The 576,716-nt window shown below is 43.0% G+C and overlaps 1 protein-coding gene and 1 pseudogene across 1 annotated transcript; one reads left to right on the top strand and one right to left on the bottom strand.

The window, feature by feature from the left end:
* The first annotated feature begins 259,617 nt into the window (after nucleotides 1-259,617).
* On the top strand, nucleotides 259,618-572,812 carry LOC124555772 (facilitated trehalose transporter Tret1-2 homolog). The gene is made up of 9 exons (XM_047129820.1): nucleotides 259,618-259,688; nucleotides 402,477-402,621; nucleotides 471,361-471,496; nucleotides 476,557-476,742; nucleotides 478,209-478,307; nucleotides 507,824-508,011; nucleotides 519,178-519,381; nucleotides 535,007-535,193; nucleotides 571,675-572,812. Exons 1-9 carry the CDS (start codon nucleotides 259,675-259,677, stop codon nucleotides 572,064-572,066), a joined length of 1,551 nt encoding a protein of 516 aa, XP_046985776.1. The 5' UTR covers nucleotides 259,618-259,674; the 3' UTR covers nucleotides 572,067-572,812.
* Nucleotides 334,971-335,088, bottom strand: LOC124557565 (annotated as a pseudogene).
* Nucleotides 572,813-576,716: the final 3,904 nt, after the last annotated feature.

Raw genomic sequence — 576,716 nt, 5'->3', positions numbered from 1 at the left:
TTTTGTTACCTCAAGGTATGACATTTCTGTCTCTTTATATATTGTAATTGTTTTACTGTTTGTATATATATATTTATGCACTTATGTCGATGTATAATTGGTTTGTTTCGTAAATATTATTTGTATTTTTACGCTGGGTCTTGCCTAGGGAAAACTGCTATCGAACGATTACATCGATGGGTCGTGTGAAGAATCAAAGTGTGTAGGATCTTTGGTAGTGTTAACTCTGCCGCGTGGAGCGCGGGCAGAGGGGGTCTGGCTGGAGTAGCGAGTGGAACAGGTGTGTGGTGTGAAGCTCCCGCGAGTTGCCGCGCTTTCGGGGTTTGGCAGCATGTAATTGCGCTCGACTTGCGATGATAGTTTCTGACATGGTGTCGCGGACGGGAAGCATTAGCTGGTGCACATCAAGAGCCCGTTTCGTCTGGTGACCGTGTCGAGAAGAAGGCGCGCCAACAACCAGCTTCTGCAACAGCGACGGCCGACAATGAGTGACTGTCGCCACATCCTCGATCGACGGCTTCAAACCTTCAATCAACCAACAAGGAAGACTGGAAGCACGTAAAGTTTTAGAACTGTATGGCAGACCTCAGCTTTCCAAACTTTTAAAATTGGCCCGCATCTCTTGGTCGTGCGGTAGCGTTCTCGCTTCCCACGCCCGGGTTCCCGGGTTCGATTCCCGGCGGGGTCAGGGATTTTCTCTGCCTCGTGATGGCTGGGTGTTGTGTGCTGTCCTTAGGTTAGTTAGGTTTAAGTAGTTCTAAGTTCTAGGGGACTGGTGACCATAGCTGTTAAGTCCCATAGTGCTCAGAGCCATTTGAACCATTTTTTTAAAATTGTTGCATCACAAAATTACAGTTACTTAGCATGAACCTTTGTTGCTCATTGTCCCAAGTGCATTACCAAGCAGGGTCCCTTCCTTTTCCGAAATGAACCCGAGTGTCGTTGAAATTCAAACGCCAGCATAATTCCATTTCACTGCTTTAATTTCAAAGTTCAGTTTGAGTATTCATAGCTGGCTACAATATTTAGATTACACGAGCACAAACAAAGAGTGCGAGTTTTGTTAGCATATTTTAGCTTACCTGTGACTGCAGCTCAGCTTGGTACGTACTAAATTTTACTATTGTTAATTGTTCAGAATCATTTAATTCAAGTTCGAAGTTAAATCTCTTATTTCTAAATTGCGTAGATTCAAGTAGCTTTGAAATGGTTGTTGAGATAGCCCAAGACTAACCGTATTTTACTGAATTTCGATGTGCTTAAGAAAGAAAGCTTCTTATTAATTTCAGTCACTAAATTAACTTTCAGTTTTCCGGTTTTATTAATTCTTTTGCTAAATTAAGTCAGAGTGCAGCGAAAGTTATTACTTCTGACAAACTTTCAGTTTTCACACTACACGTGTCAACCTTCAGTTGCCACGCTTCTAGTGCTAATTATATGTGTAATTACCTTTCTTTTTCAGTTACTATAGTAATTGTCCTTAGGACTGGCGACCGTAATTTCCCCCAAATCTCAAATATCTAATTACCGCTAGTTAGCTGTTAACGTAACGGCCGCACATTTACTTTCTTCATTAACTTTACCCCTTTTCAAAATTAATTTCCACCAGTTTCATTTGCATTTTTCCTTTCATTTAGATGTAACCCTTTCCTCCCTCTTTACCGACAGATTAACTTCGGTGACAATTGCTTTTTCCCAAATTTCCATTAGGTACACGCGGTTTAATTTTTCACTGTCATTAAGGTCGATAAGTGAGGGGGAGGTTACAAAGGGAAAGAAAACCAATGTGCACTCCGTGTGCATACCGGTTGGAGACATTCCAGATGTGGAACGGGTCCTCCCGGATGCCATGAATAGCACAGGATGCAGCCAACTGCAGGTCGTTGCTCACGTCGGTACCAATGATGTGTGTCACTTTGGGTCAGAAGAGATTCTCTCTGGTTTCGAGTGGCTAACAGAAGTGGTAAAGGGTGCTAGTCTTGCTTACAAGATGAAAACAGAGCTGACCATTTGCAACATAATCGACAGGACCTATGTGGACCGCTGGTACAGAACCGAGTGGAGGTTTTGAATCAGAGACTCAATTGGTTCTGCGACCGTGTAGGCTGCAGATTCCTCGACTTGTGCCAAAGGATGGTTGGGTTTCGGGTTCCACTATACGCAGGAGGCGGCTACACGGGTATCAGGGGCTGTGTGACGTGGACTGGGCGGTTTTTTAGGTTAGAGAGTCTCGGGAAAGCACAAGAAGGACTTCAGCCACAAAGGGTGCAGGCCGAACACAGGAAGAACGGAGATATAGGAACCATCGGTATAACAGTAGCTGTGTTGGGAAACTACCAGAGCTCCAAGCGCTAATAGAAAGCACTGATGCTCATATCGTTATAGGCAATGAAAGCTGGCTAAAGCAGGAGATAGCCGGTTGTTGTGACCGAGCGGTTCTAGGCGCTTCAGTCCGGAACCGGTCTGCTGCTATGGTCGCAGGTTCGAATCCTGCTTCGGGCGTGGATGTGTGTGATGTCCTTAAATTAGTTAGGTTTAAGTAGTTCTAAGCCTAGGGGACTGATGACCTCAGATGTTAAGTCCCACAGTGCTTGGAGTTATTTGAACCATTTGATCTGAAAGCCGGAGATAACCTCAGCCGAAATTTTTGCGGAGAACCTAACCGTGTTCCGAAAGGATAGGCTAAACACGGTTGGCGGTCGCGTGTTTGTTGCTGTTAGAAGTAGTTTATCTTGTCGCGAAATTGAAGTAGATAGTTCCTGTAAGTTAGTATGGGCAGAGGTCATTGTTGGCAACCGGAATAAAATAGTAATTGGATCCCATTACCAACCTCCCAATTCAGATGATACGGTTGCTGAAAGGTTCAAAGAAAGCTGGAGTTTGATTTCAAACACGTACCCGTCTCATACGGTTATAGTTGGTGGTGACTAATTTACCCTCGATATGTTGGCGAAAATACATGTTTAATTCCGGAGGTACGTATAAAATATCATCCAAAATTGTGCTAAACGCATTCTCTGAAAATTATTTCGAACAGTTAGTTCATGAGCCCATGCGATTAGTAAACGGTTGTGAAAACACACTTGACTTCTTAGCAACAAATAATCCTGAGTTAATAACGAGCATCAAAACGGATACAGGGAGTAGTGAACACAGGGTTGTCGTAGCGAGATTGCATATTGTAACCCCCATATCCTCCAAAAATAAACGAGTGATATACCTATTCAAAAAAGCAGAAAATTCACTTGACGCCTTTCTGAGAGACTGACTCCACTCCTTCTAAATTAATGATGTAAGTGTAGACCAAATGTGGCTTGAATTCAGAGAAATAGTATCGGCAGCAATTGAGAGATTTATGCCAAATAAATTAACAAACGACGGAGCTGATCCTCCTCGGGACACAAAACGGGTCAGAACACTGTTGCAGGAACAACGAAACAAACATGCCAAATTTAAACAGACGCAAAATCCCCAAGATTGGCGATCTTTTACAGAAGCTCGAAATTTAGCGCGGACTTCAATGCGGGATGCTTATAACAGTTTCCACAACGAAACTTTGGCTCGAAACCTGGCAGAAAATCCCAAGAGATTCTGGTCGTATGTGAAGTATGTTAGCGGCAAGAAACTATCAATGCCTTCACTGCGCGATAGTAATAGAGATACTATCGAAGACAGTGATGCCAAAGCAGAGTTACTAAACACTTCCTTCCGAAATGCCTTCACAAAAGAAGACGAAGTAAATATTCCAGAATTCGAATCAAGAACAGCTGCCAACATGAGTAACGTAGAAGTGAATATCCTCGGAATAGTAAGCAACTTAAATCACTTAAATAAAAGCAAGTCTTCTGGTCCAGACTGTATATCAATTAAGTTCCTTACAGAGTATGCTGATGCATTAGCCCCATACTTAACAACCGTTCGCACAATGAAAAATCCGTATCCAAAGACCGGAACGTGGCACAGGTTACACCAATATTCAAGAAAGGTAGTAGGAGTAATCCACTAAATTACAGGCCCATATCGTTAACGTTGATATGCAGCAGGATTCTGGAACATACACTCCTGGAAATGGAAAAAAGAACACATTGACACCGGTGTGTCAGACCCACCATACTTGCTCCGGACACTGCGAGAGGGCTGTACAAGCAATGATCACACGCACGGCACAGCGGACACACCAGGAACCGCGGTGTTGGCCGTCGAATGGCGCTAGCTGCGCAGCGTTTGTGCACCGCCGCCGTCTCTGTCAGCCAGTTTGCCGTGGCATACGGAGCTCCATCGCAGTCTTTAACACTGGTAGCATGCCGCGACAGCGTGGACGTGAACCGTATGTGCAGTTGACGGACTTTGAGCGAGGGCGTATAGTGGGCATGCGGGAGGCCGGGTGGACGTACCGCCGAATTGCTCAACACGTGGGGCGTGAGGTCTCCACAGTACATCGATGTTGTCGCCAGTGGTCGGCGGAAGGTGCACGTGCCCGTCGACCTGGGACCGGACCGCAGCGACGCACGGATGCACGCCAAGACCGCAGGATCCTACGCAGTGCCGTAGGGGACCGCACCGCCACTTCCCAGCAAATTAGGGACACTGTTGCTCCTGGGGTATCGGCGAGGACCATTCGCAACCGTCTCCATGAAGCTGGGCTACGGTCCCGCACACCGTTAGGCCGTCTTCCGCTCACGCCCCAACATCGTGCAGCCCGCCTCCAGTGGTGTCGCGACAGGCGTGAATGGAGGGACGAATGGAGACGTGTCGTCTTCAGCGATGAGAGTCGCTTCTGCCTTGGTGCCAATGATGGTCGTATGCGTGTTTGGCGCCGTGCAGGTGAGCGCCACAATCAGGACTGCATACGACCGAGGCACACAGGGCCAACACCCGGCATCATGGTGTGGGGAGCGATCTCCTACACTGGCCGTACACCACTGGTGATCGTCGAGGGGACACTGAATAGTGTACGGTACATCCAAACCGTCATCGAACCCATCGTTCTACCATTCCTAGACCGGCAAGGGAACTTGCTGTTCCAACAGGACAATGCACGTCCGCATGTATCCCGTGCCACCCAACGTGCTCTAGAAGGTGTAAGTCAACTACCCTGGCCAGCAAGATCTCCGGATCTGTCCCCCATTGTGCATGTTTGGGACTGGATGAAGCGTCGTCTCACGCGGTCTGCACGTCCAGCACGAACGCTGGTCCAACTGAGGCGCCAGGTGGAAATGGCATGGCAAGCCGTTCCACAGGACTACATCCAGCATCTCTACGATCGTCTCCATGGGAGAACAGCAGCCTGCATTGCTGCGAAAGGTGGATATACACTGTACTAGTGCCGACATTGTGCATGCTCTGTTGCCTGTGTCTATGTGCCTGTGGTTCTGTCAGTGTGATCATGTGATGTATCTGACTCCAGGAATGTGTCAATAAAGTTTCCCCTTCCTGGGACAATGAATTCACGGTGTTCTTATTTCAATTTCCAGGAGTGTATATTGTGTTCGAACATTATGAATTACCTCGAAGAAAACGGTCTATTGACACACAGTCAACAGGGGTTTAGAAAACATCGTTCTTGTGAAACACAACTAGCTCTTGATTCGCACGAAGCGTTGAGTGCTATTGACAATGGATTTCAAATCGATTCCGTATTTCTGGAAATCCATAAGGTTTTTGATACGGTACCACACAAGCGACTTATAGTAATATTGTGTGCATATGGAATATCGTCTCGGTTATATGAGTGGATTAGTGACTTCCTGTCAGAGAGGTCACAGTTATTAGTAACTGACGGAAAGTCATCGAGTAAAACAGAAGAGATTTCTAGCGTTCTCAAACATAGTGTGATAAGCCCTTTGCTGTTCCTTATCGATATAAACGATTTGGGAGACAATCTGAGCAGCCATCTTAGGTTGTTTGCAGATGACGCTGGCGTTTATCGACTAATAAAATGATCAGAAGATAAAAAAAACCTGCAAAACGATTTAGAAAAGATATCTGAATGGTGTGAAAATTGGCTGTTGACACTAAATAACGAAAAGTGTGAGGTCATCCACATGAGTGCTACAATAATGCGTTTACTAAGACGTTCGTAGTAGCTTATCCGCGCACCTATTTTCTTGTTCATTATTATCTGATGCATTATTATTCCTGCGTTAGCCTTATTTGAATTTTTATTTACAAACCTGTATTCACTTGACCAGAACTCTTGTTCCTCCTTCCACAAACTTCACTAATTCTCACTATATTTAACTTTAACCTGTCCAGCCGGCCGCGGTGGTCTAGCGGTTCTAGGCGCACAGTCCGGAACCGCGCGACTGCTACGGTCGCAGGTTCGAATCCTGCCTCGGGCATGGATGTGTGTGATGTCCTTAGGTTAGTTAGGTTTAAGTAGTTCTAAGTTCTAGGGGACTGATGACCACAGTAGTTAAGTCCCATAGTGCTCAGAGCCATTTGAACCATTTAACCTGTCCATTTCTCTTTCAAAATTTTCTAACCTACCTGCCCGATTAAGGGATTTGACAATTCACACTTCGATCCGTAGAACGCCAGTTTTCTTTCTCCGGATAACGACGTCTTCCTGAGTACTCGCCGCCCGGAGATCCGAATTGGGGACCATTTTACCTTCGACATACTTTATCCAAGAGGACGCCATCATTTAACCATACGGTAAAGCTGCATTCCCTCGGGAAAAATTACTTCTGTAATTTCCCCTTGCTTTCAACTTTTAGGAATTCCAGCACAGCGGAAATCGTTACGGAATTCAATATTACGGGATCCACTGTGTCAAGAGTGTGTCGAGAATGCTAAATTATGGGTGTTAACTCTCGCCACGGAAACGCAGCTCTCGACAGTATTCACTTAACGACTGAAAGAAGCGGCGTTTGCGTAGAGTTGTCAGTAATAATAGACAAGCGACACTGCGTGAAATAATCGCAGAAATCAATGTGGGTCGTACGAAGAATATGTCCTTTAGGGCAGTGCTGCGAAACTCGTTAATAGGCTATTGCACCAGGCGACCAAAGCGCGTGCCTTTGCTAACAGCATAATATTGCTAGCAACGCCTCTCCTGGCCTCGTGACCATACCACTTGGACCCTACACAAGGTTCCCTGGCCCAAATGAACCGATCACTGACTGAAGATTGTTATTTTAGGATACTTGGAGACCATTTGTAGGCATGCAACGATGGAATTTTTATAGATGGCAGTGTGCCATGTGAATGAGTCACAGTTGTCCAAGATTGGTTTGATGAGCATTCTGGACAATTCGAGCGAATGATTCGGCCAACCAGATCGCCCGACGTGAATCCCATCGAACATTAATGGGGCGTAATTGAGAGGTCGGTCTCTGTACAGGATCCTGCATCGGCAATATTTTCACAATCGTGAACGGCTATGTAGGCAGATGGCTGAATAATTCTGCAGGGGACTGCAGACGACTTGACGAGTCCTTGCCACGTGGAGTAGCTGCACTATGCCCGGGAAAAAGGAGCTGCGACAAGATGTTAAGAGGTATCCCATGACTTGGCATCCTAGTGTACGTCCCACAAAAATTTGTACTTCATACCACTTTTTCATATGACAATGGGACTACTCCCGCCATCTTGAATTTCCACGCTATTTTTCCTGGATGTCACACACCAGAAGTTTCTGAGGAAAAGGGGAGAGCGCAACCACTTCATAACCATAATGACGTCATTGATGAGAGAAATTGCATGGAGATTTTCACCATCTTGTTGGGTTGTTATTCTGGTGTTACCATTAGGTGATGGCACGTCTTAACTGATGCCTGTTGACATTACAACACCTAGAGTTTGTACTGAGGAGTGATGTTGCATCAGTGATAGTTCGTTGTCTTTCCGTTAACGGAACTCCTTTTTTATCTGAATAATATTTGCGCTAAAGCTGAAGAAAAACTTCTGGACATGCATGATGTATGCCGTCCTTTTAGCAATATCTATAAACATCGTGTGAAGAGGTAGCTGCATGGTCTTTATGAACTTCCATACAATGACTCAGCTGTTCGGCTGTTATCACGTTGGCTACACACACTCGTTTAGACACATCTGAAAATTGATACGTCATTCCATTGGGGTTTCTGTTACGCAAAGTCTTAAAACGTTGACAGATTTTACTTTTCGGGTTGTGTACCTTCATATTAGGATGGTATGACAGTCGATCCCATCCATTGAGTCATTTATATTTTACCGTTGACGCAATATGTCGTCTTATTGAAGACGACAGCGGCTACCAAAACAATGGTTCAAATGGCTCTGAGCACTATGGGACTTAACTTCTGAGGTCATCAGTCCACTAAAACTTAGAACTACTTAAACCTAACTAACCTAAGGACATCACACACATCCATGCCCGAGGCAGGATTCGAACCTGCGACCGTAGCAGCAGCGCGGTTCGGGACTGAAACGCCTAGAACCGATCGGCCACAGCGGCCGGCTCCAATAAAGTAATTCGGACTAAGATGAAAGGGTGGCAGCAAAAAAGGTAAGTCTTAACATGGAATTTACTGTATACATTTGTCATTTTTATTGAAATGTCGTAACAAAACAAGTGATGTTTTCTATAGCGGGTGGAAGGGAGGTGTTGGGCACATGTTAATTTTAGTAGGGTTGTGTACATAGTGGGACGTGGAATTCTTGTTCTAGTCTAGGGAATGGGATGAACTTGACTATTGGTAAGATTTTAGTTTATCATGTACAATGTAATAATGCGTTTATAGCAAATTACGCCAGTGAAAGAGTGTTTCGTTCGCTTTCATGTCATGTGTTATACGTTAGGAAGGACATCCGCTCAACGAAGGGCATTTGCTTTTGCCTAAACAAATCCGTGTTGGTGAACAGCTATTGGACAATTGTGTAGCTTCCACTTTTGGTTCGATAGTTCCTTTTTTTTTCTTTTCTCCAGTGTGAAATTTTGTTTGTGGTTGTAAATAATAAGAAAAAATATTATGTTGTATGGAACAAATGAATACAGCCATTTCCAGCTAAGTATGTGAACAACGCTGTTTTTTTGTGTCATGCTTTCCACCATGTTACAGTTTTCTCAATAGTACGCATCGCTTTACTGTTACACACAACTTAAAAGTAAATTTCAGACAACATTATATACACATTTATCCGTATGGCCACCGATCCGCTTCCTTCCATTTAGATATGTTAGAGTGTGCAGTCTGGTTACTCTGATGACAGTAGAACTCTAAGCTGTAGGGAAAAATTATATATATAAAAAAAGGAATCAGTAAAGTTTTATTTGGGACAATCATGACTTCGCGATGGTATTTTGCGTCCACTGTTCGATTACTAAAATTGTAGTTCCTAAGGCTTAACGTACTATAAAGTTCTTTAAAACAATTGTAAATTTTGTTGATTGTACTTAATGACAAGAGAGACAATTAATTTTGAAAAATGAATTAATAGAAAGATTTCCCAATCCTTGTAATCAAGTTCGGCAGTAGTGTTGCATTTTGCTCTTCCTTGAACTCCATAAGTGGCGCTGGACGCTTACGTAATACAAGGACGTCGCCGAGTTGTCTAGACCGGACGATGATTGGCGTTTGCGACTGGTTGCGCCAGCACACGCAACTTGAGACAACAAGTAAGTTAAGTAACTTTCCGTAAACACTGAACGCAGAATCCTTCCTTTTAAGGCCACTTCATTTTTTCTTAGTGGACTATATCTGTTTCATCACGTTTTTTATGGTAGTGGTTATACTGGTGCAGCAACTTTAGATACACTGTATACGATTCTTTGTCGACGGTAAGTGGACGGATACTTATTTCACATTCAATGAATAATAAATGTCAGCCTTTAAGAAGTCCATATCCTGCATGTAGATGCTGCCAATGTGTTTCGCATTCTGATTGTCAAATGGCAATGGCATCTGCTGAAGCTCTACAACCACCACGTCACGTGTAATAGTGAACATATTAAAAAATAAGGATTAAGATTTAACGCCCCGTCGAGGATTAGGTCGTTAGAGACGGAGCTTCTCGCCGGCCGTGGTGGCCGTGCGGTTCTGGCGCTGCAGTCCGGAACCGCGGGACTGCTACGGTCGCCCGCATCTCGTGGTCGTGCGGTCGCGTTCTCGCTTCCCACGCCCGGGTTTCCGGGTTCGATTCCCGGCGGGGTCAGGGATTTTCTCTGCCTCGTGATGGCTGGGTGTTGTGTGATGTCGTTAGGTTTAAGTAGTTCTAAGTTCTAGGGGACTGATGACCATAGAAGTTAAGTCCCATAGTGCTCAGAGCCATTTGAACCTTTTTTTTTTTTTTTTTTTTGCTACGGTCGCAGGTTCAAATCCTGTTTCGGGCATGGGTGTGTGTGATGTCCTAAGGTTGGTTAGGTTTAAGTAGTTCTACGTTCTAGGGGACTTATGACTTAAGATGTTGAGTCCCATAGTGCTCAGAGCCATTTGAACCATTTGAACGGAGCTTCTCTGCATTTGGTACAGCAGGTCAGATGTTTGTAGCGCCTATTCTAACGCAGGCATAGTGGCTTTCTGCACTATCATCTTGACAGCACTTAACGAAGATCCATGTGGGCTATGTTGCTGAAGTCACCTTCGAAGATTCTTTCCAATGTCAGAGACAAATAATGTAGTTCTGGATCTAATAAATGAAAAACAGTCATTATTATAATTCAACAGAGACAAACGTTAAAAATAATTTGCATACGTCAGAAAATTCACTATATTATCCTCTGTAAGTTAGTGAAAAGTTCAACTCGATGTACTTAGCTACTTGTTCTGCATATATTTTGGGCAGCTTGTATTACTTGTCTCACCCACTAGATAAATACTGTGTCAAGAGGAAATCTGTTGTGTTTCTTGAGAAACGCACTCGTGAAAAAGATTTGGGCGCTCAGCTGTGACCGCAATGGATCTGAGTACAGTGTTTCGGTTTCGCAGAATCTCTTAAGTATGTAGGCAGTCTTTCTCCGGGAATCTGTATGAGCATATGAAGAGCACCTCCAGATGTGACAGCTAGCTAACAGATTAGAAACATCAAAGCATGCAGCTACAATGATGCCACTATAACATGAGAATGCACTAGCGTGCGACTACATACTGGTAAGTAAGATGAAAGTTTTCGTTAATTTGATCCTTTCTAAGTATCGTGCAAGTACCTCATTCTGCACTTATAATAATTCCGTATAGACAAAAGACAACTACTAATGATTTAGTAAAGGTAATGGCAATATTAAACAAAGTATTTTAGGCATTTCTGCAGTGCAAACAAATTTCCAACACATTCTCTAGCTATGAACCTGCTACCTAATTTAAATTCCCCACCCTAACTCCTCCCGCAATACCAGTAATGACGATGATGACATCTTTCTCAACATGGCGACACAAGTCCAAAGCGCAGTAATAAATGCCCCATCGACTTCCCCTCCTACAACAGCTCACGTGGGTATACAAATGCGCCAAGATACAATATTACATGTGTAAAACAAAAGTAAAGATGTTGAAATTATGGAATGTGTTCCACATCTCATTTAAACCTTTGAAATGGTGAGTTTTTTGTGAATTATTTCTTTGTCACTACGGATTTCAGGTTATGTCGGTAAATTGTGGTGTGCCTGCCTAACTCGGTGTAATGGGTATGCCGTCGAGCAAGGATACATTCATTGCGGTCTACGACTTTCTGTGTATCTTTGAAATGAGCGTCTCTTATGGAACTGCACGTCATTGACATGTTTATATTGTGTTCCAAGAAATTTCATTATCAGATCATACTATTCCCAGAATTGTATGAAATAAAGTCAGCAATATGCAGGTTAGGTATGTAATGCTAAATTTGGAATGTGTAATTTTAAACGCTGTTTTGATATATTGTGCTGCAGCTGACAATTTATATACAGGATGAGTCACCTAACGTTACCGCTGGATATATTTCGTGAACCACATCAAGTACTGACGAACCGATTCCACAGACCGAACGTGAGGAGAGGGGCTAGTGTAATTGTTTAATACAAACCATACAAAAATACACGGAAGTATGTTTTTTAACACAAACCTACGTTTTTTTTAATGGAACCACGTTAGTTTTGTTTGTACATCTGAACATATAAACAAATATGTAATCAGTGCCGCTTGTTGCATTGTAAAATGTTAATTACATCCGGAGATATTGTAACCTAAAGTTGACGCTTGAAACCTCCGACGCTCAGTTGCGTGTTGTAGCAAACACGGGCCACGTTCGGCGAACAGCATCTGCAGGGACATGTTTACGATGACGACCGTGTTTACGAGTGTGGCTGTAGTGCACTGTTGTGGTTTGGTCTAGCTGTCGCAGTGTCCGCATGTAGCGCTTGCTGCTATTGTTATTCTGCATTCGTCTCCGCACGCAGACCAACTGTAGTACACCGTGTTACCAGACGTCTGTGATAGTGTAGTGTTGTAGGAAATGTGACAATGGTGTATTCGAACTCTGAAAAGGCGGAGATGATACTCATCTATGGCGAGTGTCGACGAAATGCAAAATGGCTCTTAGCACTATAGGACTTAACATCTATGGTCATCAGTCCCCTAGAACTACTTAAACCTAACGACATCACACAACACCCAGTCATCACGAGGCAGAGAAAATCCCTGACCCCGCCGGGAATCGAGCCCCGGAACCCGGGCGCGGGAAGCGAGAACGCTACCGCACGACCACGAGCTGCGGACAGACAAAATGCAGCTGAAGCCTGCAGGGTGTATGCAGAACGGTACCCGGACAGAGAGCATCCAACGTGCCGCACATTGCTAACCATCTACCGCCAACTGTATGCAACAGGTATGGTCGTAGCACGCAAACGGGTCCGTAACAGGCCCGTCACAGGAGAAGCGGGTGCAGTTGGTGTGTTAGCTGCTGTTGCCATGAACCCACACATGAGTACACGGGACATTGCGAGAGCCGGTGGACTGAGTCAAAGTAGTGTCATGCGCATACTGCATCGTCACCGCTTTCACCCGTTTCATGTGTCGCTACATCAGCAATTACATGGTGATGACTTTAATCATCGAGTGCAGTTCTATCAATGGGCATTAACAGAGAATGTGTTGCAGTTCTACCTGTTTACCGATGAAGCGGGTTTCACAAACCACGGGGCAGTGAATCTACGGAAAATGCATTGCTGGTCCGTGGACAATCCTCGCTGGCTCAGATAGGTAGAGCGACAGCGACCGTGGACTGTAAATGTATGGTGCGGAATCATTGGCGACCACCTCATTGGTCCTCACTTCATTGCAGGGGCCCAAACAGCTGCAACATACATCGCGTTTCTACAGAATGATCTCCCAACGTTGCTCGAAAATGTCGCACTGGAAACGCGTCGACGTATGTGGTATCAGCATGATGGTGCACCTGCACATTACGCAATTAACACTAGGCTGACCCTTGACAGGATGTTCGACGGGCGTTTCATAGGACGTGGAGGACGCATAAATTGGCCAGCCCGTTCTCCTGATCTTACACCTCTGGACTTCTGTCTGTGGGGTACGTTAAAGGAGAATGTGTACCGTGATGTGCCTACAACCCCAGAGGATATGAAACAACGTATTGTGGCAGCCTGCGGCGACATTACACCAGATGTACTGCGGCGTGTACGACATTCATTACGCCAGAGATTGCAATTGTGTGCAGCAAATGATGGCCACCACATTGAACATCTATTGGCCTGACATGGCGGGACACACTCTATTCCACTCCGTAATTGAAAACGGAAACCACGTGTGTACGTGTACCTCACCCCTCATGGTAATGTACATGTACGTCAGTGAAAAAGACCAATAAAAAGGTGTTACCATGTGGACGTAATGTGCTGTTCCAGTCTCTTCTGTACCTAAGGTCCATCACCGTTCCCTTTGGATCCCTACGTAATTCGGTGCTCTCCGATACACACGATCGAACAGCGGAGGAGTGGTACTCAAGCGTCAACTTTAGGTTACAATATCTCCGGATGTAATTAACATTTTACAAAGCAACAAACGGCACTGATTACGTATTTGTTTATATGTTGAGATGTGCTAACAAAACTAACGGGGCTCCATTTAAAAAAAACGTAGGTTTGTGTTAAAAAACATACTTCTGTGCATTTTTGTATGGTTTGTATTAACAAATTACACTAGCCCCTCTCCTCACGTTCGGTCTGTGGAATCGATTCTTCAGTATTTGATGTGGTTTACGAAATATATCCAGCGGTAATGTTAGGTGACGCACCCCGTATACTCCCGTCGGTCATAATATAAATTGGAAGTTCCTGAAACTAAAAAAGCCCGGATCGGGTCAGTAATGGAAATGGTTTAGCAGTAATCCCTCCAATTTGTGTGTGCCTTGATTCAGACCGAAGTGGCCGTGCGGTTCTAGGCGCTGCAGTCTGGAACCGGGAGACCGCTACGGTCGCAGGTTCGAATCCTGTCTCGGGCATGGATGTGTGTGATGTCCTTAGGTTAGTTAGGTTTAACTAGTTCTAAGTTCTAGGGGACTAATGACCTCCGAAGTTAAGTCCCATAGTGCTCAGAGCCATTTGAACTATTTTTTTTATTCAGATAAGCTGTGACGAACCATGTAGTAACAGTTTATGTTTTTTGGCCTATAATTTAGTTTCGTTCATTAGCAAAATCCATGTCCCTAAACTGTTGAAGGAAAGAGATGGAAGTAGTTTAGGTCTTCTAATTCCTATTTTAAGGCACCTCTGTCAGAAATATTTGTGTAAAGTTGTGAGGCACGGCAGATCGAGCTCTATATCTCACGAGCAATCATATTTTTTAACGCTAATGAGCGCATAATATCGGACAAAATTGTATTAGCGAGCTGTTGTCATTCTATAGGCTTCTATGTGTTCAGTACACAAAATACATGAAGAATATTTACCACTACTGGAGTGAAAGGGTGTTTGTGCATTTGGACTATTAACTAATATGGAAAATCATTCATCCACAATTAAAGTTCCTGAAAGACAAGCTTTCGGAACATTGATGGACGTAATTTAACTCCAGTTTCCATACATTTGCACATCCTTCGCCTTGAATTAGTTCTTTTCTTCTTGATGTCCTCATTTTCTGTGAGACGACATCTGTGATGTGAGCATACAAACCTGAGGCTTTTCCTAGGTGTTTCCCACACACGCTGAGAGGCCTTACCAAACGTTTCGTCGAGCTCTTACAAAGGTAGAGTGCCGAGAAATCCAGTCACAGACCCAGACACAGTTGTAAATCATGAATCCAGTGATCGCATTTGTGGGTCGACCGCATAAATGAGCTAGAAAACGTAATATGCAAATTTCCCCTACGACATCAATTGTTGTCGGCTTTCTGAACCAAATGATAAGTTTTCGAGGCATAGTAGTATTGGATGATAAGGTCAGAACAATTGTGATACCAGTCAAGCATATTTTGAAAATGTCCCATGGTGGTGTGGGCCGTAAAAAGAAATAGAGCCGTTTGGTTTAAATTTAATTTGTCGCCATGCTGGTACAGAGGAAGACTTTTCTCTCGGTGTCCTCGAACGACGCCACTTTTGAATAGCCAAGCTAAGAAGTTGGAAGTCATCCCTGCCCCATTGCATAAAAATCAGTAGAAGAGGTCAGTGCAGTTTCACCTGTGAGGACTATGTTTTACTACTGGAGACACGCCACCTGGGCAATAAAAGTAACGGACGCACGCTCTCGTAGTTTCCCACTTCTGTTCATTTGGCTTTGAATCGTTCGTGAAGACTGCCACCATCTTAGCTAGCAGTATGTTCTGATCTCCATTACCTTTGAGTCAGATGTTCACAGTGTAATCACGACAGGAATTCGGTCGCGTCACGGGAAGATGCACACGGCTTCCGCGATGCCGAAATTATGCGCGCACGAAGTCAACTCTGCATGCCGATTGCACACCACACGCTGGTGCTACCTTGGTAAGGGCTGCTGCACGCGCCACCCTTTGGATTCGAATCCCATTCACTCTCATGGTCAACCACTGTTTCCCCTATTTCTCTCAGAGTAGTTTCCCGCACCTTTTACCAATTAAATTTCCGTATGGACTGTACGAAATTTTTATTCATCCTTTATATTCTTCTTTAACAAATTCATAATCCCGTGCAGGACAGGTGATTTCTATCGGCACGCTGGCATTTTGGATTGGTGTTTTCACACTGCGTAAAGTTTGCCGAGCATTTTATTTTGTTTATGGTTTAATATTTACAAAAAATTGACTTTCTACTTCTCAGTTACTCGTTTGTGGCCTTTCTGTCCCCAATTCTGCAAATACTTTGCGGCCGAAACACCTGCTGTGGGTTCCGTTCTCCGATGCTGCCACAGTAAAGGGGACAGGAAGACCTTACACGCAAGCTATTGTTTGTTGGGAGATAGCGTGAGGGAGTAACATTTAGGGCAGCAGGTCTGACAGTCAGCATCAATCGTATTCCGTCATTTCCTCTTTAACGTGATTCTATGGAGACAAACATACCTACCCTTCCTTTAATATTTGCCTTTTGAGCAGCCGACTCAGTGGTGAACCATTAATAAACTATCCCATAAGTTATCCCAAGCTATAAAAAACAGACGCCACTAGCGGTAATGTTGAGTTTTGGCAAAAGTGACCCTCTATATTCACATTCGGGAAGACAGCGATGCGCACCCCTTCCGGCCATTCAGATTTAAGATTTGTTGTCATCCTAAACTGGCTTAAGGCACACGCCAAGATGATTATTTTATAAGGACACGGGAGATTTCCTTTCTCATCCTTCCCTCAATCCGAACTTCTGCCACTCGTCGTCAACAGGACGTGAAACCCTGAACATCTTTTCTCTTCATTTATGAAACCGATTTTTACAATTCTCTGTACTACAGTGCCGGCCGCGGTGGCCGTGCGGTTCTAGGCGCTGCAGTCCGGAACCGCGGGACTGCTACGGTCGCAGGTTCGAATCCTGCCTCGGGCATGGATGTGTGTGATGTCCTCAGGTTAGTTAGGTTTAAGTAGTTCTAAGTTCTAGGGGACTGATGACCTAAGCTGTTGAGTCCCATAGTGCTCAGAGCCATTTGAACCTGTACTACAGTATTCAATAATTCTAATGATGGCTGGCTCTGAGCACTATGGGACTTAACATCTGTGGTCATCAGTCCCCTAGAACTTAGAACTACTTAAACCTAACTAACCTAAGGACATCACACACATCCAGGATTCGAACCTGCGACCGTAGCAGTCGCGCGGTTCCGGACTGAGCACCTTAACCGCAAGACCACCGCGGCCGGCCTCTAATGAAATAAGCCTATGATTAAAGACAGCTACGTTCGTCTGTATAACCGCAACGACAGAGAGTTACATTAAGCTTTTATTTTCACTTGAACACGTGCATTTCTCTCTATATATCTTCTTGGTAGTGACTATGAGCGTTATGTAATTGGAGCTACGTTTATTTTGCGTAACCTCAGTGCAACAGCAATTAAAGAAATGGATGGAGTTCGATAGTTCTGCACCAAGGTAGGACAAATCCATCTCTTCTTCAACAAAGCTTAAGGCGAATATTTTCTGGGATGGAGGAAGCATTGTTATTATTGATTACCTCGCACTGAGCAAAATAAAAATAGTTGTTAAATACTATTTTTGTCTTGTGGACCAAAATTTCGCAATGAGAAACTTGGATTGCAAAAAAGAAAAGAAAACTATCGTTGGCCAGGACAACCCACACGACCACAAAGGTTCTCTACCAATCGGAAAACCTATGTATTTGAAGTGAAGTACAGATTGTTGAAACATTCATCCTGTTCATCAGATTTGGCACCATTCGAATCCTAATATTTTCCTCCCAGATAGATGATATACACTCACTGAAAAACTTGGAACTAAATGAAATTTCCCGCAAACGGAAAGGCAGCAGTACTTCACTGTCTGATCAAAAGCATCCGGACACCCCTATCTAGTGCGGAATTAACCACTAGATGTCACAAGAGGCGGATCCGCCGTTGTAAACCAAGTTGTGTCGCCAGTAGAGAAGCAGTAACAATGGAATGGGTCGATAAGAAGAAGTTAGTATCTTCCAACGTGATTTAGTCATTGTCTATCACCTGAGTAACAGTCCGCCCCGATAGCTGAGTGGTCAGCGTGACGGATTGCCGTCCTACGGGCCCGGGTTCGATTCCCGGCTGGATCGGGGATTTTCTCCGTCCAGGGAATGGATGGTGTGTTGTCTTCATTTCATCTCCATCCGGCGCGCAGGTCGCCCAATGTGGCGTCGAATGTAATAAGACCTGCACCAAGGCGGCCGGACCTCCCGGCCAATGACGCCAAACGCTCATTTCCATTTACCTGAGTAACAAATCCAACAGGGATATTTAAACCCTCCCGAAGTTGCCCAAGTAAAAAATATTGTATTGTCAGAAGAGAAGTACAGTAATAACAACAGAATGTTTCGGTAAGGAGAGCTAACTTCGATGGTGAACTAGTCATTGCGTATCACCTCAGTAACAAATCCATCTAAAGTTGCAAAGTCTACTGTTGGTGATTTGATTGTGAAGTGGAAACACGAAGAAAAAAAATCTCATCCAAAACAAGTTATGTCAAACTTTATGTACCGAAGGACAGGGAACGTCCAGCATTGCGAAGGACGGTTGAAAAACATCGCACGAAATCAGCGGAAAGACTTACTCGTGAGTTCCAAAGTGCTGCCAGTAGTTAAGTTAACACAATGACTGTGTGTTGGGGGTTAAAAAAAAGAGGGTGAGGGTGCCATGGTCGAGTAGCTCCTCATAAGCCACACACATCCGAAGCGACGCTTGAGATGGGATAAAGACTGACGCCACTGGACAGTGAATGACTGGTTGGCTTTGAGCACTATGGAACTAACATCTGAAGTCATCAGTCCCCTAAAACTTAGAACTACTGAAATCTAACTAACCTAAGGACATTACACACATCCATGCCCGAGGCAGGATTCGAACCTGCAACCGTAGCGGCCGCGCGGTTCCAGACTGAAGCGCCTAGAACCGCTCGGGCACACCGGCCGGCACACACATTCATGCCCGAGGCAGGATTCGAACCTGCGACCGTAGCAGTCACGCGGTTCCGGACTGAAGCGCCTAGAACCGCTCGGCCACCGCGGCCGGATGACTGGCAGTGGGTGATTTGTAGCAATGAATCGCGCTGTACCCTGTGGCAATGCCTGGGGAACGTTGCCTGCCGTCATGTGAAGCCAACAGTGAAGTACACAAGAGGCGTATTTTAGGTTAAGGTGTGCTTCCCTTATTGCGCTCAAGTCAAGGCTAAGTGCGGAAGGATATGAACACTTTTTGCAACATTGTGTGCTGCATACAGAGAGAAAAAATCCGGAGCATTCTTTATCAGCATGACAAAGCACACTGCCATAAAGCTACATCTTTGAGGCGATGATCTGTCGACCATAACGTTCGTGAAATGGACTGACTTGCTCGGAGGCCCGGCGTGAACTCAATGGAACAATTTTGATATGAGTTAGAATGTCGACTTTGCTTCAGGTCCCAACGTCCAATACCGCTACCAAACGTTTTAAAACCAAACAACAACATTACGAATGGTGCGTGCGGACATACATTGAATATATGGGGGCAGCCCTATAAGCTGCTTACACAGAAAGTCAAGTCGCCGCGAGTACTATCAACAGTGTGGGAGGAAAATGAGACCATGACCCGAGGGTTCGGAGAGTCGGCTTGGTATCTGCTGACAACCCTTCCATCCGATCTACAACTATATCTACATACATACTCCGCAAGCCATCGTACGGTGAGTGGCGGAGAGTACACTATACCACCACTAGGCATTTCCTTTCCTGTTCTACTCGCAAGTAGAACGAGGGAAAAACGACTTCTATATGGCTTCGTATGAGCCCTAATGTCTCTTATCTTCGTGGTCCTAACGCAGAAAGTACACTACTCGCCATTAAAATTGCTACACCACGAAGATGACGTGCTACAGACGCGAAACTTAAGCGACAGGAAGAAGATGCTGTGATATGCAAATGATTAGCTTTTCAGAGCATTCACACATGGTTGGCGCCGCTGGCGACACCTACAACAAGCTGACATGAGGAAAGTTTCCAACCGATATCACATACACAAACAGCAGTTGACCGGCGTTTCCTGGTGAAACGTTGTTGTGATGCCTCGTGTAAGGAGGAGAAATGCGCACCATCACGTTTCCGACTTTGATAAAGGTCGGATTGTAGTCTATCGCGATTGCGGTTTATCGTATCGCGACATTGCTGCTCGCGTTGGTCGAGATCCAATGATTGTTAGTAGAATATGGAATCGGTGGGTTCAGGAGGGTAATACGGAACGCCGTGTTGGATCCCAACGGCCTGGTATTACTATCAGTCGAGATGACAGGCATCTTATCCGCACGGCTGTAACGGATCATGCAGACACGTCTCGATCCCTTAGTCAACAGATGGGGACGTTTGCAAGACAACAACCATCTGCACGAACAGTTCGATGACGTTTGCAACAGCATGGACTATCAGCTCGGAGACCATGGCTGCGTTTACACTTGACGCTGCATCACAGACAGGAGCGCCTGCGATGGTGTACTCAACGATGAACCTAGGTGCGCGAATGGCAATACGTCATGTTTTCGGATGAATCCAGGTTCTGTTTACATTATCATGATGATCGGATCCGTGTTTGGCGACATCGCGGTGAACGCACATTGGAAGTATGTATTCGTCATCAGCATACTGGCCTATCACCCGGCGTGATGGTATGGGGTGCCATTGGTTACACGTCTCGGTCACCTCTTGTTCGCATTGACGGAACTTTGAACAGTGGACGTTACATTTCAGATGTGTTAAGACCCGTGGCTCTACCCTTCATTCGACCCCTACGAAACCCTACATTTCAGCAGGATAATGCACGACCGCATGTTGCAGGTCATGTACGGGCCTTTCTGGATACAGAAAATGTTCGACTGCTGCCCTAGCCAGCACATTCTCCAGATCTCTCACCAACTGAAAACGTCTGGTCAATGGTGGCCGAGCAACTGGCTCGTCTCAATACGCGAGCCACTTCTCTTGATGAACTGTGGTATCGTGTTGAAGCTATTGGGCAGCTGTGCCTGTACACGCCATCCAAGCTCTGTTTGACTCAATGCCCAGGCGTATCAAGGCCGTTATTACGACCAGAGGTGGTTGTTCTGGGTACTGATTTCTCAGGGCCTTTGCACCCAAATTGCGTGAAAATTTAATCACATGTCAGTTCTAGTATAATATATTTGTCCAATGACAACCCGTTTATCTGCAATTCTTCTTGGTGTAGCAATTTTAATGGCCAGTAGTGTATGTTGCGGGCAGTAGAATTGTTCTTTTGTCAGCCACAAATGCCCCTTCTCCGAAATTTCTCAATAGTGTTCCTCGAAAAGTACGTCGCCTTGCATCTAGGGATTCCCATTTGAGTTCCTGATGCGTCTCCGTAACACTTGCGTGTTGCTGGAACCTACCATTAACAACTCCATAAGCCCGCCTTTGAATTGCTCCGATGTCATCCTTTAATCCGACGTGGTATGAATCTGACAATGCTGAACAAATACGTCTTAGGGACGTACTCCAGTAATGCCCTTCGCACAAGAAGAGATGATTAAGACAATGTAAAGTACTGAATTAACTTAAGAAGAACAAAGAACATGGTCCAGACTGGCTCCATTCGGCAGTATTTCACAATACGGTCATCCAGGGATGACCAACCTTTTCGGCAGGCGGGGCAGACTTTTGAGAGGGGTTTTCCTCGCGGCCCGCATTGCCAGTTTTTGTTTTGTGAACCAAACCAAGCAATAACTACTAATTTATTTTTAAAGAAAATAAAACAAGTCTGAGCTCAGAACATTTATACATAATTTAATGAAATACAATTTTAGTGAGATGTCCGGCTTTCTTTGGCTGAACTAAGTGTGTCAGTGTTTATGTCAACTGAAGATGTTGATACAGGCAAAGTTTTCCAGATGAACATCAGTAATTCGTATTTTCATTTTTAAGTGTTTCCAAATAATGAAATCATTTACAAAGCATGTTTCTAATGCGCTAGATGTTTCTTCTTGTCCAAATACGTTTTATAGAACTCTTCCAGACTAACCTGTTTAAACTTCTTTTTTAATTGTACATTACATTTCATTTCGCAGCATTACATTTGTGAATGTCCCACTAGTGAACTCATGTCTACGGAGAATGGCTTAGCAAATACAGAAGAAAGAAGACGATGTTTCTTAAAATCTTGAAATCGGTTTTCGAATTCGTATTGCAAGTTAGATATCAAAGAAACATATTGTGTGACGAGCGATTGCTTTGACAGTGTAGGAAAATGTGTGAAGATTTTTGTTCGTTATTGTTTTCCCAAAGCCCAAGTTTCATTTGGAATGTGGAAATAAGATCGTTCATGACAATCAGTTGAGCTTTTCCTTACAGTCGAGTATTAACATTATTTAGGTGGCACGTTATATCGACCAAGAACGCAAAGTCGGAGTGCCATTCTTTATCTTTGAATTCCGGGAGTCTCTTTGCCCTGCTTTCAAAGGAGGATTGTATTTCTTACTTGAAATCAAACACTCTTATCAACGTTTTCGCACGGGTTAGCCGTCTTATTTCTGTATAATACGAAATGGTATCATTCTCTCGATCCAAAGAGTTCAGAAATGCTTGAAACTGACGGTTATTCAATCCTATCGACGAAATAAAGTTCAGTGTTTTGACAATTACCTTCATGACATGGTCCATTTTGAGGGACTTGGGACATAAATTCTCTTGATGGATAATGCAGTGAAAGTTTAACATTGATGTATTTCCAACTTTTCGGGCCTTGTTTTCAATCAACTGAATTAAACCTTCGCGTTTCCCAGCCATTACTGGAGCCTCATCCGTTGTTAGGGCCGATAGGTAGTTAAATTTTAACGAAAAGCGGCTTAATGTCGGCATGACTGCTTCCAACAAAGCTCATATCTTTAAGTGGATACGATGCAGCCTCTAACATAAATCGTCACTTGGGCCGTATCCGCCATATCTGTGCATTCATCCAAAAAATATAAACTCAGATGCACCAATTTTTTCAAAATTATCTTTAATTTGTCCTCCAACGACGTCCACACGTCTAGTAATAGTTTGAAGAGACAGGCTTATTTTTGAGAAATCCTGTTTCTTTTGTGGACACACAATTTCAACGACGGTCTCTAAGCATTCCTTAACTATTTCGCCATCTGAATACGGCTTTGATTTTCTTTGCCAGTATCAGAGCTTTTGCATAACTCGCTTTCGCCTAGCACGTTCACTCTGAATTCACCGTTGTAAATATTTGCTGTTGACCAAGAACTTTCCTTTTTAAGTCGTTTATCTGGTCTTGTTGAAATTGCCCCTTGTGCTTATCAAACATAGTCCGCTTGCTCAGTTGAGTGGTAAGCCAGCACGGTAACTCAGCGTGTTCGGTCAGAGGGTTGGCTGCCCTCTGTAATAAAAAAACTGGGTTAATCGATCGACAACGAACCTAAAACGAATGTCTTACAACGTCCGCCCCGAGCAGATGCAACGAACAAAAACGAACAAAATGAGATTAAAAAGAAGTGGTTAAGTGCTTGCCTCCCATGCAACGGGTCCGGGTTCGATTCTCGGCCGGGTAGGAGATTTTCTCCGCTTTTGGACTGGGTGTTGTGTTATCATCATTTCATCCTCATCAAAGGTACGCTACTCGCCCACTGTTGCGTCGACTGTATTAAGATTCGCACTCGGCGGCCGAACTTCTCCGGATGGGCCTCCCGGCCGGCAATGCCATACGATCATTTCATTTCATCAAACATAACTGCATGGTTAGTTGCGTAATGCCGTTTGATGTTACATTCTTTTGAAACCTAGACAGATTCCTTGCATATCAGACGTATGGCTTTTGTGTTATACAACACAAAATAGTAGTTTGCAGTCCACTTGTTTTGAAAAGTTCTCAGCTCCTCTGCAACTTTTCTCTTCTTAGGTCCTTTTCGTTTACTAGCTGACGCCATACCAAGTTTACGTCGTGAACTGATAGACTTTTTTTACCATAAGTCGCAAACTGACAAAGAGACCACACGGTAATCTTAGTTTTGTAATTTTGTACATACATAGTACGGTAAGTTCCGAATAAAATATCAGTTAGCTAAAGTGGTTCGATGTAACTCTCAAGAATTCGCTAAAAAATCTACTTTAGAGTTCCCCGAAGTTGTTTAACACTGTAAAGCAAGTTGACTGTCTTGATGGGCTGTGTGGCTCTGTGGTAGAACACCCAATTGCCATATGAGTGGCCTACGATTGCCTGTTGCGGTAAATTTTTAAACAAAAGTTCATGTTCCATGTGCATTTCCGTGAAGTGTAGGTTACGTGAAGACGTAAAACAAAAATAATTTGAAATGTTTTTCTTTGTTTAAACCAGATAAAGGATAGGTGATTAGAGATTTATATCTGCAATGAAAACTGGATTTTAGGTTGTGATATCGAATTAGAAATAAGAAGACGAGCGTTTTTCATAAAAAAACAACTATTGCATATGTGCTAATTAGCATATATCTATATATGACGTAGGTATTCGAACTGAACGAAAAAAAAACTAAAAAGTAATGATCGAAAATAGACGTGAACCAGCAATCCAGCAATTACCGGTTTCGAGCCCTGTTTTTTTTCCAGTCTGTACGTGTTTCACGCTATACGAGAATGCTTATAGAGCACGCGACTAAATTTAAAAGTATTCATCAACTATGCTCCTATGTTTAAAAATACAACACATGTGGACATCAAAACCTGGCCCTCCAGATAGCATGCTGGCATCCTACCACAGAGCTAAACTACTCGACCGACTTCTGGCTATTTCATTTGTATATTATATGCACGATGTTCCACTTCGTCAATAGTTAATCGTCTGTCTGAGAGAATCATATCGCGTGAACGCTCAATGGTTTCTTCATTTGTGGCGGTAAACGGTCGTCCGGCTCCTTCATCGTGCATAACTCCAGTGCGACCATTTCGGAATTTTTCAATCCATACTCCGTTTTGGCAAAACACTGTTCCCGCACTGTACCGAAAGTCTTCGATGAATTTCGGCCCCTGATACCCCTTCCGATCACAAAAAACGGATCACTGAACGTTGCTCTTCTTTGGTGCAAATAGACAGCGGAGCAGCCATGATTAACAGCACGGCAGCGATAAGGGAAACTAATCTAGAAGCTTGAAAATTGCAAAGATATAACAGAAAATAAACAAAGCATGCGTCATCAACGTAAAACGACAGTACTACCAAAATAAACAAAAATATAACTAAACTGTGGATAATGATTTACTCACCCTCGTAAAATTTCGACCCCATTTCGATTTCTTTTGCTGTGATTGTTTCTTAAAATTATTTTACATTTCAAGTCGATAACATTATTAGTTGCTATAAATAACAGGAGGATAGATGGATGAAGTTACACTAGGATGCTCCCTTTCCTACCTTTGTAATGCGGAATCCGTAAACGTCATCAGTAAAAAAACACATTATTACGATTAAGTATTAATTTATTTTCTACTACCAAAATTAAAAGATAGCACTCAGACAGAAACCACTACTAATGTCGATTGGTGTACCTACTCACCATAACTGAAAACATAAAGCAAATGCAAACCTACTAAAAATGGTTCAAATGGCTCAGAGCACTATGGACTTAACAGCTGAGGTCATCAGTCCCCTAGAACTTAGAACTACTTAAACCTAACTAACCTAAGGACATCACACACATCCATGGCCGAGGCAGGATTCGAACCTGCGACCATATCGGTCGCACGGTTCCAGACTGAAGCGCCTAGAACCGCTCGGCCACTCTGGCCGGCAAGCCTACTAAAATTAAAGACAAACACCACAGATTAATTGTGGAAAGGTGGCTTTACTTAGCTGAAGTGATGTCAGCTCTATCGCGATCGAATGTGTGGCACATATACATGTGAAGGGCCGTAACCTTACGGCCGATAGTGTTACGAGTTTGCAGTAAAATTAAGTATGGAATATATTGTCTATGTCAGGCATTCGTCTCACTCCCGCAGCGCAACAAAAATATCCGGATGTGCAATCCATACTACTGCTGATTGTTGGTTGCGTATTGTCAAAGCGAACTATATTTTCTTTATGATTGCGCGCGGCTTTTTGAAAATAAATCCAACGAAGTGACTTTTCAAACTCAAATTGAATCAGTGAACTGAGATATTCCTATTGTAATTCGATATGATACGAAAGACGCTTGATAGAATGGTCTTTTGGGGGTTTTACTTCAAATGAAAGTAAGATTTTTCTTTCACATGAAACAGCTCAATGGGCCAAAAATTAGCGCCCCACGGACCGCAAGATGGTTGGCCATCTCTACGATAACCTACACTACTGGCCATTAAAATTGCTCCACCAAGAAGAAATGCAGATGATAAACGGGTATTCATTGGACAAATATATTATACTAGAACTGACATGTGATTGCATTTTCACGCAATTTGGATGCATAGATCCTGAGAAATCAGTACCCAGGACCAACACCTCTGGCCGTAATAACGGCCTTGATATGCCTGGACATTGAGTCAAACAGAGCTTGGATGGCGTGTACAGGAACAGCTGCCCATGCAGCTTCAACACCATACCACAATTCACCAAGTGTGGTGGCTGGCTTATTGTGACGAGCAAGTTGCTCGGCCACCATTGACCAGACGTTTTCAATTGGTGAGAGATCTGGAGAATGTGCTGGCCAGGGCAGCAGTCGAACATTTTCTGTTCAAATGGCTCTGAGCACTATGGGACTCAACTGCTGTGGTCATAAGTCCCCTAGAACTTAGAACTACTTAAACCTAACTAACCTAAGGACATCACACACATCCATGTCCGAGGCAGGATTCGAACCTGCGACCGTAGCGGTCGTGCGGTTCCAGACTGAACATTTTCTGTATCCAGAAAGGCCCGTACTTGACCTGCAACATGCGGTCGTGCATTATCCTGCTGAAATGTAGAGTTCCGCAGGGATCGAATGAAGGGTAAAGCGCGGGTCGTAACACATCTGAAATGTAACGTCCACTGTTCAAAGTTCCGTCAATGCGAACAAGAGGTGACCGAGACGTGTAACCAATGGCACCCCATACCATCACGCTGGGTGATACGCCAGTATGGCGATGACGAATACACGCTTCCAATGTGCGTTCACCGCGATGTCGATAACACGGATCCGACCATCATGATAATGTAAACAGAACCTGGATACATGCGAAAAAATGACGGTTTGCCATTCGTGCACCCACGTTCGTCGTTGAGTACACCATCGCAGGCGCTCCTTTGTGATGCAGCGTCAAGGGTGGCCGCAGCCATGGTCTCCGAGCTGATAGTCCATGCTGCTGCAAACGTTGTCTAACTGTTCGTGCAGATTGTTGTTGTCTTGCAAACGTCCCCATCTGTTGACTCAGGGATCGAGACGTGGCTGCACGATCCGTTACAGCCATGCGGATAAGATGCCTGTCATCTCGACTGTTAGTAATACGAGGCCGTTGGAATCCAGCACGGCATTCCGTATTACCCTCCTGAACCCACCGATTCCATATTCTGCTAACAGTCAGTGGATCTCGACCAACGCGAGCAGCAATGTCGCTATACGATAAACCACAACCGCGACAGGCTACAATCCGACCTTTATCAAAGTCGGAAAACTGGTTGTATGTATTTCTGCTCCTTACACGAGGCATCACAACAACGTTTCACCAGGCAACGCCGGTAAACTGCTGTTTGTGTATAAGAAATCGGTTGGAAACTTTCCGCATATCAGCACGTTGTAGGTGTCGCCTCCGGTGCCAACCTCGTGTGAATGCTCTGAAAAGCTAATCATTTGCATATCACACCATCTCCTTCCTGTCAAATTTCGCGTCTGTAGCACGTCATATTCGTGGTGTAGCAATTTTAATGGCCAGTAGTGTACTATGTCTCCTTGTGTTGCACAATGGTTGTTCATCTGACAACTGTATAGTTATGCATCTGCATGCCTATGCCATCTGCAACAAAGAAGCAGGGCGTAAATACTTCCTTTGCACCTGTTTCTCGGTGACATTCGGTCCATTGTACCAACAGTGGACGTCGGTGCCTCATGGCGTGTTTTCAATGGGGGAAAATCCAGTACGATGCTAAGAATATCAGATCACTTCACCAGAAAGTTACTCGAAACTTCTATTGGCTCAACGTTTTCACGTCTAGTATGTTGTTTTTACTAAGTCCGCAGCATGATGGTTGGAATTAATGCCCATATGACCGCCCAGTCTTTGAATCATGCAAACTTTGTATTTCTCCATCATGATATGTTTATTTATAACTACAGTGTATGTGTGCAAGCAATAGTAGATAATGAAATGTATCAGACTGAGGTGGAAACCTGGGTACGGTTCAGTACCTCCGGCGCACGGAGGTGTGTGTAGTGATAGACCGTGAGGACTTCCATTGAACGCGTGAGTGAGCGTGTTGCAATGTAATATCATTACGAGAACTGTCGTCGAGATCCATTAATGAAATCAGGAAAGTACCCCTGGGTCAGGCACTATGACAAGCGAGAATACAGGGGCGTTAACTTTCAAATGGCATAAATCATTGAGAGCTATCACAATTATGATTGCATGTTACTCTTATGTGCTGAGGGCGGATAAAAGTAGAATAAACATTACATTGGCTCGTACAGAACCAGTAATTCAAGTAATTTCTAAATTTCAGACAATCAGTTAACAAAGAAGGAAAAGGAAGATTAGTGTTTAACGTTCTGTTGACATCGATGCCATTACAGACGAAGTACTAGGTCAGCTTAGAGAACACTTTTCAAAGGAACCAACTAGGTATTTGCCTTAATCAGTTTCGGGAAATCAAGGAAAACCTAAATCTGGACGACCAGATGGAGATCTGAACCATCGTCCTCTGGAATGTGAGTGCAGTTTCTTACGAGTGCGCCACCCCGTTCGATATTAGTTAACAGTCAACATTTACTGAGTCATACTTCAGTGACTTTAATAACAATTAGACTCAGTAACTATAAGTATCCAGGATCAAGATTGTGTGTTACTACAGTTTTCTACCTTACGGTTCGGTCTTGCGTCTTTGTTTCATCACACAAACATTTGCTATATCTCATTGCCATTATTTCTTAGATGTTGCATAGTAACGCAGCAGACTGTTGCAGCATAACTCGAATGGGAAGTAGTGAAAAATGCACTGACAAGGTTGAAATGTCCGTTGTACAAATATCACAGGTACTACGCTGCCGAAGTGAATGCAACGAATACCCACAGATGCTGAGGCAGTGTGGGAGCCTCGAGCATTGCGCTTCGTGACGAAACCCGTGGGAGTCAGCGTGCGGCTGCTGACACTGGTACTCTACTGAGGGCTATCTCCGACCTCGGAAGCAGAGAGCCGTTGGGAACGATAAGGAGTGAGCGCTGACACGGGCCTCTGCTGACACTGACCTCGCGCACCGCACGGCCACTCCGAGTCCAAGGACAGCCACCGCGCTCACCGCCCACTGGCTTTCTCTCTTCCTCGCTCACTCTTGCTCTCCTGACACTGTGAATTTGCCGCACTTGTTACCAGACGCCACCTATCACTCAAAAAGTACATAAATTTGCTTGTTTTATGAATTAAACTAAAACGTTCTCCGTAATTCTCGTTAAAAACAAGTTGCGCAACATTACGTCATCTAGATAAATTTATGTCAGCAGCGCTGTGGATTTTAAATGTACAATGTTTTTCTTTTATTGTGGTCATGCAGCCCACTACGACTTCCTCTCCTATGTCAATCTCTTCCTGTCAGGTTAGCACTTTCACCCAATGTTCTCATTTATATGTTGGGTACATTCTCACTTACAGCTTTTGGCCTTTACGGCTCCCTCTAGTACCATGGAAATAATGCCTTGAGGTCTTGACACACGTCCTATCATCCTGACCCTTCACAAAGAGTTAGCGCCTGTTCTCGTTTTAATTATATATGTAATTTTGAAACACAATGTAGGTTTAAGATTGGTATTTTTTTTTCATTTATATGACCGCTTTTCTGGGAGTGAATCCCGTCGAAGTACATGTTAAAAATGATGTTTTGTACAACTTTGTTGTTAACTGCAGTTAAATCTATTAACTCTTCTAAATAAGTTATTTGGGGAGTAGTTTGTTACCATGGTGTTTATATACTTTGTGACTAAATAAGAAAACCAAGGCAGGAAGAGAATTAACAATTTGTCCAGTTGATTACGCACATTTTTACATGTGCTTGTCATTTCTTAGTGTACGTAGGTCCAAAACCAGTGAAGGATTAAAACGAAATAAATTTAAGGTTCCAGTGATGGTGGCCTTCTATACCACAGTATACCCTCCAAAATAATTAACACTGAAATGTACCAGAAACCACAGAGTTCGACAAATAAGTAGTAACAGGAAAGCTTTAAAATTATACATCAAGTATTCGAGAAGATTATTACCTACTACGCTCAAACGTAGAAATAATAGTGAAAGAAGTTGAGGAAATTGATCTTCTAAGATCTACGCATCACATGCGATGGCTCACAACGCCCACCAAAGCTCCAGATGACAGAGTTCTGGCGTAAAGTAAATGGTACTCGAACAAACGAGGGAAAACAATCAACATTAATAAAAAAATAGAAAATCAGCGGCTAAATCGTTTCAAAACAAAAACGTAACGTACTTTCACCAAGAAAGAATCGCCAATGTATCAGCTTCATGGTTGTACTTGGCGCTATCAGGGAATGGAAAAAGGAACTTAGCAGAACCCGGAATATCTACATCTACATCCATACTCCGCAAGCCACCTGACGGTGTGTGCCGGAGGGTACCTTGAGTACCTCTATCGGTTCTCCCTTCTATTCCAGTCTCGTATTGTTCGTGGAAAGAAAGATTGTCGGTATGCCTCTGTGTGGGCGCTAATCTCTCTGATTTTATCCTCATGGTCTCTTCGCGAGATATATGTAGGAGGGAGCAATATACTGCTTGACTCCTCGCTGAAGGTACGTTCTCGAAACTTCAACAAAAGCCCGTACCGAGCTACTGAGCGTCTCTCTTGCAGAGTCTTCCACTGGAGTTTATCTATCATCTCCGTAACGCTCTCGCGATTACTAAATGATCCTGTAACGAAGAGCACTACTCTCCGTTGGATCTTCTCTATCTCTTCTATCAACCCTATCTGGTACGGATCCCACACCGGTGAGCAGTATTCAAGCAGTGGGCGAGCAAGTTCAAATGGTTCAAATGGCTCTGAGCACTATACGACGTAACTTCTGAGGTCATCAGTCGCCTAGAACTTTGAACTAATTAAACCTAACTAACCTAAGGACATCACACATCCATGCCCGAGGCAGGATTTGAACCTGCGACAGTAGCGGTCGCTCGGCTCCAGACTGTAGCGCCTAGAACCGCAAGGCCACTCCGGCCGGCGCGAGCAAGTGTACTGTAACCTACTTCCTTTGTTTTCGGACTGCATTTCCTTAGGATTCTTCCAATGAATCTTACTCTGGCATCTGCTTTACCGACGATTAATTTTATATGGTCATTCCATTTCAAATCACTCCTAATGCCTACTCCCAGATAATTTATGGAATTAACTGCTTCCAGTGGCTGACCTGCTATATTGTAGCTGAATGATAAAGGAGCTTTCTTTCTATGTATTCGCAGCACATACATAACAAATCGACCAAGAACGAAGTCATACTGATTAATTACCTGGCTTTTGCAGATGAGCCAGATGTTTCAGATGTGGACATAGATTCAACCGTTGTATAAACAAATCTTTTGGAAAAACTACAAGAGAACAGCTTGCATCAACAAAATTTTGTTTCAGGCCTCTTTACTGAAAACCGATTCTAGGCAAATTACAAAATCCAAAATTCTTAATATATCAGAGAAGTAATTAAAATCAATGAGGTAAGTAAAACGCAAGTTATGCTGCAAGGTGGCACACCATTTCCACAAAAATGTATAATGAAAATCAGTATCAATAGAAACAAAAAGCAAAAACTAGAACGTAACTATGAAAACCTAGAAACCTCATGCATCTAGATGCATTTCGACGTTCTTGGTAGCAGAAATAGAACAAGCAGAGAAGGAAATGAAAATTACATATTAAGAATCCATAAAAAAACACATCCAAGATCCTTAATTTTAATTCGAAAAAGATGTGCTATTTTACTCTGAATCTAAAAGATATGGGAGGATACCGAGAAACCAAACAATTTTTCTAGAATATCAACAAAAGAAGGAGCAAAAATAAGTCGATCAAAGAAGGTCATAAATATTTATAGTAGAGGACTATACTGGATAAATGTATTCAAAACCGAGAAAATTTCAGAGCAAAAATGAAACACTTTCGCAGATGCACTAGGATGTACCCTTAAGAACAGAGAAGACAAGCGAGTGAACGAATTAATGAAACACTGGGAAGGAAGGAAAACAAATATCAACAGAAATAATAAATCTCAAATAATTGTTTTATGTGGCCAATAACTGCCCGGACTCGAATCATAAAGAAGGGAAGCTGATAACAGGTTTCAACTGTCCTGAATCCTAATAGACTTCGTATATTGACCTGTGGATACCGAAAATGAAGTAATAATATTACAAATTTATTACGGATATACACCACAGGGTCTGAATAACTGTGACACTTCATAGAGCGGTTGTTGCTCTTCTAACTTGTGTTGATGTTACTGCAATGTGATCCTGTGGTACTATAATTACAATCGTTCGTTTCGCGAGGCTTTTGAGCTTACTGTGTCCATTGAGGCAATTAGAAGCTGTCGGATTTTAGCTGTTGCTTGCTCCAGAATTCGTACTTTAGAATCTGTTTCGTTACTATGGACTTCTCATCAGTTTCCAAATACATGATCAGCGTGGAGCACCGAATGCCGAAGTTTTGACGTCAGTCAGAGTATCAAAAAGGATGGACAGCAACGACTTTGTGATGAGTAGCGTAACTGTACAGAGTATATTTCTAAACAACTATGATGCCGTCATACACTCATCCCATCATACACTCATCGCTTCGCGTCTGCAGCTCGTTGTCGTGCGGTAGCGTTCTCGCTTCCCGCGCTCGGGTTCCCGGGTTCGATTCGCGGCGGGGTCAGGGATTTTCTCTGCATCGTGGTGACTGGGTGTTGTGTGATGTCCTTAGGTTAGTTAGGTTTATGTAGTTCTAAGTTCTATGGGACTGATGACCATAGATGTTAAGTCCCATAGTGCTCAGAGCCATTTGAACCATTTTTTTCATCGCTTCGCTCCGCTGTCATTGTGTGCACCATTACCCGAATGGAAATTATGAGAAATCGAAGAATGTGACGTTACGAGAAGCCTGCCCACGATGCGAGAGGCAATGGTAAGAGATGTGTGTGTGATATCACAAAGTATTTAAGGACGAGCGGTAAGGTGTGCAGTAACTTTTGCTGGTCGGCAATCTTTTGTGTCTTTCGTATCAGGTTGGTATTGGTGAGTTTGTCCAGGAAGCTGTGTTGTTGAACAGTCACATGAAGTAAATAGTTTAACGTTTCAGTGGACTTGAAATAATTTTGTGATTGCGACCTATGGACTCTTTAACTTTTCACTGGACTTGGATTGTTTGACTGTGATTTTGGTGCCTGATTCTGTGTGACTATACGAACTTTGAAGTTGTTTACGGGATTTGAGGCAGTTGTGAACTGTGATTATTTCCTATTGTTGATACTTTTAATTCATGTCCACGTTTTTCGCAATGGTTATTAAGGATAATGAACTTTAGTTACGTCACTACTGAAAGTGGGAGCTGCACGTTAGGACTTTGAATGTTTGCTGTTGATTTTTGTGATTTACTGTGCTGTTAAATGAGTTTTGTTCGCATGTAGTCCTGTATTCGGCGCTCTGCTCACACTACATACCTACATTAAATATTATGTAACTGCTTTTCATTTGAATTCGCAGTTTATGTGAGGCCACCAGTCAAATATGTGCGTATAATATTTAATAAACATTTATTTGGTTTAAATTATTACTACCAGGTTTCGTCATCAACCTTCATCCTACAAGATTTCTCCAGTCTTTAATTATGTACATACTGTCGCTAACTTGTCTACTTACTGTAAAGGATTTAAAGCGACGGCGCACGACCGACATTTATGACATACCAACGAGTGAAACCAACACATTGATCACGCATTACTCACACCGATAGCGGCCCATAAAAACTGCAGATGGGCTCGTAAGGATGGCTGCAATTAACTATTTGGGTGACAGACGATCTAGATTACTCATACAGGGTGTTCCGCAATCCCAGTTACAGACTTCTAGGACTTGCAGAAGGAGTGAGTACATAATATTTTGAACAGGAACCCATGTCGTTCTACGACGATTCCAGTTAAGCTATTTAACTCATCAACTTTTGTTTGATAAACTGAATTAGCCGTGACGCAGTACAGTAATTAGGTAACAATTCCAAAGGGAACATAACAAAACATCCATTTATCTCTTAAGCGCATTTGTTTGTACTAACACTTAAACATTACAAGTTTACATTATTCCGCAACAAAAAAGAACCCAATATAGAGTACGTACAGAACATAACATTGATGTGTTAATACAAACAAATGTGCTTAAGTGATAAATGGATGTTTTGTTACGTTTCCTTTCTCATTGTTGCCTAATAATTGTACTGCGCCACACCTAATTCAATTCCCTAAGCAGAAGTGGATGAGTTAAACATCTGAAATGAAACAATTGTAGAACGGAAACGATGTATTTTCGCACATGGGTTCCTAATCAAAATATTATAGACTCACTCCTCTATACAAGTCCTAGTACACTGATACGCCAAAGAAACTGACATAGACATGAGTATTCAAATATAGTACAAATGGTTCAAATGGCTCTGAGCACTATGGGACTTAACAGCGGAGGTCATCAGTCCCCTAGAACTTGAACTACTTAAACCTAACTAACCTAAGGACATCACACACATCCATGCTCGAGGCAGGATTCGAACCAGCGACCGTAGCGGTCGCGCGGTTCCAGACTGCAGCGCCTAGAACCGCTCGGCCACTTCGGCCGGCCAAATATAGTGATATGTGAACAGGCAGCATACGGCCAAGTGGTCGGCAACGCTTATATAAGATAACAAGTGTCTAGCGCAGTTGTTAGATCGGTTACTGCTGCTACAATGGCAGGTTATCGAGATTTAAGTGAGAATGAACATGGTGTTATAGTCGGCGCGCGAGCGATGGGACACGGGATCTCCGAGGTAGCGATGAAGTGAGGGTTTTCCCGTACAACCATTTCATTAGTGTATCGTGAATATCAGGAACCCGGTAAAATATCAAATATCCGACATCGCTGCGGCCGGAAAAAGATCCTGCAAGAACCGGACCAGTGACGACAGAAAACAATCGTTCAACTTGACAGAAGTGCAACCCTTTCGAAAATTGCTGCAGGTTTCAGTGCTGGGCCATCAAGTGACAGCGTGCAAACCATTCAACGAAACATCATATGGGCTTCCGAGTCTGGAACCGCGAGACCGCTACGGTCGCAGGTTCGAATCCTTCCTCGGGCATGGATGTTTGTGATGTCCTTAGGTTAGCTAGGTTTAACTAGTTCTAAGTTCTAGGGGACTAATGACCTCAGCAGTTGAGTCCCATAGTGCTCAGAGCCATTTGAACCATTTTTTGGGCTTCCGAAGCCGAAGGCCCACTCGTGTACCCTTGATGACTGCACCACACAAAGCTTTACGCCTAGCCAGAACCCGTCAACACCAACAATGGATTGTTGATGACTGGAAACATGTTGCCTGGTCGGACGAGTCTCGTTTCAAATTATATCGAGAGCATGGACGTGCACAGGTATGGAAACAACCTCATGAATCCATTGACACTGCATGTCAGCATGGGTTTGTTCAAGCCTTTCGAGGCTCGGTGATGATGTGGGGAGTATGCAGTTGGGGTGATATGGGACCCCTGATACGTCTAGATACGACTCTGACAGGTGACATGCTCGTAAGCACCCTGTTGACCACGTGCATCCATTCAAGTCCATTGTGGATTCCGATGGACTTGAGCAATTTCAGCAGGACAATGCGACACCCCACACGTCCAGAATTGCTACAGAGTGGCTCCAGGAACACTCTTCTGAGTTTAAACATTTCCGCTGGCCACCAAACTCCGCAGACATGAACGTTATTGAGCATATCTGGGAAGCCTTGCAACGTGCTGTTCGGAAGAGATCTCCATCCCCTCGTACACTTACGGATTTATGAATAGCCCTGCAGGATTCATGGTGTCAATTCCCTCCAGCACTACTTCAGACATTAGTCAAGTTCATACCACTTCGTGTTTCGGCACTTCACTGCATGCCCGCGGGCGCCCTACACGATATTAGGCAGGTGTACCAGATTCTTTGGCTCTTCAGTGTAGTTTTTAATGGGAATTTCCGAACATCTTGTAAATGTAAGAGCGTTAAGGTTTGAATGTGGGCGCTGAAAGAGTGGAAAAAGTTAATACTCAATTTCTTCTTTTGTGGAGAGGACCGCTTCTCCGCAACTGTGCACATGCTGATTTACCGGTCCAGTTGCTAAAATATTATGTTTTAGTACTCCACGACCGACTTCGATCTGACGTGTGTATCGTATGAAATATTTCGCATAAAGTTTCTGAAATGTGAAACCATATACAGTGGCAAGGTTGCTGAAAAGATGTCATTTGACTGTTTTCGTTCAGTAATGGACACTGTAGCAAAGCGAAGGTCAGTGGCACATTTATTTATGTCTGTGAAGAAAAATCAGGTCCCTATTAAGAATAATGAAAACTGATTTATTTCCTTTGCTACAATATTCTTATCAATAACCATCCGGGGTTCAGATCCATTTAGTATTTTTCAACAAGGATAAGAAATAGCACAAGATGCGTAGCGTACTGATAATTTGCAAATACTGTAATCATGCTTTCACTGGAGTCAAATGAATCAGGTCTCTAGACACATCCTTCATATTCGTGACGACGCAGTTTATTAGTAATCACATTATATAACATACAACTTTACAGGTCGGGCAGCAAAGCTAAAGAACGTGTACATAATGTGACGGACAATCAAGCAATTTAAAATCAAAGATGGTAAAGTAGTCTATACTAAACTGAATGAAAGTCCAACTCCGCAATAACTGTTTTGTCTGTTCTTTTGGTTCACTGTTCTTATTTACACTGTTGTTACTTTACATTATTTATACCGTAATATCTTAGGATGACCACTTCATTCCACGCAGGTTCAATTCAGTACGTATTTTCGTAAAACTAGACGGCTTCAACAGAACTGTTATAAGCGTAATACATGGAAGTTTCATAGTAGCACCAGTTCGATCTGCAGTCAGTTTGTTTCTTGTCAGACCGCTGTTCAAGGCATCAAGCTCCGCTCATTCAAGGAAGCTAGCCTCGCTTGTATTCCAAGAAGGCCTCGAGAAGGAAATAAGTGTTACAGCGCTTAAACCTAATTTGCTTTCGTACCGCAAAATACAACATACTATAAAGTGTAAAATAAGAGTTACTGAGTTCGTATTGGTATGCGTACTGGTTTCTCGATAGCTTAGCGGTGAAGGTCACTCATTGTCTCTGCGTGTCGGCCGGGTTGGCCGAGCGGTCCTAGGCGCTACAGTCTGGAACCGCGCGACCTCTACGGTCACAGGTTCGAATCCTGCCTCGGGCATGGATGTGTGTGATGTCCTTAGGTTGGTTAGGTTTAAGTAGTTCTAAGTTCTAGGGGACTGATGACCTCAGAAGTTAAGTCCCATACTGCTCAGAGCCATTTGAACCTCTTTTTTTTTTTTTTTTGTCTCCGTGTGCTTAAAACGCACTGTGATAGTTGTGTCTGCACGCGGAGCAATCTTCATCTGCATGGAGCTCCAGTGCTTGAAAAATAAACCTTTTGTGAATGCAATGTTAATAAAAAGTGCTATGATGGAAACCATCACTTCTGTTGTCCTTTAAGAACAAAGATAAAACCGCCGTCTTACTAGAGTTTGGCATTTTATGCCTTTCTTAGCACATTTGGATAAGATGTAAAGAAACAAACATGACATAACGTGCCTACTTACCTGATTGACTCCACATTTATTGCCACACGTGGTAGCCGCGCGATCTTGGGTGCCTTGCCACGGTTCGCGCTGCTCCCCCCCCCCCCCCCCCCCCCCCCCGCCCCTATCCCCCGTCGGAGGTTCGAGTCCTCCCTCGGGCATGGATGTTTGGATGTTTGTGTTGTCCTTAGCGTAAATTAGTTTAAGTTATATTAAGTAGTGTGTAAGCCTAGGGACCGATGACCTCAGCAGTTTGGTGCCATAGGATCTTAACACAAATTTCCAAATTTTTGTTCCACATTTATTCTCTCTACTCCTGAAGGTTTCCCACCCTCGCGAGGAGGCACAGTGACAAAATACTGAGCTCATAAAAGGGAGGACGCCGTTTCAAATCCCCGTCTGGACATTCACGTCTATGTTTATCCGTGATTTCCTCAAACTGCTTAAGATGAATGCCATTATGGTTCCGTAGAAAGGGCACGGCTGGATTGCTTCTTCAGTCTGTCCCGTCTCTAATTGCTTCGTTCTTCCTTTTCTTGCAGATATTCTATTTCGTTTTTTTTGCCGTGTTTTAAAACTCATCCATTGATAATGCCTTATCCATCGATGATCATTAATTATATTCGATACGAATATTTAAGTTTCTGGGTGCTTTATCTGTCTCATTACGATGTGCGCTAGTGTTTGTCTTGCGCGTCTGTGGAAACCGCGTACAAGATTTTAGAAAAAGTCTTGAACAATAGAATAATAGTTCCACCCTTCTCCGGGAATATAAAAGTGAATTTAGAATAGAACTTGAATGTAGTTACAGTATTTTTACAGTAAAATTCCTTCTCGAAAAAGGAAAAAAATATAATCGTGAAACCCAGAGTAAAAGCATTGACTTTCGGAAAGCTTTTGATCGAGTTGATTGAAGTAAGTTACGCACAATGAGCGACAGTGGCTATCCATCAGACGTCATAAGGACAGCCATGAAGCAAATCTAGTCATACAGGGGAGAAAAGGGCAAGTAACACGAAAATCAATCAACCCACCCTTTTCAATATATGAAGACATGTCCGAAAGAACAGATGCTATTGGTGACCGTGCAGCTCTCTAGAATGAAATTACAATTAAATCAATACCATTAGCTGCTGACGGGCGTTGATATACATCAACAGGGACAGTTGAAAATGTGTGGCCCGACCGGGACTCGAACCCGGGATCTCCTGCTTACATGGCAGACGCTCTATCAGTTTCTCTTTTTTTGTGCATTTTGTTCGTTGTATTTGGTCGAAGCGCACGTCACATAACATCCAGTGAAGTTCGTTGTTGACCTTTCCACTCATTTTTTTTTATTTTATTTGAACACGCTGAGCTACCGTGCCGGCAACCATCTGAACCACCGAGGGCACAGAGGATAGCGTGACTGCAGGGACTTAATCGTCGGCACGCTCCCCATGAGACCCACATTCCCAGCTTATAGTCCACACACTACATAATGTGTATAATGGCAGGGGCATTACGAATGTAGTTTGTGGACAACAAGTTGAGAATGTGGGTCTCATGGGGAGCTTACCGCCGATAAGTCCCTGCAGTCGCAGTATCCTCTGTGCCCTCGGTGGTTGAGATGGGTAGAGCGTCTGCCATCTAAGCAGGAGATCTCGGGTTCGGGCCCTGATCGGGGCACACATTTTCAACTGTCCCCGTTTATGTACATCAGCGCCCCTCAGCAGCTAATGTTATTGGTTTTACTGTAATTTCCTTAGGAACTACAAAACCGAAAATTATTTCCGAATTCGATTTGATAATCATGCATAATTATGTAAGCGGGCTGCTGTTTGCAGACGATAAAGTAATAATACAAGAATGAGAAGGTGAGGTAGAGCTAGGGAATAATACAAGAAAGAGAAGATGAGGCAGAGCTAGCAGTGCGTCGGCCAAACTATATATATTCAGAAAATAATCTTAAAATCACCTTACGTACCAAAGTAGTAGTCTGTCTAGATAAATACCCAGTGCAGCTTAAGATAGTAATTAACAACTATATAATAGAGCATATATAAACTTTTAAATATCTGAGTTGCAACACGAGTTGATTATGAAATGCTGCATAAAATTTCAAGAAATATGTGGAACCATAAATGGAACATTTGAACACAAAACACGAGGAGATTTAAAAAAATTACAATACACGGCAATATAATTACTGCTGTAAGAAAGCAAGGATCGACTAAATAAAAAGAAAAACGACAGCAAAATACAAATATGGGAGTCGAAATGAGAGTGAGAGGCTGCACGAGAAGAGGCTTAAGTGTAAATGATAACATTCATGATGTTCTGGATGTATATTCTATTTATTATGAGATAATTTGAATACAGAGGTAGGTGGAAACGATATGCAAAGAGAATGAGAGGCGAAAGACAACCCAAGAAAATCGTGTACTGCAATCCGAAAGCAAGGCGAGACACAGGGCGATCAAAGAAACGGCGGACAAAAACTATATTAAAGAGGAACGGGCAGAGGCCTAACGCTTGTCTGTAAAACGAAAACGATGCCGATGAGGACTACAGTGAAAACGCAACGAACTACACTGTCCAGCCACATTAATGTGACCACCTGTCAAAAGCCTGAATAACCATCTTTTACAGCCCGGACCGCTGCGAGACATGCCGGAAGAGAGTCAGTGAGATTCTGGAAGGTACCGACAGGGATGTGGAGCCATGCCGACTTCAGCGCCATGGTCAGCTGCGCTTGGATTCTCTGTTGATGATCCGCGGCACGAACAGCCCGATCGAGGTGATCCCACAGATTCTCGATTGGGTTTAAATGCGGGGAGTCTGGTGGCCAGGGGAGTACGGTAAATTCATCCTCGTGCGATTCGAACCATGCACGATCACTGCGAGCTGTGTGACTTGTTGTATTGTCCTGCTGATAGATACTATCGTACCGAGGGAAAAACTACATTTAGGGAAGGACGTGGTCCTCACACTTGTGTTGATCCATTGTGCCTTCCAGAAAGACGGGGTCACCCAAGGACTGTCGCAAAAACATTCCCCAGACCATAACTCTGCCTCGTCCGGCCTGAACTCTTCCGACGATTGTTGCAGGGCCGTACAAGCCAACGGCCATCTGTCTGATGGAGCATTAAACATGGTTCATGTCAGTGTGCAAATTCCAGTGTTCGTTGCCGATGAGCGGCTGTCAGCGTGAGTGCACGAACCAGGCGTCTGCTGCAGAGCCCCGTGCGCAGCAACATTCACTGAGCAGTCGTTGAGGAGACACTCTTGGTAGCCCCTTATTTCATCTGGACGGTCAGTTTCTCAACAGTCTACACGTCTATTCTCCCGCACACACATCCTCAGTCGTCGTTTACCCCTGTCATCTATAGTCCGTGTTGCACCACAGTTGCCTCAGTGCCAATTTTGGACAGCGTCATTTTGCCATGCACGATATAGCTTAACCACGGCGACACACGAACAGTTTACAGACTTAGCCATTCCGGAAGTGCTTCCACCCCTGGCCCGAAAGCCAATGACCATGCCCTTTTGAACGTCAGATAGATCTCATTATGATAACGACTCCGCTGTTTTCCGTGTTCCCCCGACACGATTCATGTACCATCCACTGCTAGTGCTGCCACTTGCCATCTGTGTGTAGTTATTGCACGTTGACGTCGACCATTGACCACTAATGCGATTGGACCGTGTATTTGTGGTAGAAAGGAAAAATAATCTTAAAATAACGTGGATAATCATTTTCGTTTCCAACGAGAAGAATCAACTAGGAAAAATAAGTCTGCAACCTGTTAAATGGCCGGCCGGAGTGGCCGAGCGGTTATAGGCGCTACAGTCTGGAACCGCGCGACCGCTACGTCGCAGGTTCGAATCCTGCCTCGGGCATGGATGTGTGTGGTGTCCTTAGGTTAGTTAGGTTTAAGTAGTTCTAAGTTCTAGGGGACTGAAGACCTCAGCAGTTAAGTCCCATAGTGCTCAGGGCCATTTGAACCATTTTGAACCAGTTAAATGTCTCCTCCAGAAACGAAAACCTATTGCCTACATTAGTTTAAAGTGCTTCGTGAAAGTACAATGTAAACAATAGTTCGAGTAATCTTTTGTTGAAGAGAATAGCGAATAGACTAAGATGCGTGTTCATTCTTTGACAGCTGCTACGGAAATTTACTTCATTCATCACCACATTGACTAGTGGCTGTAGTTCGGATTGTTACGCCATTCCATTTTGTCACATGTTGTTTTTGTTGCACTGGTAACGCATAGCTTTTACTAAATATTCTACTATTTGCATTTGCAATCAGTTTGCATTCCAAAAAGTTTTCTGCTGAAGCTAATGAACGATGACTTTCTAAATTGGGAAAACGGAGCACCTGTAGACACAATCCGGGAGGAGGAGGAGATTAGTGTTTAACGTCCCGTCGACAACGAGGTCATTAAAGACGGAGCGCAAGCTCGGGTGAGGGAAGGATGGGGAAGTAAATCGGCCGTGCCCTTTCAAAGGAACCATCCCGGCATTTGCCTGAAGCGATTTAGGGAAATCACGGAAAACCTAAATCAGGATGGCCGGAGGCGGGATTGAACCGTCGTCCTCCCGACTGCGAGTCCAGTGTGCTAACCACTGCGCCACCTCGCTCGGTCGATACAATCCGGTCGTCAGACATATCTAGTGGTTGCTCGTGCATAATCATACAAAATTATATTGTTTCTACTCTTTTTAAACTTCAAACAAAATGTTACTCTCTCTTTAATACGTCCATGCAGCCTTGTACAGGACGTATCCATAAGAGATAACCTAGAAGTTACGTACGTACTTGATAAACTCTTCATTTATTCCATCTGATCCGGTAAATTTCCCAGTCGAGCGAGGTAGCGCTGTGGAAAAACACTGGACACACATTCGGGAGGACGACGTTTCAAATTCTCTACGGCCACCGAGATTTAGGTTTTCAGTGATTCCCTAACTCGCTTAATGCGAATGCCCCTGTGAAACCACGTAGTAGGTTTCCTTCCTCATCTTCCACCTATCCGATCATAAAATGTATTCGAAAACTGCGAATGCAGTACCAACACAGCCATACAATTCACTGGTAAAAATGAAAATTTGTGCTGGACTAAGACTCCAACCTGTACTTCCCGCTTTACGCGAACGGTCGTCTCAACTGCTTGGGCTATACAAGCACGCATCACGGACACACCCGAACTTCCATTTCTCCCAGTCTCTGCTAGCCATAGTGCTCGGACAATGGTGCGATTCCCGCACGGGGAGAAACTTATTTAGTTTTGACAGCCTTGGCTTTGGCACGATATACATTATCGCAGATGGTCAAAAAACAAGCACTGCACTAATGTATTTCACCCATCCGAGTTTGTGCTCCGTCCCTAATGGCGCGGCGTCGGTAGGGTGTTAAACCCATATCTTCCCTAATACTTTCAAAAAATGTTCAAATGTGTGTGAAATCTTATGGGACTTCACTGCTAAGGTCATCAGTCCTTAAGCTTACACACTACTTAACCTAAATTATCCTAAGGACACACACACACACACACACACACACACACACACACACCCGACGGAGGACTCGAACCTCCGCCGGGACCAGCCGCACAGTCTATGACTGCAGCGCCTGAGACCGCTCGGCTAATACCGCGCGGTCCCTAATACTTTCTTGCGGGATGCAAATGCTAGCTCTCTCTCTCCATCTCTCTCTCTCTCGTCAGTCATATCCCGTGGTTTTTAGTGTACATATCTAGTTGTAGAATGTATAGTCTTAGTCTGATCACTTGACCAATACTTTTTCATGAGAAACCATCAGTACGTTTATCTAACATCCATACCCACTGTTGAATGTGACACAATTGCCTCAGAGACCGACCGTATTACGCACTTCACATAACTGGCAGTACATCCCCATCGATGGGGAGGAGATTTTAATTTACCAGATGTAGACTGGGAGACTCAAACGTTTATAACGGGTGGAAGGGACAAAGAATCCAGTGAAATTTTTTTAAGTGCATTATCTGAAAACTACTTGAGCAGTTAAACAGAGAACCGACTCGTGACGATAACATATTAGAACTTCTGGTGACAAACAGACCCGAACTATTTGAAACAGTTAACGTAGAACAGGGAATCAGCGATCATAAAGCGGTTACAGCATCGGTGATTTCAGCCGTAAATAGAAATATTAAAAAAGGTAGGAAGATTTTTCTGTTTAGCAAAACTGACAAAGCATATTTGAGAGTACTTGACAGCTCAACACAAAAGTGTTATCTCAAGTACAGATAGTGTTGAGAATCAGTGGACAAAGTTCAAAACCATCGTACAATACGCATTAGATGAGTATGTGCCAAGCAAGATCGTAAGAGATGGAAAAGAGCCACCGTGGTACAACAACTGAGTTATAAAACTGCTACGGAAGCAAAGGGAACTTCACAGCAAAGATAAACATAGCCAAAGCCTTGCAGACAAACAAAAATTACACGAAGCGAAATGCAGTGTGAGGAGGGCTATGAGAGAGGCGTTCAACGAATTCGAAAGTAAAGTTCTATGTACTGACTTGGCAGAAAATCCTAAGAAATTTTGGTCATATGTCAAAGCAGTAGGTGGATCCAAACAAAATGTCCAGACACTCTGTGACCAAAGTGGTACTGAAACAGAGCATGACAGACTAAAGGCCGAAATACTAAATGTCTTTTTCCAAACCTGTTTCACAGAGGAAGACTGCACTGTAGTCCCTTCTCTAGATTGTCGCACAGATGACAAAATGGCAGATATCGACATAGATGACAGAGGGATAGAAAAACAATTAAAATCGCTCAAAAGAGGAAAGGGCGCTGGACCTCATGGAATACCAGTTCGATTTTACACAGAGTACACGAAGGAACTTGCCCTCCTTCTTGCAGCGGTGTACCGTAGGTCTCTAGAAGAGCGTAACGTTCCAAAAGATTGGAAAAAGGCACAGGTCATCCCCGTTTTCAAGAAGGGACATCGAACAGATGTGCAGAACTATAGACCTATATCTCTAACGTCGATCAGTTGTAGAATTTTGGAACATGTATTATGTTCGAGTATAATGACTTTTCTAGAGACTGGAAATCTACTCTGTAGGAATCAGTATGGGTTTCGAAAAAGAATCCTGTGAAACCGAGCTCGTGCTATTCGTCCACGAGACACAGAGGGCCATGGACACGGGTTCACAGGCAGATGCCGTGTTTCTTGACTTCCGCAACACGTTTGACACAGTTCCCCACAATCGTTTAATGAACAAAGTAAGAGAAAATGGACTATCAGGCCAATTGTGTGATTCGATTGAAGAGTTCCTAGATAACAGAACACAGCATGTCATTCTCAATGGAGAGAAGTCTTCCGAAGTAAGAGTGATTTCGGGTGTGCCGCAGTGGAGTGTCGTAAGACCGTTGCTGTTCACAATACATATAAATGACCTTGTGGATAACATCGAATGTTCACTGAGGCTTTTTGCGGATGATGCTGTATTATATCGAGAGGTTGTAACAATGGGAAATTGTACTGAAATGCAGGAGGATCTGCAACGAATTGACGCATGGTGCAGGGAATGGCAATTGAATCTCAATGTAGACAAGTGTAATGTGCTGCGAATACATAGAAAGAAAGATCCTTTATCATTTAGCTACAATGTAGCAGGTCAGCAACTCGAAGCAGTTAATTCCATAAATTATCTGGGAGTAGGCATTAGGAGTGATTTAAAATGGAATGACCATACAAAATTAATCGTTGGTAAAGCAGATGCCAAACAGATCCATTGGAAGAATCCTAAGGAAATACTGTCCGAACACAAAGGAAGTAGGTTACAGTACACTTGTTCGCCCGCTGGGTGAATACTGCTCACCGGTGTGGGATCCGTACCAGATAGGGTTGATAGAAGAGATAGAGCAGATCCAACGGAGAGCAGCGCGCTTCGTTAGAGGATTATTTAGTAATCGCGAGAGCGTTACGGAGATGATAAACTCCAGTGGAAGACTCGGCAAGAGAGACGCTCAGTAGCTCGGACGGGCTTTTGTTGAAGTTTCGAGAACATACCTTCACCGAGGAGTCAAGCAGTATATTGCTCCCTCCTACGTATATGTCGCGAAGAGACCATGAGGATAAAATCAGAGATTAGAGCCCATACAGAGGCATACCGACAATCTTTCTTTCCACGAACAATACGAGACTGGAATAGAAAGGAGAACCGATAGAGGTACTCAAGGTACCCTCCGCCACACACCGTCAGGTGGCTTGCGGAGTATGGATGTAGATGTAGACGAACGTTTTGGTGGACTAATGCCTCTCCTCCACGACCAGTTACGCGATACAACCAACCAGCGCTAGCATATGTCTTCATTTCCGTGTCTCTACGTTCGCCGCTGGCGTTGGAAGATGTCAGGTCATGCTTGGACTACTCTACACTTTAACATTTCTTTATGTAATTTTCTTAACTGTCTTGTTATTATACTGTAGTTTACAGCGTGCTAGTTCTCTGGATAGATTCTAATTTTGAAATGAAATTTGGTGGTGGTAAGTTCCTATGGGGCCAAACTGTTGAGGTCATCGGTCTCTAGGCTTACACACTACTTAATCTAACTGAAACTTACTTACGCTAAGGACAACACACACACACCCGTACCCGAGAGAGGACCCGAACATCCGACGGGGTAGCCACGCGAACCGTGGCAAGGCGCCATAGACCGCGCGACTACCCCGCGCGGCTTTTAATCGTTTCCAGCATTATCACAATCTTTATTTTTCTCTGTATGTGTTAAGCTGCCTTGGCGATTGTTTCTCCTGTATGAATTATGTCCATTACGCTGTACCGTTACAAAACGCCTAGTTTGCCTGCACTGAGAGGGGTGGTGCATAGGTAAGACACTGGACTTGCATGCGGCGTGACGCGGATTTAGAGATCCCCCCCCCAGCCATTTAGAGTCAGTTTTTTTGTGGCTTCCGTAATGTGCTTATCGCAAATGTAGAGATGGTTCCTTTGAAAAGGACTTGGACGATTCCCTTCTCCAATCAGCGTTTGTGCTGCGACCCTACTAACCTAGTCGCCGACGGGATGCTAAATTCAAATTATCTATCCATTTAGTTTGACTATGACGTTTATATATTTAAAAGAAGTATAGTTGTGAACAGTGTCTGTTAGTTTCTAGATAAAATGCTAGGAAATTGGATTTTGGATTATAGCAGCATTTTTAATGTTTCTCCTTTGAAGTTATTGGACGTAATATTTCATAATCGAACAGACTATTCTCAAACTCGTACATCATAACTACGAAACAAATTTAGTTCATAGAAAAACAGACTGAATAACAGCAGCTGGAGAACCGACAATAACTTTAACTACAAAACCATCTTGTCAAACAAGTTCTGTCCAACAAGAAACCTTGTTTCTGAATCCATTTTGAAACTCGTTGTCACACTTCCATCCAGAACGAATAGAACAACTACTGCACGCAAAAGACTCGGACACTGACCGTTACAGTGATAACTTGCTGAGATCTCCAAGTCTTTTGACTGCTACTGAAACTTCCTAAGCACAAGGGGACTTCATCTTTCGAACTGGGAGTACGCGTAGAGGTACTGGTTTAATTCCTATGACCGGTCGGGTTCTTTTAATATCTGAGAATTTTCGGTTCTCAAATAATAAGAGACAACCTGTGTACTGTTATTTATAACAGGTTGCTTGGTAGTTTAATGACATTATTTGGTGCTAGCGTTTCGTCTGCTCCAGCTCGGTCTTGTAACCTTGTTGGATAATGATGATGAGAATGCGCAAATCGACTCGACACTTTGAGTTTCAACGTGGGGAGCGCAACCGGCGCCTAACTCCAGATGCTGCAGACAGGACTTCCAGCGACAGATAGATTGGACAACAAAAAAAAAAAATAAAAAAAAATGGCTCTGAGCACTATGGGGCTTAACATCTATGGTCATCAGTCCCCTAGAACTTAGAACTACTTAAACCTAACTAACCTAAGGACAACACACGACACCCAGTCATCACGAGGCAGAGAAAATCCCTGACCCCGCCGGGAATCGAACCCGGGAACCCGGGCGTGGGTAGCGAGAACGCTACCGCACGACCACGAGTGGCGGACTTGGGCAACACCTGTAACGGTTGTGATAAATTGGTATAACATTTTTTCTCAAAATTATATAATTTGGGGCAATAAGGCAGAAAGGGTGAAAAGACGGACAGCTTCATGTCTCTTGTGCAGCAACCAAGTGCACAGAACAGGGACGGCCAACAATCCTGAACGCAAGTGGAGCTCTCGCATGTGTGTTGATCTCTGTCTCCCGACTGCACACTTCCCCTATTACCACGCTGTCCGGCCGAGAAGACGGGAACACACCACGTTAGATGGCAATGCAATTACCCAAGGAATTCTGAATGGCTTGCGTGTGTCTTGGTTCCATATTTCGTATTTCTCAACAACGTAGGTCACACACAAAACAAATTTTGAGTATTATTTATTGTTGGGTAGCTGAGGACAAAATAAAATTTTTATCTTGTAGAAACTAACAGCAATATCCATACGCAGACAGTTTCGCACATTTTCGTTACGTCGTCACCTAATCGTGACTTACACTGCTCAGCCAGAACATTATGACCACGTACCTAACTGACGGTATGTCCACTTCTGGCGCAGATAACAGTGGCGATGCGTCGTGGCAGGGAAGCAGTGAGGCCTTGGTAGGTCACTGGAGGGAGCTGGCACTACATCTACACACACAAGTCACCTAATTCCCGTAAATTCCGGGGGAGGGGGGTGGGGGGCACGATGAGCTCTGACACCACGTTCAGTCACATCCCAGATGCGTTCGATCGGTTTCAGATCTGGCGAGTTGGGAGACCAGTACGTCAGTTGGAACTCGCCATTGTGTTCCTCAAACCACTCCATCACACTGATGGTCTTGTGACATGGCGCATTATCTTGCTGAAAAATACCACTTCTATCGGGATACATGATCGCACTGAAGGGGTATACGTGGCCTGCAACTAGTGTACGATAGTCCTTGGCCATCAAGGTGCCTTGCACGAGCTCCACTGGACCCACGGATGCCCACGTGACTGTTCGCCATAGTATAATGGAGTCGCCGCTAGCTCGTCTCTGTCTGGCTGTACAAGTGTCAAGCAGTTGTTCACCTGGAAGACGACGGATTCGCTCCCTCCCACCGGTGTGACGAAGAAGGTATCGGGGTTCATCAGACCATGCAACGCTCTGCCACTGCGCCAACGTCCAGAGTCGATGGCCACGTGCTCATTTCAGTCGTAATTGTCGATGTCGTGGTGTTATCATTGGCACTTGCATGGATCGTCGTCTGCGGAGACCAATCGTTAGTAGTGGTCGGTGCATTGTGTGTTCAAACACACGTGTACTCTAACCAGAATTTAAGTCTGATGTTAGTTCCGCCACAGTTCGCCGCCTGTCCTGGTTTGCCAGTCTGCCATCCGTACAACGTGCGACATCTGTAACGAGAGGCGGCCGCCCAACACCACGACGTCTAGACTTGGTTGCACCTTGGCTTCTCCACGTGTTGAACACTCACCACAGCGTTCCTCGAACACCCGAAAAGTCGTGCAGTTTCCTAAATGCTTGTACCAAGCCTTCAGGCCATCGCAGTCTACCCTCGATCAAATTCAAATAGATCTCGCACTTTCCCATTTCTACACAAAAGCTCACGTTGACTGATACTACATGCACCGTGCGGTTGTCTGAATAACACTCATTCCTCGTCAGGTGACGGTTGCTGTGGCCTGGACAGGTTTACATCGATGGGAGGTCGGTGGTCATAATGTTCTGCCTGATCAGTGGATTTAGATTCGTAGTAGGAAAAGGCCTTACAAGCAGATATGTTGATTGAAACCTTGTGTCACGATTACAACTTCATTCTCAAGGGAAACGGTATAGAATTCCCAGACAATTTTAAAGTAAAAGAATTTGTACATGCCCAGGGGCGCTTTCAATTGAAATGACAAACGGTCATGGAAACAGCTCAAAAACTGATGCAAGATTGGCAGCGTCCTCGAAACTTTTAGAAATCTGTTCTTGTAATTCTTTTAACGCCAAAACGAATTCTTAAAAATTCGTGTTTTCTTCAACGCCAGTGAGCTTATGGAAATGGGTGGTGATTTTCAGAGGTTGTCCCTTCAACAATGCGATTTTCTTTTTAAATAAAATCATAAATGTTTCTCACCTTGCAACGTCATGCTGCGGGCAGTGTACAGACAAGTCCCCTTAAATTGCAAGGTCTGCAATCCATTCCGGATGTTCTAATTTTCTTTCCTGCTTTCCTTTTTCCTGCATAATTTCAACAACAGCATATCTTAAATCAGAAACCTATCCCGGGTGTGACATTTGACTTAACCAATATAATTTGCACTATTGTAAAACATTTCCATGCTCTTTGTTCAATTCCATAAAACGTTGCAACTAATCGTGCGATAATGCTTACTACTTCAGAAAATTTACTGTTCATACTACCAATTTCACCACGTACTTCATGTCTGCTAATTTAGCACACTGTGCTTCCTAACGCAGATAACACTGAATACCGTACAAATCATCTGTCGATCAGTGTAATTTTATGTTCTGTCATCAACTAAATATTTTAATTCTTTCTGCATGTTGTTGCAATGCCATTCCATAGCAATTTTGTGCACTTCTGTGGTTCCTATTCACGTTTAAAGGCTTGCAACAGTGGATCGGTAGACTTTTTTTGTTGTGAAAACAGACACTGAACCTGTGAGCTTTCTTTGCACTACGAACAAATTGCGAAGAATAAACAACTCGAACTCCATGATTCTCCCAAATTGAAGAAAGTCGTGCCAACTGAGAAATGAGACACCAGATGCTGGGAGAAACAATGTCGCATCGCAGTGCTAAATGAAACGTTCCGCTGCACCGAATAGTACACTACTGGCCATTAAAACTGCTACACCACGATGATGACGTGCTACAGACGCGAAATTTAACCGAAAGGAAGAAGATTCTGCCATATGCAAATGATTAGCTTTTCAGAGCATTCACACAAGGTTGGCGCCGGTGGCGATACCTACAACGTGCTGACATGAGGAAAGTTTCCAACCGATTTCTCATACACAAACAGCAGATGACCGGCGTTACCTGGTGAACCGTTGTTGTGATGCCTCGTGTAAGGAGGAGAAATGTGTACCATCATGTTTCCGACTTTGATAAAAGTCGGATTGTAGCCTATCGCGATTGCGGTTTATCGTATAGCGGCATTGCTGCTCGCGTTGGTCGAGATCCAATTACTGCAAGCAGAATATGGAATCGGTGGGTTCAGGAGGGTAATACGGCACGCCGTGCTGGATCCCAACGGCCTCGTATCACTAGCAGTCGAGATGACAGGCATCTTATCCGCATGGCTGTAACGAATCGTGCAGCCACATCTCGATCCCAGAGTCAACAGATGGGGACGTTTGCAAGACAACAAACATCTGCACGAACAGTTCGACGACGTTTGCAGCAGCATGGACTATCAGCTCGGAGACCACGGCTGCGATTACCCTTGACGCTGCATCACAGACAGGAGAGCCTGCGATGGTGTACTCTACGACGAACCTGGATGCACGAATGGCAAAACGTCATTTTTTCGGATGAATCCAGGTTCTGTTTACAGCAACATGATGGTCGCGTCCGAGTTTGGCGACATCGCGCTGATCACACAATGGAAGCGTGTATTCGTCATCGCCATACTGGCGTATGACCCGGCGTCATGGTGTGGGATGCCATTGGTTACACGTCTCTGTCACCTCTTGTTCGCATTGACGGCACTTTGAACAGTGGACGTTACATTTCAGATGTGTTGCGACCCGTGGCTCTACCCTTCATTCGATCCCTGCGAAACGCTACATTTCAGCAGGATAATTCACGAACGCATGTTGCAGGTGCTGTACGGACCTTTCTGGATACAGAAAATGTTCGAATGCTGCCCTGGTCAGCACATTCTCCAGATCTCTCACCAATTGAAAACGTCTGGTCAATGGTGGGCGAGCAACTGGCTCGTCACAATACGCCAGTCACTACTCTTGATGAACTGTGGCATCGTGTTGAAGTTGCATGGGCAGCTGTACCTGTACACGCCATCCAAGCTCTGTTTGACTCAATGCCCACGCGTGTCAAGGCCGTTATTACGGCCAGATATGGTTGTTCTGGGAACTGATTTCTCAGGATCTATGCACCCAAATCGCGTGAAAATGTAATCACATGTCAGTTCTAGTATAAAATATTTGTCCAGTGAATACCCGTTTATCATCTGCATTTCTTCTTGGTGTAGCAATTTTAATGGCCAGTAGTGTACCAAGGACGACCGAACACAGCCTAGACGTAACGAGTTGTGCTGAGACAAGCTGAATCGTGGACCGCACACATGCTGCACATTATGCACGTATGTAGTTTTTCACGCTGTGGTTGACCATAGGATAGAACTAGCGTCACTATGATCGAACAGGAAGCCTGCCATTGATGGACAACTTGAGAAGCATATACAAACAGCACCTCTTCATGTTCTTTTGTTAACTCGGGTGTGATTAAATTTATGACTTGATAAGAGTGAAATACTCTATTCTGAACACAGGAATTACAAGCAAAGTTTGTATAATATTCTGAACCAAGCAAAGCTATAAAAATGTTAAGTGGAGAAGTAGGTCTAAAACGGAACAAAGAACTTTTCTCGATACGAGCAAGAGTGATACAAGAGGCGGTACAGTGCATCCCCGCTGACACAGAAGCAAGCAGCAGGCTGTTTGAGACGTAAGCCGGACACTGTGTGTGGGCGACCTTGTGCGATCGACGATGCCGCCGTGCTGTGCCACGACACGGCTGGCCGGCAGACAAAGCGGCCGACTCCAACTCACGCTGCCATCACAGTCAAGCGTCCTGTGCCGTTTTGGTAACTCCAACTAAAATTAAGGTCTAGGTCAGCTCGTGACGTCTAGCTTTATGGGAACTAGACTCACACGTAAAGGTGACTACCACTTGCTACACAATATACAAGACGGGACCGCTCCCATCCTGCGAAACTATTTGTAAATTCAATGACCTGCTGAAAAACTATTTAATAACCGCCATTAGCACTGTAGCGATGGTTAAGGATTTATTTTCTATGTTGGGAATATAACATCTAAATAAAACTTTTAAACCATTTAATTGTCATCTCCCGAAATCTTGGAAACTAGTGAATTTGTGCGTTATAACCTTTATTCTGCAGGTTTAAGCGGGGAGCAATATCAAATCAGGTATGGAGTTGCCTGATAGCGTCCCACCGAAAGCAGCACTGGGAAGACCGCCAGTAAATGAAATTCATGACTACATAGAATTTTGGCCATAACGTTAAAGTACAGGATGAACTATAACTCCGTTAATAAACTTTCAGAGGTTGCTCAGCGACAGTTTCTGAGTATTTTGGTATACAGAACCCACAGTCTCCGGAGGCTGGTTACAGAGTAATAACGTAATTATGATTATTCAGTTTGTTACCCCAGTTACCTTCTTTTCTATGCAGATACCGTCACCACTATGAATAACTACTGTAACATGCACCACGAAAACGTACAGCACAGCCGGTTTCTCGTGGGAGCCTATGTGCAGATGCAAAAGGTCGTCACTGCAGAACAGCTGAGGATAGGCGTTGCCATGCTACTCTTCCACTGCATTCAGTGAACCCAAATACGAGCTGCGTATCGGTCAATTCTTCAGCAGTAAACCTTCACATACTGTTGTATATCACTGTTAATGCAAATAAACTATTCCAGAAAAACTGACACATAACAGAGTACTGAACGAAAGCTTGAGGACGGAGAGTAAAGTGGATCTAATTTTGGCAAAAACCAAAGGGAATGAAATAGGTTTGTAACGAGCAGCCAGAGGCCGTGGGGTCTTTATACGAAAATACTCAGAAGATTTTCCTGAGCAACCTCCGAAAGTTTCTCGGTGGAAAAATGATTCACTCTGTACAACAGATCTTCCCTTAATTACTTACGACGTTACCGAGCGAGGTGCCGCAGTGGTTTGCATACTGGACTCGCATTCGGGAGGACGACGGTTCAAACCAGCGTCCGGCCATCCTGATTTAGGTTTTCCGTGATTTCGCTAAATCGCATCAGGCAAATGCCGGGACAGTTCCTTTGTAAGGGCACGGCCGACTTTCTTCTCCATCCGTCCCTAATCCCATGGGACCGATGACCTCGCTGTTTGGTCCCCTGCCCCAACTCAACCAACCAACCAATTATTTACATCACTGTTGTGGCGTGGTGTTCCGGCCATAAAACAAATTCTATCAGTTGTAGCTCATAGCTAACATTAATAGCAACTTTTATTATTATCATTTTTAATTATTGTAGATGTGGTCTCGGCTTCTTCCAATGAGTTGAGAGTCGACTTTCGGCGCCGTTGTTCCGTAGACTGTGTCCAGGACTCAGGTTGATTTGGAATAGTAGTTTTAACGAAGGAAATTTTCACTTCGAGGCGAATCAGCGACGCCAGTGTGAGAGACCGAGAGAAAGCAAGTGAACAAGGTTGCGAGCGGCCGGTTGCTGGAGAGCAGATTTTTTGTGGCCAAAATAAGGGCTCACAGACGCAGCGGGATAAAAAGTGGTCAGCTGGCTCTTTGACGAGGCATTTTTCGTCGCCGACATCTTTTACTCCGAAAATTCAAACATTAGAATAACGGATCCGCGTAATTACGGGAAATCTAAAGAAGTCCGACAGATATATTGTTGCGACCTACTGAAAACAAGAAAGCAATTTTTTGACAACTAGCGCTTGAGATATTACATGTCGAACAGTAACCTATACCATGTGTCAGTAAGATATACACATCTCTCGCAGAAACTCTGAGATAAGTGGGTCAGCAGCGCCTAGCCATGCAAATGATATGTTTATCTTGACAGTGATTCATCGTCTAGTTGACGACGCACATCGGTTGTGGCTCATCGGACCTCAGTTTTCTATTGAATTGCCCTACGGGCTGGTTACGATAGTCTGTTTTCTTACCTTCGACTATGGCTACGAACTTTTATGTGATTTTGTGTATATGTATTCGCTCTCTCAGGTCTTGTGTCTGTTCGCTGTGATACAGTTTGTGTCAAACGCTAAACTTAGATTGAAGTGTTTCTTATGTCAAAGGCCTCATAGGAAATCGCCTCATACAAAACACAGTTGAGCCGGAAGTACGGGATGGAGTTTCCAAATTGCACGCTCCATCGCTCGAACAAGTCAGAAAAATTTTAAAAGTATTATACAAAATCTTTTAAAGTGTCTAAATCGCAAACAATAAACAACATTAAATTTGATAACTAACTTCGGTTGTTCACACAAGTATCTTCACATCTGAAAGAACAAACAGAAACAAAACTGCATTAGGTAAAACTGACTTAAGAAATCTTCTGGAATATCAAGATAAAGCAGCACACAAAAAGACATTACTTACCAGTTATGGTAAAGACAAAGAATATAGTAAGGTTGGACCGCATCGTCAGCATATCTTGGTACTGCATAAGATTCATTCCAACGAGGATAATGGAATGTAGTCGAATTAAATCGGATGATGATGAGGGAATTAGCAAATGAGGCACTTAAAGTAGTAGATGAGTTTTGCTATTTGGGGAGCAAAATAACTGATGATGGTCAAGGTAGAGAGGATATAAAATGTAGACTGGCAATGGCAAGGAAACTGAAGTGGTCATTTTACACCAGCGCCAAGAACAACACTGTGATATGGAGGCTTGTACGTATGTTACGCAATCTCCAACAGTGAGCCTTCACTGCTAGATTTTCAACAAACCATAACATCACAACTTTCTAACTTATGACAGCATGTAACCCTCATACCCAGCTGCACAATTTCTGACAAGACACTTTAATATTTACTTTTCAGTTACTTTAAAAACGATCTTCATATTGCACTAAGGAATGAGATACCAGAAGTCCCCTTTGTACCAAATTGGTGTCCTAATTATTTTCTTCGTTATATACAATAGAGTCTTCGTGGCTCAGTGTTAAGATGATGCCTGGTCAACTCTACTTTTTGTTCTACGTTAATGGGTCAGTCACAAAAAAAATTTATTGTTTTAGTTCAGGGGTAAGGCCCCATTTAAGGCCAAAGCTACAAAAGCAGCCGTTTAGAGTGCCAAGCTGAGAAAGGTACCCAAGTGCAAGATTTATATATAATGCCTATCACAATTAGTAGAGAACAATGACACAGCTGAAAGTTTACTAGGGAAAAGGAGGGGAGGGCAGAGTCAAATTAAAGTCGATTGTGTGGAAAACTGTTCTCGAACCGACCCTGTCATTGGTTCGTTTATGCTGACGAGGAGGAAAACAAAAAGGCTCATGGCACCTTCTAAATTCAGCAGCCTGAAAAATAATGGTTTATTCTTCCGTTTATTCGAAAGTGATTCATAGTTTTTTGAGGCGAATCTTTTATTTGCCACTTTAGGAGCAACTTTACATCATTCCGTTAACATTTTCCCAAGAGGAGTAGCTACAAGTGTTTGCTTTCTGTGAATAATTTCGAAGAAGAATTTTAATTTTATTAGATTTTGCAGCAGCTATACAAACGACGTTTACTTTGCAGGAATTCCGCGAGGAACACTTCGAATAAAAGCTATAGGCTTTGCGCCGTTGAAGGCGATATCGTCTCGAGCGTAAGGCGAGGCTGCTAGGGAGGAAGGGGAAAAAACAATCCATGTAAGTTAAAGCGGCCGCTTGCTGGGCAGCAAAGTGCCTTGGCCCCGTTTCAAATATGCCCGTCGGCGGAGTAACGACGAGGGCTGGTGTGCCAGCCAGCCTGACTGGATTTTAGGTGCTTTCCTGCATCTCACTAGCTGATTACCAAGATGGTATCCACGCCCGCCTCAGTTACATTAGTCACAGTCATTTAGAAAACTTTCTCACGCTGGCACATAGAATTTACCCTAGACACAGACAAATGGGGTACACTGATTCCGTCCTGCGGTTAACGATGGCCTCAGTAGTTTAGATTACTTAAACCTGTTATCAGCAGCAGTTGCAGTAAGAACTGAGCACTCTTTGTGTAGCATTTCAGTCCCTACTGAAAAAGGTCTTAGGTTTATTTTTTCGTGCCAATGCCGTCCTGTGTTTTTATATCAAGCATCTCATCCAATACTGTACACGCTTTGCTATTGCTTAGTCGGCTGTTGAAAACAGTCATTTGTAGATGCTTCAATACCAAAATTTAAACGCCTCCATCGTTTTTGATCTCTAATTAGATGGAATCTCAAGCGATTTTAATGTAGCTGTTATGAGCAATCTATAAAAAATACTTTCTTATTCTCACTTCTTTTCTTGCTTAGCAGGTAGTTATTCATTACTAGAAACTTATTTAGCGGACACATATTTCAGTTGCCATCTAGTGAAGATCATGGGAGTTCACAGTTATTGTGATAATGTTTGGCTTCTCGCACTAATATTGCAATTCTATGGTCGTGACTAGCAAACAGGTCGATCTCTAGAAACTGCTCTATAATACACGCCACTGTTAGAATTCTCAGTTTTTTCTTTTCGGCGCTACAGTCCATGAAAGGCGCGGGTCTTATCGACCACCTGTCTCCTCCAATCATCTCTAGACTTTACCAGCCTTCTCCAGTTCCGTACTCCTAACTTTCTCTGATCTGTCTCTGCATCATCCAGCCATCGCAATCTTGGTCTTCTCAATGAGTGGCCATCCTCTGGCTTTGCAGTTACCACCTTCTTTGGCATTCGCTGTTCTTCCATTCTCTGTACACGCTCCAACCACTGTAACCATCGTGTCATTACATCTACGGTGACTGGTTGATTTTTATGGAGTTCACACAGTTCTGCATTGGTCCTAATTCTCAAGCTCCGTTTTCGCATACTGCCCCATATACCGGTATGTTGCTCGTACTTTGCGTTCCCTACAACCAAAGAATTTCTGACTGATTATGTTATTGTCCACGGTTCGGGTCCATACATAACAACTGGTTTTATAATAGACTTGTAAACTGTAATCTTCAGTTGCCTTGAAACGCTGGAGGATCGCAAAATGTTAAGGAAGCTATAACAGCACCTGTTACCTACCGGCTTATGAAGGAAAGAGCAACAACAGATCAGACGTTCAGCTTTAGATTAATAATGGAAAAGTGTTACAAGTTCAGTATAACGGTCCATCAACGGTATATGGATTTTAAAGCAGCTTATGACAGTGTCAACAGAAACAATCTTTTTAAGGCATTTACACGAGCTTGGGTACCACCAAAGCTAATAAGAAACGTGAAAATGACCCTAAGCAACACCAAATGCAAAATAAAAGCTAATGGCAAATTTTCCAATAATTATCCCTTGTTTCAAGGACTAAAGCAAGGAGATTCTCTATCACCTAAGTTATTTAAGTTGGCTCTAGAGGCTGTCATGCGAAAACTGCCAACCACCACAGATGCTACTATTTTTAAGAGGAAGATTCAGAATATGGCATTTATAGACGACATAGCCGTGTTAGGAAGAAATAGAGAATATTTTAGGAAAGCTATGTAGTTTTGGAATGCAAAGCAGCCGCGCTTGACTTGGTCAAAAGTAATCAAGAAAACAACAAACAAAACAAGGTGGAGAGGTGTTGACCTGTTTGAAGGGTTTGAAAATGTAAATCAGTTGAAGTATATGGGAGGTATGGTTACAGAAGATAATGTGGCTCCAACAGAGATAAAGGCAAGATTAGCTACAGGTAACAGGTGCTATTATAGCTTAATTAACATGTTGCGATCCTCCAACTGACATAATTAGTTCACTAGATTCATAGTTATTGGGAGCGATTAGACTGATAATTTGTGCTACCTGTGCTGGATATTCTCAGTACACTGCAGCCACTTTTCCTTTGCAGCCTATAGAATCACCGGTTCTTCGAATCAGAAATCAAATACTTGGAGCATATGTTCTGAAAGAGTGAGATATAGCCAATGAATTTCTATCCAAGGACCGTCCATCAATCCCTGGCATCCCGTAACACCATCAAACAGTCAGTGCTTGGTGAAACTAATTATTATCTATGAATCATTGCAGACACTGCCGCAACTGCAGCACCAATGAAGGAACTATGACGAGCACACATTCAATTTGTCCTGACTGCATTGTAAACAGTCTTCAGATCTGGTTATCTGCTTATTCTTGAAACAGACATGTCAATGTATGGGCTTGGGGCAATGCTTTCACATCGTGAACCAGGTGGTGTTAAGTAACAGTTTTCCCAAAACTGCCTCATAAACAATATGAAACCACGGTTAAGGAGTTTTATTATATAGGGTAATTTATCCCCGCTGACTAATGAGCTGTATATCAGCATCAGTGATTGCAGATAGCTAATAGACGTAGTTTACATTTTATATGAAACTGCATTGTTCATCTAAGTAAGACACCGCTCTTGAAGCGTATTGTGTTGAGCAAGCGCGTAGGTACGATCAGGTGACGTAGGCAGACAGGAGAGCCCACTCCTCAGAAGGGATGAGTTGGCAGTTGCACAGGTCAACGCCTCTTGGCTGACCAACGGTCTTTTGAGGAGACACCGCAGGGCGCCAGCCACTGACGTCACAATAGCATTTCCCACGGGTTCACTAGCAGAGGCTGTCTTACAACTCCAATGCGGAAGGAGGAGAAATGCCGTTTTTATAAAGTCCAGAAAGAGAGAGGACGCTTTTGTAAGCAAAACATAGAAAACGGGGCTTTCTTCGAAATACACCACCAGCAGGAGCTAAGATCGAAGTGTAGAGTGATAACCTACAGTCATACCACCTTTGTGAGTGTGAAGCATCGCTATGGGTAAGGCACTACAAAAACCGGATGTTTAACACAATGCTAACGTGAACGTTAGCAGCTAGCAACAGAAACACAGCTGTGCTGTCGAGAACCCATCTTATTGGCCATGTAAAAAGACAGAGGGAGAGAGAGAGAGAGAGAGAGAGAGAGAGAGAGAGAGCAGGATGCTGTTCTTCAGCACTAAATATTAGGGAACGCTTTACTGGTTAACCCCTTGAATCCAAAGTGAGACAGGGGACCAGCTTCCTGTAAGTCACAGGGCCGCGGACCCTTTAGGTGTCCGCCAGCTCTTTCCAAAGGGTTCATGGCTACCTTTGACCAAAACTTGTAAAAGAATGGATAAATTACTAATTAAAAATCTAAAAGAAAAACAAATTCATCCATATCACCTTTTTTCGTTTGAAAAATACGTGTACGTTTACGTCAGGTCGCTTTGCCAAACAGCGGCTGCGGTTCGCGAGTGGAGACCCGTACGGAGTTTAGTGCCAGTGGATGCGGCCTCCACGCTCGACTGTTCCTGCAACACACTGTAGGTTACGTGAGCGCCAGCTCACAACGCTTGATGTGCAGAAACATTTTGCATATGATATTCCGAAATGGCGCGAGCTCAGTCGACCAGTCAGAGCGCTCGCTAGCACGTATGCGGTCCGAGACATCATTCAATGTTAAACTTCTTTCGTGGATGCACTACCTGATCAATATTTTGCTTTTGACTAGTTTATTACTTCCAAGTGGTTCGGTGGCTGAAGTCTGGATCATTGAAGAAGCGAGCAGCTTCTGCATCGCCTTCACAGCAGGGAAAGCTCCCGGTTTCATTAATGAGGAGGGAGGACGACCAAATAAAGGACAATCTCATGAAGGGCCACAGCCCGATTAATTAGGCGAAAACTCTGCAAGTGCTCCAGTAGTTGCAGTACCCTGTGAAAGTGGAGTAACGAGACAGAGGAGCGTAAAGCTCAGTGTGTAATTTGCGCGCGAGTCCTTCCGAACACTTCGATGGTTCTACTTAAATTGCTTCGTCTATTTGAGGGTACTAACCGGGACTTACAGACTGAAGAGACTGATTTTTTTCAACGGGAAGAGCACTGAATTAGCTGCTTCTCAACACTGCTTGAAAACTCATTCAAAAACAATTAATAAAAACTCATTAAAAGTCTCATTCTTGGTAAGTTATCAAGTAGCAAAGACACTCAATTCTTATACCATTGCGGAAAACCTCATAAAACCTTGTGTTAGTGATACTGTTTATTGCACGCTAGACGACAAGGTAGTAAAACTTGTGTCTTCGGTGCCACAATCAAACAATACTGTCAAGAGACTGATACTTGACATGTCAAATGATGTGAAAGAATGCAAAGTTTCTCGCATCCAACACAATTCATTTGCTCTCCAAATAGATGAATGTACTAACGTCGTGGATTAACGATTTTATTGGCTTTTATCTGTTACGAATACTCGAAAACTCTGAAATACAATAACTTTTAAAATACATGGTTTCCAACAAAAGTAACAGAAAACATTCAGAACAATTAATTGCATAATCTGAGTAAATAGCTTTCACGTGGGAAATTAATTTACGTTACTTTGTAATTTGACGTAATGTGTGCTCCAAAAACGTATTCTACCGTCAAAATATTTGTCCTTAGGTTAGTTAGGTTTAAGTAGTTCTAAGTTCTAGGGGACTGATGACCATAGATGTTAAGTCCCATAGTGCTCAGAGCCATTTAGCCACTTTACACCTGAGACCAAGCAACAATCACGCCAGTTCGCAACTTTCTGAACAACATGGTGGCGAGCTGGTATGACATGGACACACAGAAACTGTCACAGCGTCTACAAAAATGCTTCGACAGAAATGGTGATTATGTCGAAAAATAGCTAAATGCTCAAGCTGTAAACTGATGTAAACCATTGTAGAAATAAACAGGTCTATGTACTTATAAAAAAATGGGAGACCTTACTTTTGGGATTACCCTCGTATTTAATTGAATTCGCTGGTACTGATATTTTTGTTCCGAAAATTAAAATTATAACTAATGAATGTTGTATTTCTTTGCAGTATACTCCCCTCCATTCAGTTAGAAATATGGCCTGTCCAGTGTGTTGAATCACGGAATCACATCTGACCTGTTTGTTGTGAAAAGAGGGGTTCGTCAAGGCTGCGTATTAGCTCCCACCCTGGTCAATATTTTTTTCTCAGCACTCCTCAAAGTCGCTTTTGGTGAAACTAACTTGGGCATTCATTTGCATACCACAGCTGATGGGAAGCTCTACAACATTTCTCTACCCAGATCCAAGCGCTTCCGAGAAGACTTGCTTGTAAAATGCCTTTTATTTGCTGACGATGCTGCATTTGTAGCGGATACTGAAGACGATCTGCAAGAACTTGTGGATACATTCTCTACTGCATGCAAGATCCTCTCCAAATCTACAAACGTAAAGAAGACGGTTGTCATGGCACAAGAATACACAGAACAGCCTGTCACCAAACTGGACGGCACCTTATCGAAGGTAGTCGATAAATTCTTCTATCTTGGTTCAATAATGACAGAAGATCTCTCCCTGGATGACGAGATAATTGCAAGAATAGGAAAGACTGTCAGCACTCTCGGAAAGTTCCGCACACGAGCATGGGACAACAAACATCTTACATTGTCGACAAAAATACTTGTGTAAAAATCACTTGTGCAGAGTACTCTCCTGTATGGAGCTGAGACTTGGACATCGTATGCCAAACAGGAACGAAAGCTCAACGCATTTCACCTGTGGTGCTTACGGAGCATCTTGGGAATATCATGGAGGGATCATGTGACAAATGATATGGTTCTGAAAACTGCAAAACAACGGAGTATCACTGCCACGCTCAAGCAACGTCGCCTGTGGCGGCTAGAACATCTGCATCGTATCGACCACTCCTGTCTGCCCCGGCGCACATTACTCAGTGAAATGGCAGGAGCAAAGAGAATTCATGGAAGACCTTCACTACGATTTAGGGATTGCGTCAAGCGTGATATGTGCGCATTTAATATTGACAATGACAAGTGGGAGGAACTCGCTGACGATCGCAGCAAATGGAGGAAACTTGCAGTTGCAAGCAAGATGCATGACCAAGTATGGCTAAACAACTGAGCTGCAAAACGATCGCGCAAACCTGAGTTTATGACTAACCCTCCTGCTGGAGCGACTCATATTTGCCTCGCTTGTGGGCGCCAAATCGGCTTCCGACAGGAAGCACGAGGCCATTATATAGTATGTTGAATAATGGGAGTAAATCCAGCAGCACGTATCTCAATATACTAGGAATTCAGGCAAATGAGAAGGTCGTTAGTTTCAAGTTGTTTCTACTCATCTTTAAACCAGACTCTTGATTCGTCATGGGGTGAGTGGAAAAGTGGCACTTGTATTAAGAAGTTTTCAATTCCCACGGACTTCGCGCGCTGAATTCCAACAGTTACCATGCGCTTGACTGACAAGGGATCCACCGTGGATTTTCACCTCAAAAAGGGGTCAGTCGGCTAAAAAGGTTGGGAAGGCCTGCTTTAAGGCATCTGTTTGTTCGTCGGCGCTCGGGATATCCATAGCTCAGGCAATTGAAATGGCGTAAAGAATGAAAGCGCGAAACCTTGAGTTTTCCTTTTCGGAAGCAAATTGAACAAAATTACTTCTTGCGCAGACAACTTCTCGGCCAGGCTTCTTCTCCGCACCTCATCAGCCGTGATGATGAGCGCCTCTTCAACTAGATGAGCTGGGGACTTAGAAATATTTCAGACTGAGTCACACTTATGCACAGACACAGGTTGTTGGTGTGAAACCGATGACTGATTTTGCAGTCATATCAGCCCCCAGTTGCCGACTAACATGGTGAGATCTAGCTGTGACAGAGAGGCGAACCACAGGGACAGTCAGTTCATTTTCGCTAAGTTTCAGTAATTTTCTAGCTTCACTATGAGACTTGCTTGCAGATTTTTACGATCAATACGTTTTCGGCCTTGGCTACAGATGCAAAGGCATACCATTCTACAGTACTACCTATATTTTATCACTAACATATCCTTAGATACGGTGTCACTTCACGAACGTTATTGTTTGATACTGGGTATAATTATTAGAATCAGGCCTCCGACCCATTTTCCAGATGAGCCAAGGTAATAGTCTGATATTGTTAATGTTTGTCAGATGTGACTTTAATGTGATAAACTGAAGCCAGCTGTAGTGGCCGAGCGGCTCTAGGCGCTACAGTCTGGAACCACGCGACCGCCACGGTCGCAGGTTCGAATCCTGCCTCGGGCATGGATGTGTGTGATGACCTTAGGTTAGTTAGGTTTAAGTAGTTCTAAGTTCTAGGGGACTGATGACCACAGCAGTTAAGTCCCGTAGTGCTCAGAGCCATTTTGATAAACTGAAATAGCTGACGGATGCCGTAATCATTATTTTGGAGGTGTTATGATTTGTTTAGTCGTCTTACAGGGCCAACTTTTGTGATATACACACCGTGCACCAGCAGTGGATCACAACGCGCCACTCGATTAGCTTGGTAGCCCATGTTTAAAAAAAAAAGTGAGAAGCATTATAAATTACAGCAGGCATCAAAATTAATTTTTCTGTTACTTTGATGTAACCGACTATTTTTTATGTTTCAGCATGGACTCAATGCGAAAACTGATGTTAAAATGCAAGTTTAGCTATGCTCTTTTAATTATTTCAGTCTCTCAGAATTGTGCCAAGAGTGAGTTTTGCCTGCCGTTTTTAAATCATTAGCCATTTTCTAATGTGTGTCCAGCAGTATTTTTAGCTAATATCAGTACTCTGCGCTTTCCGAAATACCTTTCTCCCGTCTTGATAGATGATCTTATAGCACCACAGTTTTCAGGTAAAAAGTATGAGTCAGAAAGTAAAAAGACATAAATTTAAGTACGTGTTACATCCAGTCTGAAGAAGAATTACCCCTAGACTCTCACAGTTTCTTGCTTTTGTGCTTTCAAGGAAATCGATGGTTGCTGTATCTGTAAACAAATGAAATCATTGTACTTTAATTTGGCTGTAGTGAGACGTGCCAATCCTTTACGCAAATACAAAAATGCCTCCCTATACCTCTGTACGTCCTTTAGAAAAATATTCATATGTTCCCATTGTACTCGTACATGTTGTGTGACTTCTGTATAAACATTTCGTTTTATTTAATAACACGTCAAGTTTCTTAGGACCAAATTGAGGAGCAAATCTCCAAGGTCATGGAATGTGTCAGTACCGCAAATTACAACATAAAAGTAACAACAGATAAAAACCCGAAAAAAGTCAAGCCATAAGTCTGGCTGAACGCAATCATTAACACAACAAGAATTAGCTTAATTTTCCAAGGAACTCCTCGACAGAATAGGAATGACCCATGAGGAAACTCTTCAGTTTCGATTTGAAAGCGCGTGGATTACTGCTAAGATTTTTGAACTCTTGTGGTAGCTTATTGAAAATGGATGCAGCAGTATACTGCACACTTTTCTGCACAAGAGTTAAAGAAGTCCGATCTATATGCAGGTTTCATTTCTGCCGAGTATTAACTGAGTGAAAACTGCTTTTTCTTGCGAATAAGCTAATATTGTTAACAAGAAGTGACAGTAAGGAATATATATATATATATATATATATATATATATATATATATATATATATATATATATATATTTTTTTTTTTTTTTTTTTTTTTTGAGAGGCCAGTGTCAAAATATCCAGACTTGTGAGCAGGGGTCGACAAGAGGTTCGTGAACTTAAACCACTTATTTCCCGAACCGCCCGTTTCTGAGCCAAAAACATCTTTTAGAATGGGGAAAGTTACCTAAAATTATAATACCATACGACATAAGCGAATGAAAATAAGAAAAGTAGACTAATTTTCGGTCGAACGATCACTTACGTCAGATACCGTTCGAATAGTAAAAATGGCAGCATTAAGTCTTTGAACAAGATCCTGAACGTGGCCTTTCCACAACAGTTTACTATCTGAACACCTAGAAAATTGAACTGCTCAGTTTCACTAATCATATGCCCATTCTATGAAATTAAAACGTAAGGTTTTGTTGAATTTTGTATTAGAAACTGCAAAAACTGAGTCTTACCGTGATTTAGCGTTAGTTTATTTTCTACAAGCCGTGAACTTATGTCATGAGCTGCACTGTTTGAAACCGAGCCAGTGTTGCACACAACATCCTTTACTACAAAACTAGCGTCATCAGCAAACAGAAGGTAGGAGACGAGGTACTGGCAGAAGTAAAGCTGTGAGTACCGGCCGTGAGTCGTGCTTCCGTAGCTCAGTTGGTAGAGCACTTGCCCACGAAAGGCAAAGGTCCCGAGTTCGAGTCTCGGTCGGGCACACAGTTTTAATCTGCCAGGAAGTTTCAGAAACATTTTAGAGTTACCCATAATGCTAGAGGGCATATCATCTTGTATTGCATGTCGAATTATGGTAAAGGCAAAGTTGTGCGTTCTCGCCTGGACGCCTGGACGCCCGACCGACTGCAGTGTCATTCTCTGCCAATGCGTTGTTGGATGCGTTATGGAGTGGCATGTGGCCAGCACACCGCAATCCCAGTCGTTTCCGGGTTTCTTGACCTTGAAACCGCTACTAATCAGCCGAGTAGCTCCTCAGTTGGCCTCATTAGAGTGTGTGCACCCATACCAGTTCTCCCACCAGGAAATAATCCCCGGCTGCAGTGGGAATCTAACCCGGGTCCTCCACGTGGCATTCAGACGCATTCCAAGCTAAAGTGATTGCTGCATATGCAAACCATTGTTGTGCTGATTTTCCCATATCTGGACAGATCTGTTTCTCAGATAAGGAAGTGACAGACTTTCTTGACACACAGCCCAAACCGAGTAATTGGTATTGACGTTGAGATTATCATAAATCTGCTGCTTAAATTTTTCATAGTTTACTTTGCATAACAGTTGCTTCACGTTGTGTGTTACTTCCTGTAGGCTATGTAACCAACTGGCCCCGATGGGAATAACTTTGATTTATGCAACATAGCCTTCAGAGTTACATGAATCTATGGAGAACCTCCAGTTACCAACATGTAATTAATTTTCAGTGGTGTGATGAAACCTCCCATTCTGGAACAAAGCACCGCCATTTGCGCTAGTGACGAGTGTTAGGAGTGTAGAGGGGTAACTTCTTTAAGGCTCGTCCATGAAGAAACCCCTGTGCATTTGCCCTATATCAGCGCTCACAACTGAATGCGAGTCATCAGCTGCTTCAAAGATCAGTCATACTCCTAGTGGAGCTACAGTGAAGTGCCAAAGAAACTGGTATAGCTGCTACGGTCGCAGGTTCGAATCCTGCCTCGGGCATGGATGTGCGTGATGTCCTTAGGTTAGTTAGGTTTAAGTAGTTCTGAGTTCTAGGGGACTTATGACCACAGCAGTTGAGTCCCATAGTGCTCAGAGCCATTTGAACCATTTGAAACTGGTATAGGCACGCGTACTCAAATACAGAGATATGTAAACAGGCAGAATACGGCGCTGCGGTCGACAACGCCTACATAAAACAACACGTGTCTGGCGCAGTTGTTAGATCGGCTACTGCTGCGACAATGACGGGTTATCAACATTTAAGTGAGTTTGATCGTGGTGTCCTATCGGGGCACGAGCGATGGGACATGTCCGAGGTAGTGATGAAGTGGGAATTTTCCCGTACGAACATTTCACGAGTGTACCGTGAATATCAGGAATCCAGTAAAACATCAAATTTCCGACATCGCAGCGGCCGGGAAAAGATCTTGCAAGAACGGGACCAAGGACGACTGAAGAGAATCTTTCAACGCGACAGAAGTGCAACCATTCCGCAAATTGCTGCAGATTTTATTATGGGCCATCAATAAGTGTCAGCGTACGAACCATTCAACGAAACATCATCGATATGGACTTGTGTACCCTTGATGACTGCACGATACAAAGCTTTATACCTTGCCTGGGTCCATCAACACCGACAATGGACTGTTGATGACTGGAAACATGTTGCCTGGTCGGACGAGTCTCGTTTCAAATTGTATCAAGCGGATGGACGTTTACGGGTATGGAGAATGAATCCATGGACCCTGCACGTCAGCATGGGGCTGTTGAAGCTGGTGGAAGATCTGTAATGGTGTGGGCGTGTGGAGTTGGAGTGATATGGGACCCCTGATACGTCTAGATACGACTGTGACAGGTGACACGTATGTAAGCACCCTGTCTGATCACATGCATCCGTTCATGTCCATTATGCATTCCGACGGAATTGGGCAATTGCAGCAGCACAATGCGACACACCACACGTCCGGGGTTGCTACAGAGTGTCTCCAGGAACACTCTTCTGAGCTTAAACACTTCCGCTGGCTACCAAACTCCCCAGACATGAACATTATTGAGCATATCTGGGATGCCTTGCAACGTCATGGTTCAAATGGTTCAAATTACTCTGAGCACTATGGGACTTGACATCTGAAGTTATCAGCCCCCTAGACGTAGAACTACTTAAACCTAACTAATTTAAGAACATCAGACACATCCATGCCCGAAGCTGCATTCGATCCTGCGTCCGTAGCAGCAGCGCGGTTCCGGATTGAAGCGCCTAGAACCGCTCGTCCACAAAGGCCGGCGAAACGTCATGTTCAGAAGAGATCTCCACCTCCTCGTACTCTTACGGATCTGTGGACAGCCCTGCAGAATTCATGGTGTCAATTCCCTCCAGCACTACTTCAGACACGTCGTGTTGCGGCACTTCTGCGTGCTCGCGGGGGTCCTACACGATATTAGACAGGTGTACCAGTTTTTTGGCTCTTCAGTGTATAAAGGAGCAAGAAAACCTGTCACGAGGAATCACGCAATGCGCCATACACTGTTCGCCATATTTACGCTCACTGCTAGTATCGAAGCCAATACAGTCGTTCGAGGTTTATTTCTCACCTTTTCTGCTTCAATTTTTTCGGTATCTCAGTATTGTGAATACGCACATTGCCAGGCTATGCTTTTTATCCATGTTATTTTCCAGTGGCTTTGAGAGAGGATTTTAAGTAACAACTTTGTAACCAATTTGCATTGAGTTGCAGGAATTTTTACAACACACTGCCCCTTATTACTGAAAGTTAAGACACTGTCCACTGTCACTAACTTGTACCTCTGAAGCTGGAATAGATACAGGCGTGCTGCTGTGGAATTTTGCATCTTTTGACTACCTGGGCCGGTGCGTCGACTCTTCTTGCGGCTTGAGCTACATTATAGACCATTCCATTCTTAAATTTTGAAAATAACTGTGAAAAATCTACTTCTTTTTTCTTATCAAAAGCTGCTTCTTAGTCCCATTGTTAAGTAAGACAGGACGTCAGCTTTAGGATATCTACATGTGGGGTTGTAGTACATGTGGTACTGATAGTGCGACATCCCCAGCGGCTGTACCCTAATTATTCCTATTTTCAAATCGGACATCTTGTAATGCAAATCAAAATCAACCGATAGGCCAACGCTCTGTCCAATTCGATGGTGTAATTTACCAGAACCTGCTTTACGATCTAATAGGCAAGTGATATATCACGTGATTACTTTAGTACAATTCTTTCGCTCTCAGCGAGGGCTGGCGAAGCGCCTAGAGCCTGCCTGACACCGGGACGTAGGCAGTGTAGCAGCTACAGTCATCGGCGCCCGTGGCAAGATTTGAATTTTGCGCCCTGCAAGACTTATTTTCTAGGAAGAGACTCTCTCCGAGGGTAGCGCCGTTGGCAACCGTCCGCTTGGCCAGCTCCTAGCTACAATGTTCATTGTTCTGTTGTGAAAATTGCGCTACTGTTACCGTGGCACTGTTGTAACTTCTGCTGGCTGTCTCGTCTTCGTCTTTTAGTGTTTTTATTTTACATTAGGAACTTATGGTTGTCCTTTGAAATATTTTATTGCTCTACTGTGGACATCTACCCCCATGAACCATGGACCTTGCCGTTGGTGGGGAGGCTTGCGTGCCTCAGCGATACAGATGGCCGTACCGTAGGTGCAACCACAACGGAGGGGTATCTGTTGAGAGACCAGACAAACGTGTGGTTCCTGAAGAGGGGCAGCAGCCTTTTCAGTAGTTGCAGGGGCAACAGTCTGGATGATTGACTGATCTGACATTGCAACACTAACCAAAACGGCCTTGCTGTGCTGGTACTGCGAATGGCTGAAAGCAAGGGGAAACTACAGCCGTAATTTTTCCCGAGGGCATGCAGCTTTACTGTATGGTTAAAGATGATTGCGTCCTCTTGGGTAAAATATTCCGGAGGTAAAATAGTCCCCCATTCGGATGTCCGGGCGGGGACTACTCAAGAGGACGTCGTTATCAGGAGAAAGAATACTGGCGTTCCACGGATCGGAGCGTGGAATGTCAGATCCCTTAATCGGGCAGGTAGGTTAGAAAATTTAAAAAGGGAAATGGGTAAGTTGAAGTTAGATTTAGTGGGAATTAGTGAAGTTCGGTGGCAGGAGGAACAAGACTTTTGGTCAGGTGAATACAGGGTTATAAATACAAAATCAAATAGGGGTAATGTAGGAGTAGGTTTAATAATGAATAAAAAAATAGAAGAGCGTGTAAGCTACTGCCAACAGCATAGTGAACGCATTATTGTGGCCAAGATAGACACGAAGCCCATGCCTACTACAGTAGTACAAGTTTATATGCCAACTAGCTCTACAGATGATGAAGAAATTGATGAAATGTATGATGAGATAAAAGAAATTATTCAGGTAGTGAAGGGAGATGAAAATTTAATAGTCATGGGTGGCTGGAATTCGATAGTAGGAAAAGGGAGAGAAGGAAACATAGTGGATGAAGATGGATTGGGGGAGAGAAATGAAAGAGGAAGCCGTCTGGTAGAATTTTGCAAACAGCATAACTTAATCATAGCTAACACTTGGTTCAAGAATCATGAAAGAAGGTTGTATACATGGAAGACTCCTGGAGATACTAGAAGGTATCAGATAGATTATATAATGGTAAGACAGAGATTTAGGAACCAGGTTTTAAACTGTAAGACATTTCCATGGGCAGATGTGGACTCTGATCACAATCTATTGGTTATGAACTGTAGATTAAAACTGAAGAAACTGCAAAAAGGTGGGAATTTAAGGAGATGGGACCTGGATAAACTGACTAAACCAGAGGTTATACAGAGTTTCAGGGAGAGCATAAGGGAACAATTGACAGGAATGGGGGAAAGAAATACAGTAGAAGAAGAATGGGTACCTCTGAGGGATGAAGTAGTGAAGGCAGCAGAGGATCAGATAGGCAAAAAGACAAGGGCTAGTAGAAATCCTTGGGTAACAGAAGAAATATTGAATTTAATTGATGAAAGGAGAAAATATAAAAACGCAGTACATGAAGCAGGCAAAAGGAAATACAAACGTCTCAAAAATGAGATCGACAGGAAGTGCAAAATGGCTTATCGGCGATGGCTAGAGGACAAATGTAAGGATGTAGAGGCTTATCTCACTAGGGGTAAGATAGATACTGCCAACAGGAAAAATAAAGAGACCTTTGGAGAAAAGAGAGCCACTTGTATGAATATCAAGAGCTCAGATGGAAACCCTGTTCTAAGCAAAGAATGGAAAGCAGAAAGGTGGAAGGAGTATATAGAGGGTCTATACAAGGGCGATGTACATGAGGACAATATTATGGAAATGGAAGAGGATGTAGATGAAGATGAAATGGGAGATACGATACTGCGTGAAGAGTTTGACAGAGCACTGAAAGACCTGAGTGGAAACAAGGCCCCGGGAGTAGACAACATTCCATTAGAACTACTGACGGCCTTGGGAGAGATAGTCCTGACAAAACTCTACCACCTGGTGATCAAGATGTATGAGACAGGCGAAATACCCTTAGACTTCAAGAAGAATATAATAATTCCAATTCCAAAGAAAGCAGGTGTTTACAGATGTGAAAATTACCGAACTATCAGTTTAATAAGTCACAGCTGCAAAATATTAACGCGAATTCTTTACAGACGAATGGAAAAACTGGTAGAAGCCGACCTCGGGGAAGATCAGTTTGGATTCCGCTGAAATGTTGGAACACGTGAGGCAATACTGACCCTACGACTTATCTTACAAAATAGATTAAGGAAAGGCAAACCTACGTTTCTAGCATTTGTGGACTTAGAGAAAGCTTTTGACAATGTTGACTGGAATACTCTCTTTCAAATTCTAAAGGTGGCAGGGGTAAAATACAGGGAACGAAAGGCTATTTACGATTTGTACAGAAACCAGATGGCAGTTATAAGAGTCGAGGGGTATGAAAGGGAAGCAGTGGTTGGGAAAGGAGTGAGACAGGGTTGTAGCCTGTCCTCGATGTTATTCAGTCTGTATATTGAGCAAGCAGTAAAGGAAGCAGAAGAAAAATTCGGAGTAGGTATTAAAGTCCATGGAGAAGAAATAAAAACGTTGAGGTTCGCCGATGACATTGTAATTTTGTCAGAGACAGCAAAGGACTTGGAAGAGCAGTTGAACGGAATGGACAGTGTCTTGAAAGGAGCATATAAGATGAACATCAACAAAAGCAAAACGAGGATAATGGAATGTAGTCGAATTAAGTCGGGTGATGCTGAGGGAATTAGATTAGGAAATGAGACAGTTAAAGTATTAAAGGAGTTTTGCTATTTGGGGAGCAAAATAACTGATGATGGTCGAAGTAGAGAGGATATCAAATGTAGACGGGCAATGGCAAGGAAAGCGTTTCTGAAGAAGAAAAATTTGTTAACATCGAGTATAGATTTAAGTGTCAGGAAGTCGTTTCTACATCTACACCTACATTTATACTCCGCAAGCCACCCAACTGTGTGTGGCAGAGGGCACTTTACGTGCCACTGTCATTACCTCCCTTTCCTGTTCCAGTCGCGTATGGTTCGCGGGAAGAACGACTGTCTGAAAGCCTCCGTGCGCGCTCTAATCTCTCTAATTTTACATTCGTGATCTCCTCGGGAGGTATAAGTAGGGGGAAGCAATATATTCGATACCTCATCCAGAAACGCACCCTCTCGAAACCTGGCGAGCAAGCTACACCGCGATGCAGAGCGCCTCTCTTGCAGAGTCTGCCACTTGAGTTTATTAAACATCTCCGTAACGCTATCACGGTTACCAAATAACCCTGTGACGAAACGCGCCGCTCTTCTTTGGATCTTCTCTATCTCGTACGTCAGACATATCTGGTACGGATCCCACACTGATGAGCAATACTCAAGTATAGGTCGAACGAGTGTTTTGTAAGCCATCTCCTTTGTTGACGGACTACATTTTCTAAGCACTCTCCCAATGAATCTCAACCTGGTACCCGCCTTACCAACAATTAATTTTATATGATCATTCCACTTCAAATCGTTCCGCACGCATACTCCCAGATATTTGTCAGAAGTAACTGCTACCAGTGTTTGTTCCGCTATCATATAATCATACAATAAAGGATCCTTCTTTCTATGTATTCGCAATACATTACATTTGTCTATGTTAAGGGTCAGTTGCCACTCCCTGCACCAAGTGCCTATCCGCTGCAGATCTTCCTGCATTTCGCTACAATTTTCTAATGCTGCAACTTCTCTGTATACTACAGCATCATCCGCGAAAAGCCGCATGGAAGTATTTGTATGGAGTATAGCCATGTATGGAAGTGAAACGTGGACGATAAATAGTTTGGACAAGAAGAGAATAGAAGCTTTAGAAATGTGGTGGTACAGAAGAATACTGAAGATTAGATGGGTAGATCACGTAACTAATGAGGAGATATTGACTAGAATTGGGGAGAAGAGGAGTTTGTGGTACAACTTGACAAGAAGAAGGGACCGCTTGGTAGGACATGTTCTGAGGGATCAAGGGATCACAAATTTAGCATTGAGGGCAGCGTGGAGGGTAAAAATCGTAGAGGGAGACCAAGAGATGAATACACTAAGCAGATTCAGAAGGATGTAGGTAGCAGTAAGTACTGGGAGATGAAGAAGCGTGCACAGGATAGAGTAGCATGGAGAGCTGCATCAAACCAGTCTCAGGACTGAAGACAACAACAACAACAACAACAACAACAGTGGTCATTGCGATTATGTTAATATGGCCCTTTTGTAACTACTGTTGACTGTACGGTCTTTGCTGTCCAAAGCCAAAAATAAGTAAAAGGTACGATGCTAGACGTAGGCACCCTGCTAGATTTACAACCAGTCTATCTTTCGCTCTCAAACGCCTGATGTCAGACAGCACCCCAGCTGCCGCACACTTCCGACGTATTCTTCCTTTCGTTTGCTGGTTCCAGCACTTAATCTGTCTACAAGGGCTTTCCCTTTAAGCCTCTGATTATCGACAATAACTAACCTCACGTAACGCTATAGAACCACACTGCCACCGCAACTTCCCACCTACCTGCGCTCAGCCGATTCTAAGAAGCCGGATGACAGTTGCAAACTTGCATGGGTTGGGATGCCTATGCAGGCTACTAAACTGCAGTCTCAATTCTAAGCTAACTATAGGCTAAAGCGCCCCAGTATTCAGGAGATTACACAGGTCTGCAAAAAATATTTTTTTTTAAGTTGTTTGAAATTTGATAACTGACTTTTATGTACTTTTCAGCACTGATTTCAAAAATGCAATCCATTTTTTTTTTCCACCACGTCAGGTTTTCTCACAAGAAAGGGAGTATTTTTGGGTATTATAACAAAACTTAAGCAATTTATCACATTTTTTCCAACGTTATAAAATTTTATTTTATTTATAAATCATGTTCTAAACTACATTTACAGTACACTTCCATTTCTCTTTAAGCTCATAAGTCCTTATAATAACGCTTTCACTTTTTGTCGAAGCTTCTTTTATTGCTTTTCCGGCTGTGGACTCGTTGAGGATCATCTCTTTTTTCATCCAGCAGTAGTCCGCTATCATGTTGACGTTCCATCTTCCTTGATATCTTCTTTTCATTTCTTTGATGTCTTGGTGGAATGTTTCGCCCTGCTCTTCACTTACATCACCAAGGTTTGCAGGGAAGTAGTCGAGATGTGAGTGGAGAAAATGAACTTTAATGCTCATGTTACAGCCCAGCTTCTTAAAGTTGTCGAGCATGTCTGCGACGATTGTGTTGTAGTTTGGATCTCTTTTGTTTCCTAGGAAACTGGTAACAACTAATTTAAAACATCTCCATGCTGCCTTTTCTTTTGTTTCCATTTTGTCCACAGAGTTGGGATCTGCCATTGATTTTCTAATGCCTGGTCCGACAAAGATTCCTTCCTTTAGCTTTGCCTCGGATAAACCAGGAAACTGCCCACAAAGATATGTGAAACACTGCCCTTCTTTTGGCAATGCCTTAACAAATTGTTTCATCAGCCCCAACTTAATTTGAAGTGGTGGAAGTAACACCTTTTTGGAATCCACAAGGTTTTTCCTCTCAACTTTTTTAACCCCTACCTGTAAGGTTTGTCTCAAGGGCCAAGCTTTTTTTATGTAGTGTTGCTTTCTGTCTCTACAGTCCCATTCACAGAGAAAGCAAGGGAACTTTGTATAGCCACTTTGTTGACCAAGCAACATTGAAATCACTTTTAAATCACCACATAGTGTTCATTTGTGGTCTGAATAGCAGAGTCTGCTTAAAACCAGTTCAGTGTTTTCGTAACATTCTTTTAAGTGAACCGAGTGTCCAACTGGTATGGAAGCATACTTATTGCCATTGTGTAGAAGTACTGCTTTAAGGCTTCTTTTTGAAGAATCAATAAAAAGTCTCCATTCATCAGGAGCATATTCTATTTTGAAATGTGCCGTAAGTCCAGGAACATCACTGCAAAACACCAGGTCGCCTTCTTGAGGGAAGAAAGATACAAACTCCTTTTCCCTCGATCGATACCAAGAAAAGGATGTACCCGGAGCCAACATGTGTTTATCTTTCACTCTAGATCCTAAAACCTCTGCCGATTCTTTAGAAAGGCCTAGGTCTCTAAGTAAATCATTCAGTTCAGATTGTGAGAATGGAATGGGATAGGTTGTGCCAGGATTGTAGCAATCTCTGTCGTCCTCACTATCATCTTGCTGAACCAATGGCTCGTGATCATCTATATCATCCAAAGAATCTGGAGGAGAGAGTATTGGTACTTCAGGTCCATGAGGAACAGGGCGAATGGCTGATTGAATGTTAGGGTAAGAAATATCCTTTTTGTTTTTAAAATTGAAACCTCGTACGCTGCAAGAACAAAAATAGCAGTCATCACTATGATTTTTGGGCTCCCTCCAAACCATTGGTATTTCAAAAAGGTAAGGGCTGCTTTTCACGTTGAAACCATTGCCTCAGTTCTTCAACACACACTGAACAAACTTTGTGTGGGGCCTAAGGCTTATCTCGAATGCCTAACTTTATACCAAAATAGGCGAAATATACTTTTGCAACAAAATCGGAAATGTTTCATTGCTGCTTTTTAACGGTATAGTTACCACAAATGTAGCAGAAGTAATCTGGCGAGTTTATACATCCTATGCTAGCCATTGTCCATTGTACATGAACTTCGCAGCACAAGAAAACAGTCACTACTTTAAAGCACTAGTAACAACAACACGTGAACAGCAACAGAGTGAAGAGGTACTGTGAACTGCTTGGTGACGGCGGGGGAAGGGGCAGCGTGATAGACCGGCACTGACATGAAAATACTGCTGGTTTCTCCTAATTACTCTTTATTTTACGTACATATAGTATAAAAACGGCTAAATAACAGTTTATGGAGAGCCTAAAAACCAAAATTCAAACTCACTAGAATGCTGAAATATCGAAAAAAGCTAAAGCTAGACAAGCAGTTTGCGAAATAGCTGTACGTGATGGAAATTTTTCACTGTTTTTCCCGGAAGCAGCGCTGAAAACACTATAAAAATCACTTTAAAAATTTGAAACAATTTTTATGCCGCACACCTGTGTTATCAGAGTAGCAGTATGGAATGAATCTTGAACAAAAGGTAGACAATCAGGTTAACTTTTTGCGAGTCAGGGTATCTTTGTACCACTTACCACTTTTGTTTCAAATGGCTGCTACCCCGCCTATTTGCATTATTTTGTACTAAAAGTAAGTTTCATTACTTCTGTGATTTCTAGCTAGTTGCCTTTCCAACCTCCTACAAGCTCTTAGGCTTGTTACTAAATTTTTAAAATTGCGTTGGCTGTGGGTAGAGCTTCTGGCAACAGTGATTTAAGTTGAACAATGACAGGCCCATACTAATATCTTGATATTTCAAATTAAACCTGCAGTACTGAATTAACGGTATTTATTTTCACTTATAACACCTGATTACCTTCTGGCACGATCAAAATTTACCCAGAGCATTAGAGATAGGAAAAATGCTTTGTTTTTTAAGACTGGTCAAAAGTTATCCTGAATGGCAGTATAACTTTGCAACAGCATTAAAACTGAAATTAGTATACATTTTCACTTTTCCAAGCACTCAGTCTCTAAAGATGTAAAATGTTACATTGTCTGTTGCTGTGTGTAATTTATTTTGTGTCCAGTATTTTCAAAAAATGGTAAAAACTCGTACGAAGTTAGCCCGACTGACTGTACTGGAATACTAGTTTGTTGAATTTTCTACAGTTTTGAGCGTTACTTGGCGTTTGCTATTTAATCTTTAGTATGTCTGGAATCTTTAGTATGTCTGGAATCACTGGGCACAGGGTTGTCTTTTAGGTTTTCTCACAGCTCGAAGATCTAGTGGGCTGCGTCTTCTCGTTGTCGGCACACCAGCAGCAGCGTCACTCGGAACCCTTCTAATGTTAAGAAACCCGACAACAACCGGGAGAGCGATGTGCTGACCACCTGCTCTTTCATACTGTACTCAGTGACGCTATTGGCAGAGCATATTACGACGATCGGTCGGGCCCGATTGTCCAGTCTAGAACCAGAACGCGAAACTATTGATCTGTGTTTTAGTAAGTGACTTTTCACTGTCTCTTGGATAGCAAGAAGTACAGATTGTAGTGACTTGGCAAGACAGCCAAGCCACTCGGAGGTAGCCGAAAGGCACGCGTTTAAGCTCACGCAGACTGGCGTGAGGTCTGGAACAGGACAATGTCTTGAGAATTGCAAATATAGTACGAAGATCTTGGAATACTTAACTTTAATCCACAATTGGTGTACATCGCTCATGACCGTACATAACAATCTCAATATAAACTGGTAATGGCGCCTTGCTAGGTCGTAGCAAATGACGTAGCTGAAGGCTATGCTAACTATCGTCTCGGCAAATGAGAGCGTATTTGTCAGTGAACCTTTCCTAGCAAAGTCGGCTGTACAACTGGGGCGAGTGCTAGTAAGTCTCTCTAGACCTGCCGTGTGGCGGCGCTCGGTCTGCAATCACTGACAGTGGTGACACGCGGGTCCGACGTATACTAACGGACCGCGGCCGATTTAAAGGCTACCACCTAGCAAGTGTGGTGTCTGGAGGTGACACCATACAGATATTCTTACACGACACAGAATCATGTTTAAGTGCAGGTAAGGAATAGTTTCAAAGTCTTGAATCAATTATATTGCCGCGTTTGAGGACCTTTTCCTTTCTCGGACAAGTGCTCTGCCGATTAAACTAACCAAGCACGACACACGACTCGTCCTCATATTTTAACTTCTGCCACACACAGTTTTAATCTGCCAGGAAGTTTCAGTTTTAACACCGTTTGTGGCGCACCTTCACAACTGCACCTGTTTTTCATCGCTCATTATTAGACGGTAAATTTAAGCAAATTTATACTATTTCGCGCATTCGAGAAGGCGACACGTGTAACATTCACAGCTCGTGGCCTACGTCTGTCTGAACTCCGTTCACGCTCTCAGTTGTGGCGTTCGGCGCTTGGCTGTTCTTTTCATGGAACCTAGCCATTTTGGCACTGTTCATTCCCACAGATTTAGCCCAGTATCGTTGGGAATAATGTAGCCATCTTTTTCCAATTTGTTGTAAGGTGTGCTTCGGAGATCCTATTAAATTTTTTGTAATTTTTTCTTTTAAAATTTTAACTGTTCCCCACCGCTTCTACTAGTCAGCGGTCTTGCTCGAAACGCTCCCCCACCTGGACGTCCTAAGGATGCTACAACAAAGACAGGCTTCTGTTTCCTTGCATTATGCAATCCGTTGTCGTCGAAATACATTTCAGAAAAATTATCATGTCCTCCGAGACAATACACGATCTTTACAATGCGAGCTTGTTTGCATGGGTACACTGACAGAAGTATGATGTCATGCCGTGGAAGACACTGATGTATGTCTCAAAGACACAGGTGTACGAAAGACGTTCGTTGAAATACATCATCATGGTGAAAGACAAAGGTCGGTGTGTGCCTCAAGAAGCTAGATATTATGCCCACTCCTGTGCTCTGGGTTAATCTGGACAGATGTATGAGACAAGAGGCAGCATTTGAGGCAAGGCAGTTACTCTCACTACCCCACTATTGGCTTGTGTTCCATCTCTAACGACCTCATCGTGGGAGATGGCGAATTCGTTGGGAAAATGGACCCACATCGGGGAGCAGCAGCGTTCAAATCCCTGTCTAACCGTCCAGATTTGGAATTACTGAAGATTCTTAAATCCATGAATATTAATCTAGGTATAGTTCATTTGAAACAGGAATGGCCTAATTCCTTTCACGTACCAGTCCAGTCTGATTTGTGCTCTGGGGATAATGATCGCACCATCGACGGGGCGTTAAATCCTAAATGTTCAAATGTGTGTGAAATCTTATGGGACTTAACTGCTAAGGTCATCAATCCCTAAGCATACACACTACTTAACCTAAATTATCCTAAGGACAAACACACATACCCATGCCCGAGGGAGGACTCGAACCTCCGCCGGGACCGTTAAATCCTAATTTTCTTCCTTTGTTTTCTAGTGACCCCTTCGCCGACATTGTGTTGAACGCTAATATTCCTTTCTTTTTAAAACGATATAACAAGTGTGCCGAAGGATGCCGGAATCCGTAGTCATGGGTTAGCTTGACACTCAGGTGGTTGACACAGCAACGTGAATATGAACTGGCAGATGATCGAAGAATCACGCTGATAGCTCGCATAGTAAAATTTTATTAATTACTGTCCTAGCAGATTATATATAAATATTCACTATTTTTCTGCGCCAACTTTGTATAGAACCGGAATGATATTCACCACGTGGTGTAGTGAACAGTGCTCTCTGCAGCGCACTTTAGATGGACTACATATACACTACTGGCCATTAAAATTGCTACACCACGAAGATGACGTACTACAGACGCGAAATTTAACCGACAGGAAGAAGATCCTGTGATATGCAAATGATTAGCTTTTCAGAGCATTCACACAAGGTCGGCGCCTATGGCGACACCTACAACGTGCTGACATGAGGAAAGTTTCCAACCGATTTCTCATACACAAACAGCAGTTGACCAGCATTGCCTGGTGAAACATTGTTGTGATGCCTCATGTAAGGAGGAGAAATGCGTACCATCACGTTTCCTACTTTGATAAAGGTCGGATTGTAGTCTATCGCGACTGCGGTTTATCGCATCGCGACATTGCCGCTCGCGTTGGTCGAGATAAAATGACTGTTAGCAGAATATGGAATCGGTGTGTTCAGGAGTGTAATACGGAACGCCGTGCTGGATCCCAACGGCCTCGTATCACTAGCAGTCGAGATGACAGGCATCTTATCCACACGGGTGTAACGGATCGTGCAGCCACGTCTCTATCCCTGAGTCAACAGATGGGGACGTTTACAAGACAACAACCATCTGCACGAACAGTTCGACGGCGTTTGCAGCAGCACGGACTATCAGCTCGAAGACCATGGCTGCGGTTACCCTTGACGCTGCATCACAGACAGGAGCGCCTGCGATGGTGTGCTCAACGACGAGCCTGGGTGCACGAATGGCAAAACGTCATTTTTTCGGATGAATCCAGGTTCTGTTTACAGCATCATGATGTCCGCATCCGAGTTTGGCGACATCGCGCTGATCACACATTGGAAGCGTGTATTCGTCGTCGCCATACTGGCGTATCACCCGGCGTGATGGAATGGGGTGCCAATGGTTACACGTCTCGGTCACCTCTTGTTTGCATTAATGGCACTGGGCGTTACATTTCAAATGTGTTACGACCCGTGGCTCTACCCTTCATTCGATCCCTGCGAAACCTTACATTTCAGCAGGATAATGCACGACCGAATGTTGCAGGTCCTGTACGGGCCTTTCTGGATATAGAAAATGTGCGACTGCTGCCCTGCCAGCACATTCTCCAGATCTCTCACGAATTGAAAACGTCTGCTCAATGGTGGCCGAGCAACAATACGCCAGTCACTACTCTTGATGAACTGTGGCATCGTGTTGAAGCTGCATGGGCAGCTGTACATGTACACGCCATCCAAGCTCTGTTTGACTCAATGCCCAGGCGTATCAAGGCCGTTATTACGGCCAGAGGTGGTTGTTCTGGGTACTGATTTCTCAGGATCTATGCACCCAAATTGCGTGAAAATGTAATCACATGTCAATTCTAGTATAATATATTTGTCCAATGAATACCCGTTTATCATCTGCATTTCTTCTTGGTGTAGCAATTTTAATGGCCAGTAGTGTGTAATATGCTGAAAACAACTGGAAAAGTTGAAACTCATTCGATGTTTTCCGGAAGTACCTATGCTGGATGAAACAAGTGCTCTGCACAAGACAGAGAAAAATGAATATCTGACTACAGGAAACATAGCTCTACTAATAATAAAAGCGATTACAATGTGCTTTCAATGTTCACCTGCGTGTATTCACGTGTGCTGTTGGGATGCTGGTGCGGAATATATACTCTGCATATCGATTTGTCTTACATTTATGGTAATGGAATGGGCAAGGTCATCAGTGGCATTTACTTACTACGTCACGGTACTCCAGTGTCATCTCTGCGCCGCTGTTTTGCGGAGTACCAACAAACATACACGTATTGGCAATAACACTGGCTTCTGGCAACAAGTCAAGATTACGTAACACACAGCATGGCGATCAGGCACTTCCTTTGAATCTTTCCTCGTTCTTATGTCCTTTCCTCCCATTCCCAGAATATAGAGACTATATTTTTAGTCCGCTCAGTGAATTTATTGCATAAATCAATATTTTTCACACTCGTGCCGAGACAAACTACGATATAGTCCTCCCAGAAGAAACGTGAACACCGATTCCAGCAAATGCTTTCTGTGCGTTTAATGATGTTTGTAGTTGAAATCCATTCAAAAGCTGAAAGTTGTTCAGCGAACAGTAGAGAGATGCGTACAGGGAGTCAGTAAAAGAAATAAACAAATGGCTTAGGGGACAGGCTATAGTGGAAGACGCAGTTATGACAACAATGGAAATGAACTGAAGGTGGCCGACGGATGCAACCAGACGAATGGGTGGTAGGTGGACCAAGGCACTTGTCTGCTAAGATTCCAAGACGTAAGGAAAGACCAAGACACCGCGCGGGATTAGCCGAGCGGTCTTAGGCGCTGCAGTCATGGACTGTGCGGCTGGTTCTGGCGAAGGTTCGAGTCCTCCCTCGGGCATGGGTGTGTGTGTTTGTTCTTAGGATAATTTAGGTTAAGTAGTGTGTAAGCTTAGGGACTGATGACCTTAGCAGTTGAGTCCCATAAGATTTCACACACATTTGAACATTTGAAAGACCGAGACAACGACTAAATGGAAGATTGCCAGATGGTGTTCATCTCGTAGTGAAGGCCAAATACCTGAAAATGACGATTATGGCTATGCATGTCAAATGCACATTCATTTCGCTAAAAAAGACTATTTGAAAGTTTCTATCAATTTCCTCTAGCACCTCTGAATAAAAATAAATTTCGGGAGCAGCGTTGATAAACAGAAGTTTGGAGGAGGGTTTCATCTTGTAGCGAACGCCAAATATCTGAAAATAACGATTATGGATACTTATGTTAAATGCTCGTTCATTTCTGTAAAAATGACTGTTTGAAAAATTCTACCAAGTTTCTCCAGCTTCTCTGAATAAAAATAGATTAGTTTGAATTCTTTTCTGTTCATCGCATTATGAAAGTCTTCATACAAGCTGCTATTTGACGTTCCCTCTTCTTCTCTCTTCGGAAGCTCACTTACGTACATTTTTCAGCTATCTATTTTCGTCCACCCTTTCGATGTGTTCAATTGCCAATTGGCCCCACTCCTATGTATTCTGTTAAGGTGTCATTTCGCAAATGCATCATACGGATGTTCCAAGGGAGGGCCTCGTCGCTGGCAGTTAGGTTCAATTCTGGCATTACTTGCTGAAACAAATGTGCTGTGTGGACATTATATCCTGTTTGAGCACTCTGCTCTAATAGACGGATAATTTAGCTTTCCTGAGACGCTTTATCATGTGCTGGATTTTTCAGCCCTCCGTAAAGTCATTTCATTTTTGATAATGAAAAAACACAAAACTGCTAACGTCATATAGTTCGACTAAACTAAATGCATCCTCAGTGAGACAATGATGCATTCAGAAACAACGTGAAGCTCAGAGTGTCTTTTTCCCTTCTCCTTCAGTATTCCTTCTCCACCAAGGAAATAATGATGACAATATAGGCAGTATTTAGTGCTTTGTTGGTCAGGCTGCTCTGTATATATTTTTCTACCTTACCAGTTTTCCACTTGCAAGGCAATTATCAGACAACAATGTTGTTATTTGATGATGACGTTGCAAACCTAAAACCGCTTAACAACAAAAATAAATACAATAGAATTTTATAATAAAAAGATTAAGAATTCACTTAAACAGTAAACTTTAGCCTGTTTGCCCGTTAGAAGGTTAAAAAATGATAGTCACGTTGTTACAGAGTTATTTCAGTGAGAAAACTTAACGTTTCTGTATTGAATGTGAACGTGTTCTATAGCAAAAAGGTTAATGCCCTTCTGAATTGCTACATTTATAATGTTATGGTTTGTTTTAGTTCCATCGACCCAGTCCGGTATGACAACAGAAGACAACAAAATGAAAGTCGAATATTTAAATTCTTTGTTTAAAAAACCATTAACGCAGGAGGATCGTACAGACATACCGTTATTTGAACGTCGCACAGACTTCCGGATGGAGGATATTGAAACAGATGTCCCTAGTGTTGAGAAACAACTGAAACAGTTGAAAACAAATAAGTCGCCATGTCCAGATGGTCCTCCTATTCGGTTTTACAGGGAGTATTCCTCAGCACTGGCCCCTTACTTAACTTCCATTTATCGTGAAACTCCCGCCCACTGCAAAGTCCAAGCTAATGGAAAAAAGCGCAGGTGACTCCAGCTGATAACAACAGACCCGCAAAGCCACAGGCCAATATCCTTAACCTTAGTTTACTGCAGAATTCTTGAGCATATTCTAAATTCGAATGTAATAAATTTCCTCGAAGCGAAAAAGCTTGTGTAGGCAGGTCAGCACAGATTTGAAAAGCATCGCACATGCAAATCTTAGCTTGCCCTTGCCGCACACGATACCCTGGTAACGGTGGATGAAGGGGCAACAGGCAGATTCCATATTCCTATATTTTCAGAGAGCATTTGGCATCACATCCCACTGCAGACTGTTAACGGAAGTCAGAGAATACGGAATAGGTTCCCAGATATGCGAGTGGCTCCAAGACATCTTAAGTAGTAGAACCCAGTACGTTGTTCTGGTCGGCGAGTGGTCATCAGAGGCAATGGTATCAAGGGTACCTTCAGTAGTGCCCCACGGAAATGTGATGGGATTGCTCTTGTTCTTTATATACATAAATAATATGGTGGGTACGGTGAGCAACTATCAGCGGCTTTTCACTGATTACACTCTAGAGAACAAGTTTACTTAGAATTTCTATTTGGTGTGATGAATGGTATCTTGCAGAAAAATATAAGTTTATGCAATTGAATAAGGATAACAACACTGTATTTTTCGCATACAGTACTGGTGGTGTAGTGCTCCAGAAAGTCACGACGACTAAATATCTTAAAAGTAACGTTCCAAAGCGATATTTGATGGAACGAGAGTAATGTCGGTAGAAGGGAAAGCGAATGGTAAAATTTATTGGGAGAATACTAGGAGAGTTTGGTACATCTAGGAGGCTAGTGCGATCCATTTTTGAGTATTGCTCGAGTGTTTGGAATTCGTAATAGGTCGGATTAAAGGAAGACATTAAGCAATTGAGAGGCATGCTACTTGATTTGTCACCGGCAAGTTCGATCAAGACGTGAGTGTTACGGAAATGCTTCGTGAACTCAAATGGGAATCCCTAAAGGGAAGCCGGCCGGAGTGGCCGTGCGGTTCTAGGCGCTGCAGTCTGGAGCCGAGCGACCGCTACGGTCGCAGGTTCGAATCCTGCCTCGGGCATGGATGTGTGTGATGTCCTTAGGTTAGTTAGGTTTAATTAGTTCTAAGTTCTAGGCGACTGATGACCTCAGAAGTTAAGTCGCATAGTGCTCAGAGCCATTTAAACCTAAAGGGAAGACGATGTTGTTTTCACGAAACACTACTGAGAACATTTAGAGCACCGTCATCTGAGGATGACTGAAGAGCTGTTTTACTGTCGCCAATGTGCATTTCAGGTAAGGATCACGAAAACAAGATAAGATAAATTAGGGCTCATGCGGAGACATATAGACAGTCGTTTTCCCTCACGTCATTTGTGAGTAGGGGTTGGGTTGATCTGGTGGAAGAGACCAAACAGCGAGGTCATCGGTCTCGTTGGATTAGAGAAGGACGGGGAAGGACGTCGGCCGTGCCCTTTTAAAGGAACCATCCCGCCATTTGCCTGAAGCGATTTAGGAAAATCACGGAAAATCTAAATCAGGATGGCCAGGCGCGGGATTGAATCGTCGTCCTCCCCAATGCGAGTCCAGTGTGTTAACCACTGCGCCACCTCGCTCGGTTTTGTGAGTGGAACAGGAAAGGGAATGACTAGTAGCGGTACAAGGTACCCTCGGCCATGCACCGCATGGTGACTTGCGGAACACGTATATAAAAATAGATGTAGTTGTAGATCTTTAGAGATAGGAAACATGAAATAACTAATCATCATACAACATAAGGTACATATCGTTGATACCACACCATTGTTTGTTGTTGTTGTGGTCTTCAGTCCTGAGACTGGTTTGATGCAGCTCTCCATGCTACTCTATCCTGTGCAAGCTTCTTCATCTCCCAGTACCTACTGCAACCTACATCCTTCTGAATCTGCTTAGTGTATTCATCTCTTGGTCTCCCTCTACGATTTTTACCCTCCACGGTGCCCTCCAATGCTAAATTTGTGATCCCTCGATGCCTCAAAACATGTCCTACCAACCGATCCCTTCTTCTAGTCAAGTTGTGCCCCAAACTCCTCTTCTCCCCAATCCTACTCAATACCTCCTCATTAGTTACGTGATCTACCCATCGTATCTTCAGCATTCTTCTGTAGCACCACATTTCGAAAGCTTCTATTCTCTTCTTGTCCAAACTAGTTATCGTCCATGTTTCACTTCCATAAATGGCTACACTCCATACAAATAGTTTCAGAAACGACTTCCTGACACCTAAATCTATACTCGATGTTAACAAGTTTCTCTTCTTGAGAAACGCTTTCCTTGCCATTGCCAGTCTACATTTTATATCCTCTCTGCTTCGAACATCATCGGTTATTTTACTCCCTAAATAGCAAAACTCCTTTACTACTTTAAGTGTCTCATTTCCTAATCTAATTCCCTCAGCATCACCCGACTTAATTTGACTACATTCCATTATCCTCGTTTTGCTTTTGTTGATGTTCATCTTATATCCTCCTTTCAAGACACTGTCCATTCCGTTCAACTGCTCTTCCAAGTCCTTTGCTGTCTCTGACAGAATTACAATGTCATCGGCGAACCTCAAAGTTTTTACTTCTTCTCCATGAATTTTAATACCTTTCATGCCCTCGACTCTTATAACTGCCATCTGGTTTCTGTACAAGTTGTAAATAGCCTTTCGCTCCCTGTATTTTACCCCTGCCACCTTCAGAATTTGAAAGAGAGTATTCCAGTCAACATTGTCAAAAGCTTTCTCTAAGTCTACAAATGCTAGAAACGTAGGTTTGCCTTTTCTTAATCTTTCTTCTAAGATAAGTCGTAAGGTCAGTATTGCCTCACGTGTTCCAACATTTCTACGGAATCCAAACTGATCTTCCCCGAGGTCGGCTTGTACCAGTTTTTCCATTCGTCTGTAAAGAATTCGCGTTAGTATTTTGCAGCTGTGACTTATTAAACTGATAGTTCGGTAATTTTCACATCTGTCAACACCTGCTTTCTTTGGGATTGGAATTATTATATTCTTCTTGAAGTCTGAGGGTATTTCGCCTGTCTCATACATCGTGCTCACCAGATGGTAGAGTTTTGTCATGACTGGCTCTCCCAAGGCCATCAGTAGTTCTAATGGAATGTTGTCTACTCCCGGGGCCTTGTTTTGACTCAGGTCTTTCAGTGCTCTGTCAAACTCTTCACGCAGTATCTTATCTCCCATTTCGTCTTCATCTACATCCTCTTCCATTTCCATAATATTGTCCTCAAGTACATCACCCTTGTATAAACCCTCTATATACTCCTTCCACACCATATCTGAAACCAATTGTATCAGAACGCATCTGAGTATTCAGCTACAAGCGTGACCCGCGGATTTCTGTAAGAAATGTACGGAATGAACCAGAACTCCACTGATAAACATTCAGAGGCTCTTCAGGGATGTCTTCTGAGCATTTTGGCTTAAGGGACCCGGGATCTCCAGCGGCTCGTTGCAGAGTTATCGCTTTTCATTTGGTTCCTTGCGCGAATTAACTTTGTATCTGTACTGCACTGAAAATAGCACTCAGCAGTGCAAACGTCGATCATATGAATCGTGTGTCTTGTCTGGAAACAAAATTGTTACACTTACTCACGGCACTTGATCCCTGCCACAGAAAAGCCTTCTTCACTCTTGGTCCTTAAGCTTGCATCCAGTACTGCTCGGTCCTGTCTCAGGTTATCCCGATAGTGTTAACTGTACGTTAACAGTGTTACACAGCTGTACGGATATAGGTTTCCTGAAGAAGTATCGACCAACTTGCACTCTGTGCATGGGTTCACTGAATGCAGTGGAAGAGCGACACGACGACGCTAAGCTCAGCTGTTCCCGCAGCGACTGCAATTACATGACAGTGGTTTTGCATCTGTACACAGGCTCCCACGAACAACCGGATCATTTCGTGTTACTACGTTTTGGCGATTGCGTATTACGGGATTTTTTACTTTTGTAATAGTCTTTTCGCAGAAATAAACATAATTCTGATACAAATCCGAATAGACCATAATTACGTTATTACTGTGTAATGAGCCATCGTAGACGAGAGGTCCTATATACAAAAATACTTAGAAAATATCTCTGGACAACCTCAGAAATTTTGTCGGTAGAGTTCTGATTCACCCTGTATATAGTGCGTCGTAGAAAAATACAGTAGTGAGATAGCATTTGCGATGCTGATATAAGCCTGTAAGGCAGCTACCAGCAGGTTGCCTGAATGCTTGAAACAGAACTTGAGTGTTAAGGCACTTACGTCATCTACGGGCTTTCCCTTACGGGCTTATATCAACAACGCGAATGCAACCTCGCTACAGAATTGTTCGGCGTGGCATGTGCACTGTCCACTCGCATTAATGCGACCATTTGTCAAAAGCGTGAATAACCACCTTTTGCAGCACTTACCGCGGCGAGACGTGCAGAAAGAGTGTCAGTAAGGCTCTGGAATGTACCGCCACGGATGTGGAGCCATGCCGACTCCAGTGCTGTCGCCAGCTGTGCTAGATTTCTCGATTGAGGACCCACAGCACGAACAGCTCTATCGAGCTTGTCCCACAGGCTCTCCACTGGGTTTTAATTCGGGGAGTTTGGTGCCCAACGGAGTACGGTAAACTTGTCCTCGAGCGATTCGAACCACACACGAAGTCTGCGAGCTGTGTTCTGCTGGTTCGTGCCATCGTGCCGAGGTAAACCAACTGCATGTAGGGGTAGACGTAGTCCACAAAGATAGGCGCATACTTGTGTCGATCCATTGTGCCTTCCAGAATGACGAGGTCTCCCCGGAATGCCACGAAAACTTTCCCCGGATCATAACGCTCCCTCTCCCGGCCTGGACCCTTCCGACGATTCTTGCAGGGTATCGGTAATCAGTCCGATAGAACACAAAACGTGATTCATCTGGAAAAGCAGTCTGCAACTACTCTGTGGACGTCCAGCTGTGGTACCGGCGTACAAATTCCAGCGTTAGTCGCCGATGAACAGCTGTCAGCTTGGCTGCCTGATCGAGGTGATTGCTGCGGAGTCCCACTCGCAGCAACGTTCTCTGAACGATCGTTGACGAGACGCTGTTGGTAGCTCCTCGGTTCATCTGGGCGGTCTGGTGCTCTGCAGTTGCTCTTCTCTTTGCCCTTACACATCTCTGCAGACGTCGTTCACCCCAGTCATCTAAGGTCCATAGTGCGCCACGTACGAGGGGGGAGCCAAAAATAACCGGAATTTCTTTCTAGAAAGCATATACTTTATTGTTTTCAACAAAAAAAATGGCTCTGAGCACTATGGGACTTAACATCTATGGTCATCAGTCCCCTAGAACTTAGAACTACTTAAACCTAACTAACCTAAGGACAGCACACAACACCCAGCCATCACGAGGCAGAGAAAATCCCTGACCCCGCCGGGAATCGAACCCGGGCTTTATTGTTTTCAAATACAACCTTAATCTCCTTCGGAGTACTCTCCATTAGCATTAATACACTTGTCCAAACGTTCATTCCAGATTTCGAAGCACCTTTTAAATTCGTCCTCTTTGATACCTGCTAGCACTTTCATGATATTGCGTTTTACGTCTTCCGCATCCGCAAAATGCTTCCCTCTCAAGTCTCTTTTCATCCTCGGGAATAGGAAGAAGTCCGAGGATGCTAAATCCGGCGAATAGGGCGCGTAGGTCAAGGTAGTCGTCTTCGTTGAGGCCAAAAACTGGCGAACGCTGAGCGCCGTGTGCGCGGGAGCGTTGTCGTGATGCGGGCACCACACGCCAGAATCCCACAAAGCCGGACGTTCTCGCGACAAACTTCTGCGAAGCCGTTTCATAACCTACAAATAGAATTGTTGGTTTACTGTCTGGTTCTCAGGGACAAATTCAGAGTGTATGATCCCTTTGATGTCAAAAAAACAGATCAACATCGTTTTCACATTCGATTTCACGTGTCGAGCTTTTTTTGGTCCAGGTGAGCCAGGTGACTTGCATTGTGATGACTGTTGTTTACTTTCTGGACCGTACCCATAGCACCATGACTCATCACCTGTAATGATTTTGTTGAAAAAATGTGGATCAGCTTTGAACACGTTCTTCATTTCGAGGCAAGCTTGAACGCGACGATCCCTTTGATCTCAGGTAAGAAGCTTCGCCACGAATTTTGCTCCCACTCTTCGCATCCCCAAATCGATGGTCAAGATGCACTGAACTGAGCTCAAGGACAACCCGGACAAGTTCTTGGGTTGGTCGATTCTCCTGCATCGATCTTCACTGATGAGATCACGGATTTTGTCGATGATGTCTTCGCTTCAAGCAGTTGAAAGTAGACCGGAACGGGGCTGATTTTCAACCACCATTTCTCCCTTTTCAAACCGAGAAAACCATTCGTACACTTGCGTTTTATTAAGAGCTTGATCTTTGTAGGCTGGCTGAATCATCGCAACAGTTTCTGCTGCGTTCTTGCCGAGCAAGAAACAAAACTTCACTGCCACACGTTGTTCGTTAGAACTAGCCATTTCCTCGTGTCACGTCTGCACTGTATGCACACTCAAAGAACTGCCAAAGAAACCACATTTGTCACTGTTGGGTGATGCCGCGTGGCAGAATGACTCAGCAGAGCTCCTACTACGACCCTCTGGCGGCGCAACCTGCTACTACAAGTACACGATGTGCAGCATTACGATTCCGGTTACTTTTGGGTCCCACCTCGTATGCCTCGGCGCTGCATTTGAATGGTGCCATTTGGCAGCGCGCAATGTTTCCCGCCCTTGGCCCGAAAGCCAATGATCATGCCGTTTTGGACGACAGATAAATCGCTCCATTTCTGCATTACGACAACGACTGTACTACTTTTCCGCGTCCCAAGAACACACCTTGTATACCATTCACTGCTAGCGCTTCCACCTGCCGTCTGTGAGTGATTATTGCACGTTGGCGTCGAACATGGGCAGTTCTCACATATGGTAATAGCAATTTTATCTTCCTTATCCCTGTAGATTCGAAGATGTTTCGATGGAATTGAAACAGAATGTAACATCACAATTATATGCAGTCTAGAGGGACAATAAAAGCTACAATGAAATGAATATCCCTAACTGTTTACAGGCGTTGATATAAGTCAATGGGGACAGTTGAAAATGTGTTCCCCGACCGGGACTCGAACCCGGGATCTCCTGCTTACATTGCAGACTTTCTATCCATCTTTTTTTTTTCATTTTGTTCGATATAGTTTGTTGCGTCTTGTCTGGGCGGACGTCATAGCACATACGTTGAAGTTGATCCTTGATGCTTTGACTCAGTTTTCTTATTACAGAGAGTACGCAGTCCTCTGACCGAACATGCTGAGCTACCGTGCCGGCATCCATCTGAGCCACCGAGGACACAGAGGAATAGTCCGACTGCGGGGACTTATCTCTGGCGCGCCTCCCGTGAGACCCACATTCGCAACTTATGGTCCCGCACTATATTCATAGTGCCCCTGCCCATTATGCTCATTACTTGCGGCTTTACTGCCGATTCTCGTAAGAGTTCGGGCACTGTTTGTGCATCCGCACAGAAGAAGATGGTCAAATGGCCGGTGAGCCTTAACTAATATATATATATGAAGATGGTATCTGTTCTTTCGAACAGAAAGAACAGATACCATCTTCATATACAGGGTGGTCATTGATAGTGACTGGGCCAAATATCTCACGAAATAAGCGTCAAACGAAAAACCTACAAAGAATGAAATTCGTCTAGCTTGGAGGGGGAAACCAGATGGCGCTACTGTTGGCCCACTAGATGGCGCTGCCATAGGTCAAATGGATATCAACTGCGTTTTTTAAATAGAAACCCCCGTTTTTATTTCATATTCGTGTAGTACGTATAGAAATATGAATGTTTTAGTTGGACCACTTTCTTCGCTTTGTGCTAGATGGCGCTGTAATAGTCACAAACGTATAAGTACGTGGTATCACGTAACATTCCTCCAGTGCGGATGGTATTTGCATCGTGATACATTACCCGTGTTAAAATGGACCGTTTACCATTTGCGAAAATGATCGATATCGCGTTGATGTATGGCTATTGTGATCAAAATGCCCAACGGGCGTGTGCTATGTATGCTGCTTGGTATCCTGGACGACATCATCCAAGTGTCCGGACAGTTCACCGGATAGTTACGTTATTTAAGGAAATAGGAAGTGTTCAGCCACATGTGAAACGTCAACCACGACCTGAAACAAATAATGACGCCCATGATGTTTTAGCTGCTGTCGCAGCTAATCCACACATCAGTAGCAGACAAATAGTGCGAGAATCGGGAATCTCAGGAACGTCGGTGTTGAGACGGCTGCATCAACATCGATTGCACCCGTACCGTATTTCTATGCACCAGGAATTGCATGGCGACGACTTTGAACGTCGTTTACAGTTCTGCCACTGGGCGCAAGAGAAATTACGGGATGATGACAGATTTTTTGCAAGCGTTCTGTTTAGCGACGAAGCGCCATTCACCGACAGCGGTAACGTAAACCGGCGTAAGATGGACTACTGGGCAACGGAGAATCCACAATGGCTGCGACAAGTGGAACATCAGCGACCTTGGCGGGTTAATGTATGGTGCGACATTATGGGAGGAAGGATAATTGGCCCTCATTTTATCGATGGCAATCTAAATGGTGCAATGTATGCTGATTTCCTACGTAATGTTCACCGATGTTACTACACGATGTTTCACTGCATGACAGAATGGCGATGTACTTCCAACATGATGGATGTCCGGCACATAGCTCGCATGCGGTTGAAGCGGTATTGAATAGCATATTTCATGACAGGTGGATTGGTCGTCGAAGCACCGCACCATGGACCGCACGTTCACCTGGTGTGACGTCCCCGGATTTCTTTCTGTGGGGAAAGTTGAAGGATATTTGCTATCGTGATCCACCGACAACGCCTGACAATATGCGTCAGCGCTTTGTCAATGCATGTGCGAACATTACGGAAGGCGAACTACTCGCTGTTGAGAGGAATGTCGTTCCACGTATTGCCAAATGCATTGTGGTTGACGGACATCATTTTGAGCATTTATTCCATTAATGTGGTATTTACAGGTAATCACGCTGTAACAGCATGCGTTCTCAGAAATGATAAGTTCACAAAGGTACATGTATCACTTTGGAACAACCGAAATAAAATGTTCAAACGTACCTACGTTCTGTATTTTAATTTAAAAAACCCACCTCTTACCAACCGTTCGTCTAAAATTGTGAGCCATATGTTTGTGACTATTACAGCGCCATCTGTCACAAAGCGAAAAAAGTGGTCCAACTAAAACATTCATATTTCTTTACGTACTACACGAATAATGGGGGTTCCTATTTAAAAAAAAAAAGCAGTTGATAATCGTTTGACCTATTGCAGCGCCATCTAGCGGGCTAACCATAGCGCCATCTGGTTTCCCCCTTCAAGCTAGACAAGTTTCGTACTTTGTAGTTTTTTTTTCCTTTGACGCTTATTTCGTGAGATATTTGCCCCGGTCACGATCAATGTATCGCCCTGCATATACAATAAAAGCTGCTGTACAACCAGTGTTTGAGGTTTCTCTCCAAAAAAGATAATATTTCAATATTTGTATGCTCTGGCTCTTTGTTATTTTTATACAGTATATAAAAAATGAGACTGGAGACTAAAAAGCGAGCGCGACGGGTAACATAAATTTGTATTCAAAGCAACGACAGAACACGTTTTAAAGAGCTTAAAGTCCTCTCACTAATAAATCACAAGCAAAAATTACACATAACTGCAAGTTCTCCCTCTAGAAATTGTAGTGTAATACGGAGCGTAGCTTTTCGAGACGCGTTAGGGTGATTATTTTCTCAAAACGTCGTGAAGAGGCGTTTGTGTCTCTGCCGAGTGCTTCGCGTCGCTGGACTACACAGCTGCTTGTAGCTGGTCGCAGACGCCTCGCCGGCAGTCGCTGCGTTGGCCTTGACCTTTTGTTGACAGTGAGGCGGAGCCGTAAATCGGATGGCCGGGACAACAAGGAATACGCCGCGACCTCATTTAAGGAATAATCCTGTCATTTCCTTGGGCGACTTGAGAAAACATACTTCTGGATCAACCAGCGGTATACAGGGTGAGTCACCTAACGTTACCGCTGGAGATATTTCGTAAACCACATCAAATACTGACGAACCGATTCCACAGACCGAACGTGAGGAGAGGGGCTAGTGTAATTGTTTAATACAAACCATGCAAAAATGCACAGAAGCATGTTTTTTAACACAAACCTACGTTTTTTTAAATGGAACCACGATAGTTTTGTTAGCAAATCTGAAAATATAAACAAATACGTAATCAGTGCCGTTTGTTGCATTGTAAAATGTTAATTACATCCGGAGATATTGTAACCTAAAGTTGACGCTTGTAACCTCCGACGTTCAGTTGCGTGTTGTAACAAACACGGGCCACGGTCGGCGAGCAGCATCTGCAGGGACATGTTTACGATGACGACCGTGTTTACGAGTGTGGCTGTAGTGCACTGTTGTGCTTTGGTCTAACTGTCGCAGTGTCCGCATGTAGCGCTTGCTGCTATTGTTATTCTGCATTCGTCTCCGCACGCAGACCAACTGTAGTACACCGTGTTACCAGACGTCTGTGATAGTGTAGTGTTGTAGGAACTGTGACCATGGTGTATTCGAACTCTGAAAAGGCGGAGATGATACTCATCTATGGCGAGTGTCGACGAAATGCAGCTGAAGCCTGCAGGGTGTATGCAGAACGGTACCCGGACAGAGAGCATCCAACGTGCCGCACATTACAAAACATCTACCGCCAACTGTATGCAACAGGTATGGTCGTAGCACGCAAACGGGTCCGTAACAGGCCCGTCACAGGAGAAGCGGGTGCAGTTGGTGTGTTAGCTGCTGTTGCCATGAACCCACACATGAGTACACGGGACATTGCGAGAGCCGGTGGACTGAGTCAAAGTAGTGTCATGCGCATACTGCATCGTCACCGCTTTCACCCGCTTCATGTGTCGCTACATCAGCAATTACATGGTGATGACTTTAATCATCAAGTGCAGTTCTATCAATGGGCATTAACAGAGAATGTGTTGCAGTTCTACCTGTTTTCCGATGAAGCGGGTTTCACAAACCACGGGGCAGTGAATCTACGGAAAATGCATTACTGGTCCGTGGACAATCCTCGCTGGCTCAGACAGGTAGAGCGACAGCGACCGTGGACTGTAAATGTATGGTGCGGAATCATTGGCGACCACCTCATTGGTCCTCACTTCATTGCAGGGGCCCAAACAACTGCAACATACATCGCGTTTCTACAGAATGATCTCCCAACGTTGCTCGAAAATGTCCCACTGGAAACGCGTCGACGTATGTGGTATCAGCATGATGGTGCACCTGCACATTCCGCAATTAACACTAGGCTGACCCTTGACAGGATGTTCGACGGGCGTTTCATAGGACGTGGAGGATGCATAAATTGGCCAGCCCGTTCTCCTGATCTTACACCTCTGGACTTCTTTCTGTGGGGTACGTTAAAGGAGAATGTGTACCGTGATGTGCCTACAACCCCAGAGGATATGAAACAACGTATTGTGGCAGCCTGCGGCGACATTACACCAGATGTACTGCGGCGTGTACGACATTCATTACGCCAGAGATTGCAATTGTGTGCAGCAAATGATGGCCACCACATTGAACATCTATTGGCCTGACATGTCGGGACACACTCTATTCCACTCCGTAATTGAAAACGGAAACCACGTGTGTACGTGTACCTCACCCCTCATGGTAATGTACATGTGCGTCAGTGAAAAAGACCAATAAAAAGGTGTTAGCATGTGGACGTAATGTGCTGTTCCAGTCTCTTCTGTACCTAAGGTCCATCACCGTTCCCTTTGTATCCCTACGTAATTCGGTGCTCTCCGATACACACGATCGAACAGCGGAGGAGTGGTACTCAAGCGTCAACTTTAGGTTACAATATCTCCGGATGTAATTAACATTTTACAATGCAACAAACGGCACTGATTGCGTAATTGTTTATATGTTCAGATGTTCTAACAAAACTAACGGGGTACCATTTAAAAAAACGTGGGTTTGTGTTAAAAACATACTTCCGTGCATTTTTGTATGGTTTGTATTAAGCAATTACACTAGCCTCTCTCCTCACGTTCGGTCTGTGGAATCGATTCGTCAGTATTTGATGTGGTTTACGAAATATATCCAGCGGTAATGTTAGTGACTCACCCTGTATGTACTCGGCACAGATTTCAGGCTCACGATTGGGAATAGGATAAAACTACTTCTCCCTCAGCCGCTGAATAAATATCTTACTTTTCTTGCTGGTAGTTTAATGGTGTATGAAATTATGCCATTGAAATAACAGAACCAATTTATAGTTATTACGGTACCGTATATCCTTCCTACTCACTGTCAACATTAGCTCTACTCTCAAAGTCGTCTAGCTATAACTCCAGTTAGCTGCTTAATTTTTCAATAATTTGATACAATTTCTCCAATCCGCTTGAAAAACATTTGATTCGAAACCCACTCTAAGCAGAGTACTGTACGCATAAATTGCTGAGAATTAAATCAAAATTTCCGTAATACAACAATTACTATTGGGCGTCCTGCTAAATCTTGAGTCAAAAAGTATACTTTTTATTGCATTCATTACAGGATTTTTTAAACAAATTCATTGTTTATCCACTGACGTCCCAATCTTATACAATAACGTCGGTCTAGAACGAAAGTAGATTAGCTGAATCATACAAAATGTGTAACCTGTCACTGAAATCTTCGTGGCACATCAATAACTATCGCACAAATATGTGTCCAAAGATAGTTTGCTTGGTCTCACAATTAAAGCTCTATTATGATAAACTAGAATCAAATGACTAAAATTCTTCATAATATCAGAAGAATTTCTGGAAATGAAAAATATGAACTTTCACTAGTTCGTATTTTCTACCTGAATAAAATCTGTGAGCTTTCACTGATTCGTATCCACAACCTGAATAAAACACTATACCTATGCGCTGGTCAGATTAAATACCGTTGCAGGTGACATCACTTAATCTAGACGAAGCTGCTCTCGACTAATGTGTTGTGTGACAAGAATATTGGATAGCTACAATGCATATAAATAATAGGCAACCAGTTGCAAAATATAGGTTAATTAAACCTTGACCACCGAGTGGGGTGGCGCAGTTGTTAGCACACTGGACTCGCATTCGGGCGGGCGACGGTTCAGTCCCCCGTCCGGCCATCCAGATTTAGGTTTTCCGTGATTTCTCTAAATCGCTCCAGGGAAATGCCGGGATGATTCATTTGAAAGGTCACGGCCGACTTCCTTCCCCGTCCTTACCTAATCCGATGAGACCGATGACCTCGCTGTCTGGTCTCCTTCCCCAAACAATCCAATCCAAATCCTTGACCATAGTTTTGACGATTTTAAAACCATTTTCTTCAGAAACTGTTGGACCTATTAACAGGATTACTACGTTGTGTATGGAACGAAGACAGTAACATTATAATAAGCAAAATTACAGGAAATGTTACAAAAAGATTTTTTTAGAGAAGGATACTCACGTAGAATCACATTATCTATAGTCAAAGTGGGAGTCGTTAACTCTGTCTAGCACATGTTATGTACTTAATGGCGATGTAAATGCATTATATAAAAGTAGGAGTCGTCTAGTCTCTAGCTCGTGGTCTCGCGGTAGCTTTCTCGCTTCCGTAGCCCGTAACCCGAGACGGGTTCGATTCCCGGAGGGGTCAGGGATTTTCGCCTGCCTCGAGATGAGTGGGCGTTGTTGTGTCGTCTTTATCATCATCATTCATCCCCGTTATGGTCAGAGGAAGGCAACGGAAAACCACCTCCATTAGGACCTAGTCTAGTACGGCGCGGAGGGTCTCCAGCCTCGTTCCCCTACGCTTTGTCAACAAGCATAGGACTTCATTTCCATTTCCACTAGCCGTCTGCTGGAGAGCTTTGTCTTAAAACTTTTATAAAAATTTGTAAAATATCACATATTTGACGCAGGATACCACATTAAATAGCATATCACTTGAAAGAGTTGTGTAAAACTGATATTTAAAATATAAAACGTGCCATCAGATCCTATACAGCGTCAATATCTCACGTTCACAGCTGTGATATGCGTCCACTGGCGGAAGAGTGGAGGCATTAGCGTAAGTCACCACTGGTAGGTTGTAAGGTGTCAGGCAAAACCAACACCTTCCATGAAAACCCTGACATGATAAGCAAATCCAGTAGTATGTCACATAGCTCCGAATAAATCGTGACATTAAATTAACCAAAGTATTGCGAGTAACGAGTGAGCAAATGGAATACCACAGACTAACACAAGAATGCCTAAATGCATGGCATACCTTCCCACCGTGAAACTGACGCAGTTCCGAGGGGAGAAACGAGAACAGAAGCCGAGAGCAGAACCGTGTTAAGCGAGAAGGCCCTACGATAAGGGACGGACACCCACGTCGCCAGCTAACCGCTACGACCACACCACCCGCAAGTTTTTAGCGTGAGACTTTCTTGCGTCTCTGTTACGTTATGACCACCCCCCAGCCCATGTTAAAAGCTAGAGCCCTCCAGAAGAACAGTATAGATCTTACGATAACACAAAAAGGGCCACACCACCCGCAAGTTTTAGCGTGAGATTTTTTCGTGTCTCTGATACATCAGGACCACCCCCCAGCCCATGTTAAAAGATAGAGCCCTCCAGAAGAACAGTATAGATCTTACGATAACGCTAAAAGGACCACACCAGCTGCAAGTTTTAGCGTGAGACTTTTTCGCGTCTCTGTTACTTTGCAAACTTTAAAAACATTGCCCCACCACGAAAAGTATAACGTTTCTCATTGGACAGACAGAATTTTTGTAGGCGGAGCTGAAGGTTAACATTGAGACCCTGATTGGTCAGATGAAAACACAGCCAGATAGTTTTTATTTTAAACCAACTTCGGTAAATTGTAGTAAGGAGAAGTTAGGAGAGAGTTACTTCCGAGACAGCGAGGTGAGCGGAGCTGCGCTTTCCGCCGCCCCCTGACAAACACCGACAAGGTAATGAACGCACGCGATGCCGTTTAACAGCGCATAAAGCTTTACTCGGAACTGCAGAAGTCTCATCTGTTACACCCCCTTTTTGCGTAATGCTAGTGTCGATCGTCAATTAAAGCTCATGGTGTTCACATTTGCCACTTGAAGTGAAAATCTGAAACGCGATGATTTTTCTGTTATATAGTTATTGAGAAGCCACATCAGCCACTGTAATTTACGACAAGTTAGATAAGTAATTAAAGATAATTGAGGGTCACTGTAGACCATTTTACTAGTTTTCTCTTTTGTGAAACTTAATTTGAACCTAGATTATAGATGTGATATGGCATAGGTCATCCTTCGATCCACTATAGAACTTGGAAAACATTCAGGGAATATTCGTTCACATTTTTGTTGAACGCAGTTATTTTTACCATCCTGTATTAAAACATCTCCTTTTAACAATAGTGCAATTTATAAACAATATTTTGTGAGTAGAATAAAATTTCCAATGGTAAACTTAACTGCTTTTTCGACGTTATTTTACGAGCTAACTAAAAATAGGAAAGCCTTGAACCCCTTCCACTAAATTTAGTTAGTGTTAAGATTCTTTTACAGGGAGTGCAGTGGAGCTGACGCAGAAACCATTAAGTATTTGGTTATATCATCGCTAGTCTCACTGAACTCTTCAGAATTCTACATGTCATGTGTGGTCTGGCGTCTCCTTACCAGCAACAGGTCCCAGGTTCAAACTAGTCAATTCCCTAAAAAACACGCTCAGAGTGTCGTTGCGCGAAAGTGGTAGGGAGACACGATATAGAACAAACAGACACCACGCAGAATGTTTAGAAGGTGGCGTTCCTGTGCGTTCTGTATGCGCGTAGCTGCAATGAGCAGCGTGTGTGATTTCACTAGTATGTATTATTAACAGAATTAACATATTAACCGAACAGTTGAAAAGAGGAAGAGGAGAAGAGGTTAAAAAGAGTGTCATATGGCTTATAAAAGGCCCACAGGCTCAGGTAAACTCTTTACAAAATGTGCAAACCGCACGAAAAGCACTTGTGCGTGAATACGTAACCATAAAAGCATCATGCTAAAGGAAGTGGTCGTAGTGATAAAGCATACTATGTGAACAAATATACTTGGTGGGGGTGTTGTAAAATAACCAGAAAACTAGTAAACGAAGCTAAAAAAAATGGCTCAAATGGCTCTGAGCACTATGGGAGGGGTGAGGGGGGGGGGGGGTGATAGGTCTAAACTGGTACAGTTTTGAACTACGGTCAGTTGTGGGTGACAAAGTACGTTGTAAAATAAGGAGAGATGTATTCTTGCTGAATATAGAATTTTGAGCAAAACAAACGCTTCGTGGAGGCCAGCACCGAGCGTCAGCTTGGCTACTCGGCCAGAAATAGAGGCTTAAAGCCATTCACGAAATGTCTACTTGAAAGTTGAATCAGATCGCTTAAAATGTAGCCATCGTTTTTCCTAAGTGTTTCAAAATATCAAGCTCTTCTCATAAATCTAATCTAATCTAATATAATCACTTCTTTGTGATATCCTCTAAATCCTTCGGAGTATGACCAGCAATAATTAAATGTTTTGCGAAGGTGGAATTTTGTACATTACTACCTTTTTTTCTGAATAGTTGTTCTTTATATCTCAACTTGATTATTATACCAATTTGTCCAAGATATAAGGGCGCATATAGGACACGTGGGAGCGCTATCTGCCAGAGGTAACCTACGCTAGTGCCTCCACTCTTCAGCCAGCGGACACATGTCACTAGCTCTGAACGTGACGTATTGATGCTCTTTAGGACCTGATGCCACGTTTTGGATTGAAATATCAGTTTTATAAAAATATTACAAGTGGTACACTATATAATGTTGTATACTGCGTCATATATGTGATATTTTACAAATATTGAAAATTTTTTAAAGACAAAGCCCTACAGCAAACGGCTACTCCTTTTATATAATGTATTTACATGGTGATTAAATGGATGACATGTGCCAGACAGAATAATCGACTTCCACTATTACTGCAGATAATGTGATTTTACGTGAGTGTGCTTCTCTAAAAAAATTATAACATTTCCTGTAATTTTGCTTATTGTAATGTTACTATCTTTGTTCCATACACAATGCCGTAATCATGTTAGTAGGTTCTACAGTTTCTGAAGAAGACGGTTTCGAAACCGCCAGAACCATGGTCAAGGTTTAATAAACCTGTATTTTGCAACTGTTTGTCTGATATTTCTTATGCCTTGAATTACTAAAGCGTAGCCACATTCAAAATCTTGAATATTTGATAGGTATTAATTAAAAATATAATCCGCCGCTTGTGTAGTGAAAGGTTTAATGACACAAATGTAATTCTAAGCTATATAACTATTCCGAGGTTCACCTCTCTAATTCCAGGAGCTTCACAGTACAGTTAGAGTGAAGCTGTATCGTATATCGACCTACAATTTATGAGTGCTTTCTTTTATTTTCAGCTGCAGTGGTCTTCCTTTGCACATCTATTTTCGATCACTCTAATTCGTATCCAATGTGATGGCACAACACCAAGACTTAAGGACTGCACGAGAGTAGCGCTGTAAATGGGATATGGTGCCACTTATTCAGCATGGTGAACCATCCCATTTACCCCAACCCCCCGCACCCTGGTGTAAATGTGGCGACGTTGCTCTAGTGATATTAAATTGATCAATTAATTACCCCCTCCCGCTCTGGGAATTCGCCAGCCCATTTGGGGGGGGGGGGAATTGTGTACACCCCCTTTCCCACTAGGAAAACCACACACCTCAAACCCTACAGCAGAGGGAACGTTTGAGATAGGACCGAGATAGAGTTCAAAAAAATGGTTCAAATGGCTCTGAGCCCTATGGGACTTAACATCTGTGGTCATCAGTCCCCTAGAACTTAGAACTACTTAAACCTAACTAACCTAAGGACATCACACACATCCATGCCCGAGGCAGGATTCGAACCTGCGACCGTAGCGGTCCCGCAGTTACGGACTGAGCGTCTAGAACCGCTAGACCACCGTGGCCGGCAAATAGAGTTCAATGTGCATCCACCACACTTGGCTGGGATAGGGTTGGAAGGTGAATCCACCTACAAGCTCTATCCCGGTCCTATCTCGATCCTACCCTTCACTGTGGGGGTTCTTCACACAAAACCGATGCGCGCACATACAGAAATTACAACAGTATTACATTCACAAGCGAATTTAGAATACGTGGTCAGAAGTGACGTCATGATCACGCGAGCAGAAGTGTCAGCAACTTGGATTTTCGAATAGGCTATATATTAAGGGAGTTTTGAAAGCACGTACTGGATGTCTGAGGGCGTTGGGATAGTATATTCATAGGTCAAAATGTTTGTTTTGTACGATACTTGTAAGCTGTGCAGAATGGACATATTCTCATTTTCATCTCCTGAATCAGCATCGTTATGCAGTTCAACTTGTGATGTGCAGGATATTAACTTAGCTCACCCTGAATATAGAACATACGATGCAAGGCCAGCATGTTCCAAAGCTTGGTCTTTAGCTATTAAGCAACGTCCTGACAAACTAAGTGAAGCTAGATTCTTTTATAATGGCGGAGGAGATGAAACTGTGTGTTTCCATTGTGGTGGAGGGTTCAAATACTGGGAGGAAACGAATAACTCATGGGCTGAACATCTGTGTCGTTTCCCAAGTGCTTGTTAATGCTTCCTGCGAGGATTAGGGATTTAGTGGATAATTCCCGGCGGAAGAGAGATGCAAAAATTACTGCAAAGTTTGCAGCTAATATTAAATTTCCATCAAAGCTTCTGAAAGCAGCAACAGAACACCATGTGACCGTGAGAGCTTCTGGCAATGCTCACATGTGTAAAATCTGCTTCCAGGAAGAAGTGGTATTACTTTTCTTTCCCTGCAGACAGTTTTCTGATTGCGTTAAATGTGGACATACCGTCTCCTCGTGTGCAGTGTGTCAGAGACACATTTTAGCTACAGTAATAGGATCTTTGAAATGGCAACGATATTGTAAGAGATAGTATTATTTTGTTATGTGCTTTTTTATACGTTTTGTTTGCCTGCTTAATTGAGTGGTTACGTGCTTGTCTCCCATGCAGTGTCGATTCCTGGTCGGGTTGGAGATTTTCTCCGTTTGTGGACTGGGTGTTTTGTCGTCCTCTTCTTCATTTCATCATCACCGACGGGCAAGTCGGCCAGTGTGGCGTCACCTGAAATAAGAGTTGCAGCCCGGTGGCCGAACTTCCCCATATGGGACCTCCTGGCCAACAAAGCCATAAGATCATTCCTTTTTTTATATACTTTGTTAATAGACATTGCGCAGAATAAAGTATGACCGTTAAAACGCATCCTTTTCTTGTTTTTCCTACATCAGTCACACTTAGGTCTGCTCTTAATATGACAGTTATGATTACACTGTAATCTTCAACACCTCTTGACCTGTGTTGAAGAATCATGATTCTTTTTTAGTGTCGGGGCAAGGAACTGACAGACATTACCACCGTTCTGTCAACTTATGCAGTCTTCCATGGGGTTAAAGAAAACGGTCATTTCGTCCCTCAACAGAGTACTATTGTAAAGATCTGTGCTTTAGAGTTCCACATGATCTTGTAACACGAGCTTTGCAATATGTACACCCTCTAAGTTAGTATCGCCTAGATCCTGCATTGGGGTGTACTACAGGGAGAAAAGAAACTCTGAGTGCTGCCGACGGCCATGCGTCATATTACTTTAGTACAAAGCACTACACAGCAGATGTACTCAAAACTGGCACTTAAAGGTGCTTGGTTTTTAATGTATGCACCATGTCCCGGATGGAATGATGATATCATGCACTGATCAGCCAGGACATTATGACCACCTACCTAAAAGCCGGTATGTCCACCTTTGGCACAGGTGACAGTGGCGACCCATCATGCCACGGAAGCAACGAGATCTTGGTAGGTTGCTGGCGGGAGTTGGCACCACATCTGCATACAGTTCCCCTAATTCCCGTAAATTCCGGGGAGGGGGCGCAGAGCTCTGATGCCATGTTCAGTCACACCCAAGATGTGTTCAATTGGGATCAGATCTGGCGAGTTGAGGGGCCAGCACATCAATTGGAACTCGCCACTGTATGTCTCAAACCACTCCATCACATTTCTGGCCTTGTGAATGGCACATTATCTTGTTGAAAAATGGTGCTGCCGTCAGGAAACATGATCGTCATGAAGGGGTGTACGTGGTATGCAACCAGTGTACGATATTCCTTGGACGTCATGGTCCCTTGGGCAAGCTTCACTGGGCTCTTGGATGCCAACGTGACTGTTCGACAGAGCATAATGGAGCCGCCCCCAACTCGTTTCCATCCTGCAACACAGGTGTCAAGGAGCTGTCCCCCTGGAAAACGACGGATTTGCGCCCTCCCATCGGCATGATGAAGAAGGTATCGGCATTCGTCAGACCATGCAAAGTTCTGACACTACTCCAACGTCCAGTGGCAATGGTCACGTTTCCATTCCAATCATGGTTACCGAAGTCGTGGTGTTAACATTGACACATGCATGGGTCGTCAGCTGTGGAGGCCCATCGTTAGGAGTGTTCGATGCATGCTGTGTGTGTTCAGACACACTTGTCCTGTGCCCAACATTAAAGTCTAATGTTAGTTCGCTGCCTGTCCTGTTTTACCAGTACACCCAGCCTACGACGTCTGACATCTGTAATGAGGGATGGCCACGTAACCCCATGACATCTGGATGTGGTTTCACCGTTGTCTCGCCACGTGTTGAAGACACATACAGCAACACTCCTCGAACACCTGACAAGTCGTGCAGTTTCCGAAATGCTCGTGCGGAGCCTCTAGGTCATCACAATCCGTCCTCGGTCAAACTGATATTGCGCGCTTTCCCCATTCTACACACGGACAGCACGCTCACTGATACTATATGCGCTGTCCGTGTGTCTGATTAGCAGTTATTCCTCATCAAGTGACGCTGTTATCGCCTGGGCGGGTTTATAACGACAGTAGGTCGGTGGCCATAATGTTCTGGCTGATAAGTGTGTATCAGTACTGTAATACGAGGAAGTCTGTGCACTCTAGAGACATTGTACCATATTCCATGGTCAGGAGCATGGTATATGTTAGGAGAAATTAGTATGGCAGCAATACAAAAACTACCTCTAAAGCAAAACTGGTTAACTTTGAAATGGACCATCAACCTGTTATGGATTCGGATAGTCAGAATGGCTATGTGCGATTACATGACTTTTTGGACAGACGTTTATATCTTCCTCCAATGAAAAGAATTTGATTTTTAAGCCCTGATTTATAACTATGCAGATGGACTTTTTGTGTTTGATCCTGTCTAAATGCTAGCGACATGGAAGTACATATCAAAAATCAGTATGGGATGTATATGTCGTGGAAGACTGTAGTTTTAATGAAGCATTGTTAATTATGGAAGGGAGTATCACACATAGCATCACTGTATTAAATACCCCTGACAGTCGTTTGAGACTTATGTTACACGCGTCTCATTCCATTACAACGCTGGATTACTGGGTACTTTTTTCTTACTAAGCAAATTACATCTCGAAATCAGGAGGGGTTCTACAGGGTGTTACAAAAAGGTACGGCCAAACTTTCAGGAAACATTCCTCACACACAAATAAAGAAAAGATGTTATGTGGACATGTGTCCTGAAACGCTTAATTTCCATGTTAGAGCTCATTTTAGTTTGTTCTTCCACCTACGCTCAATGGAGCACGTTATCATGATTTCGTACAGGATACTCTACCTGTGCTGCTAGAACAGCGGACCAATTCCATGGCCTCCACGCTCTCCTGACCTCAACCCTCTTGACTTTCATTTATGGGGGCATTTGAAAGCTCTTGTCTACGCAACCCCGGTACCAAATGTAGAGACTCTTTGTGCTCGTATTGTGGACGGCTGTGATCCAATACCCCATTCTCCATGGCTGCATCAGCGCATCAGGGATTCCATGCGACGGAGGGTGGATGCATGTATCCTCGCTAACGGAGGGCATTTTGAACATTTCCTGTAAAAAAGTGTTTGAATCCACGCTGGTACGTTCTGTAGCTGTGTGTTTCCATTCCATGATTAATGTGATTTGAAGAGAAGTAATAAAATGAGCTCTAACATGGAAAGTAAGCGTTTCCGGACACATGTCCACATAACATATTTTCTTTCTTTGTGTGTGAGGAATGTTTCCTGAAAGTTTGGCCGTACCCTATTTGTAACACCCTGTATATGCATGTGTATGGCACGGGAGAGTGTAGTTTTAATGGAATATTTGTCAGTGGTGCGAGGAAGTATCACACACAGCATCGCTGTACTTAGCCAGCATTTACTTATGTTTGGAGACTGTTGTTGTTGTTGTTGTCTTCAGTCCAGAGACTGGTTTGATGCAGCTCTCCATGCTCCTCTATCCTGTGCTAGCTTCTTGAGAGTATTTCGTAGATAATCGTGTTTGTATACTTTAAATTCTACATGTATTGCATCCAAAACCTGTTGGGATAGATATACCACCTTGTATTGTACTGTCGTTGATCTTAGAATGATTGAGTGACCGAAATCACAAACAGCACATCTCCATCGCAATGCTCGCACTGCGTTAAGCAACACAATACTTGAGATCTACTCTCACTCCACTCCAGTAGATACAGTTTCCTACAGACCATGTATGTGCATGACACTTTGATGCTTTAGGAATACGCTTTGCGATGACTCTCGAGCTGTTAATTTTAACGTAGCAACACTAATCACAGTGAGTAATGATGCACTAACACTGCTGCTGTCAGAGACGGGAATGCCGAGACAGACTGTGTCGCTCTTAACCGTCAACTGTCCCTCAAGTGTATATGTCAGTTTGCCGAACAGCTTCTCCCACTATTTGAACGAGCCTCACATCTGTATCTCACCATGCATTCTCAACTTCCATTATAATTTTGAGGTCATTGTCTGCTGCTATTCAGATATTAACACATATGGATCTGTTTGTGGTTAAATGATACTACGTATTGACGAACAGTAACATCGATTGGACAGCTCACACTGCATAGACGCTGTCTGCTAATCATGTGAGTCCACATCAGTTCGTGTTACGCGGCTGATCCGCGAAGCAAAAGCATCATGTGGATTCTGTTAGGATTTTATATACGTTGACATACTCCATTCGAATATGTAACAAAAAAAATCTCTAGGAAAGATGACCTACTTCTTCCGGAAGCATAACGGTGAATTGGGGTAAGTATAGACGTGTATAGACAAGCATTTCTTTTACTCGATCAGCGCGTGAGATTGCAGCGTACTTGCTTTACGTGTAGGGTGTTCGCAGGTGATGGAGCTGTCTGCAAGCAGGCAGGAAGACCTATTGTGGGGCTAGTAGTTGACATGAACGTAACTAAATCTGTTGCACATGAATAGGACTACAAACCCCGTACACTGTCATCGGAAGCGTTAACCGTAGTAAAATGTCTGTCAGTAAGCATCTGGAGCGAGCTGAAGAGGAATGAATATGTCGGGCTCATATTCATTTGCTGGTATCTTAAAGGAAGCAACTCAGACACTGAAGACTGACAGGACGGTGAGTTAAAGCAGAATTGTCCAGCTCAAATTCATCTGAATGGATTTTTAAGGGATGTAATCCACCCACTAAGAAGGGACAGTGTAGGAGGCATGTCACCTGGAGACTGTTGTTGTTGTTGTGGTCTTCAGTCCTGAGACTGGTTTGATGCAGCTCTCCATGCTACTCTATCCTGTGCAAGCTTTTTCATCTCCCAGTACCTACTGCAACCTACATCCTTCTGAATCTGCTTAGTGTATTCATCTCTTGGTCTCCCTCTACGATTTTTACCCTCCACACTGCCCTCCAATACTAAATTGGTGATCCCTTGATGCCTCAGAACATGTCCTACCAACCGATCCCTTCTTCTGGTCAAGTTGTGCCACAAACTTCTCTTCTCCCCAATCCTATTCAATACTTCCTCATTAGTTATGTGATCTACCCATCTAATCTTCAGCATTCTTCTGTAGCACCACATTTCGAAAGCTTCTATTCTCTTCTTGTCCAAACTATTTATCGTCCATGTTTCACTTCCATACATGGCTACACTCCATACGAATACTTTCAGAAACGACTTCCTGACACTTAAATCTATACTCGATGTTAACAAATTTCTCTTCTTCAGAAACGCTTTCCTTGCCATTGCCAGCCTACATTTTATATCCTCTCTACTTCGACCATCATCAGTTATTTTGCTCCCCAAATAGCAAAACTCCTTTACTACTTTAAGTGCCTCATTTCCTAATCTAATTCCCTCAGCATCACCCGACTTGATTAGACTACATTCCATTATCCTTGTTTTGCTTTTGTTGATGTTCATCTTATATCCTCCTTTCAAGACACTGTCCATTCCGTTACGTAGGTTTGCCTTTCCTTAATCTTTCTTCTAAGATAAGTCGTAAGGTCAGTATTGCCTCACGTGTTCCAGTGTTTCTACGGAATCCAAACTGATCTTCCCCGAGGTTGGCTTCTACTAGTTTTTCCATTCGTCTGTAAAGAATTCGTGTTAGTATTTTGCAGCTGTGACTTATTAAGCTGATAGTTCGGTAATTTTCACATCTGTCAACACCTGCTTTCTTTGGGATTGGAATTATTATATTCTTCTTGAAGTCTGAGGGTATTTCGCCTGTTTCATACATCTTGCTCACCAGATGGTAGAGTTTTGTCAGGACTGGCTCTCCCACGGCCGTCAGTAGTTCCAATGGAATATTGTCTACTCCGGGGGCCTTGTTTCGACTCAGGTCTTTCACCTGGAGACTGTGGCACTATAATTCGGATCGAATTGTAAGAGGCACTAAGAGGATTGCTGTTGCTGGAGGAAACATCGACATTGATTTAGTCTGACTTGTACTTGCTGCCGCTACGGTCGCAGGTTCGAATCCTGCCTCGGGCATGGATGTGTGTGATGTCCTTAGGTTAGTTAGGTTTAAGTAGTTCTAAGTTCTAGGGGAGTGATGACCTCCTATGTTAAGTCCCCGGTCTAAGCGCTGCATTAATGGACTGTGCGGCTGGTCCCGGCGGAGGTTCGAGTCCTCCCTTGGGCATGGGTGTGTGTGTTTGTCCTTAGGATAATTTAGGTTAAGTAGTGTGTAAGCTTAGGGAGTGATGACCTCAGCAGTTAAGTACCATAAGATTTCACACACATTTGAACATTTGTTAAGTCCCATAGTGTTCAGAGCCATTTTCACCATTTTTTTTGTACTTGCTGGTTAACTGGCTCTCGATGTAAGATAGGCGGATAAGCGTCTAGGTACTGTGTTTGTTTACACTACTCACACATGTACTAGCACGTGGATGTACTCTGCTCTAGATGGAATACGGTATCATGGTCGGTCCACTCCTGAAGAGCGCTTGGGGGAAAAATGTACAATGTTATGATTAAACCGCGAATCTTTCAGTAACTCTGAATTGTGCGTGGAGGACTGTTGCACTAATGTAAATGGTTCAGTGGATAGTGCAAATGTGGGAAGTACTGTGATACTGTTAGAATTGTATTATGGAGGTATATCCCAATTGAAAAATTGGTGATTATTTTTCATTCTTTCTCATGAAATACTATGCTGTCAGTGAAGAGACCATTGTGCCGTCGCATATCTAGCGTAGCGATCACTGGAATACGATAAAGGATATTAGGACACGTACAGGGACACATTTATAGATAATCACTCGATAGCGATGAATTGCAAAGTATCAGATTTTCTTTGTGCAGTTCTCGTGTAGCAAGCATTAAGGCTTTCTTAGTCGTTGGCCGTTAAAAATCTGTGTCTGGGGTAGCGATTATAGAGGAGATTTAGGGTATGTACAGAGGCGTACAGACATTCATTTTTACTCGATCATTACGCTTGTGTCTGGAAAAGGAACGAAGAAATCGACACTACTGCTACCACATATTCCACATCGTGCAGTGGTTTTCGGAATACATATTTATATATAGGCTCCTGTCTATAGCAGGGTTGCGACTCTGGTAAGCTATAGCGATTTGTAGAGGATTGAGGATTAGAGGCTGCTGGAGCTGAATGCGGATAAATGTAACTATTGAATCTAAAATAGCCGAAGACACCTGTTACTGTTTTATTACGTCACTGACTACAAATCTCTAGAAACAGTACCAATCGAAATAAATGTCTGGACTCGAGCATCTGCATGGTGGTGAATTTCTCTCTGAACGTTAGTATGCTATTTTTTTTCTCGTCGTGGTAGCTCTCTATATAGTCAGTGATGGGTGGAGGGCTAGACAGCGTTCTAACTAATGGAACAATGCTGCTGCAACGTGATGGGATTTGGAGAGAACTAGAAGGGATTTTGGATATGGTTGGGGTTATACGAGAATAGCGCTTTATATCGAAGACTGGGAGACTCGTGCGAATATGAGGGTAAGCGATACTCTGACAGAATGGAGGCTGAGAGATGATCTCTTTACGCGCTTCTTCTAGTTGTTGCTAGTGAACGTATTTCTCCCTCCCAGACAAGTTTTGTGAAATGAAAATTAGCAGCTATACCTCCATTGATCAACGAACTGATCGAGGAAGTATAAAAATGTTCAAGCAAAGAGTTAATACGGCTATGTAAATATCTTAGGTACGAGATAAACAGGAAATGCAGTGCATCCACGGTGATAAGGCTGCAGGAAAAAATGTGATGTGCTATTTGTCTAGTTGTGACAGCTCTCTACCCAGTCATTGACGGGCGGCGGACTAATGGAACAGTGCTGTCGGAACGTGATAGGATTTCGAGAGAATTAGCACGGGTCTGTCACTTGGAGGGGGACATCTCCTACACGTCAAAATCAGGTGGGTGCAAATGCTATATATTAAAGACTGGAAAATTCGTCAGAATATGCCGGGTTGGTTGGTTGTTTTGGGGAAGGAGACCAGACAGCGAGGTCATCGGTCTCATCGGATTAGGGAAGGACGGGGAAGGAAGTCGGCCGTGCCCTTTGAAAGGAACCATCCCGGCATTTGCCTGGAGTGATTTAGGGAAATCACGGAAAACCTAAATCAGGATGGCCGGACGCGGGATTGGACCGTCGTCCTCCCGAATGCGAGTCCAGTGAATATGCCGGGTAATCGATACTCTGATAAAAGGAGAGTTAGGAGGTGGGCAAACAAACTCTCACATACGTCTCACGAAGTGACTCCAATGAGAAACTTAGAGACTAATACGAAAGTTTTACTGAGAAGCAACCAGTAGCAGAAGCTCCACCTTTGTTTTCTTGATAAGTAAGAGACAACATTCTTCAGTGAGTTTTGTGTGGCTATAAATGGGTGGATTAACATCTTAATAAGTACACTGAATTTACATCTAAATCTATATGCATACTTTGCAAGCGTGTCGGAGGGCACTCTCTGCCACTAGCAGTTATTAACTTTCCCACTCCAACCGCAAACAGAGTGAGGGAAAGTAAGACTATCTATATGTCTCCATATGAGGGTTAATTCCTCATACCTTGTCTTCGTGGTTCCCATGCATAATGTATGTTGTCGGCAGCAGAATCCTTCTGCAGTCAGCTTCAAATGTCGGTTCCCTAAATTTTCTCAGTAGTGTTCCTCGAAAAGAACATCTCCTTCCCTCCAGGGATTCCCATTTGAGTTACCTGGCGAGTGTAACTTGACTGCAGGAAAAAGTTACTCACGATACAAATGGACGCTCTTGATCAATTTAATTAAATCTGATATTAATCATGTACCACCGGGATGGCGGGAAGCACGGGCGAGAGTGCCACGAATATGATTTGCGAGTAGGAGCGGTAATCAGGCACTTTTTCGTTGTGGCGAGATCATTGAACGACATTTCAGTATCTCACCTACACAGGAAGAGATTTTCATCGTAGTAAAATCACCTATATTACTGGATTTATAAAGTGATACGTAGTATAAACCTGAAATTCATCACTTCTCTGTGCTGCTATTTGGCTACCTCAAGAGAATTCGTAGATGATGAGGCATTTCAGTACCTTAAGAGAGTTTGAAAGTGAGGAGGCATCACGTGACGAAGGTAGAGCATGCTCTTAGCACTCTGTCAAGAGCCAAAAATGAGTTTAACATTCTAATTCTGTGATGCAAGATGTAAAAGATATGAAGCTGATAAGAACAGTTTTGTTTACCTGTTAAGGGAATATTTAGGCGAAATATAGCTTATGCCATACTGTTGTTCAGGATTTTCACACTAAGACTCAACAAGTAACTACACATTGGTGACGTGAAAACGCGTGTATGCTCCGATTCCTTCCGTCTTCGAAATAACGCACATAAAAACGAGAAATCTACATTTCGCGTGAGAAATTCGAGGTGTATGGACAATAACATCCACGTTTCAGGGTGGGTAAAATGGACTTTTTAAACTGGGGATTCTATGTCGAGGGTGGAATTACAGCTAGAAGTCTACGTCCAAGCTACGCCTGCTTGTCTTGTAGTGTACAACGAGTTACCGATGCCCAGCCACGGCTGGCGGAAGGCTTGGTCACAAGGGCTTAGCTCACCTGAAGCTGTGGCTTGGCCTGTCATGACCGGTAGGTATAAAGAAAAGCTCTGACCTGCCGGCTCTTCAGGTACACAATACACTCGATAGATGGCGCTGGAGTAGACTAGAGGTAACTGGCCAGATTTTTAGCCTTGAGATGCCATGGTCAAGTAAGATACGACTACTACTTTCGTAAAAAATACCATAAGACATACTTCCAATGTTTCTGTTGACTCGGATGTAAATTGTTACTCATAAATAGGTACAAGTGTGATTCACTTCTCAGGGCTGTTACTGAAGGATCCCTGTATACAGGGAGCATGGATGTACAGCAGTGAAAATTCGAGGGTTGGATTCCCTCACTTCTTCATCGAGGACTCGCACTGCTTGGGCTACTCTCAGGGTGTATCTTCGACGTGGAAGAGCCCCCCCATTTCCTTGCCGTGTCGTCTGCTCACCGTCACTACTGCTCTCCGTCCGGTCCTCCTCGCCGCCGCCGCCGCCGCCGCCGCCGCCTGCCGGTGCTCGCCGCCGCCGCCGCCGCCGCCGCCGCCGCCGCCGTCGTTCGGTCGCTGCCTGCTGCCGCCGCCGCCGCCGTCGCCGCCGTCGTCGTCGCCGCCTGCCGCCGCGCCGCCGCCGCCGCCGCCGCCGCCTGCCGCCTGCCGCCGCGCCGCCGCCGCCGCCGCCGCCGCCGCCGCTCGGTCGCCGCCTGCCGCCGCCGTCTGCCGCCGCCGCCCTTCTCGCGCGCCGCCACCATGTCCCAATCCACAATCACTATCATTTTCACCTCTCCCTCTGCTGCTCCAACCACCATCACATGGAGCTCATCCTCCAGCCCCCTTCCCGTCCTTCCTTCTCTCCCTGTCCACCCCACCCCTGCGCCACTTTCGGCTGTAACCACCCCCAACTCCCCCTCCCCTCTCACTGTCGCCCCCTCGACAGCTACTGACTTTCCGCCGCTCCCTGCACCGCCTCTGACGGGCTCCAAGCCAGCGCGGATTTCGGCTCGACGTTCCACTATCTCTGTGACACCCACGCCCCCTCCCTCTGCGTCATCCGCTGCTCAGGGTGGTCCTGCCCCCCGCCATCTCCCTCTGAAAGCCGTCCCCCAGCCCCCTCTCCACCCAGTCGTGACCGTGAAACCTTCAAAGCGCCCTAATGTTGACCCTTCCCCCGAAATCTCCTCCAAAAAAAACCCCGATCCCCGTGACCCACCCACCCCCACGGACGCGACCCCGACCCCCGCCCCCCGCCCCCACCACGCCTGCCACCCACACCTTTGTCCTCTCCAATCCTGACCCTCAATTCCTTGATGCCCGCTCCCTCACCCTCGCCATCCAGAAATACTACCCCAATGCCCCCATCTCCCTTCTGATTCCTCACAAGGACTCGGTCCTCATTAAATCCCCCAATGCTTCCTTCCACACCGATCTCTTCTCCAGCATCCCCCGTATCCAATTTGGCCAACGTGCAACCCTCACCCCCTACCACACCCCGTCCTCTCCCCGTCAGCCTCGACCTCCCCGACGTCTGCCAACCATCACCGCTGTGATCATGAAGCTTAGCCCCATGATCACGGAGGCTGAGGTGTTGGCGGAACTCAACTCCTGGCCCGACATTGAAATCCACTCGGCCCGTCGCATCTTCAATGATGCCGGGCCGACTTTTCTCATGCGGATATTCACTGAATCCTCCTCCTCCATTGACCGCCTCCTCACCGAGGGAGCCCTCATCTACAATCGCCATCATAAGGTGGACCCCTCCCGTTCCCCAGTCCAATCCTACCGCTGCCAACGCTGTCTCACGTACAACGACCACCTTACCTCTGCCTGCAAGAACCCCCCTACTTGTCCCCACTGCAAAGCTTCACACTTCCTCAAGAATTGCCCCAACCTCACCTCTGCCCCCTCCTGCAACACTTGCAACGAACCACATCCTACCTACCCCTCGAAGTGCAAAGCGAAACCTCCTCCAGTCACCCCTGAGCTCACCGTCCCTGTCCGTCCTGTTGATGACCCCATCCACCCAAACAACTCGCTCCGCCCTCCACCTACTGCAGAGGACATCATCCGTTTCATCACCATTGTGCTCCAAAACATCCACCCCTTCCAGCGCTGCCACACCCTTTCCAAAATCGCCCTCGCTGCCCGTTCCATCTTCCATCTTACCACCTATGTCACATACTCCCACAACCAGGCCCACTTCACCTTCACCCCCTCACCACCCTCGTTTAACTCTCCCCTCCCATGGTACAACAACCCTACTGTATCCTGTACCACAACATTCGCTCCCCGCCCACCCACAAACTCCTCTTCCTCCACACCCTCCATCAGTACCGCGTGGATTCCTTCGTCCTAAATGAAACCTTCCTTGAACCCCGTATCTCCATCTCCACGGCTCCTTACACCCTTCACCGCACCAATAACCTGGCGCGTGGCGGAGTTGCTATAGGCCACCTTAAGCACCTCCCTGTCCGGCCCCAACCTCCCCTTAACAATCCTGCCGAGCATCTCACCCTCAGCCTCTTCTTCCCCACCATTACCATCACCTGTGCCACCATTTATGTCCACCCTCGCACCCCCATCCCATACGATTTCCTGGCCCACATTGACAGCACCTTCTCCACCTACGTGATTGCCGCCAACCTCAATGTCCACAGCCGTGATCCTGCCGACCTCCAGCGGTGGCATCAGTTTCTCACCACACTCCAGGGAGACCTGGTTCCCCTGCATCAGCACACCCAAACTGAATCCAACACCACTCCCGATGTGGTCCTTGCCTCGCCCAACCTCCTTGGGCGCATCACCGCAGATGTCCTTGACCTCATTGGCAGTGACCATGCTCCTGTTCTCCTCACTATCTCTAATGGTCGCCATCCCCGCAACGCTCCTCGCCCTGACATCATTCCTAAACTTGTCCATGATTACTCCCGTGCCAACTGGGATGCCTACCGGGACTCCATTCACACCCAGGTTGCCGGCCACGACCTTACCCTCCAATCTCCTGATGACATCTCTCGCACTGCTGCCTTCTCGCACCAGACCTTGTCTGACGCCGTCGCCACCCACATCCCCACCAAAGCCATCCACCCTCACCGCCCCACCCTGCCTCCACAGGCCGTCCTCCTCCTTCGAGAGTCCTGCCGCCTCTACCGCTCTTTTCTCCGCACTCGTGACCGGGATACACTTACCCGCCACCGGCAATTACAACGACACATCCGCAACCTGCTTACAGCGAAGAAACGCCGTGCCTGGCGCCAGACATGTACAAAACTCAACACCACACTCCCCATAAACTCTTCCAAGTATTGGTCTGCTTTCCACTGCCTTACTGGGAACTGCCCCACCCCCCAGTAGCCTCTCCTCCTTAATGACCGTCCCTTTCCTGACAACCTCAGTAAGACCAACCACTTTGCCTCTCACCTCCCCGATGTTTTTTCCATTCCAGATGATCCCCACTTTGATTATTCCCTCTTCCCTGACGTCATGGACCGTACAAATACCTCTGTTCCTCCCCTTGCTCCTAGCTTCCAGTACTTGGGCCACACACCACCATCTGAACTTAACACTCCCATCACTACACAGGACATCAGCCTCACACTCCACACTAAACGCAACACTGCTCCCGGCCACGACTGCATTACCTACCGCCACCTCAAACACTGCCCTCCCTCCTTCCTTTCAATCCTTGCCACCCTCTATAATGTCATCCTTGCCACTGGCTTCTATCCCGACCTGTGGAAAACCTCCCGTATTTTGATGTTCTCCAAACCCAACAAGCCTCCATCTGATGCCTCTTCCTATCGTCCTATCTGTCTCACATCGGTGTTCAGCAAGCTCTTGGAATCCATCCTTTCCCGCCGCATCCATCACCACCTCCGCCAAAACCACCTCACCTCAACATCCAATGTGGCTTTCGACCTTCCTTCTCTGCTGATGACCAACTCCTCCGCCTCACTCATCTCCTCTCCCTCCAGCTTAACTCCTGTCGCTCTGCCATTTTTGCCTCCCTTGACCGCGAAAAGGCCTACGACCATGTCTGGCATCCAGATCTCCTGTTTAAACTCGCCCTTCCTATCAACTACATCCGTCTGATCGCCTCCTTCCTCTCCCACCACCCCTCCTATGTTACCATCCATAATGCCAATTCCCACACCTTCTACCCCTCTGCAGGTGTGACCCAGGGCTCTGTCCTATCCCCTCTCCTCTACCTCCTGTACATGGCAGATATGCCCCAACCCCCCCCCCCCTCCAGTACACCTCTTGCAATATGCCGATGACACCGCATTCCTAGCCCTCGCTCCTACCCTCCAACGGTCCAAATGCCTTCTCCAGAATCACCTTGACCTTTTTGCTGCATGGTGTAACCAGTGGCTCCTGAAAATCAACCCTTCCAAGACCCAGGCAATCATCGTAGGTCATACCACTTGCTCCTTCCGGCTCCTGGATTTCTCCCTTACTGTCTGCGCGTGTCCTGTCCACCTCACCCCCACCCTCACCTACCTTGGCCTCACCATTGACTGTCAGCTCACCTGGATCCCTCATCTCCGGTCCATCCAATCCAAAGCCCACAACCGCCTCTGACTCCTCAAACTCCTCTCTGGCCGGACATGGGGGTTGCACCCCCTCTACCATCCTCCACACCCACAAATCCTTAATCTGTCCCATCCTCTGTTATGCCAGTCCTGCCTGGATATCTGCCCTCCCCCCAAATTCTATAAGTCCCTCCAGATCCTTGAGCGTCATGCACTCCGCCTCGCCTGCCGTATATGCCTCCCGTCCCCCATGCGGATCCTCTATGATCTCATTCCTTTCCCCCATCTGCTCCTATTCCTCGAACATATCCGCATCCTCTACACCTCCCGCCACCTTGAAACCCCTCACCCCCTGGTTGCTCCTCTCCTCTCCCATCCCCGCCCCCTGCCACGTCTTCACTGTTGTATCCCCCCTACTCTCCATCTCTACACACTACATCTCCTTTCCCAATGTGGCTTTCATCAACTCCCCCTCCCGGATGATGCCCTCTCTCGCTCCATTTATCCCTCCTATCAACTCTGATCCTCACCCCCCTCCTTTCTTCCATCCTTTCCCTGGGCTTCCTCTTCCTCCCCCCTTCCATCCTGTGTTTTCTCCCCACCTAACCTCTCCCTATCTCCTTTCTCCCTCCCCCTGAGTTCTTTTGTATTCCCCTCCTCTTCCTTCCCCACTCCCTGGCACGTCTGCTCAGTACCCCCCATCTCTCTTATGGATCCTCATCTTCCATTGGCTCCTTTGTCCCCTCCCCCCTTCACTTTTCCTTTCCTTCCCCCACCCCTTTTTTCCCGTCATCTGTCCAGTTTCCCCCCACCTGCTCTCGGCTGTGGTATGTCATATTTGTGCCAACTTTTTAGTGCAGTGTTTAAGTGAGTGTTCAGTGCTGTTTGTCTTTCCACAGCGTTGCGAACAGAAATCATGCTGTCACTGGGTGTGCATTTTATATCTCTTGCGAACAGAAACCAGACTGTTGCCGTGTTTTTCAATTGTCTGTCTATTATTTTTCTGCTTCCTGTGTATTTTATTAGCATCCTCAACCCTGTGTTCTATGTTTTAAGTTCCAGAATTTTCTGCCATTTTACCTTTAAGTCACCGATTTTACCGCCAACTGTTATTTTTTTATCTTCATCTTTTTAAAACAAATTCTGTAGCCTGAAGAGCGGCGTAATAAGCTGCTGCCAGCCCGCCTCCTTCAGGGGGAATCGAAACTCAATAAAGGAAAAAAAAACAGCAGTGAACTCTGAAATACCTTGGCCTCACCCTGGACCGTCACCTCACCTAGACTCCCCATCTCCTTACGATCCAACACAAAGACCACACTAGACTCTGCCTCCTGAAACTCCTGTCCAGCTGGACATGGGGACTGCATCCCTACACCGTCCTTCACACCTACAAATCCTTGATCCGCCCCATCCTTTGTTATGCCAGCGTCGCTTGGATTTCTGCTCCTCCCAGATTTTATAAAGCCCTCCAAATCCTAGAATGCCATGCCCTCTGCCTCGCCTTCCATATCCGCCTTCCCCCATGTGGATACTCTATGACCTCATCCTCTTCCCACATCTTCTTCTTTTCCTCGAACAGATATGCAACCTGTACATTGCCCTCAACTTCGATCCCCTCACCCCCTGGTGTGTTCTATCCTCTCTACCCCAGTCTGTTGCCGCGCATTTACCCGTGTGCCCCACCTCCTCTCCATCACCACACCCTCCACCTCCTCTCCCAACACAACTTCCAGCACCTACCCCTCCTGGAAGATGAGCTTCGCCCTGATCTTTACCACTTCTACCAAGTCTAAACCCACCTTCCCCCACCTTCCTCAGGGTTCCCTCTCCCCCCTCCTCTGAGCGGTTTCCCTCTCTCCTATACCCCCTTCCCTTTCCTGTGCCCCCTTTCTCTGTCTCTCCACTCCCTCCTGACTAGCCTTTCCTCTCCTGCACCGCCCATCTCCTGCCTCTTGGCGCAATCCTGAACCCCCTTTTTCTTTTCTTCCCTACCCCTCCAGCCCATCCCACACTGCACCTTCCTCTCCTCTCTTTCTCCCTCCTCTCTGGCTTCCTGTCCCTTAGCAGTTCCCTCCCAGCAGCTTTTATTCTTCGTGTGTGCTCCTTGGCATACAGTGGGTTTTTAAGTGTATCTCGTTCTGTGTATTTTTATACTGGGGCCAACTTTTAACTTGTGTGCGTGACTCCAGTGTATTTTAAGTGCCCCATAAATCGCCAACTGTGTCCTTTTAACTTTATGTCGACTCTTCTAACTGTCGCCCAATGAACGTCCCCATGTCAGTGTATATTTTAACTTCCGTTTTCCCCATTTACTATGTTTTTATATGGCCACTTTTTCGCCCTTGCTTTATGTATAGCTTCCTCTTTTTATTTTTTGTAATGCCACTCGGCTGAAGAGCTGCGGATTGTGCCACTGCCCCATATGGGCAGGGGAATGAAATCACAATAAATAAAAGAAAAATACAGCAGCGAGTCAGTCATGTTGGAGCCCTTACAGTGTTTACTTGCAAGTATGTACATGTCATTCATTATGGTCACGAGTGCTGCTCTGCATTGTTTAGTAGTAGTGCATAGGTCTACTCTGATTTTGCGTTTGCCATCTAAGGCACCATTGTTTTTCATACATGTCCAATTCTACTGGGGTTCTTAGGCGATGGGAGTAAGTGTACTTTGTCTGCCAGGGCCCTGGCTACATCAGTAGGGCCAACGCATATCATGTATAGGGCCAAGGATGGAAATCCGCAACTAGGCGACTCTCCCACTGCCCCTTCACACAGCAATATGACAGCAGCTGATCAACGTTCATCCCAGCCAGCTGCCGGAGGCATCGATACTGACATCAACAAACAGCTAAGGAACAGGCGCACCATGCTTCCCACTACAAGTCACCAGTAATCACTGACAGTGATACTGATTCATGAGAACCCTGTCCACAGCCTCGTGTGAGAGACCAATCTTTCTCTTTGTCTTCCAACGACTTCCTGATGATAGACATCTCACCCAAAGATGGTCATGCCATGTCAGCCCCCAACGTTGAAACAATCGACCACCACGTGAACACCCCATCATGTGCTGCTTCATCTACACCATCTCGCTGGTGTAACAGGCCTTCTGGGGACTTCAGCCTGGTTGCCCCCCCCCCCCTCCCCCATCTCCCCATGGTCGAAAATCTAAATGGTCTTCCACTAACACACATCGCAGCAAGGGATTCGGATTGAGATGCCGCCACACCTGGAGCTGCCGCTCCTGTAGGTCTCATGGAACAGAACATGGGTCCCCCCATCGACCGCACTTCTCAGAATCCACCGCCACCACCACCAAAGGAGAAGAAGATCCCTCTTATCATGGTTTAGCATCCCACGAACTACATTAAACTGAACCCTGAACTGCAAAGCATTATTACAGGCCAACTGTGGGCAGTTTACCGGAAAGACCATATGAAGTATCTACTTGACACAAAGGACGATTATTTCCAAGCCCTCAACTTTGTGAAGTCAAGGGCAATAGACTACTACACTCATCAGGCTTCTGGCAACAGACGAACCAAGATCGTCATCAAAAGCCTTCCATGCGAAATAACAGAAACAGACATCAGGGATGAATTGCTCTGTCTCAAGTTCCTGGACCCTTTGGTCCACCAATACAGCGAGATGGATCCTGAGACCTGCAAGTTAATCCCCATGCCCACCCATGTTGTCTCCCTTATTAGGCGGGAGAATGTCGAACTCATTTACCAAATCAGGTATCTCCTATGCACCAAGGTGCATACTGAAGCATATGAAGGCTGCAGTGGCCCCTCCATCTACTGTAGGTGTCAACATTTGCCACTGTCTTTTCGGTGTGTCAAGTGTGCTAGCTGATGTGCGTTAGAGGAATGCAAACACTCAGCCTCAGAGAAACCCACATGCACCTGCTGTTCGGGCGCCACTCACGACCCCTACCATCTGGCTCCCTGGAAGGGTTGCCCTATACACCATAAGGCGATGAAATCTTACTGTCCTCCAAGAAGGAAGCCAAGGACGAATTGGCCACACATGCCATCGTGGAACTGCACCCATTTCCCCATCTTAAGCGATAAACCCGATGACCATCAAACCACAAAAGCTCAGAAACCTGACGTATCTGTGACCCAGGAACCCCCTTTGACTCCATCTTCTACAACCACCTCCTCTGCTGCAGCTCAGTCTAATCCTGCTCATCCATCCCCTGTGACGAATACCAATGCCCACCAAACAGAAAGACTGTCTTAGCCTCCTCACGCCCACCCATTCAAGTGGCCCAGCCCTCTGTTGTGGCACCTTCTCCACCAGTCATTACACCCAGCCCTGCCAGCTGAAGGGCTAAGCTGCCCACCCAGGATATTTCCCCACTGGTGGAGACAGATGCTTCTTTCTAGGATGACATGAGAGAGATCCCCCAGATAATTTCTCTGTTCACGCAGCTCCACATCAGGGCTGCCATTCGTAAAACAGGTCAAAAGATCCGTCGATCAGAGAACGGGCTCAGAAGGTCATGGCCTTTGTAAATAGGTTCAGCTAGATATTGTTATAACAGCGAATCGTCCACCACACGACCATCAGCCCCTCAGGACCTAGTTGTTTGTATTCTGAACGCTAAAGGCATTAAACATATGAATACTGAACTGAACATCTTCCTCTATGACCATCCTATGGACATTTTACTTGTCTCCAAAATCCACCTCAAACCTGCAGACGATTTTCGTCTCCACAACATAGTTTTCTATCGCACTCACTGACTCCATTGCCAGGATTGGAGCATGGAACTATTCCTGCATAAGACTCTCGAGCACAATCACAAGGCTCTCCAACTGCTACAAAATATAGAGGTTATGGCAGTCACTGTTTCTAACCCCCTTGGTGCTATTACTTTTGCTGTGGCGTATTTGAGTCCTAACCTACCACTTCTTGAAGCGGACTTCCATACGTTGACATCATATTTTGACAAACCATTGCAGGAGAAGATTTGGCTTGGCATACACATCTTGCTAATCCCAAGAAAGACTCCTACTTGAATCGAAAGATCCTCGAAACTGTCGATTTATGGCCCTCACTCTCCCACCCATATACCAATTCACTCTGACTGCCAGCTAGATGTTCTGGATGTGACCATCTTCAAGAACATTGAGGTGCAGGTTTCGTTGGGAACACTTCATGAACTGGCCTCTGGCCTCTGACCATGTCCATGGTGCTGTCATTTGTCATCTAGTGAAGTCATCTGAAGATCAAAACCAATGGCAAAATGACTTAGATATGATACCTGTATGGCGCGATAAGTGGCAGTTGTCTCTAATAAGGAAACGTATAAACTTATCCACATAGATACTAAAAGAAATCCGTTAAATTTCGGTTATACAATAAATCACAGAAATCTAAACTGATGTCGCTCTGTCTTTAGACATCTGTTCTGCCTTTACGATCACAGATTGGGACAAATTTTGAAGGATCATCAACAACACCAAATGGCAAAATCTCAACCTGACGACGCCTGCCAATCAGGTTGCCACTGTTGATTATCTGACCACGATAATCCAGAAAGCAATGAAGACCTCTACTTCCATTGTCTCAAGGGCTTTAATCCCACTGGATGACCGGACTCCGCTATTGCGACAACTGAATATCCAGAAGAACCACTTCTGCAGGTGGTGGAAACTGTTTTGTGACCATTGCGATAAGCATTGCATGAGGCGTCTCCCATGTGAATTCTGCCACTGCCTTGCTGATTGGAAAACATAACAATGTCCGTCTGTTCCCTCCAACACAAATCAGAATGGGCTGTTGTCCAAGCCCTACGGCATTCCACACTTTGGGCCAACCATCCCATCCACACAGTGGGTGGCTCAACTTGTGTGGTAGAAACTGTGGCTGATGCATCTGGGCCCACAACCAACTGCTCGTCAAGGACCTTACACATGATGAACTCTAGGATGAACGTGAAATTCTGGTGGCCGTTACCACTTTCAGACAGAAACCAATCTTTCTGCCCCTCAGCTTATGTACTCAGCAGAAGTCCAGAGGATCGTCCAGTGGAAGTGTGAGTAGTCGGCTACAGGTCTGTATGACATCTTAAATGAACACCTACACCGGTTCCCACGCAAACCACTGATGTTATTTATCAACATCCTGACCTGCTGTTTCAAAACCGGACTTTTCCCCCCACAGTGGAAGCAGGCCAAACTAATTGCCATCCCCAAGCCCTCAAAGGATCCTACAGTCCCTACAAACAACAGTACCATTAGCCTTTTGATACCATGGCAAAGGTTCTAGAATCTTTGATCCTCCACTGCATTTCACAGTCTCTGCCGTTGGTTGGGAATATCCATCCGTAACATATCGGATTCACTTTCCACCTGTTGCCTGAACTCAAAGTTTTTAGGATCATGGAACATGTCAGCAAGTGCTTTAACTCCACCATTTCGACGCCAGCGGTTTTCTTGAACCTGGATTTTCGTGGTCAGGTAATCAACAGTGGCAACCAGATTGACAGGTGTCATCAGGTCGAGATTTTGCCATTTGATGTTGTTGTGGATCCTTCAAAATTTGGTAAAGGCAGAACGGATGTCTAAAGACAGAGCGACATCAGTAAGGTGCAGGAGCACCAGGACACAGTCATATATCTACACCGAGATTGTGGATGGTTCCCTCTACGATAGAACCTTCTTCGTTACTCATAAAGGAATATGCTCAAGCTTATGCCACATGTCGATGGTTAAACCTTAAGGTTCTGTGTTGTCCATTAACATTTATGTTAATGATATGCCACTCATCCCATGCTGCCATATCATGTGCATACTGATGGGTTGCAGTGTTAGTGATTTATTTGTTGCCGTCATTGGCGATGAGATGTCACTCAGGATGCCTCGATTAGTCCCATCTGTTTTGACTCTGCAGGAAATAACTGTGCTGAATTTAGAGGAGAACGGCATTTGTAACATTCACTACAGGATACAACCGCGCCCCACCGTCGGGTACGTACTTGCGTTGAATAGCTTCAGCCATTTGAAGAGGGTCGAATTGTGGGCCAGTGGGAAGCTGGATGGGTATATCGATGGACTGCTCCACATGTTGGGCACAGTGCATCGGCGATGTGTCACTGCTTTCAGCAGTGGTCATTGGAATATTCACATACCTGCAAACCATATTCGGGACGCCCATGTAATATATGATCAAAAGTATCCGGACACCTGACGGAAAATTACTTACAAGTTCGTGGCGCTCTCCATCAGCAATGCTGGAATTCAATATGGTGTTTGCCCACCTTTAGCCTTGATAACAGCTTTCACTCTCGCAGACATACGTTCAGTTAGGTGCTGGAAGGTTTCTTGGGGAATGGCAGCCCATTCATCACGGAACGCTGCACTGAGAAGAGGTATCGATGTCGATCGGTGAGACCTGGCACGAAGTCGGCGTTCCAAAACATCCCAAAGGCGTTCTATAGGGTTCAGGTCAGGCCTCTGTGCACGCCAGTCCATTACAGGGATGTTATTGTCGTGTAACCACTCCACCACAGGCCGTGCATTATGAACAGGTCCTCCATCGTATCGAAAGGTGCAATCGCCATCCTCGAATTGCTCTTCAACAGTGGAAAGCAAGAAGGTGCTTAAAACATCAATGTAATTCTGTGCTGTGATAGCGCCACGCAAAACAACAAGGGGTACACGCCCCCTCCACGAAAAACACGACCACACCATAACACCACCACCACCAAATTTTACTGTTGACACTACACATGCTGGCAGATGACGTTCACCGGGCATTCGCCATACCCACACCTTGCCATCGGATCGCCACAATGTGTACCGTGATTCGTCCCTCACACACAACGTTTTTCCGCTGTTAAATCGCCCATTGTTTATCCTCCTTACACCAAGCGAGGCGTCGTTTGGCATTTACCGGGGAGATGTGTGGCTTATGAGCAGCCGCTCGACCATGAAATCCAAGTTTTTTCACCTCCCTCCTAACTGTCATAGTACTTGCAGTTGATCCTGATGCCGTCTGGAATTCCTGTGTGATGGTCAGGATAGATGTCTGCTTATTACACATTACGACCCTCTTTAACTGTCGGCAGTCTCTGGCAGTCAACAGACGGGATCAGCCTGTACGGTTTTGTGCTGTACGTGTCCCTTCGCGTTTCCACTTCACTATCACATCGGAAACAGTGGACCTACGGATGTTTAGGAGTGTGGAAATCACGCGTACTGACGTATAACACAAGTGACACCCAATCACCTGACCAAAGTGGAAGTCCTCGAGTTCCGCGGAACGTCCCATTCTGCTCTCTCATGATGTCTAAAGATTACTGAGGTCGCTAATATGGAGTACCTGGCAGTAGGTGGCAGCACTATGCACCTAATATGAAAAACGTATGTTTTTGGGTGTATCCGGATACTTTTTATCACACAGTGTATATAAACGATGTAGAGACAAACTAAGCAGCCGTCTTAGACTGTCTGCAGATGGTGCTGTCATTTGTTATCTAGTGAAGTCATCTGAAGATCAATACCAATGGCAAAATGACATAGATATGGTACCTGTATGGTGCGGTAAGTGGCAGTTGTCTCTAATAAGGGCCGGCCGAAGTGGCCGTGCGGTTAAAGGCGCTGCAGTCTGGAACCGCAAGACCGCTACGGTCGCAGGTTCGAATCCTGCCTCGGGCATGGATGTTTGTGATGTCCTTAGGTTCGTTAGGTTTAACTAGTTCTAAGTTCTAGGGGACTAATGACCTCAGCAGTTGAGTCCCATAGTGCTCAGAGCCATTTGAACCATCTCTAATAAGGAAAAGTATAAAGTTATCCACATAGGTACTAAAAGAAATCCGTTAAATTTCGGTTACACGATAAATCACAGAAATCTAAAGGCTATCAGTTCAATTAAATACCTAGGAATTATAGGTACGAACAATTTAAACTGGAGCGATAAAATAATTAATGTTGCGGGGAAGGCAAACCAAAAACGGCGTTTTATTAACGAAGCTCTTAAAGGATACAACAAGCCTACTAAAGAGGCTGCCTACACTACGTTTGTCCATCGTCTGCTAGAGTACTGCTGTGCTGTAAGGGACCTTGCCAGATATGATCGACCGAGACATCGAAAAAGTCGAAAGAAAGGCAGCTCGTTTCGTATTATAGCAAAATAGGGTAGATACTGTCATGGATATGATAAGCGAACTGGGATGGCAATCATTAAAACAAAGGCCTTTTTAGTTGTGGCGAGATCTTCTCACAATGTTTCAATCAACAACTTTCTCCTCTGAATGCGAATATATTTTATCCTAATCCAACCTCCATTGGAAGAACTGAACATTGCAATAAAATAAGAAAAAATAGAGTTCATAAAGGAAGATTTAAGTGCTTATTTTTGCCAAGTGCTATTATAGAGTGGAGTGGTAGAGAAACCTTCTGAAAGTGATTTGAAGAACACTCTGCCAGTCACTTAAGAGTGAATTGCCTAGTAGTGATGTAGATGTATGCATACAACATCAAATAATTACGTACTATATTTCCACTTCTGCCACACCATCATCATCAGTAAACTTCATCTCTCTGTAATGGTTACTTTAATGAGGCAAAAACATTATGTTACAGAGCGAATTAAAGGAAAAGAAACACATCAAACAAAAAATATTTTAGATACAAAATTTATTACAAAATGTTTAATATTTTCGTAAAATAAATCAGAGTTAACGTTGACTAGCCCTTACACACAATGGAGACATATGAATCTAGTTTTAATCTTCAATAGATTTTAGAATATTATCTATTGCAAATAGTAGTTTCTTACAAAAGTCCACTGTTTGCGATGTGATAGGAGGGACACATACAGCACAAAAGCGTACAGGCCGATCTCATCTGTTGGCTACCAGAAACTGCCGACAGTTGAAGTGGATCGTAATGTGTAATAGGCAGACATCTATCCAGACCATCGCACAGGAATTCCAGACTGCATCAGGATCAACTGCAAGTACTATGACAGTTAGGAGGGAGGTGAAAAAACTTGGATTTCATGGTCGAGCGGCTGCTCATAAGCCACACATCTCGCTGGTAAGTGCCAAACGACGCCTCGCTTTGTGTAAGGAGCGTAAACATTGGACGATTGAACAGTGGAAAAACGTTGAGTGGAGGGACGAATCACGGTACACAATGTGGGTATGGCGAATGCCCAGTGAACATCATCTGCCTGTGTGTGTAGTGCCAACAGTAAAATTCGGAGGCGGTGGCATTATGGCGTGACCGTGTTTTTCATGGAGGGGGCATACATCCCTTGTTGTTTCATGTGGCATTATCACAACACAGGCCTACATTGATGTTTTAAGCACCTTCTTGCTTACCACTGTTCAAGAGCAATTCGTGGATGGCGATTGCATCTTTCAACACGATCGAGCACCTGATCATAATGCACAGTCTATAGTGGAGTGGTTACACAACAGTAACGTCCCTGTAATGCACTGGCCTGCACAGAGTCATGACCTGAATCCTATAGAACACCTTTGGGATGTTTTGGAACGCCGACTTCGTGTTAGGCCTCACTGGCCGACATTGATACATCTCCTCAGTGCAGCACTCCGTGCAGAATGGGCTGCCATTCCCCAAGAAACCTTCCAGTACCTAATTGAACGTATGCCTGGGAGAGTGGAAGCTGTCATCAAGGCTAAGGATGGGCCAATACCATATTGAATTCCAGCATTACCGATGGAGGGCGCCACGAACTTGTAAGTCATTTTCAGCCAGGTGTCCGGATACTTTTGATCACATAGTGTATGTAAGCTTCTAGATATGCATAATCGAGGAAACTCAATATCGAATATGTGTGTTTTATCTCAATTTCAAAGCAACAGGAATGTGAATATTCAGGGCTCTCAAATCCCTCCCTGCATCATTGTGCTGCATGCATTATACTGGGTGCGCACAGTTCTTTGGTTACAAAAGTAATGTAACTACTGCCCTTTTAAGATGTGCATGATAATCCAAGCCGGCACAACTAAAATGCCAAAACAGCCATCGGAGGTCGCTGGAAAGAGGGCGTGATAAGATGAAGATCCAGCTGAATGCTGCATACTGCAACTCTGTTAAGTGTTCAGGTGGGACATGCAATATTGACACTATAATGTGATCTATATTTTCTATTCTTTTAGGTCTTATATTTTATTTGCCACAATGACCATAAACTTTAAGCAATAACTGATGCTTTGCGAAGCTTCTCTTAAATAGATATTATTTCATTATCATGTGAATTATCACCCATTGCGTTGAAAACTATCAAGAAAACCAATCGCTCCACCAATTCATTCGGATTATTCCATTGCGAACGTCAAATGCGTTTTCATTCTCTCTGTCCCATGGTTACACATAAAAAGGCACATACGTCGCTATTGTTGTCATATTACAGCAAAACTACTACTAACGGCCCTCCATGTTACAGGAAAAATTTCAACACTGTAAAATTAATTTGAGGTGTGTCCACCCTTCACCTTTATGATGGTGTAAATTATGCTGGGAAGACTTTCAACGAGGCGTCTGAAAGTCTGTGAAGGAGTGACAACCCATTCATCCTCAAGAACTGAAGCCATGGAAGGTAGTGATGTTGAATGCTATGGTCTGGAGTGACGTCAGCGTTCTAACTCATCCCAAAGATGTTCCATTGCATTCAGGTCGGGACTCCGGGCAGGCTAGTCCATTTGAATGTTATTTTCCACAAATCATCGTCCCACAGAAGCTGCTTTACGAGAGGATGTATTGTCATGGTGATACAAACAATCATCGTCTCTGAACTCTTCCTCTAATGCATGCAATACTCAATGTCATAAAATGTGTTCATTTCCTTCCACATTTAGCATTTCCTTAATCACAATAACTGTGTCACGCTCTGACCAAAAAAAACATTTCCACATAGTATCATGACATCCTCCTCTTCCGTACTTCATTTACGGCAGGTAACGTTCACCACTCCATTTCACTCGTTCTCAGCCATCCACATCACCACTTCAAGTGTTGCTAGAATTGACTTAAGAAATGTGTAACATATGAACAGCTGCTTAACCATTGCATCCCAAACGTATTAAATGCCTACACGCAGTCACTGTGCTAAGTGGACTGCTGACAGTATTCTGCAACTCACAAATGATTCCTGCTGCTGAATTCTTTACATCCAGCCTCTGCAATACTCGACGCGTCTTGTCTGGAGATTCATGAGGTTTGTCTGGTGTTCGTTTAGCTGTGGTTGTTGTTTTATGTTGACGCTGACATACTCTTTCTACACTTACTCATGTTATAGTACAGGAAATTTTGTGTTTTCCCGATGCATTGCGTTTGTGTGTAATAAATTTTCCCCAGGAAATAAATGTCAGTGTTGGACATCACCTTCTGTTCCACCTTAAGTCTTCTAACTGGTTTGATCCGGTTTGTCACAATTTCCTCTGCATTAGTTTTGCCTTACATAAAATTTAAGGCATAGGGCGTCATGCCTCCTTTGACGGCTCGCTCACGTAGACTACAGCGAGAGGGTGGCGGTGTGCTGGTGAGCAGCAGCTGAGAGTGATAGGCGCTGTTAGCGGATCTTCAGAGATTTGCTCATGCGCTGTCGAGAATTAGACAACTGAGTTAATTTCACTGAGAAATTATAATTACTGCCAGCAAATGTAACATGCCAGCGCAGAGGTGAGATAGTCAGGTCTACATTTTGAGTTGCTTGAATCTGTATATTTAATTCTCGTTGCTTGAAATATAGAACTGAAAATGGTGATAGCAGCGATGGAACATTCCTTGGTTATGCATATCTTGAGGGCACGAATGCTTTCAAGATTACATTCCTTTGAAATGAAGAAAGGGAATACGACGTATATGTTGACAAGACAGGACTTAACAGCTTTTTTGCCTGTTAAAACGTGTCTGGAAACTGGGGGAACTTGCTGAATAGACATTTCAAACGAGATAAGAAATTACAGAAGTGCACAAGTGCAAACTCTTTCCCTCACCACTTGCTGACTCAGCAAGGAGGTGGGTTAGAAAAGTGCAGCTTTCTCTCGAGGAAAGGTATTGATGTTGTCATCAAACCACCAACACCATTTAATGATTATTCTTTGAAGGTCACGTGTACAACCAAAAAATGTAAGTTGATACATATGTATTACTATTAACACTTCTACTACAGAGCCGTGCCTCACAGGCATGACGTTCAAATTTATTATGTCTTTTCTACTCTCTCCATTTGCTTCAAATTTTGCACAAATATTCACTTATACTACTGAATCCAAATTTCTCGGACTATCTCCACTATTATTACTGAAGACTTATGATGTCGATTGGTATGTCACCTGATTATGTGCTGTAACTACTGTAATTTTTTTCTCAATGTTGCAGATTCTACAAACTGCTGGAGAGAGCAGTAACTGTTAGTCATTCGACATGCGTGGCTTGCTGAAATATTTCTGCTTATATAAGTCAATCTCAGCCTATCATTAGGTCGTTTGTTATACATGTATGAGAGTTGCATTCCTTGTCTATGAGCCGGCCGCGGTGACCGAGCGGTTCTAGGCGCTTCAGTCCGGAACCGCGCGACTGCTACGGTCGCAGGTTCGAATCCTGCCTCGGGCATGGATATGTGTGATGTCCTTAGGTTAGTTAGGTTTAAGTAGTTCTAAGTTCTAGGGGACTGATGTCCTCAGATGTTAAGTCCCACAGTGCTCAGAGCCAATTGAGCGATTTGAACCTTGTCTATGAAGGAAACCAAATGTACCCCCTTGCTGTAACTCAGATGCATTTTATACAGTACTGCAGAATCAGAAAGCAACTGCCGTTAAGTACCCGGACTATCTTCAAAAAATCTGCTGCGATAGGAGGACTGCAGCAGCTAATACCCAATCAAGGAAGAAGAAGGAGACGAATGAAGACCGTCAATGGAGGAGTCTTTTGATTGGCTGAACTTTGTTGTCATCGTCATCATAGTCAACCTTGAGACTAAATTAGTGTTATAAGTGTATTAGTCTAAAGTTAACAATAATAGGTGAAATGGCACTAAAACACTTTACAATGGATACAATTAGTGTTCTTGCATGGGTTGCTGTTAAGATAGTCTTTAGAAATGGAATAAGCACAGGTACAATAGATAATGGGGCTCAGTTTAAAGAGCCTATTTTCACAATTTTTAGAACAGAGTTAATGTAATTAGCAACCTCTTAGAATCAATATTTTGCTCGTTTGTAAGTTTCTCTTGCCCATATCAGGTGAAGAAAAACAAATGTATCTCAATACAAAGAATGCAAGTTCAATGGCATCCAGAATTAATGATGATTAGTATGCGAATAATGTCACTGATAACGTGTCAAAAAAACTTATGATTTTTCAAGAGAGATATTCCTGCTGGATGTTGAAGGAAATAATTAAAATGTGAGTCAAGCTAAATTAAAATAAAGAGTTTCATACAGGTATATACACGAAACAGTATAAATTAATAGCAGATAAACACACAGTGATCAGTGTTCAGTCATATGACAATGCCGGTTTTATGTGGTCAGTTTTATCCAGGCTGAACACAGTAAATTGGAAAGCACAACGTGTTACTAGAATTTTCCGTATGTAAATGAATTAAACTTTGCCAACATACCATTTTCTACATAACTGAAACATGCTTACATTTTCGAAAAACGGATTGAAGACCTTTCTGGTAAAATCTACAGCATCCAATATTTAGGTTACGAATGGGTGACAGTGGACGACAAGAGAAATGAGAAAGAAATACGAGTGGTACAACTACATATGAAAAAGCACCATCGTGAGAAACATGTAAATCTACTGATGCTGCAGGTCGCTGATGCAGATGTATGTCATCTCTATTGCATAAAAAACTTGTCTATACTACTCATTGTGAGTCCATCCTGATGTCTGCAGGTTGTCTGTACTACATTCATTCCAAAGAAAAGTTTATAACGACCTTACACACATCTGATTTATAAGATGCCAGTTGCAATGCGAACTAAAGGCCTCACTATGGAATCTAGCCGATCGTACTTATTCTGGAGCATTTAGTGAAAAATTGGAGAGTCTTTCTAACTTGGAACAAAGTTTAACACTTAACTTCTCTCCTTAATTTTAAATATCATTTTGATAATTAATGTTTCAAAGGGAAAAATGTGTGTCAGTGTATATCAATGAATCAAGAAGCAATGCCAACTCACCCTGAGAACTTTCCTTCTGAAACTAAATCACTCTGCCATCCAATACCAGTCGCCAGTCCTGATGGAACAAAGTCTGAAAATAATTCTGTTCACCAAACTTGGAACAGTTAAACAATTTATCTTTCAATATTTGTAATTTTAGGTTTTAGTACCGGAATAAAATACAAAATTTGTTTTCAATAACCAATTTATGAAACTTCCCGAATAAATATTAAGTTAGTTATTCTTTCCAGACTGATCTTCCTTTTGTCTTGAGAAACTAAGCAATGAATTTAACCAATAACTGCTACAATGCGACCGATCAAAGTCATATGTCTCCACTTCCTTACATAAATGGACCACACAAATATAGTATTATGTGACTCTTTCACTAAACGAATTATAATTTTAAAACAGAATTTAAGTAAACTAAATATAAGATACTTGAAATAGCAAGTTAACACTTTTGATCCAAAATCACAGTCAAGACAGTTTGTGGTAACAAATGTCTCTCTTCCCTGTTACATTAATAATTTCGAAATAAATTGTCAGTAGCTTGCCTCAGAAACAGTGCAGTTGAGAATATGGTGCAAAATTGCTTCCACGCTATCTTCATGTCTCATATTATTTAGACAGACCAAACACACGACATTTTGCAGCTTTTGGAGCCATTCTTGAAGTAAGTAATGATTCGGTCATTTGTGAAGAGTGCATTATTGCGTGATCTCACTCAAACACTGCTAGCTGGTTACTTCTCCCGTTTCAGTTTCTCTGCATTCTCCTCGTTCCATAGAAAAGGACTACCAAAAACGAAAACGACAACCCCAGATGCTAAGCCTATACCGATGGTGTACTCTGGGTCAGTCTACTGCACATTGCTCCCGAAGAAAATACGTTACAGAAACGGAAATGATCAAAGAAGAGGCTTGTCAGTTCACAGATCTAATGGCTTCCCAGTTTCGTTAGCTGAATATCTCTCTTTGAAATACAATAAATTCAGGAAGAGACCAGACTTCTCAAATATGACTGTTTTTAAATACGTAGGTGTATATCAATGAAATAAAGTGTTGAATTATTAATATCAAAATACTTTTACAATTCTTTCATAACAGAGCTCTCCCCATATCCACACTGAAACAATCACTAATAATTTATATCAGATGCTGAAAACACACTACAGAAATGTAAATGTAACGCTGTTCCGTTGCAAGTTAGATGCACATTTAGTTGACTGGACACAGTCTAAACAGTCAACTGTATATTTCCTAGTGGCAAGAAGAAGCTCATAAAATTTACCATGCTCAGAAACAAACTGAACTGCTATTTGTAATCTATGGTGATATGGAATGCATGCTAGAATCTGTTTCTACTTGCAGTTGTAGAAGTGATTCTTGTTCGTATTGCCATCAGGTACGTACACAGTTCATCATAGCCAATTACATACACTGTGGCTTTAAAAAGGGATATTACGAGCTTAAACTGTACAGTGGTACCGATAGCATGACATGGTTCACGGAACAGTGGTATGTAATCACTCAGAGTATGAAAGACTTTTTATTGCAAAATAACATCTGGAAAGCTCCGAAGAAACATTAGTGTTTCGCTTGGCAGAAGTCTGCCAAATTTGTCAAGGACCGTTCCAGGAAGGCGATATTAAGCACAGAGACCACTGTCATCTCACCAGTGCATATCGAGGCACAGCACATGCCAGTTACAATGGGAATACAGGTTTCACTGTATAGTCTCCGTCGTATTCCACAATCTGAGCAATTATGATCGGCATTTCGTTATCAGGAACATATGCAAACAAAAGACGATAGATGACGACAAAGACATTATATTAAATCCAGGTTACTTTTCTCGTCTACCATTTAATATGGAAAAATATAAATCATTCACAAAAAGTGTTGCAGTATTTCACCGAGAGATACACTGAAATATAAATTTCCGAATTATGAATTTGCTAAATTTCTTGACACACTTACTCAAAAAGTGTGCATCATACTCGAAATCGTATGAACTCTAGTTAGTGTGCACATATTTTCTTCATGATCAAGAATTTACTGTAAGTAATCACGAGGAAATTTTTATGAATGCGTATGTGAATCCCTTTTACTGGAAGATCACTTATACTCACGTGGAAAATTTAAGACTGTTAACTGGAAAACCATAACAGAGGGCGAGTACCAAAGATCGAGCAATGTATGAAATGTATTCAAGTGTAAAAAACTTGGAGACTGTTTTGATTTGTGTTTAGAAATTGAGATGGTACTCCTTATTGACGTGTTCAAAAGCTTCCTCTGTCTATGCCTCAAAACACATGAACTGAATCCTGTGCATTACATTCCGTCATATGGTTTAGCAGGGGAAGTTCTACTGAAAACTACTAAAGTGGACTTGAAGCTTATTACCGCACTGAACAATTCTAATTTGCTGAAAGAGGCACTAGAGGAGGAAGGGACTTGCCATTACCAACAACAGATTTATGAGCTGTTATGACGATAAAATTGACGAATCTTACATCACATATCTTGATGTGAATGCCCTTTAGAGTCGGGCTATGTTGCAGTATCTTCCAGCGACCAATTCTGTATGGCTTTCACCAGAGAGTGTTGAAACTTTTGAACTGGAAAATGTACCAGACGTTTCCGGCATAGGGTACGTCTTAGACATGGCTCTCGAATATCGCAAGCGTATTCGGGAGTTTCATGGAGATTTGCCCTTACGTCCGTAGAAAATGTCACCATCAGCTGATAGTATGGAGCCTAAGAAATTATTTTCTACTTTGTATAATGAGAAAAACTATGTTACTCACTATAGAAATCGAGAACAGTGTTTTTTTTTAATTCACTGTATAGTGTCCTTTAGGCTAGCACCTTGGATGGAGCCATACATTGATATTAATGAACAAAAAATGCATGAGTGCAAATAATGATTTTGAGGAAAGCTTTCTCAGACGGATGAATAATAGTGCATTTGGAGAAACCTTGCAAAAAGTGCGAAAGATATAGGAAATAAAACACCTGGAAAGGCAAATATGAAGCAGCTGCGTTAATTGCGAAACCAAATTTTCAGACTAGTAGTATTTTGAACAAAAAATTAATTGGTACTCAAGTGAACATGCTCAATGTAGCCTTTAATAAAGTCATTGCCGTAAGAATGGCCAGTTTGGGTATTTAAAAAACCGTTCATATCGACTTTCAGTATGGATACACGTTAAACAAGTTTCTGGACAAATAGTGTAAAACTTAGCTACACAGACACTGATAGCTTAATCTGTCATATTATTACAATTACAAATATATACAAGGATTTCAGGAATGATATCCACACAAGATGTGATACTTTAGGTTTCCCTTTGAATAACAGATTCATTATTCCACTGATGGAAACAGAAACTGAATTAATTGAAAACGAATGAACTGTGAACGTATTACAGAATTTGCGAGTGCATAAGCAAAAATATATGTACTCAAGATCAATACTGAATGCAAGTTGAACTCAGTAGTTGAAACAATTGTGCAATATACAATTCAATGGTAATACCATGCATTTTCTGCTATTAAACAACACAAACTAGGTTTATCAGTACAGGATGATAAATATTTTATACTTCCAGATGAGACGAACAGACTGACTTGGGGCCAGTACCACATGAAAAATTATGTTGATGACTGATTTTGTTGTAAATACTTGAAAAATGTAAGTAATGTGAAATGTGTATGTGTGTGTGTGCGCGCGCGCGCGCGTGTGTGTGTGTGTGAGAGAGAGAGAGAGAGAGAGGGAGAGAGAGAGAGAGAGAGAGAGAGAGATAGACAGAGAGAGTTTTTTCCTTCCCATTCCCTCTGTAGTATATAATATTGTTTGTACTTTATTCAAGAGAGATAGACGGAATATCACATAACATTACCAGAGTTTACTAGTGTCGTCTGTGTTAGAATTCCAGCTGGGCATGTTATCAGACACTTCCACCAGGGAGACGTACCATTCCACCAACGTTTTAGAGAGGCTAAGGGGTGTTACTCATCCTGTCATGGCGTCGGAAGCCATCAGGTATGACTTGAGGTCACGGCTGGTGGTGACTAAGGGAACTCTGACAGCACAACTGTACGTAACAGAAACCTGCGTCCTCATGTGTATCGTGGTGCAATTTTTGAACAGTATAATGGTCGTCCACAAATGGCACGAGTCTCTATGAACGGTCTGGTGGTGCTGACGTACTGCCGTGGCCAGCAAACTCCTATATCTGCCCCACAAAACATTTATGGGACCAGCTCGGATGTCAACTCTGTCCCAATGCCAGTATCCAGTATATCAAGGACCAAATATAACTGGTGTGGGCCAGCTTGACTCAGGAGAGGAGGATACTACTGTTTTATGACACCCCAACGGAAACAATGCATTCATCCAGGCAAAATGGGTGCGTGGTCATACCGATAAGTGATCTCATACTGTCAAGTTCTTCGTAAATTTGACTCGATTTTGTAATCACTGAAATAACATCGCATACCCTCTCAACCTGTATGTTTCATTTCGTTCCCTCCATTTGTGGACCGAGAGAGGTGGCGCAGTGGTTAGCACACTGAACTCGCGTTCGGGAGGACGACGGTTCATATACGTGTCCGGCCATCCTGATTTAGGTTTTCCGTTAGTTCCTTAAATCGCTTCAGGCAAATGCCGGAATAGTTCGTTTGAAAAGGCACGACCGACTTCCTTCCATAATCCGTTGGGACCGATGACCTCGCTGTTTGGTTCCCTCCCCCAAATCAACCAACCAACCGGTCAATCCTTTTATGGGTGCTTCTTCCCTTGCCCCAATCTGTTTCGGCTTCTAGTGGATTTTGACTCTGCATGGACAGGTTACGAACTAATTCAGTTGTTTTACCATGTTATTTTGGTACGTGAATAAATCTGGGTACTTGTCAAGCTCTGTGTGAAATACTTAAAAAATTACATTGTAATTCTTTATTTATTTGCATAAACAGACTCTTTATAACAGCAACTAGTTTCATCGGCACCATGACCCCAGCGACGAGATATACCTATGTAAAATGTAAAGTGCATTTAAATGTCTTCAATGGCGTTCAAAAGCCCGAAAGATAGCTAATGGAAGAATAAATGTTTTTGAAAATATTGTATAATCGGCGCGTCAGAGCATTAATACAAAGCATACGCTAAAGGATTGGACACACAGTTCCTTGGTAACAAGCAGCTGGGCATTAAATGCTGGAACATGGTATGTAGAAACACTGAAATACATGCAAGGGGACCAATATCTCGTGCTCTAAGACCTCCCTCAGGTGGATACTGCTGTGCAGTGTTTCCCTCAGTACATAGCAGCCAAATTCTGTTGTGGTATCCATAATTTACCCATACCATCATGGCTGACATTTGCTGGCTGTACTGCTAAACAGTGCAGATTATTAGAATTCAGTCACTTCAATAGCATCTTGTATGCTGCCACCACTGTTCGACAGGCTGAAGCTGAACAGTTTCTAGAATACTCTTCTTCAGTATTCAGTATGGCAGTGACTTAAGTCGTGTGCCTATGGTAGACGAGGGTATTTGTAGTACCTAGAGAATGGAAATCGATGCAATGGCGTGCTGGTCACAAGACCAGCCCGCAGAAGACGGCCAATAACGGCTGACACTGTCAATTCAAAATCCTTTGCAGACCTCCAGAGCAAGCTGTCACTATGGACAACGCTACACAGTCCATGGTAGCCGCAAGGACAATATGAAAGTCATCTCGTCTAGTGGTCACATCGTGTGCTATAGTACCCACTCATCGATGAATATGACCCTGTTTTATCCACTGTTTCCATACCTGTACCTCTGTCGTAGCTGCAGTTTTTGTACCGGCCTAGATGCATAACGGCAACCCCTTCCTCCCAGATGACAATTAATCTTCGTTCAAACTTACTTGCAGTCTGATTTTGATCCTTCTGACATCTACGAAACACACCGGTGATTGGATTCACGTTCCCATTTCATTTGAAAAGGGCGGGCATAATGGCCACTGCCTCGAAATCGTCTCACAAGGGGACCGTGCTAACTCGTCATCACTGATTTCGCCAAAATTTGTGCGACATGCAGGGCTTGACCAGAAACGAAAGTGATGGAAATTGGAGATCCAGACGACAAAAAAAAAAAAAAAAGAAGGTTCAAATGGCTCTGAGCACTATGGGACTTAACTTCTGAGGTCATCACTCCCTTAGAACTACTTAAACCTAACTAACCTAAGGACATCACACACATCCATGCCCGAGGCAGGATTCGAACCTGCGAACGTAGCGGTCACGCGGTTCCAGGCTGTAGCGCCTAGAGTCGCTCGGCCACGCCGGCCGGCCAGACGACAAGGCGTTTAGAAACAATGGCATAGCGGAAATAACACAAAACGGTAATCCGAGGGTCGAAGGGTCGAGTCCTTATGAGCTAACTTCTTTTTAAGTTGCAGTTTATACGATGCTTACACTGCAAGTAAACAGAAATAATGCTCAATATGCTGTGTTTATTAATATTTTCATTAAAGGCATGAAAAGGAAGGCAAAGGAAAATCTGTGATTGCAAGTAATTTTCCAAGAAAGGACTGTACTTACAGCGTCCACGAAGATTTTGCAAGAAGGGATTGTAATTAATGCTTACAGGACTACGTATTCCTTTAGTTTCAGTTTGACCCTCGAGCAGCCCTCGGCAGCTGCACGCGAACAATAGGTTCCTGGTGCATGTCAAATCGGCCCATCGGCCGTTGGGGACGCACGCTACGGCGACGGAGCTAAGTTACTTGCTGGCTCTCGACCGAATAACGCGAATTATTCGACGATATTGTGAGAGCACAGCGAGATTATTGTTTTTCTATAGAAACTTTAAAACTACCATGTAAGTACAAAAATGTGGCGTTTATACACTGACGGAAAAAAATTCGTAACACTAAGTAGGGGTCGTGCGACATAAACGAAAGTTGGTAGGCGTGTTTCTACATCTGAAAGATGATGTCTATTCAGATTTCATGCCAGTCGCATAAGAGTGGCGCTAGTAGCGCCACTATGAGGATGCAATTCAGGTTTGCTTCAAATACACGCTGTAACATCCGTGAGCGTTAGTTACCTTCGAGATTGGACGTGGTAGTTGATGTTAGTCAAGTTTGCCTTTGAGACGACAAAGATGGCATTATCACCACGTCACTGAGGTTCAACGACGTTTGTAATAAGTCTACGAGAAGCTGGATGTTCCTTCTGCGATATTGGCATGAATCTAGCCACCGTACATGATTGCTGGCAGCGGTGGTCACGTGAATGTAAGGTCGCAAGAAGAACCGGGCTCGGGACGCTCACATGGCATTACCGAGAAAGAAGACCACCGTGTTCGGCGTATGGCTCTTGCGCAACGTGCTGCATCTGCAGTATCAATCTGAGCAGCAGTTGGCACAACAGTGACGCAGTTAACTGTTACAAATCGGTTACGTCAAGGACAGCTCCGAGCCTGTCGCCCTGTAGCGCACAGTCCACTGACCCCAAACCTCGTTGTTATCCCACGCACCATGACTACAAAACTGTGTGTCAATCTGGTGATTCGACCTGTTGAGCTGCCATTCATGGACAGCATCCCAGGGGGTGTTTTCCAACAGGAGAAACCTCGCCGAAATACCACTGTTGTAACCCAACATGCTCTAGAGATGTTGCCTCGGAAAACTGCGCCTTCCACAAACAGCATTAACCGCCCCTGTACTGGCTGACCAAGTACCACAGGTATGAAACTCCATCCCATAAACTGACATCCGGCACCTGTGCAACACAATGCATGCACGTTTGCATTCTTGCATTTAACATTCTGTCACACTGGTTATCAATGTACCAGCATTTCACATTTTCAGTTGCTTATCTCGTGCTTACATTAACCTGCGATCCTGTGATGTTAATCACTTAAATATGTTACCTACAAAAATGTATTCCCGAAATTTCATTACTCTGCATTAATTATTTTGCGATTTCTTTTTTTTTTTTTTTTTTTTTTTTGGTCAGTGTTACTTTTGCAATATCGCGAGAAAATTGCTGCTGCCGCTGTTTTTACGATGAATGTACCCCAGCAGCTGTAAATCATCAACCGTAAAATAGTAAATGTATCTACTTTTGTATACCATGTTGTAACGTACGGCTTGCAATCCATTTCTGGAAATCTATTTGCAACCTCGAATTTTCCTTTGTCTTTCCTTTTGCATGCTTTCTATGCAAATATTAACGAAGACAATATACTGAGTATTATTTTGGTTTAGTTTCAGTGTAGTCAACGTAAAAATTGAAAGAAACTTTCCGCATAGGATTTGACCCAACGACCATCGGTTTTCCGTTCTGTACTCTTTCAGCTGCTCCAATAACTGCCTGGAAACTGCGCGACCCGCATAATAAATGTTTTTTTCTAAATGCGTGGGCGTCTGGAGTTCCCGCTTCAGTCACTTTTATTTCTGGTTAATCTCTGCATACACCATACATTTGGACAAATCGATGATGACGAGTTATCGCGCTCTCGTTGTCAGTTACGCACCATCATATTGAGAAGGCATTACCTCGCAGGCACGATTTGTACGACCTTCTGATGAAAGATAAGTTCTCACTTCATGTAATGTGTTACAAACTTACATTACAAGTTAGCTTTTTCTAACATAAGCATGTTAAAATAGTGATTACTAAAGACTAAATTCCCATGTCGACGTTTTCATCTTTGGAGACTGTCTGCAACTAACAGCTTTTGTGGAAAGATGTCTAATGGGCACAATGGCCAGCCAGTAACCAATACACCAGCCCAGAATAAAAAGTTTTTCTTCTGTTTTAATTGCTATTTACGTGCACAAATATACACGATAAACCATAACAAATAATGGTATCATTAATAATTAATCAAAATACAATTATTACCCAATAATATTATTAAAAATTATTATAAGTAGTAAAAATGTTTTGTTTTTTTTCATACAGCGACGGTGTGCACATTATAGGGCGTGCTGAAAAGTAATGCCTCCGATTTTTTTTGTTCTTTTCTCAGTATCGATGGACGTATTACATGTCACGCATATTATCCGGTTGACTTTCCCGCTTCACTGATGCAAACAGCATTCCTTTGTCGCTAGAGGGCTCCGAATTGTAACGTCTAACTCGGCGGTGTGTAACGCAACTATGTCAGTGCGTGAGAAACAGTGTTCTGAAATCGAGTTTCTAACCGCAGAAAACGTGCCTTCAGTTGAAATCCATTGAATATTGAAAGCTGTGTACGGTGATGAGTGTATCCTCATCAGTAATGTGCGACACCTACAACAATTCAATGTCTTGAATTTAATGTCATCGATCATCCTCCATACAATACCGACTTGGCCCCATTCGATTTTCATCTGTTTCCAAAACTTAAACAACACCTTCGAGGACTTCGCTTTAATAGTGATGAAGTGATGCAAACAGAGTTGAGGCTGTGGCTTCGTCAACAAAGTCAAACATTCTACAGTGACGGTATCAACAAATTGATATCTCGTTGGGAGAAATGTGTTCGTCGACTGAGTGACGGTGTTGAGAAATAAATATGTAGACATGAAGAATAAAGCTGTAGAATGTTAACAAAATTTGTTTCATTTGAAATACTTTAATAGCTTTCACAGAAAAAGTTCGGAGGCATTACTTTTCAGGAGCAGAGGAGACATTCAGTCATGGGATCCATATGACATGGAGAGAGCAATGCAGGCAGTGACGGAGGACATGGCTTTCAAAACTGCTGCAACCACCTATCGGATTCAAAAAAATACGTTGAACAGGAGAGTTTTGTAGAAAACTCTACGTGCTACTGACAACCAGAAGGTATTTGGAGGGCACCAGTCATATTTGAAAAGGAAATTTACCATCGTTTCCTGTTATTGGAGACAAGACATTTTGGTACGACAGTTAGAGCTCAGCGCGGCGCAGCATTTGAAGTTACCGAGACGAATAATCTTACCCATAAGAATACCTGAATGGTTGGAAATTTGTGGATTACTAATTTCCGGACGAGTTTTCCAATAATGAGATTGTGGTCAATTACTGTTTGTACCAACATTTTCTCTAAGCTTTTTTTAATCACTTTATTTTACTTTTCCTATGTAGTAATAATGATCTCTTTCTTGAAAAAGTATGTTATGTAAATATGTTTTTACTCTCAACAAATAATTTATACTGTAAATAAGTTCTTTTTTCTCTCAACACAGGTTTTCTAAGTTAAAACTGGTTTTTTACCACTTATTTCGTCTTTTGTAGCTCTGTGGGCATTATGTTCCACCCAGTCAGGCACAATGATCGCACGCGTATCTTTTAAATTATATATATTGTATTTATCATTATTAGACAACAATTCTCCCTATTCTAAACAGATAATAATCGGAAAGTATAACTATTGTTCCGAAAAAGGTTATGAAACAAAAGAGTCTGAATCTGGCAGTGCTACCGAGGATGGTAATGCAGTGGTTGGCACACTATAGTTGCATTCGGAAAGATGAAGGTTCAAATCCCCATCCAGACTGAATTTTTCCGTGATTTCCCTAAATCTCTTACGACTTCTTTCGATAAGAACACAGCCAATTTCTTCCCCCGTCCTTTCCTAATCCGAACATGTGCTCCATCTATAATAACCACTCTGTCGGCGGGACTTTGAATTCTAATAATCCTTTTCTCCCTTCCGGCAATGGTGGAAATCCTTAATCAAATTTTCTACATTAGAATGGCCGCGACAACAAACCCAAGAAAACTGATACTGTACTTCTCGTTACTAATCTATGGCATTGACATTAGATGCCTGTGGAAATAATGTTTCTTGAAGTTCAAGCGAATAACTTAATCTGTGAATAAATATGAAAGTAAGCTAGTGTGGAAAGCATGTAGGATGAAAGTTAGCTGCTGAACTTCAAATTATTTATTGTTGTTGTTGTGGACTTCAGCCAGAACGCTGGTTTGATGCAGCTCCTCACGATTGTCTACTCTGTGCAAGCCTGATCATATCTGCATAACTTCTGTAGACTACATCAATTTGAAGCCGCTTACTGTTGTTAGGCCTTGGTCTTCCTTCACAGGTTTTACACTCCCCAGTTACATTATTGTGACCACCTGTCAGCCGGCCGCGGTGGCCGAGAGGTTCTAGGCGCTTCAGTCCGGAACAGCGCGGCTGCTACCGTCGCAGGTTCGAATCCTGCCTCGGGCATGGATGTGTGTGATGTCCTTAGGTTAATTAGGTTTAAGTAGTTCTAAGTTCTAGGGGACTGATCACCTCAGATGTTAAGTCCCATAGTGCTCAGATCCATTTGACCACCTGTCAAAAGGCTGAACGACTTCTTTTTGCAGTGTGGTCCACTGCGAGCAGTTTAGGCGAGGGAATGAGGTTCTACAAAGTACCGACACGGATATGGAGACATGCTGACTCCAGTACCGTGGCCAGCTGCCCTATGTTTATCGGTTGAGGATCCGTGGGGCGAACACTCAGATTTAGGTGGACCACAGATTCTCGTTTGCGCTTAACACCGGGCAGTCTTGTGGCCAGTAGGGTGCGGTAAACTTATCGTGGCCCACTTCGAAAGACGCTCGTACACTGCAAGTTGTTCAAATGGCTCTGAGCACTATGGGACTTAACATCTGAGGTCATCAGTCCCCTAGACTTAGAACTACTTAAACCTAACTAACTTAAGAACATCACACACAACCATGCTCGAGGCAGGATTCGAACTTGCGACCGTAGCTGCAGCACGGTTCCGGACTGAAGCGCCTAGAACCGCTCGGCCACAGAGGACGGCACTGCAAGTTGTGTGACACGTTGCGTTGTACTGCTGGTAATGCCATCGCGACGAGGACAAATAACCTGTTTGTAGAGGTGGTCATGGAACCCAAGGACAGATGCATATTTGTATTGATCCATTGTACCTTCTAGAACGGCGAGAGCACCCAGGGAATGTCACGAAGATATTCCCCAGACCATTACACTTCCTTCTCCGGTAGGTATTTTTCCGACGATTGTTGCAGGCTGTTTGCTTTCTGTCCACGCAGCCTAAAACGTGATTCATTTGAGAAGGACACCTGTCGACAAGTCAGCGGGCGCCCAGTTATGGTATTGGCGTCCAAATTCCAGTCTTCGTCCCCGATGAACAGCAGTTATGAACCAGGCGCCTGCAGCGGAGACCCAAAAGCAGCAACGTTTGCTGAATGGTCACTATTGGTAGCCCCTTGGTTCATATGGACGGTCAGTTGCTCAACAGTTGCGCGTCTATTAGCCCATATACATCCCCGCAGCCGTTGTTCACCCCTGTCATCTGTGGCCCATGATGCACCACATTTGCCTTGGAGCCTGTTCTGGATAGCGCCATTTTGCTATGCACGGAATACTTTAAGTATGGCTGCATGCGAATCGTTTACAAATTTAGCCGTTTCAAGAATGCTTCCAACCTTGGCCCGAAAGCCAATGATCATGCTCATTTGAACGGCAGATAAATTGCTCGGTTTCCGCATTACGTCAACAACTACATTGTTTTCCGCATTTCTCCTACGCGCTTTATATATCTTTCCGTGTTAGTGCGCCATCTGCCGTCTGTGAGTGGTCACTGCGCGCTGACATCAACCATAAGCAGCGGTCACATTTATGTGACTGGACCATATACATCCCTCGTTTCCCTCCATTACCAAATTACTCTAAATCTAGGAATGCAATAAACGTAAGTTGCCCTTTCTGCAGTGTGTCTTCCAAGACGATAGTGTCAGTATTGGCTCGCATATTTCTCTAAGCAGCGATGAAAAAATTTATGTTCGAAGGTCACAATAACCCCTTGATACATGTCGGTGCTTATATACCCGCATCGAAGTCGCTCTGGGTTACACATACGCTGCAGCACCGGCCTCAAGCGAAAACTTTTCGATCGGCTCTTATACATTTCTCCAGAATTTCAAATGATTTTCCCGGAGGTCGACATCCACCAGACTTTCCATACTTCTGTAAATAATTCCTGTCACCATTCTGCAATTATGTCTGATTGACCTGATAATTCAGTAATTTACGAATGTGGCAGCGTCTGCCTTTATTGGAATTGGGATTAGTACATTCTCTTTTAACTCTAAGAGGATTTTGCCTGTTTCACATATCCTGCACATGAAGTTATTCAGTTCTGTGATGATTGTTTCTCCCGAGGATATTAACAATTCTGAGGGAATGTAGCCTACTCCAGGTGCCTTGTTTTGACGTAAGTCTTTCAGTGCCTGTCAAATTCTTCTCTCTGAACCATACCTCCTACCCTATCTTCATTCACTTCCTCTTTTCTTTCAATGATATTGCCTTTAATTGTTTTTTCTTTGTGGAGCACTTCTTATGTATTCCTTACACCTTTTCAGCGTTCCCTTCTTCGATTAGTACTGTCCTGCCAACTGACCATTTTAAAATTCTTATAGCTCCTTGTCTTTTCTCGATAGGTCTCTGTAACTTTCCTATAGACAGCATAGTCACGCATACTTCAACAGTCTTTAGCCATTCCTGCTTTGCCATTTTACACTTTCCGTTAGTCATATTATTTCCTCTGTGCTGCTTCACTTGCTACATATTTGAAAACTTTTCGTCACGTCAATCTAATTTAGTATCTACTGCCATACCCTAAGATTTCCGCTGGACTGTCTTCTTGCGCACTCGATCCCCTGCTTCCATCACTGTTTCATCGCACAAAGCTTCCCATTCGTCTTCTATCGCATTCCTTTCCCCTGTTTCAGTCAATCGTTGCCTAATAATCCCTTTGAAACTATGAACATAATCTGTTTTTTTTCGATTTTCCAGGTCCCTTCCCCTTTATTTAACACGTTTCTGCAATTTCTACAGTTTCAATTTGCAATTCGTAATCGATTTTTTATGGTCAGAGTCCACATCTGGTCATGGAAATAGTTTGTCGCTTAAAATTTGGATAAGAAATGTTCGTCTTGCCAGAATATTAGGTGGTCAGAGAAATAATTCGTAAGTAAAAAGTTCGATACTTTGCTCCGTTTCCGAGATAATTAGCGTTGGAGTTGCCGTTTTGCTCGCAAACTGTACCTGGCGGGCCACTTGTTCTCATAGCATTGTTGTTCTCATAGCATAAACGATAGCGTACAAGACTGTTTAGCCTCTGGCCCGAGTTCGATTCTTACTACAATCCCATGTCCCATATTTGTATCGCTCCTTTGTTAGGTTTTAGAAACCAAACGAAGTACACGTCTGGTTACACCGGCTCTGCGCGGAAAGGCCTGATTGTTTAACTACAATACTATTTAACTCGGAAACGGTACAACATATCGACTTTTTTCTTAACAATTATTCCTCAACACAGCCTACCCTGTAACACTTTTGAAAGCTTCTCAGACTGTTTCTGACCACCCTGTATATTCTATCTGAAACCTCCAAGTCTCTTCCACGTACACAACCGTCCTTTATGAGTCCCCAAGTGCTAGGCTTGATTAAAACGCATTTTGGAAAAATTCTACCAGGAGGCCTCCCCTTTCCTACCTTTCCCACAGTTCATGTTCTCATTCTATTTTTTTTCTTCTCTTCCTTTTCCTATTATTGAATTCCAGCCCCTAAACAGTTAAATTTTCGTTCCCTTAACTGTCTGAATAATTTATTTTATTTCAAGTATATTATTTTAGTCTCTTCATCATCATAGGAGCTATTAGGCATACATAATACTTCGTTATTAACACCTTCAGTGCCCCCCCCCCCCCCCCCCCCCAGTGTGTGTACAAATAAGATTCTCATTGTTTAGTAGATTCGAAACGGATGAAGCAAGTAACTCAAAAACTACAGTCCACTTGAGACATCCCTCAAACAGAAGCGATCGCTACATCAAATGATACCATTTTGCCCTGGCCACATTATCCAGTGGCAGCCCATCGATCTACGTCTGCCGGTGCAGCTTAACGAATTGAGCTCTTAACGAACCGCGACGCCTTCAATTGAGAAGCGCCGCTCTCCTTGACAAATGTTTGCTCTCGCAATGTCAACCAAGGACGCATTCCGCCTTTATAATTAGCGGTTATTGTCGTTATTGGGAAAGAAGATCCTATGATGAACACGATATTATAATTAATGAGTCTTATCGTGTTTCAGTATCAACTCACCAATTATGCTGTAAGCTGAAATTCTTATTATACTATGAAGATGGTATTACTACTCACGTGCATCAGAAGCATTTTCTCATTTCTTGAAGAATAATCCGCGGCAGTGGGTATGTAGCGCACAAAGGTATGACAATAAATACAGCGACAACTGTATCAGTGCTTGCAATAAAATCGACAATCATTTATAGTGACTGCTTGCAGAAAATATTGTAACGACTTAAAAATGTTACTACAAGCGCCAATAAATTGATAGTTGATGATAGGCTACTGTAATCTTAGATTATAATCCAAGAATAAGGGATGTGGCGAAGATAGTGCCGTGCATTAAGCTGAAAGGTTAAATAATCCATTCGTTAAAAGGAATGAATAAAAATGTTACTGAGACATATAGAAACTTCAGTGATAATTTCTTGTCTATTGTGGGTAAACTGAACTAACACCAAAACTTATTGTATACCAACAGTCATGTTGATATTACGCAGAACGTATCTTTCAGGAAATGGCAAGACATGGAGCAATACTAGAGTAACAGAAATTTCAATGACATTTTTTTATCTACTGTGGGTAATCTGAACCAATACCAAAACTTCTTGTATATCAGCACTCATGTTGATACTACGCAGGACATATCTTTCAGGAAATGGCAGGACATGGAGTAATATTAGTGTAATAACAAGGGTACTGAGGCAATTGTCAATCTTGTGGTATGTAAATATTGAAATGCATGGTATCAAAAGCGGAATAGAGAAGATGTTTGCGCCCTACATTTGCTGTGAAGTTACATTCATGAGCAACTGAATTAGAGACTTCTACCTATTAGCATATATCATTTCCTTTTGCTTTGACGATGGTGTTGTGACTTGGCAAGACAGCCAAGCCACTATGAGGTAGCCGAAAGGCACGCGTTTAAGCTCACGCAGGCTGGCGTGAGGTCTGGAACAGTTAAAGGAGTTGAGTCTAGTAAAAAAAAGTACGTAGCTTCTGGAATACTTAACTTTAATCCATAATTGGTAAACATCGGTCTGACGGTACATGCATCACAAGATAAATAGCAAATGATAATGGCGCCTTGCTACGTCGTAGCAAATGACGTAGCTGAAGGCTATGCTAACTATCGTCTCGGCAAATGAGAGCGTAATTTGTCAGTGAACCATCGCTAGCAAAGTCGGCTGTACAACTGGAGCGAGTGCTACGAAGTCTCTCTACACCTGCCGTGTGGCGGCGCTCGGTTTGCAATCACTGATAGTGGCGACACGCGGGTCCGACGTATACTAACGGACCGCGGCCGATTTAAAGGCTACCACCTAGCAAGTGTGGTGTCTGGCGGTGACACCACAAATGGATTCCACCAGCCACCGAAAACCCTCATAAACCATAACCCTTCAGCTTCAAACCACAACTCTTGACGATTGGGTATCGACGTATTCGTAACTCCAAACCTCAGTGTAACTATTCACAAATTGAAAAAGAGGCTTTGGCTATTGTGTATGATGTCACCTCATTTCACCACTATTTATATGGCAGAAATTCTACTTAGTTGTTGCATTTCACGATTTGTTATCAAATATACAGATCGGCTTTAGATGTCGTTTAACAACTGAAAATGCTATATTCTCTTTTCTCTGTGAGGTACTGGATGAGTTAATCAAAAGGTTTCTATCACTAGGCATGTTTTTTGATTCACACTACTGGCCATTAAAATTGCTACACCACGAAGATGACGTGCTACAGACGTGAAATTTAACCGACAGGAAGAAGATGCTGTGATATGCAAATGACTAGCTTTTCAGAGCATTCACACAAGGTTGGTGCCTGTGGTGACACCTACAACGTGCTGACATGAGGAAAGTTTCCAACCGATTTCTCAAACACAAACAGCAATTGACCGGCGTTGCCTGGTGAAACGTTGTTGTGATGCCTCGTGTAAGGAGGAGAAATGCGTACCATCACGTTTCCGACTTTGATAAAGGTCGGATTGTAGCTTATTGAGATTGCGGTTTATCGTATCGCAACATTGCTGCTCGCGTTGGTCGAGATTCAATGACTGTTAGAAGAATATGGAATCGGTGGGTTCATGAGGGTAATACAGACCGCCGTGCTGGATACCAAAGGCCTCGTATCACTAGCAGTGAAGATGACAGGCATCTTATCCGCATGGCTGTAACGGATCGTGCAGCCACGTCTCGATCCCAGAGTCAACAGATGGGGACGTTTGCAAGACAACGACCGTCTGCACGAACAGTTCGGCGACGTTTGCAGCAGCATGGACTATCAGCTCGGAGACCATGGCTGCGGTTACCCTCGACGCTGCATCACAGACAGGAGCGCCTGCGATGGTGTACTCAACGACTATCCTGGGTGCACGAATGGCAAAACGTCATTTTTTCGGATGAATCCAGGTTCTGTTTACAGCATCGCGATGGTCGCTCCCGTGTTTGGCGACATCGCGGTGAACGCACATTGGAAGCGTGTATTCGTCATCGCCATACTGGCGTATCACCTGGCGTCATGGTATGGGGTGCCATTGGTTACACGTCTCGGTCACCTCTTGTTCGCATTGACGGTACTTTGAACAGTGGACGTTACATTTCAGATGTGTTACGACCCGTGGCTCTACCCTTCATTCGGTCCCTGCGAAACCCTACATTTCAGCAAGATAATGCACGACCGCATGTTGCGGGTCCTGTACGGGCCTTTCTGGATACAGAAAATGTTCGACTGCTGCCCTAGCCATCACATTCTCCAGATCTCTCATCAATTGAAAACGTCTGGTCAATGGTGGCCGAGCAACTGGGTCGTCACAGTACGCCAGTCACTACTCGTGATGAACTGTGGTATCGTGTTCAAGCTCTGTTTAACTCAATGCCCAGGCGTATCAAGGCCGTTATTACGGCCAGAGGTGGTTTTTCTGGGTACTGATTTCTCAGGTTTTGTGCACCCAAATTGCGTGAAAATGTAATCACATGTCAGTTCTAGTATAATATACTTGTCCAATGAATACCCGTTTATCATCTGCATTTCTTCTTGGTGTAGCAATTTTAATGGCCAGTAGTGTAACTAAGGCGTTTGATTGTGTTGATCACAAAATATTGCTCCAGAAGTTGGATCATTACGGAATACGTGGGGTAACTCACAGTTGGTTCACCTCTTGCTTTAGCAACAGACAGCAAAAGGTCATTATTCACGATGTTGAGAATGTCTGTGATCTGGGATCTGAGTGGCGTACAGTCTAATTGGGGGGGGGGGGGGGGGGCCCAAGGGATCAGTGTTGTTGGGGCCACTCCTGTTCCTTATTTCTATAAATGATGTGACCTCTGGAATTACGGGTAACTCTAAAATATTTCTGTTTGCTGATGACACTAGCTTGGTAGTAAAGTAAAGGATGTTGTGTGCAACAGTGGCTCAGTTTCAAAGGCCTAAGATATCATGGCTTGTAGAAAATAAACTAACGCTAAATCACAGTAAGACTCGGTTTTTACAGTTTCTAACACACAATTCAACAAACATCTTCTGATTGGCACCGACATAGACTTTGACACTTTTGCTGCGTCTTGTGGTCACATCGATGTTGCTTCAGCCTTTTCCGCTGAACTACGAGGGTTGTCCAAGTAAGTTCCAATCGATTGCTAAATGGAAACCACAGTGAAAATCAGAAATATTTTATTTGTAAGAGGTACCTACACTTTCCAGATACTTCTCTACATAGTCACCACTCCGACTTAGACATTTGTCAGAGCGTTATACTAAATTTCCAACACCATCGTCATAGAAGGCAGCCGCCTCTGCTTTCCGATAATTCTCTACGCTGGTCTATAGCGCGTAGCCTGCGTCCAAGTGTTGTCTTCGTATCCAGCGTCTCATGTGAACAGAGACGATACTCAGGACGAGACAATTAGGGCTGTGTTGTGGGTGATCGAACACTTCCCATCGAAAAGGCTGCAGGAGCATCTTCACTGACCCTGCAGTGTGCGGCTGAGAATTGCCATGAAGAACGAAGTGTGTGGCAGTTGTGTTAGATGTTCATTAAGGCGAAGCCTCTCAGAGGGCCGTCCTGCTTGGCGGGAGGCATTGTTGTTCTAGGCACCTTTACTCGCTCACAGTGCGCTCACAACTGAAAGAGCGTCCTGATGCGACCGACGATCATACTAGAGACACTACCCAACACATCTGCGCACAGCTTCATCGGGTTTTTACTTTCCGGACAACCCTCGTATAAGAAAATTGCACAGGCCACTGAAATGGATCCAGATTTGAAAATTATGCTAACATAAGTTCGCACAGCTTGGCCTCGTTCCTTGCATAACATAAGGAACTCTGTAGTGCGCCGGTACTTTGCACGTTGGCACAGCCCTGCTGTACAGAAAGGTTATTCTTGTTGATAATGACAGTGGACAGTCACGTTTGTTCATCCCTACAGCTTTGCAAAAAGATGTGTTGCAGTTACTTCAGCAAGGACACTGGGGGATTGTTCGTACGAAACAGTTAGCGCGTCGACACTGTACTTGGCACGTTATGCACACCCAAGTAGAACAGATGACGTCACATTGTCACGCATGTCCTGAAAATCAGTCCACTTCGCGACAAAAATTCTCTGCTTGGCCACAGTCACAATCCTATGGCAACGTGTGCACATAGACTTTGAGGGACCTTTTTGGAACACCCATTGGTTGATTGTGGTTAACTAGTATAGCAAGTTTCCTTTTGCTGTGCAAATGACCTCGACAACGTCACGTAGCACAAATTCAATTGTTGTCATCGATTTTTTGCCTAGAAGGTTTACCTGAAGTAATAGTGTCAGACAACGGATCTCAGTTCACCTCAAATGAATTTGAAACATTCTGTGAACGCAATGTCATACAGCATTTCACTAGTGCACCGTTCCACCCACAGTCAAAAGGTGAAGCGGAACGTTTTGTCAGAACCTTCTAGCAGCACATGGCCAAACTTCGCTCCGCGCACACCAGGGATCAAGCATTGCAACTGTTTCTCGCCTCATATCGTTCGCATCCGCGAGATGGACCATCGCTGGCGGAACTACTACGCGGCCGCTGCCGTCGGACACTGCTCCACCTGCTTTACCCTCCTCAGCACCCGGCGCCAAAGGAAGGCCGCAGGTATCGCTTCGCTCCGCATGATATCTTTGACAGGGTTTTTAGCGGCAGCAAACGGTGGGCGCGAGGCGAGATCCCCTGTCGACTTATCACTTGCATGTATGTTCTTTCAGGTCCAGATGGTTTGTAGCGCGCCATCAAAATCAACTTCGCCTCTATCATGTACACAATGGTCTTCCAGTTCCGTTTCCCCAGATTCACGGATCCAGAGGACAGCGCGGCCACAGCAGCCGCCAGAGGGTGTCATCGCGACACCGCGGGACGACGCCATGGAGACGGAACCTTCATCACCTCCGCCGCCTCTCGTCCTACCGATGGAGCTGGACCCGCCTTCTTCACCTGGTCCATGGCAGCAGGAGGTGGATGCGTACCCTTCTAGTCTTTTTCCCGGAGACGTTTCCGCCAGAGCGCACGCCTGATGGTGTAGTACGGCCGGAAGCTTGACGTCCCCTGTAGCCACAGCTTCCGGCCCGGCTATGCGCCTACATTCCTGCCTCCCCCGCCGTGGGCGCACTTCCTACACGACGACGGTCCATCGCTCTGGGGGGGGGGGGGGGGGGAGAGGAATGTTGTGGCGTAACCATAAGTGCCAGAACGAAGAAGATGAACGCTAGACCAGACGACGTCAGCCAATAGCGCGCTGACCAGGACGTCACCATGATAAGAGTGGAATCTAACCGAAGTGAATATAAACGCCGCTTCTGCCAGCCTCGGCCAGACATTAGTGAACGGTATTCACAGAGTATTAGCATGGCCTAGGCTCTGAGCACTATGGGATTTAACTGCTGTGCTCATCAGTCAGCACAGCCTAGCAGAGAGTGCTATGATAGCTGTTATTAGTAATCCACAAAGTGTGTGTCAAACTTGCATGAACATTATACATAGAAAAGGACTCGGATTTATGTTGTATGTCACCCATTGCTTTGACACCATTGTTATTTCAAAGTTAAGTATTGTCAGTCTGCCTTATAGAAATAAAACTACTAATGTTATTTGTTTGAATTGTTGTATAGCATCCCAAGAATGCAGAATCCCTTAGGCACCCTACATGAGACGAGTGGGCAAGACCCCACAAGGAATATGAGGGATTTAAACAAGATCAACTTGTTATTAATGCTTTCGAAAAAGTTAAACAAAGAATTTAAGGTTTGGGATATAACATGTTAAAGTCTATTGAAAAATAGAGAAGTGATAAACCATTAATCCATTATTACAGTAAAACTCATGTTCATCAAAACTCCGAAAAATTTGAAGATATACCACCAATTGATTATACAATAAGCAAATCAGAAATACAAGATGTATTAAAAGAATATGAAGAAAAAAATAAAAACGAACTGAACAAAATGTGAAAAATAAGTATGACTTAAGGAATATGAGATATATTTACAATAGTGAAGATAAAGTTTTTGAATTAAAAACTGTTGATATATTTAAACATATTTGTAAGTTATCAGTAAAATGAGATTGTGATAAATTAATTATTTGTGAAAGACAACATGATTGTACCAGATGAATTAATGAATCTTTCAACTAAAGATATGTTACTATAGACGATAAAAATACAAAATTTGACTAACAATTTCCAAACTAAAAAAATATATTATTTGACTTGAGAGATCTATTTTCTGAAAAATCCGAATTAAATAATACCAGGTAGAGGTGTTAAATATAACAATTTGATAAAAGTAATTTTTGAAGTTTATCTTCAAAATTAGCACAGATACTAAAGAAAACGAGAATAAACGTGAGGTACTAATACAATATGTACATAAAAACCATTTGAAAATATTTGTGTGAGTGATGTTAGAGATTTGATTTCCAGATTGATGATAAATTGTGGTGAACAGTTATCTGAAAATAAGAATTATCATAATGAAAATGTTGTTATATCAAAAATGCTAACTAGCAAGTTTAATGATGCAAAAAGTATACTTTATTTGTTTACGTTTTTGAACAATTAGTTCATACATTTTGGGAAAATGAATAATATGGTAAAGGATTAGTTAACACATTAATTAGTAACTAGTATTTGAAATGCAGCTATCTGGCTATAATTACTGTGGTCCAGGAACAAAATTAGAAGAAAGATTAGCTAGAGGAGATCAAAGTACAAATAAGCTAGATGAAGTGTGTAACAAACATGATATTTCACATAAAAATCACAAAGATTTACAATCCAGATAGTAAGAAGCTAAACAGCTTTAAGATTACAAAAAGAATGTTTTTTGAAGATGCATAATTTGGAGAAAAATTAACTGCAACAGTTACAAAGTTTTATATTAATTTGTTAAGCTATGTGAATAAATAACTTCAGCATTGATTATATTTTTTTATCTAGTGGAAAAACTAAACCAAAAAAATTATAGTTAAAGTAAGTAATAAAGAGTGACATAGTATTGATACTTTTTAACTGATGCTCCATAAATAAAGAGGGATAAACAAAAAATTGGTGGAAATTTGCTCATAACATTAGGTACTCATATTATGAAAAAATCACATAAAATTTAATGAAAATGAAAGAACAAGCAAGTTTAACACAATGTGAGGGTGTTTTTTTACCAGTTTTACTATCATCATTAGGAGCTATTGATTCAATAGCTTAGAGAGCAGCAGCTGTCACTAACTCATGACAAAAAAGATGGAAAATTACCAGAACAAGAAAGTTGTAATCTAGTACAAAATGGTTCAAGTTTAATAAAAAAGTTGGAAAAAAAACTTAATATACATTCTAATGCACTAGGTAAATTTGATATAGAATAACTGTTGAGTGTTGTTATGACTGACGAATTACCTAATAAACAAAAAAAAAATTGAAGATGGTATAGTTAATTTAGACACTTCAAATCGTATTGTGTGCACTGGATATTTTACTATAAAAGAAATAATAAAAATTATTTTATTTATTGGTTACAACATATCAAAACAAGTAATTAAATTTTTAAATAAAAATTAATTATATAAAACACTGAAACAAGATTATGATGAGGTTATATGTGGCCATTTGTGTATATTTGTACTAAGGCTATTGTCAGATAATTATGAATTCAATGATACTTTGAATATCATGAATGAATATTTTTGGAAATAAAATAAACATGCAAAGTATTGCAAAAATAAAATTAAGAGAATTATAAAAACAAAAAAGGAATTAGAATCACAAATTGAAAATTTTCATTGCAAGATTAATCAAGAAGAATTTGAAGAAATCAAAAATTAGATTGAAAAAATATTGACTAAAAATAAAAAATAGTTAAATAACTTCATAGCAAATTGAGTAACATTTTTGAAATAAATAAAAGTTACATTGATTTTTAATGACAGAAGATTTGTAGATATAAACGATTCAACTGGTACAAAAGATGTAGTGAAAAAAAGATATTCAGAATATGAATCAAATAATCTAGCTACAAAACTAACACAATTTAAAAACCATATCACTAAAACACATCTCCATGAAAAGATTAATAATCTGAACAGAGACTTTGTTGATTTAGTAAAAATGTGGTATACAATAAACAAATGCCTGAAATTTCATTTATGACTCAAAATAAACAAATAATGTACGAATTTGACTGTGATTTTCACTGAAAAAATTATGACCAATGTTAAAAATATAAATAAAGATTTAAAAGTTAACCATTTAAATATTGCATTAGATGTATAAATACTATTAATACTGTAGATGAAAATGTGATAATAATTTAACATGGTGAAGTTTTTCTGTAAGTTTTAGACATGGCTGCGTAGACAGCGACTTTTTACAAATTATAGTTAAAGCAGTTACAGACCTCACCCACAAAATTTAAGTCTATTGACCAGGTTTCAACACTCATATGAGTGCCTTCATCAGAAATCAAATATTCATATTTGCCTATAACATAAGTACAAAATTGAGGGAATTTTTTTGTATAAAAGTGTACGTACTGACTAACAGTACTAGAAAGAAACAGTAATTAAATGTCATGTATAAGATAAATATCAAGCGTTAAAGGCCTTAGTCACAAAAATTTTGAAAAGAATACATGGAAGGTGAGCCACTATAGGCTGCTCATACATATAAAGCCACAAGTAGCAACAGACTGAGGCAACCTCATTAGCAAGTGTGGGCAGGTGTAAATTACAACAAGAGGGTCATCTAGTAGCTGTAAACATAAGTAGGCTACTTAACATTTAAAATATAGACAGATGAATGATAAGATGAACAGTATTTAGTGTATGAACTGACAGGCAAAGCTTTATTTGAAAGCAGCAGACATGTTAACTTTTTGTTTATGCAAAAGCTTAGACATACAGTTTGAAGACTGAAAACTGATTAACAGTACAAAAAAACAGTACTTACATGTCACATATAAAATAAATATTAAGGAAAAAACTGTAGTCGCAATTTTGCAAACAGAATGTGTGGAAAGCAAGACACTATGGGTCTTCACATTTGTCGAGCTACTGGTGGTATCAGACTGAGGCCCCCGGGTTAACAACTGTGGGCAGGTGAACATCACACCAAGAGTACCATCTAGTTGCCACAAGTACAACCTGGCTATGTAATATTCAAATGAGGACAGACGAATATTATGATGAAAATTATTCAGTACATGATGTAAAATGCAATATTTTGTTTGACAGCAGCAGGTAAGGTAACATTTTGTCTAAATCAGAACTTAAAAGTATAGTTTAAAGGATAGAAACACCATTATAGAAAATACAAACAGGGCTGAATGACACAGTCTGCAGAAAAACGATATAACATGAAATGCAGCCTATATAAACCGTTTAATAAACGAAAAAATATGAGTTGACTAAGACAGAAAACACATTTTAGTAACTGCATGAGGAAACCCAAAATCAAATATCAAGTAACAGCTTTATACCACTGAATAAGTTTTTATTATGTAATTGTAGCTGCTCATCGAGAATGAGGCTATCATGTCGACAACGATTTTAAAAATTTCTACTTCATTGAGAATATCGAACCTACACCCTTTCTTCTCGGTTTGGAAAATGTTGATATCGTGAATAGCTTTTGGAGCAAACAATGAATTTTGGGTGCTATTGCCATTTTTTTTTTAAAAGAAAATATCCAACAATAAAAAGCAAACCAATAGATATTTATTAATTTAATTTAAACCTGACTAAAAGTGTATCTATTATTGTGTTTATAGACATTTTAAAATAGTAGACAAAAAGAAAAAGAAAAGTGAAAGGAATTTTTGTAAAAAGTTAGTTTTGCAAACTGTTCAACAGAATTTCTTGAAACTGAAGATGTTAAATTTTCAGTACCAATTAAATAGACTGAAAGATGTTAATGAAAATTTATGAACAAGAACTACAAAGAACAAAGTTTCAGAATGTATATCCTGCAGAAAAAGCTGTAAAAAGGAAAGATGATAAAGCTAATGTCAAATGATTAGGATTTGATAATTCAGATACTAATGAGGTGAATGGAGATAAATTTTATCTAAAAATTTTTGTATATAAATGGATAGAATGTCTAGAAACAAATTTGCATAATCTTTTTCATCTCTCTGTTTATCCTGATGATGATGATGATTATAATTATGATTATGATCATATCAATATTCATAAATGAGTTGACTGATAACTGTGTCAATTACTTATTTAATATGAAAGCTGATGAAATATGTGTTTCAGAAAACTGAACGAAATTTTATTAGATAATTAATAAGATGGTGTGTAACAATTCGAAACATTGAAATAATTTGAAGGACAAACATTTTTTATATTTCCTTTCATTCTTTGGTACAAATTTCTAAGCAACTTGGATGACTATTTTTATTTCAGTTTCATTTCTTTGTGCTCTAATGACATAACAATTGGCTTCACAGTTACCATCAAATAGCTTCAAAAGAATAACCATTCATTTTAATTTCTGATTAATGTTTGGGATACAAAATAAGGCTCTATTCTATTTTTTTTTCAATTAAGTATTCTCCACACTCATTTTTAATTTCAGTACATCCTCTTTTAATTTGATGATGTCATTCTGTAGGGTATTTATTGTTTCTGTTTGATGTATACACTAAACTTTAGGGTGCATTTCTTTATCTGTTAATTCTACAGTTTGTTGCAGTTCTTACACACCATATTTCAAACTGAAGGTAAAACATGACTAGGTACCTGCCTTTTTAAATTTCTGTACTTATTCTGTTTTAGATAATAAAATAAAAGTATGTAATCCAGATTCGTTGATAAATATGGTATTCTGTAATATATGTTGCACCCATCTGGTAGAGGGGCTTAAATTTTCTAAAACATTTTTGGCATATGCAGCATTATTTTTTCTAATTGTAAGATTTTTACTTTCAGATTGTGAAATTTCAGCAACATCATTAGCTTGAAACCAAGGGTTGCTTTTTCATAAACTAAAAAAAAACTATTTATTTTTACAAACACATTTGTTGTCAATGACAATGTCTATAAATGACTACATATACTAGAAAATTTTTTATTAGAATAAATAGAATTTTTAAATATTACTAATTTTTAATATCATTTAATTTTTCAACTATATCTTACAATAGTTTTAAAGAATACGTTAGGGAAACTTGTAAATTGATTACTATATTGATATTTTTTGTCTTATAAATTTTTTCTATTAAATGGAAGTGATTATATGACTGTTAAAGCAAATTTCAGAGCATGTCAAAACTAAAAATTATTAAATATGCAAAATAGAGAAATCAACTGATAATATTAATTTACAAAAATATAAAAAATGGTTATAGAACATCATGTAGACAGTCTAATGGTATCATAAAAACTGTATCACAGTAATGGACCTGTATCTATGTGTAAAATATATTTATGAATGTTATGGGAGATTTAAACATTTTTCCAGTGTTGAACATCCAAGGATTTTATTGTGAACCCAAAATTTGAAAAGCTGAACATGATAAAAATAAAGAATGTATTAATTGTCAACAAATTAAATATTTTAGTTCGTTTTACTAAAATCCATCATCTAAAGACAAACATACAAACAAATATAAAAACTGTATTCAGAAATATACCAAAAAAAGATATATAGAATTAACAGAATTCAGTTCAAATTCAGCTTAGATAACAAAGAAATGAAATAATTATCAAGAAGTTAAAATTTTGATTGTTTTGAGTCAAATCCATCATAAAAGATATACATACAAGTAAATGTAAAAACTGAGTTCTAGATCATATCAAAAATAAGAAATTGGTGATAAGAAGCAGTTTGATGCCAGTTAAAAATAATTTAAAACATCATTTATACAATTAAAATCAAATATATTTTTATCTCATATCCAATACATTTTTATTAATTCTTCATAAATTCTTAATCACAATTTTTATTTTTCTGGTAACATTTATTCTCTTATAAGGAATAAAGAAATCAGGTAATAATCAAATCAGCTTGAACCCATTTCAAATTAATTTAGAACTGTAACTTTAAATTATCTTTATCTTGAACTCATATAATGATTAATTATTTCATCATTCATTTTGTTTTGTGATTTTTAACAACTTTGCTTGCTTGAATACATTTTGATTCCTAATTTTCAACACCACTATTTTTTAATTTCCTAATAATTTTTTCCCTTTCATAAGACAACTACATTGAGAAACTTTACAATCGCTCATCTGAATACAGAAATGAGAAATTAAGGAAAATGATTATGAAAAAGATTTTTCAAGCTCATGAATAATTCAGTATTCAGAGAAACGATACGAAATATTGGAAATAAAGTAGATACAGATGTAGTTTTAGATGCAAAAAAGATGAAAAATATATAGCAAAACCAAATTCCAAAGGAGAACAATATTCAATGAAAATCTTGCACCAATTCATATGAATAAGGCAAAAATTATATTGAACAAGCCGATTTACATTGGAATGAGCATATTCAATTTATCTGAAGAATTGATATATAATTGTCATTCTAGAATTAAGAAACCACAATATGGAGAAAAAATTTGATCTATGTTATCAATATACTGACAACTGCATTTATAATAAAGATAAAGAAGATTTTTTTGAAGATCCAAAGAAATGTATTGATCAATTTGATACAAGTGATTATCCAATTGACAATCTTTATAACATTACTCTTGTAAATATAAAAGTATTTGATAAAATGGAACATGAATGTAATGATAAAATAATGAAGGAATTTTGTATTCAAAGGTCAATAATGTATGCTTAGAAGAGCGGTGGCATTGAGGAGAAAACTCAGAAGAAGTTAAGAAATATGTTATAAAAATAATGGGAGCTTACAATATTATGACTACTGTTTGTTTAATAATACTGAACAACATAAACATCATATTTAATTTGAAATAATAAACATGTAATTTAGTCTGTTGAGGTTAATAAAAAGCCACGTCCTCATAATGACAAAAGATATGTGTTTGGGTAATAAAACAGATATATTAGCTGTAATATTGCCTAATTAAATAATTCATATATGATTTTTAGGTTTAATACATTTTTCATTTTCATAAAACTCACACTTGATACGTTTATATTCTCCACTAAATATAGATCAGTTAAATGTTCTTTACTACACAATCATCTTTAAATGTATAACATCAAGAAATCTGAAAAAATTATCTTACAATACTTTTCAACATAGAATGTGTGTGATAGCTAAAGTTTTGACATATTTATGAAATAACACTTATGATGTTTCATTAAAAATATTGTTAACATTTAAATTCTGTAGCTCTTCTAAAACTATAAAAACCCATTTATATTGGAAAAAATATTTTTAATGTAAAATTTGTAATGAAGTAACAGAGTGAAAGAAATGAAAAAACGTTTCTTGTTTTATTGAATTCTTCAATTTTCTTCTCCACATTCTTAAGGAAAAAAGAGGTGACAATGAGTAGATTATTTGAAAATTTTAAATCTTTATACATTTTTTTTCTTTTTGCTCAAAATTTTATAGTTTTTTCTTAAAATCCTTGGAATAAGTTCCGAAAATATTTGGACAAATGAGACAAACTTTTGGAATTAATAGTGGAAATTCTTGAATATTGATTAAAATACTCAAAGAAATTATTGAAATGTTTGATAAATCACTGATAATGCTTGAAAAAACCGTTACATTGATTGAAAAAAGTACTATTGTTTTTTGTTAATATCGATTACACTTCTTTGTTATTAATATCCGACGTTTTTGTAAAATAGTGTTCTTTGATACCTTTTGTTTGAAATTCCACACTATTTTGTATTTTTTTCCATGATTTTAAAAAAGTTACAGAACTGCAACAGTAACTGTAATATATATATATATATATATATATATATATATATATATATATGAATGTAATGGAAAAATAATGAAGGAATTTTGTATTTAAAGGTCAATAATGTATGCTTAGATGAGCAGTGGCATTGAGGAGAAAACTCAGAAGAAGTTAAGAAATATGTTGTAAAAATAATGGAAGCTTACAATATTATGAAGACTGTTATATATATATATATATATATATATATATATATATATATATATATATACTCTCAGCTTGCATATCTATAAAAGACTAGTACGTGTACTTAAAGGCGAACTTTTCCCCATGATCACCCACTGCCATCCACTTGCAGTTGTGATGATATATAGTCCTTGGTCTCTTGTTGTTAGTAAGAGAGTTTCGTCATGATAGTTGGAAGTGGGTCAGTGTAGGTGGTCAAATACGTTTTCTCACATACTGTATTTTTATGAAACTCATAAAATGTTTTGAGTGGCGTTTCAAGTGCCAGTGAGGGACAGAGATGTATTCGGATTCTTCTAGAAAGTATCTGTTGAACCGGATTTTTCCAGAAAGTTTCAAAAACTTTCAAGATGTGTGTCACCGAAATTTCGATTTTAATATCTTTTAGGATTTCGTAGCACATTCCAGAATTTACTCTCACAGAAAACTACACACCTCAAAAAACGCTTTGTATCACCTCGGTTCCGAGAGTTCCGGAACCTGTACAGAAAATTGGAATAGAGATCAACATAAATATTATTTCCGCCCTTTTTATTGCTCAAGAAAACCAGACATTGCATGTTGTACCACCATACAGTGGGACCTTGCAGTACACACTGGTATCTCTAATATCTAGTACCACATGCTCTTGCATTGATGCACGCCTGTATTCGTCGTGGCATACTATCCACAAGTTCATCAAGGCACATTTGGTCCAGATTGCCCCACTCCTCAACGGTAATTCTGCGCAGATTCTGCAGAGTAGTTGATGGGTCACTTCGTCCATAAACAGCCCTTTTCAATCCACCCCAGGCATATTCGATAGGGTTCATGTCTGGAGAACATGCTGGCCACTCCAGTCGAGCGATCTCGTTATCTTAAAGAAAGTCATTCACAAGGTGTGCACGATGGGGGCACGAATTGTTGTCCACGAAGACGAATGGCCCGCCAGTATGCTGCCGATATGGTTGCACTATCGGTCAGAAGATGGCATTCACATATCGTACAGGCGTTACGACGCCTTCCATGACCACCAGCGGCATACGTCGGCCCCACATAATGCCACCCCAAAACAGCAAGGAACCTCCACCTTGCTGCACTCGCTGGACAGTGTGTCTAAGGCGTTCAACCTGACCGGATTGTCTCCAAACACGTCTCTGACGCCGCGCGGGATTAGCCGAGCGATCTCAGGCGCCGCAGTCATGGACTGTGCCTCTGGTCCCGACGGAGGTTCGAGCCCTCCCTCGGGCATTGGTGTATGTGTTTGTCCTTAGGATAGTTTAGGCTAAGTGGTGTGTAAGCTTAGGGACTGATGACCTTAGCAGCTAAGTCTCATAAGATTTCACACACATTTGAACATTTTTGAACGTCTCTGACGATTGTCTGGTTGAAGGCACATGCGACACTCATGGGTGAAGAGAAGGTGATGTCAATCCTGAGCAGCCCAGTCGACATGTTGTTGGGCCCATCTGCGCTGTGCTGCATGGTCTCATGGTTACAAAGATGGACCTCGCCATGGACGTTGGGAGTGAAGTTGCGCATCATGCAGCCTATTGCGCACAGTTTGAGTCGTAACACGACTTCCTGTGGCTGCACGAAAAGCATTATTCAACATAGGGGCGTTTTTGTCGGCGTTTCTCTTAGCCATAATCCGTAGGTAGCGGTCATCCACTGCAGTGGTAGCCCTTGGGCGGCCTGAGCGAGGCAGGTCATCGACAGTTCCTCTCTCGCTGTATCTCCTCCATGTCTGAACAACATCGCTTTGTTTCACTCCGAGACGCCTGGATACTTCCCTTGTTGAGAGCCCTTCATGACACAAAGTAACAATACGGACGTGATCGAACCGCGGTATTGACCGTCTAGGCATGGTGACAGACAGCCCGAGGCGTGTACCTCCTTCCTGGTGGAATGACTGGAGCTGATCGGCTGTTGGACCCCATCCGTCTAATAGGCGCTGCTCATGCGTGGTTGTTTATATCTTTGGGCAGGTTTAGTGACATTTCTGAACAGTCAAAGGGACTGTGTCTGTGATGCAATATCCACAGTCAATGTTTATCTTCAGGAGTTCTGGGAACCGGGGTGATGCAAAACATTTTTAATATGTGTATATAACAATTAAAAAATATCACATTTCCATTCTGGGGGATGCTTAGAGCTAAATACTCGCGAAATTCCTTCAATGTTTAATCAGAGATCTATTATTAACATTGTCAGGCGATTTTCGTCAAATGCTGCCTGTCATTCCAAAATTAATGACAGCAGATTAAATAAATGCCTCCTTAAAAAAGTCGTTAATATGACAGCATGTAACAATAATGAATTTAACAACAAATATGAGAAGCAAATCTCAGTAGACCACAGAGTGATAGAATTTTTCAAATATCTTTACTATTAGGAGAAGGTACCTATCAAAAACACGAAAATTCTGGCCAAATCATACTGAGAAATAAATTGTGTAACATCGCTGAAACAACTGGGCAGCTCAACAGCAAAATATACCCTGACATTGTCGAAAATTATACCAATTCAGGAACGACAAAAAACTAAATTACCAATGACATCAGCAAGACCGTCCAAGAGATGATTCTAGGAGCAGTGAAAATTTACATGTTGATGGATACCATGACTGATGTAAACGCAACTGTATATTTTCTTACTGAATTGCCGGCCGGTGTGGCCATGCGGTTCTAGGCGCTTCAGTCTGGAACCGCGCGGCCGCTACTGTCGCAGGTTGGAATCCTGCCTCGGGCACGGATGTGTGTGATGTCCTTAGTTTAGTTAGGTTTAAGTAGTTCTAAGTTCTAGGGGACTGATGACCTCAGATGTTAAGTCCCATAGTGCTCAGAACCATTTTAACCAACTTACTGAATTCTTAATTCGTTGAATGTTTTGGGAATGCCATTAGACTGCTTCAAAGTGAATGCTACTTTGCCAGTCATTTTACTGTGCAATCTGAATTTACTGAAACTGTGTAATGGTATAAGACTCTGAACCAAGCACCTGCAGAATAACATCATCGAAGCCAGTATAGTGACTGGCAAACGAAAAGGGCACACAGTATCTATACCATGAATACCTTTATGTCAACTGGATTGCCCTTCAGTTTAAGGCGATTGCAATTTCCGGCAAAACTGGCTTACAGCGTAACCATCAATTAAGCACAGGGCCAAACATTATGATAGTGTGGTGTTTACTTAAAGGAATCATGCTTGTCACATGGCAAACTGTACGCTCCAGTTCACGAGTTGGAACACTTCAGAATTTGTTCATTTATAATCTGAACAATAAAACTACAAATATAGTGTATAAGCAAGTGTTATGAGAAGAATGAAGATATAAATATGTATATAAAAGTTTCGATTGTGAGCTATTTCATTTAAATAATAATTATTTTATCGCATCGTTGATTAGTTAATGGAATATGCGTCTGTATACATCTGAAAGGGAGAATGGTCCTCATACCATCTATTATGCTGACCGGGGCACTGCCGAGTATAGCAACTAATACTATAATAAAATGCTGTGTAGACATTTACTGTAAGTAATCCCATCACCCATTCCTATTTTCTATAATTTTCCCGATTTTCTTGGAATACCCATGCCTACTTTCTAAAATACATACAAAAAAGTGACTGTAGACGTTTAACCACTGCTGCAGTGCATTATTTTTAACATCATAAACAAGTAGCATAATACGATATTTTAAGAAATATGCCCATATATTGAGTAAAACAAGTCCACGATGCAGCAAAATGCGTAGCCTGCACTAACAATGTGTGACGACACGATAGGGCCATCCCTAGTAAACTCAAAAAATATCAAGTCACAACATACGGATAAATCTATGCTTTAAAACTATTTCCCCATTAGCATAGGTAAGGAATGCACTTTTATTTAAAAACGCGAGGAGGAGATGTAGCGCTCACTTGACAGAGGCGACAACCACGGCCTGACCACCCAAGACTTGGTGCCCAACACTCTGTCGAGACCTACCGCAATGAAGAAGCTACCGGCAGCCACGTGTGTTCGTTAATATCACCACCAACCATGTGAGGCTCAAGTTGTGACACTGGCCATGATGCAGAGATCATTTCCCTCCCCTCCCCACTCACACACGCTACAATTTCAGCCACACGTGAATGACACGAGGTGAGGTTACTGCACCACTATGATAGTCGTGGAATAGACGGTGATCTAGGTTGAGGTCACGCTCTCTTATCCTCTTATAGGCCAACAACAATCAGGCCACCCACCATCCCCCACTCCATTTTTTTACTAGAGCCTCGTCATTCTTGTTGCAGATTCGGCAGTAAGAGGAATGAGCAGAGTCATCCTACTTAGAAAAGACAGCAAATATTCAGTGATGATTTTCTACGTTATAATTGGAAGCATTAACTACCGTAAAATACTAGGAGTAACCATCTGGAGAAACCCAAAGCCTGTGCTGCGTTCGGATTTATTTGCCTGAATCCTAAGGGAACGTACTTCATCATCCACTAAAGGAGTATGTTTAAAAACACCTATTAAATCTTCCTTTGTGAGTTGAGTAGTTGCATGTCGGTCTGAGACCCTTTGTTTAATCGGCATACACGATGATTCAAGAGTAACTGTACACACTTAGTGTGTGTAATTTATGCATCAAAATCAGAGTAAAATGTTAAATACAGTTTTGTCTGAAATTGCGGGTTATGACTCAAAATTTCATTTCTCAACTGTATGGCGCCTGCTTCAGAGAAAGCAATTCCACCTATTTTAGCAGCAGACGGTACAAGAGCTGACACCTGTAGATTACCCTAGACGTCAGAATTCTGTCAGTGTTTACTAGAGCGCCATACTGCTGATTCACGGTTCAGTCGACAGGTACTGTTTATGTATTGTGAATGCGCATAATATATATGTGTGCGCATATTAAAATCCTCGCACAAGTACAGTACAAGGATATCAACATTGTTTTGCAGTGAACATTTGGTGTAGTATAGTGGACAGTCAGTTACTCGAACTGCATTTTGTTCCACAGCGCCTGCCTTGTAGAGTGTAGCAGCAGTGTTTGGAACGTGAATTGGGTGATCTGCTCAATGATGTCCCACTCGCTACATGAATAAATGTATGGTTTATGCACGACGGTGTCACTTCACATTTCAGTCAGGAGGCAAGAGAGTATGTCAAAGTTGCTTATCCCGATAAGTGGGTAGGTCGAGCAGGACCAGTTGCTTGGCCTGCCATATCTTTGGATTTGAGCTCACTGGACTTCTACTTCGGGGCCGTCTCAAGCAGCTCTTGTATGGTGTTTCAGTCGAGAATGTAGCACAACCACAGCGTCGAACTGGAAATGGCTGTGCCACTGTGCAAACTGAGGTGAACGGAGCCTGCAACAATCCCGGAGTAGTAAGACGTCGAGCACCTCACTGTCTTTGTCTACATCGACATCATTTTGAACACGTTCTAGAGTAAATGTACAGTATGTAGTTGTTTTGAATTTCTGACCCTTTCCTGTCACTACTTTCTGAGAAAAATTAATTTTGTGGTGTTTTCGTTGCACTTGTTATCCCTACTCCATTGCATAACTCTGAGATAAATCAGTTTGAGACAAAACTTTATTTGGTATTTTCTTCTTATTTTCATGCATACATTACACACACGAAGTGTGTACAGCTACTTTCGAATCACCCTTTATAGTGACAGGTATAAGAAAGAGCCAATTAAATGAGACAAATGGAAAAAATTGGCCAAATTCAACTATGACTCACACACTCAGGGTTCTGGACAAACATAACTATGTATGTACACTGACGGGAAAAAAAGTTGGTAGGTGTGTTTCTACATCTGAAAGATTATGTCTATTCAAATTTCGCTCCAGCTTTAAACAGATTCTGTAACGGTCGTGAGAATGGACGTGGTGAGTTTAAGTCAGTCAAAAATGCGTTCAAGGCGACAAAGACACCATTATCAACTCGTCACTGAGTTTGACGAGGTCATTTAATAGGGACACGAGAATCTGGGTGTTCCTTCTGCGATACTGCAGAAATAGTTGGTGGGAATGTAGTCACTGTACATGACTGCTGGCAGCGGTAGTCACTGGTGTGTATGGTCGGAAGAGGGTCCGTTTTCGGGCAGCCACGTGGCACTACCAAGAAGGAAGATCACCGTGTTTGGGGTATGGCTCTGTCACATCATACTGCATCTGCAGTAGCAATCTGAGCAGCAGTTGCCACCATAGTGATACAACGATCTGTTCCAAATCGGTTACTCCAAGGACACATCCGAGCCAAGAAGCACTGTAGTACACATTCCACTGATCCTAAATCACCGCCATCTGCGACGTCAGTGGTTTCAAGCGAGAATTCGTTGGAGAGCAGGGTGGAGGTCCGTTGCGTTTTCTGATGAAAGCTAGTTCTGCCTCGGTGCCAGTGATGTCCTGGCGTTGGTTAGAAGGAGGCCAGTTGACTGCCTGCACCCAATCTGTCTGTCTTCTAGGCACACTGGACCTACACCTAGAGTACGGGGTGCGATTTCGTATAACTGCGTGAGGAAAATCGTGGTTATCTCACGCTCTCTGACTGCAAATTTGGGTCTGGCGACTCCACATGCTGTGCTGCCATTCATGAATAGCACTCCAAGGGGTGTTTCCAACAGGATAACGCTCGCCCACATACCGCTATTGTAATCGAACATGCTCTACAGTGTGTCGACCTGTTTGCCTTGGCCTGCTCGATCGCCAGATCTGTCTCCAATCGAGTACATGTGGGACATCATCGGATGACAACGCCAGCGTCTTCCCAAATGGGCTTCCCAACCAGTAATACCATATGTACATTTCATTTAAGCACGTATGAAAGTTGAGTACCTGGTAAATGAGAAAGAAAGACAATCGTTCGTAATTCAGATGATCTCGGAAAAAAACTACAGTAAGAGAGACTGGGAGTTGTTATCTAGCCATGAGAGTGCTAAGGATTAGTTGCAAGTGGCGACGTACACCTTACTACTTACCAACGTGCCAATCGCAAATGTGAGCGGCAAGTCGTAGCACTGATCCTACTTGTGTGTGGTTTCCATTCTGGCGTCGGTCTATGCCACATCTCTCGATGCGACGTAATTTATTGTAAGCGTGGACTCTGCAAGTTTGACTCCAGCGTAATGGAAGCGAGTGCAAGCTGTTATCTAACATGGTGGCAGACTGCTGCGCCAATGTACACATTTCGATGAAACGAGTGACTGAATTCCGCGAGTGAGCCGAGTGTTGCTGGGTGCGGTGTCTCCAGCAGTTCTATATCCTGAGTATTGTGCCTCCGCGGCTAAAAGCATAGTCCCCATTGCCAACCTTAAAGGGTGGCTGCATTCCAATACCCTTGTTACGTCTTTATGGCGAGTACGAGGACTTTTTTAGCTCTAAGGTTGCCCTTTCCACGTGGCGCAAACACGCAGATATGGAGATTAGCGTCTCCTTTCGCGACCCAGTGGGCTATTTACAAAATGAGAACACAAACGACTTTTCCTAATTCCCACTGCCATTTCAGAATTTTCAATAAAGTGATTTATTGTAACCGCATAGTGCTTCTGACGCCACTGCCTGATAGTCCAATCCTTCCAAAATACATTGGTAGTTTCAGAACTTCAAGTATAACTGATTTTCTGGTAGAAATTTGCATATGAAATTAATATACTTGTTTACTCACCACGAAATCAACTCATGACTGCGGTCATTCGATCTGTAATTTCACCAGCTGTCAGAATCTGTGATCTGAATTTAGTTGTCTGGATTTATAAAGGCACTTTCTTTGTTTAGGCTAGATGAAATTGTTATTTCGACCTTTCCAACATGAGTGTGAATCGCCCTTGGAAAGTATGATGGACAACACGACGGTGCGGATGGGCGCCCAGCGCATGTTACTGATCTCCAGAGACGCACAGGAACGGCGCTAGGCAAAGGGACCTGACAGATTGAGGACGCAACAGAATATGGTGCCTTGCAGATCTGAAGGAAACTAAACAGCACTCAGTGCTACACAGCAATAAGTTTTGAGTGCAACATTCATGTCGGGCGCCTATCTTCTAGTGTGTGAAAAGAGTGCACCACACAAGTTCAAAGAAAATTGCTACCACATTGGAATAATTCAGTTGGTGGGATATAGAATCTTCACGTTTGGATGCAATACTCCATCGGTCTATGCAGTGTGTTAAGAATTTCTTTCAAACATTTCCTGGCCAACTAGTGAAACTTGAGAAGAAAGCACAGTGTGCTGCTCCAGTCCTTCAACTGTATCAACAGAACTTTTGAGGTGCCCCAAACAGAATAATTCAGAGGATTTATTTTGCTCTACCTCTCCTGTGTGGTGTATTTACTGTTGCTGAGTCGGCCATAGTGCCAATTTGATCTCCACTGCAGGGGCAGTTTTTGTACATATGCTATCGACTGTATTTGTCACACTTACTATACAAATGGTTTAAAAACGGACACAGTTGTCTGAAGCTACTTTCCACCAAGAAATAAAAAAAAGATACTTCTCAATGCAACTTATTATGGAGTAGAACCATTTGTTTCAATTATAAGACAAGTTGCAGACCTATTTCTCCCGTGCAGCATGCTGAGAGTTCATATACATTTACGAAATGATCCAGATGTTATGTTACGAAATTCAATGTCTTGGTCACATAATATTATACTGGAACCGATTACCGGTTTAGGCTTTTCAGCCATAATCAGATCAAGAAATGAGGAAATATAAATAAAAACATATCAGTAGATTTACCAACCAAAAAATGAATTATAAATGTGCGAATAAAATAGACAAGTTACCTAAAAATCTATCAGCAGCTGGTAGGTTCATAGTCAGTACACAAAAGAACAAGAGCACGGAATGTATACTTACAGATTAAATAAAGCCTACAATGATCGGTGCTAGTGATGTTAGTAAGATACCAGTTACAGACAAGTGAAAGTATACACATATAAAAATATAGCATATACACTGTTCTGCTGTCGGAGGCTCGAATCCTCCCTCGGGGATGGGTGTGTATGTTGTACTTATCGTAACTTAGTTTAACTTAGATTAAGTTGAGCGTAAGCCTAGGGACCCATGACCTAAGCAGTTTTTCCACTGTTCTGCAAAACATCAGGACGAGACACATAAAGTAACATAACATATTAACAACTCGGTGGAAATCAATAAAGGTACAGTAACATGTTGCCAGAGGTCTCCCTGTCGTGCACAGAAAGCTAGAAGTCACATGGGGTGAAGTCAGCGTGACTGTAGTGCCCTTTGGGGCTGGCCACACAACACGAAGCAGTTGAAGGAACGGGAAAAGACAGTATATGTCAATCACCGAGCAATAATGGTGCAACGTGGTGGCGTTTTCATTCCGACATGGCCCGGAAACGGCATTTGGATGGTTTCATATGGCGAAGATACATCGGTAAACTGAAGAAGGGTGAAGTGTGACGAGTGAAGCCCAGAAGTTTGGCATTGCTCACAGCATTGTTTCACATGTATGGGACGGGGGTGGGGGGCGTTTGGAACCCCAGGCACTGCTGCTCGAAAGAGAAGAGGTGGATGACCATGTCAAGTAAAGCAGCAGACGATCAGACGATCGCTTCATTGTGTAGGAGACAACAAGGTACCCATGTCAAATAGCAGGTGCAGCTGCAAGCACATTTAACAGTACTGCATACCCACGCTCCATGCTCCACAGTGCCACGATGACTGCATAGGTGGAGTCTCTTTGCTTGACGATCAGTACGTCGTATTCCTTTGACAATCGAACATCGGTGGGACCATTTGGTATGGTGTGAAGAGCATAGGGGCTTGACAAACGAGGAGGTCGGTGCACATGCTATCCCTGGATGAGAGCAGATTCAGCAGGAAGTGCTTCTGAATGTACACTCATATGGCGAGAGGTGGAATATGTGATGCATCAAAGAACATTGTCCAACATGAAAAGTTTGGTGTTTCAGGCCTTATAGTGTGGAGAGGCATGATATTGCATGTTCTTACTGACCTCCAGATCACTGAACACAGAATACTCAGCAGTTAATGTTGTTGTGACACTGTGCTCCATCCCCACATGCATCTTTTTGGGGGCGCATTCGGCCCTGACTTCAATTTTATGGGTTACAATGTGCGACTGCATCAGATTACACAGCTTCATACCCCACCCCCTTTAATATAGGACAATTGCTGTATGTATAAAATGACAGTAAACTCAAAAACTGGTGGGAAATTCAAAATAGCCAGGGTTTTCACCCCCACTCCCATGGCATCACTGTGGAAGTGGGGCTGTTGTCGAACTACAAGCTAAGAGACAAATAAAAAAATCCAGTACAGTGCATTATCATACTGGGAAATGTAGGTTACTTGTGCTATGTATAGAATTCAATGGGTTTTCCTCTGATGTCTCTATGGAAGTAGGACGCTTGTGCTAAGTATAGAATCCAAGATGGCTAACCTGGGATACTGGCACAGTCTTTATGATCTCAGAATCCAAGTTGCTAGGTCAAACGGAAGTAATCAGTCTGTTTACCTACTTAATATGTTTTTCTCAAGCTATTATTCATTCTGTATATCATGCAGATCAGTTATAGAATTTCTGGACGCTCCCCTCTGACATCACCATTTAAACAGTTGTCGCCCTAAGTTTAAGTTTGACAGGAAATTCAAAATGGCCTACACATATGTCATACAATATTGTATTATTTCAGTTGAAAAATCGGATGATCACTTTTCCTCCTAAGTTTGAGTGACTTCTCTTCTGATGTCACAGTTCAAACAAGTTGTTTTGGAGCTTACTTTAAAACTGTATGGTTGTCACTATCATGTTTTGCAGTAGGAAATATTGCATGTTTATTTAACACCAAGGGGAAAGGGCCCTCTATACTAACCCTTGTGCTACCATCGCCACCTACGCCATCGCTGCCTTCGCTGCCACCTGTCCACGAGCCTCCACACTGTCCATGAGCCTCTGCATCATGCATGACAGCAGGCTATGCCCATGGGTGCCGTGCTACTGGGCAGGGCCACAACAGGTCTCTGTGCCACTGGTTACACCCTGACTGAGGCAGTACTCATGCCCACCACAGTAAGTGCGATGTTGCACCGCTTATGCAGCCACCACCACTGCTACCCATTCTGGTTCCAAGTTGTCCACTCAACCCGTCTGCCTACCCATCAGTCTGTCCGTCTGCCAGCTCGTCCACCCACTACTGGTGCAGCACATGACGTTACACCAATGTCCATTAACCCTCACCCTGCTGCTGGCTAATAGCTGCTGCTCCAGCCACTGCCACTGGCAACTCATCTCTACAGCGGCTTAGAGGTGACTAAGCAGTACCCCAACTTGCTGCAGTGATGCAGCAGCTGTTGTGTGATCGCGTGACACAGCCTTCTGACTCAGCGATGGCTGACAGCCGAACTTAAATGTCAGATCATCCCACTATCTGCTGAAGGCATTGATGCCACACCGCCCCAGCCAGGGTACATGAGTAAGTGAAGAGGTATTCCCTCCCATGCATGACTGGAATCTCAGACGTGTCACAGCCAGCCTGTTATTTGTGATGCTAGGGTTGCCCCCTGTTTATAGCTAGCCTACTTTTTCACGATATGAAAATACTCTTAGAAAAGTTTCTGTTTATAGCCAAGACAAAGGATATTTTTGCAAACTGCTAGATATATCCAAGATATTTAAATATATTTTCATCCTACAGTCTGCTGTGTCTCTGCTGCTCCTACTGCTGTCGTTGTATGAATCCCCAGTGTTATTTCTGGCCATAAAAAACCATGCACGAGATTTTCATTTTCTCTCGCTCGCTATGCGCGAGCTGTTAGTTGTACAGAAAAAATGAACAAGACCTTTTTGGTAGGAAATACAATGTAATTAAATTTTGTGTTGGGATACATTTTCACTTGAGACCACGGTTTTCGAGTTATTCAAGAAAAACGTCTAAAATTGACCTTCAGATGCAGCTCCACCCCCACATTCATCCCTCACCAGTCAGGATTTCTCGCATGTTGTTTGTGGCACTCCCTCCTATCACCGACCAGAAGTCAGAAAGAATAACTTAATGTTTCAACAAACACTTGACAACATAATTGAAGAGTAGTTTAAGATACGTCCACCATAGATTAATTCTCTCCATATTGCAGAGTACAAGTCACACAGATTCACCACACTTGAACGCTTAAAGTTGCTTGACAGAGGTATATATTCGTTCTCCCATTGCTTCATATGCAAATGGAATAGCAAAAGACAGCGACTAGCAGTGATATTAGATATTCTCCACAATGCGCTGTATGCAGGCTTGCTACACAACAAGAGTATATCAGAGAAACGCAGTATTAGCGTGTTTAACAACACTTATCACACACACCAGAGTTCACACATTTCATGAATGTAATGGTGCTTGTACAGGAAAATATGCTAAATAGGTCCACATCAGCAGAAAACTGCTTCCCAGCGTCTAGATGCACAATATGGTCTTCTTATAACCCCACGCGGAGAATACTGTTACATAGTCAACATCACACAAAGCATACGGCAAAGTTTCTGGTTCTAGGGTGAAAAAATACTCAACAGGATTGCGCAGCTTTAAATGTAAGCTTAATAATGTATTCCTCTAGTAATGAAACTTTATAAATTCATCTATAAATCCCAACAACCTAGGTTGAAGACAGGTCACAACACAGCACAGAACTATATAGCAATCCTCTATGCCAGGAGGAATACGATGTAACTGTTGTGAGACCTATTTCCAGCAATACGTCTCTTACTAACGCTATTTGTCGTGCACAAATCTTCAATTTCCGTAACTGTCTGACGTACTTTCCCGTTTGGTATTCGATGGCAATGATTTTAAGTGGAGGGAAGTAAAATCGTGAGCATATTATAAGGAATTGCTGAAAACCAACGATAAAATGTATGAGAATGACTATTACACGACTCCATAGGAATATGTGAGAAACATGCTCCGGGAACTTAAACGGAATCCCATCGAAGAACGACAATGTAGTTCCCCCAAAACTATTTGAGATAAAGAGTTGTGAATATCAGAATGTAAGAAAGACAATACCAACAGGAGTGACTTAAACAATCCAAAATTAAATGCTCGTACACAATATAGTACCAACAGTAAATCTTACTATAAATTTAAGCACTCTTATTGTGCCTCGTCTGTAATTCCGATGGTATTGTAGAGCATTACGCAGAGAGCTCTCAAAACTATTATCAATATGTACATGCGTAGTCATGAAACTAGAGGTGTAGGAGACAGATTTTCTGGTACAGCTTCCCACAGTTTCGTCCAGCGGATCAACAGATGGTTACAGTCGACCTCTTCTTTGCAGCGTAATTTCCAGCTACATGTAAAGCACCATCATTGGAATTTAAAGTTAGCCTTCACCTAAATTATAGACGTTTTACGTTATACGTAAGATTGTAAACACCAGAGTGAACCGTGATGCGTGATGTCAGAAAAAGTCGTCTCATACTTGTCAAAGCTATTGATGGAGACGTCATCTGTTCCTGCAAGGACATTGCCGCATTATTCACGCGAAAACGGTTGCCATACAAACCAGAGAACTGAATCTTAAGCTGGTAAATCTTACATAAGTCTGAGAGAAATCTTTGGGTGTGATATGAAACACCCATATACTTCGTGTGCTGCGTGTGGAATGAGTTCGAGACCTTCTGAACCATCCTACTTGAGCCACTCCACATCTTTACTCCAGAAACATTCAACTAATGGATTACATTGTATTATAACAGCTGACTATAGTCGAGATATTCTATGGAGTGTCATTTCAGATCAACATTTAGGCAAACACTTGATCCTGTAAGTGTTAGTGCATCTGCTACCGTTAATAATCTGTTACCAGAACTAACATACCTGAAAGTGGGCAAAATAGGAGCTAAGTGTCACACTCTACTATAGACGTATAGAGGTACCGTATCTTGTGTTACGGTAACGTACACAGGTCCATGATACATTGGAGCAGAGCACACAGAATTGTCGCCAGATTTTATTTATTTATTTATTTATTTTTTTTAAAAAAGAAGCATGCTATTTCTAGGCTGCCCCTATATCATCACCCTACCCTACAAGTAGCACCCAGCATGGCCATGTCTAAACCAGAAGCACATTCCATCAGCTATTTGTAGCTGCCCTATTTTCAAATGGTTCTGAGCACTATGGGACTTAACGTCTTAGGTCATCAGTCCCCTAGAACTTAGAACTACTTAAACCTAACTAACCTAAGGACATCACACAACACTCAGCCATCACGAGGCAGAGAAAAATCCCTGACCCCGCCGGGAATCGAACCCGGGAACCCGGGCGTGGGAAGCGAGAACGCTACCGCACGACCACGAGCTGCGGGCCCCTATTTTCACCCCAATACTATTTCAAGTCTACAAACACGTTTCTCACCCGCCTGGAAAGTAACACAGTAAACCACGCGACAGGGTACTAACCATCACGAACCTGTCCCATCAAAGCGTCTTGTAGTATCCACTGTAATAACAGCGTAGTCCGCAGCTCGTGGTCTACTGGCTAGCGTTGCTGTCTCTGGATCATGGGGTCCGGGTTCGATTCCCGACTGGGTTGAGGATTTTCTCTTCCTGGGGATTGGGTGTTTCTGTTGTGTTGTCCTCCTCCACCACCTCCTGCTCCTCCTCCTCCTCATCATCATCAATCGTGACAGTGACGAAACTGGACTGTGTAAAGTTGGGAACATCATCATCAACAGCGTAAGTTAGTCAGCACCAAGCGCACTTTAACTTGTAAGTTTGATCAGTAGCCCTACCATGTGTGCCTTGTAATTTTATAGAACAAATCTTTGAGTATTTTGATATATAATACCAGAAACCGTCACGGCTGATTTATTGTTATGAAACGAACGGTCTAGTAGCTAAATTTTCTGGTACAGGTTTTGCAGTTTCCCCCGACATGTAACTATTACCAGGTGTCTTCGTATCACATTACTGCAGTGTTGGGAAGAGTCTGCGACACATTTGACTGTCAAGAGAGTAAATTTCCGACGAGAGAGCGAATAGGTACTTCAAATTCTAAGCAAAATAAGCATAGGTTACATGGAAAGTATTGCGATAAACAGGATGTAGAAGGAACTATTGGAATGTAGGTTCAAGAGCGAGTGAGATGGTTTGATTGCCAGGTTGTAAGACAAAGTTACAGCCGTACCTACAGTTTGTCATGTTCTGATGGAGCAAATATCTGGAATATCGCTGTAGCTTCCGGATCTTCGATGTACATGATAAACAGTAGTTGACTAGTGCTGTAACTTTGTCTTACCACATGTCAATCAAACCATCTGGCCCGCTCTTGAGCTTACATTCCAATAGTTCCTTCTTCATCCTGTTTATCACAATACTTTCCCTGTAACCCATGCTTATTTTGCTTAGCATCTGAAACATCTACTCGCTCTCTCGTCGGAAATGTAACCTTTTGACAGCCAAATGGGTCACAGACTCTTTCCTACACCACAGTAACGTGATAGGATGATACCTGGTAATGTTTATATGTTGGAAGAAACTGCAAGAAGGCGTACCAGAAAATTTAACACTTAGATCTTTCGTTTCACAACAATAAATCGACCTTGACGGTTATCTAAATACTTTCAGAGGTTCTATAAAAGAGAGAGCAAATATATGTTTGAAATTGTAAGCAAAATAAGCATGGGATGCAGGGAAAGTATTGTGATAAACAGGATGAAGAAGGAACTATTGTAAGGCACACATGTCAGTACTACCGACCTAACTTAAAAGTTACAGCGCGCTTGTCGGTGACTGGCTTATGCTGTTGTTACAGTGGCAATTACAAGACACTTCGATGGAATAGGTCCATGCTAGTTAGTACCCTGTCACGTGATTTACTGTGTTACTTCCCAGGCGTGTGAGAAATAATAAGGGGTGGAAATTAGGGCAGCTACAATAGCTGATGCAATGTGCTTTTGGCTTAGACATGGCCATGCTGGTTACTACCTGTAGGGTGACTATATAGGGGTGAACTAAAAATAGCATACTTTGTCAAAGCAAAGTCTGGAGACAAATATGTGTATCCTGCTCCAATGTATCATGGAGCCATGTGCAGAGTGACAGTTATTGAAACATATGAAATAAAACCGTCATAAATCGTGGAGCGGTTTGCGTTAGAACGTTCAAACTGTACGGTTGTCCACGAGTCATGATGAGAATTAGTAAGCGCTGTATGGTTTGGTTTAACGACGAAGCCCACTTTCATTTGAATGGGTTTCTCAATAAGCAAAATTCTCGCATTTGGCGGACTGAGAATCCGCATTTCGCGATAGAGAAGTCTCTTCGCCGTCAACGGGTGACTTTGTGGTGTACAGTGTCCAGTCACGGAATAATTGGTGCGTTATGCCTTGATGACACTGTAACTACCGAACTGTAAGTGAAGGTTTTGAAGGTGATTTCATCTCCATTATCCAAAGTGACGCTGATTTCGACAAGATATGATTCATGCAAGACGGAGCTCGACCCCATCGAAGCAGGAGACTGTTTGATGCCCTGGAGAAGCATTTTGGGGGCCGCATTCTAGCCTTGGGGTACGCAGAGGCCACTTGCATGGGCCTCGATAGGCCGCCATATTCTCCGGATCTGAACATATAAGACTTCTATTTGTGGGGCTATAGTAAAGACAAGATGTAGAGTAATAACCCCAAACCGTTGCTGAGCTGATAGCAGCCATTCAGGAGGTCATCAACGGCATCGATGTTACGGCACTTCAGCGGATCAGGCAGAATTTCGCTATTCGCCTGCGCCACATCACGCCAATGCTAGGAACCATATCGAACATGTCATAACCTAAATCCGAATATCTGTAGTGACGTTTACATGTTGAATAAAGTGTGTGCACGCCAAAGTTTGTAACTAATTTACGTTTATTTTCATATAGTTCAATAATTGTCACCCTGTATGTTGCCATAACACTATATACGGTAATCCTATACGCTTCTAGTAGAGTGTGACACTTAGCCCCTATTTTGCTATCGTTCAGGTATGTTAGTTCTGATAACAAAGATTATTAACGGCAGTAGACGCACTGACACCTATAGGACCAAGTGTGTGCCTGACTGGTGATGTGAAATTACACTCCAGAGAAGATCTCGACTATAGTCAGCTGTTATAACACACTGTATTCTATTAGTTAAATGTTAATGGAGTAAAGACGTAGAGTATTTCGTATACGGTGGTTCAGAGTACCACCAGCTCTTTCCATGCGCTGCGCACAGAGCACACTGACGGAAAAAATAGCAACATCATAAAATCATTAATATAGAGAATGAAATTTCGGGAATTCTGTCTAGATAACATATTTAAGTGATTACATTGCAAGTTCACAGGTTAATGTATGCGTGAGATAAGCCATTGCAAATGCGAAATACTAGTTCATTAATAATCGTTGTAACAAGCATGCAAATGCGCATTCATTGTGTTGTACAGGTACTGGAGTTTGTGAGATGGAGTTCCATGCCTGTTGCACATGCTCGGTCAATACAGGGACGGTTTATGCTGTCTGTGGATAAGGCTCGAGTTGTCGTCCTATGATGTCCCACATGTGCACGATTTGACATAGATCTGGCGATCAAGCAGGCCAAGGTAACAGGTCGACACACTGTAGAGCATACTGGGTTACAACAGCGGTATGTGGACGAGCGTTATCCTGTTGGAAAACTACCCCTGGAATGCTGTTCACGTATGGCAGCCCAACAGATCGAATCACCTGTCTGATATACAGTTTTGCAGTGAGGATGCGTAGGATAACCACGAGAGTGCTCCTGATGTCATACGAAATTGCATCACGAAACATAACTCCAGGTGTATATATCCAGTGTGTCTACCACGCAGGCAGGTTGGTTGTAGGTCCTCAACTAGCCTCCTTCTAATGAACTCAATGCCATCACTGGCACCGAGGCAGAACCAACTTTCAGCAGGAAACAATAGACCTCTACGCTGACCTCCAACGAGCTCCCTCTAGAAACCACTGAAGTTACAAATGATGGTGGTTTGCCGGCCACGGTGGCCGAGCGGGTCTAGGCGCTTCAGTCCGGAACCGCCCGACTGCCACAGTCGCAGGTTCAAATCCTGCCTCGGGCATGGATGTGTGTGATGTTCTTAGGTTGGTTAGGATTAAGTAGTTCTAAGTTCTAGGGGACTGCTGACCTCAGATGTTAAGTCCCATAGTGCTCAGAGCCATTTGAACCATTTGATGGTGAAACTTCCTGGTAGATTAAAACTGTGTGCCGGACCGAGACTCGAACTCGGGACCTTTGCCTTTCGCGGGCAAGTGCTCTACCACCTGAGCTACCCAAGCACGACTCACGCCCCGTCCTCACAGCTTTACTTCTGCCAGTACCTCGTCTCCTACTTTCTAAACTTTACAGAAGCTCTCCTGTGAACCTTGCAGAACTAGCACCCCTGAACGAAAGGATATAGTGGAGACATGGCTTAGCCACAGCCTGGGGAATGTTTACAGAAAGAGATTTTCACTCTGCAGCAGAGTGTGCGCTGATACGAAACTTCGTGGTAGATTAAAACTGTATCCGCTATATCCTTTCTTTCTGGAGTGCTAGTTCTGCAAGGATCGCAGGAGAGCTTCTGTAAAGTTTGCAGAGTAGGAGACGACATACTGGCAGAAGTAAAGCTGTGAGGACGGGGCGTGAGTCGTGCTTGGGTAGCTCAGGTGGCAGAGCACTTGCTCGCGAATGGCAAAGGTCCTGAGTTTGAGTCTCGGTCCGGCACACAGTTTTAATCTACCAGGAAGTTTCATATCAGTGCATACTCCGCTGCAGAGTGAAAATCTCATTCTGGAAACATTTGATGGTGGTTTGGGGTCAGTGGAATGCACGTTACAGGGCGTCTGTCTCGGAGCTGTCCTTGAAGTAGCCAATTTCTAACAGTTCGTTGAGTCACTGCGGCGCCAACTGCTGCTCAGATTGCTGCGGCAGATGCAGTATGATGCGCCAGAGAGCCATTCCTCGAAGACGATGGTCTTCCCTCGCGGTAGTGCCAGGTGGTCGTCCGGAACCCGAGCCTCTTGCAACCGTACCTGCCAAGTCTTTCTGCAGTATCGCAGGAGGAACAGTCAGCTTCTCCTAGCCCTATTACACCACTTCGTTCAAACTCAGTGAGGCGTTGATAATGGCGTCTTCGTCGCCTTAAAGGCAATCTTGACTAACATCAACTCACCACGTCCTATCTCCTTGGTAACGAACGGTCACGACCGTTAAATCGTGTATTTAAAGCAAACCTGATTTTCATCCTCATAGTGAAGCTACTAGCGCTACTCTTAAGCGACTGGCATGAAATTTGAATTGACACAACTTTTCAGATGTAGTAACACGCCTACCAACTGTCGTTTATGCCGCACAACTTCTTCTTGGTGTTGTGATTTTTTTCCGCCAGTGTATTTGCGTGTTTTAGATCTGCGGAGCTGCATTGTCGTCCGAGGTGATCACACACTCAATTAAGAGCTATGTTCGACCTTTTGTGATGTTCAAGGGACATTCATAAATCGCAGTGGCTTCATTGTAATTATTGTCTTTGAATAAAAGTGTCATTTCTGTTCCTTTCATTGTGTATTCCTTTCAGCTACCTTCTGTACTATATTGTAGCAGTTTTTTTTATGTTTGGTCAAAGTTTCATCGAGCTACGTTCTTGGCATTGACACGGTATGTGAAATTTATTTTCTTCCTTCAGCTTTGCACATCAGTGTATTAGAAGACGTAGAAAAGAATACTGTCTATACATTTCTAAAATGTTGCATAATCTATATCTTTAAAAACAGACTAATTTTAATAAATGTGAAAGCTATAGGTTAGATCATTTCACGTGTGATATTAGAACGTGATATATTACACAAGAGAAAAAGCACAAAAACAATTTAAATGTTCCTGTGGGTAATATCTATACAGTCAAATGGTAAAGGTATTACATGACGAGCGGTACATTGCATCACAGCTACAACACAACTCTATACATGATACCATATAGTTTAGGATACTGAATCGAAAGTAAAGATTTAAAAAAAACTTGAAAGCATTAGATGTGAATGTAAGATGATTTGAATAACAATTTAAGAAAATAAATAGTGGTTCAAAGATGGAATTAGAATACGACGACTCTGAATGTAAGAGTACGCCTATTCCTACTGCCGTGTCTTCAGCAGTCCGATGCGATCAGGCTGATTGACAATTGGTGGCTGTTTGAAAGAATTCATAACTCACTGCAGAGATGGGTTCAATATTGCATCCATATGCTGTGACTACACTAGGAATAACTTCTTTAACAAATGTATCTGTAATATGTAACGTGTTGAAGTAGTATTGTATTTTTTGTTAAGGTATACCGTGTGTGGGACTTGAACCTATTAGATGGAGCCTTATTCGAAAAGTATACATTTAAAATGCATTTGTTATAGCTAGGGGAATATTTCGTACTGAAGTCGGTGGCAACAAGTAACCAAATTTTCGTAATTATCTCGCAAACGACTCGTTTGTAGGCAAATGTCTACTGGGGAGTTTTTTCTTCTGTTATCATCTAGTGTACTTTCATCTGTGTCAGTTTTCGCTATTAATTACGATACACTATGTATATAAGTATTGTAGGTGTGTGTTTCATGCTGTTGTAGAAAACCTACTAGAATGTATTGAAAAGAAGGAAAAGCCATGTATGTAACGAGGTCATGCCATTTTAATTAGAAGTTGTTTTTTGTATCGTTTTCCCAAATCACTACAGGTGAAAGCTAGTTAGTTAGTTAGCTAGTTTCATGTTACATGGATAACTTTGCACAATAAATCGAAATGCTGTGAAACGAGTCACTTAAGATTCACGTCGCAAATACAAATATGGCTGCATGCTGACATTTATATATTTTTTTACTGTACAAATGTGAGTTAACAGTTACTACCCACACATTTTACACATTACAGTAATAGAGATTCTCCTACAGAATAGAAGATCAAATTTTACTTCGCTGTCTGCCAGATATTTTATATCATTGGGTAAGTAATAAAAAATTCCAGCATTGTGCATCCCTTTTTGTGCTAAAGATAACCTTAATTAATATGGAGTAATTAATGTCTTTTTTCCTTCTGTTATTGTAATTATGTACATCATCGTTCCTTTTGAACTATAGTGGATTATATACAACAGACTTCGAGACAGAATAAATATATTGTGAAGCAGTAGTCAGAATGCCTAATTCCTTAAACAGACGTCTACAAGATGATCATGGGTGAGCACCGCATATTATTCTTACAACACATTTTCCTGCAATTAAGGCTTTCTTTCTTAACGATAAGTTGCTGCAGAACATAATTCCATATGACATTATAGAATGAAAATATGCAAAATACGTCAGCTTACTAGTTTCTCTCTCTCCAAGATTTGCAATGATTCTTTGTGCAAATGTGGTCGAATGACTTGTTTTGGGAAATCCAAAATGTGCTTTCTCCACTTTAAATTCTCACCAATATACACATACGAATTTTGAAGTCTCCACCCTCTTTATTACTTCATGTGTTACACTTATCATTGGTGTAGTACCCCTAGAGGCGCAGAACTGAATATGTTGTGTTTTACTAAAATTAAGTGTGAGACCATTCGCAGAAAACCAGTCGTGATAGTTTAAGAACATTATTTACCATTCATTATGTTTCGTATATATGTTTGGATAGATTATAATACTAGTGTCATCAGCAAAAAGAACTAATTCTGCTTATTGTGTATTCAACGGAAGGCCGTTTACATGTATGAGAATCCCAGTCAGAATTACGTATACTAGCTGAATTACTAAGTAGTACTTCGTGCATTCTTTTGGTTAGATGTGACATTATCCGTTGGTTGGCTATACCAACAATCCCATAAAACTTCAATTTTTGTAGGAGAATAATGTGAATCACACAGTCAAATACCTTAGATAGGCCGCAGAAAATACGAACCACTGCTATTTTTTTATTTAATGCTTGTAAAATTTGATAAATGGATAAGATTGTAAACTGAGGCAAGCTCTTGTCCATATGTGTTTATTACTATTATTATTTTTTATTTTAATTAGTATTTTATTATGGAACATCATTAGTAAACATTTTATTATTCTGACTCCTATCTTGGTAATGGAACAAGTCATAAGAAAGAGTAATTTGGTGATTTAATGAAGAGGGTAGGTGCTGTATATCATTAATATTCACGTACTGGATGTCAGAGTCAAGGCAATTTACTGAAAAGCTGGAAACATATGAGGCGTCATGCCTGTTAACGCTTTTGAAAGGATAGACGAGGCGTAGCCCGGGTTGAAACTAGGAGTGTCAGACGTATAGATGGGAATGAAATTAGTGGATATGCAGTGACATACGAAATGGTAAGAGTCCATACCGTTGTGATGTGCTGAACATGTAGTATAATGAACAAGTCGTGGCAAATGAAAATTTGTCCCAGATGGGAACTCATATCAGAATTCCCTACTTTTCGTGAGCAGTCACGAAGACTCTTTCTTCTTATTTTCCTAATATTCTTCGTTTTTGAGAAAAATAAATTTTCTTCACCGTCTTGTCAACCAAAATTTGTTATTCCTTCAAAACTGAGAAGAATATTAACTCCTGCAGCCTTAAACTGAGGACTATTCTCTTATCACTGCAATTGTCCTTTTTTCGGGATACGCAGCGGTGCGAAAAGTAGTTCAGAAGAACGACACACGTGCTAATTCACTAATTAAAGCAAGGAAAAAAAATAGACTCCTGAGCTAAAACTAGCCACTAAACAGGGGTTTATCAGGCAGTTAAGGAGGTTGCTTGAAGACGGGTGAGGACAGTGAAGGATACTCGCGGGGCTATTTAGGCCAAGGTTAAGATGAGAAAGACGAAATTGTGGAACAGGCATCTATAATTCGACAGTGTTCTGTTCTGGGGAATGCCACGTAACTGATGAAGCGTGGAAGCATAGTACCTAAACCATAATGGACGAATTCACCAGTCAACACGCGCAGTACTAAACATACCGAAAACTCCAGTCCTATTGCACAAAGAATGACAAATCAAAAGTCGCTGGAGTCGACTTTTCCCTAGCCCAACTGCAAAGTGTAGGCTGGTCCCCGCAAGCGAAGGTATGCCCCACGCAACATACAGGGTGATACACAACTGGCCAATAAAATTGCTACACCAATAAGAAATGCAGATGATAAACGGGTATTCATTGGACAAATATATTATACTAGAACTGACATGTGATTACATTTTCACGCGATTCGGGTGCATAGATCCTGAGAAATCAGTACCCAGAACAACCACCTCTGGCCGTAATAACGGCCTTGATACGCCTGGGCACTGAGTCAAACAGAGCTTGGACGGCGTATACAGGTACAGCTGCCCATGCAGCTTCAACACGATACCACAGTTCATCAAGAGTAGTGACTGGCGTATTGTGACGAGCCAGTTGCTCGGTCACCATTGACCAGACGTTTTCAATTGGTGAGAGATCTGGATAATGTGCTGGCCAGGCAGCAGTCGAACATTTTCTGTATCTAGAAAGGCCCGTACAGGATCTGCAACATGCAGTCAAGCATTATCCTGCTGAAATGTAGGTTTTCGCAGGGGTCGTATGAAGGGTAGAGCCACGGGTCGTAACAAATCTGAAATGTAACGTCCACTGTTCAAAGTACCGCCAATGCGAACAAGAGGTGACCGAGACGTGTAACCAATGGCACCGCATACCATCAAGCCGGGTGATACGCCAGTATGGCGATGACGAATACACGCTTCCAATGTGCGTTCACCGCGATGTCGCCAAACACGGATGCGACCATCATGATGCTGTAAACAGAACCTGGATTCATCCGAAAAAATGACTTTTGCCATTCATGCACCCAGGTTCGTTGTTGAGTACACCATCGCAGGCGCTCCTGTCTGTGATGCAGCGTCAAGGGTAACCGCAGCCATGGTCTCCGAGCTGATAGTCCATGCTGTTGCAAACGACGTTGAACTGTTCGTGCAGATGGTTGTTGTCTTGCAAACGTCCCCATCTGTTTGCTCAGGGATCGAGACGAGGCTGCAAGATCCTTTACAGCCATGCGGATAAGATGCCTGTCATCTCGACTGCTAGTGATACGAGGCCGTTGGGATCCAGCACGGCGTTCCGTATTACCCTCCTGAACCCGCCGATTCCATATTCTGCTGACAGTCATTGGATCTCGACCAACGCGCGATACGATAAACCGCAATCCGATCTTTGTCAAAGTCGAAAACGTGATGGTACGCATTTCTCCTCCTTACACGAGGCATCACAACAACATTTCACCAGGCAACGCCGGTCAACTTCTGTTTTTGTATGAGAAATTGGTTGGAAACTTTCCTCGTGTCAGCACGTTGTAGGTCTCTCCACCGGCGGCAACCTTGTGTGAATGCTCTGAAAAACTAATCATTTGCGTATCACAGCATCTTCTTCATGTCGGTGAAATTTCTTGTCTGTAGCGCGTCATCTTCGTGGTGTAGCAATTTTCATGGCCAGTAGTGTAATTATTGAACTATATGAAAAGAAACATAAATTAGTTACAAAGTTTGGCGTGCGCACACTTTATTCAACATGTAAACGTCACTACAAATATACGAATTTAGGTTATGACATGTTCAACATGTCTACCATAATTGGCGATGATGTGGCGCAGAAGAATAGCGAAATTCTGCATGACCCGCTGAAGTGTCGGAACATCTATGCTGAATTGAGGTGATGTGGTTTTTGGGTTATTGCTGTACACCTTGTCTTTAATATAGCCCCACCAAAAGGATTCACAATTGTTCCAATCCGGAGAATAAGGCGACCTATCGATGCCCATGCCAGTGGCCTCTGGGTACCCCAGAGACAGAATGCTGTCCCCAAATTCTTCCTTCAGGACATCGAACACTCTCCTGCTTCGATGGGGTCTGGCTCCATCTTGCATGAACCATATCTTGTCTAAATCAGCGTCACTTTGGATAATGGAGATGAAATCATCTTCCAATACCTTCACGTACCATTCGGTAGTCACCATGCCATCACGGAATATCGCACCAGTTATTCTGTGACTGGACATTGTACACCACACAGGGTGAAAATACTTCTCGATCGCGAAATGCGGAATCTCAGTCCCTCAAATGCACCAGTTTTGCTTATTGACGAACCCATTCAAATGCAAGTCATTAAACTAAACCATCTGCATGCGCATACTAATTCCCATCATGCCCCGCGACCAACCATGCAGTTTGAACATCCTAACGCAAACCGTTTAGAAATTTTGACTATTTTATTTCATATAATTCAATAATTGTCACCCTGCACCGTCTAACACCGTTCACAATTCTTGATCAGTGCAAGACGGATACTACAGTGTACATTATTTCCCGCGCAGGGTAGCAGTATCAAATATCAGTGACTATGTTGTATCAAGATCACCGCACAGACCTGAATAGCTCCTGTGAAAAACATTGGCCTAAACTGAAGACCATTTCGAGTTGCGTAGAATTGCGTGTCAGTCACAACATCCCAGTACATGCATAGTGACTTTTCGATGCGTACCGAAATTCAACCTGAAAGGAGACAAAAATTACAACTCAGTTTCACTCAAACCAATATATACGAAGTTATTATTACTTATTTCTGTAAAGCACAGAAGATTAATTTGAGGATTAAAAATAAATAATTGGTACGTCAGATCACCATGTTCTGAAGATTTCACGGACCTACCTCTTCTGAAAAAAATATGCTGGCCACAGAATTACACGAATATTTCAGTATAGATCAGCACGCAGCTGTCTGTTCCGCCAAGAGCTGGTTCTGAACTTTCTGCATGGAAAGTGTCCCCGTATACAGACCTTGAGATTCCAGAGAGTGGCTCCAACAAAGTAACTTAGATCCAAAGAAAATACGGCAACGTATCACGTGTCCTATCATTGGTTGTGAGTGAAACACGTCGAAAATGTTGCAAAGAAGTGCTTTTTCAATCTATTAATTGGATTCATGAACATATTATGCATATACTTAACTAGTTTTGTCTTTAGCAGTTCCGAATGGATAGACCAAGTGAGTGACGCACGTAGGAACGGTCAAGTCTGCTGACCGAACCGGACGCCATGTGAGTGTATAAAATATCAGGATGCTTATGTTCCATTGTATGCATAAGGTGTAATTGTTGGACGAATGTCCGCAAGTGCTCATAAAAATCGAATTCTAGCGCTTGATCCCCGCCGAAAAGGAGCAGCGAGCAAAGTCTGCTGAATAAGTACATGATGCTTACTTGATAACATTTTGAGGTGTTATCCGAATGGAGAGTAACTTTTAACAAGTACAAAGTCGTTTATGTGGGAAGCAAGGAATGCGCTACAAAGTTGCGCGTTACGCGGTCCTTGCATTGCCGGCCCGTGTGACCGAGCGGTTCTAGGCCCTAAAGTCTGCAACCGCGCGACCGCTACGGTCGCAGGTTTGAATCCCGCCTCGGGCATGGATGTGTGTGATTTCCTTAGGTTAGTTAGGTTTAACTAGTTCTAAGTACTAGGGGACTGATGACCTCAGATGTTAAGTCCCATAGTGCTCAGAGCCATTTGAACCAGTCCTTGCATTAACAGTTCTTGGTTTACTTGCCGCGTCAGATTCGAATAAAATTCCGACCTTTCGATGATGGTGGAGGCAGTCACCAAAATCTCGGAAATGTATATGAATTTGACACGGCAATTAAACCGAGAACTTTTTATGCAGAAATGCGATGTTTGAAAATAACTGCCATTCCGGCTTCTGGTCCGATATTGACAGCTGCAGAGTATCTCGGAAGCGACAGCGCTTCTCGGAGAAAAGAAATATCGCTACTGTGTAACACAACGGGCAGTAAAGAGACGAGAGATGGTTTTGTTTTGATTGAGCACTGCAGGTTTAGTGCGCGCCATTAGGTGGCTGCCCGGCTTTGTGTCACAGGAGGCTGCGCCAGCACAGTGCCCCGAGATTCCGGAGCCTATAGTACCGTGTGCTTCTTTCAGTCGCGCTGAAGTCTGAACATGATGTCATATCCGTCACTGCAGCTAGCATAGTTGACAGTTGACGGCCTCAACTTTGTACCACATTTGCGCACGTGGTGTGTAAACCACTGAACTTAAAGCAGAGTATGATACACAAGAAGAATATAATAATTCCAGTCCCAAAGAAAGCAGGTGTTGACAGATGTGAAAATTACCGAACAATCTGTTTAATAAGCCACAGCTGCAAAATACTAACACGAATTCTTTACAGACGAATGGAAAAACTAGAAGAAGCCGACCTCGGGGAAGATCAGTTTGGATTCCGTAGAAATATTGGAACACCTCAGGCAATACTGATCCTACGACTTATCTTAGAAGCTAGATTAAGGAAAGGCAAACCTACATTTCTAGCATTTGTAGACTTAGAGAAAGCTTTTGACAATGTTGACTGGAATACTCTCTTTCAAATTCTGAAGGTGGCACGGGTACAATACAGGGAGCGAAAGGCTATTTACAATTTGTACAGAAACCAGATGGCAGTTATAAGAGTCGAGGGACATGAAAGGGAAGCAGTGGTTGGGAAGGGAGTGAGACAGGCTTGTAGCCTCTCCCCGATGTTATTCAATCTTTATATTGAGCAAGCAGTGAAGGAAACAAAAGAAAATTTCGGAGTAGGTATTAAAATCCATGGAGAAGTAATAAAAACTTTGAGGTTCGCCGATGACATTGTAATTCTGTCAGAGACAGCAAAGGACTTGAGAGCAGTTGAACGGAATGGAGAGTGTCTTGAAAGGAGGATATAAGATGAACATCAACAGAAGCAAAACGAGGGTAATGAAATGTAGTCGAATTAAGTCGGGTGATGCTGAGGGAATTAGATTAGGAAATGAGACACTTAAAGTAGTAAAGGAGTTTTGCTATTTGGGGAGCAAAATAATTGATCATGGTCGAAGTAGAGAGGATATAAAATGTAGACTGGCAATGGCAAGGAAAGCGTTTCTGAAGAAGAGAAATTTGTTAACATCGAATATAGATTTAAGTGTCAGGAAATCATTTCTGAAAGTATTTGTATGGAGTGTGGCCATGTATGGAAGTGAAACATGGACGATAAATAGTTTGGACAAGAAGAAAATAGAAGCTTTCGAAATGTGGTGCTACAGAACAATGGTGTAGATTAGATGGGTAGGTCACATAAATAATGAGGAGGTATTGAGTAGGATTGGGGAGAAGAGAAGTTTGTGGCACAACTTGACTAGAAGAAGGGATCGGTTGGTAGGACATGTTCTGAGACATCAAGGGATCACCAATTTAGGGCAGCGTGAAGGGTAAAAATCGTAGAGGGAGACCAAGAGATGAATACACTAAGCAGATTCAGAAGGATGTAGGTTGCAGTAGGTACTGGGAGATGAAGAAGCTTCCACAGGATAGAGTAGCATGGAGAGCTGCATCAAACCAGTCTCAGGACTGAAGACCACAACAACATGATACACAACACCGAAAACAGAGCGAGACGAGTCAGCTGATATACTGGGTGATTCACAGTGCGATTGACATGCGACAAGTGCAGTGTATCAATCAAAAGTACAGCCACAGATGAGGGTGGTAGCTGGGAGAAATTTTCCGATTCGGTGTTCGTTCTGCTTGTACATTATGTGGATAGTCACAGCCGGCCGGTGTGGCCGTGCGGTTCTAGGCGCTGCGGTTCTAGTGGAAGTGATGTAATTAACGTAACTGTCAAATCAAAGTTAAATATGAACACACACTTCGTAATTAAGTAGCTTAATGACAAAAGCATTTGTGAGAAAGTAATACTACTACGTCATGTACGCAAAAATCACTTACAGCTCTTAATAACTCATTAACTGTTGCAATACGTGGACGTTCCTGTTCCACAAGGAAAGCCAAAGTAGAAGTCATATTCCCTAATTTACGACTCCACGGTAGCGGCGTAAACGGTAAGCACAGATGGGAATGACGGTGATGTCATCTAAACGCCACAAGAGTAAATAAATGTAAAGCATTGTTGGAATAGCCGCGTAATCACAATAGGTAATCTTCCACTGTGCACAATGGCTCTTTTCTTAAAGACGAGTGAATTGTGTCTAATGCATATTTGTATAGCTGAAAGGTGCCATAACTTTGGCTTACCTCTTTTCATTTATTCACCTTTAATTATTCAATAGGAGGGGAGCTGAATTAGATTAACGGGAGTCATGACAGTACAACGTTTGTACAACATGATTTCACTTACTCTTCTTAACCTTTTGTAATCTAACGTGGTACTGGATGTATTAGTTCGCTTTGTGGGCGAGCTTTGGAAGTGAGAAGTGCTATGAATATGAGACAAGATACTTGAAGTGAGGCTCGGCGAAACCAGCCGCAGGGAACCGTGCACACGCCAGCCTTCGCAGAAACATAGGGAGGAGAAGTACAGGTTTAACGTCGTTGCCATATCTTGGGAAGGAGGTGGGGGGGGGGGGGGGGGGGGGGACCGGTGAAGGTCGCTTTGCCGAATGGTGAGCAGGCGGAGAGGCCATTGTCTGTTTTATAGCCCAGTCTGGGTGATGGCCGACATAAAAAGCCTTCATTCTAAAAGACGGAACTCTGTCAGCGTGTGGTAGGCGCTAGGAGCTTGCTAAAAGAAATATATGAATAGATAACCATCTACGGCTTCCGCAAAAACATAACGAAACAGCTCTGGCCTACTTAATCTAAGTTCCAGCAAAGGCAGCAACGAGCCTCATCGATAGTTTTTGAACATTTTGACAGGAGCTGTAAAGCAAGACTAGCTGGTGGCTGAATGAGTACCGACTGGTGTGTCATAAATGACTTTAGGAGAATGTGAAATTTAGTAGGAAGTTTGTTTTAGAAGAAGGAGGAAGAAATTCAATTCGTTGGTTTGTTGAAGTTTCGCCGTTTCTTGGGGCGATATTTTCTCAAAGAAACAGTTACGCCATTGGCGAGCTGTACCAACTTTTGAGAGAATTGGTGGATGCGTTTTGTTGATGGGAAGAAAGGAGCAAACTGCATTTTGGACACTTAGAAAATATCAGATGCTGACAAGCTGCGGACAGGCATAATTTTTTTGACGCTTTATAACAACAATTGTGTTTTATAACAAACCACTGAGTACACTTAAACCTTGAGTTTCTTGTCACATTCAGTCCTCTTCAATGGCCAATATTATGCCAATATTATGTCAATTCCCCCACCCTCAGATTCACTGCTAGGGCCGAAATTAATTATGGCTTCAGTAAATCAGCACTGAATCTTAAGGATGTGCTTGATTTATGATTAGTTCAGATCCAGTTACATTTCACTTTCTTACTAGTGGGGTTTTGCAGCATGTAGGTGAGTGTAATGGATGTGCAGTGTGGTGTAATTCCTGTGTTGAGCAGTGGTGATGATGATGAGAGAAGGGAGAGAGTAAAACCCAGTGCTGATATGTAGTATACTGCTCTTGAATAACACCAAGGGTGCCACTGAGTTTAATCCATGCCAGCTAAACGTCTAAGTGATATTGGCTTAATGTGACCATCAGACGGACAGATCACCGTCAACATTGTCACCTGTCTTCACTTAATGAGACATTGCAGAGACATTTTGAATGTAGTCAAGGCACTGGGGTAAAGATAGGTGATGAGAACCCCTATGTCACCATCCCTGCTCCGTTTTCCGGCTAATTACTGGCAGTGAAAATTTCGTCCACCATCAGGATACAAAACAGCTTATCTCCAAGTCGAGTGCCAGTGTACACACATGTGTTAGCAGCCTCAGCAACAGAGGTAGATACGCCACAGGAAACAATGGCTGTGTGAAGGCTATGTTGGTGGAGCACTGTGCTGTTAGAGTAGATGAGCGTGGCCCCAGGTGTGACTCAAACAGAGTAATTGACATTTAATCCTACTATTTCTGGACACTTCTACCAGAAATTTTCTCATGAGCTATGTGGGAATAGTACTACAATACGTCATAGCCTGGCAAGAGCAGTCATAGAACTCAAAAATACAATACTTGAGAAAATTCAACTTAAAGAATTAATTCTGTAAACGTTATATTGAAATAGTATAAGCTTTCTAAGTTATATTGCAGTAGTATAAGATTCCTTTAAGTTTGAAGTAAGTATTGTTGGCAATAAATTCCGTCATACACTCCTGGAAATGGAAAAAAGAACACATTGACACCGGTGTGTCAGACCCACCATACTTGCTTTGGACACTGCGAGAGGGCTGTACAAGCAATGATCACACGCACGGCACAGCGGACACACCAGGAACCGCGGTGTTGGCCGTCGAATAGCGCTAGCTGCGCAGCATTTGTGCACCGCCGCCGTCAGTGTCAGCCAGTTTGCCGTGGCATACGGAGCTCCATCGCACTCTTTAACACTGGTAGCATGCCGCGACAGCGTGGACGTGAACCGTATGTGCAGTTGACGGACTTTGAGCGAGGGCGTATAGTGGGCATGCGGGAGGCCGGGTGGACGTACCCCCGAATTGCTCAACACGTGGGGCGTGAGGTCTCCACAGTACATCGATGTTGTCGCCAGTGGTCGGCGGAAGCTGCACGTGCCCGTCGACCTGGGACCGGACCGCAGCGACGCACGGATGCACGCCAAGACCGTAGGATCCTACGCAGTGCCGTAGGGGACCGCACCGCCACTTCCCAGCAAATTAGGGACACTGTTGCTCCTGGGGTATCGGAGAGGACCATTCGCAACCGTCTCCATGAAGCTGGGCTACGGTCCCGCACACCGTTAGGCCGTCTTCCGCTCACGCCCCAACATCGTGCAGCCCGCCTCCAGTGGTGTCGCGACAGGCGTGAATGGAGGGACGAATGGAGACGTGTCGTCTTCAGCGATGAGAGTCGCTTCTGCCTTGGTGCCAATGATGGTCGTATGCGTGTTTGGCGCCGTGCAGGTGAGCGCCACAATCAGGACTGCATATGACCGAGGCACACAGGGCCAACACCCGGCATCATGGTGTGGGGAGCGATCTCCTACACTGGCCGTACACCACTGGTGATCGTCGAGGGGACACTGAATAGTGCACGGTACATCCAAACCGTCATCGAACCCATCGTTCTACCATTCCCAGACCGGCAAGGGAACTTGCTGTTCCAACAGGACAATGCACGTCCGCATGTATCCCGTGCCACCCAACGTGCTCTAGAAGGTGTAAGTCAACTACCCTGGCCAGCAAGATCTCCGGATCTGTCCCCCATTGAGCATGTTAGGGACTGGATGAAGCGTCGTCTCACGCGGTCTGCACGTCCAGCACGAACGCTGGTCCAACTGAGGCGCCAGGCGGAAATGGCATGGCAAGCCGTTCCACAGGACTACATCCAGCATCTCTACGATCGTCTCCATGGGAGAATAGCAGCCTGCATTGCTGCGAAAGGTGGATATACACTGTACTAGTGCCGACATTGTGCATGCTCTGTTGCCTGTGTCTATGTGCCTGTGGTTCTGTCAGTGTGATCATGTGATGTATCTGACCCCAGGAATGTGTCAATAAAGTTTCCCCTTCGTGGGACAATGAATTCACGGTGTTCTTATTTCAATTTCCAGGAGTGTATTTTCCATGTACACTAGGGTACTTCACTTGTAGTTTTCAGTGACACTTTTCATGCCGAGGTGCCATATGTTCAGCTTCGCATATCAAAATGAAAACCTTATGATGTTCTCTTTAATTAATAACATTAGAAAATTCGATGGATACATACTTACAGAAAAAAATTGTCGTTTAACTTACAAACTTATGGTATTAGGAAAATGAGATTAAGCAACCACATCCAAAGGTGACTGAAATGGTTTTCATATAATGTTGGCGATGGTGTAAGAATATCCTCAGAAATACCAAAGTAGGTATAAAAACCTTTATCTCGATGAACTGGAATCATACTAGCACAACTACTTTGTATGTTATATCATACAGTTGAATGATGTATGGCAGAATGACACTTTATAAGCAGGTTATCAAACCTGTTAGAAACTAAAGACAAGCAGTTGCGAAAAACTGTTACTCATTAGAATGAAAACAATATCACCATGGCCAAGAATGAAAGGAAATTGACATGTATTTGATAAGTAGACTATTTCCGAAATCGTAAAGAAAAGAAGACAGTAATAACTGGGAAAAACACTAACAAGCTGACAATAAAGTTACGTAGTTTGTTACCGTACTTGAAAACTTTCAGAAGACAACCCAATGAAACGACAGTTCTAACATTCTGCGTGGTGTCTGTTTGTTCTATATCGTGTCTCCCTACCACTTTCGCGCAACGACGCTCTGACCGTGTGTTTTAGGGAATTGACTAGTTTGAACCTGGGACCTGTTGCTGGTAAGGAGACGACAGACCACACATGACATGTAGAATTCAGAAGAGTTCAGTGAGACTAGCGATGATATAACCAAATACTTAATGTGTTCTGCGTCAGCTCCACTGCACTCCCTGTAAAAGAATCTTAATACTAACTAAATTTAGTGGAAGGGGTTCAAGGCTTTCCCATTTTTAGTTAGCTGGTAAAATAACGTCGAAAAAGCAGTTAAGTTTACCAATGGAACTTTTATTCTACTTACAAAACATTGTTTATAAATTGCACTATTGATAAAAGGAAATGATTTAATGCAGGATGGTAAAAACCAACTGCGTTCAACAAAAATGTGAACGAATATTCCCTGAGTGGGTTTCCAAGTTCTACAATGGATCGAAGGATGACCTATGCCATATCACATTTATAATCTAGGTTTAAATTAAGTTTCACAAGAGAGAAAACTATCAAAATGGTTTACAGTGACCCTCAATTATCTTTAATTACTTATCTAACTTGTCGTAAATTACAGTGGCAGATGTGGCTTCTCAATAACTATATAACAGAAAAATCATCGCGCTTCAGATTTTTACTTCAAGTGGCAAATGTGAACACCATGAGCTTTAATTGACGATCGACACTAGCATTACGCAAAAAGGGGGTGTAGCAGATGAGACTTCTGCAGTTCTGAGTAAAGCTTTATGCGCTGTTATGCGGCATCGCGTGTGTTCATTACCTTGTCGGTGTTTGTCAGGGGGTGGCGGAAAGCGCAGCTCCGCTCACCTCGCTGTGTCGGAAGTAACTCTCTCCTAACTACTCCTTGCTACAATTTATCGAAGTTGGTTTAAAAAAACTATCTGGCTGTGTTTTCATCTGACCAATCAGGGTCTCAATGTTAACCTTAAGCTCCGCCTACAAAAATTCTGTCTATCCAATGAGAAACGTTATACTTTTCGTGGTGGGGCAATGTTTTTAAAGTTTGCAACATAAAAGAGACGCGAAAAAGTCTCACGCTAAAACTTGCAGCTGGTGTGGTCCTTTTAGCGTTATCGTAAGATCTATACTGTTCTTCTGGAGGGCTCTATCTTTTAACATGGGCTGGGGGGTGGTCCTGACGTAACAGAGACGCGAAAAAGTCTCACGCTAAAACTTGCGGGTGGTGTGGCCCTTTTTGTGTTATTGTAAGATCTATACTGTTCTTCTGGAGGGCTCTAGCTTTTAACATGGGCTGGGGGGTGGTCCTGACGTAACAGAGACGCGAAAGAGTTTCACGCTAAAACTTGCGGGTGGTGTGGCCCTTTTTGTGTTATTGTAAGATCTATACTGTTCTTCTGGAGGGCTCTAGCTTTTAACATGGGGGATGGTCCTGACGTAACAGAGACGCGAAAAAGTCTCACACTAAAACTTTTGGTTGGGGTGTGGTCCTAGCGGTTACCTGGCGACGTAGGTGTCCGTCCCTTATCGTAGGGCCTTCCAGCTTAACATGGTTCTGTTCTCGGCTTCTGTTCTCGTTTCTCCCCTCGTAACTGCGTCTGTCTCACGGTGGGAAGGTATGACATGCATTTAGGCATTCTTGTGTTAGACTGTGGCAGTCCATCTGCTCACTCGTTACTCGTATTACTTTGGTTAATTTAATGTCACGATTTATTCGGAGCTATGTGACATACTACTGGATTTGCTTATCACGTCAGGGTTTTCATAGAAGGTGTTGGACTTGCCTGACACCTTACTTACCACCCATCGAACTTAATTTTTGCAATGAATTTAGGCAATGATTGAATCGTTGTCTAAGTCAGTCAAAAATTATTCCGTTATCTAAATTTTGTTGCCTACTGTTCAGCCACGTTATTCTGTTCTATGCTAGTTTGTATTACTAATTTCTATTTTTATATTCTTCCACATTATTATTAAAAATATGATTATATTGACAAAGGAAGAATATTTTATTCTATTATGATTATTACTTTTTAAAATTATTTTCTTTCTTTATTTAATTGTGAAGTTTGTTTTTTAAGAAGTTTGTTATCGAAAGTGAGGAGTCTTTCACATCGATTTTCTTAGAAATATTGTTTTTATAAATGTAGTAATTAAGTAAAATCTATTCCTAACACATTTTCTAAATATCATGTAGAAGTAAAATGTTTTTGTTTCTAGACACTCATTTCAACATTGTTACACTAACAAATAAGAATTATTTCCAAGATTTGCTTTGACAAAGAAATATACATACACAGGTATTGAGATATTATCCTAACAAATGGTACAAATCTTTAAAAGAAAAGGGAAAACATCCAACAAGATAATTTTTATTCTTTGTTTTTATAAGGAGACAATAAGTAATATATAGTTATGCTTTTATTTTTATGAGGAGGAAATAAGTGGCATATAGTTTTAGTGTTTATTATGCCTTACTTTTGTTCTTTATATATTGTCCATGTCAGAACTAATGACTTATTTTTATCGACAGTCTATTTTTTACTTAAGTCCATAGTGAATGACTGTTATTCTGTAGTTTATTAGCTGTCTGGTGTGCTTAACTTATTTAGTTTTTCACACGTTTCTTTTGCACAATTCCTACATCACATAATTTGATTTCACACATTCACACAATCCTATGAATGTTTAAGCATGAGGTTGGCAAATGTTTTTTGCATGAAGATGATGGACTTGAGCGAGATGGATGTGGGCAAGTATTTGATGTACAGCTTCATCCATCGTTCCTTGTTGGCTTTGCAAGTGTGTGTTGCTGTTGTGGTGGTCGCATAATGGAATGGAGCTGTGAGTGCAGAATCTCGTGGTTTACTGGCTTTGTATGCGTGAAAGTCATCGTTATGTGTCGCTGAAAGCGATCGTTTTTCGTTGTAATACTTCGCAGACGACTAGTTTACAATAATATAGGGATTTGGGAAGGTATGTCGTCTATTCTTCACCCATCTGCTTTCTTGGTCTCAATCTTGTGAATCTTCAACTTCTGTTCTTCCTGCCTTTTCTCTGCTTCTTACTTGCTTCTTGGTTCTTCTCTGGGTAGGATATGGAAATATTTATTGATAACTAGTCGCTTTGAAGTTCTCCTCTTAGTAACAGTTTTATAAATAGTTTGGGCATGTCATTTTTACTTTGTGGAAGTTTACTTCAGTTTCGTGCATCAGCATGCTGTTTAATACCAGTAGTGTGACTTTAACACTTTTTTTTTTTTTTTTGCCAGTGGTGGCTTGCCCAAGCGGTCTTCTGGTCAGGCCGTTTTTTGCTCTCTCTGCCGAGTCGGGGCGCACGGAGACCCTTCCGGCGTTCAGCGTCTCGTCGCGCCTCTGCAGGGCTCCGCCACTGTGCGGCTCCGTGTTCCGTCCCAGCAGGGTTCCGCCTAGCGGGCAGATTTATTGCCCACTTTTGATACAAGGGCCTTCTGTTGGTCTCGCTGTCCTTTCCTTTCTCTCGATGCTTCTGCCTTGTAGGAATCATGTCTTGCTAATTACGTCCTTTTCTTTCTTGATACTTCTCTCGTTGCAACTAGTGGGTCATTGCATCTCGTCCTTGCTGGAGTTTTTACAATGGTTCTTACAAAAAGTTTTACTTATAATCATCTAACATATGTTTAGTACCTACACTGTTTTACGCCTTCTTAAAAAGCTTTACAAATTTCGGCGCCCTTTACATGTTACAATTCTAAGATATTTTGAGTCTTAACTTATACAAGAAACCTCAAATTCGTTTTTTATTTTTGTGTAGTGTCGTGGTATATAGCATTTTAGTATTTCATGCTGTTAGACTATCTGCGCTTTATCCCTTCACCTTAATCTATGGTACTGTTGGTGTTATTTTTGTTTTTGTTTTTATTGAAACTACTTTCTTTTTCCCTCCTTCCTCTCTCTTCATTCTTCTTTCTCCTGACGATTTATCTGCAACATAATCTTGAAATATTGTGCTGATTATTTACCAGTAATAAAATTAATCTTCAAACTTTTTGATATGGCTCACATGGTGAAGTCCTAAGGTTTTGCCTGTTTTTGGGTTCATTAGTTCCACAGCATTATCATGAGCAATTCGGCTAATTATGACAGGTCCTTTGTATGCAGCGTAAAACTTATGTATTTAGTGTTTCTGTTGGTGTGTTTTTACAAATACTTTCTGGCCTACTGAGAATGTTCTTTTAATTGCTGTTCTATCTCCTCTTTCTTTTCTTTTAATGGCTGCCTTTCTGATGTTGAAGAGTGCTGTTGCTATGACTTGTTTGTGCTGTCTACGTGGTACAATAGGATATCTAACATTTTCTCTGGTTATGTTTGGGGGTTCAATATTTTTAAGTACAGTAACTGGAGGTAGTAGTGTAGTGCTATGTGGCATTTCATTTATTACTTCTTGAAAATCTTTAAGGTATATATCCCAGGTGTTGTGTCTTTTGCCTGCATATAATCGGCATAAAGTGCCTATGTCCTTCATAGATCGTTCTGCTGGATTTATACTAGGTTTGTACTTAGATATGTAGATGGGTTTTATTTTGTGTTGTTTTAACGTGTTCTGCCATTGACTGATTTATATTGTGGGCCATTATCCGAAATTATTCGTTCCACTTGACCTACTTGTCTGAGAAAATCTTGTCTAAATGCTTTACTTATAGTAAGACCTGTTGCCTGTTTTAATGGTGTCAAGGTAACATATTTAGAAGTAAGTTCCAAAACGACAAATATGAAAATATATCCATTTTTTGTGCATGGGAGGGGCCTCATCAAATCTGTTGCAGCTATTTGTTTTAATCTTTTAGGGATTATTGGAAACATAGGTGGTTTGGTTTAGAAAGTGACGTGTTTAGCCCTCATACATTTTTTGGATTTGACTAATACTGTTCTAATTCGTCTTTCCATATTAGGAAAATGGCTTGTTTGTTTTAGTTTTAAAAAGCATTTCTATGGTCCAAAGTGGCCATTACTTAAATGTGTATACCATATGTGCTTATTAATTAGTTCATCTGGGATATAAATTAACCATTCATTCGTTGCAACATTTCGTCTAAAAAATAAAACTTTGTTTTTTACGGGATAGTGCTGTCGAATGTCTGGAAAATCCTTACTTCTCCACTTGTATTTGATTCCTAGTATTTCGGGATCCTTGTCCTGTTCTTTGCTTATGTTTTTCAATGCTGTCGTAATGTAGTTTTCGATATGTACTTGTTTCATATAGTACATTGTAAACTGGTTATTGGATGCACCCTGTGGACATCGTGATAAAGCATCTGCTAATACATTCGCTGGTCCTGGTATGTGTGTAATAGTGAAGTCAAATTCTTGTAGTATTAACATCCATCTGGCTAACCTCCCATGAGTTAGTTTGGCGGATAACAGAAATTCTAATGCTTTGTGGTCAGTGTATACTTTTGTTTTTCTTCCGAATAGGAAGTATCGAAAACGTTGGAAGCCCCATACAATGGCCAATGCTTCCAGCTCCGTGACTGAATAGTTTTTCTCGCTTTTTGTGAGTACCCGACTGGCAAATGCAATTGTTCTATATGATCTTAGCCCTGCCTGTTCGTATTCTTGGAATAAAACAACTCCTAAACCTGTTTTCGCGCTATCAGTGGCCATACAAGAATTTTGTGTTAGATCAGGATGTGCTAAAATCGGTGCTGTTGTTAGTGCGTTTATCACTTTTAAAAATTCTTCATTGGGTTGTTGATCCCATACCCATGGCGTGTTTTATCCAATCAATGCACATAGGCGTGGTGTTGCGAGAGAGTCGATCCAAATAAATTTTTTATAGAATCCGGTGAGACCTAGAAATCCTCCGAGAGTTTTCTTATTATATGGAGTACAGAATTCTTTGATTGCCGTTAGTTTTTCTGGGTCGGGCATTACCCCTTTCTCGGAAATTATGTGTTCTAGAAATTTGACCTCTCGCTTTGTAAATTTGGATTTTGTTATATTTACTGTGACCCCATGCTCTTTCATGATCTGTAAAAACTGATTTAATGTGTCGTTGTGATGTTCCCAAGAGCGTTCTGCTATAATCACATCATCAACATAACAAGTAATTTTTTGTAAAATTTCAGGACTGAGTATAGTATTAAATCCCCTAATAAACGCTGCTGATGATATGTTTAAACCAAATGGCAATCGTTTAAACTGGTAACATCTATCGAATACGATAAATGTTGTAAATTTTCTACATTCTGGGGAAGTTTTGTATAAATTCCTCTAATTTTTCTGGGCGATCTGTCTCAGTGATTATGATTGTGTCGATCTGTCTGGAATCAAGCACTAACCTGATGCTCCCATCTCCTTTTTGTACAATATGGAGCGGGCTGTTATTTGTGGAGGTAGCTGGTTCAATAATATCGTCATCTAACATTTTAGACATCTCCTGGAATACTTTATTCCTGTAGCTTAATGGGATTGTATAGGGTGGTACTCTAAATGGTTTGTGCTGTTTTACTTCGAACTTGTACTGAAACTGCTTAATACTGCCAGTCTTAGGTAAAAATACCTCTGCTTTATCTCGTAAAATACCCTCTAATTCTCTTTTACTGTGTTCCGAAATACCTTGAACTTCTTGCAATTTTTCGCCGATTTCTTTATGGACTTCTAACATGAGTTGAGGCGATTCCCCCTTTTGTGCATACCATTCTAATTCTTCATCCTCTTTATCTCGCGTCATTCTTAATTGTTTGTTTATAACTGGTATTTCTTCTAATTTTAGCTTTTGCTCAAAGAGAAGTGTGACATTCCCGAATGTTACGCTACCTTTCCCCATATCTATTATCGCTCGTCTCTCATTTAAAAAATCTGCACCTATAATCAAATCTACAGTTAGTTTAGGTATAACCACGAAGTTGGTTTCGATCTTTTGACCTTGACACGAAAGAGTTAACCTTGTTTGTCTCGTAACTTCCGCAGCATTGTTTCTAATAGGACCTCTTACTTTAATCTTACGTGTTTTCAGAACTGGCAATTCCTCATTGGCATTACACTGCATGAATAAATTTTCTGAGATCGCAGTCAGTTCACTTCCGCTATCAATTACAATATTGACTGGGATATGCTTTGCCATGGCTTACACAATTGGTTGAATTTGAAAGGATTGGTTCTGTTCTTCTTCTTCTTGCATCAACGAATCCTCCACTGAATCATACATGAGTCCTTTTAGGAATTTCCCTTATGAATTCGAACTTTCTGTAGGATAAGCTTCGACTGCTACTTCTCTCTCTTTTATTTCCTCTTCTCTGTTGCTTCCTTCATTTATGCTTTCTTCAACATCCTCTACTTTTTCCTCATCCTCGTGTATCTTCTCCTTCTTCGTCGCTACTTCCACACAATCGCATCTAAATGCTCCAATTATCGCTTCATAACTTCCTTCATTATATACGTTGGGTTGTGTGCCCATTCGTAACTTATTTTCAACTTCTGTTGACTGCGCATTATCCTCATTGAATTCGTTTTCCCTGGTTTCCATCTCAAATAGCTCTGCAATACTCATTACGTCGTCCTTTCCTCCTACATTCGTTGTGCATGCCTCTGGTAATTCGTCTTCCTCGTCAGTATTCTCCCAATTAATTTCGTCCCAACACGATATTGTTATTTTCTTGTCTTCGTTTTCATCTGGTCCCTGCGGATTTGTTTCTTCCTTCTTCTCTTCTCGTGATAAGATTTTTACTTCTCTGTTCAAGGTACTGCAATTGTCCTGGGTCGGTGCGTCATTCTCTTTGGCATGGGCGCTTAGCTGTCAATTCGAGCGTTTATGAGGGTTTGGTGGTCTTACCTCCACCTCTTCTATCTGTATTCTCTTTTCTTGTTCAGCTTGTTGATAGTGGTTTCTTTGTTGATAATTTGTCGGTCTATTGGTTCTCCAGTACCCGTTCCGGTTGTCGTTATTCGCTCTGTAATAGTTGTTGCCGTTCCTGGGTGAATTATAGTTATTGCCATATTCTCTTCTAAATCCATAACCGGTTCTTTGTTGAAATCTATTGTCGTTTCTTGGTGCGAAGTTATCACGTGGTTCGTAATTATTGTTTCTTCGTACTGTCTCTCGTGGATTCCACTGCTTTTTGCTTTCGTTTTCACGTGCGCTTCGTCTTTTTCTTGTGTCATCTTCCGAAAATATGAACTCTAGTTCCCTTAGAATACCTTTAAATGCTTCGACGTCATTGCCTCCGCGACCTACTAATGATTACTGGTATTTCAATGGTAGCTTCATCGCGCATAATTTAATCAACTCTCCGGCACAGTATGGTACATCTAAGAATTGATTTTTCTTTGCCATTAATTCGAAAAATTTCACGGGACTCTTCTCTCTTGAATTTTCAAAATATGGGTTCTGTAATAATTCGTACTTCACTCTGTTCTGTGCTTCGCTGGACCAATATCGTGAGAGAAACTTTTCTCTGAAATCTTCGTACGATCGGCATGTCGCTGCAACATTCTGCATGGTTTCTGCGACTGTTCCTGACATGTGTGCACATACAAAGTCTAATTTGTGTGCTAGCGTCCAGTGTTCTGGTAATCCCACTCGGAATTGATCAATAAAAGTTCGAAGATGTAATGAGTTTCCTTCTTGAAAGTGTTGAAATTTTCTGACTGTGAGGAAATGATCGTTGTCGTACTTCGTCATAGCTCCATACGAAATTCGCGATTCTTCGCCACTTTTGTTTCTGATCATTTCTCCCGTCGTTCTTTCCGGTTGTGGTAGATCCATTGGATATTGTCCACTGTAACTTTCGCCTACCCTTGCGTAGTATCGTTGGAGCGGTACGCAATAATTTTCTTCCAACGGTTGTGAACGTGTAGCTGAATGCATTGCACTATACTCTTCGCGACCTGGCTTTCCATTGTCAGGTATTGGTTCGGTATCTTGTCTGGCTAACCTTGCTGCTTCATTGCACGATCCAAACTGACTTGAAACATATATTTGTGGTTCCGCATGTGTTTGTGATGACGTTTGTTCATCAAGAATTTCGAAACGTGTTTGTTGCTGTGCAGGCTGTCTGATTTCACGTATGTTACTTTCCGCCTGTAATTGGAATCGTAAATGCGTAATATCTTCGTTAATTGCTTGTTTTTCCGGTGCTGTTCCCGATACGGATGTGGTTGTAGACTCTGTGCTTGTTCGATCCTGTTCACTACGCTCTTCAATGGTTTGCAACAACTCTGTTGGCAATTTCTGAAATTGTCGCTTCGTTTGCGCTTCTATTTTGACTATGCGGTTATCATATCTTTTCAGCGCTGCTTTTGTGATACGTTTGTGTAACACGCTGTTTTCAACAATTTCACGCGCTGTACCTGCTGCTTGTCTAGTAATTTCGTTTATCTGTTTCTCTAGTTTCTTGACTTCTCCCTGGGTGTTGTTACGTAATGTTTTGATCTCGTCCTGAATGTCATTACGCAATGTTTGTACGTCCACTTGTACCTTGTCAATGTCTGTTCTCAATTGATTGTAACCTATTATTAAGTTTCCTATCACTTCTCGAGATTCTTTGGCCTCGTCTTCAATATGACTTAGGTGTAACTAAATTTTTTTGTTTTGTTCTTTAATCGCACGCATTTGTCTCGTGGTTTCTGCAATTTGTTTCGTCGTTTCTGCATTTTGTTTCGTCATTTCTGCATTCTGAATTTTAATTTGGTTCGCAATTTCTTTATTTTGTCTTGTCATGGTTTCCGTCATTAATATTAATAATTCTGCCAGAATGGTGGGTTCTATTGCGATTTCTTCCGACGTCCTACGCTCTGTGTTTTCGCCAAATTGTTGGTTTGCAACCGATTGCATTGAACTGTGCTGGGACACGTTTCTGCTCGCATTCCTTGTACTCTTTGGTGAGGGAGCTATGATTACTTGTACTATGGGTTCTACGTATTCAAGACGCAAGTTAGAATCCTCATCGACTGTCTCTCTCTACTTTCCTGCTCCTCTGTCGTATGCTGGCTTTTCTATGCCTTGGAGTACATTATCCTCGTTATGGTGCGTTATGTGTCCCATTTCTCGCGATACTGCATTGTCTGTTGTACTGTCCTCTACTCTCTGTCCATTTTCATGCTGGGTCTCTACCTCAATTCGGTCAAGGTCTCGATCTGCCATTGCCAATCTTTCCGAATCCCTTATTTTCTGTTTTAAAAGCAATTCACGCGCCCTACTTCGCGTCAACATGCGCTCATACGACCTCACGCCTATCATAAACTTTTTTGTTCACACGACTTGGCACTACCAAGACTGACAATCCATTCACTTACTTGTTCGGTCAGAACCAACTTGCCAACTATGTATCCGCTACCTGTGCACTTGCATTGGAGAGAAAACTTAATTCTAACAATATTAAAATTCATAACTTAATTATGCTATTGTCTCTGCCAGAATATCTCACTTTTGTTGAATGCTTTCTTACTATCTATCGCTGCAGCTACTGTTTTCGACTATTTATAACGTTCAAAAAAAATTTTTTTATTACGAAAATTTTTCAACAGGATATTTTTCTGACCTAGTTAGGCATGTGGTCGACCTCCAATCATGGTATTTTACCATCCTGGCAGGGTCGCCATTTTCTAAACATTCTGCATGGTGTCTGTTTGTTCTATATCGTGTCTCCCTATCACTTTCGCGCAATGACGCTCTGAGTGTGTTTTTTAGGGAATTGACTAGTTTGAACCTGGGACCTGTTGCTGGTAAGGAGACGCCAGACCACACATGACATGTAGAATTCAGAAGAGTTCAGTGAGACTAGCGATGATATAACCAAATACTTAATGATTTCAGCGTCAGCTCCACTGCACTCCCTGTAAAAGACACTTAATATTAACTAAATTTAGTGGAAGGGGTTCAAGGCTTTCCTATTTTTAGTTAGCTGGTAAAATAACGTCGAAAAAGCAGTTAAGTTTACCAATGGAACTTTTAATCTACTTACAAAACATTGTTTATAAATTGCACTATTGATAAAAGGAAATGATTCAATGCAGGATGGTAAAAACCAACTGCGTTCAACAAAAATGTGAACGAATATTCCCTGAGTGGGTTCCCAAGCTCTACAATGGATCGAAGGATGACCTATGCCATATCACATTTATAACCTAGGTTTAAATTAAGTTTAACAAGAGAGAAAACTATCAAAATGGTTTACAGTGACCCTCAATTATCTTTAATTACTTATCTAACTTGTCGTAAATTACAGTGGCTGATGTGACTATATAACAGAAAAATAATCGCGTTTCATATTTTTACCTCAAGTGGCAAATGTGAACACCATGAGCTTTAATTGACGATCGACACTAGTGCGGGGTGTAACAGATGAGACTTCTGCAGTCTGAGTGAAGCTTTATGCGGTGTTATGTGGCATTGCTTGCGTTCATTACCTTGTCGGTGTTCGTCAGGGGGCGGTGGGCAGCACAGCTCCGCTCACCTCGCCGTCTCGGAAGCAACTCTCTCCGAACTTCTCCTTACTACAATTTACCGAAGTTGGTTTAAAAAAAAACTATCTGGCTGTGTCTTCATCTGACTAGTCAGGGTCTCAATGTTAACCTTAAGCTCCGCCTACAAAAATTCTGTCTATCCAATGAGAAACGTTATACTTTTCGTGGTGGGGCAATGTTTTTAAAGTTTGCAACATAAAAGAGACACGAAAAAGTCTCACACTAAAACTTGCAGCTGGTGTGGTCCTTTTTGTGTTATCGTAAGATCTATACTGTTCTTCTGGAGGGCTCTAGCTTTTAACATGGGCTGGGGGGTGGTCCTGACGTAACAGAGACGCGAAAAAGTCTCACGCTAAAACTTGCGGTTGGGGTGTGGTCCTAGCGGTTACCTGGCGACGTGGGTGTCCGTCCCTTATCGTAGGGCCTTCCAGCTTAACATGGTTCTGCTCTCGGCTTCTGTTCTCGTTTCTCCCCTCGGAACTGCGTCTGTCTCACGGTGGGAAGGTATAACATGCATTTAGGCATTCTTGTGTTAGTCTGTGGTATTCCATTTGCTCACTCGTTACTCGTATTACTTTGGTTAATTTAATGTCACGATTTATAAGGAGCTATGTGACATACTACTGGATTTGCTTATCACGTCAGGGTTTTCATGGAAGGTGTTGGATTTGCCTGACACCTTACACAGTCTAAATGCGTTGTCTGATACATCTGCATGTTTAGCAGTAGGACTGCATTTGGGTCTGTAAAAATATGTGAAGGCAGTACTGATAAACTCCTGTACCAAATCCTTTAGAGGCGTCATTTGGCAGATGAACTGCCGTCTAAAACCCTTTGGATATCGGAGATAGCAAAATGGATAAAAAATCCTGAACATGTGGTTACATAACAGTCCATCCATTATTCATAATGTGCTGCAATAAGTTCTAAACATAGGCTCGGAATCCAAAACCAAGCCGGCCGGGGTGGCCGAGCGGTTCTAGGCGCTACAGTCTGGAACCGCACGACCGCTACGGTCGCAGGTTCGAATCCACGGTCGCAGGTTCGAATCCTGCCTCTTGCATGGATGTATGTGATGTCCTTAGGTTAGTTAGGTTTAAGTAGTTCTAAGTTCTACGGGACTGATGACCTCAGAAGTTAAGTCCCATAGTCCTCAGAGCCATTTGAACCATTTTTTTCCAAACCCTACAAATAAAGCAAAGAGCTCCGATGTACTCTCGTAATCAGGGTTATGAGCTGCAAGGAAAACGACCACATATTATATCTAAACTACTGTCTGCCTTTGCAGCAAACATCAGAAGGGTAATGAGATCGAGTGCAATGAGCAGAAAGTAGATAGTGTCGGAAGTTCCATGCGGCTTTTCGCGGACGATGCTGTAGTATACAGAGAAGGTGCAGCATTAGAAAATTGTAGCGAAATGTAGGAAGATCTGCAGCGGATAGGTACTTGGTGTAGGGAGTGGCAGCTGACCCTTAACATAGACAAATGTAATGTATTGCGAATACATAGAAAGAGGGATCCTTTATTGTATGATTATATTATAGCGGAACAAACACTGGTAACAGTTACTTCTGTAAAATATCTGGGAGTACGCGTTCGGAACGATTTGAAGTGGAACGATCATATAAAATTAGTTGTTGGTAAGGCGGGTACCAGGTTGAGATTCAGTGGGAGAGTCCTTAAAAAATGTAGGCCATCAACAAAGGATGTGGCTTACAAAACACTCGTTCGACCTATACTTGAGTATTGCTCATCAGTGTGGGATCCGTACCAGATCGTTTTGAAGGAGGAGATAGAGAAGATCCAAAGAAGAGCGGCGCGTTTCGTCACAGGGTTATTTGGTAACCGTGATAGCGTTACGGAGATGTTAAGCAAACTCAAGTGGCAGACTCTGCAAGAGAGGCGCTCTGCATCGCGGTGTAGCTTGCTCGCCAGGTTTCGAGAGGGTGCGTTTCTGGATGAGGAATCAAATATATTGCTTCCTCCTACTTATACCTCCCGAGGAGATCACGAATGTAAAATTAGAGAGATTTGAGCGCGCACGGAGGCTTTCAAACAGTCGTTCTTCCCGCGAACCATACGCGACTGGAACAGAAAATGGATGTAATGACAGTGGCACGTAAAGTGCCCTCCGCCACACACGGTTGGGTGGCTTGCGGAGTATAAATGTAGATGTAGATGTAGAAGTGATTTCCGCGCTATTTATTTTCCCCTTTGCATGGTAATCAATAAGAGATTCCCTTTTGCGCCAAAAAAGTCTGTAAATACCTCAAACAACCGTTTTTGCATTACGACACAAAGCTTTGTAAACTTTAATTATTCTCTCAAAATGCATTATATTCTTTTTCTGATATCTTTGATCAGCCATTTTCAAATTTCGAATTGCATAGTTTCTCAATAATTTCATCTGTGCCTGCAGTTTGGGACATACCTTTTCTAAATCATTTTCAAGAGAAGTGCCATTCTCCCCATTAAAATTGAAATGTCACAAAGATGGAAGTAAGATGGTTTTGGGCATACTGACACAGACTCCACTGTTGTCAGATTTCCCCCAACGATCAACCACATCCTTCTTCATCCCCCCTCCTCTCACCTACACCTGTAAGTCAATTGCCTTAAAAATAAATGCCAGGGAATTCAAAAACAGAAGTGGTTGGGGATTCTGGTGCACAGCCATTATGGTTACCGAATTCCTTCCCCCAAGGTCACGAAGGTAGCGAGCCAAGATGATGGCCATTATGACATCAAAGTACAAGATGATGATCCAAGATGGCGGTCACTCCAAGATGCAAGATGGCCAAATGGTTAACGAGATGACAGATACAGGAAGTGCAATATAGATTCACCAAGCCACGATGGCTGCTACAATAAAATCAAAATCCAAGATGGCAGAACTACCTCACGAGCTGTCAGGATCACCCAGCAGTGTGTTCTTGGCTCTCCTCACCTATACATTTTTATAGTGGAAGTATGGAGGTATCTGTGTGCATACAAGCCTCGTCAGTTGAATCATCTAGCTAATTCATTTCAGAATGTTACTCTTCACCACTACTTGTCATGTGTGCATCAGTGTGTATCTAGCATTGGACCTAGATTTTGAAGATATATTGGAAGGTGAAAATAATCTTCAAGGTATGAAGGTGATATTACCTGGCAAGAAATGTACCAGTAATTTAAAGCATATCGCGAATCAGCCTGACTACAGTGAATCACCTCAAAACATTGACGTCAGGACGTTCATTACATCCATCGTCAGAGGTAGTTCCACAATGAAGCCAAGATGACAAGAATTGGGCAGAGTGTATATTTAAAACGTGCTCTGTATGTTGCCATATGGACTGCTACGGATACACTGAGTATATGGTAGCCATCGGTCATAGTGCCATATGACGATGTCGGTGAGTATGTAATAGAACATAAAGTTTGTGCAGTTGAGTAGTTGGACGTATGCATAAGTTCATTAAGACTATTAAATTCAGATTTCCTAGTTTACTCCTATACGTAGAAATTCAACATAAGGTGAATTTACTGGCGGTATTCCTGCAGCTATCGTTGTTCCAGAAGGCCTCAATGCATTACAGGCCAAATTTATAGCTTACAACAACCAGTTATTGATAAAATATTGCTGTGAATAATAACTATGTTTTAACAACATACAAATAATAATCTTGCCAAAACATATATAATAAACAATATTTTTTTTACAAAATGGTTACAGGTTTTATTCCCCCCCCCAAAAAAAACCTGTCTTTTTACGTCTAAAATGAGCGAAAAGTTTATAAAGATTGACAGTCACTGTAGCTCAGTCTGTAAGGTAATTTATTCTTAAACAGAGGTTTATACAAAAATAGAGTACTGATTAAGCTATAATGACTGCGCATTCTGATAATCATTTTATTAAAAAAACTGATAATACACTGAAAAAATTTTTAGTTGTTCCTTTTTACAACTATGACAAAGTGTTTTAATAGAAGAGTCTTTCTCTGGACATTCTCAATTCAAACCGTAACAACAACTATACTTAGAAGTAAGTATATCGCTGTAAAACACTTAAGGTAATTTGTGAAAGCTGTGTGAAATACTACATAAAAAGGAATTCAGCCGCTTAGTAAGAAAATAGTGAATTATATTCATATTACAACACTTTCTGTAAGTTTTTTTATAAATTTCAGAAATGGGTTTACGTACAATTTTAGATCTAAGACACTGGAGTAAGTAGTAAGCATTAAAAGCATTAACAGTCTCTTTCTCATCGAATCCCTGGCTTGGGTGGTTGTCCTGTCGATGGTCATGACAGGGGTGAGCGTGATGATGTTGACTGCCCCAGTTGGAGTGATCATGATGGACTTTGAATTGATGCAAGACCGCTCCTGATGATTCCAAAAAAAATTCATTCGTTTGTTTTAATAAGTGTAAGTGCGCTGATGACATCGCTGTTGGGCACACATAAGATCCAAACACACACACACACACACACACACACACACGCGCGCGCGCGCGCGCGCGCGCGCACACACACACAGATTCCAAAATTGCTGGAAATAGACACAATACATAAGTGTTGACTCCTAAAAGTCATATACAAGTGCAAATCATTTTTACATTAACTGGTACTTATGCAACCAATCATCTCCATCTGTATCAGAACATATAAACTTTATCTCATCTTCTTCGAGTATTTACAACACCACCTCACCCCATTCCGACATATTTGTTGAAAGGGTCCTGTAGCCACCTTTCATTGCCAACTCTCGTAGTGGTCAAGTCGGCAAAGAGGTTTCCGCTACTTGTGAGAAATCCACCTGCGTTAGGTTGGTGGCGGAAATGGCATCCTGGGGTTTTCCGGTCCACGCGGAGCGTGGAAGAGGCTGGAGAAGCGGGAGGCAGTCTGCCGCCGGTACGGGAAGCGTACACAGCTGTGCTCCAGTTGAAGAAGGGTGAGTTGGACTGACCGCGTGGCGCGTTGTCACATAGAGAGGGGAGCTTTTAGCTTTTGGTCTCGAATTTCGTCTTATAAAGATTTACTTGCTGGGTTGCAGCAGGGAATGCAAGGCTTTTGTAGACTTTCAGTTTAATTCCCAATGCAGTCTGGACTTTGATCCGTGAGAGGAACACAGCACAAAGGAGTTGCATATGTTGAAGTGCCCTCGGTTCAGTGTGAATGTTTATGTGCCTACAACTGTGTGTGTATGCTTCTAATCTTTTCCGGATCTTGGTAATTTTTGTGTATTTGTGAATTTTCTTTGTCTCATGTGATTAAAATTTGGCCACGGTCCATAGAAATTGTCTCCGCGGACCGAGTGGGCACGCGAGTCTGTTATGAAACGTATAGTATTTCACAAGCAATTGTACATAGTTAGCATGCAACAGCAGTCTATAGATGCACTACATCAATGTTTTAAGTAATAAATAATTTTGCCTTCAATCTTATCTTGTGTACCGATGTTACGTCGCCGTTACCTTCGCCCTTTACCTTGTAGTTTTCCTTGTTGGCCCACCTATAGCGTTTCCATGTGCACAGGTGTAGTGATTAGTGTCCCTTTTTTTATCTGAAACAAATGCTCTGGAATAGATCGTGTTTTCACGAATCTTGCTGCAGGCTGCACTTACGCATGGTGTTCACGACCTATTTACTTTACTCAATATTTGATTCACGGGAAGAATGCCTGGATCATATTAATAACTACATCCCATTCTCTATCAATGACTTTACAATGAATGTTCTTTTGTGAGTTTTTCTTATTAATAAATTAAGTAATTTTCCGACTCAGTGCTACTTCTTCTTTGACGTGTGGCTAGAGTTGGTGGCGACCCTATCTTTTATACTGATTTCAGTGTCAAGTAGCATTTTCTTATTCTAAGTGCGCGTGGCTCTTTTAGCTATCAGGATGCATTCAAAGGGCGCTTCATGCTTCTTGCACATAGCGTCCTTTTATCCACGCTACTTACACATGGCTTACCCTGCTCACGGATTTCGGTAAACCAGAGATCTTCTGATGCGCAGTGAGGATTAGTTATTTTCGGTTGTATGTGCTAATTGGTATATTGTCTTTCTGTGATACAGAATTTACGTGAATTTATGATATAGGTGTGCATTTTCTTACATGTTTTATCTTGTATATGTATTACTGTATAGATATTGTGATTTAGTATTCAATTGTGTTACAAGTGTGGGTTGACTCTTGTCCTGTGGCGTGTATCGGTGTCATATAGTAAATCTTGGGTGCTTTGTGGGGACTGTGAGTCCATTAGGAGACTTTGGCATTATTCTTGTTGTATTTTGGAGCACGGAGTAACTATCCTTATGATGGAGACGCGTAGCTGTTCAGGGAGCCGCGATCGGAAAAACCTGCCAGACAATAACCCTGAACAAGGACGAGGTCAAAACGTCGAGTCCGACCAGGAACGAAACGCGGAAAACACAAGTACAAGTGTTGTCCATCCTGAGCCCGCCGTAGTGATTTCGAATCATTCGATAGATGCAAATTCATTACAAGCTATGCTACGACAATTACTAGACAGTAATAGGAGACATATCGAGGAAGTGAATAAAAAACAAGCAGAAGAAAATAGGAGACATATCGAGGAAGTGAATAAAAAACAAGCAGAAGAAAATAGGAGGCATGTCGAGGAAGCGAATAAAAGATTGACTAGTGAAATAGTACAGGGTGTTGGGGAGAAACTGGCGATCATTGACCAACGCATCTCCGCCTTAGAAGAGGGGCACCAAGTCATTAGCAAGCAAGTGATGGAGCAAGAAGAAAGGTTCGCTGGGAAAATAGGTATACTAGCAGAACAATGCCAGAGCGAACAAGCGGCTCTTGAGTCCCGAGTAGGACGACATTCCGCCAGGGATCTCCGCGCGTTAGCAGAACAATGCCAGAGTGACCACGCGGCTCTTGTGTCCGGAATAGAGGACACTGCGGCTAAGTACCCGGTCCACCTTAGCGCGCAGGTAGAAACCCTCAGCCAGGCGATAATAGCTCTCGAGCGAGAGCAAGGGCTTACGCAAACAAAACAAGACACGGCCCACCGAGAGATGCGAGAAGAAATAGCCAGGATCTCAGACGCAGTGGCGCGTAAGTCTGACAATAATAGGGAATCGATTACCTCGTCATCAGCGGATGCAGACGAAATACGGTCGATAACGAAATGTCCGCGTGGACAGTGTGAAATAAAAATACAACCAAGAGGGGTTACCGAGGGAATATGTGAGCGCATGGCCCGTTTAGAACTTCACCTAAAAGGGTTAAAGGCCCGTGAAGTTGAAAGAAATGAACGAAAGGGCCATTATTCCGACGATGATTCCGGGAACGATGGCGAATTTGATCATCGTCATGATCACGGATCTCGTACCAGGTGGGAACGGCGCGGATCCCCTCAGGAACGTTCGCCAAGGGAAACTCACGAGTTTGACTTTAAACATTTTCTGACCGTGAGGAAGTTTGAAGTCTTCCGTAACTCGGCTACGGGGATTCACCCGCGGTCCTGGTTACAGCAGTTCGAGTTCTCCCTCCCTCCTACGTGGCCCAGTGCGCACAAAATAGAGTATATGTGCGGCTACCTCGAAGGTGAGCCAGCGGCGCGGATGAGGTCAATTGCACGCAATTGCTACACTGTTGGGGAGTTTCGTCAACACTTCCTGTCGATATATTGGTCAGTGGCAGCGCAAAGTCGTGTAAAACACGGACTCATTATGCTACCAGAGTTAAACAGGTCAAAATTCTCCAGCCCTGTGCAGATGTTCGAGCACATGCTGCAGGCGAATGAACATCTTGACGATCCTTATGGACCTGCAGAAATTATTCGTATTTGCCTGGGAAAGTTTCCAATGCAGTTGCGGCACGTTATCCTTGCAGGACGATGTAAGGATGACGTAGAGGGGTTTCGCAATTTCCTTTTAGAGCTTGAGTGCGATGCGAATGGCACCACGCAGAATTACGGTCAGAGCGCCTACGAGCAGCGGCCGCGCGAGCGAAGCCGCAGCCGTAGAGACAGGTGGCACTCCAGACGTAACGGGTCGCCTCAGAGTTATAGGGCGCGTGAGCGTTGGCAGCGTCGCGATTCCTCACGGAACGCGGGCAGAACGAACGATGCCAATCGTCATCATTCGCCGAGAGTAAATCAAAGACACCCCCGGGAGTTTAGAAGATATGGTAATGAGCAGAGATATTGGAGTAATTATAGCGGACCTAGGAACGGTAGTCGTGACCGACCACAGAATAATTATCGAACAAGCAACAACAGGGGTGCTGTAAACAGTACGGGTGGTCCGCCATTGGGTGTTGAAATTCGTCCCGCAAACCCGCGTCACAATCCGCCACATGACCCTAATCAAAGGGATCAATGACTAGCGGTTGACTCGGTTGGCGACAACTTAATGAGGACCAGTGATATTGATGTGCATTTGATAGAGGAAGACGATATTAGGGAAGATTTGTTGAGGGAGGACCACAGTATTGGTGTGCCCGCGGTAAACCCAGTCGTGTCTGTTTACATTCGGCGAGTCAGTCTTAGATGTGTACTCGATACAGGCAGCCCCTTTTCGCTGATTAGTGAGGCGGCGTTTCGGAAGTCTGAGGAAACGGGTAGTTGGCCAACTTTCCAGATGAGAGGAACTACAGTCAGGGGCGCGATATATGGAAAAAGTGTTAAAATTAAAGTTCAGACTCGAGTAAACTTCGTCTGTCAAGGACATGAGTTTGAATTCAATTTTTTTGTGATGCCGCTGATGAGCGTGGCGATGATATTGGGGACTGACTTCATGAATGCCCACCGCGCCGTAATCGACGTGGCTGGCGGTGTTATGACTATCATTGCCGGGAGCAACCCTGTCAGTCTAATTTTCGAGGAATGTGTTTTGCGCAAGGAGTCTGAGGTGAGCTGTCTGAAATTCCACGTTAGGACTGAGTCGCGACCTGGGCAGGAGGTTTTGGTCAATCTGATTAGTGACCTAGATTCACAACCTAATGAGTATGGTAGGAACGATGTTTTCACGAGCGCGGTGAAAAGGTGTATTGCTGGTGCGGGAGCCTCGGAAGCGAATCGTATGGAACTGTGTCGCGTTCTGAGAAGCCATTCCCGAGTATTTTCGGATTCACCGGGGGCAATTGATGGATTTCTGTACCGCTTTACGGTGCGCGAGCATCTTCCTTTCTTTGTCAAGCCCTACCCCATCCCACTGGTGCACAAGAGCAGTGTGGAAGCCGAAATAAGTAGGATGCTGGAGCAGGGTATAATAGAGCGAGCTAGGAGTTCATACAACTCGCCATTACTCGTTGTGCCAAAGCGGGACAAGTCCGTGCGTTTGGTGTTGGACTCGCGGCAAATAAATACGGTAATCATGTCTGAGACAGATAAGCCAGAAGGATTGGAGGAACTGCTGCAAAGGTTTCATGGCGTGAAAGTTTTGTCATCCGTTGACCTCCGAAACAGCTATTGGCAAATTATGCTCGATTCGTCTTGCAGGCAATACACTGCCTTCCTCTGCTATGGGAGCTGCTACCAGTTTAAACGTCTCCCTTTCGGGTTGAATGTTTCTTCAGCCGCCTTCATAAGATGCCTGAATAGCATACTACCTGACGACCTAAGAGCGCGCGTAACTGTGTATGTGGACGACATTCTAATTGCAGAGAAGTCATGGGAGGAACACAACCGGGTTCTAAATCGATTGCTCGAAGTATTCGAGAAAGCGGGGGTGACCGTGAATCTGGACAAATCCCAGTTCGGGCGTGAAAGCATAAAGTTTCTGGGTCATATTGTGTCGGCGGATGGAATTCATCCGGATCCCGAAAAAATTTCAGCAATTGCGGAGTGCGCAACGCCCACGTCAAAGCGTCAGCTCAGGGGTTATTTGGGGCTTTGCAATTTCTACAAGAGATTTATAAATCTCAATGTGTTGTCCACCCCTCGTTTATGTGCACTGACGGGTAAGAACACCGTTTGGATGTGGGACGAACAAGCACAGAGCGAATTTGACGAATTAAAGAATGCACTTGTTAACGCTCCATTGCTCGCCCATCCGGATTTGAATCAGGAGTTTTGCCTGATGACAGATAGTTCGCTGACGGGGCTGGGAGCGGTGTTGTTCCAGTCGGATGGTGGAAAGGACCCGTCCACCTGGAAAACTATCTCGTTCGCCAGCCGTGTGCTCTCGCGGAGTCAACGGAACTACTCTGTCACGGAGCTTGAAGCCCTGGCGATTGTCTGGGCATTCAAGAAATTCCGTTACTATTTGTTCGGGCGCACGACCAGGGTGTACAGTGACCACCGAGCACTACAATTCCTAATGAGCGCCAAAATCAATCACGGTAGACTCGGACGGTGGACGGTGTTCCTCCAGGAATACCACTTCACGATAGAGTACATTCCGGGGCACAAGAACATCATTGCTGATGCTCTATCTCGGATGCCTATCGGGCTCACCCATGCTGAGGATAACGCTATTGATGAAAACAATTTCAGTGTGTTATACCTTCAAAATGTGGCATTCGAGAATTATGACACTACGTCACTAGGCAATATCGGGGCGAAACAAGACAAGGACGAAGTCTTGCGTGACATCAAAGAGAAATGGCATGATAAATCCCACGCGGCCATCAGGCAGTATTATATTATCCGGAATGGCATCCTATTTAAGAGGCGAGCTCTGGATGACTCCAGGTGGCTGTTAGCGATTCCGGAGGAACTGGTGAACAAGCTCGTGTGGTACGTGCATTTGAGCTACGGTCACTTTGGTGCGAGGAAATGCTTGGAGAAGCTGCGGGAAACCTGTTACTTTAATAATATGCTTCGGCGTATACGTAAAGTAATTAGGGTATGCAAGCCCTGTCAGCAAGCCAAGCCGCCCACTGTGTCGTTTGCCGCACCAATACACCCGATCGTTCCCAATAAACTCAGGGATCTCGCAGCAGTAGATCTATTCGGTCCGCTAGTGCGTTCTAGGAACGGATTTGCGTACATTTTTGTGGCAGTAGAGCTGACGTCAAAATTCGTCTGCCTCACCCCGCTGCGTAGGGCCACCGGGAAGGCAGTAGCTGCCGCGTTCGCAAATCGCTTCTTACGGGAGGTTGGCACTGTGAAGCGTGTGATTTCGGACAACGGGCCACAATTCAGGTCACGTCACTGGGAGTATATGCTTCGGAGAAAGAGAGTGAAACCGATCTTTATCTCCCTATTCTGCCCTTCAGCAAATCCTTGTGAAAGGTGGATGAAGGAGATTGGAAAATTGTGTAGGTTATACTGCCACCGTGACCACCGGACGTGGGACACGAAACTAGCCGGTTTCCAGAACATACTAAATGAGTTGCCAAATTCCTCGACGACGTTGCCACCGATTCTGGTCCTGAAAAACAAGGAGCCTCCGAGTAAAATAAAAGAGGTGGTTCCCTGGCCAGTAGAACCCAGGTTACGAAGATCTGCAATTGTGGAGCTTGCCCTGAAAAATATAAAGAGTGCCGCCGAGGCTCGGATAAGAACCTACAAAAAGAAGGTGCGGAATATAACTTTTCACGTGGGCCAGAAAGTACTTGTACGCTCGCACAAGCTCTCTAATAAACGGGCTGGGTTGTCAAAGAAGTTCTTCTTCTTATTCAACGGGCCGTACAGAATCAAGCGGATTCCACATCCGAATGCGCTTGAAGTAGAAACACTCCGCTCTCGAAAGTCGAAGGGCCTGCACCACATCTCCAACGTAAAACCTTACATTGAATAAGAAGCAGAAGATCTTGCCCCTCGGAGGTCGGAATGACGTATTGCCCATATGCTTTTTCGCACTCATTCTTTTGTGAGTAAAATTACAGTGCATATTTTCCAATGTTTTGATTCACACTGGTGTGATTAAAATTAAAGTGTATATTTTCTGTGTATTGTAAAGGGTCCCCCAATATGTGTGTAGTTATTTCTTCTTCTCAGCAGAAAGGAGTAGTGTTGTGCAGTTTCAAAACATCTGAATGTGAATGATTATGAGGCTCATATGAAGCGTTTCCTATTACAGTAAGATGGCTTTCCTTCTTTGATGACTAAAAAGGTATCGGATGTGTTGGCGTGGCGAGTCAATGGTCGTAAGGTAATTCTTGATGATAAATTACAGTTTTAGTGTTCTTATTCCCCTTAGGTGAGCATGATTCAGTGAGATTTTTCAAATGTACTGCGATGTTAATGAAGCAACTTGGTGACTTGTAGGTGAAGGACTTGTGTATGAAGGGAGATTAATAGTGTTTGATTTTCAGAGTTGCCATCTTATAAGATATTTGGAAAGTGTAACTTGCCGTCACATACTACTAGGTACGGTTGAGGACACCAGGGTGTGAAACCCCAGAAGATGTATATGGAAACAGCTTATAACCTCAAGCAGCTTGATATTTAATAGAGAATCAATGCGACTACCTCCAAGCTAAAATAACATGACGGTAGGTGAGGACCCCTGGGGACATGTGGTGAGTAAGTGTGTAATCATTATGAGTATCTTATGATAGCAGTAAGTTGGGTACTCATGGCCCTGGACGATGGATTTCTTTTGACAGTATTTTTTTATGTACTTATAGGACGAAGTGTTTATGTGTTTGCTAATAGGATAGGATGATTTTTATTTTCATTTTTATGCCCACTGACCTTTTGCATTAGTCTGATGAATAGATGTTGAAACATTTACCATTCCAGATGCGACTTGAATGAACCTTCTGTGTCTCATTAATCATAACTTTTATTATGCAATGTCCATAGGAAAGAAGTCTCGGAAATTTTTCACAGGTCAGCAAACATGTTCTGCAAACCTTGGAGGAGCAGTCAATGAACAACGATATGGGTCTTGGTGTTGAAAGGAATATTTTGTTTATATGTGGGAATTGTAGTCGGGCTATATGGTGATGGTGACTAGTACGAGCTGTGTAGATTGTGTGTGAGAGCGTAGTTAGGAGCAGGTAGAGTTTTGTGTCTGTAGCTAGCAGCGGCGCCAAATCCTATCCAAATCCTGACCAAACCTTGTACAAGATCTACCCTGAATGATTGACAGCAGATGTAATGCTGGATCTATATTTTATAAAAAGGATTTTTTTGTTTGTTTGAATACTGGTTATTTAATTTTCCTCATTGTTTTTTTTTTATTAGTAATGTTAAGAAGGCCCTTTTGTCAAGTTAATTTTGGGCACTATTCCATGTATTGATCAGGAGTGAGAAACTCCCAAGATTTTGTGGTAATCTGTACACATGATATTTTGTAACGATCCCTGTGAGGGCAGTTCTTAAGTGGGTGCAAGGCCGCCTAGGGAGCCTCCGCATCAGAAAGCACAGAGCTTGGTCCACCGGCAGGCGTTGCAGAACCATAGTATCAACGGCGAAGCAGTGATGCGGCGAGCGGTCACAGCTGTTTCCCCGTCAGAGGGGAGGGGATGCTGGTCTTCCCCCAGGCGCAGGCTCACACCGGAGCTCGCAGGCGTGTCACCACGGCAGCGCCAGCTGATGGCCGGCGTTCCACCCCATGCGCTAGTCATCTGACAAGCGAAAGGGAAAGTATGACGCACACCAGGCGAGGCCGCCGATCCCTGAGCGCCGCTAGTCCAGACGGCTGCTGCGGTGAGGTAACGCCCACTGCCCGGAGGGACGCGGGTCCCACCACTGACACATCAGCTGAGACGGTGCAAAGAGGTGATAAGCGGGTCTCAAGCCCGACACCCGCACGAGTTTACGTCGACCTCGATGCGACGCAGAAGAGCGCGTGTCTCCCCATTGACACGACAGGAGACGGGGGCGTGTGTCGGTAAAACACATTCCTCCACAACACACGGACGAGGACCGCCAAGCCGCCTTCTCGATGATGAGGCAGGGCCCACAAGTGGCGATGTCCTGCAAATCTGCAACGCCGAACCATCCCACAGTATGGACGCAGAGGGTGGAAACGGGCACGAGGCAACGTCGCGGGGTGCTGTCTAGGATGAACAACCTGGGTTACAACGGACGTTACAATCAACGCCGCTGCGAACTCCCCAGTTCAGTGTTGTGGTCCCCTAGTAGCTTATCCTCCAAGTCGCCTTTAGAAGAGACGCCCACCCCAGCACCTAAAGAGAATACCCAGTGAAACAACCATGTGGCGAAACTGAAAAATGACAGCGCATCAACGAGTTGATTTCTGGATGTGTTTTTGTACTCATGTCTTATTTTCCATAGGTGATTATTTACCAGCTGTCATACCATTGGGTTCATTAATGATTTTGTATCACTGTATTTGTTGTGAATATTGTATTTTGCACTTTCACTTGCATGTTTTTATATATGTCAGCACCAGATGATACTGCTTTGGTTCGTGATAATGATTTTGCATCATTGTATTTGTTTATATATTTATATATATTATGTACCTGTTCACCTATGTCTCTATGTTAACTTTTGATAGTTGGTTAAAGCAATTTTAAAATAATATCTCATGGTTGTGGTCGTAGTAGGTCAGATGACATGATGTTAGCGTAGTATATCACGCTTAATTTAATTTGTTCTGTTTGCTTTGCGGACCGCATGAGGTCACAATTATTGACTAAGGTCAGATAATGCTCACTTGGATATAAGAGATTAATCAACTCCTTTGTGCTGCTGTTTACTGTTGCAATTGTTACTCGTTAGGGTATGTTTGTTTCGAAGACTGTTGGCGAATCTCCTAGCATGGCGAGAAAATTCGCGGCACAGTCTTCTCCGGGACGTTTGGGGTGATGAAAGGGTCCTGTAGCCACCTTTCATTGCCAACTCTCGTAGTGGTCAAGTCGGCAAAGAGGTTTCCGCTACGTGTGAGAAATCCACCTGCGTTAGGTTGGTGGCAGAAATGGCATCCTGGGGTTTTCCGGTCCACGCAGAGCGTGGAAGAGGCTGGAGAAGCGGGAGGCAGTCTGCCGCCGGTACGGGAAGCGTACACAGCTGTGCTCCAGTTGAAGAAGGGTGAGTTGGACTGACCGCGTGGCGCGTTGTCACATAGAGAGGGGAGCTTTTAGCTTTTGGTCTCGAATTTCGTCTTATAAAGATTTACTTGCTGGGTTGCAGCAGGGAATGCAAGGCTTTTGTAGACTTTCAGTTTGATTCCCAATGCAGTCTTGACTTTGATCCGTGAGAGGAACGCAGCACAAAGGAGTTGCATATGTTGAAGTGCCCTCGGTTCAGTGTGAATGTTTATGTGCCTACAACTGTGTGTGTATGCTTCTAATCTTTTCCGGATCTTGGTAATTTTTGTGTATTTGTGAATTTTCTTTGTCTCATGTGATTAAAATTTGGCCACGGTCCATAGAAATTGTCTCCGCGGACCGAGTGGGCACGCGAGTCTGTTATGAAACGTATAGTATTTCACAAGCAATTGTACATAGTTAGCATGCAACAGCAGTCTATAGATGCAGTACATCAATGTTTTAAGTAATAAATAATTTTGCCTTCAATCTTATCTTGTGTACCGATGTTACGTCGCCGTTACCTTCGCCATTTACCTTGTAGTTTTCCTTGTTGGCCCACCTATAGCGTTTCCATGTGCACAGGTGTAGTGATTAGTGTCCCTTTTTTTATCTGAAACAAATGCTCTGGAATAGATCGTGTTTTCACGAATCTTGCTGCAGGCTGCACTTACGCATGGTGTTCACGACCTATTTACACTCCTGGAAATTGAAATAAGAACACCGTGAATTCATTGTCCCAGGAAGGGAAAACTTTATTGACACATTCCTGGGGTCAGATACATCACATGATCACACTGACAGAACCACAGGCACATAGACACAGGCAACAGAGCATGCACAATGTCGGCACTAGTACAGTGTATATCCACCTTTCGCAGCAATGCAGGCTGCTATTCTCCCATGGAGACGATCGTAGAGATGCTGGATGTAGTCCTGTGGAACGGCTTGCCATGCCATTTCCACCTGTCGCCTCAGTTGGACCAGCGTTCGTGCTGGACGTGCAGACCGCGTGAGACGACGCTTCATCCAGTCCCAAACATGCTCAATGGGGGACAGATCCGGAGATCTTGCTGGCCAGGGTAGTTGACTTACACCGTCTAGAGCACGTTGGGTGGCACGGGATACATGCGGACGTGCATTGTCCTGTTGGAACAGCAAGTTCCCTTGCCGGTCTAGGAATGGTAGAACGATGGGTTCGATGACGGTTTAGATGTACCGTGCACTATTCAGTGTCCCCTCGACGATCACCAGTGGTGTACGGCCAGTGTAGGAGATCGCTCCCCACACCATGATGCCGGGTGTTGGCCCTGTGTGCCTCGGTCGTATGCAGTCCTGATTGTGGCGCTCACCTGCACGGCGCCAAACACGCATACGACCATCATTGGCACCAAGGCAGAAGCCACTCTCATCGCTGAAGACGACACGTCTCCATTCGTCCCTCCATTCACGCCTGTCGCGACACCACTGGAGGCGGGCTGCACGATGTTGGGGCGTGAGCGGAAGACGGCCTAACGGTGTGCGGGACCGTAGCCCAGCTTCATGGAGACGGTTGCGAATGGTCCTCGCCGATACCCCAAGAGCAACAGTGTCCCTAATTTGCTGGGAAGTGGCGGTGCGGTCCCCTACGGCACTGCGTAGGATCCTACGGTCTTGGCGTGCATCCGTGCGTCGCTGCGGTCCGGTCCCAGGTCGACGGGCACGTGCACCTTCCGCCGACCACTGGCGACAACATCGATGTACTGTGGAGACCTCACGCCCCACGTGTTGAGCAATTCGGCGGTACGTCCACCCGGCCTCCCGCGTGCCCACTATACGCCCTCGCTCAAAGTCCGTCAACTGCACATACGGTTCACGTCCACGCTGTCGCGGCATGCTACCAGTGTTAAAGACTGCGATGGAGCTCCGTATGCCACGGCAAACTGGCTGACACTGACGGCGGCGGTGCACAAATGCTGCGCAGCTAGCGCCATTCGACGGCCAACACCGCGGTTCCTGGTGTGTCCGCTGTGCCGTGCGTGTGATCATTGCTTGTACAGCCCTCTCGCAGTGTCCGGAGCAAGTATGGTGGGTCTGACACACCGGTGTCAATGTGTTCTTTTTTCCATTTCCAGGAGTGTACTTTACTCAATATTTGATTCACGGGAAGAATGCCTGGATCATATTAATAACTACATCCCATTCTCTATCAATGACTTTACAATGAATGTTCTTTTGTGAGTTTTTCTTATTAATAAATTAAGTAATTTTCCGACTCAGTGCTACTTCTTCTTTGTCGTGTGGCTAGAGTTGGTGGCGACCCTATCTTTTATATTGATTTCAGTGTCAAGTAGCATTTTCTTATTCTAAGTGCGCGTGGCTCTTTTAGCTATCAGGATACATTCAAAGGGCGCTTCATGCTTCTTGCACATAGCGTCCTTTTATCCACGCTACTTACATTGTGTCTCAGGGCTTCCATAATCGTATTGCACCATCATCATTTTCGTCAGAAACCTGGCCATTGCTGATGTACCAGCCCATCACATACATTACATTACTGGCTTGAATTTTCTAAAAAAAGATGACAGCATCTAAGTAAGAACTGTACACCTACACACAAACACACGCACAAATACAATGTGTGTGTGTGTGTGTGTGTGTGTGTGTGTGTAGAGAGAGAGAGACAGAGAGAGACATATTACTTACATGGAGGGTCAGCTGTACAACCAATGCAGTGCCTTCACCCTGTGGGCTCGTCCCATCATTCAACAGACCTGGGAAAGATGTAGCGGTTTTGCCTGTGATCGGATCCCAGTCCAGAGAGCCCACAGTAGGTGAACCCAGCACACCAACATCATTCAGAAGTCCTGGGAAACAAAAAAAATGTCGGATAACCATTTTATGCAAGCATAAACTACACTGAGCTGACCAAAGTCATAGGACAGCGATATGCGCAAATACATACTGTGGTAGTATCACGTACACAAGGTACAAAATGATAGTGCATTGGTGGAGCTGCCATTTGTAGCCAGGTGTTTCATGTGAAATAGTTTCCGATGTTATTATGGCTGCACGACGGGAATTAACAGAAACTAGGGATTCGTTAGGGAATTCAGTATACCGAGATCCACAGTGTCAAGAGTGGGCCGAGAATACCAAATTTCAAACATTAACTCTCACCATGGACATTGTAGTCGTCATCGGCCTTCACTTAACGACCTAGAGCAGCGGCGTTTGCATAGAGTTGTCAACGCTGACAGACAAGCAGCGCTGCATGAAATAACCGCAGAAATCAATGTAGGTCCTACTACGAACGTAACCATTAGGAGAGTGCGGCGACATTTGGCGTTAATGAGCTATGGCAGCAGACGACGAACGCTAGTGTATTTGCTAATTGCACGACTACGCCTGCAGCGCCTCTCCTGGACTCGTGACCGTATTAGTTGGACCCTAGACGACTGGAAAACCGTGACCTGGTCGGATGAGTGACGATTTCACTTGGCAGGAGCTTATGGTTGGGTTCGAGTGTGGCGGAGACCCCACGAAGCCGTGTACTCAAGTTGTCAACAAAGTACTGTGCAAGCTGGTCGTGGTTCCATAATCGTCTAGGCTGGTACGCTGTGTTTACGTGGAATGGGCTGGGTGCTCTGGTCCAACTGAACCGATAGTTTATTAGAAATGGTTATTTTCAGTTACTTGGAGACCACTTGCAACCATTCATGGACTTCATGTTACCAAACAACAATAAAGTTTTTATAGATAACAAGGCGCCATGTCACCAGGCCACAATTGTTCACGACTGGTTTGAAGCACATTCTGGAGAATTCGAGCGAGCGATTTGGCCACCCATTGAACGTTTATGGTTCATAATCGAGAGGTCATTTCATGCACAAAATCCTGCACCATCAACACTTTCGCAGTTATGGGCGGCTATAGAGGCAGAATGGCTCAGTATTTCTACAGGGGACTTCGAACGACTTGTTGAGTCCATGCCACATAAGGTTTCTGAACTATGCTGGGCAGAAAGAGATCCGACATGATATTAGGAGGTAACCTATGATTTTTGTGAACTCAGTGTACTTTCAGCATCTATATACGAATTAGTACATATGTAGGCAATAATAATTGCTTAGCGGTATTGGGTCCACCACTGTACCCATTTCCTATCTCTGGACTCTGTATCATCTCCACTAACATGGCTAGGATATCATCACCCTTGAGTGGGGGTGGTATGATGTGTATATCACACGAGGACGTCTACATCCCTCATCACCCTGTCTAGAATGATCAAATAAACATTTCATGGTAAAAGTCAGATTAAAACTGATGTAAATTCCACTTGTGAAGCTGTGACTTATCCATGTAGTCGCCAACGGTAGAATGGATGGGAGGGTGTTCTGGCACAGTGCTCCAGTTGCCTTCGAGACAAGGTTCACATCCTGTGCCTAGATCTTTGGGTGGAAGTTAAAAAGACATATACGGCAGACATGAGGTCACAGCCAGCAGCACATGGGACATTGTTGCGGCAGATGGGCGTCAAGTCAGGCCCAGCAATGCACAGGCTGGCATCTGAGAGCAAGTTCAGGTCCATTGACTCGTAGGATATTCTTGTAGCTAAGGGAGACTGATGGCAGACATTTAGGTGTTAGATCAGGGCTGGCAGCGCTCAGGAGATCGTCGCAGCTAATAGGGCTGGCAGCAGATCGTGGTTGGTGCTCGTAATCATAAAATGCAGTTGTTTGCGGCGGACACATAGTCTGAAATTCCTTGTGGTGGGTATGGACGTACAAATTTTCGGAAAGAAACGGCATTCCTTCCTGTTTCCATGCAGTACAGTTCGATCATTTAAAAACATTTTAACAACGTAATTGTAAGAGCTCCTTAACGTCTTGCATCACCTGCTGTATGTCTTTAATGTGTCTATAATTAAATACTGTTACTCACATGTCGAAGAGCGACCCGAAACGTTCCCAAATGCTTAAATAAATAGATCATGTAATATGTAACTGTTTAAAATATCTCAAACAAGCTATCTCACCATTTTAAACTTTGGTTTTTTAACTGCCCGACATCTTACATCGGGATGTCATAGACGTATGGGATATGCTTTAGGTGACTCTGAAGGCTAGTTCAGCCATCTTGACTTTGCAGACCAATACGACACTTCTCACATCCATAATCTTGGTGACCCTTTGACCTTCTGCCATCTTGGTGTAGCCGCCATCTTCGAATATCATTCCGAATTGTGATATCATAGTGGCCGCTGTCATGGATCGCCATTTTGGTAACCTTGGGGTGGAGGAAACGTGGCAACTATGAGGTTGCACCAGTATCGCTAACTTGTAGGACAACAGCCCATCACTGACCTTGACGTTCCTGCCATTTATATGTAAGACAATTGGCCTAGACGAGTAGGGGTGTGGAGGGTTGAGGGGAAGGGAGTGAGATGGGTGACCTTAGGGGGAGACCTGGTAATAATACAGTATGTACTATTATCCCTCAAAGCCCCTCACTGGTGGCAAGCAACGAAGTCAAATTCACATGAAGTGTACTACATGATTGGATATGGAACTGGTGAGCATTTCAATAAAACCACACAAAGTTTGTTGAAGTAACGTAATCTAAAACGAAATATGGTGCAGCAGGCTTCTCATATAGAAATCACGTCTGATTGTTGTTTATGTTTTAGAAGACTGTGTTATGTCTTGTGTAATAAGGTGAAACGTCATCCAGAATATGACATAATTCGACAGCAGCAGGATTGTGGCCATTTAGGATGTGACTTTAGTATCCCTAGCTATTGCTGCTCCAGTTAGTTGTGATAACTGACATCGGAATAGTTACTTAATGGGTTCAGGAATCATACTTAAAGCTACGCAGGTTCTCAATGGCCCACATGGCTAGCACATGAGAGTACAGACATTGTTTCCTCAGCTGTGCAGTATCATACAACCACATCACGTACCAGGATGTGGGTTGGTCTGCAACAGGACAGGTGTCCAAATGGACAGTGCGCAAGAGATGGAGTGCTGTGACCTACCAGCATGGTGACCATCGTTGTAGCTGCTCTAGACTTGGTAGGAAAGAGAGGTGCTCCGACAGTAGTGCACACAGCGACAAAACAACACAGGAGTAGCAGATCAGTCCTGGTTCTGCATACCGTGTCACGATGGACACATTCGTATGTGAAGGTTCCGAGGAGAACAAATGCTGCCAGATTCCATTCGTAACTGTCATGAAAACAAACACCTACCAAGATGGTATTAGGTGCCATTGGGTACACAACACAATCACCTCTGGTTCGTATAGCTGGGAATTTGACAGCAGCCACTAGATTTCTAACCTGTTGAGGTCAGTGGCTGCGCCCTCGCTTCGAAATCTCCAAGACGATATCTTTCAACAAGACGGCACAAAATCACATCTTTCCCATGCTAACCCGATCTCCATCATTACGAGAAGTATCCAACTCTGGCCTTGGTCATAACGTTTTACAGATCTCACACCCATTGAAAACATTTGGTCATGGATAGGCTATAGACTGTTACACCATTGCCGACCACCCAATACAATTGATTAACTGTGGCATAGACATGGAATGATGTTCCCGTATCTGTCATCCAAGCTCAGCTTAACTCAGTGCCTAGCTGTTTTATAAAAATGGCAGCTACCAGAGGTGGCAGCTCTTCATACTAAAATTCACACACTGTATATCCCCATGGCACCTATAAAGATAGTTAGTTCGTCAATTAGTTACACATCTTGTGCATCACATGAATGATTCTTTTATCGAAATGATGTGGAACGGTATAGTTTACAGGATAGGTAGCCAAGATTAGTGTTAACATTGATAGGACCATATTAATTTTCAGTCCTACTCATGCAATTACTCTTAAAAACATTTTTATAGGGGTTACCAGTTTTTAAACAGAAACTCGTTTGTGAAATCGAAGGAGTTGTCCAGGAGAAATGATTTTAGGTTAGCTTTAAAATGTAGTTTGTCACCTGTCAGACATTTTAGGTTGTTGGGCAAATGATCGAGGATTTTTGTTGTTACTTTCCCATCTACTGAGAGCTTTAATAATGGACAGTAAAGGTCACTTTTCTCTCTGGTACTGTAGGTATGGAACTCACTGTCCTTAAATTATGATGGATTATTTATGACGAATTTCATTAGCGAATATGTGTATTGTGATGGTGCAGTTAAACCGCCTACCTCCTTGAAGAGGTGCCTACATGACCTCTGTGGGTGAACACCACGTACTATTCTTGCTACTCGCTTTTGTGCAATCATTCTTAGTGGTGAGTTATCCACATAATTATTCCATAATAGAGTATTGAATGGAAATAAGCTAAATATACCAGGAGATTAACTGATTTGTTTACACGATTAACAGTTTTGTGAATAGCAAAAGTGGTTGAACTTAATTGTTTGAGAAGCTCAATAATATGCTTCTTCTAGTTCAAGTTTTCATCCATATGTAAGCCCATAAATTTGAAGCATTCTGCCCTACTTACTGTCTCCTGCTCATGTACTACACTACTGGCAATTATGACAAATATATTATACTAGAACTGACAAGTGATTACATTTTCATGCAATTTGGGTTCATAGATCCTGAGAAATCAGTATAATCAAATGCCCTGAAAAGATCACTAATAGCCAACAGGCGATATTTTATTATTTAAGGCATGTACTTTTGACGAGTGAATGTATTGTCAGTCAAGTGTCCCTTCTGGAAACTGAACTGTGACATGTTAAGTAAATCATTTCTATGTCTGAGAGTACTCTTGAGTACATCACTTTTTTGCCTATTTTGGAACAAGATGTCAGCAAGTAAACCGAATGACAATTGTTTTAAGTATTTCCTGTCACATTTCTTATAAAGAAGTTTAAAAATTGCATATTTTAACCTGTCATGAAATATTCCCTATGCCAGTGATGCATTACATAGTATATCACTAAGGACATTATTTATTAAGTTGGAACAACTTTTCAGAACTCTGAAATTCCATCAACAACCACATGAGGGTTCATTTCTTTTAAGAATTTATTCATTAAATTAAGCAAAGGATGTAGGTGCTGCTTTTAGTTGCTTAAAGTTTTGTGGAGTGACATTTTTAATATATTTTCTTGCTTCTTCAACTGAACCATTTAATCTTATTTTTGCTGCTATATTCAGAAACTTGTTGTGCAAAATTACTTGCAGCTTGTGAATTAGTGGTCAGAAGAATGTCACTTAGTTGAACTGGTGTGGTATCCTGTACACTGACTGTATGTCCTGTCTCCGATTTAACAATATCCCATTTAGTATTAACTTTATTCTCCACATTATTTATATCTGTCAAGCTTACTTGTCCTTTAATGGATCTCCTGGATAACTTTTTAGAAAAGAAACTTTCAAATTCTAACATAAATTCACTGTCAAATAAATTGAATTTGACGTCACCATCTGTTTCTATAAAATACCTCATCCAATATCAACACTTTTAACTTACTCTTAAAACATTGTATCCTGTTCTCATTGATACGCCTCACTGCTTTGCATGAAGCTCTCTCAGGATCATATTCACCATATTGTTTATTTCCATTAATTGTGAATCATGATCAGGTAATCTATTAAAATTGTTTCAGCCTGAGCACTGTCTACAAAAATGTTATTGGCCAGGTCCTGCATCTTGCTATACACGAGATGACTATTGAAATTAGATTGAAAGATTCATATAATGAGTCTAGTTCATTTTTCCGGTCTTTATCTTTTAAGAAATCTTCATTGAAATCTCCACAAGCTACAAAATATTTCTTCTTGTCTGGAAGGTAGCTCAATAATGCATCTAGGTATGTCATAAACAGCTGAAAGTTTCCTAGAGGGGATCTGTAGACTGTCACAATTATCAGAGAGGTATTCTGCAATAACAACTCACAAGCACATGTTTCTAGGTTCTGATCAATGAAAAGCTATTTGTTTTAGTATCTGCGACTTTGTGTCCAACTCTTAAATATGTTGCAACCCATCCTTTTGTCATGCTACGTCCACGAGAAAACGATACGTGATATTTAAGATCTACATGACTGTTATTACAGGGGTTGTTGTTGTTATCTTCAGTCCAGAGACTGGTTTGATGCTGCTCTCCATGCTACTCTATCCTGTGCAAGCCTCTTCACCTCCGAATGATTACTGCAGCCTAAATTCTTCTGCATCTGCTTAGTGTATTCATCTCTTTGTCTCCCTCTACGATTTTTACCCTCCACGCTTCCCTCCAATGCTAAATTGGTGAGCCCTTGATGCCTCAGAACATGTCCTACCAACCGATCCCTTCTTCTAGTCAAGTTGTGTCACAAATTCCTCTTTTCCCTAATTCTATTCAGTACCTCCTCATTAGTTACGTGATCTACCCATCTAATCTTCAGCATTCTTCTGTAGCACCACATTTCAAAAGCTTCTATTCTCTTCTTGTCTAAACTAGTTATCGTCCATGTCTCACTTCCATACATGGCTACATTCCACACAAATACCTTCAGAAAAGACTTCCTGGCACTTAAATCTATACTCGATGTTAACAAATTTCTCTTCTTCAGAGACGAATTTCTTGCCATAGTCAATCTACATTAAATATCCTCGCTACTTTGAGAGTCATTTGCAATGTCAGGGTTCCAAAGAGGGCAGATTGTGGGAGTCCGATTAGCTGGAGCATTATTGACCAAGACAGCCAACTTAGTGAATGTTTCAAGAGCAACTATTTTAACAGTCATGACAATCTACATAAAACATGGAAAGACATAATCGTGTAAACGTTAGAGTAGGCGCAAATCAGAACTAAATGACAGATGTCGTCGTACGCTAACACGAATTGTGTCAAAATAACACAAAACTACGGCGGCTAAAGTGACTGCAGACCTCAATAGCCATCTTAGATACCCCGTATCTATCGACACTGTCCGCCGAAAACTCCATAAAGCGGAAAATCATGGACGAGCTGCTATACCGAAACCATTAATGACGACAACCAACGCAAAGAAACGTAAAACATGGTGTCAGGAGCATAAATCCTACCCAGCTGATCAGTGGAAACACGTCGTATGGTCCGACGAGTCAACGTTTTCGTTATTTCCAACATCGGGCCGGGTTTACGTCTGGAAAACGCCAAAAGAAGCCTACGATTCCGATTGCTTGATTCCAACGGTTTAATATGGAGGTGGAAGTGTGATAGTGTGGATAGCCATATCATAGTATTCTGCTAGTCCCATCATTACTCTCGAAGGCCGTGTTACAGCCAACAATTATGCGACAATTTTAGGTGATCAGGTGCGCCTCATGATTCAAATGTTGTTCCCCCAACAATGATGCCACATTTCAGGACGATAATGAACCCATTCACATAGCCAGGACAGTACAACCGTGGTATGAGGAGCATGAAACTGAACTGCAGCGTCTTCCCTGGCCAGCACAGTCCCCGAACTTGAAAATTATCGAACCCTTGTGGCCGGTATTGGGGCGCAGGCTCCGGAGCAGATTTCCTCCTCCCTCGTCACTACAGGAGTTAGAAGAGGTTCTGATCGAAGAGACTATACAATCATTACACGCCAGTATTCCAAGAAGAATCGCAGCTGTATTACTGGCGAATGGGGGCCCAAACCCTTATTAATAAACCATTCCCAATTAAGTACAACTGTTCACATTATTTTGCCTGTCCCCTATACATCGTGTTCAGAGAGGCACAAAATACCTGTCACTTCAGAAAACTAATTTTATTTTTCTGAAAACTGTGACACATATTATGGTCCCGTTCTGCTCCAGTTTCTTTCAATGCAGTCTGTGTGTAACATGATTCAAACCTAAAATTTGTGCCCGTTTGACTCCAATAGTCACAGGAGCGTTGTCCTATTTTCTTGTGGCTCCCTTTACACCTTCTGTAAGATGCTCAACTAACCTATATTTCCCCCTCCTATTCAGTTGCAGTCCACAGTTTGTGAATCCCAATCTCCCAACTGCAGCAGCAGGCATGGCACAGCTATGAGACATTGTTGCAGTCAAAAGCAACCCGCTAAGCTCTTTGTTGACATAGCTAACAGCCGTGTTAACTCAGGCCTGGTCATGGCACTTAAACTTCCTCAAACTCTACACAAGAGTGTGCTGTTACCGTTCCTATTTCCTCCAGGTTACCTTTTAACGCTATATTCTAAGTTGCTAGTCAGGTTTTTTTCTGCTCCACCTATACAAGGTGAGTCAGGAGGAAAGGTACTTTCTCTGAGGCGTGATAGTAATAGTGATTCTGAACAAAAAACGTCTTATAAACATACGTCCTGTTATTAACAGTTTCCGAAAAAAGCAATGGATACAGTGGAGAACAGGAAAAATACAGGTGATAGTAAATGGAACATCGTGTTTTAATGTTTTGTTTAATTGTGTACATTTCCTCAGAAAAGAAGTTTAAAAGATTCATCATCAACTGCGATGTATTTTGCAGCTCTTGAACACAGCTGTTATGTTGCTGATCTGAGTTCATTCCTACCGTCCTTTACTTGAGCACACGCTTTTAAATACGAACGAGAAGTTACTCCTTTGTGTCCACTCTGCGCTTGTAGACTTTGCTCTTAAGCCAAGATCGGTTTACCGCGGTGGCCCAGAAATAACTCCATGGCGACTAATCCGACGCCCATGATACGTATCAATGAGATACTGTGTCACTGGCCATATGGAATGTGCAGTAGCTACGTCGTGCTCAAAGTATGTACGACTCATGTTGCTAAAAGAATATCCCCCAGGTAGTCTCGTAACAGATTTTGATGGAAATCGAGATACGGTACTTCTTTAAGACGGTTATCTAAAACAAATGTATCGATGAATTGGTCATCAATAACATTGCACGGTAAGTGAAGTGCGCTTTGAAACGGCCAATAAAGACAACACTGCGTGGCCTAATGTTGCTTTAGTTGCATTCACATGTAAGCGCAGATGAAGAAGGACATGTGACTGACGCCCGCGATTTTCGAACAGCTGCATGTCTGATACGGTTAAGAAAAGGTCATATGCTCATTTGGAGTTTTTTGTTTAGGAGCACCAATACTACCACCCTTCAAAGCTCGTACCTTTCCTCCTAACTCACCCTGTATGGATACCTGATCCTTTGACCAAAATCTCTGCACAAGGCATCTATGTTCACTGTCACTGCTTGAGCTTGGAACTAGGTTTCACGATGCTTGTGACTTAGTATTCCAAATCTACATTTTCCTGTAGCAATTGGCTTTCACCTCTCTCGTGAGGGTTGCCTAGCAGAAGAATTCTTTTCCTTCTACGTGACATTTCTTCAGACCTAGCCTTACAGTAGTTCCTACGACTCAAACCCAAAGAAGCCCCAAGCCCGCACGGAATTCACCCAGAAACAATCAGGAATACAGCACCGCAGATCATGCCATTTCTGACTGAACTACTAAATGGCGCCCTACAACACAAGATACCCACAACATAGAAATCTGAAAATGCAGCAATCATCAAGAAGACTGAGGACAGAGACCCGACTGATCTGAAGACATACAGATCTACACTCCTGGAAATTGAAATAAGAACACCGTGAATTCATTGTCCCAGGAAGGGGAAACTTTATTGGCACACTCCTGGGGTCGGATACATCACATGATCACATTGACAGAACCACAGGCACATAGACACAGGCAACAGAGCATGCACAATGTCGGCACTAGTACAGTGTATATCCACCTTTCGCAGCAATGCAGACTGCTATTCTCCCATGGAGACGATCGTAGAGATGCTGGATGTAGTCCTGTGGAACGGCTTGCCATGCCATTTCCACCTGGCACCTCAGTTGGACCAGCGTTCGTGCTGGACGTGCAGACCGCGTGAGACGACGCTTCATCCAGTCCCAAACATGCTCAATGGGGGACAGATCCGGAGATCTTGCTGGCCAGGGTAGTTGACTTACACCTTCTAGAGCACGTTGGGTGGCACGGGATACATGCGGACGTGCATTGTCCTGTTGGAACAGCAAGTTCCCTTGCCGGTCTAGGAATGGTAGAACGATGGGTTCGATGACGGTTTGGATGTACCGTGCACTATTCAGTGTCCCCTCGACGATCACCAGGGGTGTACGGCCAGTGTAGGAGATCGCTCCCCACACCATGATGCCGGGTGTTGGCCCTGTGTGCCTTGGTCGTACGCAGTCCTGATTGTGGCGCTCACCTGCACGGCGCCAAACACGCATACGACCATCATTGGCACCAAGGCAGAAGCGACTCTCATCGCTGAAGACGACACGTCTCCATTCGTCCCTCCATTCACGCCTGTCGCGACACCACTGGAGGCGGGCTGCACGATGTTGGGGCGTGAACGGAAGACGGCCTAACGGTGTGCGGGACCGTAGCCCAGCTTCATGGAGACGGTTGCGAATGGTCCTCGCCGATACCCCAGGAGCAACAGTGTCCCTAATTTGCTGGGAAGTGGCGGTGCGGTCCCCTACGGCACTGCGTAGGATCCTACGGTCTTGGCGTGCATCCGTGCGTCGCTGCAGTCCGGTCCCAGGTCGACGGGCACGTGCACCTTCCGCCGACCACTGGCGACAACATCGATGTACTGTGGAGACCTCACGCCCCACGTGTTGAGCAATTCGGCGGTACGTCCACCCGGCCTCCCGCATGCCCACTATACGCCCTCGCTCAAAGTCCGTCAACTGCACATACGGTTCACGTCCACGCTGTCGCGGCATGCTACTAGTGTTAAAGACTGCGATGGAGCTCCGTATGCCACGGCAAACTGGCTGGCACTGACGGCGGCGGTGCACAAATGCTGCGCAGCTAGCGCCATTCGACGGCCGACACCGCGGTTCCTGGTGTGTCCGCTGTGCCGTGCGTGTGATCATTGCTTGTACAGCCCTCTCGCAGTGTCCGGAGCAAGTATGGTGGGTCTGACACACCGGTGTCAATGTGTTCTTTTTTCCATTTCCAGGAGTGTATTTGCTTGATAAACACGTTGGCCAAGGTTCATGAGAGACTGTTGTCGCACAGATAGCTCTTCAACCTCAGCCCCCACCAATTCAGTTTCAGACCACGGAAATCTATAGATGACCCCATTAACAATGTAATAATTTTATTTAAAAAAGCGGATAAAGTGTCACTAGAAGCCTTCCTAAGAGACAATCTCCATTCCTTCCGAACTGACTATGCAAATGTAGACGAGATGTGGCTCAAATTCAAAGATATAGTAGCAACAGCAATTGAGAGAGTCATACCTCATAAATTGGTAAGAGATGGAACTGATCCCCCATGGTACACAAAACAGGTCCGAACGTTGTTGCAGAGGCAACGGAAAAACCATGCGAAGTTCAGAAGAACGCGAAATCCCGAAGATTGGCTAAAATTTACAGGCGCGCGAAATTTGGCACGGACTTCAATGCGAGATGCCTTTAATAGGTTCCACAACGAAACATTGTCTCAAAATTTAGTAGAAAATCCGAAGAAATTCTGGTCGTATGTAAAGTACACAAGCGGCAAGACGCAGTTAATACCTTCGTTGCGCAGTGCCGATGGTACTGTTACCGACGACTGTGCCGCTAAAGCGGAGTTATTGAACGCAGTTTTCCGAAATTCCTTCACCAGGGAAGACAAATGGAATGTTCCAGAATTTGAAACACGAACAGCTCCTAGCATGAGTTTCTTAGAAGTAGATACCTTAGGGGTTGCGAAGCAAATCAAATCGCTTGATACGGGCAAGTCTTCAGGTCCAGATTGTATACCGATTAGGTTCTTTTCAGATTACGCTGATACAATAGCTCCCTACTTAGCAATCATATACAACGTCTCGCTCACCGATAGATCTGTACCTACAGAATGGAAAATTGCGCAGGTCGCACCAGTGTTTAAGAAGGGTAGTAGGAGTAATCCATCGAACTACAGACCTATATCATTGACGTCGGTTTGCAGTAGGGTTTTGGAGCATATACTGTATACAAACATTATGAATCACCTCGAAGGGAACGGTCTATTGATACGTAATCAGCATGGTTTCAGAAAACATCGTTCTTGTGCAACGCAGCTAGCTCTTTATTCGCACGAAGTAATGGCCGCTATCGACAGGGGGTCTCAAGTTGATTCCGTATTTCTAGATTTCCGGAAAGCTGTTGACACCGTTCTTCACAAGCGACTTCTAATCAAGCTGCGGGCCTATGGGGTATCGTCTCAGTTGTGCGAAAGGATTCGTGATTTCTTGTCAGGAAGGTCGCAGTTCGTAGTAATAGACGGCAAATCATCGAGTAAAATTGAAGTGATATCAGGTGTTCCCCAGGGAAGCGTCCTGGGACCTCTGCTGTTCCTGATCTATATAAATGACCTGCGTGACAATCTGAGCAGTTCTCTTAGGTTGTTCGCAGATGATGCTGTAATTTACCGTCTAGTGAGGTCATTCGAAAACCAGTATCAGTTGCAAAGCGATTTAGAAAAGATTGCTGTATGGTGTGGCAGGTGGCAGTTGACGCTAAATAACGAAAAGTGTGAGGTGATCCACATGATAATATTGTGGGGAAGGCGTGCCAAAGGTTGCGTTTCATTGGCAGGACGCTTAGAAGATGCAACAAGTCCACTAAAGAGACAGCTTACACTACACTCGTTCGTCCTCTGTTAGAATATTGCTGCGCGGTGTGGGATCCTTACCAGGTGGGATTGACGAAGGACATCCAAAGGGTGCAAAAAAGGGCAGCTCGTTTTGTATTATCATGTAATAGGCGAGAGAGTGTGACAGATATGATACGCGAGTTGGGATGGAAGTCATTAAAGCAAAGACGTTTTTCGTCGCGGTGAGATCTATTTACGAAATTTCAGTCACCAACTTTCTCTTCCGAATGCGAAAATATTTTGTTGAGCCCAACCTACATAGGTAGGAATGATCATCAAAATAAAATAAGAGAAATCAGAGCTCGAACAGAAAGGTTTAGATGTTCGTTTTTCCCGTGCGCTGTTCGGGAGTGGAATGGTAGAGAGATAGTATGATTGTGGTTCGATGAACCCTCTGCCAAGCACTTAAATGTGAATTGCAGAGTAATCATGTAGATGTAGATGTAGATGTACTGCAAACAATACAAACGACACAAGACAAATATGTAGTTGCGATCTTAATTGATATAGCCGACGCCTTTGATAACTCTGATGGCCTGCACTATTCGCAAGACTTAGGGAAATGCACATACCCACATCGTCATATTACAGTCTCCTAGCCTACTACAAAAACAGAGTTGTAGAATGTCGTGCAGGCCATCAGAGGGTTGTCAAAAGAATTACGAAAGGCTGCCAACAAGGGTCTATATGCGGTCCCATATTGTGAAACATCGCTGTAGAACCTTCTTTAAACACTCTTGATGACGACAACAGGGTGACAGGAGTAATTGTGTATGCAGACGACGTAATGATGATTATATCGGCCACCTCAATAGCAAATCTTGAACTACAGGCAACACAGATATTGGAAAAAGTAAATAACTGGTGTAACAACAACAATTTTCAAACAGCAGCCAACAAAACTGCGTACGTACTGCTAAAGGGAGCATTACAAAGAAACCGAAACAATCAGACTTGACAGTACCATCATAAAACGAAAACTTACGACAAGATACCTAGGAGTATATGTTGACATAAACTCTCATTCAAAGACCACGCAAAACTCGCAACTGAAAAAGCGGCGAAACTGATGCATAAACTAGCCAAACTCAACACTGCGTATTTTAGACTACCACTTCAGATGATACGAATCTACCATATCGCCCTGTTTGAGTCCATTCTGAGGTTTGCAGCCAGCACACGGGCCCATAGTCTCTGTCTCACATAGCACAAAACCATAGTATGAAGCGGACAGAGAAGCATCCTTTTAAAAATATCAGAAGTGTTTGGGACAACATCTATAGAGGCATTATGCGTCGTCCTGGTGTATGCCCAGTAGACAATCCTGTAAGTTTCAGAGCTGCAGTATACTGGATGAAAAATGGACGACAGGACGAAGTACAGCAAATTACTTGCCAACAAATAACTGACAAGAAACAACTTAATGAATTGCGAAATGACACCTAGCCGACCGAATGGGACACAATAGATAAAGGACGCAGAGTATACACATATTTCCCAAACATCTGAGAACGAATGAACATGAAATACATAGATCCGACACACGGCATGATCCACTTTCTTACAAGACATGGACCGTACCTACAACATCTCCATCGCGTTGGACTAAGTGACACAGACACATGCACATGTGGAGAAATCGGCACAGTGGAACACGACACACTATATTGCGACGTGTTTAAACACATACAACCACTCCATCACTTTTGTCCCTCACTTAATGTAATTAAATTAGTATCTCCTTTCTCCCCATCTCACGTAATATGTCTCTCACACTTCAATATTCCGTGTCTCGCTCCAGTATCCCTGTACTGAGTAAATAGCTTTGAAAACAATCTTCTGCTCATGTGACAAGTGTCACGACCTTTACAGCACACTCTTTTGATGCAGTCGTCCCTCTCTCTTGGGAAAAGTTATTCCAAGTCCCAAACTTGCACCGTCACTTCCCCACATAATTTGTTCTAGATACTAGCTTCTGAATTATTTAGTTATCCAAATCAGAATAGATCGTCTATCACATAGCACGTTGCACCGAACTATCAAACCCAATGGCATACTAGTAATCATCAACTCTACTAATTCTATTTTACTCTTTCCACAGGTCAATTTGACAAGTACTTCTTTAACCACCCGTTCTTACACCTAGAAACGATAGTAGAGACCCAATATCTCTCCTGTACCACCTATATAAGATTTTCGAAAAGATGCTCCTCAGCAGACTCTTCCTGGCTCTTGACGAACAGATCAGTTCACAACAGGCAGGCATTAGACCAGGCGAAAGTGCTGGCGCACACGTTCTCATTCTCACTCGATACAGTGAGGATGGATCTGAAATCTGACAAATCAGAGGAGTAGCTTTCACTGATCTCAGTGCTGCGTTTGATACATTGAACTACGGCATATTATTACAGAAGATGTTGTGCTCAAGAAGGACTCCAAACCTACCAGTTTTGTGTAAACTTTGCTACAGAATCGAAGGTTTGTCGTTGGCCTTCAAGGTCAGCAAAGTAAATATAGAATACAGAAAAATAAATTGCTCCAAGGAAGCATGCTGGCTCCATTATTATTCAGAATTTACACTAATGACCAACCACTGACCAACAACACAAAAAGTTTTGTCTATGCAGGCAACCTGGTAATAGTTTACCAGAGTGCAACCTTCGAAGAGGCAGAACTCATTCGTCATAGCGCCCAGGAGGAACTTGGCACATAAGGCTAACCACCTAAGATCAAACCCATCAAAATCCCAGTTTTGCGCTTTTCATTTCTAGTACAGTCAATGGAAAAAACTGGAGTAGTCACAAATTTTTGAAATCCTGAACAACGCTGTGCGAGCGTTGAGGTGAGGGGGTGTTTACATATCACGTATATACGTTTTTATTGAATAACTCGAAAACCGCATTTTCTAGAGAAAACGTTTCCCAGTATAAAATTAAACTACATTAAATTTCCTACAAAAATGGTTTCATTCATTTCTTTCTAGGACTAATAGTTTCCATGTTGCAAGGGAAGGAAAAGCGCAGATTATTTAAAACGTGGTTTCAACGATATATAATAAATGTTTATCTTTAAATGAAGTGGGTTAAAAACAAATATTAAATGTCTGTACCACATCTAAGTGTCTTAAAGCCGTATTAACTGATGCACTGTGTTCCGACGATGTAACAGTGTATAAGGTGGGGGGAGGGGAATCTGTGACGTCACTATGACACGATAAGTAATTACAGGGGCTTCTCAAAGTTATACCGACCTTGCACAGCCCACTCTATCAATCACGGAGATGCGGTGCGCAGACGTGCCCGGAGGGTGTTTATTTTCAGCGCGCTAACACTACAGCATTCGTAGTGGGGGACGTTGACTGTCCCGGAAGAATACTACAGCTGCCGTAAAGGGTGAGTACGAGCCAGTTTCTCTTCTAGCAGTGTAGAGCAGTGTGCAGAGATTTACAAAGATTCTGCTTATGCGCATTAGTATTATTAGTAAGTCATATCTGCATTCCGTTTAGTGTTAACGAATTTTGCGGAAAATAAACATCCACCGGGCATGTCTGTGGACTGCGTCACCACTCGATACTGATTCATAAAGCATGCTGTGGAGAGTCGGTATAGCTTTGTGAAACATCCTGTAATTGCTTCTCGTGACATAGTGAGGTGGACAGAGGGGGGGGGGGGAGGGGGTGAATCGCCTGATCGATCTTAAATTTGCGGAATTATGAAGGAGGGAAGGGCATGATCACAATCTGGTGACCTACCTTCCGTCGCGCTCCTTACCCCACACACCATCCCCCCACCCCTCACTCTGTTACACCCACAGAACACATTTAATGTTTGTTGTTGACCTACTTCACTTGAAGATAAACATTAATTTTATACCGTTGAAACAATATTTTTTATAATCTGCGATTTTTCCATCCCCTGCGATGCGGAAACTGTTAGTCCTAGAGAAAAAATTAATAGGAACTTTTTTTGGAAATGTAATTTAGTTTGCTTTTGTGCTGGAAAACATTTTCGCTAGAAGCCGCGGTTTTCGACTTATGCATGAGAAAAAAAGCAACCTTTAAATCCCAACCCCCCCCCCCCCCCCCCCCCATCCTCAACTGAATGCTCACATCCCATCGCTCAGGATTTTTAGTATGCTGTTCGTGGCACTTCCTCCCTACCACTGTACAAAATTTTTCGACTATAATAAATTCTTTCCGCAGTCGACATTTTTTAGTCTTCGTTGACAGGGCTACTCAGGAGCAGAGAGAAGTCGAGGAAATTACATTTCTCTCGGAATGGAGTCCTCTTGGAACACTCTTTCACCCCAAAGCACCAAGGAGTAACACTGGATCTCTCTCACACTTTTAAAACACACTGCTCCAACATGAAGCATAAAGTCAGTGCCAGAAATAGCATCCTGAGGATGTTACGAGCTACAAATTTTTGTGCAAAACAACAGGTTGTTAAAACCACAGAAGTGGCTCTGTGCTGCTCTGCTGGAGAATATGCATCCCCTGTGTGGTATAGGTCAGCCTATGCCCAGGCCGTAGACCCTTAAATGAAGTTTGCAGGTTAATCACTGTATGCCTGAAACCAATCCCTGTAAAAAATATATACTGTCTTGAAGGCATTGCACCTCCATGTATTCGTCGAGGAGTCCTTGCTGATCAAGAACGACTGAAGGCTGAGAACGTTGAAGCTCACCCTGGACATCAACAGTCTCAACAAAGGCTGAAATCAAGGAATTATTTCCTCCAGACATCAAAATCTTTGGAAGTACCTACCTCCAGATAAGACAAGACTTTCATTGTAGACATCTCCCTGCTGGCTGTAATGAGGACTGGTATGTTTGGGGGTCCCTTAACCGAGTAGCAACTGGTGTCGTCAGGGTTAAACCATCGTTTAAGTCATGAGACTTCACATCATAGGACAGCAATCGCGACTGTGGCCAAGTTCGGAAGTCAGCCACATGTTCCGCCGTTTCTGCCGATTTTCACGCTGAGAACAAGATCTATTGTTTACCAGTGACGAAGTCCTAGCTGTGGCTCAGTTTTGGAGAAACGTTATCTGAACATGGAGTTGGTCAATTCCTTTGCTTGTTAATTTACTTTTTATGATCTATGTAGATATAATTATGATTGTCATGTAATCAAGTGTATATTTATCTGTGGAACTGTATATATTTAGCGTGCTTCTGTCACGAGAAAATAAATAAAAATCTACCTCTTTACATTTTACGCCGTATACTCGCTCCAGTAACTCCCCATGAATGGCTGTGGCTTCCAAACTCTTTTTGCATTTAGAGATTTTCTCTAAAAACATCTCTTACTACCGATCTTGTGCCCAACATTAATAAAGCATACACAGTCGTGGCGACAATACGTATTAACTTGCCTTCATGGATAGGGTTGGTGATATAATCAATTACTGCGTACTTTGCTGCTTCAGAAGGAAAGAAGGAAAAAAGTTAGGCCTTAACGTCCAATCGACGATGAGGTCTTTAGAGACTAAGCATAAGCTTGTATATGGCAGGAGTGGATAAGGAAAACTTTGCGACCTTTCCAATGGAACCCTCCCGGGATTCGACTGAATCGGTTTAGAGAAACCGCGAAAAACTTAAATGTGGATGGCTGGAAGGGAATTTAAACCTCGCCCCTCCCTATGCGAGTCCACTGGCTTTACCGAATTTTTTTCGGGCGATTTCTGAAATCTACCGGACAACGTGTGTACTTAACATGAGTCAATCCTCGGCTAAGCGTCTGACTTGCGGCATATGGTTCTCTTGTATCAGCGAGCTCTCATTTTGTCTCAATAAAACTCTCAATTGTTCGTGCTCCAATTAGAGCTGTCTTGCACGTGGCTTGCGAGATTGCGCACAAAGTGCTGTTGCACAAAGTGCCCATAGTGTGAGCAAAAGAACTAACCTTTGTAGAATAAATTGCAGTAATAACACTTGTATTGTATCAATTAGGACCCACTAATTGTTTAAGGTGGTGGGTTGTTTATGTATCATATATTGAAGAATAAACATTTTTTTTTAAGTGCTGTTGTACTCCACACTCGGCATATTTATACCAACTGGCTGGCAAGTATAGCTAAATTTGGAGCACATTACCAATGCTGCGATACTTGAAATAAGATAAAGTCCCATGAAGATCTTTGATGTCATGGTGCTTTACACCACCACTTAATAGTATATAGATAGATATTTCATACAGAAACTTTTATACGTGGCCCCATCGACGCATGACACGGCGCAGAATGCTACTTTTTCCTGATTGAGAACATACTGACGAGCGAATTATGTCGAACAGTAATTCCTTTTATTCTAAAACTACGTTCTTAGCACTGTAGTGAAGCTTTGACGATTATGCATAAAGGTTGTAAAGGGTGTAAGCGCAGATATTTCTATTCAGCACTGAGGGCGGTGTACTGAACAACATTAGATCAGCATTTACGTTATTTGTAGACTAATAAGTATAGTCACTACAAGCCGTACGTTTTTAGGTTGGTTAGTGGGTCCCCGTACAGGTGACAAGAGCAAGCCGTTAATGCTTATTTTGCCCCGGGCAGCAGGTCAGATGGTGAAGTGTGGATGCGCGGACGCAAAACGGTTAGTCTATACTGACAGGTTGGGTTGATTTGAGGGGGGATACCAGACAGCGAGGTCTTCGGTCTCATCGGATTAGAGAAGGACGGGGAAGGAAGTCGGCCGTGCCCTTTCAAAGGAACCATCCCGGAATTTGCCTGGAGCGATTTAGGGATATCACGGAAAAACTAAATCAGCATGGGCGGACGTGGAACTGAACTGTTGTCCTCCCGAATGCGAGTCCAGTGCGCTAACCATTGCGCCACCTCGCGCGGTCTATTGATAGGTGTAGTCCACTTAGTGGTGCAGTACAACCAAGCAGAAAATATCAAGTCGTAAAATTTGTGACGCGTTTGTGGGAAGGCTGCTAGAAGCAGAGAAAAAACTATCAACACATCAATGTGTGCACATATTAAGGTACCATATACACAAATATATGCACTTATACACGTTACACATTGTATATTACGCCCATTCTTTGATACTGACAGTTATATCCGAAACCTACTCAGTACTATTTCCATATTCAATGATATACGTACTTTGCACCTCTTCTAAACGATGCTAAAAACTTATTACAAAACTGCGGCAAACATCTAACTCATTTCTCTGAAGCAAAGATGTACTCTAACTTCAGCGTCACCAGTGATCTTCCTCATCTGTTCCCGAGGATCGAAATGTTTCACGACCACCCTTCAATTGACAGCCTGCCGGCCCTAGAGGACTGCAACATCAGTCCCAATTGAGGGTTTCCTCAAGTTCCTCGTGCACTGTGTTTCCTAACTTCTCTCTCACTTGACCTCGGAACAGACATATGTAAGGCATAAATTTTAAACAGTAATGACAAACATACTTCTTTCACTTTTTATTAGTATTTAAATAAGGTTATACTCCTCCAAAAATCTGAAAAATAAAATCATTCAACATTTAAAAATATTATTGGATGTTTAAAACAGTTTTTGGAATTTTAAAATTGTACATCCTTTCAAGTTATGAATTTAGGATTGTTATACACAGCATTCCACATTATTACACATTTTAGTGCAAATTCAATCTAATAAAAATGACTGCCCCTTTTTGCGATACACATGTTACAGATCGGTATTTTCTGAGCAGTCTTCACATGTGCGGTACAGAATGAGGCAGACAGCCACTTTCCGTATCTTTTGCATTTTTTTTGTTTTGTTGTCTTTGAATTTATGAAATCGATAACTCTGTTTTCTGGAACCACGTTTTCCTCAGTAGTAATCCAGGGTAGCCGTGCTCCCAGGTGACGAATATTCCTTCTGAGATTCTTCTGGTTATCTCCCTGTGCCGTGTGTAGTCTTATCAAAGCCTAACCCAGCTGCTTGAGAAATAGCCGCTTTGAAAGTCTTTAGATATCCAGTCCTGTGTCTGCTTTGTGTACTACAAATGCATTTAAACCAGCAATGTTCAAGATGGCACGAAACACGTACGATGACTGGCCTGTTTTTTGCCTTCCAGCGTTATATTCTGAACACATGACATCAGCCACATCCCAGAAAATTTCGGGAATCGTTGGAGCAAGGACTGCTTACGGTTACTCAGGAGCTTCCACCAAGTTCAGAAAGTCGGCAGAACCCAGAAGATCACAATCGGTGACATGGTCCTTCTCCAAAAAGACATCTTGCCCTAATATCCTCGTATGTGGAAAAGTGCGAGGGTAAATGACTTACGAATTGGACGGGACAGACTCTTTTTTTTTTCTTCCTCACTACTCCGGAGCGAAGAGAGATTATCAGGCCGATCCAAGTGGTTATATCGCCGCAGTTTGTTCGGGGTGGGGAGCGTTTCCGGGCACGGTAGTATTATGTATTATAATGGTTTTGTATGACTCTTTTCCGCCTTAGTAAATAAAAAAATGTTCTTGTTGTTGTGAAAGCAAGAGGCACGTCTTATTTATTTAACTTGGAATTACAACGAATATCTTGTAAGAAACTTGCCGGTTGTTGTCCGACATACAGTTCCAAATTTTTTACAGAACATGTTTTTTCATCTTTCGAGATAAATAGAGATAAATATTTTCATGTCATACTTTCCAAGTTTTGAAGGATTGTACATTCTCAAAGAACAACGCTCGGTAATAGATTGTAACATTTCATCCACAGTAAGGTATTCACTTGTTGTGTAATGCATTCTGCAGTTTTTTGGGAATCCCTCCTTGACATCACTAAGGGGCCCACATGTCCTTTTTAACGTTCTTCTCTTGTGTGAATATTATCTAATGCAGCACATCGCAAAAGATAAAGAAATCTTCGCAATGAGGAATGGAGGGAAAGTATATGTTCCAAGTGTCTCAAAATTCTTCCATATTCATTTTTCCTCCATGAAGAACGCTAGAAATGTACAAAAGTCCCAAAAATGCCTTTAAGTCCTTTTTTTTCAAGTTTCTGGTGGTATTTTTGTCACTTTTATAAAGAAATCTTACGTGATCTATGTACGTGTTTGTGCTCTCTAAAATCCAAGCCGAGCAAAGCATCGTCAACGAACAGTTTCCAGGCCTTGACAATGATATTAGCATTTATGACTTCGCCAGTCACACAAGGAAAATGAATACCGTAACTATATTGTGAAATGTGATGCGGACATTTTGGTTGGGAACATTTTTCAGTCATTTAGTTTGTCCATCTCTCGACGCTTTACCGAGCGAGGTGGCGCAGTGGCTAGCACACTGGACTCGCATTCGGGAGGACGACGGTTCAATTTCACGTCCGACCATCCTAATTTAGGTTTTCCGTGATTTCCCTAAATCGCTCCAGGCAAATGCCGGGATGGTTCCTTCGAAAGGGCACGGCTGAGTTCATTCCCCGTCCTTCCCTAATCCGATGAGACCGATGACCTCGCTGTCTGGTCTCCTCCCCCAAACAATCCAATCCAATACAATCTCGACACTTAGTAAGATGATGATTCACTGGAAGAGGGATCGCAATCAAACACACTAGTTAATAGAGAATATCGATTAGTGTTAGCATCAGTATCTATATCTCAATAGTCAATATCGCATTTTAATAACTGTTTTTCAATGTCTTTCTGACTTAGTGGATGCTGCCAAGCCAATTTCGAACCGTTTTATTGCACGCAGTCCCGATAGCAAGAGAAGTGCAAAACTGGAAAAACCTGACTTAACGGACGAGCTGGGTGTCTCAGGCCCACAACACCTTCCTTCCCGAGTCAAAAATGAACTGGCAAAGAAAATGGACTGATAAGTAATTGCCTCTAGGTGCGTTAACTAACAGCTACGATGAATGACTTACTCATAAGCAGCGTACCTTTGTGGATATTTTTAAAACAAAATGCGCTTGAGTCTGAGAGACGCAGCCCGTGCATTCCAGGGTTAATATGGCGGCATGTTTCTGGCTATTGTTCTCATTTCCTCAGGCATGTCAGCCCATCTCCCTGCTGCTCAGCAAGTTCTGCCACACTAGCTGACTGTTGCTTGTTGACAGTGTCAATTTCTCTGTCAGTAGCGTTTGCGCTTGTCGCCCTCACGTGAAGTATAAGGTAACACTACAGTTGCTTGATCCTGCATACAATGTATATCTGCTGCAATGTTTATCGAGGATGAATCCGACCTCCGCAGTGAAAATGTTGGAGGTTGTTTAGGAATACTTTATGAGTATTTTGATGTAAGGTATCCATGGTTTCCAGCGACTTATTACAGAGATATTGCATTTTGTTTGATTTCTTACTCACTTTATCCTCGTGTCTGTATCGCATTAAAAATATCTGCACAAAAGTGCATATTTCAACAGGGTGTGCTATGGACCTTGTTCCGAAACAAACTTGTTCCGTTCACTCATTACACTTGGTGTTGACAGCAGTAAAGCTTACTCTTCGCCCAGGAGCTGGTATTCAGTACTGCTTGGTTCTGTCTCGGTTAGTTTTCCGATAGCGTTAGTTGCACTTTTAACAGTGATAAACAGCAGTATGGATAGGTTTACTGATAATGATTTGACCTGTATGCACCTCATTGTGGGTTTATTGAAGGCAATGGAAGAGTGGCACAACGACTCTATGCTGAGCTGTTTCCACGATGACAGCAACCATATTGATTTTCCATCTGAAGGTTGTTACACTACTCTTTGTTTTTTGCTTTACATTTCGGTGACTACCGAGTCTTTCACTATTGTGAAGGTATTATCATAGAAGTAAAGCTAATTGGGGCAACAATGAGTCACCATTAAATTATTATTCCGTAACGAGCCACCGGAGACAGTGCGTCCCTTACACTAAAATATTCGGAAAGTATTCTTGAACAGCCTTCACAATATTATTGCTGGAGTTCGAGTTCAACCTGTATATTGCCGTTATCAGACACAGTTTCCTACTACTCCATAATGACCAAATTTTCCAAAGCATTATTAACTTTTTCTGAGACCAAAAGCAGAGTATTTTCTTTTGTACAAGATATAACATTCTCTGGACACAAAAGCTTGATCAACACTACAATTTATCCAACAATATCACCATCATTAGGAACAGACATATCAATACACATCGAACTCAACAAAACTGACTCGCACCCACGCTCTCCGTCCAATTGCCCATACTAAAACTGACATATGATGGAATAAAAACGTTACAGTCGTAATACGAACTCTGCCTCTCCGTATTGCCTAGCTTTTATAAAGCAAATCTTGCTTCTGCGTAACCACACTTCACTTCAGTTTCTCTAAGTTGTACGATGTCCGTCAATTTGTAATACATCGAACTGTATTAATAACGAATTGTCCATCGATTGTCAATTTCTTCCATTTTCATTGAGTGCCAAACTACAAAGAAGTAAAATCTTTAGTGCATCGTGCTCAGATAAACTTGTAACTGACGAATTGTTATTATTATAGGCTTCACTGATAGTCATCAGGCGCTTACAGTCACATTTAAGAAATGGTGTAATAAACGGTGTGGTTACATTTAAGACGAGTATCATTCAAGACAAAGTAACAATACGACAGGCATCAACCAATCTTAAGATAGTTCATAGAAACGAGAAATGTTTATCAGCAATTAACAATCAGAGCGATTTGCTTAGGTTTAGAAGACAATGGTGAGTACAGGGCGATGCAATACATCCGCGCATACCGCGGTCTCATTAGCGGCGTCTTCTCTGCAGCTCCTTCACCAAAATCCGTATGTTGTTTGAGAATGATGCCACTGAGTGGTTGTACACACTTCACCTAACAGGTAACAGTTATTGGCCCTTAGGATGAGCACTTCGTTGAAGCTAAACAACAGCATTCAAAGTCGAATACCGGCATCTTAAGAGATTTCTCGTTTTATTTCGGAATCTGTCACTTCCACGAAAAAATTCATAGCACCCTGTGTGATCCAGAATGTTAGATACATAGCTGTACCAGAAAAATCGAAAAATGTTTAATACCTTCGAAGCGACATAAACATTTTCTTAAGTCTACAACTTGTCTATATTGCCCCGAGTACCTGGGTAATATCGACACCTTTAGTATGAAATACAGCCAGAATAAAATTCTTGTTCTAAGAAAATAACAGATTTTATTACTTTAACAAGTATCAAAATACGTATACAGGTGTTCAAGTTGGAGAGGTATAAATCGACTTCAGCGTTATTGAAGCCTATAGCTCTGTTGATACTTATCGCTGATGGTTTTCTTAAGCTTGTTTTAGGATTTCTCGGTAATATTATTGAAATAGTGCTTAAGGCTTAGTTTGCCGGAAAGGTCATAGGAAATTCTCAGCATCTCAACCAGAGAAATGAAATATAATAATTGTGCCAATGTAGTCAAATGACATTAATTTTTGTTCTCGTTTAGGAGTAAGAAAATAACTTCTTCCTGAGGAATTTTGCATGTCTGAATTTGATTTTATTCTATCATATACTATAATTTTATTGTGTTCAGCTTCTTTAATATGATCTTCAGTGATCTCCCTGATTTCACTAAACTTAACTCAATTTCAAGTGTTTCTTCAGTGTCATTAGCCCTCTCTGATTTTCTTGTTCTTGTCCTTGCCATCTGAAATTACGTGTAAGGCGTTACTTAACTGCAAACAACTTCTTTTCTGAAGTTCAGACATGGGAAAATATCGATGCCCGGTTGACATTGCCGCATGTTCGTCTGTTGATATTACCCCACTCAGACATCAAGGCAGTGACCAGACTTCAATGGCACTGCTATTGCTCGAAAATTTACGAAATCAGTGCTGAAAGACTCACTAGAAAACATAGTATCTACCTACATTATAATTATTACATTTAAAAAGTACTGAAATGCTTACCTCAGTTTAAGTGTAAGCCACAAACAACATCAATATTCAATAGAAACCAATTTTTAGCACCACAATAAGACTGTCGTTTACAAGAACTTGTCGCCTCTGCAGCCAACTTCTGTCATTGCCCGCTGTGTTCCAGTACTAACTCCCACTGATCATAGCGCTACTCAACTGAGGAACCGATGGTGTCGGTATTGCCTGGGGTGTCGATATTCGCCCTGTCTCCCCTGGAGGATAATTGACCTTCTTCAGTTTGTGTGAAATACAGCTCATGTGTTAATCAGAGGCCGGCCGCTGTGACGGAGCGGTTCTAGGCGCTTCAGTCCGGAACCGCGCTGGTGCTACGGTCGCAGGTTCGAATCCTGCCTCGGGCATGGATGTGTGTGATGTCCTTAGGTTAGTTAGGTTTAAGTATTTCTAAGTCTAGGGGACTGATGACCTCAGATGGTAAGTCCCATAGTACTTAGAGCCATTTGAACCATTTTGTTAATCAGAGTCGCTGCGTAGCTTCCTTTATCTGCCGCTGTGTAGCAAATACGAACAGGACCTTTAGGCACCTAGGCGTTTTCCTCAAGTGACTGACATTGCAATGCCACGAAGCTTATGACTCTTCAGAAAACACGGGCCGCACTTGGTCAATAGATCGTCTTCTGCAAACGTCCTCTGCGTGGACAATAGTAAGAGCCTCATCTCCAGATCAGCTAATTTGGATCCGTGTCACGTCGCAAAGTCTCTCTGGCCAGGGAATGTATTCGTTACACTGCGCTGTAGTCAGCGGCTACCACAGGTCGACCTTTGGGAAACATTACAGACTCGTATATGTCAACATAGTAAAGTCGTGATAACCGATTTGAAATACTGAAATGGATCTGAAAAGCGTATGTAAACAACGTTAGAGAGAGCGACCACAAAAATAAAAATAGGATTACGCAATGTCAGCTGACAGACAAATTTTATACTTTCCTCGTTTTAATCTCTCATGTTCTATAGCATAATTTGAGCCAAAGCAAGCGCATAAGCGCATTCACGGAACACGTCACAACATCTTGAAGTATTATAAACTCAAATCCTCCTTCACGGTTTCCTGTCTGTATGCGAACATTAATCTCGAAAACTGTTGTAGGAATTATGATACGGTTTCCATTAATAGGTAGACTGATCCAAGAATAAAATTTATGTATCTAGTTTATAAATATCTTAATGATGGCTGTATCATATGTTTATTGTTATCTGTTCCATATTTCACAGGCGTTTGGAGTGACACCTCGTGTTAATGATGGAAGCCGCGAGGTGGTAAGCTACAGAGGAGGTGGTAACTTGGCAGGACAAGCAGTGAAGTAAACAGCTCCCGCAACTCCAGAGAGCAGCGAAGCTTGACCAGAATCCATACATATTTTCTATATAAAGGGTGAGGCAGAAAGGATGGACGTTTTTAGAACAGCTAGTATTCAGGCTCAGCCGGTCGGAGTGGGGGGGAGTGATGTGGTAACGTGATCGGTAGCTCCTGCCATTTTGTTTAGTCAGGGTTATGCAGCCGTGGACCGTGCAGCATCTTGTGTTTAGCACAACTGTGAGTCTATCGTTGCAGTGCAGCGTGAGTTTCGTCGCCATTTCAATCTCGCTAGACATGATAGTGTTCCCACTCGTAACACCATTTTACATTGGGTAGAATCATTTCGAACACGAGGAACAGTTATGAACAAAAAACCACCAGGAGCTCTTCGCACAGTTCGGACGCAAGAAAATGTGGAGAGAGTTCGGCAAGCCATATTCCGTAGTCCTGGTCGATCTGCTAGAAGACACTTGACTGAGCCGCACCTCAGTAATCGCTCAGTAAGGTGTATTTTGCACACTAACCTAAAATTTCATCCCTACAAAATGGCCATTGTGCAAAAATTAAACCCAAGAGATTATGAAGAGTGGCTAAACTTTTCCCGAGAAATGGAGGCCATATTTGAGCAAAATGACAACATTATTTTGCTTATGAGTGATGAAGCTAATTTCCATTTGGATGGAATAGTAAATCAGTAAAACTGTCGTTATTGGGCACGTGAAAACTCAAAACTACTGCATGAGAAACCAAATACATAGTCCCAAGGTGACTGTTTGGTGTGTTGTGACAGGTACAGATGTTCTTGCTCCATACTTTTTCCAAGACGAGAGCAAGAACACTCTAACCGTAACCTCTGAACGACATAGAGAGATGATCACTGAATTCTTCCTACCTGAATTAAGAAGAAAACGTACTCTTATCCGGCGAGTGTGGTTTCAGCAGGATGAAGCTACAGCCCACACCGCAAGATTGACTATGGAAGCAATTAAGACTATTTTTCGTGGTAGAGTTATTTCCCAGTTCGGAGACATTCATTGGCCTCCTCGTTCCCCTGACCTATCCATATGTGACTACTTTTTGTGGGGTTACCTCAAATGACGTGTGTACGTGCATAAACCCCGTACACTTGAAGAACTGAAGGAAGCTGTTCGTGTTGAAATCGTCCAGATAGACAGAGGCATGTTGCAGAGCCAACTTCCGAGAGCACCTTGAGAAGTGCATCGCTGAAAACAGCCGTCACCTGGGAGATGTTGTTTTCAAGCATAAATTTTGTTAAATGGCAACATTATTTGAGTGTTATTCTGTAATAAAAAAAATTTTTGAAGCACTCCTAACGATGTATTGTTCATTTGAAACCGTTCATCCTTTATGCCTCACCCTGTATATTATAACTTAAAGTCCCTCGTCACGCGTTTCTGTCTGTGTATGAAGGTTAATCTCACGAACTACTGTAGGGATTTTGTTACTGTTTTCAGTAATAGATAGACTGATTTATGAGGAAGGTTTGTGTATATTATTTATTACAGCTATGCCAGACAAGTCACCTGGCCGTAGATGCTTACTGCCACCCGTGCCAAGCGGCGCGGGTTGCTTGTATCCAGGTTCCTTGGGGTTACTTTTAATACAAATCTTCTGTTTTATTCCGGCCTTGTTAATTTTGCAACTCAGATCTTCAAAAAAGGAGGAAGATCATCATCTGCATGAAATTTCTAAAAATCACCTCTAATTCACCTATCCCATCCCTTAAGCAAGATGGATTATACTTTTTAGTGAAACTGACATACTAGACTTTCAAAATAAGAGAAAATTTGATTTCTCTGTTTGATTTGTAAAAGAAAACTGCCCTGTTCCTACTTTTCCAATGGTGCCATTTTTTAATATTCTTTGTAACACCTAGAATGATGGTGCCTTGGTCAACACCCTGAATTAATATTCGGGACGAGAGTTGTTCAGATTAGGATTTTTCGTGGTTTCCCTCAGTCGCTTAAGGCAAATTTTGGAATGGTTGCTTTTAAAACGATACCACCTAATTCCTTCCCAATCCTTACGATCATTCTACAATCCGGGCAACTCTCCGCCTCTAGCGACCTCATCATCGACAGGACGTTAAATCGAAATAGTCTTTCCTGTTTCTCCAATGACATAAACGATGCCTGACTCTTCTTCGTGTTCTGTGTCCAATTATGTCCCTACACTGACACCGGCGACTTGGTCCACGTCCAATGGGTTATGCACGTATTAAGAGCTTCATTTCCTTTTGCAGTGCACCTTACTAATATTTTGGAAGTAGACTGGAGGTATGAAATGGCTTTGAAGCCAACTATTGATCTAATAATACGTTGATTTTATACCAGCAGCACGACATTGCTGTACTTTCTATAAATACTGAGTGAATTTTTGTTTCTAGTAGTATCTCACTTAGTAGTTTAACTAATTTTCATCCGAAAGTTGCATGTATGACTTAACAGGTATTCCGTCTGGTACTGCAGACCTCGAGTTTGGTGATTAGAACGTTACCTAACGTAACAGCTCTTCAGTTACATTTGCAATCAGTTTCTGAATTTATTCTTCAAGTTTGGAAATTCGCAATTCTTTCAGAGCTGTTATTATCTTGTGCGAATAGTTGCTTTCAGCTCGAAGCCTATTACGGCATTAACTTTCTGCTACGCTTCCTATTTCTCACAGCTGGTTTATTTACGTTCTGTCAGTGGCTTTTAGGCTTTTTTATATCTTTTGTGCAGCGCGCTATCTTTCGCAGATTATAATACACAGATGTCTCTTCTCTCGCGATCAGGTTGGTAACTCTCGAGCATATTTGTATTTTTGCAACTATTGCCATTTTATGGTCGCTTTGCTTTCATTTTTTAATGATAAATCATATTTAGTTACCGGCTGCTGGACTTTAACGGGATTTCCCAGCTTTCTAGAAATACAGCATAATACATTTCGGTGTTTGATTAAACCATGAGCTAATGAGTCAGTGATACAACTGGTACTGCTTATTTGTAACAACTATTTTTAAGGAATAACGAGGCAATGCTTAGTGCATCGTGATTGTTACCTAAAACTCCTTCTTACGAGCAGAAAAGAAAGCTAACTAACCACATTGAGGGCAGACACTTGTCGCAAACCACTTTTGCTGCACCACTCCTCCCCATATCGACTCTAGCTTCACCCACACCCTCGCATCCCCATTTAAAATCAACCAAATTATAGTGTGTGCACTATACTGAGGCCCACTGTTCGTAAATCACTTAATTGCTGGACTCCGTGCTTCTGAACTGATAGAAATTGGAAGACTTCAGGCTGCCAGCGCTTTGTGTCTGACCATTGTCACTGATAGTACTACTACTACTACTACTAATAATAATAATAATAATAATACAGTGCAGGCCCTACAGCAGTTTAGAAGTCATTCTGTATTTACTGTTGTTTTGTGGCGTCAGTTCATTTATCGCTGCAAAGTCAATGACGAAGTAAGTTCTAAAGTGTTTCATGAACTACTGTCAAGTGGAAGAAGGCATTTTCATCACATATTTAAGCATGTGTGATGATATGTCTCAATTTTGATGATATGAATGTATGGAACAAAGTACAAAACACGTTTGTAGTGGATGGTCTACGTGAGGAAGATATAAACATTCACTTCACAAACCGTGGTAAACTCCATCACATTGTGTCACACGCTAATACCGGTTCTAGTATTTGAAAAAAATGTAATTAGAGGTAAGTTACGTTATCAGTATTACAGTATTACGAAATAGTGATAATAGTAAGATATTTTAAAAGTTTCTGTCTCAGTAGGGCTGTAGCATGAACTACGTCGAAATACGACATTTCTTTAAGAAATCAGTTCCAATAGATGCAATGTAGTATTTATTTGCATGTGTTTATATATTTCTGCACGACAAGCTTGCCTGTTTCAGCTTACAATGCCATTTTCAGGTCCACATATGGGAGTTGTGAATAATGAATCTAATTTACATCTTACTTATGATCAAGAACGTATTATTATAGATTACGTTTCTACTTACGTTTAGGTGTAGTTGACAATCGTATGGCATCCAGGGACCAATTGTGAGCTTTTTGTTGTGGAATATTGTTATTATAATCACATAGCTGTTATAATCTTGTTATATATTGTTTGACACCTACTAGACTGTTGGGACTCTTAAATGCTACATATTTACAGATTTTTTTTCTATTTGGGATCATGCATGAGTTCCAAAGATAAAAAAATCCGTAGGTATATAGCATCTAAGGATCCGAGCTGGCAAATAGCTGTCAAACAATTAGTATTAAGAAAAATTTCATATTATAACAGCTGTTGTTGTTGTGGTCTTCAGTCCTGAGACTGGTTTGATGCAGCTCTCCATGCTACTCTATCCTGTGCAAGCTTCTTCATCTCCCAGTGCCTACTGCAGCCTACATCCTTCTGAATCTGCTTAGTATGTTCATCTCTTGGTCTCCCTCTACGATTTTTACCCTCCACGCTACCCTCCAGTACTAAATTGGTGATCCCTTGATGCCTCAGAACATGTCCTATCAACCGATCCCTTCTTCTAGTTAAGTTGTGCCACAAACTCCTCTTCTCCCCAATTCTGTTCAATACCTCATCATTAGTTATGTGATCTACCCATCTAATCTTCAGCATTCTTCTGTAGCACCACATTTCGAAAGCTTCTATTCTCTTCTTGTCCAAACTAGTTATCGTCCATGTTTCACTTCCATACATGGCTACACTCCATACAAATACTTTCAGAAACGACTTCCTGACACTTAAATCTATACTCGATGTTAACAAATTTCTCTTCTTCAGAAACGCTTTCCTTGCCATTGCCAGTCTACATTTTATATCCTCTCTACTTCGACCATGATCAGTTATTTTGCTCCCCAAATAGCAAAACTTCTTTACTACTTTAAGTGTCTCATTTCCTAATCTAATTCCCTCAGCAACACCCAACTTAATTAGACTACATTCCATTATCCTCGTTTTGCTTTTGTTGATGTTCATCTTATACCTTCCTTTCAAGACACTCTCCATTCCGTTCAAGTATTCTTCCAAGTCCTTTGCTGTCTCTGACAGAATTACAATGTCATCGGCGAACCTCAAAGTTTTTATTTCTTCTCCATGGATTTTAATACCTACTCCGAATTTTTCTTTTGTTTCCTTTACTGCTTGCTCAATATGCAGATTGAATAGCATCGGGGAGAGGCTACAACCCTGTCTCACTCCCTTCCCAACCACTGCTTCTCTTTCATGTCCCTCAACTCTTATAACTGCCATCTGGTTTCTGTACAAATTGTAAATAGCCTTTCGCTCCCTGTATTTTACCGCTGCCACCTGCAGAATTTGAAAGAGAGTATTCCAGTCAACACTGTCAAAACCTTTCACTAAGTCTACAAATGCTAGAAACGTAGGTTTGCCTTTCCTTAATCTTTCTTCTAAGATATGTCGTAAGGTCAGTATTGCCTCACGTGTTACAACATTTCTACGGAATCCAAACTGATCTTCTCCGAGGTCGGCTTCTACCAGTTTTTCCATTCGTCTGTAAAGAATTCGCATTAGTATTTTGCAACTGTGACTTATTAAACTGATAGTCCGGTAATTTTCACATCTCTCAACACCTGCTTTTTTGGGATTGGAATTGTTATATTCTTCTTGAAGTCTGAGGGAATTTCACCTGTCTCATACATCTTTCTCACCAGATGGTAGAGTTTTGTCAGGACAGCTACTTGATAATAATAACAATATTTCCCAACAGAAGATTCGCAGTTGGCCCCTGGATGCCATATGATCGTCAACTCCATCTAGACGTAAGTAGAAATGTACTGCATAAAAATGCATTCTTGATCATAAGTAAGTTGTAAATAAGATTCATTATTCACAATACCCACAGGCGCACTAGAAAATGGCATTGTAAGCCAAAACAGACAAGCTCGTTGTGCAGAAATATCTAGATACAAAAAAAAAATGAGTATGACATTGCAGCTACTGGAATTGATTTATTGAAAAGAGATATTTTACAAATAGTAAATTTTCGTGCACCCTTTTGATTTTAGCTCTGAGAAAATTAGATTTTAATTACCGCCAGGTTGGAAACCGTCGCTATAGATGGAACACAAGAGCGCATTATGCAGGGACGTGGAAGGAAAGACCATCCTGGCACTTGTGTTAGGAGATTTAGGGACAGCACGATGTCTGGTAGCGTGTAAGGCGCCAGGAGATGCTGTAGCGACCGGCGCTCGGCCGCCCGAGTAAGCGTTTTTCATGGCTCACCGCTGACAGGACGGACCGTTACTGAGCAAAAACGACAGTGAGCGCCCGTGCGGCTCGGGTGTCTCGGTGAGGAAGACGCGGCTGTTTTTAAAAATATATGTACTGTCGTTTCAAGCAACCTTCGCTTTGCAACTGTTACGTTCATTCGTTCGGACTGTGAGAAAAACCAGGCAGCGCTCATTTTGCTTGTCCCTACACTATCAAAAAGAAAATATACTACTGACCATTAAAATTGCTACACCACGAAGATGATGTGCTACAGACGCGAAATTTAACCGACATGAAGAAGATGCTGTGATATGCAAATGATTATATTTTCAGAGCATTCACACAAGGTTGGCGCCGGTGGCGACACCTACAACGTGTCGACATGAGGAAAGTTTCCAACCGATTTCTCATACACAAACAGCAGTTGACCGGCGTTGTCTGGTGATACGTTGTTGTGATGCCTCGTGTAAGGAGGAGAAATGCGTACCATCACGTTTCCGACTTTGATAAAGGTCGGATTGCAGCCGATCGCGATTGTGGTTTATCGTATCACGACATTGCTGCTCGCGTTGGTCGAGATCCAATGACTGTTAGCAGAATATGGAATCGGTGGGTTCAGGAGGGTAATACGGAACGCCGTGCTGGATCCCAATGGCCTCGTATTACTAGTAGTCGAGATGAAAGGCATCTTATCCTCATGGCTGTAACGCATCGTGCAGCCACGTCTCGGTCCCTGAGTGAACAGATGGGGATGTTTGCAAGACAAGAACCTTGTGGACGAACAGTTCGACGACGTTTGCAGCAGCACGGACTATCAGCTCGGAGACCGTGGCTGCGGTTACCCTTGACGCTGCATCACAGACAGGAGCGCCTGCGATGGTGTACTCAACGACGAACCTGGGTGCACGAATGGCAAAACGTCATTTTTTCGGATGAATCCAGGTTCTGTTTACAGCATGACGATGGTCGCACCCGCGTTTGGCGACATCACGGTGAACGCACATTGGAAGCGTGTATTCGTCATCGCCATACTGGCGTATCACCCTGCGTGATGGTACGGGGTGCCATTGGTTACATGTCTCGGTCACCTCTTGTTCGCATTGACGGCACTTTGAACAGTGGACGTTGTGTTACGACCCGTGGCTCTACCCCACATTCGATCCCTGCGAAACCCTGCATTTCAGCAGGATAATGCACGACCACATGTTGCAGATCCTGTACGGTCCTTTCTGGATACAGAAAATGGCCAGCACATTACCCGGGCGGCCAGCACATTCTCCAGATCTCTCAGCAATTGAAAACGTCTGGTCAGTGGTGGCCGGGCAACTGGCTCGTCACAATACGCCAGTCACTATTCTTGATGAACTGTGGTATCATGTTGAAGCTGCATGGGCAGCTGTACCTGTACACGCCAACCAAGCTGTGTTTGACTCAATGCCCAGGCGTATGAAGGCCGTTATTACGGCCAGAGGTGGTTGTTCTGGGTACTGATTTCTCAGGATCTATGCACCCAAATTGTGTGAAAATGTAATCACATGTTAGTTCTAGTATAATATATTTGTCCAATGAATACCCGTTTATCATCTGCGTTTGTTCTTGGTGCAACAATTTTAATGGCCAGTAGTGTATGTATTTCCGAAAGAGGATCTGAGCTGTTGTCTTCTCGTATGCGAGATGAGTGCCTTACCACTACGCCACCATACGAAATCGTCAGCCGCCACGATTTCGCTGTGGCAGATGGAACACACGAGTGCTTTGTGATGCGTGGTGTCGGCGACAGGCGCGGTGCGGCGCTAGTGGCGGCTGGCGTCTGGGGGCTGCCGGCGCCGCGGCGGCTGCGTTGCATGTGGGCGACGCGCAGTCAGCTGGCCGCAGCGCCGGGACATGGACGCCGACAGGTCAGTGCCACTTGTACCTTCACTACACGCCTTTCTCGTGCCCACGTCTTGCTGTTTCGCGCTGGCTATCGAGAAGAGACCATTAGCAATTCAAAATTAATGATGCCTTTTTTCCGCCGACTCTTCGCTTCCTTTTTCTCTTTTACGAACAGGAAAACCCCATTCTAGAACTCGTGCGACAGTGAAATCCTAGGCTCGCGTTTGAGAGCGCCGGCTTCAAATTCCGAGGTGGTGGTACGCGTTTGGCTTTCCGTTTAATGTTTCGCTCACATCACCCAATGAACGCGCTACACGAAGCTACTCTTTTCAACAACGTGGCGTTTCCTACACTTGCTAAACCCGAGCTCATGTTCGACTACCGGTTCGGTCCCAGTATTTAACCAGAAGTAAACTTATATCCTCCATTCCAGTCGTGGTTATAATAATTTAAATATATGGTTGGATTCTCGGTTTGGTTGCCACCACTTTTCAGCGTTGTTTGTGGAGCTTGTTGTTACTACTAGTCTGGTTCTGTGCATTGTAAGTGTGCTGTCTACTGACATCTTCCCCACTAGTACTTGAATAACGCACTAATTGTTCGGATATGTAGATATTTGATGTTTACAATGTTTACAAGTACGAAAAGTAGCCGTATTTAAACGGAGGAAGTGACTAAGTACTCCATCGTTATATATTTTTATTCCTTAGTCGTTCTAATTTTTGCAATTAATTCTTACATCGATGGATTAGGCCTAGAGATCAGGATTATTCGTCACATTTACATGCCTGGAAGTGGAGACCTAAGAAACAGTCGTTTGAAATACGTAAGTAATAATACAAAGATTTCACCCAGGTATCGACACAAACTTTAAGAAATAATTACTCATACTTGTCGTTTATCACATTAAAGAACATAACGTTCAAAGAAAGTTAACCACCCTCCACCAATCCCCCCCCCCCCCCCCCCCCTATTGACTTTCTCAGAGACAGTAACTAATTTATTCTACCAAGCACGTTAAAGAATAGTTATCCTTGTACTCTCTCCTTTTACCTTTTCAGGTTTTCGCTTGTTTTTTTTTTTTTAATATACTATCTAGTAGTGGGCGTAGTAGAAGTTGACTTGGTAATTGTTCAGTATGCTTTTCACTTCACCGGGAAGTTAGACATCCAAACAATATATTTGACTCTGAGCCTTACCATGAACTACAAATGTGCAGATGGTTCACCAACATTTAATGTTCTTATCAGTTAACTAAAATTTGCGCGTTAGTGATACTCGTATACTGATCTGTTCGAACAGCTTTACTTGAAACGCAATAGTTTGCTAAACAGAGAGATAAGTCAGAGAGCGAGCGAATCAGCCTGCCGAACTAACGACAGCTGGTCTGGTACACTGGCCACCCTAAAAGTCTTTCAGGGGGTTTTCGATGCTAGTTTAGACAGAGTCTGAAATGGTCCTTAGCCACCGCCTTGGAAAATATGATACACTTGCAGTTTATATACCGATAAGGTAACACGCAGAAGAACGTTAGATGATTGACAGACAGATCGAGCGCACGACTTCTCTCCCTGACGTTAAATGACGGCTGTGGTGACAAAAAGGACATCCAGCCCCAAAGGTAAATAAATCAATTAGCCTATGCTAAATTATGACTAACAGCGGACGTCGTACGACGGGTTAAACGCTAGGAAAGACAGGGAGAGAGCTGCTTGTATGACATCCAGCCCCAAAGGTAAATAAATCAATTAGCCTATGTTAAATTATGACTAACAGCGGACGTCGTGCGACGGGTTAAACGCTAGGAAAGACAGGGAGAGAGCTGCTTGTATGACACCGCGACAGAACTTGGGATTACCGACGGTAGCCCTTAGCAACAGCGCCCGCTTCGCTGCGATAATCGATGGTAGCATGAATTGCAGGAGTGCCAGCTCGACGTGGCTCGAGTCCAGAGTGGATGTTCTTTGATCGCAGTCTTCTTCTGCCAGCAGATTCTAAGACCAGTTTCTAACATCTTACAAATGTGTAATTACGTGCCACTTGCACTATGCGACTCGAGAGAGCTTTATGCACAAAGAGTTTTTTTTTTTTCATTGTCCTTATCCTGAATTGAAAAGATACTCTATTATATACGTAGTGGCATTAAAACCGTCTATGTTAGGTAAGGTACCCTATTAACGAATTTCCAACCCGCCCTGGTAGCCATGCGTGTGGAAGAACCATTTCGTGGACACTGAGGTACGCCGGCACCGGATGGAATCCGGCCGGCGGTTTAATGACAGGGGTCGCTGTGCCCGCCAGCCTCGCTGTGGTTTTTAGGCGGTTTCCCAGATTTCACTAGGTGAATACTGCGCTGGTATCCAAGCCTCGCGTCAGTTACAAGATTCGCAAACATTGCGAAAACTTGCGCTCACTTTCACATGAAAAATACAACATGCAGACAGTTGCCGTACACGTATTACATCCTGGAGAGTAACGGGGCGCTGCTGCTACGGTCGCAGATTCGAATCCTGCCTCGGGCATGGATGTGTGTGATGTCCTTAAGTTATTTAGGTTTAAGTAGTTCTAAGTCTAGGGAGCTGATGACCTCAAATGTTAAGTCCTATAGTGCTCAGAGCCATTCGAACCATTTTTGAGTAACGGGGTGGCGAGAGGAAGGATATCCGTTAATAAGAATGCCGAACCTGTCCCGATGTAGGGCAAAGGCACAAGGAAAAGAAGAAGATTAGAGACATTCCCCTGCATCTATTTCTTAGGGGTGAGTTTTAATTTTGTTCATTCACCAATCAGTCAACTATTGATAATACAGAAAGGTGCGCAACAGTAAACAGCAAATTTGCTACGTGCAGATACGTATGCTATACCTGCACGTCCAAGCGTCTACAACTTGAACACATTATCTGAGTTAACGAAACTTAAATATTGTAAATTGAGCTCAAAGTAGGAATACTTGTTGTTCTTCAACTCTACGTGTGCTGCTTTACGTGTACTGGAATAACATTGCTACAGAATATTTGCAATGCACAGGCAGTCATTCTTGTATCACCTCCAGCAATTCAGTTTATTTCTTATAAAATCAGATTAGATTAATATGACTGGTTGATTTCTCGTTACAGAAAATGATGATATCTATTGATTCGTATTTTCACACATCGTTGACGTTACGTAAACATTTGATTTTCAGTACTTCGCAGCGCAGTAAACTAGAACCACGGGTAGTCTACATAGTCGGACCCGAATGAGAAGCCCGAGCTGCCTGCCGATGCCGGCCGGAGTGGCCGAGCGGTTCTAGGCACTACAGTCTGGAACCGCGCGACCGCTACGGTCACAGGTTCGAATCCTGCCTCGGGTATGGATGTGTGTGATGTCCTTAGGTTAGTTGGGTTTAAGTAGTTCTAAGTTCTAGGGGACTGATGACCATAGTGCTCAGAGCCATTAGAACCATTTTTTTGCCTGCCGATTCTGCATTTTGTCACGCTATAAGTCTTTTCTGTTTGTAAAAAAAATTTAAAAATTACGTGACTTGTGCGAGTTCCGTGACCAAATCCGTTGTTAATGATTAATTTTTCCCCCTAACGGATCCAAGTCAACCAACAATGCTACAGCTTCTGTGATTTTTTTTTCCGGTTGGGGGGGGGGGGGGGGGGGGGGGAGGAAATTCATGTGACTGGAGGAATCATTCAGAATAAGAGGGTCGTTACGGAATTTGTCCACACTCTTTGCCTGTACGGAATACGACAGCTCATATGGACACATAAGTGGTTTCGAGAGTATAGTATCAACATCGTAAGGGTTTGAAAAACATTTTTCAAGACGCTCACTCCCGGTTGAGTCAGAGTTCCGCCTCCAAGGACCTAATTGCTCGCATCAGGTTTAACAGCAGCCATTTCTTGAGTTAGATGTTACATCAGATGTTTTAGCGGACCGTGTTAGTAACTCTGCAGCTGTATCTTAGAAAATACACTCTAGGATATCATTTTAGTCATCAATTGACTATCCTGGGCAACTGATAGGCCTATTTGTTCATGCGTCTATGTTTGCAAGCTATTAGGTACACAGCTTAGGGTATTTCCAACCTAAATCAATAGTTACTTTACGTACTACTTTATGGAATGGAAAGAACGAAAGTTTGAGTTCAACGTACCTTATAAATCGAGAATCATTAGGGACTGAATACAAAGTGTGCTGGACAATGACAGTGAAAGGAATCGACCTTGTCCGTCTTGAAAAAATAGGTTTGGCATTCCTCGAACGAGATCCATGTTAAAAGAAAAATTTTGATGAAGGTCCGTTTACGAATTGAGCTCAGTGTGAGCGTCTGGCAGTACGCCAGAGCGTGTGCTGCCGGTAACACCCTCTGTAGTCGCAGACGCTGAGCAGGACTTGCACGTGCTCAGCCGGTGTTAGTGCGGAGGTCAGCAGCTGACGCCTCGGGCTGCGCGGCCACTTCCTGGCCACTCGCCCCGGAGACCGGCATGCAATCTTTCCTATTTATCTGGACGAGTACCAACCAGTTATCCACTCTGCAATCGCACACAAACAAGTAAGGACGACTTTTGGGTTTGTATTAAACTAACCTGTCTGTAACAGATCGGACTTTTAGAAATAAAAACGATATTTTAGCTACAACAGGCACCGTAGGAGAGCATATTTGGACCTAACTCCTCCCCCGCCCCCCCCCCCCCCCCCCTAGTCCCTCCCTCCGATGTCTCCCACAAATTACGAGGAATATCTAGATCTAGTACACACCAGACTCATACCTAAAATCTAGGAGGACTGTTAAAACGTTTATAGAGTATCACGGCCTAACAGTAGCTTACCGTACATGTGACGAACCTTATGTTAGAATACATAGCCGGCCGGTGTGGCCGAGCGGTTCTAGGCACTTTAGTCTGGAACTACGCGACCGCTGCGGTCGCAGGTTCGAGTCTTGCCTCGGGCATGGATGTGTGTGATGTCCTTCGCTTAGTTAGGTTTAAGTAGTTCTAAGTTCTAGGGGGCTGATGACCTCAGATGTTAAGTCCCATAGTGCTCACAAACAAACCCAGTTGGTTCGTTTTAATAACACAGTATAACTGAACGGAATACGACAGCTCATATGGACACATAAGTGATTTCGAGAGTATAGTGTCAAGATCGTAGGAGTTTGAAAAACATTTTTCAAGAAGCTCACTTCCGGTTGAGACTGCTCTCTCTCTCTCTCTCTCTCTCTCTCTCAGCTCTCTCTCTCTCTCTCTGTGTGTGTGTGTGTGTGTGTGTGGTGTGTGTGTGTGTGTGTGTGTGTTGTGTGTGTGTGTGTGTGGTGTGAGAGAGAGAGAGAGAGATGAGAGAGAGAGAGAGAGAGAGAGAGAGAGTGAGTGAGTAGGTGAGAGAGACAGAGAGAGAGAGAGAGAGAGAGAGAAAGAGAGAGAGAGAGAGAGAGAGTAAATAAGAGCGTTATCACATCCCTGTTCAAAAGTGGTTCAGGCACGCAAATTCCGATTCAAATTGATTTTTGCTTTTTACAACACTCAGTTCAAATGCAGCTAAGGACTCTAGAGGGACGTAACAGTCAGAAAAATGTTGTGGTTTATAGCTGAATATCTGCTTCAAGTTCTTCAGTTCATTTCTTAAGAATTTTCCAGTGGTGTTTCGAGCCTGTTATCGACATTGTGGCTCATTCTTGGCTGTTTAACGATAGGCTGCTTTCTGTGTAAAACTTGTAACATATATTACACTTTTTAGGTTTCTATTTCATCCTGCTATCTTCAGGGAAAATTTCATCGTAGGATAATGAGCTCTTCGACTTGATTTACTCTTCTCTTCGTGGTTGTAAAGAAAGCTATTGCTCACAGTAGGAAGTGGCGGCGATCTGTGAGCCCGTCTGCCAGTATTGAAGCCACATAACTTTTGCACATTCTGACAAACAAGAGCGTCGTTTACGCTATCTGCCTATGCACAGCGCAATCCACGTTTTGATAGACTTTATTCTGATGTCTTTAACTTTGGGGGAGATAGACAACTAATGATATTTGACTATAGGGATGTACAAAATCATCTACAAACCATTTCTAATTTGGCAAATTTGCTTGTCCGTGGAGTTCATCTATCGCGTGAATTATGTGGGTCTGGAGTCTTCTGTCTCTCGTCTCGAATGGCTTCGATGACGACAGTACGTCAAACAATCATCTTCAGATATGCAAAATGTAACAAAAATGTACAGCAGAAATTGCAGGACGCATTCCTCACACGTAGACTAAGAAATTATGTTACCTGAACATGGATCTGGAAATGCTTTGTTTCCATGTTACAGCTCATTTTCTCCTACTCATTAATCATGGAAAACACACAAGAACAGAACGTTACAATAATGCGGAACACGCACTCTGGTGACATCTGGTTACGTTGTGCATCGCTAGTGCTTTTGTTATACATGCCCTGTTGCTATGCGACGTCATTACTTCTTTACAGATAACATCAATTGTTTCAGTGATCAGTGCGATCGTTGCAAGCACACAGGCTACTGCATAGAGATAATCTTAGACTTGGCTCCTGCAATGGCAATATACACAAATGCAGAGATGGCAGATGCCCATTTGCACGATGGAGCACCTCCTCATTTTAGTGTGAATGGCCGTCGGCTTCCAGATAAAAGATTCGGTGACATATGGATACGAAGAGATGGGCCAATCGCCTGGCCTCCACGCTCTCCGGACCTAAACACACTGGAATTTTATTTGTGGAGGCATTTGAAAGCGGGGAACCTCAGTACAAGATATTCAGATTCTCCTTGTCCGTATTATGGAAGGCTGCGAAACCGTACGCAATACTCCAGGGATACATCAGCGCATCCGAGGTTCACTACGACGACGGGTTGATGCATGTATCAATGTCCACGGAGGGCATATTGAACGTCTTCAGTGAGAAAGAGTTGCATGTGGTATGCTGGTGCATTCTGATCGTGTACGTTTCCCGTGATTAATGAGTTGAAGAAAATGAGTTGCAACATGGAAACAAAGTGTTTACAGACCCATGTTCGTATAACTTAATTTCTTCATCTACATTTGAGGAAAGTCTCCTGCAGTACATTTTCGTTACGCTCTATAGTGTTTTCCAAACGATATAATCAAGGCGAGACTGGTCAATGATCCCTTCGGTGTAGATGCACATCACCCTCGAACTCTTACGGGAATCGGCGAAACGCCGTGAGCGATGAGCATAATGGGAAGGGGCACTACGTCTGTAGTGTGTGAATAAGCTGAGAATTTCGGTCTGACGGGAGGCGTGCTATAGTAGTCCGCGTATTTGCGGTGACCGCTCTGTCCGGAAGGCTTAGTGGTTAGAGCATCTGCCTAGTAAGCAGGAGATCCGGGTTGCAACCACAATCCGGCACAAATTTTCAACTTTTCCCTTGATGTAAATCAATGTCCAGTACGCAGCTACATGTCGTTTATTCCTTTGTGTCTTGATTTTTGATGACTGCAGGATCAAAATGGTATCTGTTCTTTCGGGCATGTCCGGAAAGACACCATATATACACAGGGTGGTCCATTGATCGTGACCGAGCCAAATACCTCACGAAATAAGCGTCAAACGAAAAAACTACAAAGAACGAAACTTGCCTAGCATGAAGGGGGAAACCATATGGCGCTATGGTTGGCCCGCTAGATGGCGCTTCCATAGATCAAACTGATATCAACTGCGTTTTCTTTTTAAATAGGAACTCCCATTTTTTATTACATATTCGTGTATTACGTAAAGAAATATGAGTGTTTTAGTTGGACCACTTTTTTCGCTTTGTGACAGATGGCGTTGTAATACTCACAAACATGTGGCTCACAATTTTAGTCGAACAGTTGGTAACAGGTAAGTTTTTTAAATTAAAATACAGAACGTAGGTACGTTTGAACATTTTATTTCGGTTGCTCCAATGTGATACATGTACGTTTGTGAACCTATCATTTCTGAGAACACATGCTGTTACAGCATGATTACCTGTAAATACCACATTAATGCAATAAATGCTCAAAATGATGTCCGTCAGCCTCAATGCATTTGGCAATGCGTGTAACGACATTCCTCTCAACAGCGAGTAGTCCGCCTTCCGTAATGTTCGCACATGCATTGACAATGCGCTGACGCATGCTGTCAGGCGTTGTCGGTGGATCACGATAGCAAATATCCTTCAACCTTCCCCACAGAAAGAAATCCGGGGACGTCAGATCCGGTGGACGTGTGGGCCATGGTATGGTGCTTCGACGACCAATCCACCTGTCATGAAATACGCTATTCAATACCGCTTCAACCGCACGCGAGCTATGTGCCGGACATCCATCATGTTGGAAGTACATCGCCATTCTGTAATGCAGTGAAACATCTTGTAGTAACATCGGTAGAACATTACGTAGGAAATCAGCATACATTGCACCATTTAGATTGCCATCGATAAAATGGGGACCAATTATCCTTCCTCCCATAATGTCGCACCATACATTAACCCGCCAAGGTCGCTGATGTTCCACTTGTCGCAGCCATCGTGGATTTTCCGTTGCCCAATAGTGCATTTTATGCCGGTTTACGTTACCGCTGTTGGTGAATAACGCTAAATAGAACGCGAGCAAAAAATCTGTCATCGTTCCGTAATTTCTCTTGTGCCCAGTGGCAGAACTGTACACGACGTTCAAAGGCGTCGCCATGAAATTCTTGGTGCATAGAAATACAGTACGGGCGCAATCGATGTTGATGTAGCACTCTCAGCACCGACGTTTTTGAGATTCCAGATTCTCGCGCAATTTGTCTGCTACTGACCTGCGGATTTGCTGCGACAGCAGCTAAAACACCTACTTGGGCATCATCATTTGTTGCAGGTCGTGGTTGACGTTTCACATGTGGCTGAACACTTCCTGTTTCCTTAAATAACGTAACCATCCGGCGAACGGTCCGGATACTTGGATGATATAGTCCAGGATACCGAGCAGCATACATAGCACACGCCCGTTGGGCATTTTGATCACAATAGCCATACATCAACACGATATCGACCTTTTCCACAATTGGTAAACGGTCCATTTTAACACGGGTAATGTATCACGAAGCAAATACCGTCCGCACTGGGGGAATGTTACGTTGTACCACGTACTTATACGTTTGTGACTATTACAGCGCCATCTATCACAAAGCGAAAAAAGTGGTCCAACTAAAACATTTATATTTCTTTACGTACTACACGAATATGTAATAAAAATGGGGGTCCTGTTTAAAAAAGCGCAGTTGATATCCGTTTGACCTATGGCAACGGCATCTAGCTGGCCAACCCCCTTCAAGCTAGAAGAGTTTCGTTCTTTGTAGTTTTTTCGTTTGATGCTTATTTCGTAAGATACTTGGCCCGGTCACAATCAATGGACCACCCTTTATATACATATATATAAGGGGCGGGGGGGGGGGGGGGGGGGCGGCAGGAGACGTTGATTTACATCAAGGGGAAAGTTGAAAATTTGTGCCGGATTGTGGTTGCAACCCGGATCTCCTGCTTACTAGGCAGATGCTCTAACCACTAAGCCATCCGGATACACTGCTCATCGCAAATGCACGGACTACTCTACTACCTTAGCACGCCTCTCGTCAGACCCCCCCCCCCCCCCCAAAAAAAAAGGGTCAAATGGCTCTGAGCACTATGGGACTTAACATCTGAGATTATCAGTCCCCTAGAACTTAGAACTACTTAAACCTAACTAACCTAAGGACATCACACACGTCCATGCCCGAAGCAGGATTCAAACCTGCGACCGTAGCGGTCGCGCGGTTCCAGACTGAAGCGCCTAGAGCCGTTCGGCCACACCGGCCGGCGTCAGACCCAAATTCTCAGCTTATCCGCACATTACTGACGTAGTGTCCCTGTCCACTATTGCGACAGAAGCAGGGACGTTTCATCATCAACGAGATAAATGGCTCTGAGCATCATGGGACTTAACTTCTGAGGTCATCAGTCCCCTAGAACTTAGAACTACTTAAACCTAACTAACCCAAGGACATCGCACACATCCATGCCCAAGGCAGGATTCGAACCTGCGACCGTAGCGGTCGCGCGGTTCCAGACTGTAGCGCCTAGAACCGCTCGGCCACTCCGGCCGGCTCAACGAGATAACTGGAGACGGGAAGCAGCTTCGGCTTTTGCAAGGATGGGGAAGAAAAACAGCTCTGTCAGTTTCAGATGAACTATCCTAGCCTTCACCTTAGAAATTGAGGGAAATGGTAATCTGTATGACCGTATTGGAGGTTGGATCTCGCTCCTCCCACGTGTGAGTCCGGAGTCATCATTGTGCCACACCATTCTGCACTTTGTAGCTGAACACGGACGATACAGTCTGCATTCGCAGTAAGTTTGTTATTTATATGAGCTCGTATCTTCAAAAATGCTTTCTCTTCTACTACGGGCGTACCGTGTATTTCAGTCTACACAACTACTGCTGCTATTACTAATCATATGTGAAAATCAAATAGGCCGAAATTCAGCATACAGGCAGCTGACATACAGCTTCGAGACGTGTACAGAGCTGTCATCCGTCACAAAAGCATCCGAGTTCGAAAATAACTTTGACTGCACTGTTTCGACTGTGAAAGCAGTGGCAGTACTTTCGAGACTATCTTAACGAAATTCTAATTGGCAGTCGTGCCAAGACTTCGTTTGAGAGATGATCGCTCATCAGTGAACATTAGCATTAACTTGGTGTGTGAAATGCGCTTGGGAATAGGCTGAGGGGCGCTGGTCGAACATTACAATATACGAGAGTGGAAAACTATCGGCAAACGAAATTCAGACAAGTTGTCGAATGAGGTGACGCAGTAATTAACACAGTGCTCTTGTATTCGAGAAGGGCATGATTCAAATTCATGTACAGCCATCCAGACTGAAGTTTAAAAAATAAAAAAGAAGCACTCAAGGCAAATGCTTGGACCGTACCTCTGAAAAGGACACGTCCGCTTTCCTTCCCACAGCTGTCCACACCCGGGTCATCGACGGTATATTTATTCCTACTCTGCTTATCTTCAGAAGAGCTGGCGTACTGCAGCATCTTCTGTTTTCAGACAACTATTGTCCGAGTCGTTCCCAGAAACTGCAGACTGGCAAGCAACGGTCGCTCTCTTCCCTGACACTGCTGCCACACCATCAGACGATGTGGGCTCTGCGAAGTCACAAAAGCTCCAAGTCAAGGACCGATGAAATTCTTTATATGACAGTTAAGACTGCAGGACGACCACTTAGGCTCCTATAACATTAAATACTTATTTCCAATGCTTTTTAAAGTTTTTGCAAAACAAGACCGGTAAGCCGTAATAGGTGATGCGTATTTCGGTGCGCTTCTGGCGGCAGTGCCAAATAACAGATTTAGGAATTGCGACACGGCGGTTACCCGACCTTCAACGTGATTCTCGTCTGTGAGGGCAGTGAGCCGCTCTAGTTGAACTAGCGTGTTTCCTTCTGACTTCTGGTATAAAAACAGAAAGGCTCGCAAGCATTTCTGATCTTTCGTTAATCCTTGCTTTTTCGTCTGTTCCTCATACACTGTATCCAGCTTTAATTCTAATTTCATGATTTCCTGAAGTTGCTAAACACATATTAACCGCCTTCCCCCATATTTTTTACATATGCAGTATACGCTAAATAAAAGCTCCTCCAATTAAACGGGGAGATTTTATGTAGCTATGGGACACACTAGGGATGCGGTCGGAATGAAGGTTACTGGGCCCCACCATCTGCACGGCGTACCGTTTAGGTGCAATGAATCGTCGGTCGGATGATCGACGTGGTTACGCACTGAAAGATAGTATCAGAATGATGAGAGTTTGGTGAAGCCACGACGCAACTTTCGGAGCCATTTTTAAATTATGCGTAAGCAGCTTGTTCCATCAGACAATTCGACTGGAATGTTGATAAGCAACCTCTAGCGAGTCGAACCGACGTTCAAAGAGAAAGGCGGTAGTGTAAAAACTCTTCAGACCTTTGAAAACATCGCAGCAGTTCAACCAGCAGCGGTTTAAAAAATCCATGTCGATCAACCACGTACGATGCCTTACACCTTGGAATAAGTGACTCGTAAGGGGAAGGGTTCTCCAAGAAGTCTTCAGAGTGTGTAATCTCTTAATTGGAGCGACTATCAGTAATGAACCGTATTCTCCGATCATATTGTCAAGATTCTTGATGAAAATCGCATCAAAGTGAACAACACGTGGATTACTAACGAGACGCACTTTCACCTCTCCGGTTTAGTGAATAACCAAAACGTAAGGTACAGAATGTTGCTGAACTCTCGTTAACCTCAAAGAAGAATGTTCATTCTGAAAAGACAAGCATGGTGCGCGGAGGACAGTTGCTGGACGTAGTGTTCAGACAAAAACTTCTTTGTGTTGTACCCGTAACGACTGTTATTGTACAATCAATTTCTAAGAGACAGTCAAATGAAAACGAGACAGATGAAAAAAGTAAGTAAACTGTTTATTATTTCAAATGTAATCGCCGTAACCATTAATACGTTTATCCCGTTGTGAGACAAGACGGTCAATGGCTTCATGGAAAAATGTTTGCAGTTGTCTATGGAACTATGATTGCACCCAGGCAAGCACCTCTTCGTCCAGATCAAATCGACGGCCACTAATGTCTTCCTTCACGGTTCCAAAAATATGGAAATCGCATGGGATGATATCAAGATTGTATGAAGGGTATGGAAGGACTTACTCGTGAAACTTCTGCAGAGTACTCGAAATACCCTTGGCAACATGTGGCGGGCATTGTCCTGCAACAGAATGACGCCGTCCGTCAACATTCCTGAGCGCCTGAACTTGATGGCGCGCTCAATTTTTGCAAATTGTCCGCGTGCCGCTGTGCGTTAATTGCGGCGTCGTGTCCAGAAAATCAATGAGCAGCCGGCCCTTGCAGTCAAAGGAAAAGGTCATCATGACTTTCCCGCAGTTGGCGTGGCTGTTGCATCGACTATGCTGCAAAAGTTTCAGTGGGAAACCCTTACACGTCCCCCATACAGTCCAGATCTCTCCCCATGCAATTTCCATATTTGTTAGAGACCTGAAGGAAGACATTCGTGGCCGTCGATTTGCTTAGGACGAAGAGGTGGACGCCAGGGTACAATCATAGTTCCGTAGGCAACCACAAACAAAAATGGCTCTGAGCACTATGGGACTTAACATCTGAGGTCATCAGTGCCCTAGAACTTCGAACTACTTAAACCTAACTAACCTAAGGACATCACACACATCCATGCCCGAGGCAGGATTCGAACCTGCGACCGTAGCGGTCGTGCGGTTCCAGACTGTAGCGCCTAGAACCGCTCGGCCACAACGGCCGGCCAACCACAAACATTTTTCCACAAAGGCACTGACCGTCTTATCTTACAGTGGGATACGCGTATTAACAGTAACGGAGATTACATTTGAAATAATAAACATTTTACTTACTTTTTTCCATCTCTTTTCACTTGACTGCCACTTAAATATGTAATAAAATAGTAAAAATTGTTTCTTCAGTAACCAACGGAAACCTTCCCATTTCATTCTCAGACCCCGTATTCTCAGTGTAAAACTGGATGTATTGCACATTCTCAACTTCAGAGAGGTACCATTTGCAGAAACCATTAAATAGTTTTTACAAGAACATGATGCAAAATATTTTTTCCTAAGGCCCATTATGGATGCAGCAACAATATCCGTGTGTAAAGACGAAAAACCAAATTTATGTTTCTGGCATCCTCTATCTGTGTGGAAACTAGTTACCGCTGTGTCTTCAATAACATTGCTGCAAAAATCAAGGAAATGCTGTCAGCAAACATAATAGGCCTTACGAGGTACTGAAGATCAGTAGCAAGAGGTTTCCTGTGTTATGAGACTATAAACCTACACAAAAGATCAGAACGTGGTTGCTCAACTGCTAAGGCAGTTAAATTTCATTCGAGAGGAGTGGGGTTCAAATCCCGCCCTTCCATTTCAAAATTATATTTGCCGTGCTTACCCTACATTACTCAAGACAACTGCACGGATGGCTCCTTTGAAAAGACAGCCACTGATTTCTTGACCTATACTTGTCCAGTCTGTGTTTGTACTCCGTTTCCGATGACTTCGTCGTTCATGGAACTTTAAAGCTTGGTGTACCTTCCATCCATGCACAAGGACAAACTTACGTTCCAAACTGTTATCACTGTCCAGAGAAAACATGAATTTCGTCTGTACGAGGACTGTGGTACCCCATCGGACTATGCTTCACACCGTTGACGTTTCCCTCTACTAATTAAAGAAATCAGAATTTCCTGTGCTCATTGGAGGTGTAGCTAAATACATGAGGCGTTCAACGAGTTTGAAAGCAAAATGCTAAGAAGTTTTGGTCTTATGTTAAATCAGAAAACGTTTCGAAGTCACCTGTCCGACACTCTGTGACCATAATGACATCCCCAGACAGAGGATGACACAGAGAAGGCCAAAATACTAAAAGCCTTTTTCAAATGGTTCAAATGGCTCTGAGCACTATGGGACTCAACTGCCGAGGTCATTAGTCCCCTAGAACTTAGAACTAGTTAAACCTAACTAACCTAAGGACATCACAAACATCCATGCCCGAGGCAGGATTCGAACCTGCGACCGTAGCGGTCTTGCGGTTCCAGACTGCAGTGCCTTTAACCGCACGGCCACTTCGGCCGGCTAAAAGCCTTTTTCCAAAACTGTTTCAATGAGGAAGAGGGTAATGTGGTTCCTCCTTTAAATCGTCACACGAATGTCAAAATTACAGATATCGAAATCAATAATTACGGGACAGAAACACAACTGAAATTTTTCGAGAGAGGAAAGGACACTGGACCTGATGAGATAACAATACCATGCTACATAGAGTATGCGACAGAAGTTGCTCCTCTTCTAACAAAGGTGTACCGAAGGTCATTGGAAAAAAGCGGAAGTCATTCCCGTTTTCAAGCAATAGGCCTATCTCTGTGACATCGGCCTGTTGTAAAATTTTCGAACATGGTACATGCTCGCGTATTACGACGTTTCTGGAAACAGAAAATCTCCTCTGTAAGAATCAGCATGGGTTCTGAAAACAATAGAACTCAGTATGTGATTCTCAACGGTGAGAGATCTTCAGACGTAAAATTAACTTCCGACGCGCCCCACGGGAGTGTTATACGGGGTTCCTTTTTCCGCCGTGTAAAAAGTCTAGGAACTAATCGATGAGAAGATACGGAACAAAAAAGGTCTAATGAACTTAAGTCAGGAAATGCATAGTTTCCGTACTAGAGGCCATTTATTCAGTCATACTTTGTTAAAGAGACTGCGGTCCAATACCATGCAGCCACAGTTACACTACGCATGGGTTCCTCCTAGAGGGTGGTACGTAATGCCCTAGTGCCCTCTTCTGCCTTAGTAACTGGTAATGTGTCCGATTCACTCCTGTTGCTGACTCACCTTGTAGTGGATGCGATACAGCGTTGTATGCAATGGTTCCGTATTCGAATCGAGAGCTTGCCGACATGGTGATTACTTACGGAGAGGCAAATGGCAACGGGCGGCGGGCAGCAAGGTTGTATTAGGAGACTTGTCCCCTCCGACAACAACCACAGAATTCAATGTTTGCAACTGTGTTTCGCCGTTTGTCTGAGACAGGATCGTTTCAGGAAGCAGGAAATCGTGAAGGACGTACCCGAAATGTTCAGGCACCCGACTTGGAGGAAAATCTGCCTAACACTGTGGAAGGCGACCGCAGTATCAGTACAGGGTAACCGAGACAAACGTGTGGAACATTCTCCAGGACAATTGTTACTACCGTATTTTGGGACCAATCTTCCTTCCGCGTCACCTAACAGGCTGGAACTGTCTGCGTTCCATGCGGGTGACTTTGCCTCCCCTGCTGGAAGAAGTGCCACTGGTGATTCGAAGGGTTATGTGGCTGCTACATGATGGTGCTCCAGCCCACTTCGCCATTAACGTCCGGATGCATCTCAGTCGTGTCTTCCCTGGTCAATGGATCGGAAGAGAGGGTCAAGTTGCACTGCCTGCTCGTTCACCTTGTCTCAACCCGTGCGATTTTTGGTTATGGGGCCACCTCAAAAATATTGTGTATGCAGAGCCCATTACAGATGTGGAGACACTAGAGCAGCGTATTCATGCTGCCTTTGACACTGTTCGGGTGCATCCTGTCCGATGTGACCGTGTGAGACAGAACATGTTACGGCGCGTATACGCTTGCGTTGAGGCACGTGGAAACCATTTATAGCACGTACTGTAACTGTGGCTGAATGGTACTGCACGTATTAGACCACAGTATCTGTAGCGATGTGTGACTGAATAAATAGTCTCTAGACATTTTTTGTTCCGTATCCTCAAAAATGATTCAAATGGCTCTGAGCACTATGGGACTTAACATCTCAGGTCATCAGTCCCCTAGAACTAACCTAAGGACATCATACACATCCATGCCCGAGGCAGGATTCGAACCTGCGACCGTAGCGGTCGCGCGGTTCCAGACTGAAGCGCCTAGAACCGCTCGGCCACCCGGCCGGCAGACCCCGTGTATCTAGAAGTATGAGTACGGAGCGAATTAAAAACGCCACATAAAACGAATAGTTGGTAAGGCAGATGCCAGACTGAGATTCATTGTAATAATTCTCAGGAAGTGTAGTCCACCCCAAAAAAGAGATATCTCACAAAACCCTGGTTCGACCAATACTTGAATATTGCTCGTCAGTCTGGGATCCGTGACAGACAGAATCGATAGACGGACTAGAAAAGACTCAGCGAAGAGCAGTACGTTTCGTTACAGGTTCAGTTAGTAACCGCAAAAGCGTCACGAAGATACTCAGTCAACTACAGTGATAGACGCTGCGAGAGAGGCGTTCTGCATCACGCTGTGGTTTGCTGTTAAAATTTCTAGAGCGTACGTTCCCAATAGCGTCTACAGACTCGAATTCACGCAGAATCTTGCCAACATTCGTTCTTCTCGCAAATTCACGACTGGAACAGGAAAAGGGGGAAGTGATAGTGACACACAAAATAGCCTCCACTACAAAACGAAGGTACACTATGTGATCAAAAGTTTCCAGACACCTAGCTGAAAAAGACTTAAAAGTTCGTGGTGCCCTCCAACGGTAATGCTGGAATTCAATATGGTGTTGGCCCACCCTTAGCATTGATGACAGCTTCCACTCTCGCAGGCATACGTTCAATCAGGTGCTGGAAGGTTTTTTGGGGAATGGCAGCCCATTCTTCACGGAGTGCTGCACTGAAGAGAGGTATCGATGTCGGTAGGTGTTCTGTAAGATTCAGGTCAGGACTCTGTGCAGGCCAGTCCATTACAGCGGTGCACAGCCGTCGTATTGAAAGATGCAATCACCATCCCTGAATTGCTTTTCAACAGTGAGAAGCAGGAAGGTGCTTAAAACATCAACGGAGACCTGTGCTGTGATAGTACCACACAAAACAAGAGGGAATGCAAGCCCTCTCCACGAAAAACACGACCACGCCATAACACCACCGCCTCCGAATTTTACTGTTGGCATTACACACGCTGTCAGATGACGTTTACCGGTCATTTGCCATACCCACACCCTGCCATCGGATTCCGTCGCTCCACACGTTTTTCCACTGTTCAATAGTCCAATGTTTACGTTCCTTACACCAACCGAGGCGTCGTTTGGCATTTTCGGCGTGCTGTATGGCTTATGAGCAGCCGCTCGACCATGAAATCCAAGTTTTCTCTACTCCCGCCTAACTGTCATAGTACTTGCAGTGGATCCTGATGCAGATGGAATTCCTGGTTGATGGTCTGGATAGATGTCTGTCTATTACACATTACAACCCTCTTCAACTGTCGGCGGTCTCTGTCAATCAACAGACGAGGTCGGCCTGTACGCTTTTGTGCTGTACGTGTCCCTTCAAGTTCCCACTTCACTATCACATTGGAAACAGTGGACCTAGGGATGTTTAGGAGTATGGAAATCTCGCGTACAGACGTACGACACAAGTGACACCCAATCACCTGACCACGTTCGTTGTCCGTGAGTTCCGCGGAGCACCCCATTCTGCTCTCTCACGATGTCTAATGACTACTGAGGTCGCTGGTATGGAGTACCTGACAGTAGGTTGTAGCACAATGCACCTAGTATCAAAAACGTATGTTTCTGGAGTTGTCCGGGCACTTTCGATCATAGAGTGTACCTTGTGGAGTGAAGTGAACTGGATAGTAGGAGAGTACTGTTACACAGCCTGAAGCATTCTCTGTGTTCAGTGTCGGAATTTTGTACTTTTACGGAGTTTCTTTTCCACAAGAACACCGGTAGCGTACTCAGTTATGCTGTTCTATGACTTCTTACCATTACTAACTGTACACGTAAATCATATACTGATCATCAGTATTTACACCTAGACACCTGTTCACTTAAGCACAGACATATACTCGTGGACATTTCACATTTAATTATGTAATATCCTGTACAATAGGCACGCGTATGATTGTCTCATTGTTCTGGCGGCAGGCGATGTTGCTTACTCGGAAGTTTAGAGTTCAGTAACCAGTACATGCTCCATGACTATTACGAGACGGGCAGTCTGGAACTGAGTGCACTTATGAACGAGGTGGATCATTTGAAGGAATGCTTGCATATGTACAGGCAGCGTCGCTGGTACCATACTCACCGAACCAGGGTCACACCTAAAAACTTAAGCTAGGCTTGTTCCCAGTCTGCTGCTTGCGCGGCAAAATAATATACTCTTTTTCTTATTTTTCTCCCTTTGTCTCTCCCACCCTTTTCCCTTTACCTTTTTCCTATATCAAAGTAATGGTCGCACTGCAGCGATTAGAATAACATTTCTCACACATATTGTGATGAAAAACACGTTCGCGTCATTAGCTACAGTCAGTACCAGGAGTATTCCTTTGTTGTTACTTAGAAAAGTCTTCGAAACTCTGACAGGACAGTAGACAGGAGGGAGAGAAAGCAACTTTGGGAGTCGTCCCATAGCTAACGGCAGGGCTCTTATGCAACAGGCTGCCATTGCAGACCAGTGTCCCTCACGCATTCCTCAATGTTGCGCGCTAGACTACAATCGCAGCAGTCATTATCTGCTCCTCAGTACTTTCCAGGTGAAGCCATGCGGGCTGGCCTTCGCGAGGCCCGTTCTGCACGCCAGTCTCTGCGCTTTGTTCGTGGCGGTATGAACGCACCGATAACTTGTGAAAACCTTTACATGTTTGGTTGATCTTTTAAGATATGCGTACAAGCGCTCTATTTGCCTTCCTGGTAGTAAGGCTGTGCTTTTGTTGTGAAACTGAACACATTTACTGCTTCAGTAACGTTCATCCTGTCGAGAATACAATAGCTCGGCGAATTTCAACATTAAACTCGTTGAGAGGTGTATTGTATTCTCTCCATAACCATGGCCCGCCTTCCTTCCTCCGGACACATACTTCACTCGACCGCCGTGTCCTACCAGGGCTCACTGCACCCACTCTGACGTCCCTAACCCTCCTGATCTAACAGTTCGTCACACCTCACGCCTCCACAAAACTAATCAACTCTGAGGTTGACTGGTTCTCTAAGAGTATAGTGCGAAGGGTACCAATGGATTTACTGGATTGGCGTGCGGTATTGTTGTAATGTGCAAGGGTTGGTGGTGGGAGAACATGGGAGTCTGAGTTTGTGTAAGAAAGGACGAGGTTGTCCCATAGTGACGTAGTTGCGAGAAAAGGGGAACAGCGCTTCAGAGCTCCCATATAGAAAAGGATAGATAGAGGGATAGGTTAGATCTGATAAAATGGATTGATGCTGTGTTCGATTTCATTTACTAGAGCTGAGAGCCTCTCACAGAAAATTGGAAGAAGTTTGGAGAGTACGTAGGTGTATGATCACAATGATGTTTTGGTGTAGATACTGCAATGTACCAGGACTGGGAATTAGTAAAGAAACGATGGAATTGTGTAGGTTTAGTTTATGGAATTCATAGGTGTTCAGTGCTAATAAGGATAGACGGGAATTTTATGAACCGATAATGGATTCGTTCAGGGAGGGACAATTGGATGGTGACTGCTAGATGCAGTGATTAGTATTCAAGAGTTTTCAGGGAGCGACAGCGTTTTATTGAAATCGAAATAGGGCGGATAGAGGATTTGTGGATATGTAGTCTGGTGGAGAGAAACAATCCCCATGCTCGGCCTGTTATTAGTTTTAGTCTGTTTCGGGCTTGCTGTAGAAGAGTTAATATAGATTCCATGTTAGTTTATAGTCAGGGTTTAGTCCCCAGTATTTTGTTGTGTTTCTTAAGCAGGTTGGTTTTAATTGTTTTAGTAGAGTTCATGGGTGTGAAATCTATGAGTCATCCTTATCCCAATCGTAAAGAAGAGTGTGTGCACAAATAGGGATTTGTTTTTCAGGGAAGGAACGAATATTGTGGAACAGAACGATAAAATAATACCGTGCCATCGGAGGTTTGCTCCACCACTGAATTGATGTATATATTAGTGTTTTATCGTTATATACACTTAATCGCTTCTTTCTGTAATTGCATGTCGTTTTCACAGATAGTAGCCAATTCAGGCGAATTTTTAATAATTCATTCTGCATGGAGCACTGTCGTGGTCTGTTCCTTCCCTCGCCGCTAACAAACTAACATAACATTCCGTCTCTGATAAAAACCGTTCGACTGGTCAGTAGACTACGAAAAAAAATATATATATTTTTCGATTCTATACGTTAAAAGACATTTTATCCGTGGAATAATGATTTATTTTGCATACTGTGTGGACATGTATAACAATTTCATTGCACATTGGCACACGTATGCTATTCTTTAAATATCTGCTATAAAAATAAAGTGTTTCACATTTCACTGCGAGAATACGCGTTTTCATATGAACAACTGTGAAAAAATAACACGAAAGGCATCGTCTAAATTTATTCATTGTCAAATATATCAAGAGCGGAGCTTTAATAACTCATCATAAGCGAAAAATGTCATAGACTTCATTAACTGATTCATATTACAGGCCTATCGTGGAGATTTCGACTGTTTTTTTATGTAACGTACAAGGGCTGAACATAAATGAAAATAACGCGACAAATGCATGCTCGAACATAAACGCAGATGCTAGCGAAACTTGCACGTTGAGTTGTTGTGTTTGACCACGAATGACACCTGTACAATGTCCTCAATATAGTGCAAGCGTCAATCGTGTTCAGAACAGTGTTCTGGGTAGGTGTGAGTGCATTAAGACGAAGCTAAGTGAAATTGAACGTGGACACATTCTTAGTACTCGTATTTCTTCTGTAACCAAGGTAGCCGTAGTGTTTTATGTTTCAAGAGGCATCACATTGGAGAATTATACCGTATACAGGGAAAACGAAAAACATTATCTGTTAAGTGACAACACGGACGAAATTAGTTGAGTGATTATAACAAACGGTCATTGAAGAGGACTGTGACGAAAAATAAATGGACGGCAGCTGCAGAAGTCACTGCAGAACTGAATATAGCACTAGCGGACTCCGTAAGCATCTATAAACCACGAAGGGAGCTCCATAAGCTGGGAAATGCAGGACGACTGGAATTCCAAAACCTCTCATCGATTATGTAAATGCCCACAAGATAATAACGTAGCGCCGTAGCCACAAAACCGGGACTATGAAGCAACGAAAGAATTTCATATGGTCAGATGAGTGTAGTCTCACACTATTACCAACTTCTGGCCGACTTTACGTCCCAAGAGTGAAACAAGGGGGCGGTTTCGGTTATGATTTGGGCAGCCACATCGTGGTACTCCATGGGCCTTGTGGGTACTATGCAAGGTCACATTATTGCCAAGGGTTATGTGACCATTTTGATTGATCAGATCCACCCCACGATACAAAGTTTGTTCCTCAATGGCGATGCTGTCTTCCTAGACGTCAGAAGTCCGGTTCACACATCCGGTCCAGAACTGATATTGTGGGCACGAGGATGAATTGTCGCCACTACAGTTACCAACATCTCAATATTACTGAGCCTTTGTTGTCTGCTTTGGACAGAAGGGTGGGTGACAACTATCCACCTCCATCATCGTTACCTAACGTGAAACTATTTTGCAGAAAGAAAGGTATAAGATTCTCTTGAAGACCATACAGGACCTATATTTATCCGTTCTGAGACTACTGGAAGCTGTTTTGATTCCAATGGTTTTGCTACACGGTATTAGGCATGCTATTATGTTGTGTTTATGGTGTTGCCAAATTTTTGTCCATACCCTGTAGGATTATAGATAATATTTCTTGAATTACGCCTGAAAGTAAAAGATAGTTTCTAAACAACTCACACTTCCATATATTTTCAACTTCACAAGGGATGATTTTAAATTTTTTTGTAAAATTAAGGGTCAGAGGGGGGAAAGTCAAAGCATTTGCTCTTTTCTAATACTGATAATGACCGAGCTTCCACGTATTACCTTTAAACTTTTCACGTATTCCTGACCAATGCGGAACATATTTCATAGCAGTATGTAGAAGAACAATGTCCGTTACTAGACTACCTCTATGCTACACGAACCAGTTGCTTTGAATAACTTATTTGCAAGCTGCTGATAGGAATTGTTGAACGACAGAGATCCAGTTCTGCAGTTATTTCTGTGAAACAGAAATCATTTAAGGGAATTATATCATCTAGATGTAATAACTGAAACACCTTAAGACGTCATATAAGTTGAAATTTTTGCAGAGGCGATTTAACTGGAGTTTCAGTATTTCCTTCCGTTAGATATTTTTTAATGTGTATATTCCGTTATTAGGGCGGAACACACTGGTGTGGTTTTGAACTGGACGAGAGAGAACTCTATCCATAACAGATGTCGTAGATTTTGAGTATAACGAAGAGCCCAAATCAGACAATGGTTAATGTTTCGTTACCTTATTCAGTAAGAAATTAAGAGACGACGGCATTTTAAACACAAAAAATAGTTACAAAATTGACAGTGTATGCCAGAAGGAGTATCGTAAGCATAAAACCATATTATCACTAGTCTTACGTTTACTTGTAAAAGTGGAAAAAGTGTTAATTGTCTTAGCAATAAAATTCTCGTCTGAAAGGCTAAATTTCTAGCAAAACAATGAAAGCGAGTCCTCCTCATATAGCTGTTTCTATGTCACACATGTACTGTATTACTATCACTAGATATTTTAGCACACATCAAAAAATTATATTGTTAAATTCCTCTGTTTATCAGCACAAAAGAAAATAGAGGTAATGCAGGTGTACTCCGTCTTCAGGCCACGAGTGGCCTACCGGGACCATCCGACCGCCGTGTCATCTTCAGTGGAGGATGCGGATAGGAGGGGCGTGGGGTCAGCACACCGCTCTCCGTTATGATGGTATTCTTGACCAAAGCCGCTACTATTCGGTCGAGTAGCTCCTCAATTGGCATCACGAGGCTGTGTGCAGTCCGAAAAATGGCAACAGCGCATGGCGGCTGTATGGTCACCCATCCAAGTGCGAACCGCGCCCGATAGCGCTTAACTTCGGTGATCTCACGGGAATCGGTGTATCCACTGCGGCAAGGCCGTTGCCAATTACTGAATAAGAAAGTAGGAATGCGCGTGCGTTACTGAACTGCATAGTGAACGCATTATCGTAACCAAGATGGAATCAATGCCAACACCCACTAGAGTACGAGCTGCAGCCTGAAAGTAAGTTCCGCTGACCGATAAAGAAAACGAAAAGAACCCTAAGTAAGAAATATTTATTGGAATGTTGATATAGATTCACTGGTTACTTCTCAACATAGTCACCACCTTTGCTGAGGCATTTGTCAGAACGACCGAGCGCGGTGGCGCAGTGGTTAATACAATGGACTCGCATTCGGGAGGAGGACGGTTCGAACCCACGTTCGGCCATCCAGAATTAGGTTTTCCGTGACTTACCTGCATCGCTCCAGCCAAATGCCGGGATGGTTCCTCTGAAAAGACACGGCCGATTTACTTCCATATCCTTGCTACATTCCGAGCTTGTGCTTCATCTCTAATGGCCTCAATGTCGACGGGACGTTAAACCCAATCTTTATTCCTTCCATCCTTGTCATAACGGTGCACCAGCAGTTGTATGCCCATGTCGTAGTAGTCTACCGCCAACGTCTGGAGTCACTTCAGTCTGCACCTCAGCGTCGTTATTGAAGCGCTTCCTCCAGAAAACGCTTTATGAGACGGAACGGATGAAAGTCTGTTGGGGCATAGGGTGGATGGTCGAAGATCTCCCTTCCTAGCTGATTCAACAAATTTTGTGGGGTGTTGGCTGTAGGAGGTGTTGTATTGTCATGCACAAGCTTAATGCATCTTGTCAAAATCCAATGTCCCTAGTTCTGGATAGCCCTCCCCAGATTTTTCAATGTCTGACTTACCGATCAGCAGTGACGGTGTCTCCTCGCTGTAAAAACTGACACAGGAGGACACCGTGTCGATACCAGAAGACAGAGCACATGATATTTTTTTTTTTTTTTTTTTGACAAAGGCTGTCTGCCAGAACCTGGTCTTCACAGGTGAGCCACTATGCCGCCTCTGCTTCGACCGTTGTTTTGCTTCTGGTGTGGTATGCGACAACCACATCTCATTCCCAGTGACAACATGGCCGAGAAACTAGTCACCTTTCGCCGAGTACTACTGCATGAATGTCAATGCTGCGGCCGGACGTTTGGTTTTGTCTTCATCTGTCAGTTGCCTTGGCACTCCTCTTGCACTCACTTTATGAAAATCAAGTCGTTTCCCGGCGGGGTCAGGGATTTTCTCTGCCTCGTGATGGCTGGGTGTTGTGTGCTGTCCTTAGGTTAGTTAGGTTTAAGTAGTTCTAAGTTCTAGGGGACTTATGACCACAGCAGTTGAGTCCCATAGTGCTCAGAGCCAAAATCAAGTCACCGGGAGACAATGTTGCGCACCAGCGAGCGAGACATCTGGGGGAATTGACGAGAGAGTGAGAGTTCTGCAGATGTGAAGCGCCGGTTCTGTAAAACTGCTTGCCGCATAATTTCCATCAGTTGTGGTGTCACCGCGGACGGTCAGCCACTACGGTCTTCGTCGTGAATATTGGTCCGTTATTCATTGAATTGCTTGCACCATCGTCTGACCGTACTGTCGCTTTCCCCTTAGGGAAATGGCAGCAAGAGAGGGGAAGAAAACCAATGTGCACTCCGTGTGCATACCGGGGGGAGTCATTCCAGATGTGGAAAGGGTCCTTCCGGATGCCATGAAGGGTACAGGGTGCAACCAACTGCAGGTGGTCGCTCATGTCGGCACCAATGATGTGTGTCGCTATGGATCGGAGGAAATCCTCTCTGGCTTCCGGCGGCTATCTGATTTGGTGCAGACTGCCAGTCTCGCTAGCGGGATGAAAGCAGAGCTCACCATCTGCAGCATCGTCGACAGGACTGACTGCGGACCTTTGGTACTGAGCCGAGTGGAGGGTCTGAATCAGAGGCTGAGACGATTCTGCGACCGTGTGGGCTGCAGATTCCTCGACTTGCGCCATAGGGTGGTGGGGTTTCGGGTTCCGCTGGATAGGTCAGGAGTCCACTACACGCAACAAGCGGCTACACGGGTAGCAGGGGTTGTGTGGCGTGGGCTTGGCGGTTTTTTAGGTTAGATGGCCTTGGGCAAGTACAGAAAGGGCAACAGCCTCAACGGGTGCGGGGCAAAGTCAGGACATGTGGGGACCAAGCAGCAATCGGTATTGTAATTGTCAACTGTCGAAGCTGCGTTGGTAAAGTACCATAACTTCATGCGCTGATAGAAAGCACCGAAGCTTAAATCGTTATAGGTACAGAAAGCTGGCTTAAGCCAGAGATAAATTCTGCCGAAATTTTTACAAAGGTACAGACGGTGTTTAGAAAGGATAAATTGCATGCAACCGGTGGTGGAGTGTTCGTCGCTGTTAGTAGTAGTTTATCCTGTAGTGAAGTAGAAGTGGATAGTTCCTGTGAATTATTGTGGGTGGAGGTTACACTCAACAACCGAGCTAGGTTAATAATTGGCTCCTTTTACCGACCTCCCGACTCAGCAGCATTAGTGGCAGAACAACTGAGAGAAAATTTGGAATACATTTCACATAAATTTTCTCAGCATGTTACAGTCTTAGGTGGAGATTTCAATTTACCAGATATAGACTGGGACACTCAGATGTTTAGGACGGGTGGTAGGGACAGAGCATCGAGTGACATTATACTGAGTGCACTATCCGAAAATTACCTCGAGCAATTAAACAGAGAACCGACTCGTGGAGATAACATCTTGGACCTACTGATAACAAACAGACCCGAACTTTTCGACTCTTTAAGTGCAGAACAGGGAATCAGTGATCATAAGGCCGTTGCAGCATCCCTGAATATGGAAGTTAATAGGAATATAAAAAAAGGGAGGAAGGTTTATCTGTTTAGCAAGAGTAATAGAAGGCAGATTTCAGACTACCTAACAGATCAAAACGAACATTTCTGTTCCGACACTGACAATGTTGAGTGTTTATGGAAAAAGTTCAAGGCAATCGTAAAATGCGTTTTAGACAGGTACGTGCCGAGTAAAACTGTGAGGGACGGGAAAAACCCACCGTGGTACAACAACAAAGTTAGGAAACTACTGCGAAAGCAAAGAGAGCTTCACTCCAAGTTTAAACGCAGCCAAAACCTCTCAGACAAACAGAAGCTAGACGATGTCAAAGTTAGCGTAAGGAGGGCTATGCGTGAAGCATTCAGTGAATTCGAAAGTAAAATTCTATGTACCGACTTGACAGAAAATCCTAGGAAGTTCTGGTCTTACGTTAAATCAGTAAGTGGCTCGAAACAGCATATCCAGACATTCCGGGATGATGATGGCATTGAAACAGAGGATGACACGCGTAAAGCTGAAATACTAAACACCTTTTTCCAAAGCTGTTTCACAGAGGAAGACCGCACTGCAGTTCCTTCTCTAAATCCTCACACAAACGAAAAAATGGCAAGGAATAGAAAAGCAACTGGAATCACTCAATAGAGGAAAGTCCACTGGACCTGACGGGATACCAATTCGATTCTACGCAGAGTACGCGAAAGAACTTGCCCCTCTTCTAACAGCCGTGTACCGCAAGTCTCTAGAGGAACGGAGGGTTCCAAATGATTGGAATAGAGCACAGGTAGTCCCAGTCTTCAAGAAGGGTCGTCGAGCAGATGCGCAAAACTATAGACCTATATCTCTGACGTCGATCTGTTGTAGAATTTTAGAACATGTTTTTTGCTCGAGTATCATGTCGTTTTTGGAAACCCAGAATCTACTATGTAGGAATCAACATGGATTCCGGAAACAGCGATCGTGTGAGACCCAACTCGCTTTATTTGTTCATGAGACCCAGAAAATATTTGATACAGGCTCCCAGGTAGATGCTATTTTTCTTGACTTCCGGAAGGCGTTCGATACAGTTCCGCACTGTCGCCTGATAAACAAAGTAAGAGCCTGCGGAATATCAGACCAGCTGTGTGGCTGGATTGAAGAGTTCTTAGCAAACAGAACACAGCATGTTGTTATCAATGGAGAGACGTCTACAGACGTTAAAGTAACCTCTGGCGTGCCACAGGGGAGTGTTATGGGACCATTGCTTTTCACAATATATATAAATGACCTAGTAGATAGTGTCGGAAATTCGATGCGGCTTTTCGCGGATGATGCTGTAGTATACAGAGAAGTTGCAGCATTAGAAAATTGTAGCGAAATGCAGGAAGATCTGCAGCGGATAGGCACTCGGTGCAGGGAGTGGCAACTGTCCCTTAACATAGACAAATGTAATGTATTGCGAATACATAGAAAGAAGGATTTTTTATTGTATGATTATGTGATAGCGGAACAAACACTGGTAGCAGTTACTTCTGTAAAATATCTGGGAGTATGCGTGCGGAACGATTTGAAGTGGAATGATCATATAAAATTAATTGTTGGTAAGGCGGGTACCAGGTTGAGATTCATTGGGAGAGTGCTTAGAAAATGTAGTCCATCAACAAAGAGGTGGCTTACAAAACACTCGTTCGACCTATACTTGAGTATTGCTCATCAGTGTGGGATCCGTACGAGATCGGTTTGACGGAGGAGATAGAGAAGATCCAAAGAAGAGCGGCGCGTTTCGTCACAGGGTTATTTGGTAACCGTGATAGCGTTACGGAGATGTTTAATAAACTCAAGTGGCAGACTCTGTAAGAGAGGCGCTCTGCATCGCGGTGTAGCTTGCTAGCCAGTTTTCGAGAGGGTGCGTTTCTGGATGAGGTATCGAATACATTGCTTCCCCCTACTTATACCTCCCGAGGAGATCACGAATGTAAAATTAGAGAGACTCGAGCACGCACGGAGGCTTTCAGACAGTCGTTCTTCCCGCGAACCATACGCGACTGGAACAGGAAAGGGAGGTAATGACAGTGGCACGTAAAGTGCCCTCCGCTACACACCGTTGGGTGGCTTGCGGAGTATAAATGTAGATGTAGATGTAGATGTGTACGCACACGCGGCACAGTTGGCGATGGATCTCTCATAGAGTGAATAACTGCATGAACCTCGCAGTTGGCGGGAGACAAGACCAGAGCGGCTACTGTGTGGTAACCGCTGTCTTCACAAGACCGAAACTGCACTGCATTATTCTCACGTACCTCCTCTCTACTCCTGCGCATGCATATTCCTATCGGACTACTCATACCATCTCTGGATGCGATCGGAACTTACTTTCTGGGTGCACTTCGTAGTACAAGCATTTATGCCTACTAGCTCTGCCGATGACGAAGAGGTTTATAGAATGTAGATGAAATTTAATAAAAAAAATAATCATAGTATTATGGAAGACAAATATTTAATTGTGACGGGGGACTAGAATGATAGTAGGAAAAGGAAAAGAAGGAAAATGGTAGGACAACATGGAGTGTAAACAAAGTTTGTGTGTGTTTAAATTGTACTCTGTAAGAGGATTCTGCTGGTTCGATATGAACAGTATAAGTTTAAATATTTATGACGTGCTTTTTTATAGATTACTCTTCTGTAAAAAATGGCAATAGATTGGTCTCTATGTCTTTATACATAGCCTTCAGTCACTGATGTCCTACGATGTACACGGCGAATCAATTAAAATTTGCACTGCAAATATTGCGGAAATAGAAAGTGCTATTGATGTGCGGTTTTCACAGAATGGATTGGTAGTCGGGGCTCGTATCGTTAGCCAATCAACAGATTGTAATAATACTTAGAAAGTGTATTTTTTGTGCAGACATACACTTTTTAAAATGGAACAATGTCTATTGACATTAACAAACCAAAATTAGGTTAAATTATAGTGTCGGTGTTCTTTGTTGCAGAATGACAAATCAGTAACTGTCAGAGAAGAGATGCAAAGCTGTAGAAGCATACATGAGTATGGGAAAGACAGATATCGTCTATAAGAATAGAATACAGATCTTTGAAAAAAGGAGAAGCAACTGTATCAATAATTAGAGCTCAGATGATAGGCCAGTACTAAGCAATGAAGAAAAGGCTGAAAGGCGCAAGGAATATACAGAAGAGCTATACAAAGGAAACTAAATTGAATACAAAACAGGGAAGAGGAAGTAGATAGACATGAAACGAGAGCTGTGTCGATACATGGCACCTGGCGTAGATAATACTCCCTCAAAATTATTGTGATTCTTGGAAGAACTAATCTTCAAAAAAATCCACCTGATTTGCAAGATATACGAGACAGATGAAATATTCTCAGACTGAAAGGAAAATGTTACAATTCCATTTCAGAAGAAAGCAGGTGCAGACAGGCGTGAATATTAGAGAACTGTTAGTTTAGTTAGTCATATTTCCAAAATACTGACACGAATCATTTGCAGAATAATGGAGAGGACACTAAAGGGCAACGTCGGGTAAGGTCAGCGCGATTTTTCGCGGAAGTATAGGAACACAAGAGGCAATACTGACCTTACGACTTATCTTAGAAGATAAACCGAAGGAAAGCAAAATATGTGAATGCCTTTCTTATATTTAGAGAAAGGTTTTGACAATGTTGACTGTAATACAATCTTTGAAATTCTGAAGGTAGCAACGATAAAATACAGCGACCTAAAGGTTATCTACAACTTTTACAGAAACAAGATTACAGTTAAAATAGTCGAAGGACATGAAAGAGAAATTGTAACTGAGAAGGAAGTGAGGCAGGTTTGTAGCCTCTACTTCATGTTATTTAGTTTCTCTGCGGAGCAAGCAGAAAAGGAACCAAGAAGAAACTTCAAAAGGAAATTAAAGTCTGGAAAAGAAGCAAAAACTTTGAAGTTTCACTATGACGCAGTACTATCAAAGAAGGTACAGTTGAACGTAACGGATAGTGTTTTGAAAAGATGTTATTAGATGAATATCAGTAAAAATAAAACAAGGGTAATGGAATGGAATAGAATTAAATCAGGCGATGCTGTGGGAATTAGATCAGGAAATGAGACACTAAAAGTAGTAGATGAGTTTTTCTACTTGGGTAGCACTGCCGAAGTAGAGGGCATATAAAATACAGACTACCAACAGCAAAAGAAATGCGTTTCTAAAAAAAAAGAAATTTGTTAAGATCGAATATAAATTTAGGTGTCAGAATGTCTTTTCTTTGTGTATTTTTCTAGAGTGTAGCTGGTACGGAAGTGATAGATGTACGATGAAACATTCAGACAAGAAGAAAAGAGAAGGATTTGGAATGATGTGTTACAGAAGAATGCTGGATATTGGAGGGGTAGATCAGATAACTAATGAAGTTGTACTGGTTCGAATTGGAGAAAAAAGAAATTTATAGCTCATCCTAACTAAAAGGAGGAAGCGACTGATAGCACACACCCTGTTACTTCGAGGAATTGTAAATTTGCTAATGGAAGGAAGTGTAGGTGGTGAAAATTGTAGACCGGGGCCACGGTTTTACTATAGTAAACAGGTACAGATGGATATAGATTGCAATGATTATATAGAGATGGATAGCTCTGCACGTAATAGAATAGCGTGGAGAAGTTGCATGAAGCCTTTCTTCAGACTGGACTACAACAACATCATGTATAATATACAGTGACTGATAAAAAAAGGTGACGCACCCAGAAAGAGAGAAGGTATCAAAATGAAACTTCACGTGTTAAGAGGGTGTATGACGTTATTTCAGTGATTACAGTACCATACCAACTTTGCAATGAACTTGGCAGTATGATCCCATTTATCACTATGACGTTGCACCCCCTCTTGCCTTGTTGCATGACTGGTTCGTTTGGGAAGGATATTATAAAGCCGTTATATCTTCTCCTGAGGCAAACTGGTCCACAGTTGTCGTCACTGGTCCTTGATAGCCTGGATACTGGGACTGGGACGGAGTTAACGTTCGGGGTGGTTCACACATGTCCTATGATGCAGAGATCTGGGTGCTCTTACTGGCCATGAGAGTATCTCATGGTCACACAGACAGTTCATGGATACAAACGGCATGTTTAGACGAGCATTATCCTGTTGAATGGTACCACGATTTTGTCATATGAGAGGTAACACCTGAGGACGCAGGATGTACGTGACGTAACATTGCCGTCAGAGTTCCGTCAATCACTACTAGCCGTCACATGAAGCCATGCCAGGTGGCACTCCACACCATCGTGCCAGGAGTACGTCGTCGTGCCTCTCCAGAACAGAGGAAGAATTGGACCGCATTCGCCGGCGATGGTCATCGCGGGAGGGGGGGGGGGGGGGTGTAGTGCAGAACTGCGATACGAGAGTTGCCCAGAAAGTCTTGCGCCGCATTTTTTTCTTCAACAATTCTTTATTGAACATAATGAGAATTACACTCACGAAAGAATGGTGTTTTATCTACACAGCCTATTTTTCCATGTGATCTCAATCCCGTTCTATGGCCTTCCTCCAGCGCGAAACAAGGACGTGTATGCCCTGTCGGTACCAACACCTGTCCTGGTGGCGGAGCCAGTGCTCCACTGTGTGAATCAACTCTTCATCGTCCTCAAAATGTCTTCCACAAATGACATCTTTTAATGGCACAAACAAGTGGAAGTACGAGTGGGATAGTTCAGGGCTGTCAGGTGTGACACCAGTGGATGGTCTCCCCCGACCACTACAAATCGTGGAGCTCCGCCGAACCGCCTTCTGATGTCCTCATCCTCCGTGCCCAGCGACTAACTGTACTTCTGTCGACAGCAAAGGCTCTATAGACTTTGCACAGGCATTTGTGAATATTCTCCACAGCTTCTTTCTCTGCAGTGAGAATTTCAATGAGGGCACGTTGCTTGTAACGTACATCACCAACAAACGCCATTTTTAAACTGTCTTGCAGCTACGCTATCTGTCGGAAGTGACGGAAACTTGGCGCTCTCCCTCAGGAGACTTCAGATAATACATGCACTATGTATTCAAAGTATCCGGACACCCTCAAAAAAAAACGTTCTTCATACTACACTACTGGTCATTAAAATTGCTACACCAAGAAGAAATGCAGATGATAAACGGGTATTCATTGGACAAATATATTATACTAGAACTGACATGTGATTACATTTTCACGCAATTTGGGTGCATAGATCCTGAGAAATCAGTACCCACAACAACCACCTCTGGCCGTAATAACGGCCTTGATACGCCTGGGCATTGAGTCAAACAGAGGTTGGACGGCGTGTACAAGTACAGATGACCATGTAGCTTCAACACGACACCACAGTTCATCAAGAGTAGTGACTGGCGTATTGTGACGAGCCAGTTGCTCGGCCACCATTGACCAGACGTTTTCAATTGGTGAGAGATCTGGAGAATGAGCTGGCCAGGGCAGCAGTCGAACATTTCCTGTATCCAGAAAGGCCCGTGCAGGACCTGCAACATGCGGTCGTGCATTATCCTGCTGAAATGTAGGGTTTCGCAGGGGTCGAATGAAGGGTAGAGCCACGGGTCGTAACACATCTGAAATGTAACGTCCACTGTTCAAAGTGCCGTCAATGCGAACAAGAGGTGACCGAGTCGTGTAACCAATGGCACCCCATACCATCACGCCGGATGATACGCCAGTATGGCGATGACGAATACACGCTTCCGATGTGCGTTTACCGCGATGTCGCCAAACACGGATGTGACTATCATAATCTTGTAAACAGAACCTGGATTCATCCGAAAAAAATACGTTTTGCCATTCGTGCACCCAGGCTCGTCGTTGAGTACACCATCGCAGGCGCTCCTGTCTGTGATGCAGCGTCAAGGGTAATCGCAGCCTTGGTCTCCGAACTGATAGTCCGTGCTGCTGCAAATGTCACCGAACTGTTCGTGCAGATGGTTGTTGTCTTGCAAACGTCCCCATCTGTTGACTCAGGGATCGAAACGTGGCTGCGCGATCCCTTACAGCCATGCATATAAGATGCCTGTCATCTCGACTGCTAGTGATACGAGGCCGTTGGGATCCAGCATGGCGTTCCGTATTACCCTCTTGAACCCACCGATTCCATATTCTGCTAACAGTCATTGGATCTCGACCAACGCGAGCAGCAATGTCGCGATACGATAAACCGCAGTCGCGATAGGCTACAATCCGACCTTTATGAAAGTCGGAAACGTGATGGTACGCATTTTCCCTCCTTACATGAGGCATCACAACAACGTTTCACCAGGCAACGCCGGTCAACTGCTGTTTGTGTATGAGAAATCGGTTGGAAACTTTCCTCATGTCAGCACGTTGTAGGTGTCACCACCGGCGCCAACCTTGTGTGAATGCTCTGAAAAGCTAATCATTTGCATATCACAGCATCTTCTTCCTGTCGGTTAAATTTCGCGTCTGTAGCACGTCATCTTCGTGGTGTAGCAACTTTAATGGCCAGTAGTGTAGGTACACTGTGCTGCCACTTACTGCCAGGTACTCCATATCAGCGACCTCAGTAGTCATTAGACATCGTGAGAGAGCAGAATGGGGCGGTCCGCGGAACTCACGGACTTCGAACATGGTCAGGTGATTGGGTGTCACTTGTGTCATGCGACTGTAAGCTAGATTTCCACACTACAAAACATCCCTAGGTCCATTGTTTCCGATGTGATAGTGAAGTGGAAACGTAAAGGGACACGTACAGCACAAAAGCGTAGAGCCCCACTTTGTCTGTTGACTGACAGAGGCCGCTGATAGTTGAAGAGGATCGTAATGCGTAATAGGCAGACATATATCCAGACCATCACGCAGGAATTCCAAACTACATCTTGACCCACTGCAAGTACTACGACAGTTTGGCGGGGGTGAGAAAACTTAGATATCATAGTCGAGCAGCTGCTCATGAGCCACACATCACGCCGGTAAATGCCAAACGACGCCTCGCTTGGTGTAAGGAGCGTAAACATTGGACGATTGAACAGTGGAAAAACGTTGTGTGGAGGGACGAATCATGGTACACATTGTGGCGATCCGATGGCAGAGTGTGGGTATGGCGAATGCCCGGTGAACGTCATCTGCTAGCGTGTGCAGTGCCAACAGTAAAATTCGGAGGCGGTGGTTTTATGGTGTGGTCGTGTTTTTCGTGGAGAGGGCTTGCACCCCTTGTTGTTTTGCGTGGCACTATCACAGCACAGGCCTACATTGATGTTTTAAGCACCTTCTTGCTTCCCACTGTTGAAGAGCAATTCGGGGATGGCGACTGGATCTTTCAACACGATCGAGCAGATGGCTCACATGGCTCTGAGCACTATGGGACTTAACTTCTGAGGTCATCAGTCCCCTAGAACTTAGAACTACTTAAACCTAACTAACCTAAGGACATCACACACATCCATGCCCGGGGCAGGATTCGAACCCGCGACCGTAGCGGTCGCGCGGTTCCAGACTGTAGCGCCTAGAACCGCTCGGCCACTACGGCCGGCCACGATCGAGCACCTGTTCATAATGCACGGCCTGTGGCGGAGTGGTTACACAACAATAACATCACTGTAATGGACTGGCCTGCAAGAGGCGTGACCTGAATGCTATAGATTACCTTTGGGATGTTTTGGAACGCCGACTTCGTGCCAGGACTCACGGACATACATCGAGACCTCTCCTCAGTGCAACATTCCATGAAGAATGGGGCTGCCATTCCCCAAAAAATCTCCCATCACCTGATTGAACGTATGCCTGCGAGAGTTGAAGCTGTTATCAAGGCTAAGGTTGGCCAACACCATATTGAATTCCAGCATTACCGATAGAAGGCGCCACGAACTTGTAAGTCATTTTCAGCCAGGTGTCCGGATACTTTTGATCACATAGTGTACGTAATGATTCGCATTCGTAGCATTGTTTCCGGCTGAGAAAAAAAATGCAGCGCTTTTGTTTTTGGGCAACCATCGTACATTGGCGGGCGCAGATGTGAAGGAGTTACGTCGTGCTTGGTGCACAGTACGGCGATCTTCTTTTTGGGTAGTCAGACGTGTTCGGCCGGAACCTTGACCTTCCCATGTGGTTCAACTTCGAGCCACTGTCACATATGAATGTCCCAGAAGTCTGAATATTGCATGATTCGATTAGCGGTAGGAAGGAAGATTAGTATTTAACAGCCTGTTAATATCTAGGTCGTCAGAGACGGTGCACAAGCTCGGGTTTTTTCAAGGATGAGGCAGGAAATCGGTAGGGCCCTTTCAAAGGAACCATCCTGGCAAGTGCATGGAACGATTTAGGGAAACCACGGAAAACTTAAATTAGGATGACTTGACGCGGGTTTGAACCGTCGTCCTCTAGTTTGCGAGTGCTGTGTGGTAACCAATGCGCTACCTCGCTCGGTCCGGCTAAACAGAGACCCACTATGGGGCGCCTTTAAAACTCCAAGTGCTGATAACGATGTTTCACACGACTATGCGGCATCTCTGTGTCCTTCATAGAGTTAACTCAAAGTTTGACGCTGTTCTCGACACTTGTATACACTACCATGCCCGGCAAGAACACTAAATACAAACGACACTAACGCACTGTGGTGGCCGTTCTACTTGCACACAGGAAACTTCAATTGCAATCATTTACATATCCGCCGATAGTGCGTACGCGTAAAGTTACATGTCATCTTAACCATGTCTTCTGTGTGCTTCACTATTTTTTCGAGCTATGTAGTTCGAAGAAGTTTGCCCTTACCCTTTCATGAGACGAATGAAGTTAAATGTCAAATTTTATCCCATTTGCAAATTCTGTTTAAGAGAGCCCTTCGGGCTAAATCATAATCAAAATTAACATCAACCGAAGTTCCATTCAAAGATTATGTGATGTGATGACGTCGCTTAGCAATTTCGTTACGAATCTTTACTACATTTATTTCAGAATGAAGCGTAGTTCGTTTGGATTTTAGAAATGGAGCAGTAGTTTAGTTAAACTAGGATAAACGAGGAAATCGGCCGTGCCCCATTCGAAGGAAGTGAGGAAGACACATACACTCGGATTGGGGAAGGATAGAGTAGGAAATCGAACACGTCCTTTTCAGAGAAACCATTCTGGCATTTACCTTAAGTGCGTTTGATAAACCAGGAGAAATCTAATTTCAACAACCGGACGGGAAGTTCAACGGCTGTCCTCCCGAACACGAGTCGAGTGTTGATGACTTCTCCAATCATTGTAGAGTCTGGACATGTTCTCAGTCTGCGGGAGGTCGTATCTTAAACACAACTGGAATGGAATGAGGAAGGAAGGAAATATCTTGCACAACCAAGGACGACACCAGAAAGTGACAACGACAGGTCGGCCTTAGCAAGAGTGAGAGCAACAGCAACACGTCAGCAGATATCTACAGTGGGGAGGAGTGGAGACGCATAAATCTTAATGTACGTTATCTGAGAGCGGTAGGGCTCGGTTGCCTTCTGACTGTTCGGTTTTAAAGCCGCTTCATTATTAAAGTAAAGGTTAACAGACCTTAAACATCAGTTAGTTTTATTCGTGTATTCTGGAGACAGTAACTATAGAGCCTTTAATTTGTGACAGGACTATAAAGTATTTAAATTAAAGTCAAGAAAAAGATTTTACTTTTTTCCATGATGAAATTGCACTTCCCAAATCAGTAACGATTTCTATCAAAGGCTTCTTTTAGCGAAAGCTGTATTTTCTGGCACCAATCAAATTTTGAAGTCTGTTATGGAAACTGAGTGACGTTTCGAAGTATAATTCTCCCTGTTTAAGACTACAATCTCACAACGTTACATGAAAACAGTTTTTAGTTGTTTATTTTTTACAAATGGCTGTAATTATTATTTCATTTTAATTTCATTGCAGATAACCTGTTACCGCTGGTATGTGTGAATTCCAGCAGGTTTTAGTACATTGTATGAAAATATCAGTTCCCTTTTCTAAGTCACGCGTCTATAAAATTCAGCCCTCGTAGGTGAGTGGTCTGTGCGGCTGACTGCCTGCTTAAGACCCGGATTCGATTCCCGGTATTACCCGGGATTTTTCCTTGGTTGGAGGACTGTTACGGAGTGGATTCAGCCTCGTGAGGTCAACTGAGGAGCTACTCGGCCGATTAATAGCGGTTTCACGATCATTAAACACGACGACCGGCAGAGCTGTGTGCTAACCACATGCCCCTCAGTACTGCATCCATTGACGTCATTGGAAGAGGCTGACAAAGCGATCGGTCTGGCCCAATTGACCCGTCTATGGTCAGACAGGGCAAACTTTCCTCACTTTACACCTGTAAAAATTTCAATAAACTTTTATTTGGCTTCTAGTCGATCTCTTGCTGAAATGAAAACGTAGTATCAGATGAATACCTTCACTTCCTAATATGTATGTAAGATTGCAAGGCTGCTGCATTTCACGATCGAAATCATTTCTGAAAGCGCTGCCATTCTGGCCACGTCAAGAAAAAGAAAGGAACTAGGAATAGGAAAATCCACATTTCACCAGAAAACTATTTGCTTATATGCATCTGCGAGTGCAATAAGTGACGCAAAACTGGGTACCATTCCGGTATTATTGTCGATAGGCACAGAAGATATGCAGAAAGCACACTGTCATAAACTCACTTCTCTCTACCATTGCTGCGTTGCTTTCGGCCCGAAGTCTGGTTTAAACCAAAATGTGCGTGGAGTATAGGCTTTCTCTGCGATTTTGGCTGATGAAATATTGTCAGGTTATCAGCCAAGTCGTGACGTCGAGTTGTCGCGTTGTAGCAACCTTTCGACGAGTTTCTTACTCGTTATGTTCAGGTGAAGTGTCGGGTCCATGTCAAGCAGGTTTCTTTTTAGCAGCTGGACCGCAGACTCCTCTGCTGGAGGCCCACGGGTTGAGGAAACGTTAGCGACAGCCCCGAACATTTGCACAAGCCCCGCCCATTTACCCCCTCCACACCTACCCCCGCAACACCAACCAAGAGCCCATCAATATGATCTTTGGTTGTCCTCGTCGCTGTCGTGTTTTTGTTCGTCGTTTTTTGTTTTACCGCAGTTTTTCATACTAGCAGTGTTGTGCTGTTAGTACTTCCTGGCATTTTGTGTAATACTGTCAAAATGAAACATAGATATGCACTCTCAATAAAGTTATCTTGCACAAGGTACCTAATCTTGACTGTTGTGGCCAACTGCTGTCAAATCTGATATCTAACAGACTGATATCTAACAGACATTAAAGTACAATAAGATGTGTTGGAATGGCACTGACGAAATTATGTACATATGTTTAACAATAGGCAGCTCTAAAGCTCTCAAACACTGAAGAAGAACTCAAAGTAATCTCGTGTCTGCTATAAGCAAGCAGTCATAAGAGTTCACAAGTAAAAATTCACCCATTACACAGGCAAATATTAATGAAGAATGTCACTGTACAAATATCTGACTGCTTGCATTACGCATTTCTACATTATCCCACTCTTATATTCTTTAGTCTTCAGGAGGTAATCAGAAACAAACCAAGACATCCACTTTGCCTTGTTTATGCACAACATTGACTTTAGACAATCGAGATAATGGACAGCATCCTTGGCGATACTACCAATTAACATTTCCCAACAGAATTTCTTACACTACACGAGGTGACGGAAATTTGCGCTCACTGCAGTTAACAAATATCAGACTTTTTTATATAGTGCAGATGAAAGCTCATGAAATAAAAAAGACAGTGTGGATACCATTTTTATTTTTCATTCTTATTGATGATTTTCCAACTCCCATATTCAATGAACATATTTCTAATTCTTTTCACAATGGTACCGGAAAAACTGTATTTCGTACTAACTACTGATTTTCTCCCTTGTTATGACTGGCATATCTGTGATACGAACAACTTTGATGTTGGAACTTGCGGCAGACCATGCGCGGAGCTTAGGATATGGATTGGTGTGGAGGGGGGTGATTGGGCGGGACTTGTGCACCGTCCGGGGCTGTCGCTAACGTTACGTCACGGGATGGGCCAGGCGCGTGCCTCCGGAAAACATGTCCTGGCCGGTGTTGGGGAGCGGGGGCTGCAGGGGTGTTCATTCATCGAACCCTGGCGCTATCGGTCTATTTCGTCCATTTCCTCTACCGCTTTAACATCAGAGCGTTCCTGACGTATTTTTGCTAAAACCACATCCCATGCCGAGCTCAGTTAACTGCTGTCCCAGATGATAAGATCGTCAAGTAACATTTATTTCCACTGCTTCTTAAACGATCTATTCCCACAAACGCATTGGCGCGGCTACCACCTTTGTGTGTTCAAAAAGAAACATGTGTCCTTCGTTGATGTTGTTCTCTGCTATTGCAGAGTTGCTGGTCTATCAGAGGTGAAAGCTCCTCACATGTTCTGAACACCGCTGCGTCTGGCAGATGTACTGCCTGCCATACTCGTGATTGATGCTGTAGACGCCAGGTGCCTGTAGCCCTAATTGGTCTTGGGCTGACACAAGCATATTCTTGATTTCAACCATTGAGCAGAAAATTATTTTAATGTTGCGCTTCTACATCATTATGGCAGTTTTGGCTGTGGGCGGCCCTGCGTATGAAACGAGTGCCAAGTGTTCGATTTATTCTTCTGGGTTATTTTCTTTCTTATTCTAGCTCAGTTGGAAATGCATATTACTTGTACCTTCGTGTAGCCTTTCATACAAAAGTTTTCACACAGATGCTGTAACTTACAAGGCAGACTTGCCTCGTCGCATATGCCTTGCTGTCTATGTAGGGTGGTGACCACAGATTTGCGTTTCACTGGATGGTGGCAGCTATTGGCTGTTAGCTACAGGTCCGTGTGTGTCTTCTTTCTGCAGACAGAATATCCCAGCGTAACATCGTGGGTCTTCTTTATCAGAACGTCTATGAACGGTAGGCATCCGTTTTCTTCCACCTCTATGGTGAACCTGACGTCCTGTATTCTGTTATGTTGACAAAGGAATTCTTGTAGGTTTTATTTATTTTTTATTTATTTATTTATTTATTGTTCCGTGGGACCAAATTAAGGAGAAGTCTCCATGGTCATGGAACGAGTCAATACATGAAATTATAACACGATATTGGAAACAGATAAAATGAAATATAAAAGAACATATTCAGGTGACAAGTCGTAAATTTAAATAAAGAAAATCAACAATGTAACACTGGAATTTCCTTAATTTTTTAGCTCTTCCAGGAGCTCCTCGACAGAATAGAAGGAGTGAGCGATGAGGAAACTCTTCAGTTTAGACTTAAAAGAGTTTGGGCTACTGCTAAGATTTTTGAGTTCTTGTGGTAGCTTCTTGAAAATGGATGCAGCAGAATACTGCACTCCTTTCTGCACAAGAGTCAAGGAAGTGCATTCCACATGAAGATTGGATTTCTGCCTAGTATTAACTGAGTAAAAGCTGCTAACTCTTGGGAATAGGCTAATATTGCTAACAACAAACGACATTAAAGAAAATATATACTGTGAGGGCAATGTCAGAATTCCCAGACTATTGAATAGGGGTCGACAAGAGGTTCTCGAACTTACACCACATATAGCTCGAACAGCCCGTTTTTGAGCCAAAAATACCCTTTTTGAATCAGAAGAATTACCCCAAAAAATAATACCGTACGACATAAGCGTATGAAAATATGCGAAGTAGACTACTTTTCGTGTTGAAGTGTCACTTATTTCAGATACTGTTCTAATGGTAAATAAAGCAGCATTTAGTTTCTGAACAAGATCCTGAACATGGGCTTTCCACAACAGCTTACTATCTATCCGAACGCCTAGGAACTTGAACTGTTCCGTCTCGCTTATAATATGCCCATTCTGTCTGATCAAAATATCGGTTCTTGTTGAATTGTGAGTTAGAAACTGTAAAAACTGAGTCTTACTGTGATTTAGCATCAAATTATTTTCCACAAGCCACGAACTTATTTCATGAACTACGTTATTTGATACTGTTTCAATATTACACACAAGATCCTTCACTATCAAGCTGGTGTCATCAGCAAACAGAAATATTTTTGAATCACCTGTAATACTAGAAGGCATATCATTTATACGAGGGCCGTTCAGAAAGTAACCTCCAGTTGATTTTAAAAAATACACCAAGTTAAATAAAAATATTTTAATATATACATCTTACAACTACATCTTTGCACTATTTTTCTACATAGTTTCCATAGCGATTGAGGCACTTATCGTATCTCTTCACAAGCTTTGAAATTCCTTCTGCATAAAAATCACCCGCTTGTGCCTGGAGCCAGCCTGTGCCCGCATCTTTGAGCTCTTCGTCGTCATCAAACCGCTGTGACCCGAGCCATTTCTTCAAATGCATGAAGAGGTGATAATCACTTGGCGCCAGGTCTGGGCTGTAAGGTGGATGGTTGATAACGTTCCACTTGAAGGACTCAAGAAGGGCCGTTGTTGTGCAAGCAGAGTGAGGACGGGCATTATCGTGCAAAAAAACGATACCGGAAGTCAGCATACCATGGCGTTTGTTCTGTATAGCCCGTCGTAACTTTTTTATTGGTTCACAGTACACGTCTTGATTAATGGTCGTACCACGTTCCATGAATTCAACCAACAACACCCCTTTGGCATCCCAAAACACCGTTGCCATCAGTTTTCTGGCAGAAAAATCTTGTGAGGCTTTTCTTGGTTTGGTAGGCGAATTTGAATGTGCCCACATCTTTGATTGTTCTTTTGTCTCAGGGTTCACGTACTTAATCCAGGTTTCGTCACCGGTCATGATTCTGTTTGACAATGGTTCTCTTTCGTCCTCATAACGTGACAGAAAGTCTAATGCAGAGGCCATTCTTTGAGTTTTGTGGTGGTCGGTAAGAATTTTGGGCACCCATCGTGCACAGAACTTACGGTAACCCAATCTTACTGTCACTATCTCGTACAAGAGAGTCTTAGAAATCTGTGGAAAACCAGTAGACAACTCCAACATTGAGAAACGTCGATTTTCACGAACTTTTGCATCAACTGTCTGAACGAGTTCGTCAGTCACCAATTATGGTCTACCACTCCTCTCTTCATCATGAACGTTTTCTCGTCCACTTTTAAATAAACGTACCCATTCACTGACAACTCCTTCACTCATAACACTTGGTCCGTACACGGCACAAAGCTCACGATGAATAGCTGCTGCAGAATATCCTTTGGCTGTAAAAAACCTTATGACAGCACGCACTTCACATTTGGCGGGGTTTTCTATTGCAGCACACATTTCAAACTGCCACAAAAACTAAACTAGCGCAGGTACGACGTTCACTCGACCACGGCTTGATGCCGACTGACCTGTTGAGTGCGTGAACGCACAGATGGTGTCGCTACTCCCCCCACAACCCGCACTGTGACCAATCGGAGGTTACTTTCTGAACCGCCCTCGTATAAATAAGATGTAGCAGTGGCCCCAGCACCGGCCCCTGGGGAACGCCCCACTCAACAGTGCCCCATTGGGACTGAACATCACTACCACTCTCAATATTGCGGAGAATTACCTTCTGCTTTCTGTTCTTAAAGTAAGAGGCGAACCAATTGTAAGCTACTCCCCTTACTCCATAATGGTCCAACTTCTGCAGTAATAATTTGTGGTCAACACAGTCAAAAGCCTTAGTTAAATCAAAGAAAACACCTAGCGTTCGCAACCTTTTATTTAATCCGTCCAAAACCTCACAGAGAAAAGAGAATATAGCATTTTCAGTTGTTAAACCATTTCTAAAACCAAACTAAACATTTGACAGCAAATTATGTGAATTTAAATGTTCCAGTAACCTTGTATATACAACCTTCTCGATAACTTTAGCAAACACCGATGGCATAGAAATAGGTCTATAATTGTCAACATTATCCCTGTCTTCCTTTTTATAAAGTGGCTTCACTACCGAGTACTTTAATCGGTCAGGAAACCGACCACTCCTAAAGGAAAAGTTACAGATATGGCTAAGTACTGGACTAACATACATAGAACAATACTTCAGTATTCTTCTAGATACCCCGTCATATCCATGAGAGTTCTCAGTCTTTAGCGATTTAATTATTAACTCAATCTCCCTCTTGTCAGTATCAAGGAGGAGCATTTCAGGTAACAGCCTCGGAACAATTTTTTCTAAGAGCGCTATATAATTCCCTGTTCGGACTAGGTTTCTATTTAGTTCGCCTGCTATATTCAGAAAGTGATTATTAAATACTGTACATATATGCGACTTAGCAGTAACACGGACATTCCCACTACGCACTGATTCCATATCCTCGACCTGTCTCTGCAGACCAGCCACTTCCTTTACGACTGACCATATGGTTTTAATTTTATCCTGAGACTTAGCTATTCTATCTGCATACCACATACTTTTTGCCTTCCTAATAACATTTTTAAGCACCTTACAATACTGTTTATAATGGGCTGCTCCATTTAGATTTTGACTGTTTCTACCGTTTTGATACAATTGCCACTTTGTTCTACAAGATATTCTTATCCCTCTAGTCAGCCACCCAGGCTGCCTGTTTGTGCCAGTACCCTGTTTTGAACGTTCTAACGGAAAGCAACTTTCAAAGAGCACGAGAAAAGTCGCGAGAAAAGAATTATATTTATCGTCTACTGTACCAGCGCTATAAACATCTTGCCACTCTTGTTCCTTGATAAGGTTTACAAAGGTCTCTACAGCAACTGGATCAGCTTTCCTAAACAGCTGATGACTATATTTAACACGTGTTGCAGCACAAAAATCTTTTAGAGTTAAAATTTGTGCATCATCATCTGAAAGGCCATTCACCTTTTTACTAACAGAATGCCCTTCTAGTAATGAGGAATGAACAAAAATGTTGTCTATGGTTGTTCTACTGTTCCCTTGCACTCTCGTTGGAAAGAATACGGTTTGCATAAGATTATATGAATTAATGAGGTCTACCAGCATCCTCTTCCTTGCACAATCACTTATACAATTAATATTGAAGTCACCACATATAACTAACTTTTTGTATTTCCTATAAAGTGAACCAAGAACCTCCTCTGGCTTTAGCAAAAATGTTGTGAAATCGGAGTCTGGGGATCTATAAATAACAACAGTTAGAAGTTTAGCTCCGTTAAATTTAACCACACCTGCACAACATTCAAACACCTTTTCAGTGCAGTACTTTGAAACATCAATTGACTCATATGGGATGCCGTTTTTCCCATACATGGCTACTCCCCCACACCAAAGAGCTCCTCGAAAAGCTGCCAGCCAACCTGTATCCTGGTAAAGGTTCAAATGGTTCAAATGGCTCTGAGCACTATGGGACTTAACTTCTGAGGTCATCAGTCCCCTAGAACTTAGAACTACTTAAACCGAACTAACCTAAGGACATCACACACATCCATGCCCGAGGCAGGATTCGAACCTGCGACCGTAGCGGTCACGCGGCACCAGACTGAAGCGCCTAGAACCGCACTGCCACACCGGCCGGCTCCTGGTAAAGGAAGCCTCTGAATGATCTCCTTATTTAAGAAGTGTTCAGATATACCAATAATTTCAGAGTCAACATCTATAAGCAGTTCACTAACTTTATCTCTAATACCTTGTATATTTTGATGAAATATACTAATGCCCTCATTACTCGGATACCTAAGCTTTGTCAAAAGTGGTTCCTTTGTTAGAGAGACTTCCCTTAAGCAGGAATACCTATCAGCTGACTTCAACCTAAAAAAGGTGCAACTCTAACACCCACTACTGTAGGAATTTTCCCATGAGTGATCCCACCAACCCCACCTATGCTGTCACCTATAAGCTTTGCCAACCTCCCCTTCCCATACCTGTTGAGGTGCAGGCCATGTCTAGTGAAACCCGTCCTGCTGATAGACTCCACCGACACCACTGAAATGTGACCCATGCTTTCTGTCGTCAGCGCACCCCCAAGTCTCATGTTATTACGCCTGACGGCTGTATTAAGATGAGGCCGATCGTGACGCTGAAACAGTTCCACACTATGCGGCCATAAAATGAAAGTGTCGTCCACATGTCTGTACAACGCCTCTGGCTTCAGGCGTGCTGTTTCTAGAGCATTTTCCTCGAAGTGTTCCATGTACAGGTTAGCATTGCCTGACGCTACAGGGGATGTCATGGCGACTCCATTTATCTGTTCATAGAATTTTCCATCAAACTGGAAGTAGGTAGCAGTGAGGAGGTGTTGAAATAGTTTAATTGTATCGCTGTCAAAGCGACTCTCTGGCACTTCCAATCAGCCGGCCGGTGTGGCCGAGCGGTTCTAGGCGCTTCAGTCTTGAACCGCTCAACCGCTACGGTGGCAGGTTCGAATCCTGCCTCGTGCATGGATGTGTGTGGTCTCCTTAGGTTAGTTATGTTTAAATAGTTCTAAGTTCTAGGAGACTGATGACCTCAGATGTTAAGTCCCATAGTGCTCAGAGCCATTAGAACCATTTGAGCACTTCCAATCAAATCTTCTAGCGGCACCCAAGTGGTGGGACGGAGGAGGGGTCCGGCCGTTGAGTCGTGGCGGTGCCTACTGTTCCTTCCGCTGCCTCCGCCGTTTTAACATCAAAGCGTTCCTGGTCTAAAAAAATGGTTCAAATGGCTCTGAGCACTATGGGACTTAACATTTGAGGTCATCAGTCCCCTAGAACTTAGAACTACTTAAACCTAACTAACCTAAGGACATCACACACATCCATGCCCGAGGCAGGATTCGAACCTGCGACCGTAGCGGTCACGCGGTTCCAGACTGAAGCGCCTACAACCGCACGGCCACACCGGCCGGCGTTCCTGGTCTATTTTTGCTAAAGCCACACTCCATGCTGAGCTCAGTTGCCCCTTTTGACAACATCGTCATGTAATCTTATTTCCACTGCCTCTTTGATGACCGAATGTCAGAACCCGTTGGTGCGGCACAGCACCTTGATTGTCCAAAACAAACATGTATCCTTCGTTGATGCTGTGCTCTGCCACTGCAGACTTGATGGTGTTACAGAGGCGAACGCTCCTTACCTGATCTGAACAGCACGGCGAGATGCATCTTTGTCTCTCGCCAGTGTACTGCATGCCAAACTTGCCGTCATCGAGCAGGCGATCCGTGGACTCCCCTCTAATACTGCCAAAGAGATAAAAAGGGAGACCATTTGGGTCCTTGATAAAGCCAAAATACTGAACAATAACGTCTCACTGGCCAAATGCAGAACAACAATTGTCCTATTTGAGCACAATGACACAGTCGTCCTAGCAGCTGACAAACGCAATTCGACGGTGCTGTTACGGTCAGATGACTATTGGCAGAAGATTGAGATGCTACTACAGGAGCCGGCCGCGGTGGTCTAGCGGTTCTAGGCGCTCAGTCCGGAACTGCGCGACTGCTACGGTTGCAGGTTCGAATCCTGCCTCGGGCATGGATGTGTGTGATGTCCTTAGGTTAGTTAGGTTTAAGTAGTTCTAAGTTCTAGGGGACTGATGACCACAGATGTTAAGTCCCATAGTGCTCAGAGCCATTTCTATTACAGGATCTGGCGCACAAACAAGTATACAAAAATCCTACACCACATTTGACGAGGCAGACCGTCTCAAGAACTCAGGACTGGACAAGGATATGATAAGACAGCTGTACCCCAGAGCACTGGTACCATAACAGTTTTACAGCTTTGCAAAAATACACAAAGAAGAGCTCCACTGCGCCCGATAATGAACACAATAATTTCTCCAACGCGTGGTATAGCCAAGCACCTGACACGGCTATTAAAACTTGTCGTGGACAGTTGTCCACGCCATCTCAAGAACTAGACAGAATTTGTGGAAGTGCTTCAAGAGACAAGTTTGGACAGACCTGATCTCCTAGTCAGCTTCGAAGACACGTTTCTCATCACATGGGTACCGGTAGAAGATCTGATGGTATTACTAGAAAATCACTTCTACAGTGACATGGTATAATTGTTTCGACACGCACTCACCACCATCTGCTTCCACTGTGGTGGGAGGTTCTACGAAGAGGTAGACGGAGTCCCCCTTGCAATCCCCTCTATCCTCAGGCAGCGCTAATTTGTGCATGCAACACTTCGAGAAAAAACAGCCCTCGCGACCGCGTACCTGTTCTGCAGCTATGTAGACGGCACATTCATAGTTTTGCCGCAAAACCTAGACGAGTTTCCGTGCAACCTTAACAGCATAAGATAACGTCAGGTTCAACATGGAGACATAAGAACATCGATGCCGATCATTCCGAGACATGGTGATAGACGAGAATTCTGACGACACGAAGGAACAACTCGTCTAAAGAAAGAAGTCACACACAGACCTGTACTTAAACGCCAACAGCTGCCACCATCCAGTGCAACGTAAATCTGTGCTCACCATCCTGGCACACACAGCACGAGCTATATGCAGCAAGCAAAGTCTGCCTACCGAGTTGCAGCTTCTGAGCGAAATCTTTCGCAAGAACGGGTACTCGCAGTGAAAAATAAGACATGCTCTCCAGCCGAGCAAGAAGAAGAAAGAAAAGAATTCAGAAGAAGAAACCAAGCGCCTGGCTTTCCTTCCATTCGCAGGACCGTCCACAGCCAAGACTGCCAGCGCATCTGGCGCCTGCAGCATCAGCTGCAAGCGTGACATGCACAAGCCTGCAGTGGCAGAGCACAGCATCAACCAAGGAACACATAAAGTGCTGTGCCGCCTCAACGGGTTCTGATTCCGTAGACAAAGAGGCAGTGCAAATAACCCGTCGACAGAAGAGTCTGCGGCTAGCTACTATAAAGGAACGAACTGGATGTGAACCCGACTCTTCGCCTGTAGCTGACGAGTAAGAAACACGTCGAAATATTGAGACAATACGACGCCACGACTCGGTTGAAAACCCGGGAAAATTTCATCAACTCTGAACGTTTTGAGCCCGTGTATCGCTTGCGAATACTATAGCGGCGTTTTGGTTTTTAACGTACGTATCAAGACTACAATATCGAATATCGAAACAACAGTGCTATTTCCTTTATATGACATTGTGTGAAAGCAGCAGGTTGACACAAATCGTCGTATCTTTCCTCGCATCGACATTAATAAACTATTATGATGAAGTTAATAAAATTAGTACACTGTACGAACATAATGCAACGCACTTCATAAACTCTGTGAAATATGTACCTGAATATTATGCACAGACGATTAACTGCGTGTCATTTAACATTCACTGTGCGACGTACAACATTCCGTGTGAACCCGACCTCTGTCGCAAAAAATTCAGAGATTTTACAATAATTTCTGAGTATTTTGGTAGAAGGTTTTATAAACCCTCGTCGCGAGGTTTGTAAAGGCCTCGTCGCTACTACTGTGGAGGCCGAGTTGCCACTGCTGTTACGGTAGGTTGAGTTTGTGAGTTCGTGAAACGGCTTCTGGTGCAGTACACCGCTAAGACAGTTTCTAATCAAAAAGCCGCCTCAGTTGCGAAATGTTACTGGTCTTTACCCAGGTTTCAGCTGGAGTAATCTATCCTTCTTCAGGAGCATAAAATAAACTAATACATGCCAGAATAAGGCACGGTCAAACATAAAAAGCTAAAGTACCGTGGGGTACCATGGCAAGCTACGTTACTTAGCGGCCCCAAAGTAGCGTCCGCGGCTAACCGACCGCTTTCCATGAAGTGGGGGCCTGAGCTGTTCCTCAGCAAAGAAACGTAGTTTGACATGGTACCACGGTACTTTAGCTTTTTATGTTTGACCGTGCCTTATTCTGGCATGCATTAGTTTATTTTATGCTGCGGAAGAAGGATAGATTACTCTAGCTGAAACCTGCGTAAAGACCAGTAACATTTTGCAACTGAGGCGGATTTTTGACATATCAATTTATCACAGTTGCTGACAGGGCTGTAACATGTTAAAAATTCAAAGACAATTGCTCCCTGCCACTATTAACAGCTATGCCCCAGGGTCACGTAACAGGATGGGAGAACGAAGGTTCTACAACACACTAACAAATTAGTAACGAAGTCACACAACTGAGTTGAAAAAGGCTTACTTATCTTTGTGACTCGTCGAATAATGAAGTCTCCAACACTGCATTTAATATAACACAAAGAGGCCCTCAATGGCTAAGTGCAAATAATCGTAGGTAAACTTCACTGTAGATAGCAAATGTAATTTACAATGACTGTTCACTTCTAAGAGTTCACAAAACGACGTTCCCTATCTAAGTCAGCCATGGACGATGATCTATAACCAAGTGGGCGAGAGCTGCTCTTCCATCTTCCGAGTAGGCTTCTGTCTGTTGTCGTCCCGTAATTGGCGGATTTTACTCGACCGGCAATTGGCCGAGGCGAAGTCGATATCTTCATCCTCAGCGCCGCCCGTGGCGCTGGTGGAACTCGCGCTAGTGGCGAGTCTCTATGGTACTGGCATCATCTCGCATCTTTGCGCCTGTGATGCTTTTGCCCTGGCTGTGTCTTGTTCGGACGACACACAAGAAGGAACCTATAGTTTCCGAAGGTTCGTTACAGAATAATAATGTAATTATGATTTATTCGATTTGATGCCTATGGTACTTTTGTTTATGTGAAAAGAGCCACAATAGCTTGTAATATGCATGCATCATGGCATGCAAGTATCCACTTTCTCGTAGGAGTCAATGTGCAGATGCAAAACTCCTGTGGTGAGATTGCCGTCGCTGCAGTAACAGCTCAGCAAAACGTTGTTCTGCCGCTCTTCCATTGCTTTCAGTGATCCTATATATGAGGTGCACATTGGTAAGCCTATCCATACTGCTGTGTATCGCTGTCAATGTAGTTAACTGCTGAACCGAGGTCTTTCCACCGATTTCTGCCAGATCATCGAATTTTAAGCTGTGTCGGGCGTGGCCTGTGCTTGGATGGTTAGACGTCCGGGTATGCAACGAGCTGCTGACCATTTTCATGGTGCCTTTGCGGCAGAGAGGACAGGAAGGGTGGTGGCGTAAAGTTCCTGATCAAAAGGTTTGCGCTAATGTCCTGGATTAAATTCAAAACCTTTCCGCAGTGTCTCATGAAGAGAGGAAATGTGACAGTGTCGATGGTGATCATCTGTCAGATGGGGACATTAAGCTCGGTGGCCCCCTTGGTGCTCTCGGATGGGGACGTTAGCCTCGGCGGTCCCCTTGGTGCTCTCGGATGGGGACATTAACCTCGGCGGCCCCCTCGGTGCTCTCGGATGGGGACATTAACCTTGGCGGCCCCCTTAGTTCTCTCAGATGGACACATTAACCTCGGCAGCCCCCTCGGTGCTCTTAGATGGGGATGTTAACCTCGGCAGCCTCCTTGATGCTCTCGGATGGGGACATTAACCTCGGCGGCCCCCTCAGTGCTCTCGGATGGGGACGTTAAGCTCAGCAGCCCCCTTGGTGCTCTCGGATGGGGATGTTAAGCTCGATGGCCCCCTTGGTGCTCTTCTCTCAACATCTTCAACACAAACATTACATTACACTACACACATACTCGTTACAGTTACAGACCGACTTGCACACACAGCTTTCATACTTCGCGAAGGATAGGGAAGACTTTTCTAATTAGGTTGCTGAACCTGCCCTTTGGGGTCTCCTAGCCTTTCGTGCCATACGATTTTACTTTTCTTACTGTTCACGTGAAAAGGATACTGCCAAATAAACAAACCAGAGAGAACCAAGCCGTGCTGAATACAAGCACGACGGCGAAGGGTAAAGTGGGAATTACTGTCTTCACTAACAAGTACTGTGAGTGAATGGCGCAAGTTCGTTTCCAAACAAGGCTCACACTGCACATACTGGCGGCATTTGCGTTGTTGTCTAGGTCTTTTCAGTGCAATGTATATGCAAAGTTTAATAATGGTAAAAACTAAAACAAAGTCCAAATAAGTAACAATGCACCGCAGACCACAAATCTTCATACCAGAAGGTACAGAAAATATTCTTGAACAACCTCCGAAATTTTGTCTGTGGAGATCGTTACATCTTGTATATATCGCAGTTAGGCAAAATTATGGATGAAATAACAGACGACTAAAGTTGTCTAACAGCCGCAAAATTTGATAATTTGTTGCATTTAGTGATAGAAACACCTCGGCAGTGGCTGGAAACGGTGTTTTAATACAGATGGTGTTTCCAGTTTGTGTCTGGCGGTCTCGGCTTAGATTTTCCACCACACGAGCCCACTTCATGTAAATTCTCGGATTGCTGTTTAAATAAGGCTATGACTGACCCATTCTACTATCCTTTCATATCTGAGTTTGTGTCCTACTTCTAGCGGCTTTCACCTCCCTCAAAAACCAATACTACTGACTTACAAAATCAATGTGACATTCGTGATTGAAATGCAAAAATGTGATAATTTCATGCTATGCTTTCAGTTCGTGCGTAATGCACTAGCAATCGGTTTTCAGTAACTGCAATATCTGATTCTGTCGATCCTACAGAAATAATTCTCTTTTCTTTTCTATTTGAATTTATTTTATTTCCTTTGAACAAAATAAGATAACACTAACGAATAAATTTGCACGCTGATTGTCCTGCTAAAGATAGGTCGACATAAAGAAAATTTGTCTTATTTTGCCATCAATGCATCGCCTTTCGACGTTTTCACCGGAACATTTGTTACTTAATCAAATTTGCCTTCACTGTACCCGCTAACAGACACTTTCGCCCTATTCGTAGAGTGTGCACGTCGTCTCCCATAGTAGTCACGAAAGATATTTCTTCATGAATGTCTGGAAATATCAAGCCACAGCTGTGGGGGAGCACCTGGTGGCCATTTTGTGAGATAGGTGATCAAAGACAACTGGACTCTTCGTTGAAGGTAGAAAGCGGTTAAGACAGTCAAAGTATATTTGAGTGAAGCAAATTTGAATTCCTTTCAGCTGTCGTAACGTACATATGGGTATGATTCTTTTTTAGCGAAGACCGTTCCAGGTGGCGCAGCGGTAAACTCCTTGTCCGTAAACAAAGTTCTCTTTCAGCACGAAATAAATTGAAACGAGGTGCCCCTAAATTGTTTGGCTCTTGGTTGTCCAGGTGAGCGACTACATACGGTCACTCAATCTTCCACTCAAGTTAAAAATTTATGCTTCCTAAAACTGTAATTATTAAAACATAATAAGTGGGTAATCAATACCTTTAGGTGACACACGAGAATTGGGTTCACATTCCGTTCAATCAACAGAATTCGCAATGAATATCGGCAATCTGTTACACAGAGTGGGCACGTGAGTATCGTAAGTCCATCATGAGATTGCGTGAGAGTGAGGGTACCTTTCAGATTTAATTGCAGTCTTTTTTTCAGCTTTCATCCCTGTAAACTAAGCTGAAGACTGTGGCCAAAACTCCAATAAAGTTCAAGTTTCCGATTGTTCACTCTAAATTATTAAATTTAGGTGCTACCACATGAAAACTGTGCTAAGTCGAACGCGATATGCCACACGAATAATTATGTGCCAATGCACGCTGATTTTTATTAAGTCTGAAACTTGCTGTTCTGCTCCGAACTGTCTAAAGTTAAATGCTGCAGCATTCTGGCCGCCCAGAATCTATCTCTATTTGCACTAAATTTACCGACTCAAAATACAGATGAATCCGACTCAGAAAATCATTGGCTCATACACTACTTCTCACTCTGCCCTACTCTGCCTCCAAATCCCATACCTTTATTGGCCAAATACAGGAAGATTATGATAAAAACTACATATTATAACCTACATTAATACTAATGGCACCACACTGTGCCACTTTCAAAGCCGCATCCATCGACACCAGACACGGTGGTGTTTGCGTTTATTGCTTGACTGCAGCAGTCATTTATTAAATTTCAGTTATCGTAGTTACTACACTTTGATTAATTTAAAATGAATCATTAAAACTAAGAATCCATAGGATTTTTTCTGATCTAACTCCTTGTGATGACAACATGACCTAACTTTACCATTTCTTGCTGAATATGAAAATTAGTGATATATAAGATTTAAAAGCTAATTAATTTTAGCAAATAGGCTTTGCCCAGTTTCTTGATTGAGACACAATGTTTAATATTATTATTTTCTATGGTATGTTATAGTTTACTGTTGTGATAAGTTTTTATTTTACTCTGAAATCAATTACTTAACTATTATTACAATTATATGAAATAAACCTTTGAATTTTGAATATTAATCATACTTTTCCTATAGCATTTGCCACCTCGTGAAGCAGATCGTCGAATACCACTTTCATTACAGCTGTGACTGTTCCTATTGGAGTTATCAATTTTCAAAGTAAATGTTGAAACAGGCTCTTTAATTTTTTCATGACTAGGTCATTTATCGTCGAATGAAAGGCGCTACTTTTTTAAACAGTCTGTATATTTTTTCTGAGTGGAAATGTTTTTAGACTAACAAATACTGTCTGTATTGGTGGAGGTATCGCAACTTTATACTGATAGATTATTGAAATGGCGGCAGTCTCTGGGAGCACCGAACTACAGCTATTAGGTACCGTCTTGGATGTGAAATTTCTGGGAATTGCTCTTGACGAGCTGGCCCGGCGCACACTGTTGTCAGTGTTGGCTCGCCCACTCAGGGTCCCTGGCCAGGGACATTGACGTTTGCTGTCACCTCGCTGTGTTAGTCGGCCACGCCCACCTTCGTTCAGGGTTCGCCTATCCTAAGTCAGGACACACGCCATCATGCCAAGTCTCAACCTCACTTGCCTTTGGGAGTGCAGCGGATTAGATATCCGTCTGGCCATACAGATTTAGGTCTTCTGTGGTTTCCCTAAATCTATTAACGCAGATACCGAGATCGTTCCTTTGAAAAACACATGGCCGATGTCCGTCTTTGTCTTTTCTGTCCCTAATTACACTGTCGTCGACGTGCTTTTTTTTACAATATACCACTACAGTTGCAGCAAAGCAGTCTGTTATGTTGCACTGTCAAGAAATAAATGTGGTATTTCTTGCGAGTACAGATCCGGATGTCTTAGATGAAACAATGCTTTCCACGGAGAATGATTTATCTGGAAGTTTCTGATGGTATCTACCAAATGCTTCTGATTGCGCTGACGTGGAGTATGACTTAAATTGTATCGAAACAGAAACAAAAAGATCGGAACACGCAACGAGTAAATACATCATTTTCAGTAGCAATATATTTACTATGAATACGCTTCTAAAGGAAATTAAGTAGGGAGAATGTTATACTTTGGAACACTTTTCAAACTTTCGCCTCTACTCGGCCCTGTAATAGAAATTTAATATATTTTTATTCCATTTTTAAATGATAACATTCGCGTTATGTATGGTGCAGCATTTTTCTGAAATTACAAAAGTTACTCCGAAAAATTAAGGTTTTTTTTCAAACCTGAAAACATGTTCCGTGGCTCGGAGTCTAATACTACAGTTATCTCGACGTTCTGTGATCAATCTCATGGAGAAAGCTTTTGACGACGCAGCCTTATCCGTGCTAGGGAAAGGTTTAAATTTTGCACCGACTCCCAAGCTTTAGCTGGTGGTTGATTTTATTAGTTCTGTTGAACATGCTGTATTTAAGCTACCTCCTAATGTTGTACAGGAGGCTAAGAGGGAGGCATGTTGCGTGTTTACTGGGGCACGTTCGCCCGAGAGTAAATAACTGCAACTGAGAGGGATGCCTTACGTTCACTTATAGTTGATCGGATATTGTTATTTTACCTGTGGACAAGAGCAATGCTACAGTCGTTTTCGACAAGCCGGATTACATTGAAAAGATGCAATGTTTACTATCTGACTGGGCGTATCGCAGGATCCGTGCTGACCCCACAAAAAGTGTTGAAAGAAAGACTGACAACCTTCTGAAGAAAAGTTCCTTGTCGCGGAAGACTATCGAGAGTCTTAATACTTATTGTGCCGTTCCTCATAGGTTATATGGCCCACCGAAGGTCCACAAGGATGGGGTTCCACTTCGGTTGATTTTGTGTACCACTGGTGTTCCAGCGTATCGTGTAGCAAAACAGCTTGCTACTCTGTTGAACAGAGCTCACTAGTTTGTCGGTGTGAACATCACATTAAGAACTAGGCTGCTTTATTACGTCGATGACAGGGAATGCGTTTGAATGACGCCCATATTCTAGTAAGTTTTGATGCCGCCTCTCTCTTCACTCGCGTTCCTCTGTCTGATACGTTACAGTTAATTGAAGCTGAACTTGGTGTTGTATTACCGAACATATTTCGACATGTGTTGACTTCCATTTATTTGTTATTCGATGACCAGTACTATGAGCAGACAGATGAAGCTGCAATGGAAACCCGGTATCACCTATTGTTGGCAATTTGTTTACATAAGTCTTCGAGGCTCGTGCCTTGGAGGCGGTGGCTTTGAAACCTGTGTGATTTTTCAAATATGTAGATGAGACTTTTGTTGTTTGACCTCATGGCAATGAGAATTTGGACGAATTAATAGAACATCGGAATTCAATCCAGCCGAATATTTTTTCACGATCGATGTGGGAATGGATGGCTGCCTTCCCTTCCATGATGTGTTGGTCAGGAGGAAGATTGATGGTACGTTGTGACGTGCCGTTTATTGGAAGCGGTACTCACAATGACTTGTATCAACGGGGTGATAGTTGTCAGCATCCAGCTCAGCGTGATAGAGCACTTCGTACCTTGGTTCACTGGGCCCACATCTCGGACCGAGTATTTGTCAGTTGAGTTAGCCATCTCGAGGATACCTTTCGGCAGAAAAGTTATAGATGTGCGTGGCGTTATCGATCAACCGTGCACCGGGTGAATGATGATAATACAGTGGTGGCACCAAAAAAAAAAAAAAAAGAAATGGTTCAAATGGCTCTGAGCACTATGGGACTTAAGATTTATGGTCATCAGTCCCCTAGAACTTAGTTCTACTTAAACCTAACTAACCTAAGGACATCACACAACACCCAGTCATCACGAGGCAGAGAAAATCCCTGACCCCGCCGGGAATAGAACCCGGGAACCCGGGCGTGGGAAGCGAGAACGCTACCGCACGACCACGAGCTGCAGACGGTGGCACCAACGTCTACGCCCTTTTTGCCTTACACAGGGAGCTTTTCCAACAGAATTGGTCATATTTTTAGTAAATATTATGTGAAATATGTTTTTCGACCATCATCTAAGAGTAGGGTCCTTTTAGGTTCCGTAAGATGATCTCGGTTTGCATAAGGGGTGTGTCTACCGGATTCCATGCAATTCTGACATGTGATATATTGGTCAGACTATCAGGACTGTGGAGGATTAATGTGCTGTGCATAAGCGTCACACTCGTTTCCAACAGCCGAGCAGATCTGCTATGTATAACAACACGGAGACTCCGGTATGCAGTTCCAGCTATTGAGATAGTATTGTTAAGGAAGCAGTTGAAATTAAATTAGCAAGTAACCTTACAGATGAAGATGGAAGTTTTTGTGTACACTGTGCGTGGAATCCAGCTCTCCCCCTTGTGAAAAATAGACGGGTAGATTTAATGCTCCTTCACCCGTTGATTATTAATTTTCACCCTTGATAACATCTGACGTCGGTCACCTTTGGTCGTGTGATAGCGCTAGTGTGTACAGTGTGTGTGTGTGTGTGTGTGTGTGTGTGTGTGTGTGTGTGTGTGCAGAGTGCGCAGTTTTTCCTTGAAAATGACAGGGTGTGCACCTGTCGAAAAATCAGCGGTTGTCGACGACGTCACCTGGTTGCATTTTCGTATATTTTTTTTTTTTTTTCGTAACAATGTTTCACGAAAAGTACGCCGTCTTTCCTCCAGGAGTTCCGTTTTAAATTACGGAGTATTTCCGTAATACTTGTGTGTTGATCGAATCTACCAGTAACAAATCTAGCAGCACGCCTCTGAATTGCTTCGATGTCCTCCTCTAATCCGATCTGATGGGGCTTCCAAACACTCGAGCGGTACTTGAGAATGGGTTGCACAAGCTTTCTATACGCGTTCTCCTTTATAGGTGAGGTGCACAATCCCGTAATTCTCCCAAAAAACTGAAATTTAGCATTCGCCTTCACTGCTACCGACTTTTATGTGCTCATTCCGCTTTATATCGCTTTGAAACGTTACGCCTAGATATTTAACCGACATGACCGTGACAGACAGACACCACTAATGCTGTGGTTGAACATTACAGGATTGTTTTTCGCACTCATCTGTATTACCTAACATTTTTTCTACATTCAGAGCAAATATAAATTCTAATCCATCCTGTATCCTCCTACAGTCACCCATCGACAACACTTTCCCGTACACTACAGCGTCATCAGCAAACATTCGTAGATTGCTGCTCATCCTATCTGTCAGATTGTTTATGTGCATAGGGAACAAGAACGGTGGCATCACACTTCCGTCGGGTATTCCTACGATAAATTTACAGTCGGCTCTTGAAGACAACATTCGTAATGACTTCATTACGAGGAGAAACAGTACGGTGGATAACAATGAAATATAATGATAAATAATTTCTCTGATTACAGATTGCGCGTCCACTCAACATCGTTTTTTGTGGCATTCAATTTCTCTTCAACAATCCTAGATTCGTCATGGTACTCATTGTTACCTGTGTCGCTACTAATGTGTCAGAGGCCTTTAAGATACCTCTCCTCTGTTGACTCACTAGACATGAATGTCATCAAATTCAGCCCACCCTAAAATCTGTATCCTAACTAAAGACATAATCTTTCAGACAGCCGTGACCACTCGTAATTCTAAAGAAGAAAGACGCGTCTGGGTTACTTGATAATGTTTTATTGCGACAACCGTTTTCGACCTGCGATCCAGGTCATCTCCGATCCACAATTCTAATTACTTAAAAGTGCAGCTTCTGAGCGAGGTGAAGATCCAGAGGCCTGTGTCGCTGCCCAAAACCGGTTATCCTAATAAGCCATACTATGTGACCCAGATTGTGTCCTCCTTTATGACCATAATTCATATCCAGTCATTACTCAATAATGAGCAGAGTATTGAGATATTACCCGTAAGGATATCAGCTACGATGCTGTTTAAGCGTTCTTGGAAAGGTTACTGGTTCAAGATGGTGCTTATGTAATTGTTATGTTAAGTACTATCTTTTCAGAATTTACTTCCCCGCCCCCGGTAGCTGAGTGGTCACCGCGCCAGAAAGTCAATCCTAAGGGCCCCGGTTCGATTCCCAGCTGGATTTTATCCGCTCAGGGACTGGGTGTTGTGTTGCCCTCATCATCATCATCTCACCCCCATCGACGCGCAAGTCGCCGAAGTGGCTTCAAATCGAAAGACCTGCACCCGGCGAACGGGTTACCCGACGGGAGGCTCTAGTCACACAGTATTTATTTATTTAGAATTTAGTTGCAAGTTAATTAGTGTTTGATTTCGGCTTAGTTCGCCAACGACAGTCTTACTGTGTATTCGTAGTTGTATTGTCTCTAATGACCTCTATGACGACCCTAATCTTCTTTCCTTCTTCTTCTAAACTGTGGAATTTGAAGAAAGTAGTATTGTAATTCATAACATGCATATTTAAGAAGAGTTGAGCGAACATTTGGTTGGTAGAACCAACGGAAGAACAAAGTATTGGTGAGACCAAGATCAACAAGTGTCCAGCGATAAGCGTAACTACAGTTTGAAGTTTTTTTGGCGGCGTTGGCTACTGAGGGAGATGTCAAACCCCATCAAACAGAACATATCTTTTCAGCTGATTTCACGTTATGTTAACTGTGAAAGGTACTCTTGAAGTACTTTAGAACCATTAAACAATCAGTTAACAGACTTCGCACAGGACATTGTGGCGTTAAAATCAACTACAATAATAAACCATATTATTTTTGCAGTTTTAATAACTCAGTATTTTTCTTTGTAAAATACCGCAGAAGTTTTAAATTACTACAGAGGAAAATGAAAACAGGAATTATTAAAAATCAGTCAAGTGTATGGATACTGGACATCCTGAGGCGGTCAGGGGGCTCTGATTTGCCGATGTTGAAAAACTGTTACTGTAGTCGTGGTTTACCCAACGATCCATATTTAACGTATAAGTGGAAACATACATATGTGGCTTAGCGTCCACAGATACCTCGGACTGGTGTCGTTTCGCCACGTTTACGCCATTTCGCATGCCGGATGTACCTGGCAGTGTAGCGTCGGAAACGGAAGGGAGGTAACGTACCAAAGTGACTCACTGACCGACTGCAGTTTGAAACGATTCAATAATCAAGTATTTGAGCTCCACAAATCTACCAGGTTCAACTCTGTTATTCATTCCGGGAAGAGGTCAGGTGACATTGCCTCAATAGCGTTATTTGTCAGAACGTGATGTGCATTGAGACAATGCAGCGACAGAAGCTGTTCATTCTCTGATGCGTTTTTCCGATGTCATTTCAATGTCGCAGAGTTTAATTTAACGTGGTGGATTAGTTTCCAAATGCAGTAAAGCGTTAAAAAGATTATGACGAGGCAAATCACCGCAAAATGAAGGTGTAAGTTTCACAAGCTGTGAACAGTAATGCGGAAGGGAATCGACCTTACTGAACGAACAGTTCCACTTTTCAACAGAAATGATATCCGGAAATCACGGAAAACCCGCATCAGAAGGCGGGACGGGGCGGGGATTTTAACCCTTCTCTTCCCGAATACGAGCATAGCCGGTTTAACCAACACGCAACGTCCCTCTACGCCTTCCACAAACAATGACTTACTAACATTGCACCAGATTCGGAGGAAGAGTACAACCAGACTTACATGCAGAAACGGAATGCCCTACATATAATTACACTGATTATAGTCATATTCCTGGAGGTGGTATTTACCGAGATACGTCCATAGCACACAATTAACAGCATGAGGTAGTAGTTGCCATTAATATCGGAGAGATATATGTCGAGTCGTGTTTCTTTCTGCAGTGAGTCACTAAAATCTGACGACGGACTCATTTATATCTCGTGAGGAAATGACATTATGACGTGCTACAAAGGGATGGTGAATATAAGGACAAACACAGGCTGATATACGGAGATCAACGTCATTTGAAACGACTATGAAAATTTTGAGTTGCAGAGGAACTTCTATCGCTTATTCTGTTCTATGCTTGTGCAATCGGCACTTCCCTGAATTTCTTGGACGATAATACTCGTCTCCGTAAAACTTATTAATGAACGGCACACTGCAGTGTGAGAATATCATTCGAATGCCGTGGGCAGATATTCGTGGGAAATAAAATTCAATGAATACACTTCAGAAGTATATGATGGATGTGTCGCAATTAGGTGATAAATCTGCGGAGCCTGAAGGAACTAAAGGTTTTTTCTACTCGTAACACAGTAGCCCACTACAGCTCGTCAGCGTATGCCGCACTGAGATCACACAGTTTGATAACTCCCTGACTATCCAGGTTTAGGTGTTTCGTGGTTTCCCTAAATTACTGAAGGAAAATGGCGAAATGGTTCCTTTGGCGACAACACAGTCGAATTCTTTCCCTATTATTGCTCAGTCGGTCTATAATGGTCTCGTCGTAGACGGGGTATTAAACCCGCCGTCTTTTTACTTGCGCATAACTCTGCAGTTAACTCTTCTACTAAACACATATTTACCTCAAGTAGGTTACGGCAAGTGGTCAGGAATTACAGAGTTCCTCCATTCCTTTTCGCACGAATATTGTACTTATCTGAAACTTTATCCTTGTTTGTTTGATAGATGGTTCCAAAGCTGCCAAATTATTCGGCACGACCGCTAATGTCTTAAATAGTGTACTTAATCCTGCGTATGACAGACTGCTGAACTATGAGATTTTAATCCCAGTCTAAACATTTCTTGTGATACTCTCCAAGAGTACAGCTACAAGTATATGTTAGTATTGGACAGAAAAGAAATTTGCGGCTCACCTTGACTAAAAGAATGAATCAGTTGATAGGACACATGATAAGGCATAAATGAATCGTCTGTTTGGCAATGGAGCTACGTCTGAGGGGTAAAAATTGTTGAGGGAGGTCGAGTGTAAAACCCCTTACTATATTACCATAATAATCAAGTTAATGTTACAGTATTTATAACCATGATTGTGTAAATAATGAATTTTAAGCAATTGGACTGTTTATTTTGTATCAAAAACACAAAATTGTTTTATACAGGGGAATACAGATTAGAAGGAAGCAAGGAAGATTACAGTTTAACTTCCCGTCGACACCGAGTTCATTAGAGACGGAAAACAGGCTAGGATTGTTTCAAGTACGGGGAAGGAAACATGGCAGCATTTGAGTGGAACGATTTACGAAAATCACGGAAAACCTAAACCTGGACGGCCGGATGCGGATTTCAACCGTCGTTCTGCCGAATGCGAGTCCAATGTGCTAACCACTGCACTATCTCGCTCGGTATATAGATTCGAAAGCAGTATTGGAACAGGGAGTCGTTTGGCAGTTATAATTATTTGTACCCACGTAGAAATACATCCGCCAGTCCAAATAAGAGATATAATTTGGAAATAAGTGTTAATAATTCTATACTTCAGAGATTCATTAGATAAAATGGAACCTGCTGGTATAAATCTCAAGCGTGGAGAGATTCGCAAAATCAGTCACTGTCAGCTGTTGCTATATAGCTCTCTACAATGAGAAATTAACAGACAAGGAAACCTCGCCCTCACAATAACGTTTGCTAACTGAACTTCTAGCTTTTTCTTATGATACCCATTCAAGTAATGAGCAAACCTACTTCTAGAATATGGGGGCCATCTCAGTACAATAACACATGCCAAAAATTGTCTACTCGATTATGAGTGGCATGTCACTGGTAAGGCTAGGTGTCCTGAACAGGAGAGACAGGAACAAGGGACAATTTGTCGTGTTACACCCATTCCCGTAAGCAACAATCTACATCTACATCTACATCTACATGGTTACTCTGCAATTCACACTTAAGTGCCTGGCAGAAGGTTCATCGAACCGTTTTCATACTATTTCGCTATCATTCCACTCTCGAACGGCGCGTGGGAAAAAGGAACACGTAAATCTTTCCGCTCGAGCTCTGATTTCTCTTATTTTTTTATGATGATCATTTCTCTTTTCTTAGGTGGGTGTCAACAAAATATTTTCGCATTCGGAAGAGAAAGCTGGTGATTGAAATTTCGTAAATAGATCTCGCCGCAAAGAAAACCGCCTTTGTTTCAGTGACTGCCACCCCAACTCGCGTATCATATCAGTGACATTCTCACCCCTATTGCACGATAACACGAATCGAGCTGCCCTTCTTTGTACCTTTTCGATGTCCTCCGTCAAGCTTACCTGGTAAGGATACCGCACCGTTCAGCAGTATTCCAGCAGAGGACGGCCCAGTGTAATGTAGGCTGTCTCTTTAGTGGGTTTGTCGCATCCTCTAAGTGTTCTGCCAACAAAACGCAGTCTTTGTTTCGCCTTCCCCACAACATTATCTACTGACTTCCATTGACACTGGAAATGAGAGAGTGAGACTCGTTTCAGCTGTCGTGAAACCTGCAGTGTCCCGTGCGAAAAGCAGGCCAGAGCAAAAGGAAGAATCTATTAATCATCGGCAGCCCAAACGTACGGTGAATAATGGTGCCACTTAGGAAAATAGCAGCAAGGGGTGGGAAGGAATAGCAGGAGTACTCAGTGTGTATGCCTGCGTGACTTCATTCAACATGTTGAATAGACTATTCCGGCAACCACTGAGAGAACAGGGTGCTACCAAGTGCAGATTGTGTTGTACGATATAACAAACGATGCCTTTCGTCTGATCTCCGAGGTCATACTTGGATCACTCCAGTGATGGGCAGAGAAGGTTGAAACGACCACTATTGCTCACGGAGTTTCAACAACGCTCACACTTTGCACCATTGTACCCAGACTGATCATGGCCTCTAGGTTCTGAGACGAGAGAAGGAACTGAACCGGAGAAAAGCTAGGCTATGACTTCCTGGACTTTTGCCATATTGTTGAGAAATGTACGGCCGCCCTAAATGTGTCAGGCTTGCACTACACATCAGAGGTAACTGACTGTGTGCGAGAGTGCACACAAGTGTTTGTTAGATTAGGCGATTCTTCATGTAGTCCAGATGACGATAGATGTAGCGGACCCAGAAGAATCAGTATAAAAGAAAAGAAATGCCTCCTACAGTAGAGGGTATTAAAATTCTTCTAATTTACTGCCAAAGCGTCTCCACAAAGTGCCGTAGTTTGAAGCACTATTAAAAAGCAGTGTAGCTCACATAATACCATGTACAGAAAGTTGATTAAAACACGGAGTTGATAGAACTCATATTTTAGGGGAAAATTTAAACGTATATTGAAAGGATAGGAAAATGATAAATAGAGTTGATGTATTTGTCGCGGAAGACAAGAAACTCAACTCCGCCGAGATAAGAACTGAAACTGGGTGTGAGATTGTCTCGGCAAGACTCAATATCAACGGTGAGCATAAAGTTATAATCGGATCGTTCTATCGACCACCAGACTCATCTCCTCAGGTAACCTAAAATTTTAGAGAAAACTAAAGTTAACTAGCGCGTAAGTTCCCCAATCATACTGTCATCGTTGCAGGAGCCTTAAGTCATCCAACGAACAACTGGGAAAATTACAATTTTGCAAGTGGCGGGCGTGACAAAACGTCCTGAAAAACTTTACTAAATACATTCTCTAATAACTGCGTCGAACATATTGATCGGAAGCCCAATAATGACGGAAATATATTGTAAATAATAGCAAGAAGCAGACCTGTCCTCTTTCAGGATTTCCACATGGAAACTGGTATCAGTGACCATGAAGCAATCGTAGTAACAATGATTACAAAGAACACAGGGGCAAGTAAAACAAGTAGAAGGATTCATATTTTAGCAAACTATATAAATTGGTGTTAGTGTCGTATCTGAATAAGGAACTCGAAATACTAAGCTCTGGAAAGGAACATGTAGAAGAACTGTGGCTGAGGTTTACAAGAACAGTTGATCATATACTTGATAGATACGTACATAGTAGAACAGTTCATAATGGGAGGGACCCTCCATGGTATGCAGTCACTGCAAAGAAACTTTTAAGGAAACAGAGTCCAACTACATAAGAAGTGTAAAACAAAGCATAGAGCTATACATAGGGTGATGCTGAATGAAACGCGTTTTGCTGTCAGGAGTGCAATGCTAGAAGCCTTCAGCGACCACCGTAGCAGAGTATTATGGAAAGATCGGTCACGAAACTCAAATTTTGGACGTATGTAGAGGCTGTTAGTGGCACTGAAGTTAATGTCCAGACACTCATGGACGAGACAGAGGCCGAATTGCAAAAGCAGAAACGCTGAACTCCTTTTTCAAATGTTCATTCACAAACGAAAATCCGGGGATATTGCCCCAATTTAATACTTGTAACATTATAAAGGTGGGTATATAGATATTAGTATCACTGGCGCTGAGAAACAGCTCAAATTGAACAGAGCTCTAGAGCCCGATGGAATCCCTGTCACATTCAATACCGAATTTGCGGCCGAGTCAGTCCCTCTTTTAATCATAATCCACCGTAGATCCGTCGAACGAAAAACCATGCCCAATATTTGGAAGAAAGTAAAGTCACACACGTCTACGAGAAGGGCAGCAGAAGTGAGACACAAAACTACCGTACAGATTCCTTAGCATCCATTTGTTGTAGAATCTTACAACATATTTTGAGCTCAAACGTAAAGAGATACTTTGAACATAGTGCCCCTTATGCCAATCAGCATTGATTAATCATGTGAATCCCAAATCACACTTTTCTCACATGAAATCCTAAGCGCCTGTCAGCTAGGTGCAGTATTTGTCGATTTCCGAAAAGCATTTGACTCTGTACCACACATACGCTTATTATCAAAAGTACGATCGTATGGGATATCAAGTGAAATTTGTGACTGGATTGAGAATTCCTTCGTAGGGAGAAAGCGGCGTGTTACCTTGCATGGAGAATCAATGACATACTTAGAAGTAGCTTCTGATGGGCACCGTGGATATGTCTTGAAATATTTGTTGTTCGTGTTTTATACTAATGACCGTTGACGATATAAATATTAACCTCAGATTTCTCGTAATTGATACAGTTATCTATAATGGAATCAGCACAGATTTTCAGTCGTATCTAGCTGAAATTTCAAAGTGACTTGCTTTAAATATACAGAAATCTAAAATTGTCCACTAAAAGAAAACGAAAAAAACATGGCATGCTACGACTACAGTATCAGCGAGTCGTGATTGGTTTCGGTCAACTCATGGGTGTAATACATTGTGGGGATATGAAACGAACGGATCACAGGTTCACAAGGGAATGGTCAGTCCGACATGTCGAAACCTGCCCTGAAATTTTTTATACAGAAAGAATACACCGAAAGAAAAACACTGTCAAAATTGTAGATACTAAGGCACATTTCAAGTATTTTTTATAAATGCTGAAAATTGCCGAATTGTACCTCGACAGGTGGCTGGAGAACCGTAAACTCTTACCGCAGCTGTAGCAGACAGCACATGCTCAACGCGGTAGGCGGATATCCTTGGTTGTCGGGGCGATTCTAATTTATAAAGCGAATTTCAGTTATCGTCGATTGTTTCTCTGTCACAATTGTTCACAGTTCCTATTCGCTAGAATTTTCAACTCATTTAATATTCATAATAATTAACAATTCCCTTTGCGATTTCGCTAAGTGTTAACATTGGAGATGAAACTGAATTAACTTTCTTTGTGTTTTCTTCGTATATGCTTGCTAATAGTATCTGTCCTTGTGCAGGTTCCAGAGGTTCACAGTAATGTGGAATCGAATAATATTTTAAACCTTGCAAAGACGGAATATAAGGAACGTGGTGTGCAATTGAAATCACGTACTTCTCCTGACACTCTAAATATGTATTATTTATTAGTTAATTTCTCGGAAATTCATTCGAATGATGTCAACATTTCCTTAGAAATTGTGTAAACATTAGAATAAACAGGAAATAACTCTAACGATTACGTAAATTGCGAATGAAAGATGATTATTGTGCTATTTAAAGTCCGGAACAAAAATACAGTACCTTTCTACCCCACAGAAAACACGTACAGTAATAGCTTTCAGTGACGAAGAAAAAGCTGTAAATTATTTGGTTAAATAATGGAGGGAGAAAGCGCTTACTCTTAAGCAGTGTACAAAGCCTGTTTCGTTTCGTAAAATCTGAACGTTAATTTTACAAATGGAGGAAAGGTTTACATGAAGAGCCAAATATGCGCCAAAATGAAATTTCCAAAAGTGTGAAAGAAAAACTATTCGCAAGATTTAGAACACATGGACAGTCAGTGCACCGTTACCAAGGGATATCTACGAGACTGGGCCCTCTGGTTACACAAATTCAGGAAATTATACGGGAAAGGAAGTCGCGTACTGGAAGTAAACGTGTAGATATTTCATGAATGAGTAATACGGTATGAAGATAAAGTTTCTTGTTATCACTTAAAATGCTGTGTTTAAAGCCAATCAGTCAGGTTTCGTAAAAAAACTGCATCCAAACCGCACTTTATCATTTCGAGCGAAAAAAAAGTCCCGCTTGTGCAGTCAATACACACATATACATACATACATACATTAATCCTAGTTCCATAGATCATGAATACAACATTTCGTAATGATGTGGAACGTGTCACTTTAACGTAAGTTTTCTTTAAACAAAATAATTAATTAATTAAACCTTTTACAGTTACTACTTCATATCTAAGAATTCATCTATTGAGTAGAAGGAGTTGTCATTCAGAAATTCTTTTAATTTGCTTTTAAATGTTGGTTGGCTATCTGTCAGACTTTTAATACGATTTGGCAAATGACCAAAGATTTTTGTGGCAGCATAATTCACCCCTTTCTGTGCCAAAGTGAGATTTAATCCAGAATAGCAATGACTGCTATGACATATTCGTGTACAAGAATGCCAGTGATAAGTATTAGGTGATTAACGTTTCCGCAGCTATAGCCATCTTGACGGACCTCACTTCAAATTAGGACAAAAATTTTAAAAAAATCTGTTTATTTGTAAAAATCTTGTCATCTACGTAGCAAAATCTAGAAAAATGGGAGAGAATAATGTTTAATTCTCACCAGTTGCAGATATTAATTCATTGCTTTTGTTGGACTCTTCACTTGGATATAACGACACTTGTGTCTTTAGGATGATGACGAAAAGACTGTTAATGTAATTCACATTCCACTCGGAACTAATAATGTGATTCAGCCTCCCAATAAAGAAATGTTTCCACAGTGCAGTTTTTACAAAATTGTCAGACAGTATAATTTTCGAAAGTTTTGTTACACGTCAGTCATCTGTTCATTGTCAATTTACATCACCACGTCTTACGAACTTAATCAAGTATGCTCGGTACACATCAATATATGCAAAACAATGGCCACCACCATTTCTTACTCCATTCTAGTTCTCTCTCAATAAAAACTAATAATTATTTGAATTGCCTGAATGTCATAAGTTTTCTTTTATCATGTGTTCCTGATGTAAGGAAGAGTTTGTTTTTATCATCCAATACACACTTCGCACTGCAAGAAACAAACAAGGAATTGCTTCATTGTTAGTAAAAGATACATTATTTAAAAATTATTATAAGATCTATACTGCTATGTCAAAAATTTAAAGTCCCGATTGATGGAAGTCGTCTGTAATGCAACGTCATACACTGCCTAGATTTTCTTACCTCTGTCAGTCACTTGTGTAACAATTACGTCTGCAACAGCTTAGCTATCGATATAAACTGCAAGCTGTTCAAAAAGTTAATGATTTGAGACATTTTTTGTGGTTTAACTCCTAAAATTTTTCGTGTTTGCACTTTGGACATCACGCTACGCTGCGCCACGTTCTCTTGTCTCGGCTGCGTCTGCTTATTCGCTAAATCGCGCGCCAGTCAGGAATGGCTGTACAAACTGCTTTTACAAGCTGTTCTTCATGCGGAAAAACCGAGTAACTTCAAGGTTTTTTTGAACATTCGCAGTGCGCCTTAGCAGCTAAAGTTTTGGCAGTGTGTTTCTTTAGGTTATTATTCCCGCGGGAAAAATTTGAATGCAAGTTTCGACATGGGTTGGACCATTCTCCTGTCAATTAAGGTAAAGCAGGTAGCAGTTTTCAATTGATTGGTACAATGCCATCGAAATACAGTCAGTCTACAAACAACAGTTATTAAAAATTACTCGTGCAACCCTTCCTAGAGTACTGTACAAGTGTGTGGGGCACGCACCAAATAGAACTAACAGGACATATTGAACGTACTCAGAGAAGGGCAGAATGAATGTTCACAGTTTTGTTTGATACGTGAGAGGTTGTCATGGAGGTGCGCAAGAAACTGATTTGGCAGATACTTGAAGATAGAAACAAATTATCCCGAGGAAGCATACTTACAAAGTTTCGAGAACCAGCTTAAAATAATGAATCTAGGTGCATTGATCAGCCAAAACATTAGGACCATCGCCCATCGCGACGATGGATGCCACCTGGTGGCGTTGTGGGCACGTGACACGGTAACAGAAGTATGTAAGCAGAGCAGACGGGGACGGGGGATAATCCTAGAGGAGATGTGGGCTGCAAATGGGGAAATCCATTGAGACAAGCGACTTTCACAAAGGGCGTATTATTATTACGCAGAGCCTATCAACGAGTACCTCGAAAATGGCGAAGCTGGTCGAATTTTCACGTGCTACTGTCGTAAGCATTTACAGAAGGGGCTAGAAGGACAGTGAAACTACCGCTAGGTGCTGAATGGTTTGACGACTCTTCACAGAAAGTGGGGTTTGGTGGCTTGTCTGCTCTGTAAAATAGAATAGATGGTGATCTGCGGCATCTCTGCCGATAGAGCACAATGCTGGTGCACGCACAAGTATTCCGGAGCACATGGTTCATCGTACATTGCTGAACATGGAGCTCCGCAGCAGACCACCCCCAGGTATCCACAAATTCACTCGACGACATCAGCAATTACGATTGTAGTGAGCACGGGATCATCGGAATTCGACCGTCCACCAGTGAAAGCATGTCGGCTCTTCGGGTGAATCACATTTTTGATGGTGGTCTCCACAAACGCCGTCATCGAAACGTGCACAGCGCCACGACGCAGACTGTTGGGAGCATTATTACGCTATGGAAGGCATTATCCTGCACTTGCGTGGGACCTGTGGTAGAAATCGAAGACACGATGATAGCTGCGAACCACCTGTATCCCTTCAGGCTTGATGCCTTCCCGGATGGCAGTGTCATCCTTCAGCAATATAATTGTCCGGGTCTCGGAGCAAGGAGCGAGCTACAGTGGTTTGTGAAGCATTAAAGTAAACCCATGTCGATGTCTCGGCGACCATACCCTCTTGATGTAAATCCTATGGAACACACCTAGATCGCTATCGCGCATCGTCACCGCGTACGCATATCGGGGATCCGATATTTATGCGAATTGCATGACCTGTAGGTAGAAATCTAATGCCCCATACCTCCACAAACCTACCAACAAACTGTCAGATCCATGATAGAGACAGTGATGTATTTCGTTCCAAGGACGGACAAACAAGCTATTAAGCAGGTGATCACAATGTTTTGGCTCCTTAGTGTATATACTACTAATCTTCACGTATCGCTCCAATAGGGAACGTGAGGGCAAGATTAGATTAATTACAGCGCTCACAGAGATCTTTAAACAGTTGTTCTTCTGTGTTCCACACGTGAATGTAGCGGGAAGAAGCCGTGATAGATGGTAAAATGGGAAGAATCGTCTGCCATGCACTTCACTGTGATTTTCAGAGCCTGTGTGCAGCTGCAGAAAGCTTAACTGCATTATACAGTATTCACCCATTGAATCGCTTATTTATTTAAGACGCGCGACTGCTACGGTCGCAGGTTCGAATCCTGCCTCGGGCATGGATGTGTGTGATGTCCTTAGGTTAGTTAGGTTTAAGTAGTTCTAAGTTCTATGGGACTGATGACCTTAGAAGTTAAGTCCCATGGTGCTCAGAGCCATTTATTTAAGAATGGCTTCAAAACAGAGTGGAATCGGATGCTAGTTCTTTTCTGCTACAAGCAAATGTTTTCTTTTGATTATGTAATATAAGAAGTGTAGTCATTCTTTAACGAAACTAGTTATTTTACTCATTTTTAGTTCTCCAGTTGTTGTTATTCACAAAATTAGTCTTTTATAATTAAATTCAACGTTTTTGACACTCAGATAACTTTTGGGATTAGGGATAGTACGTAACATAGGTTGCGGGACGAAGGTCTCGGAACACATGAAGATTAAATTCCGCTAATGTATTATATGATAGCAAAGGAGATACGGATTCATGTATTTTTACAAATCCAGTGGGAAAGTACATTGCCTAGAGCGACGATGTGTTGAGCTACGGCGGCGATAGCGTTGACTAGTATTGCGTAAGCGTAGTTCAGCACACAAATTGCTCTACTATAATTCTTACTTCCATATCCAAACACCATAGACACATTCCACACCGGAGTAAGTTGGTCAAGCGTCTGTTGGAGGCTTATTTCCTGTAAAATTGCAGATAATTTAGCCTCGCTTACAGCGCAAGACATTGACGGTCTAAGGGCTAGCGACTGACTGATCACCGTTCCTCTCTTGGAGCGCTCACAAGCGTTCTTACGCCTTTCACTGAGGCGCACTAACCACCTCCTATACACAGAGATGCTTCCTGCCAGCATTTCCTTTCCTGAAAAAACAATTCTACCTATCAATCCCTATGCATGGATCAGTAAGACTACCAACATTTTTTCATCCATAAGTCAAACATAAAAATATTTCTCATTACGACATATTGTGGAAAAGTGTATATACTAACCAGCCAGAACATTATGACTACCTACCTAATAGCCAGTATGTCCACCTTTAGCACGAATAACAGCTGTGACCCGTCGTGGCATGGAAGTAATAAGGTCTTGGTAGGTCGCTGGAGGGAGTTGGCACCACATCTGCACACACAAGTCACCCAATTTCCGTAAACTCCGGGGAGGTGGGCTATGAGCTCTGACGCCTCGTTCAATCACATCCCAGGTGTGATCGATCGGGTTCAGATCTGGCGAGTTGCAGGGCCAGCACATCAATTGTAACCCGCCACTGTGTTCCTCGAGCCACTCCATCACACTCCTGGCCTTATAACAAGGCACATAATCTTGTTGAAAAATGCCACTGCCGTTGGGAAACATGGTCGTCTTTAAGGGGTGTACGAGGTGTACAACCAGTGTATGATACTCCTTGGCCGTCATCGTGTCTTGCACGAGCCCCACTGGACGCATGGGTGCCCACGTGAATGTTATCCAGAGCATAATGGAGCCACGACCAGTTTATCTCCGCCCTGCAGTACACGTGTCAAGGAGCTATTCCCCTGGAAGAGGACGGATTCGCACCCTCCCATCGGCATTATGAAGATGGGTTGGGATTCATCAGATGATGCAGCACTCTGCCACTGCGCCAATGTCCAGTGCCGATGGTCAAATGCCCATTTCAGTCATTATTGCAGATGTTGTGGTGTTAACAGTGGTACGTGCATAGGTTGTCGGCTGCGGAGGTCCATTGTTAGGTGTCTTCGGTGCACTGTGTGCTCAGGCACACTTGTACTCTGACCACCGTTAAAGTCTAAGGTTAGTTCCGCCACAGTTCGAATGGCTCTGAGCACCATGGGACTTAACAGCTGAGGTCATCAGTCCCCTAGAACTGAGAACTACTTAAACCTAATTAACCTAAGGACATCACACACATACATGCCCGAGGCAGGATTCGAACGTGCGACCGTAGCAGCAGCGCGGTTCTAGACTGAAGCGCCTAGAACCGCTCGGCCACCGCGGCCGGCCCACAGTAGTTGGCCGCCTCTCCTGTTTTACCAGTCGGCCCAGCCTACGTCGTCCGACGTATGTAATGAGGGGTGGTCGCCCAACCCCAAGTTGTCTGGGTGTTGTTTCACCTTGGTTTCGCCACGGGTTGAAGACACTCACCACAGCACTCCTCGAGCACCCGACATGTCGTACGGTTTCCAAAATGCTCGTGCCGAGCCTCCCCGTCATCACATTCTGCCCTCGATCAAACTCATATAGATAGCGTGCCTTTCCCACTTTACAAACGGACAGCACACTCACTGACGTTACATGCACCGTGCGTGTGTGTGACTAGCAGTCATTCCTCGCCAGGTGACTCTGCGGGACGGGTTTATATCGATAGTACGTCGATGGTCAAATGTTCTGGCTGATCAGCGTACATTTATGAACAGACAATAAAAAGACAATAATAGGCACAAAGTGCTGGTGTTACAAGAGGGCCGGCCGGGGTGGCCGAGCTGTTCTAGGCGCTACAGTCTGGAACCGCGCGACCGCTACGGTCGCAGGTTCGAATCCTGCCTCGGGCATGGATGTGTGTGATGTCCTTAGGTTAGTTAGGTTTAAGTACTTCTAAGTTCTAGGGGACTGATGACCTCAGAAGTTAAGTCCCATAGTGCCCAGAGCCATTTGCTCCATTTGTTACAAGAGGGCGTTATATTATTCTTTGGACTGAAGACCAGAACAACAACATAGTGCTTACAGCGGCATTGTATACCGGTGTCTCATTTAAGTTTTGAGTTCTTGACTAGTAGTTTGTTCGAAGTCTATAGCCACGACCTATTTGGATATGTGTTCGTGCGACATACTTAGTGTTATGCGTCAAGGTTGTACTTGTTCGTTACTGTGGATGTGATGAGTGCTTGTGAGTGTAGCATAACGTTTCTGTTCTTATGACAGATTGTGGAAGTGAAAAATGAGGGTGCTGACTTATTACGAAGGAAATCAATCATGGTCTTCTTGACGGATACTTCCCAGCAGTCACCTGAAGGGATTTAGGGAAATCGCGGGGAACCTAAATTAGGATTGCGTTTGAAGATTGAACATTTTTCTCAACGAAATTTTTAATTCACCTGACTCCTCATAAAAAAAATTATAAAGCACTACTTGCGTTTCGTGGAGTAAAAAGTTTTCTCTTCTCCTGTACATAGTTGTAAATTAGTGTCACGTGGTCAAAACTGCGCGTTTGCTCCGAATTACTTGCCCTTTTTCAATGGGCAGAGGGAGCTGAACTGGCAACGCTGTTTACTGCGGTTGATATTATCTACGTAGCCTCCCAGAAGGTGCGCCTCACATCCACTCTGTCATTTATCTTTTCTAGGCTTAAATTTATTCTGCTTCTTGTCCTTCACAAAGTTTTCCTGGTGCGAAACGCGGTGTTTCCTTTCCGTCACTGTTTTCTGGTTGGTTCATGGCTATTTCTGACCACGACAACAGAACAATAAGAGAGCTGATTGGTGTAGCTGCGATTCGTTGACCCTGTCTATTGGCGGGAGAGCAGAGACCAGAGTGAGTGGCGTGTCTGGGCGCTGCAGCTTGCCCAATGACGCTCACAAAGCCTCCAGCACAATAGCAGAGGCCGCGGACACTGACGCTTGAGGTTGATTCTCGGAACGACATGTGTCGCGCAACCCAATTCGTTCTGCGTGATATAAACGAGCCTGTTGCTCCATAAAGCGGACATCTGTGTGAATCTCCCTCTGAATTAGGTGTCTCGGGTGCGTGTGTGGAATGTAGCGCTCTTCAGCCTGAATATGTTATTTCACAGTTCTTTGTGTTGCTCCGATAGCTTGGTACAGCTTCCTGTATTACCTCACATAGTCTGATCACAAACTATTAGCAGTTATGCATCTCATAACTGAACAGTGAACAATAAACGATAGTAAACAGTCTGTGAGACTATGATGGAAACTGCACTGCAACAAGCTTTACGTAGAAACACCCCCGTTCTCCATACCAATGTTTCATAAAGAACTGATGATACCGTGTTTCGATAACCGTTACTACTTACCACCGCATAAAATTACCGTAACTGTTAACGTTTCTGTATACAAGAAAAATGTTTGGAATATTCTAATTGAAGGGACATGGAAATGAACCCAATCTAACAATACTTTTAACACGGTTCTCAAAAATATACGACAAATACAATAAGCATCCGACAATTACATCGAAAACACAAAAACTATGTCTTAGGTACAAGCTTCTCCCTACCTCGAATGAGTGCAGCAACTCCACTAAATCAGCAAAAACAAATTTGTCGTTTTCAAAAATGGTTCAAATGACTCTGAGCACTATGGGACTTAGCTTCTGAGGTCATCAGTCCCCTAGAACTTAGAACTACTTAAACCTAGCTAACCTAAGACCATCACAGACATCCATGCCCGAGGCAGGATTCGAACCGAAGACCGCAGCGGTCGCGCGGTTCCAGACTGTAGCGCCTAGAATCGCTTGGCCACCCCGACCACTTTGTCGTTTTGAAACATTGTATTTCAGTATACGCCCACAAATGCTTTATCTTTTTAGATGGTAGGAATGGTCCCATAACTGCAAAAAATGTAATATTTTGGCGAACTATATGGTTACTTTATTGCTTGAAAGTCTCCACAACTATATCGAACTGATATGGGGCATAATACCTCCAATAAGCAAGTTCAATGCCTTGAGATTAAGTGAACAAAATGAAGAGCTGAAAATTAACTGCGAAGTTTCTTATGAAACCAGCATCAGCTAAATTGTATAAATACACTGCTCTGCAAAACTTAAGAACGAGATAGATAACGTATCGTAACATAATTAACTAGTCAGCGGAAAGAAATCAAAATGTGGGAGCATGTTGTAAAAGGTCTCTCAGTCGAGCGCAGAAAGTCGGACGTTAGGTGGCGTGAGGTCAGCGTGACTATAGCGGCAAACGAGACAGGCCCCGCAACACAGGGCAGCTGAGGGAACGCGAAAACCCAGTATGTTTCAATCAGCGAGCAGTCACGTTGCACTGTGGTACACTCACTCCGTCTTCAGGCCACGAGTGGCCTACCGGGATCATTCGACCGCCGTGTCATCCTCGGAGGAGGATTCGGATAGGAGGGGCGTGGGGTCAACACACCGCTCTACCGGTCGTTATAATGGTATTCTTGACCGAAGCCGCTACTATTCGGTCGAGTAGCTCCTCAATTGGCATCACGAGACTGAGTGCATCCCGAAAAATGGCAACAGCGCATGGCGGCACGGATGGTCACCCATCCAAGTGCCAACTACGCCCGACAGCGCTTAACTTTGGTGATCTGACGGGAACAGGTGTTTCCACTGCGGCAAGGCCGTTGCCACGTTGCACTGTTGCGGTGTTCTTAATGACAACATAGCCCGGAGGCAACATTTGGATGACTTCACACGGGTAAGAAACATCGGGAAACTGGAAGAAGGACGAAGTGTGACGACTGTAGCCCAGGAGTCTCTACTGCCGCTGACAATGAGAAGCGAAATCTTGTTTACTTTGCTTACTTTCGCTCTGCTGTTTCCCGTAATATGACGCTGTAAAATCGCTAAGGACATACTCAGCCGAGGAAAGGGCGGTAAGAACATTCTATGGAGTCTGGATGCGAGCTTCGTGTCGGTTGTTGTTCATGAGGCTCCGAATTTTAGCTTTGCCATTGCTTTTTGTATAGTCCGTTATGATGTTCGTTGTTAATAATATCGACTCACTGCATCTTAGCCGGCCGCGGTGGCCGTGCGGTTCTGGCGCTGCAGTCCGGAACCGCGGGACTGCTACGGTCGCAGGTTCGAATCCTGCCTCGGGCATGGGTGTGTGTGATGTCCTTAGGTTGGTTGGGTTTAAGTAGTTCTATGTTCTAGAGGACTTATGACCTAAGATGTTGAGTCCCATAGTGCTCAGAGCCATTTGAACCAACTGCATCTTACACGCGTCATAAAAAGATTTTTGCCTGAATAACACTTCCTCGTCCATAATAATGAAAGGCGTGTACTTTTCTACAGTTCTCTTTTTAGTGGGCTCTCTGCAGAATGTGATGTCCATAGGTTAGTTAGTTAGGTTTAAGTAGTTCTAAGTCTAGGGGACTGATGACCTCAGATGTTAAGTCCCATAGTGCTCAGAGCCATATGAACCATTTTTTTGTTATATCTCACTAAGCGAGGTGATAGTGTCCATGTAAAACGCTCGGGATGAGCGTGAAGTACCATGGCACTTGGCGCCCGCGAGAGACAGTGGATGTCAGCCTAACCGGCGAGCAGTGAGTCTGAACTCACAGCCAGAGACCAATACGGGAAGTATACGAGTGCGGCAGCGCGAAGAATTCAACACCTATGAAAAAGCGAGCAAAGGACGAGTAAACAAGATCCGGGCTCGCGCTAGCATGCGACTGACTTCGGAGTCCACGTGTTCGAACCAGAAAACTACGACTCCAGAAGCACGGTCCAATGTGTGCGACACTCACGCCGCTTACGGGGAAGTCGCGAATCACTCCGATTGGACCGCGAAAAACTTCTCGACTGACATACATGACTCTGGTGGGGAATTATCCCAGCACTGGCCTTCTTCAGTCACGAAAACAGTGTTAAACATAAATTATGATGGAAGTACGCCGACGTGAAAGTCGTTCGTCTCGAATGCGAATCCAATGGGCAAACTACTTATCCACCACGCAAGTTAGACTCAATAACATATATTCTCTCTTATGCTGCCATTTTCACATCCGTTACGGATGCGTCATTAGATGAAATCTCGGGTCTATTTACGATGATAAAAGTTCGTCCCACGTCTTTTTACGTATTCATACAGATGATATGAGTGACCTACCATTTCTTCTTGAATGGTACCATTACTATTTTGAAAAAAAAAACAATATTGTTTATTGCACTGAGCCCACAAGGAAATTGAAAAACTAAAAATTTGGGGTGTTTTTACTTACAAGCACCAGAGATCAGACTGTTGCCACGTGAACGTGACCTAAAGCTGCAACCTCAGTGTAGCACCTTGCCGACGGAACCATACCCGTATTCGTCCATTTCCACCTACGAATGGGACAGATCGCGATTAGTCTGGTTAACAGATCCATTTGTCAGACATGTCAGTTGGTAAGTTCGGTTTAGTGGGCAAGTCGGGTTAGCTAATGATTCAGCTTGAGAGTGGACTGCTATATTTTCTAGATGATCACTGTCGTAATGCACTCTTCATCAAAGCTGATGCCATCCTCGACTTGCTATCTTACGCCACCGTACACAGTCTTCCTGAGACATCAAAGTTTTCCCGTGTCACAACTTCAAGTAGCTCCAAATATGCAGCAATATCCGAGATCGAGGTAAAAGTCTCCCTTTTCCTATAATTGGTCCTTAACGAAACGACATACATCTTGTAGCCCCACTACAATTGAACTCTCACTACCTATTTGCTGTCCAGTCACATGTATATATATACCACAAGATTTCGTAACGACTGGCCAAGAACTTCACATGACCACAAAATAGGTTACTGTCTGACAAATTGGCCTTTATGCAGTGTTCACCTAATACAGTGCTGCGCTCTAAACGTGTTTCGTTTCCGTTTCTTGTCTCACTCCCTATGAATATTTGATGTCACTTATGCCTTTTGTCGAAGAATTCTGTAATTTTTTATCGGGTAATTTTTTTCAGTTCTTCTATAGTAAAATAATGAACTTGGATTGTACACTACAGAGCTTTACTAGACATGACCAGAGTTTTATTTGGTATTTCATCACGATTACACAGGCAGGGGCATATACAGTTTAGCGCGGACTCCAACGCACAATGTATGTTGACATTGTTCACACACGCAAAGCACTGCCGGAGACGTAAGTAATGATAACAGCCAGAAACGACTAACCTTGAATCAAATTTCGAACATCTGCATGTGTAGTCTGACACTTGTTAGCCAAGCCAGTTTATACTGCCTCTAACACAACTGCGATACCTAGTGTAATAGTGCAGTGACCTGTAAAAAAAAAAAAAAAAGAATAGCTGAACAGCTATAGATATGGATAATGTCGCTTGAGAGATATTTACACTGTGAGGCTAGGGAAGCTCATAGATAAAACATAATACAAAAAGACATTATTCAGCAAAAAGTTGTTTTAGGTGTGGGAATAGGTGGAAGTCAAACGGTGACAAATCTGAGGTGATTCTTCCATTCATACTTAAAAATCTCTCAGTATTTCCATTGCATACTCCTGAGGAAAGTTAAATTTTATTTCTTTTAAAATATGGACCTCTTTTCACGTGTTGTTTCATCCACTTCATCGAAAAGGCTAGCCTATTATTCGCCAGTTATTGTTTTGCCCTTGCAAGGTAATCAATAAGAAAATTCCCGTACACAGCACAGGAAACACTGGCCACGTTCTTTATGGCGTGAGAAATCGTCCTCGAATTTTATGATTATGGGTCACCGGCCTTCAGCCACATCTTTGACTGCCGTCTTTTTGCAACAGTCCAAACACTGTTCATATATATGTTTTCGCATTTGCTTTTAGTCAATACTCAACAAATGCGGCAAAAATCTTACAAAACGCTTTCTCATGGTTAGTTATACATATAAAACGTATTACACTCTTTTTATACATTCCTACGACGCCAGATATTACAGACATCATTAATCACCATTCATCAAGTTTGGGTGAAAACAAACATTTATATGAAAATACAGCACATTTTTTCACGCGGACAAAAAATACACAAACGAATATTTCCAAAAGCCTTATAGAAGGAACAATTAATCAAGACAAGCTGACACTTGATTTCCACGTCATGCACGAAAATAACGAAGACAAAATCGTCTGTGGAAGACTGAGGAATTTCCTCCTTTTCCTCGTATAATATTCGAAGAGACTGGTGTGCGAACTGCTTTTCGGAATAAAGGACGTTGTTGGACTAGTCAGCCTTGCAGTGGGTTCAGTGAAAAAGATTACAGCATAAGAACAGGCAAAGATAAAGATTAGAATATGTAGCCTATATGTCAAGGTGAAGAGACTGGTATAGCTCGAGGAGAAATGCAGGAAAGCGACAGCCTGGCTAGATAATGCCCAAGTTTTCAGGATTTGGGTAAGGTCTCGTACATCATGTGACAGTGGAAAGCACTCATACTCTACATAAGTTCAGTCTCTAAGTGCTTTGAAGCAAGTACTGACAACAAAAACAATGCATAATTTCGTTTGCAGAAAAGCATGTCAAGAAAGCTCAACACACACGTTCGACCAGTGCCAACAGTATTTAATAAACTCGACACCGGAAGACGAAAATGCGACAAAACAGCTGCAATGAACTTCTTATCAGCTATATGGTGTCTGTCAATGGGAACGAAAGCTTAGCAACGATCTTAAGTGCTGCTGGCGGTGTAAAGCGATACGATTGTTCTCTGTGTCCATTACTTTTGTATAGTACTTAATCTTTATGGAAGTGACGGGAGCGTAACAAGGAGAACACACGCGTATTCTGAAGCGTATAGGTGCAGGCTATTTGTCAGACATTCCTTTCACCCATCATCGTTCTTATTCATGTTGGCATCGTTACTATCGAAGTAAAAACGGTTCTGTGCTGTGGTCATACTTTATAGGCTTGTAGGACGACCTACATTCCTGTTTCTTGTACGATGCGTGTGAAATACAAGCTGGCCGGTGTGGCCGAGCGGTTCTAGGCGCTACAGTCTGGAACCGCGCGACCGCTACGGTCGCAGGTTCAAATCCTGCCTCGGGCATGGATGTGTGTGTGATGTCCTTAGGTTAGTTAGGTTTAAGTAGTTCTAAGTTCTAGGGGACTGATGACCTCAGATGTTCAGTCCCATAGTGCTCAGAGCCATTTGAACCATTTTTTTTTTAAATACAATATTTGCCCAAATATCACTAGACATTAATTGGTGTTTATTCCAAAGACGCCAGCAAAGAACACATTAGCACGTAAGATCTTCATTGCCTACCATAGAAGAGTCTAAAGTTCGAGGATAACTTTCCACTATGTTCTGGTACACTAAAGCTAGAATTTGCATCTGTAATTCGAGAGATATAGTGAATATTTTTTGTGGTAAGTTCCTATAGGACCAAACTGCTGAGGTCATCGGTCCCTAGGCTTACGCACTACTTAATCTAACTTAAAGTAACTTACGCTAAGGACAACACACACACACCCGAGGGAGGACTCGAACCTCCGACGTGGGGAGCCGCGCGAACTGTGGCAAGGCGCCTGAAACCGCGCGGCTACTCCGCCTGTAGTGAATAGTGTCGGCTGTACAGGAGAATAATATGGCCCGTATGCGATTATTTTATCCAGCCACCGTGCAAAGTGACGCAGTGGTTGCAGTTACCTCTGTTTTTCCTACACCTGTTAAAACAAATGACGATACGATGGTATCTTAAAAAAAGGCACGGTCATTTTCTTTCTCCATCCTTGCCCAATTCTAACTAACACTCCACATCTATTAACTTTGTCGTCGACATGAGTTAAACCTGAATCTTTCTTTTTTATAGTTCATCACACTATTCTATGGGCTCAAACCAGGCTATGAGCAGGCCAGTCAAACACACACTATTAAATCTTTTTTTGTTAGGGGACCCTTATCATTTTGTACTGGAATATGTTTGAATCCCAACTGTAGCGTATGTTATAGCGACTTGAGAGCCAAGCCATTAGTTCTGGCCGATGTTAGGATTTTATTAGTTCATCTGAGACCCACATAACGTACAGTAACCCACCATTCCATGTACTTTCCACTGGTTCATGGATCAATGCCGAGTTCGTTTTCAGCACTCTAAACTACATTACGTAATTGTTCTTCTATTTAGCGGATTCTAGAAAGCAGCACGACCATGGAAATGGAGTTCTGTCATCAAACTCCTGTAGTCCGTAATCGATGGTCGAAGGTTCTACGTGACATAAGTATTCGCTGATACCGGAGAAGACGCTATCTATAAAAGTATCGACATCTCTATAGTACCGCTGAATACCCTGAATACGGTAATGCATCAGTCATGGAAACAGATTTGTGTCATCGTGGTGCTGTCCAGTTGAATACTATTGTCTATAGCGTGCCGTAACTCCCGCTGGCCTCGCTATCTTGTAAACGGCAGTATTGCTGGCGTCAATGACGTCCTCTAGGGGAGAGCGCTAATAGCGCCGGCAAGCAGATACCTGAATCAACACAAGTTGATAGCCAGAAACCAACATCACAAACACCTGTGTCAAATTATCCAAATTCGGGGTCTTTGGTAACAAGACGAGAGGAATCCGTCAACAAACAAGATATGAGAAAAGTCTTACAATGACACTCGTGACTGGCGGAGGGACCCATACTACCATCCAGTCGTTAAGAAACGCAAGCTGTGTTTCCAGAGGAAGGGCAGAGTGAAGGGAAAATGCAGAATGACAAACATTTGGACTTGGAGCGGGACTCAAGGAATCATTTAGAAACAGCTGGACCTGGAACAGATTTGCAGCAGATTTGTGAATCAGTCACCACAGTCAATCATAAATGTTTGAAAACCACAAAAGACAGTCATCTGTACTGACTGATGTGCGGGTGACAGCACCAAGTGGGAACTACCCTCTAATTCAGGCCAACTATGTAGTGGACTGACATGGCAACTTTTTTCCTGCATGTCAGCACTGCCAAAATCTGATGAGACACGATAACACATAGCTAATACGCCTGTATATTTGACGCTGTACCATATAATAGTGATAGCTGCCGGACTTTTGAATGTGTCATGATAATCACTGTACTTGGAGGTGCACGGCTGTTTATCACAGCAGCGCTACCCACCAGATTCTGTTCATTTCTTATATCAAATAGGGTGCTAAGATGTCGTTACACTTGCTGCTAATGCCGTAACGCTGAATTAAACTTCACGGAACTTGTGTCCTCGGCTACGACCAATTGAGAGGGTCAGAAACAAAGAGGTACAGTGAAGTTTCCCAGAAAAATAAGTGTGTCTAAAGTCTATTCACCGAGAGCTAGGACGAAACATAAACAGTGTCACATGAGCGACTACGCTTGTTTCCAGAGAAAGCATTCGGTGTTCGCGTGATGCGTAGGGGTGTGGAAAATCCTTGGCGCACGCTTTGCAGCTAGCGGCGTTCGGCTGGCTGCCGAGCTATCACAGCGAACCGTGAGAAACCTGGGCAACAATGTACGAAATAAATTTAACAATAATGTTAAAATAACGTTAAACTGAGTTGATTCTGTCGAAGCAGATTTATTTTCATTCAGGTTGCTAACAAAACGCTCCATTCAGACACAATTAATTGTTAATTTTAATAACAATACCAGTAATAATAATGATAAAGGACGAAACAAGGTTCACTCTGTCGAACTTGAACTGTTTTCATTGAGGTTTATAACAAACCGCTCCTCTCTCTCCTCTATAATGCAGTCTAATTTCCACATTTGAGTTTCCACTTTTTCTACGACATGGAGGACGCACTTGTTCCAATACTTTGCAGTCACTGTTCTTACTGCTTCTTCTAGCAGTACTTTAACTTCCAACATTTTGTATGTTTTGTTTTTCGCTGCAACATAGCATTTGATTCTGGCCCACACTAACTCGATGGCGTTTAATTCACAGTGGTACGGAGGAATCCTGAGAACAGTTTTCCCTGCATTCTTCGCCATTTCATCTATTGCGTATTCGTTGTGCGCTGTTCTGTGATTTTTAACTATATCTAAAAGTTCTTTCTTCAACATACTGTCTTCGAAATCGATGTTTTTAGATTTTAGCCACTCTGATATTTCGTGCTTATTGGAATCCGCATTGGGAACTTTTTCTTTTCTCCGAGAATGGTACGGTGCGTTATTAAGAACAATAACTGCATTTTCCTGAAGCCGAGGAAGAACATCTTGAAACCACTTCTCGAAGATTTCGGCGCACATCTCCTCATGATAATCTCCACTTTTCTTGGATTCGAAAGTCCGCAAACATCCTTCAACGACCTCTGCTTTGCTGCCAATGTGTGCGATAATCAGACGTTTCCCTTTACCTGATGGGTCCTTGCTTCCGGTGGATAATCCGGACAGAAACGCTTGTTTTGAGGAATTTATAGTGTCATCTACCCAGACGTAACTTCGGGTATGTCCTGCGTTCACCCAGTCTCGTCCAAATAGTAAATAGGTCTGCCTTCATCTCTCAACCGTTTAATGGTTCGAAGATAACGCCGCCTCCGTAAAATGTCATCCCTGTCTATTAGCATGTTATCGCGCCCATGCCGGACGTATTTGAAATTCATTTCTCTCAATAACTTATAAAATGTAGTTCTCCGAAAATTGCCCAGATCTGCATCTTCGTTCACGACTGTAAGCACTTTGTCAATTGTTGGCAATTCGTTACGAAAAAGAAAATTCGTGTACTTTCCTTCGTATCGCATTTCTATCGAAGTCATCAACACTTTCAGAAAGTTTCTGTCGTAATTTTCCTTTCTTGGGAGACTGCAAAGAGTGTGTGGCCTTGTACTCACTTATCACATGATACACTGAAGAACGTCCAAAACCTGTAGCTGCAGCTGTTTTCGAAACAATGTCACTCATTGACTGCTCTGGATGTAACAGTTTCGTTTTATACACATTAAGCACCAGAAGAACTTATTGATTTCTTCTTTGCTCGCTTCTTTGGTGGACTCAGTACTGACACTTCGACCTCGCTCGCTGAATCCGTGGATGACATAATGAGGACACCCGTATGTGATGCTAATGAAATAAGTGAATATATAAAATAAGAAAGCATGCGATGCTATTGGATGCGCTCATAAACAGTGAATGCTCAGCGTGACTACAAACACATATACTTACTCTAATAATCAACAACTAGTCTTTCAGGCGTCTTCACAGATGAACTTCAGATATCCTGAAATCGCCGCTATACAACACCCACTAACGAGCTCACACCTGCAACTGAGACGGCCACACTGACTGAGCGCCGCGCCTGCGAACCGCACAGTGCATCGCTCATAAAGGACAAACGGTTGCACCCATCGCATTCGAACAAACTACAAAATTAAATTCAAACCTTTCTGAAATTTTTCTCGCTTACCTCTCCACAAAAAAATTTAAAGAGGAAAAGTCTCTCGCTTACTATATTTCGGATGATGATTTGGTGAAAGTTCTTCATCAGACGTGAGATTTTAATTTATTACTTCACTATTACTGACTCTATTGGGCAGAAAATTTGCAGACGTCATCAACGTATAGTACTGAAGACAATTATAAAATTATTTTGCTGTGCGACACACAGCTTAGGAGATATGGCGTGATAAATATAGAGTAACACGAAAAAACAGCATTTCCTGAAAGCTTAAATATTTCTCTTTTTCAGTGACAATAAGTTTTAATGTAATGTAAAAAAAGGTGTCAGAAGGTAGTTCTCGGATCACTTTATCATGTTCAGGTGCCAAATTATAAAAAACACGACTTTCATTTTTTTAATTTCTGACGCCCCTGCCTTGTACACCCCTCGAGGGCAGCGCTGTGGTCACGCGCCTTGCCGTCTGTGGTTTCGGTGAATGGAGTTATTGAGCATGGTAAAGCGTGTAAAATTGTTGTGGCAAAGGGATAAAAGTGAAAGCCCATTCTATGCTGTTCCATAGTGAACGAAAAGAAAACTAGCTGCAAGATGTCACGAAACAGTTGGCACTAACGAGGTACATTTGTACTTGTGTCTAGAAAAACCTTACAGAAAAGGCAAAACTCCTACGAATGTCGTCTTGTCACCTCTGTAAAACCAATATCCAGAGATTGAACTTCCTAAATATGAGGGGCGTTTGAAAAGTCCGTGCAAAAATAAAATCTACTCACGTGTTTGGGGTAAACCTTTCTTATTTTGCGACATAGTCTCCTTTTAGACTTATACACTTCGTCCAACACTGTTCTAATTTGTTGATTCCTTCCGAATAATAGGAATTGGCCAAGTCTGCAAAAAGCTATTAGTTGCCGCAATCACCACCTCGTTTGTATAAAATCTTTGTCTCACCAGCCATTTCTTCAAATTGGGGAACGAAAGGTAGTCCGAGGGAGCCAAGTCTGGAGAATAGGGGGATGTGAAACGAGTTGGAATCCTATTTCCATTAATTTTGCGACCACAACTGCTGAGTTGTGTGCTGGTGCATTGTCGTGATGGAAAAGGACTTTTTTGCGGTGTAATTGCCGGCGTTTTTCTTGCAGCTCGGTTTTCAAACGGGTCGATAACGATGAATAATATGAACCTGTAATAGTTTTACCCTTTTCCAGATAGTAGATGAGGATTATCCCTTACGAATCCCAAAAGACAGTCGCCATAACCTTTCCTGCCGAAGGAATGGTCTTCGCCTTTTCTGACGCAGATTCTCCCTTGGTAACCCATTGTTTAGATTGATGTTTGGTCTCAGGAGTATAGTAATGTATCCATGTTTCATCCACAGTGACGAAACGACGCTTAAAGTCCTGCTGATTCTTCCTTAACAGCTGCAAACCATCCATGCAACACTTCACACGATTCCGTTTTTGGTCAAGCGTGATCAATCGCGGAACCCATCTTGCGGATAGATTTCTCATGTACAAATGTTTATGCAAAATATTATGTACCCATTCATTCGAGATGCGCACAGCACTAGCAATTTCACGCACCTTAACTCTTCTGTCATCCATCACCATATCATGGATTTTATCAATTATTTCTGGAGTCGTGACCTCCACAGGCCGTCCAGAACGTTCAGCATCACTTGTGCCCATATGGCCACTTCGAAAATTTTGAAATCACTTATAAACTGTTCTAATCGAAGGTGCAGAGTCACCGTAATGTTAACAAGCTTCTCTTTAGTCTACTGAGGTGTTCTGCCTTTCGTAACGTAATGTTTAATCACCACACGAAATTCTTTTTCGTCCATTTTTTGACAATCACTCGACTTCCTTCATTCACACGAATGCGAAATTTAAAGAAATAGACCAATATGGCTGAAACTTGGTGTGCGTTCTTTCCAACGATGCTACTAACTAAACATGACCTCGATACGCGCCGGTGGTGCCATCTCTCGGACTTTGCACGGACTATTGAAACGCCCCTCGTACAAAAGTCTTCTGGGCTTGCTTCCATTTATCCTCCCTATCCATCATGAATTCTTCTGCTCACTCCCGCATGAAGAAGGACAATAAAAAGAGCAACTACAGACGACCCACTTGAAGAACATAAACCAGATGGTGAGAAGGACTTTCTGGAATCAGATTATGAGTAGGTTTTGTTGCCAAACTGTGGGGAATAATATGGTTACTGGAATCCTGAAAAAAAGAAACATGCTTTCAGAAAGGAAAGTTTTGTATTATTTACCGATCGTGCCTTATAATTACGGAAGAAAGAAAAAGTGGTGCATTACTGTCTGCGCGACCCTCGTATGTTTTCGTCTGAAAGAACCTTGGCATTCGGCGTACAAATAGCGTCCTTTCAAATGTATTATGAAATATCAGTAATATTTTGGTTGTAGGATTGCAAGCTATTAAAGAAGTGTAGGTAAAGCTGTCCTCTATCTGAAATTTGGTATGAACACACAGCGCTTTACTACACATGGTCTTGCTGGAAGTGATATGCTCTTGCCTTCTCCAACCTTTGAACTGTCTTACTTTTTCATTCGCTACACCAATGGAGCTGGATGGGCCATTGAGAGCGACAACTGAACTGCGCCTAGATGCTAACTACACTACTGGCCATTAAAATCGCTACACCAAGAAGAAATGCAGATGATAAACGGGTATTCACTGGACAAATATATTATACTAGAACTGACATCTGATTACATTTTCACGCAAGGTGGGTGCATAGATCCTGAGAAATCAGTACCCAGAACAACCACATCTGGCCGTAATAACGGCCTTGATACGCCTGGGCATTGGGTCAATCAGAGATTGGATGGCGTATACAGGTACAGCTGCCCATGCAGCTTCAACACGATACCACAGTTCATCAAGAGTAGTGACTGGCGTATTGTGACGAGCCAGTTGCTCGCCCACCGTTGACCAGACGTTTTCAATTGGTGAGAGATCTGGAGAATGTGCTGGCCAGGGCAGCAGTCGAACATTTTCTGTATCCAGAAAGGCCTGTACAGGACCTGCAACATGCGGTCGTGCATTATCCTGCTGAAATGTAGGGTGCAGGGATCGAATGAAGGGTAGAGCTGCGGGTCGTAACACATCTGAAATGTAACGTCCACTGTTCAAAGTGCCGTCAATGCGAACAAGAGGTGACCGAGACGTGTAACAAATGGCACCCCATACCATCACGCCGGGTGATACGCCAGTATGGCGATGACGAATACACGCTTCCAATGTGCGTTCACCTCGATGTCGCCAAACACGGATGCGACCATCATTATGCTGTAAACAGAACCTGGATTCATCCGAAAAAATGACGTTTTGCCATTCGCACACCCAGGTTCGTCGTTGAGTAGGCGCTCTTGTCTGTGATGCAGCGTCAAGGATAACCGCAGCCATGGTCTCCGAGCTGATAGTCCACGCTGCTGCAAACGTCGTCGAACTGTTCGTCCAGATGGTTGTTGTCTTGGCAAACGTCCCCATCTGTTGACTCAGGGATCGAGACGTGGCTGCACGATCCGTTACAGCCATGCGGATAAGATGCCTGTCATCTCGACTGCTAGTGATACGAGGCCGTTGGGATCCAGCACGGCGTTCCGTATTACCCTCCTGAACCCGCCGATTCCGTATTCTGCTAACAGTCATTGGGTCTCGACCAACGCGAGCAGCAATGTCGCGATACGATAAACCGCAATCGCGATAGGCTACATTCCGACCTTTATCAAAGTCGGAAACGTGATGGTACGCATTTCTCCTCCTTACACGAGGCATCACAACAACGTTTCACCAGGCAACGCCGGTCAACTGCTGTTTATGTATGAGAAATCGGTTGGAAACTTTCCTCATGTCAGCACGTTGTAGGTGTCGCCACCGGCGTCAACCTTGTGTGAATGCTCTGAAAAGCTAATCGTTTGCATATCACAGTATCTTCTTCCTGTCAGTTAACTTGCGCGTCTGTAGCACCTCTTCTTCGTGGTGTAGCAATTTTAATGGCCAGTAGTGTACTTAATGTTGGCTCTGTCTATTTCTTGACAAGTGGAAGTGCTTCATTTTATTTCTCCTAATTAGCAATTTATTTGGAAGGGCTTGTGGGGACAGCTCCGCCATTTACCTCACGACCAAGGGAAACCTCCAAAAACCGCGATCGGGGCTGCTGGTGTCTCCACCGTAGGTCGCTACTTTACTGCGCGCAGCGCAGTCTGCCTAGCGTTACACATTGCCGCCGTAAACTGTTCCATCAGGCGCGCCACGATAGGAGGACCAGTGATGCGACATGACTTTGCAGTTTGCAATCGCGCGCCCAGTCATCTTCGGCGTTAGACGAAGAGATGTCTCTTCAGCGCGCCGGGGCGAATGTCGCTTCAGCTCGCTCGCGGCTTCTCCCACCACTCTGACTGGCAGGTGCGTGCGGCAGGTCGCTCGGTTGGGCGCGTCCGTACCGGCGGAGCGTCGCTTACCCAACAAGTTATAGGGAGACCTACAGTTTGACATGGACTCCAAACCACGTTGCAGCTTGGTAACAATAAGTGGTATAAAAATTAACATATCATTGCCAGAGGTGAAAAAACTGTTAAGTGACTAGGACTAACTGGGGATTGGATCCCGGAACTTTGGAACACACTGAGCCACCGAGCCACACTCCACGCTGATGAAAGATTCAGTTCAACGTCCCGTCGGAGCGCAATCTCGGTTAGGGCACGGATATGAAAGGGAAGCGGCTGTTTGCTTTCAAAAGAGCCATCCTTGCATTCATCTCAGTTGCTTCGAGGAACCCACAGAAAGCCTCATTCTGAGTGGTTGGATAGTGATTTCAAGCCCATTTCTCTCGTATGCGAGTCCAGTACCTTAAGCATTGCGCTACTGCTTTCAGTTCATGCAGCTGGTATCTTCTCTGGGAACAGGCTCGGAACCAGAATAATTAGTTGTTTGCACAGGTGATTCGCAACAGCCATGGTGCTAGCCGTGGCTAAACCAATTCGCTACAATCTATTAAGCTGTCCATTTCGCTGAGTTTATGGTACGCTGTACTTACATTGCTGTTGTAGTGAGATGTTGCTCATGGTTGTCATTGCGGACTGTTCGTGCTATCTCACGGCTTCCCAATTAATTCCACGCTTCTTTGAAGTGCATACTTTGTTTTGCTCACGCTTTCTGTCAAAATTCGAAATTAGATCGTTGTCGTTTTCACACTTGCTTCAAAATACGAAGTTGGAGCTTTGAGAAGGTAAGAGATTGTAATGTCAGTGCCAGCTTCACTCCACTTATATGTGTCGTATGATCGAACTGTGCTCGTAGAGATACGAAACCGCCCCTTTATATAGGAGACCACACACTTGGGTATTATGTTGCTCAAGTCCAAATTGCAGCTCCCTGCAGCTGCTTCAAGAGCCTGCTACTATAGAATTGTAGTTGCGTAGCTAAATGACGGTCGGTGACACACGATAATTTTTAATTTAATGTTTATTCACTGTAAATCACGTTTAACTTACAATTCTTAGCTATTGGCGCGCTTTGTGGACATGGTGCCGTATCTAAGTATTCCGTAGGAGCGAGTGAAGAAAAAAAGCACTCAGTCGGTACCAAACTCCCGGCTTACGCGTGTAAAATAGCAACCACAGTCTATTCACTAGGACGGAAATCGACGTTCCGAACCAGAGCAAAATCGTGAAGTTCACTGAAATTTTGTTAAAGTCCTCCAGATACAAATAACTTTAGAAATTAGCTTTAGCTCCTATGAAAACTAAGAATTTTTCTAGCATTCCGTTGCTTATAATGTTAAAATTCTTAGTTCACAAGATTCCGCACTGTGAATTTACTCCATCTACTGCTAAACAAACGTGCGACGCCTAACTGAATAGCAATAACTCATCACTGATGGAGAGCCGGATGGCACACACCTACATTTGTCCTTCTTCTTACAAGCAGAGCCATGTAATCTGCAAAATAATCTACTTGCTTCGTTGGATCTATTCTACAAACAATAGTGCACAACGTGTAAGCCAAGGATAAGCTGCGTGAACAGCTTGATGTAATAATGTAATTTATTCATTAATTGAATAACTGCAAACAATTTTGCCCATTTAAACGTTATTGATTACATAAAGCTGCAAGTTCTCAAGTAGTAGTTTGGTTGGATTATATCGTATTCCGATTACACAGACTATAAAATTCCTAGTGAGCGTAGGTTTTGTCACACTGTAAAATGTTTCTGATGTAGTCATGGGACAGAGCTTAAGGTATAGTATCGTACAAGCTCACTCTCACCAATTTTAATGTAGCTCAGTCTACTAAGCACCTAAGAAGCACGTTAACATTAACAATAAAGTCGCAAGACACTGGAACTCAGTTTTTGTTTCCTGTCCTCGAATATGACCAAGTACAAGTCACTCCCACAGATTACAAAATACCACATATCGTTGCAGACTGTTGCACATTCTAGTGAACGTTTGAGAGTCTAGCAATCACACGCCTAAGTCCAACGGTGACACTCGGGAAGATTTCTAAGCTAGACTACGCGGCTCTTGCCTTAAGCGGTTTATTGAAATTACGGCAAACCTGAATCTCGATGCCCAGACGTGAAACTGAACCATCATCTTCTAGAAAGGGGTCCAGAGTCTTAGCACTGCGCTACCAGCACAGGTCGTAGGAAGCGACGTCTTAGTAGAGAGACGGGCTACCACTGACTGGGCCGTGAAAACATTAAAGAACATGTTTGTGAACTTAACTGTGACGGCTTACAAGGATAAAAGTCTGGCTGTCGGTGCAACAAACTTAATGTAACCGGACTCTGAGGGAACTATCGCGGAATTTTCCGTTGTGTCACGGGAGCAAGAGTTGGGGTTGAGTGCTGAAATGCTCTGTACAGAAGTTTGTGGTGGCTGTAAGACTTGTAATGGCAGAATTAAAGGATGCCCTGGCGCAAAAGGTGCACGTGACAGATTTTGTGAAAGGGGCGTATTTTTTTATTGGTTTTCACTGAAGAGGACTGGTCGCTCACATATTAAAGATGCCAGTGAAGTACAAATATAGTAAAGGCTCTCACGAATCTCATAGCTACTAACCCAACTGATGAAATTATCCAAAACCAAGCACGTATTGATCAACAGCGTGAAACTGACTTCGAGCGCACTGAAAAGATAAACTCATAGACACAGTTAACGAACAGCCCGATAATTTTAACTTATGTTGTGGATATGATGATAACAGCTCTGAAAAGTTAAGTGAATTGAAATGCAAAAGATTGCATGTTTTGCACCAATAAAGAGATAATCCTTTCAGACCATCGAGGTTTTACAATTCATCTTGTCGTTACCCAACAGGTAGCCATACAATCAACTGATAAGAAAAGTAGAAGAGAAGATTCTCACTACACGAATTGGCCTCTACCACCCGAAATGGAAAGTGAAAGATATTAGGTAAGAAGCAATTTCATGCCATGGCAGAAATGAATTTTTTGGAGTGAACATATGTAGCAGTAGTTATGCAGTTTAGAACTAGAAATGAGTGTAGCGTAGTGAAAGTTTTCTGTGATTTGTAGTCTGGTGTCCTAGTAGAACTGCTTAGTTTCGTGTTTATTTTGAACCTCAGGAAGGGTGAAACAACAAGAGATGGATGGAGCTGTCCGCCTAAACATTTATCGCTTACGTTATTCTGTGTTGTACCCATTGCAGTTTGTTTTGTTGTAGTAAGACATGTAGTTTGATTAAGACGCATATGTCAATATTTTGTGTTATACTGCTGAAGGAATGAGTAAAGCGACACTCATGACGTCTCGCTATGGCAGATTAATTGTGGCGAATGCACCACAATGCTTCCGGTAGTTTTGTGAGAAAAAGTAACGTTATAGATAAATTTTGTGTTAAATCTTGTACATTTATCCATGTAACTTTGGCAAAGGACTCACAGTTGCGCAGAATGAAGGAGCTATTATAGGCAACCCCAAATACATTCAGAACGGATGAATATATCGAGATGCGAGCTTTGGTAAATTATAATGGACAGTTCACTAATTTTATGATGTTCACAACTAATTTTTAAAATTTATAGCTGACCAATTGTGGTACCAATGCTGTCTTTTAATGAAATTATATAGACTTTCTGTGATATTGGAAAGAGCCTTCAACGACCGCCCGTCGTTACGAGAACAGGTCATACAGAGAACTGCCCTAATGAACCACGTTACTCACAAGGTAACAGTCGAATCTGACATGTCGAAATTTGCCCTGAAATTTTTTATACAGGAAAAGTACACCGACACAGACACAATGACAGAATTTAAGCTGCTAATTTTTAAAAATGTTGAAAGTTGTCAAATTCTTAGCTCACCATGTGGCTGGAAAAATGTACACCCTTACCGTAACTGCAGCAGGCAGCACATATGCAACACAGCACGCACATATCCTTCACTGACGGCACATCGGTAAAGAGATAACATGGCACAATGCGATCGTAATTGGTAAAGCGAATTTCAGTTTCCATTGATAGTTTCTCTAATACAGTTGTTCAGTTACTACTCGCTGGAATTTACAACTCATTTAATATACATAATAATCAGAAGTTGCCTTTGCAGTATCGCTAAGTGTTAATAATGGAGATAAACATGAATTTGCATAATTTCAACATGCTGGGTAATGCGGGACAACAACTCGTTTTAGATTGTGATGCAAAAAGAGGCAGCCAGAATTGTAGCTTGTTAACGAATATTAGTTGGGACGATACACATACGTATCTACGTTATTTACTGCCATTTTGGATGGACATTTTGCTTGACAAACATTGGTTGGTTTGAGAATGAGCATAGCCCGAAACCGGCCACCGACAAAGTAAACACCCATTTAGTTGCAACAATGGCTGCATCATTTGCACCATAAAACTGAATTAATTTTCTTTGTGTCTTCTCCGTATATGTTTACCAATAGCTTCTGTCTTTGTGTAGGTTCCAGAGTTTCGCAGTAATCATTATCATCATCATCATTTAAGACTGATTATGCGTTTCAGCGTTCAGTCTGGAGCATAGCCCCCTTAAAAAATCCCTCCATGATCCCCTATTCAGTGCTAACATTGGTGCCTCTTCTGATGTTAAACCTATTACTTCAAAATCATTCTTAACCGAATCCAGGTACCTTCTCCTTGGTCTGCCCCGACTCCTCCTACCCTCTACTGCTGAACCCATGAGTCTCTTCGGTAACCTTGCTTCTCCCATGCGTGTAACATGACCCCACCATCTAAGCCTGTTCGCCCTGACTGCTACATCTATAGAGTTCATTCCCAGTTTTTCTTTGATTTCCTCATTGTGGACGCCCTCCTGCCATTGTTCCCATCTACTAGTACCTGCAATCATCCTAGCTACTTTCATATCCGTAACCTCAACCTTGTTGATAAGGTAACCTGAATCCACCCAGCTTTCGCTCCCATACAATAAAGTTGGTCGAAAGATTGAACGGTGCACAGATAACTTAGTCTTGGTACTGACTTCCTTCTTGCAGAAGAGAGTAGATCGTAGCTGAGCGCTCATTGCATTAGCTTTGCTACACCTCGCTTCCAGTTCTTTCACTATGTTGCCATCCTGTGAGAATATGCATCCTAAGTACTTAAAACTGTCCACCTGTTCTAACTTTGTTCCTCCTATTTGGCGCTCAATCCGTTTATATTACTTTCCCACTGACATTACTTTCGTTTTGGAGATGCTAATCTTCATACCATACTCCTTACATTTCTGATCTAGCCCTGAAATATTACTCTGCAAACTTTTAATCGAATCTGCCATCACAACTAAGTCATCCGCATATGCAAGACTGCTTATTTTGTGTTCACATATCTTAATCTCACCCAGCCAGTCTATTGTTTTCAACATATGATCCATAAATAATATGAACAAAAGTGGAGACAGGTTGCAGCCTTGTCTTACCCCTGAAACTACTTTGAACCATGAACTCAATTTACCGTCAACTCTAACTGCTGCCTGACTATCCATGTAAAGGCCTTTAATTGCTTGCAAAAGTTTGCCTCCTATTCCATAATCTCGTAGAACAGACAATAACTTCCTCCTAGGAACCCGGTCATATGCCTTTTCTAGATCTATAAAGCATAGATACAATTCCCTGTTCCACTCATAACACTTCTCCATTATTTGCCGTAAGCTAAAGATCTGGTCCTGACAACCTCTAAGAGGCCTAAACCCACACTGATTTTCATCCAATTGGTCCTCAACTAATACTCGCACTTTCCTTTCAACAATACCTGAGAAGATTTTACCCACAACGCTGATTAAAGAGATACCTCTGTAGTTGTTACAATCTTTTCTGTTTCCATGTTTAAAGATTGGTATGATTACTGCTTTTGTCCAGTCTGATGGAACCTGTCCCGACTCCCAGGCCATTTCAATTATCCTGTGTAGCCATTTAGAACCTGACATTCCACTGTATTTTATGAGTTCCGACTTAATTTCATCCACCTCAGCTGCTTTATTGCACTGCAATCTATTGACCATTTTCTCCACTTCCTTAAATGTGATCCTATTTCCATCATCATTCCTATCCCATTCTACCTCGAAATCTGAAACATTACTGATCGTATGTTCACCTACATTGAGCAACTCTTCAAAATATTCCCTCCATCTGCCCAAGGCATCCACAGGATTCACCAGTAGTTTTCCTGAACTGTCCAAAATACTTGTCATTTCCTTCTAACCTCCCTTTCGAAGACTGCTAATTACACTCCAGAATGGTTTTCCAGCAGCTTGACCCATAGTCTCCAACCTGTTTCCAAAGTCTTCCCAAGATTTCTTCTTGGATGCTGCAATTATCTGTTTGGCTTTGTTTCTTTCTTCAACATAACTTTCTCTGTCTACCTGAGTTCTAGTATGTAGCCATTTTTGATACGCCTTCTTTTTCCTTTTACAGGCTGCCTTTACTGTGTCATTCCACCAAGCTGTTTGCTTCATCCTACTTTTACACACTGTTGTTCCAAGACATTCTTTAGCCACTTCTAGTACTGTGTCCCTGTACCTTGTCCATTCCTTTTCCAATGACTGTAATTGACTACATTCAACTAACTGGTACCTTTCTGAAATCGCTGTTATGTACTTGTGCCTGATTTCCTTATCCTGAAGTTTCTCCACTCTTATCCTCATACATATGGACCTGACCTCCTGCACTTTCGGCCTCACAATCCCAATTTCACTGCAGATTAAATAATGATCAGTGTCATCAAAGAATCCCCTGTGTCCCTCACAGCCTTCCTGAATTCCTGATCTGTTATTATATAGTCAATGACAGATCTGGTTCCATTGCCTTCCCAAGTATACCGGTGAATGTTCTTATGTTTAAAAAAAGAGTTTGTGGTTACTAAGCCCATACTGGCACAGAAATCCAAGAGTTGGCTTGGCTCTGAGCACTATGGGACTTAACTTCTGTGGTCATCAGTCCCCTAGAACTTAGAACTACTTAAACCTAACTAACCTAAGGACATCACACACATCCATGCACGAGGCAGGATTCGAACCTGCGACCGTAGCAGTCGCGCGGTTCCGGACTGAGCGCCTTAACCGCGAGACCACCGCGGCCGGCCAAGAGTTGTTTCCCGTTCCTGTTGGCCTCCATATCCTCTCCAAATTTACCCATAACCTTTTCATACCCTTCTGTTCGATTTCCAATCCTGGCATTAAAATCACCCATGAGTAGAACACTGTCCTTGTCCTTTACTCTAACAACTACATCACTGAGTGCCTCATAAAAACTATCCATCTTATCTTGATCTGTCCCTTCACAATGCGAATATACTGACACAATCCTAATTTTCTTGTTAGACACTGTCAAATCTAGCCACATCAGTCGTTCGTTTACATACCTTATTGCAACTACGCTGGGTTCCATTTCTTTCCTGATGTAAAGCCCTACACCCCATTGTGCTATTCCTGCTTTGACTCCTGACAGGTAGACCTTGTATTCTCCCACTTCCTCTTCTTTCTCACCCCTTACCCGAATGTCACTAACAGCTAAAACGTCCAGCCCCATCTTACTTGCAGCCTCTGCCAGCTCTACCTTCTTCCCAGAGTAGCCCCCATTGATATTAATAGCTCCCCATCTCATTATCATTTGTTTGGCAAGTCGTATCTTAGGAGTCCCTGGTTTGTCAGTTAGAGGTGGGACTCCGTCACCTCCAAAGGTCCGAGGCATTTTGCTCTGATTGTTGCCAGCATCATATTGAAAGTACCAGGGAAGCAGGTTGCTAGCCTTACTTGCCCCGAGTCCCATTGGGTTTTACCCCTAACGGTTGAGGGACTAACCGGTGGATTTGGTAGTCTTTGCCGTATGAGCACAAAGGTGACCACGACTCAGAATATGTCCGAGATACCCAGCCTTCTTCCAAAGTAACTGGTATCCCGACTGTCGGGACCACTTACTTGGCCACTCATACGTTGCCCGTGGTTCATGAACTAGGACATGTCTACAGGAACCCACACCATGAACCACTTCGCAGTAATGTGGTATCCAATTAATGTTTCCAACCTCGCAAAGATAAAATAAGAAGAACGTGGTATGTAGTCGAAATCACTTACTTCTCCTGACGACCTGCATATATGTTACTTATTATTTAATTTCTTGGTCATACATTCCATTTCGTTAGAAATTGTGTAAACAGTAGAAGAATCCAGAAAGAACTCGAACGATTCCGTGAATTCCGGTTCGAACGATGATTGCTGTACTAATTGAAGACCACAACAAAAATAAGGTACCTTCCTGGCTCAAGAAAAACGTGTATAATAACAGTTTTCAGAAAGAAAAGCCTGTAAAATTTTTGGTTAAACAAAGGAGGGAGAAAAAGCTTAAACTTGAGCTGTCTGCAAAGGCGGTTTCGTTTCGTAAAACCTGAAAATGAATTTTATAAATGGAAGGAAGATTTATACGCAGTAAGAAATACGCACCAAAATGAAACTCACAAAAATCTGAAAGGAAAACTAATTGAAAAATCTGGAACTGCTCGAGGGAGTCAGTGTACCGTTACCGAGGTATATCTGCCAGACTAGGCCCTCTGATTTGCAAATGAGCTGAACATCACTGATTTCAAGGCTCTTCGGCCTGGTTAAACACAGGCAGAAAATTATACGGAAAAGGAAGTCGCAATTTTACGAAATTTACTTCAAGTAAATGTGTAGAGGAGATGTCATTAATACGTAGTGCTATAGGCAAATTCGTAGCTTCCTGTTACCCCTAACATTTTTGTGTATAAAGCCAGCTAGTCGGGTTTCCTTTAAGAACTGCATGCAAATCACACATTATCATTTTGAGAAAAAAAAGACAGAGTCGCTTGTCCAGTCGATGAATGCTAAGACACATTCGTAAACAACAAATCCAGAGATAAGTATTAGTGAATTACTGTTTCAGCAGCTTTATATCTGTCTTTAAGAACCTCAAGGCAAATTATGGCCGAAAAAGACTGATTAGTGGCAAAAATCATGTAATCGCTGTCGCAAAATCTGGGAGAATGAGAGAGAATAACTTTCCCTACTACATCCAAAATGCCTTCTTACTAGTTGCAGAAAATAATTCATTGCTTTTGTTGGACTCTGCGCTTGGACATATCGACCCCTTTGTCTTTAGGAGAAGTACGAAAAGATTGTTAGTATAATTCAGATTCCACGCAGAACTAGCAATCCATTTCATTATGATTGACCCCTGACTTTGAGCTCATATCCTGGTTACATCGTCTGACAAACATCGATGTGTTGTACCTTGCCGGGAATTTTGGAAATGTCTACTTTTATTTCATGTACGAATATTACACTTTAGTTGAAAGGGGGGCGAAATACGATGTAATATTTGAGAGAAAGAGTGCTTTTTTGAGCATTTTTTGGTGAGTCTCAGCTTTGAGGAGTCATAGAAATCAGACCGTAATTAGGAGAAACATTTCCTTTGCACAGTTTAAAGATACAAACTTGTTACATTTGCATGAGAATTTTCTTTATTTTCTGGTTATAATGTCAGACGCAAGACGCTGAGACTGAGCTCACCGTTGTAGCTATTGCGGCAGAGAAAGCACGGGCGCAGAACTTGAACTTTTGTTGATTACAGTGTATATCGTTACTAGTGAATACTCCCCGTGTTTGTCAGTTATGAGTTTGTAAAGCAGTTGCGTTATTAGCTGCAATATATGTGAGGATGTGTTGGAGCATAATTGTTACACCAGCGCGCTGCCATTGTTGTAATGTGCGATGAGCGCCTATTTACTAGCAAAGAATTGCAAACTTTGTACTAGTATTCCAATACAGCATTGCCGCGTTCAGTTGTAGATGCGAGTAGAGTGAAATAACATCGGTAGAGCACTTGATCGCGAAAGGCAAAGGTCCCGGGTTCGAGTCTCGGTCCGTCACAAAGTTTTAATCTGCCAGGAAGTTTCACATCTGCAGCAGTTTATCTATCGCTATGAACTGCAAGTTACACAAAAATAATGATTTGACACATTTTCTGGTATGGTGTACATTGTGTACATTGGTCTTCGCGCTATGCGGCGCTACGTCCTCTTGTCACGGCTACATCTGCTTATTCGCCAATTCCCGCGCTAAGCGCTGTTATAAGTGGTTCCTCGTGCGGTAAAACTCAGTAGTTTAACGTTTTTTAAATACTTGCAGTGCTTCATAGCAGCTAATATTTTGAGAGTGCATTTCTTTCGGTGTATTCTTCGTGTGTGAAAAATTTCACAATAGGTTTCGACATGTCCGATCGGACCATTCCCTTGTCAGGAACGATTCGTATGTTTATTATTATGAGTGCATATCAGATGCTCAAAATGTTGACATTTACAATTGATTAATGCTCGAAATGTCGACCTTGAGCGATTCCGGGAGGACAATACTGCACGTTAAATTCCGTCTGGACTTATTGCAACGGGAGTACACAATGTTTCCTTTTACACCTCTTGTTTTCAGTTTTCCCACATATAAAAGCCCAGAAGTATTAGGTATAGTGAGCCGGCCGGTGTGTCCGAGCGGTTCTAGACGTCTCAGTCAGGAACCGCGCGACCGCTTCGGTCGCAGGTTCGAATCCTGCCTCGGGCATGGATGTGTGTGATGTTCTTAGGTTAGTTAGGTTTAAGTAGTTCTAAGTTTTAGGTGATTGATGACCTCAGATGTTAAGTCCCATAGTGCTCAGAGCCATTTGAACCATTAGGTATAGTGAGTGTGCAGGACATTTTGTGTTCCCAAACAATCGATCCAACCGTCTCCAAATGCTCTGCTAAGAATATCTGTGTAGAATAGCGGGGTCGTTGGTCATATTGGTACCGCATGGATTGCTTTATGCCTCATAGGATGTCTATCAATAACTACGGCAGCATATCTGTTAGGAGACGTAAAGACTTACAACTATTTAGAGTCCCATCAATTAAACAAGGACCAGTTGGTTGCATATCTCTTGCTTTATTTTTTCATTGAGCTATTTTATTCCTCACTCTACCAGCTTTTTGAGTTTTTATAATGCTCGCCAAGAGAGATCGTGAGTACTTGGCACGATCATGATTCCTTTCAAAATACAGTTTCACCAGTTCTCTAACAGTAAACATATTTAAACATTGTGAAAGCCTAAATAGCTTCATGAACAAGTTTTATCTTCACTACAACAGCAGAGGCATAATTTTGTGACTCAAGCTCATTGTTAAAAACACTAACCTTACCTGAGTTACATTTGGAACAATAAGACAGACGTTCGTGATACCCCTCCTCCTTATGGTGAGACTGTGGTCTACAAAATGGTTCAAATGGGTCTGAGCGCTATGGGACTTAACATCTGAGGTCATCAGTCCCCTAGAACTTAGAGCTACTTATACCTAACTAACCTAAGGACATCACACACATCCATGCCCAAGGCAGGATTCGAAATTGCGACCGTAGCGGTCGCACGGTTCCAGACTGAAGCGCCTAGAACCTGTCGGCCACATCGGACGGCGACTGTGGTCTGAGCCGCTGTTAGCTTCGAAAACTCTTTCCAACGCCACATAAAAAATATACTTCCTTTATCAAGAAATGATCGGTGTCACAAATTGGCAGCTGTAAACGTTCAAAATTACTTTCGTTACTCAGAAAATTAGTGAATTGTCCGCTTAACTTAGCAAAAATAGCACCATGTTGTGCTATCTTATCGAAAGTATCCGGACACTTGTTGGACATTAATATGGGTTCTGCGCACCCTTCCCTTTATGACGGCTAGAGTTCAACTAGGGACACTTTTAATGAGTTGTCTGAATGTGGAGGAATGTCAGTCCATTCTTCTTCAAGAGCCGAAACCAGAAAGGTAACAGTATTGAACGTTGGGATCTGGAGCGAAGTCGACGTTCTAATTCCACAGCTCTTCCACTGCGTTCAGGTCGGGACTCTGGGCAGGCCAGTCCATTTCAAGAATGCTGTTGTCTACAAACCACTGCTTCACAGATACCACTTTATGACAAGGTGTATTGTCATGCTGACACAAGCAATCATCATCTCCGAACTGTTCCTCTGCTATACACAGTACACAAAGCTGTAAGACGTTTTCATATCCTTCCGAATTTAGCGTTTTCTTAATTGCAATAAGGATACTATATCCTAACCAGGAAAAATACCCCAAACCGTAACAGCACCTTCTCCGTACTTCACTGTTGGCACTACGCACGATGGCAGGTAACGATCTCCAGGCATTCGCCGAACACAAACCCTTCCATCGGTTTCGCACAGTGTATAGACTGATTTACCATTCCCGGTCACTTGTTTCCAGTCCTCTGATGCCTAGCCGCATCGCTGCTTACGTCGCTTAGCGTTGACGACAGAAATGTGTGGTTTATCAGGAGCTGCTCGACCAGTGTACCTGATTCTTTTTAACTCCCTTCGCACCGCCATTGTTCTACGCGGCCTGCCGGTAGTGCTTTGAAACTCACGCGTGACTACTTCAGCTGATTTCATTCGATACTTTACAGCCACCTTCCACAATTCTCGACGGTGTCTGTACGGTCAGTACTTGAAGTCTGCTGGTCTTCGTTTAGTTGGGGTTGTTCTTTCACGTTTCCACTTCACAGTCACGTCACCAACAGTCGATGTCGCCAGCTATAGTTGGGTTGAAATATTCCAGACGGATCTGTTAGACTCGTGACATCCAGTGGCTAGTCCACTTTCGAAGTTACTGAGCTCTCGTGACCGACCCATACTCCTGATACTGCTTTTCTACTGGCAACACAATACATCTATCTTCCTTTTATACTGACGAGTCCGCTTCTAATGACATCTAGTAGCCAACTACGCATTACGCGTGGGTCCTGAATACTTTTAGTCAGGTAATGCACACTACTGGCCATTAAAATTGCTACACCAAGCAGAACTGCAGATGATAAAAGGGTATTCATTGGATAAATATATTATACTAGAACTGACATGTGATTACATTTTCACGCAATTTGGGTGCACAGATCCTGAGAAATCAGTACCCACAACAACCACCTCTGGCCATAATAACGGCCTTGATACGCCTTGGCATTGAGTCAAACAGAGCTTGGATGGCGTGTACAGGTACAGCTGCCCATGCAGCCTCAACACGATACCACAGTTCATCAAGAGTAGTGACTGGCGTATTGTGACGAGCCAGTTGCTCGGCCACCACTGACCAGACGTTTTCAATTGGTGAGAGATCTGGATAATGTGCTGGCCAGGCCAGCAGTCGAATATTTTCTGTATCCAGAAGGGCCCGTACATGACCTGCAACATGCAGTCGTGCATTGTCCTGCTGAAATGTAGGGTTTCGCACGGATCGATGAAGGGTAGATCCACGGGTCGTAACACATCTGAAATGTAACGTCCACTGTTCACAGTGCCGTCAATGCGGACAAGAGGTGACCGAGACGTGTAACAAATGGCACCCCATACCATCACGACGCCGGGTGATACGCCAGTATGGCGATGACGAATACACGCTTCCAATGTGCGTTCACCACGATGTCGCCAAACACGGATGCGACCATCGTGATACTATAGACAGAAACTGGATTCATCCGAAAAAATGAGGTTTTGCCATTCGTGCACCCAGGTTCGTCGTCGAGTACACCATCGCAGGCGCTTCGGTCTGGGATGCAGCGTCAAGGGTAACCGCAGCCATGGTCTCCGAGCTAATAGTCCATGCTGCTGCAAACGTCGTCGAACTGTTGGTGCAGATGGTTGTTGTCTTGCAAACGTCCCCATCTGTAGACTCAGGGATCGAGACGTGGCTGCACGATCCGTTACAGCCATGCGGATAAGATGACTGTCACCTCGACTGCTTCTGATACGAGGCCGTTGGGATCCAGCACGGCGTTCCGTATTACCCTCCTGAACCCGCCGATTCCGTATTCTGCTAACAGTCATTGGGTCTCGACCAACGCGAACAGCAATGTCGCGATACGATAAACCGCAATCGCGATAGGCTACAATCCGACTTTTATCAAAGTCGGAAACGTGATGGTACGCATTTCTCCTCCTTACACGAGGCATCACAGCAACGTTTCACCAGGCAACGCCGGTCAACTGCTGTTTGTGTATGAGAAATCGGTTGGAAACTTTCCTCATGTCAGCACGTTGTAGGTGTCGCCACCGGCACCAACATTGTGTGAATGCCCAAAAAGGCTAATCATTTGCATATCACAGCATCTTCTTCCTGTCGGTTAAATTTCGCGTCTGTAGCACGTCATCTTCGTGGTGTAGTAATTTTAATGTCCAGTAGCGCATATTTAGTCATTACTCTCCCGTATAGCCGTGGGTATTAAAGCACCGCTTCAAGGGAAGTGCGCCCGCTACGGGTCGAATCCACGCGGCGGATGAACGACGAGAAACGGTGTGTCAGCCAGTCTGGATTTGGTTCTTAGGCCGTTTCCACATCCCACTAGGTGAAAATCCTGCTGGTACCCAAGTTACGTCTCAGTTACACGATTCGCAAACATTTAGAAAACCTCAGCTCACTTTCCCATGACTGATACTACTCGCAGAGCGTTGTGGCACACAAATTCCGCTCAGGAGCCATGTCGACCCTGCACTGATACAAGACAAAGGTACAAAAAAAGGAGATTTTGTATTTAGTCGTTCTGGATTTATTTGGAGTGGCCTCCCTCAGCTGTCTCACCCTTTATATACAGGATGTATCAAACCGATTTATACTAAATTCTAAGGATTTTAAATGGTATCTTCGTAAAGAAATTATGTATAGGAACCGTTGTCCAGAAACGTCATCCAACGATAATATAGAGCCTCGAAGATACAGGGGCGAAGACCAGCTTATTGGTTATCCTTTTTGCACCAAATGTTTGTACTGTGTCGCACAGCTTAGCAATCTCTGCAGTGTTGTAACAGGCAGAGTGGTGTTCGTCCCGAACCACTGCGAGAACTTCCGCTCAAACTTATATTTACTGCGAAGTCGCCTTGCAATAGGCGTCGACCACTATAGCTCCCACACTTTGCAGTGTCGTTCGATTACGCTTCTGGACATGGGTTCGCGTCCTCATTTTGTTTCTGAAGACAGCCTGTACTACACCTTCAAGGTGTTTTTTTTTTTTTTTTTTTTTTTTTACGCACATGCGCTGAATACTTAGGTTTCTGAGCGCACGTGGGTGTTTTCCAACATTAAATACGTTCATGTAAGGTAATTTGCATAACTCCTCATTAAGATTTGGTATATTTCTCGAAGGTTCCTCCTCGCAGTGTTTCTTTGGTTGTCATTGTCTGATGACCACACAGGAATACCTCCGCCGGCACAGGAATACGTGAGAAGAATCACAGGTATTTGATTATCGAAATTTCCTAGCTGATTAAAACTGTGCCGGACCGGGACACGAACCTGCGGCCTTTGTCTTCAGCGGGAAAGCACTCTGTCAATTTGTAGATTTTATTTTTTATCGACTGAGCTTGACTCGCGACTCACCCTTACAGCTGTACCTCCGCCAGTATCTCATCTTCCACTTTCAAGGCAGTTTGAAATCAGCACACATTTCAGAGCAGAGAGAAAATTAATTGTTATTCTTTATCATTTGTCTAAAGTATATTACTTCCTTTGTGAAGGAAGTATTGTTGTTGTCATTGGTTCAATAATTTTTGTTGTCAATGAAGTGAGTAGCTGCAGACGGAACGCTAGTAAATGACTAATTCTATAACTAAAACAATGGCCATGTTTTCTGCTCCTGACTGTATATCACAGGAATGTTTATTGTTTCGCATGATGTCTGTAGTAAACCAACTATTCCTTTAGATGTGTCACATGGTATACCATTTGTTTTTATATTTCTGGTGTGAGAACATATAGATGACAATGATTCTCGTAAATGTATTCTTGTTGCGAATGTTCATAATTACTTTCGGATTGTTGTTCGTTTCCTTGTATGTGTAGGATTTTACCTCTGGATTAGTTGATACCTGCATGTTTCTGTTCTACAGTAAAATGTGGGTGAATCTTGATGATCATGCACGAGTAGCTTATAAAGCACCAGTCTTTAGAATGATGTTTCATCTTCTCCCCACGTCTTCTATTTATCGAATATTCCATTTTATCGTTCTGTGTTTATGACGATGACAGTTTTTCATTCGTTTCTGGCATGTCTGTGATATTATTGTACACAATGTGTGAAATTTTCAGAGCATGCAACTACTGATATAAGTTAGTCGGTAACGAGCCACTGGAGACCACGGGTCCCTCATACCAGACTTAAAAATTTTGGAGGTTATGCAGGGATATTTTCTGAATATTTTGCTAAAACGAACCCCTGGTTTCCGGTAACTCGTTGAAAAAATGTTCAAATGTGTGTGAAATCTTATGGGACTTAACTGCTAAGGTTATCAGTACCTAAGCTTACACACTTCTTAACCTAAATTATCCTAAGGACAAACACACACAACCATGCCCCAGGGAGGACTCGAACCTCCGCCGGGACCAGCCGCACAGTCCCTGACTGCAGCGCCTAAGACCGCTCGGCTAATCCCGCGCGGCTGGTAGCTCGTTGAAGAGTAATTATGATTTACTCGGGTTGTTACCCCAGTCTGTGACAGTACCATCACAACACTAAAAAGCCTTTGATATGCAACTCACGAAAACGTACAACACTGAATACAGAGTAATGCAACAACATTCAGACAGATACTACAGTACTGTGTTGTGGTTTCCGTGGCCGCGAGAACAGCTCGCCCATTGCACGCAGTGAACCCAAATACGACGTGCATATCGGCTAAACCCTCATTAGTAAACCTATCGATAGTGCTGCGTGTCACTGTTAACGTACAACTAATTGTGCTGGAGAAACAAACCTGAGACCGAATGCAAGTTTGAGGGGTGAAGAGTGAAGTGGATATTAATGTCGTCATCAGCAAGCACCGTGAGTGAATGGAACAAATTTGGTCCCAAGTAAGGCACAAATGGATACCGTCGTTCAAAAATGGTTCAAATGGCTCTGAGCACTATGGGACTTAACTTCTGAGGTCATCAGTCCCCTAGAACTTAGAACTACTTAAACCTAACTAACCTAAGGACATCACACACATCCATGCCCGAAGCAGGATTCGAACCTGCGACCGTAGCGGTCTCGCGGTTCCAGACTGTAGCTCCTAGAACCGCTCGGCCACCCTGGCCGGCGATACCGTCGTCATATGCACTCTTGTGCAGATGATTTTGGAGCGATAAAAATTCAGAATTAAACCGGCGTAAGAAATCAAACGAATTGTAATTAGTCTGTAACGAGCCATCGGAGACCACAAGTATCTTATGCTGAAATACTCTGACATTAAACTACATACAAAATTTTGTCGGTGGAATTTGATTTTCCGCCGTATACCGGACGTCAAACCCCAATTTCCACTTCCTTACGCATGTGTTTTCATTTTTAAATTTCCATATTACATAATACTACTCCTTACAATCTCATGTCGATAAGATATAAAAGCACAAAATTAGTATCACATCTCCTGCTTTTTACTATAAAGACTCACAGTTACATTACAAAAAAGTACTTTCTCTTCAACATATAATGTCCATCCTTTATCATTTGCCAAGCCAATCCGGTTTATCTTGCAGATAAGAATAACTACTGATCGCCTTTTCTAACTGAATTTTTATTGTTGTTTCACTTAAATGCTTTGAGCATCTTCAGTGGTCTACAAAGAAATATTTGATTGCTTAGTTATAAATATTTTACTTTCAGATACATAACATTTCATAACAGCACGTCAAGTTACCTTAATGTTCAAATTATTTACAAATAAGGAATATAGACTGCGCATTTACTTTTGCGTCTCCTGTGTCTTATAAACGGCAATTGGTACTCTCGTACTGCTCACTGCACTTTACCTTCCTGCTAGGTTAACTGAGGAATCATGGGAACTATTGAGGATAGTGATGGAGTGGGATGTTGTAGTGGGGAAGGAGCGTACCTGGTGTGGTAGTACAACCACTCAGGTGACGATCATGCGTGTGTGTGTGTGTGTGTGTGTGTGTGTGTGTGTGTGTGTGTGTGTGTGTTCATTTCTTTCTGAATACATACAGGGTGTTTGTAAATTTCTGTTACAAACTTCTAGGTCTTGTAGAGCGGAGTGAGTACATGAGTACATAATATTTTGAAGAGGAACCCACGACGGTCTCAGTTCAGATGTGTAACTCAGCCAGAATTACGCGTGACGTAGTACAATTATTAGGTAACAATCCGAAAGGAAGTGTAACGAAACATCCATTTGTCACTTAAGCACATTTATTTGTATTAACACTTAAAAATCAAGTGTTTACATCATTTGAAAACTGAAAAGAGCCCAGAATACTGTACATACATAATGTAATGTTTAAGTGGTAATACAAACAAATGTGCTAAGTGATAAATGGATGGGTTTGGTCATGTTTCCTTTAGAATTGTTATGCCTGGTGAACGTCATCTGCCAGCGTGTGCAGTGCAAACAGTAAAATTCAGAGGCGGTGGTGTTATGGTGTGGTAGTGTTTTTCACGGAGGGGTTTGCACCACTTGTTGTTTTGCCTGGCACTATCACAGCACAGCCCGATCTCTTTCCCTGTGATTTTTACCTGTGAGGCAAATCAAAGTGTCCTCACACACTGGAAGCACTGCAGCAGAACAGTGAAAACGCTACTGCTGCTACCGTTCAGGCAGAGCCACTATGTGTCTCACACAGTTTCATAAATCGAGCACAGCGCTGCAGCGACGTCAACGGTGGGCATTTCCAGCATCTCCTGCGATGTATATTAACGAAGGTCAATCGCGAGCACTGTATTATTGTAAATATTTTTCGGCCACTTTTATATTCATTATATAAGTTATTTTATTTTGCCAACAGTGTAGACGCCTCGCTTGATGTAAGGAGCGTAAACATTGGACGACTGAACAGTGGGAAAACGTTGTGCGGAGTGACGAATCACGGTACTCAATGTGGCGATCCGATGGCAGGTTATGGGTATGGCGAATGCCTGGTGAATGTCATCTGCCAGCGTGTGTAGTGCCAACAGTAAAATTCAGAGGCGGTGGTGTTATGGTGTGGTAGTGTTTTTCATGGAGGGGTTTGCACCCCTTGTTGTTTTGCCTGGCACTATCACAGAACAGGCCTCCATTGATGTTTTAAGCACCTTCCTGCCTCCCACGGTTGAAGAGCAATTCGGGGATGGCGATTGCGTCTTTCAACACGATCGAGCACCTGTTCATAATGCACAGTCTGTGGCGGAGTGGTTACACGACAATAATATCCCTCTAATGGACTGGCCTGCACAGAGTTCTGACCTGAATCCTATAAAACACCTTTGGGATGTTTTCGAATGCTGACTTCGTGCTAGGCCTCACTGACCGACATCGATACGTCTCCTCAGTGCAGCACTCCGTGAAGAATGAGCTGCCATTCCCCAATAAACCTTCCAGCACCTGGTTGAACGTATGCCTGCGAGAGTGGCACGTGTCATCAAAGGTAGGGCTGGGCCAACACCATACTGAATTCCAGGATTACCGACGGAGGACGCCACGAACTTATAAGTAGTTTTCAGCCAGGTGTCCTGATATTTTTGATCACATAGTGTATCTTTACCCATCTATGTATACTTCTTCAATTTTTGAAGGATTTCATTGAAATTATTTCGCGCTGAAGTGGACACGAAACAGCGCAGAAACTATCTCGGTTGTTACGTGACGGGTGAGATTATTGACCAAACGTCAACGTGATTTGATAATAAAATGGAACATATGCTGCTCCAAATACATCGCTTTCATTTGAATTTCGCTTATATTCCGTCACGCGGCGCCGCATGAAGGGAATGGCAAGTGTCGGAACAACCGGAAATCGTACGCCGTGATAGAATTGGGCGCTTAAATGTAAGAAACGAGGCAAAACAAACGCAGAGAGCTCGAAGCCATGAATTGCTCCCGCAGACGTCTTTACTGCGGCCGTTGCCGTCGACGGGACGTTAAAAGAGGAGAGAAGAAAGGCCGCAGTCTGGAAGCGTTGTTGCCGTTCTTGCTCAACTATCGACCGAGGCTGCGAGTATGCTGCGGTAAGAAACGTTTATCTTCCTTGTTTTATTTAGGTGGTCCGCTTCACAGTTTCATTTCTGGCTAGCCGTCCTTCCAATTTGCAACTTCCGTCGATATTCTTATCACATAGACAGAAAGACGACTGCCATAAATAGCATACATAAAAACGAATTATCTATTCAAATGATGTAACACTTATATGTACATCAGTTGAGCAGTCCATGAGTATATCCCTTAGTGAACTTTAGGTCCCGAACTCATTCCCAAGTACTGCAGGGTCAGCAGATGCTCCTATGTGTTATCGATCTACACAACTACGATGGTGGATTAGTTCATAAAGGCTATAACGATGACACATAGATAAGAGTGGTCGTGATCAATTTACAACTTTAAAGAATTACTGCGTTAGCTAATGTTCTCGCAGAAAAGATTACAGTTCATTAAATTCTTGGGTTCGCAGTGCTAGCAAAGAGAAAGTTAGTGAAAGCAGGAGAAAATGGTGGCTGGCAAAATTTGTCTGATGACCTGTAGTGGCGGACATTTAGAAAATGACAAGCAGAGAAAGACTTCAGTCAGCTATAGGGTGGGAGAGTCACGCTACTGAAAATGCTGCCAGACACGGATTAACGTGAGATTGTTCTAAATATTTATTCCTGAAAGGCATTTACTTAGGGAACAGGGTCGTGCAGGCAACTTCTTCGGTCTCTTGGCAATTAGCAGACCCGAACTTTCCGAAACAGTTAACGTAGCTGAGGGAATTACTGACCTTCAGGTTGTTATAGCATCAACGATTACATATGTGAAAAGGAACATTAAGACACATAGGAAAATATTTTTGCTTAGAAAGAGTAACAGGCAGCAAACTGTAGAGTATCAAAGTAATCAACATTATTCAGCTCTGAGGACGAAGATGTGGAGCTCAGACGTATAAAATACATAAACATTGTAAAATACCGTGGGCGAGGTTGTGAGGGATGGAAAAGACCCATGTCAAAAAGTTGCTACGAAAGCAAACATAGCTTCTCCATAGCTTTAAGCGTTGTTGACGGACATCTGAAAGAGCCAGAATGAGCGTAACGAGAACAGTGCGAAGGACGTTCACTGAATTCGACGGTAAAAGTTTGTCAACCGATCTAACGAACAAATGCCAAGAGGCTTTGGTCTTACGTAAAGTCGATAAACGGATTAAAGTAGTCTATTCAGTCGCTGTATCCATACTCGTACCGAGGCTGAAAATGGCAGAGCGAAATACCGAATTCGATCTTCGGACACTTTTTCACAGCGGAAGGTCATAACATGGTTTCTTCTATCCATGGTCGCACGAGTGCCAAACTGGAAGACGTTAAGAAAAGTGATCGTGAATCAGAAAATCAGTTAAAATCACTCAATGGTGAGAATGCGTTTGTACCTGATAAGATACCTGTAAGATTCTATAAAAAATGTACGAAAGAACTATCTCTCCGAGATACAACAGCAGATCATCGTAGGTCGCTGAAGCAAGAAATGGCGTCAAATGATTGAAAAAAAAAAAAAACGGAGATCATTTTCCGTTTTCCAAAGGGCCGACGGACAAATGTACATAATTATAGGTCATCATCATTGACATCAGTCTGTTGTAGAATTATGGAACGTGTTTTATGCTCAAAAATTTAAGCACTTTTAAATAACGAATATCTCCTTTTTAGAAGGTTTGTGCAAACAGAACTCTTAATGGACTCAGCTCGCTCTGTTCATCTATGAGATCCAGAACACCATAAAGAAGGACATCCATGTTGATGCCGTCTTCTTTGACTTCCATAAGGAAAACACATTTCCGCACTCCAGTTAGTGAAAAGAATATGAGCTTTCCAACTATCAAAACAGGTTTGTAACTGGGTTCAGGACTCAGTAGCAGACAGAGCTCGACTGGTAGTCCTTAAAAGGACGAAATCGCAGGCTGTAAAAATAATTTCGGGTGTACTCCAAGAGAATGTTGCGAGGGTGTCAGTCTTTATACGTACAACGTGATTCAGCTGCCCATATCGCTGTCATTTTATGCAACCCGCAATGTTATATTCGATATTCAAAAACCATGTGCGTGATTGCCATATTTTCTCGCTCACTACATGCCAACTATTACATCTACATAAAAATGGAGCACGATCTTTTTTTGTAGGAAATTTAAGGAGTTAAATTTTTTAGTGGCCGTAGTTTTCGAGTTATTCAAGGAAAACGTACAAAAGTGACCTTCAAACGCACCCCCCCCCCCCCCCACCTCCTCCCTCCTACAGTCCTACAGTCAGCCCCCACCGGTCAGGATTTCGTATGTTGTTCGTGGTACTCCCGTTTACTACTGTACAAAAATCTGCGACTGCACGAATTATTTCCCACATTCGACCTTTCTTTAGTCTTCATTGACTGGGCTTATTACGAAATCGGCTAAGTCGAGCACTTACAAATTATGAAATTGACATTGGTGTAAATTTTACCTAACAGTTTTGTGAATTTTTAAAGAATTACACTGTTGTATCTGTTAGGCCTTCTGACTACGAAATTACTGTGCTTGTAAGGGTTAAGTTTGGATTTTTTGTCAACGTAATTAGTTTTAGCACAGGTTAGAGGATGTGCCGCGAAAAAGATACTACAAATTCTCACTGTTGGAAGATGAATGTGAGCGTGGGAGTGCATTTGAATGCCACTTTTGTACATTTTTCTCGAATAACTCGAAAACCGCCGCCTCCAGCGAAAACGTTTCCCAGTACAAAATTTAACTACACACATCAAAAAATGTTTTACATCAGCCCAGTTCCCAGAACTCTTGAAGATAGGCGTTGACTGTGTACGTTTTATCACAGACTCAGTGCCTTTGACTGTTCAGAGATGTAACTAAACACGGCCAAGGATGTAAAAAACCATGCATGAGCAGCGCCTATAAGACGGAGGGGGTCCGACAGTCAGTCAGTTCCAGTCATTCCACCAGGAAGGAGGTACATGGCTCATGTTGTCTGTAGTTCAACCCTGCCTAGAAGGTCAATACCGCGGTTCGACCGCGTCCGCATTGTACTTTGTGCCAGGAAGGGCTCTCACCAAGGGAAGTGTCCAGCCGTCTCGGAGTGACCCAATGCAATGTTGCTCGGACATGGAGGAGATACAGAGAGACAAGAACTGTCGATGACATGCTTCGCTCAGGCCACCCACTACTGTAGTGGATGACAGCTACCTACGGATTATGGCCCAGAGGAACCCTGACAGCAACGCCACCGTGTTGAATAATGCTTTTCGTGCAGCCACAGGGCGTCGTGTTAACGACTCAAACTGTGAGCAATAGGCTGCGTAATGCGCAGCTTCACTCCCAACGTCCATGGCAAGGTCCATCTGTGTAACCACGACAGCATGCAGCACGGCACAGATGGGCCCAACAACATGCCGAATGGACCGCTCAGAATTGGCATCACGTTCTCTTCACCGATGAGTGTCGCATATGCCTTCAACCAGACAATCATCGGACCCGGTCAGGCTGAATGCGTTAGACACACTGTCCAGGGAGTGCGGCAAGAAAAAAATGGCTCTGAGCACTATGGGACTTAACATCTGTGGTCATCAGTCCCTTAGAACTTAGAACTACTTAAACCTAATTAACCTAAGGACATCACACACATCCATGCCCGAGGCAGGATTCGAACCTGCGACCGTAGCGGTCACGCGGCTACAGACTGAAGCGCCTAGAACCGCACGGCCACACCGGCCGGTAGTGCAGCAAGATGGACGTTCCCTGCTGTTTTGAGGTGGCATTATGTGGGGCCGAAGTACGCCGCTGGTGGTCATGGAAGGTGCCGTAACGGCTGTACGATACGTGAATGCCAGCCTCCGACCGATAGTGCAACCATATCGGCAGCATATTGGCGAGGCATTCGTCTTCATGGACGACAATTCGCCCCCATCGTGCACATCTTGTGAATGACTTCCTTCAGGATGACGACATCGCTCGACTAGAGTGGCCAGCATGTTCTCCAGACATGAACCCTACAGAACATGCCTGGGATAGACTGAAAAGGGCTGTTTAAGGACGACGTAACCCACCAACCACTCTGAGGGATCTACACCGAATCGCCGTTGAGGAGTGGGACAGTCTGGACCAACAGTGCCTTGATGAACTTGTGGATAGTACGCCACGAAGAATACATTCATGCATCCATGCAAGAGGACGTGCTACTGGGTATTAGAGGTACCGGACCACCACCTCTGAAGGTCTCGCTGTACGGTGGTACAACATGCCAAGTGTGGTTTTCATGAGCAATAAACAGGGTGAAAATGTTGTTTATGTTATTCCAATTTTCTGTACAGGTTCCGGAACTCTCGGAACCGATGTGATGCAAAACTTTTTTTGATGTGTGTACATTAAATTTCCTACAGAAAAGGCCCTACTCGTTTTCTCTATAGGGATAATAGTTTGCGCATAGCGAGCGAGAGAATACGAACATCTCGCGAGTGGTTTTTGAAGGCCAGTTATAACATTGCGGGTTGTGTAAGAGGACAGCGGCAGGGGCAGCTGAATCACTGTGTATATATATGCATCTAGCGGTTATCACCGGAAGCTCGGTGAGAGTGTTAGCGAAATATGCTGTTGCCTGTAGGAATATTGTAACGCCAGAGGATTGTGATGAAATACGGAAAGACTTGCAGATAATCGACGACTGGTGCAAGGGACGGCAGTCGATCACGAAATTTAGCCAACTGTTTATAAATAGCGTGAAAGTTCTACTACTGTTTGATTAAGCTGTTGAAGACAAATTACTTTAAACATTAAGAGCCGTAAAGTACCTAGTAGCAACTGGCTTGAGTGACCAAAAATGGAACCACCGTGTAAAGCGAGTTACAGGGAGAACAGATGCCAGGCTGAGACTCACTGTAAGAATCCTAAGGAAACGTGATTCATCCACAAAGGCTATGGCTAATGAAGTACTCATTCGAGCGATGCGCGAGAGTGTTACGGAACAGCACATCAAACTGCAGTAGCAGACGTTTCAAGAGAGGCGTTCTGCATCACTGGGGACGTTTTCTGTCAAAATTCCAAGAACATACGTTCCAAGGATATTCAGGCAACATATTACTTCCTCCCATGTACATCTCGCGAAATGACCGCGATGAGAAAATAAGAGGGATTCGATTTCATGCTGATACTAATCAATAGTCGTTCCCAGGAACGACTGGCGATTGAAACGGCAAAATGGAGAAATGTTAGAGCTACCGGAAGCCCCTTCCACCACACACCTCACTCATAGTGTCATGCATTCTGGAGTACATAAATGCAAGCGCAATGTGTCAGCAGCACAGATGCGTTATCTATCAGAATGAGTTCAGGAGGAAACTCGAGCGATTTGGACCAAGCCATGATTGCAGGAAAGTGTAAGTTAGAGATCTCAAAGGTATTACATATGCTCCCCTTCACTTTTAGCGATGTTAATCTGATAGGAAAGAGCCATAAACAGGAAATGTGCTAACTGCCCAAAAACCTACCAACTAAAGAACAGGCATCCACATCTGCTTGAGATATTGAATTAGGCGTGAGGTGGCCAGGAGATTTCATTGTCTCTGCCGATTGTCCTGTCCTCACCGAACACATCATGACAAGGTTTCAAGGCTGAAATATCAATACAGTCGTTAGACTTTTGCGAGTTGATGCACGTTTGAATAAAACAGTTTGCGGACAAACAGGTTAACATTAAGAGATTGGTGAAAGAATCGTGTTTAGACACCAGAGACTGCGCACCATACACCAGTCCTCAGTTTATGCAGTGGCTCTTCAAAGTACTGATGGGGATTTTTCGGCGGATAGTGGCGCATGTTCTGTGAGTTCACATACCCTGATTAGCTGAACCAAGCCACATCTGTAGAAATGAAAAACTGACAAACCAAAAATCCTGACTCCACTTCACTCAGAAGCTAACGGCCGAAGTCAGCACGCTAAAAATGTTCAAATGTGTATGAAATCTTATGGGACTTAACTGCTAAGGTCATCAGTCCCTAAGCTTACACACTACTTAACCCAACAAACACACACATCCATGCCCGAGGGAGGACTCGAACCTCCGCCGGGACCAGCCACACAGTCCATGACTGCAGCGCCTTAGAGTCAGCACGCAAAAGTTCGTCTGGACGCTTTAACTCATATACAACAGTAAATTTGCAAGTATACAGATGCAGGTCCTTTTTGATACTCGTCCCCACGATTATCTCCAAATTTCCACTTGCACATATAAATAATGTTGATGATTTGGTGGATTTTTTTTCCGCGCTTTCCTTCATTCGTACTCCAACTCTTTTCAGATAGTTACGGTTTTTATTCGCTGCAGAACCCGTTTAGTGCTATTTCACCGCAAAGTTTTCCACTGCAGACTTTGATGGAGGTTTTGACGAATTATGCTCCGCATGAACTCGGGTTGATTTATCGTGAGCGTTCAGCTCGTCATTAAACACGTACTAAAAAGGTCTTCTGGTAACCCATAAGAAGGCCACTGTATCCGTGGCAGACACGTTGATTTCTCCAACACAGTTTTTTTACATTATGACGTGATACCATACTTAGAAAACTTTTATGTCAACTGACTGGCCATGGAAGCCTACGCAATTACAGTATACATTTTCTCCTTTTAAGGCCAGAGCTTATTATCTGCCCCATTCTTGTCAAAACAGATCTGTAAGTGTGTAAAATATCTATAATTCAGTGGGGTGACAAAAATCGTGGGGCACCTCTTAATATCGCGACGGACCTCGTTTTGCCCAACATAGTGTAGCAACTCGACATGGTATCATTGGAAGACACCTGCAGAAATATTGAGCTATGCTGCCTCTGCAACTGTCCATAATTGCGAAAATGTCGCCGGTGCAGGATTTTGTGCACGAACTGACCCCTCGATTGGGTCCCATAAATGTTTGATGAGACTGATGTCGGTCGACCTGGTTGGCCAAACCATTCGCTCAACTGGTCCAGAATGTTGTTCAAACCAATTGTGAACAATTGTGTCCCTGTGACATGGTGCACTGTCATTAGTAAAACGTGAAGTACATGAATGACTGCAAATCTTCTCCAAGTAGCTGAACATAAACATTTCCAGTCAACTATTGGTTCAGTTGGATTAGGGGACAGGGTCCATTCCGCGTAAACACAGCCCACACCATTGTGGAGCCACCAGCACCTTGCATAGTGCCTTGTTGGGTCCGTAGTTCGTGGGATCTGTATCATATTTCAACCCTACCATTGGTTCTTACCAACTGAAACCGGGTCTCATCTGACCTGGCCACGATTTTACAGTCGTCTAGGATCCAACTGATATGGTCACGAACCCAGGAGAGGTGCTGCAGTCGATGTCGTGCCATTAGCAAAGTCACTTGCGTCAGTCGTCTGCTGCCATAGCCCATTAACGTCAAATTTCGGGACACTGTCATAACGGACACGTTGGTCGTACGTCCCACATTCATGTCTGTGGTTATTTCACTCGTTGTTGCTTGTCTGTTAGCACCGACAACTCTACACAACAGGCGCTAGTAGTGGAACAAGCTTTGTTGTGGTGCATTTTGTTAGTGCAGGTTGCCTACATCTGGGGCAGGTATGCACTCAGGGGCAAATCTATTGTTCTCCTTTGATTGACAGGTACTTAACCTATTCTTCTCCTTTGATTAACAGGTCCTTAACCTGCTAAAAGGATCCTTCCTTTTGATTGACAGGCACTTAACCTGTTGTTCCCCTATCCCCTCCCACTTCCCTCCCCCCCTCAGGAAACCTTCCCCCTTGCTGCTACAAGTACACTTTTAGGTCTGAGTTACTGGAATAGCCTCTCTCACTCTTATCAATTTGATTGACTACTTACTTAAATTAATCAATTAATTAACCTCTCCCCCTCTGGTAAACCCCCTTCCTTCCCACCCTCCCTCCTGTAAATTGGTGCGAAAAAGTGATCGGTCATTTGGAGGGAATTCGATTGTAGTGTATGGAATATTGTTTAAACAATTTAGACAATGTATAGAATATTTTTTAGTTATTTATGGCAGTGTATGGAATATAGTTTATTTAGTTAGTTAAGGAATTTGTCTGGAAACCGATTGCTGTGTATGAAATATTGCTTAAACAATTCAATCAATGTGTGAAATATTGTTTATTTAAACAATTTAAGGGATTTAAAGCAGTGTATGGTACATAGTTTAAATATAAACAAGTTTTCAGGAAATTGATCACCACCCTCGCCACCCCATCCCCACACCCCCTTGCCACCTGCCCTCTCCCCCTCCCCTTCTCCACCTGGAAATTGGTGGCTCTGCGGTGGAGAGGAAGGATCTCACAAAGGGGAGATTCAAGAGTATATGTATATTCTTTTATAAAAGAATCAGTTTGCGGGACTGGAATTTCTCTTGCTCATCATTCTATGCTGTTTGGAAAGATGCAGGTCCTGTAAGAAGTAATTAGATCGATCGCCCTTCTTTTTCTTCCGATCGCGCAAGGAATACCGTCATGCAATACACATCACAAGTAATTACACAGTTAAAAATCGATCGTGAAGCATGCAGCGCCCGCCGCCCCTGTCCACTAGACCGCACACGCTGCCAGGAGTCACGGTGCACTGGTTGCCCCCGTGGAGTGATGATGTGGGCATCAGCAGCTGAGCCATGCACAGGTGTCCGTTAACGTCCCGCAAACATGAGGTGGAAGCATGCCTCTCATACATGACACCTGAGGAATTCCTGTCTAAATACGTGTTCCACTAGACTGGCAATGCCAAAGAAAGCGTTTCTGAAGAAGAGAAATTTGCTAACATCGAGTATAGATTTAAGTGTCAGGAAGTCTTTTCTGCAAGTATTTGTATGGAGTGTAGTCATGTACGGAAGTGAAACATGGACGAAAAATAGTTTAGACAAGAAGTGAATAGTGGTGCTACAGAAGAATGCTGACGATTGGATGGGTCGATCACGAAGGTACTGAATAGAATTGGGAAGAAGAGGAATTTGTGGCACGACTTGACTAGAAGAAGGGATCGGTTGGTAGGACATGTTCTGAGGCATCAAGGGATCATCAATTTAGTATTGGGGGGGGGGGGGGGAAGCGCGGAGGGTAAAAATCGTAGAGGGAGACCAAGGTATGAATACAGTAAACAAATACAGAAGGATATAGGTTGCAGTAGTTACTCGGAGATGAAGAAGCTTGCACAGGATAGAGTAAAACGGAGGTCTGCATCAAACCAGTCTCTGGACTGAAGTCCACAACAACAACAACGTTCGTTGGTAGAGGTCTTCCAGCAGGAAGTGTGGCTCCATTGCCATTAGTGGACAAGCTCAAGTGTTTGTGGATCACCTTCACGCGTGATGTACAGCGCACGATCTCATTTAACTATACACGCCGGCTTCAAGCTAACCGCCCGAACGTTCGTGGCAACCTCGTGAGAGCATTGGACACGTTACAACGGGCGGATTTTGTTAACACTCATCTGGCCTCGCGACTACGCTATTTAACACAGATTTTACCGAAGCCAAAGGCAATGGCACACAGAGTTCAGGCGGCGTTCGGCTACTTTGTAAGTGCGGGTCTTATCTTCAAAGTCCGCTACGACGCTCTGACACTACCATCTCGAGACAGTGGCCTCGGCGTTGTCAACGTCCAAGCGAGAGCAGCTGCCCTTTATGTAAGTTCGATGGTTAAATTGTGGACCCACCGCCGAACCGGATTATCGGGAAGCCTGGTTGATGAACTGGTCCCTCCCACCCGAGTGGTACCCATTGCAGTAGCACATATATCTTCCTCTCTCTCACTTATTAGGATCTTTTTCATCGAATACAATTCCGTCCCTGCCGACTTGCCAAGTACCAGGAACCCTACGGCACGTGATATTTACCGCCTAATGATGAGAAATCATACTCGGAATGTTGTGGAAAGGCGATACCCTACGATCGCATGGCCCGTGGTTTGGCGTTCTGTGCACCATATCCTCCTCGACACGAACGCTCGTGCGACGTGATATCTGGTTCTTAATGGAAAATTCATGACAAAACTTCGTCTACATGCCATTAACATGACAGGTTCGCCGCTATGCCCTCGTTGTCAAACGCTTGATACGGACGAACATCGACCGATGTGTGGATCTTCAGCAGAGGTGTGGCACCTGATTCAGAAAGTGCTTGCCTTTCTTCTACTTACAGCTTCCCATGCCATTACACCGAAGACATTTCTGTTTCCAGATGAGACTTATTTCCAACATACGAAGACCAACGAAGTGAACAGCATAAAAGCCCTATCGATCTCTTATTTGTTGCAAGAAGGCGATAAGAGTGTTCTTGATTTTTGGAAATTCCTGAAAGATCGCCTTACTTTTCTCATGCACCATCCGCGATACCGACTGTACTATGACAACTTTTTGGGTAGTGCTTTTTTCGATCCCCCCTGCAGCTGGGGTGTCCCGGATATGAGGAGAAGATTTCAGTATGATTGCGTAATACCAGGACTCGGTCCATTGTATCGGCAAAATGGAATATTCATCGCGAAGACGTGCCCAGAACATGCCTGACTGCCTTGGATTCTGAGTGCGTCTACCCAGCAGTTGGCGGGGCGCAGATGCCATTTTGTTGTTCTGCCAGGAGGGTGTTTTTTAATTCCATTTATGATTTGCTTGTTACTGGAGTTATTATTTTTCGCATGGAGGGCGTTCTGTGTGATCTAAACGAATAAAAAAATGAAAAAAGGGGTATGATACATGCTTTAAAAAAGTTATGTTGAAAAAGTATATATATTTAGATTTCAAGAAATATTTTTTTTTTAATTTTACAGAGAACAGCGTCTTCTATTTTCAAACAACAGAGATTTTTTTATAAAATAAATAAATAACACAAAAAAGAATGTAGGGTCATATCTCAAAAAAATGAGCAGCATCAATTTTAAAAAGCGAGTAGCGTCTAAAAAAAATGCCGTGTAGAAGGTCGAAGGTTCGTATCTCGCCGAATACATCAAATTTATTAATTTTTTTAAATTAATAAAAAGACTCTGATTATTATTTTTATTCAGTTAGTCGGTTAAATGGTTTTTATTTCTGATAGTTTGCCGTGTCACTTTCAATATCTTATTGAATTTTTTATTAGCTCTTTATTTTCTTTCTCCTAATCTTTTTTTCGTTTGGAATCTGCTAATGTCGCCAACCACGACTTCTCATCGATTGGTAAGACAGCATCCCATGTAGCCAGTGCTAGGATAGTTTCAGGTAACCAGTGATAGTGAAAAATTACAGTCTGCTTTTGCCGCTAAAACTGAAATATTGCTGCAGAAGATGGCCATGCAAAGAAACATATTATGAATTTTTCTATCTTGAGTTTGCTCGTAGAGGTTAGCCCTATACGTAGTGAACACAGCAATCGAGATTTTAGTTCTGCCGCAGATCCATGATCGCCGCTTTCTCAGCTACATCGTACATCACGAGGTTGCGGCCAGGTTAAGATATGGGTTTAAGTTGAGTGCTACAAAACCCGTCGTCTACCGCAGTACAATCATTGATCATTCAAAATCAGCTGTCGACAGACCATCTCCCATTTCCGTCATACTTGTCGATGGCCGCTTCCTACATTACTCTGCGTTACACATTAACAGCATTTGTGAAGTGGTCCGCGGTGTTTTGTGTCGCCTATAAAGGAGCAGTGGCCGGCAGCGGATGTGGCAACACTGTAGCGGCAAGTGACAAACGACAACTATCAAGTAATTTTAATCGTTCGAGAACAGTCCTTTCAGTAGAATACATCGTAGAGAATTTAGAGGAATATCTATGTCAAAACGAGAGTCACAATTATTTTGATGAGTACAATGATTCATTTGTGGACAATTTGAGTGAAATCAGGATGGAAACAGTCCTCCCTGAAGAGTTTAAAAAAATATCAACAATGATAAGTTTTGTTTTGCGATGCTTACGTAACTACATTTAAATGAAAGCGCACTTTTGTTTTATTATATACTCTAATTGTTGGTCAGTGGCCTCATTTTTTTCCGCAAAGAGACTCACGTAATTCACTGTGGCGCGCTCGATTTAATTAAGAGCGCACGGAGACGCGTTGTCTCTGCATTACACCGAGCGAGGTGGCGCAGTGGTTAGCACACTGGACTCGCATTCGGGAGGACGACGGTTCAATCCCGTCTCCGGCCATCCTGATTTAGGTTTTCCGTGATTTCCCTAAATCACTTCAGGCAAATGCCAGGATGGTTCCTTTGAAAGGGCACGGCCGATTTCCTTCCCCATCCTTCCCTCACCCGAGCTTGCGCTCCGTCTCTAATGACCTCGTTGTCGACGGGACGTTAAACACTAATCTCCTCCTCCTCCTCCTCTCTGCATTACGGAGTGCAAAGGGTTAACGTCCCCTTCGCCAGTTCCGGCGCGGCAAGTCGACTTCCGATCAGGATTCGATCACTCGTTCTTTCGCTTTCCAGGCACGCGCTTTACGGCTAGATCACCAGGCCCGACTGCTTGATGCGTAGCTAAACGTTCCAGCATTGCCAAGGTATCTTACATAACACGTTGACTAAACATTGCGCGGTTGACTGCCGAGTCCGTAACTCGTCTGGCTGTCCTCTACTCGATGCTTCCACAAACGTGTAACTGCAGTAGCACTCCATTGCGCTCAATTTTCCGACCTGACAAACGCCATTCACGACGGCCAGCTATTTACTTCAAATGTCGTGAAGAAGTCTCTCATTCTACGAACGATCCTTTGTCCGTGCAGCCACTATCGTTGTGGTACTATAATTATTTACATCTCACATGTTACTTACACTGTCTCTGAATTCCAAGTCAGTTTCACGCTTCCGCAATTTTTGCGCACTCTAGGGTAAATATCCCTTCTTAACGTTTATCTGACTACCCGACTTTTATCCAGAGCCACTTTTGCCCCATAGCTTGTCATCTGATGTCAACAAACTGAACTATGTTGTAAAATGATGATGCTTGATACACTGAGCGCCTGCATTTTACCTGTATTTTTGTACTTTTGATATGAACGAACCATCCTGCCATGGTATATTGATAGTATTTGACAAACGTGATAATTTAAAATCGAAATTATACGAAAATAATAAAAATTAGTATTAGTAGTATAACAGCTTTTAACGGTTTTAAGGCATATCTGCTGACTCTTTATTGGAACGGGCGGATTCAACTATGGACCATAGGACACACTAAGCAAAACAAGTGTTAACTGTAGTGGAATATGAAAATGTAGAGCAACTGAAGGATGAAACTTTTTGGATGTCTGCCACTTAAGTATACTTCGTCTTCAGTAGCCTACTAACGTAGCGTGTTTAACTTAAAGTAGTATTGTTAGTTCTGTCTGAATGAATTTAATACTCACAAGAGGTAATTATAAAAGAAGTGTTGATCATTTCACATCTTATACCAACTCCCGTCTATTGATAACTTTCAAAGTGACACTTGCAATGTCACATAAAATTTCTAATGACTGATACGTATTTTATGATATATCATCGAATTTACGTATCTTTGATTCAGGAGACAGTCAGATATTGCACGTAGCAGAGGCAATATAAGGAACAGTAAGTTTCACATTAATTTGACGTTTGTAGCATGTCACTTTCATGGTGTTGCAATCTTAGTGGCCAGCAGTGCATATAATGAATTTACACCAATTTAATTAAAAACAGTTTCACTTTTAAACATAGGTGTCAACAGCAGTCTCGTGAAATTGATACCGTGCTTCATTGAAGACTATGAACAAGGACTCCACTCGCAGATTCAGAACTAACGCCTAGTTAATGGAGGGAAGGGCTAAGGAAATAAGGTTAAAGTCCCGTCAACGTCGATATCATCAGAGAAGGAGCACTAGCCATGGCTTAACTACGTCATGGCCTCGCTTAATGGCAATCGCGGAAAACCGAACCATGCGGCCGAGTGAGGATTTCGATTCCGCTCTAGTCTTTTACCCACTACGCCACCCCGCCAATGGTTGACGGCATGACTTGGCAGATTTCTATCTAAATAAAAGTAAGGATGTCTTATGCTTATGAATGTCACACTGCATTGCGCTTTAGAAACAGCGTATAGAGTTGATTAGTTCAGAAGGCGATGGTCAATCGATAGTATATTGTGCGATTCTCCTGCGTGAACGATTTCTTAAATGCGAAATTTAAAACTTCGGCTTTATTTATCTTCTACTGCCACACCATAGCGGTCAACGAGTGACTGGATAGAAGCGTTAGACGCACTTAGCTATTTTACATAGGACAACCACTACCTGCCAAGACCGGAAGTCATACACGATGGCTCCCATCACCTTGAAGCCGGGAGTAACCCCGCTTTGCCTCCCCAAAACATTTGAAGAATTTGACCTCTCCTCAGGTCGCCGCCATTCGCACCGACGTTGATCATCTTGGGTAGTACAGAACTACCATTCATCACTTAACACAGTGCGACGCCATTCATCACCATTCAATATTTCCCGGTCACTCAGTACTCCAAACGCAGCCGTATGTATTGTGGTCTTAATAGCAGCCTACACATGGCACCGTAATTCCCTAGTCTACTGAGTAAAGAAATGTAAATCGTAGATACATCTACATCTACATTTATACTCCGCAAGCCACCCAACGGTGTGTGGCGGAGGGCACTTTACGTGCCACTGTCATTACCTCCCTTTCCTATTCCAGTCGCGTATGGTTCGCGGGAAGAACGACTGCCGGAAAAAATGGTTCAAATGGCTCTGAGCACTATGGGACTTAACATCTGAGGTCATCAGTCCCCTAGAACTTAGAACTACTTAAACCTAACTAACCTAAGGACATGACACACATCCATGCCCGAGGCAGGATTCGAACCTGCGACCGAAGCGGTCGCGCGGTCCCAGACTGAAGCGCCGAGTACCGCTCGGCCACACCGGCCGGCTCGACTGCCGGAAAGCCTCCGTGCGCGCTCGAATCTCTCTAATTTTACATTCGTGATCTCCTCGGGAGGTATAAGTAGGGGGAAGCAATATATTCGATACCTCATCCAGAAACGCACCTTCTCGAAACCTGGACAGCAAGCTACACCGCGATGTAGAGCGCCTCTCTTGCAGAGTCTGCCACTTGAGTTTGCTAAACATCTCCGTAACGCTATCACGCTTACCAAATAAGGCTGTGACGAAACGCGCCGCTCTTCTTTGGGTCTTCTCTATCTCCTCTGTGAACCCGACCTGGTACGGATCCCACATTGATGAGCAATACTCAAGTATAGGTCGAACGAGTGTTTTGTAAGCCACCTCCTTTGTTGATGGACTACATTTTCTAAGGACTCTCCCAATGAATCTCAACCTGGCACCCGCCTTACCAACAATGAATTTTATATGATCATTCCACTTCAAATAGTTCCGCACGCATACTCCCAGATATTTTACAGAAGTAACCGCTACCAGTGTTTGTTCCGCTATCAATCATACAATAAAGGATCCTTCTTTCTATGTATTCGCAGTACATTACATTTGTCTATGTTAAGGGTCAGTTGCCACTCCCTGCACCAAGTACCTATCCGCTGCAGATCTTCCTATATTTCGCTGCAATTTTCTAATGCTGCAACTTCTCTGTATACTTCAGCATCATCCGCGAAAAGCCGCATGGAACTTCCGACACTATCTACTAGGTCATTTATATATATTGTGAAAGGCAATGGTCCCATAACACTCCCCTGTGGCACGCCAGAGGTTACTTTAACGTCTGTAGACATCTCTCCATTGAGAACAACATGCTGTGTTCTATTTGTTAAAAACTCTTCAATCCAGCCACACAGCTGGTCTGATATTCCGCAGGCTCTTTGATTATCAGGCGACAGTGCGGAACTGTATCGAACGCCTTCCGGAAGTCAAGATACTTGTAAGAAGACGACACTTCAGTTCTTGAATGTGTATATGTGTTATGCACAAACTTTGTACAGGTTTATTTTTGAGTATGTGCATGTATTACGGTTTCTTTTCCCTCATTCTCTCCAGAAGTGTCACTCTGTCGGCAGATACTGCAACCGGCCCAAAACGGTATAAACGACATTGGTAAGATGCTGGGGAACTGTACAACATCTAAGAGAGCGAGAAGTGTCTGACAGTAGCATCGTTGCATGAAAACGCGTTTTAAGAATTACATTTGCTCATGAGTGAAATAGCTAACTGCGTGCATTTGTTAGTAGCAACGAAACTAGTCACAGGTCTCAAGTAAAAATAATAATTTTATTGTGAGATATGTGATTAATGCAAGTACGTGGACTTAAATTCTGTGGTTTCAATAGACTAAGAAAAATAACAAGTGTGATGATAACTTAAAGAGTGATGCGTCAAAATAGTAATGAAATTCAGCAAAAATGTAGAGAATATACCACCCCATAAATGGAACATGAATAGATAGGTCTATATAAATAATTCATGTCCCAACTTTATAAATATGCTTTCCATTCTCTATCCAGAGCCTGCAGTTCGAGTTGTGAATTTGAGTCTTTTCAGGCCAGTTGGTAGTTCAGCAGGGGGAATCTCTGTTGAGAATATTAAGGAGGGGACTTGAAATTCTGGCGTTTGCCTTACAACTAAATTGCGTAGCCATGAGCTCCACAGGTGGTTAATACCATTGTTTTTGTAAAGCTACTCTCAGCACTGTAATGGTCTATTAAGGAGGAGTAGAAGTAATAACAAGCCGCCTAAGAGCGTCGAGAACAACGAACTGCCCACTGCAGTTACACATCTGTTTTCTGTTGAAACCGTTTCCATGCTGCAATAAGAAATATATAACTTATCACGTACTTAACCTACCATTAACACGACGACGATGTTCAATGCTAATCGATGTTTTAATAATGGAACAAGATGCGTAATATCACTGGAAAAAGAGGCATGTGGAATACTGATCGTTTTTGTGTACCTGGGAAGTAGTCGTTATTTATCTATTTATTTATTTAGCGTGTGGCGCATCTACAGAATCATACGATACAATTAAAATTAATATTATGTACAAAAATCAGCAAATTTTGTTACTGGCAGATATTAACACAGTTCATTCCAAATCTGTAAACTACACATAGATGTAAAATCATAGAATACTGAAAAGATCAGACAGAGCAGGTCGGATATTTACAAACGTCAGAGTAACTTAATCTTACTATCACAGTTGTGTGTCTAGGGAGCTTCTGACTGTCATGGACAAAGCATCGATGAAATCCTTCATGGTTACTCCAAAATTTCTCGTTGGGAATTCGTATATGATGTGCGTTAGTGACTGTTATTTGATTCCACATTGGCACTGGGAGTCATAAGCCATTTCCAACCAATGTAGAGTTTCTTTGGTTCGAGCGTGTGCATTTCTGATGCGATTAAGGGCACTCCTTATGTTTCTTGCGAGGTTCATTCCTGGAAGGAGCGGGGTGGGATTCATTTGTGCTCTTCACTCATGCGCGTGATAGCTGTCCCATTGTTTTTTTTTCATTCATCTTGTTGGTTGATGACTGCCGGCTGTACTCCTGTTGTGCCGCCCACACTGGCTTCTGAGACTTTCATCGAGTTTTTTTATAAGTTATTAAGTATTTCGTCGACATGTAAGTTTTCTGGGAAAGTTGAACTGTTTAATTTCTCCATTTCATGAAATGTAGTCGAGATGGAAGTGCTGTTGTAAGGTGGCTTAATTATTCGTGTCCATTCGCCATTCTACATATTAACGCATATTTTTATGCTCTAATAGTGCTCCCTAGGTTTATTAACACAATGAATGGGTAACTGAGATTCACTCCCTTTTCTTCTTAAAACTTATAATCTAGCTTATATTCCGATGAAGTGCATGTCGTACGTCTCTGATGTGACCAGCAGTACTTTCTCATCATATTAATATTCCAGCGGTCCTCATACCGTCTTCCCATCGCTTTGATGTTTTCATGAAAGTGTTCTCTGTTTCTCACGGACATCAGTCAAATTTTCAGGTTCAAAAACAAGATGATTAATCAAAAAGTGAATGTTAAGGTTCCTCAAACAGTCCAACTTCTTGAAATTTTCCTGTGTTTTAGCTGCAAGATAAATATAATATCGGTCTTTTTTGATGCCTAAAACCTCTGCATGAACAATACTCGAGTCTTTCTCTCAGTCAAGTCATTTTTGATTCAGAATTCAAACTGAGCATCATTTTTCAAATGTCAGGCCCAATAACGACTTCGGTTTATTGGGAGAATTTTAGGAAAGGGTGGCTGATCTGTAAAGAAGACTAGGACACTAGAGCGACGCATTGTTGAGTACTGTTCGAATGTTTGGGATCGGCACCAGGTGGGACTAAAGGAAGACATCGAAGTAATTCAGAGGTGGGCTGCAGTTTGTTACCGGTAGGTTCAAACAACACCCAAATACTACGGAGATGCTTCGGGAACTGCAGTGGGAATCATTGGAGGTAAGGATATGTTCCTTTCGAGGAGCATAGAAAATTTAGAGAACCGGCAGAGCGATTCTACTGCCACCAACGTAGATTTCGCGTATGGATCATGAAGATAAGACCAGAGAGAGTAGGGCTCGTATGTAGGCATATAGACACTTGTTGCTCTGTTTTCGAGTGGACCAGGAAAGGAAATGACTAGCAGTGGTACTGTGTACCCTCTACCACGCACCATGCAGTGGCTTGCGGATATGTGTGTAGAGGTAGCTGTAGATGTAGATTGAGGGAACTCACACGGCAAAATGGTAAATCACGGACGTCCTACGTCCTCATATGTTACCTCTCACGTGAAAGTATCGTGGTTTCAATTTTCGTCAGGACAGTACTCGTTCACACGTGGCACGTGTCTCTACGAACTGTCTGCGAGACGTTGAGGTACTCCCTTGGCCAGCAAGATACCCAGATCGGCCTCCCATAGCACATGTGTGGGACGAGCTCGGACGTTAACTCCATCGTAGGGCCAGTGTCCAGGATATCAAGCACCAGTTACAGCAGTTGTGGGCCATCTTGCCACAGGAGAAGATGTAACAGCTTTGTGACAGCTTCCCAACAGAATTAGTGCATGTATCTGGGCCGGAGGAGTAGCAACGTCATAGTGATATGTGGGTTCATACTGTAAAGTTTCTTATAAATCTGACTCAGTCACTTAGGTAACATCACATACTTCCTCATGCAGTAAACTTCTTCTACTTCTGGCTGCTTCACTTTCTTTATCGGGCAGTGTATATTATTTTTCTTGCAAGAGCACTTCTTTCTCCGTTTTCTGCGTATATTCCATAGAATTGCAACAAGAGATGGATCGAGATAGAGACAGAGAGAGAGAGAAAGAGAGGATTGGAAGGGGATGTCAGTATGGTTCCTTCGGAGTGAACACGGCAGACATCTTTCCCCGATGCCAGTTTGTGTCACGCCTCCAGTGACGTCGGACGTTAAACCTGTATCTTCCTTTCTCTTTTGGACAGGAGTATGCGAGAATAAAATTTAACCAAAGCTCATCATAGGAGTCATCTACGTAGCTTTCTACGTTTTCAGAACCCTTATACAACGTTGTAGCTCATATGCATGCTCCTCCCTGTGGTGAATTAAAGCCACGAGACAACCACAACACGCAACGGCAAGCCATTTCACAAACAGCGAGACATTCAAAATTAAGTGTCTCTTTGGTGCATGACTAATAATAACCAGCGCATCGGGAAAACATTAAATTATACATGACGCACGTGAAAACAAACACACATTGGGAACAATCGTCCACTTGCAGATTTATGGGCTCACTTGCTGGTGCGCGATCCCCATTTAAAAGGCAAGTCTCTCAACTCCAACAGGAATCCGGTGTTCCAATTGTATTATTTTAGAAGCCTTACGTACCACTATGACCAGGATGGTTAAGGCATTTGGTTGTGTTCCTCTTAGTGCGCCCACTATCGGACTTTAAAAATGTATGTGAGGTTCCTCAGCAATATGGATGAAACGATATGCAGAATTACAGTAGGGACATTCGGCGAAAGCATTACCTGGTTAGTTCTCAGATTCACATTCTTGAGCTGCAAAATCAAATGAAGGGCTTATTTCAATAGTGGTACAAGTCCATTTTTGTTCATTCTGAGATACAGAGTCGTAAAGTTAAATGAGCGCTGAAAAATCTGCAGTTGAGATACCAGAAATAATTAAGTATATATACTTGAATATTTCTGGTATCTCAACTGCAGATTTTTCAGAGCTCATTTACCTTTAGGACTCTATATCACAGAATGAACAAAAATGGACTTGTACCACTATTGAAATAAGCCCTTCAATTGCCACTTTAATCACATTCTTGAACTGAGCAACATGAGCAGGAGTATTCTACCCAGCCGCTCACCAGCAATGTTTAAACATAAGCTGATACACTGGAGCAGACAGCTGGTTATGAATAATTGAATGCATTTTAATTATGAAAATTCTGTTTCCTAAGTTAGTGCGAAGTCACTGGAGAGAGTCCTTATAGAGTCAGTTATACTTCTTGCATATAGTTGATATTGACGGAAGACGTATCCATCCAAAACCTGTACCTATTTTGTTGTGTATGGCGGAATGATCATGCATTCAGTACCTTTACCCGCAAATGAATCATTTACTATTGTTGTGTCCTTGTGAGTACTCCAGGAGTCACAAAGTTGTACAAACCTTTCGTTATTTGCGACGTTGCCATTAACAGCTCTCACGAAAAAGGATTTTAAATGGTCTTTTGACATTTTCTCGCTTGTGCTAGTCTCCAAATGTATATTTGGTGGAAGATTGTCTTTTGACTTTCGGGCGGAAACTTTTTTTCCTGAACACAAATACACAGTTTTTCACTAGCTGTCCACTCATTGGAAGTCCAACATCTATTGTACGAGTATAACTATGAGTTGTAATGTGTGCAGAGTGAACCAAGGCAACTGCTGATTTTTTCCCTTTTTTATATAGTGTCTCACCAGAAGTTAGTTCAGTTCATAATTAAATCCACGTTGATCAGTGTTCCAAGTACAGTGTGGCCGTATCTGGAACCTTGCAGTTTTCTGGCTTACTCCTTCAACAAAACGAGTCCGAAACTGGCGAATATCTTGGTCATCTCTAGCTGTCATGAAAGTAGTGATATGTCTAAGGCACATTCTGTATTCTTCATTGAGAAGTGCTATGACAGCTGCAGAACATTTAAGCTTTATGTTCCCACTGTCACTAGCATTGCTCAAAATTTCAGATACCAGTAATGGCATCATTTTCCTTCATTCCTTGCCATGTCAGATTGGGATACAATGTGTTGTTTTAATTTCCGTTCTTTGTTTGCTTTGTTTTCTTGAAATAGATGTTCGTTACATTTTTTTTCCACGTAGTCATATATTACTTTGCTGTTCGATCTGCTTTTTATGGATGGATGTGTCTTCAATAACGAACTGTAGGTCGCAACTTTACGTGGAGGTGTATGATAATCACCATAAATACGTTCAAGACGTTCTTCCTAAAATCTGATTAAGATACTAACAGTACTGGATTTCTTTTCTAGTGAAGGTTCATTGTCACGAGAACTGACAGCTTCTCTTTGAGGAGTACTCTTTCCGCCACTGTCACTAGCACACAATCTTGATCACTATTAATCGCGTTGTCGTCCATAAACACGTTTTCTTCATCGACTAGCCTATCCAATGTATCTTCAGTTGAGCAGTCAAATGAATATTCATGTTACTGAATAATCAGATCCACAAAATACATTGCGGAAGTGTGATCATACTGTCCTACAACGTCTCCTGTTGGCTGACGCCTTCTTACGAGTAACTTGGATGCAACATATTTAATACGTTTCCAACATTAACGGTTTTGTTCATCTTTGCTGCATATGTATGACAATACTAACACACATATTCTAAACGCGTCAACTACTTGCTGAGGTAACCGACTGGCAGGCGTGTTGGCCCCCCAATCTCCAACATCTCCCGCCTCTTCAAGACTGCAAGCGGTGTAGTGTACAAACAAAGAGCAACACAATCACGATCTGTCGCAGGCGTGGTTAGATATGTGAGATGTCTCTGGATACAAATGTTTGAAAACAAATTCCTGTTCTAGCCGAGAGCCGGCCGCGGTGGTCTAGCGGTTCTAGGCGCTCAGTCAGGAACCGCGCGACTGCTACTGTCGCAGGTTCGAATCCTGCCTCGGGCATGAATGTGTGTGATGTCCTTAGGTTAGGTAGGTTTAAGTAGTTCTAAGTTCTAGGGGACTGATGACCACAGATGTTAAGTCCCATAGTGCTCATAGCCATTTTTTCTAGCCGAGAGGCGTCCTTTGCTAGGAGAGAGTGTGTGACATTTACAACAACACGCCTAGAGATTTGTAAATCTTTCGCGATCATTTAGTTGAATCCTTGCACGACAGTTAATTTGCTGGCAAACGTGTTTGTCACGCATTACTTTTTGTGAACGTTTCATTACACTCGATATTCTTCAGTTATGTGAAATTATGTTCAGCCATGTTTCTCCACTTATATCGACGAAACGTTATAACGAAGGACAGTCATAAAAACGAAACCTACCTGACACGACTAACTTTGCAGACTGAGTTTCTATGTGAACTACAGCCACGAATAGTTCTTTGTGTTCTCCGAAGAGAACCAATTTTCTTGTTCTTCTGCCACTCAAGGGTTAGGTCTAGGGCCAGTTCCGGTCTTACCATCTCATCCTCTGTCTTCCCAGTTCTCTTGCCTCATGGTTTATAATCAATTGCTAGTTTAGGAATTCCGTGTGGTGACATACGGATTACACGTGCCCTCCATTTTCCTTTATACTGGATTGCCTTTTGAAGCCTTTCACAGTTTCTTAGAAATTCCATTTCTGATGTTTCTAGTTGCCGTAAATCTTTATTTCTCGGTGTCCAACTTTCTGCCCCAAAGAAAGTAGGAGTTGCCATGACATTTCAGTTGTGTCTCTTTTTTTGTTTTAGCCTTAATTGTTCTTCTTATTGTCCCACATATATGCTAGTAAGTGTTAATTTTTTTCTGTACATCCGTATCTTGATCACACGATACAACACTTCGTAAATACTTGAAATGGGCTACTTGTTCTAGCGGTTTATTATTGAGGACTATTTTGGTCATACTGAGTGAATATCTAAAAGGCCGCTGTTTTCGTTTTATTTATGGATATAGTCAGATTGTAGCTTACACTTATCTCGTTTAGCTTATGTAATGCTATTTGTGATTTATCTTCGCTATCTTGTACGAAAACATGATCATCCGCGAGTAACTAGTTTATGTAACTCTCCAAGCATTTATGCCTAATGGTGTTCTATTTTTTATTCATTCACTGATCGTGTCATCTGTATAGATATTGAATAATGTTGATGACAAGCTGAACCATTATTTTACACCTTGATTTGTTTGTATCTCAGGTGTTATATCTTTAACCGGGTCATTTGTAATTCTAGTGTTCATTTATAGGCCTTTTGTGACTTGGATCATATGTTTAGGGATTTCTCTTTTTTCGATTATTGCCAATAGTTTGTCTCTGTGAATTCTGTCAAATCATTTTTCATAATCCACAAATGCTAGGTGAGTATCCAGATTAAATTCTCGTCTTTTTTGAATCATCTGTTTCAGTACAAAACCGTCGTCTATGTATGATCTTCACTTTCGGAAACATGCTTGCTCCTCCGTTAAAATTATATCCGAGATATTTCCTAGTCTTCCGTTTATTATTTTGCTATAGATGTTGTAAGAGGTATTGAGGATACTTACATGACTTTTTACAACTATAATTTATTTTGTCACACTTATTATATCTCTGAAACAATCATGTTATCCAGATTTAAGGCTTCAATGGCATTATTTACGTTAAGTACACCGGAAGAAAGAAAGCCACACAAAGGCGACATCGCCGGCCGGGGTGGCCGAGCGGTTCTAGGCGCTACAGTCTGGAACCGCACGACCGCTACGGTCGCAGGTTCGAATCCTGCCTCGGGCATGGATGTGTGTGATGTCCTTAGGTTAGTTAGGTTTAAGTAGTTCTAAGTTCTAGGCGACTGATGACCTCAGAAGTTAAGTCCCGTAGTGCTCAGAGCCATTTTTTGAAAGGCGACATCATGCTAATACCGCGTGTACACAACGTCTAGCGTCAACTCCGCAAGGGAGAGGCTGCAAGTTTGTTCAGTATGCCATATCCAGTTCAAGCCATCTTTTTATTAGATGCCAAATTTTAGGAATGTTGTTTGCTGCGTTTCATCGTCTGAGCATTGACGTACGCAAGCGGACTGTACACATGGATATTGTCAGTTTACTTCTTGGAAGATGGGTATGCCAACACCATGCTCGTCATAATATTGTACAAGATACTTGGTCACCAAGACTGTTGAAACAAACATCCTGGTTCATGTTCATTGTAACATGATGGTCTCGGTGCTAATCGTGGTGAGAAAACCAGCGCCAAAACATAACAGAACCACGTCTGGTCTGATCTACACTCTCCACACACTACGGGCTGAACACCTCATTGGACGTCCGCCCCCGGTAGCTGCGTGGTCAGCGCGACAGAATGTCAATCCTAAGGGCCCGGGTTCGATTCCCGGCTGGGTCGTAGATTTTCTCCGCTGAGGGACTGGGTGTTGTGTTGTCCTGACCATCATCATTTCATTCCCATAGACGCGCAAGTCGCCGACGTGGCGTCAAATCGAAAGACTTGCACCCGGCGAACGGTTTACCCGGCGGGAGGCCCTAGTCACACGACATTATTACCTCATTGGACTGTCAGTGCAGTCGACCCCTTGCAACATCTGAAAAACAGCAAAATCCCGACCCGTCAACTACACTACACGGCTCCAGTCAGCTACTGTCCAGTTTCCATACTGACTGTCTCACTGAAGATGTGCATATTTGTGCGTCGCTGTGAGTAATGGCCTTTCGTGAGATACTGACTCCAAATATGTATCGAATGTAGTTCCCTTCACAACGAACGCTCGGAAGCCGATTAAGATGGACCTAGATTCACTGACAACAGTAATTCCAGTCGCGTTTGAAACTGTCACTGAAAAGACCCGACACTCATATCCAGTATTTGTCGGTTAGGGTCTTTTACGAGCACTGCTCCTACGCCGTGTTACATGGCTGCCAGTGGTAGACCACTCGTTCTAGAAACGTTGTACAGTCCGCACTGATACACCAACAAATCAGGCAACTTCATTCACAGTGTTCTCATGGGCACGTCTGAATGATAGTTCCTTTCTGCGATTCTGTCAAGTCTCTATGTCGACCCATCTTAATGCGCTGTTTCTCTATAACTGACTGGCACTTACACACTTACGTCCGTTGTGAAGGCTAACATAAGCGCCTGGTATAAGTTCTACACTACCGACGACCAAAGTGAAGAATGAATTCTTTTAAGGGGGCGGCGAGTATTCTGTCCAGTGAACATTTGTTTCCAGTATCTACGTCTGTGGTCGATTATGTTTTGAATATTAGGAGTGTTTGTAACACTTCCGCCCAACTCGGACGTAGGTTAGCTCTATAAAGCCTGTACTGCAATAAGTTCACGGGCTTCACCTTATAAGTAAGGATTTTAGTACATTAGTTGACCGCGTGTACCTAATAGAAGCAAGATCGGACTTATACTCAGTCAATAACTACAGTGATGCATCAAGCAAATGTACAGTATAATTATTCTTTCGCATGGACAAAAAGTACACACAGTAGATGCTACCTATAACTAACAATTCGGTCGCCAGCCTACTTAGGCAATTAGTGAGTCTTTCCTTGTACAAGTGGGTGCATGTACAAGCATAGTAACTCGTAGTAATGAAGCGTTATATGGCAAAGTTTGAAACCGGAAAAATCCACTGAACTAAAGTTTTCTCTTTTTTGGTACTAATTTGGACGAGCTACTTTTACACAACACCACACAGTAATGATTACTACGAACTGCATTTTATATGTTGAGCAGACTGAAATCGGGCATAGATTGCCCTAGCGTCGACAATCTTAAAAGTACACACACAATATCACTACGAATAATGGAAAAACACTAATACATTTAGGATTAATATAGAATTTAGCCTTACTGGCCAAATTTGATCAGTACACATCAAGGTTTGAACGAATGAACAAGAGCAAAGGGGGGGGCCCTGAAACTGTTATAGTCGTTATACTGAAACTATCTAGTACTGAAGGCAAATTAACACACAAATTTATCAATCTCTGGATAACTACTCTTTTGTCTTACTTCTGAATAATTTAACTGTCATTATTTCTGTCTCAAATTAATGAAATAACATCGCTAACTCAATCCAACAAAAACTCTTTTGTTCTTTACCAATATTTGCTACAGCACACAGAACTATAGATTCCTTTATGGCATAGATTAATCTGCTGATAATTTTCATTAACACAAACATTAAACTTTCAGTTTAGGATATTCGGATTGCACAATACGAGGTAAGGATCCTGTCTAGGTCAGTGATCAGGATAAGTCATGGCTAAAGCAATTCTGGTAAAAGTCACGTTATTATTGAACCATTAGAAACAGTTTCGACACTGGTCCACACAGATACACTTCTAAAGATGAAATAAATGTTTGACCTGTGCAAGTCGGTGCGGCGGATGGCGGGCAGCGAGATACCGGGCAGCACGGCACACATGCAAGCACGGCTAAGGCTCACACAATATCGGCACTTTCCATCTTCTTAACGTCGTAATTTTTCCAATTTTGTGCCTCAGAATATAGCCATGCCAAGTAGTCGTCGGAATCGGTTCATCCGAGGCTCAATGGAATCCACTTTTCCTGGGTAGCCTCCTCGGTACAGTACGTGTACTTCCGACTGTTGCTCGCCTCCGACTGTCTTACTGAGCCCGTTGTGCCGAACCGCGCCAGTGTGCGTTTTCCCGCCTCGCCTGCCTCCACCTTTTCCCGCTCCCCTACAGGTAGGGTATTCACCACAGGTTTTCTACTACACATATCCTAATGCATTACCTACGCATGGACCAAGTGTATAAATTACAATTTCCACATCTTACAATAGTTTTAACATTAAATACACTTTCCTTTGATTACCACATTATTTGAAATCTAACATAAATAATATTCGTTTCAAAAGTTACTCACAGTTTCTTTAACATGACACGAAAAGAATCGAAAAAGAAATTCAACACATTGCTATTATTAATTTATCTAAATTCATAAAGAAAAAAATTATTATACGTATAATTCTCGTTACATGTTCCACCTCGGAACACTTTGCAGACTTCTCCTGCTAGGAAAGCCTGTAATAGAAGTTTAATATACACTGATGGAAAAAAAATCGCAACACCAAGGAGGAGTTCTGCGACATCAGCGAAAGTTGATAGCCGTGTTTCTACATCCGACAGGTGATGTCTATTGAATTTTTGCGCCAGTCGCATGACAGTGACTCCAGTAGCGCAAATACGGGGATGCAAATCAGGTTTGCTTAAAAGACACGCTGTAACTGTCCTGAATGTAAGCTGACAAAGACGCCATTATCAACACCTGACTGAGTTTGAAAGAGGTCGTGCAACAGGGCTACGAGAAGATGAATGTTCCTTCTGCGGTATTGCAGAAAGACTTGGCAGGAATTTAGGCACTGTGCATGACCGCTGGCAACAGTTCAAAAATGTTCAAATGTGTGTGAAATCTTATGAGACTTAACTGCTAAGGTCATCAGTCCCTAAGCTTACGCACCACTTAACCTAAATTATGCTAAGGACAAACACACACACCCATGCCCGAGTGAGGACTCGAACCTCCGCCGGGACCAGCCACACAGTCCATGACTGCAGCGCCTAAGACCGCTCGGCTAATCCCGCGCTGGCAACAGTGGTCACGGGACTGTATGTTCGCAAGAAGACCCTGCTCCAGACGGACACGTGTCACTACCGAGAGGAAAGACAATGGTATTCGGCGTATGGTTCTGGTGCATCGTACTGCCAGCAACAGCAATTTGAGCAGCAGTGGCCACCACAGTGGCACAACGAACTTTACGTCAGACGTCCTGTAGCGTGCATTCCACTGACCTCAAAGTACCACCATTTGCAGTTTCAGTGGTGTCAAGCGAGAGCTCATTGGATGGCAGGGCGAACGTCTGTTGTGTTTCCTGATGGAAGCTGGTTCTGCTTCGGTGCCAGTGACGACCGTGTGTTGGTTGGAAGAAAGCCGGCTGAGGGACTGCAACCAACCTGTCTGCGTGCTAGACACGCTGGACATACACCTCGAGTTATGGTCTGCGGTGAGATTTCGTACGGCAGAAAGAGCACTCTCGTGGTTATCTCATACACCCCGACTGCAAATGTGTACGTCGGTCTGGTAATTCGACCTGCTGTGCTGCCATTCATGAGCAGCATTCCATGGGGTGTTTTCCAACCGGACAACGCTCACCCACGTGCGACCACTGTAACCCAACATGCTCTATAGGGTGTCGATATGTTGCATTGGTCTGTTCGATCATCAGATCTGTCTCCAATCGACCAGTTATGGAACATCATCGAATGACAACTCTAGCGTCATCCATAACTAACATTATCCGTCCTTGCATTGACCATCGAAGTGCAATAGGCATGGAACTCCATCCCACAAACTGACTTCCGGCACCTGCACTACACAATGAATGCAGGTTTGAATGTTTGCATGCAACAGTCTGGCGTCTACACCGGTTATTAACGTAACAGCATTTCACATTTGCAATGGCCTGTCTCAAGCTTACATTAAACTATGATCCTGCAGTGTTAATCACTGAAATATGTTACACAGATAAATTTATTCCCGAAATTTCATTACTCTACAGTAATTATTTTTTGCTGTAGCGATTTTCTTTTCTTCAGCATGTTTTCTTATTCCATTTTCAATAATAGCATTCATTTTATGTATACAGCAGTCTTTCTCTAAAATTGCAAAAATCCTTCAAAAAGGAAGCTGGAAAACTGTTACAGGTACAACATGGTTATGTACCTAGGAATATAAATTCTATTCAAATTTTAATAAGTTACTATAGGAAAATCTTGTCAATACTGTATTTAAGAATCTATACGTTACATTATTACTCTACTATACGCTAATAATCAGTAAATGAAATCTAATTAAGAATGAATATAATGAAAAACCATTTACAATTAAAAAACATTTTGAAATAGGAACTACTGGCAACTAAGAAAAATTTCCATTTTTATGAGGGGGAAAATTTTTTAAGACTTTAATGAAACTCAGTTCATTTGCAAATATCACGTTTTCCGTGGTAGAAGACATTCCTTTTCAAGGTAAAAGGTGGTACATGACTGATGAATATGGCTTAATCGTCCATACGCTATGCCGGGTGTTTTAAAAAATATTCAAGATTTTACTCACTATAAAACTCTGTAACTGAAGAATTAATAATATCCTCAAATAACTTCAGAATATTATACAGCACTTAAATATGTAGAACTCGTAGTATTTACAAACGCTGCACTAAACACAACCTCATTTCTCAGAACAGGGACAGTAGAAAATGCTGGTAACTGTTTATGGCGGTTTCTGGTGCGCATTACGTTGTGTGATTCTAAAATCAGTAACTAGGTAGAAACACCGATCTGGAAACATCACGTGTTCGTAGGTACACTATCCTTCAGGTACAACACTCTCACCTACAATATTTCCAACACAAAAGTTTTATCTCAAGTACAGATAGTGTTGAGGATCAGTGGACAAAGTTCAACACCATCGTACAATATGCATTAGATGAGTATGTGCCAAGCAAGATCGTAAGAGATGGGAAGAGCCACCGTGGTACAACAACCGAGTTAGAAAATTTCTACGGAAGCAAAGGTAACTTCACAGCAAACATAAACATAGCTAAAGCCTTGCAACCAAACAAAAATCACACGAAGCGAAATGTAGTGTGAGGAGGGCTATGCGTTCAACTAATTCGAAAGTAAAGTTCCATGTACTGACTTGGCAGAAAATCCTAAGAAATTTTGGTCTTATGTCAAGAGATGGGAAGAGCCACCGTGGTACAACAACCGAGTTAGAAAATTTCTACGGAAGCAAAGGTAACTTCACAGCAAACATAAACATAGCTAAAGCCTTGCAACCAAACAAAAATCACACGAAGCGAAATGTAGTGTGAGGAGGGCTATGCGTTCAACTAATTCGAAAGTAAAGTTCCATGTACTGACTTGGCAGAAAATCCTAAGAAATTTTGGTCTTATGTCAAGAGATGGGAAGAGCCACCGTGGTACAACAACCGAGTTAGAAAATTTCTACGGAAGCAAAGGTAACTTCACAGCAAACATAAACATAGCTAAAGCCTTGCAACCAAACAAAAATCACACGAAGCGAAATGTAGTGTGAGGAGGGCTATGCGTTCAACTAATTCGAAAGTAAAGTTCCATGTACTGACTTGGCAGAAAATCCTAAGAAATTTTGGTCTTATGTCAAGAGATGGGAAGAGCCACCGTGGTACAACAACCGAGTTAGAAAATTTCTACGGAAGCAAAGGTAACTTCACAGCAAACATAAACATAGCTAAAGCCTTGCAACCAAACAAAAATCACACGAAGCGAAATGTAGTGTGAGGAGGGCTATGCGTTCAACTAATTCGAAAGTAAAGTTCCATGTACTGACTTGGCAGACAATCCTAAGAAATTTTGGTCTTATGTCAAAACGTCCAGACACTCTGTGACCAAAATGGTACTGAAACCGAAGATGACAGACTAAAGGCCGAAATACTAAATGTCTTTTTCCAAAGCTGTTTCACAGAGTAAGATTGCACTGTAGCTCCTTCTCTAGTTTCTCGCACAGATGACACAATGGTAGATATCGAACTAGATGACAGAGGGATAGAAAAAGAATTAAAATCGCTCAAAAGAGGAAAGGCTGCTGGACCTGATGGGATACCAGTTCGATTTTACACAGAGTGCGCGAAGGAACTCGCCCCCCTTCTTGCAGCGGTATACCGTAGGTCTCTAGAAGAGCGTAGCGTTCCAAAAGATTGGAAAAGGGCACAGGTCATCCCCATTTTCAAGAAGGGATGTTCATCAGTTGTAGAATTTTGGAACATGTATTACGTTCGAGTATAATGCCTTTTCTGGAGACTAGAAACCTACTCTGTCGGATTCAGCATTGGTTTCGAAAAAGACGATCGTGTCACACCCATCTTGCGCTATTCGCCCACGAGACTCGGAGAGCCATAGACACGGGTTCCCAGGTAGATGCCGTGTTTCTTGACTTCCGCAAGGCGTTCGATACAGTTCCCCACAGTCGTTTATTGAACAAAGTAAGAGCGTATGGACTATCAGACAAACTGTGTGATTGGATTGAAGAGTTCCTAGATAACAGAACGCAGCATGTCATTCTCAATGGAGAGAAGTATTCCGAAGTAAGAGTGGTTTCAGGTGTACCGCAGGGGAGTGTCGTAGGACCGTTGCTATTCACAATATATATAAATGACCTTGTGGATAACATCAGAAGTTCACTGAGGCTTTTTGCGGTTGATGCTGTAGTATATCGAGAGGTTGTAACAATGGAAAATTGTGCTGAAATGCAGGAGGATCTGCAACGAATTGACGCATGGTGCAGGGAATGGCAACTGAATCTCAATGTGGACAGGTGCAATGTGCTGCGAATACATAGAAAGAAAGATCCTTTATCATTTAGCTACAATATAGCAGGTCAGCAACTGGAAGCAGTTAATTCCATAAATTATCTGGGAGTAGGCATTAGGAGTGATCTAAAATGGAATGACCATATAAATTAACCGTCGGTAAAGCAGATGCCAGACTGAGATTCATTGGAAGAATCCTAAGGGAATGCAGTCCGAAAACAAAGGAAGTAGGTTATAGCACACGTGTTCGCCCACTGCTTGAATACTGCTCACCGGGGTGGGATCCGTACCAGATAGGGTTGATAGAGGAGATAGAGAAGATCCAACGGAGAGCAGCGCGGTTCGTTACAGGATCATTTAGTAATCGCGAGAGCGTTACGGAGATGATAGATAAAATCCAGTGGAAGAATCTGCAATAGACACGCTCAGTAGCTCGGTACAGGCTTTTGTTGAAGTTTCGAGAACATACCTTCACCGAGGAGTCAAGCAGTATATTGCTCCCTCCTGCATATATCTCGCGAAGAGACCATGAGGATAAAATCAGAGAGATTAGAGCCCACACAGAGGCATACCGACAATCTTTCTTTCCACGAACAATACGAGACTCGAACAGAAGGGATAGAGGCACTCAGAGTACCCTCCGCCACACACCGTCAGGTGGCTTGCGGAGTATAGATGTAGATGTAGATTGACATACGTGTTTTCTCCGTCTTACGTCTACTCGCTGCTGTGGACTCCAACCTTTATTCTGCGAAACTGAAAAGGGAAGGGTGATTAGGGTTCAACGACCCGATGAAATTATTTGGTCCTTAGCAACAGAATTTTCGTTTTTTTTTAAATATATCTCTAGCATTGGAAGTGTTGTTTTTTCGACCTCCCCATTGTAGGGAGTGTTCGAAATGACAATAATATAGATCGTAGTGGGATCGTTAATGCAAAGTATTTTTTTTTTTCGTTTAAGATACATGGCATGCAAACCTTGTGAGAGGCGGAGGCCAACAGCGTGGCCGTAGCCAGTCACGACAGTTCCCACAGCCGTTTGTCACGCAAGGTCGCCTGCGCAATAGCGCCTTTCATTTGGCGTTGAATCAAGTTCAACAGCGTATTCGGCATGACAAGTCAACTACATTGTAACTAAATGAAAACGGGATCCCGAACATTCATAGCTCATAAGCAGTAATTACACACAGAGCGAGAGACGGAGTAAATACTCCAGATTTAGAACCAAGAACAGCTGACAAGACTAGTACGTTAGAAGCAGATACCCTAGGTATAACGAAGTAGCTTAAATCACTTAACAAAGGAAAGTCTTCCGTTCCATACAATATACAAGGGATGTTCGGAAAGTAAGTTCCGATCGGGCACAAAATGGAAACCACTGTGAAAAGCAAAAATATTTTATTTGCAACAGTTAGCTACACCTTCTACAAATTAATCTGCATAGTTGACGCTCCGATTTCGACATTCGTAATAGCGTTGTAGCAACTTTCCAATATTCTCGTCATAGAAGGCAGCCGCCAGTGCTTGCCGCCAATTCTCTACAGTGGTCTACAGCTCTCTGTCCGTGCCAGAATGTTGTCTTCACAGCCACTGATTCATGTGAGGAAAGATAAAACTCAGAAGGAGCCAATTACGGGCTGTATTGTGGGCGATCAAACATTTCCCAGCGAAAACGCTGCAGGAGCATCTTCATTGCCCCTGCATAATGCGGCTGAGAATTGTTTTGAAAGGAGATACGCATGACAGTTATGTGATGTGGGCTGCATAGCTTCGGGGTAAATTTACCACCGGGGCCTCGTGCTTGGCGGGAGACACTATTTTGTAGGCATATTTACGCGCTCACAGTGCGCTAACGCCTTAAAAGAGCGACGTGACGCGATCGACGGGCGTATTAGAGACATTGCCCAACACGTCCATGCAAAGCTTCATCCGGTTTTCACAGTGGTTTCCATTTCGCGACCGATCGGAACTTACTTTCCGGATAGCCCTAGTAGTAATTAGGTTCCTTTAAGAGTATACTGATACAATAGACTTATTCTTAGCAGTCATACACAACCGCTCGCTCGACGAAAGACCCGTACCTAAAGACTGGAAAGCTGCACAGTACACCAGTGCTTGAGAAAGGAAGGAGAAGTACGCTCAGACACACTGTACCGTGGCATTTTCACGTGGAAATAGCCAACGAGAATAAAGCGCGTGCGCTTGAGCATACTAATTCCCATCATGCCCCGCGGCCAACCGTGCAGTTTGAACCTCCTAACACAAACCATTCAGAAGTTATGACGATTTTATTTCATATAGTTCAAGAATTGTCACCCTGTACCTACCCATACAATGTACAGTGGTTTCTGGAGCAAACATATGAATGTATAACAGCAGCTTATACTTTCTTCGTTTCAAGAAACACGCAGTGTATTACAAAGAAGGGCCACATAGCAATGTAATATTCGTGAGAGTGATTACATTCCGAAATGCTGCCCAACAGTTTCATTAAAATTTTGCCTTCACGCACACAGTGTGAAAATATATCTTTCTAGTGTACTTTTGGGAACATGTAGCCTTCGTTGAACATGCACTTTATTTTTGTTATAAAGGCTATTTTACACGCTGTGTATTATCTATCAAATTCACAAGCATTTTCTCTTTATCTGGTTGCAGACATGATGAGCGTAGCTGCTGCATTTCCGACCCACAGAAAGTGGAAGTGCAGGCGGTTGTTGTCAACTGCCAAGAGTTGAAAAGTCTCAACAATGTATATGAACCAACTACAGTACAAGTGGAAACGGCGCCTGCGTTACCTCAGGTATTTGTCCATACCACAGCATATAAAGTCAAACAATTCATTACTTTTAGTAATGTATGAACAGTTTGTTCAGTTTATTTATTAATTATGTATTACTTTACTAATGTTTCTGAAAGCAGTCTAGTTACTTAATACATGTTTTAATGTTTGAAATCTGCAAAATATTTCCATGGTTATGAAGTAATATAGAACGAGGTAAGGCGTTTCTCTGTACTGGTACCGGTAGTTTAGTGTATTTTTTGAGTCAGAGTTCAGTTTTATGTATGCATTCAGTTGATGTTCGAAAGCTATAGCTTGAGGAACAATGACAACAGTAATAACAAGAATATCTACAATGGCGACACGGTACTAAATCCTCCTTAGATAGACCGGTAACAAAAATAGGAGAGTAACAAAATTTTCTTGGAATAGATACTTTCAGTAATCGCAACAGTGAATAATGAGCACACTGACAGCCACACACGCGCTATTCTGACAACGACTCCCCTTGCCGCTGTCGGCTCCTATCTGTCTGCTCTATTTCGGCCACGCCATCGCCTCGCTCAACGCCAGACGCTGGCAGCTCGAGAGCTATATTTGTAAGTTATGTTTCAGTCTATCGTAGGGCTGTTCATAAGAGACAAGGACAAGGTCTAGCAATTAAGTTTACTGAAATACAGGTTGTATCAAAACTTTGTGGTCAAACACTTATGACACACTGCTGACAGAAAGTCCGCCTCTGTGGCTGAGTGGTCAGTCTACCTGCAGCGGTGGTGGCGAGTGATTATCCCGTCGTGCTTCGCGCAGTGGCTGACTTTGTTCACATCCACACCGTCAAGCCGTCGGCACACGGACCTTGCATTCGAACGTTGAGCGTTGAGCGTGCCGAGTTTATGACGTCATAGCGTGGAGTCTTTCCGAACGTGCAGAGCAATATCTGGCATGTCAGATACTCTGAGCGTGCGTCTGAGCGTTGACCAATGAGATGGCACAACGCCACCTACGACACACATAGGCCGTCCCCCTTCAGTACAGACTTGTGAGGCGCCATGTTGGTATTTCATTTCATGCCTATATGTATATATGCTGTTTCTGAGCACCAGCAAATTGAGAATCACTGGAAAACCCGTTGTTACCTGCCTGATTCGTTCCAATAAAATAATGAGAAACATCATATTCGTGGCAAAAGAATTATTGTAACTTTCGTATTATAAGAGTAGGCTATTTGAAGGCAGCGACGCAGTGAAAATTCACCCAAAACGTATTGTTCTTGGTACAATTTGTTGTAATTAAATTTCAATTAGTAACATATGTACGATTAAGGTTTTCAGCAATGGGTAACATACTATGATTAGAAACACTCGGCGTGTTGTTGGTATAGTGAAATGACTAACGTGCCGGCACGGTAGCTCAGCGTGTTCGGTCAGAAGGTTAGCTGCCCTCTGTAATAAAAAAACTGAGATCATGGATGAACAATGAACTCAAACAAGATTCATGGAACGTCCGCCCCGAACAAATATAACGAGCACTAACGAACAAAAAAAAGTTAGCTGCCCTCTGTAATAAAAAGATTGAGTTAATGGATCAACTACGAACTGAAACGGGTGTCTTGCGACGTCCGCCCCGAGCAGATACAACGAACGAAAGCGAACAAAATGAGATTTAAAAAAAAAGCGTCAGTATCTGCTACTGAATTGTGTGTTGGGGTGATAGTTGCCACATCCTATTTTTTTTTCTTCCTAACATTCGCGTTTTTATTAGGTTCTGATACTTTATTATTAGTTCAATATAAGTATATACTATAATATTTGATATTATGTAAATATAAGTTCAACTTTTCTTGAGGGATGACTTTGTTCGATTGGCTTAATCTACAGCACAGCTTGCGCTACTTGTATAAAGATATTTTGCTCCTTTTTCTTTTACACTTCGTAATTCATATGTTGCAAAGATTCTGCTACTGGGTAGGAACAGTGATCAAGTAAGACTGACGGGGTTTTACTAAAATGTGGGAATGATAAAATAATGTTTATCTTATGCGGAGAAGTATTCCAAATTTGTACCGCAATGTTTGTAATGGAACTTTTATAAGCCTGTGTCCTTATTGATTGGACATGGTACTTTCCTTTTCGTGGATAATGGAGGAAATGTGCGTTTTAATAGAGCTAACGTGGGAATTTTACGCGCGCCCGTTCAGTAAACAATGTGATTTACGAACTAGAAACATCCCTCAGCTGCCGCTGGAGTGCGTTGCAATCGCATATACCACGTTGGTGCCCACATGCCGTATGCACAAGTCGCATCGTTCCTGAGCGTTCAGCAGCACGTTGAACTTGGCACGCTCAACGTTAACGTTCGACAGCACGGTCCGTGTGCCGACGGCTTTACGCCAGCGTTTCGCCGTAGTCTGAGTCTTCTGTAAAGAACAATCAGTGTTGGCTAAACTTAATAGAAAAGACACAATGTAATTTACTTCCGATCAGTGTTTTGCCCGACCCAAGTCTTTTAAAGTCAAGCATGGCTAGAAGTCAAAGTTCGATCTGAAGATGCAATCAGACATCATTTCTCACTTGTCATGTATCTTCGAATCATACGAGGAAGTTGTGGAATCCACTGTTCGTTCGCTTCAGTTCAATCACAATGATGGTGAGGTTACTGCTAACCATACAGGAATAGCTATTAGAACTATTAGGATATATGAATTACCTTTTGCAGTTCCTGCGGAGCAAATAATATAGTGATAGCCCCCTGTGGGAAAGTTCCATCTAAATTCGCCGAGAAATGGTCATATGCCCATAAATTTCCAGTTTTGAACTTTGTTAGGCAGCTGAAGATGGACCTTCAACGACATATACCGTCATACATTAACGTTTGTGGATATAGAGGTTTCGTTATTATGGCGGTCAACCAAGGACGTGAGCGATCTGCAATTCGCCAAATCATTTTCGTGTGCATCAACAGACGAGTTGCACAGCTGTAAACAGGAGAAACAGTGGAGCCTCCGGAGATGACAATTTTGTTCACTACTTACGCAGCGGCGGCACTTCGTCAAATGACCGAACAACCGACTAGAGAAAATAATGTAGAACCCCGTCCCGAAAATAGCATTCAGCAGCACCCTGAGACCCATATGGCTATTCCTGAGAGAAAAGAAGAGCCGTCAACTGATACTGAAGTAATTGAAGTCATATAAAAATCTCAGACTTCGTCAACAGAACAAACTTCCTCCAACAAAGCAAAGAGCAATAACCGACGAACGCATGCAACACAAACCCAACAAGAAATTCCGGATACCAAAGAGAGTCAAAAAACTGCTAAACCCCCAAGGATCGAAGATTGGCGAACTAGGATACTGAGAAGACAGCTACAAGAACAGCAATAACGTCACAGTATTACGTAAAAGGCTGTTACCACCAGTGACTGGGCAGCAGAGGTAGAAGATGGAAACATGGACGCTGATATGAGGGAGACTCCAGTGAATTCTAGAATTACTGAATATCCTTCGAAGACAACTGAAGCGGCAGTCGAAGATACGAGTCTGGGTACATAGGAACATGATAAAGAAGAGGACTCTGACGTAAACTAAAATGTAGAATATTCATCGTCACTGCAGTACAACCACAAGCGAGTGATCTGAAAGTATATAAAATTACTACATTAAATATAAATAAGATCTGAAGTTCCCTCAAGCTTAACAACATCTAAGACCTATTATACGCTGCTGACACTGGTGTCCTGTTGCTTGAGGAGGTATCAGAAACCAATTTAGAACAAATACCTGGCTACAACGTGATAGCCAACCCGTGACGTGGCTCTGATACGCAGAGCGGAATTCTTTAAAGAAGAGATGCTTCCGCTATTTGCGGTCCAACTAATCCTGGCGGGAGACTTTAGCTTTGTAATTAAGGCCAAAGCTCAGACGCCACATTTTAACAAATCGCTGGAACTAGGACACATAGTTAAGGACTTTGTTTCAATCGATATGTGGGAGAACAAGTTTGGAGCGTCGCCTGGTTTAACTCACGTGGCAAATCACTCTACAGGTAGATTAGACCGAATACGATAATCTCAAACACCAAATTTTACAAACTGAGATTTAGCCATCCAGCTTCTGAGACCATGCAGCTTATATTTGTACACTGAATTTGAAGAAACAGGAAACGTACCGACGTAAAGGACAATGGAAATTCAATGTTGCACATATAGAAGATCCATAATGTAGACAGCGGTTCACTCAGGCGTGTAATGAAAGTGAAGCTAATTTCAGTACGTATGATTCGACAATAAAATGGCGGACATAATGCACTAAACTAAAAATTCAGCAATCCATGATGAAATATTCACGGGATATGCTATAGTTATTGAAAACTACTCCAGAATTAAAACAATGCTAACCAAAATGTTAATTTCAAAACGGAAACAGATACAAGGCTTCAAAATCAGAGCTAGAATGGATAATACGGCAAAAGATGAAAAGACGTCCATGTGCCACCTGATACGCGAGAATAAAAGAGCAAGAACAAAGATATTACCTGAACTAAAATCCCACGAAGGCACTATTTGAACAAGGTGAAACTGTATTAGAAATGCCATCCAGAACCATTAGACAGAACTGATGTCCAATAAAACGATCGACTCAAATGCACCTGACGGTTTTGAAGCAACTTGACGACCAGACTTAGCTTTGCGGATATAGACGACCTCGTTACAGATGTGACAGAAAATGAGCTGGAAGGTGTTATGTTTCAGGGTCTAAAAACCAAATTCCCGGATATGACAGTATCCCAATGGAACATTATAAAGTCTCCTGGCCACAACTGAAGACGAAACTGAATGCGATATGCAACGAATTAATGAAGCCTGATACGAACATTCCTCAAAAATTTAGAAAAGGACTTTTGTATTAGTACGACAGAGAGCAAGTAATAACACCATAACGAATTTAAGGCAGATTACATTGTTAAATAGCGATTACAAAAATTTTACCCGTATTCTGTCAGTAAAGATGAAAACTGTGATGAACACCGTCATTGGATCACACCAGACGAGTGTCGGAAAAGGCAGATCCATATATCAAACACTAGCGAACTACATGGATAAAATGTCTGTCGAAGATGCCTCCAAGATGAAATGTGCTACATAAGCTTAGATTTTGAAATAGCTTTTGACAGGGTGAACCACTTCTATCTATTCAAAATCATGCAGACACTGTGGTTTACCCTGCAATTCATCAGCATAACACAGAATTTTTTTACGGAGTAGTACATCAAGGGTCATAACACACGGTCCGACAGGTGGTCTATTCCAATAAACAGTTCAGTAAGGAAGGGATGCCCTATGTCGACGGCATTTTTTGTCATCGCCATAGAACCACTGTTGGTCACCTTGACGGAACGTTTAAAAAGACTGCAGATAAAGGGACAAATGTTCAAAATGTGTGTGAAATCTTATGGGACTTAACTGCTAAGGTCATCAGTCCCTAAGCTTACACACTACTTAACCTAAATTATCGTAAGGACAAACACACACACCCATGCCCGAGGGAGGACTCGAACCTCCGCCGGGACCAGCCGCACAGTCCATGACTGCAACGCCCGAGACCGCTCGGCTAATCCTGCGCTGCACATAAAGGGACAGAAGAGTGTGTAGAGCTTAAGCTGGCGATATTGCCTACCTTGTCATGAATGTCAATGAGATAGAGATGGCTCTCCAGATAATAATGGAATATGAAAAAGCATCAGGTGCACAACTGAATGGGACGAAATCAGGAATCATGTACACTGGGCAAGGAATAGGGGTGATACATCACAGTCAATTAAAAGAAACTGTTAAGGTAAAATGTCTAGTAGTCGCTTTTAGGAGCATAATACGCCACACCATAGCCGCCAGTTATAAGCAGTTGCTCACCAAGGCTTGCGCTTGTACACAGATACAGTGTCAGAAAATTAGATGAGCTTCAAAACGTTCGATTGATGAATTTATACATCACTGAAAAAATAAGTAGTGGCCCAAGTTCTACCTATACGTCACGATTTAACGAAAAGTGTGCTGTAAACTGTTGGACATTTTATATTTCGTGGCCACATTTCTAAAGTACAATATGACACGTTGACTCTCCCGACACTAAAATGAGGACCACATTTCATCGACGTGCACAAGAAGACACAAGCCCTTTACGTGTGCAAAACCTACAAGATGTGGAGAATGTCAACGAACAGTCTAATCGCTCATCTCCTGGACGAAATTACGCCGGCTTATCTCCGGCCACCTATTGACGTACACCACATACCTGTTGCTCTCCATCACTTCAGGTATTTTCTCATAAAGTACAGTTATATAGACACGAAAGTTCCTGAAATGAAAATGACTAAAGTTAACGAAATCTACGAGAATATAATTGAAAATAAATCAAGATATGTAATAGACCACATTTCCGACCAACAATTGGCGCTCGAGGCGGGAAAACATCCATAACTGCCTCTTTCCTACACGGGTAAAAGCTCTGTGGTACACTGCCGTAAACATAGAAATCGCGACGAAGTCTAGTCTCCATGCAATCCATTTAACAGACTCGCCAATGTGCATAACATGTAACCTAACTGACAGCGAGGAACACAGACTCATCTGCAATATCACAAAAGATATAAGGGGCTACATAAGGCAGAAACTGGCAAAGCATCAGGAGGACTTCGCCGAATGCAATAACGCCAGCCGATTTACTCAATCCTGATGCAAACCCATTTCCAAAGGTTAAATATAATGCTGTGAACTGTTTACTAGGACTCAGGATGTACTACACTACCAACAAAAAAGATAAGAACAAAGAGGATTTTGTGATAAACCTAACCATACAGCACCACATGATACAACGGAGTAAAAACTATAAGAAAAGTGTTTTGCTAGTTTCTTGTGTAAGACTAATATATAAAATACAATTGGACATCTGAAACAGCGGGATTCGTCAAAGATGGAAAAGCCGCATATGTGCGGACGTATGAAGAACTATTGAGCTCCATTCAGTTATTTCTATAATTATTTTACCATTTTCAGAAAAAAAAACATTCAGAACAGTCATCGCAAGGAAGATGAGGGCAACAACGAAGAAAGCGCTTAGGCCCTACGTGCAGATTTTCAAATTTTAAATTTGTATTCTTTTGTTTGCAACTGATGGGAAAGCAATTTTAATATTCTTTCAAGTGTGTGAATGCTTAAGCCGGAGGGACGTTTATGTTACATGCCGTATGTGACAGGTTGCCAGTATATAGTTTTCTTATATTCCTCAGTTTCATTTTAATAGTATAATCAGTACCGAGAACAACCTCCTCTGGCCGTAATAACGGCTTTGATACGCCTGGGCATTGAGTCAAATGGAGCTTGGATGGCGTGTACAGGTACAGCTGCCCATGAACCTTCAACACGATACCACAGTTCATCACGAGTAGTGACTGGTGCATTGTGACGACCCAGTTGCTCGGAGACCATTGACCAGACGTTTTCAATTGGTGAGAGATCTGGAGAATCTGCTGGTCAGGGCAGCAGTCGAACATTTTCTGTATCCAGAAAGGCCCGTACAGGACCTGCAACATGCGGTCGTGCACTATCCTGCTGAAATGTAGGGTTTCGCAGAGATCGAATGAAGGGTAGAGCCACGGGTCGTAACACATCTGAAATGTAACGTCCACTGTTCAAAGTGCCGTCAATGCGAACAAGAGGTGACCGAGACGTGTAACCAATGGCACCCCATACCATCACGCCGGGTGATACGCCAGTATGGCGACGACGAATACACGCTTCCAAAGTGCGTTCACCGCGATGTCGCCAAACACGGATGCGACCATCATGATGCTGTAAACAGAACCTGGATCCATCCGAAAAATGACGTTTTGCCATTCGCGCACCCTGGTTCGTCGTTGAGTACACCATCACAGGCGTTCCTGTCTGTGATGCAGCGTCAAGGGTAACCGCAGCCATGGTCTCCGAGCTGATAGTCCATGCTGCTGCAAACGTCGTCGAACTGTTCGTGCAGATGGTTGTTGTCTTGGCAAACGTCCCCATCTGTTGACTCAGGGATCGAGACGTGGCTGCACGATCCGTATAGGAATAACTAACATTTTTGGTTGTAAACCCATTAGTAGTCATTAATATTTTTGAAACAGATACTTTCATAGCATTTGGTTTTAGAGCAGATGAGAGAATCAATCTATTATCCATTATCATTCAATTTTAACACCTGAATAAGTTGTATAAACAGTATGAGAAACTTTTCAAACCATCATACGGCTGTACTACAAATTTACAATCATATATATTGTTAAAACAAAAGGAAAGAAGGAAGATTAGCATTTAACGTTCCGTTGGCAACAATGTTATTAGAGGCGGAGCACAAGCTCGGATTAGGGAAGGTTGGGGAAGAAGACTGGCCGCGCTCTTTCAGGGGAACCATCTCTGCATTTTTCTATTGAGCTCGACCACTTCCATTTGCTTTGGAGGTGCTGTTAAAGCACAACTAGATAGACTCAATACGTTTGGCGTCATTACGCCAGTATCATTAAGTTAACGGGCAACACCTCTGGTTGTAGTTAAAAATATACAATGCGGTTTCTAAATCTTGTTAACATACGATGTCAAAGCGACCTGTCCAAAGCAGCACCCAAGAGAATCACAGGAAGAAACTGACAGTTGGCCAGTGTTTTTCTGAGATTTATCTCGCAGACGCATATTTACAGTTGCCACTAGAACAGCAGAGACTGCAAATCTTTATTCTCAATACATCTCAGTTCACCTCATTTACATTTCAGCTGTTCTGCCAACGAAATGTCATCGAAAATCTGATCAAAACTCATTTTCACCCATCGTCTAATCCATGAGCAGATGAGGAAGGCAATGATTACATTATCTGCCGAGGTCCTGACAAGTTTCCTCACAACTTATGGAGCCGCTCCCATCAGTGTTAGCAAGCCGGCCGACCCGCAGACCTCGCACAAAAAACACTGCTCGACCAATTGCAGCCATCTCTGCAACTTCACAGTCTGTTTTAGAACTCCTATTACAGTGCGGGCTCCTACATCTAGACTCACTTTTGGAACGACCCTGTTGTCACAGGAGGTACCAGCTTCTGGACATCGCAGCTGAGCACAGACAGGAGGTCCGTCATGAGAACCAACTTTGACATTGGCAACAGGTACAGCCCATGCCCTTCTCAAACCTACGAGGACCTCAGGAACCACAATCATAGATCTACCCAAAGGTCTAAATCTGGGAGCGCTACGACCCTATCAACAGGAGAACATCAATCGCGTCCATACTTCTGTCGCACCATATGTAAACCTTAAGCTCCACTGTATCCCACTGGAGCCTGTGGGAGTGTAAGCACAGCAGTAACTACAATTGGAAATTGAACGTTTACTCCCTCACACGCCACTTCTGCGACATGCTGCTCCACTAGTAGGATGTCTATCATATAGCTCATCACTCCCCGCTGTCCACGCTACTGCCTAGTCCATTACCGACCCTGTGTGGCGATTAAAGGGAAAAGGTATTTAATATCACAGCATATCTTTCTCAACAGTGTGTAAGAGACAAACGTGCTATCCAGCAGATGTAAGAATGGCCATCATTCTGGCTGACCAGTTGCTGCAAACCTATAATATAACGGAGTTCACATTGTGAAACCCATTGGTCACGAACCAAGAGCTACATGTCACTGCAGCTGGGCTGTATTAGCTGCATTAACAGACTTCAGTTCTTCAATATCAGAGTAAGATACCGAAGATGTAATCCCCAGGTCTGTTAATAATTTTATTAGGAACAGCCAAATGAAAAAACAGAAAGACGTAAAAAAGTAAGTAAACTGTTTATTACACTACTGGCCATTAAAAGTGCTACACCACGAAGATGACGTGCTACAGACGCGAAATTTAACCGCCAGGAAGAAGACGCTGTGATATGCAAATGATTAGCTTTTCAGAGCATTCACACAGGTCGGCGCCGGTGGCGACGCCTACAACGTGCTGACATGAGGAAAGTTTCCAACCGATTTCTCATACACAAACAGCACTTGACCGGCGTTGCCTGGTGAAACGTTGTTGCGATGCCTCGTGTAAGGTGGAGAAATGCGTACCATCACGTTTCCGACTTTGATAAAGGTCGCATTGTAACCTATAGCGGTTGCGGTTTATAGTATAGCGACAATGCCGCTCGCGTTGGTCGAGATAAAATGACTGTTAGCAGAATATGGAATCGGTGGGTTCAGGAGGGTAATACGGAACGCCGTCCTGTATCCTAACGGCCTCGTATCACTAGCAGTCGAGATGACAGGCATCTTATACGCATGGCTGTAACGGATCGTGCAGCCACGTCTGGATTCCTGAGTCAACAGATGGGGACGTTTGCAAGATAACAACCATCTGCACCAACAGTTCGACGACGTTTGCAGCAGCATGGACTATCAGCTCGGAGACCATGACTGCGGTTACCCTTGACGCTGCATCACAGACAGGAGCGCTTGCGATGGTGTACTCAACGACGAACCTGGGTGCACGAATGGCGAAACACCATTTTTTCAGATGAATCCAGGTTCTGTTTACAGCATCATGATGGTCGCATCCGTGTTTGGCGACATCGCGGTGAACGCACATTGGAAGCGCGTATTCGTCGTCGCCATACTGGCGTATCACCCGGCGTGATGGTATGGGGTGCTATTGTTACGCGTCTCGGTCACCTCTTGTTCGCATTGACGGCACTTTGAACAGTGGACGTTACATTTCAAATGTGTTACGACCCATGGCTCTACCCTTCATTCGATCCGTGCGAAAACCTACATTTCAGCAGGATAATGCACGACCGCATGTTGCAGGTCCTGTACGAGTCTTTCTGGATGCTGAAAATGTTGGACTGCTGCCCTGGCCAGCCCATTCTCCAGATCTCTCACCAATTGAAAACGTCTGGTCAATGGTGGCCGAGCAACTGGCTCGTCACAATACGCCATTCACTACTCTTGATGAACTGTGGTATCGTGTTGAAACTGCATGGGCAGTTGTACCTGTACACGCCATCCAAGCTCTGTTTGACTCAATGCCCACGCGTATCAAGGCCGTTATTACGGCCAAAGGTGGTTGTTCTGGGTACTGATTCCTCAGGATCTATGCACCCAAATTGCGTGAAAATGCAATCACATGTCAGTTCTAGTATAATATATTTGTTCAATGAATACCCGTTTATCATCTGCACTTCTTCTTGGTGTAGCAGTTTTAATGGTCAGTAGTGTATTTCAAAATTTTTAATTATAACTGTGAACATATTTTTCCCACTGTGAGACAGGACGGTCAGTGCCTTTATGGAAAAAATGTCTGCAGTTGTCTACGGAATCGTGATTGTACTCAGGCGAGCAACTGTGCGACGGAAGCTAATCGACGATCACAAATGTCTTCCTTCAACGATCCAAAAATACGGAAATGGCAGGGGGAGATATCAGGACTCTATGGAGGAAGTGTACGGCCTTCTCAGCAAACTTCTGCAACGTTATCGAAACAAACTTGACAACATGTGAGCCCTGGAAAGACATTCGTGGCCGTCGATTTGCTTTCGACGAGGAAGTGCACTCCTGGGTACAGTCGCGGTTCGTATGCAATCGCAAATATTTTTGCGTGAAGGCATTGACCGTCTTGTCTCACAATGGGAAACGTAGTCATAGTTATGGCGATACTTATGAAATAACAAACAGTTTACTTACTTTTTTTACATCTGCATAGTTTTCATTTGCCTGCCCCTTACAGTGTATCGTGGACCTTTTGTTGGATAGTCAATAGATGGTACCATGGTAGCTTGCTGTAGAGTGTTAGTCAAAGATATTTCTGGTATGGATGGCAAGGTGGCTGTCAGGAGACTAAATTCCATTGCACATTTATTACATAGTTTTTTACAAGACTGTTCTTGTGGTACTAAATGTACAGGAGGAGAAGCTATTGAGGCTGGTTAGAAGGAACCATTGAACAGTTTGGAGAGCTGGGTTTAGGGTAACGAAGTCTGCGTCATCAGCATGGTGAAGCCGAAGGATGGGAGCTTGTAGCTGTGGAATATCAGCCGTGTTGAAAGGAGGCTTACGACAGATTGTTGGGCCTTCCTGTAGATGGGCAGAAGATACTGAATTAAGTATAGTTGATGGTGACAAAGGGGGGTGATGTGTTACAAACGAAGCTACAAGACAGATAGGTGTAACTGATTGGAAGTGCTTGTGATTGTTGCCGGTAAAGGAGACTGGAATGCCATACTCAGTTAAGGGCCTGTTCGATGTCGAGGGAGACAAAGATAGCTATGTATGTTACATACAACATCGGGGTTAGGGTTGTAAAACTACCGTAGGCTACCTTGAGTAAGCGTAGACTACTGTAGTTTTCCCAATAGACTTGCCGGCTGGGTGGCCGAGCGGTTCTAGGCGCTACAGTCTGGAACCGCGTGACCGCTACGTTCGCAGGTTCGAATCCTGCCTCGGGCATGGATGTGTGTGATGTCCTTAGGTTAGTTAGGTTTAAGTAGTTCTAAGTTCTAGGGGACTGATGACCTCAGAAGTTAAGTGCTCAGAGCCATTTGAACCATTTTGAACCAATAGACTTGGTCAGTTAAGACCCTACCCACGTTACATGTACATGAAGTGTATTGCGCGCGTATGGGGCGTTTACCTCATTTCGATCACTTTGTTGGCATATGTGATCGGTGTCCTACTAGAGTCTCCTCGAAACTGGAAGCGTTTAACCGTCTAGAAACTGAATGTGGATATACAGGATGATTTTTTGATAATATATTACAGACTTTCAAGGATGATGGAGAAGGATAAATGTGTCAATTTGAGACAAGTGAATTTGGCCGGAAACTATCTAATTGAAAGTTTTAAGCGAAAATCGTTACTATGCCTTCGACTGTGGACCTCTTCTACTGCAGCCGCTTTCCTTTCCATATTCTGGCAGACGGTAGTATGGACCAAAACAGCAAGGAATTGTCTAGTAAACATGGGCTCTAAAATGTGTACCTGCTGAGCACTTGCTCAGCAGAAGACATGTGTTTCACAATAGCAAGGATGAATAAGTGCTCGTAGCTCTTGAGGTATGCACTTTAGATCCCATATTTACTGGACATTTTTTACTTTTTTTGTTCCCTACTACCGCTTCTCAAAATATGGAAAGCAAAGAGCTTGCTGCAGAAGAGTTCCACAGTCAGAGGCATCAAAACGATTTTCGCTTATAACTTTCGACTCGGTCGTTTCCGAACCAGGGCCCTTGCCTCAAATTGATACATTTATCTTCCTCCATCATTCCTGAAACTCTGTAACACCATCACGTAATAATCCCGTATATAGGGCCATGTAGCTTACAGAACATTAGTAAGCGACCAACGTTCTTCAGCATGTCTCATCGTTTAGAAGTGTGGGAATTAAACAATACAGAGACTATCGGAAACAAGACACAAGTCAAATATGAGTACTATGTAACAATACGTATATCATAATGCAGTGGCTACACGTCCACGAAATAACCACCAGAAAGATAAACTCTGACTACAATCTATCAAACATATGGAACATTTACACAGACTATGAAAAATGTCGAAGACCACTTCTGAAACAACTAATAAAACGTTGATGTCTACTATGTCTGCGACCTCACCTGATGAGCAATCTAGTCTCTCGAAAGCCAGATGTGCTCATCAGTTTCAACGAGCTTTCCTCCAACAATTTCTGGCAGACGTAGACGAAGTCGTCGTTAGAGTTGTGTATGCTTCACGAGCCTCGTTATCGATGTTAGACATCCAAACTGGAGGAAAACTTTTCATTTAATTTTTCCTGGCTACGAGCCACTTAACCGCAATGCCATGGACGCCACGTTGCTCAACGGTGAATATCAACGTGTTCACGCTGTTACCACAGATAAGATTAAGCGTCCAAATGCCCTCCCCTCGCTGATGGATGGCCATATGTTTCCGAATACCAAGTGATTAATTTCATTGTCACGACAATAGAACAAATTTTCTTCAACACTATTCGCCCTGGTGAGTGCAGGAAAACAGCACAATTAATGATATAAAATATACAATGGACTAACACTGAACGATGTGCTGTTATAATTATGTGCAAAACAATTAAACAATAAAAAAAGACAAAGAGAAGTCGTCGGCTCGCAGTTTCTCTCTTACACATTCAGTTTCTTTCCCTACCAATGCTACCAATAGTGCCGGTAATCCAACCATTTACTAAGTCATTATGTGCTATACCACAACTACCCAACTGTAGTTTCGGTACATCGCAATTACAGTCAGGGGTGACTTTCCGATGGGCATAGGAACAATCACAATAACGACGTAACTGCACGACATATCGGGTGATGTAAAACTTTTGTTGATGTATGTAGTTAAATATACAGATACAAGATGCACAACCTTGCTTCCGCCGTTTGCCGATAGGTGGCGACAACGATAAGTAGCTGTCGAAAGAAACAGATCGCAGACGTCAGGAAGTTAGCTTCTACCTCGGTCAACATAACCTCATTCAAACATTAGTCGGTTTCTATCTGCATCATAAAATTGTTCTTGATTGAAAATATCAGCTTACGAGCCTAATTCTCGTCATTTGCGGGAGGTATTACTGTTTTGTTTCAATATGAAGAAAAAAGCGGCTGAGTCTCATCGAATGCTCTCAAGTACGTAAGGCAAGGACGCCATTGGTGAAAGAACGTGTCGTGAGTGGTTTCAACGCTTCAGGAACGGTGATTTTAACGTCGTAGACCGGCATAGTGGTGGAAGAGAGAATGTTTTCGAAGATGGAAAATTGGAGACATTGCTGAGTGAAGACTCGCGTCAAACTCAAGAAGAATTGGCACGGTTCGTGGGAGTGACACAGCAAGCCATTTCAAAACGTCTAAAGGCTATGGGCATGATTCAGAAAGAAGGAACTTGGGTCCCGTGTGAGCTGAAACCAAGAGACGTTGAAAGGCGTTTGTGTGTCTGTGAACAGTTGCTTCAGAGGCAAAAACGGAAGGGATTTCTGCGTCGCATTGTGACCGGGAACGAAAAATGGGTTCATTACGATAATCCTAAACGCAAAAAATCATGGGGATATTCCGGCCATGCTTCCACGTCGACGGCCAAACCGAATATTCACGGCTCCAAGCTCTGCATTTGGTGGGACCAGCTCGGCGTCGAGTACTATGAGGTGTTAAAACCAAGTGAAACAATCACAGGTGCTCGTTATCGAATGCAATTAATGCGTTTGAGCACAGCGTTAAAAGACAAACGGCAACAATACAGCGACAGGCACGATAAACGATAAAGTGATTTTGCAGCACGACAACGCTCGACCCCACGTTGCAAAAGAGGTCAAAACGTACTTGGAAACGTTAAAATGGGAAGTCCTACCCCACCCGCCGTATTCTCCAGACATTGCTCCCTCTGACTATCACCTATTTAAATCAATGGCGCATGGCCTGGCAGACCAACACTGCCGATCTCATGAAGAAGTCACAAATTGGATCGATTCGTGGATCGCTGCAAAAGATGAACAAATTTTTCGACGCGGGATTCGTACACTGCTCGAAAGATGGGAGAAAGTAGTGGCCAGCGATGGGAAATACTTTGAAAGGTACATGTGTAACCAATTTGTGTCATTAAAGCCTCAAATGTTGGGGAAGAAACGGCGGAAGCAAAGTTGTACACCTTGTACTATTTACTTCTTCACAGTACCACATGAGAGCAAAGGGTAAGCTAAATTCTGTGTAGAAATAGAAATTGCTCCCACTGCTAGCGCTTGCGTTCGCCTCTAGATAACGTCTTTTCATCTGGCGATACTGAAGTTACGCTAACTGTGAAAAAAGCAAGTACTCTCTCAATCGAATTGCCACTTGCGATAGAAGGCGTACCGTGTCTTACGCATTCAGGGAAATTTTAACATTCTCCACCATACATTGCAGGTCGATAAATTTGCAGCCAAACTCATCACTGACTCGAGGCCTCGGATTTAGACCCTCCACCAGTGAAAGCCGATCAGCTCTCGAAACAGTGTTGCAACTCAAGAGCTGTGTTGAGTCAGTGCGAGTGAAGTTACGCTATCGTCACATTTCCGCCAGTTTCCGGAAAGAACCAAACATAATTCAGGTCACTGGCGACAGACATGGTGGAAATCCTCGTGAATATCAATCAATATGTAGCAGTGTTTTCGATTTTTCTCGAAATAGTCTCTTCCATCTGACGGATTATTCTTGCCAGGATACACATCCAGACTACACTGTATTATCCCTTGCCCTTTTTCCAATGACGCCATTACCCTAAAATTGTGGAACGCACGTTTAACTTCAGAATCGCCTACTAGTAGCAACCTCGTCTTTCCCCTCCGGCTTCCCCGACATCGAGGAAGGAAAGGCCGCTTCTCAGCTGGGTGAGGTAAGAACAGCTGGATCTGTCTCGTTATCAGGGGAGGAAATCCCTAAAACCTATTCGTTTGCAAGTATTGCGCTAACATTTCTCCCAGAGACTGGCGAACTCTGTAAATGAATGTAACAGAAGACAGCCATACCATTATATCACCAACGCACTCTGTAGTAGCCTTGTAAATCTGATCGATAGTTTTCAACGCAGCTTTCAGCTTCCAGTCAACTCGTCCACCAAATCCCTGCAACGTCCACTGTTCCTACCCATGTTTTAAGAGTGAAATGATTTATATCTGCGTACTTTCGCTACATGTACGAGGTTCGAAGAAAGCAGATAACTTTATATACAGATGTTAATGAATGTACGGCACAAGGTACAAACATAACCGACCTCCTCGTATAGTGTAAAGGGCAGCGCGCGGGTGCCCCACAGAGGAAGATTAACAACCTTGGGCTGGTACACTGTCCGTATTCGGTGTGGTTTTTATGCGGTTTCTATGACGAAATCGGCTCTTAAAAGATTTAAAATATCTAATTTTTACAGCGAATGTGCCTACATATTTAATAATGTAATAATATTTATTGATTTTAGAGGTGGAGGAACCGAAGTTACTCGTTTGCACTTAGCAAACAAAACCTCGAAAGAAAGTACATTACAGAAATCCTAAGAACACATTTGTTTGAATAAGTCAAACAAGTAGGAATATTGTCCAAATATATTTGCAAAAGTAAGCAAGCTCATTCGATACGTCGAGAATGCTGCAATATGACGAGTTCCAGAATCAAATGTGTATTACTATCACCGCACAGCTGTCAGATTTAAAATTCCCATGGTTATTACACCTTGCACTAATGAAAAATAAGCTCCTGAAATTCAGTTCAATTCGTGGACTGCGAAGTTACACTTCATCTGTTTTTGCCACTCATGTCGCATCCGCGAACACACAGTGTGGCGAATAACTTCCACATGTATAAAACAGCTTTAATGTTTTAAATCCACTTTCATTGTTTTATAGCGAGTGAACTCGCATTAGGATACAAATGAAATATTTTAGAATACATCAGTATTTGCAACCCATGACACAGCAGTGAAGTCAGTCCAGCCAACGTACGCACTGTCAACACAGGTTGACAGGCTCACACTATTTAAAACGGTTTGATCCTTCGTCACACAACGTTGATGGTAATGTTAAGCTTACACCGTACTCAGAATGTAAGTGTTCGACACTACTTGGTATACATTTTATTCCGACACAAGACCGACCCATCAACTCTCTCCATTCCACGCCAGCTCCCACTCATACGCTTCTTGTTCGACTCTCTGAATATCGATGTATCACTCGCTCTCTCCCTTTCATAAAGCCCCACTTAATACAGTTATTACAAAAAAAGTGTTACATAGGACTGAAATATTGCTTCTCAAAATTTTAATATTAAATAAGTAACATAACCGTGATGAACGCTAAAGAGTTGATGCTAATGGAGCAATGAAGTTAGTCGCATGTCGACACAAGTAATGAAGTTCGTCTCATGTCGACACAAACAATGAAACAGGACAACGTAAGAGATTAAGTGAGTCATATATCAGAATTGCCTTCGTTCAATGGGAACAACAAACACCGAATAACAAGTTACTATACATTCTGACTAAAGGTAACCAAGGACGTATTTCATGTTTCTCACGAGTAATGTGAAGAGGAGTAGGAAATGAGCTCTCTAACAAGGAAATAAAGCGTTCTCCGGCCCACGTCCATATAACACATTTTACTCCTCTATGTACGAGGAATGTTTCCTGAAAGTTATAACATATCACTTTGTTACGCCCTGTATATAGAATACACACTAGCTGATCAAAAGTATCCACTCACTCCCATATAATGCGGAACTGACCAAGAGGCGGAGCCGCCAGTACAAAGCTAGGCGGGGAGTACTGTGTTGTCACTAAAGAAGCAGTAACAGCAGAATGGTTCGATCAGGAGAACTCAGTGACTTCCAACATGGATTAATCATTGGATGACAGCTGAGTAACGTATCCATTACGGTCATATCAAACTTTCTAATGTTGTTGGTGATGTGACTGTGAATTGTAAACGCAAAGGAATAACCACAGCTAACCAAGTCCAGCAGACCGCATGTACTGACGGACAGGGATTATTGAGCATGGCGGAGGGTACTGGTTAAAAATCGTATAAAATCGCCAGAAGGAATCACTCTTGAGTTTCCAAGTGCTACCGGCAGTCCAGCTAGCACAATGACTGTGCGAAGGGAATTAAAAAGAATGGGGTAAAATGGTAGAGCGGCTGCTCAAAAGCGACACATTTCTGTAATAAATGCCAAGTGACGCTTGAGGTGATGTGAAGAGCAACGCCCCTGGATAGAGGATCGCTAGAAACGAGTGATGAACACGCTATACCCTTTGGAAGTCTGATGCAAAGGTTTGGGTTTGGAGAATGCCTGGAGAACGTTACCTGCCATCATGTGTAGTGCCAACAGCGAAGTACAGACGATGTGGTGCTCTAGTGTAGGTATGTTTTTCGTGGTTAGAGTGTGGTGCCCTTACTGCGCGTAAGAAAACATTAAAAGCGGAAGGATGTGAACACATTTCACCGTAATGTATATTGCGTACGGTAGATGAACAGATCTGAGATGATGACTGATTCTAATAGCGTGACAATGCACCCTGTCATAAAATAGTATCTGTGAGTCAATGGTTTGTGCTCAATAACTTTCCTAAAATGGACTGTCCTGCCCAGAGTCCCGACCCGAACTCAATGGAACATCTTTGGGATGTGTTATAACGTCGATTTCACTCGAGACCCCAGCGTCCAACATCACTACCGCCTCTTGTTGCGGAATTTTAGGAAGAAAGAGCTGTCATTCCTTCACAGACATTCAGACAACCCACTGAAAGGGCCCCAGCAGAGTTCTAGTGGCCATAAAGGCGAAGGTGGATCCATGCCATGTCAATGTTCACTACTAAGAAGTCCGGATATTTTTGATCAGATATTGTATATACACTGCCCGCAAAACTGCAAGGATAGTTTTCAATGGTACCGTGGTATAATAAGTGCATATTGAGGGGTGTAGTGTTAGTGATTCATTTGTCACACAGACAGGCGATCATACGGCTCTCAGAAGGCACGTCTGTGCACCATCTGTTTTGACTCTGCAGGCAGTAACTATGCTGAGTGTAGAGGTATTTGCAGCATTCATACAGCTTCAATCATTTGAACGGGGTAGCACTGTGGGACTGCTGGAAGCTGGATGGACGTATCGACGGATTGCTGCACATGTTGGGCACAGTCTATCGGTGTGTTGCTGCTTTCAGTGGCGGCCTGTGGAACATTCGGACATCTGTAGACCAGGCTATGGATGTCCGCGCAGTAGCAACGCACGCTAAGATCGACGTATTTTGCGAGCAATGATGACCAACCGAACATCATCCAGAGTCGAAATCTGGGGACATGTTGCAGCTGCTGCGTCATCAGAGACCATTCGGAAGCGTCTGGTTGCAACAGGATTAAGATCACACGTGCCTCCGACCAGGCTAACACTGACACCACGGTACTTTGGTGCCGTGAAAGAATTAACTGCAGAGTGGAATGGTGCACTGATGACTTCAGTGATGAGAGGAGATTTGCGAATGATAGGCCCGGCGAGCTACCTATTCGAGAGTGCATTCGCAAACGACACTTAGGTCCCATCCTAGGCTTCACAGTGTGGGCGGCCATCATTCACAACTAGCTGTCAGATTTGGTGTTTCGGCAGGGTAAAGCGACCAGTGGCCGCTACACTGCACAGGCTGTTATCCCCTTGCGACTACCATTTCTTGGATAGGAAGCTGATGTGCTTATTCAACAGGACAATGCACGTCCACATGAGGCTGCTGCGACGCAACGTGCTCTTCGTTGTGTACAATATCTGCCCTGGCCACCAAGATCACCAGATCAATCGCCAGTTCAACACGTATGGGACATGATGAATAACGAATTTACTCGATCTCTTATTAGAACCGTTGCCGAAATGTAACAAAGGCGCAAGGCGCTTGGGACAATCTATCGCATGATGCCATTCGGCAGCTTTACGATCGTTTGCATGCGAAAATATACGCCCGCTCTGCCGCCAGAGAGAGATACACGGTGCTGTAATGCTACTGTTTAAGCACCTTTCACTGCGACATTTGTGTTTCATTTGGTCTGAGTTTGTTGTCATGCTACTATACTGATGAACTACCTATCACCTCACTTGTCAATAACAGCAGCTTGTGTCCCTGACGGTTTTTTTTTTTTTTTCATTAGTCTTCTGTCTGGTTTGATGCGGCCCGCCACGAATTCCTCTCCTGTTCTACCCTCTTCGTCTCAGAGTAGCACTTGAAACCTTCCTAGTACCATGGAATTCATCCCCTCATGTCTTAACAGATGTCCTATCATCCTGTCCCTTCTCCTTATCAGTGTTTTCCACATATTCCTTTCCTCTCCGATTCTACGCAGAACTTCTTCATTCCTTGCCTTGTCAGTCCTTCTAATTTTCAACATTCGTCTGTAGCACAACGTCTCAAATGCTTCGATTCTCTTCTGTTCCGGTTTTCCCACAGTCCATGTTTCACTACCATACCATGCTGTACTCCAGACGTACATTCTCAGAAATTTCTTCATCAAATTAAGGCCGATATTTGATATTAGTAGACTCCTCTTGGTCAGGAATGCCCTTTTTTTCATAGCTAATATGCTTTTGATGTCCTCCTTGCTCCGTCCGTCATTGGTTATTTTACTGCCTAAGTAGCAGATTTCCTTAACTTCATCTACTTCGTGACCATCAATCCTGATGTTAAGTTTCCAGCTGTTCTCATTTCTACTACTTCTCATTACCTTCGTCTTTCTTCGATTTACTCTCAGTCCATACTCTGTACTCATTAGACTGTTCATTCCGTTTAGCAGATCGTGTAATTCTTCTTCACTTTCACTCAGGATAGCAATGTCATCAAGCGAATCGTATCATTGATATCCTTTCACCTTGAATTTTAATTCCACTACTGAACCTTTCTTTTATTTCCATCATTACTTCCTCGATGTACAGATTGAACAGTAGGGGCAAAAGGCTACATCCTTGTCTTCCACCCTTTTTAAAACGAGCACTTCGTCCTTGGTCGCCCACTCTTATTATTCCCTTTTGGGAATAAATAAACACCGACAGGTAGAGTAAATTCTTATCCAAAAATTTCGTAAATTAGCACTATAAACTGAATTAGGATGCCCTTCATACGTCTAAAGAGTGGAATCAAACAGTCATCTCGCTTAGCTGCAGCCATACTGACGCTGCTTTCAGCAGAGCTGCAATTGTAACGGTCGCTAATTACTACAGAATAACTCTGCCAGATGCCTAAATTGCAGTACTCTAGGCGCAGAGTGCTATACAATACAGTGGGTTTCAAAAACTTTATCTGGTTTGATATATCTATATCGTCTACTGAATAAAGATAGAGATTAGGGGTCATTTTTAAGTGACACATGGGGCTTCAAAGTTTTTATTTCTAAAGGAACCATCCGGTATTATTATTGTATATCTTTTACATGCCTGCGCATACAGCCTTAGTCTATTTTTTTTCCAAAGTCGTTTAGGATAAAAGTTTTCATTTATTTTTCACTACCGTTCAAGGTGAACTCCACTGGTCGCACGACAGACGTCAAGACGATAGTCAAAATCGTTCCATACATTGAGGAGCATATCTGGTGTTACTGCATTCATTGCTGTTGCTATACGGCTTCGACATCACCCAGAGTTGTTGGAAAGAAATTCACAAACTCGCACACACACACACACACACACACACACACACACACAAACACACACACAATACATAGAGCGAGATAAGACAACCTTGGAGAACTTTACTGCAATACGAGATCCGTACTCCTCTTACGGTCGATCCATCGTTGGGGCAACTCATTGTTAAGAAATGTTCTTACATGCAGGTGTCAGTGCGTCCTCCTGAAATATGACACTTTTGGGATGTTCTGGCAACTGTGAAAAACCCAAATCTGTGACATATCGAATTACGTGATTCTTGCAAACGTCTTTTCCGTATAAAAGAATGAGACCTAAAGCTTATCACTGGGAATTGCGTAAAACACATAAATCTTTGAAGAGTTTCGTGCTCGACTACGGTATGTATCTGCTATATTCCGCATATTCTTATGTTGTGGCCGATAACTTTCCCACTTACATGAAACATAGCTTCAGCAATGAACACTAAACGTCAAAGGAAATAATCCTTCAACTACACGCCCCGAGTTGATTCACGAAGCTCTACATGTCATTTTTTGTCACCATCATGAAGAGCTTGTAGCGACTAAATCCTTTATGGCTTGAAACAAAAACGTCGCCGCAAAACACTCCAGAGAGACACTTTAGGAATGGCTATATCTCGAATACACTGTTGAATGCGATCTACATCTTGACTGAGCGCACGGGACCTGTGCCGTGGCCAAATGCTTTGAACTGTAGGAGGTGCGATATCGTACTACTATCGACAAAAAATCATTTCGTTCAGCTGTAAATGAACTGCCCCAGTGGAAACGAAGAACAATGCAAATAGCCTTTTGTTACTGTTTTACAGACATTTCGGCTCCACTCACATTGCTTAGTCAGCTCCTTAGCGAGCGAGATAACTGCAGCACGGAAACCGCTGCCCTCAACTACATAGACCGCTAACTCACAAATGACGCCAAGGTGAATATACAGTTTCTATGCGTCAGTTAAAAGTCTAATTTCATTCGAGTAGAAGACAGTCTTTTCTGAAACATCTTTTACTGTGCTTGTATGGAAAGTCAGAATCGAAAGTATAGTTAAAGCAAGTTGATGTTAAATGTTGTTGTTGTTGTTGTGGTCTTCAGTCCTGAGACTGATTTGATGCAGCTCTCCATGCTACTCTACCCTGTGCAAGCTTCTTCATCTCCCAGTACCTACTGCAACCTACATCCTTCTGTATCTGTTTAGTGTATTCATCTCTTGGTCTCCCTCTACGATTTTTACACTCCACGCTGCCCTCCAATACTAAATTGGTGATCCCTTGATGCCTCAGAACATGTCCTACCAACCGATCCCTTCTTCTAGTCAAGTTGTGCCACAAACTTCTCTTCTCTCCAATCCTATTCAATACCTCCTCATTAGTTCTACCCATCTAATCTTCAGCATTCTTCTGTAGCACCACATTTCTAAAGCTTCTATTCTCTTATTCTCTTCTTGTCCAAACTAGTTATTGTCCATGTTTCACTTCCATACATGGCTATACTCCATACAAATACTCTCAGAAACGACTTCCTGACACTTAAATCTATACTCGATGTTAACAAATTTCTCTTCTTCAGAAACGCTTTCCCTGCCATTGGCAGTCTACATTTTATATCCTCTCTACGTCGACCATCATCAGCTATTTTGCTCTCCAAGTAGCAAAACTCCATTACTACTTTAAGTGTCTCATTTCCTAATCTAATTCCCTCAGCATCACCCGACTTAATTCGACTACATTCCATTATCCTCGTTTTGTTTTTGTTGATGTTCATGTTATATCCACTTTTCAAGACACTGTCCATTCCGTTCAACTGCTCTTCCAAGCCCTTTGCTGTCTCTGACAGAATTATAATGTCATCGGCGAACCTCAAAGTTTTATTTCTTCTCCATGGATTTTAATACCTACTCCGAATTTTTCTTTTGTTTCCTTTACTGCTTGCTCAATATACAGATTGAATAACATCGGGGAGAGGAAACAACCCTGTCTCACTCCCTTCCCAACCGCTGTTCCCCTTTCATGCCCCTCGACTCTAACAGCCATCTGGTTTCTATACAAATTGTATATAGCCTTTCGCTCCCTGTATTTTACCCCTTCCACCTTTAGAATTTGAAAGAGAAATATGATGCACATTTCATGGGGTCGCATGTGGGCTGTAGAAGTCTCACAGAGTTCTTGTGCGGCAGCGCAACGGTCTGTGTTTCACGGTTGCCGATTACGCAACGGCGCGAGTGACGGCTCCAGAAGGTGAAGCGAAGCCGTGATTGGCGCAGTGCACGGGCTGTCTGGTGCCTGCTGCGTCACGCGAGCGACTGCGGCCGGCGGTCGGCTGACGCCCGGGGCGCTGCGTGGCTGTGCGGCCGGCGACGGAGGCGAGCGTGCAACTCCACGGTCACGAGACTCTGTCCCGCACATGTTATTTCGCAACTCGGCGTGGACGAAACACCGAGCAGTTAATGGGAGGCCACGCGAAATCGCTTGCAGACAGGGTCCAGTCCGCGAACAGGGCATAATCATACTCCCAACGGGTCACCGATTTCGCTCGTCTTCCGCACGATTGTAACACGATTCGCTTCTCAAGATTTTCGGGCAAAAGAGGTTCAAAGTTTTACGTGCCCGTTGAATGCCGAACGAGAACCATAGTCTTTCTTTAGTTTTTTGTAAGACATTGTTCCATTTTTATGTGGGATTATTTTCCTCCACTTACAGCGAGTCTTTGAGCAGCGGAGTTAGGGCAAACAACAGAGGTACTACACTACACTCTGCGCATACTGCGTTCGAATCTCACCCAGCGAATTGGCGCAGTTTTTAGTTCAATGGACTAGCAATCAGGAGGACGACGATTCAAATCCACGTCCCGCCATCCAGATTTAGGTTTTCCGTAATTTCCCTAAATGGCTTCAGGCAAATGCCGGGATGGTTCCTATCGTAGTGCACAGCCGATTTCCTTATCCGTCCATGAATCACTCCGGACTTGTACTCTGTCCCCAATGACCTCGATGTCGACGGAACGTTAAACCGTAGTCCTCCCTCCTTCCTTTTTTGCGTGCGAGTCTGATCATTTCTTTTTCGTTTTTTCTAACCTTCAAATGGTTCAAATGGCTCTGAGCACTACGGGGCTTAACTGAGGTCATCAGTCCTCGAGACTTAGAACTACTTAAACCTAACTAACCTAAAGACATCACACACATCCATGCCCGAGGCAGGATTCGAAGCTGCGCCGTTGCAGCAGTATGGTTCCAGACTGAAGCGCCTAGAACCGGTTTCTAATCATCCACCAAACATTTTTATCGCTAAATGAATCATTTTTCTTCGGAAAGTTCCTGTCAAGATATAATCGAGATATCATAAGGAATAGTAATGAAGTGACCATTTACCTATCGATACATTCAAGTGCGTGTCGCAAACACGGTGTACGTTGTTCAAAACAGGTATAACCAGTCATGACATCACTGTGAATGTGCGTGCATGTATCGATAAACAAATGGTCATTTCAGCACGATTCCTTGCAATATCTTTCTTAGCTAGCGACCCGTCACGACTTCGCACGAATCTATGGTGGGAGGACTTATCTGGCATAGCGGTAACAAATCATCTACGTAAACCTTTCTCATAAATCAACGTATGTGTTAGTGAAAACTCTATCTTAACTCCTACTGTAGTTCCTGAGATTAGCCTTCCCCAACAGACAGAAAAACATGGTAGGGAACTTTAATGTACAACACGTATAGAACAACAGATTATATCCCGCCGCGAATGTACCACACTGATTATTATTATTTCTTTACTTTCTCAGACGTTAAGTCTGGTTAAAAATGTAAAGTGACGCGGACCTTGATCAAGCGTCACTTCCTTTTAACTGTACGGTATATGTTATATTGCATTTAGGAACTTTCGGGTAATTGAACATGTATCAATAATTACGGATTTCTGTAGTTGTATATACAAGTTAGGATGTAGCTGTATTGCATTGATGTACTGGTGGATATTGTGTGGTATGACTCCTGTAGTTGATAGTATAATTGGTATAATGTCAACTTCATCCTGATGCCACATGTCCTTGACTTCCTCAGCCAGTTGGATGTATTTTTCAATTTTTTCTCCTGTTTTCTTTTGTATATTTGTTGTATTGGGTATGGATATTTCGATTAGTTGTGTTAATTTCTTCTTTTTATTGGTGAGTATGATGCCAGGTTTGTTATGTGGTGTTGTTTTATCTGTTATAATGGTTCTGTTCCAGTATAATTTGTATTCATCATTCTCCAGTACATTCTGCGGTGCATACTTGTATGTGGGAACGTGTTGTTTTATAAGTTTATGTTGTAAGGGAAGCTGTTGATGTATTATTTTTGCTACATTGTCATGTCTTCTGGGGTATTCTGTATTTGCTAGTACTGTACATCCGCTTGTGATGTGATCCACTGTTTCTATTTGTTGTTTGCAAAGTCTGCATTTATCTGTTGTGGTATTGGGATCTTTAAGAATATGCTTGCTGTAATATCTGGTGTTTATTGTTTGATCCTGTATTGCAATCACGAATCCTTCTGTCTCACTGTATATATTGCCTTTTCTTAGTCATGTGTTGGATGCGTCTTGATGGATGTGTAGCTGTGTTAGATGATACGGGTGCTTGCCATGTAGTGTTTTCTTTTTCCAATTTACTTTCTTCGTATCTGTTGATGTTATGTGATCTAAAGGGTTGTAGAAGTGGTTATGAAATTGCAGTGGTGTAGCCGATGTATTTATATGAGTGATTGCTTTGTGTATTTTGCTAGTTTCTGCTCGTTCTAGAAAGAATTTTCTTAAATTGTCTACCTGTCCATAACGTAGGTTTTTTATGTCGATAAATCCCCTTCTTCCTTCCTTTCTGCTTAATGTGAATCTTTCAGTTGCTGAATGTATGTGATGTATTCTATATTTGTGGCATTGTGATCGTGTAAGTGTATTGAGTGCTTCTAGGTCTGTGTTACTCCATTTCACTACTCCAAACGAGTAGGTCAATATTGGTATAGCATAAGTATTTATAGCTTTTGTCTTGTTTCTTGCTGTCAATTCTGTTTTCAGTATTTTTGTTAGTCTTTGTCTATATTACTCTTTTAGTTCTTCTTTAATATTTGTATTATCTATTCCTATTTTTTGTCTGTATCCTAGATATTTATAAGCATCTGTTTTTTCCATCGCTTCTATGCAGTCACTGCGGTTATCCAATATGTAATCTTCTTGTTTAGTGTGTTTTCGCTTGACTATGCTATTTTTCTTACATTTGTCTGCTCCAAAAGCCATATTTATATCATTGCCGAATACTTCTGTTATCTTTAGTAATTGGTTGAGTTGTTGCTTTGTTGCTGCCAGTAGTTTTAGATCATCCATGTATAGCAAATGTTTGATTTTGTGTGGGTATGCTCCAGTAATATTGTATCTATAATTTGTATTATTTAGCATGCTGGATAGTGGGTTCAGAGCAAGGCAGAACCAGAAAGGACTTAATGAGTCTCCTTGGTATATTCCACGCTTAATCTGTATTGGCTGTGATATGATATTATTTGAATTTGTTTGGGTATTAAGTGTGGTTTTCCAATTTTTCATTACTATGTTTAGGAACTCTATCAATTTAGGATCCACTTTGTATATTTCCAATATTTGTAGTAACCATGAGGGGGGTACACTATCAAAAGCTTTTTGGTAATCAGTGTATGCGTAGTGTAGCGACCTTTGTTTAGTTTTAGCTTGATATGTCACCTCTGCATCTATTATCAGTTGCTCTTTACATCCTCGTGCTCCTTTGCAACAGCCTTTTTGTTCTTCATTTATAATTTTGTTCTGTGTTGTATGTGTCATTAATTTCTGTGTAATGACTGAAGTTAATATTTTGTATATTGTTGGTAGGCATGTTATGGGGCGATATTTTGCTGGGTTTGCTGTGTCTGCTTGATCTTTAGGTTTCAGATAAGTTATTCCATGTGTAAGTGTATCAGGGAATGTGTATGGGTCTGCAATGTAACTGTTAAATAATTTAGTTAGATGTGAATGTGTTGAGGTAAACTTCTTTAGCCAGAAATTTGCTATTTTATCTTTTCCAGGGGCTTTCCAATTGTGAGTAGAATGAATTGCTTGGGTGACTTCATGTTGCAAAATTATCACTTCAGGCATTTGTGGTATCATCTTGTATGTGTCTCTTTCTGCTTGTATCCTCCGTGCATGCCTGTTATGTTGTACTGGGTTTGACCATATGTTGCTCCAGAAGTGTTCCATGTCTGTTATGTTTGGTGGATTGCCTATTTTAATGTGTATGTTATCTATTGTCTGGTAAAATTTCTTTCGGTTTGTGTTGAATGTTTGGTTTTGTTTCCTTCTATTTTCACTTTTTTTGTATCTTCTAAGTCGTTTGGCCAATGCTTGTAATTTCTGCTTCTTTTCATCTAATTGCTCTATCGCTTCTTGTTGTGAGATTTTACCTAACCGTTTTCGTTTTTTTTTCTGACATTTCATTTCTTATAAATTGTGTTAGCTGTCCGATGTCTTTTCTCAGTTTTTCCATTCTGATCTGTAGCCTGTGTTGCCATGCTGGTTTTGTGGGTTTCTTCTGTGTGTTGGTTGGTTCTGATCTCTGCCTAGTGTGTATATTTAGTGTAGTGAGTGCTCCTATATAAACCAGTAGTTGTAACTCTTCCATAGTTGTGTTTTCATTTATTTTGTTGCGTATGATTGTGTTGATAGTTTTTATTGTTGTTTCGACTTGTGGGTTATTTGGCAGTCTATGCAAGAATGGTCTAATGTTTGTATTTGTGTCTTTGTATTCTATATATGTCAGCTGAAATTTTTCTTCTATATCTAACATGTGTGTCACTTCGTGTTCTATTTGTGCTTGTTCTGGTGGCTGTCTTAAGATTTCGTTTTCCTCTGATTGTTTAATTGATGCGTGTTGTTCTTTGTTTGTTTGCTCTGGGATGTTTGAGTCCATTACAGTATTTTCTTCTTCTTCTGATTGCACATTATTTTGTTCCAGTATTTGTTGTACTTGTTGTTTGATGTTTTCTAATTCTGACCGGGGTAACCTGTTATTTTTGATTATTACACGGATCTGATCAGCCAGTCGTTGTTCTGTTAAAAATTTTAATTCCGGGTATCGGGTAATAAATGTTGTGTATACTTCTGATCTGTATCCAGTTGTGTTGGTTCCTAGATCTGTTGCTTGGTAATAACAGAACATGAGGTGTCGATTAACTTCATCTGACCATCTCATCCTCTGTCTTTGTTTTCCTTCTAGGGTGGTTGCAGGAAGCATATCCTGCAAAACACCTCTATTTGGATTTAAATCATTTTCCAGTTGGCTAGCAGTGTCGTTACCATTGTGGGCGGGCATAGGGTTCAAGCGTCGTCCCCGACCATGACGGCGCTTGTCCGAGGCTTCTTTAGTTCTGTCCTGAACCAACTAATCACACTAAAAGGGGGGTTGGCCCTATTAGTGGTTTGTTCTTTTCGTCGGCTTTTACGACGGGCAGAACATACCGGAGGCCTATTCTTTTCCCAGGCCTCCACGGGGTTTATTATTATTATTACTATTATTGTTACTATTACTATTGTAACTGTTTTTGTTCTTCTTTCCGGAGAAACACGATTTGTCGCAGCGACGCAAGTGTTTGACTAAAAAATAGCAAAAAAAGAAAAGAAAATTGCGAAAATCGAACGTTGTACAGACGGACTTCTAGCATTGCCACATAAGCTGGTGACGCTAACGCTGCTATAAGAGGGATGGCACTCTCCTGCGGCATTCAAAAGGCTTCCAAAACTTTGAATTTCTTTTCTAGAAAACGCTTGAGAAGCGCATCGTACTGGAACAGCATTTGTTGCATCTAAAAATGTACTACAACTGTGCGACGGATGAGCAAAATCGGTGACAAGTTCGGTGAATGCTTCCTTTGTAAACCAGTGTATCAGATCCTAAGGAGGGATTACGCCAAAGGCGAAAGCTAAGGCAAGTCAGCTCACCAGTTATTAGAAGCAGGATAGAACAGCTTGTAGCAGAAAATGCGAAATTAAAAAGTGTCTCAGAAAGATCAGTCATTTCCTATACTGGCATGGCTGAGGCAGATCCCGGTGGTGCAATAGCAAAAATGCAAACGGCTGCAATGATGAAGCAAACCTCTGTTACGCAACATAACATCGTTTTCATTAGAGCTATACGAAGAACTGACACTAAAGTTGTTCGTGAGAACATAACTCGGGAAATCACCGCCATTCAAGACCGACCATGAGGACCACCGCAAATGTCGTAATAAGAGAGGCTGAATAGCAGCAACATCAACAGAAACCGGTGGCATACACAAACAAAGTTAACAATATTTAATGTGATCTCATGAAAAAGAGAAAACTAATTGGACTGAATCACGTACAACACAAGATCTTCGATGGGAAATACGCTGATGTGCAAAACATGAGGACGGAATTAACTTTTGCAGCCGGCCAGTGTGACCATGCGGTTCTAGGCGCTTCAGTCTGGAACCGCGTGACCGCTACGGTCGCAGGTTCGAATCCTGCCTCGGACATGGATGTGTGTGATGTCCTTAGGTTAGTTAGGTTTAAGTAGTTCTAAGTTCTAGGGGACTGATGACCACAGATGTTAAGTCCCATAGTGCTCAGAGCCATTTGAACCAATCTGAACTTTTGCACGATACGTCACATCCAAGGAACATAGCTCGATGGAACTTGGACCATATACAGAAAGAACTGCTACAGTTTAGTACAGAAGGTAATTGGGAGACATACACAATGAGACAAACAGAGATACACTTTTGGTCAAAGACAATATTTATACTGAAGTCATAGCGATTTATGATCGTCCCCTGGACGTTAAATAAGGCGGAACATGGTTCTTGCTAGCGTGTGTGATCGCCATTGTCTGGAACGTTCTCCTAAGCTGGTCACAAGCTTGGTTTGGACTTCTTGTGGAAGGTGTTCCATTCCGCCACAAATGCTGGACGTAGCATCATATGGTGAGAGATGGGAATACGTAATGCACCCAGCAACATTGTCGAAAACTATCGTTTTGGTGGTCCAGGTATTAAGACGTAGAGAGGCACTGTGTTGCATGTCCTACTGACTTCCAGATCTTTTAACACGGCACGCTCACCGATCAACGTTATTGAAACACTGACTCCTTTCCTATGGCGTCTTTTTAGGTGTGCATTCGGCTCTAACTTCATTTTTATACATGGCAAGACGCGACCGCACCGAAAAGTGCAAGGTGGAGGAGCTCCTGGAAAGAGAAGATATTCTGCGAATGGAACGGCCCGCCCTTTCCCCCGACATATATCCCATAGAGCGTGCGTGGGTTGCGTTGAGAAACGTATTGCCGCACTTCCACAAGCACGAACGACCATCCAGCAGTTGTGTACCTCGCTGGAGGAGTAATGGAGCGCCCTACCACAACAACACCTTACCAACCCTGTGACCAGCGTGGGAACGCATTGCAGAGAATGCATTGCCGTCTGAGGTGATCACACCCTATTAAGAATGACATCATAAATCGCGGTGACATCAGTGTAATAACTGTCATTGAGTAATAGTGTGATTTGTATTCGTCTCATTCCATATTTCTTTCAGTTACCTTCCGTACTATACTGTAGTAGTTTTTTCCCTGTATGGTCCAAATTTCACCGAGCTATACTGCTTGGTGGTGACACATCATGAAAAAGTCACTTGCGTCCTTAAGTTTCGCACACTAGTGTATATGGAGGGAATGAACCCAAATTAAATTCTGTTGTATAAGGAATTTAAAGAGGAAGTGAACTCTTGGCTTAAGAGTGGTTTTTGTGGTAAAATTTCCGCCATTCACGTTTTGGAGGTAAGCCCGAGAGTACGCAGCCCCGTCGCTTTAGAACATCAGATGTATGCAGGGTTAGAGACCATGTGGCAGTGTCACGGTGCTACAAGTGCTGCAATCTCAGTTGCACCACTACTTCTGTAAAACGGACGAGGTTATACGTACGCCGTGTAATGATGAAAGTTATGAGCTCTAAACTATGGAAATAAAGACAAAAAGGGTGTAAGCATTTCTTGCACGTTATGTACAAGGTAACAAAATAGGAAATACAGATCTCACATTGTATCGCACTCATCTGCAGCGGATGATAGCTTGACTGATAATAGATATCCATAAAATTAAATTCGACCTGCCTCCACCTACTGAAACTCCTGTCTGGCCGGACATGGGGACTGCATCCTTCCACCATCCTCCACACCTACAAATCCCTCATCTGTCCTATCCTCTGTTATGCCAGCGTTGCCTGGATCTCCGCCTCCCCCCCCCCCCCAACCCCGCTTTTATAAGGCCCTCCAAATCCTGGAACGCCATGCGCTCCACCTTGCCTTCCGTATTTGCCTTCCTTCCCCCACACAACTCCTGTATGACCTCATCCCCTTCCACCACCTCCTACTTTTCCACCAACATATCCACATCGTTTACACTATCTGCAGGCTTGATACTCCCCACCCCCTGGTTTCCTCCTTCCTCTCTACCCCTACTCACCCTCAATCTCCTTCATCAAGGCAATTTCCAGCACCCCCCCCCTCCTGGATGATGAACTTCGTCATGATATCTACCCCTCCTACCAACTGTAGCCTGGCCTTGTTCCCCCTCTCCCCAGGGCCCCCATTTTCCTCTCCCCTCCTTCACCCAGAGCAGTTTTCCTCCTACCCCCCCCCCCCCTGAGTCTCTGCACCCCCTCCTAGGCTGTTTCCCTCTCCTGTCCTTCCCTCTCCAGCCCCCTTTGGCACGCACCCCACCCATCTTCCCCCCTCCCACCCCCCCCCCAATCCCTCTAGCACCACCCTTCCTCTCTTTCTTCCCTTCTCCCTTGTCACCATTCCCCTGTCAGATCCTCATCGTTTGTTCATCATCAACAGTGAGTTACGTCAGTGTTGTGTTTGGTGCTGTTCTCCTGTGACATCAAGAGCTGTGATTTTAATCATGTGCTGGACTTGTACATAGTGTTGCTGTCAGTGATTGTTATGTGCTACACCGCCCATCGCCACTTTTATGCTCCGGCCTTACTTCACCTTATGTTTCTTTTAATCGTCACAGTGTATCGCTTTTTGTGTACAGTTTTTAGCTTTCTATCACAATTTTTACAGATACCCCTTTGTTTACGCTATCTTCCATTATGTTTCCCCTTTTATCAGTCTGTTTCGCCGTATTTCCATCTTTCTGTTGTGTTTTTAAATGTCTCCATGTTCTGTACTTACTGTCTGTCTCTCGGCTGAAGAGCAGCGCCTATGCTGCTGCCATTCCACCCCATATGGGGCACTGAAATACGGTGTCATAATAGGAGGAGAGATGTACTCCTACATGGTGCATCCCAGGTGGCAGATAGGGGGGTCCTCACCAGCTTGCTGGTGGACTTGAGCAACATAAAATAGCTCTCGCGGACCAAACACTCATCCCATCAATCTCATTTTTTACCATCCCTAATTCAGCCATCACCTTTCCAGATAACATCTGGAATTGTAAACCCTGAGCTTGGTCAGACACTTGATCAGCGATCAGACAATCAAACAAGTATGAGGAGTCTTCTATTGAAAGAATCCACCAGTTTGGACAGTCACTATGAGATTATCCAGAGGAAGACGCCATTCGGATACAGTGGGGTGTCACATAGAGGACAAAGGTGAGTCGGAGTGCCTAGTGATGCACTGAATGACCAAACAAACATGCAACACGTTCCACATAAGAAGGTGCTAAAATTTAACAAACCAGGAAGATTTTCGTGTTTTGCTACAGTAAATATCAATTCTTTAAGGAAAGTTGGTAAACTGAAATATTTAACAGATGACTTAGATCAACAGAACATAATTATCACAGCCCTTCAGGAGTTGCGCAATACTGACCAGGACCCTATCGAATCAGGAGGATATCGACTTTATAACGAACCACTAGGAGAAAGGGTAATAGAAAATGTTCCCCAATTCGGTGTGGTTTTCTTGGTACATAATAGAATATTGGATGCCATTGAGGATTTTTCGTCCAATTCCTCAAGGATGGCATTGTTAACAATTAAGGTGCAAAACAAAATACACGCACTGATAAATATTCATGCTCCAACTAATGTTAAAAATAGAATTGAAAAGGATGGAACGGAAAAATTCGGAGATGAACTTGATCAACTAGTAAGGACCATACCGTATATTAACATTAAAATTCTGCTTCGAGACTGTAATGCGAAGACAGGACGACTGAAGAAATTTCGAGGTGTGATGAGGCGATGGCCAGCGCATAAACTTACAAATAAGAACGGGGAACGGTTAATTGAATTTTTACTACAAAAGGATTGGTTTTGAAGTCCGTAAGGAGAGTTCAAGATGTGGCCATGTATCAGAAATCCCAGAAGGAAATCTATAATGATGAAGTGCTGCGTGGCGTCGATGTTGATTCAGACCACTACATTTCAAAAATTAAAATCAGTCTGACGCCTAAAAGAAAAAGCAAACCTCACAAGTTAGATACAAAGAGAACATTTGACTCTAGGTCTATTATTAATAATCAGGTATATTACGAGAGATGAAGAACACATTTAAGTGACAATCTAGACGTCACTGTCAATCGATTAAAAGCCTTGGCTGAAGAAGTAGCTCCTGTACTAAAACGCAAGAAACACGCTTGCTGGAATGAGGAATGCGATGTAGCGATTCAACGTAGACATAAGGCCCGGTTAAATTACCAACAAAAGAGAACCGAAAGCTCCAGGGAGGAATTAATAAATGCTAGACGATCAACCGCCAAAGAAATTAGAAGGGTCAAAAGGATTCGCTAAATGCTTTCAATCGCCACGAGACAAGAGATTACTATCAGACATTCAAACAGTGCCAGTCGAAATACACTCCACCTACTCTTATGATGAAGGATGCAAACGGAAAGGTAGCACATAACAATTATGACAATTCAATGATACTGGCTAAATGTTTCAAACATTTACTAAATAGCGCGGAACTTGAACATCATTTGGAATTTGACCGCTATCCAAGAAATAAAACGCATTTAGAGTTATACCACCACATCCAGATGAAGTACAAGCAGGGATTAACTCACTTCGAAATTATAAAGCAGCAGGTGAGAACCAACTAGTGGCAGAACTTTGGAAATACGCAAATGTACAAACTATTCTGAACTTACACAAAAATCTTACTGACATTTGGGACACTGAGAAGTTTACAGAGGAATGGAATGTTGCAACAAACCATCCACTACACAAAAAAGGAGATAGAACGGATCCAAATAATTATAGGGGTATATCCCTGCTTGATACTACTCATAAAAAATTTTCATAGGTTCTGTATTTCAGAATTCATGAACAGCTTGATGGTGAACTAGGCGAATATCAAGGAGGCTTTCGTCCAGGACGAAGCTGTCCTGATGAAATTACTAGTCTCAAATGGATAATGGAACATCAAAGGGTCAGGTACAGGAAGCTAGTGATCACCTTTGTCGATTTTTAAAAAGCCTGCGATAGTATCCATCGCGAGTCTCTACTGTCAGTTCTTAAAGAATTTGGTTTACATCAGAAACTTGTCAACCTCGTTGCAGTCACCCTTCGAAATACCAAGGCTAGAGTAAGGTTCAGAAATGATTTCTCTGAATCTTTTGAGATTCACACTGGTCTTCGACAAGGCGATGAATTGTCTTCATTATTGTTCAGTTGTGTGCTAGAGAAAATCATGTGTAAATGGAACAAGATATACCCCCCATCTGTTAAGATTGGGAGAAAGATTCGACTTAACTGCCTTGCATTTGCAGATGATTTGGTGCTGTTAGCAAACAATACTAATGAAGCAAAGGTTCAGATAGAACAAGTAGTACGAATAGTGGCAAAGGTTCGACTGCAAATTTCGTTTCGAAAACAGAAATGATGCCCTGCTTCCCAGTTGACACATCCCATATCATACTCCATAATAGTCAAAAAATTAAAGTATTAAAAAATTTAATTATCTTGGTGAGATTATTATCTGGAATGCTAATGAAAGAGCATCAATAGATAGTAGAACATTAAAACTACAGGGAGCGCTGGGAACCATATGGCCAGTCTACAAGAAACGATCTCTCTCATTAAATGCTAAATTTCGACCTTACTCCTCCGTCGTTAAACCGGAAGCAACATACGCAAGTGAAACACTATTCAAACTAAATATTCAAGCAACAACCGACAAATTTCAGAAAGTTGATAGAAGAATACTCTGAACAATTATCAGTAAAAGACATCAAGTAAATGGGTAGTGGAGACTTTTGCCCAATTCAGTAGTGTATAAAGAAAGTGAATCCATTATTGATACAAAGAGGAAAAGAAGGATTGCATCTTTCAGCCACATATCTCGTCTTCCAAATATTAGAATCCTGAAGCAACTTTTTGACTACTTCTGGAACAGTAAAACCAAAAACATCTAGTTTAAAGAAGTACAAAGTGATCTGGATGAATTGAACATCACCACACCTCAAATTCAACACAGAGAAGAGAAACTGCTTCTGAAGAACAAATAAACACGGCTGACATTCAAACCATTACAACGGAAGAAGTCTGTCATATTTGCAGAAGAACGAGCAGCCAGATCACAGCGAATGAAGAAATTTTGGGAAACGAAGAGATTGCTGACTGCTAAGACCTAAACTTCATCATTGTAGACTCTATTGCATTATGTTTCATTTTACTGCTCCAATGTGGTCGTAAACTATGTAAATAAATAAAGAAAAAAAGTAAATACAACTCGTCGTTATATTGAGATACACAGTCGCCACTCGACTACCCCAGAGCATACTAACACGTTGCCGCCGCATACTAGGTAAAAATCGCCATCACGTTGTCTTTCTCAGCCAGTTGAACTAATATGACGCTCTCACGTTGACATCTGAGTGAGTTCGTCGTAATGGCGAAGATGGAAATGGTATTCATTGAAACGTCACACCATTTCGACAAACTCACTCGACACGATACAGGAGAGCTTTATATTAAATTTATGTCAGTTAAAAGAAGAAACCGGTAAAGATCAGCTGCTATGAGAAACAAGAAGTAATGCTTTCACTTAGCGAAGAACAATCAGAACCGTTGCCATCACTTACAGTTGTCGGTAATGATGCTGACAGATTCTTGGATCCAAAAAACTTTATGAAATAATGTTGTATCAAGTCCTCACTAACCATCGCTCGCCAGAAACACAACACACCGGTTCTGTCACTGGCTAACACTGCAAACATAGTTCCTAACGCATATGGGTTAGTTGAAGAGTGTATTTAGAGGTAAGAAGTGGACGAAATGGCTCAAATGGCTCTGAGCACTATGGGACTCAACTGCTGATGTCATTAGTCCCCTAGAACTTAGAACTAGTTAAACCTAACTAACCTAAGGACATCACAAACATCCATGCCCGAGGCAGGATTCGAACCTGCGACCGTAGCGGTCTTGCGGTTCCAGACTGCAGCGCCTTTAACCGCACGGCCACTTCGGCCGGCAGAAGTGGACGAAGTACAAAAAAAAAAAAAAAAAAAAAAAAAAAAAAAAGCATATAACCATATGTTGGGCACCCTTCAACCACACTCACACACACACACACACACACACATTAATTATCGATTCGTTAAGCACTTTGTCATCGTCGTCGTCGTCGTCCCCCTCCCCCCCCCCCAACCCCCCCCCAACAGACGACCAACCGATTCAGTGTCAAAACATGACAAAAGCGAATAGAAAATAATGTTGCACCACAAAGAACAGCTCTTTGTGAAATCTATGAAATTTTTATCAGCTGGAACGACACATGTTGGTAGGGGAGAGGCATCGAAACTCAGTAAATATCTCAATTTAGATCAGGACTTCAGCAAGATATGGAGCTGTAATCCCGACACTTAGTCCTTTTATGACACCTAGTGTGAAAATCGTAACGTAAGCACAACATTATGTGATGCATGAGGAGTGTAGATGAGTAGCCTAGGTGCAATCTCAAAAACAAGAAATAAACTGTCACTGTATTTCCTCTGAAAGAAACTGGAGAAGCTTCACGATATGAACGTGAAGGAACTTCACGACACGAATGCGAATAAGCTTCAAGACATGAATGTGGAGAAGCTTCAAGACCTGACGAAACTGCGATAATTTACGCTACTTTGTGTAAGAACATAAAATTAAATAAACGGGAGAAAGGCTCTATTTTCATGCAGCAGAACAACTTGTGACAAGTTTTGAGTTCCAAATGGTGAAAATATCATTCACCTCTCAACACAATGGCCTGATGACATGACCTTAATCTCGGGTTATCTATCTACTGACTTGATTGAATTTTGTGATAATTGAGGCAGACATGCTTCAGGGAGAATGAAACGTCCAACCTTAAAAAAATCTACAAAGACTTGCGGATTAGGTTCTTATAGAGGAACGAAGCGCGATGCACCTTGATGGAGGCAGAACTGTTGACAATCCAAGAGGAACTGCGTGTAAATCTTGTATACCTACCGAAACCGAACATTAGGTCAGCCTGCTGTCTCCATCTCCTTCCAGGAATCAAAGCAGTAGTTGGGAATTTCTAACCCATGGCTGCAATAATTACATTTAATGACAATCTCCTAGTCCCAATACTCACTCAGCTCTCCTTCCAACATACCTCTATAATAGATATCATTGGTGCCAATGGAATGTGGACCATAGCTTCAATTTACGCCAAGTACTCGTGTAGCACAGAGTATTATGTGGATGCCGTAAGAGACATTGGTGTCTAAGAACACGGAATTAAACTACTAGAAATGGTCGCCATAAACGTTAAGATCCGTCTTTTACCATAGGCCACTGACACCAGAGGCTCTAAAATAAAGGCGTTCAGGCGTAAGAGAACTTATTTTTAATTAAGTGACCATTTAACCATCCATTAAATCCAGAAGAGCGGGCCGAAGTGGCCGAGCGGTTCTAGGCGCTCCAGTCTGGAACCGCGCGACCGCTGCGGTCGCAGGTTCGAATCCTGCCCCGGGCATGGATGTGTGTGTTGTCCTTAGGTTAGTTAGGTTTAAGTAGTTCTAAGTTCTAGGGGACTGATGACCTCAGCTGTTAAGTCCCATAATGCTTAGAGCCGAATCCAGAAGAGCAGGCAATGGCAGCAACACAGAAACAACAAATTCCCACTGGATAACACTCTCCAGATTTAGAAACTGGACAGTACTTTTTGGGTTGATAAGCAGTGATCAAAATTCTCTGTATAAAGAGACAGTAGGAGACACGATGCCTAGTGTGAAAACAAATCCCAAAGCACAAAGGTTTAATTTTCGCAGGATAGACGACATTTCCCATTGATTAGATAGAGGGAAACATGGACTACAAGGCACACTTCTTGAGACTCAATACAGGGGGCACAGAGAACAATGATTCCACGTCCACACCTCTCCAATCACAAACTTACCCCATTACCACGTCACTTAATCAGACTAAGGTAGGAAGGTTTGGAGTCTGCGAAGACAATACCATAGAGTATCAAGGGTACAATGGTGATCCGGCTACAACAGTACAAAGACACGAAAGGAGCCAGTAATTTTGGTTTAACAAGAATGGGGCTAAGTAACTGCAACTTACTGACAGATTAAAACTATGTGCCGGACTGGGACACGAAAGCGGAACCTTGCTTTTCACCGGCAAAGGTGTGTCGACTGAGTAAGGGTCTGCCATCATGTCTCAGTTCGACACACAGCTTTAATCTGCCAAAACGGTTCGAAACAGCGCACACTATGCTAAAGTGAAAATTCATTCTGTGGGCTGGGAACATCATTTAAAAGCTCCAATAGAGCGTGATATATGGAAAAGCTTATCAGGTTCCTGAGAGAACAGATCAAAATAGTTAATACGATATTGCAGGGCCTGTGTTATTCTGAATTACGATGCAAAGGAACATACATCACCGGTACGGGAATATACATAATGGATGTACGAGTACAGGTTGCAGACGCATGGTTTACAACATATGGAAGTTTGCGCCTTGCGGTGAGTCGTGCACGGATAGCCAAATGGTAAAGCGACCACTCGCGATAAGCGAGAAATCTGGGTCCGAGTCCCGGTCCGACACAAATTTTCATTGTCGTCATTCCATTCTACAGCTCATGGTCGTCCAAATCCGCAATTAGCATACTTACAAGTTTTGTAGTGCTAATTGTACGCAGATCTATGTCCAACTGAGCTTACCAACTGATAATTTCTCTTCCATAAACTTTATCGAAATTTATGAACACGTGGTAGGACTAAGTTAGGTGCAAAACGTAAAATTCGTGAGGGACACCGTCGGTGTCAGCTTCACTAGTTATCGCGAATTTTATTTTCTGTATACTGAATTTACGCATTTTGAGAAGACACAATGAGCGATCTGCTTAGCTTACTAAAAACATTTTAAAGCCAAGATAGCATAAATACATCTTCATTTAAAACAACTGGTTTCGTCAGGTTTTTCTGTCATCTTCAGATCTTAAAAAAAAAAAAAAATTATGACGTGTTCATTGTAAATTGGACCTCACGCCACGTTGTCGTGTGGATAAAAAACACCACATTATATTTCTGCATATTACCCAGGAAATTTATAATTCCTACAACCAAATCTGTTTATATCAGTCTTATTAAGTGTTGAGGTTAATGGCGAGTCTTCCCAACTAATGATTTGTAAAATAATTACATGTATGCCTTTTAATATCCGCTTTAGCGTCCAGCCATGTACCTCGTTCGTCTGTTAAATGGGACTGTAATGCATGCATAATCTTTCTCAGATACCACCTTCGTTTCAGCCATTAATCACAGACTTCAGAAAACATTCGAGCTAACCACTTCATATTGGCTCTCTCTGTAACTCGTAAATTCCATATTAGAGTTCCCAACCTCACTTTACATTCAAGACTAGGGCTGTCAACATACTAGGCTTTGTTATGTCTTCTTACTATTTTAGTCACTAACATTGGCGTTTCATGAAATGTCGCTGGACTGGTGAACTGCAGCGAGATTATCATATGGACAATGTTGGCCACCATGAAGTACATAGAATGAACGAATAGAAATCTAACTACAAAATTAAATTTATACCATTTCAGTTGAATGGATTCCACATACAGTCGGAAAACTACAGTTAATTAAGTTTTACTTGGGATTAAATGACTGCGCCTGTTGCAGTCTTTTATTACTACTACCAGTTTCGACTATGCGACTTTACCTGCGGTTACCTGAACCTTAGGTAACTGGGCTATGCATGACTCTGTTTAAAAAGAATGGCTCGATGAAGTTCTAGGGTTGAGCCAAACCCATCTGTTTTCATGCCCAGCATCCAGCTTGATGCAAATAATAGCCTGTAGCAGTGGTCCTGTAGTCAAATAGTCTATGCATTGGCCAGAGTTGAGTATTAATAAAATAATCATAACTATTAACTAAAAGGTAAACGAATAATTAATAAAGGGGTTCTATTCTAACATCAGAAATTGATTTGGGCGACACCAGAGAATTCTCTTGGATAATGTTTGTTCAAGGAAGTAATCTAAATAAATTGAAAGTGATCCTACGACTATCAGTTATAATACAGACAGAAAGATAACTTTAGTGAAATGCAATGAAGTTTTGTTAAGTGCTTTACAAGAATGGTAGCAGAATCCCCAAGCTAAATAATCATCGAAGACTCATGAAAAACTAAGTTCATTTCGTGATCACAATACACGAAATATTCGCCAGCTCAAAATAATTGAGAGTTCAGAATGTATAGTCTCAAATCCGTAATCAAGCAGAAAAGTTAACGTTCTGTTCTCGACCATATTCAGACCTCACGAAAGTTACAGGCCCTTCAAAAGTTAAAATTTTCTAGCGGCCGTTCACCGGCCCAGTATCTATCACCTACGTGACCGAATATCACACAGTACATCAGGCAGTTCTGCCTTCTTCCAGAACACGACACAAAGTGTCCAGAATCGCTCCCTGGAGCTCTCCACTCAGAAAAGTGTGTCTCCATTTTATTTCAGTAGAAGGTGCCACTGCCTACTTCTCCATTGGCTGAAGACCGTTCCCATCAAAAATACATCTTTCTTACGTTCTACACACATGATTTAACTAAACTCGACCACTTTCGGTACTAAAATAAAATATTACGACAATATTTAAATAAAGAAATGCTGTAAACATTCTGTTACCCTCAGACCATTTACAGTAAATATAAATAGTAGTTTGTTCATAAATAAATGAGCCAGCATACTTGTGAATGTGCGCTCATGTTAAATGGCAACAAAATATTGTTAAAACAATTATTTATGTCTGCTTGTCAGAATCGTCTTTTGATACTCTTTTCAATAGTGGTGTCAGATAACACTTGCGACTGACCAGTTTTAGATTACCGTTGTTTTTAATATCGATTGTAATATATTTAAATAAGGTTATTGGCAAAAATAATAACATCCCTTAAATAACAACACAAGTATGACGAGATATGTGATATTCATGCTGCTTTGAGTTGCTGTGTTATTGTGGAAATTAAAATGTTCTGACAAATATTTTCTTAATGAAAAATATATAAAAACTCTTCTTTCTTCTGTTATGAAGTGAAATAGAGGTGTTCTTCAGTTTCCGTAAGTCATTTGTTTACCTTGCACTTACTTTATTACTTAGCTTATTTCGTCTTAATACAGCTAGTTTTCCTGTAGTCCTTTTAATATTTTTTATATACTATGTAAAATTAAAAGCTCTTTCGTGTAGGCCCCTTAAACAGCAGAAATAATATTTAATTTTTTTTTATGTCTGGAAACCATTTCTTTAGCAAACTGTATTATACAGGGTGATTCAAAAAGAATACCACAACTTTAGGAATTTAAAACTCTGCAACGACAAAAGGCAGAGCTAAGCACTATCTGTCGGCGAATTAAGGGAGCTATAAAGTTTCATTTAGTTGTACATTTGTTCGCTTGAGGCGCTGTTGACTAGGCGTCAGCGTCAGTTGATGCTAGGATGGTGACCGCACAACAGAAAGCTTTTTGTGTTATTGAGTACGGCAGAAGTGAATCGACGACAGTTGTTCAGCGTGCATTTCGAACGAAGTATGGTGTTAAACCTCCTGATAGGTGGTGTATTAAACGTTGGTATAAACAGTTTACAGAGAATGGGTGTTTGTGCAAAGGGAAAAGTTCTGGACGGCCGAGAACGAGTGATGAAAATGTAGCACGCATCCAGCAAGCATTTGTTCGCAGCCCAGGAAAATCGACTCGCAGAGCTAGCAGAGAGCTGCAAATTCCACAATGAACTGTATGGAGAGTCCTACGAAAAAGGTTAGTTATGAAACCTTATCGTCTGAAATTGGTTCAAGCACTGTCTGCAGCTGATAAGATTAAAAGAATCGATTTCTGTGATTTTATCCTTGCTCAAATGGAAACAGATGAATCTTTCGTTTCAAAGATTGTGTTTAGTGATGAAGCAACATTCCACACTAACGGGAAAGTCAACCGTCACAATGTCTGTATATGGGGCACTGAGAATCCGCGGGAAACAATTCAGTATGAACGTGACTCGCCTAAGGTGAACGTTTTCTGTGCCATTTCAGCCAATAAAGTTTTTGGTCCCTTTTTCTTCGAAGGTGCTACTGTAACTGGACTACAGTATCTGGAGATGTTAGAGAATTGGCTGTTCCCTCAGCTCAAACAAGAAGCACAACAATTCATATTTCAGCAGGATGGAGCGCCACCACATTGGCACTTATCTGTCCGTAACTACCTGAACGTCAACTACCCGAGGCGATGGATGGGCCGCCAGGCAGCCCGTGACAGAGCACTTCATCACTGGCCTCCAAGAAGCCCTGATCTTACCCCCTGCGATTTTTTCTTATGGGGGTATGTTAAGGATATGGTGTTTCGGCCACCTCTCCCAGCCACCATTGATGATTTGAAACGAGAAATAACAGCAGCTATCCAAACTGTTACGCCTGATATGCTACAGAGAGTGTGGAACGAGTTGGAGTATCGGGTTGATATTGCTCGTGTGTCTGGAGGGGGCCATATTGAACATCTCTGAACTTGTTTTTGAGTGAAAAAAAACCTTTTTAAATACTCTTTGTAATGATGTATAACAGAAGGTTATATTATGTTTCTTTCATTAAATACACATTTTTAAAGTTGTGGTATTCTTTTTGAATCACCCTGTAGTTTATTGGTTTTCTCAGTAAGCAACACATCCACCCATCTTAAATTGCCTGCTTTCGCTCCATCTTACGAAATGGTGAACTGCAGCCATCTTCCTCGATACATATCCTGTGACGAGAGATTGACCCAAAAATGGTAATCACATGATGGCCGAAAACACAAGAGCTATATTTCGGCCTCAGTAATGTATGGTAAAAAAGTCGTGGTTACGTAGAATCCGTCTGGTCGCTGTTATTGAGTTTCCGTAAGTGTATACATATGTACTGACGTGTGGCTTTGCCATTCCTAAAAACAAGACAAATAGACCTGGATAAATGCATAATGAATTTTCAGCTGCGACAGATTTGTAGGTAATCCCAAATTTGCGACAACTTCCTCTGTCGCCATCGTCAGGAGTTATCCATAGGCCGTGTAGCACTTTTTTTAGTTGCCGAATTACGTCATGGAGACTTCACGAAGTCAATGGACTTCCATAACATAATTCCGCCAACCAAAATAAAGTACCACGCGGCCTACAGACAACACATGACAATGAAGACAGAGGAAGTAATCGAAAACTTGAGAATGCATACAAATCGGACATGGCAAGTAATCCGTGAAGCATTTATCCAAGAATACCGTCGTGGAAAACTACACTACCATAAATTTACATACCCGGTAATTTTCACTAAGGCGACAAAAGTCATTGGATATCGTTATGCACATACTGGGTGAAAAGTATTTAAACTGACAAACTCTGGGAGGTTGTAGGTGATATCAAAACAAATATTTTTCCCTAATGTCATTTTTTCCTATGAGGATTATTTAAACCGGTGGAGGCCATATTACGCTCTTCAGTTGTTAGAAGCCGTATTACGATCTTCAGTTGTTAGAGGGCGTATTACGCTCTTCAGTTGTAGGTAACTGCTGTCCACCAGTGTAGTAGTGCATTGTCAGTGTTTACTAATGGAGCGATACACCTGGAGTGAGTACACTGATATGGTTGGTGCATACTACGTAGCGCACCACAACGGACGAGCTGCACAGCGGGTTTATCAACAACAATATCCTAATCGCCGTATCCCGCATCATACGACCTTTGCTGCTGTGTACCAACATCTGCGTGAGACCGGGCCATTTTGAAGATTACCTGGACAGGGACGCCGATGCACGGTAAGAGCGCTGCAATTTGAGGAAGCTGTCTTGCAGCATGTGGAGCGGGATCCTTCAATCAGCACTCGTGCAATTGCACGTAACATGGGGACGAATCAGATGAATGTAAGAACAGTCCTTCGAGAGCAATTTTTACGTCCATTTCACTTACAGCGTGTCCACAACCTGGAACCAGTTGATTACCCACCCAGAGCACAGTTTTCGCGGTGGTACCTGGCACAGTGTGAAATGTATCCTACATTTCCATCTTCTGTGTTATTTACCGATGAAGCAACGTTCGGGCGTGATGGAGTCTTCAACATGCACAATTCGCATGTTTGGAGTGAGGATAGTCCACATGCCACTGTTAATAGCGCTCATCAAGTGCGGTTCTTCGTTAATGTGCGGGTCGGTGTTGTTGAGGACTGTTTAATTGAGCCGTATCTGCTACCTAGGCAATTAAATGGCAGGCACTATTACAATTTTTTCGCCAGAGCATTGCCAGAATTGCTTGCATGCTCCACCTCAAATATAATCTATGGAAAAAAAGAAAATGACGCATGACGAAGAAATTATCCAAATGGGAAGGAAATCGGCAGATGTGATGTACATGTACAGACTAACAAATCATTGCAGTTTCAGAAAATTGGATCATTTATTCAAGAGTAAAAGCTTCACAAATTGACCCAGTCAACAATGCGATGGTCCACTTCTGGCACTTATGTAAGCAGTTATTCGGCTTGTCATTGATTGAGTTGTTGGATATCGTGCAAAATTCCGTCCATTCGACGCGTTAAATCGTCATAATCCCGAGCTGGTTGAGGGACCTGCCCATAACGCTCCAATCGACCTCGATTGGGGAGCGATCCGGAGATCTTGCCGGCCAAGGTAGGACTTGGCAAGCACGGAGAGAAGCAGTAGGAACTCGAGAGTGGACGGGCGGGCATTATCTCAGAGTGTATTTGACACATTAATTCATTTGTAAAGTAAGCAGAGGGTTGAATCTGGTTTATATATGGGATTTCGGGGTTTATTGGTAGTTATTAAGGATCGACATCTTTCTGAGAGTTTACTCCTTTTTCATCGACTGGGATTAGAGAGATTTCGTTTGTTAGTCGAGGTGATACTCTTCGCCAATCGGTGTCATTACTATGGAGTCATATAAGTTGAATTTCTCTGTACTACATCCTTCTTTCACACCAAGTACCACTCGTGCAGTTATAAGACAAGGCACCAATATTCCTATCTGGTTCGCGGTGTTTACGTGCAAATTCCAGCTTTTGTCGCCGATGAACAGAAGTCAGCATAGATTGTTGTCTTATACATGCACCAGTGACACTTCATATTATTCACGCGACAGGCTTGAATATACGTAACTGGAACGTCGAAACTATTTGCCTAATAAAGCAATATCAAAATAACAGCTGTTGGTACAGTATTATTACATTTCATCGACTAGTCGCCATCCCCCACTTCTGAACCCAGGATACAGTTACAGTACATTTATAGATGACAGGGGTGAACAACGGCTGTGGAGATGTGTACGGACGAATAGTCGTGCAATTGTTGGGTAATTAGTCAGATGAACCGAGGAGCTATCAACAGGGTCTCTTCACAGTGAACGTTGCTGCGTATGGGCCTCTGCAGTGGGCAACTGGTTCATGCACCCACGCTGAATGTCGTTCATCGGCGACGAAGGCTGGAATTTGCACGTCATTGCCGCAATTGGACGTCCACTGAATGGTGATAGGTGTCATTTTTCAGATGAATCACGATTTATGCTCTATCGGACAGATGGCCATTGGCGTGCAAGGCGTGAAACGTCTGAAAGAAAATATCCTGCAACAATCATCGGAAGTGTCCAGCCCAGAGGAGAGAGCGTTACGGTCTGGGGAATATTTTCGTGGCATTCCCTGGATGATCTCGTTATCCTGAAAGACACAATGGATCAACACATATATGCATCTATCCTTGGGAACCATAGTCAGGCTTTTGACAGGTGGTCACATTAATGTGACTGGACATTGTAACACATGAAATAATGAGTGATTGAAAATCCTGGGTCCTAGTGGTTCCACAGCGAAACCACATCCTTTAAACAATTAATTGGTTACTTGTTGCCGATTTCTTCTTGCATTCGTTATCTAGCATGATAACAAAACTTTGTGAAAAATTTTGCCGGCCGGTATGACCGAGCGGTCGGCGCTTCAGTCCGGAATCGCGCGACTGCTACGGTCGCAGGTTCGAATCCTGCCTCTGGCATGGATGTGTGTGATGTCCTTAGGTTAGTTAGGTTTAAGTAGTTCTAAGTTCTAGGGGACTGATGACCTCAGATGTTGAGTCCCATAGTGCTCAGAGCCATTTGAACCATTTGAAAAATTTTAAAATTACATCCCCAAGTGAAATCACCTCTATAAAACTTTACTTTTTGCCAGTTTCTTCTTGTATTCGTAGCTTAATACGACAATAAAGGTTAATTTTGTGAGAAAATTTTAAGATTTTTTTAAAAGTTCTTGGGGCTCAAAGGGTTATACTCTACCCTAATTTAATGGAGTTTTGCTTCTTAATTTGTAAGTTGTTTCTTGAGTAAGCATTTTTTCTCCTGCTCTGCGTAGATGTTCACGGCATTATCTTGTATAACTATACTCTCGTATGAAGTATGAGGAGCAGGCAAACGACAACCGAACACGCGTCACAACAGGACCAGAGAATGGCTCCAGTCAAAAGTTATCTCGACACACGTTAAGACATTTATCCCACTGAGAGACACGACGGCTAATTCCTCTCTCGCAGAACGGGGTCGGCCGCTGACGAAACTACAACGGCACCCTCTCTTGCACTTCCTTGTCCGACTGAAACTGACGTCCAAGCATGTCTTTCTTCAGGTCACCAAAGATATGAAATCACACAGTGAACGATCGTAGCTGCACGGAGGATGCTGCACTTTTCCCAGCCAAATCGCTGATGCGTAGTCTTCGTCCAATTGGTAGTAAGGGGGGGGGGGGGGGTGGAGGGGGCTGGTAGGCCTAGCGTGTAACACGATGAAGCAGTCCGACAGCATTGCGGGGAGTTTTAACTTTATGGCGCATCACAGTTTCGGCAACGTGTCTTCACAGCTATGAACATTGATTGTGTTTCCACGCCTGAGAAACTCGACGGGTCCCTGCAGTTGAAGAAGGTCATCACGACCTTATCGGAACTTGAATGAGCTGATATTTGGGCCTCTTTGGCGGGGAGGCTTGGGTGGTTTCCAGTTTGGCTTTGCCGTCGGCCCTTGAGCTTCAAATGGTGGCACTATGTACGGTCATGATGACCTTCTTCGACTGCAGGCACCCTCTCCTCGTCGAGCTCCTCGAGCGTGGAACCACAATCAATGCGCAGCGCTATGAAGACACTTTACAGAAACTGCGCGACATAAAGTCAAAACGCCCAAGAATCCTGTAGGACGGAATCATCCTGCTGCACTATAACGCCCGCTCTCACACTGCCAATCTGACGAAGACTACGCTTGAGAGATGTGGTTGGGGATCACTGCAACATCCTTTGAACAGCCTGGATCGTTCACTGTGTGATTTGCACATCTTTGGCGACCTGAAGAAAGACGTGGGTGGACGCGGTCTTCAGTCGAACGAAGAAGTGGGTGGGGTTGTGGTCACATTAGTGACCGACGGAACAGGAATTGATCATATCGTCTCCCAGTGGGATACATGTGTTAACGCGTTTGGTGATTATTTTTAATTGGAACCATTCCGTGGTCCCGTTGTAGCGGGTCTCTGTTTTCATTTGAATGCCGCTTAAAAATTTTGCCTATATCATTATTACCTAAGCTGTTTCCGAGGAGCGGTCTCTTTCGCGATGTTCTGTTTATTGTGAACATTGTACAGAAGTAGTCTATCCAGCCACAGTTGGCACAAGTCCACCGCTGACCATTAAAAACCACCTTTACTCTGAAACCCTGCACCATGATGTTTAAAATTATGTGCATTTTTGCATCAATTTTAATGTTCCTGACTCAGTTTTCTATGCTGAAGTGTTTCTTATTAATTTTTCACTTTTTTTGTAACACCTTCAAAATTGTTCTTAAGATTGTGAAATATTTGTCGGATCTGCTTTGTGGAATAGGCTGATTATTAGCACTGTTCTCAAACCCATAGCATGATTTATTGTCGTCACAATGGTAATTTTGCCACTTGATGGAATAAATTACTCCTTACTGGCTGTTATTTGCGCGGTTTTTCGTAGGTGTCATCCTCTTTAAATTTTACGTGCCACACATTTGTAATAAAGTAGTACAGGCTCCAAGCGAAGCAACTCAGCCATCGCAACCTTGAGTCGTTCAGATCCAGAGAAGAAAGCCAACTTCAATGTGTATTTATCAACTGCCCGCTCCATTTCAAAAACACGAAATCTCACGAAGCTCCGTTGACTAAATTGTATGTATACAGGGTGTGCCATTTATCACCACCACCTTAAATAACTGTTTGTCCAGATGCAAATTACAAAATGTTTCAAGCAAATGTTCTTCAGTCGTCAGGGGGAGATCAATCAGCATGATTGCCTTCGTTGTAGCTTTGTTTTTTACAAAGATATGAACAGCGGTATGACTTTTTTAAATGGCACCCTGTATTTTTTATTCAGTAATTCATTTCCTCTCCTAAAGACCTATTCAAAAATGTATCACATTGTACCATTCACTGAAACACAACGTTATTAATTACATAACACAACATGGACTTTGAGCCCGGGGTGACAAACTTGTCCACTTGCTGGCGTTGTCAGAAAACAAATGAAAAACGGGTAAAAACATAACACAAAATTGACTTTGACTCTCCTGTGCCATTGCCCAGGAGTAGAACATTCAAAACTGCTCAAGGTGGTGACCCGAGACACCGATACACTGGTGCACTCGTTGAATGAAAGAATTATTTACTGCTTCCAGTGTTGCCTGCTGAACAGAATTACAAGCAAGCACGATACGTTCCTGCATGTCCTCTGGAGTTGTTGGAATATCGCGATAGACAACGCCTTTAATGCATCCTCAAAGAAAATATCCAGAGGGCTTAAATCAGGAGACCTAGCAGGCCAAGTAACTGTTCCTCCTGGACCAGTCAATCTGGCAGGATACCTTCGGTTCAGAACACGACGTGCACGCAAGGCATTATGTGCTGGACATCCATCGTGTTGATACCATGTAAGCATCCTGGTTCTTAGCGGCACTTCATCCAGAAAAAATGGTTCAAATGGCTCTGAGCACTATAGAACTTAACATCTGAGGTCATCAGTCCCCTAGACTTAGAACTACGTAAACCTAACTAACCTAAGGACATCACACACATCCATGCCCGAGGCAGGATTCGAACCTGCGACGTAGCAGCAGCGCGGTTCCGGACTGAAGCGCCTGGAACCGCTCGGCCACAGTGGCCGGCTGCCTCCCAACAGCACAACGCCTAAACCACCAAAACAATCATGATCAACGATTTTCGTGAGTGCATTACATGTTCCTATTTACCGTCATATGCGGACACACTATAGTGTTACGGAGATCGTCAACAAACTCCAGTAGCATGCAGCAGACACTACAATAGGGGAGCTATGTATTACGGGCAGGGTTGATGGTGGAATTCCGAAAGAGAACTTCCGGGAAGAGTCGGGCTATTTATTGCTTCCTCCGACATTTATCTCGCAAAATGACCGTGACGAGAAAATCGGAGGAAACGTTAGCTCATGCGGAGATTCACCGACAGTCATTCTTTCCACACGCCATTCGTGAATGGAACAGGGAAGAGGTACAATATAGTCTTTCTAGGAAGTATCCTCAACCATACACCGTAAATTGGCTAACGGAATGTAGATATTGATGTATATTCCAGACAGTTTACAATGAAAGTACTAGTCATATTCGAGGAAGAAACATTTGGCATGCAACTCGTTTGGATACCCCAAGTCAATTAGTCAACTGGAAACCGCGAATCGATACTTAATGCTAATAAATCTGTCTTCAGAGTTCAGTGTGGATCATACAGAAGCATTTTGTTTCGCGCTAACGGGTCCCTAAGCCGGCCGCTGTGGCCGAGCGGTTCTAGGCGAATCATTCTGGAAGCGCGCTGCTGCTGCGGTCGCAGGTTCGAATCCTGCCTCGCGCATGGATGTGTGTGATGCCCTTCGGTTAGTTAGGCTTAAGTAGTTCTAAGTCTAGGGGACTGATGACCTCAGATGTTAAATCCCATAGTGCTTAGGGCCATTTGAACCGAAATGGTCCGAATCCTGTCTAGAGCCGATTATTGTAGCACTTTATATCGAATACAGCAACATCTGTCCAAGGAAGTTAAATTATACTTCAGTGTACCTTTATAAGAACACGTCTTTGACCAGCGAAGAACACATCAATGCATTCACTGTTAATAGAGGCTTTATAGAAACCTTTGAGCCTAGGAAGAAAGCTGCTTTCCGATACACATTTCCTTGAGGATTGTCAGTCATAAAACATCCAGTGTACTTTGAAAAAAGGTTTATAAGTATGCCAAGTTAAAGAAACGTTCGCAGGCGTCTACTGCCATTATAGACGGTCCAGTATCATTAATGTGACTGCCTGACAAAAGTCTGAAAAGCCACCTTTTGCAGCGCGGACGTGCAGGAAGAGAGTCAGCGAGGTTCTGGAAGGTAGCGACAGGGATGTAGAGCCATTTCTACTCCACTGCCGTTTCCAGCTACGCTAAGTTTCTCAGCTGAGGATCCGTGGCACGAACGGTGTGATCGAGGTGGCCCCACAGATTCTCCCTTGGATTTACATCCCAGGAGTACGATGGCCAGGAGAGTACGTTCATCCTCGTGCTCATCGAACCTCGCTCGTACACTGCGAGCCGTGTGACACTTTGCTTTGTCCTTCTGGTAGCTGCCATCGTGCCGAGGGAAAACAAACTGCATGTAAGGACTGCCATAGTGCGCAAGGATAGATGTATACTTGTATTGACCCACTATGCCTTACAGAATGACGAGATCATCCAGAGAATGCCATGAAAACATTCCGCAGACCACAACGCTCCCTTCTCCGGCCTGGACCCTTACGACGATTGTTGCAGGGCCGTACACGCCGACGGTAGTCTGTCCGATGGAGTATAAAACACGAATTAGCTGAAAAGGCCACCCTGTCACCACTCAGTGGACGTTCATTTGCGGCGTTGGCGTGCAAATTCCAACCATCGTCACCGATGACTAGCTGTCAGGATGGGTGTATGGTCCAGGCACCTCATGCGGAGGCCCAGACGCAGTAACGTTCGCTTAACGATCGTTGAGGAGACACTGATGGTAGTCTTTTCGTTCATGTGGACAGTCAGTTGCTCAACAGTTGCACGTCTATTCGCCCGTACACATCTCCTTAGCCGTCGTTCATCCCTGTCATCTATAAATGTAACTCTATCCTGGGTTCAGGAGTGTGGGACAGTCGCTGGTCGATGAAATGTAATAGTACTGTACTAACAGCTGTTATTTTGATATTGTTTTATCAGGCCACCGGTTTCGACGTTCCAGTCACGTCATTTCAAGCCTGTCGCAGGAGGGACATCACGTACTACTCGTGCATGTGTAAGACAAGCCTTGTCCGTGCACAACATGCTGACTGCTGTTCATTGGCTACGAAGGCTGGAGTTTGTACGCTGCCACTGCTAACCAGACACGAATATTAGTGCCTTGTCATTTATGTGACAGGCCTGAAGATGACGTGATTGGAACGCCGAAACTGGTTGCCTAATAGAATATCAAAATAACATCTGTTATAAATAAATAAATGCCGTGTGGCTAGGGCCTCCCGTGGGGTAGACCATTCGCCTGGTGCAAGTATTTCAAGTTGACGCCACTTCGGCGACTTGCGTGTCGATGGGGATAAAATGGTGATGATAAGGACAACACAACACCCAGTCCCCGAGCGGAGAAAATCTCCGACCCAGCCGGGAATTGAACCCGGGCCGGTAGGTTTGACACTTCTTTTTTTTTTAATCTCATTTTGTTCGTTTTCGTTCGTTGTATCTGCTCTGGGTGAACGTCGAAAGACACCCGTTTCAGTTCGTTGTTGATCCATTAACTCAGTTTTTTTATTACAGAGGGCAGCTAGCCCTCTGACCGAGCACGCTGAGCTACCATGCCGGCGTCCACTCAGCTACTAGGGGCGGACATAACATCTGTTGGTACAATATTATTACATTCCTATCACCTATGGCCTGTGGTATATCACAGTTACTTCACCCTCAGTTTTGTACAGCATAATTTTGCCATGCACGGTGTACTTTAACCACGGCGGCACTCGACCGGGTTACAGACTTAGTCATTTCGAAAGGACTTCCACCCTTGTTCCTAAAGCCAGTGATCATGCCCTTTTGGATGTCAGCCAAATCGGTCCGTTTCCGCATTCCGCATAACGACAACGCTGCACTGTTTTCGCGTCCCCCAACACGCTTCACATACCCTCCGCTATTAGTGTTGCTGTCTGCCATCTGTGAGTGGTCATCGCGCGTTGACGTCGAACTTAGTCGGTGGTATCGCTGATGTGACTGGACCGTGTATCTTAAATACAGTATATGGCGCGACGCCATCTAACAGATTCAATTCCGAGAATCTTCACAGCCATGATGATTGATCTGGCATTGTAAAATTAGCTAACATGGCCTTACTAAGTTCTTAGTGCGAACAGCATGAGCAAGGGAAATTACAACTGCTATATTCTCAAAGAACATGCAGCTCTACTGTATGGTTTACACAATGGTAACGGAATATAGTCAAATAAAACCATGTGTTTCTGAGGAAATTAGATTAGGAAATGAGGCAATGAAGAAGAAGATTTTTGCTCTTTGACGACTGTAATAACTGACCCACAATAAATAGAATTTCTAATATGCCTTGTAGATATCGTGTGCGGTCCCTATATTGTCACACTTTCTTGTAGTGCTGTTTACTATGCGGTGCTAGCGGAACTGTACTGAAGGCGTTCTGGAAGCCAATGAACGTGACTCCAACCTAGGCACCGTTATATACAGTCTTCGGGATGTCATAAACCGACAGAGCAGGCTGGATATCACATGATATTTTCTTTCGGAATACACATTGTTTTCCACAGATGAGCTGACAGGTCACGAGAATGTACTCGTACACGAGTACAAAATACACTATGTGATCAAAAGTGTCCGGACACCCCAAAAACATACGTTTTCATATTAGGTGCATTGTGCTGCCACCTACTGCCAGGTACTCGATATCAACGACATCAGTAGTCATTAGACATCGTCAGAGAGCAGAATGGGGCGCTCTGCGGAACTCACGGACTTCGAACGTGGTCAGGTGATTGGGTGCCACTTGTGTCATACGTCTGAACGTGAGATTCTCTCACTCCTAAACATCCCTAGGTCCACTGTTCCCGATGTGATAGTGAAGTGGAAACGTGAGGGGACACGTAAAGCACAAAAGCATACAGGTCGACCTCGTCTGTTGATTGACAGAGACCGACGACAGTTGAGTAGGGTCGTAATGTGTAATAGGCAGCTATTTATCCAGACCATTACATAAGAATTCCAAACTGCATGAGGATCCACTGCAAGTACTATGACAGTTAGGCGGGATGTGAGAGAACTTTGATTTCATGGTCGAGCGGCTGCTCATAACCCACATATCACGCCGGTAAATGCCAAACGACGTCTCACTTGGTGTAAGGAGCATAAACATTGGACGACTGAACAGTGGAAAAACGTTGTGTGGAATGACGAATCACGGTACACAATGTGGCGATCCGATGGAAGGGTGTGGGTATAGCGAATGCCCGGCGAACGTCATCTGCCAGCGTGTGTAGTACCAACAGTAAAATTCGGAGGCGGTGATGTTAGGGTGTGGTCGTGTTTTTCATGGAGCGGGCTTGCACCCCTTGTTTTGCGTGTTACTATCACAGCACAGGCCTACATTGATGTTTTAAGCACCTTCTTGCTCCCCACTGTTGAAGAGCAATTCGGGGACGGCGATCGCATCTTTCAATACGATCGAGCACCTGTTCATAATGCGCGGCCTGTGGCGGAGTGTCTACACAACAATAACATTCCTGTAATGGACTGGCCTGCACAGAACCCTGACCTGAATTCTATAGAACACCTTTGGGATGTTTTGGAATACCGACTTCGTCCCAGGCCTCACCGACGGACATCGATACCTCTCCTCTGTGCAGCACTCCGTGAAGAATGGGCTGCCATTCCCCAAGAAACCTTCCGGCATCTGATTGAACATATGCCTGAGAGAGTGGAAGCTATTATCTAGGCTAAGGGTGAGCCATCATTGTATTAAATTCCAGCATTTCCGATGGAGGGCGCCACCAATTTGTAAGTCATTTTCAGCCAGGTGTCCGGATAGTTTTGATCACATAGTGTATGTTTAACAACTCGACAAGCAACTAGCGTCACAGAAATAGGTCTTCAGTGTTTGGTGCTATTCGAGAGAAGTAAGCTATATGCCGGCACCTTCCCTTCATCCATAACATGACTGATCGGACACTACACTGTACAGCCGGCCGGAGTGGCCTTGCGGTTCTAGGCGCTACAGTCTGGAACCGCGTGACCGCTACGGTCCCAGGTTGGAATCCTGCTTCGGGCATGGATGTGTGTGACGTCCTTAGGCTAGTTAGGTTTAAGTAGTTCTAAGTTCTAGGGGACTGATGACCACAGCAGTTAAGTCCCATAGTGCTCAGAGCCAGCCACTACACTGTACAAGCACTCGTCATAGTCACCCACATGACACAGATACACACTTGACACTTCAAAGCAGGTCGGAGGAAGGCAACGACAAACCCACTTCACTGGGACCTTATCTAGAACTGCGATTCTGAATTCCTGCATCTGCTCCCCTACGCTCATTCCCTGAGTATGGTACTACTTTGACTTGACTTGGCTCTAATGCGTGTAATCGGCACTGCACGTTCGGCGTTAGTGCCTGCTCAGATCGCGTGACTCGCTCTCACGTCGCATTAAGCAGATACCGAGCGCCCCGAACGCGCACTTCACTTCGGTAGGCTCTACCCAGATACGTGGTCTACTCCGAGACACGGATCGAACTGCAGGACGCCGCATTGACACAAGTCCACAAACACATCTCCGCTGGATGACGTCAATACTTGTTTACCTTGGCTGTCGTTCGACGCCCAAGGTTTCATGTTGTGGGACGTTCCTTGATTTACACAAAACTGTTGCCATTCGGTCAGAACCTTATAAGGTCGTCGACTGACCTGCCTGTATATCTTAACTCTCTTGTTACTTTGCAAGGCTGCGGGGTGGACCATTCGCCTCCTCTACTACCGATCTTACGCAAACGTTGCATTTCATTTATCTTTGCGACGTTTCACGTGACTGTGCCAAGCAGTGTTCTAATTATGCTCTATTCGAACATTATGAAATTGTTTTTCCTACTCACCTGCATTAACTCACATTTTTCTGCAATCACTGCAGGCTGCAATTCATCACATCAACTAGAAATGTTGTCTAAGTCACCTTGTATCCTCCAACAGTCACTCAAAGATACCTTCCCGTACACCGCAGCGTCATCAGCAAACAGCCGCCGACTGCTGCTCACGTTGTCCGTCACCTCAGTTATGTATACACGAAATAACAGCGGGGCACTTCTCTGGGGCTAGCCTTGCAGTCCAGTTCTGAGCGATAAAGGCTCTGAAGTTTCTACCACCCAGTAATTATTTCTTTACATCGTTCATAAGATCGAAGAAATTGCAACCTCATTACACATTTATCTATAAAATCAGTGAGATATTAATCGTGTAAACTTCGCTTCTTTTTCTTTGCGGTAGATACACGAACCCCAGTGTACGTTCCTCCTGCACAATATTGACTTATCTTTAACGTTTTGATTCCACTTCTTGTCTCATTTTCTGTCAGCATTATAACTCCTTTCTCCTTCTCATCTTCAATAAATTTGGTGACGTTAACACAAGTTGTGGCAAACACATCATTCCTCCCTTATGTGTTTCTTCATAAAGTAATTTTTTCTGCTCTGTCACGATTTTCTTCTTATTTATCTCTTGCTCGACGCTTTTCGGGAAACGATTCGATTTTCAAGTGTGTTTCTCATGTGCTGTGTCATTTATTCGTGGTATTTTCGAAGCCCGAAATGCTGTACTGTTCTGTTGTGCCCGCATCTCGTGGTCGTGCGGTAGCGTTCTCGCTTCCCACGCCCGGGTTCCCGGGTTCGATTCCCGGCGGGGTCAGGGATTTTCTCTGCCTCGTGATGGCTGGGTGTTGTGTGATGTCCTTAGGTTAGTTAGGTTTAAGTAGTTCTAAGTTCTAGGGGACTGATGACCATAGATGTTAAGTCCCATAGTGCTCAGAGCCATTTGAACCATTTGTTCTGTTGTTTCTTTTGTACTACATAAAAACACGCATAAATTTTTAATTAATGGTCGATCTTTATACAGATTGTCCTAGGAGGAATGGTCAATATTCAGGGATATGACAGGAACGTTCACTTGAAGTAAAAAAAAATGTATAGACAAATGCCTTATTCCGACTGATTTCCGAGACAGAACACATTTAATGTACATTGTTATTTATTTTCTACATTATTCAATACATTGTCAGGTTTACACATCTACAGCAATCAGTAAACATAGCAACATGCGTGTTACAAAGTATCAATTGAAAAAAAACGTATTTTTAACACATTCACCTCTAAGAATTATCGTACATGTCCGCCCCCGGTAGCTGAATGATCAGCGTGACGGATTGTCAATCGTCTGGGCCCGGGTTCGATTCCCGGCTGGGTCGGGGAATTTTCTCCGCCCAGGGACTGGATGTTGTGCTGTCCTCAGCATCATCCTATCATCCTCATCGATTGCAGGTCGCCGACCGGCACCCAGAGAACGGTCTGCCCGACTGGGGGCCCTAGTCCTACGATTAAATAAAATTATCGTACATGTCACATTACAGCTCTTGTACAGCTAACAATAAATGTGTTGTGTTGCTTATCTGAGTGCGGCGAAGCAGTTCTTCTCACGTATTTGTCTTTCGTTTGTACACCTCAGACTTCATCCAACCAAATAAACAAAAATGCAGTGACGTATGGTTTGGTGACCTTGGTGGACAGTTAATCGTACTAACTAATCCTGCAATTAGCGTAAGTACGGTTGAGATGTTCCCTCACACTTCTGGTAAAATGTGGAGGGGTTCCGTCATGATCGGATTGCACTTCAGTCCGCGTGGCCAAAGGGACATCTTCAAAGTGTTCAACTAACGAATTTTCTAAAAAATGCATGTAATTCTGTCACGTCATTCGCTCTTCTAAAATAACTGGACTAATCAACGTGTTACCGATGAAGCTGCATCAAACATCATCAAAAACGAAGTTGGAAATCGGTTTCCACTTCAGCGTGCGACCATCGATGATTATTGCGTGTGCTGTTCACTCCATTCCAGTGTAAACGTAGCTTCATCAGTGAATAGTACGAATGGAAGCAAATGACGACTGTCGTTTAACCAATGACAAAATTTAAGTCGTATGGTGTTTTTGCCAATGTGAAGACTGTGGACACGCTGTATGTGATACATGCAGAAAGACTCCGTGTGCCGGCAGCAGGACTACGCTGCACAGTTTCAACTACACTCCTGGAAATGGAAAAAAGAACACATTGACACCGGTGTGTCAGACCCACCATACTTGCTCCGGACACTGCGAGAGGGCTGTACAAGCAATGATCACACGCACGGCACAGCGGACACACCAGGAACCGCGGTGTTGGCCGTCGAATGGCGCTAGCTGCGCAGCATTTGTGCACCGCCGCCGTCAGTGTCAGCCAGTTTGCCGTGGCATACGGAGCTCCATCGCAGTCTTTAACACTGATAGCATGCCGCGACAGCGTGGACGTGAACCGTATGTGCAGTTGACGGACTTTGAGCGAGGGCGTATATTGGGCATGTGGGAGGCCGGGTGGACGTACCGCCGAATTGCTCAACATGTGGGGCGTGAGGTCTCCACAGTACATCGATGTTGTCGCCAGTGGTCGGCGGAAGGTGCACGTGCCCGTCGACCTGGGACCGGACCGCAGCGACGCACGGATGCACGCCAAGACCGTAGGATCCTATGCAGTGCCGTAGGGGACCGCACCGCCACTTCCCAGCAAATTAGGGACACTGTTGCTACTGGGGTATCGGCGAGGACCATTCGCAACCGTCTCCATGAAGCTGGGCTACGGTCCCGCACACCGTTAGGCCGTCTTCCGCTCACGCCCCAACATCGTGCAGCCCGCCTCCAGTGGTGTCGCGACAGGCGTGAATGGAGGGACGAATGGAGACGTGTCGTCTTCAGCGATGAGAGTCGCATCTGCCTTGGTGCCAATGATGGTCGTATGCGTGTTTGGCGCCGTGCAGGTGAGCGCCACAATCAGGACTGCATACGGCCGAGGCACACAGGGCCAACACCCGGCATTATGGTGTGGGCAGCGATCTCCTACACTGGCCGTACACCACTGGTGATCGTCGAGGGGACACTGAATAGTGCACGGTACATCCAAACCGTCATCGAACACACCGTTCTACCATTCCTAGACCGGCAAGGGAACTTGCTGTTCCAACAGGACAATGCACGTCCGCATGTATCCCGTGCCACCCAACGTGCTCTAGAAGGTGTAAGTCAACTACCCTGGCCAGCAAGATCTCCGGATCTGTCCCCCATTGAGCATGTTTGGGACTGGATGAAGCGTCGTCTCACGCGGTCTGCACGTCCAGCACGAACGCTGGTCCAACTGAGGCGCCAGGTGGAAATGGCATGGCAAGCCGTTCCACAGGACTACATCCAGCATCTCTACGATCGTCTCCATGGGAGAATAGCAGCCTGCATTGCTGCGAAAGGTGGATATACACTGTACTAGTGCCGACATTGTGCATGCTCTGTTGCCTGTGTCTATGTGCCTGTGGTTCTGTCAGTGTGATCATGTGATGTATCTGACCCCAGGAATGTGTCAATAAAGTTTCCCCTTCCTGGGACAATGAATTCACGGTGTTCTTATTTCAATTTCCAGGAGTGTATATGTTGCTGTCCCTGCCCAGGTAGTTAAACTAAACCTACAGAAGAAAAACAGGAAGTGAGAAGGATACCTGTTTCATGCAATGAGCTGAAAACTCTAGTAAACACTCTACGATCAGGAAGTCGACGAGTCGGATAGTGCTGGTGGTATTCTTCGACAGCAGCAGGAGCACTAAATTGAGTGTTCTTGCCATGTCCCTGAATATTGACCACTGCTACTCGGATACCCTGTATAGAGATAATGGCGAGTTTGGAATGAGTGTTTTCTTACGATTTTTTTGTTGTCTACTTGAGCAGAAAATCAGCATTTCATACACGGAAAAGATCACGAATAAATGGCGTACCACACGGAGAAAGCACTTCATAATTGGAACCATTTCCCGTAACGCGTATTGCGAAATGTCAATAAAAAGAAAATCGTGACGGATAGCAGCAAAGGTTATTTTATTAACAAACCCACTATTTTTACAGATACAGGCTTTCCCCAACCATTTATAACGAACAAAATCACATTCCTCACTCAGGTTAACTGACATCTATGGCTGACACTAGACACGGACCGACTTTGTCTCGCGTCATGTCAGTGGGAGGCTGCGAGCTCCTCCGGCTGAACAGGAAAAAAGGGAATTTCAAATAAATGGTCGAAAAGATAGTGATCTGTTCCGTACTAGGTTTTTTATGCTGTTCTATACAGAAATCTTCAGGAGTGTTGGTGTTTATATCTACATCCATATCTATATGATTACTCTGCGATTCACATTTAAGTGCATGGTAGAGGGTTCATCAAACCATTTTCATACTACTTCTCTACCATTCTACTCTCGAATGGCGCGTGGGAAAAAGGAACACGTAAATCTTTCCGTATGAGCTCTGATTTCTCTTATTTTATTACGATGATGATTTCTCCCTACGTAGGTGGGTGTCAACAAAGTATTTTCGCATTCAGAAGAGGAAGTTGGTGATTGAAATTTCGTAAATAGATCTCGTCGCAAAGAAAACCGCCTTCGTTTCAATGACTGCCACTCCAAATCACGTATCATATCAGTGACACTCTCACCCCTGTTGCGTGATAACACGAAACGAGCTGACCTTCTTTGCACTTTTTCGATGTCCTCCGTCAATCCTACCTGGAAGGATCCCATACCGCGCAGCAGTATTCCAGCAGAGGACGGACAAGTGTAATGTAGGCTGTCTCTTTAGTGGGTTTCTCGCATCTTCTAAGTGTACTGCTAACAATGCGCAGTCTTTGTTTCACCTTCCCCACAATATTATCTATGCAGTCTTCCCAATTTAAGTTGCTCGCAATTGTAATTCCTAGGTATTTAGTCGAATTGACAGCCCTTAGATTTGTGCGATTTATTGTATACCCAAAATTTATCGGATTTCTTTTAGTACCTCGCACTTTTCTTTGTTTAGTGCTAATTGCCACTTTTCGCACCATACAGAAATTGTCTCTAGATCATTTTGTAATTGGAATTGATCGTCTGATGTCCGGGTCAGAGGAAATAGAAATGTAAGAGAAAGAAAAGTTTTTAAAATCTACTGTCATCTTCGGATCGCATGAAAATTGAACAACCAAGTTCATAATAGTGGATTCTATACAAAACTGTTCAGCAGTATATAACCGGGTGTTGTGTACTGTCCTTAGGTTAGTTAGGTTTAAGTAGTTCTAAGTTCTAGGAGAGTGATGACCATAGATGTTAAGTCCCATAGTGCTCAGAGTCATATAACCGGGTGTTAATGTTTATGACAACGAAACTGCTAGAACAGGTGGAAAGATCAGATGATCACGATTTAATTTTTCTTTATTTTTAATTTTGACTTGGAATGCAGAAGAAAGATACTCGAGTGGCACGCTGCGAAATACGTATTTTTATCCCAACCAAGGAAAAAATTATCGGCCTGAGCAAATACATTAAAAGAATGTTATGCTGTCATTTAACTAGAAGTAAATAATAAATAATCATCATTACCGCTGTGAAAAAAGCTAGTTTTTGATCCGTTGGTCTGGAAAACTGCGACACATCTTACCTTCCCTTTGACTTAACTAATTAATACACTGGTGTGCAAACTTAAGGACAAAAGTAATTTTCGGATAATGTGTCACTACTACGTAACATAGCTCGATGAAACGTGGACCATGCATAGAAAGAACTGCTGCAGTATAAAATCGAATAGTAATTAAATGAAATATGCAATGAGGCGAAGAGAAATCATACATTTATTCAAAGATAATAACTACACTTACGTCACCGGATTTATGATGCTTCGCTGGACATTGTAAAAACACACACACCCATGCCCGAGGAAGGACTCGAACCTTCCCCGGGACCAGTCGCACAGTGGCAGAAGATTGATAAGGAGCTCATGTGGCAGGGCTTTCCATTCCTCCACCAGCGCGGTTGGGACCTCTTGGATGGTCATTGTCGAATGTAAACGTGTTGCATTACATCTCCACAACACACCCCACATGTACGCAATCGAGTTCAAGTCGGGGAACGGGCAGGTCATTCCATTCGCTGAATATGCATTCTTTGTAAGAGCTGCTCCACCTGCGCTGTTCGATGCGACCGCCCATTTTCATCCATAAAAATGAAATCAGAACCGACTGTACCACCTGAAAAGCCACACCTGGAGAAGAAGTACAGTGTCACAAAAACGCTGACCGGTGAGTGTGCCGTGTTCTAAGATTATGCTTCCCCGCCATAACACCTAGACCACCAAAATGATATGGTGGACAATCTTTCTCTCGCCATATGAGGGTACGTCCAGAATCACTACCCAGACTGATTCTTCTCTCATCTGAGAAGAGCACGAGACCCCACTCCCCATTGGTCCAGTCCCTATGTTCTTGGCACCATATCAAACGGTGCCGCCGATGTGCAGGTGTCGATGGAACGCAATTTCCTGGTCGTCGAATAAAAAGACCACCCCCATGCAATCGCCGCGCCACTGTGGAGCGTGAGATTGCTTACCTTGCAGTCTCGTTAAATGTGGTTGCAAGTGTACCCGCTGTTTGACCTGCGTCCCTTCCTGCTTGCGCATTCGGGATGGTTACTTTGAAAGGGCTCGGCATATTTCCTTCCCCATCCTTGACACAATCCGAGTTTGTTCTCCATCTCTAATGACCTCGATGCCGACGGGATGTTAAACCAAATTTTCCTTCTTCCTTCCTTCCTGCCGGCCGGAGTGGCCGTGCGGTTCTAGGCGCTACAGTCTGGAACCGAGCGACCGCTACGGTCGCAGGTTCGAATCCTGCCTCGGCCATGGGTGTGTGTGATGCCCTTAGGTTAGTTAGGTTTAATTAGTTCTAGGCGACTCAGAAGTTAAGTCGCATAGTGCTCAGAGCCATTTGAACCATTTTTGAACCTTCCTTCCTGCCTGCTGCACAAAGTCCAGAGATACCACCTAATATCGTGCTTTTTCCCAGCGTTAGTGCAGCAACTCGACGTAGCATGGACTCAACAAGTTGTTGGAAGTCCCCTGCAGAAATACTGAGCCATAGGCTTCCGTATTTGCTAAAGTGCTGCCGTTGCAGGATTGTGTGCAGGAACTGACCTCTCGGTTATGTCCCATAAATGTTCAATGGGTGGCCAAATGTTCGATGGGTGTCCAAATCATTCACTCGAATTGTTCAGAATTTTCTTCAAATCACTCACGAACAATTTTGGCCCGGTGAATATGAAGTCCATGAATGGCTGAAAATGGTCTCCAAGTAGCCGAACATAACCATTTCGAGTGAATCATCGGTTCACTTGGACAAGAGGACTCAGTCCATTCCATGTGAACACAACCCACACCATTATGGAGCCACCACCACCTTGCACAGCGCCCTGTTGACCGCTTGGGCCCATGGCTTCGTGGGGCCTGCGCCACACTCGAACCCTACGATCAGCTCTTAACAACTGAAATCGGGACTCATCTGACCAGGTCACTGTTTTCCATTCGTCTCGGGTCCAACCGATATGTTCCACAGTCCAAGAGAGGCGCTGCAGACAGCGTGCTGTTAGCAAAGGCTCTCACATCCCTCGATTGCTGCTATAGAACAGCAACACCAAGTTTTGACGCACTGTCCTGACGGGTACGTTCGTCGTACGACCCACACTGATTTCTTTGGTTGCTCTACGCACTGTTGCTTGTCTGTAAGCGCTGACAACTCTACGCAACCGCCGCTGCTCTCGGTCGTTATGCGAAGGTCGTCGACACTGCGCAGTCCGATATCAGAGGTAATGTCTCAAATATAGTATTCTCGGCACACTCTTGACACTGTGGATCTCAGAATATTGAATTCCTTAACGATTTCCGAAATGGAATGTCCTATGCGCCTAACTCCAACTACCATTCCGCGTTCAGAGTGTGTTAATTCCCGTCGTGCGTCCACAATTACGTCGAAAACCCTTTCATATGAATCGCCTGAGTAGAAATGACAGCTCCTCCAGTGCACTGCCCTTTTATACCTTGTGTTCGCGATACTACCACCATCTGTACATGGCGCGCGGGGTAGCCGCGGGGTCTGGGACGTATTGTCTCGGTCTGCGCGGCTCTCCCCCGTCGGAGGTTAGAATCTTCCCTCGGGCATGGGTGTGTGTGTTGTCCACAGGGTAAGTTAGTTTAAGTTAGATTAAGTAGTGTGTAAGCTTAGGGACCGATGACCTAAGCATGTTGGTCCCATAAGAGCTTACCACAAATTTACAAATTTTTACATCTGTACATGTGCATGTCGTTATCCCGTGACTTTCGTCACCTCATTGTATAGCGGTCCTCTGCTGCTACAGCTGACCATGGTCGACAGCCTCCTCTCCTTTGGGCAGCAATGCCTCCAGTTCGGAGCACTCCCCATTCATGTCACACAATACCAAACTCCTGGGCTACACTCGCCACGCTTCGGCCTTCTTCCAGTTCCCGATGATTCTTCACTGTACTAAGTAATCCAAATGTTGTCTCCGGCCCATTTTGTAATAAAGAACAACACCACAGTACACCGTAACTGCCCGCTGATTCACACACTGTCTTCTCCATTTCCTTCAACTACCTCTTGTTGCGGGGCGAGCCCCATTTCGCGCAACACTCACGCTGACCTCATACCATGTGACGTCTAACTTTGCGTGCATAACTGGGAAGCCTCTGGTAACATGCTACCGCACTTTCATTAACTTCCACGGCGAAGTTAATATGTTACGTTACTTTATCTAGCTCCCACTAAAGTCTTGCAGAGCCGTGTAATTCATTTTCCGTCTTCAAAAACAATTTTATTCTCAGATAAAACGTGATATTTAAAGATACTGAAACACACAGCCTGAAAATCTGTTGTTTTTCACAAAATGAGTTGCTGCTCTATTTTCTCATCGCCTCCTACAGCAGTACTGGAAATAAGCGTAGGGCGCACATTAGTCGGTAATTTGAATTGGCTGGCCAGCCTCCTACAGGCCTCCGACTTGCTCGTCGCCTTCTACGGTATTACCAGAGTAACCGGAGAGAGCGCACTAGTAGGAAACGCCGACTGGTTCGTCAGTTAACCCCACCCGCTTACCAGAGCTAACTGTGACAGCAGCAAGGGGATCTGGTCACATAGTTTGAAACAAATAGTCATTTCTAAATCATGAAAAAAAGCGAACGATGTGACTTTGGGACGGTTGCCAGGAAGAAGAAGAAAATTATTAAAGGAGCTATAAGCACCAAAAAATGAAAGAGAGAAAGAGAAGAAAGGAGGGTAGGTTAGAGTATAGCGTTTTGTTCCAAAATGGTTCAAATGGCTCTAAGCACTATGGGACTTAACATCTGAGGTCATCAGTCCCCTAGACTCAGAACTACTTAAACCTAACTAACCTAAGGACATCACACACATCCATGCCCGAGGCAGGATTGAAACCTGCGACCGTAGGAGCAGCGCGGCTCCGGACTGAAGCGCCTAGAACCGCTCGGTCACCGCGGCGTCCTGTTCCCTTAGTGAGGTCACTAGATCTATGATCATTAGTCCCCTAGAACTTAAAACTACTTAAACTTAACTAACCTAAGGACATCACACAACACCCAGTCATCACGAGGCAGAGAAAATCCCTGACCCCGCCAGGAATAGAACCCGGGAACCCGAGAGGTCACTAGAGGCAAAGTTCTAATGCAGTTGGTCGAGTAGGGAACCGGCAGCGGCCATATCAAAGGAGTCATCCGAGGGTGATTCAGAGAAGCCGTGCAAAATCAAATCTGGATCCCGAGCGCAGTTTCAACGGCACATGCCATTCGGTCTCGTGCAGTTTAGTTACATGCTGTTAAGCAATATTATGAAAATGAAAGGAATGGAAAGGAGAGGGCAAATGTTGGTGTCCATTTCTCTCAACCCTCTCGAAAGGGACCACGTTGTCAAACGTCTCCATCTGACAGACGGATCAGTAATCTCTGACGTGTTTTCAGTCCACGGCACACCGGGCCGAGTTTAAGGACTTGAACTGGAAGAGATCGGGATACCGATTCGCGTCCGGATATCATTATTTTATCATTTAAATTCCATGTGGTTTCCCTCAATCACTTAAGCCGAATACTGGAACGGTTTGTTGTATGAGGCCACTGCCAATTCCATCCTCAATATTTTTCCAACTGAGCTATGGCGGAGTCTCTGAAGACCTCATTGCTCTAACCTTCCTTCCAGTACTGCACGCAACTCTATCAATGTATTGTTATTATTATTATTATTATTATTATTATAAGTGTATAGCTCAGCAACTCTGCTCTGCTGATGTTGTGTGTGTGTGTGTGTGTGTGTGTGTGTGTGTGTGTGTGTACGTGTGTGTGTGTGGTTCGCCAACTCTCGCCTTTGTTAGCGTCGGGAGACAAGGTGCCATACTGAATCTTGTACATGTCATCCCAAGCCTAAAAATTGGCGATCTCATGAATGCAATGCTCGGTAACTGATGTTCCCAAGTATTATTAAGCAAAAAGATGATCAGCCACAAGGATCTGTTCTCGTCCCTCTCATGTTCAGCTTGCGCATTTCAGGTATGCCTGAAACTTCATCAAGAAAGTTCAGTAATTCTGACAACTGGACACTCGCAATAAGACATCGCGATCTTGAAATTGTCGAGTCTGTTTTGGCCAATGATTTATCAGCTACTGGTGAATGTTGCCGCAAATGGAGGCTGCAGCCGACTGTCACTAATACAGAACTTTCAAGGTTGTTCCCCGGCTTCTCAACCATACTATGCGTCTTATAACTGGTGCAGTCAGACCTACATCTACTTTCTGGATACCCATACTTAGCCACATACGAGCTCCATCTCTGCAGCGGGAAAGTGCACTTGTACAGGAGTACAAAAAGTACAGAAATGTCCTCACCTCCCTGCTCACGCAGACATTCCAATAATTAACAAAGGAAGGCTTCGTTCTCTTCATCCATCCCTGGAAACCGCAAAGATGTTAATTGACAACAGCTTTAATATTAATGACGCAGGAGACATACATGGCGGATTAATGTTACTCCAAAACCAATAAAGATGCCGTGCATGTCGATCATGTCATCTGGCTTTCAATTGCCACCCATGATCTGATTAGGACCAACACTGGAAGGTGTGCCGACTTTCTGTGCACGTGGAAGTCAACAGCTTTCTAAGTCGCGAGTGTGGCGCTGAAAAGCGGACTGTTTGCCATGTATTTGAGCATGTCCTCTGAGAGCTTTCCCTGGCGATCCAACAGAGTTACTAGTGGCGACGGAGGAATCAATAGTCCACATTCGTTGCCTGGATATTAGTGTGTAACTGAGACAATCGTAAACATTTTTTGCGATATAGCCATACGCTGCATAAATAAATAAGCGTTAAAGGCGATGATATTAATAATCACTTATTCAAGAAGTATTCTGTTGTTATTGGATGGTATATGACGTTACTTCTGATAGTTACTGTCGCCGTTGGATTATTCTGTCTTATGACAGTCCAGTGGTTCTCATCACTAATCAACACGTCAGTCCAGACTTGTAACGCTACTAAATTTTTACGAAATTTTCTACTTTCTTGATAGAAATTTTAAAAAGATCTCTTTCTTGTTGTCTGGTCTCGTTAAGAAGGAAATTAATGAAAAATGAATGCAGTAGTAGGAGAAGCCATGGGGTAACTGCTAAATACGTATTCGTGATAAGTGTGGTCTGTATAACTGAACTGCAATTTATCAGTTACACCAGTACTGTAAGTGAGAATTATGTGTTTTTTCTACTTGTGCTGATATCTCCGGTCTTCTTTCAGATATTTGCTACAGCTGCCGCTATGTCTTTCCACATAGTTGTCGGTGTTTCACTGGCATTTTCTGCTATACTAGTACCAAGTATTATGAAGGAAGCAGACGAACTTAATATCTCTAAATCACAGGCGTCGTGGCTTGGTAAGCATTGTTTTTTTCTCTCGTACTACAATAGAATCGTAAGTAGTAATAGAAAATAAAATATTTCATTTAGAGAACATTAGCCTCTTAACTAGACATTGTTATTGCGAAGAACATTTCAAAAATTCTAAAATATCCTTTAATTTTTTTTAAATAAATGAAAATTCTTCAAGGCGGCATTAGCTTTATATAGGCAGCTGTATATAGGCAGCTGGTGCGGCCTTGAAGAATTTCCATTCACTTTCGAGAAAATTTTTGAAGGATTTTTTAGAATTTTTTGAGCCTTCTTCCCAGTAACAATGTATAAGTTGTGGTTACCCTAACTGCAAAATAGCGTGCTTCTAACTACAGTTCCTGGTTATTAAAGAGATAGTTAATTGTAACGCCTTGGTACTTAATACAGAAAGAGAATTGCAAATTCTCAGTACAAACGAGGGTTGTAACTTTAACAGTGACATCTACACTCCTGGAAATGGAAAAAAGAACACATTGACACCGGTGTGTCAGACCCACCATACTTGCTCCGGACACTGCGAGAGGGCTGTACAAGCAATGATCACACGCACGGCACAGCGGACACACCAGGAACCGCGGTGTTGGCCGTCGAATGGCGCTAGCTGCGCAGCATTTGTGCACCGCCGCCGTCAGTGTCAGCCAGTTTGCCGTGACATACGGAGCTCCATCGCAGTCTTTAACACTGGTAGCACGCCGCGACAGCGTGGACGTGAACCGTATGTGCAGTTGACGGACTTTGAGCGAGGGCGTATAGTGGGCATGCGGGAGGCCGGGTGGACGTACCGCCGAATTGCTCAACACGTGGGGCGTGAGGTCTCCACAGTACATCGATGTTGTCGCCAGTGGTCGGCGGAAGGTGCACGTGCCCGTCGACCTGGGACCGGACCGCAGCGACGCACGGATGCACGCCAAGACCGTAGGATCCTACGCAGTGCCGTAGGGGACCGCACCGCCACTTCCCAGCAAATTAGGGACACTGTTGCTCCTGGGGTATCGGCGAGGACCATTCGCAACCGTCTCCATGAAGCTGGGCTACGGTCCCGCACACCGTTAGGCCGTCTTCCGCTCACGCCCCAACATCGTGCAGCCCGCCTCCAGTGGTGTCGCGACAGGCGTGAATGGAGGGACGAATGGAGACGTGTCGTCTTCAGCGATGAGAGTCGCTTCTGCCTTGGTGCCAATGATGGTCGTATGCGTGTTTGGCGCCGTGCACGTGAGCGCCACAATCAGGACTGCATACGACCGAGGCACACAGGGCCAACACCCGGCATCATGGTGTGGGGATCGATCACCTACACTGGCCGTACACCACTGGTGATCGTCGAGGGGACACTGAATGGTGCACGGTACATCCAAACCGTCATCGAACCCATCGTTCTACCATTCCTAGACCGGCAAGGGAACTTGCTGTTCCAACAGGACAATGCACGTCCGCATGTATCCCGTGCCACCCAACGTGCTCTAGAAGGTGTAAGTCAACTACCCTGGCCAGCAAGATCTCCGGATCTGTCCCCCATTGAGCATGTTTGGGACTGGATGAAGCGTCGTCTCACGCGGTCTGCACGTCCAGCACGAACGCTGGTCCAACTGAGGCGCCAGGTGGAAATGGCATGGCAAGCCGTTCCACAGGACTACATCCAGCATCTCTACGATCGTCTCCATGGGAGAATAGCAGCCTGCATTGCTGCGAAAGGTGGATATACACTGTACTAGTGCCGACATTGTGCATGCTCTGTTGCCTGTGTCTATGTGCCTGTGGTTCTGTCAGTGTGATCATGTGATGTATCTGACCCTAGGAATGTGTCAATAAAGTTTCCCCTTCCTGGGACAATGAATTCACGGTGTTCTTATTTCAATTTCCAGGAGTGTATTAATTTAAAATTTATACAGGACAGATACATTTCTCAAAGTTTTGCTGTCCGTCAAAGCAGTCACCAGCATTTTTTATAGCCCGTTGCCAGTCGAAGTCGTAGGACACTCTTAGCAGCTCCAGTTGTGATGATAGTTCGAGTGGACGATTTACCGCCCGATGAATCTCTGTAACAGTTCTGAAGCGAATGACATGAAGTGCTTCCTTCAATTTAGGAATCAAGTTGAAGTCACAAGGACGTATGTCCTAGTGTGTGGTGAGTGGTACAGCACTTCTCAGCTCCATCGAGCGATCAAATCAGTCACAACTTGGGTACCGGTATATGCGCCCGAGCATTATCCCGGAAAATGGTGGGCGAATCCTGCAGAAAGTGTCGTCGCATCTTTCTTTAAGCCGTTTGTTTTTGGAATACAGCCTGCGACCAGCTTAGTGAAAAAGCGGCTACACTTTCTGCATCATTTTGCAGCAAAATGCTCGGGCGCATATGGCGCAATTTGCGACTGATTTGTTCCATCAGTGGGGCTGGGAAGAACTGTGCCTCTCCTCACACTCCCCGGACTTAAGCCCTTGTGACTCCGACTTGATTCCTAAATTAAAGGAAGCACTTCTTGGCGTTCGCTCCAGAACTGCTAGAGATTCGTCGGGCAATATACCGCTCCACTCGAACTATCAACACAACTGGAGCTGCTAAGAACATGTATCTGTTTTGTAAAGTTGTAAATAAATAGTTTTCATTATTAATATTCCAACCCTCGTATTTTCTCAGCTTTTTGGAGAAGATTTCTGCTTTCAAATGCAGTTTATGAACTGGGACGTAGCAGAATTTGCACAAGGTTACGTCACAGTGGTTCCTTTAAACAAGGTCTCCGTGCATCTTTACTCAGTGAAGTAGGTTCCCTTTGCCTGTTATAATGCTTTTTCTCATTATCAGCAGCCTGTTTTGACCGTCGCTGGTTCTTGACTGCTTTCCTATTTCCCATAGATTACGATCATTACCTTTGTGCAATCAGAATTATGCTGCACGTTTCCCGCTGTCGTCTGCATCGTTTACATTAGGCCAGGGCTTCCCAACCTTTTCAGCTGGTGGACCCCTTCTTCAGTCGAAAATCCACGGCGGACCCCTCGTCAGTCAAGAGCACAGTAACTTTAAATTTCAGAACGAAACCCATGGGAACTGAAAACTTCTTAATGCACGTGCTACGTTGCCAATTCGTCTAGCATGCAAGAAACAATATCATGAACACACGGCTTTATGAGATTTTCTGCAATGGTATGAGCTTTGCCTGTTTTTGCCACTCGATAACTAACCAAGAAAGAAGCTTTTAATGAATTTTTATTAATTGTTTTTGCATGAGTTTTCATGCAATGCTGGGAAGCAGCTAGTTCAGCACTCTTCCTTTTGAAAAAATCGATGTTTTTGGCCTGGAAATCTGGGTGAGTACCTTCAAAATGACGGTGCAATTTAACTGGAACCATTAAACTGTTCGGAAGGATTCGCGCACAAATTACACACTGAGCTTTACTCTTCTTTGTCTCCATAAAGCCCATTTCTAAATAGCTTTCGTTGTACTTACGCTTCTTGGTTATTCCACTTCCACTGGATATTGCAACATTTTTATTCAATAATTTTAGTCATTATTTTACACGATTTGGTGAAATGTGGCCGCAGACCCCCTAGAAAGAGCCGGTGGACCCCTAAGGGGTCCGCGGACCACACGTTGGGAAGCCCTGCGGATTAGGCTATCATGTACATGGTTTCATATCGTGGGGTATCCATAAAGAATTTTTTTAACACCGTCTGCCCTCAGCTCGTCTAGCTATATGCCCAGGCTATTTTTCATTTTTATGGGTCTCATGTCTTTTCTGCTGAGCGACGTGGCGTAGTGGTTCCGACACAAAAAAAAGCATTCAGAATGAACGGTGTTCAAATTCGCGTGGCTGTTGACATAGCGATGAAATCGGATCATCTCCTTCATCTTTTTCTTGGCTCATTTGCTGATGTACCTCTCTCTTCTTGTTACCTTCAGTGCGAAGACTCCAAAAAGTTTCGAGACTGGATTAATAAAAAATAGAGAGAAGTTAAGACAGCGGTTTTAATGCTACATACTCTCTGGCCACTTGCTTGCAACTCACAGAACGTTCATACAACCGTGTGAAAGTATCAGAAAAGTTCCTCTATGGGATGTAGTTCAACTTGGGCTCACACTGGCTTAAATGTCTGGTATGTCGTCAAAGGATTGGCCCTTCATCCGAATTTTTTCACTTCGTCACTTCGTGTTCGGTTCGTTTTGATAATAAGTCTCATCATCCGTGACGGTCTTTTCGAGAAAAGAAATGTCCACATTTTGCAGTTCAATCAAGTCGCGGTAGCCGTCCACGTGTCGTTGTTTTATTCGGAATTCAGTGTTCGCAACAAACTTTGCACACACTTTTCTCGTCTTGAACACTCCTGTTCACAACTGACTGGTCTAACGCACATTTATTGTTGACAGTTCTTAGTTCAAGCTGACACCGTAGTTACTGAGCTGTCGTCGCTTATACGCCAAGATTGAAATCAGCCTCAGAACTTTTTGGTCAAATGGTGTACTTATATCAATATTTCGTAGGTCTGTTGTCAATTTTCGATGCTTTTCGAATTTAAGGTCGATATATCATTGCTGTAAATTAACACAGGCTGTGTTCAGTGGTTGTAGGCTTTCCATTTCATGCATAGAGAAAATTTGCTTTTGAATTCGCCATTCAAGTTTTCAAATGAAGTCCAACTTATGTTCATTCTTTTTACGCTTCTGTTCCCACAAAATTTTAACGTACATTTTATCTTGCATATTGTCACTTTGACACTTCATAACAACATAAATTTCACAATGATTCAGCACTTGCGTTACATTAATTACCATTTCTGTACTAAATTTTGTTTTATAATTAGAATGCTCTGAAGATTGCTTTTATTATGTTTTCTCATTTGAAAGTCCAAATTTGATGGAAATTGAATAAAAAGAACGAAATAACAAAATTAAAAGTATTAAGAAACGAATTTTGCGTTTGAAACTATCCTGTGTCATGGAAGTAACTTACGTGTAACCTTTTCGAGGTTTGCATTGCATTCTATCCCAATATACTTGGTAAATCTACCAAAAATCTGCACTATTGGTACTAATCTATTATAATCTTTCAGCCAGTTCTTTAGTATTGTTTGTGCCGGTTGGAACAATGACTGCTGGCTGTCTTATGGAATCATATGGTCGTCTCAACGCAATCAAAATGGCAGCTATACCTTCTATAGTAGGCTGGGCCTTAATCGGAAGTGGGCAGAGTTTCGTGCCTCTACTTATTGGAAGAATGTTAACCGGCATAGGCACAGGTAAGTCGTAGTACGGTAATATTCGCTATACTTCATGTATTTCCCTGATTTTCCTCCAAAACATGATACCATCGTTGAAGAAATTCCCTGCCGAATTTATTATTGCTTTCGTTCCAGAGATAAATTCAAAAACATGTTTGTCTACTAGTATTTTCTCACATTAACTTATTTGTTCAATATACTACCAGGTGCTACAGGCTGATAATAGCATATTTTCATTGCCAGGGTAAGCGCGCTCCCGGACATAAATCATTTTAATATTTCTAGGACTAGATTGTAATATAATTTTAGTTAGATCAACTCTCCCCGTGGCTGTAGGATGACTTTTCTTGATGACCGACAAAAATGTCCCTCAGGTGTTCAATAATCCCACAGTATTCGTACTTCACAGATGATAGGCAGCATTAGAAGTTCAGGGCGACCATAGCCATATTACTAGATAATAATTACAGTTTATTTGCTACTCTACTGTTGCCAAAATCCTCTTCTAAGTCATGACATAGAAAAAAAATAACTGCGGAGCAACTACATAAGTATAGTGCCATGCGTTATACTCTGAAAATTAATCATCTTATGTATGATAGCATACGGAAATTAGAAGCTACAGTGTGAAACATCCTGCGTCATCTTCATATTTTTTGACTCTTAAAAATTACAACAAATCAATTTACAACTAATTTAGTCCACCCTGATCTAGTAAAGGAATTTTTCAATGCCACGTAAAGAGTATCGTTTTAATATTTACGCCTGTAGACTTTAACTCACAATTGTTTTCTTGGAAGCGAACTTTACTACGCAAGAGATAAAGATCTCACAAAGATTACGCTGCTCTTCTTTCACGTTGTTACGTACGTTTTATCATAATTAATATTATGTGTTACGGGATAAGTTGTTCAGTCACTTCAATTCCCGCTCTAAACATACCAATGAAGTACTGAAGCTGCTGCAAAGGGTGGTTATTTGTAACTCCAAATTGTGTGTGTAATCCTACTTCATTTGAAGAACTGTCTCTTCAAAATATATTCCCTTCTGCACTGGGACACCTAATTTCCTGAACAATTATTAGCTTCTGTCCCTCTCTCTCTTTCTCTTTCGCGGTATTAATTAAGATGCTTGTAATGGTCTTACAGTGGTTCTCAGATTGAAGCTGCTTCTCTCTAGCTGTATACTGATGAAACGTCAAAATTTGTAACCTGCAACATGCCTAACGTAAGGCTTCCGAACATCAACCTCGCATCACTACCTCTCTCGGACTCATTTATTTCAGCGAGCACATTACTCTAAAGTGAAATATGTCATTCTGAAGTAACACGTAGCAAAAGTGATAAGGTGGCAGCGTATCGGAGTGCTAATTGATGAACGAAGCTCTCATATCCCAGACTGCAAAATTGTACCCTTGAACGCTAAAAAAATAATTCCTTTTATATTGTTCTTACTCAGTATTTATGACTGGTCATGAATTTCAGGTATGGGATCGAGTCCAGCTGTTGTCTACACGACAGAAATTGCAAAGCCAGAGATCAGGGGAGCTTTGACTTCGGCGGGAGCAACGCTTGCATCACTTGGTACGATTGCGCACGCATTTCTGTAATTATTTCCTTGTACCTTACGTTACACGCACATACGTAACAACATACTACATGAAGTTGTTACAAAATAAGTTTAGGATGTGACTGACAGATGACAATGTGAATATCCTTAACTTTATGTGCATTCTCTCATAAATACTAGTAACAGACAATTGAATAGGCTGTCTTCAGTAAAGCGTTTATTAACAGCGTCAGCAGACCTTCTCAGAAAATTACTGCAGCTGAAAATACATATCTGTAAACGATCCAATAAATCTACCTGACGATTAAATGTTAGACTAACAGAATGACCCAGATTAAAGGCAAAAGGGAAACAAAATACTGCCATCCAGTTTTCATTACACAACAGACAAAGCGTTAGGCTCGAGTAAAATCTGCTAAGAGTTTGCCTAAGACTAGAACTGACCACATTTAAGTGAGTATACTTGGTGAACTCATTTAATGCATCACACATGCTCTTTCCGCTGTTGTTGTTGTTGTTGTTGTTGTTAACTTCTGTCCGAAGACAGCTTTCCACGCTCATGTATTCTATGCAAGGCTGTTCATCTCTGCATAACTACTGTAACCATTAACCGATCTACTCATTGAGTGTAGTCTTCAGCTCACTTCTACAGCGCAAAATTTCAGTAACTTCTACTCTCTTCTTGTTTAAACTGTTTGTCGCCGGAACTTTTTATCTGTACAATTCTTAACTACAGACAAATATCTTCAGAATAGATTTTCTGACTCTTTTATATTCTGTGTTAACAAGATTCCCTTCTTCAGACACTCTTTCCTTGCTATTACATTTTAGAATCTGTCTACTTGGTCCATCATCAGTTATTTTGCTCAAATCCTAAACTAATTCCCTAGGCATCACATTATTTAATTTGAGAACATTACTCTTGTTTTATTTTTGATGATATTTATCTTATAATTTTAATTAATATTGTGTTTATACTGGTTGCTGGTGAGGAGGAAAGTTAGTTATTAGTATTTTATTAATGATCTCATTCATAAGCAGCCGTATCACAGTCATCACAGCCGCTCAAGAAAGTTATAATTAAGCTTTACTTGTTTAATCAGAATCGGACCATGACTCTCCTCGTCCGCAGTCGCGATGATTCGAAGCGATCTGCAATCCTGTGTAAATAAAATGTCTTGGTTTTCTTGCGTTGCGTAGTCAGTCGAGAAACCTCAGATCAAGCGGAAAGTTTGCTTTAATAGAGTTTAATTATCCGATGAAATAATGGAGCTCTTGGATCTAATAATTGCAGGTTCGTTTCCAATTCATCGGAAGTTCCCTTCTGATTACCAACGAAACGACACCTCCGTGCAAATTTCCAATTAGAGAATACACATATGTAATGAAATTCCTTACACGCCTTTGATGTAAATGCTCAGTATATATTCTCTTGATTAGCATACAATATATTTTCAATCTCTTTCTTCCAGTAATCTCGATAGCAAAATTACAATTATTCAGTGCGGCTATTCGGCACGGAGAAGATCCTAGAAGTCCTCTCAACACACTCCAGAGAGAATATTACAAAGAGTAATTATGAGCTCATGGAATAGTAATAGTAATGTACTACTTTGCGCATCGATTCTGCGAGTATATAGATGGTCGAGTAGGAAACGTAATTCACTCATAGAATTGTGCCGGGATAATTAGTAGAATATAAAGAGATATTACAATCTTATAGCCTCTTTTCAAGATAGTATCCGTTCAACAGCTGTTCCAAGTTTCTTGCCGTCACTGACAGAATTACAGTGTCGCGGCAAAACCCAAAGTTTTACTTTTCCTTCTTGAACTTTTATTTCCTTTCAAAATTTTGCGTTAATTCACTTTATTATTTCCTCAATGTACGGATTTAATTGAGTAACATCGGGAATAGTCTACAAATGAACTGCAACTACTACTTCGCTTCTTGGTCCTTCGACTCTTACAAACGCAGTCTGGTTTCTTACACGTTTTAGATAATCTGTCGCTCCTGTATTTTACCCCTGCAGCCTACAGAATTAAATAAAGTGCATACCGTCATCCAAATAAAGATACGCCTAGATCTCGGCAGAGTAGCTTCCTTCTCGACACATCTCAGCTGTGTTTTATTTGCCCAACGTCGAACTATGCTTTCTCTCATAATGTCAGTATTAAAGTGTGTCCACACGATGCTTTTTTTCTGTTAAATTGACGTATGCACTTACATTTCCAACAGCGCAACTACGCAAGCGCATTTTTGTATGGGTAATTTCCTCGAAATGGAGGCCGTGCGTAATTGGAAGAAAGCGCTCTGAAATCTGTAGATAATTACAGAAGTGGTACGCCACTTCTGAAGATTAGGCTTATTTGAACAAAAATTTCAGATGTGATGTCCTCAGCGTCAAGTATTAGACAGAAAGACTCCGATCATATTACTGTAAAAAGTAAGACAAGTCTCGAATAAGTAAGACAGAGAAGAAGTCCGCAAATTCATGAAAAATGTATATTATAATGTTCGACAAATATTCATGCTATTTCTACTTAATAGAACAATGAGGAGCCTGAAATCCGAAGAAAAGAAAATATGAGGTATTTCTAACTCCTCAACAAACTACTAAAAACTGAAATTAAGGACATTGATTATGCAAAACATTCAAAATTGATAATGCAGCCTCCACTCTAATAGATTCTGGGGTTTCTGACGATCCCGAATTCGAGGCATACAGTGCCGAAAGAGGCATCGTGTGGACATACCTTTAACCCTATATTCCGCAACCTACTATATTTCTGCTTCCTCTAGGATGCTTTTGCAGTGTGAGTGCCATTCAGGGGGTGAATCGAACTGGGTATTATCTCTCATAGGACATATTTATGACATAAAATCCCAGATCGGCACAAAAAAACGATCTTAACATCGGCGACAAATCTTAGTTTCCTATGGTAATCTAATACAGACGAAAAATACGTTTATTAAAATCATTAAATGGGTCAGCAAGACCACCTCTCGGGGCAAACGTTGGATAAGATGTCTGAAACTGACGAAGAAATGATACCAATGGATTGACCCGCAATCCCTAAAACTCAGTGTAACATGCCCGCTAAGAATTTAAATACTCCGATAACACCCGATCCAAAGAAACACTGTCATGCATGTGGGGATTCGCTCTACTCTGGATCACAAATACCACGAGTTTAGCTTGGATCCTACGAATGGATATTTTTTTCATTTATATATTTATTTAACCTGATCTGATTAGGGCCACCAGGCACTCTCTTACATAGGATCAGGGTTTCACACATACATTACCACTCTTTACATCATAGTTACCTAAGAAATAACAGTTTTAATATGAAAAGTAGTATTCAAATGATGTCCAACCCTGGTAGCCGAGTGGTCAGCGCGACGGAATGTCGGGCCGGGTTCCATTCCCAGCTGGGTCGGAGATTTTCTCCGCTCAGGGACTGAGTGTTGTGTTGTCCTTATCGTCATTTCATCCCCATCGACACGCAAGTCAGCGAAGAGGCGTCAACTCGAAAGACTTGCACCAGACAAACGGTCTACCCTACGGGAGGCCCTAGCCACACAGCATTTCCATTTCCATTCAAATGATTTGAGTGTCTGTAGAGGCTGTGTGAGAAAATAATACTGACTACGAACTAATAAAGTTAACATGGCAGTACTTGTGCTACTGCTGATGCTGCGACTAATAGTGGTAATAATAATAATAGTAATAGTAATAGTAATACGATATTGCAATGCCTGTGTTATTCACAGATGCTATGCGATGTTCCTTTGGACATGCATGCATGTTCGAAGGAACGTAATATCATATTTATCCGCCGACACTGGGCAAGTGACTTTCAATTAAGTCTCCCCTGTACGAGAATATAAATAATGGACGAACCAGTGAAAGTTGTAGACACATGGTTGACGACATACGGAAGTTTGGGTCTGGTTGTGAGGCGTGCTCAGATAGCCAAATTGCAAGGCTGCCCTCTGGAAGACCTTGACTGGCTACGGTAGAGGCGTGGCGGCATGAAGGCGACATTCCACGGACTTCTATTACAGCATTCTACGGAAATGTTCCACACTGCGGCATTCGCCCGCACGGCAAACGATGGTAAATCGCGCCAAGTCTCAGATCATCACCCTCACACGCCGCCATCTTGAGGGGCAGTCGTCAGAGCGCGCTCAAGACATAGCGGCTGAGGAGGGATCACCCATTATTGTATCATTTCAGAAAGACGACGACGGCGACGGACCTTGATCCATGTTGTCACAATAGGCGACGGACGATGCCTAGATACTCAGCGCAGTATAGGGAAAGTCCTTCACGCCCACTACACTAGGCTGTATTCGGAAAATCGCCATCCTACAGAGGTGATACCGGAGGTCTCTCAGCTCACTTTTGGCAGGATCACCCTGGCTGCGGAAATGGATTTGATTGAAGAACAGAGGTGGAGATCCTTGAAACGATACAGACGGGAGCCTTCTGGAGTTCTACCGGGCTTCTCAGAAATTGCTGGAGCCATCCTGGACATCTGCCAGATCTACTGTCTCCCAAGGTGCCGCTCGCTGGAGCCTTCCTTGAAGGACTGATCGTATTAACACACAAACTACGAGGAGGATCAAGGTTCTGCGATTATCGCCCCTTGATCTTGGTCACCTGTGACATGAACACTTTAGCTCGAATGCTGGCGGCACGTCTCAAGCAGATGGTCCGTTATGTCGCTTCACAGGACCAGGCATCATTAGGAGGCGATCATAACACCCACACACTGCACTTTGTCGGTATCATGACATGACTGCACCTGCCAAGGCTCGCCAAATGTCGGGGTTTTGGCCTCCCTCGACTTCAGCCAGGCCCTTGGCGGGATTGACCACGCGTGTTTGACGGCGGTACTAGGACAAATGGGCTACCCAGACACTATCGTAAAGGCGCGACGTCTAGGCTGTTGTACAATGGCCGTCTCACGCCGCCGGTCCTTAGCGATATTGTACGCTTCACAATGGAACCACTGTTCTGCGACCTCCGACAACGCCTGGCTTGGATGACACTCGGCAGACACACTGTCTGCTGCACTGCCTATGCCGACGATCTGGTACTCCTCCTTCGTAACAGGAGATGATCTCCGCGCAGCACCGGCGTGGGTGGCGACCTACGGAGCGGCATCGGGCAGTAGTCTCAAAGTCCAAAAACCGCATGCTCTATCTATAGGTAAGGGCTGCCTGATAGGTGCATCGTTCCCCTACGAATAAGTGACATGTTACGTTGTTTGGGCATTGATTTCACAATTGACCTTCAGAGCTCGATAGCCATCAACAGCAGGCGTCCATTAGCCCAGATCAGAGCAGGGCTAACTGATCACCGTCTTAGGACTCGAGACATCCTGCAACGGACACGACTGCCAACGTCTATTTGGCGTCCCGCATTCCCCATGTTCGGCAGACATTTCCAATCTCGTCATCTCTGGACCGCCGCATGCTGGCAGCTTTGGGATCCTTTGTTACTACGCGGAAGCTTTTTAGGATTGGCAACGAGTCTGTCACCCTCTCAAGGGACAGAGGGGCTTAGATCTTTTTCATGTTCAGGACAGAGCGAAGGCCCCATTTGCAAGCTCCCACATGAAGATGTGTCGAAGTTGCCCGACTCATCGCACAAGCTTACGCTGGAGGCTTTAGTGCCGCTCTCTCTCTCTCTCTCTCTCTCTCTCTCTCTCTCTCTCTCTCCACCGGTGCTGTTATCGGGTATCCCAATGCCTCTCTTCTACATTGACCAGTTCTTCCTTGAACTAAGACACATCGGCACTGCACTATTGCCCACAATCTTGGCACCAAAGAGGGCGATATATAACAACCTTCTACAGAGTAGGGCACCGAATGTGATTGAAAGGAAATATCGCGGTGAGCGCCGCCACACTTATACGGACGTTCGATCCTCTTGGTACATAATAGTGACCGGGAAGCGGGTGTGTCAGTCTCGTCTACATCAAATTCACCTCACGGACTCTCCATTGTATGTCACCTACGGAAAGATGGATACAGATGACGATGGCGTTGCCTCAGGATCGGCGAATGATATTTGGCATTTGGTGTGCCAGATGTTGACTTTCGTCACAGGCGTGTCTCCAGCCCGGATAACTGCACAGTCATTCCTCTTCCCAGATGGCGTGGATTTTCCGAGGGCAGAAACGAATTCTGCAACATAGGTATGCGGCCACCCCGTACGCTACTTATTTGGTGACTATGAGAAGACAGCCCTCGATTTTTGGCACTACTTAAACGAATGACACTGTGCGATCTCACAGAATCCCAAGTACCAGCAATACTGCTCAAATTTATCCAGAGTTCGTTTCATAACACACTTCACAGGTGGATTATTAATGACAGGAGAAGTTGAACCACGAACCTTATTATTATTATTATTATTATTAAGATTGAACTAGCAATGGCAACCACAGCAATTCCGCAGCGAGTAGCACCATGGAGCGCCCTCACGTCGCAACGCGATAGCCTCTTATGTCGTTCTTCCTGTTTGGTAGCCGACGAGGGCCGGTATTCATTTGCCTTCCTCTCGGCATTATAAGGCGTGCCATAACACAAGATTTTGCAACACATTGGTGATGAAAAAAATTCTTTCCTCCTTTTCCTTGATGCATTTTTGCTCCCTTGGTTTCTATGCCTTCCAACCTTCTTAGTTCTGAGAGGGAGGACGGGATATCGTGGCCAGGCCTCGGGTTGCAACCTCTGCCCACTTTGACCCGACGCCCGCCCCCCTTAACAATGACTCAAAAAAATTCATCGTCGTCATTTCATTATACAGCTGATCGTTGCCCGTATTTGCAACTGCGAATACAATTCATGTAAATAATAATAATGGTATAACAGTAACAATAATGATAGTGGCAGATATAAAAAGACTTTATAGGCGTACAAAATATATGTTTTCTGACATAGAGAGTTCTGGGAAAAGAAAATTTAATGAGCACTGGTTCCTTAAATTTCCTTTTCTTAGAACTCGCTAAAAATACTGCGAAATGGGGAACATGTTTGGAAAGAGGGATGTACAAGAGTAACGAATGTGTACAGGGACAACAAGAAACAGGACAAAAACGTTGAAGCAAATCACGTTAAATCTAGTAAAATTCTTTATAAGAAACTGAAATTTGTTCATTGAATCGAGCTCTCTTTGGTATAAGTGATCATTTACCATAAAATATAGGTTTGGCGCCACCGGGTATCCAGTACCACACAGAGAAGGGGCGTGGTTCTGCCAATCGTATTGCTTCGGCAACTAAATTCGCGGGCCGGTGTGAAATATAATAATTTTTGCTGAAGATGATGGAAAGAAGAAGCAATAAATGAAACTCAAAGTCACAAAAAACAACAAATGGACTATCGCTCGTGAAAGAGACCAAGTCCACTACACTGGAAAAATTTCGTTATCGTTAAGTATTCTGCACAATTAACACCCCGCAAAACCAATAGTATTGGATAATCAAAGCAACACATGGAATACGGAGCTTACCATGAAGTAATGTGATACAACCACATGCATACACACATCTGAAGCACAGTGCATGAACATAAAATCTTAAGTTACGCACGAATCATGGCGAATATTAGAGATAAAGCTTAACAGATCATTAACTGAACATGAAAGCACTGATGCTTTCATACCTAATAAAACCCTAACTCACACAAAGTGACCCGACTTATACTAAAAGAATATTCCAGGAGAACAGCCATGCTCACACATCTGAGCCTGCAAGAAGAGTGAGTCTAAAAACCAGCCTCTGGGCGTCCGGCGAGGACGGCGTATCGTATTTTGCAAGGGGAGGTTATAGCGCCGTTCGGCTGACCAGTCGAGTGAAACATAAAATCCGGGGAGGCTCAGGATTCACGGCAGGCTGTTTTACCGGACGTCTATGAAACGCAAACAGGGATGTTGGAGTGCAAATTGGGAGACTGGCATCATTACATTTTGAGGGAAAGAAATTTTTCTAATCAACCCCAGGAATATCGAAAATACACCCCCTTGTTTCCGTATCGTACAGGCAGACAATCAGGACTTGGTAATGGCAAAGGAAGAGACTGCTGATCTCAAGTAAAACAAAAATGTCCCATCCTATTCATCTTCTAAGCATCGGCGTGTTCAAAATGTAACATTGAGAGCTTCAAAACTGTGACATAAGCAAGTCATAAAATCATACATTATGATTGGGGGAGAAATACGTACCCTTTCACCATATATTCATTGCTACACTACTATTATTGTTATTGTTATCATTAATATTATCATAATTGTTGTTGTTATGTAACCTCATAGACTTCGTACATTGTAACGACGACTCACTAAGGATGTTTGATTAGATCTAAAAAAGTTTATAAAGGCCCTAATAGATACTGATCTACATCTGCATTTAGAGCTACATACATACTCCGCAACCCACCGTATGGTACATGTTGAAGGGTATCTTGCAGCACTGCTACTCATTTGCTCTCTTGTTCCACTTGCAAATACAGCGAGAAAAATCGACTGTTCATATGCCTCTGTACAAGCCCTAATTTCTATCTTCTTAATGGTTCAAAATGGCTCTGAACACTATGGGACCTAACATCTGAGGTCATCAGTTCCCTAGAACTTAGAACTACTTAAACCTAACTAACCTAAGGACGTCACACACATCCATGCCCGAGGCAGGATTCGAACCTGCGACCGTAGCGGTCGCACGGTTCCAGACTGTAGCGCCTAGAACCGCTCGGCCACACTGGCCGGCTTTATCTTTTTATCCTTACGAAAAATTTACGTTGACTACAACAGAATCCTTCTGCAGTCAGCTACAAATGTCGGTTCTCTAAATTTTCTCAGTAGCGTTTCGCGTAAAGAACGTTGTCTTCTCTCCAGTGACTCCCATTTTCGTTCAAGAAACATCTTCACAATAATGGCATGATGATCTAACCTAGTGGTAACAAATTTAGCAGTACGCTTTTGAATTGCTTCGATGTTTTTCTTTAATCCGCCGCGGTGGGGATCCCAAACAGACAAGCAGAACTCAAGAATGAGTCGCACTAGTGTTCTATACGCGGTCTCTTTTATAGATGGGCTACACTTCTTTAAAATTCTCACAATAAAGCGAAGTCGACCGCTCGTCTTTCGCACGACCGTTCTGACGAGCTCGTTCTATTTAATATCGCTTTGCAACGTAACGCTTGGATATCTTCCCGTTCACCACAGTATCATCAGCAAACACGCATATTGCTATTCATCCTGTCCGTCAGATCATTTATGTATACTGTTAATAACAGCGGTCCTACAACACTTCTCTGGGACACTCCTGACGATACCCATGTCACTGATGAACATTCGCCTTCGAGGACAACATACTGATTCCTATTACTTAAGAAGTCTTCGAGCCACTCACTTATAAGGAAAAATATTCCGTATGCTCGTACGTTCGTTAATGGTCTGCAGTGGGGAAGCGTGTCAAACGTTTTGCGGAAATCTAGGAATATAGAACATGCCAGTTGCCCGTATTCATGTTTTGCAGAATATCGTGCGAGAAAATGGCTAGCTGAGTTTCGCACGAGCTATGCTTTCCAAATTCGTACCGATATTTTGTGGAAAGAATCTTTTCAATCTCAAGCAAATTCATTATATTCTAATTGAGAATATTTTAAAGAAATCTGCAGCAAACCGATGCAAAGCGATTTGGTATGCAATTTTGCGCTTACATTCTTTTACCCTTTCTATAGACACAGGAATCACGTGGTCTTTTTTCCAGTTGCTTGGGACTTTGCGGTAAATGCAAGCTAAGTAAAGGACCCATGTCGTAGAATACTCTCTGTAAAACCGAACAGGAATTCCATCCGGTCCTGGCTACTTACTTGTTTTTACTCTTTCAGCTTCTTTTCTTCGCCAGGGATATCTGTTACTATGTCCTGCTTGCGAAAGACGCAACGGTCAACCGACAGAAATGTTTGTACGATCCTCCTGGTGATTACTTAAACGCGGAATTTAAAACTTCAGCTTTCCTTTCGCTATCTTCTATTACCATTCCAGACTCGTCAACGATTTAGTGGTCCGCAGCTCGTGGTCGTGCGGTAGCGTTCTCGCTTCCCACGCCCGGGTTCCCGGGTTCGATTCCCGGCGGGGTCAGGGATTTTCTCTGCCTCGTGATGACTGGGTGTTGTGTGCTGTCCTTAGGTTAGTTAGGTTTAAGTAGTTCTAAGTTCTAGGGGACTGATGACCATAGATGTTAAGTCCCATAGTGCTCAGAGCCATTTGAACCATTTTTTGAACGATTTAGTGGACAAAAGCCTCACTGCCGCTTTGCTGTTTTAAGTAGGACCAAAATTTTCTCGGGTTCCCGTCATGTTCTTTCTCTCAGGTATGACGATGGAAGATGTATGCTTCGCTCGTCGATATTTTTAGAGGTACACCTGAAAATAAACTATAATAATACGCACGTTTTGTACGATTAAGAGAACAGTCCTGAACAAAAGCAGGAAAGAGGCGGTACTTAAATTCTGTAACACTATGACTGTACATTTACTGCTCTATGGATCAAAAATAGAATTTAACTACCAAAGTATCACAGACAGTTGAAACGCCAGAAGTGAGACTTATAAGACCTTTTGCAGGATACAATTAGAAGACCAAAAGAGCAGCAGTGAGATAAGAGAGGAACTCCATGCTTTAGAAATAGTAACAAGATCCCACAGTATAGAAAGAAATGGCATCACTATCTACTGCGTATGGATGTCAGCTGTATATCAAGGAAAACCTTCGACTTCAGCCCCAGGAGTAGAAAAAGGATTGGACGACCACGAAGAAAATGGAGCGGCTAGTTTCCAGTTGCTTGGTTTCGGAACAGGCAAAGTTGTCTAACACGAAAATGTACGTAGTAATGGCTGGTTGGCTGGCTGGTTTGGGGGAGGAGACCAGACAGCGAGGTCATCGGTCTCATCGGATTAGGGAAGCACGGGGAGGGAAGTCGGCCGTGCTCTTTGAAAGGAACCATCCCGGCATTTGCCTGGAGCGATTTAGGGAAATCACGGAAAACCTAAATCAGGATGGCCGGACGCGGGATTGAACCGTCGTCCCCCCGAATGCCGTAGTAATGATAACGAGGAAATAAGCTTTTAAGACAAATATAGTGAGACTGAAATAGGGATGTTACGTAAGACCAAGCTGACAGAATTGTAGAATCTAAAGCTGTAAAAGCGATGAAGCCAAAACTGTTAATGGCGCGCTGCAGAGTAACGACTAAAATTTATAGCTTGTGAAAAATGTGTTTATAAATTAGTTCCAAAAAAAATTTAGCCGTGGCGGGAATTTGGTGGTTATCATTTGAGTTTAGCCAGTGATGGACAAATGACAGCGTGAATATCTGTAACTGATTGAGAATTGTTCCATAAATTGAGGTGTCAGCTCCGTCCGTGCAAGAGTTGGACGAAAATATGGAAATACCGTGAGAAATGTACGCTTGAACATAAATGCAGATGCTAGCCAACCCTACAGGTTATGCCGGCCGAAATGGCCGTGCGGTTAAAGGCGCTGCAGTCTGGAACCGCAAGACCGCTACGGTCGCAGGTTCGAATCCTGCCTCGGGCATGGATGTTTGTGATGTCCTTAGGTTAGTTAGGTTTAACTAGTTCTAAGTTCTAGGGGACTAATGACCTCAGCAGTTGAGTCCCATAGTGCTCAGAGCCATTTGAACCATTTTGAACCTACAGGTTATGATACTGTATTTGATCACGAGGGGCACCGTGCAATACCCTCAATACGTTTCAAGTGTCAGTCGTGGTCAGAACAGTGCTCTGTGTGCTCGGAAGTACATTATGTCGGAGCTAAGTGAATTCGACCGTGGGCAAATTGTTGGTGGTCGGATGCTGGGTGCTTCCGTAACCAAGGCAGTGGAAGCGTTAGTTGTTTCAAGAGGATACCGCTTACGGGGAAAACGGAAAAACATCAGCTAAGACACAACGCGGACGAAAGGGCGTGCTGAGTGATCGTGACGAACTGTCGTTGAAGAGGATTTTGCCGAAAAATAAGAGGACAACAGTTGCAAAAGTAACAATAGAAGTGAATGTCGCGCCCGAGAGTTCTGTCAGCACCAAAACAACACGAAGGATCTCTACAAATAGGGAAATAAAGGGAGGGCTGGACTTTCAAAACCACTCGTCAGTGATGCAAATACCGGTAAAAGGAAAAGGTGGTGCGGAAGCCATACAACCTGAACTGTGGAGCAATGGAAGGAGGTCATGTTGTCGGACGAGTCTTGCATCATACAGTTTCCAACTTCTGGAGGAGTTTACGTCCCAAGAGTGAAACATGGCGGGGGTTCAGTGATGATTTGGCAACCATTTGTGGCATTCTATGGGCTCTATAGATACTCGTCACGGTCACATTACTGCTAAGGATTGATTTACCACTTTGGCCGATCAGGCCGATCCCATGGTTCAATATTTGTTCCCCGTTGGTGATGCTGTTCTCCAAGAGGACAGGGAGCGAATTCACACTGCTCGTATGATCCAGGACTTGTTTTGTGAGCATGAGGATGAATTGTCGCACCTCTCTGGACAACAAATTCACCACCCACAGTCAACAAACCTCAATACTATTGAGGTTCTGTGGTCTACTTTGGAGAGAAGGATGTGTGATCGCTATCGACCTCCATCATCGTTATCTGATCGTGCCTCATTTTGATGGAAGAATGGTATAATATTCCCTTGAAAACCATACAGGCACCGTATTTATCCATTACGAGACGACTGGAAGCTGTTTTGAATGCCAACGGTTTTCCTACTGCTTATTAAGCATGGTAATGTGTCGCGTTAAAGAGGACCTCATGGTTGTCAACGTGGAATGTAATGGAAAGTGTTAAAGGTTTATTAATTCCATTATAATACTAACAAACTAAGTGCGTGACCTAGAACTCACGTCTCACGAAAATGCGCTTAGAATATAAATAGCTCATCCTAAAAAAAAGTGGTATGAGCCAACCTCAAGCGAAACTGCGTGTGTCACCACGAGAGGCAATTGGATGATAACCCACTCAAGGTCTAAGAAAGTAACTTTGGTAACGTGAAGAAACAAAAATACACCGAACACAGCAAATATTGATAATCTTTTGATGTGTAATTGTTTCGCATTGTAAGCTCTAAGTGAGGAGGACAATATGTTTTGTGAGACTATAACGTCAAAAACCATAAGTAACGTTACACTGTCATCATTTCATCATCAGACTTCATTCTGTACTATATAACCAACCTTTCTGCTCCGAAGTACAAGCCTATGTTACAATATGCTTGGCAAAAGGCAGTTTATGACAGTGATATACAAATATCATCCTTTAGAAATGTAATTATTTTAGCGTTTGATATTGGACTACTTGAATGCAGAAGCGATGCTGAATGTGAAAAAAATGGCCGTGCGTATTGTTCTGCTCATCTTTGCTTTGAATACTCCATTGAAATCCTTCTGCTACACATTCAAGACTGAACAGCTGTGCAACAGTATCAGATCAGTTGAAAAGGTTTGTTGTTCTGACAGCGTAATTACACTCCCGGAAATGGAAAAAAGAACACATTGACACCGGTGTGTCAGACCCACCATACTTGCTCCGGACACTGCGAGAGGGCTGTACAAGCAATGATCACACGCACGGCACAGCGGACACACCAGGAACCGCGGTGTTGGCCGTCGAATGGCGCTAGCTGCGCAGCATTTGTGCACCGCCGCCGTCAGTGTCAGCCAGTTTGCCGTGGCATACGGAGCTCCATCGCAGTCTTTAACACTGGTAGCATGCCGCGACAGCGTGGACGTGAACCGTATGTGCAGTTGACGGACTTTGAGCGAGGGCGTATAGTGGGCATGCGGGAGGCCAGGTGGACGTACCGCCGAATTGCTCAACACGTGGGGCGTGAGGTCTCCACAGTACACCGATGTTGTCGCCAGTGGTCGGCGGAAGGTGCACGTGCCCGTCGACCAGGAACCGGACCGCAGCGACGCACGGATGCACGCCAAGACCGTAGGATCCTACGCAGTGCCGTAGGGGACCGCACCGCCACTTCCCAGCAAATTAGGGACACTGTTGCTCCTGGGATATCGGCGAGGACCATTCGCAACCCTCTCCATGAAGCTGGGCTACGGTCCTGCACACCGTTAGGCCGTCTTCCGCTCACGCCCCAACATCGTGCAGCCCGCCTCCAGTGGTGTCGCGACAGGCGTGAATGGAGGGACGAATGGAGACGTATCGTCTTCAGCGATGAGAGTCGCTTCTGCCTTGGTGCCAATGATGGTCGTATGTGTGTTTGGCGCCGTGCAGGTGAGCGCCACAATCAAGACTGCATACGACCGAGGCACACAGGGCCAACACCCGGCATCATGGTGTGGGGAGCGATCTCCTACACTGGCCGTACACCACTGGTGATCGTCGAGGGGACACTGAATAGTGCACGGTACATCCAAACCGTCATCGAACCCATCGTTCTACCATTCCTAGACCGGCAAGGGAACTTGCTGTTCCAACAGGACAATGCACGTCCGCATGTATCCCGTGCCACCCAACGTGCTCTAGAAGGTGTAAGTCAACTACCCTGGCCAGCAAGATCTCCGGATCTGTCCTCCATTGAGCATGTTTGGGACTGGATGAAGCGTCGTCTCACGCGGTCTGCACGTCCAGCACGAACGCTGGTCCAACTGAGGCGCCAGGTGGAAATGGCATGGCAAGTCGTTCCACAGGACTACATCCAGCATCTCTACGATCGTCTCCATGGGAGAATAGCAACCTGCATTGCTGCGAAAGGTGGATATACACTGTACTAGTGCCGACATTGTGCATGCTCTGTTGCCTGTGTGTATGTGCCTGTGGTTCTGTCAGTGTGATCATGTGATGTATCTGACCCCAGGAATGTGTCAATAAAGTTTCCCTTCCTGGGACAATGAATTCACGGTGTTCTTATTTCAATTTCCAGGAGTGTATTTTAAGTAGATGGAAATATAGTAATAAATAATAACACTGCAATATGTGTGCCTTTTGCCCTTTTATATCGATATTTTGGTCCTTCGCATTACTAATTTACCTCCATTTAACCTTGTGTAGGTGATCACTGAAATGCCACTCGAGGTAAGACGCTCAGTTTTCCGTGCGACTGGTTTTTGGGACGAGCGATTTACACTACTGACCATTAAAATTTCTACACCACGAAGATGACGTGCTACAGACACAAAATTTAGCCGACAGGAAGAAGGTGCTGTGGTATGCAAATGATAGCTTTTCAGAGCATTCACACATGGTTGGCGCCGGTGGCGACACCTACAACGTGACATGAAGAAGGTTTCAACCGATTTCTCATACACAAACAGCAGTTGACCGGCGTTGCCTGGTGAAACGTTGTTGTGATGCCTCATGTAAGGAGGGGAAATGCGTACCATCACGTTTCCGACTTTAATAAAGATCGGATTGTAGCCTATCGCGATTGCGGTTTATCGTATCGCGACATTGCTGCTCGCGTTGGTCGAGATGCAGTGACTGTTAGCAGAATATGGAATCGGTGGGATCAGGAGGGTAATACGGGACGCCGTGCTGGATCACAACGGCCTCGTATCACTAGCAGTCGAGATGACAGGCATCTTATCCGCATGGCTGTAACGGATCTTGCAGCCACGTCTCGATCCCTGAGTCAACGGATCGGGACGTTTGCAAGACGACAACCATCTGCACGAACAGTTCGACGACGTTTGCAGCAGCATGGACTATCAGCTCGGAGACCATGGCTGCGGTTACCCTTGACGCTGCATCGCAGACAGGAGCGCCTGCGATGGTGTACTCAACGACGAACCTGGGTGCACGAATGGCAAAACGTCATTTTTTCGGATGACTCCAGGTTCTGTTTACAGCATCATGATGGTCGCATCCGTGTTTGGCGACATCGCGGTGAACGCACATTGGAAGCGTGTATTCGTCATCGCTATACGGACGTATCACCCAGCGTGATGGTATGGGGTACCATTGGTTACACGTCTCGGTCACCTCTTGTTCGCATTGACGGCACTTTGAACAGTGGACGTCACATTTCAGATGTGTTACGACCCGTGGCTCTACCCTTCATTCGATCCCTGCGAAACCCTACATTTCAGCAGAATAATGCACGACCGCATGTTGCAGGTCCTGTACGGGTCTTTCTGGATACAGAAAATGTTCGACTGCTGCCCTGGCCAGCACTTTCTCCAGATCTCTCACAAACTGAAAACGTTTGGTCAGTGGTGGCCGAGCAACTGGCTCGTCACAATACGCCAGTCACTACTCTTGATGAACTGTGGTATCATGTTGAAGCTGTATGGACAGCTGTACCTGTACACGCCATCCAAGCTCTGTTTGACTCAATGCCCAGGCGCATCAAAGCCGTTATTACGGCCAAAGGTGGTTGTTCTGGGTACGGATTTCTCAGGATGTATGCACCCAAATCGCGTGAAAATGTAATCACATGTCAGTTCTAGTATAATATATTTGTCCAATGAATACCCGCTTATCATCTGCATTTCTTCTTGGTGTAGCAATTTTAATGGCCAGTAGTGTAAATTCTGAGCGTATCTGTATGTGGTTCTGAGCGTTCGAGGCCACGCTCTTCCCTTGTCAGTCCACAAGAACTGAAAATCCTTCACGAATTGGTCCTGTTTTGAGGTGTTGAACTCAGGCTGCTCTGTCTGGTAAAGGGAGTAAAACGAAGTGGTCAAGCTCGCATTTCACGGCCCGTGAAACAGTCTCAGCATGACAGACAGAGTGGGTAAAACTAATATTAGTTCATATGGGCCAAGAACGCTGTTGTGTTGTGCGGCGGTGTTGGATCTCTGCCGGACAGCACGTTCTTCGTCACACACACACACATACACATACACTACTGCGCGCGCACTGGTGCTGTACGGCAACGGTGCTTGCAATGAAACACTACTCGTGGTCACTGTTTCGTCAGAAAGTTGCAATGAGACGTTGACGTGCTACGCGAAACTAACCTGAGGAGTTCGGAAACTTACGCGTCTTCCTGTAGCTGTCCATCTAATCAATTATTTATTTTCCAGTCAGACTTCAATTAGTTTAAAAACCACATTTTGAACGTCACCTAAAAATCACAACACTAATCACTTTGACAAGGTCAGGAGGGGCTTTCGTCTCTTTATTTCGATAAAGCACGGAAAACGTAAATCAGCGTCGTTATACAAGGATTTGAATTCGATCCATTCTAACCACTGGAACATGATTTAACTGCAATACTACCACGCTATGAGTACGTCGCAGTTGTTATGAACAGAGGTGTGACAGGTAGCTTGATACCCACTCTAAGAAAAAAAATTGAAAAACAATCGGTTAATGTTGCGTGAAATGACTCGCCTAAAAGTTAGAAATAAAATAGATTAGAGAAACATTTAACACACGTCATTTGCTGTAGATGATTTCGGGCATCATTCAAACAAGCGTCAAATGTTTCTCTAATCAAATTCAAATGGCTCTGAGCACTATGGGACTTAACATCTGAGGAGGTCATCAGTCCCCTACCCTTAGAACTAGTTAAACCTAACTAACCTAAGGACATCACACACAGCCATGCCCGAGGCAGGATTCGAACCTGCGACCGTAGCAGCACCGCGGTTCCGCACTGAAGCGCCTAGAACCACTCGGCCACAGCGGCCTGCGTTTCTCTAAACTATTTTATTTCTTACTTTTAGACAAATCACTTCACAAAACATTTGACCGATTGTTTTTCAAAAATTTTATTTATTTTCGAGTTTTGTTCAGAAATTATGATCTTATTAACATTTCGTTTGCTTTACTAGGATCTTCTCGTCACTAAATGTCCTGAATTTAGTACTTGATTCGAAGGAAAACATTTTCACAGTTAAATATCACACCACTGTAACCTTTTATGCGCAAAACAGCTAGGCCTTGAAAAGATAAACTGTTCGACACCTCAAGTGTTCTCCTAGTGGCTGTTTTTTTCGAAACGTCCCTTTTTACCCAAAATAACCGGGCGTTGAAGACATAAGTCACTGTATTTACATAGCTAAAAATAGTTGTTCGTGAAATATTTCAGTTGTTTCTCAAGTCATTAATAAAGTTCTTCTTAATTACCATAACTACGTCAAGCAATTATATATTTTTTGCAAAACTAAGCCTTACGCTGGCCAACGTGAGACCTCAGTCATCCAATTCGCGTTCTTCATTTAGCTAGGAGAATTCGGATAAAAACCTATTATGTAATTTATAGGGAGTCAGAAACGTTCGACCAAAGAAAAGAAATTTGTACGTGAAATTAAAATGGATGAGCAATACCGTTTTAGCTGAGGCCAACTCTCCTCATCCATGGTGTCCATAGCGAAATAAATATCAATGAAGACTATATAAATCAGGCATAAATAACTGTAATTTTCAAGTCACGTTACATTAGAACAATCCTTCGGGCTACACTGGTAACCGAATGCATATTCAGAGAAGAACTTTGTAACAGTCAGATGTAAGACCGTTCTTAGCCAATTTATTGCATAGAGAAAAGAAAAACGCGACAGTTACCCCAAGCATCTGAATAGTGGTTTCACTGTAACATAGGGGTCAGACATACGGGGTATGTTAAAAATTGCTCTGGGTGCTATGGGACTTAACATCTGTGGTCATTAGTCCCCTAGACTTAGAACTACTTAAACCTAACGACATCAGGTATATTACAGGAGGCGTTGTATTTCAGTTTGTAGATTCGCTAATTCCTTCATAGCGCAGAAGCAAGGAGTGCAAAACAATGTAGACAGTGGTGATGCGATATAACCATACGTCCGGCTATTCAACAATTAGTAGCTTTTAAGGAAAGAACTCACGTTTACGTTAAACGACGAAAAGCGTAATTTCACACCTGAATCCTTTAGAAAATAGTGTGACGAGCTTTCTTGGCGACGAGTGAATCTTTCTTAATGGCATATCTTGCTTAGAAACAATATGCCAGTCAGCAGAAGGTTATTGGTCTCTACTTTTACTAAAAATTCTAGAAAATGATTTGCGAATTTAAATAGGGCATATATGCCGCTGTGATTTCGTTATAGAGCCAAAGAATCACTAATGCACACACTAAGCTCAACTGAATTGTATTGACGAGACAAAGACGCAACGTAAAAAAAAGTGCAGTAAAGAAAATGCAGTTACAAATAACAATGGACTATTTTATATTGTACTAGCGAATCGCTAAACACACTATGTGATCAAAAATATCTGAACACCTGGCTGAAAATGACTTACAAGTTCGGGGTGCCCTCCATCGGTAATGCTGGATTTCAGTATGGTGTTGGCTCACCCTTAGCCTTGATAACAGCTTCCACTCTCGCAGGCATACGTTCATCCAGGTGCTGGAAGGTTTCTTGGGAAATGGCAGCATATTCTTCACGGACTGCTGCTCTGAGGAGAGGTGTCGATGTCGGTCGGTGAGGCCTGGCACGAAGTCGGCGTTCGAAAACATCCCAAAGGTGCTCTATAGGATTCAGGTCAGGACTCCGTGCAGGCCAGTCCATTACAGGGATGTTATTGTCGTGTAACCACTCCGCCACAGGCCGTGTTTTACGAACAGGTGCTCGATCGTGGTGAAAGATGCCCATCGTCATTCCCGAATTGCTCTTCAACAATGGGAATAAAGAAGGTGCTTAAAAAGTCAATGTAGGCCTGTACTGTGACAGTGCCACGCAAAATAACAAGGGGTGCAAGCCGCCTCCATGAAAAACACGACCACACCATAACATCACCGCCTCCGAATTTTACTGTTGGCACTACACACGCTGGCAGATGACGTTCACCGGGCATTCGCCATACCCACACCCTGCCATCAGATCTCCACATTGTGTACCGTGATTCGCCACTCCACACAACGTTTTTCCATTGTTCAATCGTCCAATGTTTACGCTCCTTACACAAAGCGAGGCGTCGTTTGGCATTTACCGGCGTGATGTGTAGCTTATGAGTACCCACTCAATCATGAAATCCAAGTTTCCTCACCTCCCGCTTAACTGTCATAGTACTTGCAGTGGATCCTGATGCAGTTTGGAATTCCTGTGTGATGGCCTGGATAGATGTGTGCCTATTACATATTACGACGCCCTTCAAATGGTTCAAATGGCTCTGAGCACTATGGGACCTAACTGCTGAGGTCATCAGTCCCCTAGAACTTAGAACTACTTAAACCTAACTAACCTAAGGACATCTCACACATCCATGCCCGAGACTGGATTCGAACCTGCGACCGTAGCGGTCGCGCGGTTCCAGACTGTGGCGCCTAGAACCGCTCGGCCACTCTGGCCTGCCCACGACGCCCTTCAACTGTCCCTTCACGTTTCCACTTCACTATCACATCGGAAACAGTGGACCTAGGGATGTTTAGGAGTGTGGAACTCCCGTGTACAGATGTATGACACAAGTGACACCCAAGCACGTAACAACGTTCGAAGTCCGTGAGTTCCGCGGAGCGCCCCATTCTGCTCTCTCACGGTGTCTAATGCTTACTAACGTCGCCGATATGGAGTACCTGGCAGTAGGTGGCAGCACACTGCACCTAATGTGAAAAACGTATGTTTTTGGGGGTGTCCGGGTACTTTTGATCGCATAGTGTATGTGTGGGAATTGGGTATACACCGTAAGACAAAAAAAAAACGACTCACCAGGAAGGAATTGTCCGAATGGGACAGAAATCAGTATATCTGACATACATGTACAGACAAGCAAAAGTTTGCAATTCCAGAAAAATTGAATGATTTATGCAAGAGAAAGAGCTTCACGATAGGCGAATAATTACTTACATAAGGGCTAGAGGTGGACCAATGCATTATTGACTTGCTCATTCTGTCAACCTCTTTCACTTGAGTAAATCATCAGTTTTTTTCTGAAATTACAATCAATCTAGCGATTTCCGTCTCATTCGGATTCCTTCGTGATGCACCTGTTTTTTTTTCCCCTCTGCCTCGCTTCCCATCTTCTCCACCCCCCCCCCTTCAAAAATCTGTCCATCTTCTCTCCCTCCCCCGTCTCTCTATCACATCCTCCCCCCTCTCTCCGTCCAACTTCTTTTCTCCCATCTCTATTTCTATTTCCTCCCTTCCCACGCTCCGTCCTCTTACCCCTCTCTCTCACGTTGAGCCTTGCTTACTGTTATTGCGAACGGGATCTTGATTGGGAATTGTAGTCGCTTAAAATGAATTGGTAAATCTTTTGGTATCACTGGTATACGAGCATAGCACACATCTATCTTACTGCTGTATGTGTGAGGATAGTAGTTTCGGTGACAGTATTTCACATAGTTTTAATGTTTTAATCTGTGAATAGATAGGGTTAGAAAAATTCGGACAATTCAGATTCTGTAGTAGTATTCCAATTTTAAGCCGATAAGCCATAAATACAACATTCCTGTTTTCTATAAAATCGATGGCGAGGAAGGAAACAGTACAGCACATTGTTGTGTATACCATTTCTGTGTGAATCACTGTATGAGGAGAAACAATACATATACGAAAAACAATTTGTCTAATGGTTTACATACCCTTCTACCGTAGTTGAAACTGACTGCGAGAAAGAAATCAAAACCGGGCATTTTCACAAAACAGCACAGTATTTTCATTCTCCCAGTCGGGTTTAACAGAAAACCTGTACATTGTCGTTTAAAAAAATATATAGCCAACGTCTTATGAATGTTTATTACAGTATTGTGTAAAAATTTGAAGTAAATCAGTCAAGAATTTTTCGAGCTTGTTAGTAACAAAGTTCTTTTTTCTCGGCCAATTTCGGTTGAAAACATGTGGAATCTGTTGTGGGACATCGTCCAACATTCCCGCTTCAGTCCCTACAGTTTCATGATGTTCCGGTAGGTGACGGCGCAATACGTGGCCTAAAAAGTGGCATCTGTATAGGAGATGCGCTGCATGCAGAGAGCTGTCACTGACTGTCTTTTGGCGGAAAACCAGAGCATCACAGATATTCATAGGCGCTAGCAGAATGTCTACGGAAGCCTGGTAGTGAACAGAAGCACAGTGAGTCGTTGGGCGAGGCGCCTTGTCATCATCGCAACAAGGTCGTTCAAACCTGTCCGATCTTCCGCGTGCTGGCCAGCCGCACACAGCTGTGACCCCCACAGTGTTGGAACGTGCGGACACTCTCATTCGAGGTGATCGACAGATCACAGTCCAACACCTCGCTGCTCAGCTGGACACCTCTGTTGGTAGTGCTGACACACTCGTCCACCAGTTGGGGTACTCAGAAGAGTGTGCACGCTGGGTTCCTCACCGTCTAACAGAAGACCATAAGGAGCAACGAAGATCCATCTGTACGAAATTGCTTACTCGTTACGAGGCTGATCGTGACGATCTTTTATCGAACATCATCACAGGCGATGCAACATGGGTTCCTCACTTACAACCGGGAACAAAAGGACAATCCATGGAGTGACACTGCACCATCTCTCCTCCGAAGAAAACCTTCAAAGCCACACCCTGAGCCGGTAACGTCATAGGGACGACTTCTGGGGCTCTGAAGGGGTTATTCTGTTTGATGTCTTCCGTCATGGAGCAACGATCAATTCTGAGGTGTATTGCGCTACCCTCGGGTATGAAGAAACGACTTGAGCGTGTTCGCAGCCACAAAAATGCAAACGAACTTCTCCTTCTCAATGACAACGCAAGGTGTCGCCCAAGTCTGCGCACCCGAGAGGAGCTCACAAAACTTCATTGGACTGTTATTCCTCATCCGCCCTACAGCCTGGATCTCGCACCTTCCGACTTCCATCTGTTTGGCCCAATGAAGAATGCACTCCGCGGGAAGCAGTACGTGGATGATGAGGGAGGTTATTGATGCGGCAAGAGGTTGGGTCCGACGTCGACCAATAGAGTGGTACCATGGGGCACACAGGCCGTCCCAATAAGGTGGCGCTCGCATTAAACGGAGATTATATTGAAAAATAGGATTTTATAACCAGGAGAAGTACATCGGTCAAGTACTTTTCGAGGCTATTGGTAAAAACTTTCCAAGACTTGTCTTTATGTTGTAGTATACACTAATGGCCATTGACATTGCTACACCAAGAAGAAATGCAGATGATAAACGGGTATTCATTGGACAAATATATTATACTAGAACTGACGTGTTATTGCATTTTCACGCAATTTGGGTGCATGGATCCTGAGAAATCAGTACACAGAACAACCACCTCTGGCCGTAATAACGGCCTTGATACGCCTGGGAATTGAGTCAAACAGAGCTTGGATGGCGTGTACAGGTACAGCTGCCCATGCAGCTTCAAATCGATACCACAGTTCATCAAGAGTAGTGACTGGCATATTGTGACGAGCTAGTTGCTCGGCCACCATTGACCAGAGACGTTTTCAATTGGTGAGATATGCTGGCAAGGGCAGCAGTCGAACATTTTCTGTATCCAGAAAGGCCCGTACAGGACCTGTAACATGTGGTCGTGCATTATCCTGCTGAAATGTAGGGTTTCGCAGGGATCGAATGAAGGGTAGAGCCACGGGTCGTAACACATCTGAAATGTAACGTCCACTGTTGAAAGTGCCGTCAATGCGAACAAGAGGTGACCGAGACGTGTAACCAATGGCACCCCATACAATCACGCCGGGTGATACGCCAGTATGGCGACGACGAATACACGCTTCCAATGTGCGTTCACCGCGATGTCGCCAAACACGGATGCGACCATCATGATACTGTAAACAGAACCTGGATTCATCCGAAAAAATGACGTTTTGCCATTCGTGTTCCCAGGTTCGTCGTTGAGTACATCATCGCAGGCGCTCTTGTCTGTGATGCAGCGTCAAGGCTAACCACAGCCATGGTCTCCGAGCTGATAGTCCATGCTGCTGCTAACGTCGTCGAACTGTTCGTGCAGATGGTTGTTGTGTTGCAAACGTCCCCATCTGTTGACTCAGGGATCGAGACGTGGCTGCACGATCCGTTACAGCCATGCGGATAAGATTCCTGTCATCTCGACTGCTAGAGATACGAGGCCTTTGGGATCCTGCACGGCGTTCCGTATTACCCTCCTGAACCCACCGATTCCATATTCTGCTAACAGTCATTGGATCTCGACCAACGCGAGCAGCAATGTCGCGATACGATAAACCGCAATCGCGGTAGGCTACAATCGGACCTACATCAAAGTCGGAAACGCGATGGTACGCATTTCTCCTCCTTACACCAGGCATCACAACAACGTTTCACCAGGCTACGCCGGTCAAATGCTGTTTGTGTATGAGAAATCGGTTGGAAACTTTCCTCATGTCAGCACGTTGTAGGTGGGAATCTGTAAGAGCAAATGTATGAGTGAAACACTACGTTTACATGCGTCACATATTCCGAAAGACGAAAACCAAATTTCTGAAACAGTTTTTCGCTGTGGTGTTTACATGTTAAGGTCTGAAGCGGATTTGCTAGCTTAGTTAAATACGGCGTCTGGAAAACAGCTGTTCCAGCTTCTGATTTAGTCAGCAAAATCGCTGTTTCTCTTCACTTAAACGTTAGAGATAGATTCGTGCTCAGTCTAATATTTTTGCTTCTCCTTCACTGCACAATAAGTCACTATCTCCATATTAGCCGTATACTTTGAAAAAATCGCGTAACCTGGACAACCCAAGCACGTTCAGAAACGGTTGTACGTTTACGTGGGAACAAAAATCGATTGAGTAAGTGGAAAACCAGCACCTAGAAACGGATTCCCACAATAGATTCTGGACTGTTCACATGACCTACCAGAAACGGTAGCTTAAAATCGGTTTACGAAACCCTGTTTTGGGAGCCGCATGTAAAGATAGTGAATGAGTTTCCAGGTATGCCAGTTGTGTAGTGATGGGGAGCTCGTGAATGAGTCGTTCAAATGAACGCTTCACTCCAGTGAAGTGTGAACTAACCACTCAATTTCAATCAACTGGTACTTCAAACTCTTCACAGATAGCACACTCGACACTTTTTTCTAGTTCACTCACTCTCTTTCCCTCCCCCTCTCCCACTACATCGGCGCTATGTCACTCATCCTCCCTTCACTTCAATCATCCCTCTACCGCCTGTCGACGAATCGCGCGGTGTTTGTGGGGAACGATAGGTTTACGAGAGTGGGGTAGTTGAGGGGCGAGGGGAAAGCAGCGTCAGTTGCTTCCTGCAGTGCTGACATCGTTACCCATGACTAATTGTGCAGTTACACTCCGCGTCTACGGGTAGCCTACCGTTGGCAGCGCTTGCAGACAAATGAATATTAAAGATACAAACGAAGAGGCTGGCTGTGTGAGCACGCACACCCAACATGAAAATAAAAGGTGTGTTAATAACACTGAAAGAGGGATTTTACCTGAAATCGTACCAATGACTACAGGTGACAGTTTACGTTTTGAAGGAGGGTTATTATTCTCAACAAAAATAAAATCTACAGGAAAACTTCTGAATAATTTCTTAACGTAGGTATATAGACTTTGTGACAGTGGTAAACATACTCATTCTATTTTGGATTAAATTTTAAAAGGAACATAAAATTGGACTGCATTTCGTTGGTAGCCGTAGTTTTCAGCCCATGAATACAACAAATAATGTTTCATTTGGCAGATAAAGACTTTTTTGGGCGCTTCATGAGAAAATGTCGAGCAAGATTTGTAGTGACTTGGCAAGACAGCCAAGCCACTCGGAGGTAGCCGAAAGGCACGCGTTTAAGCTCACGCAGACTGGCGTGAGGTCTGGAACAGGACAATGTCTTGAGAATTGCAAATAAAGTACGAAGATCTTGGAATACTTAACTTTAATCCATAATTGGTGTACATCTCTCTTGACTGTACATGCTTCACAAGATAAATTTCAAATGCTATGGCGCCTTGCGAGGTCGTAGCAAATGACGTAGCTGAAGGCTATGCTAACTATCGTTTCGGCAAATGAGAGCGTATTTGTCAGTGTAGCTTCGCTAGCAAAGTCGGCTGTACAACTGGGGCGAGTGCTAGGAAGTCTCTCTAGACTTGCCGTGTGGTGGCGCTCGGTCTGCGATCACTGACAGTGGCGACACGCGGGTCCGACGTATACTAACGGACCGCGGCCGATTTAAAGGCTACCACCTAGCAAGTGTGGTGTCTGGCGGTGACACCACAAGATTAAATGTAATACCTTCTTTATATGTGACAGGCTTCTCTGTTTATCTTTCCTTTGTCCCCTTCGACCATGCTATATTTAACTCAGACGCTGCAAGAGCGTCTAAAACGTTGCGTGCACGTTACTGCATAGTTCGGCCATCTGTTGGTAAAATTATGAAGTATTACGAAGCTTTATTGTACGAGCGAGGCGAAGCGAGCGTAGCCGCGGCTGAGCGGCGAACTGGGCAACTTCGCCAGGCTTCCGTACTTCATAAATGAACGACTTTATTTGAACGCTTCACGGCAAAGAGTGAAATGAATGAAGTAGTTCACGGGAATGAACGAGTTCGACCCATCTCTACAGTTGTGGGACAGAGTAATTCTTTCCTCTCATGCACGGTAGTGACAACTTTTAATAGTTACCAATCGATCCTGGCAAATTAGTTACCAATCGATCTTGAACTTTCTCGCTTTTTTTGTCCGCATAATTGACTAGAGGACCGCCCCCACCCTGCTGAAAAAAACTTTTCCTCGAGGCAAAGCCCTTATAGTTAGTACTCTAAGAGTGATCAATTTCAGTGTCATACCCATGTTTAGTGAAGTGTGTAACTGTTTAGTTGTGTAATCGCCATCAGATATCAATTCTTGGTTCTTGTGTGTGCTTCCATTAACTTTTATTGCGGATTTTATAATCGTTTCCCATGCAGTGAGGTTTGAACCTTTGTGCTGCGCAATCACCACATGTAATGAAATTAACTGTTTCGTGGTCAGAGGCATCACCAGTGAATAGACCAAAGTACCAGGTGTAGAAGTATGAAACCGGAATTTCACTATAGATGGTGCTAGCCGTCAGTGTAAGGTCTGTGAGATCGCGTCTGCAGCGCCATCTGCTTCCTGTAACGGCAGACGACGGATGTCAACACACTGTAACTCAAGTTCATACATCGGTATCTGTTTCAAACCTGTAAACATGTCTAGTTTTGTGCCTACTAACTACGAATTGCAGACATTGGTTTTCTGTTGTCATTTGAAAAAAACTGCCGCAGAATCGCATCGAATGGTTGTCGAAGCTTTCGGCGAACTTGCTCTTGGGAAAAACACAGTGTTTAGAGTGGTTCAAGAAATTCAAACGTGGTGATTTCGACGTGAGAAAGGACGAGCGCGGGAAACCACCTAAAGAGTTCGAAGACAACGAATTGTAGGCCTTATTGGATGAAGATGATACTCAAACTCAACAGGAACTCGCGGAACAACTGAATGTGGCATAGAAAGTCTTTACTCTGCGGTTGAAAGTTACGGGAAAGGTGCAGACTATGGGAAAATGGGTTCCGCGTGAACTGAATGACAGACAGCGAGCAAATCGAAAGACCATTTGTGAAATACTACTCGCCAGATACAAGAGAAAGTCGTTTCTCCACCGAATAGTGACAAGTGACGAAAACTGGATATATTTTAAGAATCCTAAGCGTCGTAAATCGTGGGTGAATCCAGGCAAACCATCGACATCCATTGCAAGATCAAACCGCTTTGGAAAGAAGACAATGCTCTGTGCTGGGTGGGATCAGAAGGGTGTCATCTATTATGGGCTGCTAAAACCTGGTGAAACCGTTAACACTTATCGCTACCAACAGCAAATGATCGATTTAAATCGAGCATTACGTGAAAAACGACCGAAATATGGAAAAAGGCAACACAGTAATATTGCTCCATGATAACGCCCCATCACACACAGCAAAACGAATCAGGGAAACGATCGAGGCGTTCATTTGGGAAATACTAGGGCATGGGGCTTGTTCTCCAAACTACGCTCCGTCCGATTATCATCTGTTTGCGTCACTGGTTCAAAAATGGCTCTGAGCAGTATGGGACTTAACATCTGAGGTCATCAGTCCCCTTGAACTTAGAACTACTTAAACCTAACTAACCTAAGGACACCACACACATCCATGCCCGAGGCAGGATTCGAACCTGCGACGTAGCGGTCTCGCGGTTCCACACTGTAGCGCCTAGAACCGCACGGCCACTCCGGCCGGCTGCATCACTGGGACACGCTCTCAGAAATGTATAAATAACAGTGGGATTATTTTGAATAAAAGATTGTTTATCAGTTTCAAACAACAGAGTGTAATTATTGCAACCAAATTCTGGTTTCATACTTTTACACCTGGTATTCTACACAGAATTAACTCCTGTTCGTGTGGTGGAAAAGAGATTTAAACGAAGTTATTGAATTTATTGACTTTCTTGGGAAAGTTCTGATCTCTGATTCTATCCCGCTGTAGTTCAATTCCTCTGTCTTTGCCTGTATGGTTTTATGGCATTGGGATGAGATCATGAAGCTCTTAGAACCTCTTTGAGCACTTAATTGCACAGTTAAAAACCGAGTTATTTTCCCTTTTGTGACATTTGCGAGTTTCAAAACCACTCCCAATTCACGAATGCCAACGTTCCCACTCAATCTTGACTGATTATAATCACTACATGCGTCAAGGGACCATTTTTGTTTTTATATGGATTCAATAATGTTGTGTATACTTTGTGATGGTATTCGTATTATTATAGTGATCATAATTGACTTGTGAATATTCAACTCTGTCACACATTTCCATACCCTACGAAATCTCCAGAATGGTCAACAATCTCTTTTCAAGAGATAAAGTAATAAATTCTCGTGTATTCCTCACCATTAATAAAACGGATTGTTTGATGTGAACTGCGCCTACGTATGTTCGTACCATACCCGTAACATCCCTCTGTTGGGCCATCTTAGTAAAGAATGTATGCTACCAGGAACGTGTGACACTGTAAACACGACACATGAATGTGGTATGCAAGAAGTAAGTAAATTACTAGCCTCCTCCCGGTCCCCTTTCAAGTCCACGGGGAAAAGAAATTCTGTAGTTATGTGGGAAAAGGTGGCTCCATCAAAGTAATAGCAAATTAGACAATTAAAACTGGTTGAAGATATAATCGGAAAAGGTAGCACCTATCTGGATTACTCTAAATCAAAACGAATAGACGACTTTTGACCTCTAAGATTTTTTAGAGAATGTTGATGTCGCGTTTTGTGCATTGTGTCTGAATCCGACTTGCAATGTCAGTTTCCATTCACTGCATGTTCATTGGTACACAGCTCACAAGTAAATCAAAATGATATTATCTGCAAACTTGACTTGGTCAAAATGACAGCTGCAGGGGTATGATGTCGTGGTTCATCAACACACATTACTTTCAGAGTTTCTTTAAATTTTTAATTTCATTTTATTCTAAACAGTTTACGAGTTATTTTGAATGCAGAAATATATTGGCCTCCTCCAAAAATTGTGAAATCTTACGTGTCGGATATATTTCTCGTAAAACAGAATGAAACGTTGTTCGCTCTTTTTTTCTAGGAATGCTTATAATCTACGGCGAAGGAGCATTACTACATTGGCGAACCTGCTCCTGGCTGAGTATGATATACATAATTGTACCAATAATTCTCGTATGGACGTGCATTCCCGAGAGCCCAGTCTGGCTCATTGCAAGAGGAAGAGTTGACGAAGCAGAGGCATCGCTCAAATGGTTCGGTGGCAAAAACGTAAGTTTAGTTTAGTACTTGCCATTGAATTGAATCTCTTGTGCTATTTTTAACCATTTTAGATGCTAAGATTAAAGAGATGGCTCTTTTGGTTGCTATTTTTAGTTCATTTTCCAGACGAGTTCGAAGGCTGAAAAATGGTCAAACGCAGAGCTGTGTTTTATTCTTATAACATGCTTAAAGTTTTCATCATGGCTGCGTGGTCAGCGATCGTTTACAAATTAAAGCAATTGCTTTAATTTTAACTTATAGCATGCTCTGAGTATTTAAATATTTTTGACCTGGTATCTTCGAAGCAGCTCTCACGCATAAAGAACTTGATTACACTGTCAATTAAAGACTGCCATACACTCCTTGCAGAGATAGGAGCTCTTAGAATGCTATTCCTCTTCTTTCTATAATCTTCTTGAGATGAGGTGCAGAACTTCATATGAGGCCTGAGCGTTGTCTCTAACCAGCCCTGGAAGACAGTGAGTATAGATATCAGTGAATAAACGTTGAACACGCACTAGTGTGCAAAATTATGGCCGAAAGTAGTTTCCTATGACGTTCCATTGCCACACAACATAGCTCGATGAAACTTTGACCATATATAGAAAGAACAGCTACAGTATAGTAGAGAAGGAAACTGAAAGAAATATCCAATGAGACGAAGAGAAGCGATATTTTTGCTCCAAGAAATTACACTACTGGCCATTAAAATTGCTACACCACGAAGATGACGTGCTACAGACGCGAAATTTAACCGACAGGAAGAAGATGCTGTGATATGCAAATGTTTAACTTTTCGCAGCATTCACACAGGGTTGGCTCCGGTGGCGACACCTACAACGTGCTGACATGAGGAAAGTTACCAACCGATTTCTCATACACAAACAGCAGTTGACCGGCGTTGCCTGGTGAAATGTTGTTGTGATGCCTCGTGTAAGGAGGAGAAATGCGTACCATCACGTTTCCGACTTTGATAAAGATCGGATTGTAGCCTATCGCGATTGCGGTTTATCGTATCGCGACATTGCTGCTCGCGTTGGTCGAGATGCAGTGACTGTTAGCAGAATATGGAATCGGTGGGATCAGGAGGGTAATACGGGACGCCGTGCTGGATCCCAACGGCCTCGTATCACTAGCAGTCGAGATGACAGGCATCTTATCCGCATGGCTGTAACGGATCGTGCAGCCACGTCTCGATCCCTGCGTCAACAGATGGGGACGTTTGCAAGACAACAACCAGCTGCACGAACAGTTCGACGACGTTTGCAGCAGCATGGACTATCAGCTCGGAGACCATGGCTGCGGTTAGCCTTGACGCTGCATCACAGACAGGAGCGCCTGCGATGGTGTACTCAACGACGAACCTGGCTGCACGAATGGCAAAACGTCATTTTTTTCAGATGAATTCAGGTTCTGTTTACAGCATCATGATGGTCGCATCCGTGTTTGGCGACATCGCGGTGAACGCACATTGGAAGCGTGTATTCGTCATCGCCATACTGGCGTATCACCCGGCGTGATGGTATGGGGTGCCATTGGTTACACGTCTCGGTCACCTCTTGTTTGCATTGATGGCACTTTCAACAGTGGACGCTACATTTCAGATGTGTTGCGACCCGTGGCTCTACCCTTCATTCGATCCCTGCGAAACCCTACATTTCAGCAGGATAATGCACGACCGCATGTTGCAGGTACTGTACGGGCCTTTCTGGATACAGAAAATGTTCGACTCCTGCCCTGGCCAGTAAATTCTCCAGATCTCTCACCAATTGAAAACGTCTGGTCAATGGTGGCCGAGCAACTGGCTCGTCACAATACGCCAGTCACTACTCTTGATGAACTATGGTATCGTGTTGAAGCTGCATGGGCAGCTGTACCTGTACACGCCATCCAAGCGCTGTTTGACTCGATGCCCAGGCACATCAGGGCCGTTATTACGGCCAGAGGTGGTTGTTCTGTGTACTGATTTCTCAGGATCTGTGCACCCAAATTGCGTGAAAATGTAATCACATATCAGTTAATATATTTGTCCAATGAATACCCGTTTATCATGTGCTTTTCTTGTTGGTGTAGCACTTTTAATGGCCAGCAGTATAGTTCCACTGAAATCGCCGCGATCTATGATGATCCGCTGGACATTATAAAAGGCGAGACATGGTCCTTCATTGGATGTGCGATCACCGTAGGCGGCAATTCATGATTTTCAACATCCCGCCATTCTGGCCATAAGGTTGGTAAGGAGTTCCATTCCTCCAGCAACGCGCTTGACAACCGCTGGACACTCATTGATGCATGTGCACGTGCTGCAATACGTCACCCCCAATAAATCCCACACGTACTCCATGGGATTTAAGTCGGCGGAATAGGCAGCCCAGTCTATTCACTGAATATCCTCTTGTTCCAAGAACTCCTCCACCTGCGCTGTTCCATGCGGTCGTGCATTATCGTCCATAAAAATGAAGTCGGGACCGAGTGAACGCCTGATAAAACACACTTGGGGAAGAAGTATAGTGTCATAATAACGATGTCCGGTGATTGTACCGTATTCAAAGATGTGGAAGTCAGTACGCCCAAGCAACATTTTGCCTCGATCACCAAAACGATCACCTTCGACCATGTTCCTGGGTGCATTACGTGTTCCCACCTTTCGCCATATGAGGGGACGTCCAGAATAACTATTCAGACTGAATCTGCTCTCATTCAAGAACCGCATATGATCGCACACTTCGTTGGACCAGTCTCTATGCCCTTAGCACCATCGCAAACGGTGCCGCCGATCTGCAGGTGTCAACGGAACACAGTGTACTGATCGTCCGGCAAAAAGACTAACCCCATGCAGTCGCCGTGCCACTGTGGAGCACGAGTTTGCGTGTCTTGCAGTGCTGTTAAACGTGGCTGCAATTGCACCCGCTGCTTCAACTAAGTCCCTTCCTGCCTCTTCAACAGGGTAGCGCAACACCAAACTCCTGGGCTACACTCGCCGCACTTCGTCCTTCTCCCAGTTTCCCGATGATTCTTCTCCGTGAGAAGTCATCCAAATGTCTCCGGGTCATGTTGTAATGAAAAACACCACTACAATGCACCGTTACTGCTCTCTAATTGACACACTAAGTCTTTTTCCCGTTCCTTCAACGGTCTCGCGTAGAGGAGCCAGCCCCATTTGACGCTGTACTTACGCTGACCTCACGCCATATTACATCCAGCTTTCTGTGCTCCACTGAGAGACCTCTGTCAGCATGCTGCCACACAGCGAGTTATCAGTATTATACCGACTCTGTCGCTGGTTTTGTAAGTATTCTTTTTGCGTCTGTGTTTACGAGTCTGGTAGCGACTGTGAAACAGCGTGACCTTGCTAGGACTTTGTCGGTCTTCCGTAGCGTCTAAATTCGGAACTCGCGAATACAAGCAACAATACCGACACTTTCAACACTATGTTACACTATAATGCCCTCTTTGACCTGACTGAATTTTAATTACCGAACTTTTTCTTAAGCGTTTAGTAGGCAAAAAACTATGGGGTCGTTGTATGTAGCAACAAAGTATTCGCCGCACTTCATTGCTTACCGTCAATTATCGTTTTGATAATTTCTATTTTTCACTAAAATAGTGATTGCATTTATCATTGGAACAGGAAACTTGACTAAACTCACCTTGAGCAATTCCTCCTGAAATTCAACTCTGCTACTTTGTATTTACTATCGCCACGTTCTGATGGAAAGAATTTTGATAATGAAATCTATACATTCAACTTTTATGTTTTATTAATGTTAGAATTTGCGTTGGAGAACCAGAACCAAACAGGCAAGATATTTATCGACACCCCTTCGTTACATCAGATCTTTTAAAAGACAATTTAAGTTGATATTTGTCATCTAAAAAAATTTAATATACTCTTAAAATTTTAATGATTGATTTTATGCAAACAGAATTTACCTAAGTACTGCAACCAACCAAGAAAGACGTGTAATACTCTGTCTCAATGAACTGACTACAACGCAGAAATTATTGTTGCTGCTGTTACATTCAGCACTGATAAATTTTGATGTAGAATTTAAAAAAAAGAATGAATCCTGTACTTGAAATGACACAGTCATAACCTTTGGATATGAATGTCTCTATACTGACCAAAAACACGCTCGTTCACAGTATGGGTTGAAATAAGTCTGGCTGTGCAGTTGAGGATGTTGTTGTTGTGGTCTTCAGTCCAGAGACTGGTTTGATACAGCTCTCCATACTAGTCTATCCTGTGCAAGCTTCTTCATCTCTCAGTACCTACTGCAACCTACATCATTCTGAATCTGCTTAGTGTATTCATCTCTCGGTCTCCCTCTACGATTTTTACCCTCCACGCTCCCCTCCAATACTAAATTGGTGAACCCTTGATACCTCAGAATATGCCCTACCAACCGATCCGTTCTCCTAGTCAAGTAGTGCCACAAATTTCTCATCTCTCCTATTCAATACTTCCTCATTAGTTATGTGATCTACCCATCTAATCTTCAGCGTTCTTCTGTAGCACCACATTTAGAAAGCTTCTATTCTCTTGTTCTCTAAACTATTTATCGTCCACGTTTCACTTCCATACATGGCTACACTCCATACAAATACTTTCAGAAACGACTTCCTGACACTTAAATCTATACTCGATGTTAACAAATTTATCGGCTTCAGAAACGCTTTCCTTGCCATTGCCAGTCTACATTTTATATCCTCTCTACTTCGACTATCATCAGTTATTTTGCTCCCCAAATAGCAAAACTCATTTACTACTTTAAGCGTCTCATTTCCTTATCTAATTCCCGCAGCATCACCCGATTTGATTCGACTACATTCCATTATCCTCGTTTTGCTTTTGTTGATGTTCATCTTATATCCTCCTTTCAAGACACTGTCCATTCCGTTCAGCTGCTCTTCCAGGTCTTTTGCTGTCTCTGTCAGAATCACAATGTCATCGGCGAACCTCAAAGTTTTTATTTCTTCTCCATGGATTTTAATACCTACTCCGAATTTTTCTTTTGTTTCCTTCTCTGCTTGCTCAATATACAGATTGAATAACATCGGGGAGAGGCTACAAACCTGTCTCACTCCCTTCCCAACCACTGTTTCCCTTTCATGCCCTTCGACTCTTATAACTACCATCTGGTTTCTGTACAAATTGTGAATAGCCTTTCGCACCCTGTATTTTACCCCTGCCACCTTCAGAATTTGAAAAAGAGTATTCCTGTCAACATTGTCAAAAGCTTTCTCTAAGTCTACAAATGCTAGAAACGTAGGTTTGCCTTTCCTTAATCTAGCTTCTAAGATAAGTCGTAGGGTCAGTATTGCCTCACGTGTTCCAACATTTCTACGGAATCCAAACTGATCTTCCCCGAGGTCGGCTTCTACCAGATTTTCCATTCGTCTGCAAAGAATTCGTGTTAGTATTTTGCAGCCGTGGCTTACTAAACTGATAGTTCGGTAATTTTCACATCTGTCAACACCTGCTTTCTTTGGGATTGGAATTATTATATTCTTCTTGATGTCTGAGGGTATTTCGCCTGTCTCATACATCTTGCTCACTAGATGGTAGAGTTTTGTTGGGCCTGGCTCTCCCAACGCTGTCAGTAGTTCTAATGGAATGTCGTCTACTCCCGGGGCCTTGTTTCGACTTAGGGCTTTCAGTGCTCTGTCAAACTCTTCACGCAGTATCATATCTCCTATTTCATCTTCATCTACATTTTCTTCCATTTCTATAATATTGTCCTCAAGAACATCGCCCTTGTATAGACCCTCTATATACTCCTTCCACCTTTCTGCTTTCCCTTCTTTGCTTAGAACTGGGTTTCCATCTGAGCTCTTGATGTTCATATAAGTGGTTCTCTTTTCTCCAAAGGTCTCTTTTATTTTCCTGTGGGCCGTATCTATCTTACCCCTAGTGCGATAAGCCTCTACATCTTTACATTTGTCCTCTAGCCATCCCTGCTTAGCCATTTTACACTTCCTGCCGATCTCATTTTCGAGACGTTTGTATTCCTTTTTGCCTGCTTCATTTACTGCATTTTTATATTTTCTCCTTTCATCAATTAAATTCAATATCTCTTCTGTTACCCAAGGATTTCTATTAGCCCTCATATTTTTACCTACTTGATCCTCTGCTAACTTCGCTATTTCATCTCTCAAAGTTACCCATTCTTCTTCTACTTCTTGAGGATATAGTACCAAAAAACTTCTGCAGTTTCTTCACGCCTATGGTTAAAAACCATATGACAATGGCGTCGTAATTGCTAAAGCCTTCTTGAAGCCAAGTTGTACATATGTTGTACATGTTTGATGCGGCTGTCTTTCAAGAAAGTCTGACATAATGTCCTCAATGACTGTAGTAATCTGCCTTCTCATTTCCAACAGTGTCGCTGGTAGGGGTGCAAAATTTGTCCTTGACGAGACTTCACAGGAAGTAAACATACACTAGGTTATAATATAGGTAAACCACCTATTGTAGTAAATGGAGTGCTGACTCACTCAACTGGGGTAAATAACAACTACAGCGACTGCAAGATTGTTTAAAAAATTCCTAATGACATTTAGCCAATACTAACCGTGTCATTAAAATTACGTCACCTGTGACCTCGAACAATATTAAGATTCGCCCGTAAATTGTAAAAAACAGCCTTCTTTTCGGTAAGTGCGAGAAAGCTTCAGAAAGTACAGAGGGTGGACAACACCAAATACACAACATAATACCATTAATAATAGGATATAGGAAAACCGTTGACATTCAAAACAGCTTCCAGTCGTCACAGAATGGACAAATACAGGTCCTATATAGTTTTCAAAGGAATCTTACACCATCCTTCCTGCAAAGTAGTGGAAACGAAGATGGAAGTTGATAGCTATCACGCACCGTCTTCTCCAAAGCAGACCACAAAGGCCCTATAATATTGAAATATGGTGACTATGGTGTCCAGGGGAGATGCGGCAGTTCATCCTTGTGCTCACAAAACTAGTCCTGGTTGACCCGAGCTGTGTGAATGGGACCCCTGTCCTCCTGGAAAACAGCATCACCAGTGGAGAACAAAAACTGCACCATAAGATGGGCCTGATCAACCAAAATGATCACATAATCTTGGCAGTAATACCAATGGGGCCCATGGAACACCTCAATATGGCTGCCCAAATCATCACCAAACCTCTGCCATGTTTCATTCTTGGGACGTTAACTCCGCCAGAAACTGGATACAGTGTTACACAAGACTCATCCGACCAAATGTTTTTCTTCCATTGCTCCACAGACCAAGTTTTTTGGCTTCGGCACCGTGTTTTCGTGTTACAGCTTTTGAATCTCTGATGTGTGGTTTTGGAATTCCTGCCCGCCCTGATATTTTCGGTGTAATACGGCAGACGTTTGTGGAACCTCTTCTCCTGGCAAAAATAGAATTATATATTAATACCTTCAGCTGCTGACGGACATTGATATATATCCACGGGGACAGGTGAAAATACGTGCCCCGACCGGGACTCGATCCCGGGATCTCCTGCTTACATGGCAGACGCTCTATTCGTCTGAGCCACCCAGGGCACAAAGGATACAGCGACTGCAGGGACTATCTCGCGCACGCCTCCCGCGAGACCTACATTCTCACCGTATATGTCCACATACTACATTCGTAGTGTCCCTACCCAACACACTCATTACTTGTGAAAGACATTCTTACCAAGTCCCATAAGAGTTCGGGTAATACGTGTGCATCCGCACCGAAGACGAAGGTCATGGCCGGTATTGCCAGAACAGACACCATATCCACATAAATATATCTTCTCCTGGCCGCAGGACAGCGGTTTGCCGAGATGTTATCTTGATACTATTTGATCGAGTCCTATACATGTTATGCTGCGGAAGTTGTCTTAGAAGTGTCATTCAAATGCCACAGAAAAAACTTTACAGTTCCCTATGAAAAAACAGTCGATGTCTTAATTCTGCGAACATAAACAGTAAAAATTACAAGCAAACGTCAGGAAATTCGCCTTATAGCCCGCTATGACTTGGCGAAAACCGCACATCGATATATTTATTCATTCTCGATATATCTTGAGTGGCCCGTCTTAGCTGCTTCACCCTCCATACACAAACCTTCCCCATGACTCAGTCTATCTGTTAGTGAAAAACGTATCTAAAGACAGAAAAACGCAGTGATGGACTTCAACTTATAATATGTACAGATACAAATATGAGCTCCTGTGATCTCATACACTCGATCAAATTGTTCACGCCCCTACCAATACAACGCCACCCTGTAATGTAGCATGATATAAAACCGGCATATCCGGGGAATCACCAGTAAACCATCGACAGGCGTAGTTCGAAAAGCAGCGGTGAGCCTCCGGTGTACGCTCCGCTGATTTCGTCGCAGAAAAGCAGTGTCTTGAAACTGCTGGTGCGGTCATCGAATTCTTGGATCTGCAGGGGGTGCAGTCACCTACCATGCCGCACAACTGTAACTGAATTGCACCTGTCGAAACGGAGAACCCAAAACGTCTTTCGGTGCCGGCTTTTGTCATCTAGACTCGATGCACACTGGGTAATGAAAGAGTGAGGTCGCGACCTAGCTGCACCAGGAGACCCCTACCGGCAACCACATAGATCGACAAATTGTAGTGTTGAAAAATGTGAACTTTTAGTTTCAATACGTAAGTTGAAATTCATACCAAGTTTCTGTCTTCCTTCATATTGAAGACGTGGTCTGGAAAAATCGGATGAAACTATTTGAAACAGCACGTGAATTCAGGGTTGAGGAACATGTTTAATTCCAGTATATGGACTTAGTTGAATAGTAGTTAACACTGTCTGTCTGTAAAACGTAACCTTTCAATAGTCACGGTTTTGTCGCTTTCAGTATTCGATGGCAATATATTTATAGAAAAATTGTTTGGTAGTCATATGATTTAATTTGTAAGTTTTAATTCATTCTGAAAATTCATTTTTTTCACAAAACAAAGCGATGGTATCAATAAAAGACGCATATGAAAGATAACAGGAACCAACACATCACTCCAAAGCGAGCCTTCAAAGTACCTTAAGCAGACCTTCTGAAGAGATCATCTCCGCACCTGTGAATGCGACGAAGTGCTAGGCCCAAAATATCAGGTCCGGAGCTGAAAAAAAATTGACAAAACACGTTTAAGTGTTTCTGGGAATACTGCGAAGACATACAGGGTGAAAAGTATTTAAACCGACAAACTCTGAGAGGTTGTAGGGGACCCCAAAACAAATATTTTTTCCTATGAGGATTATTTAAACCGGTGGAGGCCGTATTACGCTCTTCAGTTGTTAGAGGGCGTATTACGCTCTTCAGTTGTAGGCAACTGCTGTCCACCAGTGTATTAGTGAATTGTCTCTGTTTACTAATGGAGTACACTGATATGGTTGGTGCGTACTACGTAGCGCACCACAACGGACGAGCTGCACAGCGGGTTTATCAACAACAATATCCTAATCGCCGTGTCCCTCATCATACGACCTTTGCTGCTGTGTACCAACGTCTGCGAGAGACCGGGTCATTTAGCAGATTACCTGGACAGGGACGCCGTCACACGGTAAGAACGCTGCAGTTTGAGGAAGCTGTCTTGCAGCATGTGGAGCGGGATCCTTCAACCAGCACGCGTGCAATTGCACGTAACATGGGGACGAATCAGACGAATGTGAGAACAGTCCTTCGAGAGCAATTGTTACGTCCATTTCACTTACAGCGTGTCCACAACCTAGAACCAGTTGATCATCCACCCAGAGCACAGTTTTCGCAGTGGTACCTGGAACAGTGTGAAATGCATCCTACATTTCCATCCTCTACGTTGTTTACCGATGAAGCAACGTTCGGGCGTGATGGAGTCTTCAACATACACAATTCGTATGTTTGGAGTGAGGATAATACACATGCCATCAAGTGCGGTTCTTCGTTAATGTGGGGGTCGATGTTGTTGGGGACTGTTTAATTGGGCCGAATCTGCTACCTAGGCCATTAAATGGCAGGCACTATTACAGTTTTCTCGTCAGAGCATTGCCAGAATTGCTGGAAGACGTCCCGCTCCCTTAAAGATAACGCATGTGGTTCCAACATGACGGGGCGCCGGCACGTTTCAGTCGTCGTGTGCGTCGATTCCTGGACCGACGGTTCCCAGAAACGTGGATTGGCAGAGGTGGTCCTGTACCATGGCTTGCTCGATCCCCAGATATGTCCCCTCTGGACTTTTTTGTGTGGGGAGAGATGCGCAACCTTGTTTACGCAACTCCTGTTGCATCAGAAGAGGATTTGGTTGCCCGGATTTGTAGCAGCAGCATGAACAATTCAGGATAGTCCTGGGGTTTTTGCCCGTGTGCAGACAGAACATGATCCGACGGTGTAACCTTTGTTTACGTGTCAATGGAGGCATTTTTGAAGATCTACTGTAATTGAAATTGGGTTGTGTTAATGTGTTGTCTCTTGGTAAAAAAAAAATATGGAAAAGTGTTTGTTGGTTTAATTCATTTGCCGCCAGAGAAATCTTCCTCTACCGGTTTAAATGCTCCTCATAGGAAAAACTGACATTAGGGGAAAATATTTGTTTTGATGTACCCTACAACCTCCCAGAGTTTGTCGGTTTAAATACTTTTCACCCTGTATGTTTTGTAGGTGCCTTTACATTTATTCGTGGAGGAAAGGGGGAGGAGGAGATTAGTTTAACGTCCCGTCGACAGCGAGGTCACTAGCGACGGAGCACAATCCAGTGTGGTAACCACAGCGCTACCCCGCTCATTACATTTATTCGTGTTATACTTCTTCTGGCCACAGTATGGAAGCCCTCTGGAAGACATAAGACGTATATACGGAGTATTGGACCCCTACAACGTTAATAAAAAAAGTGAGAGTTTAAAATTTTTATAAAATGATGTACTCAAAATTAGTTCCATTTCGTGGCAAAGGTACTGATATATGTCGATTAGCTATAACAGTAGTTACTGGCAAGCATGAATCTGGAAGATCGCTGATAAAATGAGTCGATTGGATCGTCTTAAATTCCTTTTCTTTAATCACACTAAAAAAAAAACCTTAGGCATCTGTCCAGTCACAATCTGGGCTAGCGCCTTAATAATATTTCCACAAAAATTATTGCGGAGACACAGCTAAATACACCAAATTAATCGATCTTCCCTTTTTTTTACAGAAATCGCTACACAAGAGACAGCTAGCTGCGATGGTTAGATCGCAGGACATGCGGGCGCTCGCCGTTTCAAGCTTCCCCATGCGCATGAAGTCCTTCCTGAAACCCACTGGCTACAAGCCATTGGGAATCATGTTTGTGCTTTTTATCGTTCAGCAGTTTTCAGGAATTTATATAACACTGTTCTATGCAATCAACTTCTTCGAGGTAAGTTAACATTGCATTTAAGGCACATACATGCTCATAAATTAATAAATGTATTCAAAGAAAGAGTTCTCGTCTTTAATATGTGGTCAGAAAGAAATGTGAGAAACTGGAAATGAGACTAAGAGAGGTGATAATTCTAAGGAAAAATTAAAAATAGTCAACAAGTGATTAAAATGACGGTGCTTTGAAGATTTTGTGATAATTGTAACTCGTAATTCACGCATATAATTACTAGCTAAAGAATAAGTAGAAACAGAAAGTATTAATTCAACAGTTCAAGCCTGGATGAAGATATTTTGATGTGTCAGACACTATCTCTGTTTCTGATGATTGTTAGTAAACTTCTGTATTGAGCTCTAATTTCTTTGCTGTTCTCGTTGTGGTCATTTAGCGGTACGAAAGTGGGAGAAGGTAATATGTTGCCCAATTCTTCCCAGACCGTTCTCTCTCGGAATTTCAACAGTAAACCTCACCGTGATGCACAATGACTCTCTTGCAGCGTCTGTCACTGTGAAGTTTGTTGAGCATCTCCGTAACACTCTCGCGCCAGTTACCCGATACCATAACAAAACACCCCGCTTTTCGTAGGACACTGTCTATCTCTTCCATTAATCCAACCTTGTAAGATTGCTAGACGATTAGCAACTCTCATGAATTTGTCTAATAGTTGTTTTGCAGGTTATTCCTTTCGTGGACGAATTTACTTTCCGTAAGATTTTTCCAATGAATCTCAACCTGGTATCCGCTTTTCCTGAAATTCGTTTTATGTGCTCATTCCACATTAGGTCGCTCCTCATGGCTACTTCTAGATATTTTACGCTAATTACTGTTTCCAGTGATTTGTCGCCAGTAATGCAATCGAACAGCGGTCGATCTCTCCGCCTTGGCTCTAAATTGTATTCATGCGTTGGTTCTCTCTCAGCAGCTATGTGCTGCTTTTGGAAGTGAGAGATCATAACCCTAATTGTTTACAATCAAAATTCAAAAAGAAATTGACCAATACGGAAATTAGTTTCTACACGTTAAACTACATACTTTATAGCTTTAGCACGTATTAACTTTTACACACAGGGCAAGCTAAATAAAATTGGCCCGGAAAATATTTCATGCACTATAAAAAAAGGCAATCCAACTTACATCATCTGCCCCAGGAGGCGCTCATGTAACTTGGATTGCCTGTCTTAAGATACATGAAATATTTGCTGGTCCAGTTTTATTTTTCCCGCCCTCCAGACACTGTAAACATATAGACCTAAACCACAACACAAATATTCACACGTATAGTCAAGACAGTAGAAAGATCAAATATGAACTTTGAATCAAAGACTATGTACAGTGTGGTCAGAAACAGTCTGAAAAGCTTATAATGGTAGGTTGCGACAAAAAATAACTGTTAAGAAAAAAATTCGGTAATTGCGCTGTTTCCGAGTTAATAAGCCTTGAAGTTAGCCAATCAGGCCGTTGTGCGTGAAAATTCAAGCAGCCTGCCAGATACAATTATTGTCAATTGTTATCATAGTGTAGATGATAATGCACGAGACTGCTCAGCTTTTGACTCGGGTCCTATCCTTACTGCCGTCCTATGTCCAATTTTTGTATCTCGCTCTTGTTCGATCTTAGGAAACCAAACGACGAACGCGTTTGGCGACGCCGTCTCAGGCCGGCTGCTTGAATTTGTGCGCACTACGTTCTCATTGGCTAACTTCAGTGCTAATTAACTAGCAAATTGCGCAACGTATCATATTTTTTTCTTAATAATCATTTCTCAGTACAGCCCACCCTGCAACACGCTTACAAGCTTTTAGGCTGTTTATGACCACCCTGTATATCCCTAAGTAATTTAAGTAGAAATAGCAGCTGTGTAGCGAAATCATCTCTCCTGCCATTAACGTGAATGGAGTAGTTAGGAGTGCCACGTGACTTCCACGACGTTAGAAATGTTACCTGCAATCGCCATGACAGCAGAGCGCAGAATCGGCCAAGACACACGTTCGAGTGCATATAACCAGATCACTGTCATGAGTTCCCGGCGCATGGGACATTCCATCTCCATATGGGTCGTGCGGCACTGGGATTTCATGCGCCACCGTGTCAAAGGTGTACCGGTACCATGAATAACTGGATTCGAAGAAAATTTATGCCAGACGCAACTGCAGGGGGCAACATCATTTTGAGGATAAGTTTCGTCAAGTGTCGTGGGTTGTAACGTCGGATACTTGGGTAACAATTCAGCAAATGACTCGTCAGTAACTCACAAGGGAACCTCCCCATCGCACCCCCCTCAGATTTAGTTATAAGTTGGCACAGTGGATAGGCCTTGAAAAACTGAACACAGATCAATCGAGAAAACAGGAAGAAGTTGTGTGGAACTGTGAAAAAATAAGCAAAATATACAAACTGAGTAGTGCATGCGCAACGTAGGCGACATCAAGGAGATTCTGAACTCAGGAGCACCGTGGTCCCGAGGTTAGCGTGAGTAGCTGCAGAACGAGAGGTCCTTGGTTCACGTCCTCTCTCGACTGAAGATTTTACTTTCTTTATTTTCGCACAAAGTTATGATATGCCCGTTCGTTCATTGACGTCTCTGTTCACTGTAATAAGTTTAGTGTCTGTGTTTTGCGACCGCACCGCAAAACTGTGCGATTAGTGGACGAAAGGACGTGCCTCTCCAATGGGAACCGAAAACATTTGATCGCAAGGTCATAGGTCAACCGATTCCTCCACGGGAAAACACGTCTGATATATTCTATACGACACTGGTGACGGCATGTGCGTCACATGACAGGAATGTGTTGTCGACCCACCTAACTTGTACACTTGGCGAATGGGTAAAAAGATTCTTCTACCTTGCCCGATTTAGGTTTTCTTGTGGATGTGACAATCACTCCCAAAATAGTGATGAAAACATAAGAGTTTGCCACATAAACTGAAAATAAAAAATTAAACTTTTCACTCGAGGTAAGACTTGAACCTAGGACCTCTCGTGCCGTAACTGCTCTCGCTAACCACGGGACCACGGCACTCCTTGACTCCCAACGTCCTTGATGTTGCTTATCTTCGCATGGACTACTCAGTTTGTATATTTTACTAATTTTTTTCATAGTTCCACACAACTTCTTCCTGTTTTCTCGATTGATCTGTGTTCAGTTTTTCAAGGCCTATCCACTGTGCCAACTTATAACTAAATCTGAGCCCCCCAGGGGGTCCACAACTCTTTCGTGGATACGTGCGTGGCGAGCACGGGGCCCCGAGCCATTGCAGCCTTCTTTCTCTCCCGGGCTGCATTTCCTTTCCCTTCCCCTCCTTTCCCCTCCATACCCCTTTCCCCTCGCCCTCTCCTCTCCCTCTATTGGTGTCCTTGCTTATGTTGGCCCCCGCTATCCTCCTGGTTCTGTTGGTTTTACACTCTGGCTTTGTTGCGTAATCATCTCCTACTTTTGGCATTCCTTGGTCCCCCTCTGGGGTTTGACCTCCATTCCAAAATTTCTCTTTCCGTAGTGTGAGCCATTTGGGGAAGAGCACCTTACCTAGTGTCTCCGACGTGTGCCCTCCTAGTATATTCCACCTTTCTTCTACGTCGTTGTCTGATGCTAGGGTGCATAGCCAGCACGGTAGCCAGCCCGTGTGGTGGGGTCGCTATGTACCCTTTTGGTTGAGCCCCCTGAACACACAGGGATCACACTTCTGATACCTGAGCTGTGACCTCCTCATGCATGCCTTGGAGTGGTTGCTCGTCATCCTGGAGCATCGGAACTCCCGGCAATGGCCGCCGTGCCAGACGGCCCTTGCTGTGGCTGGGTGGCGCCCGTGAGGAGAGCCCCTGATCGGAGTGGGTGGTATCAGGGCGGACGCTATGCCGATGAAACGCATAAGGGTCCAAACCTCTGGCCGCTCTTCTGCGGCCGTCTCTCTGCGTGGTACTGATTCCTCAAGTGCTGCTTCTCTTGCCCCTTCGGCCTTCCCTTCCGTGGCTACCCCCTGGGAGGAGGGTCAGGCCCGTCGTCTAGGGGCAAAACCTTTCCCCCGTTATCTAGTTTGCACCAGGACTGATGGGGATACTTTCACCGGTGTCAAACCTTTATTCTTTGTGGAACACATTGAAGACAAGTTCGGCGAAGTGGACTCCCTGAGCAAGATGCGGTCGGGTTCATTACTGATAAAAACTGCTTCGGCTGCCCAATCTGCGGCCCTTCGTGCCTGTACCCATCTTGGCACAATTCCCGTGTCCATTACCCCTCACCAGTCTCTAAATATGGTACAAGGTGTGATTTTTCACAGAGACCTCATTCTTCAAACTGATGAGGAACTTCGGGACAATCTCGGACGGCGGGGTGTTCACTTTGTTCGGCGTGTTCAGAAGGGTCCTAAAGATAATCGTATTGATACTGGTGCCTTTATCCTGGCCTTTGAAGGGGATACCCTTCCTGAGAAAGTTAAGATTATGGTCTATCGCTGTGATGTGAAGCCGTACATCCCACCTCCTATGCGGTGTTTTAAGTGCTTGCGTTTTGGCCACATGTCTTCTCGCTGTACCCAGGACCCTCTCTGTGGTGACTGTGGACGTCCACTCCATGAGGGGAGTCCCTGTGTTCCCCCTCCTGTATGTGTAAATTGTCATGGTAGTCATTCTCCACGTTCAGCAGATTGCCCAGTCTATAAGAAAGAAAAAAAGATACAGGAGTATAAGTCTCTTGATCGTTTAAGCTACACAGAGGCCCGTAAGAAATATGCACGATTGCACCCTGTGTCCATGACATCTAGTTACGCCTTGGTTACATCTTCATCCCTTCCTCCCCCTTCCTTACCCCCATCCCGGACCCCTCTCCTTCCCCCCTCCCCTGCGGCTCCCACACCTTCTCCTCTGGGCGCCGCTCCCCCTCCCCAGCCGGAGAAGTGTCCCACTCCTTCGGCGTCTGCCGGTCAAGGGCGCCTCTCCCGGGATGCCCCTTCCCGGCACCTTCCAGGTCAAAGGTCTGCTGCAGCGCGGCGACCGCGAGAGCCGCGGTCTATCGGCCCCCCGGTCGCCCGGTCTCTTTCTGTTCCTGATCTTGCTGCAGCTGGCTCCATTATGCCACACAGCCCTCCTCGATCTCAGCCTGAAAAGAAGAAGAAACATAAGTCCCGGGACAAAGAGCCTCTGGTGTCACCGGAGGTCCCTTCCCCGGCTTCACAACCGGATTCTGACCTGTCGTTCATGGATGTCGCCCCCTCCTTGTCGGTGACGGGTGGGGACCCGGCGGTATGACTGGATTTAGCGTGTTCAGCCCTCATTTAAACCATCGTTCTGTGGTTCTCCAATGGAATTGTAATGGCTACTATCGTCACCTTCCGGAATTGAAATCCCTTCTTTCGTCCTACTCAGCAGCTTGTGTGGTTCTCCAGGAATCTCATTTTACTGATGCTCACTCACCGACCCTCCGTGGGTTCCGTGTTTTCTGTCGAAATCGGGTCGGACCCTTGCGGGCTTCTGGTGGCGTTTGTACGTTGGTCCGTACAGACATTGCTAGCACGTGGATTCCTCTCCAAACTACATTGGAAGCAGTTGCTGTTAGGGTCCACTTAGACTCTGCCGTCACAGTATGCAATCTTTATCTCCCTCCTGACAGGACTCTTACACCTGCTGCCTTAACCACCCTTCTTCAGCAACTTCCTCCTCCCTTCCTCCTCCTTGGGGATTTTAATGCTCATCATCCTTTGTGGGGCAGTGCCTTTCCATCTAGACGAGGTCTTCTTATCGACCAATTTATTGCAGACCACGACCTGTGCCTTCTTAATGATGGCTCCCCTACTCATTTCAGTGCTGGTCATGGTACCTTTTCTGCCATTGATCTTTCTCTTTCTTCTCCCTCTCTCCTCCCTTCATTACACTGGTCGCCACACGACGACCTTTGTGATAGTGACCATTTCCCGTTGATTATCACGCTCCCTTCCCGCTCCCCGATGGAGAGGTTACCTCGTTGGTCTTTCCACCGCGCCGATTGGCCTCTATATACTGCACAGGTCGAGTTTTCTCCCTCTTTGTCGGGTTGTATTGATGACGTCCTACGTGACGTGTCTGACGCGATTGTTCGCGCTGCTAACCTTGCTGTCGCGCGCTCATCTGGACAATTTCGTCGTCGGCAAGTCCCGTGGTGGAGTACGGCCATCGCCATTGCCATCCGTGATCGCCGTCGAGCTTTGCAACAGTTTAAGAGGCACCCATCTGTAGCCAGCCTTTCTACCTTTAAGCGCCTTCGCGCTAAAGCCCGTTATTTAATCAAACAGAGCAAGCGGATATGTTGGGAACGATTCGTTTCTTCCCTTGGTTCCACTGTCCCTCTGTCACGGGTATGGGCTACACTTCGCTCTCTCCAAGGTTGCCATCGGCAGTCCACCCTCCCAGGCCTTCACCTCCCAGATGGCATTTGTACGGACCCGTTAGTTCTCGCAGAACATCTTGCGACCCATTTTGCAGTGGCATCAGCGTCGGCCTCCTATCCAGCTGCTTTCCTTCATCAAAAACAGCAGGCTGAAGCTGTCACCTTATGTTTCACCACTTGTGAGTCAGAATCTTACAACGAACCTTTCACTGAATGGGAATTTCTTTCTGCTCTATCTGCTTCTCATGATACAGCTCCTGGCCCAGATTCCATTCATAACCAGCTGCTTCAACATCTCAGTGCTCCACAACGGCACCATCTTCTTCGGGTGTTTAACCGTATCTGGCTCCAGGGTGACTTCCCTGCTCAGTGGAGGGATAGCATTGTGGTTCCTGTCCTTAAGCCTGGTCAGAACCCCTTATCTGTTGACAGCTATCGGCCAATTAGTTTGACCAATGTTGGTTGTAAGTTACTTGAACGGCTGGTAGCCCGTCGGCTCACTTGGGTCCTCGAATCTCGGGATCTATTGTCCCCTTACCAGTGTGGCTTTCGAGAGGGACGATCTCCACTCGATCATTTGCTTCGCTTGGAATCCGCAGTTCGGCAGGCTTTTTCCCAGCGCCGCCATTTGGTTGCAGTGTTTTTTGACCTTCGCAAGGCCTATGACACGGCCTGGCGCCATCACATCTTACTAACCCTTCATCAGTGGGGTCTTCGGGGCCCACTCCCGATTTTTATCCGCCAGTTCCTGATCCATCGGTCATTCAGAGTTCGAGTTGGTACTGCTTTTAGTTCTCCACGGACCCAGGAGACGGGCATCCCACAGGGTTCTGTCTTGAGTGTCCTTCTTTTCCTCATTGCTATCGATGGACTTGTGGCCTCTGTCGGTCCCTTGGTCGCCCCTGCCCTGTATGTGGATGATTTCTGCATTTGGGTTAGTTCCTCCTCGATGCCATCTGCAGAACGGCAGCTCCAGGTGGCTATACGGCGTGCCTCTGCATGGACCCTCTCCCACGGGTTTCAATTCTCTCCTTTAAAATCGCGGGTGGTCCACTTCTGTCGCCGTACTACGGTCCACCCTGATCCAGAGCTCTATCTCGCTGCACAAAGATTGCCTGTGGTTCCACAGTTTCGTTTCCTAGGTCTTCTTTTCGACAACAAGCTCACTTGGCTGCCCCATATCAGACTCCTGAAGGTAGGATGTTTCCGTAAACTCAATGTCCTTCGCTTCCTTGCCCACTCCTCCTGGGGTGCGGACCGTTCCCTCCTCCTCCGTCTTTATCGTGCTCTAGTTCTGTCACGTTTGGACTATGGTTGTCAAGTTTATGGTTCAGCTGCTCCTTCCACGCTGCACGTGCTGGATCCAGTCCACCATCGTGGTATCCGTTTGGCCACTGGTGCCTTCCCTACTAGCCCTGTTGATAGTCTCCTGGTTGAAGCTGGGATCCCCCCCCTTTCTGTTCGGCGGTCCCAGCTTCTGGTGTCTTATGCCCTTACTATCCGTTCTTCTCCCGCTCATCCTTCCTATTCTATCCTATTCCCAGACCATGGACGTCGCCCGCCTGACTCCCGCCCTCGGGCGGGTTTACCGGTTGGGCTGCGCCTTGCGTCTCTTACCCGTGATTTTCGGCTTCCTTCTTTGTCCTGTCTTCCTCGCTCCCTCCCCTCCACCCCTCCTTGGTTAGTTCCTCGGCCTCGAATTCGGATGGATCTCCGCCGCGGTCCGAAAGATTCCATCCCCCCGGTGGTGTTCCGTTCCTTTTTCCGCCAAATTTTATGGGAGTTTCGGGATGCTGTTGTTTTTTACACTGATGGCTCTAAATCTGCTGATCATGTTGGGTATGCCTTCACGTCCTTTGTTGGAACGGAAAATCATCTACTGCCACCCTCATGTGGGGTGTTTACTGCGGAATTGATGGCAATTTCCCGGGCCCTTACCTTTATTAAACAATCCCAACACAACCGCGTTTTGTTATGTACGGACTCGATGAGTGGCCTTCTTGCTATTGACCGGTGTTTTTCGCGCCATCCCTTGGTCTCTGCCATCCATGACCATCTCGCTGATCTTCACCGTGCTGCTTGTTCCATTGACTTCCTATGGGTCCCGGGCCATGTGGGTATCCCGGGTAATGAGCTCGCTGATCGTTTGGCTGGGGGAGCAGTTACTTACCCCCCGTTTTCTGTAACCCCTCCTGCAGCGGATTTACGGCTTCACATCAAATCCCACTTTGCACAGTCATGGGCCAATTCTTGGGAGGCTACTCCACTGTCTAATAAACTTCGTGCCATTAAGGTGAATACAGGCCCATGGCGTTCTTCCTTTAGCCTCTCCCGCAAGGACTCGACCACACTGTGTCGTCTCCGCATTGGCCATACCAGGTTGACCCATGGTTTCCTTTTGCGTGATGAGCCACCCCCGCTATGTGGTTGTGGAGCCTTCCAGTCAGTGGCCCACATTTTGGTTGAATGCCCCCTTCTTTTGGCTCTGCGTGCTAAGTACAGACTCCCCCACACTTTACCTTTGATGTTGGCTGACGATTCCCGGATGGTCTCTCTGGTTCTAGATTTCCTCCGGGAGAGTGGTTTTTATTCTCAGTTTTAAAGTTTTTAATCTCCCTCTGGTGTTGGGGCAGGGCGGTGAGTGTTTGGGTGTCTCCCACTGTAGGCAGTGTTCAGAGATTCCCGATTCACCTCCCTGACCGGAATTCTCTTTTCTTTCCCTTTTACTCTGTTTTTACCCCTTCTTTTTAAGGCTTGGTTAGTTTTTCTATTCCCATACGTACTTTCTGCATTATAGCAGTTGTACCTTTTAAGTCACAGGTGGTCTTGCCTATGCTGTTTCAGCATAGTGTTGGGTTCGTTCTCTTGCCAACTTCCCTCATTTGTTTTTACTAATGACAACGTGACTGCCCTTTTACGTTTCCCCTTTATCCGTTTTATTTTTCTGACTATACTGAGATGTCCCGTTAGCAGAATGGAGTCTATTTAAAACAAGGGACTGATGACCTTGCTGTTTGGTCCCTTTAACCTCAAACAACCAACCAACCAACCTAAATCTGAGGGGGGTGCGATGGGGAGGTTCTCTTGTCAGTAACGACAAGCGGTGAGCAGCCACACCATCCAGAAACACCTCGATACGGATAGGGATGACACTCGTATACCTCTGCTCACTCCATGTCACAGAGCACAAACTACGCGTATGTCGAAAACTACACGAGTGGATGTATCCAATTTGCCAAAAGAACACTGTTCATACGATACTGTAGTGCCTATGTTGTTCAGAATCGTGCATGCCCCTGTACGGGAATATACATAATGAATCTACAAGTGCATACTGAGAAACATGGTTGACGACTTGCGGAAGTTTGGGTCTGGCCTTGAAACGATCTTGGATAGCCTAATGGTGAGGTGACCGTTCGAGATAAGCGGGAAATACAGGTTCGAATACCGACCCGGCACAAATTTTCATTGTAGCCATTCCATTTTATAGTTGATGGTTGTCCATATTCGCAACTACGAATAAATTTACATAAAATGAAATGGATCTCTTGCAGTGATTCCACCGTACCTCACCGGTGAACTATTCATGAATCTAAAGTCTGATCATGTGCAGCTTACAGTACCCCACAGGCGAGCTTCATTAAAACAATGCTACTCTTGTTGTAGTCTTCAGTCCTTCAACTCTCCATGCTAGTTTAATCTGTGCAAGCCTTACCATCTCTACATAACTACAACACACATCCATTTCAACGTACTGTACTCAAGCCTTGGCCTACTCCTACAAATTTGCCCTTCACACGTCATTCCATTACCAAATTGACGATTTCTTGATGCCTCAGGATGTGTCCTAACAGCCGATCACTACTTTTAGTCAAGTTGTGCCATACATTTATTTTTCCCCAATCTGATTCAGTACTTTCTCATTTATTATTTCTGCTAGCTATCTAATCATCAGCAATCCTCTGCAACACTACATTTCAAAAACTTCTGTTCTCGTCTTGATTGAATGAGTGATTGATTTGGGGGGAGGGGACCAAACAGCGAGGTCATCAGTCCCTTCGGATTAGGGGAGGATGGGGAAGGAAGTCGGCCGAGCCGCTTCAAAGAAACCATATTGGCATTTGTCTCAAGCGATTTAGGGAAATAACGGAAAACTGAAATCAGAATGGCCGGACACGGGCTTGAACCGTCGTCCTCCCGAATGCGAGACCAGTGTACTAACCACTGCACAGTCTCGCTTGGTTTTCTCATCTTGTCTGAACTGCTTATCGTCCATATTTCACTCCTGCGCAAGACTACATTCCAGACAAATATGCTCAGAAAAGACTCTTTGTCCTTTAATTCATACTAGATGTTAACAAATGCCTCTTTTTCAGAAATGCTTTTCTTGCCATAGCCAGTCGGCATTTCATATCCTCTCTACTGGGGCCATTATCAGTTATTTTACTGCCCAGTTCCACCGGTATCATCTGCTTTAATTCGATACCACTACATTTTACTGGTTTTTCTTTTGTTTAAGCTCATCGCATAACCGCTTTTGAAGACATCTGCTCCGTCCAACAGGTTTTTCAATTACTTTACATGAACAGACTGACTTACTATGTTATTGGCAAACCTTCTTTCTCAACTTAAGCCCCCTTTCAGACTTCTCCTTTGTTTCCTTTACTGCTTGCTCAATTAGTTCCTTGAATAACATCGGGCAGACGCTACAACCTTGTCACACTCCTTTCTCAATTAATGCTGTCCTTTGGCTCTTATAATTGCAGTCTTTTTAGAATTATTCAAGATCTTACATGGTGCCTGAACGGTTATTAAGCGTAGGGTAGGATGTTGTAGAAATTGCATGACATTTCCATAAGAAGCTGTTCGTCATAGTTAGGTGTCAGGTGCTGATACGATAGCACATCTACATGTATATATCTACATCCTCACTCTGCAAACCACTGTGAAATGCATACTTCCCATTGCACTGTTGTTTGGTTTCTTTGCGTTCCATTCGCGTATGGAGTACGGGAAGAATGATTACATCAAGCACGGGAAGTGATTAATTTTGTCTTTGTGGTATCTGTGTGAGCGATACGTAGTGTGTTCCTAGATTCCTCATTTAATACTGGTTCTTAAAATTGTGCAGGTACGCTTTTGCGGAATAGATACCGTCTATCCTCAAGTGACCACCAGTGTAGGATTTTCAGGATTTCCGTGACATTCTTCCGTGGGTCAAAGAACCTGTTAGCATTACTGCTTCCCTTCTTTGCATACGTTCAATATCCCTTCTTACACACTCGAGAAATATTCTAAGGTGGACTGTACGAGAGTTTCGTAAACATCTACTTTATATACTGACTGCATATTCTCAGTAACCTAACAATTAACTGGTGACTGCCACCTACTTTACCTAAGCCTTTGCCTCCACCCAGTAATCCCGTGAATTGTGACAAGTAGGTATTTGTATCAGCTGTTTCATTCCAGCTGTGACTCGTCGATATTGGAGTTTCAGGATACATTGTTTTCGCGATTTATGAAGTTCACGGGTGTACATTTCTGAACATTAAAACAATCTTTGCACCACTATGAAGCCTTATCTAGAATTGACTGAATATTAGTGCAGCTTTCCTTTCAGTTGACGACTATTTTTTTAACCTCCTATTGGTCGTGTCATTAAAATAACAGTGAAAATCCAATGAATCTTGGCACAGATGTGTCGTGTAGGGTCTCTAGTATGCCCATCGATAGTGTCATGTCGCACTATTCAATTCTGAGAGCACAGTGAGCACGCAAAAATGCACACAACTTTTAGTGTCTCCCTCCAAGTTCGAAGTGTCTACTTAGGTGTTCCTCCTGATTTCACGCAGCCCACATAACGTAGCTGTCATGCATTTCCTTCACACTGCAGGTGCAATAACGAAGCTCCTGCAGCGTTTTCGACGGGAAGTGTCTCAGATGAGCCACTAGCAATTAGAACAGCATTGTGGCAGAAACAGCGAACTACAGACACGTATAGGTAACTGGCGGAAAGCACAGGTGGCTGCCTTCTACGACGAGGGTATTGCAAAAAGTTTATGCCACGCTACTACAAATGTCTAAGTCAGAGCGGCGACTATTTGGAGAAGTAGTTGGCAGGTGTAGCTGAATGTTGCAAATCAAACCTTTTTTTTTATTTCCACTGTGGTTTCCTTTTCACAGTAGATCTGAGATTGGAATCCTGCAGGGCTGTCCATAAATCCGTAAGAGTACAGGGGAGTGGAGGTTTCCTCTGAACAGCACATTGCAAGGCATCCCAGATATGCTCAATAATGTTCATGTTTGGGGACTTTGACGGGCAGCGGAAGTACTTGAACTCAAAAGAGTGTTCCTGGAGTCGCTCTGTAGTAATTCTGGACGTGTGGGATACCGCATTGTCCTGCTGGAATTGCCCAATTTCGTCGGAATGCACAATGGACATGACTGGATGTAGGTGATCAGACAGGATACCTACGTATGTGTAACCTGCCAGAGTCGCATCTAGACTTATCAGGGGTCCCATATCACTCCAACTACACACGCCCCACACCATTACAGAGCCTCCATCGGCTTGAACAGGATCCATGGAGTCGATACCCCTACGCGGCCATCCGCTCGATACAATTCGATACGAGACTCGTCTGACCAGGCAACATGTTGCCACTCATCAACAGTCCAGTGTTGGTACTGACGGGTCCAGGCGACACGTAAAGCATTGTGTCGTGCAGTCATCAAGGGTACACGAGTGGACCTTCGACTCCGAAAGCCCATATCGATGATGTTTCGTTGAATGGTTCGCACGCTGACACTTGTTGATGGCCCAGCAATGAAATCTGCAGCAGTTTGCGGAAGGGTTGCACTTCTGTCACGTTGAACGATTCTCTTCAGTCGTCGTTGGTCCTTTCTTGCAGGACCTATTTCCGGCCACAGCGATGTCGGAGATTTGATGTTTTGCCGGATTCCTGATATTCACGGTACACTCGTGAAATGGTCATATGGAGAAATCCCCTCTTCATCACTACCTCGGAGATGCTGTGTTCCATCGCTCGTGCGCCGACTATGACAGCTCGTTCAAAGTCGCTTACATCTTGACAACCTGCCATCGCAGCAGCAGTAACCGCTCTAACAACTGCGTCAGACACTTGTTGTCTTATATAGGCGTTGCCGACCGCAGTACCGTATTCTGCCTGTTTATATATCTCTGTATTTGAATACGCGTGCCTATACCAGTTTCTTTGGTGCTTCAGTGTATTAATATCGTCCGCTGGATTTTTAATATATAACACGAAAAGAAGGGATCCAAACTTCCCTGGGGCACTACTGAAGCTATTTCTACATCTGAGACCGAGCCAGGTGGCGCAGTGGTTAGACACTGGACTCGCATTCGGGAGGACGACGGTTCAATCCCGCGTCCGGCCATTCTGATTTAGGTTTTCCGTGATTTCCCTAAATCGCTCCAGGCAAATGCCGGGATGGTTCCTTTCAAAGGACACGGCCGACTTCCTTCCCCGTCCTTCCCTAATCCGATGAGACCGATGACCTCGCTGTCTGGTCTCCTTCCCCAAAACAACCAACCAATCTACATCTGTAGATCACTCGCCATTCAAGATAGGATAACATGCTGCGTCCTTCCTGCCAATAGATCCTCAATGTAGTCACAAATTTCGTTATTATCGTTCGTGTGGTACTGAATAAAATGCTTTTCGGAAGTCAAGAATTATTTCATCTACGTGTTTGCTTGATCAGTGGCTTTCAGGATATAATGTGAGAAATTGCACGAGCAGGGTTTTGCATAACCGATGGTTTCGGAATCCATGTTGGTTGGCTTGGAGAATGTCATGCCGACGGATGTACTGATTATTTTCGAGTTCAGAATATGTTCTAAGGTCCTACAATAGGTGAATGTCAGTGATATCGTAATACAGATTTGTATGAAGAGACGCACGTAGATGCTGAATAAATCAAAGCACCTAAAGAAGCATTCAGAGTTCTCAGAATTTCTACATACATCAGAATTTATACATGCTTATGTCTGTAAACATCAAACATCCCAATACATACAGTTGTGTACAAATTATTGGGTAGTTTACATTTTTAGACTTTGAACTAGGCCATGACACACCATGTTAACAAATCCAGACCATAAACGTAAAATTCTATGATGCTTATTCCTTAAAACACTGATCTCAAATATAACTAAATTATAAATGATCATCCACACGTGATATGCAAAACTTATCAAGGTAAGGTACTGAAAAAAATTATTCGGCGACTGTTTTACAATGGAGTCAGTTTAAGGACAATTTATTGGTCTAACGGTAACGAAATATATTGGCACGGCTATGAAGAAAGCTAATGCTCACAAATTTTTTCCTGTAAGGGTCGTATGAGGAATTATGAATGTTATCTCAAACGGACAGAGAAAGCTGGATAGCGCAATTACTGCCACTCTCATTATTTGCGTTAAGTAACAAAAACTGATAATAGTTTAAAACTTAAGTTATCAACAGTTGTTTAATTCTTGTTAGCAAAAATTATCTGAACCCTTCACAAATCGATTGATAATGTACTAAACAGCACAACGAGAGCTATGCTCCGAACACATTGTTTCCATACTATAAGTCTTATGTACAAATTACACTTTTGGTGCTACCGCACCGTAAACACCGCAAAGCCTTTTTTCTTTTTTGTTGACAAGGGCTCAGTTTTCTAAATTAATTGCCGTAATGCTTAAGACACATGCCTCGCATTCAGGAGGAACAGGGTTCGAACTGTCGTCAGGCCATCCTGATTTTGGTTTTCTGTGCTTTCTCCGTATTAATAGATATGAATGGCAGAATGATTTGTTAAACAAGACCACAGTCGATTTATTTCTTCAACTTCATCTCATTCGAGCCTGTCTTTCATCTTTAATCACAGGTTAAAATGGGTTGTCTTTAAATTTTCTCGTGTCTAAATACATTTTACATGTCGAGAAGAAACAAAATTTATAATTTTGGTGTCAGTGACGAAATTGATATTGTGCTTTTAATTTTTATGTACCTGATGTAATACAGAAATACCACATCATCTGAAATTTACAATCTACGTCTTTGTTAATGTACTGATTCACATCCGGACACGTTTCACAGCCAAAATACGGGAGTCTCCGAAAACGTTTTACAATGACTGTGCATTAGGCATCTGTAAAATGCAATGCATTCACGATATCTATTGTAACTCGATGTAAATAAAGCGAATCTTGTAAAGAATATTTTCTTCCACAGGACATTGGAACTGAGATAGATCCAAACTTGGCGACTGTATTCCTGGGGATGGTGCGATTTGGTATGAGCGTGGCAAACACAATTTTATTGAAACACTTCGGTCGTCGAACACTCTGTTTCTTCAGCTGCTTCGGCATGTCCATTAGTATGATATTGTCGGGATTTTCTACAATGTACATAATGAATGGTAAATATCAAACTATTTCAACCTATTCCTTAATTCACTTAGTTATTATTATTATTGTGAAACAATGGAAAATACAGGATGGAATGTAACAATTGTTGTATTATTACTGTTATTACGATTTCTGCTATTGTTATTAATAAAATTATAAACAGCCGACCAGTTGCAATAGATAAAGAAATTCTTTACCTAGGTTTCGACAAATATAAATTTGTCTACTTCAGAAGCCAACAATTTTACATTAGTAAGGACTAATGTACCATCGCCGTTACATTATCAGTATTAATAACGTCCTTAGGTAAAGTAACACTAAAAAAAAGAAGGAAATTAACACTCCCGTTATAACAGTATGGGAGCATTGGTACAAATGTTCAAGAACTCAACACACATTATTTGTACCAATGCTCCCATACTGTTACAACGGGAGTGTTAATTTCCTTCCTTTTTTTAGTGTTTAGTGTTACTTTACCTTAGGACATTATTAATACTGATAATTTACACGTTGCCTTTGTACGCCAATTGGCACATGGTTCTCGGCACGAGCGCCACCTGCCCTGCTTTCAGAGTAACTACGCTCGCCGATTACACTCAGTCAGTTGTGAGCTCTGCAAGATCCATGAGCTATTTGATATTAACGTGACAAACCCTAATTCTAGGGCTATATTTTATTTTTGACACATGTCTCTATGCCGACAATTGTAAAAACGGCGATGGTACATTAGTCCTTACTAATGTAAAATTGTTACCTTCTGAAGAAGACAGCCGGCCGGTGTGGCCGTGCGGTTCTGGCGCTTTAGTCTGGAACCGCGTGACCGCTACGGTCGCAGGTTCGAATCCTGCCTCGGGCATGGATGTGTGTGATGTCCTTAGGTTAGTTAGGTTTAAGTAGTTCTAAGTTCTAGGGGACTGATGACCACAGATGTTAAGTCCCATAGTGCTCAGAGCCATTTGAAGAAGACAAATTTATATTTGTCGAAACCTAGGTAAAGAATTTCTTTATCCATTGTAACTGGTCGGCTGTTTATAATTTTATTACGTGAAACCGTTGCTGTTGTGCAGCTATGTTTAAAATATTGCTATTGTTATTATTGTTAATATTAATGTTATTATTAATTTACCTGCCACCGCAGCCGAAGTCTCAAAGAAAGTCGCTACTACACATTTGTGCTATGGCGTTCGACTCGAAGTTAAGCCAGTTCGAATCCTGATGGTGAATGAAATTTTCACTGCCAGTATTTGGCCGGCAAGGGGAGGAGAAGTGGTGGTGTCAACTTCTTTGCGCCAATGTCTCAGATTAAATTCCAAACCTTCCCTGCGATGACTCATGAAGTGAAAGACACTGTTGATGAACTCTGTCGGATACGGAAGTTACGCTCGACGCTATTGAAGCTCATCAAGAGGAGCAGGCTATGTGCCGACACTGGATTTCACACACTCCCTTCCCTTCATGTGTAACAACACAATCCCGTAACTGCACTGTACAAGCACTCATCACTGTCATCCACACGACACATATACACACGTCACACTTCGTTACAGGAGGGCAACGGCAAACAACCTCCACTAGGACCTGGGCCAGAAAGGAGATGTAGAATCCCTGCATCTGCTCCCCTCCGCTCATCCCATGAGTATGGAACTACTTTGAGCGACTCTGCTTATTAATGCTGAGTAAAAGTTCATTTAACTGTCGAAGAAAGGCCACAATTGTTAATATTTGCAGTACCAATGACGTCGTGGTCAATAGGAGTGGAGCACACGGCCAGAGTGGACAAGGATGGGACAGAAAATTGGCGGTTACCTTTGCAAACTATCCAAACGGACGTTCGCCTTAAGCAAATTAGGGAAACCATAGAAAATCTAAATCATGCTAAGTAATTTCATACCTTTTGTTCTGAGTAGTATAAATATGTGAAGGTGGCCACTTTGTATGAGATTCTCCAGTCTTGTACACTTTTTTTGCATGATGACCTTGCTGCAGTGCAAACAGTGTTGGAGATTGGACTCGTTTTTGGAAGGAGCTTTTCATTCAGGCTTCCACATGTGGATTTCCTGTAGTTTACCTAAATAGATTAGGAGGAATGCTATCATATCCCCATATCCCCTTTTAAAAGGAACAACCAGTTTCCTTCCCCTAACCTGGTCATCTCTGAGCATGTGCTCCAACTATAATGGCCTTATCATCAACAGGAAATTCAATCATATTCTTCCTTATTTTGTTGGCAGATGATACAAATATTATGAAAAAATGGTAAGACAAAAACAGTATTAGAAGCAGCTACTTATGAAGGATTCTTGGACATTAATAAATGAATTGTAGTCAGTTTACTTTCATTAAACTTTGGATATGCTCACTATTTGCAGTTAAAACCTGTGACAAATTTCCATCCAAATACAAAGTAAGAGGCTGTGCAGATAAAATTCTTGGGATTGCAACTAAGTAAAAATTAAGTTGAAAGGAGCACAATCAAAAAATGGTAAAGCACCAAAACAAACTACTATTTATATGTAAATATAAACTGAGAGACATGACAAAAAGTTAAAAAGCTGGAATATATAGCAGTCTTAATTGCATGAGGTAACACGATAACGTATTTTGGGTATCTTACTAAGCCAAGATAGAGTTTACTGAAACCCAATAGGATTTATTTCGAATTACTTGTGTGAATTCAAAAATTTCCTGCGGAAATCTGTTCAGAGAACAGGGTTTACTGATTACTGCTCCTCCTTGTAGTTATTTCACAGTTCCCTTTGTTGTAAGTTATATATTCATTTCATTAATAGCTTAGTTCATGAAAATCGGTACTAGGAATAAGAATAAACTATATAAAGATTTTAAGCAGTTACTTTGGTCCAAACGGGTTCATTATTCAGGAGCACACATTCTGAATAACTTCCTAGTAACAATAAGTAGTTTAACTACTATTAGTGTTTAAGAGGTGCTGGATAACACATTGGTGGCCATTTCTTCTCACACTAATCACGTAATTCCTTGCAGACTCAGCTGACACGTTCTTAACCTTCCACATTAAAAAAAAAGGACACAAGATGAGGAGGGAGGGGGAGAGGGTGTACCAGAGTACCACAAAGCAAAATGTATTGTTAGACATGGTAGATGTATAGAAACAAAAGTAATCGCATATAGTAACACACTAATGTCATGTCTATTTGTAATTCCTCATGTTTCAGTTTGAATAAGTGTGAGGGAATATGGTATAGTTGTAGGTAAACAACTAGAATTCTCTCATATACACATTTATTCACGCTTAGCGTCTACACAGATACAAGTCCGGAGGCTAACTGCCGTTAGCGTCCAACATACTCTCCAAAGCCCTCTCCTCAAAGATAGCCCACTTACGCACAGAACAAATATCGATTTTTATGGCGCTCTACGCCACATACCCCCCCCCCCCCCCGCGCAGTATGGAGTACGTCCCTGTGAATCGGGGGGGGGGGGGGGGGGGGGTGAGAAGTTAGGAAGGTAACGCACAGTTCTTCTGCGTCAGGCGGAAGCGGTCGACTGGTAGGAGACCGGGGGGTGAAGCCCGGTACGTCGACGGTGAAGTCAGCAAGCGACGCCGGCGGCTGAAGATGACGTCCCGTCCTGGAGTGAAGGTGTAGCACTTCGTCAGCTGGCAGGTGGAGAATCACCTTGCCAGAAGGCCTAACAAAGGCACGCAAATTGCCACACGCAGCACTTCTGCTCAATTTAAACCGGCGCACCACACGAGATTCTGCACTTCCTCCCTCAATATTGTCACACGCGAGTACCACACACACTGTATCGCCATCTACGACAACAGATAATTTATGTATGTCATCAGGGTGCACATGTGTTGTGAATTCTTGGATGGCACCTGTACGAGCAATGGTAGGGAGGCAGGGAGGTGTGGGAAAGCCATGGTAGGGGGAAGCATCTGCTAAGAGGGGGGTGGCAGGTGCACTAGACTGTGCAGGAGACAACCTCGGGCGATCAGATTACAGACGAGGGAGCGTGACCAAAGGCAACGAGGAGCCAGCGAGGGTTGAACGGCGTGACAAAGAGCTATCACACGAAGATGGTAACACAATGGTAGAATCCGAGTGGTTGGCAGTTCGACTGCGAGGGCTGTGAGGAGTGAAGCCCCGAAAAGATTGGCCACTCGAATTAGATGAACGTGGAGAAGGAGCAGTGCTCGGCAGAGGAACACGCTGTGGAAAATCAATACCCAAATGCATGGTGTGGGAAGATGGATGGCCGCTCGAAGCAGGAGTGGGAGAAATAGGGGCAGAATCAGGGAGGTTCACCTGAGGCTCAATGAAAGCTGGTTTCACTCGGTTGAGTGAGTCTGTGGTTACAGAGTCTTTTATGAGGAGATCCATGTTATTCTCAGAGCGTTTGACGACCTTGTAAGGACCTGGGTAGGGCGACTGAAGCGGGGCTTTGACTGAGTTGTCTCTGAGAAACACGTACTCACAAGAGTCTAGTGTGCGCGGTACGTACACGCGCGGAGGTGTATGAGCAGCCGGAGGTGGCGGCTGAATTTTGCTGCAGTGCAAGCGCACCTGCTCGAGAAGTGAAGGGAGTTCAGAGGGCCGTGGAAGTGGGGTCGGAGTGACTAATTCTCCAGGCAAAACCAGAGGTTGGCCATATACAAACTTGGCTACGGACCCCTTGAGGTCTTCCTTGAAAGTCGCACGAAGGCCAAGAAGCACGAAGGGCAGTGCCTCTGTCCATAGTGGGTCATGGCAACGCAGGGCAGACTTCAGGGTGCGATGCCATCGCTCGACAAGCCCATTGCTTTGGGGGTGGTATGCAGAAGTATGAATTTTGACAATACCACACATTTTACATAAGTCAGAGAAAACTGAAGACTCGAATTGTCGCCCCTGGTCAGTGGTGAGGTAAACAGGTGAGCCAAATCTAGAGATCCACGAATCTAAGAATGCTCGACTTACTGTCTCAGAGGTAATGTTCGGAATAGGCACAGCCTCAGCCCACCGAGTCATACTGTCAATACCTGTAAACAAGTAACGGAAACCCTCGGAGAGGGGCAAAGGGCCTATGAGGTCGACATGAACATGGTGAAACCGGCCTGGAGGTTGGGCAAAACAGCCAAGGGGTGGAGAAGTGTGCCTGGAAACTTTGTTCTGTTGACACACCATGCATGCCCTTGCCCAAGACTGATAGTCACGGCGCATGTTTCTCCAGACAAACCGTTCAGCTACCAGAGGGGTGGAGGCTTTGACACCGGGGTGTGCTAATGTGTGTAGTTTGTCAAAGACCTGGCGTTGAAGGGGCTTAGGAATGAATGGCCGCAACGTACCAGTTGATTCGTCACACCACACTAAGTCAGATATGCCAGGGAAAGTAGAGCATACCGGTTGGAGAGAGGAGCTGTGGTCTGAAATTAGCTGCATGGTATCGGGGTCTGCCGATTGCAACCGAGGTAGGTCCGTTAAGTCAATTAAGGTTGTGACAGCACCAACACGCGAGAGAAAATCAGCGACCACATTCTCCGCTCCTCGGATGTAGCAAATGTCATTTGTAAATTGCAACATGTAATCGATGTGACGAAAGCGTCATGGGGGCGGATCAGCCGCAGGATTTTTTATGGCAGGAACCAACGGCTTGTGATCAGTGAGCACATAGAAATCTCGTCTCTCAACATCAGTTCTCAAGTGTCTTATGGCCTCGTAAACTGCAAGTAGTTCTCTGTCGAATGCTGAGTATTTCTTCTGCGCGTTGTTTAGCTTTTTTGAGAATAACTGCAGGGGGGTCATAACATCGTTGTATGTTTGACTCAGTACTGCGCCGATAGCATTGTCACTAGCGTCAGTAGTGATAAACATTGTGGCGTCCGCCCGTGGGTGAGCAATAGTGACAGCGGAGGCCAACAGCTGTTTGAGTTCATTAAATGCCTTGTCCATGTCTGGTGTCCATGGTACCTGGCGGGTGCCAGAAGTTTGTGGGCCAGCGAGAGCATCTGTGAGAGGAGCCTGCACCGCAGAAGCGGCTGGCAAATGTTTCCGGTAATAATTAACTGTTCTGATGAACCTGCGTAATTCCCCGTAGGTCTGAGGGCGTAGCATCTCGAGAACAGGCTTGATCTTGTCCTGTGGTGGTGTCAGACCGTCCGATGACACAACATAACTTAGGAATGTGACGGATGACTGGTGCAATTGAGTCTTTTTATTGTTCAGTTCAATACCAGCGGCTGCTAAAATATCTGTCACGACTTGAACACGCTCCTCACTCTGTTCTAAAGTAGAAGCAAAAACCAATATGTCGTCCATATATATGAAACAAAAGTCTAGATGGGATAAAGTTTGATTGATGAAACGCTGCCACATTTGGGGTGCATTTTTCAACCCAAACGGCATAAATTTGTATTGGAACAGCCCGAAGGGAGTTGTTATGGCAGTCTTTTCAATGTCCTCCGGAGCCATAGGAATCTGATGAAATGCGTGCTTACAGTCCAAAACAGAGAAGTACTTTGCACCTGCGAGCGCATGATTGAAGTCTGCGATGTGTGGGACCGGATATTTATCAATGATGGTGCAGGCATTTAAACGCCTATAGTCTCCGACCATACGCCAAGTACCATCTTTCTTTTGGTCAAACAGGATAGGACTAGCCCAGCAACCAGAATAAGGTTCAATTATTCCCTTTTGTAACAGATCGTCCAATTGTTCTTTTGCAATTTTCATAAATTCCGGCTTGAGGCAGCGTGGACGTTGCAATATGGGCGGCCCATCGGTTAGACGTAACTGATGAACTGTGCCATTAGTGACTACTGCAATACGTGGCGTGGCACGATAGTCAGATGTCCGTGAAGTGGAGCAGGCAGTGGCGGATGGGCCAAGCTGTGGCGCTGAGGGCACGGAAGTACAGGTGTGCCACCCGCTCGTAGGCTGCGTAAAGGCCGCACACGTGTTAACATGGGTGAGGTTGGTACACTGGTTCTTGGTAGCGGGCCGTGCCACTACGAGCGCTGTAGGCACGAGTGGGCGTGGCCGGACAGCAGATGGCCGTAGTTCATTGCCACAAGCTTGGCAAGTTAATTTTCCATTCGGAACGCAAGGAGCATGAGCACTCGGGCATACCCTATCATTACAAAAGGGGGTGCTGACACAGTTTACAGAGTTCACAACATTGTCATTAACGTGCGCGGGCACGGGAACACCAGATTGGCACGGACTGACCTTGTCTGTAGCCGACAAGTTGTCTGCTTGTAGTGCCGTGAGGCGTTGTTGTCTGGAGGCCAACTCATGATGTATGTCGTGGAGATGCAGCAGCATTTCCATACATTCCATCCACAACTTAGAAGACTTGGCGCACTCCACTAGCCACTTGTTTGTCCAAGATTGCAGCTCCAAGGATAGGTTTACACACTTCTTAGCACAGCACACATGTTTGGTGTTAGCCGAACTGTCACTCGGCGAAGCGAAAGGAATATGTTTGTTAAGGGAGGGGTAAAACACAGTATTTGGCACAAAATCTAGTGACAACTGATAGTGCTTGAGGAAATCAATTCCGAGAATAGGTTCTTCAATTGTTGACACTAGAAACGTCCACTCCAGCTTGCACTCGGGCGAAAGTTTCACTGTATACAAAGTGGAACCCGAACACTGTAGGGTAGACAAGTTCACTGCACGAAGTACTGTTTTGTGTGGTTGCACTTTATTGGTTGCTAGGTGAACCGGCAGCAAAGAGACGTCTGTGCCAGTGTCTACCAGAAAACATACACCTGTCTCGACCACACTTACTGTTATTGTCCGAAACGGAGTGCAACGTGGGATGGTGCCCGTTGTGTACATCGCAGGAGGTGGCACCGTAGCCTACCTGCGGTTGGAGTTTGGGTAAGAACACGGTGACTGGCATTTGCGAGCTTGCTCCCCGAATCTTGCGTGGAAGAAACAGTAAGGTTGGGCGGGCCTGTGCCCTTGTGGGTAGTTGCTAGGTGATGGAGTATGTGCCCCAGAGTCTTCCACAGAGGCCGATGCACTGTCGTTGCGAGGAGTTGAAGGTGCAGGCAGGGCGGCTAGTTTAAAAAACTTGTTATCAGCAGCACCAGACAAGGGCGTGGCATCAGAAAGCCTCTTAGTGCAGTCACGTCCAGAATGCAGTGCACGGAGCTCACATTGCCTGGCGGAGTATGCTCTGTCGGCGGCACGTAAACGTTCATTTACTGGCCTGTCTTCATACGCAGTGATTGCAGTCTGGACAGGCAAAGGCAGCTTTTCAGTCCAGATTTCTGTGAGCGTGTCATCAGGCATAACTTGCTCATCGACGAGAAGACGAATGCACCGCCACAGCTGGGACGGAGACCTGTCACCGAGACACTCTTCGTAGATGAGCTGTCGCACATTTTCTCTCCTGGTTTTAGAGACGCGCTCCAGTATCGTTTGTTTTGCCTCAGCATACTTCCCTGCTAGGGGGGGTGCTTTGACCAGATCATAAATTAAATCGACGCGGTCGTGAAGATGGTTCATGAGGCAGGCGAAGCGTGTGTCGTCGTCCAAAGCACAGACATTAAATGTTTGCTCAACCAGGTTAAACCAGAACTCCGGGTGAGCGGGTTTGAGGTCTGGTAATTTCGGCAGATTCGGCACTGCAGTCACTGTGGAGGTGCGCCTCTTACTTCGGACGGAAGTAGAGCATGCAGAAGATTGCGAATCCGGATTATTGGCGTCCCGTAATGCGGGAATCGCGAAATTCACTTGACGCTGGGGGGGTGGCTGAGAAGTGACGGACGCTCAAACGGTGTGAGGATCGTAGTCAAAATGTGCATTCTCATTGATGTGGTAGCTCGGAGAGAAGCCACAAGTGCTTAAGTTCGCAGGTGAATGTCCGTTATGCACACAGTATTCACTCGACCGTGAGTGGTGGGGCTGGTTGTAGATGTCAGAGTAATTACTATCCAGCACAGAATTGTTGACCTGATTAGAAGCAACACAAGGATCCCACACACATCCACTAGGATGCACACTCGGTGTGATATTTGCTGTTTGGCGAGCATTGAACACCCGTTGACTAGCTGGCGTGGAAGGATACACACGTGGCGGGAACTGATTCGAGTTTGAATTTACTACTGGATTTTCCAAAGTAGCAAAACCTCGCTTGGCGCCACGAACTGTATTGAATTGTGTGTTCGACACAGGAGTAGAAATGTTCCGACCAACACTCTGTGGAGAACATGTGGGAAGGTCCAGGCTAACAAAGCCAGAGTCCGCGACTGTTGGCAGTTGGAAGAAACTGGCGGCACTCGATGAATTCCACTGCATGTTCTGGCTGAAGGATTCCGAAGATTCTTGCGGCATGTCCACATGTCCACTACAACGGCAGGAGTGCTGGAGAGATGTTGCTGGAATCTCGGTGAATGCTGAAAGGCCATTGTCTGGAGCTGAACAGAGGCCCTCGCGATCACGGAGAAACCCGACGTGGTAGGCGCGTAAATAACCTTCAGGCGGTAACTCAGATGCGTATTACACAAAAATGGGGTCACCAGTGAGGGAATATGGTATAGTTGTAGGTAAACAACTAGAATTCTCTCGTATACAGATTTATTCACGCTTAGCGTCTACACAGATACAAGTCCGGAGGCTAACTGCCGTTAGCGTCGAACATGCTCTCCAAAGCCCTCTCCTCAAAGATAGCCCACTTACGCACAGAACAAATATCGATTTTTATGGCGCTCTACGCCACAAGTGCAATTTCTGCATACGTTTCGTTTTCATAACTGCATGTTGACTACACATACAACAATAGCACTTGCCACATTTTGTTCTACATCTCCGGTCATTTTTCCTAGAACACAGTTTGCAAAGTCCAACATGGGAGTCACTTGCAGAGGTGCCATTGTACTTGGACTTGCATCTTCACCAACAAATATTTTCTTAATTTTTGTTCTTGTGTTTTCAGGCATTTGATTTGGTTCCTGCATTCTTTGCTTCACATGAGGCTTAATAAGTTCTTGTCCTAGATACAACAAAAATTTTCTCCTTCTGTTGTGTGCATGAGCCTTCCAGTCAGGACATTTTTTGTTCCTAATAACATAGGCATTTTTGGCTGCTGCATCAATCACATTCAAGAATAGTACAAATGGCCATAGCTTGGTAGTCCTGTTGCATGAATGCTCATTTGCCATTTTGTTCATGGTATCAACAGAACTTTAAGTTTTCCTCTAGTGTAGAATAATATTGGGCTTAAACTCCTCCTTTTCTGTGCCACAGTTGGCATTATGGTGTTCAGAACTCAAAAGAATTACTGCCTTGTTATTTTTAGGCACATATGATACTAGGGTTAGATTTTCATTGGATGCGAACATAGATAAAAATTGTGTTTAACAAGGCATTAGTTGGAAATACAGATATACCAGTAAAGGTTGGCGCTTGCTTCAATAGCTCCTGTGCAAGTGGAACACTTACGAAAAGAGATGTAAGGTCCATTACAACTCTAGCATCTTGATTCTTTTACATAGATCCTTTTTTCCCTGAGTATACCTGTAAGTTGAAAGCATGTGAAGATGAAGCACTGCAGAGGGCCCAAATTTTTATGCCATATCAAGCTGATTTGGACTTCATGTAAACCATAAAAGGGCATTTCCCAAGAAAAGCTACCAGTTTCTCATCCCATCTCAAATGACTATTTAGGTAATAGTGTGCACAGTGTTCATGTGTGAAAGCTGTAAATGTTTCTCTAAATGCACAAAATTTGTCTATTTGTCTCCGCTCCTCTCTAATGGTCATCTCATCAGATCTGATGTACAAAAGAAGTTCAGAAAGCCTATTTCTTGAAAATAAAGCTGGAAATATTTTCCTTTGTTGTATATGGTTATCTTTTAGCTTTCAGTGCTTCCATAATTACAAAGAGCCCTATGAAACTGAACATTTCTGTTGTACTTGTTGGGATCCAATTACATATATTAAAAAGAAGAGTCACATTCCATAAATTGCAGACTGTCTCTGCTTTTAGGTTTGTGTATTTTACAACTTTTTCTACTATATTAGTTCTAATGAACAACATGAAAGTCTCCATAATAGAAGACACTCTCCTGAAAGTCACTAAAAAACCACTATATTTAGACAAAATATCCTGTTTCTGATTCCTGCTTGGTTATTTGTACATTGACTGTCATATCATTCCATTTTTCATCATGTATGTAGGTGTCTTTAGCATTTGAATCTCATCAATCACTTCTTCATTGTCCCTTCCTTCAATAACATCTTTAGCCATGTCCATTCCTTCCACATTATTTTCTATTTCTGAACACACAGACTCCACATTATTTTCTATTTCTGAGCACACAGACTCCACATCACTATCTCCTGGTTCTGATATTGCGACTATTATTTGTATTACTTCTTCTATCTCTCATTCACTGTGTAAACCATGTTTCTTCTCTAACTTTCATTTTTTTGACAAGTTTATGTCGAAACATAATATACTCTAGCAACAGAACTGAAGGAAATGACTAACAGCGAAAAATATCTGATGGACCATTATTACACACAACAATGCATTACAATTTAAAATATTCATTTCACACTTATATCAACATAAGTTTCTACAGTGTGCATCTTTTCTCATCAATTGGAAGTGGAATCCCTAAGGACCCCCTTAAACATTACAATTATCTATTGTATAGATAAATTTACATGAAAAAATTCAAAAGTTGCAGTGTTTAGTGGGGACATTTTAACAGTCTCACATTGTCTGAAGAGTGTAAATTATTTCCACCAGCTACAAATAATGTAGTAGCTATACTGGGGTTCTGCAGTACCCTGCTTGGTATGCTGTAGGTTAGTATCAGATGATATCGGTACTAAAAAATATTCAACTTACTCTCATCTGAAATAGGGTTATTGCAAACAAACATTGTTAATTATTTCCACTTTAGAGGTAGATACATAATGAGCATATGAGGACAGTTCTTCACTTTTCAATTTCACACTTCAAATACTCCTAATGCTTTAATTACTTGTATCTGTCATATTTCTGGAAATCTCACAAGGTAAAAGTTAAAATGAGAAATAAAATCATACAAAAATATACATTACTCGTGTTTTTCATCTTGTTTTCTTGAAATTTTCAAGCTTTTCCATGTGACTGAGTAAAATAATTCACATTATGCAAATATCTGATGTGAGGAGTTCATACCATTAATAGAAATAGGTAATATCTTAAAAACATGTTTTGAGCATAATTTTCCACAGTAAAAAAAGAATTATAGTGAGGGAAAAGATGAAAAACATGCATACATATACATGACAATTTTATACACAGTGAGTTATTTAGTTAGATAGATAGTTTAATGTTCCACAGATAATTTGGACAATAAATTATAATAATGTGGAAAATGTAATTTTACATTCAAGTAACAAAATAATTTGTAAATATGGCTACAGGCTGACCATTCACAAGTTTTTTTTAAAAAAATATACAGATACAAGTTAGAGATTTCTACCCACCACCATTTACACACAAGCTCACAAAATTGAACAGAACACAAGTTCTTGAAGCGGGAACATGTTGTATCTCCGCTTACAGTCGTTCATGTGCAGTGAACCGGCTTTATCGCCGCGCCCACGCACTATGCTCGAGGGAGAGGCTTGTGGCAATAAACGACTAGAGCGGGTTTTTTTTTTTCGGGACAGGACACATTTATTTTTCCTACCGTTACAATAAATGACACATAACATTCTTCGCTAATGTCCGTCTATACGGGTGCGTTGCACTGGCGGCACGGCTCGGTCACCGATCCCGGAGGGTGTACACTCCAGTGACCAGCCGTGGCGCCACCCGCGTGGACCGAGCGGGACAAAAGGCCGCGTCACGGAATGTTCTGCTCCTGGCGCGACCGGAGGCGCCGTAACGTCCGCGAAGAAGCGAAAGACACTTTAACGGCGACTGCGTTTACGACCGCGCGTACGCATTTACGGCGGAGTCACGTTGAGTCGACGCACGTGGTCCGCGGCGGAAGAACTGGGGAGACGTGTGTCGCGTCGCGTCGACTAGCTCGCACTGCCCGCCTGCTTTGTTCCCGCCCGGTCCGGTGTGCGAAGCACCATTGCCGAAATTCTGCGTAACGGTACAGCTGCCCCTACTTGTGTCGGCAGTGCCGTAGTTCAGCCCTTCGTGCTTTGGACGGTGCTGCCGCCACATTCTCAAGGACAAACTTTTTCGCTTTGTTTTCAGATTTTACTTTGTTGTCTGTCAGACAGTTTCTATCACTGGGTAAACGATCAAATATTATGGTTGCAGCATTGTGTATCCCTTTTTGTTCTAAAGGCAACCTTAATGTGCAGTGACGAATGATTTTTTTTCTTCTGGTTTTGTAATTATGTACATCATTGTTCCTTTTGAACTGCAGCAGATTAGATACATCAAACATCATGAGAGAATAAATATTCTGTCAAGCAGTAGTCAAAATGCATAGCTCCATAAACACACGTCTAAAAGATGATGGTGGGAACCCTATATTATTCTTACAGTAAGCTTTTGAGAAAGGAACACTTTCCTTCTTAAAGAGGAGCTAACCCAAAACATTATTCCATATGACACTGAATGAAAATATATAAACTGTGCCAACTTACTAATTCGTCATTCCCCAAAATTTGCAACGATTCTAAGTGCATATGTAGCTGAGCTAAGTTGTTTTAGGAGTTCCAAAATGTGCTTTTCCTGTTTAAATGCTCATCAGTATAGACACTTACAATTTTTTAAGTTTCCACTCTGTGTATTATTCCCTCACCACATGTTACACTGATCATTGGTAAAGTATTTCTAGATGTACAGAACTGAACATGATGTGTCCTTTTGAAATTTGGTGCGAGATCATTTGCAGAAAACCAGTTAATAATAATTTTAAGACTACTGTTTAGCATTTCATCCATTGTTGGATGTGTGTGTGGTTTCTTTACAATACTAGTTCTACCTGCAAAAAGAACTGATTTTGTACATTGTATATTAGATAGCAGATTGTTTACATAGAAGAGGAACAATAGTGGATCTAAGATTGAGCCTTGGTAACCCCATACATTACTTCTGCCCAGTCAGAAGTATCTCCCCTGATCACGTTGGCTGAATTACTAAATTCAACTTTCTGCATTCCTTTGGTTAGACATGACATTATCCACTGGATGACTAAACCATCGATTCCATATAACCTATGATGTCAATAGTAAAACAGGTCAGTAATTTTCTTATATCTTTTAAAGGGGTTTAAAAATGGCATGTTTAAATTAGTGTAGTAAAATGCCTTGAGTTAGCTGTTGGGGACACCATCAAATGTAGACGAACATTTAGTTTTAAGAGAATTTATAATTTTCTTAATTTCAGCAGTTGGTGATACATTCCTATGTCTGAATTTTGTACAAGTTGCTTTTTCAACACACTGCTGCAATTTTTCTCCTGAACTGTGTGTCCCTATATTTTCTATTAGATATAAGAAATGGTTATTAAACATGTACGCTAGCTGTGCCTGATCATTTATAGCCATTCCATCTAATGTTGTCATGCTCTGTACCCTGTTATCCTGTCTCTTCTTTCATTACATTCCATATGGTCTGAAGTGTGTTGTCAGAATTATTGAGTTACAAGACTAACATAAGGCAGATACCTTCAGATACACCAACTTCCAAGTCAAACCGGCAACAGACTCACCTCCACTGTCATCAACAGAAGAATAAACATGCCACCAGCTCATCTGAAGGATTTTTTAGTCTAAAGGGAAAGGCGCCAGCAAGATAAGTGAAAACAAATGCCTAACAGTGTTTCACCAAAACATTCAAGCCATAAAGAACAAAGCACAACAGCTAGAAGTAGATTGGAAAAATTTGATAGCCAAATTTTGTGTATCACTGAACACTGTTGCAAAGGGAAGCAAATTGAACACATTGCATTAGCCTCGTTTGACCTTGCATGTTACTATAGCAGAATCTCAATGAATGGTGGAGGTTCATGTATCTATGTAGAAAAAGGTATGTCATTTAAAATAAGATATGATCTTTTAGATCTAGGTGAAGACAAACATTTCGAACTTTCCGCTGTTGAAATAATGGGACCTGGCATAGCAAAAAAATTAGTCATATTTTGTGTGTACCGCTCTCCTAGTGGAGACATTGATATATTCTTCTCAAAACTGAATCAAAGCTTAGACAAGGTTTCTGGACCAAAAGCAAATGTAATTATCTGTGGTGACTTAAACATTAATATGATGAAGCCTGATAAGGCTACCAACATATATGTGAATATTCTAAGCTGTTATGGAATATCCTCCCTTATTAATCGTCCAACTAGAATAACAAAAGAATCCTCCTCATCTATAGATCATGTGGCTACAGATATTGATAGTAAAAAATGTCATATTGTTGTCCAAAACCTGGGCCTAGCAGACCACCTCTGCCAGATCTTAAAAACTAACATTCATATAGAAACTCCTCCTAATCTTTGTACATACAAAAGAATGTTTTCCCAATCAGCCCTGCATCAGTTTAAATCCCAGGTAGAATATGAAGATTGGAGGGAAGTCTATGCAGAAACCAATGCAAATCAGAAATTTATCAAGTTCATGTCAATTTTTAAACTCAGATTTGAAGAGATGTTTCCCAAAACTCTTTATCAAATTAAAACTACAAAGAGAAATCAGTGGGTGACTACAGGTATCAAAAAATCCTCAGAAACTCTTAGATATCTCAACTCCATAAAAAATAATCAATCTAACCCAGAAGTTCTGCAATCCTACAAAAAGTACAGGAAAATTTACAGAAAGGTGTTGCTAGCCGCAAAAAAACTTTCAAACAACAAAATATTACTTGAAGCTGAAAACAAGAGCAAAGCAGCCTGGAACATCGTCAAACAGAAACATCTAACTCTGTTAAAAAGGACCTCAATTCACATATTAAAAACAAATATGTACCAGTAGGTAACCCTAAAAAATTAGCTGATTTTGTAAACTCATATTTCAGTAGTATTGCAAAAAAATTACAGCAGAAATTTCCAAATACGTATGATTTACCTACTCAGAACCGGCCAACAAACTCAATGGTGCTCTTGCCAACTACAGAAAGGGAAGTTGCACTAGTAGTACACCATCTAAAAAATAAAACTTCAGTAGGACTTGATGAAATCCCAGTCTGCATAATTAAAGATTGTATAGACTCCATAAAGGGCCCATTAACAGACATAATTAATGAATCTTTCGAATCTGGATACTTTCCGGAGTACCTAAAACTAGCAAAAGTTATACCTATCCTTAAAAATGGAGATGTGGAAAATGTAGAGAACTACAGGCCGATCTCTATACTGTCTATCATTTCTAAAATAATAGAAATACTAGTCAAAAAGTGACTGCTAAATTACCTGAATAAATATAATCTTCTTTCCAATGACGAATTTGGTTTTAGGCCCGGAAAAGGCACACAATATGCTATAGCACAGTTCACTAAAGTAATTTTAGAAGCACTGGACAAAGGTGAAAATGTAAGTGGTATCTTTTTAGACTTGTCCAAGGCCTTTGATACAGTTGACCACAAAATCTTACTTCATAAATTAGGGCAAATAGGAATAAGAGGTGTGACAAAGAAGTGGTTCAAATCATACTTGGAAAACAGAATTCAACGAGTTGAGATATCACAAGTTTCAAACAATTCCCTTATAAAACACCTGTCTGGCCCAGAAAATGTGAATATAGGCGTCCCACAGGGAAGTGTATTAGGCCCAATATTGTTTCTTATACATATTAACGACTTCCCACAAAGTATCAGACATGGCGAAAAAATTCCTTTTGCTGATGACAGCAACATAGTAATAACAGGTGAAAATCCAACACAACTGTCAGAAAGAGCAAACGAGGCTCTCAATGATGTCCACAACTGGTCATTAAAAAATAAAGTAACCCTAAATGTAAAGAAAACTAACTATATTAACTTCCAATTGAACAAAAAACACAATGCCACTAGAATAAAAGTTAATAATAATGAATTAGAATGTGTAACAAGTACCAAATTCTTAGGGATGAATGTAGACAGCCAACTGAAATGGACAAACCATGTCAACATTTTGGCAAAGAAATTATCCACAGCATGCTATGCTCTTAGAATCCTTGCACCGGTATGCAATAATACCTGTCTTAAAATAACATATTACGGATATCTACACTCAGTCCTCAGCTATGGGATCATGTTTTGGGGAACAAGTGCCAGTAACATATAAACTGTGTTCAAAGTACAAAAAAGAGCCATAAGGATAATAGCAAATAGCAACAACAGGGCCCACTGTCTAGAATTATTTAGAAAGCTAGGAATTCTAACTGTTTCTTGTGAGTATATCTTTCAGAACATAATGCTCATTAAGAAAAATCTCAACATGTACAACACAAACAGCCTAATACGTGACCATGAAACAAGAGCTTGTCACCACCTCCATCTAGATGGAAAGAACAAGGCAAATACGCAAAAAAGTATATTTTACAATGGGATAAAACTGTACAACAAATTACCACAAGAAATTAAAGAAATAAATGAGCCCCTCACTTTCAGACAAAAGCTTAAAACCTTTTTAGTAAGTAAAAGTTGTTATACTGTAAAAGAATATTTAACATAGATGTAGATTATTAGCAACATATGACATTATCACCAAAATACACTCCTGGAAATGGAAAAAAGAACACATTGACACCGGTGTGTCAGACCCACCATATTTGCTCCGGACACTGCGAGAGGGCTGTACAAGCAATGATCACACGCACGGTACAGCGGACACACCAGGAACCGCGGTGTTGGCCGTCGAATGGCGCTAGCTGCGCAGCATTTGTGCACCGCCGCCGTCAGTGTCAGCCAGTTTGCCGTGGCATACGGAGCTCCATCGCAGTCTTTAACACTGGTAGCATGCCGCGACAGCGTGGACGTGAACCGTATGTGCAGTTGACGGACTTTGAGCGAGGGCGTATAGTGGGCATGCGGGAGGCCGGGTGGACGTACCGCCGAATTGCTCAACACGTGGGGCGTGAGGTCTCCACAGTACATCGATGTTGTCGCCAGTGGTCGGCGGAAGGTGCACGTGCCCGTCGACCTGGGACCGGACCGCAGCGACGCACGGATGCACGCCAATACCGTGGGATCCTACGCAGTGCCGTAGGGGACCGCACCGCCACTTCCCAGCAAATTAGGGACACTGTTGCTCCTGGGGTATCGGCGAGGACCATTCGCAACCATCTCCATGAAGCTGGGCTACGGTCCCGCACACCGTTAGGCCGTCTTCCGCTCACGCCCCAACATCGTGCAGCCCGCCTCCAGTGGTGTCGCGACAGGCGTGAATGGAGGGACGAATGGAGACGTGTCGTCTTCAGCGATGAGAGTCGCTTCTGCCTTGGTGCCAATGATGGTCGTATGCGTGTTTGGCGCCGTGCAGGTGAGCGCCACAATCAGGACTGCATACGACCGAGGCACTCAGGGCCAACACCCGGCATCATGGTGTGGGGAGCGATCTCCTACACTGGCCGTACACCATTGGTGATCGTCGAGGGGACACTGAATAGTGCACGGTACATCCAAACCGTCATCGAACCCATCGTTCTACCATTCCTAGACCGGCAAGGGAACTTGCTGTTCCAACAGGACAATGCACGTCCGCATGTATCCCGTGCCACCCAACGTGCTCTAGAAGGTGTAAGTCAACTACCCTGGCCAGCAAGATCTCCGGATCTGTCCCCCATTGAGCATGTTTGGGACTGGATGAAGCGTCGTCTCACGCGGTCTGCACGTCCAGCACGAACGCTGGTCCAACTGAGGCGCCAGGTGAAAATGGCATGGCAAGCCGTTCCACAGGACTACATCCAGCATCTCTACGATCGTCTCCATGGGAGAATAGCAGCCTGCATTGCTGCGAAAGGTGGATATACACTGTACTAGTGCCGACATTGTGCATGCTCTGTTGCCTGTGTCTATGTGCCTGTGGTTCTGTCAGTGTGATCATGTGATGTATCTGATCCCAGGAATGTGTCAATAAAGTTTCCCCTTCCTGGGACAATGAATTCACGGTGTTCTTATTTCAATTTCCAGGAGTGTATTATGTAATTATAAATATGTGTATGACTAGTTATAAAACTACACAAAATATGAGAAACCTGTTTAATTGTAAATGTAAATGTGTGCTCATGTGTTGTAATCTGATGACATCCATACAATATTTATTGTTCCACGGATGAATAAATAAATATATAAATAAATAAATAAATCTTGAGTAGTTTCTGTAATGAGCAACTACTACATTATCTCTACTTGTTCTCAGAAACAGATGCATTTCCTTTTCCTTTCATATGATGCATTAATCCCTCTACAGTTTCATGTTAACTTATGCAGAAAGCTATTTTCAAATGAGACTATATTAATTTTATATCAGCCTTTAGGTCATTATAAATTTCATCCCAGGTCTTCTCTGGTAAACTATTCTGAAAAACAATTATCCTGGAGTCATCAGTTATTTTGATTTCCATTGAAAAGTATCTATACTGTAAAGCACTATCTTATCTTCCTAACTGTTCATCATCAGAGACAGCATTTGTTACTGAGTATACAGTTATTTTCTTGTTTTGGAAAACAACCTTATGCTACTGTCTTTATTTACCCATGTTGGAAAGTTAATTGCTGAGGTCAAATTGTAGGATCCAAATAAGATTTTGTGACCATTTTTCCTATCATAATCCTTTAGAAACTCATACTATTATAAATAATAGTGTTGCAGCTACTTACAAGTCTTTGTGCCTAAAAGAAAAAGGAAATTATGCAATTTATTTGCACCAGAGCCCACAGCATTTCATATTTCCTTTAAGATTTTATGACACAAAGAAGCTCAAGAAAATGCAACATACTAATGCCATTTTCAGAAAAGAAGTAGCTTTTATGCTAAATTTTGGTAGGCTATTCTATAGCCCTCTCTGAAAAATTTGCACGTAACTCTTAAGAGGTAGGTTTTCAAATCAAAATTATACTCTACTTTGCTCAAACTATAGCCATAGAGACATAAAACCTGTTCTATTCCTCTGGAAAACATGACAGACATACCTCTCAATTAATCACTGAAAAAGTTAACATTTCAGAGCTTAGTTATTATAGAGCTGAAGCCATAATATAGAGAAATGTTTGAAATGTTGTGCTGTAAAGGCAGTGGTAGGAGTGACCTATATGCTTCAGTATTTTCAATTGATGAAATATCAAAAACAATTTTACAATGAAATTCCATAATTCTAAAAATGGCACTTTTTTAAAATTTGCAACTTCTGAGAGTATTAACAGACTGATAATCTCTAAAGTAGTCCAAATTTCCAAGGGATTATAATAACCATTAAAAAATTCAAAAACAGTAACAGACTGCAAGGATAGACACCTAATGTTCAAACAACTGGAATAATTGAATTACACAGGGCTGCCCACCAAAATAAGTCCGTTAATGAAAAAAGTCTAAAATGCATCACTGACTCAAAAAAACTATTGTACCTAGGACAGAACACCCCATACATGCTTGCTATAATTGTGAGAATTCTTACATGAAAGCTTGCTTGAAATAATTGCACATACAGTCTGGCCAATGAAACAATTACCTAAATTTCTTGACAATATTACCAAACATAACCAATACTGAAGCAGTTTGGAAATAAAAAGATGATAAAATTCTTTCACAAGCTCTGACAATAATTTAGACTTTGTGCTTAGAGGACATTTGTAATGAGAGCATTAACAAGGAGAAGCAAGGCTTATAACACATACATTGAAAGAGGAAACCAGATTGAGATACAAGCACTCTATAAGAAAATATGCCAATATTTGTCTCAATTATACATGCTCACATCACCTGGCACATGTGTGGTTCAATAATTACTATGGAACAAATGCAGTGAATAAGTGCACTAATTTTATGACCAAACTTAGTGGCACTGACTAAAACTGTGTGTACACAGAAATAGATCTGCTCTCTGTTATGAGCACATTACCCATAATAGCAAGAAGTTAATTAATAACAACTTGCACCAAGAGTTTAGGGAAGCACTGAGTAACACACACTCACATTGGTCAAGGCACTGTCCCAAGTTGCGCCTTCCAAGAACCAACAGGCAGACAGCTCTATAGTAAACAGAGCATGGCATACTGCAACTCCACTGCACAGCCAGCACATGCTCCCTATTGGCCACCAAGTACACAATGGCTACCCATGTGTTCCATCAAATCCAGCCTGCTTGGTGGTGCTTCCTGGGTGCCTCTGATGTGCAGTCTTCTGTGCTGCTCCATGTTTTCTCATGTCTTCCCATGTCAGGCAGGACAGAAATCATACTGGGTGTGCAGTAGTGAGACAGATCCATCAGCACACTCTACTTAATAGCAGCTGACTCAATCATGGCCACCCAGGCATGCAGTCGAATCAATCAAGCCCACGCATTCAGCATTGCCTCCAGGTTCCTTTTGATGTGTCCATTTTCTGTGATGCCCTATGTTCTCACTTGCAGCACAGCCATGACCTCTCTCCTTGGCTCTGGAGGGTGCTGCTGTAGTGTCACACCTCCTGTTAGGGCCATCACTTTGCAGCACTAGTGCCACCACAGCTCTAGTCACAGGGCCTTTGAACTTACCATGGATGGTGAAGTCTAGTGATGGCACTTCCTCCCCACCACAAAACTGCAGCCACCCAGTAGGGGTGATGTGGCTGGGAAGCTTTCACATGCCTGTTAATCAACATGAAGGCTGCCATATGAGCTTAAACAGACTTGGCTTTACGTACAAAATCTTCACTTCATGGGCCTGTACCACTGTAGAGATCAACAAACCTAAATAAAATAGACTAACATACACAAACAATCTCCACTAAAAACACATACATCAATAATTATTTTGCACCCTACATCTTTGTCATGACTACTCTTAAATATCTGTCAGTCCCTTAATTCAAATCCAGTTAATCACGTATCAGTTATGTTCAGGAATACTAATCCCTTAAACAAATGCCAACTAGATTTTAAAGTATATGGGATGTAAAAATTTATTTTACAGCTGTATGTCACCACCAAGGATACGAACAATAAAAAAACTCTTGAGCAACACATTACAAAAGAATGCCTCCACCACAGATACAGCGTAGTCTAAAATTACATTTACTCTTTGGATATCTTACCAATGCAGTAACTGGAGTGATGAACCATATTATTAGAACATGACTCTATAAATGAGATAAGCTTCACCAAGATCTCACTGCCCTTAACATTATACAAACATTGGTTGGATCCACTCGCTTTAATGACATGGGCCGCCTCCCCACTTTATAGCACTAAGCTCTCCTTACGTAACAGCCAGATCCAAGTTACTCGAATTTACATAGCTCAAGAGCCGTTAGGTGTATACCATTTCAGCATTGCCTATGGTCTCCAAATATTAGATATTCATGAGCATAGTCACCTCCCATTTAAGGATTAACCAACCTAAGGATACTAATTGGCTTATGTGCATATATACACTCATGTAACTAGTGCAGTCCAGTTTCCCTCTTAGCACAGCCTAAAATACCACAGTCCCCCTTGGTAGGATTTGACCAACAAATCACATGCATGCCTCTATGCAACTGAATGTACATAGGTCACTCCCCTTCAGCCTGGCCAAAAGACAGTCAAAACAATTTCCATTAGCAAGGCTTAACTAACAAGATGCATACATACATCTGTGCAAACCCACATGAAATGATCTCCTTCTCCCTTCAACATGGCCTACAGATAGTGATGATTTGACTCAGACATTGATATCCATCGGTGCCCTAACTGTGATAGTGGGGAACAACCAACAAAGAAGCACACATGCATCCACACAACCTCAAGAAAAGTGGTTCTCCATCTTTAACCATGAAATGAACTGACAACAGCAATGTGCATTAGTGAATATCTCCTACATAGCCTTCCATATTGCCTGTTCTGATTGGCCAAAGACCATCAGTAGCAACAACCAATAAGCTTTAAGATCCCTAACACTTTTCTACTCCATTGACACTACTCAAACCATAGAATCTAATCATGTGACAACTGAAGATAACTATAATATGAGCGACTATATATGGGAGATGGCACATTTACCAGATGCATGTCTGGTGGGGTGGCCCACTGAGCAAAAGCAGACCTCACAGAGTCATTGCACCATTCCACCAGCACTTCCCCCAGTAACTGTTTTTTTTCATATTTGAAGGAATATACCACTTGTCCTCATACAGGTCCATCCCAGTCACCTTTGTTGTGGAAACACTGAAACAGACCACCAAACCATAATATCTGCCTTGGTGGGGCACCGAAACCATTACATCAAAATATGTTATAAACTAGTTCTGCCTATCACTCACAGCTCACCATGTCCATGACCATGCTCTGCCACCAAAATGTGACATTATATGGAGTGGGAGGACTGGGCTGAGCTGTGAGTGATCCATACTCTTCAAAATTTTCAACAATAGAAAGTCAAAAACAATTTTTCAGTGAGGTTCCACAATTCTAATAGAGTTGTAACATTCAATAGTATTAACAGAGTGGTAGCATCTAAATCAGACAAAAATTCCAGGGTGTTAAAATAAACATTGAAAGATACAAAAACACGTAACAGAACCCAAGGGTACACACATCATGTTAAAACAAGTGGAACAATGGAAATACATAGAGCCACCCACCAAAATAAGTACAATTTATAAAAAATACTAAAATGCATAACAGACTCGAAATAAACCATTGTACCTATGCCAGAGCACTACATACAAGCTTCCTATGATGGTGACAATCATCACATGAAAGCTCTTTCAAGTGGCACACACAACCTGGCCAACAAGACGGTTATAAATTACTGATGAAGTTACCAGACATAAACCATATCAAAGCAATTTGAAAACTCAACAAATAATTTAGACTTTCTACTTAAGGCAGGTTTGTGACAACAACATTAATCAGAAGAAGCAAGGTTTTGAACACAATCATCGCTAGAGGAAATCAGATTGATACCAAGTGCCCTAGCAGAAACTATGCCAAGGCTGGTTTCAGTTATACATCCTCATGTGAGCTGCCAACAGGTACTGCAACATAAGTGGTTCACTGAGTACTACAACACAACTGCACTCTATAAACAAAATGCCATACTCAGGAATAGGAGTAATTTCGTAACAGGATTGAGCATGCACGCAATAGCATTAATTGCTCTACCACTGAATAGAACTGTACGTATACAGAAATAATCTGCTCTCTCCTGTGAACAAACAACCAATCATACTGGTGAGATAATTAATATGCACAAAGAATTTAGGGAAGTGCTGTATGACTCAAACACTCATATAACTCAAGACACTACTCCCAGTTGTGCTTTCCAGGAACAGACAGGACAGACAGCCTTATAGCAAACAGAGCCAGTTGTGCCATAACTCCACTGCTTGCCCAGCACACTCTTCTTATTGGCCACCAAGTGTACAGTGGCTTCCCAGGCATACTGTAAAATCCATTCTGCTGGCTTGCTTGCCTGATTCCCTCCAATATGCAGTCTTCTGTGGTGCTCAACATTCTCTCATGTCTTCCCAGACCAGGCACGACAGACAGCTCTATAGCAAACCACACCAGACGTACCATACTACAATAGAGTGGCCAGACAGTCTTCTTAAGGGCTGCCAACTCAACCACAGCTGCCCAGGCATGTGGTGAAGTCAATCCAGCCCACTTGTTCAGTGGTGTCTCCAGGTTCCTTGTGGTGTGTCTTCTTCAACATCTTACATTCTGCATTGCAGCACACTGCATGCATTGCATCACACTGCAGCCTCTCCACTTGGTTCCAGAGGGCAGTGCTGTAGTGTCATACCCGCTGTCAGCACTGTTGTTGCAGTACTAGCGCCGTGATGGCTCTAATTGTGGGGCCTTTGAACTCACTGTGGACACTGATGTCTAGTGACGTCATAAATGTAGTAAATTTATTAAGATGATGATCTCTGAAAAATAATGGTTTTTCAGTAGAATTATAAGTGGTTATGCACTGCCTTATAATAAAGGAGTTTCTCCTTCCATTAAAAACAATTGTGAAGTGTACAAATGTTTGCTCAACATTTTCAGACTCCAGTATATTCAGTGTATTACTAAACTTCGGGCAAGGTGAAGATGCTTAGTATTGCTAGATTAAATATCAGTTTAAACTGACACTGATGCAGATTAATTACTATAAATAATGGAGAAAAATATATCTGTGATAAATGTAAACTTCATTTGAAGTCCAATTCAAAACTGAGTGTACTGGGTGAGGAAGCTAAGACAAGCCATCCCAGATGGACTTCTGGCCACTAAACTTGCAACATCAAGAAGGTGGCTTGTAGGGAATATCAAACAGGCACGAAGTGTACTTTGGGCTTGCATATGCAAATAATTAGCATTTCAGGGCAACTGCACAAAATAAGTAAGTGTAGTGCCAAGTAGATTCTGTATATAAGGATATATTGTGTTGATTTGTCGTTCAGAAGTCCAATTTGAATATTTTTTGTTTGTCAGAAGATCACATTATGCTTTTCAGTGGTTGGAAGCCCATCAGTGTCACACAAATGTGGAATCTATAGCTTGAGGAGGGCGATAATCAATGCCGTGCAAGATCTAAAAAAATGGTTCAAATGGCTCTGAGCACTATGGGACTTAACATCTGTGGTCATCAGACTCCTAGAACTTAGAACTACTTAAACCTAACTAACCTTAGGACATCACACACATTCATGCCCGAGGCAGGATTCAAACCTGTGACCATAGTGGTCACGCGGTTCCAGACTGAAGTGCCTAGAGCTGCACGGCCACACCAGCCAGCTGCAAGATCTAAATGGCTCTATGTGCTTAGTGCCTGAGAGGATACGCATACTGTTTGCGCGGCTCCACAGGATTGTGCAGACCCATCACATACTGTGAGTCAGGAAATAGGCCTGTTTGTAACAAGACAGAAATCTACATGGACAGTATGAGCACATATGAAACACCACAGAATTTCATCACAGTAGCCATTGTTGCAGTTTCCTCTGAAGCAGCAGCAGAGAGAGGCATATTAACAAAAGTGTGCTCAGTGACAACAATGGGCACAAGGGTGGTACGACTAAGTGTTTTGAGACTAGTCCTAGTTCTGTGTACAGTCTTATGATGGTTGAATACATGTGTGCCGGCTCAAAGGAGAACAAACATTGCCTGACTGCATTACTCATCATATAAGCTCAGCACATGGCATGATTGTATGGAGGTACCATTGGGTTCACATCATTGTCATCTATTACATTTCTGATATGTTTGAGGCTGATTACTGTGACCTAACGTGGAGGTATCCTTCAATGAGGTAATGCAAGACAGAATGTTGCTCATACTGCTCTTACCTAACCTGATTAGCCAGCAATTTCTCCTAATGCCTCACCTACTGAAACATCTGGTCCCAGGTAACCAACAGACTAGCCTCCCACCACTCACCATCCACTGATATTGAGAAACTTTAGCAAAGAGTTGGAACAGCATGGAATGATGTCCCCATATTTATAATATCATCCAAGTTCATGTTGACTCTATGGCATGCTGTTTTCCCTGAAATCACCTACAATATTAATTGCGTACTCTGCCTGCTACACTATACAAGCATAATAATTAAAATTTTATTATTAGCTATCTTTCCTGGTGTTTCAGTTTTCATGGCCAAAAGTGAATATCCAGAATGGGTAAACATATCAAGGTGCAGTTTTTGCTAAGATTCACGCTAGTTTACAAACAGGATGTCAGTGAGTGAACATGAGTGGAACTTGCGTCTGCAGTTTCTCTCAGTGTATTTCTTGCTCGAACAGTCCACGGGTGAACTGCCAGTCCATAGTGTCCAACGGGCACAATATTTCGGCGATCAGACCTTTTGTTCTCTTACCGCTGACAAAGTCAATGCTACGGTTGTTCTTTCCCATAAGGACTGCATTGAGAAGATGCAGAGCCTGCTATATGACGTATCTTACAGGAATATCAACACTGACCCCACAAAGAAGGTGGAGAACAAGAATAGAGCTCTTCTCAAGGCCGCAAATTGACACCTCAAGGACCTGTACTGCCAAGACTTTATGGACTCCCTAAAGTCCACAAAGAAGGGATGCCGTTACCCCCAATTGTCAGCAACATTAGGGCACCTACATATTTGCAGGCCAAGTACATGGCAGAATTACTAGGCCCTTATGTGGGTAAATGCCCTCATCACATTCGTAATTCTGTGGATTTCATAAAACGTTCAACAACTTCAAGCTGAAAGACTCAGATATCCTGGTGAGTTTTGACATTGTTTCATTATTCACCTGGGTGCCTCTTTGAGAGTCAGTTGAGCTTATTGCACAGAAATTTGACGAGAAGACGACTCACCTTTTCAAGCATGTTCTGACCCCCACGTATTTTCTCTTTAATGGAGAATACTATGAACAAACAGAAGGAGTTGCAATGGGGAGCCCACTCTTGCTGATGGTCACGAATTTCTATATGGAGCACTTTGAGGAGGAAGCTTTGGTGTCATCCAAATGGAAACCTACTTGTTTTCTACGTTATGTGGATGACACATTCATGATCTGGCCCCATGGAAGGGACAAGCTCCTAAACTTCCTTACACACCTGAACTCCATACATGTGAACATAAAATTCAGTATGGAGACCAAAGCAGAATGAGGATTACCATTCCTGGACATCTTGGTCAAAAGAAGAGCGGATGGCACCCTGGACCACAGGGTATACAGGAAGAAAATGCACATCCACCTGTATTTGCATGTTGATAGCTGCCACCACCCTGTGCAGAGGAATGGGGTGCTAAAAACACTGGTGTACACAGTGCGCACCATCTCTGATGCAGAGAGTCTGCTCCGAGAGCTGGAACACCTCAGAACTGTATTCCGGAAAAACGGGTACTTGGAATGGCAGATCAGACACACTCTCCACCCCACTTCTACAGTACAGTGGGTGAAAATGGAAGAAGTCACAGAGAAAGAGATAGCCACTGCCTATATACCATATACTGTCACACTATCAGGGAAAATAAGATGAATATTGAGGAAACATCGAGTAGGAACTGCCTTTTACCCACCACATAAGATATGAGCATTATCGGGAAGTGTCAAAGACAATCTCGGTTTGCAGAAGGCTGGCGTATTCCAGATTCCATGTCCATGTGGGAAGACTTATATTGGACAAACAGTGTGCACCATCGAAGATCATTGCAGAGAACATCAGGGACACACTTGACTTGGGTACCCCAACAAGTCGGCGGTCTCAGAGCACTGTTTGTCTGAAAATCATGAAATGGACTACCAACATACCAGGGTATTGGCATGGACATCTAAATACTGGGACAGCACCGTTAGAGAGTCTATCGAAATTCTTACCAGGGATGGACACAACAATCAAGACTGCAGCTACAACCTCAGCAGGGCATGGAAACCAGCATTGAGTCTAATTATAAAGATGCTCAGCAAAGGAAACGAATGGACGACTAGGACAGATGAGGCAATTACACCGACGCCACCACAGACGCCGACACCAGCATCTCAGCAATCACTGACGCGCGGGCATGGACCACAGAGAGAACGCCTCACGAGGAGAGGGGATTTAAGATGGATGCCTGCCCCCAGGAGCTCAGTTCATCAGTGCACCTAATGATGGTGACATGTCTGATCACCAAAATATTGTGCCCGTTGGACACTATGGACTGGCAGTACACCCGTGGACTGTTCGAGCAATGAGTGGAACTTGGTCTAACAGTAACAAGGCAACAGCAAAGCAAACCACTGCCCCAACATCAGCCCAAAAGGTCCCACAAATTTCTGGCATACTGTACCAGATGTAAGCAAATACATTGCACAGCCAAAGTTCATGTGTTTAGCTGTACATTTAAAGCTCATCAGTCTGTCTACTGTTGTAAGGATCAGTTTGTTGCAAAGCTACTCAGATTTTAACAATGTACTTGAAAGTTGAAAAGGTGGATATAGTTTTCATTTATGGCAAGTCTCACCAAACTGTTAGAGCAGGAATACGGCTGTATCCTGAATGGTACCATGATTGTGCCAGGCCCTCTCAAGCTGTGTTGCAAACATTATAAAATAATTTTGAGAAACTGGAAACAAAATAGAACATTAACTGAGGGTACAAATGCAACTATCATTTTAGCAGGGGCAATGCATAAGCCATATATCTCTGCAAGACATCTAGTATGTGTGAGTTGGATTAGCCAAAGGAATGTTCAGTGACTACCCCATTCAAACACATTTAACCCTTCTTACTTTCACTCCATCAGTAGCTTCATGGCAATGACTTTCAAAACCAGTTACAGATCTCAGGATGGTATCTACGAAAATTTATATGTAAGAGTTTATTTCTGGATGAAGCATCGTTTAAAAACCATGAGGAAATCAATATCCCGGCTACTGGTCAGTTGATAATCCTCGTTAGCTGAGAGAAGTGCCTAAGCAGTGTCCTTGAATTGTAATGGTATTGTGCCAGCTTCTCAAGGATCACATCGTTGGTCCTTGTTTCATTTATTGGCCTATAAATAGCTACACGTATCTTGAATTCCTAACGAGTATGCTCCTGTAGTTATTGGAATATGTACCACTAGATATAAGGGTACCCATGTAGCACCAACATGTTGCAGGTCCTGCTCATTAGGCATAGAGAAGTATAGACCTTCTTGAAAGAAAATTTGGAGATGATTTGATACAGTAATTCAGGATATCTCTCTCTCTCTCTCTCTCTCTCTCTCTCTCTCTCTCTCTCTCTCTCTCTCTCTCTCTCTCTCTTTGTACTTTTTTACTTTGACTTCTTCCATTTCCAGTTTTCTTTTGAGTGTACATAACACATTAGCTACACCTAAAATAATAACTTCTGTAATGGGGAATGGTTTAAATGTGTTTGATACATTTATTCTTTTTCTTAAAACCTTTTAATAGCCTTTTTTTTTATTTTGCGTGGAGTCATCAATATGATGGCTTTTTCAAATGTCAAGTACAGTTACAGACATAAAATACATTTAGATCTTGGCCTTACAGTAGTAGTTAAACAGTAAATTGATGCTTGTCAAAATAATACATTACATCTTACACATATTAACTCAGCCAGAGACACTTTTCAATTAAGAATTCTTTTAATTTTGATCTGAATTGCTTTTTATTGCTGTTTTTCATGGACTCTGGCAGTTTATTATACCAAATCAGTCCATTAGTACATGGACTCTGGTCCGTCATTTTTAATCTTGTTCTTTGTTGGTAGTAATTCTCTTTAGACCTGGTGTTGTGATCATGTATATCACTACATTTAGTTACTTCAGTTTTCTATGAGACAAAAAAGTAATTAATTTATAAAGATACAAAGAGTATATGGTGAAGTACATGTGTTGTCTGAAAACATCACAGCAAGAGTCTTTATAGCCTAGTTCGTGTATAATTGTTAATCCTCTTTTTTGTAGCAAAAGTACTCTGTTAAGGTGAATGTCTGCAGCACAACCCCATATTTCTACACAGCAGCTAAGATGGGGATAGATTGGCCCATAATACACAGTTTTAAGCATGTGGGTGGGCACCATTTTTGACAGTTGGCCAAGAAGATACAGCCCATTGCTGACTTTTTTACATACAGTGTTAATGTGGCTAATACTCCAGAGGTTTGAGTCTAGATGGACCCCTAGAAATTCACACTCATTTACTTCCTCTGCCACTATACTGCATATCTCATTTACACATGAGTGGTGTGAGCTGCCAGTTGTAAATTTTAGCATCTAGGATTTATTTACATTGATCCTTAATTCTTGTGCATGAAAATATGAACTTAATTCTAGTATCCCATTACTTGCTGAAAATTTAAGTTCCTCACAATCCTTATCATGAAATAAAGCTGAGGTGTCATCAGCATAATTTACAATGTGCAATTTAATGGGGTGTACAATGACATTAAGATATGCTAAAAAGAGGAAAGGTCCAAGAATTGAGCCTTGAGGGACTCACTGTTTCACTTGTGGATTTAAAAGTTAAGAACTTATTGTCAATTTTATGTGTAAGTTTGGTACTCTGTCTCCGATTCACCAGATAGGTGGATAGAAGTTTCATTGATGCCTCACTGATATTGTACGCCCACAGTTTTTCAGAGAAGCTTATGGTTTACAGAGGGTTTACAGAGTCGAAAGCTTTGCTAAGGTCAAAGAATATTCTGGCTGTGTGCATACCCCATTGTATATTGCTATACACTTCATGGAAGAAACTGGTAACAGCAGCAGCTGTGCTTAGGTCTTTCCTAAACCCATGCTGTGATTTGGTAAGCATTTTGTGTCTTTAGAAAAATGTGAGTTGTGATAGGATAACTGTTTCAAATATTTTACTGAAGGTACGGATGAATGATATTGGTCTACAATTTGAAACTTCTTCTTTACTTCCCTTCTTATGGACTGGCTGAATTACACTTATTTCTAAGGTATTTGGGTATACATTTTCATTAATACTACAGTTGATAAGATAGGTAAGGGGTTTAGTTATTTCATTGGCACATTTCTTTAACACCACACTTGAGATACCATCCCATCCAGATGATTGCTTATTCTTTAGCTTTTGTACTGTGTTAAATATTTCTTGTTGATTCACCTCCATAAATTCCAGCTCTATACCATCCGTGACATCATTTGGTGTGCCAGCCTGTAGATCTATAATAGGGGCTGGTTGGTCAAAAGGAGAGATAAAATGTTTATTGAATAAATTACATACTTCATTTGCATCTTTCAGTAGATGGCCCTTGTGTCTAATGCTAATTGGTTCACTCTGTCCCTTGCTGGTGGCTTTATGATGATTATTGATTAGTTTCCAGGATGCCTTTCCTATGTTGGCTGAATGCTCTATTGCTTTATCTGTTTCCTCAAGTGTAAAAGGTCTGTCTTAAAAGTTTTTTTGGCTTGATTTTACTTTTCCTTAAATATGTGTAGCTTTATTTCCTTACATAAATAGTCAAGATGATATATATTCTGCCTTAAATTAATCGGCCTAGGTGTAAGTTTCAGCCTAGTATTACTTTCAAGACTAGAGTTGGTTCATACCCTGGTTATTTCTTTGAGAGGGCAGCAGCAGTAAAAATGCTTCAGCAATGTCCTATAAAAATTTTCCCATTTGTTTTCTGACCCTTTAGGTTGGTAAATAGTTACCCATTTCTCCTCAGCTAACTTAGTTTTGAAGGCACTGATGTTCGTGCTCTTCAGGATCCACTTCTTCTCAATTATCTTAGTTGCTGTTCTTACAGCAAACATTAAATATTCTAACATCTGACAATAGTAATCTGAGTAATGAAAATCAACACTTTGAAAGTTAACACTATTTTTACATTTTTGTCGACTATTACATAATCTATCTTACTGGAGCTTGACTCTGTTACTCTAATGTCACAGTTCACTATATTTGTGAGATTATGTGAGTTTAATATATCTATTATTTTCAAATAGGTTATACTACAGGAGTTTGCATCAATATTTAAATCTCCAACTATGCTAAGGTCAGTGGGGCCTGTTTGTCTAATTGGCCTGTTAAGTCTATCAAGGCAGTACAACACATCTGTATTTGGTGGGTGGTACATACCAATAACTTTATGTTTAGCTAACCAGCTTGAATGAGTGTTTATGTGGACCACAACACCAGCCATTTCAATTATTCCTTCTTTACAGTATTGTTCAACAAATGAGATTTTCTTAAATGGAAGATGTTCATTTACAAATATTGCCACCCCATCCCCTTTGTGTTGTTGCCTGCAGTAACTATCTGCTAACACATAACCATCTAATTTGTAATACTCAATTTCATTGTCTTTTAGTCCATGTTCTGTAATTACTAACAGGTGTGATGAATTCTCATCCACAAATACTTGCAGTAAATTGAGTTGATTCGTAAGATACTGCAAATTTAGATGCATTATCCTAAAGGGCATTGATATTTTACAACACTTTGTGACATGGTATTCTAGATCAGTCAAATTATTACACAAGTTTGTAACACTGCACTGTAATAACAATTTACTCAATTCCAAGTCAGTTTCTTCAGCATGTGAACAGGATTTATTCCAATCCAGGTGGTTTAGTTCAGTAAAATCATGTTGCTTGAAATTGAGCCTAAAAAAAAAAATACTTGTTGATTATAATCTAAGATGATTGGGTCTGTGGTTTTATGCAGCTCCTTACAAATTTCCGTTATCTGGTTCACTAACTTGAGCTTTCCATTTCTGTTTAAGTGAAGTCCGTGCCTGGTATGTTCTACATGTTCCAGTTTGCTAATGTCTAGCAAGCACCCATGATTTAGTTTTTTACATAGTTTCTGTAGTTCTAAATTATGGTGCTCAATTTCTGTATTAGCACACGACCAGTCTTAGTTCAGCAATATCAATATTGACAATATTGTGAAGAACAATGTCCTGATTTTGAGAAAAATATACACTTATATATAATACTCAGGTAATATTTATGAGAATCTGTGTTAGTTTCCACATAGTTCACAGGTAAATAATTAAAATTACAGGCAGATATAACATAGTTTACAGTCCTTCTTATTTTGGATTGTCTGGAAAAATACTTGTACCCCAGTCACCTATCATGCAGGCAAATTGAGAAATACTGTTAATGCAGCAACTGTTCTTTAAGTTATCGAATAGTTTGTAACATAGAAGTGATTGGCACAGAGTACAGTGGAGTGTATCATTCATACTTTTCGTTGGCATTTGAAATACTTAGTCTTCCACAGGATCAAACACACCATCCAGTCTATAGTTATAAATCATAGTTTGCAGTCTGGTAATTGTGTCTTCCTTAGCCAAGGTAGACATAAAATTTTATTGTAGATTATATCAGGGCACTTCATAAAATCAATAAGATGGCAACCACTATCGTTGTTCACTCCTGGGCTTGCATTTGAACATAATATCTTTATCCTAGAATTGGAGTTGATGCACATTAAACTCCATGTTCCAACCATTGCTCACAGTCCTACTGCTGGCCCTTGGTAATGTACTTACACACAAAGGCTATGGTTTGATGTTAGGAGATTCAGTATCCCAGATAGCCCATCTGTTTGTACAGCTATTTTAATGTCCGTCAGTTCTACTTTATGTGGTACAACCACAGCATTTTTATATTTTCTCAGAATGGTTTTTAGTGCTTCCTTACCAATTTTTTGTAATGTGCCTCTTGCTGTCAAAATGCCATTCTCGTGTAGGAGAAATGGTAGCTTCATCTCTATGCCATATCTTGCAGAGATGAGCTTGAAGAATTTATCACATTCATCACTGGTCTCATTTTCTTCCATAATAATTGAGGGATGCTTAGCACATTGGAGGAAGCCATGTTGACACTATCCACTACCAAAGATTAATGATCAATTGTGGCCATCAAGGCTTGTTATATACCCTACAAATCCAAGATGGTGACACTTTCAATCACATAACCATGATGACCCTTCCAGTTGTGTCTATGATGTCCCTTCCAGTTATGTCTCCTAAATCTAGAAGGTTGCTGTGTGTTGCCCCTTGAGTGCTCCTGCGCACTGGAGTAGGTATTTCCCCTTAAATATGCTAATGATTATTCATGAGTCTTTGTTGTTTAATTCTGTGTATGCCTTTAATTTACACTCCATGCATCTCTGCATAACTAAATATTATTTATAAATATTATGTGTTGATATGGTGTCTTATGCATATATATTTAACTCTTGCTGTTAACAGATATCTGTAGGCATTTCTTGTACTTTTACAACAATTATCAAACATCATTTTCACTGGAAATTTTCCTGTATCCATGATGTGCATACAAAATGAGTGGGAAAATGGTCTTTGACCATAACTACTTAAAGTGTTACATTATGTCCTTTGCACAATTTAAACATGTGTTTTCACAAACATATCAAGGGCAGACTGTAGTCTTCACCAGCTACAACTGTATGAGTTGGATACCTATTCAAAATGAGACTCAAATATACCTTGAAACTTTCAGAAACTATATCATCTGAACCATGGGTCACTTAAAGGAACCAATTATACATTTGTTTCAATTGTTGGGTATAACATCAATGTATCCTAACTCACAGTAACTGCCTACTTCAATTTCACTATAAGATAAACTGTTTCTAACAGTAACACACTCACTACCATCGACTGAATTTTGTCTATCTTTTCCATATAACATTAAGTCCTTGGTAAAATTTTTGGCTCAACTTGTCTATGGCTTTAGCCAGCTATCAGTACCATTAACAAATTCTGTACCTCCTCTGCAGCCATATCCCCTAGAGACTCCATTACACATTTAATATTAGAGCTCCTAAACATTGATAATCTCACCGGCTGTGAATACCCTGACCCTGCACAGCAAGAGGCTTCCTCTGAAACTGGGCAAGCAACTGCAGTTGGCTCAGGATCATTATCATCCGCAGACAGTGCCTGAAACATGTTCATCAGACTAACCAGGGAGGACTTTTCATCAGTCTCCCTGGAGGTCTTTTGCCAATTGCCACACTGCAAAATGACCTGTCATTCAACTGCAGGTGAGAGGTTAACATCCGTGTGGAAAGTAACCAGGCCAACTACAGCAATGAAACAATCAGAGGTCATGTGGGATGTGCCGGACATCCCTTTGAACCCCACAGTGATGCACACTGGCCACAGCTTCAAGCTGTTTGGCTGAAGCCAGCACTGCCTGAAGCTGTGAGAGGAGGGTCTCCATCTCAGCTCACATCCAAACACAGCATTCACAGGCCCAACCCATATTAAAGACAGCGTAAATTTACACTACACCACTAATATTCACAAGTCTGGGCCTCATAAATACACAAACACACAATAAATTATCAGAATGAGATTATCACTCTGCAGTGGAGTGTGTGCTGATATGAAACTTCCTGGCAGATTAAAACTGTGTTCCAGATTTTGCGGGCAAGTGCTCTACCATATGAGCTACCCAAGCATGACTCATGCCCCATCCTCACAGCTTTACTTCTGCCAGTACCTTGTCTTCTACTTTCCAAACCTTACAGAAGCTCTCCTGCGAACACGATAAATTATATATCAAACTACGAAATTATACAGAAAAAGCTAAATAAATGACTCACTTCTACTTAAAAGCTCATAATATAATGAACAAAAAATTATCTTTTCTGTGTTCAGCAATAGTAAAACAAATAAGAAATTGATATAGAAAAAGTATTAAACCATTCACTATTCTCTAAATGATTGAAGTACTGTTTTAGCCACATTTTAGTTAAGCAGTCATTCCCACTATGTAGTGTTTCTGAGAACATATGAGGTACAGTAAGGCAACTTGCTATGAGATTCTGAAGACTCCCTTCACATAATGAGGAAAATAAAGTGTTATAAAGAAATGAATAATAACAAGAACAACAACAATTATTATTATTATTATTACTATTATTATTTGTAAACTATTATTGGTGAACATATTAGCATTTGTTTATTCTTTTTTCCTACAGGAGGAGGTTTAACTTGGATTCCTGTAGTTTGTGTGCTGGCCTATGTTTGCACAAGCATGTCAGGATTGTTGAGCATCCCATGGATCATGACTGCAGAGCTTTTCCCAACTGAAATAAGAGGAATTGCGCATGGTATTGTCATGTCATTTGGGTACCTCGCTATGTTTGCCGCCATCCAGTGCTATTTTGACATGCTCTACTATTTTGGTGGAGCACATGTGTTGCAGTGGTTCTTTGCTGGCATGTCATTATTAGGAGCAGTACATGTGTGGATTTTTCTGCCTGAAACCCATAGTGTCACATTGTCAAGCATTGAACAGTACTTTAAAGAAAATATATTTTACTGCAGGTATATTAGAAAACAAGCCAGAGAGGCAGCACCAAATTTATAAACAGAAACAAGTCTTAGTACAAATTTCTTTTTATTTTTCTGTGGTATTTTGTATTTAAAAAGCCAGTATTATTTATGTTGAAAGCACTCAGAGGAGTTGCATTGCCTAAGTAAATATGTCAATAATACAATTACTGATAACAAGTATGAGAAGAGAATTCTTCATGAAAAAAAAATGAAAAAAAATTATACATTTTGCATTCCAACCTATTATCATACCAATACACCTCTCTTTACCCAATAAATCAATTATTAATTGAAATAACATACCTTAAAGGAAGTGTGAAATGAAATATTTCTCGGAATGCTAAAAACAAAACAACAGAAATTGTCATACTGAAAATGACCTATTGTGCGCAACTTCTGCTCACAGTATTGCAGCAGCCTTTGATGACATTACTCAAAAGATTTTTAGTCTTCTTACTTTTGAATTATATAATTACAGTATTTCATAGAGCTCTCTGGAAAATTTCAGCATATTTTCTACTTTATTAGAATTATAATGAAAGGCTGTTACCACCCAAGGAAGAGGTATGCTCATAAATACTTCTGATAATTCAAAGTAACAATAATTATTGTCAATGATCTAAAGCCTGAAAGAGAAGCTTGTGTGAAGTATCAGAACCAGTCTGATAAACAAAGAATACAAGAGAGTAAAATAAAATTAACTGTAATAACACTGTTGAGAAGCTCTAAGTAAAGTTGTTATCATGTCCCTCTAAACAGAAAATCTAATTGTTCCACTGATATTTTTGGTTTCATTTCTAGAATGCAGGAGTGGCATTATGCTTGATATTTGGAGTGTGTGGAACCAGTTTACAATTCAGTATTACTAGTGAAAGTTTGGCTTGTCTTCCTTCAACCATTACATCTTTTGTTTAATACACACTGTGCAGTATAGGTGATTGTGATAAGAGTGTATTGAAAGTGATAGTGACTGTACTACAAATGAGTTCAGGAATAAAGGAAGGAGAGTGGATTAAATGAGGAGGCAGCTCACAGTCTGCTTCTGTTTCAGAAAGACCAGTGAATTTTCCAGGTACATTACATATTAATTTTACTTCAGTATCGTGATTTTATTGAATTATATACAGGAAAACAGTTTTAATTATAGTACAATTTTGGTGAACAGACAAAAATTTTGAGATGAAATTTGTGCAACCTTTTTTTAATGACTGGTGTCTTCAAATGCAATTAACATCACCTCAAATGTGTTCTAATTACTCACCAGGAAAATGAAAAGGTGAGGATTTTATTTATGTAAGATATTGCCAAATTATGATGTGCACTAATTTAGAATAAATGTATAAATTCAAAATTTAACATCATATTAAAATACCTGATTATCATTACTGAAAAATAACATAGTTAAGTTCACATGCCCTATATTGATCTCATGTAATGATTACACAATTAATATTTACTGTATTATCTTTCAGTATACACCTTACTTGCAAATCATACAAAACAACAAATGAGTAGCCTTGATGCAAAATCCGCTAACTGCATGATAAGTGAAACTCAAATATTTCTGAAAAACTCATCACATCCGAACTATTAAAACTAAAGACTTTATTTCTTTTTTTTAAAAAAAGTAAAAATATAATTAATGACTCAATATTAATGGCTGAAATCTGCACTTATGTTTTATACATTGAAATCTTCAGTGAAATATTGGCTTAGTGGTTTTTGCACCAGATTTATGCAGTTAGCAGGCTTTGCAAACGTATCAGTCCAATTATGAAACAAACATTCGGTTATAAAACATGCTATTCAGCGATATGTAAGGAATGATAGGAGGATGGAATTTAATTATTGAGAATGCAAACAGAATATGTTTTATTTCAAAGAGAAAGCTGAAAATTCTGCAAAACTGGCATATAAAGTGACAATATTTTACCAGGAAAAACTGATTTCTTTAACATCAAAACTTTTTTTAACACACTCATGCTTTTGGCATCACAGGATACTGTAGGGAAGGAAATAAACTCCAAATTGCATCTTAGTAAAACATCAACAAAATCTTAGAAAATGAAGAAATTGATGGGAAGTTGCATCTTAGTTAAAACAGTCACAAAAAGATCTAGGAAATGAAATTGGACATTTACCGAGCTTTGCACCCAAAGAAAACGTGGAGTTAGTCACTTATGCAACTGAACATCATTTTCTACAGCCATTTTCAACAGTTTATAATAGGGTTTGCACCCTGAAAGCTATTCCATTGTGTAGGTGCTGAAAAAATCTATACAGCAGTGTGTCCAACTCAAAATTGACAAAAAATGCAACTGTTGCATCTGAGGTACTCAAATATAAGAGTTATTATTATGTTGCAAATAGAGGGCTAGATGATTCATCAAGAAAGTGTAATATATGAAGTGTACTTTGATCTGAAGTTTTTTTCAGTTTGTGGCTGTAATATTTTAACTGCACGCAGAATGTTTTATTTTCAGTTTTGAAATACTAAAATGATTTACCATACAACAGATTTGTTAAGTTTTTCCTGAAGGTGCAGTATACATGAAAAATACTCTCCACAAAACCAAAACAATTTTCTACTGATGGAAAATGAAAGAAAGTAGGTGTGGAATTGAAACTAGTCATAATATTCATAGAACCCAGATCAATGGTTCTGTGGTGCAAGCACCCATCTTGATTAGAGTTAGTTTCAAGAAAATACGAAGTTTTATTAAGTTCGAATTTTTTGTAGAAACCTGTACATTGTAGTACAAAATTCAGATCAAACTTTTACATATAAATGAATAATGTTCTGTATCAATTATTTTTGAGTTAATTCACTCTTTGTCACCTTTTGTTTCTCCCATATAAAAGGAAAAATGTTTATCAACTGAAGATTCTTTCTTATATCTGCAATACATTAGTTTTATAACACAAAAAGGATACACAAAATAAAGAATGTATCAATAATGAAAATTAAAAAACATACATGTCATTTACACATTAGTTTTATTAGTTTTTAGGACCATGTCAGAATCAACACACTCTGCTTTGAGATTTTTGTACAACAATTTATACATATTGTTGTTGTTGTGGTCTTCAGTCCTGAGACTGGTTTGATGCAACTCTCCATGCTACTCTATCCTGTGCAGGCTTCTTCATCTCCCAGTACCTACTGCAGCCTACATCCTTCTGAATCTGCTTCATTTATGCATAGTATGTATAAATATCATAAGGCACATACCACTATATTTTGACTCTTAATTCATCTGTGAAAAGGGAATTTTGGCAGAAAGGTAATATTTTTCAGCCCTGGGAAGTCTCCTTTACATCCTACAAAGTATTGGAAAAAGACAAAGGTGTATGTATATTGTCATCTATCCCTCCCTCCTCTGTTGTCACAACTGTCGTCGATGGTAAAGTCATTTCAGAAAATTCAAGAGGAGTAAGATTTACAATAAACTTTTTACTTACCTTTTTCTTTCACAGTTGGCTCCAGTTCTTCATGTCTAGGGGTCTGATTCTTGAAGCTGAAATTTTCACATTTTAGGTTCTCATGTTCCATTGAAGAATGCTTGCACAGATTTTTTGTTTCTTTTATGTTTATTTGTGTCACATTTTACTGTCTCACACTGTCTTTCGAATTTTCACATTAACAAAGTTGAAATTACATTGTTCTTCAAAAATACAAAAGCATGTCTGATCATATCAGAGGCATGCCCACTACTACTACTACCTCACTTTGCAGTAATAACAATATTCCAAAGGGCTTCAAATTTTCTTGACAAATGAATTTCTATTAATTTATAAATGAATCCAGAAATAAAGATAATAAACAGATTGCGCAATTAACAATAGAAATTATGTGTGGGCCAAATATTTTGAAATTTCAAATGTTTCTAAAAAAATTAACCATACATACAGAGCTTGTACATATCAATTGCAGCAACAAAAATAAAGTATTTACTATTAAAAAACAGTCTTGATCACAATTTATGTACTATGGTGACTGGTTTCAACCACTACTGTCGCCATCTTCAGACCAATAAGTAAGAACCTCCTTCTGCTAGAGAATCACTGCTGTGAATGTGAGTAGTGATTCTCTAGCAGAAGGAGGTTCTTACTCATTGGTCTGAAGATGACCACAGTACTGGTTGAAACCGGTCACCATACTAAATAAATTGTGATCAAGACTGTTTTTAATAGTAAATATTTGTAATGTATTGATCACTGTCACTCCCATAATGTATTCAAAAGTAATTAAAAATAAAGTAATTTAATTTCATAGTTTTTAGGTTGAAATACAACAAATTGTGTATAAAATTATATGACATTTTTCAGATAAGCAGTTGAGATAATATTGACCTGTCCAAAATTCGAAACTAAGTTCTGGTATCAACTACTTCTGTTCAGGAAAAGTAAATCTAGAGGAGGGTGTTCCTTTAATATACCCCTCACAATGTGTTTATGATATTTTGTGACCTACTACAAGGTTTGCTAAAAGGTGTAAAAAATGATGCCAAAGGAGAAAATACAGATGTATAGAAGTATCTGATACATAACATACTACAGAAAACATAAAAAAATATCTACTATACAAGTCATAATTTATACATATTCGGGACTCAGCATTCAGATTTCCCAATCTGTGGAACATTCTGTCACAAGACAAATGATACAAAGTCAAAACTACAAC

Source organism: Schistocerca americana, chromosome X (genome assembly GCF_021461395.2).
Source record: "Schistocerca americana isolate TAMUIC-IGC-003095 chromosome X, iqSchAmer2.1, whole genome shotgun sequence".
Lineage (NCBI taxonomy): Eukaryota > Metazoa > Arthropoda > Insecta > Orthoptera > Acrididae > Schistocerca > Schistocerca americana.
The sequence above is the reverse complement of the archived record's forward strand: the minus strand, read 5'-3'. Positions and strand labels throughout refer to the sequence as shown.

Coding starts and splice junctions, on each gene's coding strand:
- LOC124555772 (XM_047129820.1), top strand. Junction 402,622..471,360: donor CGGCGCCTGCGTTACCTCAG/GTATTTGTCCAT, acceptor GTCTTCTTTCAG/ATATTTGCTACAGCTGCCGC. Junction 471,497..476,556: donor ATCACAGGCGTCGTGGCTTG/GTAAGCATTGTT, acceptor ATAATCTTTCAG/CCAGTTCTTTAGTATTGTTT.